The 576716-nt window shown below is 46.7% G+C and overlaps 1 protein-coding gene across 4 annotated transcripts; it reads left to right on the forward strand.

Annotated features, from left to right (window-relative positions):
* The first annotated feature begins 44086 nt into the window (after positions 1-44086).
* Positions 44087-421431, forward strand: CWC22 (CWC22 spliceosome associated protein). Of its 4 annotated transcripts, XM_078681478.1 has the most exons (24): positions 44128-44224; positions 57909-57992; positions 100757-100854; positions 104287-104372; positions 158146-158262; positions 197252-197308; positions 199301-199411; positions 202350-202460; positions 216523-216816; positions 245958-246086; positions 280642-280810; positions 295587-295640; positions 296297-296432; positions 296556-296762; positions 297907-297969; positions 299343-299441; positions 303075-303156; positions 304659-304719; positions 366913-366990; positions 368827-368979; positions 388117-388244; positions 388403-388504; positions 388591-388778; positions 420584-421431. In XM_078681478.1, the coding sequence occupies exons 3-24, from the start codon at positions 100840-100842 to the stop codon at positions 420793-420795; spliced, it is 2652 nt and encodes an 883-aa protein (XP_078537604.1). In that variant the 5' UTR covers positions 44128-44224; positions 57909-57992; positions 100757-100839; the 3' UTR covers positions 420796-421431. The 4 variants fall into 4 exon arrangements, with proteins under 4 accessions (XP_078537603.1, XP_078537605.1, XP_078537607.1 ...); XM_078681477.1 differs by lacking the exon at positions 57909-57992 and having other exon boundaries at positions 44087-44224; XM_078681479.1 differs by lacking the exons at positions 57909-57992; positions 197252-197308 and having other exon boundaries at positions 44087-44224.
* Positions 421432-576716: the final 155285 nt, after the last annotated feature.

The following is a 576716-nucleotide window of genomic DNA, read 5'->3' on the forward strand; positions in this document are numbered from 1 at the left end:
GGGAACGCTGGGTGGGTGGAAATTTGTTGATCCACGCAGATTCCAGAACTTTACACCACAGAAATGTGAGGAAAAGGCGTTTTTTTGTCACTTTTTAGGTCTCCTGGCGTTTAACAGCGCGTCAGCGCTGTGTCCGCCAGGAGATCTTTTGTCAGTGACTATGCTTCCCAGGAGACAGGGCTGGCCGCGCGCATTGCCTCTTCAAGGAGGCTATTTGAGCGGGGCACGCGCTCGCGAACGCGCTCAGCTGCTGTCTCCCGGGAAGCTCTTTCACCAAACACGCATGCGCATACACAGACGCATACACAGACACACACACACACACACACAAGCGCCCATGCACGCACGCACCCACACATACAGAGAACCTACCCCCGCTGTCGCATACACACACGCGTGCACACACACACCCACAAGTGCACCGAGCGCCCCCCCACCCCCACTTACCGCCACTCTGGACTTCAGCCGCCACCGCTCCTCTCCTGGGCAGGCACCTCCTATTCTTTTCATGGCCGATTTCGTCTCACGTTTGGGGTCCTCAAAGTGTGGCAGACCGTTGTGTTTCATGGCCGCCCGCCTCCGCTGGGCCATTTAGTTGTTGTTAGATGTCGCCTGAAAGACCCCTTCATATAGAGTACGCCGTTAAACTGACCTCGTGCGAAGAGGTATTTTTCTCCACCTCCGCCGCACTTCAAGGCGCTACCCTACGACGCCGCTGTGGACCCATGATCTACAGCCCGTGCCTGACGCCGTCACTTGACTCAGGCATTCGCGCAGGACAGCCCTACCGGGAGGCCCTATTTGATCTGTAAATCCCCCCAGTTCCTGTCTGTCGCTCTCATTCGCTCGGTGCGGTAGCAGCGGGGCGGAGCGGCTGCGTCTCGTCCAATTAGTTACCCCCTTTCCCCCCACACACAAAGACACCATTAGACCGACCCCCCTCCTTCCCCCTGGATCCGCACCCTACTCGCACCAAGGTACGGGGGCTCCGGGGCCTGCGCAGCTTTTGTGCTGGTGTAGGGGAACGGGTGTTCGGTTCACTTTCTGATGTCTGGGAAGGCTCAGTGCTGCAGGCGGCCGAGCCCCCTCTCGGTACGTCACTGTGCCCCCGCAGGAGGGCCTGACCTCGGACCCCTCAGCCCCTGTGTAGTCCGACTGATGTGACGTCACGGGCCTTGTCTTTTGTTTATGGTCTGCAGGCGTTGCTGGGTATGGCGTCATACGCGTCCCTGGTCTGTGTGCAGGCTGGGAATTCGCTGAGAGGGTCGCAGCTGCGCTCTTGGCTTGTAGAAGGTGACAGTAGCCACGTTGTGACGTCACGGCCCGAGTTCAATGTATGCCGGGAGGGTGCAGTACGACGTCATCCACTGAGTCCGTTCTGGGGGCGGGGGGGACAGGGGTGTTGTGACCTTTAGTAGATGTTCTACTCGAATCTGTGCGGTGCACGAGCCTTGTGTTTTTTCTGCCCTATAGGTGTTGTTTATAGCAAGTAGGTATGACGTGAGAGCCATACCATCCTAACTTCTGTGCATAGTGGGAGGGGACGTGTTGCCTTTTAGCCTGTCAGCACTCGGTGCACAAGTACGCTATGTATAGTGTCTAGCATTCAACACACTGCTTCTGTATGGGCGCAACATGTAGTTTGGAGTTTGCCTTTCAAACTGTCGCAGATCTGTTTCAAAACTTAAAGCCTTGCAGGTAGTTTCAATTACATGGCACAAACCGAGCATAGTGGAACCTAATGGCGTGAGAGTGGTGTTACGTCATTTGCTACTAATGCTTCTCAGAGTTTGTAGTCCAATGCTACGGTAGATCCGCAGGGTCGTGATGCAACATCTAGTTATAATGTTTACTATGTTTTGTAGCGCATCTGTTTAGAACCGTCTCTGACTTCAAATACAATTTGCAGCCTCAGAAAACGCCGCATTGAATTTAATATCAAAGACAAAAGGTACCTTGTGTCATTGTCCTAACAATATATGCAGTTTGTTTTCTCGTCTAGTACATGAGGGGGGCGCAATGCACGCTGCCTGTCAAAACGTACCCCTGGTATTAGTGGGGTTGTCGCACCTCTAATTTGTCAAATGGTCAGCATGCTGTGTATACACTCTATAGTTAATATAGAGTAATCAGTTTCCTCCATCGGCACGGGCAAATTATTAATCTGGATGTGCTCTGCATTTTCCGTAGGTCCGTTTTGAGTAGGGACCGTATTTTAGTGCTCAGAGTTAGGGAAGCATGAGCTTTTCTGGTTTTTAACACAGGCGTTATTTTACGGTGGCACTCTGCTCGCATGCTTCAGATCGCATATGATGTGAACACTTTGGAAGTTCTGTTTACTACACATAATGCAAAAGCAAGAGATCAAGGCTCACCATTTAACTTTTGGCAGCCTAATCTGGACATTCAGTTTTATTTCCAATTTAGTGGCGAACTGAAAGTGAAACTTGTTTTTTGTCTGACTGCTACCTCCCTAGTGCAGCTCTGATGGAAGTGAGTACTAATTGACGAAGACGTTTTTATCATCTTTAGTTCAACACAGAAAGCGCACCCCAATTTCCTCTCTCCAGCATACTGAGTGTTGTTTGACTTGTATTACTGTTAGAAGATACACCGTTTGGCCAGGTTTTTTTTTATGCCCGTAACAAGTGTATTATTAGCGGGTTTGTAAAGCGGCTAGAATCGACTCCACATGGGAGTATCTCTGCGCTAAGAATTCTCTTACAGTGGAAGTTGGTAGAAAGCTCTAGTGTTTGTTTATACCGAAATGTTTTACCGATCTGACTCGAAATAAATCCGCTTTATTAACGCATTCATTATTATTCGAGGGATACTGAATGTAATTTGAAATCTCTGGGTGTCTGACTGCGTCTGTTTGTCTATGGTTAGTTGACAGTGTTGGTTCGTCTCTGGGTGTCTGACAGTGTCTGTTTGTCTATGGATAGTTGACAGTGTTGGTTCGTCTCTGGGTGTCTGACAGTGTCTGATTGTCCATGGTTAGTTGACAGTGTTGGTTCGTCTCTGGGTGTCTGACAGTGTCTGTTTGTCTATGTGTATTAGATAGTGATGGTTTATCTCTGAGTAATACAGTGTCTGTCTATGGTTATTTGACAGTGTTGCTTCGTCTCTTGGTGTCTTACAGTGTCTGTCTATGGTTAGTTGACAGTGTTGGTTCGTCTCTGGGTGTCTGACAGTGTCTGTTTGTCTATGGTTAGTTGGCAGTGTTGGTTGTTCTCTGGGTGTCTCTGATAGTGTCTGTTTGTCTATGGTTAGTTGACAGTGTTGGTTGTTCTCTGGGTGTCTCTGATAGTGTCCGTTTGTCTATGGTTTGTTGACAGTGTTGGTTCGTCTCTGTGTCTGACAGTGTCTGATTGTCTTTGCTGAAGTAGATTGTAAAGTTCTTTCAGGAACATCCTCTTGCATTACGACATTGCAGGCAGCAGGCCATGCAGGAGATGGTAGGGAAGTCACATGACACAAATCATCTTTATACAACAATTCAGAGTTTGATAACAAATTAATGTAACACATTGTAATATACAATGCCAATAGCTCAAACTTTAATACTGGGAGACCTATTGCATTGTAAATGCTTGTTTAGCTTTGCAAGGGATTCTGGGTAACAGAACCTGGTGGGAGGCAGTCGAGTCACCCCATCCTGAATTCCCCTGGGTGAGTAGTTTTCAAAAATGTATAGGTTTGCTAGGTTTCCCTAGGTGCTGGCAGAGCTAGGGTGCAAAAACTACAGCTAGGCACTTTGCCATAAAAGGGTCAATTTTTAACTGTAAAATTGAGGTCTGACCACGTTGCATTTTGCGCCGTTTCCTGTCGCAGGTACAAGGCCGACCCACACAAGTGAGGTACCGTTTTTATCGGGAGACTTAGGGTAATTCAGATTTGTAAATCAACTGTTATTACCTATTGAGTTTTCATGCATTTCTCCCTTCCCAATGAAAGACATTGTGTAAAAAAAAAAAATCTTTTTGAAAAATGACCAATAATTCTCATGCTAGTATGAGTATCCCCAATTTTGAAAATGTGCAAATATATACTGTTTCTAAACTCTATAATTCGTACCCAATTCAGAAATACATAGGTGTCTTTCATACCGATTTTTCCATGTATACATTTTCTAAGAATAAGTGCTCTATACCCAGTAAATAATAAAATACCATTGCAAGTTGCTGCTCAGTTTTTGGCTCTGGGTTCGTCGGGTTCTTGGTGAAACTACAAGTCCTATATATCCCCACAACCAGGAAGGTCAGACGGATGTAACGGTATATTGCTTTCCAAGAGCTGTCAAAATTACAAGAAGTTATAGGTGAAAACGTTGAGACAAAAGGCTGTTTTTTTCAACAAATTTTCAATTATTCCAATATTTAACTGTTAGTTTCTATAAAGAAACCTTCATGGATTTAGACAAATGACCCCTTTCTGAATTCAGAATTTTGTCTACGTTTTGAAAATGTATATCTTTCCAGGATCCATTATTGCTTTCAAACTCATTTCTACCATTAACTGGAAGGAGGTTGAAAGCTCTAAAAATAGCAAAAATAGGCTATTTCCCAGAAAAATGCCAAAACTGTGTGAAAAATGTTGGTTCTCTGACAAAAGACTGTCATTCCCTAAAAGCTGGGAAAATGGAGATTTCAGCCCCACAAACCCTTTTTTGATAACATTTGCAGGGAAAAACCCAGAGGCTTTCATTTGCAGCCCGTTTTTCCCATTTTTCTGAAAAAAACAAAAATTTCACTGTATTTTGCTTAATTTCTGGGACCCCTCCAAGGGAATCCACAAACCCTGGGCACCTTTAGAATCCACATGATGTTGGAAGAAAAGGACGCAAATTAGGCGTGGATACCTTATGTGGTCAAAAAGTTACAGGGGCCTAAGCGCGCACTACCCCAAATCGCCAAAAAAAGGCTTAGCACAGGAGGGGAAGAGGCCTAGCAGCGAAGGGGTTAAAGCCTAAATAGCATTGGCTGCTCTCAGGAGCCTGCATTGGCTTCCTCCCCACAAGAGGATTCTTTTTAAAATCCTTCTTACCGCCTTTAGAGCCCTTAACCCCTTCCATGCTCATGACGAGCTGAGCTGAGCTCGTCATGAGTTGCGCCGCTCGCATGCTCATGACGAGCTCAGCTCGTCATGTAACGCGGTATTTTGAAAAAAGCCGCACAGCGCAAAAAATACCGCCGCACGCATGCGGTTAATAAGGTGGGACCTAGGTACCTCTCGTATAGGCTCTCTACCTATTCCCCTAAAAGAGCGCTTCGCTCCGCAGGCACTAATTTAGCTAACATTCCAAAATTCAAATATCAAACCAAGGGAGGGAAATCTCTCACGGTGCTGGCCTCCAAGGCCTGGAATACCCTCCCGGTAGATATCAGACTCCATACCATGTACAGTAATTTCCGCAAGGCACTGAAAACATGGATTTTTAAAGCAACGGACTCAGTGGTCTGGGCAGCAATCTAACTATCTCTAGCTTAGTTTCTCGTTTCACATCAGCGCCAGGATGCTCCATTCGGAGCGACAGTACGTGCTTTATAAATACCACATTACATTACATTACATAGCGGTAGAAAAGAATTGCCCGAGTTAGATAAACGTCCAGATTCTCAAAAGAAAGTCCTGATTCCAGTGCTCAGAACCTGAAGACTGGCAAGGCAGTACTGAAAGGTAACGCAAGAAGGCGATTGCTGAAGTGGTGCGAGTATCAATAGGGTTGTGAAATGTTGTTAATGTGCTAGAAGGTATGTTTTGTTGTTTTTTGAAGTGTTGAAAAATAGTAAGGGTTTAGACTGTTGGTGAAATTTTGCTCATTTTGACTTGATGGTTTTATTGATTATATTGGTAATTTTATAGGACAGAATTTTTGATTATTGATTATCTGTTCTTAACTTGAAAAGTTAGTGTCCTGTTTTATGTTGTCCAGAATTCCCGGGAAAGGAATAGAGGGTGGTGAGTGGAAGCCACACTGCAGTGAGGTTACTCGTCTGTTGGAATAGCACTGAGAAGCTAGGTAGGGCTGGCAGTGTTAAAGTAGAGACTATTTTCTCTGTAAAAGTGAGTGTGATAGATAGCAAAGAGTTCGCTGGCGAAACCTTGGTCTTACATAACCTAGAAAGGGTAACACCAAAGGAGTAGCAGGTTCTTCTGAGCTTGAGTGAAGGGTAAGCGGAACGGATTTACCCGCAGTGTTTGAATAGTAAACAGAAGTTCTTACTTTGTGAAGATTAAGAGGAATGTGTTACTCGCAGTGAAAAGAAAAATTACTGTCCCAATTAGTATGGTCCCTACTCAAAAGGTTCAAAGAGCAACTGAAGGAGTAATTATGTCAGGGTTTATTTCAGAAACTCAGAATTCACAGATTATTGAACAGAAATTACCACAGACAGTCCAAGCACTGAAAGGTGAGGGGGGGAATGGTATTTACAACATCTGCAGCCCAGGATAAAATTAATGTATTTGAAGATGGGATTTTTCAAACCTGCTTTGAGGAAGCAGCAGTGGTTAAAAAGATAGAGAGCATGAGGGAACACATTAACTCAGACCCTAAAAAAGACAAACAGCTTAGTGTTTTAAATTCAACATTTGAACATGAAGAAATAACAGTCCCTGCTGTTTAAATCTTGAAAATGTGAACCTGTGTCAGAGAAAGAATTAATGTCCCTGATTAAGGAAACAGCTACATGTGCAGTAACTACACATGATAGACTGACTGATTTGGCTTAAAAATATGAAATTGATGTTTCTGGAAGTTTTCCATTCCAGAAATGTTTAAGGGTACATATGGATGACGAAACAAATGAGAACACGTGTTCTTCAGGGATGCAATTGCACATTGCAGAAATAATTCGATATATTTTCAAATGCAATGGGTTTGAGAAATTAGGAGACAAGTGGGCAAGAAAACACGAGAAGAAAAAGAAACCACCAGACCTAGCAAGGAAACTGGATAAGAAAAAGAAACCACCAGATCTAGTTGAGAAAAATAATAAACAAGATGAGGGAGAAGCTTTTGCTTACTCATTGAGAGAAAAGGTGGGAGAAGTGCATGTTCATGTGCCACGGAACAAAAGTGAACTGGCAGCATTTCTGAACACATTCTCACAATTGAGAGACAACCCTATGCTGTGGTACCCACAAGTTGATGGATTTGTTGAAATTCAAAAAGAATTGTGTATTAATTTGGAAATGTTCTTTGACACTGCCATGCAAACGCAGTTGTGGTTTGAATCTAACGTTGTTGTGCAAAGGCCATGTGAGAAGACAATGAAAAAGGTTTGCATGAATGTACCATCATTTTCTGTTGTTATGGAGAAAAACTTAGTGATTACTTCCCTGAAGGCCAGAGTGCCAGCAAAGGCTGTTAATTGGGTACAGATTAAAAGAACACAGGATGGAAGTAAAGGTGTTTTGGTTTGTGCAAATTCAGGTATGGATGTTGCACTGCTGGAAAAAGTATTATTTTACCATCTTTATAACAGATTTGAGCATTGGAAGAAGAAATATACATTTAAACACGATGCAGCAGTTGGAAATGTGCAAACACAGAGCGAAATGCAGGTGCAAAATATGCCAGTTAAGCAAATGCAAATGTCAGTTCAGACACAGGTACCAATGGCAGGAGTTTATCAAGCTCAGATGCTCCCACAAAATTTGGAAAATGCTCAAATTAATTTAAATCAGATATCCAGGGCAAATGTGAATTCATTCCAGAAACAAAATCAGAACCAATTTCAAGAGGTTACTGTACACAGAGGCATAGCAGGAAAACAATTGTTTTCCAAATTAAACAGCACAGATTACTGTACACCAGATAATGTTAATTTTCAGATTCCTGATGAGGATGTACATTTTAAAATGGCCCAACAAGAGACAGCTGTAGCATTGTTTTCAGAAATGACAGTTGAAAAATGTCTTCTGATTTGAAAGAAATAATTAACACAGAAGAAATTGAGTTCACAGAGAAAAATGTCAGATTAATAAAATATGCAGAACATGTCTTATTCAAATTAGAATCAGGTGATATATACTCAAGAACACCACCAGTTGCAGAAATTTTACCCATAATTGGAGATAAACTGAGTAAAGGATTTTTGATGGAATTGATTGGAAGTTTATGTAACTTTCTGATCACAGGTTCACAGAAACTAAATGAAAAGAACAGATTAATGCAGGAGATTAGAAGCATAACTTTTCTATGTTGTCCAATGGCATCAAATTCAGCCAACATATTTTTTCGCATTCCATGTGCTGAAGAATGGCTTACTGTTATTGATTTTTGGCAAGTTCATGTCACAGTGCCATTGCATGAGAATAGTCAGGAGTACCGTCAAAAAGAAAATTAATGTCTGGGACACATAATTGGAAAGGGAGCTAGAAAGGTATCACCAGAGAGAGTGAAAATAATTCCCCAGATGCATCCACCTCAAATTCAGAAAGAAATCAGGACGTTTTGGGGAATGATTAACTGCTGTAGAGAGTGGTTACTAAACCTTACCCTAGTGGCTAAGCCTTTACTGAGGCTGACACACAAGGATGTGTCTGATCCGCTTCCACTGGACAACAATTGCACAAAATTATTCCTAGAGTTGAAAGAGAAAAAGAGTTGCGCCCCAGCACTGGGAATGAAAGTTTATTTAAATGAAAATACACCAATTTGCTGTGAGAGGGAGGGCTGAGCTCTCTCAGTGCCTGTTCAAAAACATGAATGTGTTCAAAGGTCGGCGACATATTTCCCAATGACCTTTGACCCCAACATCAATGAAACTGATTACGAGTGTCTAGATGTCATGAAAATATGCATAAAGCCAAGATCAGACTTTAAGGATGAACGCCTGATTCAGCCCAACAATGTACATTTTGTAGAGGGCCCATGTTTGAAAGGTAATAATGACACATTAAGAGCAGCATATGCTGTGCTCCCTATACATTATGTTGTCAAAGCTTCATGACTATCAGTAGTTATCTCAGCCCAACATTCAAAATTGATTGCCCTTACCATAACATGCAGTATATCTGCTCAAATGGGAGTCACTATTGTCATGAGAGAGAGAAATGATCATTCAGTTGCACAGTATTGCGTTCTGTTAGCCTATACATTCAAAGGAATTTCCACAGGTGAATTGGAAAAGGACACTGTTTATCTAGAAAATGTTTAAGAAGCAGAACAATAGGGTTGTATCAGAAAACAATTTGAGAAAAAAAGACAACTGCATAGTAGCAAATGTGTTATTGCAAAAACTGATGCCCAGGTATAGATTGCCAGGTTCTCTGAAATCAGATTATAATGAGGTCTCAAAGATAATGTGTGCAGAACAACAGATTTTACAAAGACTGGATTGTCGCTATCTGCCTGAAGTTTGAAGTATAATAAAGCAACACAAAGACAGCACAGAGTTACACTTTGCAAGACTGTGTTTCAGCATCACCAAAGTGGCTTGAAAATGTCCATACAAATGCACTTGTGAAAACAGATGGAAAGACGAGCCATTGCTGTGTAGGTCTGGCTGATGTGGAGCATGCAGTTTCTCACTAGATTGCAGCTGCTACACAAGATCTGCATAATGGATGGTGCCAAAACTTTGATCTGAGAGATGCTGTGAAATGGAAAGGCCTGTTCTATATGATCCTGGCAAAGACTGTTGTGAAATGTGGTGGCCTTCCAAATTAGGTGCATGCCTCTCACACACATATGGTCTTGTGTCCCCCTGATAAAACAGCTCCCCTTCAAGAAGAGATGCAAGCAGTGGTTAAACATTTGCAGAAAAGGGTCCGACATGCTGTAAGGGAACACACAGAGCGTGAAGCAGCACTAGAGAATACTGAAGTGGCACTGGAAAAGCAAAAAGTGGAAACTGACTCAGATGAAAGTGGTGTCAAAAGGGTGACTGAGTCAAGTGCAGCCTCTGAAGAAGAAATTAGTGCTGTGGGCCTACGAGTGGAGGTAGGACAAAGCTGGCTGAAAGGGTATCCAAAATGTCTGCAGTGATCCCTTGAAAAATCATTTGCACCCATAGCTGAAACATCTGAATCTGATCAAAGTAAAAACAAAAGTGAAAGGCTTGGATTGAAAAAGTGTATAGAATTCATGGTGCTCTGTCAGAGTTTCTCAGCACCTGAGGGGTCAAATTGCATGGCAAAAGTACAGAATGGCACACTGTATGAGCCACCCTGATGGCAAGCTGAGGACAGAGAGCCAAGAAATGCTGAAAAAATAATTGAGAATTGCCAAGAGCTGAAGAGAAAATATTCTTTGAATGATGAAAGAAAACGAAGAAAAGAAAATAGAAAAGAAAACTGTTCTGTTGAATTTTCCTTTCATTATTTTAGTTACTTATTTGAGAGAAGACTAACAATTCCAAGAAGCTACTTACAGAACTCTGCACTAAACATTTGAGCTTGGCTATATATGATCTGATTACAGACAAAACTTGTGTTGCCTTAGAAATAGAGGTAAAATTGTTATATGCTCAGCTTTTGTAATAATGACTAATTTTAGTGGGAGTTTTTTTTTTCTCTTTATATATTGGTGTGAAACAAGTGTGCTAATGAAATTGCCATGTCTACATACAGTAAAGATGAGTAGTAATATTTTAGATAGAGGAAAACATATTTTTGGCTTAACATGATGAAAATAAATAAGTGTGATGATTTACAAATCATTTGAGGTATCATGATTTGTTATCATCAAAGGGTGAGTTGATAGAGCTAGATTTCATCAAGATTAAGCATCGCTCTGTTTTGTGTTTCAGACAGACTGCATTTAAAATGGCACGCAGATTTTGGTGCAAGTGAAAACACATGGCACATGAAATATGAAATGAGGCCTAGTCAAATGCTTTTTAATAGTGGCACTTTTGGTGCACGCAAAGTGAAAGATATGAAATGAGGCCTGGTCAACCCCGCTGCTGCTGGCGGTGGCATTCCAATGCTTTCGCAGGGCACTGCAGCTCACGAGAACGGTACTTCCGTATGCACCAGCGGTGCCACTGGAGGGCTCGCCGGGAGGCGGTGGGGTCCTCACGTGCTGCATGCTAGAACAATGGCGGGAAGTGGATGTCCACACGTTGGGCGACTTGTACCAAGACGGAGCACTGATACCCTACGAGACCCTGGTCACAGACGTTGGGCTGCCACCTGGGGTGTTCCTGCTGCACCGCTCACTCAAGGCCCGCATGGCGGCTCGGTGGGGCGATATCGCGGAGGAGCCAACGCAACATCTGACCATACAATACCTGCATATCATGGGCAGAGGCAGGCATCTGATCAAGTGGTTTGCTGCATCCCTAAGGGTACACACAGAAATGGACTTGACCCCGCTCCGCGGAAAGTGAGAGCAAGACCTAGGTCGCGCGCTGGCGGACAAAGAATGGGAAAAGATTCTAAAAAGTCTGGTACGCATCCCCAGAAATATGCGCTTCCGCCAAATCCAGGTATACATAGTTCACAGGGCCTACCTCACCCCGACCTAATAAATAAGTACTTCAGCAGGACAGACGCTTCCTGCCCTAGGTGCGGTGTGGTGAACGCAGACCTCCTTCATCTCTTGTGGCACTGCCCCGGGCTTGGTACTTACTGGAGGGATGTTAGTGGGTTCCTTGCGTGGTGCACAGGCCGCACCATCCCATGTGATTGGCCCGAATACCTTTTGCACCACTTTAGGCGCTCACCTAAGGACAAGGCATCGTCCCGCTTCCTGAACTTGGGGATGGTAACAGCGACGCGCCTCCTCACCAGAAGGTGGAAGGCGAGCACTGCATCCAAATGTGCGGGAAAAGATTCTGACCCCACAATCATGGGCCCGAGCGGAGTGGACTGCCATCCGGAGGGAGGAAATAGTGGGCCTCCGCAGGGAACCCATGGCGGAAGAATGGGAGCGCATGCTCAACGCTTTACAGAAAACTGACATCGCCGCGAGCTCAGGGGGACAGGAGACTAGTCAGACGCAGCGAGCTGTGGGTGGGCACGAAGCGGACGACGTGCCTGACACACAGACTGGTGCACGCCATGAAAGCACGTAGAGAAAGCAAAGCAGCTGAGACACATAGACCTACAGGGGGTTGGGTAGGGGAGGGAGGAGGGGGTCGGGGCTCCGGGGTTGGGCATGGGGACGATCAATAATGCACCTATGTAACGATGCCGCAGTTTATCGTTTCTGTTCTGTTACAAACGATCTTTTGTAGTTGCTATATATATATATATGATTTGTCACTTTATACAAGGCTAGGGCGCATTGACTTCTTTATACTGTGGACATTCTCCAGCGCCCAAGGAGGCAGTGCATATTACCTGTGTGTAAAGTCGTAATGCATTATGGTTATGTCACGGCGATTGGGTAATTCAGGCCGGGCATGGCTGAAGAACTAAACTGTCTACAATGCTGTCCCTATTGCAATGTTGAATTGTTCTCTTTTTAAAAAAAACCAAATGCCAATAAACAGAGTTGACAAAAAAATAATGATGCCTGGTCAAAAACTTTCAGTCTGAAAGGCTTTCATTCATTTCATTTAATTGTGCTGAATTAACATGTGTTTTTGCAGTGTAGAAACCTTGTGATTTCAGTTTCCTTTAGAAGGCTCACTGTGGCCTCTTTAGCTTTGAAGATAAGCATGGAATGTGTGTTCTCTCCTCCTAGCTCCTTTCCCTTGTAATCTACACTCCCTGTTCCCGTCTCAACAGACTTTGGCTTTGTTGCATATTTAGATAATACATATTCAGTTCATAACACATCTTCTTTATAATATGTATTAATTAATCAACCATGCACCAACAGTACATGTGGAGCAAATGCAGTTTGCATGAAAAGCTATTTAAAACATTAGAGCATGTTGCTATGAGTATGTATTAACTGTTTGCGCTTTGAAAATTTGCATTGGTGCATGTTTATGCTATGTTGTACATTGCACATTTTGTAATGTTGTGCACGAATAATAGAAAGGCTGCTTTAAACTAATAGATTTTGCTAGGTAATAAATAATACAGGGTACTAGTATGGGGGAGGTAAACATAATGTGTTTTATTTCATGAATTTATTATTCTTTTGTGTTTGTTTTATTTTTGGGCCCAAAATAAAATGGATGCCTAAGAATCCAGCATGGCTGAGAATTGTTAGCAGTGTGCTGAATGAGAGACGCATGCGCAGAAGATTGTGTCAGCTGCATGAACTGCCAGGTACCTCAAGTGAAGACACATGGATCAAGGCCACAATGAACTGTACACTCCTGTCATCGTGCCAATGTACCAGTGTTTGTGAGAGAGTGTCATCCCGGCGTGCGATGTGAAAGTGAGAAGGAAATGGACCAATATATTTTTTCCACCTAAATGTTGCAATATTTGACTAATTATTGATGGTGAAACATATGACTGTATTAAGCCTTAACGCTTCCTTTGTTATAACCGGTATGAGTTGGATTTGCAATGAGAACAGGATGGTGAGACCCTCTTGTCACCTATGCTAACCAATCACAGTGCAAGTTTCTACTGAAATTGCAACATTATCAGTGTAGTCATCCAAGACTAAGAGTATAAATAATAACCCCTTAGGGGGCATGTCAGGAAGAGGTCTTAGAAGAGAGAAGGGGAGAGGAGCAGATCTGACCAGACATCATGTGGAGAAGTGTGGCTCAGGGGTTAGAGGCGGCAGACCTGGAAGCTGAGATCGGTCCTGGACCAGGGTTCAATTCCCCGCCTCGGCGGGTCTTGGGCTAAAAAAAAAAATTCCACGGACTCGATAATTCTCGCTTCGGTGCCTACTCGACTCACGGGTTCACACTCTGCGACTCTGGGCAATAGCTTGCTTAATCTCCACTACGGCCCCTCGCGGCGGGATGCCTGGCTTTCACCTTGTGGATACCCTGCCTGGGGTTATCTCACAGGGGAATACCAGGACGGGTTCCCTAAGCAAGCGCCGTGAGACCCCTTTGCGGGTGTGATATGTGCGCTATATAAGTAACCACGTTTACGTTTTAGGTACGTGAATGTCGCAGGTGCAGCCTGGGAGGAGATTGCGTCCAAGGAGAAACAGAAGGAGGAGGGGGCAGAGAGGCATAGGCTAGCCTTGCACGTCATATTTTTGACAAGGCAGATCACATTCCTCTGTGGTCTTGTGAAGAAAGGGCCTTTTAAAGGAGCAGTCTCTCTGTCAGACATAGAGAGGGAGAGAGACAGATGACCAGACCTGGGCAGAGAGAGCAGCTGATAGAACAGGTTTAGATTTAGATGCTAAAACTCTAAGTTTATGCTTTGACTAATTAACTCGTTTTGAAAAGATGTATTGTCTTATGCATTTATTTCTCTTTATGGGAGATTTTTGCCAATTATTAATTATTGATTAGCCTTGCAAAACTCACTCTTTAATTATATTTTCCTGAACTCTTTAACGAATTCTGGCTGACATTTGATGCCTCATCCCCTTCCTTATGGAATGCCTTGTTTTCAATCTGCAATATGTTCTGTATTCATTCTATTTTTCCTAATTTCAATTCTGTAACCTGATTGATATTTGACTGATGAATAAAGGGTCAGAGAACCTTAACTTTTAACTAGAAAATAAAACCCTTTAAAATACTCACAATTCTCTTTATTGGCGTAAATATTAATTGCATTTTGATTTGTTATCTTTATGTAAAGTCTCCTGAAGGTGATACACGGTGGCAAAGGTTCATCACCTTTAAAGCGGTAAACTAGAGGTAAATGATGTTTTGCATTGAGCTATGCGCCCCGTTCCTCAAGGCATCGTGGGGAGGAAGCGTGAAACCATCATGCAACATTCCACAGGCCGGAATGGTTTATCAAGTAGTGCTGAGGTGAACTCTTTTTTAAGCCCATTCACCTCGCCATCACTAGTGCTGTGTTTGTGTTCTCCCTCACATACCTTTTTCTTCTCCCCCTACCATTGGAGGGGGGAAAAACGCTATGAACCGGCCAGCTCTGGCTACTTCAAAGCGCTTTTTTAACTGTCCCGATACTCACCTCCACCTTTACAAATCACACTTTTTTAGAAGTTTCATGTTAAACACAGTTGTCTACAATTGAAGCTTGTTTAAGTGTCACTTTACATGTGTGTGTTTGTGTACATTCCACAATTCTTTACATGTTTTATATTGGATACCTGGGCTTCTTTACACTGCACACTTATTTAGAAGTTTCACATTATTTAAATGTGTTTGTCTACATTGCAAACTTTTGTGAAGTTTGACATCACAAACAGTGTGTCTGCACTACACACTCGTTGTGATGTCTCACGTTACACACAGATGCAGCTCTCCACTACACATTTGCTTAAAGGCCTCCCTTCACAAACTTCTCTTTATAAAAGGTGTTCATGAATTATGATGTGCTGCATTACTGCCGGAGCACAGTTGGGGTGTGTGTTTACACTGCTCAATACTTTGGATGTTTCATATTAGATAGTAGGATTTGTCTGCACTGCGCACTCATTGTGATACTTCACATTACACAGAGATGATGCTCTCCACAGCACACTTTTGTGAATTTTCACATCAAAAGCGGCGTTTGTCTGCATTACACAATTATGACTTTCTTTCATGTTACACACAGATGCAGCTCTCCACTGCACACTTGTTTAGAGGCCTCCCATCACACACTTCTCTTTACAATAGATGTGCACGCATTGTGATGTGCTGCATCCCTGCCTGGGAACAATTTGTGTGTTAAGATGTGCGTGATGTTTCACATGGCACATAAATGCTGCATATCTCCACAGCACACTTGTTTAGAGGCTTTCCCTCCCTCACTTCTCTTTATAAAAGATGTGCACGCATTCAGACGTGCTGCATACCCGCCAGGGGAAAGTTGGAGTGTTTGCTTACACTAAACCCCCCTCCTAAATACCACCATCACTACCATCCTAACCACCATTCTAACCACCGCCACACCACCCTAACCACCACTCTACTCACCACAACACCACCACTTTAACCACTAATCTACTCACCAACACTCTACCACCGTACCTACCATCCCTATCCTACCCACTTCCCTAACCACCACCACCCTGCTGCCTACCCACATGCTAACTACCACCATAGCCAGCATTCTAACTACCATCCTACCAACCAACCTAACCCGCTTCCATCCTAACCACCACTGTACCCACCATCAGCCTACCTACCGCCACCACCACTCTACTCATCCATTCCCTATCACTATCGCCCTTACCACCATTCTAACCACCAACAATACCCTAACCACCACCACCACCCTAACTACCACCAGTATTACTCACATCCACCCTAACACCACTTTACAAATCACTGCTCTAACCACCACCCTATCCACCACCACCCAAACAACTTTACAATCGTCATCCTACCCACCACCACCCTACCAACCACCACAATCATAACCACCCGACCACCTCCATGTACGCACTATATAAAACTTCTCAAACAACCACCTACCCACCTACCCACCACCACCCTAACCAACTTGTTTCTCAATGGTTAATGCATGTGGTTTTATTTTTCTCCTTCGTGTCTTTGGAGTGTGGACCTAGTACAGTTTAATAGCTTTATTAATGTCCTTCCACTACTTGTGGTACAATGCTGGTACCACCATGTTGTCTTTCTTCCCACCCCCCTCCCGTCGTACTTTCTGCTGCCTCTCTTCTTGCCCCCTTCAGTTGTCCCTATTCCCTTTGCTCCCGCCCACGTTGTCCGTGATGTCTTTTGTCCTGCCCCCTCCCGTTGTCACTGTAGGAAGGTGGATATCTGACTATATTGTTACCCCCACTTTTTGCCTGGTGTTTTGCTGGTTTTTGACTTAGTTGGACTGGGACCCTGCTATTCAGGGCTCCAGTCTATCTGCTTTCTCTCTTAAATGGACTCCATGTACTTTAGGTACATACCAGATTGGTTACTGGGTCACCCTTGTGAGCCCATGTATATGGTACCTTAGGTACACAGGGCATAGGTGCACCCTAGGCCTACCAGGAGCTGCAGCATGTATTGTAGCACACCTGGTTAGCCTTCCGAACTGACACCACAGGTCTGTACCTACAGCCTGGGTAAGGTGGTATAATCACCCCTTACTTAGATATAGTATATCTATATCTACCTTATATATAGACACATAGTAACCTATAAGTCACTTCTATGGCAGGCCTTGACAATCCTGGAGGCAGAGTGCTTGGTTTTGTGTGAGAGGGTGCCCTAGCATGAGCTGAGCCCCTCTGCAGCTTTCGGAACCATCTCCTTATAACTGTTCTATGATATAGCCATACCATATACTCTTAAGTGCATTATAATCCTTGCGGTTAATGCTAACTTTGGTTTGGCTTTATCAAAACATGTCGTGTAAGGTGTCAAACACTGTGGAATACTACCCCCCGCCAGTTCTGGCGGCGGGAGTAGCATTCCCCTCTTCTAGAGGGAGAAGACATGTAGTTACTGTTAAACCCGGTTAAAGTTAAACAGAGCCCCGGCATCACAAAATGGATGCTGCTGCCACAGGCACGAGTCTGCCCTCCTGCTGCTGGACAAAACTCCGTCAGGGGAGGCCTCGACAATAGGTTTCCTGTACAGGGAGGAGCACCTCCCCAGACAGGCTTTAGTATATTGGGGCAGGGAAGGTTGCATTCAGTGAACGCTTTTCAGACACTGCCTGGGCCACACAAGGTGCTCCATGCATTTCCCAGTTCAACCTGTTTGCTGGGGCACTCAGCCCCAGCTCTGGCGCGAAACTGGACAAAGGGGAAGGGGTGTAACTACCCCCTCCCCAGGTCCACCCATTGGAGGGACCTTAGAGTTAGTCCAACCGCTAAACTTACTATAAGTATAGAACCCCAGTCCGTAGGACTTTAGATTACCCTGGACGAAACTCTGCAACATATATCTTGGACCTTCGACATTCCATATCGACTGGAAGACGGAAGAACTCTACCTTGTGGTCAAGGAGTGACCACTCTGTTCAAACAGGTACCAACTGCATCTTTGCCGGTCTGCATTTTCGAGGCTCCCGCCAGATCCCCAAGAATCTGCGACCCAGGACACGGACTTCCAGACATCTCTGACGCTGACCAGCGCTCCCAGCAAAGCTGAGACCTGTAGCGGACACGAGGGACGTGGGACCTGAACTCCTGGACATCCTGCATTTTGCAACCTGCACCTACTTCCCGAGGTATCCCGAAGTTGTGCATTGGGGTGCTTGAAGCCCCAGCCCCGAGCACCTTTTGCACCGAAGTTCAGAGGCCCACACTCCAGGAGTGTCCCATGGGCCCGCTTTGTGCATTTCAGCTAGACGCGTCGTCGCAGTTCCTAGTCCATTAGCTAGTGAGCCCGCACGAAGACCAATCTTCAATTTCTTCAGCTCTCCTGGTTGCTCCAGACTTGCTCCAACTCCTCTCCAAAGGGGGAGTTCCTCAGACCTTGCTGGTCTGCTCCGAAGCCCATCTCGACATCCTGCGTGGATTGAGTTTGCCAAGGCTTGTTGGGTCGAATCCGGAAACCGACACCGCAGTCAACTAGATCCTTCGTGGGACAGCTCGAATCCAGCTCATGGTCGTCATCGACGCCTCCTGAAGAGACAAGCTACACCTTCTCACCTGAATCACCCGACATCGGCTGGCATCTTCCTATCGCCATCCTGGTCACTGGCTAGTGACCCAGACTCGGTCTCCTCTGCTTTCAGGTTCTTCACATCTCCGATCCACCCTTGGATCCACCCGGACACTTTTCCTCTGGTCGCCTGCAGCACTTCTTCGCAGCTCTCCATTGGAATCGACGACGAAACCCGACACAAAAAGGCACCTATGCACCCGTCTTCCCTGGGTGAGGTAACACGAGTATTCCGGTGCTCCCGTGGGTCTTGACTCTCGAAGTGTCCTAGTCTAAAAGGGTTCCATTGTAGTTCACCTAGAAGTACCCTTAAACTGTAACTTTGTAACTTGTTCGTTCTCCATGAAAAGTCAATGGTAACCCGCGGCTGTGTTTGGACACTGCACGTGTCTCCCGTGGGCCTCCTACATCCTAACCTTTGGTGGTTCTAGGCAGCCCCAGCGGTTCCACAGGCCCTAGGCCTGCTTTCTAACTCTCACGTGGTTCTTATTCCACTATTTTAGTATATGGTTTGTGAGGCCCCTAGGGGATAACGTATACTGTGCAACTTATCGTATGCTAATTAAGTTCCTTGTATTGTACTTTTACCTCTGACCTCATAAAGAGTGCAGAGGGGTTGTGTTTAGAATAAATACATATATATTTGATAAATACCTTGTGTGGTGTGCTTTCATTTGATCATTCAAGAGATCATAATTGGTAAAACAACTTGCTTAACTCGTCTCCAAGTCTTAGCCTGATGGCTGCTCTCCACAGCTACCACTAGGATAGCTTTCTATAAGGTTGACTTTATAACCTACCATCAATAAGTCGTTTCGGGAGGAGCTTCGCGCGTAACCAAGATGGCCGCGTGAGCACAGGGCTCCCGAGACCCTCGCAACCTCCCGCATCTATCCTGACAATTATCCTGATTCCGTTGACGGGTTATTGAAGATGAGCCACAGCTGAGGCGATAACCGTTGTCCAAATTTGAATCGGACTTTCGGAACCGGAATAAAAATGATTTGAATATTGCGGTCTGCCCCTCGGAGTTGCCCGGAGCTCGAGTTGGCATGGTGCCCGGGCAGAAGTTGAACAACAGCGGCCTCAGGGGATATGGACTATCGTACTGATGTGGACTTTCACTTTCACTTTTGAGGCTCCAGTCTGATCCTGTCTGAGAGCGTCCCTCTGTGAGCTGAAAGCTATTGGACTGCGCGGCGTTCATGGGTGCTGTCCTGAGTGTGAACACTGGGCCTGGACGAGCTGTGCCCTCTGGTTTCTGCGGATAGTTTGGTTGCGTTTCCCGGCACGGCCATCTTCTCTTGCTGCCCACTGCGTCTGGGGGTCTCATAATTCATGATGGCGGCCAGACTTGATGGAGACAAGCAAAAGTCCAAGATCACTCGGCGAGGTGGCTATACCCAAGTAAACAACATGGATCGGTATGCCCAATCTAAAGGATCCCCAGTGGACCGAGTAGATCACTTGAGGGTACTGGGGAGGATCCGGCCTCATCGGGGGAATTGACTCTGCAAGACGTCATGGGCGCCCTTGATGGGATGAAGGCCTCCATCGGCAAACAATTTGAGACTCTTGCCCACAAGCTGGACACTGTTTCGATCGATGTCAATTTGAACCGCACGGATTTATCAAAGACTAATGAGAAGGTCAAATCTTTAGATCTGAAGACTTCCAGCCTGACAGGCGATGTGTCCGACTTGCAGATGGAGGCCCGCAACCTGCGGACCTCCAATGATCTTTTTGCCTGCCGGTTGGAGGACTTTGAAAGTAGGGCCCAACGTAATAATGTACGCATTATTGGTGTTCCGGAGAAGTCGGAGGATCCTGCGGCCGATCTCTTTGTTGAGGATCCTATAGTTAAACACCTTGCACCTAAAGGACTGAGCAAGTTCTTTGCTGTTGAACGCGCCCACAGAGTGCCGGGTGGTAAACCGAAGTTGGGTGCCCCGCCGCGGCCCATCATCGCCAGAATCTTTAACTTTAGAGATAGAGACGCTATCCTGCAGGCTTCGCGAGTCGGTGGACCCATGAAATACGAAAACACCACTGTAAGTTTCTACCCGGATTTTACACAGACAGTCCAGAAGCAAAGACTAGGATTTCTGGGTGTTAAACTACGACTGAGGGAGATGGGACTGAAATACGCAATGCTTTTTCCAGCCAAGTTACGCATTGAATTTGAGGAACGGACACATTTCTTTGATCGTCCAGAGATGGTGGGAGACTGGCTCGACACTTTGCCTCATGCAAAACAACAGTTGATGGACAGAATGCAGAACAATGTCATACATTCACCCCAGTACAGAGATCTGGGCCTAAATCCATCGTTTTTTTGCACTCCACACCACCCCAGTTCAGACATGGACATATGCAAATCAGCCTTGACCCTGTGCCTCATGGGAACAGTCCAGCCCGAACTGCCAAGCCATGTCTTTCCTGGACCGGAATCAATCATCCTAGGACCGGTTTCTGGCTATCAGCCTTCTTCAGCCAGGATAGCTTGACTCCATTGGTGTGGAGAGCATGGGACTCACGGCTGAGCATACCCATCCCACTCGGGGTGATAAATGCAAAACAACAGTTGATGGACAGAATGCAGAACAATGTCATACATTCACCCCAGTACAGAGATCTGGGCATAAATCCATCGTTTTTTTGCACTCCACACCACCCCAGTTCAGACATGGCCATATGCAAATCAGCCTTGACCCTGTGCCTCATGGGAACAGTCCAGCCCGAACTGCCAAGCCATGTCTTTCCTGGACCGGAATCAAGCATCCTAGGACCGGTTTCTGGCTATCAGCCTTCATCAGCCAGGATAGCTTGACTCCAGTGGTGTGGAGAGCATGGGACTCACGTCTGAGCATACCCATCCCACTCGGGGTGACAAATGCAAAACAACAGTTGATGGACAGAATGCAGAACAATGTCATACATTCACCCCAGTACAGAGATCTGGGCCTAAATCCATCGTTTTTTTGCACTCCACACCACCCCAGTTCAGACATGGCCATATGCAAATCAGCCTTGACCCTGTGCCTCATGGGAACAGTCCAGCCCAAACTGCCAAGCCATGTCTTTCCTGGACCGGAATCAAGCATCCTAGGACCGGTTTCTGGCTATCAGCCAGGATAGCTTGACTCCAGTGGTGTGGAGAGCATGGGACTCACGTCTGAGCATACCCATCCCACTCGGGGTGACAAATGCAAAACAACAGTTGATGGACAGAATGCAGAACAATGTCATACATTCACCCCAGTACAGAGATCTGGGCCTAAATCCATCGTTTTTTTGCACTCCACACCACCCCAGTTCAGACATGGCCATATGCAAATCAGCCTTGACCCTGTGCCTCATGGGAACAGTCCAGCCCGAACTGCCAAGCCATGTCTTTCCTGGACCGGAATCAAGCATCCTAGGACCAGTTTCTGGCTATCAGCCTTCGACACTTTGCCTCACCAACGTGGCCGTGATGAACATTCTGGAGGAGCGGAGGGCGGACCGACGGAGCAGGAATAGGAGCATTTTTTCCGGTCTCTGAACTCTGCTGATAGCCCAGACTGTGGTTCGATGACTTTTTATTGTGTGCATTGATGTGTCATACCCGGGGTGGCGGGGCGATTGATGGGACTCTTTCCTCCTCTGGGGTTCTTTTTGTAGATTAGTTTGATGTCAGGGCGACAGGCACACTGCAAGTTGGTGTGGCTATTTAGTCTTGTGCAGGGTGGGGGGGGGGGGTCTGTAACGGGTTTTTGGTTTGGGGGTAAGGGGGTGTTCATATGGGTGTGTTTTGTTTCCGTACAAGGCAACGTATTGTTCTACCATTTGATTTGGATTCTGAGCTCCGAGGGGGGTTGGATCTACTTTCACTTTTGGGAAGGGGGGTAGGGGATTGAGACTAATGAGTTGGAATGTGAATGGGTTGGGGGACAGGATAAAGCGAGGGGTTGTGTTACAGCTATTGAAACAGCTTTCCCCTGATGTGGTATTACTGCAGGAAACACATTTGATCGGTAACACTTGTCATGCCATGAACCGGAGAGGATATCGTCTGGTTGCCCATGCGGGGTTCTCCTCTGGGTCCAGAGGGGTGGGTATCCTAGTTAGGAGTTCTCTCCCCTTGGAAATAGATGCAACAGTCCTAGATGATAGGGGGCGCTACGTATCTCTCACTGGACGATGGGAGGGTAGAATTGTATCCTTTCTTTCTGTTTACGTCCCCCCGGGTCTACAATCGACAACTTTTGCGGACTTGGGGTGAGTAGTATTGGGACTTCCTGAGGGGACTCTGGTCATGGGCGGAGATTTTAAGTCTGTTGTTTCTGGTAGGGATGATCGACACCTGCCCAGGGACCTCGCAGGATCACAGAATTGGCTTAGCGGTTTTATAGACACACTGGGGTTAGTGGACTGTTGGAGATTGCTACACCCTGCCCAGAGCCAATACACTTTCTACTCGGGTGCACACGGTAGCCTTTCCAGGATTTAATACATCTTGATGCCAGCTGCACAGGCCCCCTCCGTTACTGAGGTTCGACATCTGGCTCGGGGAATATACGATCACTCACCGCTGTGGCTTCGTGTGGAGTCGAGTGTGGGTGCAAAGGGACGAATAGCCCCGATCAATCCATGGTATTTCCGTAACCCTAAGACCCGCGCTGCATTGGTCAAATCCCTTGACCAGTATTTTGTTGAGAATGAGGGATCCGTGTTTTCGGCAGTATCGCTCTGGGAAGCCTTTAAGACTGTCATCCGAGGTCAGGCGTTGTCATTGATTGCTGGCGCTAAAAAGAGTAAAAATGAGGAAGTGGTTGGCCTTGAGGCAGAGATTGTTGAACTAGAGCGTGAACTGGAATTGGGTGTCACCCGTGGAAAGATGCATGTTTTGCGTCTTAAACAACTTGAATACAAGGCTTAGGTAATGGATGCGGCGAAAGTCATGAGCAGGGAGCAGCAGGGCCCATTGTATGATGTCAGGGATAAAGCGGGTAAACTGATAGCTTGGTTAGATAAGAAAGAGAGGGCGAGGCGTGTGGTTCCTGTGATTGAGAGAGTGAATGGTATGCGTGTGACTGAACCCGAGGAGATCGTACAGAGTTTTGCGGAGCATTTCCAGGAAGTGTACTCCCCCGTATCTGTGAGGCCGGAGGAAGATTCACGTTTATTATTATGTGACATCGCATTGCCCAGTTTGTCTGATTCCGATAAAGAGTTGATGGATGCAGTAATAACCGCTGATGAGGTGGCTCTCGCTATCCGTTCTATTCGTTCGGGGAAGGCGATGGGTCCTAATGGTCTCCCCATTGAACTTTATAAATTGCGCCCCGACAAAATGGCGCCGTATATTCATGACATGTTCCTAGAATCGCGAGATAGGGGCTCCCTTCCTCGTGATCAGCGTCTTGCGACCATTGTGGTGATTCATAAGGAAGGGAAGCCAAGAGACCGCTGTGCCTCTTATAGGCCGATATCACTCCTCAACGCAGAACCCAAGATTCTTGCTAAATTATTGGCCTACCGTGTAATAAAGGTGATTAGTGACTTGATTCATCCGGATCAATCCGGTTTTATACCGCATCGGAATACAGCCCTGAATCTGCGACGTTCGCATGGTGTCCTCATAGGACTGCGTCATTACGTGAGCCGGCCATCTTGGCTTCCTTGGATGCCACAATGGCCTTTGATACTGTGGAGTGGCCGTATTTGTGGGCCGTACTTGCTAAGTTTGGTTTCCGTCCCGGCTTTATTGGCTGGGTGAAACTCCTCTATGAGGACCCGTTGGCGCAGATTGTGGTGAACGGTTGGGTCTCTGAGCCTTTCGTTCTCGGGAGAGGTACGCGACAGGGTTGTCCATTGTCGCCGCTCCTGTTTGCCCTCGCTCTTGAGCCCCTCGCTGCCTGGATTAGATGGGAACCGTCTATGAGGGGTATTCAGTGGGCCCCAGACTTTGAAGATCGTATCTCGCTCTACGCAGATGATATACTGCTGTACCTGACGTCGCCCCGGAAATCATAAATTGTTTTGTTTGATGTCTTCACTTCGTTTGGTAGGAATTCTGGCCTAGTTATCAACTGGACTAAGTCTTCCTTGTACGTTCTCTCTGGAGATGTCCCCCATTTGCCGCGCGGTTGTCCCATCCAGGTTGCACAGTCGGGTTTTAAGTATCTTGGGGTCTATGTATCGTTGGACCCGGTTGTCCGATATGAACGGAATTTGCTCCCACCGCTAAATCGATTTAAACTAGACGTGGTGGGCTGGCGCAAGCTGCCGCTTTCGCCACTCGGCCGTGCGGTGGTTTTTAAGATGATGTCATTGCCACGCTTTCTGTATGCTCTTCAGAACACCTTTGATGTAATCCCTGCGAGCTATTTTCATGCGGTGGAGGGTCTCCAGAGGAAGTTGATCTGGGATGGGCGATCGCGTATCGCCCTCGCCAAGCAGACGCTTCCATGGTACGATGGTGGTATCGCTCTTCCTGACATTAAACCATATTATTGGGGGTCATTAATCATGGTATGTATTCTCCCGAATTGAACCCTGCGTTTGCAATGGACAGATGGTTGTTGCCGGGGGGCGATTACAATAGAGCGCTCTATTCGAAATTGGCCAGAGGGACGCTTTCGGGGCCTACAAAGATTGCGGTACGTGTATGGAACTGTGCAAATAGTGCGATGGGTTGGAAGGATCGGCTGACCCGAGCGACCCCGCCTTTTGCTTCCGAGAAGCTGGGTAACTTGTGGAAAATGAAAGGATTTCATAAATGGGATATGATTGGTGTTAGTAAGGTGAGTGACCTCTGGGTTAAGGGCAAGATCAAAACCTTTGAGGAATTGAAGGCTGAGTTCCAACTGAGTGAAAGGGAATATTTCCGATATACTCAGGTCCGCCATGCCTTGCAGTCGGTTTTTCCTGAGGGTGTGGAGATTCCGGAGTCCTCTCCGCTAGAGGATAGAATACTGGACGGTCATGTACCAGACAGTACTATCTCCTTAATCTACAAAAAATTGATTAACGATAAGACTGATCTGTTGGTGCAGCTCCGGGATGTGTGGACCAGAGATGGCCTTGAATTGGATGATGAAGATTGGCAGCCTGCGATCTCTTCTCCTAAGGAGGTTGCGATTTCGGCCCATCTTCGGTTGGTGCAGATTAAAATCTTACACAGAATTTATGTGACCAGCCCCCGTTTGGTTAGAATGGGTTATTCAGAGGATGGCTTGTGCAAGCGTGGTTGTCGGCTGCTTGGGACGTTTCTACATATAATCTGGGAGTGTCCTGAAGTAGCTGCTTTTTGGACGGGGATACATAATAAAATGAAGGAAGCTACTGGCGTTGCCCTGCAGCCCGAGGCCAGGCGTTGTCTCCTGAATGTTTGGAAACCAACTGATTATGATGTAACAAAGATGCAGTGGGCGACCCTGGGAAATGTTGTAGGTAAGAGAGACATAGCGCAGTTGTGGGGTTCCCCAAGGCCGCCCACAGTCGAGGCATGGATGGAAAACATGGATTGGTGCATGTTTAGAGAGAAGACGGTCTATGTGGCACGAGGGCGACCCAGGAAATGGGGTAAGATCTGGGGTCAATGGAACATTTACCGTGGAGACATCTGCACTCCCCCTTTTGTGGATATTCCTGAAGTTCCGTTTTCCCCCTGACCTGCCATTCCTTGTATTATAGCATGCTGATTTTGTTTGACCTCATCTCTCCCCTGCTTCCCTCCCCTAATATTGTTTGTATACCTTACTGTATTGCTTTTTCCCTCCTCATCTGGACAGATATACTACTGTATCGTGTTTATTGCCTTGTTTGTTTATTTAATTTTCAATAAAAAGAAATATAAAAAAAAAAAATAAGAGTCGTTTGGACTGGTGTAAGGTGCCCACTAGAATAGTGGACATAATATACCAGGCCAACTTCTCACAGTGACTATTCCCTTTGCTTCCGCCCCCCAATGTCTGTGTTGCCTTTCTTCCAGTCCCCCTCCCGTGCTCACCTGTAACTGCGTGGGAAGAGGTGTGGCATCTGCGTTGGACAGGTAAGGGAGGGTTGTTTCTATTCTATTTGCTCCTACTGCTCATGTTATATAAATGCGTGAGTTGATTCGCGAAGCTGCAGACGGCGGGTGGGGGTGAAGAGGGAGGGGGCGATTTCCGCGGTGCTGCCAGTGGTTGCTCCTGACCTGGGCAGAAGAGCACACAATTGAGTAGCGGTCTGTCGGTGCACACTTTAATCTTTAATATCCAACCTGACACACCCTTTATTCCTTCAGGGTAAACAGACCATCAGCATGTTCGGGCTGTTGCGTTCATGAATTTGTATTTCTCTTGTGTAGGGGCACATACAACTGACTTTATGACCAATACACTTTAGAGACATTTGCACTTTCCTTACATTTAAATTATGAATTTTTGTAATTCTGACCGTATTTGCCTACATTTTCTTTCAACAGCAATGGTTCTATATACTTTTAGTAGCAGATCGCAGTGAACTACCATTCACAGAATGTCCGGAATGTGAAGATTCTGCTTCTAGTGCCCTGTGGACCACAGTTCCCAGAACCCCGAGTGCAGAAACCCTCCGCCTCCGGTGTCAAGGAGCTTATAAATTCACAGGCTCAGAGATTGCCTTTGGTACAATTAACATCCTTTTTGTGCTATGGCAGTTATTCTAAACCATCATGCAATTCACCCCCGCCTTGGAAAAAAAAACAACAGAAAGGTGCGTTTTATAAAGAAACAACCTTGCTGTGTGCTTGTTAGTGAGTGAAACCATCTCTGATAAGGAACTGGGGTGGTATCACAGAACGTTCTTCTAACCCATGCTCCACAGTTAGTGTTTGGTTACTTAAGCATTGCGATTGACATCTTTGCTCTCTCTCTCTCTTTGAACCACCACGGACTGCCTGATTTTCTCTCGTAGAAGCCAGTGTTTCTGTCCTTCTACTCTCTCCTTGCCAGTTTATCTGCAGACAACTGGATCCTGGCTTGACCAAAAACATTTGACTAAATGCAGCTATTATTAGTCTGTCTTGGGGAATAGCTATTGACTATTTCTGAGGCAATGTGCCTCTGTTCTTAAAAATTGCTTTCTTGGCTTCGGTTTGCTTGGTTTGCCATTCCAGAATCCGATGCTTTCAGTTGTGGTTGGTTTTGTTTCTGTTATTATGGTTAAATACTGTCCAATGCAAAGTAAATGTAGCCTCACTGTTGTAATTGGACTCTGAATTCCCACACTTCTTGTTTAGTAAACAATACCTCCTTTCATTCTAGCACTTCTTTACATTTTATGTCTGAGCATACTTATTAGACTGTAATGTAACACTTCGTTTAAATATGCTTTACTCCTGTTATGCCTCATTCCCCACCTGCACCCTTCATGTTGGTTCTCCCCACGTGAGTCCTCTGTGTTACTACCACCTAAAAAAATGCTTTTATGAGACATTTTTTAATTTTCCAATCCAACTCAGATAGGTAAATATTTTTTTTTTTTAAAAGCAGAGCCATTGCGAGACCTATTGTCTTTGACAATGCTTGTATAGGACGTGTACCCAGCCTGTGAGCACTGCATTCTCCTTTCCTTTCTTGCTGTGCACATTTTAACAGCTGTTCAACCTCCTTCATGTGCGATCCCTCAATTGGCACATTACCATTTTCAAGGTACTCCGTTGAGAGGCCGAGGATTGAATGTGTCCGTTTTGTGAACACCTTCATGAACCACTGATAGGCGCTTAGCTCAAGAGATCTCAATACTGCCCCGTCATAAACACCCCCAACAAACTGAACTCACCCAGAGGGACTTGTTGAGGCAGGTAGGAGCTGTTGAACATATTTAATGCAGTATAATGTGGGGCAATCTTTAATGTTTTAAATATTTCAAGACCACACATTCAGACTTCCATTATAAACCTTGCTTTTCACAAATAGCTTTTAAGAACACCATTTGTTATGAAGATAGAAGTGTCCAATCAAGATGGAAATGGAAATGGAAATGGAAATGTAGAGGTACTTGTATAGCGCACGACTACCCGGAGGCCTCTCGGCGCTTGTACGAATACCGCTGAGGAACCCTTCCTGGCCTTTCCCTGTGAAGTGCCTACTCCTGGGCACCCCCAAGGTGAAGCCAGGCATCCTAGCGTTGTTGGGGCCGTGGTGGAGATTAAGCAAGCTATTGCCCAGAGTTGCAGAGTGGGACTTATGAATAGAATAGGCACAGAGGCGAGAATTATCAGGTCCGAGGAAATTGAGCCCAAGACCCGCCGAGGCGGGAATTGAACCTGTAATTAATTATCCTTTAATAACAGCTTAAACCCACGTACAGCAGCAGGGAAGTGCGGACGCAGCAGCCGGTACAGCCTCCCTCCAGTTCACCCGTTCTCAACTGCATGTTCTCATACAAAATGCACAACAGAACATCAGAGTGCATTCAAAGTAAAATACTTACCCCGGCATTAAGTGCTCGAGCTGTGCTCGGGTCAAGCTCCAGCTCAGCTCGAGACACAACACTTCCCCTTCCCTACAATAAACAACAACAAAGCAACAAAAGTAAAAAAGCTGTGACAGCACTATAGACTAGTGATAGACAAGTTAACAATGAATATGTGTAACAAAATACTCAAACCTTTTAGCTTTGTTACAAACACGTTTAGAACGAGGAGCAATTACACCATTCTTGTTCAAGAAAATATTATTTTGAGCAATTGAAAGATCAAGTTTGGCACTTGGTGTTTCACAAGTTGAGGATTCTCTACTGCACAATGGTTCATCAGTAACATCAATGGTTTGAGAATTAACAAACATATCATCAATATCATCAATTCAATCATATCTCTTCGTTTCTAGTTGTGAATTGATATGACCTTTGAATAAAGCAATCCTGTTGGCATTCCATACTCTCCCATCACTCAACAGAGCAGAATTGCAAAGAATCTTGATAACGGATTAATTCAAATAATAAACAAAGTCCGGTTCCAAAATGGAGTCACGTTGCGTGACCTAGCGCTGATCTAGCGCGACCTCGTATCCGACGTGGTAGTGAAGTCACAAGATTGCGTGACGTGAGTGGAATATCCTCCGTGGCAACCGATCCTCGAATGTAGCTGCCGCTCGAAAAATGCGGCCGTAAAGAGCTACAAGTACGAAAGATAAAGGTACCGCCAGAAATTTTAGAGACTTTATCCACGATTACGTAATCGTCAATATTCAAAGTACTTTTAAATCACTTGTTTAAATATGCAAAGTATTCTCTTGTTTTCCTTGAATTTAGTTAACCAGGAAAGCGTACACACAGAATAATAGGGATAGATAATTTGAAGTATTGTGACTTACATCGGTTCTGGACTGTCTTCCCTTTAGAAATGCTGTAATCTCCACTGTTTTTTTTCCTTCTTTGCCGAATGCAAAATTCCAATGAAATGCCAAAATTGGATCCTTGAAGGATTCACGCGTGGATTCTTTCTTGGGTTTAAGCAGCCATTGTTATGAAGATAGAAGTGTCCAAAGTAAGATGTAATTAAGAATCCTTTAATAACAGCTTAAACCCACAGCAGCAGGGAGGTGCGGACGCAGCCGTCGGGACAGCCTCTGTAGTTTGTCCCTCTCATTCATTGGTGAAAATTCTGTTTTCCCTCCAAATTTCTCCTTTGCTCTGTATGTTAAAACAGTGCACTCCCAGCCACCATTTTGCGTTCACAAGCCAGTGAAACCAGCCCCCCTGCCCCCCCCCCCAGCAACAGGGATTTTTTCTACATCAGAGGGTGCTTCTGTGAGCTGTTTAATCTGGGTTTTACTAGGGCCTGTGCACTTCGTTTTTTGGCCAGCAGGGTGAGTAAAATTTTATTCCAACAGTATTGTCAGATTTCAAGTTAGTGAGGCCCTTAACTGCTGAAGTCCAAAGTGTGGATTGAGGCTGTCTGTCTCCTAGGAGATTCTGAACAAGAGAAGCAGCTGCCAAGCCCCTACCACCATCCAGCAGACCATTGGCTATTCAGCTACCAGGCAAGTCTGAGCCCTCCTCTCACACCTGCCCAGGCCCCTTAAGCCTTGCTGGGTGAACCCCAAATCATTCTCCTCCATCTTGTGAGTTGCAGCCTACCTGTGCCCCCAGATTGCAGTGAGCAGAGTCCAGGAAGTGGTAAGGAGACAGACTAGTGTCTCTTCCCAAGACAAAAAGTTGTTTAAACAACGATTTTCACTTTCTGTGTTTACTGTCTATGCCTGTGGTTGTTACAGTTAACAATTTGTAGTTTTAGCCTGCCTGTAATTGCATATCTTATCACCTGTGTTGTGTTTTAAATTTGTGGTTTTCCCTGCCCATGATTGCCTCCATTTAGTGTGTTGAATTGTGGGATTTGCAGTCCAACCTCTGTAGTTTGTCCCTCTCATTCCTTGGTGACAACTCTGTTTTCCCTCCAAATTTCTTCTTTGCTCTGTGCTAAGACCTGTATGTTTAAAACAGTGCACTCCCAGCCACAATTTTGTGTTCACAAGCCAGTGAAACCAGCCCCCCTGCCTCCCCCCCAGCAACAGGGATAGTTTTCTACATCAGATGGTGCTTCTGTGAGCTGTTTCAACTGTGTTTTACAAAGGCCTGTGCACTTCGTTTTTTGGCCAGAAGGGGGAGTAAAGTTTTATTCAAACAGTATTGTTAGATTTCAAGTTAGTGAGGCCCTTACCTGCTGAAGTCCAAAGTGTGGATTGAGCCTGTCTGTCTCCTAGCAGATTCTGAACAGGAGACGCAGCTTCCAACTCCCTAGCCAGCAAACCTTGTCTGAGGTCGCTTGGACCCTATATGGTTTGCTAGTGTTTGGTACATGTCTACACTGATTGGTGGTTGTATCTGGTGTTTCTATTGGATTAGGGTTAATGTCCTCATTGGTTGGGTATTTGAGGGTTCTGATTGGTTTCTGGGTCTGTGATTCAATCATTGTAGGGTTGGGACTAGGGCTAGGGTTAGGATTTCTATTGGAAGTAAGGACAAGGGGTTTCTGTCCACGGGGAAAAAGATGGCGTCCGCAAAGGACGAGTGAGAGGCCAGCTCTACTCAGCACGGAGATGCGGAGAAAATGATGTAAAACCGCATTGAGGAAGACACTGAGCGGCATCGTCATCAGGGAATAAAAACGTTACCTCAAGTTCTGTCCCGAGGTGAGCTGTGGATCTCTGGTCGACCGGAATTGACTTGGAGCATTGAAGCGCTGGTGTATGGAGCAGACTGGGCCTATGCGAACTTCTTGAATTCCGTGAGGTGCACGGGTGCCGGGTGCCGACGCTTCACTCCCTGGAGCACTGGAGCTGCAGCGGTCAGCGCAGCGGTAAAGAAAGTGAGAGAAGCGAGACCTGCAAAAGGGTAGGCAGCACTCAATACCTAGAAAACTCGAAACAGCATAGCACAGCAGCCTGATAGATGCATTATGGTCCCAGGGAGCAGGGACTACAACGCTTGATGTTCTGCTGAAAAGCCCCTGGATAAACTGCATGCAGTATTGTGGTGAGCATCTAAAGGCACAATAACTCTCTAATTCTCTAATTGACTATATAAACTATATAAACTACTGTGTAATATAAAATCCGGGGGGCAACCTGTTTTTCATCTGGTTTGCTGCACTGATATATTGTTAAATAGTATTCAAGGAGAGAACGCTGAGCGTGGATAATCAAATCTGGAACATTCTGTTTTTTTTTAAGAACTGAGAGTTAAAATCCAGGTGGACAGACAGCCAACAGCCCCACTGGGTACAAGGAGGCACTGTATGATCTAACTCAGGCTCTATTAAAAAAAGAAACCCTAGCTAAAGGTGCTTCAAGATGCCACCAAAAACAGCACGAGGTGGAAAGAGCAGAGGAATGATGGATACCCCGCTGGGAAATCGGCTTCAGGACCCCCAAATAGGAGCTAGTAGCAGAAAAAGAGCTTTGGAAGGTGCGGTTGGGGAGATGGACTGCCCAAACGCCAAAATGGATCTGAGTGAGGGGAAAAACAAGAAAGTCCCTCAAATGTTTTCAACTAAGAAGGATAAAACTAAAAAAGCTCAAATTGAGGAGAGCCAGCAAAATCTTTTACCAGAAGTAACAAGCCAATTGAAAACTGGAACCCAAGCAGAAAAGGGGGATCAGAAGACAAAAAGGGATGGCACAACCCACTGAATTGCTGGATTCCCGCAGCAACCAGAATAAAGTGTCTGGTTTGAGCTCAGAAAAAGGGCTGAAATTAATCTGTAAGAGCGATTCTAGCGAGCCGTTCCTATCATTCCACGGATCATACAGACACCTCGGATGAGGAGCGCGATGAAGGTCAAAAGGTTGAGTCCTTAGATGGCTCAATAACTAGTCTGGCAAGCGAGCAGAATGATTCAGTTATGGATTCAACATCTGAACAGAGGACCCGAATGCCACTATGGTTTATAATAAAACGGCGGCTCATGGGGCCCCAAGACTAGATATATCACAAGCTGGAACAGGCAGAAGCTTGGCCTGGGAAATATCTCTATCCTCCGAGGTTCAAGCTGAGCCCGGAACTCACTTCTGGGACAGTAGAGGTAGTAACCGGGGGAGACCTAGCAGGTGCATCGATAACATCTAGTAATCCTGGTGAGATATCGCTAACTACAATCTTCCAATTAATAGTAGAACATAGAGCAGAAACTCGCTCAGAAAGCCAGAAGACACAAACGGCTTGCCGCAAATTGCAGAATTTAGTGAGAAGGATTGTAAAGACCTATAATGAATTTTCCAATAAGATAAACGCAGCGGAAGAACGGATATCAGCAATAGAGGATCAAATGACCATACAAAATGCTGATATAGATATGATCTCGTCTGACTGTGAGGATATGCAACTAAAGATAGTTGACTTAGAAAATCGACTCCGGAGGAATAACCTCAGGATTTTGGGAATACCGGAAGGGCTGGAAGGGACTGATATACACAAGTTTGTTCAGGAACTTTTTATGGAAGCCTTTCCGGAGTTAACAATGTGGAACTGGGCCAGCGAGATACATAGAGCTCACAGATTTCCATTTAAGCTCTCCGAGGGGAAAAAAGGCTCAGCAGCAAAGTATCGCAGAGCCATATTGATCAATCTGAATAATTTTCTAGCATGGGAGGCACTATATGATCTGGCGAGGCCCAATAGGAAACGACAAGGGAAAGGTGTCCAATTCTTCGTAAGACCTGATTTCTGCCACCATACAGTGGAAAGGAGGTGGCACTTAAGGCGACTAATTACTCCCTTCCAAAACAAAGGTGCACAAGCCTTCTTATTGAATCCAGCAACATTAAAAGTGTCGCATAACGGCCGCACAAACTTTTTTTTATCAGAGATACAAGCACAAGAATATTTGAATACACTTTGAGATTTGAAATATGATATACTAATGTGTTTAAGATAGGAATGTCTGTAAATAAGAATTATGAATAATATACAACGATAAAGATGCCTATATGTTTAACAAGGGTGGGGCAACGAGGAATATACAGAGGATGGAAAATGGATAATAATATAGCGGTATCTCTGATGTCTAAAATATGGCGACTAAGATTTAAAGTGCCGGAGTAGAGCGGAGACTGGAGGTAAAGTCTCTTCCCATCGATAAGGGCCATAAGCCCTTTTTCCTCAGTTGTGGGGTGGAGGGTGGGTGGGGGAAAGGGAGGGAGGCCACATGGGGTGGTGGTGGGGGTGAAGGGGGAGGTGAGAGGTGGGGTCACGGAAGGGTGGGGAAGGAGGAAGGGTAATAGGGGTAGTCGTGGTAGGGGGTGGTTGGGTAGCAAAAGAAAAAGACGAAAATCAGACAGATACAGATGGATGTATAAAGCGGAGTGCTGTACTAGGCAAGGATGGCATAATCAAAGGCAATGGGAATACACGATATGCCAAATAGGAAAATATGGGTAAATTCAGGATCTACTCATCAAACGTTGGGGGGCTGAATGATAAGGCAAAACGGGCAAAGGATTTTGAAATAATCACTATGTTGAGTCCCGACGTTCTGTGTCTACAAGAGACACACATTCCATGGGCCAACAAAACATGCCTAGAAATTAGAGGGTATAATCTAGCCGTGTGCTCCACCCAAACAAACGTAGTGTGGCTACGTATATTAAACAGCGAAGCGGCACAGTCCATCGAACAAAAGCAGATAAATGGGGCCGCTGGGCTATAATGGATGTATCATTGGGCTTTCCCATTGTTAATATATACGGTTCAAATCTAGATGACCCAAACATTTGGGAGGAGCTAGAGGTGGAATTAGCACATTGGTCAAGCTTTTTGATTATTTGCGGTGACTTTAACATACACCTGGGTGAAAGCGGTATTGCTAATATGTATACAGGGAGGAAACCCAAGGTATTTAAAGCATTCTCCTCGCTCAAAAATACCCATGGGGTAGCTGATGTTTGTATAGAGAAACAACAAAATGACCCAGGCTTTACATATTACTCATACCCCCACAAAAAATGTGTTCGCTTGGACTATTTTTTGGCCCCTGTACAATGGTTAGATAATTTGGATATAACAAAATTACCACAGCTCTATTCAGATCATAATCCGTTAATTTTGGAAATCAAAGAAGTTCAGGGTTTGAATAGACGAACCTCATGGACCTTTGACAAAAAGCTGCTATTAGACGATAAGTTCTGTGCATATATTAAACACTGGACCCAAACATGTTTTGATTGCAATAGATTTAGCGCATCCTGGGTAGTAGTGTGGGATTCATATAAGGCAGCGTTGAGGGAGGAGATAATAGGGTTTGCTGCTCGTACTCGGAGGGAACGTAAAGAACAGACGGATCAATTCATTAACAAACTCGGTAAGCTGGAAGTAGAGCATGTACAAATAATTGGTAATGGTGCGGCAGAAGACATAATATCACAACATTTATGTAAGATAGCACTTGCTAAAACTGAAATTAGTCAGCATTTCCAGGAGAAAGTGGCCCAAAAATTCCAGACATATCGTAAGGAGATATATGAATACGGAGAGACAACGGGGAGATTATTAGCTCTAAGAACGAGACAAAAAAATGTTAGACATATAATATCAAAAATGCAAGATGTGAATGGTATCAGATTCTGAGAAGATTATCAAAATCTTCGAGGAATTCTATAGTAAACTTTATCAGGCAGAATCTGCGGTAGGGGAGCAAGATGATTTAGAAGATATTGATAATTGTGGTATATCACTTCCCAGGATAAATAGCGAAACAACTCAAGAACTAGAGCAGAAAATTATGTTAGAAGAAGTACAACTGGCATTATCGTCTCTCTCATCTGGTAAAGCAGCTGGCCCAGACAAAATTCCAATCGAACTATATAAAATACTGGCATCACAAATAGCACCTCTTATGCAAGATTTATTTCTAGATGTTCAACATCATGGAATACCCCCAATGACATGGCAGGACACAGATGTGGTAGTTTTAAAAAAAAAGGATAAACCCCCAGAACTCCCCTCGTCATACCGTCCGATTTTACTTATGAATACGGACGCAAAAATATATTCGAAAGTTATGGCCACCCGATTACAAAAGAACATCACTGCAATTATTTCATCATGGCAGCACGGCTTTGTACCTGGCCGGGGGACAACAGACCACACGCGACGAGTAATATCAATATTAGATATTGCTGAGATAGAGAAAAGAGCGTTGGCTGTGGTCCTCCAAGATCCTGGGAAGGCTTAGATCAGGAGGCCTGGGGCTTTTTATGGGATAAGCTCGCTGAGAGTGGCTTTGGTCCAGGATTTATCCGGGCAATACAGGCTATGTACTATAAGCCACATGCTAAGATTCAGATAACGGGCTATACATCTAAGAGGTTGAAGATAGAAAGAGGTACCCACCAGGGCTGCCTGTGTTCCCCTTTTTGCATTTTATTTGGATCCTTTTATCTCCCTGATTTTGAATAATCCTATATTCAAACCAGTAGTTTCTTATAGATATGAGACAAAAATATTGGCATATGCCGACGACATTGCCCTGATAACACCAGCCCCGCAAGAGGCAATTGCAGAGGTAGAAAAGCTTGCAGAAAAATTTGGGAGGAGATCAGGATATCAGCTAAATAGCTCAAAGACGCAAATTAACTGCTCCCCTCACTGTATATTACAAGATTCTCGGTGGAGTCAGCAACATATCTAGGAGTCAGATTAACAACGAAAGTGGGTGCTATTTGGACAATAAATATAGATCCAGTGATGGGCTCAATCAACAGAGAACTGAAACGACTAGACCATTTCACCTCACAATCATTGGCAGGATAAATGTAATTAAAATGAAAATCTTTGCTAAAATTTTATATCTAATCCATGCCATCCCATTAGAACTAATGGTAAAAAAAATACGGACAATTAAGGGGATGTTTACTAACTTTATTTGGAGCTATCAAAAGACTTGACGAGCTTATAAATATCTGATTCAACCGATTGAACGGGGAGGCTGGAACGCTCAAAATATACAGCTATATTATTGGGCTACGGCCCTACAACATTTAGGTATTTTGTATTATCACTACAATAGGCAAAATGATAGGATTGAAGTGCCCAGCATCTATCAATTGGCGATTGGGGAAGTCGCAGGCGGAATATTTGAACGCCAAGGTGATTTGACAAAGTACCAAAAGAAGGGTTACAAATGTATCGACTGTGCAATTAACATTTGGAGAAAGGTAGGGAAAACCTGTATGATAAACAGGTTTACCAAATATTCATCACTTTGGCACTCTGACCTCTTGCGCTCAACTATATATGATGATATGGCCAGAAAGTGGGAGGAAAAGGGAATTGTAATGTTGACAGATGTTTATTCTAATCAAAAAATGGTGGCGTTTATAGAAATTGTCAACTTAGAGTGAGGAGAGTTGCCTTCTCACAAAGATGTGCGCACACATAGAAATGAAACCAAATGGTTTCTTAACGGTTCAAACTCATTTGTTCACAAATTAAGATGAATTCAATTCCAGTAATTGCATCCAAATTTTATTCAAACGATGGTGGCTTTCATAATATCATTCTTATGATGCTTTGATCTTTTATTCCAGTCCCTCAGAATACCCAATGCATTTCGGGTCTATGACGAAGACCCTTCGTCAGGGGTCTGTAAAAAAGTCATACAGGACCAGTTTAGATACTCCCTTAAGTAAAACAATAATATGCATATGGCGCAAAGGTGTACATGCTCAAGTGGTAATGTGAAGCAATCGAAACAGACCGAAAACTGTTGTGCGAGAATATAAACCGGAGTGCCCATACAAGAACTGTGTGCGATAGTAGCTTCGAGGTGCCGAATTTAAGGGTGCCAAAAATAACATAAATAACATAAAATTTGGATGCAATTACTGGAATTGAATTCATCTTAATTTGTGAACAAATGAGTTTGAACCGTTAAGAAACCATTTGGTTTCATTTCTATGTGTGCGCACATCTTTGTGAGAAGGCAACTCTCCTCACTCTTCGTTGACTGTTAATAAGGCACGGCCAGACTACGTGCGTCAGATGTGGCGCCAACCGGATTGTGTTTAACTACAGAGTACTCCACCACAGAATCTCGAGTGCACAGGGATAACACAGTTTTGTTTATAGAAATTGCACAGAAAGTTTCCCTTTAAAGTGATTCGTGTTTTAAATATCTACAAATTAGGAATTGTATGAGAGGTATTTCAAAAGAGAGTATCAACTCAGGGTCGGTACCAATACTCCAGCTTATGAGTAATCCTAAGAATAGAATCAAAGATTTTTACCAGGAGCTCTTAAAATTCATACCTAATGATCTGAAAAGAACAGAATAAAACTGGTCAAGCAAATTAAGTGATGAGGAGGTTGATAGAGATAAGGTGCTGGAGATGGGTAAGAATGTTTTTATGTCATCTAACTTAAAGGCTCAACAATATAAAACGGTGTATAGCTTATACTATACGCCGTTAAAACTCTTCAAATGGGGAAAAAGAGAATCGAATTGTTGCCCTAGATGTCAAAATGGACCAGCTGACATGATACACATGTTCTATTCTTGTGTAAAATTAGACAACTTAAAAACGGGGATTGAGTCATTTATGGTACAAACATTGGGGAGAAATGTCAAGATTTCCTCTACGTTAATGCTATTGGGCTATGATGCAAAGTTGCAATTTGATGTACTACAAAGGGATTTTGTGTTTTTAAGTTTATCAATAACACGTCTCCTGATTGCTACTGTATGGAAGGAGTCTGAACCACCAACATATTTTCAGTGGCTAAAACGGTTAATATTTATTGGGAGGCAGGAAACTGCTTTATACAAATGTAAAGGGCTAAAAGCTATGAAGAAAGGTTTGAAAATCTGGAAACCATTTAGGGTTTGGATGGAGGAACAAAATAGACATGGGGTTGGATAAAAGAAAAGATTGTATTATGCCCATAAGGAATGTCAATGAAAGGATAATGTTATAATTTTATGTTCTCTTTTGTTTATATAATTATGTATCCTGTATAGTTTTCCTTACCAAGATATCCTACGGTATCATGTCTGATTTCAATAAAAAAAAAAAAAGAGGAAGTAGGGACTAGGGCTTCCTATGTTATTGGGAGTAGGGTGGGACTAGGGCTAGGGTTAGACCTTTAATTGGAAGTAACGATTAGGGCTTCTGGTGTGATTGGTTGCTGGACTAGGTGTGGGACTTAGAGTAGGGTTAGGCTTTCTATTGGAAGTAGGCACTAGGGCTACCTGTGCCATTGGTTGCATGGACTTGTTTTGGGACTACTGGTAGGGCTAGGGCCTTTATTGGACGTAGAGATCAGAGTTTTTAAACTGATTGAGTGCTTGGACTAGGGCTAAGATTGGCTGTAAGGTCCTGGTCTCCTATTGGTTCCTAGATTTTAGGGCTAGTGTTGTAATTGGATAGTGTTAGGGCTAGGGTTCCCATTGGCTGAAGGGGTCACCTGATTTACTAGGGCTATAAAAAAGGCCAGGCTTAGGGCGTCTCAGTCAAGGGCAGAGAGGACAAGGGCAGTTGCCTGTTTGAGCCTGTTAAGGGCAGAGAGGACAAGGGCAGTTGCCTGATTGAACCTGTTACGGGCAGAGAGGACAAGGGCAGTTTCCTGTTTGAGCCTGTTAAGGGCAGAGAGGACAAGGGCAGTTTCCTGTTTGAGACTGTTCGAGATTGGTCGGGACCAGGGCCAATGCACTACCCTATTTCTCAGCCTATACTTCGCTCAATATACCTTCTAGCCCAACCTTCTGACTCATCTCAAAATTCTTCTACTACTCCTTCGAATGCACTACCCTATCTCTGATCCTATACATCTATCAATATATCCTCTACATCCACTCTCTCATTTATCCCAAACCCCATACCACTACTATGATTGCCAAAATAACCCTTTCTAGACTCTCTCCTACTCTACCCCTCCTTGTATCATCTGACACCTCTTTTACTATACCGATCCCCTTAACAAACCTTTCTAAACTCTTTCCTCTGAGTCCTCCCCTCCAAAACTCCTTTTTACTCATCCAAAAGCCTCCTCCTATTGCTAAGACCTAAAAAAAAAATCTTTCACTCTTTTATCCCTCCACTATCCTTTTCAAACAAAATTAACAGACTAACATGTTTACTTCTCAAATTCCATATTAAACTATACTGATATACTACCCAAATAACTGAATAACATATCCATTACTCAAATTACTTCATATCTTTTTTTTTACAATACTAACTTTCAACAGTAATCCTTTATGGGTTCCGGAGTGGCGTGCTACTCACCAGAAAAGCGATTCAACACCAATCAGGGGTAACAAGGGCTATATGAATGCAAATCTTTCTTCCCCTTTTATCCCTCCGCTATCCTTCTCACTCAAAGTAACTGACTAATATCCACCACTGAAATTACTTCATATTTCACCATATTAATTCACCACTAATCCTTTGTAGGCTTCCTGAATAGCGCGCGCCAACAAGCGCTATATAAATACAAACCTTTTTTTAGGTCTCGACCTCTGCCAATGCGCTTGCGCATTGCAGATGTCGAGACTTATAGAGTTGGAGCCACGAAAGCTAAACCAGGCGGATTGCGCCGAGTGCATGTGCCCGTGCACGCGCTTGCCATTTTCTCTCTGAGCCGCCTGCCTCGCATCATTGGATCAGACCCGCCACAGCAATGCCGAGAGCTTCACTTCAAAGGGATCCTCTCCCCCGCTTCACACTTCAAAGGAATGCGCCCCCAGCCCCCGCAATGCCGAGAGCATTTCCCGGCCGCTTTTCATTTCATTTCGCGGCCGCTTTTAAGTATCCTGCGTGTCTTTTGCGCTTGTTTCATTTTGCTTTCCAGCAGTTTCTTTCTTACTCAAATGGACTTGCACTTACTCTTTCACTGTCACTCATTCTTACTGCCAGACTCATTCATTATCACTGACAGTTGTATTCACTCACCATTGCTCTCACTCACACTCCCTCACATGCCTCTAACATGCGTTCATAAAAATTTTTACTCATTCATTCGAAATCACTCTCATTCCACCAAGACTGGCCTGATGTTCACACACCTAGTTTTACCAGATGTAGGAACGCCAGACCCGAATACGGTCTGGTAAAACCGCATGAAACTTTGGCCTTAAAAGGAGCCAAGCATTGTCCCCAACTCCACCCTGACTTTTTCAATTGCAAAGGGGAGCATTCAATGACCCCAGCACCCAGAACTATTCTTCTCATTCCTTCCCTCACCTTTCCTCCTCCACAATCCCACAATGAACCCCCCCACACTTACCACATGCTAAAAGCAGTCACTCAGCACCACCACATCACCACTCAGCACCACCACAGCATCACTCAGCACCACAGCATCACTCAGCGCCACCCCAGCATCACTCAGCACCACCACAGCACCACTCAGCACCACCACAGCACCACCACAGCATCACTCAGCGCCACCCCAGCATCACTCAGCACCACCACAGCATCACTCAGCGCCACCCCAGCATCACTCAGCACCACCACAGCACCACTCAGCACCACCACAGCACCACTCAGCATCACCACATCATCACTCAGCGCTACCCCAGCATCACTCAGCGCTACCCCAGCATCACTCAGCACCACCACATTATCACTCAGCACCACCACAGCACCACTCAGCACCACCACATTATCACTCAGCACTACCACATTTTCACTCAATACCACCACAGCACCACTCAGCGTCACCACAGCATCACTCAGCACCACCACAGCACCACTCAGCACCACCACAACATCACTCTGCACCACCACAGCATCACTCTGCACCACCACAGCGCCACCCCAGCATCACTCAGCACCACCACAGCATCACTCAGCGCCACCACATCATCACTCAGCGCCACCACAGCATTACTCAGCGCCACCACAGCACCACTCAGCGCCACCACAGCATCACTCAGCGCCACCCCAGCATCACTCAGCGCCAACCCAGCATCACTCAGCGCCAACCCAGCATCACTCAGCATCACCACAGCCTCACTCAGCACCACCACATTATCACTCAGCACCACCACATTATCACTCAGCACCACCACAGCACCGCTCAGCTCCACCACAGCACCGCTCAGCTCCACCACAGCATCACTCAGCGCCACCCCAGCATCACTCAGCACCACCACAGCATCACTCAGCATCACCACATCATCACACAGCGCTACCCCAGCATCACTCCGCGCTACCCCAGCATCACTCAGCACCACCACATTATCACTCAGCTCCACCACATTATCACTCAGCACCACCACAGCACCACTCAGCACCACCACAGCATCACTCAGCACCACAGCACCACCACAGCACCACAACATTATCACTCAGCACCACAACAGCACCACTCAGCACCACCACAGCACCACTCAGCACCACCACAGCATCACTCAGCACCACCATAGCATCACTCAGCAGCACCACAGCATCACTATGCGCTACCCCGGCATCATTCTGCGCCACCACAGCATCACTCAGGGCCTCCCCAGCATCACTCAGGGCCTCCACAGCATCACTCAGGGCCTCCACAGCATCACTCAGGGCCTCCACAGCATCACTCAGGGCCTCCACAGCATCACTCATGGCCTCCACAGCATCACTCATGGCCTCCAAAGCATCACTCAGGGCCACCACAGCATCACTCAGGGCCACCACAACATCACTATGTGCTACCACTGCATCACTGAACGCCACAGCATCACTCGTCGCCACCACAACATCACTCAGCGCCATCACAGCATCAATCTGTGCAACCATTCAACAACTGGTTCAAATATGTTCTCTCAATGTTTCAAGCTTTATTACAAATGTCACAAAAAAGATGTTAATATTTCACTTCTGTTCTTGGATTTTTGTCACAATAAAATACACTGAACATAATCTTCACAAAAGTTATTTACAAAAGTTTAAACTATTGCCATTATAAATTACAATCACTTTTATTTAAGTATTAATTATTAAAAAAATTAAAAGCCATTGTTATTTGTAATATCAATACATCCAAGTCACGTAAATACAAAACATGTTGCATTACAAATGCTATAGGTGTCACATTTGCGAAAGTTATAACTATTGACATTGTAAATGACAAAGCTATTAATTTAGCTATTTTCAAAACCAACACATAAATAAAAAAATTGTCATTTACAAGACCAATAGCTCAAACTTTCATAATGCGAGAACTATTGCATTGCAAATACTTGTTCCTCCTCTATCCTTCTGCTATCATTCCAAATCCAAATAACTGACTAACCTATCCACCCCTTAAAATGTACTTGCATGTTTCATTATACTAATTTATCACTAATCCTCTATGGGTCCTAGAGTAGCGTGCTACTCGCCGAAAAAGTGCATCGACGTCTAGTCAGGGGTAGTAAGCGCTATATAAATGCAATTACAATACAATGTTCTCATACAGAATGCACAACAGAACTTCAGAGTGCATTCGAAGGAAAACACTTACCCCGGCATTAAGTGCTCGAGTCAAGCTCCAGCTCAGCTAGAGACACAGCACCATTCCCCCCTCTTTTTTCAAATATTTCAAATTCTCAGTGGACAACCACCGAAGCTACCCTTATGTTAGTTGCGCTCCCTCCTTTGGCTGACTCACTACTTAATAATCATCCACAACATTTACGCTCTACCTCTTTAAACGTCACCAGCTGCCACTGAATATTGTCATGTATGATTTAGTACGGGTGCTTACTCTTTCTTAAACAATTCACATACCATATTAAATAGACTACATCTTTACGCAGGAGGCTTCAAAGAATACCTCGCTTAGCAGTTCCCAGGGTGTGCTTCTTTAATATGAATACTGAGCGGCTTCAATGAAAACAAAATATGATCGATAAGAAGAAAGCCACAGAGATCATCTGTATCTATCGGTTTCAAGGACGAGGCCAGGCTATTTTTACCAGACGGCCGAAGAGAGGAAGATACATACTATCACAGGGATACCAAATGTTAGAAAATGCCGGCGGCACAATAGCGGCTGGGCAATCTACTTCTGGAACGCCAGAGAGCTCTTCCGGGGCGGCGTAGCCATCTCTTCCGGGGCAGCTCGGGATGAAGCGTTTTACTCGTATACAGTAAAACACTCATGATTCGGCAGACAGTGAAGCAGAGACAAGCAGGATTTTGATATCTTCTGACCGAAGACTTGAGGTGAGACCACGTTCCGTAACCCCTGACTGATTGGGGGAGAAGTTTCTGATGTTGTGTTTTTACACCACCTGTTCACTATGGCTGTAGCAGCTGCTTCTCTAAACATTAGGAACACTGCAGGCACAAGACTGATGCCACACTTTTCAAACCAAGTGGGCAAAATGAGACTACCTACATTTGAAAACAGTGCTGTTTAAATTGTACTTTAAATGGGATAGTGAAGCGTGTGTGAGTGTCTACAACTGGTACTCAAATTAGTGGCTTCTGACAGGTCCTAGATCCACAAGGAACTATCCGATTTTTACTTCGCGAATGGGAAGGTTCTTAGGAACGATTACATTCATTACACAAATTCAGCGCCCGCTCCTACTTTAATTCCCAACACTATTAATAAATAATGGGTCAAAGACGGTGGCAAACTAAACACCCTAAAACTAATAGGGACAGGGCATACCTTCAAACTAACAGGGACCGGTCAGGTAGTATTTAAAAAGCACAGCGGTGCTAAAGGAAGCGAAGTCATAGGAAATACCTTCTTAGTTCTAGCATACTTTGACTTCAGAGCCAATTATTCGGTTTTGCAGTATGTGCTCATCGAGGGAGGAGTCTGTCATGTTACCTTAGTAGAGAAATGTATGTCATTATCGCTACGAGTCTTACATTGGCGCTGGACTGAGCTGGCCAGTGGCTTCAATCCACTAAAATTAAGTGGGGTTAGAACGATTCACGTGCTGCGTTTACTAAACACTAATGTGTCGTGTATTGTGAAAAAACACCTGACTGTGGGGCCTTACAATGACATTTTTGTGAAAAAATGTTTTAGTGCAATTTGTTCCACATATTTTTAATTATATAAGTACTACTTTAAGATTGTGTTGAGTTGTTTAGAGTGCGTATCTTCCCTATTGATATGGCATTCAGATTTTAATGAGCCGTGAGAAATAGCAAGCAGAATGTCTCCTCAGAATGTTACTTATTTAAAAGCCATATCTTAGTTGTTCTTTTATGATGATTTGATAGAGCTCATATCAAATAATCATAAACGTCATAATGTTCAAGAGTGCCAAGTGTTGTAGACCTCTGTAACTCGAAACACATTTATATCCATATCGTATAATTTGATGCCAAATTAGATGTATTAATGCATTACGAAATATTCATGTTGGGTACGATGAGATCCAGCTGAAGTAATGCTCATCACCCATAGAACACCATTAGGAATACAATGTTAGGGTTTGAAAACATAAATAGTACTAGGGCATGAAAAAATAATTTTACCGCATACTGTGGTTCAAGTACAAATTATTCTGTACTGTCTGATGGAAATCTATAATAATGTATTTTCTTTTTACATAGTGCTTCAAACCACATATATGATGTTTCTAAACACTGTAAACAGTCGTTATTGTTAGCTTATATCATGGTCCTCAATTTGTCAATCTTTAAAAGATGAGTTATCCTTGTCTGTATTCAGAAAAAACACATTTGCATCACATCAGGAACTGTTTCGCTCACTGAGTCATGTCGCCGGCACTTTGGAAGAACAGTCCTCATTGTATTGGGCCTTAACCATTCCCTCAGATTACTACGGCGCAGAAGGTTGCCTCAGAATAGTGTGTATTAGAATAAGATCCCTAATATTTATCTACTGAATAAAGACATCTATATGATCCCTTCAACACACCATCCTTGTTACTTGGAAGGCTTTGAACTATACTTTAGTCTGGCACATTTTGTGAAAGGTCAACAACTAGCCTTTGCCTAGCAAGGGTATGATGTGCTATTGTTGTTTTATTCTCTAAATCACCATAGGTTTCGTAACTAATATCACTGGTTTCAGTTGTAACCAGACCATTCGAAAAATTCGTGGTGTGGCATGGAGTTTATCAGAAGTGTTCCTGTTTTAGTGAGATTGAACTTAAAATTGGAAAGCGCCTTAAACCTCGTAGGTTCTTCAAACACTTGTGGTAGTCAATACAGAGGGTCTGTCAAGGAGAGCACTCGGTCATGTGCAAACATTGAGCTTGAAGACATCCTTGCTTGTGGATTACCCTTATTGACCCTTGTTTACCTTGTTCTAAATTGTGTCAGCAAGTGGTTTGAGGATGAAGGCGAAGATAAGGGGTGAAAGAAGGCAGCCCTGTCTTGCGCCTTGTCCTATGGAGATACCGTGCCGTTCACCCCTATTCTGGCTGTAGGACGATAGTAACTTTTCATGGCCCAATTCAAGTAGTGGGAACCGAGACCCAATTTCTGTAGTATTCCCATCATGTACATTTAATCGAGGCTATCCAACATCATTTTTGTGTTTTCTTTGTGCATTCTCTATGATGTGGAGCACTTTTTTCATATTATCACAGTACTGGCTCCCTGGTGAAAAGCCCACTTAGTCAATATCTATTATGTCAGAGAAGTAGGGGCCCAGCCTCTATTCCAGAATACCCGTGAGGAGATCTGATCATTGTTTAGAAGAGATGGGTCTGAATAATGCCTATGATGTTGGATCCTTGCCTGGTTTATGTGTAAATACCACTGCTACCTGGCACTTTGTGGGCAGGAGTTAACCTGATTCAAGATGTCATTATAAAGTCCTGTGAGTGTTGGCGCCGCCTGGGTGCCGTGTAGCTTTATATAAGTCGATGGGTAGCAATCAGGGCATAGCAGTTTTCCTCTTTTAAGTTTTTCTTTTGGGATGGGATGGTCTAAGGATTGGCTCCAATAGAGATTACAAAATACCTCCGCTATGTCTCAATCATCTCGGACCTTGCCTTCCTCTTTATTGTTCACTTTATGGATCCTCTATCTATTGACCTTCGCTTGCAACCGCACAGCTACGATTTCCCTGCTTTATTAGCTAATTAGTAGTACCATTTCTTTCTGTGGAGTAAGGCGTATTCTGCCTTGTTCTAGGATTTACGGTACACTCTGTTGGTACATACCTCTCCGCTGTTATGTGATGGGGCCTGCTTATGGAGATCAACCACCTGTTTAAATGCAGATTCTAGTTCTGTTTTTTTATTTAGACGTCTACGCTTGTATCTGGCAGCCAATCTTATAAAAATGCCCTTGTATTCACCTTAAGAGGATCCCAGAGAGTGGCAGACGACATTTCTGAGACATAATTTTCCTTTACAAATCTGTCCATTTCCTCTTCTAGGTCGACTCTCTTGACAGGGTAATTCACCAGGTTTTTATTGAGTCTCAAAAACATCTGTCTGTGGGAGGTTGCTGGTAGGTCCGGAGCCACTACCAGAGGGGTGTGGTCAGATAGGACAAACGGCCCTAACTTAATCTCTTTATAGACATTTATCAACCTATCCCCCAGGAGGAAGCAGTCTAGGCATGCATATGAGTTATGTGCGGAGGAATAAAAGGTGTAGTCCCTCTCATAATCATGTAACCCCCACTGGGCTTTTCTTAGCCCTATTTCCCTCAACCAACCCTTAAATTGTGATGATGATGCTCCTATATTGTCACTTCTGTCTACTAAGTTGTCCATCGCAATGTTCAAATCTCCTCTGATTACTAGGCTCCCTTAGCATGTTGGAAGGCTCCAGAGTTGGAGATCTGGAGGAAATTTTTGATGTGTGTTTGGAGAATAAGGATGGACTCTTGTGCAGCACATGTAATCTATTTTAAAGGCAACCCCAGTGTCCAGCAATTGGTGTTGGAGTGTTCTGCTACTACTGCCCCTTCAAATGGTCAACTACAGAGAATGGCTATCCATCTTGTTTTGACTGAGGCAAAAGTTGTGTGGAAAAATATCTTGATTTAGAGTTTTTACTGTTCTTAGTAGATGCTCTTTAATACTTTGTGGTGTATTTCTCATGCGAGTTCCCTGCAAACAAACTGGTACAGAGTAAACTCCATAGAGTACACAGTGTCAATAGTACCCACTTTTCTACTTATATCCACTTCTTTTCTCAGTGTAGATTCAGTGACTGTCAGGGGTTTTATACTGGTAAAAGCTGTCCGTAGTTGGACATTAGTTATGTGACAGGGCTTCAGTATCTGGAGAAACGTGTTTTCCCTGAAAAGTTGTATACAGATTGAACTCCCTGTGCAGGATAGGTTACCCTTTCATCTGTGGTTCATAGTCAACTTGAACTTGGCTACACATGAAGTGTATGGTATAGTCTAAATGTTGAAAATAACAGGGGGTTGTATGTATGATAGCAGTGATAATGCTTCATACTAGTCTGAGTTATTTTGCTTTTACTTTCATAGCTCTGGTATACCTGTTTACCCGCTTCGGTGCGTCGGACGGCCCCTGGCTGTCTGACGTCACTGTGGGCGTGTGCGGAGAATGGCCTGGGGCCGCTCGAACCGTGCACCGCGTGGAATTCTCCCGCATGGTGGGGGAATTCCGAGCGAAGCGGATATAGAGCAACGTGAACAAAAGAAGCTTGGATGATGTCATCCGTGATGTCCTCAATGAAGTCATTTGATATGTGATAAATGGTGTCATAAAACATGTCATGGGTGTTGTCATAAGCAGTGCATGGTGGAGGCCCAAGTTATAGTTAGCTCCGTTTAGTTCCAAAAGTTCATGTTGTCATTGATAAATTCACCTTACTATAATGTTACTATAACCTTTGTTTTTTTGTGTGTGTGTATATGTATGTATGTATGTATGTGTGTGTGTGTGTGTGTGTGTGTGTGTGTATATATATATATATATATATCATGTTTTTTTTGTTTTGTTTTCAGCTCTCATTCCAAAATTCTTAAGGAAAGTAAGCACTTTTTCGTCTGAATAAAAGAACCTGAGAAACGTCACCCGTGAGTGCTTACTTTCCTTAAGAATTTTGGAATGAGAGCTAAAATATTTACGTCTAAATTCCATCCAACTGCCTGTCTTATTAACAGTTTTTATAGGGCATGCATGAAGCAGTCAGAATTTCTTGAGTCTACCACCAGCAAACAAGTAAAATATGATTTCATGCAAAAAGAAAAAGACTGTGAACTGGAGAAATAGCCGCATTTTGTGGAGATTAATAAAGCGTACAATTAGAAAGATGACTATCCATATGGCTTACCCTTTTTAGTTTTACACAGCTTCCGAAAAAGAATTGGAGCTGAAATTTTTGCTCTATCAATATTGTCATGAATGAGCATTTGGCACTACTACTTTGGGACTCCAGTCTACTAGAGCATGTCCTAAACAAGAAAAGTTAACTCTAAAACTAAAATTATATACAACCAGTCTCATTTGGATTTTTCTAGTTGTTTTTCTAAATTCTGGCAGGTAATTTTAGTAAAGTTACTCCTGAGTCCTAATGCCATTAGTCTGATCTGCTACCATGAAAACATACAACAAAGGTAGTAGGGCTAAGTTGTTTATAGTGGCGAACATCTCCAAGTTTTTAACCCCTTTACTGCGGTCAAAATTCCGCGGCGGTTTTAAAGAGTGGTCGGGGCCGTGTCAGCCAACGGACATGCGCAGCACTAGCCAGGTAGTTATCGCGACGGCCGTTGGCCGACCGAAGCAGCGAACGGGTTAAGGATGGGCTGTTACTGTTCTATGTTAAAGCCTGTAGTTGGATTTTTTGTTACATGGAATCTCACAGACCACTATGGTAGGCAAGTATTTTGCTGTCGGGTGCCCTCGCTGACAATTCTGTAGAGGGGCAGGTGGTGCACTGTGAGCATCTTTGTAGGTCAACTTAGTAGGGGTTGTAAGATGTTTTGTCAATTATAATTTTGCACATATTTCTAATCTTATGACCTTATGCCAATGGTTGCCTTGTGGCAAAGCTTATATTAAATGCAGTAGGCCCTAGTTGATTACAACAACAAGTTGGTATCAAGTTGGGAAATGTTCAGTTAAATGCTGTATGTCTGATGTGTTTATCTTGATAATTTACACCAATGTAGTGAAAAACAGTAAGGGTGGATTGCTATTACGAAGTTTCAAAGCAAGTAGACTGATCTTTTGTTCCGTGAAATCTCACAGATTACTGTACAAGGCATGTATTTTGGTGTTGGTTGCCTTCTCTGGAAAACATTGAGGGTTGAAGATTTGCATTATGATAATCATTGTTTTCTGGTATTTTTGACTGTTACCTTGTGGGAAAGCATCTGTGTAAAGCAGTAGGCCTAAACTGGTTATTTAAACAAGCCAATAACATAGGCCTGGTTGGTTTAATGAGAAAAGCTACGTCCAGTGGCCTAGATCTGATATGTGGATTATGAAAGGTTATGGCAAAGAGAGTAAGCCACATTTACTTTTTTGGAAAGCATATGTTACAATCCATCTGATCTTTAAGAGTGGATTGATATATTGTGTATTACAGCATGAAAAGGGGTATTTTGTCACATGAAATCTTAGTGATTACTGTAGTAAGACATTTTGTATTGTTTACTCCCATGACGGACTCCAGGGGTAGAATATTTTCACTGTGATAATAATTGTTAGTCCCTTTAAGAGGGGTTTTATACTACATATTTGGAATTTTATGACTGCATATCTGATGCTTGCTTTGTGGGAAAGTTTAGGCACAGCAGGACTGAGTTTATTTTTAATTTATCCAGCCAATGATAAAGCCTATAGGCCTGATTGGTTCTTTGGGAAATGTTAAATGAAACCCCCTATTTCTGATCTGTTCACTATGAAAAGCTACGACAAAGGCAGTAGGCCTGACTTATTTACTAGGCGAGTTTATGTTAAAGCCAATAGGCTTTTGGGAGTAAATTATCATTACACTATGTTGAAGCCTGTGGACAGGTGTTTTTTTGTTGTGTGAAGTTTCATAGATTAATATAATAGCTGACATTGCTGGTTGCCCTCTCTGACAAGCCCTGGGAGTAGGAGATTTACAAATGTGTATTTTTTTTTTTATAAATCTTTTTATTAAACACATAAAGAACAAACAATAACAAAAAATTGCATCGGGTGATGTTCGCCGTCGTACAACTATCACAGAACTTCCTTGGTTACAACAAAAATACATAATAAACAATAACGGAATCAGGTGGAATCCAACATCTCAGTGACATCTGCTAGAGCGGGGGGCACACAAATATCACCTCGGTATGCATTCCAAGCACCCCAAATCTTCCCCCATTTTCAGGGTCTCCCCCTAGCAACATACACAGACCGCTCACGAAACATACACCAATCCAGGTCTATCCATTCCCAATCTGGGGGGCCTGGCTGGCACCCCATAGCTGCGCAATATTACGTTTGGCAATCATACAAGCAAGTGTGACCCAGAGTTTCCCGTGGGTCATGAGGTCGGACGGCTCCCATACATTGAGCAAGCAACGGCGCGCTTCCAACTCAAGCTGCACTCCCCACACCTCCCGTATTTTCCCATGCACAGCAGTCCAATATTCACGAACCTCCGCACACTCCCACAGCACATGCATAAATGTCCCAATCATCCCACACCCTCTACGGCAGTCCGCATTTGCAGCTAAACCCATCCGCAACAGTCTAAGACCTGTGGTGTATGAGCGATGGAGAATCTTCAGCTGCACCAACCTAAGCCTCATCGAGACGGCTACTGTCCTAGGAGACGATACCGCCTCCCCCCAATCTTCATCATCTAAGACCAACCCATCAGCAATCCATTGTTCCCCGAGTGCCACTCATGGATCATCGGTGGGGTTAATCAACTTCTTATAAATCAGCGATATCACCTTAGTGGGGAGATGCCCATCCAGGACCCGGTCCTCCAGTGGAGAGGCCTCCGGGGGTGTAAAACCACAGGGAACGCAAGCCAGCAACGTGTGCTTAATCTGTATATACCAAAACCGCTCACTCTCGTGCAGTTGGTGTCTGTCCTGCAACTCTTCAAATGTGAGAATCCAGTTTTTCCCCCACAAGTCTTTCACCTGCGAGATCCTGATAAGGTCCCACCGATCAAATTCTTTCGATTTCCACAATCTGCCCAAACCCTCCGAGTTCCATAGTGGAGTCGCCAAAGTAATCTTCCCATCCCACTTAAGAGAACAGTTGGGCTCGCCACACTGGCGTCGCAACTGCCGGCGGTCCCACCAAAGGAAACCGTCCCTGTCTAGCATGCAACGCTCTGGTGTATTCACCCACGGGCATTTGGCCACAATCCAAAACATATCCGGGATCAACTGGCGAGCCATAGATGGCATGATTAATGGCCGCCAGCTGGGAAGCCCAATAGTACTTCCGGATGTTAGGCAAGCCAATCCCCCCGTCATACCATGGCAACATCAATCCGCGGTCTCCCATCCCAAAGGAGCTGTCTCTGAAGAGACTCAATTTCCTTAAAGTATGAGGGAGGTACCGGGTCAAGGGTGTTTTGAAGGGCATACAGGAAACGCGGAAGAGCCAGCATCTTAAATAAAACCGCCCGACCCAACAGGGAGAGCGGTAGAGATTTCCATCTCGCCACATCCCCTCTAAGCCTAGCCAACGGGGGTACCAAATTAGCGCTATATCTCACCTTGGGGTCCTTCGATACAAAAATACCCAAATAACGAAACCCCTCCGTCTCCAGTTTTACCGGACAATTTGTCGGGACATTAGGCGGGTCTCCACTCAACACAAAGAGGACTGACTTCGCCCAATTTATAGCGAAACCGGAATACTTCCCGTACATCGCCAGTATATCCAAAAACACAATCAGTGAATGCCTAGGGGAGGTCAAATACAACAGGATATCCGCATACAGTGAAATTTTGTCTTCCCAGTCCGACGTCCACCTCAACCCTTTAATCGATCTGTCCCACCTCAACCAAGCCGCGAATGGCTCCAGAGCCAAGGCGAACAAAAGCGGGGAAAGGAGGCAACCCTGCCGGGTGCCCCTCCCCAATGGGAAGTCCCCCGACTTGTGATTACTGACGACCACTCGAGCCAAAGGGCCGGAATACAAAAGGCGAACCCATCGCACAAACTCTAGACCAATCCCCAGTTTGTCCAAGACCGCAAAAAGATAGAGCCACTCCACTCTATCAAAAGCCATAGTGGCATCCAACGATAGGAGAATCGCCGGCTCATGTATTTGGGACGCGCCTCCCAGGACACCATGCAGTCTACGAAGATTAAGGGCGGTATTGCGGCGCGGCATAAAGCCAGACTGATCGGGATGCACTAAGGACGTGATGACTTTCACTAGTCTAGTTGCAAGTAATTTGGCCAACACCTTAGGTTCAACGTTCAGGAGCGATATCAGCCGATAGGAAGGGCACTCCAGTCGCAGTTTACCGTCCTTATAGATCACAATGATGTTAGCGACCCGCTGATCATAAGGCAGATAACCCTTATCCCTGCTTTCCTCATACATGTCCCGTAGAAACGGGGCCAGCCTGTTAGCCTTCAGCTTGTATAACTCAATAGTGAGCCTGTTCGGGTCAGAGGCCTTCCCGGAAAGAACCCCTCGTATGGCCGCCGCCACCTCATCATTCGTAAAGGCAGAGTCTAGATACGCTCTATCCTCGTCTGACAGGGCGGGCATTGGGATGTCCCGTATCATATCAGCGTTGTCACTCTCAGAATATGTCCCCTCCGACCTGTACACCTCTTCGTAATACCGGGCAAATTCGTCTACTATCTGCTGGGGATCCGAGGTTTTGCCTGAACCTTCAATCAACAGTTCCGGCACAAGACAAGACGCCCACTCCCCCTTCTCTAACCATGCAATCAGTTTACTGGTCTTGTCGCAATGCTCATAAATTCTGCTCTGGGTGTCAGCCTGCTGCGTCCTGGCCTTATTACGTGCCAGGCTCCTATACTCATCCCGAAGGAGCCGAAGGCGGTGCAAACCCCCCCGGTCAGTGCTAGAAGACACCTCCCTCTCCAGGGCCAAAAGATCCGCCTCCACCTTATCTATCTCTGCCCTGCTCTTTTTCTTCTGTCCGGAAATGAGAGAAAGCGCCTCTCCTCTAACAACAGTTTTGTACGCTTCCCAAAGGGAGCACCTCGAGTCTACCGTACCAACATTTTCACGAAAGTAGCTATCAGTAGCACGCACTATCTCCTTCCTGGTGCCGGGGTCCCTCAAACGCCATGCACTAATCGGGGCAATCCTAGCCACATCACCCCGTACGATCTGAAGTCGAATGATCGGACACCCCCCTAGCCAAGTGTCGCACTTCCTGAATCCACGCCGCCTGCAGCGCAGGCACCAAGACATAGTCTATCCTCGAGAGGGAGCAGTGCGCAGCAGAGACATGCGTGTACTCAACGTCTCCAGGGTGCCTCGACCTCCACCCATCAACAGTCCAGTGGTAGCTACAAAATCTGACAACCACCTACGGGACGACAACAAAACCCGGGAGGGATGCCTATCAGCCTCGCCATCCATCACTGCATTAAAGTCCCCCCCCAACACCAGCACCCCAACAGGCAGAGTAAGGAAGATCTTACACAGGTCGCAAAAGGTATCCGCCTGCAGGGCCGGAGGGACATAAACTGACATAAACGTGACGTTCTACCCTCCCACAACCCCAAGATGCCAATGTATCGTCCTCGATTGTCAGTCCAGGTTGCCTGTATAGTGAAGGGGAACAAGTTCTTCACCAGGATACCACTCCCCTAGACCCGGTAGTGAAACCCGCATGCGCCACCAGCTTGTAGCCCCCTCTATGCAGTGCCATACATCTCTTGCCCATAAGATGAGTTTCTTGCAACAGTACCACTTCTGGCGAGTGTCGTCTGATCAATTGCCCCACCATAGCTCGTTTGATCTTATCTCCTAAACCATTCACATTCCAACTGAGTATGGAAAAGCCCAATCCCGGTCTACTGGAAGTCATGATTAACATTCAGCAAATCCAAAATATTCGATGACACCCAATGCAAAAACAAAAAACAGACAACAAAACCCCCCCCAAAAAAACCACAAAACCCCACTCCCCAACCCCCCCTGCACCCCTGCATACAGCTTGCGCTCATCCCCAACTAGCAGTTTGCCTGTCTCCCCAGATCTAGACTACAATTAACTAAAAGTAGAAAACAGAGGAGGACCTTACAACAGAACCGCCAACCCCCCCACGCCCCGACTCGGAAATATCCCCCTCCAAGGACTGATGCAAATAAATTCACAACACACTACAAATGGGGGGAACAGACAATGGCCCCTGACAAATCCACAGCCGCGCCACCTCGGTAAGTCCGCTCAACCACAGTCAACCACAGTCCAGTAAGTTCATTGTCCCTCGTCTTCCGCCTGGGCGCGAGCCTCGGACTCCGACCCCCGAACTCTATCCAACCAGTACGCCGCCACCTCAGGATTATTGAAGAACCAGGTCTTGCCATCTTGTTTAATCCGGAGGCGGGCCGGGAACATCATCGAGTACTTGATTTCCATGTCCCTCAATCTCCGATTAACCGCCATGAAGCTCTGCTGCTGTCTCTGCACGAGTTGCGTAAAGTCAGGGAAGAACAGCAGGGAAGCATTCTCAAAGGCCAACGGGCCCGAAGCCCGCGCCGTCTGCAGGATGACATTCCTGTCCCGGAAATTCAGGACCCGTGCTATCAGGGGGCGAGGAGCCGCCCCCGGCCTCGGTCGTCCCCCAGGAATCCTGTGCGCCCATTCCACCGTGAAAAAGTTACTGAGGCCCTTGGGCTGAAGGTGATTGAGGATCAGATTTTCCACAAAGAGGTGCGGGGCTTGGCCCTCCGATTTCTCCGGCACACCAAGGATGTGTACGTTTTTCCTTGCACGCCCCTCATAGTCATCAAGTTTCCGGTCAACCTGAGTCCTGGCTGCCTTAAGTTCCCTCACCTCCTGCTGCAATTCCGTGACATCCTCCATAAGGCTCGATGCCTTGACCTCCAGGGACTTAACTTTTTCGCTTGTCTTCGTGAGATCCACCCTGATGAGGCCCACCTCAATGGAGACTGTGTCCAACTTGTTGTCCATCTTGCTCAGGTAGGACTGGACCCCAGTGATTGCAGCCATTAGATCTCTCATCGTCGGGTCGTCCCCGGCGGGTTCGCCCTGCTGGCCCCCGGCTGGACCCCGTTGCACCTCGATCGGGGACCCCTTTGGCATGGTGTACCGATCCAGTTTGTTAGACTGGACCTGCCTGGTCCCTCTCACAGACTTGGACTTAGGTTTATCGGGGTCTGCTCTCGCCGCCATTCTGCCCTCCGAGTCTGATACACCGCACAAGATATGACGACTCACGGTCGTAGCACACAGTCACCTCGGGCCACCTCAGAGACTGTCCAGCAGGTCAACCATAGCTCAGGGTCACCGAGAGTCCCAGGCACCATGTCTACCTCCCGACCAAGGTCTGACCGAATATCCTGCCCGAAGTACGCCGAAACCAGGCGCCCGCGGGTCACTCCCGTCGTGGCAAAAGTCTCTAGGCCATGCAGCTGGATAATGGGCCGTCCTGCACCCACGAAGTGACAAAAGTTTCGTGGCCAGGTCTCCGACCGGTCACTTCCAGTCCCCCTCGCCGATGTTGTTGAACTCCAAGGCTGGCAGGGCCGCACTCAAGGTCCCGGTCTCGTCGCCCAGTAGGCCACAAAGGTACAGACGATGATTGTCGATCGCCGGACCACCCAAACTCTCCAAATTTTCACCCCGTGGCACAGCTGTGGGTCACCCACCAGATGGTAGGGACGGGACTCAGGATATTATGCCGGATGGCGAGTCAGGATGGGACGGCCGGCGGAGCCGGTCCTTAAGCGGCCATCTTGGTTGCTGGCGCGGCTCCTCCTCCATACAAATGTGTAATTTTATGACTGTCTGTTTACTGCCTTTGTAATGGTATGACTGTATGCATGATGCCTCCCTTGGGGGAAAGTTGGCCTGAGTTCATTTTTTGTGTGCCTAATAACTCTGTAGGTTTAATTGGTTTATTTGGGAAAAATGTGTCATGCCAGAGGTCATAGATTTTTTAAATGAAAATCTATGACCAAGGCAATAAACCTTACTTGTTTATTGTTAAAATATTATAATAGTAATAGGCCTTTCAGGGACAGTTATTAATACACTGTGGTAAAGTCTGTGTACAGATATATATATATTTTTTTAATCTCACAGATTACAATGGGAGGCAAGGGTTTTGGCGTTTTGTTATTCCTTCTGAAAACCCCCATGCTAAATGATTTGTAGTGTGAGAATCCTTGGTATGCCCACAAGGGTTCTATATTGCTTTGCCAACTGTAGTTTTGTACATATTTGTTATTTTATTCATGTATGGCTGGTGGTTGCCTTGTAGCAAAACGTATGCTTAATACAATAGAGCAGCGTTGATTTTGAGAAACCAATGAGAAAAGCTACATGTTAATTAAACAGTTATGTCAGATGTCTTGTGTGATCTATTTATTATAAAGAGCTATGACAATGTCAGTAGTGCGGGTTTATTTATGGTGAACAATATATGATAAAAACAGCATTTAAGGACCGTAGTAGGCAAGGATTTTGTTGTCTGCTACCCCTCTGGCTAAACCTGGGGGTAGAAGATTTGTATTTGAGAATCCTTGTAAGGGCTTTTAGGAAGGATTGTATATTTTTTTTGTCGACTCCATTTACACTTATATGTGTAGTTTTTATTATGCTTAGCATTTAGCAATGTGTGCATTAAAGTACTTTTTAAGATTTGCCCCGACAGCTCCGGCTGACAAGGGCCCCAGCATTTCTCCCCCACAAATTAAGCACTGGCTTCAGTGCCAAGACTGGTCCACCAGTCACTTTAGGTGCGTATTTTCACTTTTATAGGTCACTTTTTTTTCTTTTTTTGGCAGCACTCTGCAGCTTCCTGGACAATGCTACAGTTAATTTCCATCTGCCATCCACCGCATACCGCATGACCACTGCTTCTGAACCTGGTAACCATCTTGAAGGGTATTGCCTGTAGTGTATCAATCATTTACCTTTCCAAAATGACTGTCTCAGTTGGAAGAAACATTTCAGCCATCGTTGATTGTTACAACAATTAATCACTTTGCAGAATACCATTCTAAGATGGCCATTCACTGCTATTTTTCATTTTTTATTTATTCGTAACTCCCAGCTCGATCTCGTCCAGTTTATGCATTACCATTTGTCTTCTTTCTACTATTCTTCTTTTAATTAATCTTCCCTGCGCTTGTTGAGTTTGTGGTATATTGTGGACAGGTGATTGGATGAATTAGCTGGTAAGTAGTTGAATGAATGCACGATCTTACGGATAAATGGCAGAGTTTGTGTTTGATGAGGTTTTGAGTTTCTGAGCTTTCCAGTAACCGAAGAGGCTCTTTCAGATATGAACCATGCATATTGAAATTGAAAAGGCTTATTTAACTAGGCAGAGAGACTGATAATTACATTTTATGGCCACGACCAGGAGGGAAAAGATCACTCCTCGATCTCCCGAAGTAGTACTGCATGTTTCTGCATGTACTGAAGGAACATTTTGGCAGGGGTAGCAATAGCTATATTGCATATTTTTATTTTAGAATCACTGTATCAGTACTGCAAGCTTGTAGATCACTTTTGTTTCCAGACGGCACTCAGACCAACATTAAAGAGTTTGCAACTTTGGCTCTGTCCGCTCATTTTTTACTTTAATGCATGGTAGCACTGTGGATGGTGTAATTTTACCTTTTCTCCCACCAAGACCTACTTAACCTGTATAACATTGTCAGGAACTACATCATTTGTGTATCCCTTTAATGGATTGTATCACTACCTGGTATACCACTGTAATGTCATGTTTCACATTATTTATTTTTAAATCCTCTTTTTATCACTAACCCATTTATATTCTAAATATATTGTTTAAATAAAAAAAAACTTTAGTTATTTTCGTTATGAACATCATGACATATCAAGGATATACTGTCAGTAGGTACATACCATTAGTCCCAAGGGGGGAACCAGCAACAATGTGTTACATATTAACTGTAGTTGCATTAGCAGTAAAGGTTGTAAATTAATGTTGAAGTATTGCATACCCATCACATACTGAGTGGTTCATGGTATCAGTCTGTTTATCAAAACAACATTCCCCAGGCACCCCCCCGTCCCTTCGCCCCCACCCCTCCCTTACTCCTGTCCACGCATATATTGGTATGGAGCACGGTTCTAAAGGAAGTGTATATGCAGACATAGCTGCTTAGCATGCAGTTACGCACGCTCAGCTAGGGGTGTATCTGGGGGTATCCCGGTACAGTATATACAGTTTAGTATAAGTTATGTGGGGTCTCATGCAGCGTATCCTACTGGTGGGGTTTCCGTGGCTATGAATAATTCTAACATCGCATCCCAATCCATTGAGATCAACGTCTTGTGTAAACCCCTACGTTTCTCTCGCTGTATCATCGCACTCTTGCCTTCCCCCATCTGACACCTCTCAATGTCAGCTAAGTGCCGCGGGGGGCACAGCGGACTTCCATTTCATTGTAATAGAACGTTTCGCGATGAGGAAGGTTAGGTTCGCAAACCTGGTTTGCACCTTCTGCTGCTTATGGCGGTGCCGCTGACCTCATATACAATATGCAGCCGTATCCCCATCGGCATCTCCCGTTACAGTTCTTAGGACCCTTATGATGGTGTCCCAGAAGGCAGACCGGTGAGGGAAGGCCCACAACATATGTAGGATGCCGGAATTAGGTGCTTGACATCGTGGGCAATAATCTTGCGCTTCTGGGTACATTTTATTTAGCAAGTGCGGAATAAGGTAGGCCCTATGTAACCCCATATACTGTATGAGTTTAAATTTAGCAGTTCGGGATACCCTCTTGGGGTGATCTAGTAGGGAATCTTATACCTTATCTCCTGATGTCAGCATTCCACTTTGCTCTAATTACTGCTAGGAAGGTTGCTGCATGGGAGCAAATACCCCTGTACAACCATCGAGTCAGGTGGCCGCCATTACCCATAAGGTATAGTGTATGCACTAGCTTGTGTGTCAGAGGATCTTTATTATCTGGTGCCCAATGCTTCTTAATATATTTAGTAATACTTGCATGCAGAATATATAGGGAACGTGGAACACCCTGCTCTCTAGCAAAGTTCTTGTGATCCAGTAACATATCCTCCCCTAACAGCATCCTCACCGTGTTCACTCCTTTCCGTTCCCATTTTGAGATTCCTCAGGTGGTGATTGTAGGAAGGTAGATCCCTGACTATGGTTGCCCCCAACTTTTTGCCTGGTGTTTTGCTGGTTTTCTGACTTAGTTGACCTGGGGCCCTGCTATTCAGGACCCCAGGCCCACTGCTCTCTCTGTTAAAATGGATTCCATGTACCCTAGGTACATATCTGATTGGATACTGAGTCACCTTATCAGTCCCTGTACAGTATACCTTAGGTATCCAGGGCATAGGTGTACCCAGAGGTCTCCCAGGGGCTGCAGCATGTATTATGCCACCCCTGGGCTGACTAACTAAAACTGACACAACTGGCTGCTTGACAGCTGGGGCATGGTGGTGTAATCACCCTTTGCTTTAGATATAGTATACCTATCAGTCACTCCTATGGCAGGCCTTATCAATCCTGAAGGCAGAGTGCTTGGAATAATGTGAAATGGTGCTCTGGCATGAGCTGAGCCCGTTTGCAGCTTGCGGAACCAAGTCCTAATAGCTGTTCCATGATAACGCTATACCATATACTCTTAAGTGCATTATGTACCTCGCGGTCATATGCTAACTTTGGTATAGCATTATCAAAACATGTCGAGTAAGGTGTCATACGAATTGGAATACTAACCCCTCGCCAATTCTGGCGACGGGGTTAGCATTCCACCCTTCTAGAGGGACACGACATGTTGGTAACCTGTAACCCCGGTTAAAGTTAACTCAAGCCTCAGCTCCACAAAATGGATGCTGCCACCGAGACACAAGTCTGCCCTCCTGCTGCTGGGAGTCCTTCCAGTAACGGAGGCAAGGACAAAGGGTTTCCTGTCAGGGGCGGTGCCAGCACCATCCCAGACAGGATTTTGTGTATCCCAGGTAGGCAGGGCTTTAGAGGAAGGTGACTGCAAGTGGCACCCCGGTGCTCACTGTGCATAGGCCGGCTCAAACCAGTTCTGGGGGCACACCTGCCCCTGAGCTGGGGAGAGAGCGGACAAAGGAGAGGGGTGTAACCACCCCCCTCCTAGTCCCACCCATAGGGCAGGACTTAGTCGCGTGCCAGCCCCTTTTCTCAGGATAAAGGTAGGAGCAGGCCCCCTTCCAAATCAGATCATCTTTGAATCCTGAAACTACTTTCCACGAAAGGAACTCAAGACTCTTCTCAAGATTTCTCCCTTGTGACTAAGGAGTAGTCACCCTGCAGCAGCAGGCACCAACTAAGTATCTTGAGGTTTGCTGCCAGCCTCTCCTTCGGATCAAGACTGCCCAGCTCGACGAGACCCGGACTCTCTGCCCTCAACCTACCTCTACAGCACAGCTGAGAAGCGTGGGTGCGACGAGACCAGAGGACCCGGCGACCATCAGAACCAGCACGACACTGACCTAGCACGACCACCGAGGGACCCTCGAGTGGGTGCACTGGGGTAAGAGAAGCCCCAACCCCAAGCAGCACGAGCACCGAAGTCCAGCCCCCCAGCATCCTCCAGATCTGCGTGGGGCCCTTTTGCTCCTGCGCTGCTTGCCACGTTGTCCGGTCACTTGCCCGTCGGCTAGTGACCCTCCAGACGACGTCCTACGTTTGTTTCACCGCTGGTCTAGCTCCTCTAGACTGGCCCTTGTCTCCTCTTGAAGGGGAACTTCCTCGGACCCTCCTGGTCCACTCCAGACGCCATTTTGTGTCTCCACGTGGGCTTGCCTTAGCCAAGGCTTGTTGCCTCCTCCAACGGATCCAGCATCGCCAGCAGCAGACATCCGACGTGGGACAGCTCGCAGACCTCCAGCCTGGTCGACATCAGCGCCCTGGTCCGTGCAGCAGCAGAATCCAGTGTCACCTCTTCACCTGGCTGAGTGACCTCGTCCGGTGCCATCCTGGTGCCCACCTAATCACTGGCTAGTGATTCAGAACGTGGTCCCCTCTGCTTACAGGTACTCTTCTTCAACTGATCCAGTCCTTGGATCAGCCCGGAACATCTTCACTGGCCGCCTGCCAGCAACTTTTCCTTCAGGCTCCTGGTTCGTCAACGAGGGTTTCCGACGACACTTGAACCCTATGCAGCCGCAGCCCCTGGGCTAGGTAAACCGAGTACCACGGTGCTCCAGCGTAGAACAACTCTCTAAGTGTCTAGATCCACTTTCGTTTTTGACCTACCTAGTCGGGTTCACCCGAGAACACTAGAACACTAACTTTTGCTTTTACTAGCCTCCATAGACTTTGTCCCGCATTACGCGTGAGAGTGCACACTCTGCACCCGATTCCCCCTAGGCCTCCTGCTAGTAATCTAAAGGTTCAGTAGTACAGTCCTAGCGATCCCAACGCCTCTGAGAATAGTTACTTACCTGCTAGTAATTCGCATTCCACTTTTGTAGTATATGGTTTTTCGTGCCCCTCGGGCATTTGTGTAAATTGTGCGACTTTCAGTATTTTCTTTAAGAGTTTTGTATTGTGCTTAGCGCCCTGTCCTCATAAAGAGTCCAGGGTTGTTGTGTTATAAATAAATGTACTTTATTTTCATAACAACTTGTGTGGTGTCCTTTCACTTGGTGTTCAAGGGGTAAATGTGATGGTAAAACAGCTGGCTTAACACGCCCTCTAGAGTTTAGCCTAAAGACTGCTCTTGTCCATGCTACTAGGATAGCTGGTCTATCAGGTTGACTTACAACCAATCATCAATAAGGGTTGTTTGGAATGATACATAGTGATCACTAGAATAGTGAGCACTGCATATCAGGCCAACTTCTCACAGTGATTACCCCTGTGGGTGTGGGAATCCCTACTAGTGAGATGTTGGGGGCGTAAGGGAGTCGCTGGTTGGTGTATTGCAATGGTAGTCTCCAGTTGGTAAGGGCTACCTTCAGTAGTGGGAGGGCGGGAGGTGGGCCCCACCCCTGGGGCAACAATAGGGTCTGGAGGGCGCCACGGGCCAACTCTTGCGGTGTGAGCTCTATCTCATGGAGGTTATGACTGGCAATCCAGTACGCCCACCACTGCAGTTGGCTCACGTAGCAGTATGCCTGAAAATCAGGGACACCAAGGCCCCTTTTGTCTGTTCCCAGCAGAAGCTTCGAGAGCCCCACCCTCCTACGGCCCCTCCCCCATATTACTTCCAGCAAGAGTGTATTTAGTGTTTTAAAGATAACTGTCGGGACCACTATTGGAAGATTAGTAAAGTAGTAAAGCAACCTCAGGAGCATGACCATTTTGGCAATGGCAATTCTACCCGCCACAGAGAGTGGCAGCGATGTCCAAAAGGATATTTGGGTTCTGAGCGTCTTGACGACCCGTAAAAGATTGCCATCCAACAACTCCTGTGGACCTCTGTATATTCGTATGCCTAGACATTTAAAGGTGATGGGTGCAATCCGGAGGGTTAGGGGGCCAATACGGATAGGCTCATGTTGCACCACAGAGTGAAAATAAAAGGCGTATGGTTTGGTCTCATTAACAGTAAGGCCAGAAACACTTTAGAACTGGTTGGAGATGTGTGAGATGGGCCCATGGTCACCTTAAAAGTTGTGTAGGTAGAGGGTAATGTTGTCGGCGTATAATAAAAGAGTATGTTTAGTATTGCCAACACCGATGCCCTGTTCTTCTCTTTCCGAAGTTTAATGGCTAAGGGCTCAAGTGCTAACACAAATAAAAGTGGCGAAAGCGGACAGCCTTGACTCGTACCGCGGCTATCTGGCTAGGGCTGTGAGATGTACACACCTGGGCTCTTGCTGTGGGTGTCGTATATAATAGTTTGACCAAACATACATATGCTGGAGGGATGCCAAATTTCATGAGTGTTGCCAACAGGTTCTTCCAGTTAAGGGTGTCAAAGGCTTGTCTCCAGTCCAATGAGATGCACCCAGCCCCTGGGAAGTCTAAAGTTGAGATAGTCATCACATGGTAAAGACCCCTGACATTAAGAGAAGTGCTATGGCCTGGTACAAAACCACATTGGTCTATGTGTATAAGCTGTGGTAAAAAGGGGAGCAAGCGGCGAGACAGTATTTTACTTAAGATTTTGTTTTCGGTGTTTAGTAGTGAGAGTGGTTGGTATCCGGAAATATCAGATAAGTCCCTGCCAGATTTTGGAAGGGAAGTAACCAGTGCCTGCATTGTAGTGGGGGGAAGGTGCCCAGTTTCCACCGTTTCTCGGTATAAGCTTTCTAGGTGGGGGACCAGCGTGTTTGAGAAAGTGTCATAAAATTCTACTGGAAGGCCATCCAGCCCCCGAGTTTTGTTGCGAGGTAGCTCCCTAATAGCTGCCTTGATCTCCCCTTTGGAAATGGGAACCGCTAGATCCTGTTGGTTTGCCCGCGATAACTGAGGACATTCAAGGTCATCCAGAAATGCTCCTATTGTTACCTCACCTGAGTCTTCGGGGGACTCCTACAGTGTTTTGTAGTATTCCCAGAACTCTAGGTTTATATCCGCTTGTGTGTTCACTGTTGTGCCCCCGGGTGCAATAACCTCATGTATTGGAATGGGGATGGAGCGTCACGTAAGATTCGGGCGTGGAGAGTGCCCGATCTATCGGCTCCTGCATGCTGCCTTTGTGAATAAGATTGGAAATCTATGATCCACTGCCTTCTAGTAATTCTGTGTGTGTTATACATGCTTCTTGTAGGGCTGCCGCCTTAGTTGGGTTGGAGACCGCCACCTGTTCTAAGCTGTTCCGTTTATTTTCCACTTCCCGTAACTCTTTGCTAATCATTTGTCGGGCCCCCACTGTTATGCTAATAGCAACCCCTCCAACGACAGTTTTGAATGCCTCCGTTAGGCACGAGGAATCTGTGTCAGTGTTTTCAGAGAAATAGTTCGTAATGGTTGTGGCCATAGTATTGCAGAATATTGGATACTCGAGCAGTTGCGGATGCAGCTTTCATGTAGGGATTGGAGTGGGGATCTTTCCTCAGGAGAATGTAATCCATAGCGGGTTGTGATCTGATAGCGTTTTAACCAAATATGTGGTGTGTGTGATTTGAGCGATAAGGGTCGAAGAGCAGAACACCTGGTCGATTCCCTTGTGGAGCATGTGCGGGGAGAGTAAAAAGAGTATTCTCGACAGCCGACATTTTTGATTCGGCAAGCATCGGGCAGTGACCATCCTTCTGCCCAGCTCCGTAAGGAGGCCGCTTGCTTCCTGGCGGTCGTCTCCTGTAACTGGTGATGAGAGCTGTCTAAGCCTATATCCAAGGCAGCTTTATAATGTTATGTTGTTATGTTATGTTACTGCGACTTATAGAGCGTTACAGCTGCCCTGGCAAAGGGGCGTCCCGGCTCTGACACCAAGAAAAACTGACATATACAGATGGAACAGAGAAAGGACTATGGTGCAGGGAAAAGGTGAGTCTTGATGGCCTTCCTGAATTCTAAGTAATTACTAAGGCCACGGATATGCGCAGGAAGTGCATTCCAAAGGATGGCCACTCTACTGCAAAAAGAGCGACCTCCAGCACGAACTCTTCGTTTCCGGGGGACCACCACCAGGTGCTGACCCTGTGAGCGGAGATGTCGTGAAGGGACATATGGCGAAAGGAGATTAGCCAGAATAGTGGGGCTGGTCAGTTTCAAGGCCTTAAAAGGATGTACATAGGGCTTTAAATACAATTTGCCTGGCCACGGGCTACCAATGAAGATGACGGATGGCCTCTGACATCCCCCCCCCCCCCCCCCCCCCCCAAATCCAGTGATAGCTTACTCAGTCTGTTATCACAGTGTTTAGGACAACCAAGAATTTGCCCTGCTCATAATTCGGGGCATATAGGCTGCTTAGTACTATATGATTGACATCTAGTGTACCATGAACTGGAGCATATCTGTCATTAGCGTCTTTTCGCTGCTCTAAAGCCACAAAAGGAGTGCCGTTCCTGCCCTATATGGCAGCCCCTCTCGCAAATGCAGAGTATGATGTGTGAAACACTTGCCCTCTCCATTATTTGGGTAGTTTCGTAGCCTCCGAGTCGGTGAGGTGTGTTTTATGCATTAAAACAATGTGTGCCTTTCTTCTGTTCAGCTGGGCATATATTCTGGGTCGCTTGTGCACAGTTCCCTTGCCAAAGCAGCCATAAATATGTGTGCAGTGTTGCGCCCCCTTCACTTCCTGTAAACTGGGATGTCTGAAGTGTATGATTAGAAGTGAGTCAGGCAAACAATTCCCCTTTATGTAACCCAATACTAGGTCTACCCCAGGAACAATGGTGGACCGAACTAAGAACCAGTGCTGAAAACAGTGCATCTTTAACCGTCGTGCAGTCGCTATGGGGGTTGTGGGTACAGTGCCTTAGCGTCCCCAGAACCAGGGACAGCATGAGTGCCATACAGCTGACCGGACCGCAGCCTATCACATGGTTTGAGGAGCACTTCAAGGCCTTGAGATCACTGTAACCGGCACCCCACCTACATCACTCTTGGTATCCGGGCGGGGAGGTTATACCAGGTAGTCATTCACCAGTTGCAGGGTAATGGAAGGGAAGAGAGTAAGACTGTTCTCTGAGTCTGATTGTAGATTGGCGTCTTCTGAGGATTCAGCCGAGGAAAGGGGATCTCGCTCATTGATCGCCGCCGTAAGTAGAGCCGACTTTTGACTCTCTATGACTTGTTCAGGAGATGTGCTTTCCTTCGACCTCACGCGGTTCGTTTTCCTTTGACGCATTTTCTTCTTCGTGATGACTGCAGGCTTTGTCTGGGGTTTTGCATCGACCCCTGCGATGTGGTGGAGGAGAACAGGACTTCCAGCCATTCAGTGGCTTCATCTGGGTTCCCAAAGAAGTAAACATTTCTGTTCATACATGACTTTGAGGGGGGCTAGAAACAGCAAAGCATATTTGAGGTTGAGGGCTCTGAGCTTCTTTTTAATTTCTAGATAGGAGGCTCTTTGTCTTTGGACCGCCATCATGAAATCTGGATACAGTGAAATCTGGTGGTTTTCAAATAGGATAGGGGACTTCTCTCTGGCGGTACAGAGTAGGGTGTCGCAATCCTTGTAATTAAGTATTCGGGCGATCATAGGCCCGGATGGCGCTTCAGTAATCGGTTTCCTTGTAGGGATTCTATGTGCCCTTTCGACACTGAAAAGGTCGGTCATCCCCTCGAGGGCTAGCGTGTTGCGTAACCACTGCTCGAATCGTGTTGGGTTAGTCCCCTCAGAACGTTCTTGCAGGCCAATAATACAGACATTATTTCTGTGCGAACGGTCCTCCACGTCTTTGACTCTGTCCTGAAGGCTGGCCACCTGGCGTTGCAGCTGCTCCAGTTGGTTTGTGTGGGCCTTGTCCTGTGGCATCATATTGGTGAGGAGCAACTTATTGTTTATCACAGTGGTGGTAAGCTTGTCGTGATCGGCTTTAAGCAGCATGAAGCCCGTTGTTGGTGTGCCTATTTGCTGCTCGATTGCCTTCCGTGAGTCACAGAGTTTCTGCAAAATGATGTCCAGTTTATCTGGGGGGAGCTCCGTAGCTGTTGGCAGTACGTAATCTGGCAGGTACTTAAGTTGCATCATCTTGCCCAGTGTGGTCTGCACCCTCCCCACCCCACCCCACCCCACCCCCAGCGCTGAATGGTCATGTTGCTTTCCTTTCGTGTGACCTATCGCAGTATGTGGAGAGACCCAGGTGTTTGCTGCTGTGGGCTGAACGAGATGGGGGTCGGAATTAACGGTGCTCCTCTATCTGATGGGTACTCCCTCAGTCCAACAGCTGTAACAGGCAGCCATTAGTGATATCTGGTGCTGCGCAGTCCCTCATTTACTGTAACTGTGTCCCAGTTTAGGGGGAGAGGATAGATGGGCCCCCTGCCCACACGGTCGCCGAGCCAGCACAATGTCAGACCAGCATTTGCACCCCTTATCAAGGCCCCCTTTCAGGCATTCGTGCCCTGGTATTGCTCTTTGGTCTTTATTTAGAAGGGCCAGCGCAGGCCACCACTCCAGTCCTTCCACTGCTCAGGCGCAAAGGGGGCACAGACCTCGCCAGCGTCCACCAGGTCTAAGGCCTGCGCCCGCAGTCTTCGAGTGAGCCGCGCAGTATTCAGAGATCTTTGCTGCGGCCCATGCGGGTGGAGCTCCCCTAGCTACCGGAGTCTCCAGTGATCCCAACAACTGCTGCAACTTGCATGGATGGGCACAGCAGTTCAGTTCAAGGTCCAGGAGCTGAGGTAAGGGCTTGGTCCCATTCGCGCCTCTGCAGGAAATTCAGCACGCTGCCACTGCCACTCTCATCAACACAGTCCACCTCTCTAGTCCTTCCACTGCTCATTCACAGGGGGGGGGGCACAGACCGTGCCAGCGCCCACCTGGACTCAGGCCCGCACCCTGCAGTCTCCAGATGTCCGGGGGCGCCACACAGTATTCAAAGATCTTCGCTGCAGCCCAGGCGGCAACCAGAGTCCCAGAGGATCCCACCAAGCACGGCAACATGCGGGGCACGGCTGCTCAGATCAGGAGCAGAGATAAGGACTTCAGCACTTCTGCGCCTCCTCAAGAATGTCCAGCGCGCTGCCGCCTCCGCTCTCAGTAAGGACCGCAGTAAATTGCAGGCGGCACCGTGGCGTGAAGCAGTCTGTAGGCCCTGATCGGGGAGTACAACTCTGCCGGCGCAACGCACTTACCGCCGGTCAGGGCCTTGCAGCAGTTCAAGTCTCTAGGCTCAGATGGAGGTCCAGGATCTTGATCTGCCCGCCCTGCCGGGGCCGCCGATTTCTCACTCAGTAGGCCTCATCGATCATGCTCCCTGACGATACAGGCCACAGCGGGGTCGGCTCTGCAGCAGGCGTTCTCGTCGGGTGCAGTCCGCACGTCCTCAGTGCTGCCTACCAGTCCAACACCGGAGGCTCGGATAGAGGTCACAGGTCCAGAGCAGCGTGACGCGTCGGCGCCACCGCCTCCATGTTAGCAGAGGCCCCAACGCCAGTAATATGGACTCCCGGTGTCCAGAACCGGCTCTCCTCTGCCACCGCCTAACTCCCCAGCAGTAGTCAGTAATAGGTACGCTGGGTATCGCCCTAGATGGCCCTGCAGTGCTGCCTTTGTGTGCAGGATCTTTTAGGCCCGGTCTGGAGCTCGGCTAAAACACGTCCGCCATGTTCGGCAGTTAGCCAATCCCCCTACTGTAAATATTGCTTTGTATGCAATTATATGAACCTCTTTCTGTGCTTAATAATTCTCTGTATTTTTAAAATTATTATGCATATCTCCACCCAAATACATTCTTTGTTTCCAATTTAATGGCCCGTTCATATTTCTTTTAATATAAAAATGTACCTCTAACTATTTAGAGTACCACTTCTCATGATATACTTTTTTGCCCTAATTTTCTCTTCAGTTTTTTTTCCATCAATTATTTTATTGTCTCATGTAATAGTGTGCATTGTAGTTGTAGAGGAGTTTTGGTCCCTATTTGGCAGTGACCATGATGTAGTGATTCTAAGATGTAGTAGGGTTGGTGTAAAGAATGAATGTGAGAAAGAATCATCGGCAACTTGTACACTGAAAACGTTAAGCAGTGGGACTTGTCCGGGGGGGGGGGCAGGAATCACCCTAGATGCCAGGGGTGGGGGCTGCCCAGAATGGGCATGCCAAAGCCACCACCCTACCCCCCGAAAGAAGGAATAAGACTTACTTCCCCCTCCCCCTCCCCAGGAAGCATATGGGGGCAATAGCCCCTGATCTGCCCCCGGGGGGAAATGGGGGGGGAGGGGGTCAGAAAGCCCACTAGGCCCCAGAGAGATAGATATATACACACCCACACTTGTCCCACCCACGCAATCGAGGTACCATTTGTATCGGGAGACCTGAGGGAACGCTGGGTGGTTGGACATTTGTGGATCAACATAGATTCCAGAACTTACCCTCACAGAAATTTGATGTTTTTTCAACAAAATTTGAGGTTTGCAGGGGATTGTGGGTAGGAAAACGTTGGCAGACCCACACAAGCCATACCTCCCTGGACTCTCCTGGGTCTCTGGTTTTCAGAAATGTGTGGGTTTGGTAGGTTTCTCTAGATGGCTGCCGACTCAGAACCAAAAACTCAGAGGCCCCCTATGTATCCGAAAATGACCTGGTTTTGCAAAGGGGGGGGGGAGGGGGGTCACATGAGTTTTTGGTCCTGGGCTTGGCGGCCAGCTAGGGAAAGCTACCAAACCCACACATTTCTGAAAACTAGAGACCTGGGGGAGTCCAGGAAGGTATGGCTTGCGTGGATCCCCCAACGTTTCTCTACCCAGAATCCCCTGCAAACCTCAAATTTTGATGAAAAAATCACTTTTTTCTCAAATTTCTGTGTGGTTAAGTTCTGGAATCTCCTTGGATCCACAAATTTCCTACCACCCAGCATTCCCCCAGGTCTCCCGATGAAAATGGCACCTCACTCGCGTCGGTGGGTCAAGTACCCACGACAGGCAAGGGACCAAAACTTATTGAGGAGACATCAAAATTACCTATCACAAAACAACCTGGTTTTGCAAGGGGGGGTCTTTCATACCAATTTTTCCATGTATATATGTTCCCAAATGAATTGCTACATACCCGGTGCATAATAAAAAATCATTGCAAGACGCTGCTCAGTTATTGGCTCTTGGTTCGTCGGGTTCTTAGTGAACCTACAATCCTATATATCCCCACAACCAGAAAGGTCCAGCGGATGTAACGGTATATTGCTTTCAAACAGCTGGCATGATTAGAAGAATTTACAGGTGAAAACGTTGCCACAAATGGTGTTTTTTTTTTTTCAACTAATTTTCAATTTTCCTATATTCAACCGTTCGTTTCTATAAAGAAACCTTGAAGGATCTACACAAATCACCCCTTGCTGAATTCAGAAGTGTGTCTACTTTTTAAAAATGTATAGGTTTCCAGGATCCATTATTGCTTTCATACCCATTTCTACCATTAACTGGAAAGAGGTTGAAAGCACAGAAAATAGCAAAAATAGGCTATGTCCCAGAAAAATGCCAAAACTGTGTAAAAAATATTGGTTTTCTGACAAAAGTCTGCTTGTCCCTGGAAGCTGGGAAGATGGTGATTTCAGTCCCACAACCCCTTTTTTGATACCATTTGCAGGGAAAAAAAGCAGACGCTTTCATCTGTAGCCCTTTTTCCCATCCCCATCTCAAATTTTTTTTTTTGCTGTATTTTGGCTATTTTCTGGGTCCTCTCCAGGGAAATTAACAAACTCTGGGTACCTTTAGAAGCCCCGTGATGTTGGAAAAACAGTATGCAAATTTGGCGTGGATACCTTATGTGGTCAAAAAGTTACAGGGGCCTAAGCGCAAACTACCCCAAATAGCCACAGAAAGGCTTAGCACGGGGTGGTGGGGGGTGGAGGCCTAGTAGCGAAGGGGTTAATGTGTAAGATGAGCCTTGGAATATATTGGATAGAACATTTAACATTCAATATGATATGTGGATGAAAGTGGGGTTAAGCTTGTAGAGCCATTGAGACTGCAAAATGTATATGTGATAGATCACTTATCATTGATGTATGGAAATGCAACTTCTTTACTTGATTACCCTTTTGTCAGAGATACATATATTTTTTTATAACCAAACATTGATTTTATATAAAGCGTAATAGTGCATGTATAAAGGAGAAGGTCATACAGTAGACCTAAAACATAGTGCATTACTTCCACTTAAAGCCTCAGCCCAACAACCAATAGTATTCCCAACAACCAATAGTATTCTCAACATTTTTGACAGATTCTGCGGTGTTTGAGGGCATCTTCTCACAATATAGATCGGTTCCTTTTGTTTTGCACACCAGTCCATTTTTGCGCAGTAGTCCATTTTGGCACGCCATTCTGTGAAAGGAGGGGGGTTGCAGAGTTTTGCAATGTCTCTCTTAGAGATCATAGTGGCAATCCTGACCAGGAAGTGCTCTCCACTGCACCCAGCCATGTCATCCGTGATACTTAACAACACAATATGGATCAAGGGCTCCACTGGTCTCCCAAGTACACATGACTGAGTACTGAAGTTTTTGGCCCGGAATTCCACAAACTCAAACCATATGAAAGAAATCTCCTCCACATCAGAGCAACGAAAGCATGTGAGCGAGAGGATTTTCTTCATTCGCCACAATCTATTTGCGGTGAGGTGAGTAACATGAAAGTAATTCAAGTGAATGAACTACAGTCACGAGAAAATGTCTAGCTCATGTGTAGCCATTTTTGTATCCCTTCATTCTCCATCTCTATGCCCAACCCCCTCTCATGTTTCCTACTGTTCTTTGAATGCCCCAGATAAGTTTGAAAAGCTAATAATAATAGGGGATTTCTGAATGCAGAATATCTTCCCTTTGCCAGAGGTCCCATCAGAATTTTGGCTTCTATTGGACTAAACACCAGTACTTCGAACCAGGAGGTTGCTTGATACAACAAAGTGTGTTGGAGCTGTAAATATTTACAGAACTGGGACTTATGAAGCTCAATCCCCAGCTGAAGGTCTAGAAAATATTTTATTATTGGACTTCCACATATCTCCCATGATGGAATTTGATTGAAATCTCATTTTACCAGACCCCTCAAGTCCAGTGCAGTGGTCAAGGCAGCCGCCACGCCACAGTAAGGGGGGTGGGGAGATCTCCAGTTTAAATCTTCAGTCCCACACAATCCCATCTGAGGTCAATCTTCAAGCCAGGAGCACCGCTCTGGTAGCGCCTGGATGCAAACAAGGAATGTACAACCCATACATCATCATATCTTGGCCTATCAGATGAGCCAGTCCTTCAACAATCGAAACTGTGAAGCCCAGTAGTATAAACAGAAGCCAGTCGTACCCATCCCACAATTGTATGCAGATTATGTAAATTTGTTAAAGGCTGTTCTTGGCCGTATAAAAGATCGCAGCTTCAGTTCCCTAAACCACCTCTATGGGAGTGTAAGTGGAAAATCTCATAAGACACAGAGGAACCTCGGCGCACTTTCATTTAAAAAAAAAATGCTACTCTGCCGAGGATGCTAAGCAGGAGTTTGGTTCCGGTGTGAAGAGATGGTCCCTAGTTCCGGATTTTGAAGGTTTATGTCTGCCCGAGGTAGGGGTGACCAATTCCGGTAGCTACAGCGCTACTGACCATGAAACTTCAAGGCAGACAGTGCCTTCCAGAAAGAGTCCCGAAGAGGAAAACCCCACAAGGGGAAAAAAACCTCTGGTTGAAGTGAAGAATCCAGGAGCAAAATGAAGTCTACTGAAACCCTAGGAGCAGAGCTCAGGGCTGAATGCAGAGGACCAGAATGAAGGAAGGAAGTTCAGAACAGAAAGTTGGAAACAGGATCACAGGAAGGAATCTCAACAAGAACAAGCATCGGCATAGCCAATAGGTCTCGCCTTTGGAACTTTATAAGTGTTTAGTCATGCAACAGTTGATGTTGTACCAATGATATTGTGCTGCATAACAAAATACTTATAAGGTCCCAAAGGCGAGACCTATTGACTATGCCAATGCTTGTCTGATTTGAATTCTTGACACAGCCAGGCGCTTTATACATCCATATTTTATTATTATGAAATGTATCATTAGTGTTTTGCTTGCAAACTGCTAGAGGCTGTCACACTGCGGTAGTCCTTGCACTGCATGAAGAAGCGCATGCTGCTGGTGTCCTATAGCACTGCCTGGGCACTGCAGGGAGTAGTCACACTGCAGTGGTCATAGCACTGCAGGAGGAAGCGTGTGCTGCTGGAGTCATATAGCACTGCCCGGGCACTGCAGCGAGTAGTCGCACTGCAGTGGTCATAGCACTGCAGGAAGAAGCGCAAGCTGCTGGAGTCATGTAGCACTGCCAGGGCACTGAAGGGAGTAGTCACACTGTGGTGGACCTAGCACTGCATGAAGATGCGTGTGCGGCTGGAGTCCTATGACACTGCCAGAGCACTGCAAGGAGTAGTCACACTGCAGTGGTCATGGCACTGCATGAATGTGTGTGTGCTGCTGGAGTCCTATAGCACTGCCAAAGCACTGCAGGAAGCAGTCACACTACAGTGCACCTCCACCCTCACCTTCAGCCCCCTCCTGCTGTTTTACCATGAGGCTGCCATTCACCAGTCCCTTACTCCAGCACTGGGGACTCAGGCAGCCCTGAGAGCACGCTCCGTCATGCCCTTCAGCGACGCACACATCTAACAGTGCACGTCACGGCTGCCCTGCAGTTCTCGTGTGGGCCTCAGAGCACACGGTGCTTGCGTGCCGAGGGACACCAGTTGCTTAGTTCTGTTGCAGTATCTGCACGTTGTGTGACGCTTGAGGTTCAGAGGGAGAGCCGAAGGGAGGGGGTGGACGTCTGCCATCTGCAGTTTGCTGCAGTGTTTTACCTCAGATGTTGCGCACAGAATACCCAACGCAGGCCGGGACGGTAAGGGTTAACTCTGCAGTGCCGGCTTACTCCCGCTGCTCACATTGGACGTCAGTTTCCGGGGAGGGTTTAAATTGAGCAATCAGTTCTCACACTGCAGAGGGTGATGTAATAGGTACCCAGGACCCTGACCTCACTGAGGAGCAGCACATGTGTCCCGAGCAGGGGCCGGGAGACCCACGGTCTGCTGGGCACATTGATGTAAACAGACCGGGGAGCAGGCAGACGGACGCAGACAGAAATAAATAACGAACATGCATGCAAGCCCATTCACTCTTTGTAGTCCCGTCTGCACATTTCTGCGTGTGTGCCTGTCCGTCCACCAGCCTGCCATGCTCATGGCTTGGTAGACGTCCTACCAGATATGACTGACCATTAAAATATACGCAGCATGTCTACATCTAACCACATTAATTAAACCATTTTAGCGCAGAGTATCTTCAGTCCAATAAAAGGTGCAAAATCCGGTCTGCTTGATTTTAAGGGTCAGACTAATGGTAGAAAGGCCCATGGCAGATAAGGACAGACAATACATTGTTGGCTCCATATAATTAGGGTGACCAGATTTGTAACAAGCATTGGCCGTAAAAGTAACACGGCTCACTGAGAACATCAAAGCTGACGAGGGGGAGAAGGGAGGGGGGAGTGCGAGCAGAGGAGCCATTAGAACAAGGCTTAATGAGATAAGAAAGGCAGATGGCGGCTGCGCGCGTTCATATGCACATGCACACAAGCTTTAGGCCAGGAAAAGCTTATAGGTAGCACTTTGAAAAGCCCCTTACTAAAAGTCGAGCAAGCGCTGCTCTAGGCTCGACCTAAAAAGGATCTGGCTGAGAATCTGAAAAGGAGCGAAGAAACCCCAACAGGAACGATGAGTGTTGCAACGCAAGGAGATGGAAGATTTAGCTCCTTATATACCCCTACACAGGAAGTGATGTGGAAGGAAATGCGCAATCACCATCTATGTTTGGGAAACAGTAATGAAAAAGATATGGAATGCCACCATATTATAGCGGTGAAACAAAATCCTTCCTGCAGCATTCCGGAAACAAGATAGTGGCATTCTGGGAACAAACTAAGCACAAAGATGGCCTCCAGGAAGAAGGTCTGCCAGTAAAACTAGGGAGACTGATATCCTGGCCTCCCAGGCACCAGGTAAGAGCTCTGTGCTTCCTGCAATCAGTGTGGTACGCTGCATAAGAACCCTGGTTATGAATCTGGAACCGTGGTACACTCAAGACGCCGCAAGAGCAACCAAAGCATGCTCTGGAAGCAGATGTGAGTGTTGCAGGTCAAAGTATGGCCTGTGACAGAACAATAGGTCCCCCTCCTGGGGCCCGGGTTTGTCAGGGAAGAGACAGAAAAGCCGGCGGACAAGGACATGAGCATGGACAGAATCGGCATCCTCCCAAGACTTGTCACTAGGAGGATAACCCTTCCAATGAATCAGAAACTGTAAACAGGTACCTACACAACCGAGAGTCATATATTGCCTGGAATTCGTACTCTGGGACGTCGTTCACCTAAGTAGTGGGTGGACGAGAAAACATTCGATGGAGGTCAGGAACATAAGGCTTCATCTGAGAGTTATAGAAAACTGGATGCACTTTCCAGGATTGTGGCAATTGCAAATGGAAGGTTACATAATTTACTAGATGAGCAACCTTGAAAGGCCCATAAAAGCGTGGCATAAACTTGAGATGCCTTCAATGGGGTGGGTATTTTGAGGAGAGCCAAACCTTATCATTCACTTGATAAGAAGGAGACTGACGCCCGAGGGCATCAGTGGTATTTTTCATCTTCCTTTTAGCTTCTCGTAAATTAGAATCTATCTTTTGTCTTACTGCTCGGAGGTGTCAGGTGAAAGAGGCCGCTGCTGGGACTGAAATAGTTTCTTGTAAGATAGAAGCAAAGGCTTTAAGATGATCGCAATACAAACCGTAGAAAGGTGCGGCCTTGTTGTTGGAGAATCCTGCTAGTGGCAAATAAGTATTCCAATCACTTTGGGTTGAATTACAAAAGCAGCGGAGAGACTGCTCAAGACCGTGGTTTAGGTGTTCGGTCTGACCGTTGGTCTGCGGATGAAACCCAAAGGACAGGGTTACCTCTATGTGAAGTGATTTGCAGAGATGTTTCCAGAACCAAGATATATACTGGCGACTTCGATCGGATAAATTGATCTGTGGCAAACCATGAAGGCAAAAATCTCATGTATGAAGACCTTTCATAAACCCTTTGCAGTAGGCAATTTCTTCATGGTGGTAAAATTAACCATTTTAGAATGAGTTTGCTGTCCCCATAACTACTTTGTTCCCTGCAGATGTGGGCAAAGAAGAAATAAAATCAGTGACACTGTATGCCATGGTGCTGGAGGAATGGGTAGGGGTTGAAGCAGTCCCACAAGCCTGGTGTGAGAAGTTTTAGCTTATACACAGATTGGACAGGGGGACACATACACTTCGTTGTCTTCCCGTACTGATGGCCACCAAAAGGAATTAAGGACTAATTTAAGGGTGGTCACGATGACCAGCAATGGGAGAATTGTGACACATTTGTAGTGCCTCCACTTGCACTTTCTTAGTAAGAAGAAATAGACCTTTCCCTTGTAGTAATGTTTGTATTGGTGATAGAGTTGATCGTTCACTCTGTTTCAATCTTGATTGGTTAAAGACACATAGCCTGACTGGACCCTATTTAGAAATGATTGGGTTGTTCCAGTTATACGTTGTGGATCTATGATGTTTTATTGAGGGAAACTAAGGCCTTCAGGATATCATTGCAACATAACATCTGCCAGATTGTTGTGAGAACCTATTATATAGGTGATGGTGAAGTCGTATTGGCTGAAAAAGTTGGCCCATCTAGCTTGGCGGCTAATACAGCCTTGAAGGTTGCGAAGGCATTGTAAATTCCTGTGATCTGTCCGGATTTCAAATAGGTCTCTAGTACCCATTAGGTACTGTCTCCATCAACTGCAAGCTAATTTAATTTCTTACAATTCTCGCTCAAGAACTGAGTAGATCCTTTCGGAAGCAGGCAAGACATGTGACAAAAACCTGTGTGTTCATGTCCATTATCCTATTTGTTGTTGAAGTAGAACAGCTCCCACTGTCCTATCTGAATCATCAGTTTCAACCATAAATGTCTTGGTAGTATCGGTGTTTTACAGAATGGGAGCATTAGTGATGACTGTTTTTAAGGTCTGAAAAGCTATTTTGGTAGCTTCAGTCCACTTGACTCCTTGTTGAAGACTTTCCTTCTTTAGTGTTTGACAGATAAAACTTATCTGCCTGGGAACAATGCCAATAAACTAGTAATAGGAGTTTGCCAAACACAAAAACATTGGGTTTCTTTAATAGACAAAGGTGATGGGCAATCTAATATAGCTGTTACTTTCCGTGGGTCCATGGCGATTTCCGTATTATGCGATAAAAGCAAACAAAACAAGATGATGGACGGAGGGCTGAAACTTTTCAACCACTTGCATCCAGTCACAATCTGGGTTTAATCCACCGTTCTTTTGCTCACTATGCCACCCCAGTTTGGACTCAGCCGTATGCAAATCAGTCTTGGCCCTGTTCCTCATGGGAACAGTCCAGCCCGAACTGCCAGGCCATGTCCTCCCTGGACTGGCAACAAGCACCCTTGGACCGGTTTCGGGGTTTTGCCCCTCATCAGTCAGGCTAGCTTTAATCCAGTGGCACAGTGAACAAGGGACCCACATCTGTGCATTCCCTTGGCCACTTACGGTGAACATAGCAAGCACAATAAGTTGATGGTTGGAGTGCATAACATTTTCCTCGCTCTTCCCTATGAGATGACCGCCATCTGGTTGTTACAGAATGCCACCATTCAGCAGAGGTGGGGGATAGGTACTCTTCCAGTTCATGGTAACAGTGAGATACACCAAGTACATATACTTTCCTGAAGCTTTGTCATGTTTGGGACCAGGGTAGAGACCCAACACGCAGATCAAGTGTGTTTTGGAGTGTACGCCCTGTGACTTGGGTAAGGACAGATATGATCCCATCCCAGTAAATCTGCAGGGTTGCACAGGACCACATCATTTGAGAGAATCCAGCTTCCAGTGTTCTCAATGCAGAAATGTAGAAGCCACATCAGGATATATTTTATGAAGCCTCTTAGGCATTAGATAAGCCCTATTCAGTATATTGAACGGAATCAATTAAAACCAGGCATTGCACAATACTTTATAAAGATGTGAGAGGATTCTTGCCCATTCCGTGTCATTTTGGGATCTGGATAAATCTGATTCCCATTGGTTAGTAACCTAGTATGTGTTCGTTCTAGGTGTTGGGAAAGGACTTGGTAAATCCATTTAATTAGGTGTCTGGCCTCTACCATGGTGTTTATGGTTGGTAGTACCTAATATGCGGGTGGCTGAGTCTTCCGTATGTATCATCGTTCGGCATTGCAGGTTTAATGTGCTAGTAAGTAATAAACTGCCAATGCGGTATGTGAACTTCCTGTACTAATGTTTCCAACTCCCACAATATCCTGTCTGAGAATTGAGATCCAACTGTATCCACACCACACACACACACCAAGAACAAAGCTGGGTGGGGCCAAACCATAACCCTTGTAAGGGGAGCCTACTAAAGGGATGGTGGGGCCATATGGAATGTTTTGATTTGTAAGAGTTAACAATACGTGTTAAGCAGCACTAGCTGGGTGACACAGAGCAGGAAAAGGTTGTTTAGGCTGATTCCCAGATATCAACTGTAGCTGCAAGAAGCCATTTGTTAAGTTCGTTCTCTGCAGACCCATGTACGACGCAGCTTGCACAGCCAGCCAGCCTCTCCTCATTACAGCTATGCAGCGAGGTAGTATATTTCCATTCTGGGGAGTCACAGGCCCCCAAAGTCAGTTAGGAGTTGTGATGTTTCATGTGCCATGTGGTGTCACCCCCCTCCCTCCCCAGCCCAAATCAAATCTAATATCATGCGGTCCAGATACTTGAATAAAGGGCAAAGTAGTGTCAAAGTGACATTTACAAGCAAGCATTGGAAATGCAATAGGTCTTGCATTAGAAAAGTTTGAGCTATTGTTTTCGTAAATGACAATTTTTTTTATGTGTTGGTCTTGAAAATAGCCAAATTAATAGCTTTGTCATTTACAATGCCAATATTTTAAACTTTTTCAAATGTGACACCTATAGCATTTGTAATGCAACATGTATGTACGTGACTTAGATGTATTCATCTAACAAATACAAATGGCTTTTAATTTTTTTAAATAATTAATACTGAAATAAAAATGTTTGTAATTAATAATAGCAATAGCTTAAACTATTGTAAACTACTGAAATATGACAACCGGTTCTGTTGACTATTAGTCTTGGGCACTACTGTTAAATTCCCTAGTGGAGAGATAATCATGATTAAAAAGATGGCAATGAAATCAGTTGGTGTTCCTTGTCTGTACAACTGTGCAGATTTCTGCATTTGTGTATATGCATTCACGTTTTCTAATGCCATGTATGGGAGTCTATTACATTCATGCTTTCTCAAACAGAGACAAGCTAACGAGGAGGGAGGGGAAGAAAGGAGGGGTGAGGGGGTAGTGAGAGCAAACAGCAAGAGGGTGGGGCACGTGTATTTCCAGGCGACAGGCAGAGGCCACGCGGCGGACATCAAAGGAAGGGTGGGAGGGGAAAAAAATTAATTAGCGAGCGAGAAAAGCCATAAACACCAGGGGGGCGGGGAAGCAGATTGCCTTCAAGCTGGTGAGGAAAACAAGAGGGAGGTAACTGCTGTGAAAGCTGACAAACCTTCATTAAAAAAAATCCGCTGGCTACAAGCAAACACTACTTTGTGTGTGGATGTCTAGTACCGTTACTCACAGCTAAATTGGTCAATGGGTGACGAGGGCTGCCCTATATCCCTATGCTGTAGTGGGTGACCGGGAACGTGACCTCTGTACTCGTTAAAAATGTGTGAAAGGGTTTTTACCTGTGTTTAAGTTGACTGCTCGAAAGCTACAACTAGCCAAGGTTGAACTAAGGTCTGACAAATGTTTTTTACTGAACCCAAGACCGGGTTGTGAATTTATTACACAGGGATGTCTCATAACCACACCATTTAATAAACCACATTGCCTCAGAACGACCCTTTCATTAACAGACCTAATGAGGTGGGCTGTCAGTGCAAGTGTGGTACTAACCTGGAGACTGGCCCTGCGTCTGCTGGTTCTTGTCGCGCCTGTTGTGCTGCTGCCAGTGGTTTTGGTGGTTACAGAGTTGCTGATTGTGCAGATTCGCCGATGAAGCCTGATGGCTTTTGTACCAGTCTTCACCTGAGGCATTGGAGAAACCGCACTCTCCTAACCCCCAAAAGGGAGGCTTGGGGTAGAAAGGTAGGAGGACGCAGCACCGAAAGGGGCTTAGGAGGAGGAGGAGGAGGAGGAGGAGGAGGAGGTGGGGGAGGAGGAGGCGGAGGGGGAGGTGGTGGTGGTGGTGGAGGTGGTGGTGGGGAACAGAAGCCGAGAAGCGGGGAGCTGAAACTAGGGGGTGGAGGAAGAAAACCGGGAGGAGGAGAGCTAAAGTCGGGGGTGGATACAGCATGAAGGGTTCCATGGTAACGGTACCGGTATCTACAGAGTCCTGCTACAGAATGTTGAACACATGGACAGGCGCAGGAAACTCGCGTCACCGCAACACAGCTTCTGGAGCTGCCAACATAGAGAAGGCACTACTAACACGACAGCCTTCGAGTTGAGCAAAGGAGACTAACTCGAAAAGAAGTGAATCCTCAAACTTTTAAGGAAAACAATTTAAAATAAACTCTAAATAAAATAACCGTAATTAAATATGTCGTTATAAACCGAACAAGAAGTGTAATTTCTCTCCTATCTTCTCTTATATCCATAAATAAATACTACTGCTTTGAGAAATCACTGTTAAGATAGGTTTCAACATTTTATAATGCATACATCAGAAAGCCGTGTGGCTTATAATTAGTTAGGTGAGTAACCATATTTATTCATGAAAGTAAAGCTACAATTTGGGTTTACGAAAATGGCCCAGAGGTTGTCTATCGTCAACTGACAACGCCAGCGTTGTTGTCTGTTATCTATTTCGATGCCTTGGCGAGCCGTAGACTAGTATTGGAGGTACGAGGTCTTTCCAGTGAATGGGCGTGGCCTGTCGCACATTCTGTTGTTACGCGAGTACGCATTCGTTTGATGATTCTGACATCCTTGTTTTCCTTGAATTAACAATGTCTTTGATTTGAAATTGACTCTTTCGTTCCCTCTTACCCCTTGACAAAAAGCATGGAAGGGGACTAAGAGAAAAGGGGGAGGGATGAAAGGAGGAGTGTTAGAGGCGCTTAGGCGAGATGAAATTTATAAAGAGAGAAAGTGGGGTACATAGGATAGGGCTGTGAGAGCTGCGCGGCGGAGGGCAGTAAAGAGAAGGGGGGTGTTGGGAGAAGGGCAAAGAGAGTGGGGGTGAAAAACATTAAGAAGAGAGCAGGCAATGGAAGACGGGACAGCTACGGAAAACAAGAAAAGTAAAAAAAAAACAGGAGACACGGCCTCGCGGCCGTGAAACTGAAAGGGGAGGAGAAATGGCTGAGTCAGAGCGCACGCTTTGATGCAGCAGGGGGCGGAGCGGGAAAAGCTGCTGGCGGCACCAAGCTGAGGAACAGATGGCTGGCGATTTGATGCTGTGCACGCGCATTTTAACTCCTTGCGCATTGACCTAAAAGCGCACGTGCACTGCATCAAATCGCCACTTTGGTTAAACTCTGGATAAGCCCCTATATCTCTTGCCAGCTCGAATGCGCAAGCGCATCGGCAGGCGAGACCTAAAAATGTAAAAGGTGTGGTAGCATAATCATTTTCACTAAAGATGCTTGACCCATCACAGATGGGGCAGGGAAGCCCAAAATGCAATTTTTGGTGTGTGGCTACACTGTACCCTGCCCAAGGTACCGTCTTGCATCTGATCTGCAGTATGGTAGATATTTATTTCCAAGTAACCCAACGTCATGATCTCCCAACTGAGCCGACCTTCTAATAGGGAGTTATTCGCAGAGGTGTATTTGGCTTTTACTGGAAAAATGCACAATTTGAACCAGTTAATGCGGAGACCATGAATTTGTTAAATGTATACCAATGTAAGGGCAATAAGAGGTCTGCTGTCGCATCCCAGACATATATCATGAGACCATCTTCATAAAGAGAAATCATGCTACACTTGCCTCAAAGTGTTATTCCCCAATATATGCCAAGTAGATGGAAGCTAGTGGTTCTATAGCCATAGCAACAAGCATTGGCATAGCCAATAGGTCTCGCCTTTGGGAACTTATAAGTGTTTAGCCATGCAACAGTTGATGTTGTTGCACCAAGGATATGGTGCTGCATAACTAAATACTTATAAGGCCCCAAAAGCAAGACCTATTGACTATGCCAATGCTTGTTTATTGGAGGAAACAGGTGGCCTACGGGTAAGACGACCTCAAGAACAGCTATCGTACGGCAAGGAAACATTGGTACAGGGGGCACTTGGACCTCACAATTGAGACACATTGGGTCAGGAAACAGACAACAAACCGGTTTACTGCACCGAAGAGCAAAGGAGACTGGATGATAGGGAAACACTGCTTCCATAGAGGAGACAGGTGAACAAGAAACCAAAGAGTGTTTTCATTGTTTTGAAGCCTGGATCTGGAAAATATACCACATACGAACTCACAAGCGTTACACTAGAAATACTCTGACATGAAGTCACCTAGTTCAGGGAACGGTAGCAACCTAAAGTAATGAGACAAAACAAGCATTGACAAAGCCAAAAGACTAGCAACAAAAATCTGAGCCGTTAGCTTTACAGATGTCGCCAGACAATTATGTGAGAATCACTTAGAGAAGGGCTTTGTGTCTGCTCACATGTTGGTACCCAACAGTACATGTTTGACTGGACAGAAGTTGTGTGCTTCCACAAAGATAAGTGTTTGTCCTCCACATAGCTCTTTTCGTTCCTTCCCCTCATTTTAATTGCCTTGCAAGGGTGAAAAGCTGCATTTGTCCTTCCAAGGTCCGAGCTTTCACATTTATGCTGCACGCTAAACTCCGCAGCAGCCGCCTGGTTTAGTGAACTATCTCAGTGCCATGATTAGGCAGGTTAGAGCATTTGAATGGAAAATCTAAGCGGGACCAGCATTTCCATGTCAGAAGTTCCTCATTACAAGTGTGACTGGTTGAGAGCAATGCTGAGAAGTTTTTCAGTGAACTCGTGTACTTTGCAGATACTGTGTGCCCGCCATGCAGACTTTTGCACTAGAATAGAGATGATTAGGAGAGCTGGTGAAGTAAAGCTGTCAAGCTGGTGCAAAGGAGATAGTTTTGGTCGCACACATTGTTTTCTCTCCTCTTTGAAGGGGCAGACTGACCTTTGTGACTTTGGTAGCCAATAAAAACCTTCGTCGATTTATTAATCACAAGGGTTGTGAATCAGGCTGGAGAGGTGACAAGCAGCAGCATAGGGGTAGCAATTGCAACTGCTGCGGACTGCTAATAGACGCCAGTCACTGTTTAAAGCAGGTGGTTTAAAAGTAGTATTTCGGTGTGGTTTTTTTTTTTGTACATGTGCATTTGTTGAGCATCTCAAAATTGAAGGCAGTACACTAATTATAACTTATGGAGTTTTTTTTAATTATTGGTGATAAATACCAGGCACTCTGCAGTGGAGAAGACGGTGAGACAATGCTAGCGGACGTGTAATTACTGTCAGTGTGCTTAGTGACGTACATTTTCTGAGTGACACTGAGGCCTTGAGGAGCACAGGTGATGAAGGAGTTTGAATTGGAGGAGGTGGGTTTTGAGGGACTTTTAGAAAGAGCAAAGGCACATTTCACATTTTCATTACACTCGTGAAAATTATGAAATTCGATTCGCATTACACAGAATTTCACGACTGGAGAATTTTGCATTTTTTTTCGCTGAGAACTGATACAAATAGAACCCTGACAGTACCTCCTGTGATTTTTGAATGCGAGGTGCTATCGTGTTCCAAGTGGATTTAGCAAAATGTTACTTAATTTCAAGCTATTCTCCCAATATTTAATGTAAAATAGTTTTCAATTTCATGCAGGTCAGAGGAGACAATGTATGTTCTATTAATGGGAATGCCAGTGGAAAGTTGTCAGAAAAGCACATTACGTGATTCACTAGATGGCCCAGGGAGAACTTAGTGGCATGGACATCGATTATCAAAATACCTGAGGTAACAGAAGTGACATCCCTCACCTTTGAGCCCCGATATTGCAAACTTCTGAGCAGGTTCCTGTTTGCTGCTCAGGTCAGGGGCTATGTGAAGGGCAAGTGTTCCTGCCCCTGCCTTCATGATTCTCGAGACCCTGGGTGAGAAGGGCTGTGCAGTGATTCTAGAGGCGTGTAGAGGGTGCCAAACCTGGACTCTGCAATGTTTGGTGGTGCTATTGGTGAGCAGTGCTTTAAATGAAAAACGAGAAATAATCCAGAGGGCCTTTTTGCTACGAAGAAGTTGTGGTTCCCCCATAAGTGCCCTATTACAAGTTCTTGTTAATTACGCTGGGAAAAACAGATTTGGAGCAAAAGATTCCATCGAAAACCAACCCCTCCCACCCCTTGAGCATTTGGGTATCGCAGTTAACCTTCCCCTATAAAATAATCGAAACACCCTGGGATTATTAGGTCCTTTTGCGCAGGTTTCCTGTGAGTTTAACACTGCCGCTTACTACTACCTGCTGCTAGAAGGTAGCAAATGGCATTAGGGTAGCCGCTTCAGGTAATGTGCGAAAGATGGGGGCGGGGAGTGTGCTCGCCCTCTGTTTTCTGGCTAGGGCAGCGTTGTCTGCTCCTCCAGGGGTGCCGTTCGGAGACAAAAGATCGAACCTGCCCATTTTCTCGACGAGACGGCGGCCATGTCGTCTCGCTTGCTTAGAGGGCACTTGAAACGTGGGGAGCGGGGGTGGGGCACCGGACAAAGGTTATTTTAGAGTGCTGGAAAAGCATCCGTCTAGTGATAACAAATACACGGCGGGCAAGGGGCCAAAGAAACAAATGCTCTTCCTAGCCTGTTGAGCGAGAAGTGTAATTGTTTCAGTTTTTATAGGATCTCTGAAAGATACTGCACGATGTTTATGATGTTTTCCAGCAAGTATCTGGCTGTAATGCCTCCCATGTCCTTGAAAGCAAGACTATAAGTTTGCAGCTTACTACTACCTGCTGCTAGAAGGTAGCAAATGGCAGTAGGGTGGTCACTTCAGGTAAGGTGCGAAAGGTGGGGGCTGGGAGTGGGCTTGCTCACCAGCAAGAAATATTCCTTTGTCTGTCAGAGCGGGCGGCATTGTTTTGAACTAAGGGCTCGGATCAAGAAAGTCCGGAGCAATTGTGATTCCGAGCAGGCAACTCTCTGCTATTGTTCAAGCATCAAAAAGTAGAGGCCCTCACTCATGTGTGGCTTTCAAACAGGGAAAGCAAACCTACCAAATAAACACTTTAGAGGCTACATCACAGAGCGCGCGGCATTGTTTTGAACTAAAGGCTCGGAGCAAGAAAGTCAGGAGCAATTGTGATTCCGAGCAGGCAACTCTGCTATTATTCAAGTATCAACAAGCATTGGCTGCGCGGCCGTAAAAGTAAAGCCGCGCGGCCGCGAAATGAAATTAAAAAAACGCAAGTAGTGACGCAAATGGTGCGCACGAGCGTCACCGCAAGTGCTACCTTGCCGGCCACCAGCTTGCTATTACGCATATGCGCGCGCTCTCTTGTGAGCGTAATAGTAAGCTGGTCGCCGGGAAAGTAGCACTTCTCAAAGCAGCTGCTAAATGTCTCGGCCAGACCAGTGCATGCGCTGAATCAGGCCGAGACCTAAAAACCAAAGGCATTAAAGGACAGCACTACCAAGTGCTGTGGGATACCAAAGGATTCATTCTGGCAATAAGGTCAGTGTATAAGATTTGCTGTATTTAGACACAGACAGCAAACATTTCAAAAACGTTGCGGCTATATTTAATGACGTAGGGGCTCCTCTAGGTCAAGGGAGATAGATACAGGCCACATGTGGCCACGCATCTGTTATGCTTGTCACAGTGTTCCATATATTGCAAGGATTTTTTTCAGGTATTGCAACCTGAGATGAAGCCCTTGTTATCAGGGTGGATGAAATGTGGCAATTCCAAGAGAAGTTGGCAGGCCAGAATTTGATCCCATATATTATATTCTGTATTAAAAATGGAGAGCGGACTGTTCATGGTCAGGTTGTTGGTATCTCTATTTGGCTTCGTTGTGGTTGTAACTAACTTTCAATAGGCGTGGATCTAATACTCTGGAGAACATGGTATAATGTCTCTCCTTATGAATGGAAATGACAACCTTGCAGTTATGGATAGTATGTTTTAAACCCCAAATTGAAAAATTATCTGACCATGTGAGGAAATTGAGTAATAGATCCAGTATATGTGATTTAGACTGAATCAGCTGTATGTTTTATGTTTAGACACCCACCTATTCTTCAGCGATTGTTTCTAGCAGTGGTGGCGTGGTTCCAAACTCACCAATTGCACTAGCGCTGATTATCCTACTAATAGTTACTGATACTCCGGGTAAATGGAAGGGAGAACAAACACTAGATTTTTGATTGCAAATGCTTTCAACATTTGCTCTTCTACTGCTGTGTATCATCCAGACAGTAGTATCAAGAATCAACCATAGTAGTATTAGGAATCAACCAAGTGATTGGTGCTGTGGAAATGTTGTAATCTGAAAGGAAAGAGTAGCAATAAATGAGGGAATTCGGTCTCTCTAGGGACTGGGGTGAAATCACCGCATTCCTCTCGTTACACAAACACTATTCCATGGTAGTGTAAAGTAAGCCCACATTATCTTTTGTATAACTTAAACAACAATCATATTCTGTTAAATATTGAACAACGGTGTTCTCTCACATACAGGATTTAAGGTCTTTTGGTTTAATATTACTCCTACTCTATGAAAAAATAATGTGTGAAATATAGGCATTCACTTACAAATTCCTTAGATCAATATGTATATTATGAAATATCATACCTTCAGCAGTCTGGCAATATCACTTGCTCTGTTGTCATCCTGTTGGATTATTTTTATTCATTAATCGATAAGTCTCGAAACTTCAGTTGACTGGTTTCAAAATTAGTTCTGTTTATTTTCAGTGTTTCTATGTTTTGTGCGATCTTAAGCAGAAAAATCTTGAGCTTTTTTTATAAACAATTCTCAGAAATGAGGAGCACACTCCAGTCCGAGGCTTTGGTCTCCATTTACCAAGAAAAACGCAGATGTCAAACTGGCACTCTTTCAAGCTAAAGGAAATCCTCAAGTGGTGCACTTAACTCTTTCCGTGCTGGCGCTGTGCTGATGACGGAGCGGTTCCGTCATTGCCCGCCCGACGCGCCTGCGCGGCGCGTTCTTTTAAGTGGGCGGGGCCATGACGGAACCGCTCCGTCATGAGCACAGCTCAACCGCGGCTGGTGACGGAGCGGTTCTGTCACCAGCATGGGCCCGCCGCGCGCCCCCCCGCCCCCTTAGCACTGCAGCAGAATAGCCGCCGCAGCGATGTGGTTAATGCCAGAAGCTTAAAAAAGAGACCGCTAACTCTACTGCACTTGTCACTCTTATAGGAGTCTGGTAAAGTTTATTTTAAAATACTGCTCCCAAAAATGGCTGCCAAATCATGTGTGATATCGACATCTTTCAAAATCTCAGGTGATCTTAATTTTCTACAGAAAGTCCCTCTGGAAGCCATTGTGAGTCATTGCAGCTATTGCTAAACCAATCCCATTTCAAAAGGAACAAAGAGATGACTTACAACATACAAAGAACTATCTGTTTACAAACTAAAAATGTTAGAACACTGTTCCATAACATTAACACAATATATTTTGAGCAAGCATTGGTAACCAGTGACAACAAGCATTTGAAATGCAATAGGTCTCGCATTTACGAGAGTTTAAACTTTTGGCAATGCACTAGCTTAAACTCTTGCAAATGCAAGAACTATTGCATTGCATTGCAAATATTTGTTTTTACTAGCACCCATGCGGCGCTTTCACATTCATGAAGGCCTCGCCCCTTTCTTTACACAAACCGCGTCTAAAGAAAGGTGTGCGGCCCACATCAAAGTGAAACTGATGCATGGGGGCTTATACAAAAAAAAGCATCTGTTTGTCAAGTTGACCAACAGATTTTTTGGGGGTAAAAGCACCTATGCCGCTAAATATGTGGAAGCGCCGCAGGGGCGCTAGTAAACATAATAAAAAATAAATGAGTACGTAAGCGCGGTCGCTATGCTAAAAGCGGGCGCTATGTGCTGTGATCTGGGAGAGGAAGAATAATATTGAGATGCCCGTCTCCCATTGTTTAAGTTAAAAAGCAGCGTGCGCAGCCTGATGCTTTCAACACAAGTGGGAGAAAGAGGCTAGAATTGCCTACCTTTTAATGAAATGGGCAAACCCAGCCAGGATGCAGGTTTGGGGGGAAGACGCAAATTCTGCCGTAGTTGGGGGCATGGCAGATGGAGTGTTTATGGTGACGTTAGCCGTGCCAAATAGTAGGCCTGGGCGCTAAATTCTGTTACGCTTGCGTAATTTGCAGAATTTGGGTAATTTCGCGTTCCCCGTAGAACGCAAAATTGCCCAAATTTCTGCATTCCACGGCTTTGCAAACTTTTTTTGCTTGTTCACGTTCTCAAAATGCGTGCTCGCGAGATATTTCCCCCCGAGCACACAAACAGCGATTGGGAACATGAAAAAAGCATCACGAACAAGCAATTCTGCGTGTTCGCTGAGATTTATTACCGTTTCGCGGAGATTTGCGTAACGCAAATACACAAATTCCGCCCACCCCAACCAAATCGCTGCAGCGCCAGCATGGCTGTGAGGCAGCCCTGAAGGAGAGGCGTGCTAGTGTGCATTTTGAGGACTCATCCTCCATCTGTGGCGAGGGACTGGACACACCCTCCTGCTCATGCTAACAAGAATACAGAGGTGGCGTGGGAAGGGCTCTTAATGCGAAGCAGGAGGGGGGAGAAAAAGAGCTTGAACGAGCATGCCAGGGCTTGCAAAACAAAAGAAAGTCGGCACTGCTGTATGCCCGGGTGTTAGGCCACGCATAATGTGAAAGTAAGCAGAGTGTTGAAAAGTGACCCCATTGCAAAAAGCATGTCGTGCCTCCAATGGGAGAAACCATTAAAGAAAATAGTGCTTACAGAGTAAATAAGCCATACCGTGTAGCAACCAAAGTAAAACGGCCAGTCCTCATGGGTGGTCACAAATATAGACTAGGCGGTACCAAGGAGGGACTAACAAGCCTAATAATGAATCGGAAGCCAGTGTTTACAAAGGACAATGACACAAGCCAATGACAAATTTGGGAGGAGAGTGGGCGGGGCTTCAAGTCTACATTTTACTGCAGCATGCCTCGCAGCAGCGCATGCGCTGCCCAGGCTCGTCCTAAAAATGACAGTACTTGAGTACATGATATTTTAAGAGGACATTCTGAGAATCTAACATTATTAGTGACTGCTTTTTGGGTAGAAATGATCAGAAACTTGGCAAAATTTGATTGTGTCTAAACGAAATAAATTGTTTAAAGATATGTTGGTCAGATGTACCTCATTGTCTTTCTGCTGTCTGGATTCTGCAAATGTTAAAATTGGTTATTTAGTAACTAATTTATATTTTTGTTCTGGGTTGCAACCACATTCAAAATTGTGTAAGTAATATTCTATTAAATGGATATTATGCTCCTTTGTTAATGAAATTATAATTCAGTTTAAATGATTTAAAAAAACTAAAATAAACTAAATTTTTTTCTTGATTAATATGATATTTGTTCTGCTTGAACTCTAGACAAGTGCCGAAAAAAAGTAACACTGAGATGTACTGTCTGTTCTGATTAACATTGAATTTTAGTTTTATCAGCCACAGTTTCATTCTTTTTTTGGCAATACCATTTTAGTGGTAACAGAGTGATAATGTGCTTGCGGTATGTTCTGGTTTGTGATATATTCGCTTTGGGTGTAGATTAGATATCTAAAGCGGGGGAAGTATTTACATTATTTAGTGAGATTTTGGCAAGTCAGATGGCATGGCTTGTTGATATTCTGATGCATTGGAGTGGATAAGTGTTTATTTTTAGGACTAAAATAGTTTCTTTTTTAATTGACTTATAAATATTAACTTGGGACCACCTCATATTTGTGGTAATATGCTAATATTTGGGTTTCAGTTAACAATCATTTAGGACTTATCCATAACCCTCAGATATTCAGAGGCCCCTCTTTTACAGTAATCTTATTTGTATTAATTAAATGCCTGCTGGGCAAATGCCGGTTCTCCCCGGTTTCCATGTATTCTGTGCCCTGCCCCTTCCGCCCTTTCCCCGCTGACTGCCACAGATGCCAAAGCACAGCCACCTGATCATGCAGGTAGAAGTACTATCTTGATGACTATGGATCATGATTTTACCATTATTACAGTAATGATATTCGATTGAGGGAGGATGTGTCTTTTACCCATTATTTTGATGCTACGGTTGGTGTTCTAGAAACCTTGAATTTAGAAAGTCTGTGGGAGAGTTTAGGTTCAAACTGTAATTTGTATGAAAAATGTGGTCAATTTTATCGGCCAACAATTTTGGGGGGAAGAAATTGACTATTTTTCTAACATCTATAGTGAGTGCTGCGCTGGCACACTGCACACGGCTGGGCAGTGGTAATTGTAAGTATACTGAAGATTCTACTTGTAGATATGTGGAGCCCAGTCCTCCCTCACATGGCAGTTAATCCTTTTTTGATTAAAAGATTATTATTTACAATTAAAATCAAATGTGAGAATTGTTTGGGAGGTAGCTAACCCCCCAAATCACATGCAAATTCATGTAATTTGTGATTCAAACAAAACACATAAAAACACCCAGGCATAGTATGTTTTTGGAGCTGACACTGGATTTAGTTGTTTGGTGCTGTGAGTTGGAGGAGAATATTCAAAAGTGATTAGTCCAAACTGATACCTAGTCCAAAATATGCAGTCCAGTTAATCAATTGATAGTTTTAGCTTAATCCAACCTCTGCATGCTCTCTTGGTGTGTCCTCTATTCTATAAACACGTATCAATTAGAAAGAATTGCTGATAGCAAGAACTTGCAAATAAACCCCAAAGGAGTACTGTGTGCCACAGTGACTGAAGGCTATATCCCTTTTAAACAGTTCAACCCTGGATTCGTCTCACTGTATTTCAAAATTATTTAATGGAAAGTCCATAATCATTCATAAATTCATGTGCGTCTGCACACCCTCGTAGCATTTCCTTGACATTAAATACTTCAGTAGTTAATTGAGTTTGATATTCCATTAATAGATGCATTTCAAACTTGAATGCTGTTTGTCACGAAGACCCGCATCAGGGGCATAATGTACCTAGCACAGAAAAACACAAATGTTATCATGATATTATTCATGGAAAACTAACAGTAATGCACTCCACCTATTCATCATTATAGGCCATGCTGTGACAACCTGTTAAATACATATAGTGCTTTTGCAAAGATGCTTATGGAAACTGGTGAAAATTATATATCCTCATTAACGTACTACCACCATTAATGTAACCAAGGCAAACATTAGTGCAAAGAACCACTGAAGAAGCATCAGAGGACTAAAAAATGAATAGTGCAAAACCACTAGGTGTGGCAATACTTGTATTAGAAACTCACCATCGAGGTTAATGCAAAGAGTCCTATATTCCCATCTCTGTGATCTTCAAATGTACAAATCAGTCTAGCATGCTAACTACATTCCTGTACAGCCATTACCTGTACCCGCCATAAGAAAACAATTAGTAAACAGTGCAAAGAGTGCAGGAGTATCAACAATCTGAGAATTCAAACTGAAAAACCCAAATTTTAAAATGGTGCTAAAAGACCCAAAATGGAGAGGCGTCAAATTAACCAAAGAAAAAACTAAAATTACCTTGCACTTGGAGTAAGCTGCTGCCTGGTTCTCAGCGTGGATTGCGGAACTACACTTCACCCTAAGCCATTTAAAAGTCGTTAACACGGCAGAACCAGAAGTGAAGAGCGTTTCACCGTAGATCCTTGTATAACTTCTATGAACAAGTGTGTCTGAGTGGTACGCCTGTGATCCAGCGGATAAAAGTGCAAAATTAAAAGGTGAAACCTGTAACTAAAGTATATTATACTAACCCGTACAAAGTAACGACCCAGAAGAATACCCACAGCATTTCCCGGGTGCATGTATCAGATCAACAGCCCAACGCATGGACCATATTGAAACAGGTACCTCAAATAATACCTAGTATAAATGATAACAAAAGACCACAAAAACAATCAATCAGATGCCCAATAAACAACCCAAATGATTTTGGAGAAAAAACATTTGTTTTCCCATAACATCACATGTATATTGTGAATTTGGCATATGTAAAGCACTCTTCAATTATAGGTGAAGCAAAAAGAAAACCTGGATAAAATTCAACCTATGGGTTGATGAATGAAAATATGGCTCAGCACACTTACAGAAAACATGACATCTCAAGTCTCATTCATCCCATCAGGATGTACAGTATCCAGCAAGTTGTTCCATACTCGCTCTATCTCTGGAGAAGTCTTTTAATATGGTCTACGCTTGGATTACACACCATGATTTCCAAAACTGGAATTGCAGGTGGCAGATGTTTTTTCTTCCAACACTGGATTTCTTGTAGTGATAACGTATATTGCATTTGTTCCTTTATCCATATTTTTATTTTTGTCCCACATAAAGCAGGCCACATGGGCATTTTAAACAGTAAATGATATTTTGGCTGTTGCAATCCCAAGAGTATACCTTAAGGAAATCTTGAATCCTTTGTGCGGATGAGTAACTGTATTGTCTGTAATAACATTATTGCACTGTTTACAATTATTGCATTTCTTTACGCAAGAGCATCTTCTGAAAGATCTTGTTTCTCAGAAGTCAGAATTTCTTTGTTTTTGGAATGTTGGTATGCGAACATTGGTTTATCTTTAAATAACCCATGAAAATTAGATTTAGTTTGCAATAATTCCCATCTTTTATTGATAATTTTCTTAATCACCGGAGATTTGGTGGAGAATTTCGACACTTAAACCATTCTAGTATTTTTTCTCTAACAGACCTATGAAGCGAACATTTGTGCTTTTCTGTGTTTGTTGCTGCATGCCCCTGGTGAAGTGGTTTTGCGACCTGGAAATTAATTGGGATTTGAAATTTGTCTATTAACGGTAGATTATGTAGCATATACCGGAGTATTTAATTTCATGGAAATGTTATGAGGGTGTGCAGATACGCATGCATTTTTGGATGTCCATGTAAATCAATGGATGGTCATGAATATTCTATTACAGAATTTTGAAATGCAGTGCGCCAAATCCAGAGTTTAACTGTTTAAGTGGGATTAAGCCTTCGAGCATTGTGGTACATAGTGCGTCTTGGGACTGAATTGTATGTTTTTGCTATCAGCAATTCTTTCGAATATTCAAAAGTGAGACAGTGGATGTGTACACAATTGCTCTGTGAGCTAAATCACTTTATAGTTCATAGAATGTGGCAATCTGAATAGACTTATAAAACAAATGGTTTTTTGGAAGTCTTTGGTTCTGCTCTGAAACATTTGGTAGCATCTAGAACAGGAGTCTCTAACCTTTTCTTTAGTGAGAGCTACTTTTGGAAATTGAAAAGCATCATGAGCTACTGCAGGGGTCTCCACCCTTTTCTGAGTGAGTGAGTGAGTGATATATGCTTTATTTCGATACGTAAATATCTTAAAAGCAGTACATACATTTTGAGAATTACATTTCTTAAGGCAAGATAAAAACAGTTTAGAATTTTATAAAAGCTAAAACAAGCAACACTGCTGTAATAAATATTTAAAAAAGAATTAAATTGCAATGGAAAGCCTTTTGGAACGAATCACCCATGCCCATTTAAAAAATTTAGTAACACCACACACAATGAGGGATGATGTATCAGTCAATAAAATACGGAGGGCCACCAAATGCTGTCTTGTACCTAGAAGTCTGAACACTGGAGTAAGCCAGCGCCTCCTTGGAGCAAAATAGTCCGGGCATTCAAAGAGAATGTGTGCCACCGTCTCGACCCGCGTTAAACACAAAGCACAAAAGGGTGAAGACTCGGAAGCTGATTTCCACCTAGACACCAGGTTGCCTAAAGGTAGAGTACCCACTCTGAGCTTAAAATAAAGAGCCCTGTCCAATGGAATAGAAATGAGGTCCAAATAGGGCTCAAATGCAACCACATCTTTAATTCTTAAAAATGCTATGGTTGAGTTGCAGTGACGGGGGTTGCAAATGAGTTTAGATGATACCCACTCCCAGTAAAGTTTCTTCAGGGTGGCTTTGGGAGGAGCAGAACGGGTAGCCTACGAGTCAGCCAACCCCAGCTCCCCCAATAGGCTCTTGACGTCCCTAAGCCTTTTGATTCGATGCCACCCCTCCATGGCCATCACCTCCGACAAGCCTGCTGCATAAGAAGCTAGCTCTGGGACCCTCCACAGGTGAGCCCACAGGAGCAGAGGCCGGAGGCGCGCCTGGTCCGCAATAGATCTACATCCCAAGTCAAGAAGCACCGGAACTGTTGGAGTGCCATGAGGTCTTTCAGGAATTTGCTTTCTGCTTTAGTTAAAACCTCAAGATTTGAGGTGCCCCACAACTCCGCCCCGTACAGGGCGGCAGTTACCCCTCTGGCTTTATAGATGTCTATAACCGGGGAAATGCAATGTTTAGCAGATGAGCGATATTCCCTGAGTAGGGCACCAGTAACCCTTTTATGGCTCAGCTGCATCTTATGAATATGTGGGGACCAGCTCATGGAGTTACTTAGGCGGATCCCTAAGTAATCAAACTCACAGACCCTCTCCAAGGGGACAGAGTTTAAAATCGGGGGGGGGTCCTAACCTTTTAGGAGGGTTCATTGTCAGAAATTTGGTCTTGTCTACATTTATCTTTAGACCCCTAAGAGAGCAGAACTCCTGGAAGCGGTTGAGGAGCTTTTGGAGACCCCAGGGTGTCCTCGCGATGAGAAGGGTGTCATCCGCAAAGAGCAGGGTGGGGATCCGAATGCCCGCCAGGGACGGGGCATCTACTGGTTCTTTAAGCAGGTGCTCTACCACACCATTCACGTAAAGTGAGAATAGTGTGGGAGCTAGCACGCATCCCTGGCAGACGCCCCTACACACCGGGATCCTGTTGGTTTTCTCCCCATTCGTGCCCCACCGCACCTGCGCATTGTTGTCTGTATGAAATTTGATCAAAAGCGACAGGATATAGGGGGGCAGCCCCAGCCCATGCAGAACCCTCCATAACTCCTCCCTAGGTACTAGGTCAAAGGCAGTCTTTAGGTCAATGAAGGCCATATAAAGACTGCCCTTGCCCAGCACCACCACCTTCCAGTAAAGGAGCGTCAGCCTAAAGGCCTGTTCGATCGTCCCGGTGCCTGATCGGAACCCTGCCTGAAAGTCAGACAAGATCTTGTAGTCATTAGCCCATTGGAGGACCCTCCCCAAAATCACTTTCCCAGCCACCTTTTGGGAAGAGTCGATCAAGCTAATGGGCCTGTAATTGGCGGGGCTGTCCCGACACCCCTTCTTAAATATCGGGACAACCTCCGCCCCCTTCCAGGAATCAGGCACCAGTGCACCCCTCATAATTGCGTTTAGAAGGTTAGCGACCAAATGACCCCATTCCTTCGGGTCGGCTCGTAGCAAGTCACCTGGTAGCCCGTCTGGCCCAGCTGCTTTTAGTGGGGCCAGGGACTTAATTACGGCCTCCACCTCCCTCGTGGTAAAATCATCACCACCCCCAACTAAAGCATCAACCTCGAAGGAGAAGGGCTCGCTAAGGACCCCTTCTGGTTGGGAATACAGGGCCTCAAAGTGGTTGTACCAGACCTGGGCGGGGATGGTACACATAACGAGCGATGCATCGGGCCTATTCCTAGATCTAACCAAACTCCAAAAGCACCTTGCATCCTTTCCCTTTTCTATAGTGAAGGGGTTCTTCTAAGAGTTCACTGAAAAGCATCCTGACCTATTGCCTAATATATGAATGTTAGATAACGTAACTTAAACACCAACACTAGAATATTCCAGTCCTGCTCCAGTGAGCTATAAATTTTCACTTGTGGGGTCCCCAAAGATCAGATTTTGTCCCTTGTTTATGAATCACACAGAGTTAAGAGTCTTATTTAGATTTGTGTGCTCATTATTGTTCAATACATAAGATGACACTGCTCATTTTGAGAGCTAAAAGCGGTACAAAAGGGGGTGGTGATGGACGGAGCATCTGAATCAATCAAACACTCACACCCAGTCAAAAGATCTGGGTTTAATCCATCACCGTTCTTTAGCCCACTCTGCCACCCCAGTTTAGACATGGCTATATGCAAATCAGTCTGACCCTGTGCCTCATGGGAACAGTCCAGCCCGAACTGCCAAGCCATGTCTTCCCTGGACCGGAAACAAGCTTCCGAGGACCGGTTTCTGGCATTCCAGCCGTCCTCAGCCCGGCTTGCCCGAATCCAGTGGCAAAGTGAGCAAGGGACTCACGTCTGAGCATACCCCGCCACACTCATGGCGGCCAAAAGCGGTACAAAAGGGGGTGGTGATGGACGGAGCATCTGAGTCCCTTGCTCACTTTGCCACTGGATTGAAGCAAGCCGGGCTGAAGATGGCTGGAATGCCAGAAACCGGTCCTCGGAAGCTTGTTTCCGGTCCAGGGAAGACATGGCTTGGCAGTTCGGGTGGACTGTTCCCATGAGGCACAGGGTCAGACTGATTTGCATATAGCCATGTCTGAACTGGGGTGGCAGAGTGGGCTAAAGAACGGTGATGGATTAAACCCAGATCTTTTGACTGGGTGTGAGTGTTTGATTAATTCAGATGCTCCGTCCATCACCACCCCCTTTTGTACCGCTTTTGGCCGCCATAAGTGTGGCAGGGTATGCTCAGACGTGAGTCCCTTGCTCACTTTGCCACTGGATTCAAGCAAGCCGGGCTGAAGACGGCTGGAATGCCAGAAACCGGTCCTCGGAAGCGTGTTTCCGGTCCAGGGAAGACATGGCTTGGCAGTTCGGGCTGGACTGTTCCCATGAGGCACAGGGTCAGACTGATTTGCATATAGCCATGTCTGAACTGGGGTGGCAGAGTGGGCTAAAGAACGGTGATGGATTAAACCCAGATCTTTTGACTGGGTGTGAGTGTTTGATTAATTCAGATGCTCCGTCCATCACCACCCCCTTTTGTACCGCTTTTGGCCGCCATAAGTGTGGCAGGGTATGCTCAGACGTGAGTCCCTTGCTCACTTTGCCACTGGATTCAAGCAAGCCGGGCTGAAGACAGCTGGAATGCCAGAAACCGGTCCTCGGAAGCTTGTTTCCGTTCCAGGGAAGACATGGCTTGGCAGTTCGGGCTGGACTGTTCCCATGAGGCACAGGGTCAGACTGATTTGCATATAGCCATGTCCATGTCTGAACTGGGGTGGCAGAGTGGGCTAAAGAACGGTGATGGATTAAACCCAGATCTTTTGACTGGGTGTGAGTGTTTGATTAATTCAGATGCTCCGTCCATCACCACCCCCTTTTGTACCGCTTTTGGCCGCCATAAGTGTGGCAGGGTATGCTCAGACGTGAGTCCCTTGCTCACTTTGCCACTGGATTCAAGCAAGCCGGGCTGAAGACGGCTGGAATGCCAGAAACCGGTCCTCGGAAACTTGTTTCCGGTCCAGGGAAGACATGGCTTGGCAGTTCGGGCTGGACTGTTCCCATGAGGCACAGGGTCAGACTGATTTGCATATAGCCATGTCTGAACTGGGGTGGCAGAGTGGGCTAAAGAACGGTGATGGATTAAACCCAGATCTTTTGACTGGGTGTGAGTGTTTGATTAATTCAGATGCTCCGTCCATCACCACCCCCTTTTGTACCGCATTTTGAGAGCTAAGGCATTAAGGACAATTCGCAATAATACCTTTTGTGAAGTGCTTACAGACTTCATAACTATCGATAAGTAAACTTATCTTGGCAGTGACCGGCACAGTGTACAACAGTCAGACAATAATCACAAACACATTATTGTATGAAGAGATTGCTTTAAGAAGCTAGGCACTCCTTAAACACAGGAAGAATGAACTGAAGAAAGATGACAATTAAGAATGACCAATGGAAGGTAAGAGCAAGGAAGGAGACTAGAATTAAAAGGAGTAGAGGCTGAAAAAGGATACATGAGGAAGAAAAAGGAGGAGAGGACGGAAGCAAGAGACCAAAAAGAAACTAAGAGGAGGAAGAAAGAAATGTAAGGAAGGAAGAAAGGAGGAGACAAAGCCAGTTAAAGAGACATAGAAAGAACAAAGGATTCAAAAAAAGAGAAAAGCTGTAGAAAAGGGGAGTGGATTAGAGAAAAGGAAGGGAAGGAAAGGAGGGGTGAGAGTCTGAGAGCGGGAAGGAAGAAGAAAGAAGGAAAAAATGAGATGCGGGAAGACGAGAAGAGAAACAAAGAGAATGAGAGAATAAAGACATGTGGGAAGGCAGAATAAAAAAAGAGAATGGAAATAAAAATGGGAAAAAAGAAAGGAAGAAAAAAACGAACTTAGACAAAGAAGAACCATTAAAGGAGAATAGCGAAAGGAAACGGAGAAAGAAGTGAAGTGAAAGGTAAATATAAAAAAGTAAAAGGTAGAAAAGGAAAGCATGTCGGAAAGTGAAGGACAAAGGAATGAAGAGCGAGTACAGTAAAAGTTGAGAGGTAAATGCAGAAAAAAGGAGAGCCAATAAGAAAAAGCAAAGTGAAAGAAATAGAAAATCCTGAAGGGGAAGGTTAGGTGAGACGGCAGGCGGGAATGGAAAGATTGGAAGAAAAAATGTAACTGTCAGAAAGGGGAGAAAAGTAGAAGACAAGAGAAAAGAAAGTGAAAGAAAGACAACTAGAAATTGAAATATAAAGACAGGACGAAAAATAGGAGACAAAGAATGGAAGTTGAGAAAGAATGAAGAACGAAAGAAGGACACATTCACAAAGTGGATAGAAACCAGAACCAGCAGATGGAGGAATTGGAAAAGGAAGCGGAAGAAAAAAGTGGTAGCCAACAAAACCTAGAAAGATAGGCAGGCGAAATGGTGTAAAGAAAGTAGCAAAAGATGAAAACAAAGAAGTAGCGGAAAAAAATAGAAATGAAAAACTATTTTCAAGAGTATGGGCTTCGTGGTCTTGCATTTTCAGCTTCCCTGGCCCCACAGAAAGTAGTGCACTGTTCTTTACAGTGCTGCCTTAGCATTTTGGCATCTGCATACTGCCAAACATGTTGACAGGTAATTATCATGGGCGAACTACCCAGAAGTAGCCTGAGAGCTCGTGGTAGCTCACAATCGATCTATTGGATAGCCCTTATCTATCACAGCCAAAATACCTGTACTGAAAATCTTCTTCGGACAGCTTTGAAGAAGTTGCAGGTGGTAGTGGCAGAAGCTGACCACTGTTTCATTCTGAGTGTTGACCACCATTTTGGAATTAGTATTGCACTCCTAGTTCTTGGCTCTGGTTCATCATTTGAGTAGTTAGCTGTGGATGAGAGGTAGTATGAGTGTCTAGTGGAAGTTGACTGTGGACCTGAAGCAAATAACTGTACTGGTTATGTTTGTTGATAATACACAGGCATTGAGGAGAGTAACAGGCAGGGCTATAAGGCCTTCAAGAGATTTGGTGGCAATCAGATGATATGTTTAAAGTTTCAGTGTCTGGGGGCAATGGAACAAGAAGGAGGCAGTGGGTAAACTGTATGATCAGGCTAGGTGAATCGGAAGGATTCCGTTGCCTACTATTCCATAGTTCAGTCTCAGACTATGGCATGGTAGACAATCAATGTTGTTGATTGGCTGTTTTTGAATGATAATCCTCTAAATTTATGGCATTCTGGTCTTCTTAATAGTAATCTAATTGTATAATCTGACCTAAATTGTTTTTTGTTATAGTCTAGCAGAGTGGCAGCAATTTTTGCACTGCTTTACTTCCTTGGAAACATGATATGAGGTGTTTTATAGATTTCAGGAGTTATAAGGTAATGTGTAAACCAGGCACAGCATGTTTTCACATTGTAATTTTGCAATCTTTGCTGTTTTAAATCCTGCAGGCAATCCTTAAGAGAAGATAACATCATTGCAGTTGTGGAAATTTGGGTTGCCAGTGACCCACTATCGATCACTGGCAATCGACATGGCACAAAGGAGGGTGCGTACCTACTCTACTTAAAAATGTAATAGTTTGAGAACAGAATATTAACTGCAAAGGTAGATGTATATTTCAATTGGTAGCTTTTTCAAATTTGTCTCCGAGGGTAAAAATGTATTTTAACAGTACCTACATTTTAGGCACACCTCTCAATTCAAAGATGTTTGTGATATAATCAAGTACAAGTAACAATGTGATGGATCATATTTTTAATGGTGATTGTACAGGACGTTTACTGCCAAGAGCAAAATACAGTGTTAGTCCATATAGAGATAATCACTGCTGGTCTTCCTGCCAATAACATGCCCTTTACTCCTAAACAGCCAGGATTTGAATTCAGAGCACTGCTAGGGTGTGTTGAGCCCTCATGGTGAGCTCTTTACTCTGTCCTGCCTCTCCATCCCCCCGCTACCTACCTCCATTTGTTTTCCTTATCCTTTCCTTGGTCTCTCTCCTCTATCTCTCGCTCTCTCCCTTCTTCCTCCCTGCCTCACTTTCTTTCTCCCCTCTCACTGTTTTATGCCTGGCTAACGTCTGCCAGCATTTGTTCCTCCTTGTCTTCTGACCCTCCCCTCTACTCACACGCTCCTTCACCCCTTCCCCTTTTCGTATCTTACTCTTCTCCCTCTTTATTGTTCCCCCTCTCTCGCCTCCCACTTGCATCCCTCTCTCCTCTGCCCCTGTAATTTCTTTTCTCACTCTCCCCTTACTCTCCCTGCCTTCCTCTTCCATTCTTTCCTTTCCATTCTATTAATCTTAACTCACTAACCCACACTTACTTTCCCTCTCCCTCTTCCCTCTCTATCTCTATATGACTGATTCCTCTGAAAAAACAGGAGTTCTGTGTTGGTCACAATCCTGGTAGAGCCTAATTGACTCACTCTGCCACAATCATATTGGCACTTAAATTCTGTAGCCGTTCAGGCTACCCACACACGAAGCCAGATTTAATTAACAACGTTGAAATTGATCATAAAGCAGAGTAGGCCATTTTACTTGGGTTTCTAACCGACCATGTTCCAATCCACAACATGTAACACATACATTACTGGTCTAACATGATTTGCTAGAGGCTGTTGAGTTTAGTTTTGTCATCATGTTGATGCTTCTCTGACTCCAAGCTGTCTTTGATACAATGGCTACTACCTACAAAATTAGCAGCATCATAATCTGAGAGTTCTTCTTCCACTACTCCATATCCCCCTTCCACTTAAAAGTTGGTTGGCACAGGGTAAAGTGCAGTTTAGGCTTCCTTTGGCCTTCAGAACAGTACACAGCCTGCCACTCCTTCCTGCGCTGCAACCCTCCCCTGCCACGCGCTAAACAGATCTGAGATGCATCAGTCTTCCCTTACTCTCCTTACCTAAACCCAGGTATACCCAATACTGCTTTTCCAACATGCTCTAGAACACTCTCCACCCACAGCTCTTTCTACTTTGACTACCGTAAAAAAATCTTCTAAATCATGAATTGCCCTGCTACATTTGGAAAATGTGTGCCTGTCATAGTCACTCGTTGTTCCGTTTAATTCTGTTTACAGTTCACATCTCAATTTCACAGCATTTCGTAATTGTTGACCACAACAACACGTAATTGTTCTATGTATCAACATTGTTTTTCTGTCCAACTTTCCCCTTTGGAAAGGGATAGCTGCTAAATGAATGAATTACTAAATAGGTATATATAATATATACAAATGTCACCCAAATATACCTCTGCGATAAGGAGATATTTAACAACTCAGGACCCACAATAGATCGAAAACTAAAATAGCCATAGGTCAGTCTCACCTACTCAAACCAATGTTGTCACAGTGTATCCCCTCCCCCAATGAGAGAATGGTTCATATATGCACTAAAGTGAGGAACCTAGTTTTATATGGGACTCTGCCTGAGTGCCCAATAGGATCGGTTGTTGTGCAACCCGCATTTCATCAGGTGAAATTCCTTAGAACGTCCGGCTCTTCATACCTATAATACGTTGCTGCATGGTAGTAGGCACACAGATGAAGGAGGTGGCCTCTGGGCAGGCCTGGCAGCATAGAAAATAAAAAGAAATTGAAAAAACTCATCCAGCAGTAGACGACCTCCTAATTGGGCTAATTGAGAACGCTGCGTTGGCTGTCAGTGCAAGCCAAGATAGCTGCCTAGAATGTGCCTCAAATGCATGTGTTTAGAAACGTTTATTCCCAAATATCTATCTCTGGGGCAAGAATCAACACTACTGGCCTTCCTTCCGCCCACTCTGCTAAGTCAAAGCAGACCTACTCGTCCCAGAGCCAAGTGTAAAATCAGAGAGGAGACACTGCTCTGCTACTGCCCCACCTCCAGAATAGGCTCCCTTTGAACATCTATCTGCAGAGCACCTGGCTATTTGCTATTCAGTAGAAAACTGGAAACCAGTTTTTCAGATCCCTTTCCACCTGATACCCATGCTACCATATTCCTATGACTCCAAACTGCTAGAACTGTGCATTCTACCACCCAGCGATATGTGATGCTTCTAAAATATTCTATGTGACCTATACTACTTCTAAATGGAGCTAACATACCTTTCATTGCATAGAACCTGGTTATTAATCTAATATTTTTCAGTGTGATACAAGCTGAGATAAAAAATATCCTGTTTTAAAAGGTGACAAGGACAGCTCAAATGTCTTATAAGACTTGCTTTGCTGATGTAGCCCTGTAACGAGGACCATGCAAAATGTACCCTTCATTCTTAAGTTGTATAATTTTGCTATATATCAATTGGAGGAAATAACACAAACTATGCCAGTATGGAATTGTGTACAGTTTTTGTTGCGTAAGATTGTGTAGAGCAGAACATGTTTAAGTGTTAAAGGTTTGAGGAGAGTGTGTGTTGCAAAAGACATTTTCTCTGCGTATAAGTATCTGACCAGTATTTCAAGTGACCTTTGAACAGGTTGTACGCCCTCACATTACATTTTTCACTTGCAACACCCAAAAGTTTATTCCGTATAATTTACAGGCAATTTCTCATACTTTTTTTCTTATTTCTCATTGTTTTATGTAAAAAGTGTGCAAATTTGCACAGCCTTACCTGTAAGCCTAGTAACGTTTTGGTTGTGGAATGTGCACTTTACAATACATTAAATAAATTCAGGTATCCCTGGTAAAACAGTTTTTTCACTATGCAAAAGCCAAGTCAAATGGCTTTATTAATGCTTGTTTTCCTTGTAGCAATACTGTTGAAACGTAGCTTCTTTCCTGACTCTTAGTTTATGAAAATATTACAACGTATTTAAATCCCAATGTATACCATGTGTTGCAAATGATTTTAAATTGTATTAGTAATATAAATGTAATTTTTGTTTAGTTTTACAAGCTACTACAATTTTGTTGGGTTGTCTGAAATTGTATGCCTTTTCAGTGAACTTTGAATAATCAGTATTTCTTTCATTTGCATTAGTCTCCTGAACATTTTGAGAAAAAAGATTCCCAAAGATCTCGTCGGAGGAGCTCATCTTCAGACTCCAGTTCATCATCAGACTCCAGGTAGGAAGACCGTTCTTTTGCCCACTTCTACTGGGCAAAATATGTGATTTGGATAGAGAGACAATGGTTAATTTAGTTGTTCCCATCCAGTGCCTGTGATCTTGGTCAAGAAAGTATATAAGGGAGAAATACTAATTTGTTTTTGTTAGGCATATTACGAGAATTTTAGTTTCTTTAATATCCCCATAGTTCTTGCTTGTAATTAAAAAAATCTGAGGCCTACTAAATTCGCAGTTCAGTCTATTCCTCATGGTTGGGGAGCAATTAGACTGATCACTCAGGAAAAGTTTATGTAGGTATGACAGTAACAGAATCTTTCTTATATATCCCCTTCATCCACCCTCCCTTGCTCCTCTAGGAAAGTTATGGCATATCTTAATATATCTTATTGTACCATGTGAATCTTTTACGTTTCGATGAGGCATTTTGCGCAACCTCTTTTCTAGCGATCTGATTCCCCATGTTCCTGCAAAATGAGCACTCCATCAGCTACTGTGAGCACCAATCCAGCTAAACCCCAGAGCCCTACCTACACCCACCTGCATCAGAAAAGCTGATTGGTGTCTTGAACACCCAACTCTATGCTGTGCACTACCCCCAACCCTTTGATACATTGCAAAGAAACAGCCTTCCATCCTGCACAGCTATTTCCAACACTTGATGACACCTCTCACTTGGTCATGATCAAAAGAGAATGAATCACGTGTCTTAATAATCCAAGGTCTTTGAATTTCTTTTACGGAGACCCTCATTCACACTAGCTCAGGGTACGGTAAATATGTAGATTATCCGCTCTTCCAGTTAAATGAGTAGCATCATCTTTGGGTGTTTATCACCTGAGTGTTCAGTTTTGCAGGTGATCTACGTTCCTCCACCCGGAGGAAGACCATCTGGTTAATGACAGTCAGGAGTGAAAGGTGGATGCTGCTAGACAAGTGGGTTTAAATTAATCTTAGTTCCTTTATATAGTCTTTAATGGTTCAGGAAAGGGCTAACCTTAAAATTATAAAGAACTGTGCTAAGGTGGATGTGTTAGTGAGCCACAGCAACTAGTGTTTGGTCATGATTGGTCATTATTTACAACAAGGGGTGGTGATGGACAGAGTCTCTGAATTAAGCAGAGTACTCTCACCCAGTCAAGAGATCAGGGCTAGATCCAACACCGTTTTTTAGCTCATTGCACCATCCCAGTTTCAGAACCTGGCTGTATGCAAATTAGTCTGTCCCTGGCCCAGTGCATCATGGGAACAGGGCAGACCAGACTACAAAAGCCAATTCTTACACTGGGAAGGAAACAAGCTTCCGGGGACCGGTTTCTGGCATTACAGCCGTCTTCGGCCCGGCTTGCTTGAATCCTGATGGTGCAATGAGCAAGGGACTCACATCTGAGTATACCCTTCCACGCTTAGGGTGGACAAAATTATTTACAACAAGGGGTGGTGATGGACAGAGTCTCTGAATTAAGCAGAGTACTCTCACCCAGTCAAGAGATCAGGGCTAGATCCAACACCGTTTTTTAGCTCATTGCACCATCCCAGTTTCAGAACCTGGCTGTATGCAAATTAGTCTGTCCCTGGCCCAGTGCATCATGGGAACAGGGCAGACCAGACTACAAAAGCCAATTCTTACACTGGGAAGGAAACAAGCTTCCGGGGACCGGTTTCTGGCATTACAGCCGTCTTCGGCCCGGCTTGCTTGAATCCTGATGGTGCAATGAGCAAGGGACTCACATCTGAGTATACCCTTCCACGCTTAGGGTGGACAAAATTATTTACAACAAGGGGTGGTGATGGACAGAGTCTCTGAATTAAGCAGAGTACTCTCACCCAGTCAAGAGATCAGGGCTAGATCCAACACCGTTTTTTAGCTCATTGCACCATCCCAGTTTCAGAACCTGGCTGTATGCAAATTAGTCTGTCCCTGGCCCAGTGCATCATGGGAACAGGGCAGACCAGACTACAAAAGCCAATTCTTACACTGGGAAGGAAACAAGCTTCCGGGGACCGGTTTCTGGCATTACAGCCGTCTTCGGCCCGGCTTGCTTGAATCCTGATGGTGCAATGAGCAAGGGACTCACATCTGAGTATACCCTTCCACGCTTAGGGTGGACAAAATTATTTACAACAAGGGGTGGTGATGGACAGAGTCTCTGAATTAAGCAGAGTACTCTCACCCAGTCAAGAGATCAGGGCTAGATCCAACACCGTTTTTTAGCTCATTGCACCATCCCAGTTTCAGAACCTGGCTGTATGCAAATTAGTCTGTCCCTGGCCCAGTGCATCATGGGAACAGGGCAGACCAGACTACAAAAGCCAATTCTTACACTGGGAAGGAAACAAGCTTCCGGGGACCGGTTTCTGGCATTACAGCCGTCTTCGGCCCGGCTTGCTTGAATCCTGATGGTGCAATGAGCAAGGGACTCACATCTGAGTATACCCTTCCACGCTTAGGGTGGACAAAATTATTTACAACAAGGGGTGGTGATGGACAGAGTCTCTGAATTAAGCAGAGTACTCTCACCCAGTCAAGAGATCAGGGCTAGATCCAACACCGTTTTTTAGCTCATTGCACCATCCCAGTTTCAGAACCTGGCTGTATGCAAATTAGTCTGTCCCTGGCCCAGTGCATCATGGGAACAGGGCAGACCAGACTACAAAAGCCAATTCTTACACTGGGAAGGAAACAAGCTTCCGGGGACCGGTTTCTGGCATTACAGCCGTCTTCGGCCCGGCTTGCTTGAATCCTGATGGTGCAATGAGCAAGGGACTCACATCTGAGTATACCCTTCCAAGCTTAGGGTGGACAAAATTATTTACAACAAGGGGTGGTGATGGACAGAGTCTCTGAATTAAGCAGAGTACTCTCACCCAGTCAAGAGATCAGGGCTAGATCCAACACCGTTTGTTAGCTCATTGCACCATCCCAGTTTCAGAACCTGGCTGTATGCAAATTAGTCTGTCCCTGGCCCAGTGCATCATGGGAACAGGGCAGACCAGACTACAAAAGCCAATTCTTACACTGGGAAGGAAACAAGCTTCCGGGGACCGGTTTCTGGCTGCTCCATCAGGATTCAAGCAAGCCGGGCCGAAGAGGCTGAAATGCCAGAAACCGGTCCCCGGTAGCTTGTCTCCTTTCTGGTGAAGAATTGGCTTGGTAGTTTGGTCTGCCCTGTTCCCATGATGCACTGGGCCAGGGACAGACTAATTTGCATATAGCCAGGTTCTGAGCTGGGATGGGGCAGTGAGATAAATAACGGTGATGGATCAAGCCCTGATCTTTGGACTGGGTAAGAGTGGTCTGCTTAATTCAGACACTCTGTTCATCACCACCCCCTTTTCTGTATCGCTTTTGGCCACTATAGGTGTGGCAGGGTATACTCAGACATGAGTCCCTTTCTCACTGCTCCATCAGGATTCAAGCAAGCCGGGCCGAAGAGGCTGAAATGCCAGAAACCGGTCCCCGGTAGCTTGTCTCCTTTCTGGTGAAGAATTGGCTTGGTAGTTTGGTCTGCCCTGTTCCCATGATGCACTGGGCCAGGGACAGACTAATTTGCATATAGCCAGGTTCTGAGCTGGGATGGGGCAGTGAGATAAATAACGGTGATGGATCAAGCCCTGATCTTTGGACTGGGTAAGAGTGGTCTGCTTAATTCAGACACTCTGTTCATCACCACCCCCTTTTCTGTATCGCTTTTGGCCACTATAGGTGTGGCAGGGTATACTCAGACATGAGTCCCTTTCTCACTGCTCCATCAGGATTCAAGCAAGCCGGGCCGAAGAGGCTGAAATGCCAGAAACCGGTCCCCGATAGCTTGTCTCCTTTCTGGTGAAGAATTGGCTTGGTAGTTTGGTCTGCCCTGTTCCCATGATGCACTGGGCCAGGGACAGACTAATTTGCATATAGCCAGGTTCTGAGCTGGGATGGGGCAGTGAGATAAATAACGGTGATGGATCAAGCCCTGATCTTTGGACTGGGTAAGAGTGGTCTGCTTAATTCAGACACTCTGTTCATCACCACCCCCTTTTCTGTATCGCTTTTGGCCACTATAGGTGTGGCAGGGTATACTCAGACATGAGTTCCTTTCTCACTGCTCCATCAGGATTCAAGCAAGCCGGGCCGAAGAGGCTGAAATGCCAGAAACCGGTCCCCGGTAGCTTGTCTCCTTTCTGGTGAAGAATTGGCTTGGTAGTTTGGTCTGCCCTGTTCCCATGATGCACTGGGCCAGGGACAGACTAATTTGCATATAGCCAGGTTCTGAGCTGGGATGGGGCAGTGAGATAAATAACGGTGATGGATCAAGCCCTGATCTTTGGACTGGGTAAGAGTGGTCTGCTTAATTCAGACACTCTGTTCATCACCACCCCCTTTTCTGTATCGCTTTTGGCCACTATAGGTGTGGCAGGGTATACTCAGACATGAGTCCCTTTCTCACTGCTCCATCAGGATTCAAGCAAGCCGGGCCGAAGAGGCTGAAATGCCAGAAACCGGTCCCCGGTAGCTTGTCTCCTTTCTGGTGAAGAATTGGCTTGGTAGTTTGGTCTGCCCTGTTCCCATGATGCACTGGGCCAGGGACAGACTAATTTGCATATAGCCAGGTTCTGAGCTGGGATGGGGCAGTGAGATAAATAACGGTGATGGATCAAGCCCTGATCTTTGGACTGGGTAAGAGTGGTCTGCTTAATTCAGACACTCTGTTCATCACCACCCCCTTTTCTGTATCGCTTTTGGCCACTATAGGTGTGGCAGGGTATACTCAGACATGAGTCCCTTTCTCACTGCTCCATCAGGATTCAAGCAAGCCGGGCCGAAGAGGCTGAAATGCCAGAAACCGGTCCCCGGTAGCTTGTCTCCTTTCTGGTGAAGAATTGGCTTGGTAGTTTGGTCTGCCCTGTTCCCATGATGCACTGGGCCAGGGACAGACTAATTTGCATATAGCCAGGTTCTGAGCTGGGATGGGGCAGTGAGATAAATAACGGTGATGGATCAAGCCCTGATCTTTGGACTGGGTAAGAGTGGTCTGCTTAATTCAGACACTCTGTTCATCACCACCCCCTTTTCTGTATCGTTGGTCATGATTGGTCGACTTGTTTCAGACTTAGGTTGCCCTTACTGGTCAAGGGGCCTTCTTCGGGACCGTTGTGGGAGCGACTTAATTTGAGATCGCTCGCAATGAGTAAGTAGATTCACTTACTCCTCTTTATCAGTGAGCTTGATTGCTCATACTCAACGAAGCATCATAGGTGCAGACTTTACTATAACTGAGGAAGACAGAAAAGCAACAGAGAGCTGCAATATTGGTTGAGTACTTTAAATCGTGCATTCTGCGTTGCCCAATGTGGTGCTGCTGTTGTGATAAGTGAAATCATCTTCTGTGTGATTTGTGGACTCTACTGATCTCTCAAGTGCTGTTGTAAATCTTTGTGGGACAACCTTCTCGAATGATGATATTCTATGCCAGTTGTCGATATGTATGCAGGTGATACAGTTGGCCCTAGGGCAAGTTTATGTCACGCTGTATACCTCTGGGCATAAATGATTGAGGTAGTTTTGAGAATAAATCTAGTCTAAAAGTGTGCCAGATTGTTCCTTTGTAAGGTATTTCATTTTTCTGTGTAGGCAGGGGCTTAACCTGGGAGAGAGGTCTCGGCGCACTCTCTCTAGTTCTCAAGTGTAGGAGGACTCTGGATTGATGTTGTTAGTTAATATGTCCCGCATAGATCGATTATACAGGTAGGGTACGTGCTTTTAAATTTTTTTTTAAGTAAAATGTTAGATGGTTGTTTGAAAACAGCATCTTATTGGTGCAGTTTTTCATATGTATCCTTAACGGGTGCCTTATAATATAAGGATACATTCGATCCTTGGGCCTCGATGTGCAAAAGTAAAACAAAAAGTGCTTATGTTGTATAATTGCACAGAGTACTGTGTTCTGACGTATGCTACTGATGCTTTTAGGCTATGTTGTACATTTCATAGAAGTGGGTTAATTTCTAATTACTGTTTGTGACCGGATCATACCTGTCTGGCGTGGGTATCAAACATCTTTGATGTGTTTCAATAATACAATAGATAGGGTGGTTTTATCATTCGCGGTTGCGAGCATTCTCTACGCGTCACTCTGCAAATGTTTTTTTTTAACTTATGAAGGAGAAATCTGTTGCTCCTTCGAGGTTGGGAGGAATAGCACAACCCAGTGAATGTAATTCGTACGGGATATATTAATAACCGGACCAAAGTAACCTTGTGTCGTGGAAGATCTGAGGTGCGGAGCCTCGTTGTCTGTCTCTCACCTTTGCTGTGCCTCTTGCGTGCCAGTGCTGCTGCCCTCCCCCTGCCCCAGAAATGAAAGGAGGTCGGAAGGAACCGCTTTTATGCTTAAACCTCGGGTGATACTGAGTCAAAAACATAGAAGAAATCCTTCTGTAGTTGATGTATGTTTTGTTTAGATAAAAGTAATAGGTAAAAATAGGCTAAATGAATGAAAAATTATCGTTTGTATTCAAATTGGAAGATTCTTAAGTTGTATACAGCAATTTGGTGTGGGTGTGTCGATGTTTTTGACGATTGTTACAATGACCCTTATGTAGCGCTCTCGGGCGATGTTACTATCTTTATTAGGTGTGCATTATTTCTTCCTTTTATAAATTGGACAGTGATAGTCCAAGGATATCATCTATTGCTAGTGACTCCCGTGTTTTTTTTTTTTTAAAGACTTTATTCAGCACCAAAATAGAATGCACAGCAAGTTACAACAAACCAGAACAATATATGTGAACCAGTGGACGACATCAGACTAATCAATGGTGAAAAAGCAAGGTAGGAGCGGGAAAGTTCTGGCCGGTTCGATCAGCAATACAAAGTGCCGTTTTTCCAATATAGGTGAATCATAAAGACATAAAATGAACAAAGTGCAATAAGAACAAAAAATACACAATATAGCAAAGGAAACGAAAGCAATAAGCTAGCGAGAATCAAGAAGGCAAGTCGGGCAGCACATTTACAGGTAAATATGTAGAACGTCGTGGTGGTCCGGGACGCAGCCCACACATCTAGGTACAGGTCCGCTAGCACAGATCTCTTCCTCATAAAGGAGCGAAACTCCACATGTGACAAGCATAACGATTCGGAACACACCAGCTCTCATGCCCACACCCCGCCCCCCGTCAAAGGTAGAATGCAGTGTAGGGTCCAAATTGGTGAGTGTGACATCTGATGGCGCCTGTCGCGCAGAGGGGCCACCTACAGCCTAACCCACCCCCTCCGGGACAATGGAATGAAGGGACTGGGATTGCGCCTTTTGGGTCAATTTTTCGACATAGCTTCGATATGGCCCCCATATGTCCGTCGGACGGGAAGCTGAGGGGAGCAAGGCAGAAAATTCCACGCTGTTAGTATTGCAGTGGGCCACACTTCTTAGCCATGCGGCTACCGTCGGAGCGCGACGTGCGCCCCAGAGCAGCGCAACCTCCCTCTTGGCCAGGAGAAAGCACAGGGATGCCAGTCTGCGGAGAGGTTGTGGGAAGTTGGCAACATAGCCCAACAAAGCAATTTCGGGGGTGGGAGGAAGTGTCATACCTAGTATGTTGCCCAAGACCCGGTGGACTTCTAGCCAATAGGTGTGTATCTTCGGGCATGTCCATGACAAGTGGGAGAAGTCAGCATGAGGGGAGGCGCACCTGGGACAACTGTGTGGTCTGGGAGCGTCTATTTTATGGGCAAGTGCGGGGGTGTGATATATCCTCCGTAGAAACTTGAAATGGAGAAGTTTGTGTCTACTGTTCATGGACACCGTTTTGGTGACAGCGCAGCATGCCTCCCACTGATCATCAGTAATCTGGGTGCCCAAGTCCCTTTCCCACGCAGCGCGCACCGCGGTGTCAAAGGAGGGAAGAGATGTCATGCATAACTTGTATAGTCGCGACACTACGTGAGCGCTTGTTTGCGTCTGTATGATAAACGTGAGTGCCTGGTCCGCGGGCGGTGACAATGGAAACGTAGGGAATTCAGCGCGCAGCATGGATCGGAGCCTGGACAGGGTGAACGCATCCATAAATGAGCGGTCTTCGAAGCGGGGGTCCTCTGTCAACGAAAAAACATGTCCCTCAGGGAACAGATCGCCAACAGTATGTAGTTGAAACTTGGACAGCGTGCGGCCAACTATCGCCTCTCCAGTGATGGGGAGCCAGTGAGGGTTGGGGAGGGGGAGCGAAGGCGAGTACAGCTTGTCCATGCGGAGCAGTCTCCGCAGCTTATCCCAGGCCCAGCTCGTTGTGGAGACCGGCTGTATGTCTTGCGGATCACGAGGTATTCCCTTGGGAAGGATGGAGCAAAGCGGCACCGGAAGAGCCGTATCGGCCTCAGGTCGCAAGAATGGAATCCTGGCATCCGGGTGGAACCAGGTGTGTGCGTATGAGCATTGTGCCACCAGGTAGTAGAGGTGAAAATCCGGCACCCCGAACCCTCCTCGCTCATAAGGTAAAGTCAACGTGCGCCAAGCCACCCGAGGGTTCTTGCCGCCCCATATCAGGCGCAGCAGGGCAGAGCGAAGTTGGGTGAAGAAAATCTTAGTCAGAGGGATCGGAATATTGTTGAACAAGTATAAAAAACGAGGGAGGACAACCATTTTGACAATGGCAATCCTGCCAGCCATGGACAGAGGAAGACGGAGCCAACGCTCCGTGTTGTCCTCCAAAAAATCCAGGGCGCGCCCATAATTTAATCTCACAATGGACACCGCATCCAGGTGGACGTGTATCCCAAGGTATTTGACGGAATCAGTGCACCATTCCAAGGGGAAGGGACAATCCCATTGCGCCGTGGAGGGGGTCAAGGGAAAAATGAGCGACTTATGCCAATTAATCCGCAGGCCAGAGTAGGAGCCAAATCGTTCGATCTCGCGGATCAAGGGCTCCAAATTTGTATCAGGGATGCGGACATATAGGACAGTGTCGTCCGCATATAAAGAAACAAGTAGTGGACCCGTGCGGAATTGTAGACCTCTGTGCAGATGTTTCTCCTGAAAATGACGGACTAAAGGGTCCATCGCCAGAATGTATAGAAGCGGGGACAGTGGACAGCCCTGCCTGGTCCCTCGGGAAAGCGCAAAGTTTTTAGTTATGGTGCCGTTCAACCGTATACGCGCCGTAGGCGCAGTATATAGCAATTCCACCGTGGCCACAAACAGCGCAGGCATTCCCATTCGGCGCATGACGGATAAAAAAAAGGGCCATTCCAGGGTGTCGAACGCTTTCTCAGCGTCTAGGAAGACCGCAGCCGCGGGGACGGAGGGGTCAACTTTGTGTAGAACCGAGAACAGGGTACGGAGGTTGAGGGAGGTGGACCTGTGCGGGACAAAGCCGGATTGGGCCGGCGCGACCAAGGAGTCCACAAGAAGCGCCAAGCGAATAGCCAGGACCTTCGCTAGAATTTTATAGTCAAGGTTAAGGAGTGACAGAGGGCGGTAAGAGTTACAGAGGGAGGGATCACGGCCCGACTTGGGAAGCAGAACTATGACTGCCTCCCGGAGGGTGGGGGGGAGGACGCCCGTCTCCAATGCCTCCGCATAGACCTCCATCAGGCGTGGTACCAGTTCTTCTTTGTACTCTTTATAAAAATCGGCAGTAAACCCATCCAGGCCCGGCGCAGAGGAGCTCTTCATCGAATCTATAGCTTCAATAATGTAGTCTGGGGTGATTGGATCCGCCAGAAAATCTTGCATATGCTTTTCGAGGTAGACCATGGCTATTTCGTTAAGATAGGGCCCTGGGTCACAGTTGGTACCAGTAAGTGTCGAAGTGTAAAGATGGGTGTAGTAGGACAGAAAGGCATCGCAAATGTCGGGAGTGGAGTAGTGTCGCGCACCCTGAGCGTCGTGGATATCAGTTATGTATGCCGCTTGGTGTGGCGGGCGGAGTAACTGCGCTAACAACTTGCCCGGCCTTTCCCCCTCCCCGTACTGTCGCGCTGTATAGTGTTTACCTAGAAATCGGAGCTCCCTATCCGCAGCATCCCTAAATTCCAGCAGGAGTTCTAAACGCCTAGCCTCCCGGTCTGGGGAGGGATCCCCAAGTATCTCCCTATCCAGTGCAGAGAGGTCAGCTTCTATGCGGGTTAGAGTGGCGCGAGTGTCACGAAGGGCCCCTACGTGTTTGGCGATGCAGACCCCCCGAATGGTAGCCTTAAAACCCTCCCACAGTGTGGCCCAGGAGGCCACCGAGCCCGTGTTAGTGTCAAAATAGTCATCGATTGCTGTGCGGACCTCTTCCGTAAAAGTCGGGTCAAGCAAGGCCTTGCCAGGGAAACGCCACTGCTTCTCATACCCGCCCAATCTCGGGACCGCCAGCGTCAGCAACACCAGGGAATGATCGGACAGAGTGCGCGGGGGCGTGGAGAGAGCGTGCATCCACCTAGCCACCCCCGGAGAGAGCAGCCAGTAGTCTATTCTGGAGCTGGTGTTATGGTAGCCCGAGTGGTGTGTGTAAGCAGGGGAGTGCGGGTGCGCCCTGGCCTCCACATCTATGAGGGAAAAGTGGGAGCAGACGTCCGCCATCACTGAGCGGGAAAGCGGTTTGCAATCCGGGGAGAGGGAGGTGCTGTCCCTGCCAGGGGTCATCAACAGGTTGAAGTCACCCCCCATCGCCAGTAAGTCAATGTCAGACCTAAGCAGCAGGAGCTGCAAGTGTTGAAAAAAAAAGCAGGGGAGTCAACATTAGGGCCGTAGACACATACCATGGCAATTTTGTACCCATACAGCATTCCGGAGATAAGCACATACCTGCCCTCATCGTCAGTCTTGCTATCGAGCAACACAAAGGGGACACGTTTATGTACTAGAATCGCCACCCCCCTTGCGTATCTACTGTAACATGAGAACACTCTGTGTGCACCCCATCCCCTAGCTAGAGAGTGAGTATCCGATGGCAACAGATGGGTTTCCTGCAGGAACAGCACATCCACCTTGTGGCGCATAGCATAGTTCAGAACCTATCTGCGTTTCCGCGTGGTATTCAGACCACGAACATTCCAAGTCATCATCGTTAGTATGGAGGGGCCAGCCCGAAGTCCTATCCCGGCCATGGCATTATTACATGCACAATCAGAGAAAGCTGTGTATCCGGCAAGCCCGGCCAATGACTCTCGCAATAAGATGCAACCAAAAAAACCCACAAAAACAGTACACAACCCAACCCCCGCCCGCCACCCAGCCTCCCGACATCCCCAGAGAGGCAGTCCCCAATCAAAAGGAAAAACAGAGCAAAAGGTAACATGTACGAAAACCACAATAATAGCAAGTACATATGCGGAGAAAAAAACATCAAACCCTTAAAGAAGGTGAACAAACAGGCGTACACCATGGGGGGTAGCAACGCCTCGCCACGCGGGCTGCCCGGCAAAGCGAACACTATGGCAATAGCCGTGCAACAAACCTGAAAGAAAGAACCATTAATTCCATATCAGATAACATACAACAAGGAGAAGAGTCTGGCGAGTCAGCCCGTGCCTGCATCGGCAAAAAGGTCGGCGCTGGACTGCGTATCAGTGCGTGGCGGAGAATGCCCGCCAGAGCCAGAGGGGGACGAGGACCTTCGTTTCTTGTAGTCGGCACAAAAGTCCTGCGCCTCAGCCGGGGAGTCGAAAATACGGAATCTGCCGTCTGCCTCCACCTTCAATCTCGCCGGATAGAGCATGGCGTATTTTAAACCAAGGTTACGGAGAGCGGACTTGACGCTAGTGTACTTGCGACGTGCCTCCTGCACCATGAGCGTGTGATCTGGGAAAAAAGACAACTTGCTGCCCTGCCACTGCACGTCTCCCGCCTCGCGTGCAGCGCGGAGTGCGGCATCGCGGTCGCGAAAGTTCATGATGCGAGCGATTATGGGCCTGGGTGGAAGACCTGTGCGGGGCCTGGCTCCCAGGGATCTGTGGGCCCGCTCAACGACAAAGCCAGCAGTGAAAGTGTCCTTACCAAATAACTCTATGAGTAGGTGTTCCACAAAAGTGTCAAACCGGCCAGTCGCAGTCTCCGCAACGCCCAAGATGCGAATGTTATTGCGCCGGCTACGCGCTTCTAAGTCCTCATTCTTGATAGCCACGTTTTTTAGGATGGATTCGACCCTCTCCAGCCGTTTCAGGGATTTCGCGGCCCCATCCTCAATGTCCGATATTCTGGACTCCGCTAAATCCAGCCGACGGTCATGGGCCTGTACCGCAGTGTTCATGTCCGAAAGTCGCTGGTCCAGTGCGTCAAAGCGAGTGTCCAGTGCCTTGAAGCCAGCGCGCATCTCCCCCATCATGGCGGCCATCATCGCTGTCGCGTCCCCCGCCTCCGCCGCGCCAGCGGCTCCAGAGGCCGGTCCGGGCGGGGGGTCTGTGGGGAGAAGAGGGGTCTTTTCAAAGGGGAGCTTCCGTTGGGCCAAGTCCTTCTTCACCATCATCAAGCTTGCAAGGGGGGTGCGGTGTCAGCAGTAACCAGCTTCTGCGCCAACACACAGGGCAAGCGGTGACAAGAGGGCGGCAGGTACGAGTCCCGGTGAGCCCCGGGGGAGAGCGCAGTGGAATAGAGCGGCAAGTGAGGGTGACAGAGGCACTGTCCTCAGTGATGGCGCCGCTGCGCTCGGCAGCCACGTGCAGTGGGCAGGAGGATATCCGCGAAGGCCAGGAAGCAGCAGCGTTTCGTGTCTCTCACAGCGGCCTGCAGGGCAGGGAGCGACCCTCTCCTGAAGGGAGGTCAGAAGGAAGGGGGGAACAGCCGTCCCGCCAGGCGCGAGTGGGGCAGGAACGCAGGTAGCCACCGGCGGGCGCCGCCGGTAATCACGGCCGCTCAGAGCCCAGGGTCCCACCGCCCCCCGCCAAGTACTCCCGCCGGCCACCCAAAGAATCTCCGCGCCAGACCGCCAATCGAGGTCCCGGTCTCAGCGCGCCCACAGGCCGAAGGCTCCGGAGCGCGACAGGAAGCGGGCGCCCCAACCGGGGAGTGGGCTCGGACGCAGGGAAGCTCGGCAGTAGGCTCCGCAGATGCAGCAGTGAACAAAAGGCCCGGCGGGCGAGACCCCAGCCGCGCCCTCCCAGAGCACCGGCCCCAAGGGGAAGATGGCGCCGAGGTCCGGAGGCCTCGTATCCCCTTCGCCCCACTCACCGCCAAGGTCGCTCCCGACGGCGTTCAAAGGCTCCAAAGGCACCAGGCATCATCAGGAGGCTCTGCAGGTAAGTTGCCACAGGATAGGCGGACGATTCATGCCGTGTTCCACTCCGCCGGGAGCCCGCCTGGAGGAGCTTCACCAAAGAGCGGCCATTCCGCTCTCCGCCGTGGCCAAGCCCCCAGTGACTCCCGTGTTTCAGTGGCAGAATGCGATATGCTGAATTTTGGGTATTAGTTTCTTTCTGCCTCTGATTATCAGTCCAATCTTATGATCGTTCGTACATCTAGGTGAGTCATCCAATACTTGGAAAGTGGCAGTGATGCAGCCATGATCAATTTCCTTGGTTTAAATGGCAAGTACGTGATTGCTGGCTAGGTTTTTAGGTATTTTGTGGTTTGGCAGGGTATGTGCTGCTCGCCAAATTTATTGTTAACAAGGACTATCAGAAGAGGGCTTTAAGCTCCAACCCTTATATCCATTGGCTGGCGTCACCGTTTGTGCTAAACAGTGGCCTGCCATTGGAAATTAGGGTTTTCTGTAGATGCCCTTTTGCCTCTGAGCCTGACTCGGTGGCAATGGTGGCCTGCATTGCGACTGTTGCAAAGCATTTTCTTATCTTTTATGGGGCCATGTGTTTCTCTAATTAGAAACACATGGCCCCATAAAGACAAGAGATCCTCATGCTCTGGCTGCAGCGCTGTCCTCTTTCACTTTCGGGACTGCGCCTGTTGTAAGAGGGTGTAGCACTGTGGGTCCGGTGTGAAGTACTTTGGGACCGGCACCTGGTTATTGGTCACAGGTGAGTACTCTTAAGTCTATGTATACTTTTTAAGTAGGCGAATATAGCGTACCTCCAGTAGAACTATGCGTCAAAAGTGCGGCTATATTTACACGGGATTCGTGTTTTGTGCCAAAAGCTGTATTTTTAGACTGCTAATGACATTCTCTTTATGCACATGATTTGCGTGACATTAGCACGTCCATTTCGATTCTTTTCCAATTGGTTATCCATCATTGTCAAGAGCAGGCATATGAAGTATGTTAATATTTACATCCACTAGAACCTTTATTTGAAAAATAATCTTTTAGTTCACATAGCGCTTCATTCCTCACATCTGCCGTTTTTAAGCACTGTAAAGGACAGACAACACTCTCACACGATTTATGCTGCTCTATTTACTGGCCTCAGAAGAATGCACGGTTGAGAGGACAGAGCCCGAATTCGAATCAGTAACCCGCAGGAGACCGCATTTGTTCGCAGGCAGCGTTCAACTCATTGAGCCACACAGGCGCTACAAACGCAATATCTTTCACTCTATCTGTAAAAGACGGATCACTACGGTTCATATAACGTCACTAATAACTAATGCCACTGAGGCGCGCTTCGTAGGAATGCCCTTGGGAAAGCGCTGCGAAGGGAGAAGCTCGGCTAACTACTCCGGTTTTGAAAGTTGCAAAGCATAGTTCCGAGTCCCTGACCAACAGTCTGATCCACGTTGAGTTTTGTCATCTGAGTTTCTTCCTCATGCGACTAAAAGACAGACGTGAGCTACTTGTGAATCTGGCGCCTAGACACTCTCCAGGTGGCGATGTGTGTATATATAGGCATGCATACCTAAACATTTCACTTAGTGTTATCGAACCAGGAAACGAACGATAATATAATATTAGTAAATCATAATTATCGTAATAATGCTACTACTAGTAGTACTAATGATAATGCTCCAAATTGAGAAATATTTAATCGTGCAATAAGTTAAGATGCATAACTATTTTGGGGAATATTTTAAATCTGAGAAATCCTTAATTCGTTTTTTAAATGTACCGATATTTTTATACGAGCCCCTTTATTTCTCACAGGTGAAAATTTTCAGGAGGCTATGCCACTTTTGGGGATTCACAGTAGGGCAGCTGAGTTTGTTGCGCATCTGTTGCTGACTCGTGGGACCATATTAGACAAGCATTTGCAATGCATTAGGTCTCGCATTTTGCGAGTTTAAGCTATTGGCATTGTAAATGACAATGCCTTTTATTTATGTTTTAAAAACGAAAATACAAAGGCAATGTCATTTACAATGTTAATAGCTCAAAGTTGTGTAAATGCGAGACCTGTTGCATTGCAAATGCTTGTTTTTGCGTAGGGACGCCGGAGCCGATCGGAGTGGAGACCAGGAGCGCGACAACCAGAGGGAGACGAGTTTAGTCGTGAATCTATCAAATAGAATTCTCTCGACCCCAGAGACAAGTGTTCTGGAAAAAGGCCTGGGTTTTGTCCCTACCCCAACCCCTGACTCCTTCCAGGAAATGATCGAGCTCAAGCAGTTCTTCAGAAAGATACGCCTCCGAGCGTTTTTTGATAATCGACAAATACTCCCTAGCGACGACACAGGCCTGAGGAAACCTTCGACCTTTACCCCGTCTGACGGGATGGTACCTCCAGAGGTCCTAACTTTTGAAAGAGCAGTCCTGAAAACCATGCAGAAGATACCTTCAACCAAACCCTTCAATAATTTGTCCAATGCTGAGAGACAGGCAGCTACCGCCCTTGGCAGGGACCCCTCAATTGTCATTAAGCAGGCTGACAAAGGGGGAGCGACGGTCATACAGAATCATGACGACTATGATCGGGAGTGTAGACGCCAACTAGCCAATACCACCCACTATAGACTACTAACTGAGGATCCCACCAATCGACTAACTACTACCGTGATGTCTCTAGTCATTGAAGCAGAGACTAACGAATGGATCAGCAAGAATGAGGCAGAATTCCTGGTAACAACGGACCCGATAACACCGTATTTTTATACACTGCCAAAAATACACAAGGGTACCAGTCCGGTCCCAGGGAGACCAATTGTGTCGGGCATCGGGTCTCTTTTAGAACCCCTCTCCCAGTTCTGTGATGCATTCCTTCAGCCTCTGGTTAAATCAATCCCGTCTTATCTTCAAGACACCAGAGATGTGCTACGTCTCATTGACGATATGGATGGCAGAGAAGACATCGACTTCCTCCTTACTCTCGACGTGGAAGCGTTATACACAAATATTCCCCAACAGGCCACGCTGGAAGCAGTGGAGTCCCTACTCCGAAGAGAAGAGTGGCTGTCTCCCACTCCGATCTCCTTCATCATGGAGTTGGCACACATTGCACTAACTGAGAACTTTTTCAAATACGAGTCGAACCTATACCATCAGATCCGTGGAACATCGATGGGTTCGACCTTTGCGCCGAGCCTGGCATGTATCTATATGGCATTGTTTGAAGAGAAGTGCATCTACCCCCCTGAACAGAACCCGTATCGTGAAAATCTCACGTGTTGGCGCCGGTATATCGACGACATCCTGGTGTTCTGGAAGGGTGACCGCTCGACTTGTGAGGCCTTTTGCTCGTGGATAAACCAACAGAACCCATTTTTAAAATTCACGGGCACGATCTCCAATCAATCCATACCTTTTCTGGACCTCTCTATATCACTGGAACCTACCACCATCAGTACCACTCTGTACAAAAAGGATACTGACAGGAACAGTCTATTATCTTACACCAGTCATCATACTAGATCCCTCAGGGACAATTTACCTTTCGGCCAATTTCTCCGTCTCCGGAGGAATTGTAGCTCGACTACTGATTACAAACAGCAAGCACAATCCTTGCAGACCAAGCTCCAGGCTCGGGGTCATCCCACTCATCTCTTGAAAACCTCCACTAAGAGAGCCATTAACAACAACAGGGAGGCCCTGCTCGAAATACACCCCAAGGAGCAAGAGGACACGATTGTTTGTGTGACTTCCTTCACGAAACACTCCTCGTTCATCAAAAAAACGATCACCTCACATTGGGACCTTCTCAACTCTGTGGGGTTGGAACTACCACGTCCTCGCTTTGCTTTTAAGAGGACGGCTAATTTGAAGGACACGCTGATCCACACCCGTCCTAAGAAGACCAACACCCAGATTGCCAATACTCTTTGGGACCTTCCCCCAGTAACTGGACACTATCGCTGCGGGTCCTGCGTTGTCTGCCCCCAGACCATCCAAGGCAAGACCATTGTACTTCCAGGCGACTACACATGGACAATGAACAAGCATACCAACTGCAATAGTTCCAAGTGTATCTATGTGTTGATCTGCCCCTGCGACCTGGTATACATTGGGATGACCATGCGCCCGGTGAAACAACGTATAATGGAACACAACAGCAACATTCGGTGCCAAAAATCACACACTAGACTGTATGAACATTGCAAAATAAATGATCATCGCCCAGAAAACATCAGGTGGGCAGTACTAGAGTGTGTACCTAACTCCAATCAACAAGCCCTCTTCCGACTCGAACAAAGATGGGTACATCGATTACAGTGCGAGGAACGGGGACTGAACGATGGGGTGCCCTGGACTGCCCTCGCCAGATAGGCATGATTTTGGACTTCATTGTCCATCCCTTAATGATTACTAAGATAACAAATCAGCTTTGATTGCACGTTCCAAGATGGCCCCCGCTTTGAAGTGCATTCTACTCGCCGCCTCGAGCTAACCCCTTCTCACTTTTCACTCTTTCATGCCGGGGCTTAGCAACCAGAGGGACACGCCCCCCGCTTGGTGCGCGCTCGATTTCTCCTTAACTACACTGGAGACTCCCGGGCTACCTTGCCGGCTGTCCCTGCTACGTGCGACCGTGGGACGGGTAGGTGCTGAGATGCCTGCCTTCAGCGACGCTTGAGGTAAGGTGTCGAGCCACTTTTAACAAACCGCGCGCTCTCTGTCAGACGCCCGGTTAGCCACCACCCAGCGGATCCCCTTCACGAGGGGCGCTGCGTGAAGGTGTTTACTATTCTTGTTAACCCCGCGGGTTGCCTTACTTTCCCCATAGGAACCCCTCACTCGCTGCTGGCCCCACCTGGACAGCTCGTGAGGCTCTCGGATCAACAACAGCGGGTAAGCGCATCGTCGTTGTTGACATTGCTCGCACCCACGCGCACATGTCAATCAGGGCACTGTCCTTGTGTTGTGCTGTTTTGACTTCCTGCCGGTGACCGCGATCACCACGCAAACACCGACCCCGAGCAAATTACAGAGTGTCAAACTATATATGAGCGACCTTAATTTAATTATAGAATTTTTGTTTATATCTGCGTTTTCTTTTGGATTGTATGGCTGAACTCTTCAGTCTACACACATATATATTTATAGTTTTTTAATGAATACACGGGCCGCCCTTACCAACTCACTGGGTTAGGGCGTAACATTACTAATGGCCCGGTATATTGGGTTCACACCGGACTCGGCAAGCTGCATAGTCTTGAGTCACGCCCTTTGCACTAAGATGCATGCTTTAAGACTTACAGCATGACTGCCCACATACAGAGCGTGTTCAACTGCGCGCACTGGTTTTATCAATCACCTCTCTCTCACAGTACCATTGAATTTGCTATGGCACAGCGTTTGTATTCACGGGACACGCACGGTCAAGTCACCTTATACACAGGCACCTGCTGATGTAAACTGCCACTACTGTACTTTAACATCATGTATGTCTGTTTATTTAATTTTTTCAGTTTCCAGTAGGTCTCCCGCCTGGAACCATTCCAGTACGATACTATTCAGGTCGTATATGGGGGTCTTCTCAATCTAGCAGACACCCAGCAATTATATGAGCACTAAGGTCCTGACGAATTGCCCTTACGGCAAGAAACATGTCGACCATTTTCACATGAAGGGTTGAATAAGGATTGGTCTCATTGCCTATCACTCCTTAATACCCCTTAATTTTAACAAAGCAGCGAGCCTGATCATTAAATTTATTCTTAATGGACTCGACTGACTTCTTTTAATTCTACACACACACCCCCTTGCTCACTATTGCACTCCCTAGGCCCCTCACACACATACACCCGCTGGCTCGGAATAAAAGATCTCCATCAAAGTGCAGCCCCTTGGGCTGCCCGACGGGCATTGCACCGCCAGCCTGCCGCAGGAGCAGGATACCAATGATGACGCTGGACGGCCACCGATTGGGACAACAGGTGTTGGCCTGTCGGTAACCTGTGTGAGGTATCCTTATATTCTGAAAAGGGTCTACACCATGCACTTGTCCCGCCACCACAACTGAGAGAGAAAATTGACTGAGCTATATCACTAGCTCCCACTGGGGAACTCTGTACAACACTCCTTGTTTGCTGCTGCTTTGGACGAGTACATTGGACCCCACTAAATAACCGTCCTTTTTTATTCCCTTTGTTTGATATTAATTTGCGTAGGGACTGGCAGATTGCTACACGATGGAAATGTTCTTTTCTGAAGAGCATTGATTGATTAGTCCCTGAGGGACTTGGTGACTGTGAGAGGGCTACAGGCCATCAAAACTTTCCTGCTCCATGATGTCCCATCCAAATGACATTTTACTGGGCTTGGAGTGTCCATGCCACTTGTTTGATGTCATGTACGGCTATAAAAAAGGTACATGGTGAGGTTTGCCAGTGCATTTCAGATTCCCTCATTGAGTGGAGTGGGGCCAGAGGATGACGGATTATGGAACAGATTAGCTTGTTTTTACATATTTCTACAGTTTTCTCTTTTCCTTGAGATGGTGGGATGACTACTGCTTTGGTGAAACCACGTTCTGTGTTTCTTGCAGCTTAACAAGAGGCATGTGACTGACCCTCCCCTAGAAAGCTTTCAGGACCCTCATTCATAAAAACAACCTTCACCCACATAGTAAATCTCCACCTGTTTATTGGCTTTTGTTGAGAGGTCATCCCTTAAAGGTCACATGTCACATTTTTCTCCTAATCTTACTGCAAGATACAGTGCCTGATAGTGGTAGAACAGGGATTCCATCTCCCAAGTTTTCAACAATCTCCTTCTTGTACCCACACAAGCAGATTCTCCGAGCGTGTGCCTACAGACCCCAAAGCTCCGCTGAGGGTTATGAAGTTGCTTCCATCTATTAAGTTCAGAAAATAATTCTTCTTCTGTTTACTTACTATATAAATGAGGACACTGGTTCTGCACACCAGCCACGATTGCCTCCATTTCAACCTGTATGTTACAAACAGGTGTTTGCGAACAGGCAGCACAGCCCAAATAAATTCTCGCAGAAGAGTGACTAACTGTCACACAGTTGTAAGATGCATACTTTCATAAGCCTGCCTGTTAAACTCGCAGTTACACTGACAGGCGGCCGCGGCATTTAGTCATTATAACTGGAGAAGTAACTTTTCAGTGCTCAGTACTAGCCTTTCGTTTAAACTCTGCTTTACCAACATTATGATGGTCATGTTCGTATTTGAGACAGCAAAGTTTGCACATTTAGTCTGACCTGCAACACAGACTGGCGAGGATCTTTTCCCCCTCTGATGCACAACACTAAAGGTTGATTAAGACCTATCTTCTTTTATATATGGTCTTTTCGAATAGTAGGGCCACATCGTTCCTGACTGAATCTCAATGACACCTCACCGCACCGTAATCAAGTCACTTTTCGTTAACAACACATCTCATTATATAGCAGTATCATTATGTTTGAGGCATTTGTGGCTGTTGATGCACATATTATGCATTCTTCCGTCATGTAGTGTTAGGCCTGTATGTGTGCAAGTTGTTTTTCTTTGAAGAAGTCTTTTGAGTCTTGAGTTGGTGTGACTCCTCCTTTTGCTGGTAATGCGCATTGGCATAGACTCCATTGTTCGATTGTTTTCATTCCACCGTCTGGTTTGGATGTGTGCTTCTGTGCTTAGTCGTTGGTACTCTTTCGGTGCACACGGTACTCCTGACCATCATTATTCTATTTCAAACATGTATCTTCTTCTTATTTTACATATCTGGTCGAAGAATCCATCTTCGCCAGGTGATTTCCATATCAGTCTCGCCCCCACATGGGCCTCTCTCTTCGGGGCCTTTGTATATTGGGCCTTTCATTTGTTCCATGCAATGTTGCGAGGGTGATGAAACGAACACCTTTTAGATTTGTCCTCTATACCATTCCAAATACCACCTGAGCTATCTGCAATCTTTGTCTTTCACCCAAGCACTACAAGCTTGAGTGCGATACCTGACGCTACTTCCGATCTAAAAAGACACTTTGCGACTGTTGGGCTTGATGTTTGGAGATGTCCCGAAGAGGTGGCATTGGCAAAGATCTGGTAGACCTCTTTGGCACAAAAGAGCATCGATATACCATGGCAAGGCGTCTACAGCTGATGAAGAGGTATTTTCACCAGAGGACAGCAACAGCTCCAACATGAAAATCGAGGACATACCAGCTGCACTAAAGGTTGAGAGCACACAACCTCCCTATCCTCAATACAGCTCCCGAACTGAGCAGGCCAAAGGCAGCGCAAAGGCCAAAGAATACCAAAAACACTTAAGCAGGCCACCACTGACTTCAGGCCATGGTAGGCACCAACCATCACCTTCCTGGCTTGGTGCTGTAAAAACCTACCAAGTCATTCAGCTCTGCTCCATCTTGTCCAGCTCAACTTCTAGCAAATTGTCAGCACCAAAATTGTTGTCATCTAAACATGCATCGGGAACAACCCTCTTGTCACCAGAACTAACATAAGCTACTCTTCCATCTGCTCCAAGAAGAAATTGATGCCCAGCAAAGATCTTTAGCAATTCATCCTCAGATGGGAACAATCATTGCTAAACTGCCTAAAGTGACCACACCCCCCAAAAAGAAAGCTTTCTTTCCAAGAAACATTAGATGAAGCCTCAGTTTCTAAAGCTAGGAAGAAGGCATGGAAGGTCACCATCCCCTTACCTGAACCTACATCACCAGTCCAGCCTATGCAGGAACCTCCTTCTCCACAGAACTTACAAGAAAACCCCCTTTCATACCGACCACAGGGGCCACCGCTGCCATTCCACGAAGAATTAGAGGGTGAAGAACGAACTCCCATATCACCACAACTAGACGCCTGGGACACTTACGATGTTGAGCCCCGAGGAGACACCGACCCTGATCTGTACCCAGCACATCCATCTTCTCCAGATGATTCCTTCACTTACCAAGAGCTACTTGCCAGGGCAGCAGCTTATCATGAGGTTCCTCTCCATTCGTACACTCTAGAGGAGGATTTTTTATTTGAGAAGCTCACCTCCACACAAAGCACTACACAATACCTCCCTATGCTAAAAGGTATGTTGAGACACACTTTGGATATTTTCCAGAACTCTGACCATGCACGGGTGTTAATTGTCTGTGTAGACAAAAAATATATAGCTTCCCCTTTTGCCCCGGAAGAGGTACAGTCCCTCCTTCTTAAAGACACCATACAAGAAGTACCACCTCAACAACCGGGGCTAGGAGTGTACCCCCTATATTTTCTAAAACCCCAAAAAGATGTCTCTCAGACCCATTCTTGACCTAAGGCCTCTAAACAAATATATTTGCTAGGAACTTTTCCATATGGTACCCCCCAAGGTGTCATTCCTCTTCTAGAGCAGGGTTAGTTTATGACCACACTCGACCTAAAAGAAGCTTACTTTCGCATACCTATATAACCGGTGCATCAGCGTTACCTCAGGTTTGTGGTCAACGCCAAACACTATCAGTAAAAAGTACACCCCTTCACAGTCACTATCAGAGTTCTTAAAGTGTCTTGCAGTAGTAAAGGCTCACGTAAGAAGACAAGGCATTTACGTCGTCCAGTATCTGGACGACTGGCTCATCAAGAGTTCCACTCGCCAGCTGTGCAGTAAACATATAAACCCATAAGTCACTCCTATGGCAGGCCTTGACAATCCTGAAGGCAAAGTGCTTGGTTTTGTGTGAGAGGGTGCCCAAGCATGAGCTGAGCCCCTCTGCAGCTTTCGGAATCCCTTCCTTATAGCTGTTCCATGATATACTCTTAAGTGCATTATAACCTTGCGGCTAATGCCAACTTTGGAATGGCTGCATCAAAACATGTTGTGTTTGGTGTCAAACGCTTTGCAATACTACCCCCTCCGCACCCCCCCCCCCCCCCCACCAGTTCTGGCGGCGGGGGTAGCATTCACCCTTCTAGAGGGAGTAGACCTGTACACACTGGTCTAACCGGTAAAAGTTAAACAGAGCCCCAGCATCACAAGATGGATGCCGCTGCCACAGACACGAGTCTGACCTCCTGCTGCTGGACAAAACTCCAGCAGGGGAGGCCTGGACAATAGGTTTCCTGTCCAGGGAGGTGCCAGCACCTCCCCAGACAGGCTTTAGTGTATTGGGGCAGGGTGGGTGCATTCAGTGAATGCTTTTCTGACAGTGCCTGGGGCACACAAGGTGTCCCAGTGCATTTCCCCAGTTCAAACCGGTTGCTGGGGCACTCAGCCCCAGCTCTGGCGCGAAACTGGACAAATGGGAAGGGGTGTAACCACCCCCTCCCATAGGTGGAACCTTAGAGTTAGTCCATCCCCTAAACTTGGTATAAGTATAGGAACCCAGTCCCTAGGACTCCAGATTACCCTGGACGAAACTCCGCAACATATATCTTGGACCTTCGACATTCCATTTCGACTGGAAGACGGAAGAAATCTCCCTTGGAGTCAAGGAGTGACCCCCCTGTTCAAACAAGCACCAAAGAAGCATCTTGCCTACATTTTCGAGGCTCCTGCCGGATCCCGAAGAATCTGCGACACAGGACAGTGACTTCCAGACATCTCCGAGGCCGAACGAGTCCCCAGCAAAGCTGAGACCTGTAGCCATCACGAGAGACGTGGGACCAGAACTCTCATTGGGCTACTTGTAGTCCAAGCCCTGAGCACCTTTTGCATCGAAGTTTGTGGGCCTACACTCCACGAGTATTCCGTGGTCCCGCTTCCTGCTCGAGGCCCCTTCGCGATCCCTGGTCTGTCGACTGATGGGTCCCCACGAAGGAATCTTCTTTGTTTCTTGGGCTTCCCTGGTTGCTCCAGACGTAACCTGACTCCCCTCCAAAGGGTGAGTCACTCAGACCTTGCTGGTCTGCTCCGAAGCCAATCTTTCCATTCTGCGTGGGTTGCTGTTGCCAAGGCTTGTTGGGCCCAAACCGGAAACCGACGCTGCAGCACTCGACATCCGACAGCTCGAATCCAGCTCCTGGTTGTCGTCGACGCCTCCTGGACCTCGTGGCTGAAGAGTCAAGCTTCACCTACATCATCTGAAATCACCCGAGATAGTCTGGCATCTTCTTGTCGCCTTCCTGGTCACTGGCTAGTGTCCCAAACTCTGTCCTCTCTGCTTTCAGGTTCTCCCGATCTCTGATCCACCCTGGGATCCATCCGGACACTCTTCCTCTGGTCGTCTGCAGCACTTCTTTGCAGCTCTCCATAGGAAACGATGACGAAACCCGACACGAAAAGACACCTATGCACCCGGCGTCCCTGGGTGAGGTAACAAGAGTACTTTGGTGCTCCCATGGTTCTTGACTCTCGAAGTGTCTAGTACTAAAAAGGTTTTACCGTAGTCCACTCCTAAGTGTCCTTATTCTTTAAAATTCTAACATTAACTTTCTCCTTAGAAGTCAATGGTGATTCACAGCTGTGTTTAGACACTGCACGCGTCCCCCGTAGGTCTCCTGCGTCCCTACCTTGGGGGGTTCCTGGTTGCCCCAGCGGTTCTACAGGCCTTAGGCCTTGTCTCTATGTTCACAGCGGTACTTATACCACTTTCTTAGTATATGGTTTGTGAGGCCCCTAGGGCAAAACGTATACTGTGCTAATTTACTGTGTGCTAATTAAGTTCCTGTATTGTACTTTTGCCTCTAGCCTCATAAAGAGACTAGAGGGGTGTGTTTAGGATAAATACATTTAATTTTATATATACCTGGTGTGGTTCTCCTTTCATTTGATCATTCATGAGCTTATAGACTGGTAAAACAAGCTGCTTTACATTCCCTTTCCCCTCCCCGTTTTCGCCTCTGCTACGCTAAGCCTAACAGCAAAAACACAAAATGAATCTGATAAATTGATCAGATTGAGAAAAAAACAAGTTAGGACAGACCTCCATGGTCACTTTTTACTTTTACATCTACAAGCAGGAACAATACCTTCCGGTTTACAAATCAGAAACACCCCGATGGTGTTTACTGATGATCCAGAATATAAGAAGGGATTTAGTGGAATTGAGACCAAATGCAGTAGAGACTTAATGGTCCTTACTATTGAAACTGCACACAGGCTTTCTATAAAAGAGCTTGCTGAGATTTCAGCATTAGATTAGCAATTCAAACTAACCAATTAATCACTGATGCCAAGGGGCTGTTAGAAAAAATAGAAAAAGAACTATTGGAATTCAAAGACTATACAGTGACTCAAAAGGGAAGTAAATTCGATTTAGACAAAAAAACTTTTCACTAGAGGCAGTCTACCCATATTTACAACCAGATTTTTACTCACGACCAAACCAACGCCGTTTTTTTCAGGAAAATCAAGGTAGATCCCGCAATAAGTTCTTGACGTTCTCTGACACATCGTCTTCCTCATCAGGAGGAGAATCTGATACGAACGATACAAGAGGAAACCAGAATCAAAACCCCAGAGGGAATCAACAAAATCAACCACAACCTTTTTTTATCCAGAGGCCAGCGGAGAGGCAGAGGCCGATCGCGCCAAACTACCAGCCATGGGAGATGCGGACACGACATCAGTACTACAGGAGCTAGATCAATCACCAGTGTTTAATCTATCAGACCGGATTCTTACAACTTCTGAAATTTCCATCTTAAGGAAAGGACTATCTTATGTCCCAGTGCGACCTACTGATTTCATTAAGATGAAACTTGAAGCCTTGGAATTTGTAGAAAAATCCGGTTAAAAACATTTTTTTCTGATGTGACTGTTCAAACGTCTACAGAAGTAACTGGTCTCCGCAAGAAGTCTTCTTTCAACCCACCTGGTTCAAAAATCCCCAAGGAAGTAATCGCATTTGAAAAAACATTACTATCAGGGATTGCTTCCTTGGAGAACAAAAAACAATATGTGAACTACAATATATCTAGAGAAGAAAAAAATGCTATCTTTTCTTTAAAAAATGATCGCTCGCTAGTGATAAAGGAGGCGGATAAAGGTAGTGCTATAGTCCTCTGGGACGTAAACAAATATAAGGAGGAAGTCCAACGTCAATTGGATGACCCAAGATGCTATAGGGCGATTAATAAAAACCCTATTGATGACCTACAAAAAGAACTTTTTTTGATTCTCCAGGAAGGGTTTGACATGGGTATCCTTGGCCCCAAGGAATTTTCTTTCCTGCAAAATAAACACCCGAGAACACCATTGTTCTATGTTCTTCCAAAATTACATAAGGACCAAAACAACCCCCCAGGCCGCCCAATTATTTCGGGTTGTGCGTAGTTAATTGAGCCAGTCTCAAAATACATAGATTATTTCCTTAAACCTCTGGTTACAGGTGTTCCGGCACATCTAAAGGATACCACAGACTTTTTAAACCAGATAACATCGGTTCCTTTTGATGAATCAAGGCAGTTTGAGCAATTTCTCCTGATGCGGAGAAATTGCCCTAACAGGGAGGATTATTTCTTCCATGCTAATGAACTAGTGCAGAGACTAGCAGGACGAGGCTACCCAAAAAAAAAGTTTGAAGCATACACTAAAACGCGTATGGTGGATACCACGTGAAACATTGCTTCAAAAGAAAACACATCGGGAACAAACAAGGATTGTTTGTGTTTCTACATTCAGTCCTCATGCAAATTCATTGCGGAAGTTGGTGACCCAAAATCGGCATTTGATCAAGGATTTAAGTAGCGAGCTCAATGAACTTCCGCTTTTTGCGTTTAAAAAAGAAAAAAGTATCGCACAACATATCATCAGAGCGGCATTACCCCAAGATCCTAAAACATCGATTAGAGGCATGTTGGGCCTCCCCCCAATACAAGGTCACCACAAGTGCAGAAATTGCTCTTGTTGTGCTCAAACTAATGAAGGATCGGTATTTGTATTCAATGGAATATATTGGAAACACAATACATTCACCAACTGCTTGACTAAAAACGTGGTCTATGGGGTCACATGCCCGTGCCCTAAACTGTATATAGGGAAAACTACCCAGGAGATCCACCACCAGATTACACAACATAAGTCCAGGATCAGGAAGGAGACACCGAACGCGCCTTTAGTATATCATTGGATTACTAAACAACATAAAGAAGAAGACCTTCGGTGGACCATTATCTCGAAAATTGAGAATGACATCCGAGGAGGTGATGTTAAAGGCAGATTAAACCAACGTGAAGCTTTCCTAATAATGAAATTCAATACCGCAACTACAGGACTCAATGAAATTTCTGAGATCATGAGGATGGATATGTAAAATTACATGATCTGTTTATTCTAGACATTGTTTAGTCCTTTGGAAACTTGCGGTGGTGTGTTGACTATTGCTCGAATTTATAATCTCAAAATGACTCAAGCTTCAGTCCATCATAGACATGTGTTCCTAGAAATTACCAAGATGGTCTGTTCCATCCAATTCAGGTGGTTACATGGAGTGGGCCTTGGAATTTATGTTTTGTCATCTGCCGAATGGGCTAAATCTCATTAAACCGATGCCCCGCTAATTGTGTTCTCGAATACTTGATGACGGACTGCATTCTTAGTGGCCTTACATCACCCGGGTTGTATATATTTGGTTTACCACCCCAGGAGGAAACACACCCAATATGCTTGGGTAGTTAATAGGCAAAATGGAATTATACAACGTTTTTTTAAAACCATGCTGTTGGTTACATACTTTTCCAGCATGTCCGGTCAATAAAGTTGCGTGAATACACGCAGAGTAGTATTGCCCCTTTAAAACCTTTTCCTGGCCACACGGAACTTGTGATCACGTGACGGTTTGTTCTTCCAATTAGAACAGGCGGTGCATTCAATCGTCCTGAACGCAGGCTACGGAAGCTTCACTACGGACGAGCAAAGACGGTTTTTCTGGTAAGGGAATTACCAGCTCTTAGCGCCATGCATTTGATCTGAGATCCGGTGTCGCCTCTGGACTAACCCGCATTCTCCGGCTCCTCTTTTTCAGAATGCGAACAGGACGCCAGCGATTTATTCCAACAGGCGCCTGACGATAATTTTTGTGGCATTAATTGTTTACACACACGGTAAGCTGACTGCAAGCCGGTTCGCTGCACGCTCGTTTTCCTTAAATGTAAAATGGATATCACTGCTTTACGAGTTTAGTTCCCAGATCCTGATTTAATTATTTCTTTTCCTCAGATAAAATTATGAGCCCTGCAATAGGTAAGCCCCTAAATGGAACCTGTCATACAATACAAACTAAATGTACGTGCCGGTAACTAACCTCACATTGTTTGTCATGTTCTGCTTATCTACAGTTGTCTTTCAGCTGCATGCCATCTACTAAGAGGATTGTTTTCTTTTCTCATAATAAGGTATGGCTAGAGATGGAATACAGGGTTGGCACTGGCAGTAAAAATATTGGTTTTTGGACTTAATATCTTAATGAGTGTTTGTTTGTTTTTTGTAGACTGTTGGTCCTGAGGAGAACTCCGCATTGGGGAGTTCGAAACGCGTTGACCTGTTGTTGGGCGCTTCTGTCAAATTGAAACTTTCAAAAATAGTGTTCACTAAATCGGATTAATACTGCTATAATTATATTTAACACATTAACCATCATTTCCAGAGAGTGTTTATATGTAAAAAGAACCTATATATATTTTTTTGACATTAGGCCCTGAGTATCTTTTGCTGTGTGGTATGATTGTAGATGGATGAAAGGTTTGGCCAGAATGAAAGTTTGGATGTGTTGTAAATATTGTAAATTGTTCTGTACAGTATATTTCTATTTGTAAAGGTTTATTGCATTTGTGTACATACACATAAAAAGTGTTTGCTTATGGGGATAATTCTTTATCCACTAGTGCAACAATAAATAAATAAATAAAACTAGTGACGCAAATTAAAAAACGGACCGTTATGTTTTGTTCATAGGTCATTCTAAAAATAGCCAAGCGATACCCAGTATTGGCAGTTGTGTTGTTGTTTAGATTACATTCCTTCAAGACTTAGCCTGAAGACTGCTCTCCACAGCTACCACTAGGATAGCTTTCTATAAAGATTGTCTTTAAACCCACAATCAATAAGGGTCGTTTGGACTGGTGCAAATTGCCCACTACAATAGTGGACAGCATATGCTTGGCTAACTTCTCACAAATACCACTTCAACCAAAAACAAATTCAGCCATACTTGGGAGCAGTTCTCAATTCAGTAAAAATGGTTGGCTTATTCCAATGTGGCAAGAATACAGTTTTTTTAGTCACTTCTTCCGCAATTTCAAACAAACTGCAAGGTTACAGACAGAACAGTTACATGCCTTCGAGTCATGACGGCCTCTTGCATTGAAATAGTGCCTCATGCACGATTAGGCATGTGTCCTTGGCAGGAATGTCTAGCACAACAATGTTCTCTAGTGGAGGGCCATTGGGAAGATCTAGTGTTGGCCAGCCTACAAGCATGTCACTCTCTCCTGTGGTGGAACAACTAAAACTTGTTGCACTGGTGGCTTCTTCTCAACCAGATTCTGCAGGAGACCTTCACAACGAAGGAATGCCTCATTGGATTGGTGGACACATTTGCAAACATTAACTGTACAAGGCCACTGGGAACCCAAGCAACAGGGTTTTCACATCAATTACATGGAGCTCTTAGCATTTCAGCTAGCGTTAAAAGCTTTTCTTCCCAACCCAGTAATAAAAGATCATTTCTAAATGAGGTCGCACACTGCTCGTCCCATGAGCGTGTGACCCCGGAGCATGATGGTCGATGTAGTAGGTATCAGCGGGTGCGCTTCTACCCGAGTCTTGAATCTTGAGGGTGTTCACTGATGTGCTTGCCATCCCTGGACACGTGTTTCGCGTTCATTAACGCTCGTCAGCAGGGATTAGGCGTGTGCACGGGGTTGCTGCATGGGCTGCCGAAAATATTCGTAGGTCCAGATACCTCTTATGCGCGCAGGTGCGGAATCTCGAGGTCGTCACCTCCTCCGGCTCAAGGGAGCCTGTATAAATAGTAATTTCTAAATGAGGTCGCACACTGCTCGTCCCGTGAGCGTGTGACCCCGAAGCATGATGGTCGATGTAGTAGGTATCAGCGGGTGCGCTTCTACCCGAGTCTTGAATCTTGAGGGTGTTCACTGATGTGCTTGCCATCCCTGGACACATGTTTCGCGTTCATTAACGCTCATCAGCAGGGATTAGGCGTGTGCACGGGGTTGCTGCATGGGCTGCCGAAAATATTCGTAGGTCCAGATACCTCTTATGGCGCGCAGGTGTGGAATCTCGAGGTCGTCACCTCCACCGGCTCAAGGGAGCCTGTATAAATAGTAATTTCTAAATGAGGTCGCACACTGCTCGTCCCATGAGCGTGTGACCCCGGAGCATGATGGTCGATGTAGTAGGTATCAGCGGGGTGCGCTTCTACCCGAGTCTTGAATCTTGAGGGTGTTCACTGATGTGCTTGCCATCCCTGGACACGTGTTTCACGTTCATTAACGCTCGTCAGCAGGGATTAGGCGTGTGCACGGGGTTGCTGCATGGGCTGCCGAAAATATTCGTAGGTCCAGATACCTCTTATGCGCGCAGGTGCGGAATCTCGAGGTCGTCACCTCCACCGGCTCAAGGGAGCCTGTATAAATAGTAATTTCTAAATGAGGTCGCACACTGCTCGTCCCGTGAGCGTGTGACCCCGAAGCATGATGGTCGATGTAGTAGGTATCAGCGGGTGCGCTTCTACCCGAGTCTTGAATCTTGAGGGTGTTCACTGATGTGCTTGCCATCCCTGGACACATGTTTCGCGTTCATTAACGCTCGTCAGCAGGGATTAGGCGTGTGCACGGGGTTGCTGCATGGGCTGCCGAAAATATTCGTAGGTCCAGATACCTCTTATGGCGCGCAGGTGTGGAATCTCGAGGTCGTCACCTCCACCGGCTCAAGGGAGCCTGTATAAATAGTAATTTCTAAATGAGGTCGCACACTGCTCGTCCCATGAGCGTGTGACCCCGGAGCATGATGGTCGAGTTAGTAGGTATCAGCGGGTGCGCTTCTACCCGAGTCTTGAATCTTGAGGGTGTTCACTGATGTGCTTGCCATCCCTGGACATGTGTTTCGCGTTCATTAACGCTCGTCAGCAGGGATTAGGCGTGTGCACGGGGTTGCTGCATGGGCCGCCGAAAATATTCGTAGGTCCAGATACCTCTTATGGCGCGCAGGTGCGGAATCTCGAGGTCGTCACCTCCACCGGCTCAAGGGAGCCTGTATAAATAGTAATTTCTAAATGAGGTCGCACACTGCTCGTCCCATGAGCGTGTGACCCCGGAGCATGATGGTCGATGTAGTAGGTGTCAGCGGGTGCGGAGGAGGGGCTAGCGGTGTGCGGTCCATTGCGATTGTTTCTACAAATTGGCTCTCTTGAGCTTTGAGCCGACGGGCTCCTGGACGACGCACCTGCGTGCTGGTTCTGGCATCGAGGCCTTTGACGGTTGTTTGGCGGCCTTCTCTTCCACCCCTAACTATTTTCTCTACTGATGAGGGAAGTTATCCCGAAACCGGAGCCATGTCTCGGGCGATACCCAAAAACCCGGGACATGTATCGGGCCTAGAGATCATCAGTTCAACAAGTACCTACTTGCACCCACTGGGGTGAACCACTCAAGAACTCCATGTACCAGAGTCCCTAGGGGGGATCCGGTGGAGGGGCTAGCGGTGTGCGGTCCATTGCGATTGTTTCCAGTAATAAAAGATGTCCTTGTTTGCACAGAGAACACTACAATCATGTTTTATCTACAGGAACAGGGGGAGACTCGGTTTCCACAACTCTCTCGGCTCGGCCAACAAATTTGAGGTGGGCTCTCATCACAAAATACACCTACTTGCGGAACACCAGGAACAGACAACGACTGTAGGACACTGTAGCACATCCAAGAGTGGGAACTCCACCCACGAGTCCTCTGCCAATACTTTCAACGGTGGGTCTTTCCCCAAACAGTCATATTTGCAAACACAGAAAAAGCACACTCTCAGTCCAAAGACAATGCACTGTGAATGAACTGGTCAGGGATATTTGCCTAAGCTTTTCCTCCTCTTCCCCCTGCTCCCACCTGTGGTTTAGAGGTTAAGGCAAACCTACCTCAGCCTCATTCTGGTAGCACCCGCTTGGAATTGCTAACCATGGTTCACAACACTTCTGGAACTATCAGTAGTTCCTCACGAGAAGCTCTCAATCAGGCCAATCCTTCTCATACCGAACCATGGAGAAATATGCCACCCAGACCTCAAGTCACTCAACCTTGTGATCTGGTTCTTGAAGTCCTAGAATTTGGATATCTTAAACTACCACTAGAATGCATGGCCATTCTCAAGGAAACACGTAGGCCCACTACACGTGCATGCTATGCGTCCAAATGAAAACATTTTGTCCACTATTGTCACTCAAAATCAATCGACCGACTCACACCAGTGGTACAGTACATTGTTACCTGCTACATCTGTAAGCTTGAGGACGGGCATTTATCTCTGTCAGACTCCACCTTGCTGCTGTGGCCGCTTACATACAAAATAGACAACAGATGTCTCTTTTTTTAAAGGTTCCATTTATCAAAGCCTTTAACTAAAGTCTCAAAGGGGTAATCCCTCCCAGAACCCCCACCCTTCCAGCACCATCATGGAACCTCAATATCGTTCTCACTAGGCTTATGGGTCCCCCCATTTAAGCCACTTCACTCATGTCCACTCCAATTCCTTTCTTGGACAGTGGTTTTTCTAATTGCTCTTACCTCCTTACGATGTGTTAACGAGCACCAGGCATCTGAAAGAAACACGTTAGATTCCTTACCTTAGAATAACCCCCGGGCGTCAGACTAGATCCGGAAAGTTTTCGTAAACAGTACCCCTGCTCGTCGGCAGGCGTCGTCTGCGGCTATGCGTCTGTCGTCGGAGTCGTGATCGCCGGGATGACATTGCTGGAGTACTTAGACGTCGCCCTCGCGAGCTGACGTCCGTTCTTCTCTTTTCTGAGACCGCAAGGGCAGATCTGGGAAGAGCGTACCCTTAGTCATTTTTTGACTAACTTTTTGGACATTTTTGTCTATCTTTTTCGAGTCGACTCGACTCCTGGTGCTGGTAGGGATGCCCAGGTTCATGCCGTGTGACGTCTGTCACCGACTGATGTCGGTTACCGACCCCCACCGCCGGTGTTTCTACTGTTTAGGGGCCGATCACGATTAAAAGTCGTGCCCCGACTGCCGGGCCTTGACATCGAAGGCTAGTCGGCTCCGCTCGTCGGGTTCCAAGTCCTTGCACTCAGGTAAGTCGAGGCATGGCAAAAATAAGTCGAAGAGACGCCATCATTTCTACAACCTCCCCTCGCCGGTCGTGCGACTCGGACCGAGGGTTCAGGTGGCGCCACCCCTGCGGCTTCGGCGGAGTCCACAGAGTCGCATCCAGCCCCACACCCTCCGGTCCCTGGGCTCAGTGCAACTCCGGAGCAGATTCGAGACATCCTCGTGGCCATGAGTACTCTCTTTCCGCCGTCGAGTCCCGCCGGCGCGCCTTTGGGCCCCTGCAGGTCGGACCAGGGGTCCAAACCTTCTGTTGCTGGCTGCTATGGCCCCGGCGCCGCCTGCGACTTAGGTCCCGGTGCCGCAGGACCCAGGTCCCGGTCGACGCCGGTTGACCTCACGACTCCTCCGACCCCATCCGAGCCACCTCCTGCGCCGTCCTCTGGCGACGCCGGCCCCGGTGTCCGCTCCGGGTTCGGCGTCAGACCGGCGCCGACTGGTGAGTTGTTCACCTACGCCTCGGCTCCGTCAATTCTTCCTGTTTATCAGGACACGGATGAAGGGGAGGACTGGGAGGGGTCTGAGGACCCTCTGGAACAGCAGTGCCAGTTAATTCAGGACTGGGCAGATGAGCTATGGGAGGCCAGTAGTCTTGACACTTCGCCTGACACTGGTGTTCTCTCTCCTCCTTCCGTGGCTACGGAGGAGGGAGCTACTTATGCTGTGGTGCTGCGCAAGGCGGCCAAGGCCTTGGGCCTTGAGCTCCCTGCAGCGGCCGTGAGGACTAACCTTCTCACCGAGGTGCTTCAACCGCCAGTAAGCTCTTCGGAGCCTCTGCTGCAGTTCAATGAGGCCCCCACCGACGTTCTGATGGGCACTTGGTCCAAGCCCACCACAGTCCATCCTGTGGATCCGAACGTGGCCCGGCGCCAGCGCCCTGCTCCGGGCGACCCCTGCTTTCTGTCCACCCACCCCACCCCTGAGAGTCTGGTTATGCAGGCCTCCACATCCCAGACCACCTTCCCGATCGCACCCCTGGACCGGGAATTCCAAAAGGCTAGAACAGTTTGGCAAGAAACTGTTTTCCTCCATCAGCCTAGGGTTGCGGTCCGTTCATACCGCATGCCTTTTGGACCGTTACACCTTCTCTCTGTGGGATACGGTGGCAGACGTGCTGCCCCAGTGTCCGGAGGAGGCCAGGACACGGCTCCCCCAGGCTCTTGCTGAGGGGCGTGATGCAGCACGGTATTCCATTCAATGTGGGCCTGACACCATGGACTCGCTGGGCAGATCGATTGTGACGACGGTGGTGGTTCGTCGTCACACCAGGCTGAGGTCCACAAACTGTTGAGGGGATGTCCAGAGCACTCTCATGGACATGCCCTTTGATGGCTGTTGCCTTTTTGGCGACAAGGCAGATCGCTTGCTGGAGCGCTTTAAGGACTTCAGGGCTACGACCAAGGCCTTGGGCTTGTCGGCCCAGCACCAGCAAACTTCTGCCTTTCTCTTCTTTCGTGGCCACGGAAGGGGCACCCCCACTCGGTCGTCCAGCCACAGGCCGCAGAACAAACCTCAACGCGGTCGTGCATTCCGCCGCGGCGGAGCAGGGGGACAGAGCCGGTCAGTCCACATCCGCTCCCGCAGCATCTGCCTCAAAGCCTTCCTTGTCCGACAGGCCCAATCTACAACAGTGGGAGGCAGGGTTCGTCATCACCTGCTCGACTGGCGTACCATCACTTCGGACAGGTGGGTACTGCAAATCGTCCGAAGAGGCTATTCCCTCCCCTTCGAGGCGACCCCTCCAGCCATGCCACCTCAGTACCACCGCATGTCGGGGGAGCACTTGCAACTTTTGCAAGAAGAAGTTACGGCCCTATTGGCCAAGGGGGCCATCGAGTGCGTTACTGGCCCAGAAGTAGGATGGGGTTGTTATTCCCACTACTTTCTGGTTCCCAAGAAAGGAAAAGGGGGCCTACGCCCTATCTTGGACCTCAGGCACATCAACAGCTTCCTCTGGAAGGAGAAGTTCAAGATGCTGACGTTAGCTCATGTTTTGGCTGCCCTGGACTCTGGAGACTGAATGGTAGCGTTGAACTTGCAGGACGCTTATTTACACATTCCCGTCGTGCCAGCCCACCGGCGTTAGCTGCGGTTCATGGTTGGCCACGGGCACTTTCAGTTTACCGTGCTCCCCTTCGGCCTCACCAGTGCCCCTCGGGTGTTCACGAAAGTGATGGAGGTGGTCGCAGCTCATCTGCTCAGATTAGGGGTTCCAGTCATCCCCTATCTCGACTACTGGTTGTTGAAGGCGGGCTCGCCCCAAACAGTCGTCTCCCACCTCCAGACTACGGCCGACCTCCTGCATTCGCTGGGGTTCTCCATCATCGAGCCGAAGTCACACCCGAGTCCTCCCAGAAGCTCCTTTTCATCGGAGCGGCTCTGGACTCTGCGCACTTTTGGGTTTAGCCTCCTGATTCCGATGTTTCAGCCTTTAGCCTGAGTTTCGGTCAGGATACCCCTACGGCTGCTGGGTCTCATGGCCTCCTGCATCCTGCTAATACATCACACCAGATGGTTGATGCGGGCTCTGCAGTGGGACATGAAATTCCTGTGGGCACAACATCAGGGCAACCTGTCCGACCACGTCCTGATCTCGAAGGGCACTGCAAGACAGTTGCAGTGGTGGCACACGGACCGCAATTGGGTCAGTGGCAGATCCCTCTCCCTACCCCAACCGGAGCACACAGTGGTGACGGATGTGTCCCTCCTGGGATGGGGGGGGCCACATGGGAGAGGATGAGATCAGAGGCCTCTGGTCTCCAGCGGAGTCACGGCTCCATATCAACCTTCTGGAGCTGCAGGCGATCCGACTTGCACTGAAGGCATTCCTTCCCTCTGTCAGGGGAAGTGTAGTGCAGGTGTTCTCGGACAACACCACTGCCATGTGGTACTGCAACAAACAGGGCAGGGTGGGGTCGTGGACCCTTTGTCAGGAGGCTCTGCGCCTCTGGATAAGGTTGGAACATCAGGGCATCACCCTGGTGGTTCAACACCTGGCAGGTTCTCTGAATGCCAGGGCTGACGAACTCAGCCGTCAGTGCATGATGGATCACGAGTGGCGTCTGAACTCTGATCTGACGTGGCGCAAGGCCTCTTTCAGCAGTGGGGAGAGCCTTGGTTAGATCGTTTTGCCACCGAAGAGAACTCGCAATGTCATCAGTTCTGCGCGTTGGAATTTCCAAGGCGGCTCTCGCTCGGAGACGCTTTTCATTGCGAGTGGAGTTGCGGTCTGTTAAACCAGAAACCGGTCCTCGGAAGCTTGTTTCCGGTCCAGGGAAGGCATGGCTTGGCAGTTCGGGCTGGACTGTTCCCATGAGGCACAGGGTCAGACTGATTTGCATATAGCCATGTCTGAACTGGGGTGGCAGAGTGGGCTAAAGAATGGCGATGGATCAAACCCAGATCTTTTGACTGGGTGTGAGTGTTTGATTGGTTCGGATGCTCCGTCCATCACCACCCCCTTTTGTAGCGGTCTGTGAAACGCCTTTCCGCCTATATCACTTCTGCCCACAGTACTGAAGCAGATCAGGCGCGACCGGGCCTAAATCATCCTTGTGGCTCCGGATTGGGCACAAAGATACTGGTATCTCGAGCTACTCAGTCTGTGAATCGATCCCCCGATCCGACTGCCTCTTCAGGAGGATCTTCTGTCGCAGCAGCAGGGAACGGTCCTCCTCCTGAACCTGTCCAGCCTCCACCTACATGCGTGGAGATTGAGCGGCAACAGTTGATGCCATTTCACTTGCCTCCTGAAGTCTGTGATGTCATTCTGGCAGCCAGGCATCCCTCCATAGAAAAACGGTATACGCCTGCAGGAGGAACACATTTGTGGCATGGTGCACAGCAAAGGCTGTGGATCCCCTTTCCGCCCCTCTTTCTGAGGTTCTCCTCTTTCTTTTTTCCCTGGCCCAGCAGGGCTCTGCTCTGGGCACCATCCAGGGATATCTTTTAGCTGTTTCAGCCTTCTTGAGGCTTCCTGATCAGCCTTCTCTTTTCAAGTCCCCTGTAGTAAATAGATTCTTGAAAGGCATTACTTACATGTTTCGTCCTGCTCCCTTCATAATGGCTCAGTGGGACTTGAATCTGGTGTTAACCTATCTGATGTGTGCTCCCTTTGAGCCACTCCATAACTGTCCTCTTTGTCTTCTGACTCTCAAGACGGCTTTCCTGGTTGCCATCACCTCTTCGAGAAGAGTGAGTGAGCTCCAGGCTCTTTCTTCTAAGCCTCCTTTCCTCTCTGTCCATCAGACAAGGTTGTTCTGAGGACTCGTCCTTCTTTTCTACCCAAGGTGGTTACTGCCTTTCACATCGGCCAGACCATTACCTTGCCCACCTTCTTCCCGCCTCCGCATCCTTCGAAAGAGGAAGAAAGGCTCCACCGTCTGGACCCAAAGCGTGCGCTTTCTTTTTACCTGAACCACAAACAACAGTTCCGGGTGGACGACCAACTCTTTTGTTGGCTACTTGGGCGCAAAGAAGGGACGGGCGGTGCACAAGCGAACCATCTCTCGGTGGGTCATTTTGTGCATTAAGATCGGTTACTCCTTGGCTAAAAAGGAACCTCTTGTTTGGCTACGTGCCCCTTCCACTCGGGCCACAGCGGCTACTACTGCCTTGGGATTGGGAGTCCCTTTGCGGGACATTTGTCAGGCAGCTACGGCGGTCGACTTCAAATCTGGAGAACTGGTTCGAGTGTCGACAAGGACGCGCAACATCCTGTGATTCTGGGAACATCACTTAATCTCCCCGTGCCTAACAAAAATGAATGTGTCCCTATGTAACGCAACTGGTGCTCGTGTAAAGTTCTCTGATACCCGATACATTCGGGTCAAGTTTGCGCTATATAAAACTCTGTTAAAAAAAAATCAAAAAAAAAAAAATCAAAAAAATAAATAAATCTTTCGAGTCACAGTAATGCACATGGGCAATGACTTCATTGTTAGATTGGTTTTTGCCGTAAGGTGAGTGAGGATGGAGTGATGTCCTATAGAGATATATGTCCATGCGAAAGTGAAAGAAATCGAAAGAAATCTGCAACGACTATAGACATCTTGAGGACATTCAGAAAGTTGCCCTTGGCATACATTCTGCCCGTTCTAGTTAGGACTAGTTTCCATAGGAAACACGTTTTTTGATTTCCCAATATCTTTGGCGCCGTTTGATGAATCTTCGTGAAATTTTAAAAACTAATGGCCCGCTCCGGTCCCGGTCAGCTCCTGTCTTGAAAGTTTCGGGGATATTTGTCAAGCGGGGCCCGAGGAAAAAAGGGGGGGTCCCAAAACACGTTTTCTCCATGTTAATTTCCATAGGAACTTTTGTCGCGACTATAGCCCGAACTGCTGAACGTAATTACACCAAATTTGGCAGAGAGGTAGCTCCTGGTCCGGAGTGCACTCTTTGCATTATATGTTGTAAATACCTTCAGTAGTTCCTGAGAAATGTAAAAATGAATAATATCCATATCTGGTGGAGCACATGCTTCATTCTGATTGGCTGCCAACACTCCAAATCAGGAAGTGTTGGCAGCCATCTTGTGACTCGGTAGAACCGAGTCACAAGCAAAGGGTCAAAAAAACGATAAAAAAATAGATTAAAAAAAAAGAGCAACACTTACTCTTTTCTCGCTCTTACTATTGCCAAACGGGATATTGCCAACTATGGAAGGGCACCTCCCCTCCGACAATAGGGAAGTGGCAAAGGGAACTAGATACGCGCATGTGTGCAGAGATAGCAGTGTTTCTGGCGTGGGGTTGCCCCAAAAAACACAGGAAAATACGGTCCAGCTGGGCTGCGTACAGGGGCATAGACCTTCCCCCTCTTCCCTTGCAATCCCCATGAGGGTCAATTTCCTTGGGCTATCATGGGTCATAAGGGACGTTATATTGTGTTCTATGACTATATGCATCTGTATCCAAATTTGTTTGCCAATACGGGTGGGGTGGGGTAGTCCGCGTGAAGTTCTGGTTCACATTTTTGTGATATGTACACACCGTACTAGATGTTCTTACTATGTGTTGTAACTTGTCAATACCTTGTCTCAAATTGGAACATAGTGGGCATTTCGCCCATTGGTACGGTGCAAACTCAATAAAATATATATGTTTTCAAGAAAAGAAAAGGGGGCAGGGTAGAGACACCCTGTCCCCTTAAGTCTGCTCAAGGGGTCCCCCAGGGCCGGCTCCAGCAATTTCCCGGGGTGCCTACCCCCGGGACATTGCAGTTTGCTCCCGCCATGTTATAACCCTGCTCTCGCTTCCACGAAGTAAAGCAGAATTGCTTTTGGTTAACAGAAGCTGCATGTTAGCAGCTCCACTTGTCCAAAAGCAATACCGGCTCCTGCAGGAAGCAGAGTGCCGGCTGGAACCGTGGGGGCATTGGGGCTCCCCCCCTCCCACGGTAAGGCCAGGCCCCGGGGGAGGGGGTTCCCGGGTCCAAAATTGGCCTCAGGAGGGGGCCACACCACGGCACCCCTCCCAAAAAACAAAAACAAAGCTGGCCAGGCCGCGGGGCATGGGGTCTCCTGGGCCATAAGTGGCATCCGGAGGGGGGGGCTACGCGGTCCCCCTCCCAAAACAAAAAAGGAAAGGCTGGCCAGGCCCCGGAGATGGGTCCCCTGGGCCCAAACGGGTCAGGGGGAGGGGGGCCACATGCCCCCCATCGTAAAATAAAAATAACTGAAGCCCCCGCAACTCAAGGAAGCCCCGCCCCCTTTTACTACTACTCTGCACATGCATCTCCTGGCGCTTTCTATGTTGGGGGATGAAGTCCCCTACCCTACTGATGGTCCTTAGGGGCCAACTAGCCCATCTCTTACCTCCAGTAAGCCCCACACAGTGGGCTTGGTGAGAGGTGGTCCGAGGCCGCACCCCTTTTTACACTACTCTACAAACACGCCTCTTTGTGCACTGCTGGTGGGGCGATGAGGTCCTCTTGTGTCCTGGGGACCTCATGACACAAGTCGACTTCCTCCCCCGAGTAGCAGTGCGCCGGGAGGCGCATTTGCAAAGTAGTGTAAAAAGGGGGCGTGACCTCGGACCCCTCTCAGCAATCCAGCTGTGTGGGGCGTATTGGAGGTACCTGGTGGGCTAGTTGGCCCCAGGGACCCTCAGGAGGCAAGGGGACTTCATCCCCGAACTAAGAGCGCACCAGGAGGAGCGTTTGGAGAGTGGTGGAGAAAGGGGACATGGCCTGTGTCCACTTGTTAGCAATCCTTCTATCTGGGGCATACTGGTGGTATCCGGTTGGCTAGTTGGCCCCTAAGGACCCCCAGCAGCGAAGTGAACTTTAATCCCATTCCAAGAGCACGCCAGGGAGCCTGTGTGCAGAGTGGTGGAGAAAGAGGGCGTGGCCTGCTATGAGAACTTAGTAATTCTGCTCTGTGGAACTTACTGGAGTTAATAGGAGGGGTAGTTGCTCCCCGGCCAATACCCCTCCTGTTACCTCCACTAAGACCCACACAGTGGGATTGCAAAAAGGTCTTAGAAGGCCACGCTCACCTTTCTCCGCCACACTGCGAACGCACCTCCTGGCACAGTATTGGTTGGGGGATGAAGTCCACTTTACTCCGGAGGGACTTTGGTGGCCAAGAAGCCCTCCTGGTACCTTCTGTAAGTCCTACGCTGTGGAATTTTTGACTGCTGGTCGGAGGCCCAGCCCCCTTTCTCCACCTCTCTGCAAACATGACTACTAGTTAAAGCAGCATTTGCAATGTAATAGGTTTCACATTTGAAAGAGTTAGAGCTATTTTCATTTAAATGTAAAAGTGTTTTAATAATGTTTCTTGGAGTGGAGTGGATGTAGGTTGTGTGTAGTGGAATTATGTGGTATGATGTGCAGTGAAATTATGTGGATGGACTTTGACTTTGATGTGGATAGAAAGTATGTGGTATATAGTGTGCAGGATTTATGTAGAGTGAGATTATGTGTTATGGAGAGTAAATATGTGGCATGGTAGAGTGGTAACCTCAGGTTTAGTTTTCATCATTTCCATAGAAGCTAAACTATAAACCTAATGAGACAAAAAAAGAAGGAACCACCGAGGAGCACTTCTGGACCTAGTCAGAGGTATGAGCAGGGCCACTGGATCTATGCGACTGTTTGGCTGCTCTGACTTTTGCACAATTATACATTTTCCACATTTGCCACATAATCTATCATCTGCTGCATAAAGTGCAGATTTGAACAAAAAAAACTTGTTTCTAGCTCAAACGGCTCATGCATTACCAAAAACGCAGCGACAAGTGTTACAGCGTGGTGGAAGGCCCTTTGCAAACCTAGAATGGTCACCTGTTACTTATTGCTAATGTGGGTATTAAATTGGTACTAATGGTGTGCAAATCACTCTTGCTTCTTTCTGCGCCTCTCTTTCCTCTTTCTGCATTTCTGTTGCTTTTTTCTGCACATTTTTCTTTTTCTGCACTTCTTTTGCCTCTTTCTGCTCCTCTCTAACACCTTTTGCACCTCTTCTGCCTGTTACTGCACCTCTCTTGCCTCTTTCTGCACTTCTCTCTTGCCTCTTTCTGCACCTCTGTTGCTTCTTTCGGCAGTTCTGTTGCTTCTTTCTGCACCCCTAGTCATAAAACTTTTGCTGGGTTCTCTGTCAGGGTCAACCCGCGACACTTGTCCAGTGGCGGTGGTCAAAATCATCCTTGTGGTTATTGCGACCACTCTTACACTCTTACACCCTTGTTTAACACCATCATTGACTCTGTCCAATACCCCAGAACCTGGAAATCTGCTTCAATACTGCCACTGATAAAAAAAAAACTAATTTGGATAAAAACTATCCCAACAATTACAGACCCGTATCACGACTCCCATTGCCAGCAAAGATGGTAGAGAAGGCCATCAATAGGCAACTCAGCACCAACATGCTTTATCCCACTCATTTCGGCTTTCGTGCAGGACACAGCACGGAGCTAGCTCTCATCAAAGCCACGGAGGAGGTCAGAGCAGTGGTCGATCAGCAAGGTGTGGCAGTCCTGATTCTTTTGGACATGTCAGCGGCCTTCCATCCAGTCCATCATGATGTTCTGATGGACCGATTATCGATGGCGGGGGTGCAGGGGAGGGCCTGGAGCCTCCTATAATCTTTTTTGGCAGACAGAATAGAAACAGTAGATTTGGGGCGGGAAAGATCTAAGCCTTTCGTCCACCCATGCAGGGTGCCTCTGGGGTCCTCCCTAAGTCCCACACTTTTTAATATATATGTTAGTCCAGTGGCGGCACTGCTAAGATCTTTCGGACTGCAACTAACATCTTATGCAGATGACACACAAATTGTGTTGTCCATACAACAAGGGACAGAAGCAGTAATGGCCTCTAGATGACATGATTGCCTGAAAGATATCTCTGGCTGGATGGCTTCCAACTTCTGAAATTCAATGCAGGCAAAACCGAGGTCATTATATTTTGGAACAATCCTAATCTTTGGACACCTGTCCTGTGGCCCGAAGAAATGGGCAAGCCGCCAGCCCCCAGCCCCCACGGTTAGAGCCAAGAACCTGGGAGTGATCATGGATCACAAACTTGACTTTGGAGATCAGGTCAGCGGATTGTATCGATGTGCTTTTACCTCCTTAGAATCCTGAGGAAAATTACAATTTTCCTTCCAGATGACTGTTTTAGGACAGCAGTCTCAGCCCTCATATTGTCACGGCTGGATTACTGCAACATTCTGTACTTGAATTTGAAAAAACAAATCTGTACAGACTCCAGCTAGTGCAAAATGCATCGGCTAGGCTACTAACATGCATACCGAGGTTTGTCTCACCTAGAGCTGGACTTCAGCAACTGCATTGGCTGCCAGTGACAAAGCGAGCACAATTTAAAGCTTTGTGTACTGTTTTTAAGTCATTGATGGGTAGTGGCCCGGAATTTTTAGCAGATGCTTTGATTGGTATGTTCCTGGTAGAGTGCTGCGCTCCTCAGAAGGAAAGCTAGTAACTGTCCCCCTAGTGAAAAAAGCTAACTTGGGCGGCAGCAGCTTTTCCTTTTGTGCCGCGAAAGCTTGGAACAGCTTGCCGTTGCATCTTAGGAATACTACGGAGCTCCTTCCTTTTAGGAGGGGGCTGAAGACATGGCTATTCTCTGTATAAGACATTTTATCCTTGGATTCAGTGAGTCACTGCTCAGCGCCAGGACACCCTTTGGTATAAGTGCGCTTTAAAAGCTCCTATAACATAACTGAACCCCTCTTATCACTTTCGCCACCCTTATTTCCTCTTGATGCAACTCTCTTGCCTCTTTCTACACCTCTCTTCCCTCTTTCTGCACCCCTTTTGCCTCTTTGTGTACCTCTCTTTCTTCTTTCTGTACTTCTCTTGCCTCTTTCTGCACCCCCTGCCTCTTTCTGCACTTCTGTTGGTTCTCTTGCACTGCTCTTGCTGCTTTCTGCACCCCTTTTGCCTCCTTCTGTATCCCTTTTGCCTTTCTGCACTTCTCCTGCCTCTTTCTGCACCCCTCCTGCATCCTGCTGCACCTCTCTTGCCTCTTTATGCAGTTCTCGTACCTCTTTTGCTTCTTTCTGCACTTTTCTTGCCTCTTTCTGTACCCCTCTTGCCTCTTTCTGCACCTCTGTTTGTTCTTTCTGCGCTGCTCTTCCTTCTTTCTGCAAACTTTTACTTCCCTCTTGCCTCTTTCTGTACCCCTCTTTCATCGTTCTGCACCTTTCTGGCTTGTGCACACCTGTTCCCTCTTTCTTCAACCCTTTTGCCTGTTTCCGCAACTCTCTTACCTCCTTCTGCACCTCTCTTGCCTCTTTCTACACATCTGCACTGCTCTTGCCTTTCTGCCCCCCTTCTTGCCTCTTTTTGCATCTCTTTTGCTTTTTTCTGCACTTCTCTCTCCTCTTTCTGCACCCCTCTTGCCTCTTTCTGCACCTCTGTTGCTTCTTTCTGCACTTCTTTTGCCTCTTTTTGCACCTCTTGCCTCTGTCTGCACACCTGTTCCCTCTTTCTGCATCCCTTTTGCCTTTTTCTGCACCTCTCGTCTCTTTCTGCAGTTCGCTTGCCTCCTTTTGCACCCTTCTTCCCTTTTTCTGTTCATCTCTTGCCTCTTTCTGCACCTCTTTTGCCTCTTTCTGCACATCTCTTGGTTCTTTTTGCACTGCTCTCTCCTCTTTCTGCACCCCGCTTGCCTCTTTCTGCACCTCTGTTGCTTCTTCCTGTACTTCTTTTGCCTCTTCCTGTACTTCTTTTGCCTCTTTCTGCACCTCTTGCTTCTTTCTACACCCCTGTTGTCTTTCTGCACTCGTCTTGCCTCTTTCAGCACCTCTCTTGCTTATTTCTGTACTTCTCTTGCTTATTTCTTCTGCACCTCCCTTGTTTCTTTCTTCACCTTCTTCAATTGTTTGCATCCCTCTTGCCTCTTTCTGCTGTTCTCTTGCAGTTTTCTGCGCCTCTTTCCGAACCTCACTTTCCTCTTTCTGCACTTCTCTTGCTTCATTCTACACCTCTTTTGCTGCTTTCAGCAAACCTCTTGCCTCTTTCTGTACATTTCTTGCTTGTTTCTGTACCGCTCTTGCGTCTTTCTGCACCTCTCTTGCATTTTTCTGCACCTCTTGCCTCTTTCAGCACCCCTGTTCCTTCTTTCTGTACATTTCCTGCCTATTTCTGCACTCCTCTTGCCTATTTCTGCACATTTCACGCCTCTTTCAGCACCTCTCTTGGTTCTTTCTGCACTTCTCTTCCTTCTTTCTGCACCCCTCTTGCCTCTTTCTGTACCCCTCATGCCTCTTTGTGCACCTCTCCTACCTCTTTGTGCAGCCCTCTCGCCGCTTTTTGCACCTCTGTTCGTTCTTTCTGCACTGCTCTTGCTTCTTTCTGCACCTCTTTTACAAATGTCTGCATCCTTCGTTCCGCACCCCTCTTCCCTGTTTCTCTACCTCTCTTGCCTCTTTCTGCACCCCCCGCCTCTTTCTGCACCCCTCTTGCCTATTTCTGCACTTCTATTGGTTCTTTTGCACTGCTCTTCTTTCTGCACCTCTCTTGTAAATTTCTGCACCCTTGTCCCCTCTCTGTACACCTTTCTTGTCTGTTTCTGTACCTCTCTTGCCTCTTTCGGCACCTCTGTTGCTTCTTTGTGCACTTCTCTTGGCTTCTTTCTGTACCACTCTTGCCTCTTTCTGTACCCCCTTTGCCTATTTGTGCACCTCTCCTGCCTCTTTCTGCACCTCTCTTGCTTTTTTCTGCAGTTCTCTGGCCTGTTTCTGTACTTCTTTTGCTTCTTTCTGTACTTTTCTTGCCTCTTTCTGTATCCCTCTTGCCTCTTTCTGCACCTCTGTTGGTTCTTTCTGCACTGCTCTTGCTTCTTTCTGCACCTCTGTTACAAATTTCTGCTTCCATCTTGCCTCTTTCTGTACCCCTCTTCCCTCTTTCTGTACCCCTCTTCCCTCTTTCTGTACCGCTTGCCTCTGTCTGCATACCTGTTCCTTTTGCTACACCCCTTTGCAGTTATCTTGCCTCCTTCTGTACCTCACTTGCCTCTTTCTGCACTTCTGTTGCTTCTTCCTGCACCAGTGTTCCCTTTTTCTGCACATCTCTTGCCTCTTTCTGCACATCTCTTGGTTCTTTTTGCACTGCTTTTGCCTCTTTCTGCACCCCTCTTGCCTCATTCTGCACCTCTTTTGCTTCTTTCTGCGTTTCTCTCCTCTTGCTTATTACTGCACCTCTGTTGCATCTTTCTGCTCTTCTTTTGCTTCCTTATTGACCTCTCCTGCCTCTTTCTGCACCTCTATTGCTTTTTTTCTGCAGTACTCTTGCCGGTTTCTGCACCTCTTTTGATTTTTTCTACACTTTTCTTGCCTCATTCTGTACCCCTCTTGCCTCTTTCTTCACTTCTATTGGCTCTTTTGCACTGTTCTTGCTTCTTTCTGCACCTCTCTTGTAAATTTATGCACCCTTGTCCCCTCTCTGTACACCTTTCTTGCCTGTTTCTGCACCTCTCTTGCCTCTTTTGGCACCTCTGTTTCTTCTTTCTGCACTTCTCTTGCCTCTTACAGCACCTCAGTTGCTTCTTTGTGCACTTCTCTTGGCTTCTTTCTGTACCACTCTGGCCTCTTTCTGTACCCCTTTTGCCTCTTTCTGTACCCCTTTTGCCTCTTTGTGCACCCCTTTTGCCTCTTTGTGCACCCCTTTTGCCTCTTTGTGCACCTCTCCTGCCTCTTTGTGCACCTCTCCTGCCTCTTTCTGCACCTCTTTTGCTTCTTTTTGTACTTTTCTTGCTCATAGCGCGCTGTGAAGTCATGTGCAGAATATATACAGGTGAGTGCAGTAGTCTTGTTACTATGTCTATTGCAGTAAGTAGGCATTTTACCACATTTTACTATGTTTGGCATACGTGTTGTTTTACTGCAGGGAGAAAAGCAACATGATTGTGACATAGCAAGGCATGGAAACAACAGAAAGGACAGACTGTGTACTCGTGCAGTCAAATTTATTGTGTGATGTATTAATAAACTGCTGTAAAAACACTCACCCTCGAGGGTTCCTTTGTATCCCCAGAGAGCAACAAGCATTTGCAATGCAATAGGTCTCGCATTTGCGAGAGTTAGAGCTATTTGGGTGGTAAATAAGAATGTCTTTTACCTATGTGTTTTGGTTTGGAGTGCAGTGGCCTTTGGGACCTTATAAGTGTTTAGCATTGCCAGGGGGCTATAGGAAGGGGCTGTGGCGGGGGTGAGGGAGCTACTGTTGTGCCAGTCCTTCACAGAGCTCCGCCTAGTGAGGAGTGAGGACCACCCCCCCCTTTACTGTCTTCAGCTTGGGGATGGGGAGAAGGGCAGATGTATGTGAAAGGAAGATGGGGAGAGAGCGCGATGAGAGGGTTAGGTGGGATGAAGGGGTGAAGAGGAGGCTAGGGGCGCAGAGAGGTTTGGGCGAGGGGACAGTAGAACAGAAAAACAGAGAACGCGGAAGGAGAAGAAAGGTGGGACACTAATACAAGCACTGTGGAGAGAGCAAAAAAATGAACGAGAAAACACATGAACCCAAGGAGGGCCACAGGAGGAACAGAGAGGGGGAGAGGGGGAGAGGGGTTGGCCTAACGGCTAAGGCGCTCGACCTCGGACCTGGGGATCTGGGTTCGAGTCTCGGTAACGACGCCAAAAACCTCCTGTGAGTCTGGGCAAATCACTTAATCTCCCCGTGCCTAAAAAAATGAAAGTGTGTCCTCATGTAACGTAACTGGTGCTATGTAAAGCGCTCTGATACCTGATTCGGTTCGGGTCTAGTTCGCGCTATATAAAACTCTGCAAAAAAAAAAAAAACAAAAAAAAAAATGTCCTGTGGTAGCCCTGTTCAAGAAATCTCCATCTGTGTTAATAAAGCGCGACCTAGACTGAGCAATTCTCTCGTTGCAAAGAGACAAAGCATGAGAAAATTACCGGATGAAGTTATAAGGCCTTCTATCTAATGGATGCATACAACGTGAGAATATGTGAAAGGCTGTACGTAGGTCTGCGAAAATACGAGCCACTTTGCCACGAAATATCCATGTCAGTCTAAAAGCACAATGGACAGTGCGTGAAGTTGTGCGGTGATTAAAAAAAGGGCTAAAACGATCGTCAACCAGGGAGAGAGTACTGTCAATAGAAATACTCTCTGCTATGTTACAACCTGTCATAAATGCCTCAATGCGTGGTTCTTCATACATGGTGCCTTGAAGGTTGCTTAATTATGAACAAAGGTAAATGACTACTGCAGTGTGATGTCAATAATAAACGCACAGGCTGAGAGGGGTCAGGGGATAGAGGAAGAGACGTGCATGAAAAAGTGCATAGTGATAATTGTGGTGGTGAATGTAACCTTGGCAAAAATCCACTCCAATCCAAGATATAAGTGGTTAAAATTAAGTCATGTTAAACTTAAGAAACATGAACGAAAAAAGCTCTTAGAACAATGTACCCATTGTGTATAGACTTACAAAGCATTTGTCTTAAAATTGCGACATAACATAGAATAAAGGACAGATTTCCACGACACACAGAATTATCACTGCTTAAATACAAAGTGAAAACTTCTAAGTTCCTTCATTTAAAATGCTATTGGAGTATGCACACATTACTTGATCACTAGTGTGATGCAGAAGGATAACGTGTTATAGTATTCAACGATGTCAGGGGGTCAGAACAGGTTGGAGAAAATGGTATAGGTCCTCACTCATGTTGAGGCTAGAAGGTGCCTGGTATTGAATTGAAGAATATATTTACTTTCCTTTTGGCGGAACAGTTTTTCTCGGTTGCCACCCCTTCTCAGTGTGGGTATGCAGTCAATGACCGAATATTTCAGGTGGTCAAGGTTGTTGTGATGTACCGCCTTAATGTGTCTTGCAACAGGGCATGTGGGGTCACTGTTAATGACGGCTCTAAGGTGTTGTAGGATGCACATATGTACTGCTATCTTGGTACTTCCAATGTAGCGAAGACCACAGTCACATTCCAGAATGTAGATGGCAAACTCTGTTCTATATGTTAGGTGGTGTTTGATGATTATAGGTGCCAATTTGAAGGTGGAGTCTAGCTGTGTGATGTTTTTGCTAAATTTACAGGCCCTACAGCTGTTGCATTTGAAGAACCCTTTCCTGTCCGATAACCATTTAGCTGTTTTCTTGATATCAGGGCTATTTTTAACGAGTGCGTCATGCATGGATCTTGCCCATTTGTATGTGATGTCGGGAGCAACTAGGGGGCCCAGAGATGGGTCAGATCTAATGATTCCCCAGTGTCTGTTGATAACCGATCTGGTTCCTTTAAGTTCAGTGTTGTGTGATAATAAGTCTGGGGCTGACTGTTTGTGTGTTCTCCCTTGTTGGAATACTCATACTGTCTGGTTCAAGGGTGCAGATTCCTGTGGGGAGTCCCTCACTTGTTGGAATACTCACACTATTGTGTTCAAGGCTACGGGTTTCTGTGAGGAGTACCTCACAAGGTTGTTCATTGGCTCTCTCAATGGCTTTGTTGATATTGGCTTTGGAGTATCCTTGCGCACTCATCTGTTGGATGCCTCCCTTTGACATTCCGTCAAATCTAACGGTGAACTGCAGATCCTGCGTAATCGGAGCATTTCCCCATAGGGGATGCTTGCTATCAAGTGCCTTGGGTGGAAACCTGAGGCGCTCAGGACCGAATTACCTGCCGTGGGCTTTCTGTGCAATTTAGAGTGCATATTGCCATTAGATATGTAAAGGGTGACATCAAGGAATTCAATGGATGAGTTGCTAATGTTGGCATTGAATTCTAAATTCAGGGTATTGTTGTTACTCTCTGTGATGAACAGACACTCGGGCACCCATACAGATACTCAGACAACCAATCAATAACCCACATAGACACTCATGTAGCAACTCACCAACCCATGCAGTCGCTTACACATCAACTGACAGATTGATACAGATATTCACACAGTTTAGTCACTAACCCATCCATTCAGTAAGACACGTTTAATCACTGACTTATACAGTCAGTCACGCACCTACTAAATCATCCATTCAGACACTCATACACCCACTCACTCATTCTACAAAACATCTTGGTATATATATATATATATATATATATATATATATATATATATATATATATATATATATAGATGTAGATGTAGAGATAGAGTGATATATATATATATATATAGTAGGTATATATAGTTAGGATTGTTTTTCATAGGGAAATCACAACATTCTATTGGGAATAACTTTGGCGCAGGTTGAGGTATCTTCCTGAAATTTTCCTTAACTTTGCCTCGCGGCGCCCCACTCCTTCCCTGAAAGTTTGGGGGGGATTCGTCAAGCGGGGGCCGAGATAAAAGGGGGGTCCCAAAACGTGTTTTCCCCATGTTAATTTCCATAGGGCGGTTGGACTCACTTTTAGCCCGAACGGCTGAATGGTTTTCAACCAAACTTGGCAAAATTGTAGGGACTGGTAGCCCGATGTGCCTTTGCTATGTCTCAAGATATGTGCTCCAGTGGTTTTTACTAAAATTAACTTTGAAAAAATATATATTGGGCTACATTGGGCTATATATATGTTAGAGCCCAAATGTAGCCCAAAGATGGCCACCAGAGACAAAAAAACACAAATGTAGCCCAAATATCAGCCAGATGTAGCCCAACTATAGCCCAATGACAGAATGTCCCAAAGTGTTCTAAAGAACAACTAGAGCGCTAACCGTCTTACTTATGACAAAAGTATGGCACACCTGAAGTCATCTTGATTGGAATAAAGTGGTAACACTTAATACATTTAATTTGAAAAGGAACAAAATGAGGGGTTTCATTTTGCCATAGAAATTTTATATATATATATATATATATATATATATATATATATATATATATATATATATATATATATATATATATATATATATACTCACTGAAAAAACCATAGGTTACACACCAGTTATAGTTAGGAATTAGCATTTAAAAAACCTTTGAAATTCACTGAAAAAACCATAGGTTTCACACCAGTTATAGTTAGCTGGAAATTTTACTCGCATAAAACCATTGAAATTCCCGCGTTATAGTTAGTTGGACTCACTATAACTTGCACGTCTGGAATGCACTGCTGATGAGGTCACATATTACATCACTCATGCATATATTTAAATATTTAAACATTACTCGCTAATATATGTATTCACTAAGATACACTTAATAAGCCAGTTAACCAATCAATTTTTTTTTAAAAAACACTGAAAAAACCATAGGTTTCAGGCCTTATATAGTTAAATGTAAATGTAAATGTACAGGAATTTATATAGCGCAAATCACCGAGCGGTTTCTAAGCGCTTGCTTAGGGAACCCGTCCTGGTATTCCCCTGTGAGATAACCCCGGCAGGGTATCCGCAAGGTGAAAGCCAGGCATCCCGCCGCGAGGGGCCGTTGTGGAGATTAAGCAAGCTATTGCCCAGAGTCGCAGAGTGTGAACCCGTGAATCGAGTAGGCACCGAAGCGAGAATTTTCGAGTCCATGGACATTTTAGGACTCAAGACCCCGCGGAGCCGGGAATTGAACCCTGGTCCCAGGCTGACTTCTGCTTCCAGGTCTGCCTCCTCTAACCAGTGAGCCAAACTTCTCCACTGTTAGGAATTAGCATTTAAAAAACCTTTGAAATTCACTGAAAAAACCATAGGTTTCAGGCCTTATATAGTTAGGAATTAGCATTAAAAAAACCTTTGAAATTCACTGAAAAAACCATAGGTTTCAGGCCTTATATAGTTAGGAATCAGCATTTAAAAAACCTTTGAAATTCACTGAAAAAACCATAGGTTTCAGGCCTTATATAGTTAGGAATTAGCATTTTAAAAACCTTTGAAATTTACTGAAAAAACCATAGGTTTCAGGCCTTATATAGTTTGGAATTGGCATTTAAAAAACCTTTGAAATTCACTGAAAAAACCATAGGTTTCAGGCCTTATATAGTTAGGAATCCGCATTTAAAAAACCTTTGAAATTCACTGAAAAAACCATAGGTTTCAGGCCTTATATAGTTAGGAATTAGCATTTAAAAAAACCTTTGAAATTCACTGAAAAAACCATAGGTTTCAGGAATAATATAGTTAGGAATTAGTTTTTAAAAAACCTTTGAAATTCACTGAAAAAACCATAGGTTTCAGGCCTTATATAGTTAGGAATCAGCATTTAAAAAACCTTTGAAATTCACTGAAAAAACCATAGGTTTCAGGCCTTATATAGTTAGGAATTAGCATTTAAAAAAACCTTTGAAATTCACTGAAAAAACCATAGGTTTCAGGAATAATATAGTTAGGAATTAGTTTTTAAAAAACCTTTGAAATTCACTCAAAAAACTATAAGTTTTAGTGGTGTTATAGTTAGCTGGACATTTTACTCATACAAAACCAATGAAATTGCTCCTATATAGTTAGTTGTACTAACTATATTTCGCGCACCCGCAATCCACTGCTGATGATGTCACATATTAGATCATTCATGACATGGTCAGTGACATCACTGATGACATAAATGCTAATTCCTAACTATATAAGGCCTGAAACCTATGGTTTTTTCAGTGAATATATATATATATATATATATATATATATATATATATATATATATATATATATATATATATATATATGCCACGAACTCCGTCAAGTCCCGAAGAATCACCCTCAGAACAACAACGAAACCGGACCCACACGGATAGTTTTGCAAAATTTAAAGTTTATTCCATCCTTTTGTGCAGAGAACACGCCGCCATGACGCGTTTCGGGACCTCCGCCCCTTGATCACATGATATATATATATCTATCCGAAGAGGTTTCCACGTGTAGTTTAGGAAAACACAAAAGACTCGCACTCCAGGGTCCGTGTGGAAGTCGTTTATTGGCGACGCGTTTCGACCTAGCGGTCTTCTTCGATAGCCAACCAAATAAACAGACAATCACCATTTTAAAGTGCACCAGGAAATCAGTGAACAGAGACATTGGACCACAACCCCAAGGTTCGAACTACAGAGCCTGTGTGGACTACAGGAAAAATAGAGGAAAGACTCATTGGCGTGATCATGTCCCAATATTATTTTTAGAAGGGAAAGAAATCCGTATTTTATGCATACATATTAACATAATGTCTATTCATACAATTTGAACCTGGTAAAGAAATTAATTAACCAGCTTAATTAAATTAAGTAAACGTGCCGGCCCAGTGGCCAACTGCACAAATCAACACACTCGATTCATTTCTCCTTGGATTTGCACACCAATCATGAGTCAAAAAGCCACACAGTTTTAGGCCAGGTGGCCTGATTACATCATTTGGCCAATGTACATTCCAAAGTGGTCATGGTCAGGAGAGACAAACCTCGAACCTATATATCTTTTACTGACGAAGCCGTGAGGCGAAACGCGTCTGTTTGAGGGGCTGGGGGTCCGCAAATAAACACTTTGTAAAACTGGAGATCCGAGTGCTTTCCTTTTTCAACATCGAACTGGATGTTGATTTGTTCTGAAATATATATATTATTCATAAACACTGTTACTCTACAGATGTGGCTGTATTTTGCTATCTTATTGGAGAGCAAAGATGCCCCGGCTCATTCCTTGTGGTAGGAAAAAATGCCACTCTTGCTACACTTCCTTTGTGTCTCTCCTTATGATGTAACTGTAATTACCATTGGTTTGGTTTGTATGGCTACAAATCTATAGTCTATATTTGCTTTTTGATCATACTTGTATGATAACTCATGATGTGGGCCCTACTGAATCTTTTGTGTTAATTAAATATTCCTGCTTGAAAATGGCTTCTTTGGTTAGCTGAACATTTTTTGCTTGTGTTTCACAGATCTGATGAATATGAGAGGGGTTCATCTCCACGAAACAGAAAATATTCTGACTGCTCTAGACGTGATGAAGAAAGGTTGAGAAATGAGCGATACAGTGACAGACGAGGAACTACAAGGTGATAGTGCCTAGAAATAACAACCTTAGTCTTTATACATCTTTCTGATTATAAGAGCATGGCAAACGTATCTGTATCTGATATGTAGATCTGTTTTCTCTGAATTCCAATCTTTTAAAGACCCATATTTTGAATGTATCTGCCAGATTCAAGTTGAGGATGTGCTGTGAGACCTAGGTGTTCAGTCATCACTGTTGCTCTTTGCCATGTTTTAAGTGATACATTTATGTATTTGTCTTGTTCATAGCTTCTTATGCCAAGAACAATCTCTTGTATGTCATCTTGAAAGTGTAATGTGAGGGAGGGTGATACCTCAACTGGGCAGTAGTTACTCTATGTGATCCTACCAAACAGATGTACATATTTGCTTGATAATAAATCTTATTTCTTCAATATTGGGGTGTGCGCATGCCTTGTTTCACCCTCGTCATAGAGATCCCTACATCTCAGTTAAGGGCAAATGGGTAAATCATTCTTTGAAATGAGGGATCAGCTTTGCTCATTGCTAAAAGTCGTGGTAGTCACTGGTTTTAAAATCAATTCATGAATTGTTGCACTGGAGTATTTTTCCCCAATTCATTGTGCATATACTTGGTGACTAATGGTCGTTGTAAAGAACTCAAACAGTTGTGAAAATCACATAATGGTTAATTTTTGATTTCCTTTTATTATTACACTCCAATAATTTTTTCATAAGTATAATTCACTTTTAGTGCATGTGTAACAATTATATATTTAAAAAAAAAGATTTCTTTATTGACTTATAACTTCAAACATTGGTATGTATACGTTTGTAAAGTTCAAAGTTTATTTATTTATGTTTTGGCTCTCGTAGAGGGCCACATAAAAGAAAAAGAAAAACACATATAACATATTCAAGGGTAACTACAAATTCAAACATAATATTCCATAAACATATGTTATACAAGTCCGTGAATCATCCATTAACAAGAGTACCACAAAAGGTATGTATACATTTCAGTCTGTTTACAGCAGGTACCTATAGCATAACAGTGCACAGTGAATCGGTCAATCATTTCAAGTGAGTGTATTGTTTCTTGACTTTTCCATCTAAACGGTTCGGGATATACATAAGCATTTTACGAAGTCGAAGCAGTTAGCTCCGCACTGTATGGGGCGGAGCTATGGGGTTTTGACAATATTGATGATATCTGCAGATCCAAGCACAAGTTCTTGAGGGATCTGGTGACGCTCCCTGGTAACACCCCACTAACCCCCTTAATATTTGATATGGGTAGACGTCCGCTCAGGGATATTGCTAAGTTGAGCCCATTGCTTTTTGGGCACGCTTAATGCGTACCCCTGAGCTTGCAAATTATGCCGCTGCCTGGACTGAGATGATTAATCTGGATATGGGGCACAGGGTCAAGTGGATATCTAATGTTAGAAAGACGCTGACACAGCTGAGTCTTTCGGAAACATGGGACACCAGAGTCCCACCCAACAAGTTCGAGCTCAATTATATTTATTGGAACTGGGTTGACTCCAATGAGCTGAGCAAACCAAATTTGGGGAGATTGACAGATTAATTTTTCAGTCACAAGCAGTCCAGAGCCTTACCTGGATTTTATCCAGGTCCCACGCGATAGGCTGCTATATACCCAACTCAGGTTAGGCACTCTCCCAGTTCATGCAACAATATCTAAATGGCGCCCGCACAAACATCAAAACGAAGGCTGCCCCTTTTGCAGAGCTCTGCTGGAGAGCGTGTCCCATGTTTTGTTTGCCTGCCCAGCTTATTCTTTTGCCAGGTTCAAATGGATAAAACCAATATGCAAATCCTTGGGTACACGTGACCATCGAGTCGCCCTGCATATTCTCAAAACTGATTCAAAGTATGCTTTTTACTTGTGGGGTGGCTACGTTTTGGAGTCACACCTAGATTATTAGACACAACGCTTTGAAGGGCTCTCATATGCCAAGTGACAAGTAATAATGGCAGTGCCTCCCCTACCTTACATTTATTGCAATATGTTGAAGAGGCCACCAGTTTTGAACCTCTGGGAGGAATGCACGTTTTTTTAAAACCGAGTGTCCTATTTAGAGATACATTCTCTTTATATATTCTACATAATACTGCTTGGTGGTGTTTTAATGCTTCTCCCTCCATTGTTTCATATATCCTTGTTTTCATAATTGTTAAAATTCACTTAGGACTTATTTCCTTTACTAGTATCCTTCATTTTATATACAATTTCTTATGAATTTAGCAATTTAAAAGTCTAGTTTAGTCATGTTTTAACTTGATGTGAATCAATATACAGTCTTATTGCTTCCGTATGTTTGTTGCACATTGCTTTTTTGATACTAGTGATCGAATAAAGCATATTTGATTGATTGATATACATAAGTTTCTCTATGCGCATTCCACCCGCTCCATTTCTTAGGACATCCTCTAGATTTATACACTTCTTGTTCCGTAATCATACACTTATCCAGTTCACCTGCCCAAACCTTAGTCGATGGTCTTTGCGCTGCCCCACATTTTATTGCAATTGCTCTTTTCACTAAAGTGTATCCCAGAGTGGCTAGTTGCTGTTCCACTTCCGTGAGATCGGTTGCTTCCCAAATGTTAAGAAGCCCCAGCGGTGGTGTCAGAGGTATCTCTTTCCCTATTGCGTCCTGCATTTGTGTTGTTGCGTGGCTCATATGGGTCGTATTTGATGACAGTCCCATATAGTGTGATAGAAGGTTGCCTCTTGGTGACATCCGTGCAAACCTATCGTATCCTGTCTTGTTCCCATTTTCGCTAAAGTAACCCCCGTAAGGTACGTTCTATGTAGGATTTTTAATTGGATCAGTTGGAAACAAAGAGTAATAGCTGCTTCCCTTGTGGACGTTAGTGCTGTTTGCCAGTCTTTGTCTTCAATGTGTCCGATATCGGCTTGCCATCTGTCTCGAAGAGTTCAAAAGGGATCTGGTAGGTTGTTGCATAATTTACAATATGTTAGTGATATGGCTTTATCTGGGATGAGCTCAGAAAGCAGCCGTCTTCCAAGGGGGATGGTTCCGGCAAATTTCCTATGTCTGGAAGTGCTACTGTGAGTACATGGCGGATCTGCAGATAGCGAAAAATCTCCCCTTGAGCCAGTTCATATTTCTCCTGTAGTTCACTAAATGTAAGGATTTTACCCTTCTTTACTAGATGGCCTATGGTGGTGAGTCTAATTGTGTCCCACATATCAAATCCTAATTGATGACACAGGAGCTCTCATTTTTTTAGAGGACCACATGGGTGTGGCCTGAGTAAGCACACCGGTCCAGCCTAGACGTTTAGTCGCCTGATGCCAAATTTCCACCGTCCCAGCCATAAGTCCCAGATACCTCCCTTTCCTGATCTTCGTATATAGGGCTCCCAAGCACCACTCTCTTCCCATCTGGTATCTGTCTAACATGTATGCTGGGTCTATAGAAGAATGGTACAGCCAGTGATTTATTACCACTAATTGCGAGGCCCAGTAATAGTTGTATATCCGGAAGTGCAATCCCCCCGTCGTACCACCCTTTAGTCAATGTGTGCAATGCTATGCGAGGCGCTCCTCCACTCCACAGTAACGATCGGACCTCGCTTTTAAAATAAGAGTCAGGAATCTTGTGGGGGCAGTTTTGGAGAATATACAAAAATTGCGGTAGAGCCAGCAAGCATCTTAAACAGGGCAGCTCGGCCTAGCAAAGAAAGCGGCAGCAATCTCCAATGTTTACCATCATTAGGAGTCTGTCTAAGGGGATGGCTAAATTTCTGTTGTGAAAGAGTTGGGCGTCTAGGGTGATAAAAACCCCTAGGTAGCGGAATCCATCAAGGGCTATTTCAATCTCGCATCCCGGGGGAAGCTTGGGAACTGGACCCCAAAGAACAAACAGCACTGATTTAGTCCAGTTGATGGCATTGCCGGTGTATTTGCCGAAATTTGTAAAATTATTCAAAAGTCTGTGTATTGAAGTAGAGGGATACACTAGCTATAACAGAATTTCGTCCACATAGAGTGATATCCTATCCTCATTCCCTTCCGCCCATTTCAGCCCTCTAAGTAGAACGTCCCCTCTCACCCAGGATGCCAGTGGTTCCAGAATCAAGGAGAAAAGCATGGGGATAGGGGGCAGCCTTGTCTGGTGCCTCTGCCTAATGTAAATATTTGGGATGTGCGGTTATTGATCTTTACTTGACCTCGCAACTCCGTGTAAAGTAGCCTAATCCACCCCAGGAATCGCGGGCTGAACCCCAGGCGTCCCAGCACCTCGAAAAGATAAGGCCATTCTATAGAGTCGAATGCCCCAGGAGGCATCCAGGGAGAGCACCATTGCATCTTCGTGTATATATTGTTTACGCCCCAAGACATTGTGAATGTGGCAGATATTCAGTGCTGTGTTCCGCCCCGGCATAAAGCCTGATTGGTCAGCATGGACCAACGATGGGATTAATGACACCAAGCGGGAAGCCAGGAGCTTTGCCAGAACTTTAGCCTCAACATTAATTAAGGAAATCGGTCGATAAGAACCGCAACTGTCTGCGTATTGTCCCGGCTTTTGAATGACTACAATAGAAGCCAGATGTTGGTCTTCCGGCAGGATTCCTTTCTCAAACCTTTCATTATACATGTTCTTCAGGTGGGGCGCGACCTGTAGCGCCAGGGACTTAAGGAATTCAATAGGGACTCCATTGGGCCCCATTGTCTTCTCTGATTGGATACTATTTATTGCTTTGCAAATTTCGTCATCTGTGAGATCTGCTTCCTTACATTTCTATCAGCCTCCGATAAAGTAGATAGGCGTAGCCCATGTCCTCTCTCCTGTCGTAGTTGAGGAGGTATAAACCGCCTCCAGACGGTCGGCAAATACCTCCGCGATGTCTTGCGGATCTGAGATCTGCTGTGCCCCCTTAATTGACAGTCTGGGTACCCAGCATTCCTCTTGTTCCCTTTTCTCCAGCCAAGCAAGCATTTTCTCGTCCCTGTCTCCCAGCTCATACACCTTATGTTGTGTTTGTAATAGTCTAGCCCATGTCCTCCCTCCCGTCAAAGTTTTATATTTTAGCTGCTTGATATTTAATTGACGTGTGGTGGCCTTACTGGGTGAAGAGGTATTTTGTGCCTCCAGCTGATGGAGTTCACTCTCTAGTTGTGACAGCTGTTGGTTTTGTAATCGAACATATTCCACTTTTAGAGCTAGTGCGTGCCCTTTCAACACCTCCTTGTACGCCTCCCATATTATCTGCGCCGAGTCCACTGAGCCAACATTTTCAGTAAAGTAGTGGTCTGTTTGCATAAGCAAGTTCTCTTTTATGTCCAGAACTTTAAGCAACCAGTGATTGAGGATCAAGGTGCTGCGTTGCCTTTTATTGTGATAGGTAAGCTCAATCCACAGTGGGAGATGATTTGAAATGCCCCTCGGCAGACCAAGTGGATGTCTAAAATGACCGATATCTACTAGATGCATAAGGAAATAGTCTATGCGGGATATGCTCTTGTGTGTGTTGGAATAGTAAGTATTGTGTGTCATGTCTGGTTGACCCATGTGAATTCCTTCATCGGAGTATTGGGGCGTGTTAGGGGTCGTCGTGGATGTCTGTCTCTTTGGTCGTCCATGGTCATATTAAAATCATAAGATACTGTAGCACAACTCCTCGCTTTATTTTGTCCCCCAGCCCGTTTACATTCCACGTCAGAATGGATAATGATGTTTCTTCCGTACTCCCCATCATGGATTATGTGAAAAGATTATGAGAAAACCTGTTGGTACATCGAGTGGGGCAACTGCTGCACCCAACAACACCGTAGCCAAGTTTATAGACCTGAAATGACACTCAGGCATATACTGCCTTAGGAACCACATAATTGCATACCCTGCATTTAAAATGAGAACAGAGATAACAAAATTATATTTTAAATCCTTTTTAATGTGTTCAGTACTGTGTATATGTTCTGTAAGGGAGTATCAATAACATACAGGATTTCTCTGCTGAGTATTCCTATTCCACGGTACTTGAAAATTGTTTTCAGGACAAGTCCTAAAATGTGTTCTAGACCTGAAGTAACTTTTGGAGCAGAGTGCTTCTTAGCTGGTTATTTGATGCTTGAGTTTAACAAAAGTTGTGGTTGATTGTCACTTGCAGAAAAATTGTTGGCTCTGGGGTTGATCTGTTTGGTCCGCTAGGGCTAAGACATTGCTATGAGTTGTTAAGTGAATATTATTTCTGATAGAGACTACTAACCGTAGATTCTTTACCTTTTGAATATTTCTCAGATGTCTGACTGGATCTGGAAACTTTTTTGCGGTACCTCTGTGCGCCGGTAGGTGGCACCATGCGACTCCACACTGACACTGTTCCGCTCTAGAAATAACCTGTGGTATCTATGAAGGGGCAATCCCTGAGTTCTGACATCAGTTCTCCTCTTTGAGACCGACCTAAAAAAAAAAATACATGTTTATTTACAATGTGCAAGGGACTTGTCATCTACCAAAAAGGCAGGTTCCCAGCCCTGTAATGACTGTTACAAACAAATGTCTGATAAATCTTCACCAAATTTTCCTCTGTCTGGGCTCGAACCACGACTCCAAGGCCTACATTGACTGTACATCTATGAACCCGTAGACCATACAAGGCCCTGAGGTGAAACTCTACATTGTCAAGCCCCGGTAGTATCCATGGAGAGACCGGACCAGTTCGAAAGTTTGGGCCCATTGCTGTTAGAGATCCAGAAGTTGCTGGAGTCATTCCCTGTTTCGGTCTTCCTCTCGATCCAAATCTTCGGGTAAGCTGAGTGGTATTTAGCCCCTCCCACCTTTTTGCACTCTCCAGAGAAGCCACGGGTGCAGCACCATACTTCTCAGTCTCGTTCGCAAAGTGGTTAGGAGCCAATCCTGCAAATTGTCTGGCACAACCCAGTTCCCAGGGCTGTCCGCCTCTACTATGCAGATGTAAGAGTTCTGTGCATCCATGCTTGACCTTCGAATCCTAGATGACTTCCTCAGGCGCGCCTGGAGGCCCCATGGAGCTGGGAGGTTCTACTAGTGGGTTGCCACTGTCAGGTTTTCCCTCTTATGCCATCTGGACCCTCCGAGCCCATAACTGGGCCGCCTCCAGCTCCACTCTGGACTCCTCAGTCCATGCCACTTCCTAGCGCATTCATACCGACTCCTGTGACTCCAGACGACAAAGAACCAATTGTCATTTATGACTGATCTCGACCTCGACCAAAGTAGCGCCCAGCCGGCGTTGAGGTTCCATTTCCTATGCTTGATCTATCTCCACAAATGCAACAGCACATGCTGCATTCTCTGTTCTGCTTGGATTCAAATGATTAGAATGTGCGCAAAGAAAATGTCTAACCTTATCACGGGGAGAATTGGTATGACAACCTGCAGGAGGTTAGTAGCCTTGATATCCCCTCTGAAACCGGACTCCTGTAACTACCCCTTGTCCTACCACTGACGAGAGTGTTTCCTACGCCATGGTTATGCGTAGGGCAGCCGAAGTCCTTGACCTCCAGCTCCCTGCCTTGGAGGTCAAGACCAATGTACATAGAGGTTCTTCACGCGGGACAGACATGTACCAATCCCTTCTTACAATTTAACAAGGCTCTTATGGACACTTTGTTGGGGCATGGGCCAAATCTTGCTCTCCTTCCCCCAGGTCAACCACCAAATTGCATGACTCCACCACCCTGCCCTGGGTGACCCTGAATTTGTATATCCGTACCCCTCACGTGAAAGCTTGATGGTGCAGATATCTGCAAGCAAGATCAATCCCAACACCTTTTCAACTACTTCTGAAAAGGAATCAAAATGAGTGGAGACATTCTAAAGCAGTCTTTTCATCCACCAGCTTGGCGTTCAGGTTGGTGCATGGCAGATGCCTTGTGGGGCAATACTCTCAAGCCCTTTGGGACTCAGTGCCTCAAGTCCTCTCGATTGTACCTGATGATCTGTGACCGGCCTTTGCTGAGGCCATTCCAGATGGTCATGATGTGGCCCACTTCACAATTGGCTGTGGCTTGGATACCACCAATTCCATTATGCAGGCCATTGGCACCAGTGTCACCATTTGCTGGCACGCTTGGCTACAGTCCACCTGCTTCTTAGGCAGTGGCATGCCGTTTGACATGACTTGCCAGTTTGGGGGCAAGGCAAATTCCGCCCATGAGCAGTTCAACGAGAGCAGGACTACGGCACGTTCTCTGGCCTTATCTGCCCCACCTCGTCAGCTGCAGTTTTGTGGCTTCGGCAGAGGTACCCCTTACCATCTGCCAATCCTACCACAGCATGGTGCCCAGCAGCTTCAGTGCCATGGTGCACAAGTCATACTTGTAGCCCCAGGTTGGACGTGGAGAGTGTGGTTTCCAGAACTCCTGGGCTTAAGCATTTGTCCTCCAATCAGGCTACCCCTCTGGGAAGATCTGCTGTGACAACAACAGTGTGTTGTACAAAAGTCGGGTTGGACCCATGTAGTCAGTGGGACCTGGGTAATTAATTGAAGTATATGTAGAGGGGTCCCAGACCAAACAAACAATTTTTCATTATATACTCACATATTTTATAGAATAGATCCAAAAACAAAACAAATGAGGGTGCCACGTGTTTTTATTTTCACTGCACCATGCAACATTCAATGATTGAAAATTCAAAAGTGGAGTACACAAAAATTCAGTGCGCCCACAGGAGGAGGGGAAGGAGTGCAAGGGGGGGAATACATTTCAAATGGTTACACATCACTAATCAAAATTCATTGTGCATAAATCCACGAGTCAAATCATAAATATCATTGATCCACATAGGAGAGGTCAAGAAAGGACATATATCAAACAGAACATTTGTCGTGAAAGAGACTCCTATGATGATTATTATATCAATCTAGGGTTAGGAGTTCTTGGTTGTAGATGTCTACGTTTCGACCCAAAAGGTGTAGGATAGTGGATCCTTACTGCGCGGGTCTTCGTCAGGACGTGAAGGGAGGTGAAGGGTAGAGTGGGGCTATTTCCTAAGCACAAAATAGAGAACAACTCATTACTTAAACCGGTCTCAAAGGAGTCCCGACAGGATAAATAAGAGGATAACGGAAGGGCCCGTTTGTCAAGGTTAAAGATTAGATTAGGTGAAATTTAAAGTTAAATTGTAAAAAGGAGGGAATTATACTAGGGATAGGCTAAGAATAAAGCCACAGGTCGGACTTTAAAGCAATTACCTGGCGGAGCGGGAAACGTGGTCCGTCACCAGGCGATGCCTTGTTCTGCGCTGTATATTGTCAGGATCTAAAGGACCGTAATAGAAAATTATGGCACCAACCCTAACGGTGATTTACTAGAGCGTGTACATGAAAGGTCGCTATTAGGCAGCCTACCTTATTTATGAGGACAGAAAGGTATAGAGAACCAATTGTTCCTCCGTCGTAACGGGGTTTTGAAAAATCCTCAGAATGATAAAAGGTACTCGTGCCACATCTGAAAAACACCAAAATATAAAGGCGTTTCAATTCTGGGGTAAGTTCCCGGTGACTTGATTCTAAAAGGGAAACAAAGCGCACCGCCAGCTCTGAACTCACCCGGAGAGATTGTGGAAAGTCAATGGGGGAGCGTGCGGGCCAGCGTCTCACCGCGTCTCCTGGAACCGGGTATAGTAAACCAAATGTTCCTCCGTCGTAACGGAGTTTTGGAAAAAACCCTCAAAGTGTACCACATCTGAAAAACACCAAGATATAGAAGGCGTTTCAATTCTCGGGTTAGGTTCCCGGTGCTTGGATTCTAAAAGGAAAGCGCACCGCTAGCTATAAACTCACCCGAAGGGATTGTGAAAAGTCAAAGGGGGGAGCGTGCGGGCCGGCGTCTCACCGCGTCTCCTGGAACCAGGAAGTGCTGCCCGGGTAACCAGAGAGGTTTACTACCTCGTAGAAGAAAGACTAATTACCGTTGCTAGGGGTGACAAGGGAGCATTCAATTGCAGATATTCACCGAAAGCGGGGAGGAAGAAAGACTCTCGTTGTAGTTTGGTATTTTTAACGGGCCAGATGAAAACAAGCATAGGCAGTGTTGGAAACATATTGTATATGGAAAAGACTCACAGACATCATTTACGACCCCTGTAGGCTCATCATGGTTAACGTGGACCTGCTACACAGGGCGGTCAAAAACGCACCAAGACTCACCATAGCGTCAAAAAATTGAAAATTCTGAAAAAGTGTACCTGAAGGATCTAATATCAAAGAAACATATTAAAAGAGTGACAGCGCGAACCTGCCAAACATGGTGGTCGGGCGCACAATACTTCAAATGGTTAGTTTACCGTATAAGTAAAGATTTACTAATAGGTCATTAAGCATAAAGACAATTGGATTATTACTATCTTAGGGCGACAAATGTCTCAAATCGTCAGATAACATACATGCCATAATGAATCTGTGACGGCGCGAACCTGCCGAACATGGTAGTCAGGCGCTCATTTAACATCAGAAACAGTCAGAGAACATTTGTAAAATTGACATTTGGAGAAATGACCTATGAGAAATCAGCACAGAGCCTTATGAAAAATTATGCATAAAGGGCAAAAGAATGCACAGGGTCCCAGGTAACATGAACTTCCCACAAATTGAAGGGTGTGAACATAGTTCAGAGAATAGCCATTTGAGCAAAGCTACTCTCGGACTCATTTAAACCCATACGTACTGAGTCAAAGAATCGGATCCACTTTATCTCCCTCACATTGAGGATGGGTTCTATGCTGCCACCCCTTGGGCCTAATCTGACCTGTTCCAAGACTGTCCACCTCAGGCTTTCCGGGGGGTGATTTTTGGCATTACAATGGTCAACCAAGGGGGCACCTACGACCTTGCATCTTACACGGCTGCAGTGCTGCAAAAAACGTACTTTAGCTCGTTGTTGTGTCTGTCCCACGTATATCAGGTCACAGGGGCATGTTATGCAGTACACCACATTGGTGGAGTTACAGTTGGTATGTGACTTGAGTGGAACTTGTTGCTGTTTGTGAGTGAAGACTTTGGTCTGAATTGCCGCTGGACAGGCTTTACATGAACCACATCGATAATGTCCCACAATAGGAGGCAGATTCCACATGGTTGTAATGGATGGTTCATCTGGGGTCGTTAGGAAAGAGCGCACCACGCTATCACGAATGTTCTTAGCTTTTTTGAAAGCGTGAAGGGGCGGGCAAATGCTGTTGAGGTCTTCAGATATCAGATTCCAATATTTATTGATGGTTTTCTTTACCATATTACTTTTTGTGGAGAAAGTCGTTACACAGATAAGGCGTTCATCATTATTGTTCTGTTTTTCTCCAGATTGTAATAAAGTTTCTCTGGGGTTGAACCATGCTCTCTTCTTGGCTTTCTTAACCAATCGTCTCGGGTATCCGCGTTCAAGTAGTCTATCCATGAGTATGGTCGATTGTTCCATGTAGTCATCCTTCCTACTGCAATTTCGGCGGATCCGTAAAAACTGGCCGAAAGGGAGGTTGTCACGGAGGCCCCTTGGGTGATGGCTGGAGTATAAAAGTAAGGAGTTTCTCTCCGTGGGTTTTCTGAAAAGCGTGGTTTTTAGGGTCTCATTTTCCACGAAGATTGTTAAGTCCAAAAAATCGATGGATTTCTTGTCAAATTTAATGGTGAATTTTATATCCGGAGATCTAGCATTAAGCCAGTTGAAAAAATTGGTGATTTCATCCTCAGTCCCTGACCAGATACAGATGATGTCGTCAATGTATCTCATCCACATGTGTATTTGGGATCTGAAAGGGTTGGCATCAGTGAGTACGAAAGTGTCTTCATACATTGACATAAAGATAATGGCCAAATCTGGGGCAAAGGCCGCCCCCATCGCCACCCCCTTGGTTTGGAGGTAAAAGCAATTCCGGAAGATGAAAAAAATTCCTCATCATTGCAATCTTGAGTAATAGGATGATAAAGGATGTGGGTACCCGGATTGGTGCCTCCCGTTTGTCAAGTTCAATTGTCAATGCCACAAGGGCCTCTTTTTGGGGTATGCTGGTGTATAGTGACACAATGTCACATGTTGCCAAAAGATCTTGGGCAGAGTCATATGGATGTCCTTCGATCAGGTTGATGGTGTGTGTGGTATCCCTTAGATATGTTGTAGTGGCCTCTGCTAACGGTTTTAGGAAAAAGTCTATATACCTACACAGAGGTTCCAGCAATGAGCCACATCCAGACACGATGGGACGTCCTGGGGGCTGGTGGAGATCCTTGTGGACTTTGGGTAGAGTATAAATGGTAGGGAGTCGTGGGTGCTTCTGGTTCAGATACTGGAATTCGTGTTCTGATAGAAACCCTTGTTGTAAACCATCCCGTGTGACCCTCAAAATCTCAGCCATTAGGTCTTTGGATGGGTCCCCACCCAATTGTTTGTAACTGATCCCGTCGTTCAACTGTCGCAAGATTTCCCTCGTGTAGTTATCCAAGTCCTGGACGACAATTGCACCGCCCTTGTCCGCGGGTTTGACAACTATTTCCGTGTTGCTTCTTATCGATTTGAGTGCGAATTTTTCTGCTTTGCTGATGTTGTATTTAACAAATGTTTTGTCTTCCAAGATTTTCTTCACATCACGTAGCACAAGGCTTTCATATGCCAGGATGCGCTGGGTCATGGCATAGGTTGATGGTACAAAGGTGGATGGTACCCTCAGATTTGTTGCTGACGAGGATGGTTGATAGGGCTTGTTCTTGAAAAAATATCTAAGTCTTATTTTCCTAAAGAACTTGTGAAGTTCGACCACAGTGTTGAAGGGATCTGGTGTGGAAGTTGGAACAAAGGATAGGCCACGGCTTAGTACTTTAATTTCATCATCCTGAAGGGTGTACTTCGAGATGTTAATCACCGGGGAGATCTTTTCTACCATCTGTAGTTCTTCCTGCGGGTAGATCTTTCCCCGTGTTCCTCCTGGGGGAAGTTCACCTGCTTCGTGCCTCTCCCTCTCCCGGAGTCCCACTCTTGGCCCGCATTGAATTGGCCCCTGCCAGTTCCCCTGTCCCAATTGTTTCCTCTGCCCCGTGGGGGTCTCCATCCTCCCTGTCCTAAAAAAGGAGGAGGTTGGTTAGATGGGCCGTAGGAATCCTGGTATCCGTATGCACCACTGGGGCCCGCTCGGTCTGAATCCTCACCTGAACTATACGAGGAATCCGAAAAAGTTGTGAAGTTCCGTCTACCCCTGTAAGACCCACGGCCTCGGTTTGTGAATCTCCCTTGGTTGTCCTGTCTGTAGTAATCGTCCTGCAGATAGGGATATGTTCTTTTCTTGTCATACGATTTCACATCTCGTGCTAGTTTTTCAAGTTTCCTTTTTATTGTAGTCGTTTCAAAGTCCTGGAGGGTCGCAACCAGTTTAGTCAGGGCCTCTTTAGAGTTGGTAAGGGTGGAATCCCCACTTATTGCGGCTTTCAAATCCGCTATCTGCTTGGTTAGAATTGCAATTTGTTCACTCGCTGTTTCAATACCGAGGACCATCCAATGTCGCGAACAATTGTTCGCGACAAAGCTGAAACCTTCTCGGAACTTGGGTACGTCAATGAAGATTGCGGGTTCAACTTTCACCTGTAAGCCTACAGGGATAATGTTGGATTGCAGACACTGCACTAGAAAATGTCCATGAAGTTTAGTTCTGATAAGCTTTTTCTCTAAACGTTCCAACTGGTTTACTTTATCGTTAAGGGAAAAATCAATCGCAGGTGTGGTGGAAGACAGAAAACTGTTGGCTGAGTCTGATAGGAATTGCTTAATATAATCCTCAGTATAAGAAAGAACCTTCTTGTCAACCATATTGGTTGATTGAAAAACAAAATATATTACAAGAGTTCAAAAAGCAAGGAAATGAAAAATTATAATGGAATTGAGTCTATAGAAGAAAAAACCTCGCAGACCAGCGTCTGCTCGAAGTATGTTGTACAAAAGTCGGGTTGGACCCATGTAGTCAGTGGGACCTGGGTAATTAATTGAAGTATATGTAGAGGGGTCCCAGACCAAACAAACAATAATGAAAAATTGTTTGTTTGGTCTGGGACCCCTCTACATATACTTCAATTAATTACCCAGGTCCCACTGACTACATGGGTCCAACCCGACTTTTGTACAACATACTTTGTACAACAATTCCTATCAGACTCAGCCAACAGTTTTCTGTCTTCCACCACACCTGCGATTGATTTTTCCCTTAACGATAAAGTAAACCAGTTGGAACGTTCAGAGAAAAAGCTTATCAGAACTAAACTTCATGGACATTTTCTAGCGCAGTGTCTGCAATCCAACATTATCCCTGTAGGCTTACAGGTGAAAGTTGAACCCGCAATCTTCATTGACGTACCCAAGTTCCGAGAAGGTTTCAGCTTTGTCGCGAACAATTGTTCGCGACATTGGATGGTCCTCTGTATTGAAACAGCGAGTGAACAAATTGCAATTCTAACCAAGCAGATAGCGGATTTGAAAGCCGCAATAAGTGGGGATTCCACCCTTACCAACTCTAAAGAGGCCCTGACTAAACTGGTTGCGACCCTCCAGGACTTTGAAACGACTACAATAAAAAGGAAACTTGAAAAACTAGCACGAGATGTGAAATCGTATGACAAGAAAAGAACATATCCCTATCTGCAGGACGATTACTACAGACAGGACAACCAAGGGAGATTCACAAACCGAGGCCGTGGGTCTTACAGGGGTAGACGGAACTTCACAACTTTTTCGGATTCCTCGTATAGTTCAGGTGAGGATTCAGACCGAGCGGGCCCCAGTGGTGCATACGGATACCAGGATTCCTACGGCCCATCTTACCAACCTCCTCCTTTTTTAGGACAGGGAGGATGGAGACCCCCACGGGGCAGAGGAAACAATTGGGACAGGGGAACTGGCAGGGGCCAATTCAATGCGGGCCAAGAGTGGGACTCCGGGAGAGGGAGAGGCACGAAGCAGGTGAGCTTCCCCCAGGAGGAACACGGGGAAAGATCTACCCGCAGGAAGAACTACAGATGGTAGAAAAGATCTCCCCGGTGATTAACATCTCGAAGTACACCCTTCAGGATGATGAAATTAAAGTACTAAGCCGTGGCCTATCCTTTGTTCCAACTTCCACACCAGATCCCTTCAACACTGTGGTCGAACTTCACAAGTTCTTTAGGAAAATAAGACTTAGATATTTTTTCAAGAACAAGCCCTATCAACCATCCTCGTCAGCAACAAATCTGAGGGTACCATCCACCTTTGTACCATCAACCTATGCCATGACCCAGCGCATCCTGGCATATGAAAGCCTTGTGCTACGTGATGTGAAGAAAATCTTGGAAGACAAAAAAATGTGTTAAATACAACATCAGCAAAGCAGAAAAATTCGCACTCAAATCGATAAGAAGCAACACGGAAATAGTTGTCAAACCCGCGGACAAGGGCGGTGCAATTGTCGTCCAGGACTTGGATAACTACACGAGGGAAATCTTGCGACAGTTGAACGATGGGATCAGTTACAAACAATTGGGTGGGGACCCATCCAAAGACCTAATGGCTGAGATTTTGAGAGTCACACAGGATGGTTTACAACAAGGGTTTCTATCAGAACACGAATTCCAGTATCTGAACCAGAAGCACCCACGACTCCCTACCATTTATACTCTACCCAAAGTCCACAAGGATCTCCACCAGCCCCCAGGACGTCCCATCGTGTCTGGATGTGGCTCATTGCTGGAACCTCTGTGTAGGTATATAGACTTTTTCCTAAAACCGTTAGCAGAGGCCACTACAACATATCTAAGGGATACCACACACACCATCAACCTGATCGAAGGACATCCATATGACTCTGCCCAAGATCTTTTGGCAACATGTGACATTGTGTCACTATACACCAGCATACCCCAAGAAGAGGCCCTTGTGGCAATGACAATTGCACTTGACAAACGGGAGGCACCAATCCGGGTACCCACATCCTTTATCATCCTATTACTCAAGATTGCAATGATGAGGAATTTTTTCATCTTCCGGAATTGCTTTTACCTCCAACCAAGGGGGTGGCGATGGGGGCGGCCTTTGCCCCAGATTTGGCCATTATCTTTATGTCAATGTATGAAGACACTTTCGTACTCACTGATGCCAACCCTTTCAGATCCCAAATACACATGTGGATGAGATACATTGACGACATCATCTGTATCTGGTCAGGGACTGAGGATGAAATCACCAATTTTTTCAACTGGCTTAATGCTAGATCTCCGGATATAAAATTCACCATTAAATTTGACAAGAAATCCATCGATTTTTTGGACTTAACAATCTTCGTGGAAAATGAGACCCTAAAAACCACGCTTTTCAGAAAACCCACGGAGAGAAACTCCTTACTTTTATACTCCAGCCATCACCCAAGGGGCCTCCGTGACAACCTCCCTTTCGGCCAGTTTTTACGGATCCGCCGAAATTGCAGTAGGAAGGATGACTACATGGAACAATCGACCATACTCATGGATAGACTACTTGAACGCGGATACCCGAGACGATTGGTTAAGAAAGCCAAGAAGAGAGCATGGTTCAACCCCAGAGAAACGTTATTACAATCTGGAGAAAAACAGAACAATAATGATGAACGCCTTATCTGTGTAACGACTTTCTCCACAAAAAGTAATATGGTAAAGAAAACCATCAATAAATATTGGAATCTGATATTTGAAGACCTCAACAGCATTTGCCCGCCCCTTCACGCTTTCAAAAAAGCTAAGAACATTCGTGATAGCGTGGTGCGCTCTTTCCTAACGACCCCAGATGAACCATCCATTACAACCATGTGGAATCTGCCTCCTATTGTGGGACATTATCGATGTGGTTCATGTAAAGCCTGTCCAGCGACAATTCAGACCAAAGTCTTCACTCACAAACAGCAACAAGTTCCACTCAAGTCACATACCAACTGTAACTCCACCAATGTGGTGTACTGCATAACATGCCCCTGTGACCTGATATACGTGGGACAGACACAACAACGAGCTAAAGTACGTTTTTTGCAGCACTGCAGCCGTGTAAGATGCAAGGTCGTAGGTGCCCCCTTGGTTGACCATTGTAATGCCAAAAATCACCCCCCGGAAAGCCTGAGGTGGACAGTCTTGGAACAGGTCAGATTAGGCCCAAGGGGTGGCAGCATAGAACCCATCCTCAATGTGAGAGAGATAAAGTGGATCCGATTCTTTGACTCAGTACGTATGGGTTTAAATGAGTCCGAGAGTAGCTTTGCTCAAATGGCTATTCTCTGAACTATGTTCACACCCTTCAATTTGTGGGAAGTTCATGTTACCTGGGACCCTGTGCATTCTTTTGCCCTTTATGCATAATATTTCATAAGGCTCTGTGCTGATTTCTCATAGGTCATTTCTCCAAATGTCAATTTTACAAATGTTCTCTGACTGTTTCTGATGTTAAATGAGCGCCTGACTACCATGTTCGGCAGGTTCGCGCCGTCACAGATTCATTATGGCATGTATGTTATCTGACGATTTGAGACATTTGTCGCCCTAAGATAGTAATAATCCAATTGTCTTTATGCTTAATGACCTATTAGTAAATCTTTACTTATACGGTAAACTAACCATTTGAAGTATTGTGCGCCCGACCACCATGTTTGGCAGGTTCGCGCTGTCACTCTTTTAATATGTTTCTTTGATATTAGAACCTTCGGCTACACTTTTTCAGAATTTTCATTTTTTTGACGCTATGGTGAGTCTTGGTGCGTTTTTGACCGCCCTGTGTAGCAGGTCCACGTTAACCATGATGAGCCTACAGGGGTCGTAAATGATGTCTGTGAGTCTTTTCCATATACAATATGTTTCCAACACTGCCTATGCTTGTTTTCATCTGGCCCGTTAAAAATACCAAACTACAACGAGAGTCTTTCTTCCTCCCCGCTTTCGGTGAATATCTGCAATTGAATGCTCCCTTGTCACCCCTAGCAACGGTAATTAGTCTTTCTTCTACGAGGTAGTAAACCTCTCTGGTTACCCGGGCAGCACTTCCTGGTTCCAGGAGACGCGGTGAGACGCCGGCCCGCACGCTCCCCCTTTGACTTTTCACAATCCCTTCGGGTGAGTTTATAGCTAGCGGTGCGCTTTCCTTTTAGAATCCAAGCACCGGGAACCTAACCCGAGAATTGAAACGCCTTCTATATCTTGGTGTTTTTCAGATGTGGTACACTTTGAGGGTTTTTTCCAAAACTCCGTTACGACGGAGGAACATTTGGTTTACTATACCCGGTTCCAGGAGACTCGGTGAGACGCTGGCCCGCACGCTCCCCCATTGACTTTCCACAATCTCTCCGGGTGAGTTCAGAGCTGGCGATGCGCTTTGTTTCCCTTTTAGAATCAAGTCACCGGGAACTTACCCCAGAATTGAAACGCCTTTATATTTTGGTGTTTTTCAGATGTGGCACGAGTACCTTTTATCATTCTGAGGATTTTTCAAAACCCCGTTACGACGGAGGAACAATTGGTTCTCTATCCCTTTCTGTCCTCATAAATAAGGTAGGCTGCCTAATAGCGACCTTTCATGTACACGCTCTAGTAATTCACCGTTAGGGTTGGTGCCATAATTTTCTATTACGGTCCTTTAGATCCTGACAATATACAGCGCAGAACAAGGCATCGCCTGGTGACGGACCACGTTTCCCGCTCCGCCAGGTAATTGCTTTAAAGTCCGACCTGTGGCTTTATTCTTAGCCTATCCCTAGTATAATTCCCTCCTTTTTACAATTTAACTTTAAATTTCACCTAATCTAATCTTTAACCTTGACAAACGGGCCCTTCCGTTATCCTCTTATTTATCCTGTCGGGACTCCTTTGAGACCGGTTTAAGTAATGAGTTGTTCTCTATTTTGTGCTCAGGAAATAGCCCCACTCTACCCTTCACCTCCCTTCACGTCCTGACGAAGACCCGCGCAGTAAGGATCCACTATCCTACACCTTTTGGGTCGAAATGTAGACATCTACAACCAAGAACTCCTAACCCTAGATTGATATAATAATCATCATAGGAGTCTCTTTCACGAAAAATGTTCTGTTTGATATATCTCCTTTCTTGACCTCTCCTATGTGGATCAATGATATTTATGATTTGACTCGTGGATTTATGCACAATGAATTTTGATTAGTGATGTGTAACCATTTGAAATGTATTCCCCCCCTTGCACTCCTTCCCCTCCTCCTGTGGGCGCACTTAATTTTTGTGTACTCTACTTTTGAATTTTCAATCATTGAATGTTGCATGGTGCAGTGAAAATAAAAACACGTAGCACCCTCATTTGTTTTGTTTTTGGATCTATTCTATAAAATATGTGAGTATATAATGAAAAATTGTTTATTTGGTCTGGGACCCCTCTAATTTTTTTTGTGACAACAACAGGGCAGAGTTCTGCCCCCAGGCTGTTGCCATCTCCAGCTTCATGCATGGAGATTGAGCATCTACAGCTGACCACATTTGACCTTCCTTTGTAGTTGGTAGAAGTCATCTTGGCCAGACGTCTCTCGACAAAAGCTGTATACGACTGTCACTGGGACAAATTTGTGGCTTGGTGTGGTGCTCAGAGTACATGAAATAGTGATTGATACTGGGCAAAAAACAATGGAATGGGACCCGCCTGAGAGATTCCCAGTGGCTGAGATTCATTCAAGCATTCTATCCGCCAATTTGTTATTGTTGCCCTTGGTGCAGTGCTTGGCAAATAGGACCCCTCACAGCAAATGTATGTGAAGTTTTGTTATTTATTTTTTCTTTATCCTGACGGGGCCTTGCCCTGGGCACAGTTAAATGGTACCATTCAGCTTTTTTGCTGTTTCGACATCAGTCCAGTTTATGTCTTCAGTTGTAATGCATTTTTGAAGGGCTTACAACATTTGTTTCCTCCCCCTCTCTTTTTCATGCCACAGTGGGACCTGAACTTGGTTCTCACATTTTGAATGAGCAATCCATTTGAGCTGCTTCCCAGCTGTTCCTTGCGGCTGCTCAACCACAAGACAGTGCTCCTCGATGCCATCACTTTGGTACAGTGTTTGAGTGATTATAAAGCTTTTTGTGTCTATTCGCCGGACACCACCTTTTTCCCCTTTCCCCAGACAAAACTGGTTCTGCAGAACTGGGCATCCGTTTTAGGTCGCGTCTAGGCAGTGCATCTCCATTCGTTCCTGTTAATACCCTGCAAAAATGCCTGCTTTGTTTTGGTCAGCGTGCTTAATTAGTCCTGCCTTCTGGTGTTTCGGACCCTCCCAGCACAATGCTCCTGTTAAATGTGGTCTTACTCTTTATTTAATTTATGTTCCTTTGTGCGTACAATTCTTTTGGGGGAGGTGGGGGGGTCTCCCTTGGGCTTGTGTATCAGCATGGTTCCCAGCACCTGCTTAACAGGCGCCTCGCTTGCGTTTTTCAACTAGTAAATTTTTATTATAATCAGCGCGACTTTCACTGTGCTGTATCTTTAAATACGATGGCTGCATGCTGTTATGATTTGTAAATGTACCCCAATATAGGCTTGGGTAGTGACCTAACCTTTCAACTACATTTACTGTGCCATTGTACTACTTTTTTTTTTTTTTATATAACAAAATGTTATTGATTTTTCACATCAACAAACAAACAAATGATTGCGGGTTCTCAATTTGCACGTTACAGATCAATAGTTCCAGTACTAAGCCCCACACATCAATACCCTATCCTTCCCATCTCCCCCGCCCTCTCTACCCCCACCCCCCCATGTCAGTGTGCCTCACACATTAGTCCTGCAGTGCAACATAACTCAACATGGAATGGCAAATAACTCCTCCTAGATCACGAATAGTAACTCCTACGCCTAGGCGAGGTCCAAACTCTACGCAGGTCCGTGCATGGAGCCCCATCCCATCTTCTCTACCTCCGGTGTGATGATCCGGTTCCTTGACTGCTAACGGGTGTGCAATCCTAGCGTGCAGTTTCCCCCGTAGGCGTCCCCGCCCTCCCTGCTACCGTCTCCTCCCCTTGGCCCGCTTGCGCCTCCTCCTCACTATCCTCCGCGACCTCGGACATTGATTGTAATTCTGCTACTAGCGCGCACCATGCCCTGGCTGTTTCTAGTGCTTTATCATTAGCTGCGCGGTTGGCCAATTGTAAGCGGAGAGTCCCTTCACTAGATGCCCATTGCTGAAAGCACCCCCGCCATCTCAAGAAGCTTGGACCCTCCCTAGATTTCCAGTGTAGGGTGAGCTCCCACTTGGCCAAGATCAGCCCCAGGTCGAAGAATTTGCTGGTAACCTTCGTGGTTGGGGTGTGCGGGAACCAGAGCAGGAGGCAAACTCCCATGTCAGTTTCAACTTGACGTCCAGTAATCTCATTCAGACAGGTCACAACATCAGCCCAGTATGAACCAAGCCCCGCGCAGGCCCAAAACATGTGCCCAAAGTCAGCACCCTCTGAGTTACAACGGGGACACACCGATTGCGCCCCACCAAAAACCCGCTGGATCTTGGCCGGCGTCCAATACGCTCTATGGAGTGTGAAGTATTGGATCAATTGGAACCGGACGTTGCGCGTGCCCTTCCAGGCCCGGCGCACAAGCTGGGGCCAGGTCGTCTCCGGTATCTGTCGGCCTAGGTCTGTCTCCCAGCGTTCCCGCAGCTTATCCAGTGGTGGGGGGCCATCTAGCGCCATTCTCCTATACAAACAAGTAATAGCCTTAAAGGTGCCAGCTGCCATCACAACGTACTGGCAGCCCGAAGATGTAGGTGGCTCCGCTCGACCCTTCTTCCAGCGTCTCTGGATCGCAGAGACCAAAGCCGCATGGAGTAAGAAGTCGCCTCTCGGCAAATCAAATGCCTCCTGCAGGTCGGTAAACGACAGCAGGACACCATCTCTGTACAAGTCTCCTACCATGTGGAGCCCACAGTCTTCCCAAACGGCTAGCCCTGGCCAGTCCCCGCCATGTGGTAAGGCCGTGCACATGCCTAAGGGAATCTCCGGCGCATATGGAACGTGGATACCTGCTCGTTTCTGACTACGAAGCCAGCAATGGCGGAGGGTGCGCTCCTCCAGAGACAGCTGGTCCAGACGAAGTCCCTGCTGGAGCAATATGAAGGACAGGACATGGCGCTGTATAATTCTGTCATGCAGGCCGTCCGGACCCCTAAACTCCCGCGCCACAGCCTGGGTGAGCCACTGCAGCTGCGCCGCCAGGTAGTACCATTCAAAATCCGGCACAGCTAGGCCACCCTCCTCCCGTGATCGAAGGAGGGTGGAGAGAGCCACGCGCCTCCTGCCAGAGCCCCACACGAATCCTATCACCATTGACCGTAAAGTCCGAAAGAAGGAGAGCGGAATCCACACCGGTAGTGTACAGAAAAAATAGAGCAAGTGCGGGAGGACCACCATCTTCAGTAAGGCTATTCGGCCGGCCACAGACAGGGGGAGGGGTACGCCAGAATCCAATATTGCCCCTGATGCCTCGCAGCGCTCTGCCACATTGCCCTCATATAGGGACGAATGGGTATGATAAATGTGAACCCCGAGGTATGGCATACACTCCGGCTCCCAGCGCAGCTCCCCAAGTTCTGGGGGCTGTGCACACCGGGGAGTCAGGGGAAACAGGCAGGTCTTGGACCAATTAACACGTAGACCGGATAATTCGCCAAACTCTCGGAGCAAGGCCCGCGCTCCCTGCACCGAGGCCGTCACGTCAGCCAGGTACAACAGGAGGTCATCGGCATACAGAGAGATGTGGTGTTGGACACCACGCAACTGTACCCCCTCATAGTGCCGCCCCTGACGCGCCCGTGCCGCCAGTGGTTCAATCGCCAAGGCGAATAGAAGTGGGGACAGGGAGCAGCCCTGCCTAGTACCCCTCGTCACCGCACATGCCGCAGATATCGTACGGCCCGTGCGAATCCTGGCAGTAGCGGAGGCATATAACAGCTGCGTCCAGCGGACGAAGCCGTCGCCCAACCCGAACCGACGCAACACGCCGAACATATACGGCCATTCCACGCTATCGAACGCCTTTTCGATATCTACCGATAGGACAGCCGCAGTTGGAGGACCCTCTCCCTCAACATCCATGACCCGTATCAAGCGCCGTATACATGCAGAGGTATTCCGCGTGGGGATGAAGCCCGCCTGGTCCGGGTGGACTAGGGAACACATATGAGTCGACAGTCGCGTAGCCAGAATCCTGCTCAGTACTTTATAGTCCACAGTGAGCATCGAGAGTGGACGGTATGCCGTTCTCGCCTGGGGCTGGCCGCCCTTCTTCAACAACGGCACAATAATCGCCTCCCTCGCCGACTCCGGCAGCCTGCCCAGTTCCCATGCCTCACCATAGACCTGTAACAACTGTGGCGTCAGAAGGTCCAGGAATGCAGCATAGAACTCCACCGGGAAACCATCACCCCCTGGCGTCTTCTTCCGAGCCATGCGTTTAATCGCTGCTCTAATCTCCCCTTGCGTTACAGCAGCACCCAGGGCGTTCCCCCTGCTCTGGGTCCAGCTGCGGCAGCCGGGCCACCTCCAAGAAGGCATCCAAGCCCGTCGGGAGCGAAGGCAGCCTGCATCGATACAGCTCCGAGTAATAAGCCAGGAACTCGCCATTAATTTCCCGTTGGGAGTGAACCAGCGCCCCAGTAGGTGTGGCTAGGGACAGGATCGGCGCGCCCCCGGAGTGAGGATTTGCCAGCCACGCCAGCAGCGATCCGGCGCGGTCCCTCTCGGCGTGGGCCCGGACCATATAGTCCCGGTAGTCATGGCAGCGAAGCCTTTCCACTTGTACGGCTACTCGTTCCCTTGCCGCCAACACTTCCTCCCTATCACTCCCCGCCGCGTGGTTAGCCTTCTCCACCCGCCGAAGCGAGTCCTCCTCCCGCTCCACGTCTGCCAGCAGAGTCCTACGTACCCCGGCCGACGAGGAGAGGCAAGCGTCTCGCACCACCACCTTGAAGGCATCCCATTCGATCGCTCTGGTAGTTGCGGTGCCCGCGTTCTCCCGGAAATAGCGCTCAAGGCATTCCTGCAATTCCGTACGGAACACCGGGTCTTCCAGCATCAACGGATTCAGCCGCCACGTGGGAATCGGCTGCCGCTGTCTAGACCAGAGGACTGTGAGTAAACAAGGGTTGTGGTCTGAGATAGTCCTCGCCAGGTATTCGCTACTGCGCACTAGTTCCTGGGCCCCAGCAGTACAGAGAAAGGCGTCGAGGCGGACGTGGAGATCATGGGGTGTGGAGTAGAACGAGTAGTCCCTATCGGTGGGATGGAGCGTACGCCAGGCGTCCAGGAGGCCCCAATGCTCTTACCAGGCCCTCCGGGCTTTGGCCGCCCTGCGCACCACCGACTGAACTAGGGGAGGTTGAGAGCGATCCAAATCCACATCCACCACCGAATTAAAGTCCCCCCCCACCCCCCATGAACACCGTGCCGATCAACAGAGGTGCCAATCTTTTTGATAACGCCAAGAAGAACGCGGCCTGGTCAAAATTAGGGACATAAACACTGCAAAGCGTGACGTCTCGGCCATCCAATCTCCCCAGCACCGCTACAAACCTCCCCTCCGAGTCAACCTCCGTCGTCATGGGCTGGAAGGGGACGCCCGCCCGAACCCAAATCAACGCCCCCCCTAGCATGAGCGGAATAGGTAGTAAAGTAAAGTTGCCCTCTCCAACGCCGCTGCAGCGCTCGCCCCTCTGCCATAGTCAAATGCGTTTCCTGCAGAAAGGCTATCTGAACCCCCCTACGCACTAGATACGCATGCACCTTGTACCTCTTACTCATGGAGTTGAGCCCCCGCACATTCCATGTAATACATTTCAGTTCCAACTTAGCCGCCATTGGTAAGGCTATAGCGGCAGCAGAACCTCAACAACCCTAGTGGCACACTGACAGAACCCTGCAACAGCAAACACCCCCAACTCGCCCCCAACCCACCCACCCCCAGAACAGGCGTCAAACAGTTGTTACCCATCCAAACTCCTACCCCCGCAGGTGATGGGAAACTCTGGAAAGCACCAGAGACTCACAGAGTATGTGAGATAGAGGGGATAGCGCAGCACCTCTGGCCGGACAGCCAGAGACCCACCACACCGCGATGGGCCGATCCCGATTGAGAAGGAACCTCTCCCCCCCTCACCCAGGCAGCGCCCCCACCCGACCAAGCTCATAGTGCCATGAGGCCCCGACAGCACCATCAATACCCCGGGAGGATAGGGAAAGTAGCCCCACCCAACACCCCTTCAAAAGGGACTCCAGTAACCCTGCCATAGTCATCTCCATAGGCCAAGCACCCCTCCTTACTGGTCCTTGCACAGTCGCCTGGCAGTCACTCGTCCAACAGCCCCTCGGCCGTCTGAGGGGTAACCTGAGGCAAATCCCCAGCTTCCTTCTCCGAGCCCCCATCCGAGCCTCCCAGTCCCGTTTCATCAGAGCCCAAACGGGAGCTCGAGTCAATCACAGGGCCCTCTGCCGCCACTCCAGAAATAAGCGACACCGCCTGTAAGGCGGCCTGTCTTTCCAGTTCCGTCTGCGATGCCGGTGGGGATCGCCGGCGCAGTCCTCGCTTCCGATTGCGCCTGCTCCGCCGCGGCTGTGGCCGGCCCTCAGTAGCTGCCGTCCATGCTCCCGTACCATCCTTGCCCGCTCGGTACCATTCCAGCCATTGCCAGGCGTCATCCGGTGTGTCACAGAACGTCGCCACTCCGTCTACCAGCACCTTCAGGCGTGCCGGGAACAGCAGAGAGTACTGAACTCCCTCGTCGCGAAGAGCTCGCTTGACAGCAACGAAGGAAAAGCGGTCGCGCTGGACCTCTTGAGAGTAGTCTGGAAAAAGGGACACAGACGCATTGTCCACCTTGTACGGACCATTTGATCTAGCCTGCCGCAGGATAATGTCCCGATCCCTGAAGTGCAGCAGGCGGGCTATGACAGGCCGAGGGGGGCGGCCCGGGGCCAGGGGACGGGCCTGGACCCTATGGGCTCTCTCCAAAGTATAGAAGTTCGTCAGGCCCTCAGGCACCACCACATCTCGCAGCCAGCGTTCAAGATAAGAGACCATGTCATCCCCCTCGACATTTTCAGGCAAACCCACCACTCTGATGTTGTTGCGTCTGTTGCGCCCTTCTGCATCAGCCGCTCTCCTCTCCAGATGCTGCACCCTACGCGCCAGATCATCCAGCGTAGCGTCCGTCGTTTTCTGGGCCGGTTTGAGTTTCTCAAGCACCAGCTCCGTGGATTTGATGCGGTCAGCGAGCTTGTCATGATCCGCTTTCAGTAGGCCGAGGTTCGTAGAGACCAGCGCGATATCCTGGCGTAGCGCCTCTCTCGTGTCCCCTATGGCCTTAAGGATCTGGTCCATCTGTTGTTGTTGAAGACCTGTGCTCTGGCTATCCGTCGATCGATGGTCGTGCGCGTCAAGGAGGTCCTCAGCCTGGTCCGCCGAGGACGCACCAGCGCCCTTCCGCGGCTTCCCCATGATGTACTACCAGAGCACACAGTTGCGGCAAGCACCTGGGGTCCGTCCCGTAGTGTTACCAGGGTCGTAGGACGCACCACCACCTAGCTGGCCTGTGCGTGATAGGGGGTGGGGGCTACTGGATAATTCCGGGGGACAGTGTAGGCCCACTCTCCGGCTCCTCGGTTGCTAACACGGACCTCTAGCCATACAGGTTATGCCCAGTCATACCAGGCCCCCAACTGACGTCCGTGGAGTCCAGAAAGCAGATCCCAAAGCCTGGGGAGCTCAAACGTATCTCCGCGTCCCCACTTGCGCACATCCAGGACCAAGGCCAGAGACTCGCGCTAGAGAGATCAGGCACGCCGAAGCAGGCCAGCCGGAGGTCGCCCGCAGTTCGGGACCCGCGGCGTAGGCTCCAATGCGCTGCCACCAGAGTACCAGCGCGGTCTCCTCAAGGCGTTAGTGGGCCCCTGGTGGTTTCCCAGCTCCCAGGCTTCCAACCGGATAATCAGGCTCTCAGGGGCCGGGTACCCCCTCCTGCGCCCAGCGTCCGACCGGTGCCGCTCCTAATTCAGAGGTCTCTGACCCAGAGCGCCTGTCGTATGATCTCAGTCCAGCGCCGCCCCATACAGTGCCTGCTCCGACGTGTCTGCCACCTACACGGCGCACTCCCCAGCGGGAAGCACTCCACCAGCCGGGCGTAGCGCCGCCTCTGCTCCACTCGGGTCCGGGCCTTTGCCCGCGTGCACCCGCCAGGTGCGGCCACAGGTCCTCGGCCAGCGCAAGAAGTCCGCGGCGTCCCCCGCAGCCGGGCCAACCCTCCGGTCGCGCCGGCTCCCACACTGCCGCGACGGGTCAGACCCCTCGGCGGTCCCTCCGAAATCGAGGTCGGGGATTTGGGCCGGTCACAGGCCCACAGCAAGATGGCCGTCCGTCAGAGCTCCAGCCTCCCGGCGGCCGCCGGAATCAAGGCGATCGCGGAGCTCCCCTGGTTCACAGCAGCTGCCGAGTCGCCCCCAGACCTTCAGGGACCACAGCAGGTCGGCGGCGCCGCTGGGGAGGGAGTCTATCAGGATAACTCGCCGAGATCGGCCCGGAGCTCGGGACTCAGGCGACCATGCTCGTCGGCGCTTAAGCCACGCCCCCCGTGCCATTGTACTACATACCAGGTTTTGTGCTGACCTTTTACCTAGTAAACTGCTGCATAAATGTTGAGTGGTTTTCCCCCGACAACTAGCCTCCTTTATTATCCTTGAGGATTCTCAGCATCACAGAAGGACAACCATCTTCTGCATAATAACTATTTATAAGGTTCATCCCTTTCGTCATCCTCGGCCAACATGACACCGCAAGGGTTCCTTTTGGGTATACATATGTTTGCTGGGGCAGACAGAGGGGAAAGAATTTCATGCTGCCGCGAGAGACTGAGTTTCCTACACGCAGACACTCCAGTACACAGTCGTCTGACATCCCTCGTGGGGTGTCCATCTCAAAACCAAGACAGGGTCCTTCATTCTCTCACAGTAGGTAATGGAGTTGGTTATATCCTAGGGGGATTCTTGGCTATACACCTACATACATGCTAGATACATTTAGGTTCATCTAGTTAGGGTTAGCATCGTAGAAGTACGCATCTTTACTGTCATGTATTTATAAGCCTGCATACTCCTTGTTTTAGCACTATGGTAGAAATCTACCATCCTTTTACTCTTAACCTTTTATTGGTGCCTATAATGGTTTTTATCTGTTTCTGTTTTATGGCTGTTGCAGCACACATATTTTACATTAGAATGAAGCTGGTTTAATAATTGCTTATTGAAAACATCCCCACCGTTTATTCTGTGTATCTCTGTGAGACAAAGTGAGCACGAGTGACTGAGCCAAAAGTACTGTATTGTTTCCACGATCCATGAGGGTAAGGGTTGTCATGTTCGATAGTTGCTAGAAACTATTCTCTCCTTGGTAGTAGGGGTTCACAGTGGCACTGAGAGCTAGCAAGTATATACATGAGCATATCCGGTGGGGGTGTCTGGAATCAGTCTGGACACCGATCCCTCAGTTTATGTGGTCTAAACGTGCAGATCCTATATAGATTTATAGGAGCTATACGACATGGCGCCGCCATGATTGGTTTGGTTCTTATTTAGTGGTCAAATCTGAGTAGTTCAATCGTGCTTTCTCAGAGACCCCTACTCACATCTACACAGATACGTCTGGAGTGGGAAGGGAAAAATCAGCCGCAGCTGAGTAGGCATATCCTATGTATTGGCTGTAGGTTTATTCAAGCTTGAAGGAAAATGTCTGAAGAAGAAAACATTGCACCAGCATCACATGCGAACGCTGCGGGGGAAAGTGCTACAAACATTTCTGAAAATATCAGAACTGCCCTATTTTAAAACGAGCAGAATTTGGAGTCGCAGCAAGAGGTGGGACAGTACATTGTTGGGAAGTTATGCCTAGATTGGCTAAGAACCTCAACACTGTCACGGGTGAAACAACACTTCTCCTTATTACCAAAAGACCTGGATTGAATGGATTTCTTGCTAGGTCCCCGGAAGCCACGTCGTAAACGCTTCTTATATGTGGTCTATAATGAAATGTGGAAAATCTCTCAACAGGAAGCTGCAGAGAGACTTCATAAAATTGACAAAGTTAACTTAGAAAAGGCTGTGGCTGTGTTTGACAATGGCATGACCACACTGACATCCAGGATTTATTCACCTGGCAACGTTGTATCTTCTGCTATAGATATACTATAACAAGAGCTGTCCATTCTATAACATGGGCAATATGTTCTATTATGTCATTGAGCTGGACGCTACAATCCTTGCGCTCTGGTTATGTGCCCTGGTGATATATCAACAGTACGTCTCTGTTCTCTGCATATAATTTGAATGAAAAGCAGACAACAATGTCACAAAGGGATGCGAAATATGCAATGCTGCACATTGAAAAATTAGACCAGTTACCTTTCACCGTGGCAGAGTCACCATCCACAGAATGGTTAATTCATGGTCATATAACATTGACAGTAACGACTTTCCAGTTTCAATATTGTCTAGAACACCACCAGGTAGGCAGGTATGAAGCTATGGGTAGAGAAATCATTCATGAATCTTGGCAATAACCTTCTAGATTTAGATGCAGGAACGGAGACACTGAGGTTTTCCTCAGTAGTACAGACTGGGAGAATTCATTGAGTTGATCTCTCATTTTCCAGGATATTATGCCTCATGGGGCCTATATTGGTTCAGTTGCAAACTTTTCCTGCCAGGGTCCCCAGCTACCATGATTAATTCAGTATTCAGGCTACTCTCAAATGGGAGTTACTTAATGCTGAATGATCAAGGTTGTTGTGGAATGCTTCCAGGCATCGCATATCTAGTCACAGTGAGTTCCAGGGTTACATGTTGTATGCAAGTATTGTTTCCACCGACCCACACAGTCAGGGAGGCGCCATTCTAGCCTTCGTTGAATGTTTCCTGTATATTGCTTTTCAGAAAGATGTGCCCTTAACCTCAGCCCGAGAGACTTTTCATCTTCAGGTTGCAAGGTCCTCAGCCGAGATACAGGCACTGGTAGGAACAAATTGCTCTTTCCATTTCAGAGAAATGGTACAGCGTATCTTCAAGATGTCTGATACCAGGACATAGTACACCTACTTAAGACCATAGGTTCTGTACTATTAAGCACCTTTCAGGCAGTCTTCGGAGTTATTCCAGCTTTAATACACTCGGTGTTTGGAAGCCTTTTCGGAGGGCTTCCGCTTATCCTTCTTCTGGTAGTGGGAATCCTGATTTTATTATTTTTTGCTACGCAGTGGACGTCCCAGTCACCAAGGAGATGGAAAAAACGCTCTTGGAGGGATGTTACAGTGATCATATGGACCCCATCTGGTCACACCTCGACTTAAGGAGCTAAGCGAGTCTTGGTTCCTATCATTCCAACCAGTCTGTATTGACTGTGTTTTGCCTTTTCTCTGTTCAGAGGTCCAACACACAGTCTTGTCCACGGTACATCTATGGCCCTAGGTACATATAGTTAGGATTAACATCGTAAGAGTACGTATTATTACCGTAATGTATTTATATACCTGCATATACTCCTTGTTTTAGCACTATGGTAGAAAACTACCATCCTCTTACTCTGTTGGTGCTTATAATCGTTTATAACTGTTTCTGTTTTATGGCTGTTGCAGCACACATATTTTACACTAGAATGGCGCTGTGTCAATAAATGCTTATTGAAAATGTCCCAACCGTTTATTCTGTGTATCTCTCTGAGATAAAGTGAGCACGAGTGACTGAGCAAAAAGTACTGTACTGTTTCCACGATCCCTGAGGGGACAGGTTGTCATGTTCGGTAGTTGCCAGAAACTATTATCTCCTTGGTAAGAAGGGTTCATAGTGGCACTGTGAGTTAGCTGGTATACAGGCAAGCACATCCGGTGGGGTGTCTGGAATCAATCTGGACAACGATCTCACAGTTTGTTGTCTAAATGCGCAGATCCAATAAAGATTTATAGGAACTACACAACAGTGCCTTTTATTTTGTAATCGGTATATAAAAGAAGAAATGCAGTGTTTTATAATCGGCCAAGTGCAGTAGATATTTTGTTTTAAAAACTGGGTAGGCAGCATTACTGATTCTCAAATGCATGTTGTTCTTAATATAGATAGGTCTTCTGAACAAAGAAAATTAAGGAGTCACCAAAGATTCTGCTCATACCTTTGTACAGAGAGCCCCTGGCCTCTGCCACACCACAAAAGAGGACACTGGTGGTTGCAGTGGCCGGTATTACTTCAGACCAGAGTCTGTTGTGTTCTGCTGGAGCATGGTCATATAATTGGCCACCTGCAACTTGAACGTGTGATGCAGGACGGCTGGAAAATGTAGTCCCTAGCCGGCCTATAGACGCCCTCTTATTTGTCAGTCGTTATCTATGAAGTCATTGCTTTTCTTTGAAGTGTTATAGTATGTTTATGTATTAAAATGGTCATAGGATCGGCCGCCTGTAATGCAAGCACATAACGAAGGATGGCTGGGAAATGTAGTCCCCAGCCGTCCTGTAGACATAGCGTCATTTGTCAGTAATTTTTTCTTCAAGTAGCCCAGACTCCATCATTTTGATCTTCATAAGACATATAGGGCCAGATGTAGGTAAATCTATTTTACCGACTCATAAATACCGAATTTTACCGATTCGGTATTTATGAATCGGTAAAATAGAAGCAGGGAGATGTAGGTACATCCAGATGTTTTTTTACCGAATCGGTAAAAATCGGTATTTACCGATTTCGGTAAATACCGGCCGGTAATGCCCATTCATTCCTATGGACTTTGAAGCCCATAGGAATGCATGGGCATTACCGATTCGGTATTTACCGAATCGGTAAATACCGAATGTCACAAGGGTGCAGGGGGTGTCACTTTGACACCCTCTGGCACCCCCAAAAGAGGCTCGGGTGCCATGTGGCAGGCATACCTGCCCAGGTCTGCCTGTCATATGGCATAGGTGTGCATGCACACATGTGCATGCACACCGGAATCGGTATTTTACCATCAAATTGAATTTTATGGTAAAATACGGATTCTGTAAGGCTTGTGGGACTCAGTAGAGTCCCACCTACATCTCAAAATTACCGAATCGGTAAAAATACCGAATCGGTAATTTACAAAATCGGTAAAAATTTACCGATTCTGTAATAATTTGCCCCCTACATCTCAAATTCCTTTTACCGGTCGGTAACGGCCGAATTCGGCCGTTACCGACCGGTAAAAGCCTACCTACATCTGGCCCATAGTGTTAAAAAATATGGAGATCCAATTTTTGGTCATTAAAAATTACGTTTCTATCGCATTTATGTATTAACATGGTCACATGATCCACCGCCTTAAACTTGAGCACGTGATGGAGGCTATCTGGGAAATGCAGTCCCAAGTTGTCCTACAGATGTGTTCTCATTTATCGGTGGTCTGTTTCAAAACATCTTGTAGTGTGCATAAAAAAGGGGCAATTTAAGGGAATTAAAAAGCGTGTTTTTTAGGTTGAGCCTAAGCAGCACATGCGTTGCTCTGCGAGGCATGCTGTGGTCTAGGCTGTTCCCATTGGGCTCAGGGTCAAGACTGATTTGCATATGGCTGGGTTCAAACTAGAACGGCATGGGGAGCAAAAAAACTATGGATTTAGGCCCAGATCGCTGTACTGGGGTGAATTTATGACATTTTCTGCATTCTGTCCATCAATTGTTCTTTTTGTAGCAATCTAGACTGTGGCTTGAAGCAACTCACATCTTTTCCATCTGTTACTGTTCGTGCCCTTCATAAATGCCTACTTTTGTTTGTTTAGCATGCTTAATTAGTCCCGCCTTTTGGTGTTTTAGACCGTCCCAGCAGACTACCCGTTACACGTGGTCATACTCTTTTTTTTAATTTATTTTTTTTAATTTACGTTCCGTTGTGTGCTATTTATTTGGGAGGGTCTGCCTCGAGCTTGTGAATCAGAACGGCACCAGCTCCACGGACGCTGCACTTGCATTTTCCAAAGAGTATTTTTTTATTATAATCAGCGCAACTGCCGCCGTGCTTTATCTTGAAGTACATGCCTTTTATTTTGTCATCTGTTACCCATGTGTTACCTGTTTTCTTTGTGCTGTCTGTAAAATAAATATGCGTGTGAGAATCCGTTGTTTTTGAGTGATTAGCAACTCAGGATCTGCGGACAATTGAGGCTTAAGAAGCACATGGCGTACCGTAATTTTCATAGGGCTGCAGGTGGCGATGAGAGAGGAGGGAGGCCCTTTACAGTGTACTTTTGGTTATGTAGTGTCAACTCCAGGGCGCCTAACGCGTGCACACTGCATATCACATTTCGAACTGGGGGGGAAAAGCCTCACGTACCAGCGCAACAAGTGACCGTGTTTCGAAACAGAAATCACCATTATTAGTTTGCTGACATAGAAGAGGGATTCCAACTGCAACAACTCAAACTTAGAGGACAGGCTGCTTCGGGACTGTCGTAACACTGTGGTTGTTGCTTTCCCAACCCGTTGTAGCCGCTGGCGTATTTGCTCTTTTATATTACCTCAAGTATCTTCCAGCCAATCCAGCACGGCAGGGCACAGCGGACCTGTGGTGGTTGGCCGGGGAGATGACAGCATTAGCTAGTGGAAGCTGTTCCTTGCTTAATCTTTTGTGACAGAAAAAGTGCAAAATCTTGAAAGCTTTTGTGAGAACTGGTTATTGCTTTTCCGAGCGCTTGCTAATTTTCCGCAAGGTAGGTGTGCGTGTGTTTGTGTGTGTGTATACTGTATAACCAGCTGGTTGCAGAATGATAAAATCTTCCTTTAAGTTACACCAAAGATGACTGCTTAGTGAAGCAAATCCGAAGGGGGTGATGGACGGAGTGTTGAACATTGCAAGCACTCACCCCCAGTCAACAGATCTGGGTTTAATCCAACGTCATTCTTTAGCTCACTCCGCCACCCCAGTTCAGATATGGCCATATGCAAATCAGTCTGACCCTGTGCTTCATGGGAACAGTCCAGCCTGAACTGCCAAGCCATGTCTTCCCTGGACCGGAAACAAGCATTGGATGGATTTAAGCCCAGATCTCTGTACTGGGATGAATGTATGACATTGTTCTGCATTCTGTCCATCAATTGTTGTTTTTCCATTTGTCCCCCGGAGTGGGACGGGTATGCTCAGACGTAAGTGCCATGCTCTCCCTGCCACTGGAATCAAGCTATCCTGACTGATGAAGGCTGAAAGCCCGAAACCGGTCCTAGGATGCTTGTTTTCAGTCCAGGGAGGACCTGGCTTGGCAGTTTGGTCTGGACTGTTCCCATGGGGCACAGGGTCAACGCTGATTTGCATATGGTTGGGTTCGAACTGGAATGGTATGGTGAGCAAACTGAGCAAAAATAACGATGGATTTAGGCCCAGATCTCTGTACTGGGGTGAATGTATGACATTGGTCTGCATTCTGTCCATCAACCATTGTTTTTGCATTTGTCACCCAGAGTGGGACGGGTATGCTCAGACGTGATTCCGTGCGCTCCATGCCACTGGAATCAAGCTATCCTGGCTGATGAGGGCTGAAAGCCCGATATCGGTTCTAGGAGGCTTGTTTTCAGTCCAGGGAGGACCTAGTTTGGCAGTTAGGGCTGGACTGTTCCCATGGGGCACAGGGTCAAGACTGATTTGCCTTTGGCTGGGTTCAAACTGGAATTGCATGGTGAGCAAAAAAACAATGGATTTAGGCCCAGATCGCTGTACTGGGGTGAATTTATGACATTGTTCTTCATTCTCTCCATCAACTGTTGTTTTTGCATTTGCTTAGTGAAGGGGCACCTGCCAAGAGCAAGCTTTGCAAGGGATATCAATGCCATTATGCCTAATGCATTTTTTGTCCGTCTTTTTCTCTACTTTTGCTCAGATTAAATATTGTGCTGATGTAAGCTTTTTTCTTAATCCGTAGAAGTGGTCAGGAAAAGTACTTATCTGTGCAAGAAGGTAATCAGAGCACACACATATGCGTCTGCTATAAAATTACTTTCATTAATCAGTTACTAAACAACAGTGTTAAATGCTTGCAACCCAAATAAATAAGTAGAAAACATTATCATTTACAACGTCAATAGCTCTAAGTTTTACAAATGTAAGACCAATTGCATTGCAAATGCGTGTTGTCTAAAGCAGTGATGGCATTCCACATCAACCAAAACATCACCCTGATTGAGTTCTGTGTGCTGTCTCGGCCCTCTAAGCAGCAGGAGAAACTCCATTGCTTTTACCCCAGGAGAATTCTGAGTTTCTACATAGATAGTACCAAAGAACATTGAGTGGATGATCACCTTTTTGTGGAGTTCTCTGGAGCAAAGAAAGGCAAGGCTGTGCAGAACAAACCATCTCTACTCTGGATAGTGCTCTGCTTTAGGATTTGCTGTGCATTGGCTAAAAAACGTCTACTACTACGTTGAAGAAGCATTATTGGATGGACAATCAGGTTCATTAAAAGGGTTATTTTGCTCTCTCTGTACTACAGGACTTTCTGGTTTGAGTCCATCTACAGACTCTCCTCCAAATCAGCTTTAATATCTATTGAAAAGATTAGGAATCTGCAGGTAGAAGTCTCTATCAGAAGAACAAGTTACTTACCTTCCACAACACTCTTTCTGGTAGAGACTCTATCTAGCCTCAGATTCCTCACCTACGCTCCCATCCTCTCCATTCTGTGACTGGTCTCCCTCTATTAATAAGAATCCCTGTATAGGAATCTGCTCACTGTTTTCGGTGAGGGGGTGGCAGACAGTCTTGAAAACAACTGACAGTTGCGCGTGGGAGTGGTACATTTTTAGGCCCTGCATGTCATTTCCAGAGCCGAACAGCATCCGTGCAAAGCTTCACAACACCACTTACCAGCTTGTAGAGGTCCTTCTGAAAAGCTTCCAGTCTGACGCCAAAGGAATATTTAAAATGTAAGGAATCTGTGGCTAGATAGACTCTATCAGACTCTATCAGAAAGTGCATTACCAAAGGCTGACTGCTCAAGGCAGGCTTGTCGCAGTCAGTCGCTCACCACATTCAGACGACAGGTGCTCGCGTGGCTCTCCTTGGGGTTCAACACCAGCAAATTTCCACATGAACCATATGTCACATTTCCCTCCATACAAGCGGTCCTGGATATGGTGGCCTTCAAGTCCTTTCCAACACCACAGAGATCCCTGGACATTCAGGATATGATCCTCTGGTCTCGGTGACGAGAGTTCTATGGCTTCTTTGGCTTCCAGCTTTATGCATCTCCATTGTCCCGTAAGCCAGATGGCATATGCATTCTCTGCAGTGGAACCACTGGTTTCAGTGGCCAAGCATTGGAATTGACTCTTGGATTCCACCCAAGCCTCTCAGGAGACTGCTTGGTATGTTCTGTGATGGCAGACGAACACTAAAGTGATGGGTGGGAGATCACTCTCTCTTCCCAACCCAGACTTAAGGTTCACCCCAGACGTGTTACTGTGGGAGAAGTGGAGATCCAAATCCTCTGATATAGAGGTGTTGCTCTGAAATACTCCCTGTTGACCATTGAGGTGAGACTGTTGCAGGTTCTTATGGGCAAGACGACCACCATGTTGTACTGCAAAAAGAACAGCTGTGTGGTGACCTGGCTTTTGTGCCAGGATACTTTTCCCTTTTGGAGATGGCAGATCTTTCTGATGGCAAACCACCTGGGCATGTTCCTGAATGTCAGAAAGGATGAGGTGATCAGCTGTTGGCTAGTGGACTTCAAATTGCTTCTTCATCCATGTTTGGCACAGGGCATCTTTGAAGAAAGGAGCCTGATCTGGCTAGTTCTATTTGCCATCACCCAGAACTTGAAATGTTAAAACTCTTGTGTGCTAGAGTTCAAAATGGGAGAGGCATTGGGAGATGTATACCATCTGCAATGGGGCACAAATCTCCTGTACACATTCTCACGTTTACATCACCTGCCTTAAGGTTCTGAAGAAAATGATGGCAGGCTGGGCCCAAGTCATCTTGATAGACCAGTATTTGGCAAGGACAATATTGTACCCAGATCTCCAAAGCCTGAACACTTACCCTACGGAGCAGCTTCCTTTATGGGAGGACCTGCCGTCTCAGCAACAGGGGAGAGTCCTACTCCGAAATCTCTGCATACTACACCTCCATGTGTGGAGATTGAATGACAACTCCTGAGCTACTTTGATTTGTCTCCCTGAGGGAAGGGACGTCAACCGTGCAGCCAGAGGTCTGTCAACAAAATCCATTGACAATAGGAGAAGTTTGTGGTCTCGTGTGAAACCCATCACCTTGATCTTCTGCACTACAAACTCTCTGATACATTCTTGTTTTTTTTCTGTCATTATTCCCGCAAGGTGTTGCAGTGGGCACAGTTAATGGTTGCATGTCAGACATTTCAGCTTTTTAATGTGTGCCAGAGTGACCTGCCCTTTTTAATTCACCTGTTGTGATGTGCTTTCTGAAAGGTTTTCCTGTGAAACCCATTATCATGCTGCAACAGGACCTCAATTTGTCCTATGTACCGGTGTTCTGTAAGGCTCCTGTTACTCAAAACTGTCTTTCTCATTGCAAACGATCCTGCGTGCTACTTGAGTACCCTGTAGTTGCTGTCAGGGCAAACTCCCTACAGCACCTTTTTCCAGAGAAATTGGTACTGAGGACTTGGGCTGCCTTCTTGCCAAAAGTGGTGTTTCTCTTTCATGTTGGACAGCCTATAACCCTTACAGCCTACTTCTTTCTACCACATCAGTTGAAAGAGTTGGCAGGATTGACAATAAAGGACTTCTGAGCTTTTATATGGGCCATACAAAGCACAAGCCACCTTATGGAAGACCAGCTCTTTATTGCTTTACTGGGACCAAGAAAGGCGGATAGTCCTTTGTATGTGTGTTGCCAAGAAAGAGCATCCTGAAGGCATGTAGACTCATTCCACTGGGGCAAAAGGTGCTACATCTGTGCTCACTAGGGGAGTACCCTTCTTGGATATCTGCCAGCTATGATTTGGGTGTCTGTGCATATCTTTGATTCACTATTGCTGTGACGGCCAGTTCCACAGATAGGGCCAGAATCTGCTCTTTAGAATTTCCATGCTTTGGAGCTACTGCCACAGTATGTACTCTGAATGTAAGGAAATTACAGTTGTACCAGTCAGAACACAAATACTTACCTGTACTAATGCTTTTGCTGGTTGATACTCTAATGGCAGATTACTTGTTGTCCAACTTAACTTCGTGTTCTGTGAAGTGTACATCTGCACAATGTAATAAGGTCCCAAGTTAGATTTCCGCTCCCTGAAACCTACAATTTGTTTCTAATGGTCCGCATCTGAGGGCATGGAAAAAAAGGTTACAAAACTGATGTCAGCATCCGAGGGTGGCACCTATGTGTCGCTTCCGGGGCGGTACAAGATTTCTGTGAAGCCATCTGTTGGTGCTGTAGTGCTAGGATAATTTTCTGGAGCCAGTCTGGTACCAGTGATATTCTAAATGTGAGAAATCTAAGGTTAGATAGAGTAACCACCAGAGAATGTTACCAAACGTAACTAGTTTGTTTGTATGTTGAGGCAAAATACTGGAATCTATTCTCGTGTTCCTTTGCTCTGTACCTGACCTTTCTAGATTCAGTGGAAGATATGAAAACTTTATTTGCTTCTTATATATTTTTTTCTGTTTGCTGTTCTAGCATCAGGACACCGTTTGATGTAATCATGTGCCATATAAGTATAAAAAATAAATAGATCCATAAATGGTCCAGGATTTCCAACTAGATATGTTACCACTGGCACTACCTATGTACATCTTCAGGACTCTTTTTACGGAATAGCAGGTTTCCAACTTTTTTATAGTATTTCATCTGTGGAGGCTGGCTTGAGTTTTACTAGGTTGAATAAATCCTAAACCGTTATTTGCATTGTCTACATAATCCTAATCCATATTTACGTTATACTTGTGGACCAGGACAAAAGTTGATGGATTAATCAAATTCATATGTTTTGTGATAGGCATCATGAAGACCGGTCTAGGAATGGAAGACCCAATGACCGTTTGGTGGACGCAAGGTAAATTTGCCCATCATGCTTTCAGCTTATTTTCAAACATTTTTCTTCTTCTTTATTTCTAGTTGATATATTTTTTTGAATCTTTTTTCGGATCCTTTTTGTAACGTGTTGATTGGGAAAAAATTGGAGAAATGGTTGTTACTATACCATTTCTTTGTTTTATTATCTGGTAATGTTCTGATACTATAGTATTTTATCAATGTCAGATATTTTGTGCAGGAAGAATGGCGCTCAGGCTAAATTAAGCGTCTGTGTGGTGAGTTGCGTGTATGTACGGTGCCTGCTGGTTGAGGGAACACACCTTGAAACCCCCGTATGTATGTGAGTCCAGAAACACACAATGAAAAGCAAAACAGTTCAGGTTCGGCAAGCGCAATGGCATCGATGTTCCAGCAGCTCTACTCCTCGTGTGGACGGTCCACAGCGGCTTCAGTGTACCCGCCAGCCAAGTCTGAACACTGGACTGCCCCCCTTTTCTATAATTCCCTGGAATCCCACCAGGACCGCTTACCTTTGGCCTACGCATCCCCAGGTCTGCACTCATTCGCTCCCCCATCGCCCTAGCTCCCCTGGAGCGCCTCAGCAAGCCGGGTTTCGAAGTGTACCGGCCAACGGGTTGGCATGTTACGCACCCGCTCATCCTCTCATCTCCGTACCCGGAGCACATCCCATAGCCGGGTTGGAATTATCACCGGCTACATGACCACCATCCAAACCACGCCATTTCAGCCCTGAAGATTAACAGGACCACTCCCACTTGTGACAAAACACGTGTCGGCTGGTTTCTCGCTCAGTTTGATTTATTAAAACACATGTGAAACCACTTATCTGGTGTGGATCTAACATCCTGTTTAGTTCACCATATCGTACAGAACCAATTTTTACTGCCCTGGACTGTGTTTGATTAATGTTCTGATCCTATCTAACTGACTTCTATAAGATCGGTATGTCAATTGTGATGCCTGTTGATAGCCATTTTATACTTTTATGTACATTTATGTAAATTTTTCTCTCGTGATTATACCATTCCAGTTTTACCACAGTTAATGAGTTCCCTGACCTACATATGACCCTATTCGAATAGTAAGTACACTTTAGCCACTACCTGTGAGATCAAAATGTTCACAAGCCTGCAAACCATATAATTGGCTAAGCGTTTTATCATCCCGCCAACAGCACTCCATTGAGGTTTTACTTATACTGCATCCTAAATCAACAGCGCATATTACAGACTACCCATGGCAGCATCAAGTGCATAAGATGACTCAAATACATGTAATTGGTTACACATTTGCCACCTCAGCAGCACATTCATATCAAGTTACATTCATACTTGCAATACAACAATATTTATCAAATATCTCCCATCTATTTCATCTCTCGTATTCACATATGAACCACCCAGAAAAGTTAACTTAAATTTACCATGCCAGTGTTCACGTACGATTGCATCAAACCACGCGATGGGCAAATGTGCCTCAAAACCTAGCAGCCACAGGAGCTACATAGTAAGAAGTAAAACAAAACTGCAATGTCCTTCAACTTAAAAAACACACACACCCTCCTATGCATATAATGCTTCATATAAATCCATAACCGGTTTTAGTCAGCTACTACCGAATACAATGCATCACTAAATATGGTAATCTAAACAAATTTTGCAGGCCACTATGCAGAATTATTCACCTAAACAGTCCCCAGAACAACCAAATAAGGTGTCAAAGGAGCACTACAGATTAGGGCAACAAGAACTGTGAAGGGGTTCCAGAGTCTGAAATTGTTCCGGGACCATACAAATGGTAGTAAAGCATTCTGCAAACGCACATATCATATTCTGTTCTCATTTGTTCTACCACGAGCATTCAGTTGTTTTAGTTTCCTTCAAGTCTAGACTTATTACAGGAGTACCATTTGTTTACTTTGTTAAAGCAATTGAGTATTGACACTATCTCATAAGTTAAGACCACTCTAATTGTATTTATGGGGTTGTAGGTATGATGAACGTGAAAGGTCACCACGTGAAAGAGAACCTTCAGAGTACAGTAAATATGATGAAGAAAGGTCTTGGAGTGGTAGATACAACGACCGAACTGGCGACACAAGGTGAATCTTTCATTGAAAGGTGTATAAATTGACAATTGTGTAGTTTCTAATATTTCAGTATATGTATGTATACATATATTTATTATGTGGGGGGCATGGCCTGCAGTCGGCAAAGGTGGCCGCACACTGAGCGAACTCCGCTAGCCACCAGTGTATAACCTTAAATTATCAGTCCTCATACGTCTTACGTATTGCAAAACTGTAATCCATGGACATGGACACGCGAAAGCGACTTATCAACAGCTTGAGGGAATAGATGTGGTGTCTGGAGATGCACCAGGCCCAGATAGAATACCGGGAGATCTATTCAAACATAGCCAGGAAGTGTGGGTACCGTACATAAACAAATTAACGAATGCTATAGCTAGGGGGCAGCCGATGCCCGTGACTTGGAGCAGAGCTTGTAAACCATAGACCTATAAGCCTTTTAGACGTTCTACAGAAGGTCTATGCCAAACAAATTTTAACTAGGCTTACTGATTGGATTATAGCAGAGGATATACGATCACCGTGCCAGGCTGGCTTCAGGCAGAAACCAAGCACAATAGATCAAGTGTTTAGACTCTTGATCATAGGCTGGAAATACACAAGATTAAGAGCTAGCCATTTATATGTCACCTTTATTGATTTAAAGGCGGCATTCAATTCCATCCTAATGGCTCATTTGTGGGAAAATCTACACCAACAGGGTGTACCTGACGAGATCTTAATCCAAATTATTAGGCTACGTAAATAAAGACAACTACGCTAAGGCACGATGGGGTAAAGGTGGCGAGCTTACTGATGAGATGCCAGTCAAAAGGGGAGTGCACCAGGGCTGTGTCCTGGCGCCGACTCTGTTCCTTCTGTATGTAAACGATCTGGCTGAACATCTCCAAATTTGTGTCCATGATTCGCCAAAATTGGGGCTAATTATATCTGCGCATTAACATTTGCGGATGAACCTACTTTACAGCCTTAATAAATATTGCAAAGCAAAAGGCCTCGAAGTGAACCCAACTAAAACAAAATACATGACTATAAGGCTGCACAGAAGTTTCAAGATCAAAATACTCTTGAATGGCACAGCATTGGAACATGTATCAAACTTTGTATATTTGAGAGTCACTTTAGACTCTAAACTCTTCTGGGCCCCACAGATAGAGAAATTGAAGGCTATCTTAATGCACAACGTTATTCCCATTGTAAAAAAACAAGTAGCAAGGTTCTCAAAAGCCATTACCCCCGCTTTGGAAGTGTACAAGGCCAGAACCCACACTTCCACTTTGTATGGTGCAGAGATTTGGGGAAGTGGCACTCTCAAATCCCTAACCATCGGTGAAAACAAAATCTTGAGAATGCTTGCCACCCTACCTCATCATACTCCATTGATCCCCATGACCTACGATTTGGGCATCAAACGCTTGGAGCACGTAGCAATTTGGAGAACCCTATCATTTTGGATCAGAACTTGGACAACACCTGCTGGCACTCTACACCCAAGTTTCCTTTCCCTGGTCGATCCACAGTAAAACATGGCTTTTTGATCTAGGTCTGAGCAGGATACTGATTGATTCAGAGTCTGCTGACTTCCGAATCAAAATGTGAGATTAAGCTGTTATTTTGGGACTTTATTAGACATAAGATAACTTCAAGCAGCACACTGGGCAGGCTCACCGTGCAATTCCTTCAGCTCAAAATAACCTCCTGTTTCGAGCCATTTCTAGACTAGATAGAACAACAATTGACAAATGTCTATTCCTGAAATTAAAATACGGGACAATGCATATAAACAGTTTTGTTGCCAAATGGCCAATGTCACAACTTAAGATGGGGGAGTATCACTGTACCTTATGCCAGTTGGGGGCTGATGAGGACATTCCACACGTCCTGTTCTTTTACTCAGCATATAAATCTGCCAGAAGGAAGTAGTTAAACTGATAGGCAGGTGCCTTAGTGTCAGGAGAATGAATGATATGTTGAGAATATTCAAAACTGACCACTCTCGCGAAATAGTATTTGGGCTCAGCCGATTCCTATTGGCTATTAACTTTATAAGGAAAAAGAGAGGGCAAAAACTTTAATTCTATAATCATGGCACCATTCCAAAGCGTCTATCTAGTGGTAACGGTGTACTATTTGGCAAGAGTAGTCATGTTTTAAATCCAATAGGACAAGATACCTTAACCACGCACCGTACTGATACCGAATTACTATTTAGTAAGATTATAATTTTTTTATCCATGGAAATTGCTGACCTGTAAGGCTCTGAAGATGGCCTTGCAATTAATGTAGTGGGGTAGATACACGGGGAAGACATCTGTCCAAAATTATATGGAATCGAAAGTAAAATAGCTAGTCTTATGTGTAAATACTGAAGTACTTTTAATTGTCATGTATTTTATAAGTTTTTATATTTTTAGTAATATCTTGAAGATGTTATGAACTGACAGCTCCAGTGTTACATAGACATTTTATTGAACTTTTTTATGAACATTTACATTTTATTGAACTTTTGTACCATTCTGGACACAAATTAATTCCCGCTGATGTTCGTGCATAATGGTATAGTGTAACAACTGAGCTATTGCACATTCATTGTATATGCACTTTTCCAGAAATTGATATTTGGTACAGAATAAATAGTACTTTGCTGCTCATAAATTGCACAAGCACTTAACATATGAGCAAGACAATAGGTCAGCCTTTAGATTGTCAAGACCAGCCTGTGGGACTTACTCAAACTTAACACAAACTCTAACGAAACAGATTTATATTGATCCGATGAAGTGAGCAATGGATGAGCAAATAAAAAAAAAAAAACTTGCTATGCATGTACTGTATTTTGTTTTCCTACTTTTATGGCCTTATAGGCCGAAATAAAGTATTTTGAATTGAATTGAGTATTGACACTATCTCATAAGTTAAGACCACTCTAATTGTTTTTATGGGGTTGTAGGTATGATGAATGTGAAAGGTCACCACGTGAAAGAGAACATTCAGAGTACCGTAGATATGATGAAGAAAGGTCATGGAGTGGAAGATACAACGATCGAACTGGCGACACAAGGTGAATCTTGCATTGAAAGGTGTATAAATTGACAATTGTGTAGTTTCTAATATTTCAGTATATGTATATATATACACCTATATTTAATATGCAGTGGGGCATGGCTCCGCTAGCCACTAGTGTATAACCTTAAATTATCCATCCTCATCCGTGGGCCCGGAGTCTTGCGCATTGCGAAACTGTAATCCGTGTACTTGGACACGCGAAAGCAACTTATCAACAGCTTGAGGGAATAGAGGTGGTGTGTGGAGATGCAAGCCAAGGAAGCCTAAAAAGGCGCCGGCCGCAACCTTCCAGTAGATGGGGTTGCAGAGGTGCAGTAACACTGGGTAAGGGTGGTTGAGGGGCCGACCCCTCCCTCCCTCTACCTGATTGTGACATCGCCCGACGGCGGGGAACGGCATAGTTTGAGCTGCTTCTCAGCAGCCCAGGGTCGCAAAGCAGGTGACGGAGAGGCGGGAGACCAAGGACGGCGCCTGGCCAAGACAGTGCTACGCTGCGACAGGGAGCAGAGGGCCGGGACGAAGGCCGATTGCTGATCACTAGCCCCTGCAGCTAATGAGCGAGCAAAAGTAAGTGTCGACAGTTGATCCTGAATCCTGGATCCTAAACAGGTGTGGAGCAACCAACGAGAGTCTGTACAGCTGAGTGGTGACCCCCCCTGCTGGTGTGGGAAGGCAATAAAGGAGACATAAGGCTCCGGTCATGGCTCTGGACATGGTGCCCATCTGCACAGTGTCTGTGACAAACTGCTTTTCCCACATGCAGGGCCAGCCGGCGCTGATTGCCCCCTCCTGTCCTTTGATCCAGATGCTGCGGCCTCCCCTGCCCCAAAGTGATCGACCTAGTCGAAGTGGCGAGACACACATGAGGATGGTGAGCAGGAAGGGCCTGGAATGACGAGGAAGAAATCAAGTGACTCGTCCCAGAGTGAAATCTGAGCCTGAATGCCACGGCAACTCTGAAACCTCCGATCACGATGGGCAGAGGTGAGAGCGAGCAGCTGCAACTTCACTTGGGAGCCTCAGAAAGGTTGTGGGGGTTTGACCCAAGATTAGACCCATCCCTGAACGAGATACGACCTGACCATCAATTCTTGGATACTAAAAGAAAACTCAGTCTGAAAATGGTCCAAACCAAGGGCCTCATCCAGGCCAGGCCAACCAAATAGATAAGTACACGGTCGCAATGAGACCGGTGGGAGAGGCAGAGGAGAGACTGGCCGACGAAAATGAACGTGTGCCAGATACCTCACTAAGAGATATCATGAAGGCGATAACAGAGCTCCGAAGTACTCTGGAACCTAAGCTAGACACAATAACGGAAGAGGTGAATCTGTTCAGAGAAGACTTCCGCAAGCTGGCAGACAAGATGTCCACGGCTGAAGTGAACATAGGGGGCCTGCAAACGAAGACTAAAAGCCTGGAGAAGCAAGTGACTGTCCTTACGAGACAACAAACTGATATGATGGCCCACCTGGAAGATCTGGAGTGCAGGGCCAGAGGCAATAATATCCGATTAGTGGGAGTCCCAGAAGGATCACAGGGGCAATTGCCAGATGTCTTTCTTGAAGACCCGATTCCCCACACCCTCAAGCCCAAGCGTTTGTCCAACTTTTTCGTTGTGGAGCGAGTGCATCGGGCATTGAGACATTGGCCATGTCCAGGGCCCCCGCGCCCAATTGTAGCCCGTATACTCCATTTTAGAGACTGAGACGCCATCCTACAAACGGCACGCTTGCATGGCGACCTGCAGTACGAAAATGCGACCATCCTTTTTTTTTTTCTCAGACGTTATACCCCAGCAAGCTCAGAGTGTTTGGCAGACGGGAAATCATTCTTTTTCATAACGCTGGAAGAGGCTTGGGAATGGCTGGAGGGCTGGAGGATACAGGGAGGAGTTAGTTAAAGGAATTGTTTGTTTACATTGTTTACATTGTTATGTTGACTTGTTCTGCTCATCAAGGTCATAGAAGACACACAACGCATGCACACTTAAGGCCTAATGTCGGGTGGGGGGGGGCGACCCATACAGGAGATGTGACATATCTATGACAAAGACACGAGCTGCCTGCATACGTGCGTGGGCATGGAACGTAAATGGGCTAGGAAACAAAATTAAACGCACATTAGACCAGCAGTACGTTAAGCATCATTCCCCAGATGTCCTACTGATGCAGGAGACACACCTTAAGGGAAATCACTACAGATCCCTAGACCTCTTTGGGTACAAGCTTATGGCCCAATTGGGGTATTCTGCAGACTCTTGAGGTGTAGGAATACTGCTTCGAAACTCCTCACCCTTTACAGTCGATAAAATATGGTGGGATGACTTGGGGCGCTATATGGCCCTTACGGGTACTGGGGAGCAATTATCTTTTACTTTTTGCTCATTATACATCCCACCCAAACTTCACGCAGTAATCCTCCTGCAAATTAGCGCTCTTCTTGCGATATTACCCGCCGGCACCCAGTGAAGGACCCAGACCTAGACCGAATGGGTGGTGCAGGGGGGCACACAAGCAGACAAGATTCTCCCAAACTTTACTTCAGCAATGGGCATGGTAGACCTATGGAGAACCCACAACCCTTACTTGAAGCAATACACATACTACTCGGCACTGCATGGGTCTTTCTCGTGCCTTGATGATCTTTTCACATTACATGACCAGGTGCGGGGTTTCGAAAGGCCAACACATTTAGCGCGGGGAATATCCAATCACTCCCCAATAAGCATTGAAATTAGGGGCCCAGTCGTCAACTTTGTTAAGTTCCCTAGGCTAGATCCCTGGTAACTGCGAGATCCAGACCTCAGAGATAAACTACATTCAGGAACTGACCTATATTTCAAAGAAAACGAGGGAGCTGTGTTGTCCCACTCTATCCTCCGCGAGGCATTCCAGACAGTACTTCGTGGCCAAGCCCAGGGGCTGATAGGCGGAAAGAAAAAGGAAGCCATGTTAGAAAGTAAGACCAGAGATTCTGGCCTTGGAAAGGTGGGTAGTGGAAGAGGGGAGCACAGAGCTACGGCACAAGTTAACACAGCAAGAGCATGACCTGCAAGCCCTTGCTGAGAATGCGGCTCAGTCGCACGCGTTGGCCACACAGCGCCGGCTGTATAATGCGGGGGACAAGGCCTCCAGACTACTGCCTGACTAGACAAGAGGGACGGGGATAGATCGTGGGTAGTGGGGGTCTGAGACAAGGAAGAAGTCCTATAAACGACGAGCATCACAATAGCTGAGACATTTGCCTCCTATTATACAAGCCCTTATTCCCCGGTCAGCTCTAGATCAGAAACGTCCTGCGTGGATCTGTTGAGAGACTTCTCAATCCTGGCGCTTTCTGCAGATGTGAGGGACACCCTGGAGGCTGACCTCATGGAGGAGGAACTAATCAGCGCCCTTGGGTCCTTGAAATCCGGTAAGGCGGTTGGTCCCAATGGGCTGCCAGTTGAGCTGTTTAAGGGATTATCCAGTAAGATAGCGAAGCCAATGCTAGAGATGTTTCGGGAGGCAAAAGAAGCTGGGTCTTTACACGACGACCAACGAACAGCCACGATAGTAGTGATACATGAGCAGGCAAACCCCTGGAGGACTGCAGTTCCTACAGACTGATCTCACTCCTGAACGTGGAGGCGAAGGTGCTGGAAAAAGCCTTGGCGACTAGGCTTGTGGCTGTCCTCACCTCTATCGTCCATGTGGATCAATCAGGCTTCATGCTACACAGAAGCACCCGCCACAACCTGTGCAGGCTGTACAGTGTCCCACATATGACGAGCGCCCTCAAGCCTCATCAGGCGGCACTGATGGTACTTGATGCCTCAATGGCATTTGATAGTATAAAATGGCCTTTCTTGTTTGCCATGTTGCCCAGACTTGGATTCTGCCCGAAGTTCTGTGGGTGGATAAAACTGCTATATCAAACCCCACTGGCAAGGGTGAGGGTAAATGGCGCACTATCAAGGAGCTTCCTATTGCACAGAGGTACCCAGCAAGGATGTCCACTATTGCCCTTGCTGTTTGCCCTGGCGCTGAAGCCCCAGGCACATTGGATACTTACTGATCCAATGATATGGGGCATCCTGCGGATGGGAGGAGCGCCTCTCCTTATACGCAGATAACAACGTTCTATACCTTTCCAGACCATATTTCTCCATTGCAAGAGTGCTTCCATCTTTGAACTTTTTGGGAGTTACTCTGGTTTCAACATAAATTGCGCCAAGTCAGTAGGGTTCCCCTTATTGCCCCCCCTCACGCCTCCCCCGCCCTCCGAGTCTCTCAGCGAAGTGTGTGGCACCTATAGTGAAGGAGTACTTCTGAGACCTCAGAATATTTATAACTTGTGATCACCAAGTATTCATGCAGCAAAATCTTATCCCCAAATTAAACAGACTTCAAACTGACGTTATGCACTGGCGTACTCTGCCACTAACTTTAATGGGAAAGGCAGACTTGTACAAGATTAACATCTCCTGTATGTCCTTCAAAATACACCCTACCCAGTTTAAGCAACCTTTTTTACTCACAAAGCTCAGGAGCTCCGGACCTTGCTTTGGCAGGGGGGATACACCTCATATTGCTCTGCATAACTTACAAAGCGGGATCTATGAGGGTGCATTGACATCCCATTGATGTCAATGATTGGGTCTATACAGACATGGAGGAGCCGGCCTACAGAGTGGATAGAGCGGCAATGCCAGACGGAAGTTATGGGTCTCTCCTGTATGCCTGTAGGACGAGTCCAGACCTACCGCCACATACAGCAACAGTGGCAAAGTGTTGGACAGAGGCAAATAGATACCTGGGCAGGCACTCTAGATTGATTAGCATGGCCCCCTGTGGCATGGTTTCGACTGAAGGAGGTATCTAATATGTGAGGCTTCTCAAGGTGGGCGACAATAGCACCTGGGAGACGTATGAAGGGACAGGGCACTTCCCTTCGACACCCTGAGTCAGCAATACGACCTGGCAACCTCACAGGTGTTCCATTACCTGAGACTCGGACACCCCCTTTGGGTCTTCATTCAGCAGGGCAAGGCCCTTCCTGACTCCTCCCCTTTGACGGGCTGGCTATTAGCATCGGTCGTCTGCTGGAAATTAATGAACAATGCTCATGGCCCCTTGGGCTCCCAATGACGCGACTGGACTGACAGCGTAGGCAACATTGACAATGAAGAGTAGGTGGAAACTCTACAGAGGCATCGAGACTGCGATCCGAGCCAGATTTAGGAAAGTTTTTCATTGTTAATACTAGCCCTGCACTCTGTTCCATAAGTCAGGGGAGATACATACATCGTAGTGCTTGAGAGGTTGCACGCAAGAGAAATCCTTCTACCAAATATTCCGTGATTTGTACATACTGGCAGGGGGTGAAAGCAGTGATGTCCCGAGGGGGTGAGGGTGCCTATGGACGATAAATGGTTATTGTTGATGCTACGGTTCAAAAGAAGACTGCCCATGACATAGTAGACTCTGGCTGGTATTGGCAGCGGGAATAGCAAAATGAAATATAGAACGGCGGGGGGGCATGTCCCGAGTCAGTGGCGGAGTAGGAGGTTGACTTGAACTGGTGCCAAAGAGCTTAGGCAGTGATCTCCAAAAGAGGGTTACCTTGAAAGTGGGAGAAGATATGGTCCTCTTGGCGGTAATACAGAGGTACGTCAGAGAGGTTGTGAATTGCTGGTGCGCTGTAACAAATGTCCCGAGATAGCATGAGGGGAGAGCAGCTTGCTCCCCACACAGTAAAGAATATCATCAGGTGATTCTTGTGTTGTTATGGATCTCCTTCCAACCACATCGCAATGTAATCTGTATGCTGAATATTGAGTATGTGCATGCAAAATTGTTTCAGATCTGTATTGAATGATGAGCCTGTTAAAAAATGTTTTATTAAAAAATATATATTTATTCCACTTCAAACCACCAAGATCCACTGCACTCGCGGGCAGGTGCTTTCAATTTGTGAGGGTGGGCTCACAATATTAATTGCTCAGAGTCTTCCAAAAAAGAACTTAGAACTCACAGGGGGAAAGGGGCATACAAAATACTTGTTTATTTTTCACAAGTAGCACAGACTACTTAACGCTCAGTGAGTTGACTGCCATATAATATAAACATTGTCTATTGGTTGTTCCTTCTGACGTGGAAGTTCATAGAAAGAGGTCAACGTGTTTATAACTATCTCACTTACTTTCCGGCAGCCGCCATTTTAAACTGACTGGTGCTTAAACAGTGAGATATTTCTCATTCCTAATTGTAAAACTGTATGCATACATAAATAAACCAATTCATCAATCAACATGAATGTATCTGAATATTTCACATCCTCTATTGTTAGATCTAAGTATATCTAATTTATCAACAATTAAGATGCTTAATCTGGTGGTTCTGTATTTGAAACAATTATATCATGATTGAAATCATCATGTTACATATCGCCAGAAGACGGATGGAAAGCGTTCTAAAAGTGTTCATCTAATTGAAACAATTGTCAAGATAGCACCAACTCCAATTTATATAAATGCAAAGAATGCATGATAATTGGAAATTCAATTGGAAAAATTACACTCACATCCAATTCACCCAATTACAGCTTTACAGGGTTTCCACTTTAGACCTTCCAAAGATTAAGCCCTGAGTAGGCAAGATCTAATCCGAGGACTTGTCACCATACCATAACATTTAAAAAAACCTTCAAAATCCTAGAATTTATATTTCCTATTGATATTCAGTCTCTAACGCTATAATCCTGTATCACCAAGACACAAAAAGAAAAGAGAAGGAAGTTAAAACCATGTGAGACACTATCTCATTGGTGAGATTATATTCCCAAATGTACTGCCAATTCTTCTTCTGTGCTAAGGCCCTGTGGAGCTTTTGTTTGTAAATCAAGTATATAGCGTGAATCTAGGCATCTAAATTTAGACACCAGATTCCCAACCCCCCTTGCTTCTTGAGGCACATGATCTATACAGACAAATTGCAGTAGGTTCCTATTGCTATTGTGGTGTGTTTCAAAATGTCTTGAGTTTGATAAGACTGGTCTTAGCATAGCTCTTGAGTGTTCGAGAATCAGGTTTTTTGCCTGATGTATTGTACTTCCAATATATTTTATTTGGCATGGGCATACCATACAGTAAACTGTGTGGGTGGTATTGCAGTTCATTATTCTATTTATTCATTATTTTAGGCTTTTTGCATCCTGGTACTTCATGTATCAGTAATTTTTTGCTTTTTTACTTGCTTTACAATTGATGCAAGGTAAACATCCCACCACACCACTACAGTTTATATCGGTGTCTTTTACAGGCAAATGACTCAGAACTATTTGTTCTTTTATAGATCTCCCTTTTCTGTATGTCATACTGGCATGTTCTTGTATATCTTTTCCAATTACAGGATCTGTTTTGAGAATATGTCAGTTTTTATGAATGATGCTGTTTAAAGCTCCTGCATTGTTTGAGTAGCTAGTAATTTGCTTGAACTTGTGATCAATCTCCTTTTCAGAGATATTCTATAAGAGGAGACTCTGCCTAGATTTGTTTTTATCTTTATCTCTTGCTGTAGAATACTTTAATGGGGAAACCTCTTAGTTGGAATCTTTGTATACACTCATCTGCTGCTGATTCCTAATCTACTTCTCTTGTGCAGTTCCGCTTCAAGTGAAGCAGCTCCCTATAGGGGATGCTCCACTTGAGAGTCCTAGGAGGACTACTTGTAGCTTGTAACGGGGATTCCCTGCGGTTCGATTTCTGTGTAAGTGGTACATATCATGTTATCTGCCACTAAGACCTTTATGTCTAAAAAATTTACAGATTCAGTAGTCCTCTCTCCAGTGAATCTTAATTGGACATCTTTGTCATTCAGAGCCAATACGTAGCTATTAGCTGATTCTTTGGACTCTTTCCATAGAATGAATAGGTCATCAATATATTTATACTAGCTAACTATCTGATTGCCTCAGATCTCATTTGGTCCCAACCAGGCCACATGCTTTTCCCACCAGCCCAAGAATAAATTCGCATATCTGGGGCGAAGCAGGTTTCCATGGCTGTCTTGTGTGTCTGTTTATACAGCTAGTCCTGAAAAAAAAAGATGTTATTAATTAAACAGAATTAAGTGAATTCCACAAGCATTCAGTTGTGTTCTGCAAATTTCAAAGATCTACCCTTTAGAAAGTACTTTACAGCTTTAATTTCATTTTTGTGTGAGATATTTGTGTAGAGACTAGTGATGTCAAGTACAACCATTAACATGTCTGGTTCCCATACGATATTGCCTATCTTTCTGAGAAAATCTCTTACTGGCGGATGCCACTGTGTAATTATATTTATGACCTAGTTACCACAGGAAGAGGGTTGTTTGGTTTGCTAATAAGTTTGCTGCCGTTTGACGAACTACTCAAAACGTTTAAAAAACAAAAACGTGTATTCACCGCAATACATCAGTTACATTGTCATGTATTTAAAATACAGTACAGGTGCATCAGGTCATTCATATACCTTAAACTTATCAACATGAAATTCAAGTTTAAGAAAGGGGAGATAGACGAATTTACAAATTACATGCCAAGTGGATTAAATTGAATGGGAGATAATGACGATGTTCTGTTTACACCTTATGGATTGTATATTTACAAAAATAAACTTATGTAGACAATAAGCCATGCTGATATATTTATTTGAATAATGATTTCAAATTTTTTCAGTATTTTTTCAATGAGGTACAATAGTATGTTTTTAAGGGTGTTTGTGTACTTGGCATGTAGGCTGTGACGAAGACCGTCAGGTCAAAATACGTTGCCTTTTGCAATAAAAGCATCGACACACATCCTGGCGTGCTTCTGAGTGGTTTCAAACTTTGGAGACTCAAGCAAGTTTTTAATTGAAAACAGGACATGCACCGGTTAGATGCGCCAACTCCGTGGATGGAAGTGACCGGCGTACTGCAAGAGCTGGTGGTGTGTGTGTGTTTGTTTGTATGTGTGTAAGTATGTATGTTTATATGTGTACATATATATGTATTTTTTTGTAAATATCATTTTTATTAGCATTTTACTTAACATCTTACATTTTATTGTCCAGGACACGTACGTAGGTATTTATTCACTAATATTGTATCTCAAGTAGAGTGAAAAGTAGGAGAAGAGGACAACAATATAATTTCTCACTCTGTTTTTTAAATCCTGTTCTGAATAATTCTAATCGAAAATCAGTTTGTTTCTTATATGCAAATCTCATGTTCCTGGTTAAAGATTATTCTTGGTGTGGAGTATGTAGTGCTCTCTGATCATTTTTTTAAAATATTCATTTTTGATGCTCTTTGTTTATAATAGACAAGTACAACAACCAACCGCTGCTTTTTCCTGGGATCCTACCTCATGTTTTTCCTCATACATAAATATTCCACATATATCTCAATTCTGGTCTGTTTGGAGTGGAGGGGGTAGGGGGGGGTTCAGGAGTCGCAAGCATTGAAGCGGGCCAAGGCATCTATCTTTGCAATCTGTTACACTCCTATCTCAAATCCGTTGGGCCTCTCCCAGCCCCACTACGTTGTAGGAGGAATAGAGGGGTCCCTCTCCATATCTGTTATACGTATGTATCTATATATGTATGTATGTGTGTATATATATATATATATATATATATATATATATAATATATATATATGTATATATATATATATATATATATCAATGCTCGAAGTTTGCCTCGTAATGAAGAAAGGAAAGCACTCTCAGGGGCGAGTTCAAATCTTTATTCAGATCTCACATGGCCACTGTGATCGGCTGATCTCGAAACGCGTTGGGTTTTTCTTGCCTAATAAACCTGAAGCACCGTTTAACTGCATTGGGGCCTCGACTCTGGTCATTTCGTGAAAAGGAAAGTTAACCAGGAGTGTTGCTTATAGTAGGGGCTGGCGAACCCCGTCGGGAGCCCGCCGTTCCAAGAGGCAGAAGCACACCATCACTGTGTGTGTGTGTGTGTGTGTGTGTGTGTGTGTGTATGTGTGTGTGTGCACGCGTGTTGGTTGGTGTGTTGGTTGGTGTGTGTGTGTTGGTTGGTGGGTGTGTGTGTGTGTGTTGGTGGGTGGGTGGGTGGGTGGGTGTTGGTGGGTGGGTGTTGGTTGGTGTGTTGGTTGGATGGGTGGGTGTGTTGGTTGGATGGGTGGGTGTGTTGGTTGGTTGGTGGGTGGGTGTTGGTGGGTGGGTGGGTGTGTGTTGGTGGGTGGGTGGGTGGGTATTTCATGTCCCCGAGGAGGATGTAGTCCGTGGAGGCGGGTGCTGGCGATGGAGTCACTGAGCTCAGGGTCCGGGGGGTCTGTAGATGAGTGTTCCTCTGAGGGTGGTGTTGGGGTGGATCCGGAAGTGCAGGTGTTCGGTGGCGTTGAGGGTGTTGTCTGCGTGGGTGGTGACCTTGAGGGTGGACTTGTGGATGATGGCTATTCCTCCTCCGGTTCCGTTGGCGCGATCCCTGCGGGTGATCTTGTAGCCGTCCGGGATGGCTATGGTGATGTTGGACGCCGAGGAGTCGTTCCACTAGGTCTCGGTCAGGAAGGCCACATCTGGGGCGGAGGTGTCAAGCAAATCCCAGAGCTCGACGGCGTGTTTGCGTGCGGAGCGGGTGTTGAGGAGTATGCAGCAGAGGTGGTTGGGTCCAGTCCTTGATCAGGCGTTATACAAACTGAGGGGACCTTTCGTTTGGGCGGCTATCTCCCGCTTTTTTCATCTTCTCCGAGAACTACGGAGGTGGAACCATGAATAAACTTCATTGATGGCAGGATATCCGCTATAAGGGGCACTTGGTCATCCATAGATTATAGTGCACATCGCATTGTTGGTGCACCATATATTTATTCTCGTGTGAAAAATTGGATCTCTAAGCATTTCATCCACGACCCTTGGATATTTTATTCATAGTACTTGTTACCAAGACCCCGTGTATATATGACACTTCATGACTGAACTATCGCTCGAACATCCATGTGGATACTTACCATGTTTATTGGAAATAGAGATTGACAGAGCGGTCTGCCACCTTTCTGGTTTCAACACCTTATTCTGGATATTGAATTTTTTCTCATGCCCTGAAGAAGTCCCGGCAGGGACGAAACGCGTCGGCTGTCCTATTTTGCACTTTGTGGAAAAATAAATCATCTAAACAAAACGGACTTTCTGGACATTTATACTTGCTAAGTGATTGTTGAAAAACTGGTCATTTTATGGTGCACCTGTGCTTCTAATTAACTCATGTTATAGTTCTTTCTGAACTGGCATTGTGTTGGCGGGTGTCGTATCAGTGTGCACATGATCCCCACCCAAGGGTATAGATAAGGGGAATTCTTTCACATAAGTGGTTAAATTTTTGTATCAGGTGCATTAGCTTCAAGGTTCCGCCATCCACCTTGCTTCAAAACTTGGAGGTTTGGTGGTTCTGTCGCAGGTGAAGCTGCAGGTGCGGCAGGAGAAGGGGTCCGTGGGTCCGTTTCGGGGCGGCCTGGAAGCAGGTGTGGTTTCGGCTGGCGTTGAGTGCGTGGAGGCTGCTGGCATCGTAGAGGAGTCTGGTGTTGTGGCATTCGCGGGGTCCAGGGGTTCTGGCGCTGGGCGCCGTCCAGGCGCAGACGGCCTTGCTTTAGTGCGCGCGCTGCGCGCGTCCGCTGCGCAATCGCGCAGCTGCCTCCATTTAAAGGGAGCTGGGAGGGAGGAGTAGCTGGGAGGCGGGAGGCAGGGGTTTAGCCAATGGGCGGGGGGGAGCGCATGGGCAGCAGCGGCGGGAAAGCGGGCTGTGGGCAGAGGGGGGGCGAGGGAAAGAAAAAAACGGCACCCAGGAGCAAGGGTCAGGCACAAGGGCTGGTGCAGCTGCAGCAGGGGGGGCAGGGGCGGGGGGGGGAGCGACCTACCTGGCATCGCAGAGATTTGCAAGTCTGCAACATGGAGATCGGTACATATGCTTGATACATATGTTCATGTCACCATAAAAAAGACCTGACCTAACTGTCACCTGTGGGGCATGATCGGTATCAGGAGGTCCTGGAGTGATGGGTTTCAGGAGCTCCTGGAGGTCTTAAAGGCATGGTGCCAGTTTTTGTGTTATGGTTTTCAATGCAGCCTATTGGCTAACCATGCGATCCAGTCCCTTGGTTTTTTCCTTTCAAATAAAGGCTATGTTTTACACTTTAAAGTTTCATTTTCTGTATCGCAGACATGTTGAATGGTTGTGGTGCATTTTAAATGAAAATGTCAATGTAATGTGGGCATTTTTAGCCTCTATTTCTGTAGGCTGCATGTGTGTAGATGTTTGTGTATATGTATACATGTGTGTGTATGTGTTTTTGAGGTACTGCATACATTAATGAGGTTAAACACGCATATATTTAATATATGCTCCAGGCTCCCCGTGCATGGGCGGGACTATTCAGTGCTTATGACTTTGAAGAAAACGGTCTTCCAATGAAAATTCTGCTTGTGTATAATTACACAGTGGCGATTGTGTGTGTGTACACGTTTATTTATTCATGATACATAACAGGTAATATGTCATATTGTCATTGAGGGGTTCTTGCGACATTAACCATGAGGCCAAAGGTCGAGTGGTTTGTAAATATCACCAGAACCCCGAGATGCCAATATTGAACCATAAAGCACGTTACCGGGGGGGATGTTAGGGTGGTGGGGTGGGGGGGGGGGGTACCATAATAAAATATTATTTTTTAAAGTTAAACTTAACCTGCTGCTGGCTGCTTCCCGCGTTGTGTTGTGGTGCTGGGACTTCCTTGTCCCAGCAGATCCTGTGATTACCTCAGGCTCCCTGTCCCACTTAAGATGTCCCACTGAAAGATGCTCCACTTAGGTCAGGGAGTCTGTGGGTTTCTCTAAGCTGTCTGTTCAATACAGCTGTGATAGAGAAACCTAAGTGTGCATGTGAATTTCGATTGGCCTGAGACTGCCGGCAAAACACACATGAGCACTTAAGGAGTGCGCTAGCACTGCTTATCCCCCTCCAATGCCTCAGCCCTGCCCCTCCCTGCACACGCTGGCTGAGCCAGTAGCTTAAAAATAAAACAATACTGAAATATTGTTGTATTTTTTTGCTGCTGGCTCTGAACCAGTGGGGTGGCGCTCCTCTGCCATTGCGGAGGAGCTGCTCCTGCTTCCTCCTGTAAAACCTTAGACTTGCCTGGTCAGCTGTTTTACTGGCTTGAACCCAACTTTTGTTCTGTCCTAACTTTCCTCCGGCCTTGAAATTTTATCCTTTTTGCCTTAATGTGATTGATATCCCTCCTGCCTTGACGTGATATCCCTCCTGCCCCACCCACCTTACATTTCCAAGTCCTCACCTTCCTCTAGCTCTTTCTTTCACGCCTGAATCATGAGCCAATTTCCTTGACTTCCGACCAGCTCTGTCCATGGATTTGACTTTCTACAGCCTGCTGTCTACTATGCAACTACTTTGTGCTGATTTTAAGAAGTGAGGCTTGAAGTGAAGCTCAGGTGCCCAAGGGGGATGTACATCCAGCCACATTTTAATTAAGTTTCTTGCACAAAAGAGCAAAGTCTGCTAATACTCAGAAACCCTATCTGCCAAAGAATTGGTGTATTACAGAATATTACATGAATATCACATGAAACAAAACAAAGTATTACATGAAACAAAATGTAAAAGTATGGGAACATTTCACACTTTATAATCACTTTTACGTGATTGGTAGAACAAAGCCCACTACATATTTTCTTTGAAGACTTATTATGATGCCTTAATGATAATGCCTTCATATCACACCATTTCTGTTTTTGCATGTGCTTAATATTAATACTCTTTATATTTGTAACTCATAAAGATGCTATAAATCATCCATTTCTAAATCTGACACTGGTTTCAGAACCGCCCAGTAGGTGGGACCATTCAACAAAGACTAAGAGTATATTAGTTTTCAATATATTTTTTGCTCTGAATCAAAAGTGTTTAAAGCATATACATTGTCTCGTTCAAAGTAAATACAAAATTAAAGATTGACTGTACTTTCTGTACCATTCTGATCTTGTTTATCTTCTTTTGTTAGACAGAAAGAGAGAGAGAAAAACAGAGAGGAGAGAGACCGAGACCGTAATAAAGATTATGAACAAAATAAGTATGGACGATCCCTTTCACCTGTGAGGAAAGGTGAGGATCGGTTCATGCCACAGGCATTTGAGTCTACGGCGAAGAACAACAAAGAGGATATGGCCCCCGATGCTGAGCCCCCAGCTAAAAAAAAGAAAGAAGCACTGGATCCAATTCTAACACGCACAGGTGGAGCATACATTCCTCCTGCAAAGCTTCGAATGATGCAAGAACAGATCACTGATAAAAGCAGGTTGGTTCAAACTGCTGAATTTCAAGACCATGTATGCATTTATTCATGAGGTACCAAGTCTGTTTATCCAACTATTGGATTCTGTGTTATTTAGCTCCTTATAGTTTTTCGTCAAATAATTATTTACAAATGTATTGCTAGAAAACCTTTCTCTAAAATGTTGCAGTGAAGGAAGAGACAAGGAAGTTCTTTCCAAGTGTTAAAGTCTTTTTATTTGACATATTATTTTTTTATAACTTTTCACTTACATTATTACTTCTGGTGTCATGAAACACTTTTTCAGCTGATCACATGCAGCAGGTTTTCTGTGGATAATAAGAGAAGATATGTTTACATAGCCATTGTTTTCCTCTTATATTACACCTAGTTCTCTTCTCTTGAATTTCTCTGCTTGCTTTACCAACCACCTCTTCACCTTTTACCTTTTATCAACCCACCTTTACATCTCATCTTCCATATCTTAACACTCATTTCTAACCTTCCTCCTCCAACATAACCCTCCCTTCTAATCTTTCTCCCTTCCCTAGTCTAACCACTCTATAGTATTGTTCCTAACTGGTTTCTCCTCTTATTAATTGCTGTCCCCTTGAGCATGGCATTCTGCGGAAATAATGAGCTCTCGTCTTCTCCTTGTGCAGTATGGCACAATAGTTATTTTCTTGGTGCAGTCTGAAGAAGGCACCCATCTCTCAAACTGTTTTCTGTACATCAAACCAACAGATTTTTTGTTGAGTTGCTCAATATAACACACAACATTAATATAATCGATCAAGTACCCTCTCTTGGCGTACATTATGTGGATATTGCAAGCCACCGAGAGTTCCATAACCATATAGAGAAATGAGGCTGAAGGACAAATTCCTCTATAAGGTTATGGAACTCTGAGGTGACTTGTAATATCCTCATAATGTAAGCCAGGGTGTATTTTACCCCATGGTCACACCATCACACCATCACCTTTATCACAAACCACTTTAAACCTTGGTGGTTCGCTTTTTGATATGAAAGAGCGAGCATGATTGCAAACATTAAGAATAGAACCTCTAGTGCAAAATTAAACACATCAAAAACCTGTTAGATATTTGTTTCCAACAGATATTAGAAATCAGTTCAATACAAGTCAGTTAAAAAAAAAAACAACAATGCTGTTGTAGGACAGAATGTGTACAAGCATGCAGAAAGATTCTAGCTGTTCTCCATTTAAGGAGTGCAAAACAACATATTCTCTCTGATTGTCATTGTAAACTATTAAAATGGAGCAGACCTGTCTTTCACCTTGGCTGCTGGCTCTGGCAGCAGGCATTGTGACGTCAGAACTCAACAGTAGTAACCTTATAATACTAGAGTTCTGTCGTGTTTTCTTTATAATTTGCGACTTGATGCGTCACAAGTTGCTGATTATAAACAAACTATCGACTGCTGTTTATTCAGGGATTACGTAATCCCATGTATTATAAGTTAATAAATAGACTATCAGTCTTCCATTAAGTTCCTTTCAAGTAAAATATTGTATTCTGGGGTAACCCTCTATGGTTTTTTGTAAACTGTTCATTACCATGTATTATTTGAAAATAGTGTCAAAAGAGCAGATGGCATCTGCCCATAAATCTACCATCTTTAAAGTGAACAAAGGGTGTAGATAAAAGGATGAATCGTAATGGTCAACTCTCCAGATTTAGGCACGTTTGTAATCTGGGAAACATAATACCCTAACCTCAATCAGTAAACAGACATTTTGTATAATTCACCACATCAGCCACTAGTAGGTCCTTTTCAATTACACCAATGTGTCTGGCATCCTGACGGACTATTGCATGCCACATTGAAAGATCACTGCTGGTGCGGTGGAGAACTCCATGCCTCTAAAGGCACTGCAAGTTTGGGGTGCAACTACAGTATTTCAGTCCGCATACACCAAATATTTCTGTTTTTCAAATACAAATTCCTAAAGTGGGAGTTAATGACCCTCACACCCTGAAAGATTACTCCTAGTTTATGGTTGGTCATTTATCTTTTTCTCCAGGATTGGATCTTTCATAGATTCACATGCTTGAATCATTCCCCTTCGTTGAAGTCCCACAGTACCATAATATAGCAGTGGGTATCACTATCATAGGCTATGATGGCAATGAACAATCACTTAGATAGCCTATCCATGTCCTTCTTTTAAAAAGACCAAACTTCAAACCTTAACCAATCAGGCGATAGCACCCTTTAAAACACTCCCAAGAGAGTCTGATTCCCTCAGATTTTCACCAAAGTTTGTGTGAAGGGAGCCTCCCAGAGTTCTGCTCAGTTTTTCTTAAAGCAAAATTCTGAAAGCTACTCCTACTACTTCTACAATGTCTGACAAAAAAGGCCTTCTCAGACCCTTCAAAACCCGGGGAAAGAAAAGGTTACATGTAGATGAAACTGGTCCCAGGATGCTTGTTTCTGGTCCAGGGAAGTCCTGGCTTGGCAGTTCGGGCTGAGCGGTTCCCATGAGGCACAGGGTCAAGCCTGATTTGCATATAGCTGGGTCTGAACTGGGGTGGCGAAGGGAGCTAAAGAATGATGATGGATTCAACCCAGATGTATGACTGTGGGGGTGAGTGTCTGAAAAGTTTCAGTGCTCCGTCCATCATCTCCTTGTGTTTGCTTCATTTTCCCGAAGTTTGCATGGTATGCCCAGACGTGGGTCACTTGCTCATTTTGCCACTGGATTCAAGCTAGCCTGGCTGATGAGGAGTGTTACCCCAAAACCGGTTCAAAGATGCAAAGGGAAGACCTGGCTTGGCAGTTAGGGCTGGACTGTTCCCATAAGGCACAGGGTCAAGCCTGATTTGCATATAGCTGGGCTAGAACTGGGGTGGAAAAGTGAGCTAAAGAACGAGGATGTTTCAGTTTCAGTGCTCCGTCCATCATCTCCTTGTGTTTGCTTTTTTTTTAATAACTTTATTTTTGACATTTTCCAATTACAATTCAAAAAGACAGCGCAATTAGCACGTAGATAGCACAGTCCAAGATCCATAACTTGATCATCTTACAGTGAGCAGAGTTGTAGCATTTCACACACGACAATAGCATAGATAGACAATAAAAGAATCCTACAGGGTCATTCAATCCTAGACATGGCATAAGTAGCAGCATATTATACATAATGGGATGGCGCATCATAATTCATCATAAGAGCTCTACCGTTATCAGGCCTCGCACCCAGCCTCATCTGTAGCGATCAACATTAAATTCAGGTACATTTCAGTGCTGATTGGAAGTTTCCCCAACCTCACCCTCCCCACCCTCGCCATCTTCATCCGTGTTTCCCTGTTGCAGCATATAGCCCTGCAAAGGTCCCCATATGTCTTTGGGCCTCGAGGTTACTGGCTGCGTTTCAGCATATATTCCAACCTGTTCCTGACAATATAATATATCCTGTAGCCATTCTTTGAACTTAGGGGCTCTCCCCCTCCCGCATCGGCATGCAAGTCTTCGTTTAGCTAGCATCAGAGCAACATCTACGAACTTCCTGCTGCCCCTAGGTATGTGTGCCGTGTAGCCTAAAAGTAGGGTGATTGGGTCCGTCTCAAAACTGAAAGTCAGCATGTCCTTCAGTGCAGCATGTATCTGCTCCCAATATTGCCATACATTTGGACACTCCCAGGCCAGATGGTAAAAACCAGCCCCTGGTCGTCTGCATCTTTCAGTTAGTTTGAATTTATATTTCCTGGCAGGTGTGTAATAAACTCTGTGCAAAAATTTGTAGTGTATAATCTTAAATTGACAACTGGAAGTGATACGTCCCGTTACGTCACAACAATATTCCCATTGCTCGTCAGTTATCTCTCGCCCTAGGTCTCCGCTCCAGTGTCGCCTGGCCGAACCCACCACCTCCGGGGTGTGTGTACGAAGGCTGTTGTATATGCCCGATACCAGGTGTGTACCATCAGTGCTGCCCAATTGGACGCTCAGGGGCGGTACACCTTCTGGCTCCCGTGGAAAATCGGAAAGGAGATTCTTTATTCCCTCCCGTAGCCTTATGTAATAAAAAAGTTCTAGGGGGCTAGGGATAGTTTCTCCAAAGAATTGTTCCTTAGTTCGAAACTCTCCATTTACAAACAAATCTCCCCATATTGCCACGTGAAGACGTTTGCACATCTTTTGAAAGCCAGTTTCTTGTATCACAGTCACTTTGGGATGAAAAGTCAAGGGCATGCGCTGTGCATACAGTAGAGGAATCCGCAATTTGTGCAATATCCTCTGCCCACTGGAGCCTCGGTTGCCTCCCTCCCCAGACCAGCCTAATCAGTTCTGATTTCAGAGTTTTGAAAAAGAAAGCCCCTGGGTGGTAAGGTATATTAAGGAAGAAATATAAGAACCTAGGTAACACGACCATTTTGATAAGTGAGGCTCTTCCCGCCATTGACAAGGGCAGCGCATTCCAGCGGGTAATGGTGTTTTTAAGTTTCATCATAGCTGTGCCATAGTTCATCCTTAACATCTCATCTCTGTCTCTCGAGACCCGGATCCCCAGGTACTTTAGGTCGGAGTGGCACCATTCAATAGGATAATCTAAAGGGAATTCGGACACCGCTGGGGTCAGTGGAAAAATCTGCGATTTGCTCTAATTTATAGTTATGCCCGACAGTCTGCCAAAAACCAAAAATTCCCTTAACAGGCCGTTTAGCCTGTGTTGCGGATCAGTGACATATAGTGTCACATCGTCTGCGTAGAGTGAAACAGAGATCTGTTGTTGGAGGCAACGGAATGCACTGTCCCTATGTAATTGTCGTAACCTGCAGGCCAAAGGTTCTATCGCAATGGCAAAGAGAAGGGGGATAGTGGGCATCCCTGCCATGTGCCTCTGGTTAAAGACACCGTAGGCGAAAGGTGACCATTCACAAGTACTCTGGCGGTGGGTTTATTATATAATAGTTGCACCCATGCGAGAAACATAGGTGGGAAACCCATCTTTTGCAGTACAGTAAAAAGATAGCACCATTCCACGGCGTCAAACGCCTTGGAGGCATCCAAGAACACAGCAGCAAGCGGAGACTCCGGTGCTACTGTTTGTGTAAGTGAAAACAGAGTACGGAGATTATGACTGGTCGCTCTAGACGGGACAAACCCTGATTGATCCGGAAGCACTATTTGAGTAATCAGCAAAGACAGCTTTGTAGCCAGTACTTTGTCCAAGATCTTCGCGTCACAATTAATTAGGGACAAGGGACAGTAGGAATCACACTCCATGGGGTATTTCCCTGGTTTCAGAAGAGATGTGATCACCACCCCGCGCATGGAGTGTGGGAGTGTACCCCCTCCAACGAGTCTTCAAATACTTCCCGTAATACCGAAGCCATAATGTCTATATAACATTTGTAGAATTCCACTGGTATACCGTCTAGCCCCGGCGCCTTCCCATTTTTTAAAGACATAATCGCCTCTCTAATTTCATCTAACACCTGTGGGGTACTCAGGAACTTTCTGTGAACATCGCTCAGCCAACATAAGGCCACATCTCCCAGAAAACCATCAAAATCCACAGTGCCCGAGACCCGTGTAGTGTATAAGCTCTGGTAGTGCCCGGTAAGTACTTCCATGATGCGTGCATTCTCCCTACAAGCCTCCCCATTACGGTCAGAAAGTTCGAGGATATTATTATTGCCTCGCGTATTTTTTATGATTTCAGATAAAGCTTTCCCTCGGCGTTCACCCTCCCTGTATTTCCCAGCAATGCAGTATTTACCTCGGAATTTCGACTCCCGGTTCCCTTCCTCCTCATACTCCGACAGTTTGGTTCTAAACTCCTTTTGCGCATCAGCCTTGTCCCCCTCTTGTATTCTCTTCTCTAGTTCTTTCAGGACAACTTCTAGTTTATGTATTGTGCGTTGGATGTCACGTAGTACTCCAAACCCCTTTGCTATGCACCACCCGCGTACCGTGACCTTAAAGGCCTCCCATACCATTTCTACGCTTGCGACCGTACCCTTATTGCGTGGAAAGAAGTCCTGTATGTTGTCCCTCAACTCCTCTCTAAAGGATGTATCGAGCAAAGCAGTGGGCTGTAGCCGCCAGGCTGGCCTAGGGCAGTCAAATCCAGGCACCGTCAGTGTGACTAGTACAGGACAATGATCAGAGTAAGTGTGGGCCAGATGCTTTGCAGCAGTCACACCAACCGCTAAACCCCTTGTCAAGAAGCAGTAATCCAGACGTGCCCATGTACCTGTATATGACGTGAAGTGCGTGCCCTCTAGTGTCGTAGGATGTTTGTCTCCAGCTGTCAACCAATGATCCTTCCTCCACTATACCCTGCAGGGCCTCCCTTGCTTTACGATGATAGTGTGCCAAACCATCCGCCCTGTCCAGTGTAGGTGTCAGTGCCACATTAAAGTCCCCTCCCCAGATGATGTGTGTGGAACCAATATCCAGGATCTTACCCCATAACAGTGTGAAAAATTCCGGAGCGTCAGTATTGGGAGCATACCAATTCACAATGGTAACCGTCCAATCTCCCAGTCTCCCCCATACTATCACGTAACGCCCGGCTGCATCGACCAGTTGACCAAGGGATGTGAATGGGACGGCTTGTTTAATTAATATTGCAACATCCCTGGCGTAAGAAGAATAAGAAGAGAAATATCTACCACCAGCCCACCTGCTGGCAAAGGAAGGGCTAGTCTGCGGGGGGATGTGCGTTTCTTCTAACAACACCACTTGTGCTTTGTGCCTGTCCAGGTAAGACAATACTTGCCTACATTTACGAGCATCATTTAGACCCCTAATATTCTAGGATATGACCATTAAAGATTTGTTAGGTGGTTCGCCAGTTGCAGATAGAAACAATAAAGAGCAGGCAACACCACCCAGTCTGCGTATCGCTAACCGCTGCCCACATATCAGAATACTGTATAGTGTCATCATGTGCATTCGCGCTATCTAAGACATAGCTAACGTTTCCCCACTCCTCCCCACCCTGCCCCAACCTTACCCCCACCCACTGAAGCAACCGCAACTTGCCAGACCAGTCTACCCACCCACTACCCCTGTTCCCCAACAAGAACTCAGTCCCTCCCCAACAAATACAATCCAGTTCAGGGGAATACCCGTAGGGGGCCATTCTAGAGGGTTACACAGCCGCCCTCCCCTCCTCGAGCCTCTGGACCTGTACGACCTCTAGACTCCAACTGAGGGGGGGTAGCGGGTCCCGGAATACATTACCACTGGAACAGCTGCAGTTCTTCTGGGGTACAAATCCACACTTCGAACTCAGGTACATTTTCTCACCAGGCTTTACCATTACCAACAGCATTGCCTAGTAAGTGTAATCAATTGGCGGCTGTCCCATTTCAGGCTTCCTCGTCCGTGCCTTGCTCATGTTCTTGGTTGACCTGCATCTTGCCACATTTCCTCCCCGCTGCATCCGCTTCAGCGATCGTAGGTAGTCCTCAGCTTGCTGTGGTTTTGTAAAGAAGCATTGTTTCCCTTGGTGAGTCACACGAAGACGCGTTGGATATAGCAAAGTGTAATCGATCTGTGCTGCTCGTAGTTTCTTTTTATTCTCAATGAACTTGCGCCTCTCCTCCTGTACCATTGGAGTAAAATCTGGAAAGATTGAGAAGGACACCCCATTATACAACAGGTTTTGTTTGGCGCGCGCTGTGCCACATCATGGTCGCGGTAATTCAACAGACGCGCAATTTTGGGCCTCGGAGGCGTGCCTGGTTTCAGCCTTGGCCCAAGGGAACGATGTGCTCGTTCCACGATAAGATGTGTGGAGAATGCCTCAGCTCCAATGTTAGTTATGAGCATTTTTTCAATGAAATCTTCCATACGCCCAGTATCTGTGGATTCTGGAATGCCCGTCACGCGGATGTTGTTGCGTCGACTGCGGGCCTCCAAATCCTCATTCTTCGCGGCGATGATACGTAACAACTTATCCATTCTCGTCAATGGCGTCGCATGACTGGCGGTGGTGTCACCATTGTCCGATATGCGCCTCTCGGTCTCCTTTATTCTTTCTTCATGCTTGTCCACCTTGTGTACAATAGCGTCCATTCTGGAGGACTTGCGGACCACCTTGTCGACGATTGTGGCAAATCCTTGCCGCATTTCCTGCAATATCTGCCGCATGTCCAGGTCTTGCGATGGCGCACTGCCACCCGACGTATCTGCATTGTCCACTTTGGCATCCGTCAAATTCTGTTTAGCCCCTTTTTTGGCAGCCTCAAAGTTGAGTTTCGGCTGGCGGGTGTCCGGCTTCCCCATTTCTCCGACTGCACCCGGTGATCGGATATTATTCAACACTTCTCGGGGCCAGTGCTGTGTCAATATCTCGCTGTCTGTCCCCAGCGTCACCGGACTGTGGCGATAAGGGTGGGGTCCGCCGCAATTGCAATATTCTTGTTCTCGATGCTGACCCTAGGTCACACCACCCCGCTGGGCCTTGTCTGTGATATGTCCGATATTGCGTGGTAGTGTGGAGCGCAATTAATAACTGCCAAAGGTCAACAGCTTACACCCTCACAGCGTCACGGCAGATCTTGTTAATAGCGTCTCTCCGCCGCTGGTTAGCGTTATCTAGCACAGCGTTCATCAGTGCGAAGCGCTTGGCCCTGCTGCCCACTTCAGCAGTCTGCGTCGTGCTGCGTGGGGTCAGCGCATGGATCCGCCCTTTAATAAGTGTCCCAAGTTGTCGCGCTTAAGGCTGCGCTCACAGCAGTGTGTGCAGGTAATTTTCTCCACATTCGCAGTTAGCGCATCGAGTCCCTTGGCGCATCATATAGCGCTGTCTTCACATGCCGCAAGGGTCCCCCCCTGGAGAAGGGGGCAGGGGCCTAGAATCGTAGTACTCCGTCGGTGATTTGGGCTAGATCCGGCCTTCCGTTCCACCCCGCCGGTCTATGTGTCGGTCGCAAGTCTAGTAGAGCCCGTATTTCAGTTAACGGGTCACGTGAGGCTTTATCCCATAAGTAGGACGGGTGCGTGCAGGTGCCTTACCACTCCTCTTCGATCTCTCTGGCAGAATTGTCTCACCTTTTCGATTCGCGGAGCGTCGGTCCCAGTAGATCCGTCATCGACCACGGAGGCCTGCTTCCTCGTGGCGATCCCCGGTCTTTCCTGCCATCGGCCGCCGCCTACGGGAGATCAGGTCACCTTACTCAGCCTCCGAGACTCGGATCGCCTCCAAATTTTCACCGAGTGTGGGGAATGTACTTATAGGCACGCAGGGTTTATGGAAGCAGATTTCGTTCCAGTTAAGCAGGATAAATACCGGAGCCTCACCACAGGGCGGCCATTCTGCTTGTGCGCCCTCTAGCGCCCCCGAGCCATCTCCTTGTGTTTGCTTAACATGTAGATGACCCACATAAGGACTGTCTCTATTACCTCTACCCCCAGCATAAGGTAAAGGACTGTACAATTTGCCTCACTTTTTCCTCCAGAACCTTGAAGGACAAGGAGGGGAGGCTTCTCCTGTGGCTTCAAAAAGCCAAAACAGAGAAATCAACATCTTCTGAGGAGTATAGTAATACCTCTGCAAGATCTTACAAAAGATTAAGATCCCATGACCAAGGAACATCTGAGGAGAGCAGAACGGCCCTTAAAAAACTCTCTGAAAAAGGAGAAAAAGAAACAAATATGCTTAGAGGCCGCCTAATCTGAGCCCAGTACACCATTCAACAGGGTTGGGGATCACCTGCATACTACTTCAGAACCGTCGATGGTGAGGCACAAGACTCCTCTAAGAGCCCCTGTCTACAGCACCATCACAGTCAACAATAGTATTGTCTACGATTACGACGACGGTCACAACCATCTCATCGAGACCGTCGACGTTGAAGACGACAATGCCATCCATCGACGCACCCATCTCGTCGACTAAAACTCAGTTAAAGACCATGTTGACGACAACTCAGTCGACTGGGGTTGTAACGATGACACCAATGACATCAAGACAACCAGACGCCTTCATTCCTATGACCATCGCCTCAATGACAATTAAAATGAAAAGAATCGCAAAAACTTCCTTAAGGCTTGAAATATGTTCCCCCAGTAAAGTCTCTCTTTTTACCCCAAGTATCTGCTGGACCTGAAGGAGTCGGACGATATCGGCCCGTTTAGAGCAGCTCACAGAACATCAGAGCTCCAGGTAGAGAAAACAAAATTATGGTCATTAGTATGCACCTCATGCAAAGCAGTGGCATTATGACCAGCATTATCAGTACTATAATGAGCCACAGGCCAGACATTCAAGGGCCTATGTCACTTTTTCAGGACTTACAGGCCATGTTGCAAGACTAAAGAAAAGGTTCCCTGAACTTCCGCAGGAGGAACCAGTGGTTCCACCTCAGCCTACCTCCCCTACAACTCCAAGGCCATTTCCTCCACCTATGATACCCAGAATGACACTTATAACATAGCGGTACCACCAAGACGAGAGGACCCATCGTCAACAGATGACAATCTAGAAGGTGAAATTCTAGATCCTCATTCTCTCCCTGATGAATTGGACTATTATCTCATCTCCACTCCATCGCCTCCAGCAACATAGCCCGTGGGCTCTCCTCCGGAGGACATTGGTGGCTTTCATAACTTAATGCCCAGGCTGCAACAAGGTTTCAGCTCTCAAGTTTGGTCAAGCAGTCAGACTGCCTCCTAATAATTCTAAGGATCAGATAAGGGAAATGAGTCTGAGCCATCCCCATTATAGATTAGACCCCCACAAAGGTGGCAGCTGTACTGCTTCACATTGACAAGAAATATAGGGCCCCGGAGAATTCTCCCGCCTGTCTTACAGGACATCCCAAACCATATTCCTTTATTTCACAAGCGGCAAAACGTCGCTTTAAAAATCCATCCACTCCCATATCTGCACCACTGGACAAAGAGGGCAGGCACTTGGACAACATAGGCAAGAGATTGGCAAAACGTCGCTTTAAAAATCCATCCACTCCCATATCTGCACCACTGGACAAAGAGGGCAGGTACTTAGACAACATAGGCAAGAGATTGTCCACCGTGTCTGCCATCTCGGTTTGTGTGGCCAGCTCTCTGGCCATTCTAGGCCACTACAATAGGCAGATGTGGTCGGACATTGGGGTCCTCATTGACCTAGTGCCTGAAGACCCGAAGTCAGAGGCAAGAAGGTATGCGCACATCATCTGTGATCATAGACTGTGCAGTGGACATAGCCTCCACTGGCTTTAGCCAAATCGCAGGTGCAGCATTCATAAGAAGGCACGACTGGCTCAAAGCGACAAACTTCAGGCTGGAAGTGCAGTCCAAAATTCTTGATATGGCATATGATGGAGAAATCCTATTTGGGAAACACGTAGACAATGCTCTGTTGGGCATCGAGACTGACACAGACACAGCCAGATTCATTGGCACTCTTCAATTCAGAAAGCTGGCCTTTCGATGGGCACATGGATGAGAATTTTTGGCTTATAGAGGATACCAGTGCACCCAATAGTATCAGCTCTTCCACTCACAATACAAAGCTCCTTCCCAACAACAGCCTTACTGTCAACCACCCACGGCGGCACATACAAAGCAAGGCCCTCGACGAAAGCAACCCACCCAGAGTTGAGACCCAGGTCGTAAACGGTGACCTCAACCAGGTGCCGGCTACCTCCATTTCTTCCAATCTCGTGGGTGCGAACAATACCAACTACCCCCACCACTGGAGTCCGATAACTTCTGATAGATGCATATTCTATCACTTTAAATATTGCCATACCCTGGAGTTTATCAAGAGACCTTAAAACAATCCACCAAAGGGCGTGCACGCCCCTCGTCCTCACTTACTCAAGAAAGCCCTCATCATGCTGGCCAAGGGAGCAATCGAAAAAGTTCAGTTTTCCCAGAGGGGCATGGGATTCTACTCCTCTTTTTTCCTTATAAAAAGAAATTGGGGAAATGGAGACCCTTCTTAGACCCCAGGAAATTAAACACGTTCTTGCAGAAGCAATCCTTTTGAGTGGTCACTCTCCCCGACATCCTGCACCTCCTAAGCCAAGGAGATTGTATGACAAGTCTGGACTTATAGGATGCATATTTCCACATCCCAAACACCACAAATATATTTGTTTCACCTTAATTGGCAACCATTACCAGTTCAGAGTCTTCCCATTCAGCCTCAAGTCATCTCCTGCATCTTCACCAAATGCCTTGCCCGAGTAGCAGCCACTCTCTGAAAACAATGGCATCAGGCATTCCTCTACCTGGACAACTGGCTGCTACAAGTTCCAACACCATTGCTATCGTCCAAAGCTCCAAAAGCTTGTTTCACAAACTGGGTCTCACTGTGAATCATCAGAAGTCAACAACCTTTCCATAACAGACGATCATGATTCTAGGCTCCACCCTAGATACAATCCAAAACAAAGCTTTTCTTTCACAAGAAAGACATCAAAGACAAACAAGCATTGAAAATGCAGTAGGTCTCGCAATAGAAGAGTTTGACATTTTTCGTTTTGCAAATGGATGAGTGACACCTATAGCATTTGGAATGCAACATGTTTTGTATTTACGTGACTTATATGGCAGCTCTGGTCGTTATGCTACATCTCTAGATAGTTTTATCTTTCGCAAATGTGACACCTATTGTAACACAATATGTGTTGTGAGGGTGAGTGAGGGTGAGGGGTTGAGGGTGAGGGGTTGAGGGTGAGGGGTTGAGGGTGAGTGAGGGTGAGGGTGAGTGAGGGTGAGGGGTTGAGGGTGAGGTGTTGAGGGTGAGTGAGAGTGAGGTGTTGAGGGTGAGTGAGGGTGAGTGAGGGTGAGGGGTTGAGGGTGAGTGAGGGTGAGTGAGTGTGAGGGTGAGTGAGGGTGAGGGGTTGAGGGTGAGTGAGGGTGAGGGTGAGGCTGAGGCTGAGGGGTTGAGGGTGAGTGAGGGTGAGTGAGAGTGAGGGTGAGTGAGGGGTTGAGGGTGAAGGGTTGAGGGTGGGTGAGGGTGAGGGGTTGAGGGTGAGTGAGGGTGAAGGGTTGAGGGTGAGTGAGGGTGAGTGAGGGTGAGGTGTTGAGGGTGAGTGAGGGTGAGGGGTTGAGGGTGAGTGAGGGTGAGGGTGAGTGAGTGTGAGGGGTTGAGGGTGAGTGAGGGTGAGTGAGGGTGAGGGGTTGAGGGTGAGTGAGGGTGAGGGTGAGGGTGAGGGTGAGGGTGAGGGGTTGAGGGTGAGTGAGGGTGAGTGAGAGTGAGGGTGAGTGAGGGGTTGAGGGTGAAGGGGTGAGGGGTTGAGGGTGAGTGAGGGTGAGGGGTTGAGGGTGGGTGAGGCGTTGAGGGTGAGGGTGAGTGTGGGTGAGGGTGAGGGTGAGTGAGGGTGAGGGAGGGTGAGGGTGAGTGAGGGTGAGTGAGGTTGAGGGTGAGTGAGGGTGAGTGAGGGTGAGGGGTTGAGGGTGAGTGAGGGTGAGGGGTTGAGGGTGAGTGAGGGTGAGGGGTTGAGGGTGAGTGAGGGTGAGGGGTTGAGGGTGAGTGAGGGTGAGTGAGTGTGAGGGGTTGAGGGTGAGGGGTTGAGGGTGAGTGAGGGTGAGGGTGAGGCTGAGGGGTTGAGGGTGAGTGAGGGTGAGTGAGAGTGAGGGTGAGTGAGGGGTTGAGGGTGAAGGGTTGAGGGTGGGTGAGGGTGAGGGGTTGAGGGTGAGGGGTTGAGGGGTTGAGGGTGAGTGAGGGTGAGGCGTTGAGGGTGAGTGAGGGTGAGGGTGAGGGTGAGTGAGTGTGAGTGAGGGTGAGTGAGGGTGAGTGAGGGTGAGTGAGGGTGAGTGAGGGTGAGTGAGGGTGAGGGGTTGAGGGTGAGTGAGGGTGAGGGGTTGAGGGTGAGTGAGGGTGAGGGTGAGGGGTTGAGGGTGAGTGAGGGTGGGTGGGGGTGGGTGAGGGTGGGTGATGGGTTGAGGGTGAGTGAGGGTGAGGGGTTGAGGGTGGGTGGGGGTGGGTGAGGGTGGGTGAGGTTGAGGGGTTGAGGGTGAGTGAGGGTGAGGGTGGGTGAGGGTGGGTGAGGGTGAGTGAGGGTGAGGGGTTGAGGGTGAGGGGTTGAGGGTGAGTGAGGGTGAGGGGTTGAGGGTGAGTGAGGGTGACAGCGTTTCTTTTCAAAGGCAACCGAAGTGCAAACACAAGTGGATCCCTGCCCCTCACACGATGGTTTTTAGGGTACAAATGTACAACGGCCGCCTGTGGGTCCTCGCCGGGCTTCCGAGAGGCAGGAAATACCGTTTGCATTCTTAAATTGCGAAGTTGTAGTGGGGGAGGGGGGGCGGTAAGAAAAAGGCGACCTCGAACTCCAGGTCCCAACAATCCAACACACACTCTCCGTTTAATGCAATATAATGGTGCCGAGAGACCTGGAAGGCGCGGGCCCTGCTGGCAGAGGTTGCACTGCGGCTGCGCAGCTTCAACACCTCCAAAGCACCGAAAATGACTGCTTCAATTCTACTGTGATGACTTACATGTGGTTTGGTGGCGCAGAGATTAAGCTGTAATTGATTTAAAAGCCGTACTGATTTACGAAAAGAAAGTGATTTTTTTAGGGGCAGAAGACAGTCATGGAAAACTGACATTAGGAGAGACTGTGGTTAGGGGTGTGTTATGGTAAGTGGGGAACACCGTAAACAGTTTCAGAATCCCACCCACTGTATTCAGAGAGAACCACGGGGCCGGGAGGGGTGGGGGAGTCGAGCTTACTATCACACACCCGGAGCATGCACAGAGCAAGAAGTGGGCAGGCGTCCCATTAGCTGACCTCCGTGTGACCTTCACCACATGCTGTCTATTACTACAAACGTAAGGGAGGGAGGGGGTGCCCTGTCATACAGACTGAAGACAAGCCAGTGTGCCTTAATCATATAGGCCTTTAAACACAACACTGCAGGCCCCCCAAAGGAAAAAGACTGAAAAGCTGGTAATGCAAAAAAAAAAAAACAAGACGGAGGGCATTGCTGTGGGGAGGGGGTGGAGGAGAAATGCACACGGCGGGCAGGGGAGGGGGCGGAGCGGGGAGAGCGGCATGTGGGTGTGAAGAAGCCGGGGCCTTTGAAGTGAAGCTAAGCTTCACTTCAAAAGGTGTCGGAGGAATGCGGCTGAGGGAACAGACGGCGATTGCGGCTGAGGGAACTGATGTGCACGCGCTTTTAAGCTCAATGCACATGCGCATTGAGCTTAAAAGTCACGGGCACTGCAAGGAATCGCCACGATTCCTTGCTTGTTAGTTAAAGAGTGGTTAAGCCGCAATAGTCTCGCAAGCTCGATGCGCATGCGCATCGACAGGCGAGACCTAAAAAATCAAAGTCTCCAGAAAAAAGTTTCAGTGCGCTTGTACAGGTCTATGCTTGGCATGATGTGCTCCACAATCAATCTAGTCCCTCTTGCATGCCTAAAAATGAGACCATTACAAGAGTAGCCACAGAAACAGTGGATCCAGGTACAATGGTCTTTCGAGGATCTGACAAGTATCACCCCTAAGATGGTAGAGACTCTAGACTGGTGATTCCAGATATCTCTTCTCTCGAAGGGCCTCGCGTTTTTGCCTCTAAGACCCGACTTTATCAAAACTACAGATGTCTCTCTGGAAGGCATGGGCAGTCACTTGCAGGACCTGCATATTCAAGGGAAGTGATCTACGCTTCCCAAAGACCATGCATATCAACCGACTAGAACTGAAAGCCATTTTTCTCAACCTGCAAGCTATCCTACCAGGGATCGCAGGATCATCTCTGCTGGTTCGTGCAGATAATCCAACCAGCATGCACTATGTCAAGAAACACGGGGTTACAAAATCGCTAACACACTCCCAGGAAGGCCAAGAGCTTTGGAGTTGGCTCACAACACACAAGATCTCTCTTAGGGCCGAGCACATATCCCGAACTAACAACATCTTGGCAGACGCACTCAGCAGAGCCAAGTAAGGCTGTCACAAGTGGGAACTGGATCAGTCGGAGCTCAACAGAATATTCTCACTATGGGGAAAACCAACATTGTATCTCATCTCGACAATCGAGAACACCAAATGCCAGTTCTACACGAGTCGGTACCCGCTTCCAGGATCGTCGGGGAATGCTTTTTTGATGAAATAGTCTGGGATTTATTTATATGATTTTCTCTCATACCAAAGGTTCTCAAGAAAAGGAAAGTGGAGCGCTGTCGCCTCATCCTGATTGCTCCAAGTGGCCCAGGCAACACTGGTTCACGGAGCTTCTGCTGCTGTCTGAGTCCAATCCCATTCACCGACGGACTGCGCAAGCTCTATTTATAGTGAACAAGGGCCAAGTCCTACATCCGGACTCAGCCTCTCTCGACATATGTGCATGGCTCCTGCATTCCACGAGTTCTGAGATTTGAATATCCCTCAGGAATGTAGGGATATTCTTTGGAAGTTAGATCGAAAGTAGTCATTAAAACCATCAAGCTAAAATGGAAACTGTTCTGTTTATGGTGTCCGCAGTCCAATCTGCATCCATTAGAGGCATCACCTGAGCAGATTCTTCCTCATCTCCTTTGCTGCCTCGATTAGGATTAGTGCATGCCTCTCTCAAAGTAGATCTCGCTGCAATATCAAGATATAGACATTCTCACACTTCCTCTCTCTGTGTTCCATTCATGAAGGGGTTGTTCCGAGCTTTCCCTCAGTAGGAGCACCTCCCCCAGAATGACACCTAAATGTAGTTCTTTCTTAACTTATGAAACCTCCATTTGAACCTATTCACAGAGTGGATAGTAAGTTTCTCACATGAAAGGTAGCTTTGTTGTTGGCGCTCACTTCACCTAGAAGAGTAAGTGGAATATAGGCTTTCACAACACAGGAGCCCTTCTTATGTTTTCCTAATGATTACGTGCTTCTCAGAACAAAATTTTTTTAAAAATCCATTCCAAAGGTTCCATCGCAGTTCCATCTCAATGAACCTATCATACTAGTAACTTTTTCAAATCCAGCATCACCAGCAGAAAGGTCTCTCCATACACTTGACATTACAAGATGTCTTAAATTCTACTTGCATCCTACTAAACGGCTTCGAAAAACTGATCAGCCGTTTCTATCTTAGTTCGACAAGGTGCTTTAGTCACAAAAGCTACCATTGCAAGGTTATCCAGTTTTACCCCTCCAAAGCTAGCAAGCCACTCAGCGAAGGCAAGGGCTTACTCAACCAGGGCAGTGTCCACTTCGGCTACCCGGTTTCCAGGTGTTCCGTTGTAGAAAATGTCGTACTGCGAGATGGAAGAGCACCCATACTTTCACGCAACACCACTGCTCAGAATCGGTGCGGCGCAGTGATGCAGCCGTTTGAGAGGCAGTGTTGCAACATCTGTTCCAATAAGGGGTGCCTCTGTTGCTGTACCTACTTATTTGATTATTTACAGGTACATCTTTTATGTATGTATTTGGATATGTATGGATGTGTGTGTATGTGTATATATATATATATATTCACTGAAAAAACCATAGGTTATAGACCATATATAGTTAGGAATTAGCATTTAAAAACCCTTATTTTACTCACACAAAACCATTGAAATTCCATATATAGTTAGTTGCACTAACTATATATCGCGCACCCGCAATCCACTGCTGATCATGTCACATATTACATCATTCATGACATGGTCAGTGACATCACTGATGACATCACTGATGACATCTCAAATGACATCACTGATGACAACATCCAGTGACTGTATGTTTCTGTAAAGTTAAAATATGTCTTACATATTGAAGAATGAGTGGATGTATAAGTGTCTGGATGAAGGATTTAGTACGTGCGTGACTGACTGTATGAGTGAGTGATTAAATGTGTCTCACTGAATGCATGGGTTAGTGACTAAACTGTCTTAATTTGTGCATCATTATGTCTGTTGTGATGTAAACTGCTGCATGTGTTGATCATTAGCTATACGAGAGGCTATATGTGTTATTAATTGGTTGCCCAAGTATTTCTATGGGAGATTGAGTTTGTGTGGGGGTGGCTGGAAGGTGTGTGACTCTGTGCATAGATGTGTGAGCAGTTTATTCACTAGGTGTATGAGTTCAAGAGTGCATGTGGAAACAGCTACATGGGCAGTTGACTGTGTGCATGAGTGTATTGATGAGTGAATGGATATCTCAATGCTACATGTCATAGTAAGTACATATGTAAAACACAGTACATGTGAGAGTTGGCATATATAAATAACTGTGCATGAGAGCCACTGAATGAGTGAGTGGTTGTATCGATCATTGTGAACTTGTATCAGGGATTGTATAAGAGAGTAAATATGTGTTAGTATATGTTTCAATAAGTAAGGTGTGTATAACTGTATAGTTGAAGAAATGGAGGTGAGATTGTTTCTTTGCATGACTGACTGGGTGTGTGAGTAACTCCATGGATGAGTGGCAGTGTGTGAGTGTCTGTATACACTGAGTGTATCTAAGGTTATATTAGAGTCTGAAGAGGTTTATCGTATTAGCACAAGAATGATGTCAAATGAGATGTCATCAGTGATGTCATCAGTGATGTCATTTGAGATGTCATCAGTGATGTCACTGACCATGTCATGAATGATGTAATATGTGACATGATCAGCAGTGGATTGCGGGTGCGCGATATATAGTTAGTGCAACTAACTATATATGGAATTTCAATGGTTTTGTGTGAGTAAAATAAGGTTTTTTAAATGCTAATTCCTAACTATATATGGTCTATAACCTATGGTTTTTTCAGTGAATTTTCAAGGTTTTGTAAATGCTAATTCCTAACTATATATGGTCTATAACCTATGGTTTTTTCAGTGAATTTCAATGGTTTTTTAATAGCAAATATCATAAGCTGTCGAATGTCAAGTACGTGGTAAGTAAAAACATTTTCGTGTTTATGCACACTGATCTGCTTTGAATGCTGCCCCCACCCCTCATTTCTATTAGGAGTACTCTCTCTTTGCAGATAGTGAAGGGTAGTTAACGCAGGCCTTTGCCCCCGTTGTAATCCGTCGTGCCTGCTTCTCTCTCCATTTGATTGATTGTTCTCTTTGGTTCATTCTCTATTTACAAACAAGCACAGAGTCGCAATACTCTGTTTAGTCTTTGCAGATAGCGAAAAATCGTGTAAAAAAACAAAAGGAATCGAGCAAAATCAGTAGGCCACTAATGGGATCTCTTTTTGACCTCCCTAAAATAGAAACATTAGGAACAACCTGTTGATAATACCAATGTGTATGTACATAAGCGGCGTTCATTTGTGTTCACAGTACCCCTTGTTGATTGTTTGAATCGAGCATTGAATTGTTCGAAGTTGGTTCTCTTAAGAATCTTCTCTGCCTGCAAACGAGGAAGAATAGGAATATTCTCTCTCCCTTTGCAGATAGTGAAGGGTAGGTAACGCAAACCTTTAACACGTCGTGCCTATTTCGTTCCTCATTGATTGATTGTTTCCCCAAACATTGACTGTTTGGGAATTGGTTCTTTTTGGAGGTATTCCCTGTTTGCAAATATACGTAGGAAAATCTTTGCAAATAGTGAAAGGGTACGTAATGCGGACCTTTCTCCCCCGTTGTAATCTGTCATGCCTATCTACTCCCCACTGATTGATGCACCTGTTTCACCCGGACCATTTACTAGAGATACGTCATCTGGCCCGACCAGAGAGCACCCCTAGTGAAAAGGACATATGCAATAATAACGAAGTGATCACTGTATCCTGTTAACAGAAACTTTAGCATGAAACAACCTGGAAAGAAAAGAATAGGAAAACGAAAATCAGTAGGCCACTGATGAACATGAACTTTTATTGAACAACGAACAAAGAAACGATAACATAACGTAATGATAAAACCTATTAATGTCCTAGAAACAAGAAAACGTTAGAAATATGCCAGTGGTGATAGACCAGAAAAACAGTAAGAGAAACCAAATCACCCCTCGCTGTCCTACCGCCTGCCACGCCAAAAAAATCGATAGACTAGGGAAAATGCAAGTCAGTAGAACATCCGCCCCCACTCTGGAAACTTCCAAGGTGGGGCAGGGTTGCGGCTACGCCCAGCCGGGAGCAGCCCATATAAGGCGGGTCCTGCTGCCACGCCTCGGCCAGGAGATCCTAACGTAGGGGGTAGCCGGAGGAGAGGCCGAGGCCAGCGGGACCCGGCCAGGGGATTGCCTTTACAACGCTGAAGAGTTGCAGGGGGGGGAATGTCTCCTCGACCCTCCCCTCTCTCTCCCAGTCCGGCCGCGGTGGCCCTTGAGAGTTTCAGGTAGTCCCGCCACATGCTCTTCCGGTCCGGCCACCAACGGTCGGGGGGCCGAGGCCGACGGGATCCGGCTGCAGCCGATAAACCAAGGAACCCGTTCATGGGGCCAGAGCCAGGGGCATCCGGCCGACATCCACCGGAAGCCCGGCCCAAAGACGGACGGGACATTTTTTCTTTTCTCCTTCGTAATAGCAGCGGCAACACGCCAGGCACCACTTCTTTCTTCAAAAATGGCTTTGACAACACTGGGGGGGATGTCTTGCACATGCCTCTGACCCCCCCCCCCCGTCCTCATCGCCACCGGCCATAACAAATGTCAAGCGGGGCGCCGTGGGGTGCACTGGGAGCAGGTGAAGGCTTCCCAGCTGCACCCTCAGCGCTCCAGGCGCCCCGAAAAGGGTTCGTCCACTGTGGCGATGCTGCAACGTCTCGCCCGGCAGGGTGGAGCCCGTCCGCTCATGTGAACCCGCGATCGCCGGTAGCTGCCGAACTCTCAAAATGGCGATCGACCTGGCAAGAGCGGGCCCAGCATGAAGAAATGGCCCGGTCACTGGTTGACTCCACCACCGTAGTCCTCCACGACCTTGAAGATTCTAGAGGAGCCGCGGGAGTCTCCAACCCCCGATGGGGAATGACTGCCATGATCGCCCGTGGAGTGACAAAACTGTATCCGCGGGACGTCGGCGCTCCCATGCTGGCGCCAGCCTCACTTTGAATTACTAGAATCCTGCAGACCTCAGTTCCGGTGAAAGCACAGTGTGACCCGGTAGGAAAAATTGTTGCACCCCCTCCCCTTTTTGAGTGATAGTTCAAACCACCGATCCTTTCCTTTGCCCTTTTAACGGAACTTTGGACTGCCTCCCCCTCTTTTACATTTTCCAGAGAAAACAAAACATTAACCACTACATTACCATAGCAGTTGACACCAGAACTGTTTTCAAATTGAAAACCAACAACATCTTCAACAGAATCCTTTTTGTTTCTGCTGTGACCCTGCTACAGCACAGGCATTGTCCCCAGCAGTAATTTTGCAATGCCGGTAAGAATAGCTGTGGTGCCTACTGGACTCACTCACCCCCGCGGCGCCCCACGCCGTTATTTGCTGGGTGGCAACTTACTAGACATCACTTTCGTGCCATCTAGATTTCAGCGCGTTCTGCTGCCTTGGAACTATTCGCACAACAGACTGCTACTGACGACCCACCCCCAGGCAACATCTTCTGAATTTTCATAATTTGAATTAACTAGTAACATGTCCTCATCAGGAATTCAAAAGAAATTGCCACGGTCTCTTCGTTGTTTAAATGTTTTTACTGTTTTTGTTTTGTTGTATATATTTATATGTTATTAAAGTTTTATATTCCTACTACTTTGTTGGAGTGCTATATATTTTTAATGTGACACATAATTGTAAAAACTTTGATGTACAAAGAGTCATTCCTAGAATCTTCCGCTTCAGGCTCGGTCCCCTCCCCAATCACAATACAGGATGGTTTTCAGATAGTAGGAACACGTGTGGTGTGACGGATCTCATCGGGTGTGGGCCTTGATCTACTATAACTCCTTTGAAGAGGGGTGATTCTTTACAGCTGGAGCCATAAACTACATCTGCAGGGCTAGCTGATCGCCTGGACAATCGGACACAGAGGAAGAGGAGTGTCACAGTGTGCGGTAGTGAATAGGGCGAAAGGGAGGTGTCGGGCGGGCACAGAGTGTGATTCTCAGGGAAGAGCAGCGCAGATGGGGGGAGGTTTATTGCCCATGCATAAGACAGAGAGCGGGGGTGACCAGTGCCTGGGGAAGATGCTTGCGAGGGTGGGGAGCCATGCTACGAATCGACAGCGTGCAGAGAGTGGGTCTGGTCAAGGCATCTAAAATGGCTGCCGTGCACGACAAAAGTGTGGCATTTCAAAAAAGGCAAGATGGCGCAAACAATGTTTTTCAACACTTCCTCATTTCCTTCGAATCGAACGTTAACAGACGTTGGTGCATATTACCAAAGTTAAGCGATATTTATCGCTAACGATGCTTACCAACGAATTTTTTACCGCTAAGCATCGTCAGAAATTATCGAAGATAAACCTTGCTATTATCAAGGTTTATCGCAAATGCGATAAAAAACGGCCGCAATGCATGAATATCGCTAAAAAGTCAGCGATATTCATGCATTACCGAGCTGATGCTCTTAGCCATGTTATCCACCTCCCATTGGATAACATGGCTAAGAACTGCTCAGGGCAGGTGTTACTTTTTGGAGATATTCGCGCTTAGCGCGAATATCTCCAAAAGTTGGTAATAGGAGATATAGATCTTGCATGTTGTAATGCAAATTATTGTGGTATATGGAACTCATACCATAATCTCTCAGGAAAGCAGAAACTGATCCTTTTGGGACCGCCTGAGAAGGCCTAGGGGGTGAGGGGTACTCTACTTTGCCCCCTTTTCACGTTCCGAACTATTTTATTTTACTCTCTTCTGTAATTACACAAAATAGCAGCGATAAGATGCATCAGAGACACACAGTGAGAGAAAGGAGGCCGGAGATGAAGAAGAGATGTCAAATACACATTGGAGATAATATAGTGGGAGAAGGGAAGTAAATATGAGTAAACTTACCATGTAACATAAAAATGTTGCACTCTATACTATAAGTCTCATTTTATACTACAATCACTTCGCTACAACCTCATAAATTAAAAAAAAAAATGAATAATGTCTCAAACAATTTTTGATTTCTAAATATAAATTTATTCTTCAGAATTTTCTAAATTTGAAAGAACTAGTAACATGTCCTCATCAGCAATTTCCTCTTCAATCATCTCATCTGGAATCTCCTCATTAAAAGTCTGCAATGATGATTCTTGTAACTCTATGGTCTCCAAACATTCGATAAATTCGCCATCAACAGATTGATCAAAAAAATCATTCAAGTCATCTCCTCCTTGTGACAATATTTCATTATTGGTGCTGTCAATTTCAATCAATGTAGTGGAATCATTCAAGTCATCTCCTCGTGACAATATTTCATTATTGGTGCTCTCAATTTCAATCAATGTAGTGGAATCATTCAAGTCATCTCCTCCTTGTGACAATATTTCATTATTGGTGCTGTCAATTTCAATCAATCTAATGAAATCATTCAAGTCATCTCCTCCTTGTGACAATATTTCATTATTGGTGCTCTCAATTTCAATCAATGTAGTGGACAATTCAAAAGAAATTGCCACGGTCTCTTCATTGTGAGCCATTTTATTTTGAAATTGCTTGCTGTAAATTGCAGAAAAAAATAATCACTTTCATTTATCGTTTTTAGTAATACATAATATAAAACTAACTTTATCAAGTATTTAGTATAACAGAAGGACTGCAAATAAATAACAGAAAACATTTTTCAAATTATCTTCAAGTGTACAACATAGTTCCCCTTACAAAGAAATTGCCACGGTCTCTTCATTGTGAGCCATTTTATTTTGAAATTGCTTGCTGTAAATTGCAGAAAAAAATAATCACTTTCATTTATCGTTTTTAGTAATACATAATATAAAACTAACTTTATCAAGTATTTAGTATAACAGAAGGACTGCAAATAAATAACAGAAAACGTTTTTCAAATTATCTTCAAGTGTACAACATAGTTCCCCTTACAAATTAACAACTCACCTTTTTAAAAGTAGGAGAAGTGTTAGTACTGTGTAAATCAAACACCAGAAATTCACCACCAAAAATTCCTCACAAATGTACCTCAGACAGTAGTATCACAAAATGGCTGTGGTTTCCTCTCATTTGAGATATATACATAACCAATTAACTTTCATCACACACAAATACAAAACCAAAGTAACATTTTAATTGGTTCTAAATTTCAACACTTTCAAATGTGTTTTCCCCATGCAATTTTCCATAGGACATTTACATACGTCTACAGCCTGAATGGCTGAACGGAATTACACCAAACTTGGCAAAATGGTACATCAAACCTAAGAGGTCAGGAAGGATCTACTATGCCCCCTTATGGTCATTTGCCCCTTCGCTTTGGCCTCCTCTTGTCTCTCGATCCTACCGAGAGACAAGATGGCGGCCGCTACGGACTGTTTGTAATGTTGACAGACGCCGGAGAACCAATCGGCTTCGCAAAGCTCCGTAACGCGAAAAGTACGCGAAGCGGAGCGCTGTTACAGATATATATCTTTTTTTGAACGTTAATTTCTCAAAATCCACTGGAGCACATATATTGAGACCTAGCAAAGGCACATCGGGCTACCAGTCCCTAATATTTTGCCAAGTTTCGTGCAAATCCATTCAGCCGTTCGATTATTGACATTTAGATACGTCTACAGCCTGAATGGCTGAACGGAATTACACCAAACTTGGCAAAATGGTACATCAAACCTAAGAGGTCAGGGAGGATCTACTATGCCCCCTTATGGTCATTTGCCCCTTCGCTTTGGCCTCCTCTTGTCTCTCGATCCTACCGAGAGACAAGATGGCGGCCGCTACGGACTGTTTAGAATGTTGACAGACGCCGGAGAACCAATCAGCTTCGCTTCACAAAGCTCCGTTGCGCGAAAAGTACGCGAACTGGAGCGCTGCCCGGTCCGCTGTTACAGATATATATCTTTTTTTAAACGTTAATTTCTCAAAATCCACTGGAGCACATATATTGAGACCTACAAAAGGCACATCGGGCTACCAGTCCCTACAATTTTGCCAAGTTTCGTGCAAATCCATTCAGCCGTTCGGGCTAAAAGAGAGGCCAACCGCCCTATGGAAAACTCAATGTTAAAAACACGTTTTGGGACCCCCCTTTTTTCTCGACCCCCCCTGGACGAACCCCCCCCCCAATTTTCAGGGGCTGCTCAGAAACAAAATGTGCCATTTTCCTGAAAATTTCAGCCAATTCCGTCCACAAACGCCAAAGTTATTAGACATAGAATTTTCAAAAATCCCATAGAGAAAAAATCCTAACTATATATACCTACTGGCGACCGCCAGTAGGTTATATATATATATATATATATATATATATATATATATATATATATATATATATATATATATATATATATATATATATATATATATATATATATATATTCCGATTCTCACTCCTGCTTCACTTCTCTCTCTGACAACACTTCCAGCAAAGAGGGACATATATATATATATATATATATATACGCATATAATATTGTTGCATACAGCATGTTTATTCTGTCACATATAGAGTGTGCATGTATTTATATGTTAAACTGTTACCTACCATCCTCAACGGGTACTTAACCTACAAAGGTCTAACTACAATAACTGATTGCTATTCTAATTCAAGCATGTGAATCCATGAAAGATGCAATAGTGGAGAAGAAAATGAGTTACTTACCTGTAACTGCAGTTCTCCAATTAGTATTTTTCATAGATTCACATGCGACCCGCCCTCCTTCCCTGAGAGGCTCCCCTTATAGCTCAGGCTTATTTATTTCCACGTGTGATTGAAAACTGAGGGAATCGGTCTCTCTTGAGTGTTCTAGAGAGTGCTACCGCCTAATTGTTTAAGGTTGGAAGTTTGTCCTTTAAAAAAAAAAAAAAGACAATGATAGGCTATCTAAGTTATTTTTCATTGAGATTATAGCTTAGGATAGTGATACTTCTTTATTATGGTACTATTGGACTCCCACTTTGACGACAGTGAATGAGTCAAGCATGTGAATCTACGAAAGATGCCCATACTGGAGAAATGCAGTTACAGGTAAGTAACTCATTTTCTTTTTTTTATAACCAAGAGACTGATAGGGTTTTTCTGGGAGTGGCGTACAGAAAAGAAGCACAGCGAACCATTCACTGTAGATAGGGGAGGCAAGTTGAAATCCTTACTCTGACACCCCTACTTTGTCAGCCTGTCGGAATAAGCTTTCTGACAGTGCACCCAGTGAATAAATTACAGGCTGCACAACTTTAAATGGGGCAAGCAATATCTGCTTGATGGATAAGTGTACTCTGTCACTTTGATGGCGGGGTACCATGCCAGCAAAACTCTAAATCAGAAATGTTTACTGAAGGCGTATTCTGAATCTGACACACTAGTGGAATCCGTTACTTTGCAAAACCAAGGGACAGCCCATTACAATATTAAAGGTAGTTAATCAGGTCAATGAGTTCTTGCACTGGTGATGTGAGACCAATTAATCTGAAAACATGCTTCTTAAAGCCGAAAGTAACCTGCGTGTGCTGATTTGATGTGCTTTATTTACATGCTAATACATTTATGCAAACAACCGCTACAAATAATATGAAAAGGATATTGGTAGCATGGCCCAATTTTTATGTCCATTTATTTTCAGAAAAGAATCTGTATAAACCTGGCCTAAACAAGGCTGCCATAGGCTCTTCTGTATTTTAACCCCAAATGGAGTGCTAATGTGACCTGGCGCATAATAGTCCTACACTGCCACACGGATCCTTCATTCAAGAAACTATTAGGGTAGCGAACATAATAGAGAATATATATACAAGCAAAACCAAAAAGGCATTTCCTATAGAAATATTGATTAACTATACCTACCCAGTGCTGACCGCTACTGATTATATATATCTATTTGTAAAAAAAAAAAAAAAAAAGAATATATATATATATATATATATATATATATATATATATATATATATATATATATGTGTGTGCGGATTCATTACATATATGTGTGTGTGTGTGTTTACAAATAGATCTAATCGGTAGCGGTCGTCCCTGGTTAGGTATAGTTAATCAGCGTTTCTATAGAAAATGCCTTTTTGGTTTTGCTTATAACTTATGCACCGTTTGACGAATCTTCACAACACTTTTTTTTTTTTATAAGTGCTCTTTTTTACCTAGTCTGTGAATGGACAGTTTGCTGGGTGATCCGTGAAGCAGGGCAGAGAAAAAAGGGTCCTAAAACGTAAATCCCAATGCATTTTCTTTGAACTTCTTTAAGAAGCACTGCCCCTAATACTGCTGAACAGAATTAACCATATTTGGCAGAAAGCTAGATTTTGGTCAATATATCATGCCTTTTGTGCTCTGGTATAAATCCATTCAGTAGTATTTGTGTAACTGGACAATTGGGCACGAGGGACTCCTGCGATTGTCTCTCAAACCCAATTTTAAAAAATAGACCCTTAATATTGGCCTATGGAGCTTTTTTCATTGGCCCAAAAAAAAATTGCTGCCAGCCATTACAGGACTCAGGGACCTAGTCCCCTGTCCTAAAGTGTAAAAACCCCAAATATATAAGGGGGTAGTGTAGGGATACCCTGCCCCCATAGTCCCTATGGGGAGAACCCCCCACACCCGGACCAGAGGGTTTTGTCACATTTTTTGGGGGTACTGTTGGGGCGTGGCAGAAAAGAAATGCTCCCCTGCCATTTTTCAAAATAAGTATTTGGGGAGGGGGGCATGAGTGGAGTCCCCCTACCTAAGCCAATGTTGGGCCCCAGGCACCTCCTCCCCAGGGGCTGAAATGCTGTGGAGGAGGCCCCCCACTCTGAGCCTTTGTAGGCCAGCCTGGCTGGAGAATATGTAAATCTCCCACCTGGCACCCAGCTGGGGGGAGATTTAAACATGTTGCCGCCCAGAGGAAGGAATCATAAATAGCTGCTCCCTCTGTGCAGGAGCAATGCTGGCTCCCGCACCACACTGCTGCCACAGTTCCCCCCGCGGCACCTAAAGTGCTGATTGGTGGTTTCCCCAGATGGACACCTGGACACCTGGGCACCCACATCTAGTCCCGGGGGATCAAACAATTAAGGTGGCCTTACGGCTTGAGCGGTCGACCTCGATGCTGGGGAACCAAGTTAGATTCTTGGCAGGGACGCTCAACATCCAGTGATTCTGGTCAAATCACTTAATCTCCCCTTGCCCAGCAAAAAAAAATTATTGTGTCCGTCTGTAACTGAACTGGTCCTCATGTTAAGCGCTCTGATACCTTCGGGCCAAGTTTGCGCTATATAAAACTCCGGTAAAAAATCTATGTAAACTATAAAACAAACTAATATAAAGCACAAGATGATCTCATCAATGATGTCGTGAGATGTCATCAGTGATTTCATAAATGAGGTCATAGAACATGGCAAGTAATGTAATATATGAGGTCGTAAGCAGTGAATGGAGGGGTGCAAGTTATAGTTAGCTCTACTAATTATAACTGGTGAATTGCTGTGGTTTTTTTTGTCCAAAATGTTATTTTGGCACTGACCTATTTTCCTAAATATAACTAACGTCACTTTAAACTTTTTTTTTATTTAAGGGAATATATAAATATATATATTTCTTTTTTAAACTCTTGGAGGCTTATAGTTGTCTAGTTTTGGGTTGTTCTGTCTTGAATGTACAGATAAGAGAATATGGGGCAAGTTCTTACTTTTACTTTCATACAATAGTGGATCCTCCTTTTGACATTCTACAGAATAGAGGCTGAATTTATATCGGGCATGTTGGGAGGTAAAGCATTTGGAGAGATTAAGGTGGCATGGCTCTCATGTAGGATAAGTGATTTGGGCTGGAGAGGTGACCTTTTCAAGACGCTACGGTCGATGTGAACTGAAGCAACAATTGTGACTGGAGTGCCAACTACTATGGAAAAGTGGTCAGATGAGGCAGTAAGAAAGCTCTGGTAAAGGACTGTAGAGTTTAGGAATGTACAGTAGCAGGCACAAGTTGTTGGAAACCAAGTGAAGTGTTTCTTCTGTCAGTTGTGTTCCCTTCCGAGATTGCTTTCTTTTATTCCTCCTTTCTTACCAATAAGCTTGTTCCACTTCCAATACCCTTCTGCTTTCTACTCTTATAGATTTCCTTACCACTCCACCTACTCTGTTTCAGTAGTCTTCCCCAGTGACTTTCCACAACAGACACTTATTTGAAAACTTAATTTGAATCTATGCATAGCCAGTTGTTATATCTGCCTTTTCACATTGTTTTAAACGCAGTACATCTTTTCCACAGTTTGGCCTATCAAAGGATGAGTTGGGAAGCACTAAAGAAGTCAATTAATGGTCTGATCAACAAGGTGAACGTTTCCAACATTGGAAATATTATCCAAGAACTCTTGCAAGAAAACATTGTTAGGGGAAGGTAAGTGCTAATTTATTAATTTCATTTTATTGTAGTTATCTTTTACGATTTTCAAAAGCATGTGACTTCTGTCCTAAATTTTAGATTAGTGACCTGATTTCTGAGGGGGAAAATGTTTCAGATCATCAAACTTACAAAGGTTTGTCCCACAATAGTAGCTGATTAGTTTTATGTAATGTAAGACAAGACTCTCTTCGAAACAAATTGAAGCATTTGTTCACAAAGTGTCCTCATTGATGTACCCGAGTTAAAATGTCCTTAATATCTATTCATTTTACCAGTGAATATTACTTTATTTTGATTGACATTGCTAGAGCGCTTTGAAAGTCATGGGTTGTAGTGTTTAGCATAGTCACATAAAGTCCTATTCCTATCTGTTTCTAGTGGTTGAGATGAAGTGAAATGCTTTGTTCTGTCCAGAAGTACTGCTTTTACAATTTGTAAAATACATAGTACATATGTTAGATTTCATACTGAAACCAACAAGAATGTTTACAAACCTGTGAAAAAAGTCTGAAGTAGGAGGCACAAAACATCTGTTTTGCCCACTGTGGACTAAATGTACAAGTTCTAAAACATAGGCTATGATTCCCAGATTTTCTTAGGGAGGTGGTCGTCATCATGAAATACTCGCTCCAGAATAGTGCGATCTCAAAGCTAATATTCAGTTTAAAGTTTCACTCTGTTGTTCCGAATTGGGTGATTGACATGCACAGCAAAGATTATTCTATTTTCCATTCAATTTCTTACCAAAACTTTACAATTGGGTAGAAAAGATGTTCTTTAAAATAATGAAAGAAGTGAAATCTGTAAATTAGTGCTTACTTTCTTGTGTCCGATCACTGGGTATTTCCATTTTAGGTTGCTCCTTTGTATTTGATTTTTATTTTTACAGTCTGAGAGATTAATATACCAATTTTGAGCTGAATACAAGTGAAATAGCTGCTGGTACATTCTAAAGAGGAATACCGGTATTTTGATCTATTGATTTTATTGTAAAACCTAGTCTCAGGTAGTTAAAAATCTCCTAAATATATATTGAACTTGTAATGCATGAAAGGAACCTTTTGGTCATCTTACCAAATTTCGCAGATGTTTAAAATGGCACAACCTGCCATGTTTCCCCCAATATATTATTGTTTTTCGCATTTGAATAAATTATTTCGTTAAGTGAATGATGTAGAAAGCTATATAGAATGTCCAGCCGACCCTATTGGTTTACAGGGCTTACTAATAATCCCAAATGTTCTCTTTTGTGGTAGTGTGGGCACACAATTTAGGCTTATCAGAGGGCAGTTTTAAGCATTTGTTGTGTACACATAGTGAATAAATGAGACACACTCCAGAAGAAACTTGAGACCAATTTAGCAAAAATAACTAATTTTTATATAATTTTATACACCAAGATAATCAGAATCGGGTAGGTACTTTCGAAGTCATCACATTTTACTGTAAAAACATTAGAAAATGACAGCTGTCAGATCTGAGACATGCACCACGAACGCCGCAATGTTATCCTATGGCAGAAGCATACACTGCATAGGTGCACTTACAGATGACTTACAGGACTGTTCTGGACTTATGGTAGGTTGGGGCCAAGGTTCAAGTAAGCACCAAGAGTTCAAGTTTACCTGCCCTGTCCGGGTGCAGAGGTGGTTTACATGGTGCTAGGCTCAAACTCTACCCTTTAAACTCAATGTTAAAAATACTGCCAGGGGGGCTGGGGCACCAGTCCGGCAGAACCCAAGGGGTGCTCGGCTCTTTGGGGTCTCAGGACCACAGAGACACCGTCTGTTTACATGAGCCTGGGCTGGATAGCTTGGCTGCACAGGTGTTTTGTCTGTTGGATCGGTGAGTTAGAGACTCTTACAGTTCTTGGTGTACCTGCAGAAGAGGGAAAAGAAACACAGCAGGGCCACTCTCGATGTGGAGCTGGTCTTTCTCGGAGTCCTTCGATTTGTAGGTAAGTTTTGGCAGCTAAGGTGTTCTGACTGAACACAAACAAGCGTTAGTGCTTGCCACGGACTCCGGTTCCTCGGGTATTTTTGCAGGGCGGGTCCTGGCATCTCCAAACTTGGCAGAGTGACGGATATGGCCTCCTGGAGCACGAAGCCCTCTTGCTGGAGTGCCCCTCCCTTGGTAGGCCCAGGAGGTCCACAGAACACTGTACCGGGCAGCTGCTGTCGGTGCCTGCTGGTGAGGGAAGTAGCTACTCTACTCCAAGAGAGATGCTGCAAGGTCAAGGAAGTGCTGGACAGCCCTCCAAGGGTTCCACCTCTTGGCAAGTTGTTGTTGGTGATTGTCAGGAAAGCTGCAGTCAGGCAGGATTTTGTCAAGGTAGATGCTGGTCCACGGATTTCACGTCTTCGGCTCTTCTTTGTCCTTCTTCAGGAAAACGAATCTGCATTCCTGGTGTCAGGGGGCCACCTATATTTCGAGGCGTCAAGGGGAGTGAAGGGCAGTAGCCCATGAGCTACTTATCCCTGGGGTCACTACACCCCCCATATGACCACTTCCTGTGTGGAGTGGGCATAACCCTGTCCCAGAGATCCTATTTCTACCAAAAGCAAGATGGTGGAACCCTTCTTTCTTGCAGCACATCAGGTGGCCCACCTTATGGGTGTGACTAGCCTGGTGGTGCAACACGCCTACTGCATTGTTAATTTTCCGCCTATCTTGGTGCCAAATGGGCCTCAGGGTGGGGGGTGGCATCTCCCAATTCTGGGAGAAGCTGGTGTTGCATATAAAAGGCAGCAGAGGCTTTGAATCCCCTGGCCTTGATATGCTAAATCACTAGCCATCATCCTGGAGGTGTAGCGAACACCTTCCTCCCGAGCAGGCATTGTTTCTGTCCTCAGAGAGCACTGGCTCTCGCCTGCAGGGGGTCAGAAACCCTTCTGTGGTGGCATGCTAGATGATACCAGTCAGCCAGCTCACTTTTATTACTGGTAGATTTTTCATGGGCCACCTCTAAGGTGACCTCTGGGTGCATGTCCTAATAAATCTAGTACTGGCAACAGTATAGATGTATTAAGACATGGTATTTACACCATAGGATTAAGTAAAGTCATCATGTAGCTGGGGAAATCTTAATGACTAGTGCCCAGTACATATACTTAAGATAGCTTCCCTGTTCACTTGTACTACCAGTAATTGAACTAGACAGCACAGGGGCATAGCTGCTCAGGCATATATGCCCTTGCATGTTATATAATGCAGCCTGCCTTGGGCAGATAAGGCCTGCTGTAGGGGTGACTTACATATATTATATGCAATTACTTTGACATGGTACACAGTGAGGGGGGCGTGGCTAAGGTGTAGATGAAGACAGTCGCGTGAGCTGGGACCTCCGCGCTAACCCCGCCAATTATCCTGGTTTGGGAGCCGGTAATGTTCGTCAAATCGCCCAAGAGCTTGGCAGAAGGTGTTGGGAGCTGCTAACTTCGATAACAGGCAAGGTTGGCGAGGGCCAAACGACCTGGTGAGCCCAGCCTGAGCGATACCAAGATGGCGCCTATGGCGACTGCCCGCAGCCTGCAATGAGACAGTAAGCAGGGCTCGGACATCAGACCTGGAGCTCGAAGGGAGCTAGCTGAGCGCGGCGGGGGGCCTCAGTACTGGTTCCGGTGTGGACCTTAAGGAGCAAATGGGGCGGAGAGTGCAGAGCGGTGGGACGCTGCTCTGGCCTCGGGAGCGCCCGATAACGTGGCAGCCCGCGGCGGAGAGGAGAGTGAGCGGAGCTGTGGCTGTCGGTGGTCCCTATGGGTCGAGACCCGAAGAGATCTAATCGGGGTCTCTCCTGATCGAGGCCCGTGGCAGTATAGATCGCTGGCAGAGTGGCCCGTGGACTTAGCTACTATATTGTGAGCCTCACTGAGCAGCATGCACTGCGACCGGGGGGACTCCAGTACGCACTACTGACGGAATATGGGGAGGAAGAACCACTCCGGAGGCGGTGTCTGCATCGGGGGCTACTAACCTGGTGCTGCCGGTGTTGGCGGAGCACCCGCGAGAATCGGCACAGCGGCTGAGGTGAACCACGACCGCACGCAGGCTGGAAGGAAGAAGTGAGGGTGGTGGAGTGACCCACGACGGTACCGCAGGGTGGAGATTGGCGCTTTCCGTCTTGAAGATTTGGCTTCCTATTTAGGCTGGGAAAACGGTGGAGGGACTCACCCCCACCGTCTTGGTTTTGCTGCGGCCCTCGAATATTGCTACTGGAGTCTAAAAAGAGATATCCCACGGTGATGGGAACAGATCTCTGGGATCGGAGCACAGAATGCGAGCACGCAGTGAGCGATTAGTGACAACTTAATGAGGCGATCTTGGTCTCAGGGCAGAGAAGTGCTGACGGGCGGGGCCCTGATTAAGGAGCACTGGCTTCAGGACAAGGATCTTTCCACCTCATGTGTCTGGGGATGAAGAGTAGAAGGCCGGAAGAGGAGACCTCTGCACCCGGGACGTTAGAAGTACAACCAGGGTACTAAGCGAGCTACCGCATGGAGAGCTGTCAGGAAGTGGTAGGGGATTCCTAAGTGCGATGGCGACTGAATGGCGAGTAGGCCACTAGGAGCACTGGTGAGTGGGAGCTCCATTGCAGCGGGAACAGCCTGGTACTTGCGATTTACACGGGCGAAGTGAGGGAACATTTAAGAGGTTAAGCCGCTGTTGGTGGCCTGAGGAGCTGAGACCTATGGGGGAACCACGAGGCAAGCAGGGGGGAGCGCACCCAGAACCGGAGGAAGAAGCGGCTGAACAACGGAAGCAGGATGCAGCGGAATCGCAGCCCGAGGGAATGATGCAGTAGCAGGTAGATCAGATACTTAAAGCCATCACGGACACCAGGGATGCCCTTCAGCAGGACATTGCGCAGATGACCCTAGGGCTGGGCCTCCGTCGAGCAGACCATGCTAAGCTAGTTGACCGTGTGAAACCGACTGAAACCACATTAGAGGTCCTGGAGCCCACTCAGAAGGCGTTTGAAGCTCAGATGGGAGATGTCACTCGCCGTTTACAAGCCCTGGAGCGGAGGGCTGAAGATGCCGAAGGGCGGAATAGAAGAAATAATGTACGGGTGGTGGGGCTGCCGGAAGGCGTGGAAGGGGCCAGCATGGTGGACTATTTAGAGAATTGGCTACGAACTGAGGTTGACCCTCAGGGCTTGACCCCCTTCTATACCTTGGAAATAGCACATAGGGTGTCTGCCCGACCGTTAGTGCCCGGGAGGCCACCCAAGCCGGTGGTGGCGCGCCTACTCCATTATAAGGACAGGGACCTGCTTCTGAACAAGGCTCGCACCTCAGGCCCCTTCAGGGTGGATAATAATAATGTGACACTGTTCCCGGATTATACGTTCGAAGTGCAGCGCCATCGAGCTTCGTTCTTGGAAGTCAAGAAGGCACTCCGAGAAGACTGCATCCACCAGTATTCTTTGTGTTTCCTGCATGCTTGAGGGTGACCATGGAAGGTAAAACATTCTGTCACGACAGCCCGAAGAGGCATGAAATTGGCTGGAGTCCTATAGAGTGGGTTTGGGCGAAGCAGGTCGTGGCCTGGGACTGCTGGCGAAGGCGCCACTAGACAGTGCCGTCCTGGCACTCGGAGACCCAGACGGAGAAGGAGAGACGGGCGGCGTTGCAGGCTGTGACAGCAATATCCCAAGAACGAGGGGCGGACTCGATAGGGGCGATGGATTCGGAGAAGGGATCAGCGGGACTGCGTCTGATGAGACTGACACAGGAAGTGTTCCAATGCCACATGTTACGCCTGGGACAGCGGATGAGTTCACCGATGCAGGATTCTGGTTGACTTTTCCAAGAGACTTCAAGGGTGTCTTGTTTATGGCTAGGCCTCATCTCTATTGTGGGTGTGGCTGGTATATTGATCAGCTGTGATAGCAAGGGCTGGGGGAAACAGAGGAATGCGGCTCCCTCAAACTGGTGTGCCTTAGGAGTAATCGAGGCTTAATCATTAGTGGGGCAAGGTGCCAGATTCTGGTGGTGTTGGGGACCAGATCTTCTCGGCTCTTGGACACCTCCCCTAACTTTGTTGTTAAAGTGGTTCTCTGGTAGCTACCAGGGAAGCAATTGGTTTGATAGTTTGGATGGGTACTAGATCTTTAGAGCCTGTTCTGGGTTGGGGTTGTTGGGGGATTTTGTGGGTTTCGTTTGGGGAAGTAGGGGCCACCGGTGTGACCACAGAAAGTGAACAGTTACATATGGGACCTGGAGAACAAAATGGGGACGTCGCCTGAATTAAAATGCATTACGTGGAATGTACGGGGGATCCATACAATGTTGAGACTCCACAGGGTACATGCTTATTTGGTGTGTAGAGGTGTACATATAGCTTTCCTTCAGGAAACCCATATTAACCAAACTGAAGGCCGGGCGCTGCAGCGTAGATGGAGAGGGCAACTTTTTTACATAACGTACTCCGCTTTCGCTAGGGGGACGCTGATATCGATTAGGGCTGGGGTCCCCTTCCACATGACACAGCAGTTAGTAGATCCAGAAGGGAGATTTGTGGTAGTGGAGGGACGCCTGAATGGTATGGTTGTGACGTTGTGTAGTATATATGCTCCTAATGTGGATCAGGCGGCCTTTTTTGCCCACCTGTCAGGGAAGTTGGCACCCTATTTGACTGGCCCGGTAATACTGGGAGGTGATTTCAATTCTATAACTGACACTAATATGGATAGGTCTCACCCACCTTTACCTGAAGCACCCATACATAGAATTTCTAAAATCAGAAGGGACTGGCAAGATAGATAGGGGCTTATAGATAAGTGGGCAGCACAACACTTGAAGGAGCGAGAATATTCTTTCTTTTCTGCATTACATGAGTTGCATGTACGATTGGACGCCAAATTATGCACCCCAGAAATTCATGCAAAAGTGTGGCACAGTGAATATCTGGCGAGAACATTATCGGAACATAATCCGTTATTGCTGACGATACACTGGGTCCAGGAGAGACCTGTGATACCGACCTGGCGTTTACGTCCGGAGACGTTGGAAGACCCAGTCTTTCGCGCAGAAGTTGAGACCGGTATGGCTCAATATTTTCTTAAGAATGAGGGCACGGCGTCGAACTTGGCACTAGAGTGGGACGCTTTTAAAGTGGTGATATGAGGATTGTGCATTACTAAAATGGTGGGGAGTCTGGAAGACGCTATTGTGAGCCATAGAGTCGGCAGAGCACCGTTTGCGAACGGCGGAGAGAGCTCGCCCTGAGAACCCAGGGGCACGGGAGGAAGTTTCGGACGCTAGAGAGGGGGTGACAGCCGAAATCGAGCGGTTGCGCTGTTTTGACCACAGAACATACTTGCCGCGGGCGCATACGGAACGGGATAAAGCGAGCACACTGCTGGCTTGGTTGGCCAACCCAGCCCCTAGGGGTACGCCCATATTAGCGTTGACCTCTTCGACTGGAGCATCGGTGTATACCCAACGATGGATCAACGGGTTGTTTTTAGAATATTACAACGAATTATACAGGAGCAAGTTGCGGGTTACTGGATATGCCATAGAGGATTTTTTGGCAGATAGAACCTTTCCGCTGCTAGAAGAAGAGCAAGTGGACTTTTTAGGTCAGGAGATCACATTGGGGGAAATAAGATGTGCGGTTAAAGACATGGTGTGTAACAAAACGTCGAGTGCTGACGGGCTACCTATAGAGTTTTTACTCAAGTTACATCGATTTATTGGCCCTTAAGCTTTTGGCTGTTTTTAAGGAAGCACGGAGGGTGGGACGGCTGCCGGCCTCCACTCGAGAGGCTATCATTATCCCTCAGCTGAAGCCGGGAAAGGACCCCTCGGACAGGTCGACTTATCGCCCGTTATCTATTTTAACATCCGATTTATAAAATACTGAGTAGGATTCTCGCAACTCGGCTCCTCCCGTACATGATGCAGTTGGTCCACCGTGATCAGGCGAGATTTATTCCGACCTGAAATACAACCACTAATGTAAGAAGTCTACTTCGCATATTGAAAGAGGATCACAGTGTGATTCCCACCCCTGCAGTACTCTTGGTACATATTGAAAAGGCGTTTGACAGCCTGGAATGGCCTTACCTGTTCCATGTTATGCGCATGCCTGATTTTGGTGAGGCTTTTTTGGGGTGGACAGAGATTCTTTACATCTCAGTGACAGCATGGGTACGGACGGGGATGGCAGTTTCCTCCTCCTGCTCAGTAGGGCGTTGAACGTGACAGGGATGCCCGCTTTCTCCATTATTGTTTGCATTGGCCATTGAACCTTTGGCTGCAGATGCCAGACTGGGATGGCATTACCCCGGATTAGTTCTACGTGGGGAGACGCAGTACATATCATTATATGCCGACGATTTACTTATTTTCCTGGCCAATACGGAGGAGGCTCTGGGAGGAGCGATGAACTTGCTCCGTGCGTTTGGTTGGATCTCGGGCTGGGGTGAACTGGGTGAAGACCTTGTAGGAGAATAGGGTCTGCTTCCTATGGTCACCCCCACTTTTTGCTGTGATTCTCTGGTTATTCGACTTTAGTGTGGCTGTGGGCCTGCTAATCCGACCCATAGCCCAGCTGTTCTCTCTCTAAATTGATACCATGTACTTTAGGTACATACCTGATTGGGTATTGGTTCACCTTTGTGAGCCCCTGTATAGTGTACCATAGGTACCCAGGGCATAGGTGCATCCAAGGCCTACCAGGGGCTGCAGCATGTATTATGCCACCCCTTGCTGGCCATCAGAACTGACACCACAGGCTGATCACTCAGCTTGGGTAAGGTGGTGTAATCACCCCTTACTTAGATATAGTATATCTATATCTACCTTGTATATAGACACATAGTAACCTATAAGTCATTCCTATGGCAGGCCTTAACAATCCTGGAGGCAGAGTGCTTGGTGTTATGTGAGAGGGTGCCCTAGCATGAGCTGAGCCCCTCTGCAGCTTTCCGAACCATGTCCTTATAGCTGTTCTATGATATAGCCATACCATATACTCTTAAGTGCATTATAATCCTCGCGGTTAATGCTAACTTTGGTTTGGCTTTATCAAAACATGTTGTGTAAGATGTCAAACACTTTGGAATTCTACCCCCCGCCAATTCTGGCGGCGGGGGTAGCATTCCACCCTTCTAGAGGGAAAATAGACATGTATGTTACTGCTTTACCTGGTTAAAGTTAAACAGAGCCTCAGCATCACAAAATGGATGCTGCTGCCACAGACACGAGTCTGACCTCCTGCAGCTGGGGGAAACTCCAGCAAGGGAGGCCTGGACAATAGGTTTCCTGTCCACCTTCCCAGACAGCCTGTAGTGTATTGGGGCAGGGTGGGCTAAATGGAAAGATGCTTTTCCAGACACTGCCTGGGGCACACAAGGTGCTCCATGCATAGGCCGGTTCAAACCAGTGCCTGGGACACTCCAGCCCCGCTCTGGTGCGAAACTGGACAAAGGGAAAGGGGTGTAACCACCCCCTTCTCAGGTCCACCCATAGGAGGTACCTGGCAGGTAATCCAGCCCATTTTCTTAGTATAAAGATAGGTGCTGTGTCCCCAGGACTTTAGATTATCCTGGAACGAAACTCTGAAACGAAACTCTTGGACCTTCGATGTTCTGTTCTGACTAGAAGACTGAAGGCATCTCCCTTGTGGTCAAGGAGTGACCACCCTGTGCAAACAGGCACCACCAGTAACTTGCCGGTCTGCTTTGTCGACGCTCCCGACTGATCCCGAAGACTCAGCTACTCAGGAACTGGACTCACAGACTTCTCTGACTCCGACCCATATCCATAGCAAAGCTGAGACCCGTGGCGGACACGAGAGATGTGGGACCGGACACCCTGGACATCCTGCATTTTGTTAACTGTGCAACTACCGAGGCACCCTCGCAGTTGTGCATTGGGGTACAAGAGGCCCCAGACCCGAGCGCCATTTGCACCGAAACTCAGCCCTCCACACGTGGACGCTGAGACTGTGCTGGAATCGGAACCAGCAAAGAGCTGGAATTGCCCGTTCTTATGCACCGAAAATACCGTTAGGTATGTGTACCGCCCTCCCGCATGGGGGGGACTGGACTGCGTTGGCTGAGTGGGAAGCAATGGGTGTCCAGGTATTGGGAGATTTATATGAAGACGGAGCTCTATTACCTTATCAGGCCCTGCAGGATAGATATGGCCTCCCTCTGGTGTATTACTTATTACATTCGGCTCTAGTTTCAGCAATACAACGTCACTGGAGGGAAGGGCTGTCGGAACCAAAGACATCCATGGCATGCCAGTATGTAGTGATGGCGGCGGGGACCTTCAAGGCATGCCTCAACAGGCGCATGGTGACTGGAGCCATTGAGGGAGCTGCAGAGGAAGTGGGAGGTGGACCTAGGTAAGGAGATCCCTGAGAAGACATGGGCTCAACTCGCTCGGAGAGCCTAGAAAAGTACTAGGAATGCCAGATTTCAATTGGTTCACTTCTTTATCTTATACAGGGCATAATTAACCCCTGCTAAAATTAATCCGTATTTTAAAATAGATACTGCCCAGTGCCCACGTTGCAATCTAGAGGGAGCAGCGTTTCACCATATGATGTGGGGTTGCTCGCAGCTAGGAACATTTTGGGAGGAGGTGGTCGACCTGCTCTGCGGTGTTACGGAGCGACACATAGAACCTGAAATGAGCACCTGTTTATTACTGTTTCCGCACACTCCCAAAACTAAAGTAACGAGTATGTTTTTAGACCTAGGTTTATTGCTGGCTAAGAGAGAGATCACTGCGCATTGGAGGTCAAGGCGAGGGCCCAGTTTCGGAAGGTGGAAAACAAAATTGCTCAAATGTGCAAGGAGTAAAAGTACAGTTCGACTGCATCAGGCTCTACGGGCTAATAATGAGAAGGTGCTGGAGGCAGCAAGGGCATGGGAGGCCATAGTGGTCGCATTACAGGTGCCCAAGGCAGACTCAAACGTAAGCTCGTCCCTGGATGCCCAGACAGGTTCGCCATGATTCAACGGAGCAGTAGGGTAATCCGAGGCATAACCTTGTGGTGCAGCTGTTGAATTGGAATGATTGGTGGTTGGGATGTATTGTCCCCCTGTTATTGTGATACATATGGCAGAAGGATTCGTTGCTCTCACTTTTATGAGCGGCGAGTAGTTAGGGCACCCCAGTGGTTAGGGGGGGGTGGGGAGGGAGTTAGGTGCGGGTTGGCTTATTCTTTATTATATTATTCAGTTGACATGGCATTAATGTTTCGAGATTAATAGCAGGACCTGGACTTCTATCTCATTGCAAAATGTTATTGTGCAAGTAGCGGGAGGGTGATAACCTATAAACCCATAGCATATAAAACCGCTTGATTGTACTGACAGGGGTCCTGCGACAATTGAACAAAGATGTGGCAGAGAAGTTATGCACTGAGTCTTAATTTGCTGTAATATTTGCCAGATGATGTTTAGAAAATTAATTAAAACAAATATTTTTTTAAAAGGCACACAGTGAGTGTGCCATGTCGTGTTTTCACACATGGTCTGCACCATGTCACACAGTCTGCAATGGCAGTCTGCATGCAGTTTGTATGGGGGTCCCTTACGGTGGCATAACACATGCTGCAGCCCTTAGGGTCCCTCTTTAGTACTCAGCCCTAGGTACCAGGGGAACCATATTAATAGGGACTTGCATGGGTGCTAAAGTGTGTGCCAATTGTACCACACTTAGACCATTTTACCTTGTTTTAGGGAAAGCGCATTGGCTCTGGACTTCAGACTTCGGTGCTCTGTCAGATTCAAAAAACAGCACCTAGTAGTTCTAATGGGAGCAAAAAGTGGGGGGTCAACTGCAACAAAATTCCAGTTTTCATCAAAGACATTGCTGTGGCATCATACGTTAAAATTAAGTCTGTTATCTAATAGTATATTCATGTGTAGAGGTGAAATAGCTCATAGCTAGTGAAAATTGAGTTACAAAGGCAGGGTTCGTCATTTCAAAACATGGATGCAGTCCCGAAATTTCCACAAATCTTGTTTTAGCTTGTAATAGAATAAAGGCTTTGACCTTATATCTGGGACCATAAATGCCCCAACGGTGGTTGATGCTATAAGCCATTTCACAGAAACAAAAGGTGTCTTGCATCATCCTCATGAAAACGCTTTCTGAAGACAGTCTTATTTGCCATAGAATCCATCTGGGGTGTTCTTTGGAATGTAAGGCATGCGGAGATCAGTATAGAGTAGCCATACCCAAAATGTTTGTTTTAGCCATTAATGATTAATCTAATTTCTACAGTTTTTTAGGTCTAGCCAAGAGGCAGCTCTCATTTGCTGCTCTGCGAGGCATGCTGTAATCCTTCTGTGGAGTTTGAATTCGCCCACAGCTTTTCATTGGTTGCTTGGTCCACCTTTACAAATTCCATAGATTTTATTTGTGAATAGAGCACATTTGGCCTACCTCATGGCTGTTTTATTCCTGCCGTGGTGACTACCCCTGCTACATTGATCCTTTCGATATGGGCCATATGTTTTGGTATGCGCACTACCTTTTCTTTTGCCTCCGCGTATTTTGTAACTTTCTTGTTAGTGTTTCAAGCTCTGCTGCTATCTGTCCGTGTTTACTTTGCTCCCACCCCCATCCCGTGGTCTGTTTTGTCTTTACTCCTGCTCTCCTCCCCTATTCTGTGTTGTCCTTACTCCTGCCTCCCTTCCGTTTTCCTGATGTAAAAATGCGTGTCCTCTCACCATACATCGTACATATTTTAAGTGTTGGCATCATGTACGAGTATAAGGGACGACAGCGTTGTCTAATAAACGAGTAGCACACAAATTAGTTGCTATGTGACCACTGCTCTTATTCAAGCATTTGCAGTGCAGTGCGTGTGGTAGAACACACAAAAGTAGTTTTTAGGTCGAGCTGACGTTAGCATTCATGCGAAGCATGAATGCTGTCAGCTCGACAACTAATGTGATCCGTTTTTAGGAGAGTGGACACCAAAGTGTTACGAGCGTTTTCAGTGCCGGATTTCACCTCGGGAGCGCGCAGCATTGTCTGCAGTGGCAGTGTCAGTTTCGCTTTTTTATTACTTTCGTTTTTCCCGAGGCTGGCTGAGGCTGGCTTGGAATGAACAGGCTTGCCCCCGCGCATGCGCAGAGTAACTCACAGCCCTTGTTTATATTTGTTTTAGTTCCGTGATGCTCCGATCTTTGCCCCTTCCGAGTGGAGCTTCCGAGTGGAGCTTCCGAGTGGAGCTTCCGAGTGGAGCTTCCGAGTGGAGCTTCAGAGTGGAGCTTCAGAGTGGAGCTTCAGAGTGCAGAGTGGAGCTTCAGAGTGGAGCTTCAGAGTGCAGAGTGGAGCTTCAGAGTGGAGCTTCAGAGTGGAGCTTCAGAGTGGAGCTTCAGAGTGCAGAGTGGAGCTTCAGAGTGGAGCTTCAGAGTGGAGCTTCAGAGTGGAGCTTCAGAGTGCAGAGTGGAGCTTCAGAGTGGAGCTTCAGAGTGGAGCTTCAGAGTGGAGCTTCAGAGTGGAGCTTCAGAGTGGAGCTTCAGAGTGGAGCTTCAGAGTGCAGAGTGGAGCTTCAGAGTGGAGCTTCAGAGTGGAGCTTCAGAGTGGAGCTTCAGAGTGGAGCTTCAGAGTGGAGCTTCAGAGTGGAGCTTCAGAGTGGAGCTTCAGAGTGGAGCTTCAGAGTGGAGCTTCAGAGTGCAGAGTGGAGCTTCAGAGTGGAGCTTCAGAGTGGAGCTTCAGAGTGGAGCTTCAGAGTGGAGCTTCAGAGTGGAGCTTCAGAGTGGAGCTTCAGAGTGGAGCTTCAGAGTGGAGCTTCAGAGTGGAGCTTCAGAGTGGAGCTTCAGAGTGGAGCTTCAGAGTGGAGCTTCAGAGTGGAGCTTCAGAGTGCAGAGTGGAGCTTCAGAGTGGAGCTTCAGAGTGCAGAGTGGAGCTTCAGAGTGGAGCTTCAGAGTGCAGAGTGGAGCTTCAGAGTGGAGCTTCAGAGTGCAGAGTGGAGCTTCAGAGTGGAGCTTCAGAGTGGAGCTTCAGAGTGGAGCTTCAGAGTGGAGCTTCAGAGTGGAGCTTCAGAGTGGAGCTTCGGAGTGGAGCTTCGGAGTGCAGAGTGGAGCTTCAGAGTGGAGCTTCAGAGTGGAGCTTCAGAGTGGAGCTTCAGAGTGGAGCTTCAGAGTGGAGCTTCAGAGTGGAGCTTCAGAGTGGAGCTTCAGAGTGGAGCTTCAGAGTGGAGCTTCAGAGTGGAGCTTCAGAGTGGAGCTTCAGAGTGGAGCTTCAGAGTGGAGCTTCAGAGTGCAGAGTGGAGCTTCAGAGTGGAGCTTCAGAGTGCAGAGTGGAGCTTCAGAGTGGAGCTTCAGAGTGCAGAGTGGAGCTTCAGAGTGGAGCTTCAGAGTGGAGCTTCAGAGTGGAGCTTCGGAGTGCAGAGTGGAGCTTCAGAGTGGAGCTTCAGAGTGGAGCTTCGGAGTGCAGAGTGGAGCTTCAGAGTGGAGCTTCAGAGTGGAGCTTCAGAGTGGAGCTTCAGAGTGGAGCTTCAGAGTGGAGCTTCAGAGTGGAGCTTCAGAGTGGAGCTTCAGAGTGGAGCTTCAGAGTGGAGCTTCAGAGTGGAGCTTCAGAGTGGAGCTTCGGAGTGCAGAGTGCAGATTCGGAGTGGAGCTTCAGAGTGGAGTGGAGCTTCAGAGTGGAGCTTCAGAGTGGAGCTTCAGAGTGGAGAGTGGAGATTCAGAGTGGAGATTCAGAGTGGAGAGTGGAGCTTCAGAGTGGAGCTTCAGAGTGGAGCTTCAGAGTGGAGCTTCAGAGTGGAGCTTCAGAGTGGAGTGGAGCTTCAGAGTGGAGCTTCAGAGTGCAGAGTGGAGCTTCAGAGTGGAGCTTCAGAGTGCAGAGTGGAGCTTCAGAGTGGAGCTTCAGAGTGGAGCTTCAGAGTGGAGCTTCAGAGTGGAGCTTCAGAGTGGAGCTTCAGAGTGGAGCTTCAGAGTGCAGAGTGGAGCTTCAGAGTGGAGCTTCAGAGTGGAGCTTCAGAGTGGAGCTTCAGAGTGGAGCTTCAGAGTGGAGCTTCAGAGTGCAGAGTGGAGCTTCAGAGTGGAGCTTCAGAGTGCAGAGTGGAGCTTCAGAGTGGAGCTTCAGAGTGCAGAGTGGAGCTTCAGAGTGGAGCTTCAGAGTGCAGAGTGGAGCTTCAGAGTGGAGCTTCAGAGTGCAGAGTGGAGCTTCAGAGTGGAGCTTCAGAGTGCAGAGTGGAGCTTCAGAGTGGAGCTTCAGAGTGCAGAGTGGAGCTTCAGAGTGGAGCTTCAGAGTGGAGCTTCAGAGTGGAGCTTCAGAGTGGAGCTTCAGAGTGGAGCTTCAGAGTGCAGAGTGGAGCTTCAGAGTGGAGCTTCAGAGTGCAGAGTGGAGCTTCAGAGTGGAGCTTCAGAGTGCAGAGTGGAGCTTCAGAGTGGAGCTTCAGAGTGGAGCTTCGGAGTGCAGAGTGGAGCTTCAGAGTGGAGCTTCAGAGTGGAGCTTCAGAGTGGAGCTTCAGAGTGGAGCTTCAGAGTGGAGCTTCAGAGTGGAGCTTCGGAGTGCAGAGTGCAGATTCGGAGTGGAGCTTCAGAGTGGAGTGGAGCTTCAGAGTGGAGCTTCAGAGTGGAGCTTCAGAGTGGAGAGTGGAGATTCAGAGTGGAGATTCAGAGTGGAGAGTGGAGCTTCAGAGTGGAGCTTCAGAGTGGAGCTTCAGAGTGGAGCTTCAGAGTGGAGCTTCAGAGTGGAGCTTCAGAGTGGAGCTTCAGAGTGGAGCTTCAGAGTGGAGATTCAGAGTGCAGATTCAGAGTGCAGATTCAGAGTGCAGATTCGGAGTGGAGCTTCGGAGTGGAGCTGAGCTTCAGAGTGGAGCTTCAGAGTGCAGAGTGGAGCACTCTACAGCGCCCCGCGCTCTACAGCGCCCCACGCACTACAGCGCCCCGCAGCGCCCTGCACTCTACAGCGCCCCGGGCTCGACAGCGCCCCGCGCTCTACAACGCCCCGTGCTCTACAGCGCCCCACACTCTACAGCGCCCCGCACTCTACAGCGCCCCGCACTCTACAGCGCCCCGCACTCTACAGCGCCCCGCATTCTACAGCGCCCCGCATTCTACAGCGCCCCGCACTCGACAGCGCTCTACAGCGCCCCGCACTCTACAGCGCCCCGCACTCTACAGCGCCCCGCACTCTACAGCGCTCCGCACTCTACACCGCGCTCTACAGCGCACTGCACTCTACAGCGCCCGCACCGCAGCCTACAGCGCACCACAGCGCCCCATACTCTACAGCGCCCCTCACTCTACAGGGCAACGCGCTCTACAGCGCAACACACTCTACAGCGCAACGCACTCTACAGCACTCTACAGCGCCCCGCACTCTACATCGCCCTGCACTCTACAGCGCCCTGCAGCGCCCCGCATTCTACAGCGCCCCGCACTCTACAGCGCCCCGCACTCTACAGCGCCCCGCACTCTACAGCGCCCCGCACTCTACAGCGCACCGCACTCTACAGCGCCCCGCACTCTACAGCGCCCCGCACTCTACAGCGCCCCGCAGCGCCCTGCACTCTACAGCGCCCCGGGCTCGACAGCGCCCCGCACTCTACAGCGCCCCGCAGCGCCCCGCAGCGCCCCGCACTCTACAGCGCCCCGCACTCTACAGCGCCCCGCACTCTACAGCGCCCCGCACTCTACAGCGCCTCGCACTCGACAGCGCCCCGCATTCTACAGCGCCCCGCACTCGACAGCGCTCTACAGCGCCCCGCACTCTACAGCGCCCCGCACTCTACAGCGCCCCGCACTCTACAGCACCCCGCACTCTACAGCGCTCCACACTCTACAGCGCTCCGCACTCTACACCGTGCTCTACAGCACACTGCACTCTACAGCGCCCGCAGCGCACCGCAGCGCACTCTACAGCGCACCGCAGCGCCCCATACTCTACAGCGCCCCGCACTCTACAGCGCAACGCGCTCTACAGCGCAATGCACTCTACAGCACTCTACAGCGCCCCGCACTCTACAGCGCCCCACGCTCTGCAGCGCCCTGCACTCTACAGCGCCCCACAGCGCCCGCACTCTACAGCGCCCCGCACTCTACAGCGCACCGCACTCTACAGCGCACCGCACTCTACAGCGCACTCTACAGCGCACCGCACTCTACAGCGCACTCTACAGCGCCCCGCACTCTACAGCGCCCCGCACTCTACAGCGCCCCGCACTCTACAGCGCCCCACACTCTACAGCGCCCCACACTCTACAGCGCCCCACACTCTACAGCGCCCCGCACTCTACAGCGCCCCGCACTCTACAGCGCCCCGCACTCTACAGCGCCCCGCACTCTACAGCGCCCGCACTCTACAGCGCCCCGCACTCTACAGCGCCACGCACTCTACAGCGCCCCGCACTCTACAGCGCCCCGCACTCTACAGCGCCACGCACTCCACAGCGCCACGCACTCTACAGCGCCCCGCACTCTACAGCGCCCCGCACTCTACAGCGCCCGCACTCTACAGCGCCCCGCATTCTACAGCGCCACGCACTCCACAGCGCCACGCAGCGCCCTGCACTCTACAGCGCCCCGCAGCGCCCTGCACTCTACAGCGCCCCGCAGCGCCCTGCACTCTACAGCGCCCCGCACTCTACAGCGCCCCGCACTCTACAGCGCCCCGCACTCTTCAGCGCCCCGCACTCTACAGCGCCCCGCAGCTCACCGCACTCTACAGCGCACCGCAGCGCCCCATACTCTACAGCGCCCCGCACTCTACAGCGCCCTGCGCTCTACAGCGCACACACTCTACAGCGCACCACGCTCTCAGCGCCCCGCAGCGCCATGCACTCTACAGCGCCCCGCGCTCTACAGCGCCCCGCAGCGCCCCGCACTCTACAGCGCCACGCACTCTACAGCGCCCCGCACTCTACAGCGCCCCGCACTCTACAGCGCCCCGCACTCTACAGCGCACTCTACAGCGCCCTGCACTCTACAGCGCCCCGCACTCTACAGCGCCCCGCAGTGCCCCGCACTCTACAGCGCCCCGCACTCTACAGCGCACCGCAGCGTCCCGCACTCTACAGTGCAACGCAGCGCCCCGCACTCTACAGCGCCCCGCACTCTACAGCGCCCCGCGCGCAGAAACTTTTACAAATAATAGAAATCCCACCATCGACAGTAGTCAATTTATCCACGAAAGTATTGACAAGGGATGAGGAATCTGTCCTCAATCTAGGTTTAAAATGTGTTCCCAGTCAGCAAACATACAAGGCAGCTCCAATAATATCCTATTGGCGAGCTAGTCCTGACAATAGTGAAGAACGAAATTAGCAGTATTTCACTATCATGACATGTAATACATACCTACACATGTCCCACCTTTAACATACACTGCACCCTGCCCCTGGGAGTGTCTTGGGCCTACCTTAGGGGTGTCCAACATGTAGTAAAAGGGAGGCTTAGGGCCTGGCAAGAGACTGCACTTGCCAGGTCGACTTGGCAGTTTAAAACTGTACTCAAAGGCACTGCAATGGTAGGCTGGAGACACGTTTACAGGGGTGCTTATATGGTTGGCACAATCACTGCTGCAGGCGCACTAGATGCATTTGATTTACAGGCCTTGGGCACACACAGTGCACTTTACTAGGGACTTACCAGTAAATCAAATATGCAAATTATGGAGAACCCAGCAGAATTAAAAATGACAGAGGTAGCATTTGCACTTGAGCACTGATTAGCAGTGGTAAAGTGTACGGAGTACATAAAACAGCAAAAAAGAAGTCCAGCATAACATCAAAAATACAGGTGGTAGAGCAAAAAGACAGAGGAAAACACGTCAAGGATGCCAGGTCTTGCAACTGCTTAGAGATCTTTGAGTGATGACAGGTCACATTGCCTCTCTCTCATCGTCTCATGACCCCAAAAGACAGAGGTCAGTCGCAGGTGTCTAGGGATAATTGGTGCACCTGAGCCCACTACAAGAGAGCGCTTCGATCCACGAGAATCCACTGCAATAATCAATCTAAATTACACCGCGCTGTGTTTGTTTACACTTCCTCTCTCGGGTGGGTTCTTTTCAGATGTGATCCCATTTGTAGCTCAGCAGACAGCAGCTTACCCTGACAGAGCAAGAGAAGGATGATCCGCACTCTGCTGCTTTTGGTCCAGCTCTCTCATTTATGTGTATTTTGTTGCCTGCGAGTGTTGTTTTTGTTATCACAGGAGAGGGGCTTGGCCTGATTCTACTCCCCACTACGAGCAAGGAGCCACGTGAATATCACCTGTGTATGTCCATTACGAAGTGATGCTAGAACACGTTTTATTTTAAAAATGGATTAGGCCCCAGAAGGTGTTCAAACAATTTCGAGGCATGGTGCTCATCTTCTCAGCATGAGAAGGATGAAATGCTGAGCCGAACTTGCTTTGATTCCAAACTAGTGGCCATTAGGTTGCAGTTGCATCATTGTAACAGGTGCATCAACCAACTGAGCTAGCTTGAAAAATTCCGGAGTGCAAACATACTAGATTAATAATGTAAGGTTCCTTTTGTAACACCTGCTTAGGACAGCTGCTAATCACCAAACATCTGATGCAGAGACACGCATTTTTTCCTTGACTGAAGCAACTATAACGATGATGCATATGTCATAAGTACATAGAAAGCTCACGAAAGTAAGCATGTGATGCTGAACATTTAAAAACATGATGGAATAACAATCTAGTATTTTAGCTATTCATCTTAACAAGACCAATGCATTGAACACCGTTACGTTGGCTGATAAAAGCGCATTTTATTTACAGTAGTCTAAAAGAGCAAAACTGCAGGAAAATGACCACTATACAAAATAAAAATAGCACTACTCTGCGCGCCGCCACTCCCGTGCACCATTTTAATTATGAAGACCCGGCCCGGCTCCAGTGCGTACCACTACCAACTATTTAATTAATTTTAAAAAGGCTCAGGCCAGGCCGGTAGGGCGTGCGCACCACGGCACCATAATTAATGTTTATAGGCCGGGGCCCGTTACCATCCGTCCCTGGCGTGCGTTGCGCACTGTAACTATTATAATATAGGCTTGCCTGCTTGCTTGCTTCAGCAGCAGCCGAGGGCAAATGGAGCAGGCGAGGAAGCAACAGGGGTTGGGGGGCTGGTTGAGTGCAAGGGCGAACCCAATATGGAGGGAAGCGGCACACAGGCAAGAACAGAGAGCAACACTGAGTGCGGCCCCGGGAGCAAAGAAGTACAGAAGCGAGAAAGCATGTTCTATAGGAGGGACAAACACGAGTGACAAGTTGGGACATAAATAAGAAGCAGGCAAATGCGCGACAGGAAAGCAACTAATTAGTGCACGCAGCAGGCCTGGAGGCAGGCAGCCAGCAGCAGCCCTGGAGGCAGGCAGCCAGCAGCAGGCCTGGAGGCAGGCAGCCAGCAGCAGCCCTGGAGGCAGGCAGCCAGCAGCAGGCCTGGAGGCAGGCAGCCAGCAGGCCTGGAGGCAGGCAGCCAGCAGCAGCCCTGGAGGCAGGCAGCCAGCAGCAGCCCTGCCCCGCCGGTCGGTGACGGAGACGGAGTGACAGACTCTGAGTGACTTACTTTGGTCTTCGGACTCGGATTCGGAAATCGGACAGGGCAGCTCAGCGTGGGCGGGCCTGGCCACCTGGCTGCTTTGTCTTGGACTTGGAAGGCAGTTAAGTTCGTAGTTTTCGTTGTTCTTCTCTTGTCTTCTTCTTTGGCTATGCGCGCCGCCTGCCGCGCCCCATATGCCACGCACAGGGGCTTACTGCTTATTGGCCCGCATGATGTTGTGCGTGCCCTGGGGCTGCCTGGCATTGCTCACCACCACTCAGCAGCAGCCAGCCCTGCTGCCCACGCCCCCCACGCACGCGGCACGCGCATACGCGGCGGCGGAAGTGCGGAACGGAAAGTGAAAGAAAAGGATAAAGGCCTGTCCCGCGTCCCGCCGCCATTTCATAGAATCAGGCGGGCTTAGACTAAGATAACAAAAAGTGCCTTACACACTGTGTAAGGCACGGTTTGTTATCATTGTCACTTTTGCCTCATGTAATGTAACGTTTGCCTTTGTATTTTGTTCACTAGTAATGTTCTCATGTATCAGTTCTGTTTCTATTGTGAATTCGCTCTGACACCTTCGGGTGAAGTCCGCACATCCCTTCTTACTCGGCTTGCTTAGCTGGCAGAATGGTGTTGCAGCGTTGGCTAGGAGTTTATTATAGTTGAGCTTTTTTCTTTCAGTCAAACAATAAAGTAACATTCATACAACCTAAATTCAGGATGCTGCCTCCCTGCCAATGTTTTAGTCATCTCTCTTTTTAAAGTCGGGAACATTCTGTTAAAACAGCTGTTTAGGATGTAAGGTATTACTTCTCACGAAACACACTGATTTTTGATAATGTCCTGAATGCAGCAAGGACCGTCTGAATCAATGTAAAGAATTGCAGTGTTCCTAATGTTCTATATGCGATTTGCCTTCAACTAGTAATTACCATTGGATCATTGTGTGCTGTCTCACTCTTAATGCCTGTTTAAAAAGAGTGCTCTTTATGCTGGACCCAAGTATGTTGCTATTTAAACAACACCAGCGATCAATGCACGCTTCCACCACACGCACACAGAACCAGACGTCGGTGCACGCTTTCACCAGGCGCACACACACACCACCAACCGTCAGTGCACACTTTCACCAGGCACACCCCATCAGCCGTCAATGCACGCTTTCACCGGGCACACACGCCACTAGCTGGCAGTGCACACTTCCACCAGGCACACACACCATTAGCCATCAGTGCACATTTTCTACAAGCACACACACACCACCAGCCATCAGTGCACGCATCAATGGTTAGCACATCCACAATTAACTATTGTAGCAATCGCAGTATGGCGCACTTTACTTCTAAACATGTCAGTGCACGCTTTTCCACCATGCACACACACCATCAGCCATCAGTGCACACTTTCAACAGGCACACACACACCACTAGCCATCAGTACATGGTTTCATCAGGCATACCCACCACCGGCCGTCAGTACACACTTTCAACAGGCACAGACACCATAAGTCATCAGTGCACGCTTTCACCAGGCACAAACACCACCAGCCGTCAGTGCACGCTTTCACCGGGCACAAACACCAACAGCCGCCAGTGCACCCTTTCACCAGGCACAAACACCAACAGCCGTCAGTGCACGCTTTCACCGGGCACAAACACCACCAGCCACCAGTGCACCCTTTCACCAGGCACAAACACCACCAGCCGTCAGTGCACACTTTCACCAGGCACAGACGCCATAAGTTGTTCGTGCACGCTTTCACCGGGCACAAACACCACCATCCGTCAGTGCACGCTTTCACCGGGCACAAACACCACCAGCCAATACAGAGTTTGGAAAAGAATTCATGCAACACATTGTCATATACAATGCCAATAACTCAAACTTGAATGCTGCGAGACCTATTGCATTGCAAATGCTTGTTATAACTTGGTATCCCATGTTAAATTTAACACTATGAGCAAAAATGCTAGGGGTTAGAAATTAAAAGACTAAACTATTGTGGCTGATAATTCCAAGTTGTCACGTGAAACTGGTTGAATAGCACAAAATGTCACATCTGCAAGTTAAAGATGTCAATTTCTGTTATCCAAAAACTTAAACTCCCGACCGTTGTCCTTCTTCTATGATCATGATGCTTCTGCGCTGATCACACGCTCTTGGTTGTAAAAATGCCTGTTTCCTGGTGACTGACGTTGAAATATGAGTAGCATCCGCCTCCGTATTGTAAACAAGCCTTACAGCTGAGCATGAAGTTCAACTCTTCCCTGTCCTGCATCGGAGAGATGTGTGGTCGCGTAGGTGCTCTCCTGCCTGTTCCTTTGAGGGGCTGCCTGTATCTGCCCCCTATAGCAGTGAAGGTGTAATGAAGAGTGAAAATCAGGCTACACCAACAGGTAACACAGCACGTGTGTGGGCTTCTCACCTGTCTCTTATGGTCACTTCGTTCGTGCAAGATCATGAACCAACAAAATGTGTGAATAAGATGTCTTTTAGTTGAACCCGACATGCATGTAATTCTGCAACACAACTTGCTGCCCCCTCCACCAGCGATGGCAAACATGATCTCCTCTCCATTTAAATGCGTTTTGCAGCATGCATCTCACATGGATGAAATGTTGCATATTGAAATGATTTCACATTGTACATAAGCTGACTCATCACCACTGATGTCTGAAAAAAGCCTCTCAAATTGTGATCGCTGAAAACCCAGAAGTGTAATTTCCAGTACAGCGGTTTCTCAAGAGTGAACACTGGATTTTGCTCTGTTCAAGGAGCTACCATGCAAACTTCCGTGGGTGGGCAATTAGTACATTTATCTTAGTAACTGTCGCGTGGCAGGTCATTGTTACGTTTTTTTTAAAACACACTGTTTCTAAAAACGTAATACAAAAAACGATTACACTCATTTCCGTAAAATATCATATTTCCTCTGCAATTAAACTTATTTGTGCACACAAGAAGTATGTTTACTGATGCTGTCTTTATTCCATTTGCGCTTTTAACCTTTCGATCAACTTTGTGTGAGGGCAGAAGTTCTACGTAATATTTTGTTTATTTAGTATGACGGTTCTCTTTAGTACGCACTGCTTGCTGGTTCTGTACCTGTTTCTCAAGCCTGTATCATTTACTGGTAACTACTTATGACATAGCTTCAAGTGGGATGAAAAAGGTGGGAGGGGGGGGGGAATCCCAAATGGGCGTGGCCTACGTAGTTATAGGTGTGGTTTAACCAGGTAAACTGCATTTTTGGGATTCGCATAGTGTGCTGTCTCTGAGGTTTCTGTTATTGTGTCTAAATATAACAACATAACTTGCATACACCTAAAGCAAGCCAAAGCTATTGGCTTTACCAATGGCGGTCTGTGTATTCTGCAGATAGGTCATGGATTGTATGACCATGTATTCTGATCACCTTTTTGGCCCACTGACAGCCACAGCGAGAAACTCTCATTGCCTTCAGCCTCAACTCTAGACCTTTTAGTTGCTGCTGTTACAAACACCTGGAGGCGACTCATTTCAAAGCATGCGCTGAACAAAAAATAAAAATACTCCTAAACAGAACATCCTGGGAAAACTTAAAACTCTAATGAGTGTAAGATTCAGTAAAATTTGAAATATAAACTGGAACGAAATCACTAACCTGGATTACCTGATCATAGATCTAGCAAAACATGTAAAAGGTCCCAAAGGTAAGACCTATTGGCTATGCCTGTGCTTGTTAATCTCATGAAAATTCACAGTTGTAATTAAGTTAAATTGATTTTGTTTGTTCTGAACGTATTTACATTTTGAAAAACCTACTTGCACTTTTTAAAAGAAAATATTTTCTTTCTTATTTATCTATTGCCCATCAGTAGCTAATTACTGTACCTTTTCATGTATATCTTTAATTGAACCAAAACCAGAACTGCACTCTTTGTTAGTATTTGGTATGTGGTGGCAACCCAAGGTTCTGTGTATTTGCACATCCAGTATATGTAGGAAGATGGCTCTCTATATAGTGAACCGAAACAAGGTACACTGTGTAAAGGGTCCAGGCAAACCCCAATTGGCTTACTGAGCCAAAATGATATCTGTGAGAAAGTGCCTCTTTATGCATGGTTTGCCCCCACTTATTGCCTGGTTTCAATGTGGTTTCAATTGTAGTGCTCAGGGTGCCTGCCAATGAGGTCGCCTGTTCCAATGCTTCTTCCCTAAAAACGAACTCCCAATTGGTACTTCTACCCCCTGTAAGTCAATTGTAGATGTTACCCTAGGGCCTGGGAGCTGAGGAGAGTCCCCTGGATCCCCCTTACTGGGACCATGCCACTGCCCTTGTAGCTTGCATGCCCCTGTAGCTTGCATGCCCCTGTGAGGGAGAAAATGACAAAGTCGTCATGGCACCCTGCCTGGGTGCCATGGCAGCCAGCACTTCCTGAACGCAGAAGCTGGTCCTGAAGGCATTGCTAATTCACTCCTTTAGACGGCCTCACAGCCCTAAGGCAGGGTACATTATACCACAGTTGAGGGCATATCTGCATGAGCAGATATGCCCCTACAATATTGGGGTCCATTCCTTAATATTGTAAGTGCCAGGGAAGCCATAGGGAGTACAAGGGCTGGAAACTCGATAACTTAAGTTCCAGAGCACCATGATGGCTTCACTGAACACAGGAGTGATTGGTACCAAACTACTTTCAATAAATCTATACTGATGCCAGTTTGGGATTTATTGTAACATGTACCCAAAGGGCACATGAGACGTGCCCCCCTGAAATACTACCGACCCTGGTGGGTCTCTGACTGGCTGTAGGCAGCCATCCACCACCAGACATGTTTCTGGACCCCTGGGTAGAGATGCCCTGCTCTCTGGAACCCGAAACAATGCATATCCTCGCTCAGCCCAACCCTCTTCAATATCTACATGAGCCCCCTCACCAACATCGCACGCAAACACAATATCAACATCATATCCTACGCCAACGACACCCAACTGATACTCTCCCTCACCAAAGACCCAGCCACCGCCAAAACCAACCTCCAGGAAGGAATGAAAGACGTCGCGGAATGGATGAAGCACAGCCGTCTAAAGCTCAACTCTGACAAGACTGAGGTCCTCCTTCCTCGGACAATCCCCATCCGCCTGGGACGACTCCTGGTGGCCCACGGCGCTGGGCACCACACCGAGACCCACGGACCACACACGCAACCTGGGATTCATCCTGGACTCCTCCCTCACGATGACCAAACAAGTCAACGCCGTCTCATCCTCATGTTTCAACACCCTGCGCATACTCCGAAAGATCTTCCGGTGGATCCCCACCGAAACCAGAAAGACGGTCACCCAGGCCCTCGTCACCAGCCGAATGGACTACGGGAACACCCTATACGCAGGAACCACAGCCAAACTTCAGAATCGCCTTCAGCGCATACAGAACGCCTCCGCACGACTAATCTTTGACATCCCTCACCACAACCACTATTCCCACACCTGAGAAACCTGCACTGGCTCCCCGTCAACAAAAGGATCACGTTCAGGCTGCTCACCCACGCACACAAAGCGCTCCACGGCATGGGCCCCGAATACCTCAACAACCGCCTCTCATTCTACACCCCCACCCGCCAGCTCCGCTCCACCAGCCTCGCCCTCGCCACCGTCCCACGGATTCGCAGAACCACCACTGGTGGAAGATCATTCTCCTACCTGGCCGCCAAAACATGGAACTCCCTCCCCACACGCCTACGATTGACCCAGGACCATCTCACCTTCAGGAAACACCTCAAAACCTGGCTATTCGAGCAGTAACCGCAACCCCCCCCCGCCCCCCTCAGCGCCTTGAGACCCTCACGGGTGAGTAGCGCGCTCTATAAATGTCATTGATTGATTGATATCCTGGGCAGAGGTGTCACGCCACAGAATGGGCCAATGCTCGAAGAGGAAAGCTTCAAATGCCGGCCGCCTTTGTAATGTGACCCCCAGCTTCTGCTACTAACAGCAGATGCAGCACCTGGTTTATATCTCCAATTTTGGGCAGGAAAACTTAGGAGAATAGGAAGTGTGCCCACCTCTGCCAACTCCACCCCTAAGGTGTAAAGCACAACTTTCAGTCCCCGCCATCTTGAAGACGGGGAGACCCCTCCAATCAGGGCTAGGTCTATGCACCCTCCCACAGGAGTGTGGCATAATAGAGGGTGTAGTCATCCCAGGTAAGGTGGCCATTGACCCTCCTCCTGCTCTCCTAAAACGCCTCCTAAATTTAGTATTTTGGTAGCTCCTCAAGACCTAGAAACTAGACCTGTGACTAACTAAGAAGCAAGAAGACTGCTCTGCAGAGAAGATTGAAGACGACGACTGCCTTGGCCCCAACCTTACCGGCCTTTCTCCAGCTTCTGCAAACCTGTGACCTGTCTTGCAGCCAGCGACCTCCGAGAACCCTGGGAGGACTTCTGCCTTCGAAAAAGACTCCAATCTTCCATTGATACTGGACCTATCCAGAAGAAACAGACTCCAAGGATTCTGGATCCAGCTGGAACCCCGATCCCATCCCACTCTGCAACTGACGCCCACCGCCCAAGTCTGAGTGGCTCCCCTGTGCAGTGAAGTCTCTCTGGTGATCCTGACCTAGTGTCCAATGTTGACTGGCCTCTCCTGATCTACACGATGACGCCTGCAGTGTGAATCCAGGGGCTCCCCCTGACCGTGACTGGCTTTGGTTAGAAGACTCCGATGTCAAAAGGCACCCCTGCACCGAAGCCCCTGTGCCTTAGTGAGCTGGACCAGCCGTGCCCCTACAACCACCTACATCTCTATTTACCTCTGCTGTCATTGGTCTTCCTCCTGCAGCAACTGCCTGTGCCACATCTGCAGCCTAATTGGCAAAAGAAGAATCCCCATTGAAAAGCATTGGGTGCTCTACGTCGAAATTGGCCTGGTGGTGTATGTTTGGTGCTGCTTTGTGAGGCCACCCCTGTGTTTGTACTAACCCACAAAGCTTGGCCCCTGCAACTGATCTACCTACCTGCTAGCTGTGTGGCTCCAGGCACCCCCAGTCCCTATTGAAAAGCATTGGGCCAAACTCCGATTTTGACCGCTGCACCCAGCCTCCTCTGTGCCCTTGGTGATGCAGTGTTGATACTCACCTGACCCTTTCCCCTTGCTGACATTTGGTCCCCGAAGACTGGAATTGTAAGGACTTTACTTACCTGTTTAACCATGATATTGTTTTCCCAATAGGATAACCTTAAACTGTTCTGAAACGTTTTTAAGTGTCGATCTAAGTGAGGAGTATTTTTTAATTTAAAAACATACTTACCTTATTGCAAAGATCTTGGTCTTAAAATAAAATACAAAGTTAAATTTTCTAAAATTGGTCTGGATCTCCTTCTTGAGTCATACGTCCATTATTGATCATTGTTGTACAATGAATCTCTTACTCTCCTCTTTTTTTAGGCCTAAGGCTGCTCACCCACACTACCACTAATAGAGCACTTTGAGTTTTACATTAAGTCCTGAACACTTTTTTGGGAACCCCTGGACTCTGTGCACAGTATAACCGCCTAATGGTAAAACCCATCTACAGAGCCAGCTTCCTATAATATTCTAAATGCTATTTTGTGGTGGTGTAGGACAGCAATTAGGTGTATCAGAGGGTAGTGCTAACCATTTATTGTACTCACAGGGGCAATAAATGAGAGACACCCTTGAGAATAAATCCGAGGCCAATTTAGAAAAATAAGACCTATTTTTATACACGTTTTGATACCAAGACCTTCGTTATCAAGTATGAATTTTTACAGGTAAGTAAAATTGTTTAATATCATGCAGCAATGCTTCCCTTTAGGAGAAAAAGGCATATGTGGCATACAGTTCTGTGTGATCCGTTTCTGGGGTCTCCTTCGGGACTTAGGGTTGAAGGGGGGCAGGGTCCAAAGTACTACAGCAGTTATTCGTTACCCGCCCTGGGGTGTCCGGTTGCAGAGGTTCAGGTCGGGTTGGTAGATTTGCGAGCTACACTGGTGGAAAGAAGGGGGGCCACCTAGAAACAAGCTGCAGAGGGGACTTGCAGACAAGTCTGGGAGCTCCCAACGGGGGCTCGGGTTACAAGGGGGTACAGCAGATTCCTCCGTAGCCAAGCTTGGGCGCTCCGGTGCGGAGTGGAAAGGTCGGATGGGCTCCGTGATCGTTGAGCCTTACGGTTGTCGGTCTAGATGGTTGAGAGTGCCAAATCAGGACAGCTGTGCCACTCAGGAGGTGGATCTCTGCAGTGCTGAATTCTATTGGTCTCGGTGTCAGAGAAGTCCGTATTAGACTCTCAAGGTATTTGTTTGTTGCAGGGAGTCTGTTAACCCAATTATTGGTCCTGTGCGGCTCCGGTTGATCCTGGTGTCCTCCCGCATCGTGGGGGGACCGTTCTGATCTTCAGGAGCACAGGGTCCTCTTCCTGAGCGGCTGCTGCATCGAGCTGGTCGGGGAGCAGCAACTTTCTGTGCCTGCGGACTGTAGGGAAGTAGCTCCTCTACTCCAAGGGAGATTGCTTTGTAATTTGTGAAGGGCTGCAGGACGAGCCGCTGGTCACGATAGTCGAAACTGGGTGCAGGCAGGCTTTGGCGCCAAAGGTCCATTGCAGCCTTCAGTTCTCGCTTTTCACTCTGCTCTTCTTGGTCCTTTCTTCTTGATCCTTTGAATCTAAGTTCCTAGTGTCCGGGGTGCAACCTAAATACTCAATTTAGGGATGTTACAGGGAGTGAGAGGTAGTAGTCAATGAGGTTTTTATTCGTACCTCTAGCCGGTATAGTTAAAAAGTGGGCAGAAATTGAAACTCAATGAAATTATGTTCCTGAGTTTGACATCAACTTCTTTCAAGCCCTGCCCCAAGGCATTTCATCAGGACCAAGGATTACTACTACCTCATTCCACTCCTGTCAACAATCTAATTGTGAAGCAACTGCGTGCACCGTTTTCGTGTTATATCTGGAAGGTCTGAAATAATATGAAGTGAAAGTTAGTGTGTGTTAGAAACGGGACCCCTGGCCGGCCAAGGTTCACGCCAAAGTCAGTCAGGGATCACCATTTCTAAGTCAGGGCAAGGGAGTTACACACCAAGATAACCCCTGCTCACCCTCTAGGTAACGTGACGCGAGCAGCAAGGCTAATCTCGGAGGCGATGTCTAAAGCGTTTGCGCGCGCACCCAGCAACAACACCCAAGGCCCACCATAAAGGAAACTCCACACAAGGTTATATCAAAAATAGCCTTTGTGTTATAGCAAAACACAGTAGATAACAAAACCCACTTTACAATGTGCCAACAGGCACGGGCACAATTTACAAGGGATTATGTACAGGACAGGGCCACCTAGACCACTGTCAGGGGTATTCACTTTTAGAATTAGCACTTGTAGGTATAACACTTAGCACATAGAACCTATAATAACTGTAGCATTAAAATAGTAAATGTAGCACACAACCAGTAATTACTGGTAAAGGGTAAATACCTCCTACGCAACCCTAACCACTGTAGGAAAATCACGCAGGGAACTAGGACCTTATTATCAGGACCTATAGAAACATAAACAATCACCTAAGCAAGTCACATTTAGCAAAGGTAATAAAACATAAACAATCCTCTAAGCAGGTCACTTTTAGCAAAGGGGAAGAAACATAAACAATCACCTCAGCAAGTCACATTTAGCAAAGGTAATAAAACAATAAACAATCCTCTAAGCAGATCACTTTTAGCAAAGGGGAAGAAACATAAAACACATTGCACATGAGGCATTAAAAACACATTCAGAGGTGCAGGTAGAACATTTGCGCAGGAATCACATTAGCAAGTGAACCATAAATGCGCAGGGTGCACATGGCACAACACTAGAAATGTCCCCCAGGCCAACTGGCCTCGCAAGGGCTGAAATGCCCTTAGTCCAAAATGTCGGGGCAGGCTGCGCAGGCAGCAAAGAACAAACCTAAACGTGGCCACTGTCCACTAAGTGCTGGACAGTTGTAAAGCAATGATGGGCCAACGTTGGAGCCTAGTGGGCTCAAGAACAATGGTGGGGCGAAACACAGCGTGAAAGCCACTGGGCTCTAACCAACTAACTCGCCCCCTAGAGCCTCTCTCAGGGCTCTAAAACAATATAGGCTATGAGCCTCTCTGGGCTCTAAATAAGGAAGTGCCCCCCGAGCCCCTCTGGGCTCTAAATACAACTGTGGCGCTGCTGAGCCTCTCTCAGGGCTCAAGAACAATATGGGCTGGGGCTGGCAACCTTCTCTCAGGCTCTAGGAAAGAATGCCCCTGCACGACGTTGGAGCCTCTCAGGGCTCGCAAAACAAATAGGTGGGTTGAGTCTCTCAGGGCTCGTAGCGTAACAAATGCTGCCTGGGTGGGTGGGGGGTCCCTCTCCTGGGGACTCGGAAACAAGAGATGCCCCCGGAGCCTCTCTTAGGCTCGAACACACCCGGCCTTTGTTCTGGAGGGGAGGGGCGGGCACCGACAGTGTGTCCCGATGCCCCCCTCCGCCACACGGGAAACGGCTGCCCCACTCACCGGCTTTTCTTGTGGGCGGCGCGGGCTCCTCTTCCACAACGGAGCCCCGCCTACACCTTTAGCTGCCGACGCCGTGCTCCTCTTCCCTCCTCGGACTGCGGGGGCGGGACTTCCGGCCGCCTCTCCCGGGGCTGCGCTGCGATTGGCCGGCCGGCCCAACACTTCCAGGTCGCCGCGGGCAGCGCGGCGGCCCGTTTCAGGCAGGCAGGCGGGGTATGACTATCCGAGAGGTGGGCTCCCTCGTGATAAATGAAAAATATAAAAATAGCGGCCAGGCCCATGGAGGGGTGGGCACCTGCCAGGGGACCAAATAATAGAAAATAAGAGAGGTGGGCACTCGCCAAGGCAACCACAAGCAGGGTGGGCACCTGCACAGCTAACAAAGCGCTCCCAGCGCTAGAGGAAAAGTAAAGCGCTCCTCAGCGCTAGCAGGGAAAGTAAAGCGCTCCCAGCGCTAAGGGCATCAAAAAGTCCACCAAAGTCCTTTAAAGCAGGCAGGGGGGCAAGGCTGGGCCCAGAGCCAGCTCACTGGGTCTCCAGGCAGGGAGACAATCCAAGTGGCGGTCCTCCTGGCCCCAGCAACAGCAGCAGCCCCCTCTGGCAGGATCCTGGAACAGAACAGAACAACTTGTAAGGGGACACAGCCCCTTCTTATACCACTAAATCCTTTGTCTCAGGGTGCAGGGTAAGGGGAAACCAGTTGCAGCTGGTTTTGGAGCACCCTTGATGGCTCAACCACCCCTTTCATTCACTGGGGAGGCTAGGGTCGTTAGACGCACCACAGGGGGCGGAGCCAGCATTGTGTGGGGAAAGCCCAGCCCCATCAGGAACCAGGTGCAGCCCTCCCTCACATCACTCAGGCTGATCTCTCCACTCACTCCTGGGCAGACCCATCCAGACTTCCTGGAGCCAGGCTTGCCAGCCAGCTCCAGCCAATCACGCTCCAGCACCCTCACTGCACACACACATCAATGTCTAGAAGTGGCACTTCCCCACTAGACACATACAAGCCGCACATACCATTGCGCAGCATTCACGCTCACGAGTTCGCACATACCAACCTCGAGCCAGCACTCCCCACACATCAGGAACTCACATGGACACTCACATTCCCCATGCATTCCTATGGGAGGGCAGGCCAGTCTCACTACACGCACGCACTTTACTCTGGGACACAGGGAAAAGTGCGCAGAGACCCAAAAAATCACTATCACAGATCACATACTAAAAGAAAAAAGATTAGGGGTGAACCTGCCAGAAGGGCCAAGCCCAACAGTGTGCCACAGCTCCTGGCCATGTTACAAATATTATACATGTATAGTGCGATCATTGGAGTACTTCATCTTCATGAACCTTGTGATATAGTTTTCAATGCTCATAAGAGATGCTGTATGTATATTTTACCTTCCTGATGAAAAGCCCTGGTGTAGGGCTTGAAACATTCAGAATTGACAATAATTCCAAGGAGTTTCACTTTCTCCCCATTTTTTAACCATACCGGCTAAAGGTACAAATACAATTATTTTTCCTACTAGACAGGTATTTTTAATCCTGCACAAAAGAACCCCCCACTCCTACTTTCTTTACATCTTTTTTTCGTCTATTAAAATCACCACCAAAAATTGCACCTGCGTAACTCTTAGGTTGCAGCAGAATGGGAAGGAGCCAATGATGAAGCATGCCACCAAGGGAAACCTTGGTGGGTAAGTGTTATCTTTGATTCCTCTTAGTTTTATATGCTGATTACTTAGCTATTCTGCTTGGAGGTGGTGACAACACCTTCTGTCCTCAGAGTGCGCAAGACCTCACCTGCAGGGGGTCAAAAACCTATCTGTGATGGCTGGCTGGTCTGCATAAGTAAGCCAAGATACAGGTAGTAGGTAGGTTTTCAGGGGGCACCTCTAAGGTGCCTTCTGTGTGCATGTATTAATAAATCCATAATTGGAATCAATGTGGACTTATTAATTCAAGATGTTTTATACCAAGCATCTCTATTTTCAGTGAAGTCATCATGTAGCGGGGGAACTCGTTAATACCAGTGGCCAGCACATTTACTTAAAAATGGCTTCCCTGTTCCCTTGTTATATCTAAGATTCAACTTGGACATCACAGGTGCATATCTGCTCAGCAGATATATGTCCACACACGTAGTATAGTATAGTGCACCCTGCCTTAGGGCTGAAGGACTTCCGAAGACGTTGCTTACCTATACTGCATGCAGTGTCTGTAGGCATGGCACACCGGGGGTGTGCCATGTTATGTTGTCACTTTTCTCTGCACCATGAACACAGACTGCAAGTACAGTTTGTATGTTGGTGCTACGGGGTCCCTTAGAGTGGCACAATATATGCTGCAGGTCTTGGGGACCCTTTTAGCCTCCTTGTCCTAAATATCAGGGGTACCATTTACTAGGGACTTACAAGGGGTTCTAAAGGTGTTGCCAATTGGGGGAACAATTGTACAGTTTTAGGGAAAGATATCTGGCACTTGGGACCTGGATAGCAGGAACCCAGTGCACTTCTGCCAAAATTGCATCGGATACCAGGCAGAAAGTGGGGGTGATACCAAAAATGGGCACTTCCCTACAGTACTCCTCTAGCTGTATTTGTGGTACTGAAATAGGGTATGTCTTGCAGTATGGAAACGCTGCTGTGATGTTTTGGGGCTAATTTGTTGTATGTTAGAACTCCGCTGCATTTGTATATTTTTGTCAGTTTTGTCTACCATCTGGGATAAAATATTTTAAGATGGAGTGGTCCAATATGAATGTTGATCGCTAAACTATATTGCCTGTACTCCTTTATATAGCTAATTTTGTACTGCATTCCATAATCAGTAAAAAAAAAAAGCTGTTTCAGTTTGTTTTAGATGCCTAGTTACATTGATGCTAATAGCCAAACTCATGTAATCCTCTAGCTTGCAGTTATCATAGTACCTGTTGTTTATACTTTGGCCCCTATAAAACACCAGTAAAAAGTGTGCCCATTGCACATAATGGTGTATATTGCTGTATGTGCAGGAAGGGATGTACCTTTGAAGCCTTTGAGATGTTTGCATTTTAAAATGCCAATCTTAAAGCCAGCACCTTCCTTCAAAATGTCTCTCTAGTATGAGAGGTGCAATGGCCAACTGTAATTCTGTATGGTCAATTTTCAATGAATTACATGCTTACCCAATGGTGTTCATTGCTTCCTAAGGTATGTTGCGTGCTGTTATCAGCTTGCTACTGGATTAAAAAAAATGTTTTATATGTCTCTATTGCTCACCGTAATTCTACCATTGTGTTTCTTTAATTTAAGGAGAGGAAATGCAAGTTTCTCTTGCAGACGTTTTTTACCAGTTGTACAGGTTATTGTTAAGCATGAAATTTGTGTTTGTATCGTGTTTAGATTTAAACGGTCTTAAAAGCCTCTGGTTTCAATTTTGTAAGTATATTGTATTCTATATTATTTCTCTCATTTATCCTGTGTGATGTATTGTGTTTGCTACAAGCAAATCATATGATGTATGACCTTTCTTTCCTTTAGAGGTCAGCTTTCAAGATCGGTGCTACAAGCACAGAGTGCCTCTCCAATTTTCACTCACGTCTATGCAGCAGTGGTGGCGATTATCAACTCAAAATTTCCTCAGATTGGGGAGTTGATACTTAAGAGACTGATTTTGAATTTTAGAAAAGGATACCGTAGAAACGACAAGGTAAATATGAAGGAATTCTGCTGAAGTGGACATTGACTTGCTAGTTTGGGAATCTGTTTGCAACAGGAACTCATTAGGAGTGAATGTTTGACAATCTTTAAGATTTCGTCCATCATCTTTTTGTTTTGCTATAGTCTCCCTAACTAAGTAAGGTATATCCTTACTTGGGCTCCCGTGCTCACCCTGCAACTGGTTTAAAGCTAGCCTGGCTGATGATGGGGTGATAATCTGAAACCGGTCCCCGGATGCTTGTTTCCGGTGCTCGGAGGACCTGACCTGGCAGTTCGGGCAAACTGTTCCATGGGGAGGAGGCTCAAGACTGATTTGCATATGGCTGGGTCCAAACTGGGGGGCGGGGGCATAGTGAGCAAAAAAACGATGGATTTAGCCCAGATCTGTGACTGGGTATGGATGTTTGACCATGTTCAACATTCCCTCCATCATCTTTTTTTTGTGTTGCTATAGTCACCCTAGTTGAGAAGGGTATGCCCAGTGTGCTCATTGTGCCACTGGATTCAAGCTAGCCTGGCTGATGAGGGGTGATACCCCGAAACAGGGCCCTGGATCCTTGTGTCCTGTTAAGGGAACCTGGCCAGGCAGCTCGGGCGGACTGTTGCTTTGGGGAGCAGGGTCAAGACTGATTTGCATATGGCTGGGTCCAAAATGGAGTTGCATGGTGAGCAAAAAAACTGTGAATTTAACCAAGATCTCTGACTGGGGGTGAATGTTTGACAATGTTCAACATTCTGTCCATCATCTTTTTGTGTTCAACAGGAACTCATTGCCATTTCAGTGTATGTTGGGTACTACAAAAATATGTCGCTATCTTTTTTGTTATGACAGTGTAAAAACCTAATTGAAATAAACCCTAGATAACTAGCTTACATTAATTTTATTAGAAGGAAATGCTTTCTAGTGATCTTCATAAATGTCTTAGTGTACAGAATATGTGTTTTTCAACTTTAATTCTGCTGGGGCCATCGCTCTCTGTAACACTGTTTTCTATACACCTTTTAACAAGACCACTTTTAGGGAAATTATTTGTTTCATGTTGGACCGCAATATTTTTTCCTAGTGGATTACCTCAAGCCATATCCTGCTTAATAGTTAATATCTCAATGTTCTCTTCAGAATATTTCATAAAAAGAAATTTGCTAACAATAGTATTGTAACCAGTCCTTCTCGAACTCTTTTCCATGGTTTTTGCTACACATTATGTGAAAACAACTTGACAGTACTTCTGACTTCATCATTTCATGTCCCCTTGATATAAAAGTATACTTAACTATAATTTGCTCATATCCTTTGTTTATACTAAAAATCTATCGAAATATGTTTACTCTTCTACCTCTAAAGATTTGACTCCTTGCATCTTTCTTCCTAAGGTTTCTGCTATAGATCTTTACAACTTTTCGGTAACTCTGCTCTCAAATGTTTCTGATTGGTATTTATCATTAATGGGCTGTGTTTTTCTCCCCAATAATTTGTACAATAGTAATGTTACCGTTGTTTTACTTATATATTTTCTTTGTGTTGCACTCAACAGTGCTGTGGCTCATTGCACAACCACCTGTCCATTCTGTTTTGGCGTACAACTGTCTCATTTCTGAGACTGTCATTAAGATTCATTAGCCAGGAATGCCCCAATCTTAAATTTACCCGGGATGAAAGTTAGGATTTAACACATGTGGGATTACAGCAATGTTAACAGTCAATTTCTAATTTTTATGGTTTTAAAAATGTACTCCACGAGTACTTTTGGGAATCTGTGACTTTCACTGATTCCCAAAGTTACTCATACGCACACAGAAATGGATGTTTGCCTCCTGCTTTGAGAAATGTTTTTCTGAGTGCATTTGCACTTGCACATTTTGTTTTTCTTATATTCTGGAAAGTATTTCCCCTTTGAGTAGCCCTCCTCATGCATCCCCTTTACCACACTTAGTCCAGCCCTTGGAAGGCACCAACCTTTTTTATAGTGTAGAACTACCCACAAAAGTTTGGCAAAAACCTACAAACTTGGAACTTTGTTGTTCACCAACATTTGCAGGAGGAAACGGCCTGGAAATCTCACAAACCGATTTTTAAGAGTAGATTTGCTCACAAAGAAAATATTCCTTACTAGTGGAAATTCCTGTAGTGGGTATCCCATCTCAGAGTGCAAATTAAGTACATTCTTGATTAGGGAAATAAGAATGACAATCTATTTGTTAGTGAAGGTATTTGAGCAATTAAGAGAACTTAGCTGCACAGTTACTGTGCTTCAAATTGCAAGTATTTCCTCTTTGCATGAGATTTTGGAAATACTGTATTTCAAAGCGAAAATATCTTGGTAAGAAATATTTCTTTTTTTGAAAATGTTGCTTCTCTGTTGTAAATACGTTGTCCCCGACACACACAGCAAATTTAAACAGAAAAATAGTTCTTTAGCATAAGAGAGCCATTTGATTGTTCATTTTAGAAGGGAAATTCAAATATGGAATGATAAGTTGAGCCTCATGTATTGATTTGAAGGCTGAAGTATACCCAGGCATCTCAGACTTCAGTGCAGAGACCACCTTGGCAAATGTTTGCCTGTGGGCATTCATCTTTTTTTTCTCTCTAATATGGTTTCTGTTGAAGCAGTTTTGTGTGTGTATGTAACTCGTGTTGCAGCCTCATAGGCCTGTTTTTGAGATATAGACTCTCAATGTCTCTAAAGGGGTTAGTGCGTTCACACTACCGTGGGGGGTGGGGTGGGGGGGGCTACCCCTAACCGTCAGCATTGCTACTGTGCCTTCGATGTCCCAAGAGGAGCTCTAAAATTTTGGGGCAGTCTTCTTTCCGCCTCCAAGTTCCGATTAATGCTTCAGTGTAGGACAGTGCCCCTTTTTGACATGGTCGCCACATTTATTTTGCCTGGTATTCGATGCAATACTGACAGTAAGTCACTGGGTTCCTGCAAACCAGGTTTCCAGTGCCAGATCTCTTTCCCTCAATTGTACAGTTGTTTTCCCCAATTGATAATACCTTTAGCACTCCCTGTAAGTTCCTAGTAAATGGTACCTCCGGTATCTACGGCAAGTAGACCAGTGGTTCCCAAATCTTTTACTCCTGAGGACCCCCATTGAGTCACCACTGGAAGCCGGGGCCCCCAAGCAATTTGCATGAGTTATTTAAATTTCTAATATTAAAACAGTAATTCGTCGGGGGCAAGATGGCCGCTGAGGAGTTGTGCTGAGAAGTCGCACCACTTCCCTCTCTTGCTTATGCTTATCTAGGAAAGCCTAAACGCTGTGAATTCTAGATGGCTAGATGGCTGGTGAACACTGGTGGCAGCAAGGATTAAAGGAATACATACGGCTAATAAAACAGCTTTCCAGGATTGGATTAAACTGGGACTGGCTGAGAGAGAAGCTGTTACGCTGGGCTGGCAGTGTGGACGACGGAAAGAATCTAGGGTTGGTTTACAAGATGCCCCTTCGATCTGCTAAACCGGATAAAAGAAAAGAAATGTCGGATTTACCGGCGATGAAGAAACCAGCCACCGTGGTTACACCGAGCACTGATCCAGGTATTGGTAAGCCTGGAAAGTCTCTGGGGGCGATACGAAAGGTCCCGGCTGTCCCAGCTCCCGTGGCAAAAAGAAAGACTGAGCTACGTGGCAAGACAGAGGAGACAGCAGGAAACGCATTAATGAATGCTGCAGAACTTCGGAATCAAAGGCGGGCAGAGCGGACAAGCAATTCAAAGGAGTAGATGCCCCGAAAGGTAAAGACTCAACGATGCGGCAACCTACCCTGAATGAGGTATTTTCCGTGAAAATCCCCGGGCAGACCGAAGGTGCACAGGAACAGCTGGAGGCCGGTGGAAACGTCCTCGAGGACGCTACGGAAGCAACGCTGAACGCAGAGAGCCAGGTCGCTAGGCAACGCTTGGATCCCAAGCGAGGCGCTGAAGCAGAGCAGACACCCGGGCAGCAGCCTGACGAGGGTAATGGCCCGCGGATGGAGGTAACGCCAGAGGCTTGTACGGCAGGATTAACACCTAAGGTGGTGAAAACAACGGAAGGAGGTAACGACAAGACTCTGGGGGGCACAGACCAGGGGAGTGCGGATATGCTGGGGCCTCTACTATTAATGGAAGCTGAGATGAACTCTGATAAACAGACAAAGCAGACAAACAGTGCCTGGGGCAGTAGAGACAGTCTGATTGATAAAAGTAATCGGGAGAGAACCGGAGATAGGAACATAAAAGAATGGGGTGAAGGTGCATCAATAGAGGGGGGGGGGGGGAGTGCTTTTTTTCTGTGAATGAAGACACAGAATCGGAATCCATAATCTCAGGAAGCCCAGAAGAGGAGGAGGAGGAGGAGGAGGAGGAGGAGGGTTTAGACTCAGGATCCGATACTTCTGGAAAAGACTCCACGCAACGGAAAAAAATCCCTAGATCAATGAGGCGGGTTTCAGGGTCTCCATCTCAACCTGAAAGGCGTTTAGAATGGGACTATTCGGCTACTTCGCAGGAATATCAGGAGAACGGTGCAGCTGGAGGCCCCGCTCACAGTGACTCTTTTGAAATTCTATTCACTACTCTCAAGCAGATGCAAGCTGAAGCGAGGGCGGATAGCCGCAGAGCAAGGCAGGACACTAAGAAAATTCAAGGATCCCTTAGGAAAGTTAACAAATTGTATAAAGAAGTAGTGGATAGAGTAACCGAGGTAGAAGAGTGTACAGGAAAATTGGAGGACGATGTTGGGAGCTGGCAATCATTTAAAACTGAACATGAAAAGATGGCGGAAGACCTACGCTGGAAGATGGAAGATTTTGAGAACAGACAGAGACGGAACAATGTCAGAATCTTGGGTGTGGCAGAAGGGACAGAAGGGCAGGATGTAAGGCAGTTTGTTGTAGACCTGTTACAGGGGGCCTTTCCAGAATCCCAGTGGCAGTGGGAAAGGGAGGTGCAGAGGGCACATCGGTTCCCCTTTGTGTTAAAGAAAGGGCAGGCTACAGGAGGTCAGGGTGCTTTACCTAGGGCAATACTTGTCAACATAGGGAACTTTTTGTTAAGGCAAGAGATTATAGATAAAGCAAGACCCGACAGTAGGCGATCATGTCAAGGTGTCACGTTTTTCACGAGGCCCGACTTCTGTCACATGAGGCAAATGATAGCACCCTTTCAGGCCCTAGGGGCAGAAGCATACCTTCTCTATCCTTCAAGACTCAAGGTAGTGGTAAAAGGGAAGGCTTGGATGTTTCCTCAGAGATCAAAGCCCAGCACTTTCTAGAACAGATTAAGAATCAGAAAGCTGGATCAGGGGTAGGGATGAAGAATCCTTGATACTAACTGAATGGGTTGAGTGTTTGTGGTTATCTTTCAACTCTGCTTATGTGATTGTGTGGGGGGGGAATTTAAAGTGAAGCAACACAGCATAGCGTTAGTTGGAATGAAGCAGGGGAGGAAAGCGACTTGCACAATTTGACGCAGCCACACATAGGTCTCACGACCTATTTGCCTGTAAGGGGGCGGGGGGAGGTAGAAGGGGGGGAAGGGCGGGGGAGGGCAGAGGGGGGGTAGAAAAGGTTCACAAAGGTTTTCCGATTTAAATTTGGCGCAGCACACTTGGACAGGAAATATGGTAACATATGTACAAGATATACAGGATACAGAAGGAAATGTATGGCATCAACATCCATATCCGCTATCGAGTAGACTAGCAGGGGTACTTATTGGTTACAGAATCAACCCCAATGGCGTGTAGAATAGCCTCAATAAATGTATGCGGGTTGAACGATATAAATAAAAGACATAGAGTGGCTGCACTATTGAATACTCTGAAATTAGACCTGGTCTGTCTACAAGAGACACACATAGAAGGCAATAAGGCATATCTTATGGAACAGCTGGGGTTTGCAGTCTTAGCAAAAACTAACCAAGGGACAAATACTAGAGGGGTGGCAGTGTTGGGTAGAAAGAAAGACACGGATGTAAAGAGGAAAAAAGAAGATCAATGGGGGAGGTGGTTACTGCTGGAACTAGTCTTTAAAGGGGAGACAATTACGCTGGTCTCGGTTTATGGATCCACCGAGGATGACCCAGATGTCTTTCAGTACCTGGATGTGGAGCTGGCACAATGATCGGAACCAATCATATGTTGTGGTGATTTTAATCTGCATGACCCAGTTAGCTCATTTGTGCAACCTGGGAGCCAGTATCTAGGTAGGAAGAAAAAAAACCTATAGAGCTTTGTTAGAGATGGTGTTAAATAATGCTCTGATAGATCCATGGATAAAATGGCATCCGAATTTGGATGGTAGTACCTTTTTTTCAGCTCCCCATCAGGTCTTAGTTAGACTGGATTATTTTTTTATTTCAAATAGTTTGGCAACAGGGTCAGAAATAGAAAAGCACCCACGCATCATATCAGATCACAGCCCGTTAGTACTAACAGTTAAATTGGGTCAAGTTCAAAGGAAAGAGATACAATGGACGTTTGAAAGGGCTTTGCTGCAGGATCAGGAATATTGAACAACTATGGCAAATTGGATTAAGAGCTTTTGGGATATAAACAGAGAGACAGCATCCCCAGGAGTAGTGTGGGATACCTTTAAGGCTGGGGTGAGAGGGGAGACAATGAGCTATGTTTTTTCAGAACAAAGGAGGGAGAAGCTGAAGGTAGAAGAGATGCATAGAAGCATCTTGAGAGTTGAAGAAGAGCTAGCAGTGGCCATTAGACAACATTCCCCGTTAGATCAGATACTCCTTAAAGGTATAGCACTCAGGGCACAGGCGTCCGGAGGGATTGCCAAGAAAACAATAGAAAAGTATCTGGCCAGGAAGGAGAGTGTTTACGAGCTTAGTGAACGGGTGGGCCATATCTTAGCTGTTCGGACTAGACAGAGAGGAGCGGCAGCGGATATTAAGGAGATTATAGATGCACAAGGAAATATGGTTCAAGAACCAGATCAGATAAGGGAAGTATTCAGGCAATTTTATTTAGATCTTTATGATGCGGATAATACAGCGGGTATGGAGGATGTAGAAGGATATCTGAGCGAGGTACTCCCTTCAAAGCTCCTACTGGAGGATAAGGCTCAACTAGAAGCTCCATTTCAGTTAGAGGAGTTTGTTACGGCACTAGGCAGCCTACCTTCAGGGAAGGCTGCAGGTCCGGACCAGATATCACTGGAGTTTTCTAACACATTTCAAACAATCCTTATGGGGGATATGTTTAATATAATGCTATTGGCACAGACGGGGGAGTCGATACCTGAATCCTGGGGAGGGGCAGACATTATAGTAATTGCAAAGAAAGGGAAACCGGTGACCGCTCCAGGCTCATACCGACCGATTACTCTGATGAACTCGGATCTAAAGATCTATTAAAAAATGCTGGCTAAAAGATTATCAAGGGTTGTAGAAAGTTTGGTTTGTCCCTCCTAACATGGGTTCATCCCAGGAAAAGGAACAACACAGCATATAAGACAGGTAATAACAATGTTTGACGCAGCAAGTACCCTAGGAGACCCTATGGCAGCGCTGTTTTTGGACGCTGAAAAGGCGTTTGATAGGGTCTCCTGGGGGTCTTTATGGTCGGTTATGAGGTGGAGTGGCATAGGTGAAGGCTTCATAAGAGCTATACAAACTCTCTATAAAAATCCAACGGCTAAGATTAGAGTTAATAGAGGACACTCGACAGCTGTTAGAATTAGCAGAGGGACTAGGCAGGGTTGTCCTTCATCTCCCCTACTATTCACGCTATATCTGGACCCTTATCTGCGCAGATTAGAAAGAAATCCAGGCATACCAGCAATGAGCATAAATGGCTGTAGGGTAAAAACACTGGCGTACGCGGATGACGTAGCTATTTTGACACCCAATCCCATAGATGCAATCAGGGTGGCGGAAGCGGAGGCTCAGTGTTTTGGACAGGTTTCCGGATACAGCCTGAATAGATGTAAAACACAGATTGTTGAGAATAGCTACTTGAACTGTAACGATGATAGAGTTGTAGACTCAGTAATATATTTGGGGGTGGCAATATCAGCAAATTTAGATCAGGTTGTGGGCAACAATATGACCCTGTTAATGACGCAAGTAAAAGCGGATCTGGAGAGGATGAAGAATCTACATTTGTCACTGGTGGGGTGTACCAATGTAATTAAGATGATAATCCTTCCCAAGTTTCTTTATTTTTTTAGATCAATCCCTTTATTCTTTGAGGTTAGTTGGTTTAACACTCTGGAGGCCATTTGTAATAGGTTCATTTGGGCACAGGGTAAGACACACAGGGCTTACAGGTTTATGTCCCTACCTAGAGAGAGGGGCGGGTGGGGTGCCCCGGATTTCAGACTTTACGGCAGCTGCCCTGCAATATATGCAGTGTTTGATAGGCGGAAATGATTGTGATCCAAGAGTTAATTGTTTCCCTACGAAAATGTATACAGCGGTAGTAGGGGTGGATGTTGGAATTTTTTTAAAATTGTATAGACTATGGATACTTCAAAAGAACGAGGTTCAAGACAATTTTGGCTGCTGTTAAAGTATGGAATGCCTTTCTGAAAAAATTCAAACTGGGGAGATATAATCGGTATGTAAGATTGTATAATAATAGGTCATTCCCTATGGAAATATTTGGAGATCAAATTATGATGAACTGGGCGGAAAGAGGGATTGTACAAATCGGAGATATACTGAAATCGGAGGGGTTGGTGCAGTTTGTGGATCTTAGAAATAAATATGATCTGATCTATAGAGATTTCTTTAAGTACCTCCATGTCAGGAGTTTTCTAGTTAATAAACAAGGAGGACCAGTAGGATTTAACAAGAATGAAATTTTGGAGAAAATAAGAATAGCAGGGGATCGATCAATACACTCTTTTTATGCGAGTCTGGTAAAGGAGAAAACTGATGATCTAGAAAAATATAGTAATAGGTGGGCGGAGAAAACAAGTGGAGAAATAGGCTGGTTTCAGGAATCATTAGATCTGGGTCGAACGATATTATGTGCATCCCCCTTCAATCTCCGCATTACAAAACCATATATTCACTTTACTTTACTCCAGCCAGGATAGCACAATTGGGAGGTACCACGGGAGTTACCTGTTCGAGATGTAATGCCGCCGAAGCTGACAATATACACATATTTGCCACCTGCCCGCAACTCCATACGCTGCTCAGAGATATTGAGGGGTTTCTGGGTAGAGCATTAGGGATCTGAATTAAGCTTACTCCGTCTTGGATCTTACTAGGGGTTGGCAGGGATAATGATGGTGTACAGCGGGAGTTTATATTTGTGGCAATGGCGGTATACAGACTAATAATAGCTAGGGCCTGGCTGGATAAGAATCCACCGACAATGCAGTGTTGGCTCGCTAATTTATTAGCATCATACAACATAGAGAAGAATATATATGCCCGAAAAGGAAGGAGAGGGAAATTGATGGGCTTGAGAATATGGGAGCCTATAAGGAGATGGAAGGAGGGATTAGGTTGAGTGGAGTTGAAATTGCTGGAGGTATGGTCGTTTTTGTTTGTATATAATTTTGAACAAGATAGCGAAATGTATTGGATACTGTATATCTGTATATCTGTGATTGACATGAATTAATGGAAACTTAATTAATGATGAATAATGTATAATGTTTAAAGTGTGCGTAAATTGAAAAATAAAAAATATGTTTAAAAAAAAACAGTAATTCGAAAAAAACACAAGTGTGCACACAAAACAAATACTCAAAGTACTAAGGATATTGGGGCCAGATGTACGACCATTTCATTTAGCGCCTCGCAACTGGCGACACATTGTGAGTGGCAAATTGAGAGTCGCTAAATGAAATGTACAACAGCGTGTTTAACACTGTTTGGGATTCCCAATGGAGTCGCAAATTGCGAGGCTCATTAATATTAATGAGCCTCTCGCAATTTGTGAGCCCATTGGGAATACCAGCCCTCCCAGGGATGGTGGCCTGCTGGGCTCAGCAGGCCACCATGTCTGGGACTGTTTTAAATAAAGCAGTTTAAAAAAAAATGCAGCCCAGTTACCATGCATTTAAAAAATAAAAAGATAAAACCTGTTCTTGTTTAATTTTTTAAGGGCAGGCATAGGTCCCTGGGACCCCTGCCTGCCCTTAAAAAATAATTTTGCAAGCATTTGCAAAGGGGAAGGGGTCCCCTGGGGACCCCTTCTCATTTGCGAATGCATTACCATCTACTTGAAGTAGGTGGTAATTGCGAGTATTTTGCAACAGCAAAACATTTGTACATGGTTTTGAGACTCGCTATTTGGAAGGGAATGCCCCTTCCAAATAGCAAGTTGCAAAACCTATGTAACGAGTCACAAACAAATTGCGATTCGCGAAATAGGCTATGTACATGGCCCAATAGGTTTTTGCAAACGGGTTTGCGTACCCGTTCGCACATATAAAAACAGATCGTACATCTGGCCCTTAGTATTTTATATTTAAGGAATAGCCCCTCTGTCACATGTATTTAATTTGTTTTATAGCATCTCTCATACCATTGTAGGATGTCAGAGCACCTTACATCACACACATATAGAGACATTGAATCATACATGTAAATCAATCAGTGTATATAAAATGTTACATAAGGTAAAGGGGACTACAAGGTTCACATGTCATTCATACTGGTAGGCATTTTTAAAGAGTGCTTGGTCTGGAAAAGCACAAACTCCGGATTCAGAACATAACACAGTGGCTAGCACTGACTTTAACATTAAAAATGTATTTCCACCCAAACAAATCTTTTTAGCAGCATCAGGATGAGTAACTGGGAAAAACATAAGTTACTAACTAGTACCATGCAGTTTGCAAGCAGCTCTTTGATGACAGTTTATAGGTCCCTGTGCTAGATTACGATTGTCACTTATGAAGTGCACAGTAACGAAAGAATCTCTGTGACAAAAGCAGTAACCACAAACCTATGCACATAATATACTGCTATTTAAAATGCATGTTACACGTTCTTTGCAGTAGGCACATTAACCCTCTCTGCTATATTAGTTAAGTCAAAGCTTCCACTGAACAAAACTCTCCTCGCTCTCCACTGCCATTATCTTGACACTTTTATTGTTGCTGGAAAACTGCTAATTCTACAAGAAACTTGTCTGTGCTTTTTAAACTGCTGCCTATGGACCCCCTGTGAATGTGTCACGGACCCCTGGGGGTCCGCGGACCCCAGTTTGGGAAACACTGAAGTAGACTATAGAGGGTCCCTAAAGGCTGCAGCATATATTGTGCCACCCTAAGGGACTCCTCACCCAACTCATGCAAATTGCCACTGCAGACTGTGTGTCTTGGTGTAGACAAAAGTGAAGACATGACATGGCACACAGCCCTGTGTGCCATGCCTACAGGCACTGCATGCAGGATAGGTAAGTCACTCCTACAGCAGGCATTACACTCCTAATGCAGGGTGCACTATACTACATGTGTGGACATAACTGCAGGAGCAGATATGCCCCAGTGCTGGCCAGTCCAATAACTGTCAGTACAAGTGACCAGGAAATCTATTTTAAGTTAATGTGCTGGGAACTGGTCAAAACGAGTTCCACAGCTACATGATAGCTTTGCAGAAACTAAATATGTTTGGTATCAGTCATCTTGTATTAATAAACCCACACTAATTCCAGTGATGGGTTTATTAATACATGCAGCCAGAGGCCACTTTAGAGGTCCCCCTGAAAACCTACCAACTACTAGTGTGATTGTTGACCGGTGTAGACCAGCCTGCCACCACAGACAAGTTTCTGACCCCCAGGGGTAATAGCCTACGCACTCTGGATGTCCAGAGCAAAACCTGCTCTGGAGAGGGTGTTTTACACCCCCTCCAACAGGATGACCTGTAAATTAGCATTCCAATGCAGGCAGCTTCAAAGAGCCCTCCGCCTTTGGTATGCAAATCTGGCTTCCCTCAGAGGTGAGAGGAGATCAACTCCCCTCACCAGGGCCCATTTGGCACCTGAACAGTTAAAGAGCTGTGTCCACCCTCCAGCTAGTTTCTACCCTAAGGTGGGCTACCTGAGGTAGATGTGAAATTTAAATTGGTGATGGCAGAATTAGGAACTCTGGAACAGGGTTATGCCCACTTTCCAGAGGTAGTGGTCATTTAGGGGGCATAGTGACCCCAGGGGTACGTTGCCCATTGACTACTACTCTACACTCCCCTAGAATCCCTAAATCTAGTATTTAGGAGAGCCACTGGCACCAGAAAATCAGACCCTGCCAACCTGAAAGAAGAGGATGGACCCTGAAGACCCACAATAACATAAAAGCGACTACTGACCTTGCGCCAACCCTGCTGGCCTGCCTGCTGTCCTCGAACATTGCACCCAAGTCGACTCGTCATGAAGCTGCTATACCTTCAAAAGCCTGGGAGGACTGCCAGCCTTTCTCCAAAGACCCAGAAACTCCTGTTGAGTAGCCAAGCTGATTCCTTGTACCCTGCAGACACCCCAAGAGACCTGTGAGGAGTCTGGATCGGCAAAACCGGACACTGAAAAGCACTACTGCACCCGAGCTACTAAGCCATAGTTGAAGAGGGCCTCCGCTGCCAGCGTGGTCCCCAAACCCTCCATAGACGAAGCTCACCTTGGGTTTGCCAACTGTAGGCTTTCTCAGTGCTGCCTCTTTGTGCAGGCTCCCTCTACCTCTAATGTCTTCGGTGACAAAAACCAACACCTCAAAACACCTCTGCACCCGGATGTCCTGCCCATGGAGAAGAGGACAAACTGTGTTCCCACGTCCACGAGCATCGTCAGACCTGACCCCTCTTGGTTGTTTATGTTCGACTGGCCTTTCAGTCCCTGCCTGCAGCAACTCTTCGATCGGACCTATCCCCATAGACTTACGGGCAACCAACACTGTATTGCACCTCTGCATTAGACTGCCCTTTTGCTGCCCGAGGTGACCTGTTGGTGTTGCCTTGGACCTTGCCCCATTCTCACCTTAAGTCCGAAAGGTTGGTCCCTTAAGTCATTGTGAAGAACATGTAAGCAGTATATGTCGATACTCCATATATAGCTTCAGAAATTGCAGTGTATTGCTTTTTTAAAGCTATAAATAATTCTTGAAACATACTTTCTTGATTTTGATAATGTTAATGCCAAAAATGATATAGAGGTAAGTGTTATTTTTTAAAATTGGGGTGGATCTCCTTATTGAGTCGCGTGTACCATTTGCTATCTGTGTGTATTGCAGATGTCTAGCACTCCTCTCTGATAAGCCTTAGGCTGCTCAACTTCACTACCCCCCAAGAGAGCACCTTGGGATTGCTAGAGCAAGGCCCTGTCCAGTTGTAGGGGATACCTGGACTCTTTGCACAGCATACCTCTTTTTGGTATACTATATAGAGAGCCAGATTCCTACATTCAGTGATTAGAGCACCTTGACTATGATAGTGCAAAATCAATTAAGCGTACTTGTCAGGGATGTCACCATGGTATCTGCTTAAAGAAGTCTGCATCACCTAAGGATTTCCAACAGCCATAGAGCTTCGACCATTAATGACTTCCTCCCTCGAGAGGGTTCTCAATTGTGAAAGATTGGATCTGCCACAATCTCAGGAACCTGTTTCGAAATGCTCCCTCATTGTCCTTGCTGTAAGTTCACTTGGCTTATAGTGCATCATAAACTGCTAAATGTGAGGGGTTATCTTCATACTACTCTTCAAAGACCATGCCTGGGAAGAGAACTGAATGTTCTCGATTTTCTTTCAAATTATTCCTGTATGACTCCCAATTATTGCTGTTGTACTGAGACTGCCAAGAGTTTCATTACACCAATCTCTTTCAGTTTGTGTCATAAGCCTATAAGTCTCACTGCAAGAAACATCTTTCCCTTTTTTATGAATTACCACTATCACATATTCTTCAAAGTTCCTTAGAAAGTCCTTCAGTTTGATGTTTTGGTAGACAGTCTCTAGATTTTCTGTTGGAGAGATTGATAAAATCATTGAGACTATTATATTGAAATGAGAGGCAGGATTTTCATAGCATATAGGCTCCTCACTTTCTGAGCTCTGCCCTGCATCAAATAAAATAGAAATGCCAGATTTTGAGTACCGTTTTTCCATGACGCAAATGGCTGCCACAAGGCCTGTAGAATGAAGCAATGGTTTATTTAGTGAAATACTAGTTAAGATGGTGGCAGAGAACTGTTGTGCAAATTCGCAATTAACAGAAACAGACACAAAATAAAAGTTTTTTTTTAAAGAATAGTTCCCCTAGGTTTGCATGAGGACCTGTACACAAATTTAGCTAACTTGCATAAACTCAGCGTTCAAGAGTTGAATATAGTAAGTTGCAAATTTTTGTTTTTTGGGATTAGGGAGCAGAGTATGTATTTTTACTTTGACCTCAGTCAATCTATTGCTTCTATCTTCTTCACCTTCTTGAATGCACTTTGACTGCCTCTCTGCCTTTGTGATGAGAGTTTGTTCTTCATAGAAAGCATTTTGTTTCTGGCAATCTAACTGTTACTTTTTCTTATATACATTATAAATGTCTTCAAGGGAAGGAGTTGTCTTCCTAGCCAGAGGATCAAATAATTTGAGCACCTTAGGTTATGTGCTCCGAAATTATGATGCCTCCTAACTGACTTATCCTATGTGAAGTTTGGAAATTATGGGTAGAGTTAACATTGATACTGAAGAGAGTATCCAGGGTTTTTCTTTTATCTTTAAAAGTAACAAATTTCCCTTCACTTACAAGATTTAGCACCTATATTTATTAACTTTAATTTAAGGTTAACTGGTATATGTGCTTCTTTTCCAGGCCCAGTGTTTGACTGCTTCAAAGTTTGTGGCCCATCTAATCAATCAGAATGTGGTAAGATTGTTTGCTTTGTTTTTCCATTTATCTTGCCATGAGTACGTTGATTGCTATTCAGCAGTGTCTCTTTATGGATCTGTAAGGCTGTGTTTCAAGTCAAGAAAAAGATTATGCATAATAGAGATCCACACGCTCTGCTCAGCACTTACTTTAAGTCAAAGTCGTCCTATAAAATACCCCCAAACACCATCTGAAACTTATTTCTTCAAAAACATCTGCAAAGGCTATTTTAAATCTTTTATGCCATATGTTTGTTTTAATTGCAACTAATTTTGAGATTATTTATTGAGGTTGAACATGTTAATTTTGGTTTTATTGGGGCTATAGTTTAGGCTGTAATTGTAATTTATAAACATAATAAGCCAGTCTAAAAATGAAACACTTGTTCTGTCTTGTTGAACATGTAGTTCCAAGATTTTTGTAGCCCAAGTTGGCAAAGTGCTGTTGGCTAGAAACTAAGGGGTGACAAAAGGTATAACACATGACATGCAGTCACTTTATATGTATTTATTTCTTAAAGAACAAGCTTATTCTGGTTTTACAGAAGCCCAGTTTATAATTTGTGTAATGGTGTAGACGACAAATGGCTTGTTAGGAACAGAATACACACTAACCATACATTTTAAAATGTACTAATTACTTTTTCCATTTAGGCCCATGAGGTTTTGGCTTTGGAAATGCTTACTTTGCTTCTTGAAAGACCTACAGATGACAGTGTAGAAGTTGCAATTGGATTTGTGAAGGAAAGTGGACTTAAATTAACTCAAGTGTCACCAAGAGGCATTAATGGTAAGGTAATAGAATGTTTAATTACATGCTCATGTTTAGACCGCAATCGAGAAATCTGTTAATTGAACATCTGCAGTTTAATTACTTTTGTTACTCAACATTTACTGCTTCTATTTTTTAAAGCTATATTTGAACGCCTGCGCAACATTCTTCATGAATCAGAAATCGACAAGCGTGTACAATACATGATTGAAGTTATGTTTGCTGTGCGCAAAGATGGCTTCAAGGATCACCCCGTTATTCCAGAAGGATTGGATCTTGTGGAAGAAGAGGATCAATTTACTCACATGCTTCCATTAGAGGACGAATATAATCCGGAGGATGTTCTTAGTAAGTCAATGTGCTTCTTACTGCCTGTTCTTATACTGTTGAAATGTACTGTCCTTTTCCTACCAGTAGATTGTCTGCTGTATTAAATGCATGTTAAAAATAAAATACAGTGCCAGTTAAACTGTCAATACTCCAAAATGTCTTGTTATGGTTATTAATTTTGTGGTGCATATTTAGGGGTCGATTCCGATCCGGTAAAAAGCGCTCCGAATTACCGTTCGGAGCGTTTTTCCCATACGAATCGTACCCTGCAACGTCCCCCGTACGTACGACGAAGTACGATCCGTACCAGGAGCTGGACTCCGTATGAATCGTACAGGGACCGTACGAATCAAATCCCCGTACGAATCTCCCTCTGAACCCGCTGTACGCGACATCTGTACGGTTCGCGGCTGCTTTTTCCGAACCGGCAAGTACGATTCGTGTTGGGTACGCACCGTACGACCCTTTTTCTACGGGAGCTGAAAACAGCCGTAAAAGCAGAGTTCGCCCCGAAACAGGTATGGAACGCCCCCCCCCCCCCCCCGGGTACGGTGCATGCCCCCCATGATCGCAGGGGTACGATGCGTACCCCTGCGATCACGGGGTGTACGTACCGTACCCCGCGATCTTGGGGTGTACGCACCGTACCCCATGTACGCTGGGTGTACGGTGCGTACCCCATGTCCGCTGGGTGTACGTGCATACCCCCCATGATCGCAGGGGTACGGTGCGTACCCCTGCGATCATGGAGGGGTACGCACCGTACGGTGTGTATGTGAATGTGCGCTTTTCCGTACGAATCGCCCTTACCTGACGTGGACCGTACGAATCGCGTCCTGATACCCCGGTCCGGATCGTACTCGTCGAGTCGTACGGTGTGTGTACGAGTCGTACGGAAACGGCTCCGGAGGCGAATCGTACGGTCGAGAATTTTACCGGATCGGAATCGGCCCCTTAGTGTCCTGGAGCAGAGTGTCAAAATAGCTTTGAGGAATAAGATGCAGAATGACATTCTCTGCAAACCATTGATGTATCCACAATATCTGATAAATCTGCCACTACTTTTGAATGCAGTGAGTCTTATTTAATTTAATAATACATTTGTGTATTTAAGTTGATGTCTATTTTTTTTTAATTTGTCCTTCTTTTTTCCGTTCTTAAGATGTGTTCAAAATGGATCCACAGTTTCTGGAAAATGAAGAAAAATACAAAAGTATCAAAAAAGGTAAAAGCATACCCTCAATATATCATTGCTTTGTTCAAAAACACATAATTTCATATTTATAAAATGATTAATTAATAAACATAAAGCAATACGGAACGGTGTAGTTTATTGAGGAGAAATATTTTAATCAAAAATCGATCATAATGTGCATATTTTGTCATTTTTAAATAGCTGTTATTTGGAACTCAGAATTTATATTTTGAGCCACAGTGTCTATATGTCACTTTTACTGGACACAATAGAACAGTGTTTAACACAAATTAAAAAATTTGCATTTTGACAAACAAATATTGTAGGTCCTCTTTAGGACTTATTTATGTCTGGCATAGGAGACCTCTTTTTCAGTTTCACAATACTATTTTTTCCAAACAATTAATACATGATATACATACATAGAGGGTTGTTTGGTGAGTGGGCTTCATCCATTTGTTTGTTAAACTAGCATTCATATTTTGCTTCTGCCCACGACAGCATACAGCATTGGGCAGTGGATCAACCCACTTTACTCATTGGCTATTTTCCATTTGAGTGGCTTACAAAGCCTTTGCACTTTGTTCACATATCCCTGAAATACATTCTTTCTCTTATTTGACAATGATGGCTTTATATTCTTTTTTCCTATACATATTAGTTATTTATTATGCCTGCACATAAAGTTCGAATTTAAATGGTGGTTCCTTTCTACAGTTGTAACTGTGTATTGACATTATAACATTGTAACAACTTCCTGCAATATGACTGCTTGGTTAGGTCATGATTTAATCTTCTCTTCTTCGTAAACAATAATGATAAAATGTATTGCAGAACTGAAAGGCTCTTTAACTAATCTTAACTAGTACAGCAGTCACATCAGTAAATGTTATTTTAACTTAAATTTAGTGTTACTAACATATGGCATTCACGTTTAGGTGGTGGCATTATTTCTTTTACTCTTCCTGGCATAGGCTTGCAGTAACGTTTTTCTAAAAAGTAACCATCGTACTTGCTTGCCAATCCTGTTGCCCTTGCCAATGCTTGTTCTGCCTTCGAGTTTAACTCCAAAGAAACATTAGAACAAATGGAGACAAGCAGTTCATGTATCTAAAGTTAAGTTGATGAGGTTAGTCTCAGATTTTTTTGTTGTTGTCTATGTTGGTCTGCCACCCAAAGCTGTAGGTTTCCGAGTTCATGTTGTTTCTTAAAATCTTTTTCACCAATTGACTCTCATTTGCATAACAAGCAAGAGAAGCCTCTATATCCCTGATGTATAATTTGATAGGCTTATATTTTCACTTCCACTTTGTTCTGACTGTATTTGTAGCAGTTCTGGAATAGCATTGTGTTAGTCCATAAATCTGTTAGACCTGTTTCAAAGTTTTTTTTGTTTGCTCAAGAAATACTTGACGAAGGGGACAGTGACTCTGATGGTGATGAAGAGGCTGGAAGCAGCGAAGAGGATAGCGAGGATGAAGAAACTGAAAACAATGAGCAGGGTAAGTATTTTACAAGCTTATTTTTCGTTGTTTACTAATTATTAAAGAAATCTTCATATTTCACCTAATCCATGTGGTTGTCTTACAACTTGCAAAACATGTAATTGGCTGTTTCACAGCTAATATAAAGTGTTACATTTAAACTACTCTAGAGCTTTTATTTATCAGCATTCAACTTCGTACTGTTATGACAGTATTATGCTGTTGTATTGCTGTGTTTCTGAAGTCGAAAGCAAAATTAATTCTAAAACTTACTGGTCTAAATTAAACGTTTTCACATATTCCTGCATATTTCAAGCACATTAAAGAACCAGTAGAGTGATTTAGAGCTCCCCACAATACCACCACTGGACATTGTCGCATCCTGAGGTTCGAGGCTTCGGTCTGTCATTCAGTATGTAGCAGCTATTCAATTGGTATTCCGATAATGGTTTTTCTTGCTGAAAGTCAAAGACCATGACATTTGTATCACGCTACCTCACACAGAAACATACTCTGGCAAACTGCCAGAAAGGATATGGGGTGCTGTGGGTACCATTGGTTTCACATCTACCAACAGTGTATGTGGTATGAGCCAACAGATTGCAAGTAGAGCAAGAGGTATGTTCCAGGGATATCAGGAAGGGCTCTTGGTTCAGCTCCTGAGAGGATTCGAAAAGCACAAGTTAAATGAGTTGTTGCTTAGGCGACACCGATGGGTGAGTGACACACTTCCATAGTGAATACAGGGAATCATTGTAGTCTATCATGAGTGGAAACTGATTACAGACTCTATTGACTACTGAGGGACTTGTGCCTGCACCGTTTATTTTAGCTGTCATACACTGTCTGCTGGAGGCACACCAGGTCCTAAAGCGCCCTTTGGAGAGGGCCGCATCCTGCTCTGGCCAGTTATGAGGTCAAGGCATGCAGTGAAAGAGACATCTGTAGCGGCTGTCAGGTCCCACAAGTTATAGACTTCCATCCTTAATGGTTTCTCTACTGCTGACCTTCTCTTAGAGAGACCCAGAAGTCCGCATGGAGGACATAGACTACTATGCTATTTTATTGCGTGAGAACTGTGTGGAAATCAAAGGCTTGAAATATGTGCCCAGGCCTTGCACAATCTTTTGCTACACAGAGGGCTGCTGTGGGGTTGACAGAGCCTGTTTCGCTGCTCTTCCCCATTTCCCTGTTTGATTTAATCACAACTAACTATCTTCTGTATGACTCCAGGTTCCAGAACGCCTTGCACACTGTGCCAGCTCCCTCTCATTTTATAGATATTCTGATAACCACGATTAGACCGTAAGGTGAACGTTTGTACTGATATTGTTGGCCTCCTAAAGCAATACTTTGGAATTTATGATATTTTTCCTTGATTGATATAGAGAATTACTTCTCTGGTCTCCAATAGAATTACCTCAAACGTTTGGTGTCATCACTTCTTTCAGACTTACTCATTCCCAGCCTGGAAGGAGTGATTTGAGTCTGCAGTATTTGCTAGTGCTTTTTCCTAGATCAATGTATTCTTGTCTTTTATACCATATAAATTACACAGCAGTATCAGGATTGTTTCCTTACTTAGTTCATTTGGAAAGTTTTTATTTTTTGAAAGATGGTCTTGATTACATTCTTTTCATGAATTCACTTTCCAGATCAAAACTTTTCAATAGTCATGATGATAGCACCCGGACTGGTCCACACAAGTGTTAGGTCGTCACTTTGCTCATTCTAATGTCAGAATGTTTTTTTTCCTTATATGTATTTCTCTTTTCACTTGTCTATGTATGTGTACCTGTGTGCACAATCATTCATATATATGTCTGTCTACACTGCACTTTGTTGTTAAGCTAAATTTTGTTAGAAATTAATGTAGTTATTTTGTCTGGAATGTTCGTAATAGGCATGCTGTCAGTTTGCCTCACTCCACTGTCTGGATTTATCGCATTGCCAATATCCTACCTGGACTGGTATGTGGTTCACTAGGATATAAAAACACGATCGGCAAAGCCTTAAATAATTTTTACTACACGCTTTTGTGTAAAATACAATATCCTTATAGTTCTGAATACCCAAACAAAAATGCTTGTTGATATAGAAACATTTGCTGAGGTTCACCTCTGACGGAGAAGCTAATTCTAATTATATGTTATATTGTCTTGTATATTAGCATAAAGAAAAGACAAGCCTCGAACTTGTCTTTTCAACATATCATGCCATTCATTGCTTCAACACAATGCCAGTCAGCCTTTTTCATTTGCAACTGCTTTAATGTACATGTACCGCGGGGGCAACAACGAGGAAGCTGAAAGGGCAGGGGAAGGCCCTCGGCCTGTAGCCACCACCAGAAGAAAGACTTTGTAAAATAGCATGCTTAGAGTTGTTCTTTACCACTAGGAGTGCTGGGTCCCTTTTGCCTTATTTCTTAATGGTTACAGCAAACAAATGATGGATGGAATGCTGACAATGCAAACATTCTCCCCCAGTCAAAAGATCTGGGTTAAATCCATCGTCCTTTTGCCCACTATGCCACTCCAGTTTGGACCCAGCCACATGCAAATCATTCCGGACACTGTGCCCCATCGGAACAGTCTAGACTGAACTGCCAAGCCAGGTCCTCCCTGGACCGAAAACAAGCATCCTGGGACCGGTTTCAGGGTATGTCACCCTTCCTCAGCCAGGCTAGCTTGAATCCAGTGGCACAGTGAGCAAGGGACCCACATCTGGGCATACCCATCCCACTTAGGGTGAAAAGTGTTACAGCAAACAAATGATGGACGGAATGCTGACAATGCAAACATTCTCCCCCACTCAAAACTGTAGCACTTTTCGCCCTAAGTGGGATGGGTATGCCCAGATGTGGGTCCCGTGCTCACTGTGCCACTGGATACAAGCTAGCCTGGCTGAACCAGGATGCTTGTTTCCTGTCCAGGGAGGGCCTGACCTGGCAGTTCAGTCTAGACTGTTCAATGGGGCACAGGGTCAAGACTGATTTGCATATGTTTGGGTCTAAACTGGGGTGGCGTTGTGGGCAAAAGAACGATGGATTTAACCCAGATCTTTTGACTGGGGGAGAATGTTTGCATTGTCAGCATTCTGTCCATCAATTGGTTGTCACACTATTCGCCCTAAGTGGGAGGGGTATGCCCAGACGTGGGTCCCTTGCTTACTGTGCCTCTGGATACAAACTAGCCTGGCTGAACCAGGATGCTTGTTTCCGGTCCAGGGAGGACCTGGCCTGGCAGTTTGGTCTGGACTGTTACCATGGGGCACAGAGTCAAGACTGATTTGAATATAGCTGGGTCTAAACTGGGGTGGTGTAGTGGGCAAAAGAACGATGCATTTAACCCAGATCTTTTTACTGGGAAATAATGTTTGCATTGTCAGCATTCTGTCCATCATTTGTTTGCTGCAACACGTATTTCTTAATGGTGCATGGTACTGGGGCACAAAGAAGGGAGGAAGCTAGTTCTTTCTGCCAGTGAGTGTCACAGACTTCGCATTCCCCAACTAAGCATCTTTTAGAGACCGATATGTGACTCTAGACAGTGCAACGCAAATGATGCAAAAAATACATTATTTATTAATCAGCAATGTGACATCTAACAACTGTTGTTTCGATTGAAATAGCATTATTACTTTTCTTCTCAGATGAAAAAGTGACCATCTATGATAAAACGGAAATTAACTTGGTTGCATTTCGTCGTACGATTTATCTTGCTATTCAGTCAAGGTAAGACGGTTTTAAATGTACACACTTTTTATTACAGCATACTGGTTTTTGTAATATAGAGTGCAGATTTAGAATTTGGACAGTCTCTGGGTTGATAAGATACCTGTGTTCTCTGCTTTAAATAAAAACTTCACTATGATTTGACTGCAGACGCTTTCTTCAGGTTGATACAATAAATTTGCATGCATTATACAGATTTTGTATTGCTGCTTCATGGGAGCCTTCATCAATATATGTTAGAATAATTCCCCGCTGCGTGCTTGGGCCCAGAGCAATTTCTGTAAATGTATTGTCCATTGAAATGTCACACAGAGTGTCCGTGTCCATCAGTTCTTATGAGAAGAAGCCCACCATAATAGCATGTCCCAGGATACTTTTTTCCTGGAAATAAACAGATGAACACCTAATGAGATTTTTCAAGGCTTTGTTGCAGCATCTGATGTGCAAGAAAGGTGTGAAAGTGAATACAAATGTAAGAAAAATGCAGGCTTACATTGAAAGGTCAGAAAAAGCTTCCTGTCTCCCTATGCACTCTACTGGCAGTTGCCTCATTCTTTTTTCCAGTTCCTATGAGTAGAATCTCCGAGCTCGTGTGAGGTTTCATACCTCTATTTTTTTTGTACGACAAATTGATAGCTAAACTTCGATTTTATATTTTCACTTGCTATCTTAACATCATTCTATGGAATGAAGTGTTTTTTTCAGTTTTTTAAATGTTTTCTCCTTTTTTTATCTTGTCATTTCCAATGGAAAAGATATAAATTGGTGTGCATTATCAGACTGTAAGTAAGTCTTCTGAGTGGGCGTACCTTCAGGTTTTTTTGTGCTGCATTGCGGTATGCGTTGCTGATAAGCGCATCATTAAAATTCCTTTATCTTAAAGTACTAAAGGCCTGATATACTAAGAGACAAGCCTCTAAAAGTGGTCACAACCTATATACTAATGGGTGACTTGGCAAAATCTGCAGTCACTGGGTGTTGCAGCAGAAGCTACCTAATGATTATTAATTAATCGGGCTGCTATTTGTGCTGTTGGAACCTCTTGTCGTTGGCTGCAAACACAGTGCTGTTGGTATGCTAGGAATGGTGACCACCATCCCTGTGATTGCATTCCCAAACTTGAAACTCTTTAAAGGCTCCTGTGTCCCTTAAAGAAACTGCTGCTTTAGAGCGAAAGCAGTAAGTGCATCGTATGCTATCCCACAGTGATTTGTTGATGTACCTCGTAAGGTTGCAATGCGGTAGCATTACTTCCAGTGAGAAACTGAACATAGAAAATATGTGGTCATTAAAGTGTTTTTAAACGTCCTTTCACGTTTAAAAAATAGACTATTCTATACATTCCCATGCTGTGAACTATCCAGACAAGCCATTAGCATTTAAACCTCGGAGTTACTACATAGAATATAGTACACCACAGTGCAACAATTCTATAACACATCAATTCTAATCCAACATTGTTGAAGAAATAGTATATAAAAACTTTGTTTTGTTGTTTCCAGTTTAGATTTTGAAGAGTGTGCTCACAAATTGATAAAGATGGAATTTCCTGACAGTCAAACAGTAAGTTTGAGCATTTTGATCATAACTTTTTTTGCTATTTAATTGTCACCACAATAATCAGTTAGCTGTTATACAACTCAGACACAATTCTCTGGTACCATTGTAGGTTGTTTTTTTTGTCAGATGTAAAAAACTGTAGACACTGGAAGTAGAAGAAGTTGGGAAGGTCTTGTCGACATTATATTTCTAAAGTTATCACATTTGTTTTTTATTTATTATTAAGTTATGCTTCTTGAAATGTGACAACATTATTTCTGGTATACCTGTGTAAAAAATACAAGAAATGTTTACTTCAAGTTCCTTCATGAATAATTTATTAAGCGAGGCTGTCTTAAGGCAAGTTTTTATTAAACTAATAGTAAAACGTGGGAGAGAAAGTCATGTATGGAGAAGTGAGATACATGAAAGATAAGGAATGATAGTATCAACAGCATCAGGGGCTGATCTGTATCTTAAGTATAAAAACTAGTTTTTTTGCACCATTAACCTTCTCAATCACTTGTCCTATATAAAATCCCCCTCATTGCAATACTGTTTGTTTTGTGTGAGTTGTGTAAATTGTTTATTTTGATGAGTCTGAGTAATGGTAATAATGACAAAGTAAGCTATGAGAAAATAGGTGACATCAAATAACTTACACTTAGTAGTTCACACCATTCTTGCCCACACTCAGACCGTACATGCTGTGTAATACTGGTGCAGCCACATTTTGGAAACATGCTACAGATACCTTTTCCCGTCAGTATATGACAAAAACAATGCAATCATGAACGTACTAGGGACAACTCAGTAACATAAATTGTCTTCCAATTCAATTCAATTCAATTCAAAAACTTTATTCGATCATTGATTAATGATCATAAAAGTACATACATACATAAGTGATAAAACATGAGGATACAGCAAATTTTAAGTTAATCACATATCAAAAGGGCGCTTTTCCTCAAACAAATCGATTTTAAAATAAATACAGCAGTAAAAAAACAGATGTCCTGTGAATCAAGTCCAAATAAAAGCCCCATGGCCGATACAATAGTGGATACATTATATTTTTTTAAAAGCGGTTTCAGATATATTTTTCGGAGGTGAAGATAAAGAGGGCATAACAATAAAAAGTGCTCCGTACTTTGTTTTGTGGTCCCATCACACGGACAGGGGGCAGTAGTATAAGTCTTCATTACAGGATAAGCGACAAGCAAATGAACAATCCCCATCCGTAATCTTGTCAATACATATTGGTGGGATCGGATAGTGACCAATTTAAGATATCCTGAAAGCCCCATTTCTTCCTTAGTGTATCTGTCATAAAAAACATGTGTAGAGAACTGGGCAATAGCTGCGTTACGCTTCCCCATGCTAACCCTCAAAAATTCATGTTTAAGCTCACTCTTCGGTATATCTAAAACACAAAAAGGGTTATCACGCACAGTAAGATTAAAAACATCACTAAATGTTCGAATAATATAATTAAGCCAAGGGATGCGGGAACATTTGTCCATATGAAGACAGTCTAAAATAATTTTTCTTGTGAAACCAGTCTGTTCCTTAATCCATATAGATCTCCATACTAACAGGGGTCTTAATCTGATCAAGTCAGATAGATGTTCTAGACCAACCTCCCGATGGATCAGCTTTGTTGAGGCAGAAGATGGTAAACACAGGAGTTTTTTTGACAAATTTGTTTTCCTCAACCTGGAGCATGTTGTTATTACAATGGCCCCACACTCCTGAGCCATATAGGGCCAGAGCAACACATTTATGGCGGTATAAGTACAACATGTCTGGTATCCGTCTTGAGCCTAACTTGGATGCGAACTTAAATATGCCAAAAGAACACTTGGCCATTTTGGCTCTTACATTAATCATTCCAGGTGTCCACATCCCCCCTCTGTTAAAGGTGATACCCAAATAACAAAATTTGTCCACCACTTTTATAGTTTGGTCCATAACTGTAAAGGGCCTTAAGTTTTTAATTTTCTTCCCACAGGGCATTATAAAAGTTTTTGAATTATTAATTTTTAATTTTCTCCCATTAATAAAATCTGCAAATGTATTCATAAGTTTTTGCAACCCAAGAGGTGTTTGTGAGAGCAGAACCGCGTCATCCGCGTAAAGCAATATTGGGATGGAGAGGCCGTCAGCAGTCGGTGCATCTGCACTGATGGTCCGTAGTTCCGCCTCAATTGCGTTTATAAAAAGGGAGAAAAGAAGAGGTGCAAGGACACATCCCTGCCTAATTCCACAACCTACTTTGATACTGGGTGTACACTCCCCCGATTGCCCGTAGCGTATCTTAGCCGTCAGATTCCTATAAAGTTGGGCCAAAAAATAGATAATATCCTTTGGAGCACCCATGTCCAACAAGGTTGACCACAGAAGACCATGATCAACCAGGTCGAAGGCACTGGTCAGGTCGGCAAAACAAAGAAACAACGAGCCTTGTTTAGCCCTTGTATATTTGCATATAATAAGATCTAAATTAATGCATTGTTCTATGGTGCCTAACCCCTTGCGGAAGCCATACTGAGAATCCGCAAGGATCCCTTTATCTTCTACCCATTCCTCCAGACGACTCAGTAATACCCTACTCATAATTTTTAGGGAAGCAGTGAGGAGAGAAATCGGGCGGTAGTTTTTTGCCTCCCCCCTCTCCCCTTTTTTATACACCGGGATAATGATTGATTCCCCCCAGATCTGTGGGGCCGCAATCATTGCAGCTGCATTAAAAACCTTTATTAACAATGGACTCCAGATAGAAACCTCGGCTTTATAAAGGTCAACGGGTACCCCATCAGGGCCCGGCGCCTTTCCCCCCTTACTGGCCCGGATGGCGGCATCCACCTCAGAGATTGTGATATTAAGAGGTAGGGGGATAAAAGCCACGGTCTCCCTATCACCCTCTACAACTAGTCCTTCAGGGTTAAAAATGCTAGTAAAATGAGCCACCCATTGTTCCTCAGACACCTGGGCAGATATTACCGGGGCTTCTTCATTATGGAGGAAGGGACTATTGACAGTGGACCAGAAAAGCTTGGCATCCTTAAGATCCACTGCCTTAGTCAAGTTGTTCCAAGCCTCTTCCCTTAGTTCCTGTTTTCTATCCCTCAGATGAATTGAGTATTCCCTTCTAAGGGTTTTAACTGCTTCCTTATCCCTGGGTTTACCCTTAAGAGCAACTTTAAGTTTTTGTAAGGAGTTAGTACATTCCCTGTTAAACCATCCCCCGTTAATCCTAGGGCCCTTTGGTTTCCTTCCAGTTAAAATTTGTGCAATGTTTTTATTAATGATGTCGAAGCTAGCTAGAATATCAGCATTATCCTTTTCGGGTTCAAGACAGCATTCCACCTCATCTATACAGGCAGACACAATGGTACATAGTAAACGTTCCTCATTTTGCCTACCCCATTTAATTCTAGGGCCATTAGGTCTATGTGGAACTACATCTGTCACTGCACCATGTGACGCCTTTACTTTATCCCCCCATAAGGAGAGATACATTGTTAGACAGTTATGATCGCTTAAGGCTGGGTCTACTATTACAGGTAAGGAACACAAAGCTGTAATACTGGAGGAGACAATGAGGTAGTCGATAACCGTGGCACAATTCCTACCAATAAAGGTCGGTACCGAGTTACCCTCACTGTCTACGCCAGGTAACATAATGCATAGATCCATTTTAAGCATAAGAGTGTTTAGAGATTCCCCATAAACAGAATGTAGAAAATGGGTCTGATCTTCCCCCACCTCACCCCCATACCCACACACCCCTTTGCCAGCAAATGGGCACATGTGAATGTTGAAATCTCCGCCCCACAGAATATCAAAAGACACATCACTGCGCCCATGTAGCCTTTCCACCTCCGCTTCTAGTTCATCAACCATAAATGTTTTTGAATGGTTAAAGACATTGTTATAATGGTTTATTACTAAAACATTTCGCCCATTCCTGTGTTGTAACCACAACAGCTGGGAGTGCAGACCAACAATCCGGTGGGTTTTCACTCGAACCGGTAACCTCACAGAGAGCAATATCACCATCCCACCACTGGCTCTCCCCATGTTGGATGGCTGAGCATGGCAATTATAGGCAACATACCCATCAAGATAGACATCTACGGCCGCCCAAGTCTCCTGGAGACACAAGATGTCAAATTGGGTTATAAATTCTAACCATCCTAGACAATCTATCTTATTATTCCACCCAGCAATATTCCAACTCGCCATCTTATATCCCCGTTCTGTTAAACTAACTGCCTCCCTAGATGGTGGGGATAGGGTATGAATGTGAATTACTTCCCCTGGCACGGGGTCTTCAGACAGTCGGGTCGGAGTTGTACTTCCATTAGCCGGGGTAGGAATATCTGAGTTACAATGAAGCTGCCCAGGATTACATGTATTACCCCCAGAGCTACAAGTAGCATTGTACCCATTGAGTGGGTTAATATCAGTTAAGCCTTTTGTGGAAAAGTAAATTTTGCCATGTTCTGTGTCCCTACGTGCCATCCATCATATGTTATGTGTGCATGATTAAATATGCATATGCATTCCCCATGTTCGATTAATGACGCAATTATAGTTGTGTCCACCTCTAGTATGCCAGTTTCCAGTCCTCGTGAATACTACGAATATCAGGCCTATGTAAAGCTACGTTGCCACGTTTCTCAGTGTGCACGTTATTCTATTATAAAGTCCCCGTTTCTAGGCCTCAAAAGGGCCTGGACACCAGATTCAGCTCCTGACCCCTGAAGCCTCGCTGAGGAGCGATACAGCCCCCACCTGTATCCTCGACCCTTCACTTACTTCCTGCCTCGCAGTGCCCGGCCCAGCCTGGCTCAGTCTCTGAGTCTGCCAAAAGTATGTTATAGTTCCAGTTATCAGTTCAGTCCTCCTTCTCTGCATTCCTAAGCTACTGAACTGCATCAATAGTTTCCGTCATTGTCTAGCCTTCACGTCTCCACGTTAGAGAAATACTGCATTTAATGGTCATTTAATATTCTTCATCACGCACTACATGTAGAATAATGCATGGTCCAGTCTTAGAATCAAGTTAGCCTTTCCCCTCCTAACTTCTAGTTTATATCAACATGTTCTCTAAACATCAGATACTAGATACTGTTTAGGTACATGTCGCCCTGACTCTCCAGACTTCAGTCTCTGCTCCTAGCACAGAGTTCATAGCCCCCAGCTTCTCCTAGTAACACGTCACTGCTAGTTTGCGCGCACCATCAGGTTAGAGGTCCCGGCTCCTTAGGTAGCCCCCTCCATGGTTTCCGCCCCATTCATGACATATTCTGTTACGTTTGCATCACATGTCTATGTATACGCCCCGTTACACCTCTTTTTACCCTTATCTTTCGCGACTGCTACGCGTCACGCCTTCTGCTCCACCCACTGCTACGCCTACTGCAATGTAATGCTATGTGTTTGCGTTATGTATATATGCTCATGTATTGTTATTAAAAGTCAGCGCGCTCATCCCAGACCCAGCCCCAGCAGCTGCTGGGCCCTGTCATCCTATTCCTATGCAGGTTGTCCTGTTCCTGTCCTTATGCTGTATTAAACCTGCAAAACTCCTACTACCTCGAATCTTGACTCTTATTTATTGAGCTATCTGTTATGATATATGTCTAGTCAAAAAGAGAGGTATTATTTATTTATTTACCACATAATGGCGCCCGAATAGGGACTTGCCCTTTCCCCACGCGTCGGTGAAGCCACGCCGACCCCCTGACCCTCTGCAGTCGTGACGGAACTCTTCTGTGCACCGGCAGATATTTCTGCTTCAAGTATCCCTCAGGCCCACGGAGGAGACGGAGGAGGCGGTCCAGCATCCAAACGAGACGGTGGAGGAACGCGGCGAGGCCCGACCAGAGCCCAAGCCAAGAGTCCAAGGTCCGAGGTATCCGGAGGCCCACCCGTAACTGAAGTCCGAAGTTCGTCGTCCGTCGTCGTAGCAGTCCAGTCCAGTCCGAGGCCTTCCGTTCTTGCTGCCCGGTGAGTACCATTACTGGGGTAGTATCTAGACAGGGTCAATCTAAATTGACTCTGGTCCGTGGGTTGGTGGTACACAGACTCACAAACGAAGTGTTCACCTAGGTGGATACGGGTCTTGATGCGTCCCTTTATGGGACCGGTATGTTCCGTACTGTTTCAGCAGTGCATCCAGTAACTCTAGTCTGTTCCGTTCTCGAGAAATTCTTGTGTTTCTGTTCTCAGTATTCCAGGTAATATTCTGTCCGAACTGTTATGTTATGATGTTGTTCAATGTATTTCCAATGTCGTGGTATGCCTGAATTGTTCTCCAAATTGTTATTGTTTCTCGTGTATTGTATTGTGTTCCGATTCAAGTTTACAATGTCTCTCTTTTCGAGATTACGTCAGCTAAAAACTAGAAAGGGTTTGTTAGAAGAAGCAGTTCCTGTTCCGCCGAGGGACAGTCCAGGTCACTTTATGTATCAGAAGCATGGCATAAGCGCCATATTGTATCTAGATTTATGGGTAGAGTATACCAAACAGTTAGAAGAAAAGTATAGATGGCCCGTATCGGGTACATGGGATGCCGAGTGCATCATGCGAGTAGAAGAGGCATTATGGAAAAAGAAAGCCAGACAGTCACAGAAAGATGCCATCGAGTTATGGCGTAAAGAATCTCATAAAAGAACTGAAAAGGAAATCAGAAAGTCAGAATTAAGTAGAGAATCCTTAGAACGAGCACAAGAAAAAGAACTAATCGAGATAGGTGAACAAGTCAAAGTCGAACAGTCAGACAGACAGAGGCATGCCCTTATTAGGGGTATGTATCCTCTCCTTGCCGAGGGCTTGCCAAAAGCGACCCCAGAGGCATCCAGTAATTTCCCGCCACCATTAGTTCCGACCAAGCTACGTCACAAACAGACCGCAGCTGATATTTTTATTTCGTCCTATTTGGACGACACAGTCCCGGAATATGCAAATCCTGTTCGCGCTCCACCAGTCCCTGTAAATCAGGCATTTCCCGCTCCTCCAGACACCGGAGTACCTGTTACGGTACCCCCGGTCCAGCCCGCCATACAAGTCCAGCCTACATTTCCATTTCCCACTCTGCCAGGACGAAGAGCCTCAGTAGACCTAGACTCCAGTTTAGGGGCCGCAGGGGGAGGTACTCCTCAAACCCCGCCGCCACACAAGCGTTTAACGTTAGCCGAATTACATGCACAAGCGTCACAGCGTACGCCCAGACATCAGACTGTAGCAGAAATAAGAAAATCCCTTGCCGAATGCGGCTATGATCCAGTCCCAGGCGAGGATAATATGGTTTTATATTCATTCCGCGTAAGAAAGGTGGCCGAGTATCTAGTCACCTTACCGAATATGAAAGAAGATCTAGACAGAATATATCGTTTCATCCGTACAGGAGATGATCCAGAAAGTATTAGCGAGGCCATGTCTCAAAGGAAAGCCGAGATCCAGCTCATGATATTAAAGTTTCTGATCAATTGTCTAATAAGAGAACAAGATTACCCGTCTAAAGATCCGGCCGAAATGAAAACCCTGACAAGGTGGAGTGATAATATAGCCGAGGGTAAGCACAAGACCGTCGGTGCTATGGAGAGTATGTACAAGAAAATCCGTAGAGAAATAATAAAGATACACGAACAACGTAAAGCAGCACAAGTAAGCGAGAAAGAAAGTAACTCTGATACTGAAGAGGTAGAGGACGAGAATCCCGCCAGAATAGCGTATGTAGGAAAATCTAGATTTCCAGATCGCCATTTACGCCTAGAACACAAGTCTACTTTCCATCATCCAGCACCAGAACAAGGTTCTCTAGAACAAGTGTTCCAAGCTACCGATCACATTCTGAAATCACGAATCGGTTACGGTGAGTTAAGTACCATGCATGAACAAGAACTAGCCCGATCAGCAGTCCGATGGATTACTGATTCTACCACTTTTCCAGACGAAATAGTGGCACAAATGTTTCTGAAACTGCCCCCAGCCGAGCAACGACTGGTGGGTATGTATATGATCCAGCACCTCATCACATTGTATGAGGGTCAGCACTCTGATCCAGGTCCGTTACATGATGTCCTGAACGAGTTACTCCAGTATAGATGGAAAGGTCTAGGTACCGATTTAATTAGTGTCATTCTAGAACAGCGTCACAAATATAGAACGTTTCTGAACCCGCATTTTGTTCATGCCTCACCTCCAGAAGGTAAACCATTTTACATGGAAAGACAGAATCCGTTACGAGAAGTCCACCCAGTTAAAGGAACGGGTGGCGAAATGCAGCGAGTGTTTGTATACACTCCGATTACAAAGATGGAACTCCTCGAGATGAAGAAATTAATTCCCTGTCATGACAAAGATCCAGCAGGGTTCCATAGAGAATTAAAAGACATGCTCCGTATGGGAGAATACACATACCCAGATATAATTAAAATGTTAAAGGTTCTGCTGCCCGCAGGGGTGTATGAAAAGCTCAAGGAAAAAGAATGGGAGGTGGGAGAGAAAAAGATCGATTGGGCAGTTCTAGAAGCTGAAGACAAGGCACGAGTACCAGGTACCGGTCTTGGAGATAAATGTAAAGAATTACCAGAATTATTAATACAAGTTTTACCTAGATTATTGACAACTAGAAAAGAAGACTGGGATGCAATCTCAGCCTGTAAACAGAAGCAAGACGAGGATATTAGTGATTTTTATTCTAGATTTGAAAAGTGTTTTAGTATCAACAGTGGCCTCAAGACAAGTAGTGAGTCATACCCTCACCTTTTTGTTACTAAATTAGTCGAGAATTCAAGCCCACAAATTAAAAATCGAGTTCTGAAAGTCGAAAGTACCTGGCAAGCTAATACCCCGTCCCAGATGTTGCAAATGCTTCAATACCACCAGAACAGAATCAGGGAAGAGCAAGAACACGAAAGAAAACGTATGAAAGATACGAAAATGAAAGTACTAGTTGCACAATCTGTTCCTCAGGACAGTCAGAAGAGAGGTCCGAATCAAGCCAGTCATCCTGCAGCTCCCGTTAAAGGGAACTGCAATTATTGTAAACAGCCAGGTCATTTCATAAATGAGTGTGCAGTTCTGAAACACAACATAGCTACTGGTAAGACTAAAGAAAGACCACGTCCGCCTAGACAAGAACAAGTTTCACAGATTCCTCAGCCACAGAATGCACCACAGACAGTTACCGCACCGCAGCCTATCGCTGCAACACAGCATGTTACATCGCAGATGTACCAGTATGCACAGTCTGAGTATCCAGAGTACCAGCAGTATTCATGAAACAGCCTAGAGAGGGAGGTAGGCTTGCCTCTCATCGAGATACCTGTAGATCAAGAAGGTCCCTATGTTCACAGTCAAGTATTAGGGAAAGACAGAAAGTTTTTGATTGATACAGGGGCAAGTAGGACCACAATTAGTCACGCCGAAGTTCCAGGGGCTCCGCTCTCAGGCTCAAGAAATGTTTCCCTTGGATTTTCAGGAAAACCTATCGTAAATGAGATTTCAAAGCCAGTTACTCTAGAAGTAGGTCCATTGTCCCGCACTACTGATCTGTTACTTACTAAGTCATGTCCAGAAAACCTATTAGGCATTAAAACACTGAAAGAGTTAGGTGCAGTTATATGCTGTTCCCCAGAGGGAATACGATTGTTCCTACGTGACTTCAAGGGTCACTATGTATTACGAGATTTTGATTCAAGACTGTCTCATGTTCCTCAGCATCTATGGGCGCAAGGTCCAACTGATGTAGGTTACATGCAAATCACACCCTATCGTGTGACTCTCAAGCCAGGTGTAGTGTTACCACGAATCAGACAGTACAGATTGCCACCTGAGGCTGTAGCAGCCTTATCCAAAATTATTGACGAGCTCATGGCTCAAGGAGTGGTTGTAGAAACTGACTCCAATGTATGTAATTCTCCTATCATTCCAGTCATGAAACGTACTGATCCAAATGCACCCCCAGTATATCGATTAGTGATTGACCTACGAGAGCTTAATAAATGTATTATTCCGCAGTACCCAGTTGTCCCAGACATCTCTTCCCTATTAACGGCCATTGATTCCGAAGCCACGTTCTTCACTGTCATAGACCTCAAGAACGCATTTTTCAGTGTTCCTATTCATCCAGACAGCCAGTTCCTTTTCGGATTTTGTTTAAATGGAAGGAGCTATATGTTTACACGAGCTCCTCAAGGTTTCACAGAAAGTCCTAGTATTTACAGTCAAGCACTCAAGAGACAACTAGACAACATTCACATGCCAACTGACACGGCCCTGCTCCAGTATGTCGATGATCTACTGATCACAGCCCGTTCTGAACGTGCTTGCGAGCGAGCATCCCTTACAGTTTTGTATTTCCTAGCCGAGATGGGGCACAAGGTGTCCCCTTCTAAGCTTCAATTCTGTGTCCAGCAAGTGGTCTACTTAGGACACTTACTGTCCAAGAGGGGTAGGCAGTTGACACCAGACCGTATCCAGTTAATAGCGAGTCTTCCTCAGCCCAAGACACAGAAGGAGGTACGTGCTTTTATCGGCCTCACTTCTTACTGTAGACAATGGATTCCCCAGTATGCATTTCTAGCCAAACCACTGATACAGTTAACGACACAGGAGGCAGCCGTATCGACTGTCCTCCCTTGGACATCTGAACATACACTTAGTTTCAATGAGTTAAAGAAAGCCCTATGCCAAGCTCCAGTTCTAGCGACACCGAACTACAGTAAGCCTTTTACACTTTTCGTCACTGAACGCGAAGGTACAGCATTATCTGTTCTCACACAAGATCAAGCAGGACAATACAAGCCTTGTGCTTATTTTTCGAGCACATTAGATCCTGTAGCCCAGGCTCTGCCTGCGTGCCTCAAGTCAGTTGCAGCCACAGCACTAGCTATCAGACAAAGTGATTCCATAGTCTTAGGACACTCCTTGACAGTACAAGTTCCACATTCTGTGGAAGTTCTTTTAAACCGAACACAAACTCAGCACTTGACAATTGCACGTTTAACAGGTTATGAATTGACACTGTTCCAGCCACACATAGAAATCAGACGCTGCAACATTTTAAATCCTGCTACACTGTTACCATCAGTTACTTCGAATTCTGCCACACATGACTGTGTGGAAGTAGTTAACATTACGACAAAGCCAAGACAAGATCTGACAGATATTCCGTTACCAGATCCCGACCTGACACTTTATGTGGATGGTTCATGTATGAGAACAAGTACAGGAGAACTAGTCGCCGCGTATGCAGTGACTACTGACACCGAAGTTATTGAAACACACCGTATTGATACCCTGTCCGCTCAAGCAGCAGAGCTAGTTGCTCTGACACAAGCCTGTATACATGCCAAGAACCAGAGAGTTAATGTTTACACAGATTCACGTTACGCATTTGGAGTCGTACACGACTTCGGAGTGCTCTGGCAGGAGAGAGGTTTCATGACTTCTCATGGAACCAAGATTCAGCATGGTCTCCTTATTCAAGCTCTGTTAGATGCCATACACTTGCCGACATCTATTGCTATCATGAAGTGCAAAGCACATACGAAAGTTACTGACATTATTTCCCAAGGTAATGATCTAGCAGATCGCACAGCCAAGCTTACAGCACAGACTCTAGACATTCCAGTTAACATGACACACACTCCAGATCCGATTACATGTATGACAGTTAAGGACCCTACACAAGATGTCATAGATATCCAGTTACATGCTACTCCCGAAGAAATCAAGAAATGGTCCGAACAAGGAGGGGTCCAGACAGATCAAGGATGGTTAACGAAGGGTAGAGCCACATGGTTTCTCCCCGACTCTATGGTTCAAGTCATTATTAATACCGCACATAGTCCAGCACATTTAGGAGAAAAAGCTATGTTAGACAGTATCCAGAACATTTGGTTCAACAAGCATTTACGAGCTGCAGCCAAGCAGAAAGTCCGTACCTGTATGATATGTTGTCAGTTTAATCCAGGTAAAAGTGTCCCGGTGGAACAAGGTGGATTCCAGCCCCCTGACCACCCTTTTGAAGTCCTCCAGATGGATTATATTCAGATGGAGCGATGTCGAGGTTTCAAGTATGTCCTTGTAGTTGTATGCGCTTTGTCCAGGTGGACAGAAGCATATCCAGTCCCAGATTACACAGCCGCGACCACTGCTAAGCAGTTGGTTCGTGAGTTCTTCCCTCGTTATGGACTCCCTAGAGTCGTATATTCTGACAACGGCCAGCCATTCTCATCTGAACTCATGAAGCATGTTTCCCTTTTGCTAGGGTACCAGTGGAAGTTTCATTGTGTACGCCATCCTGAAGCAGCCGGTCTCGTAGAGAGACATAACCAGACTCTGAAAATCCGTATTGCAAAAGTGTGTAAAGAAAAAGGTGTGGACTGGCTAGTAGCTCTGCCAGTCGCTTTGTTTTATATGCGCATGGTCGCACATTCCAGATCAGGTCTGTCCCCGTATGAGGTCGTTTTCGGCCGCCCCCCAAATATGTGGGGTACTCCTAGACCCCGAAGTATTACCGATGTTTCAAGTAATATGCTGACAGATTACCTAGCTTCCTTGATGTCTGCCCTCAACTCATGTCGTTCACAGGTTGCCGCCGCATTTCCAGACAATACCGAGGTGGCACCGCATGAAATCGTTCCAGGATCCATGGTGATGGTCCGCAACTTTGACAGATCAAGTCCGCTGGAGCCTCGTTGGAAAGAGCCCCGACAGGTCCTTCTCACCACCCGTACAGCCGTGAAGTTGGAAGGACGCAAAGGCTGGGTACACCTTTCTCATGTCAAACTTTTTAATGGACTAAAACCCGTCTTAAAGAACATTTCCCAGGATTTGAAGGATTGCCAAAGCATTGTTCTCAAGGACTGTCCCGCAAAAGACATTGCTACAACCCCTCCCCTGATAGAGAAAACTCCACAACAGGAGTATAAACTAAAACTCCGGTCTAGTAAAATAAGTCAGTCAGTTTGATTGTCTAAGTCCTCCCCTAGGTGAAACGGTTAGACTGTTTCTGACATGTATAAAATAGACCCCCATAGTGAGAGAGTTAGTCAAAACTCAATCCGATGTATCGTTTTTCTATGTTTCATATTATTTCTCAGCCTTATGATTTCCTGCACCAGTTATGCATTTTTCTTGTATTTCCCAGTTCTTCATGTAAATAAGTCTGCTAATGCTACAGTAGAGCACACGTTTAGTGATCTGCCTCCTCATGAACTCTCTTACCGCCTCGCTATGCGAAATAACTCATTTATCCGTATGTTACATTACTCACACCAGACCAGCAATGCCACTAATTGTTGGGTGTGTGGTCGACTCCCCCCTTTCCAGACACCGAAGGGAGTTCTGCCACTTTTTCCTTATCCATTTTCACATAATGGTTCGTGTGGAGCATGGTCCACGTTAACGTCATCCTCAACAGCTATGTCTTTTCTTAACAGTACATGTTTTCCAGACAAGCAAGGTCTTCCCCACAGAACAGGGTTAGATCTAGAAAATGAAGTCTACAATTTAGGTAATTATTCTTCGAATTTCATGGTCCTGAATGTTCAGTCTGATACTACTCCAGACTTACCTGCTATTTCAGTACTACCAGTCAAAGGCGAATTATGTGTCCGAAATAAGGGTTCCATACACGTAGGACATAGTGATTGTACTACTATTGTCAAGTATAGTGACAGTGGGAAATCTATTTTCAAAGCTTCACGTCATTCTTATTTTATTTGTGGTCAAACCGCATATGTTCGTCTGCCCCTCGATTGGGAGGGAACCTGTTACATTGCCTTCCTACTGCCACCAGTTTTCCTAGCCCCACCTGATTATCATAGAAACACACATCTAGTACACGTTAGACATAGAAGGGAGTCCCCAATTGTCGATTATACTGAAACTGCTCTAGAACAGTATACAGATTTCAACAAAGGTTTCTTTTTCTTTATAGGACCTATCCAGAACAGTAAGCTAATCCGTAGGTTAACCAGAACCCTCGAAGCAGTAGTCAATGAGACTGCTTCTGCTCTAGGTAACTTAACCGAAGAGCAATCTGCTATGAGATTTGTCGTTTTACAGAATCGTCTCGTCCTTGACGTCATACTGGCCGATAGGGGCGGGGCCTGTAGAGTCATCGGATCTAGTTGCTGCATTTTCATTCCAAATAACACGCCGTCTGTTTATTCAGCTATAACCAGACTCCATAAAATTGCCCATCTGATACACCAAGATCCAGGCACCTGGACATGGTCCGGTTGGTTCTGGAATATAATTTCCGCCTGGGGATGGAAAGTCTTGTCCTTTCTAGGTATTGCAGCAGCGATCATATTCAGCTGCTGCCTCTGTATACAATGTGGCCCTGCGATTTGCGGCATTTGTGCTACCTCTTGTATTCCTAGTCCCAAGCCCCGTTCTAAATCCCGTTCCAGGATAATTCGAGACGAGCAAATGATACTGTATGAAATGATAGATGGTATCATGAATATTGATGTTTCCTGATGGAAACGTAGTGACAAGGAGGGAATGTGGAAAAGTAAATTTTGCCATGTTCTGTGTCCCTACGTGCCATCCATCATATGTTATGTGTGCATGATTAAATATGCATATGCATTCCCCATGTTCGATTAATGACGCAATTATAGTTGTGTCCACCTCTAGTATGCCAGTTTCCAGTCCTCGTGAATACTACGAATATCAGGCCTATGTAAAGCTACGTTGCCACGTTTCTCAGTGTGCACGTTATTCTATTATAAAGTCCCCGTTTCTAGGCCTCAAAAGGGCCTGGACACCAGATTCAGCTCCTGTCCCCTGAAGCCTCGCTGAGCAGCGATACAGCCCCCACCTGTATCCTCGACCCTTCACTTACTTCCTGCCTCGCAGTGCCCGGCCCAGCCTGGCTCAGTCTCTGAGTCTGCCAAAAGTATGTTATAGTTCCAGTTATCAGTTCAGTCCTCCTTCTCTGCATTCCTAAGCTACTGAACTGCATCAATAGTTTCCGTCATTGTCTAGCCTTCACGTCTCCACGTTAGAGAAATACTGCATTTAATGGTCATTTAATATTCTTCATCACGCACTACATGTAGAATAATGCATGGTCCAGTCTTAGAATCAAGTTAGCCTTTCCCCTCCTAACTTCTAGTTTATATCAACATGTTCTCTAAACATCAGATACTAGATACTGTTTAGGTACATGTCGCCCTGACTCTCCAGACTTCAGTCTCTGCTCCTAGCACAGAGTTCATAGCCCCCAGCTTCTCCTAGTAACACGTCACTGCTAGTTTGCGCGCACCATCAGGTTAGAGGTCCCGGCTCCTTAGGTAGCCCCCTCCATGGTTTCCGCCCCATTCATGACATATTCTGTTACGTTTGCATCACATGTCTATGTATACGCCCCGTTACACCTCTTTTTACCCTTATCTTTCGCGACTGCTACGCGTCACGCCTTCTGCTCCACCCACTGCTACGCCTACTGCAATGTAATGCTATGTGTTTGCGTTATGTATATATGCTCATGTATTGTTATTAAAAGTCAGCGCGCTCATCCCAGACCCAGCCCCAGCAGCTGCTGGGCCCTGTCATCCTATTCCTATGCAGGTTGTCCTGTTCCTGTCCTTATGCTGTATTAAACCTGCAAAACTCCTACTACCTCGAATCTTGACTCTTATTTATTGAGCTATCTGTTATGATATATGTCTAGTCAAAAAGAGAGGTATTATTTATTTATTTACCACACTTTTTCCCCCGTTCCTGCACCCGTATCTCCCCCTGTGTCTCCACAGAATTCCTTACCCCCCTCCCCTGTGGCTCGATGGCATCAATCGCAGTCTTCCAGGCCACTAAACACGTCAAACCTGTTGGTGGTATCTAGGGGTGTAAAAGGTTTAAGATGATCCATTCTCCTGTGTGTTAGGGAGTTGTACCTTGGTCCTACAGTATTCCACCCATACGGATCTACAACTATGGGAGGTTGCTTGTTGTTAAAAATAGATCCATTTTTGTAGACAGGTGGACGATATGGGTTTGAGAGCATTTGCCTCAATAAGGGGGGGGGGAGAATTGTCTTCCACGAAACAGCATGAAGCTCAGACGCACTCCAGGGAATCAGATTTAAATGGTTTCCAATCTTTTATTATTCATTTATTCAGAATGTCCACTTGATCAATTCTTTGACACCCTTGGGACACGTTCCTTGCAAGAGACTTACATGTGGTCTATCAAGGTACAGGACATCTCTTTTTGGAAGTTGAGAACTATGGATTTACCTGAAATAGAAGGCCTGTGGGGTGGAGCATATGACAGATACATAGTAGTAGGATTGCATGAGTGAGAAAGTTTGAGTGTTGGACCCACAGCACCAAATCTGGATGCCACTTGTAGCACAGTAGAAGGTAGAGGGCAAGGATTATTTCCCCAGACAGTGAACTTTAATTGTCTGCATTTCTGTAGTTAAGGGTGGAGACCTGGACACTGAAGAGTGGACAGCGGATTCAGAGCTGCCCTTAGAAATTCCATGAAGATTGTGTTAGCAAGGAGCTTCTGATCATTTCTTCCTGAGCGCTGTCACTTAGTAGTTGGTAGGGTTGAGAAGTTGGGCTGTAATTTCTGTTGTTTAGGGATGAAGAGTTATTAGGCAGGGCCTGCTCTTCTCTCTCTCTCTCTCTCTCTCTCTCTCTCTCTCTCTCTCTCTCTCTCTCTCTCTCTCTCTCTCTCTCTCTCTCTCTCTCTCTCTCTCTCTCTCTTTCTCTCTTTCTCTTTCTCTTTCTCTTTCTTCTCTTTCTCTTTCTTCTCTTTCTCTCTTCTTCTCTCTTCTTCTCTCTTCTTCTCTCTTCTTCTCTCTTCTTCTCTCTTCTTCTCTCTTCTTCTCTCCTCTTCTCTCCTCTTCTCTCCTCTTCTCTCCTCTTCTCTCTTCTTCTCTCCTCTTCTCTCCTCTCCTCTCCTCTCCTCTTCTCTCCTCTTCTCTCTCCTTCTCTCTCCTTCTCTCTCCTTCTCTCTCCTTCTCTCTCCTTCTCTCTTCTGCTCTCTTCTGCTCTCTTCTGCTCTCTTCTGCTCTCTTCTGCTCTCTTCTGCTCTCTTCTCTCTTCTTCTCTCTTCTTCTCTCTTCTTCTCTCTCCTTCTCTCTCCTTCTCTCTCCTTCTCTCTCCTTCTCTCTCCTTCTCTCTCCTTCTCTCTCCTTCTCTCTCCTTCTCTCCCCCCCCCCTGCAGCTAGGTTCAGAGATCTCGCACTTCATTGTGCTCCCAATGTGAGTACGGCGACAATGAGGGCAATAGAGTGATACGGGTGTCTGTATAAGTAAGCATGTGGGAATGAGGAAGGTGCTACTGCAAGATGTGGACAGGGCTGAGAGCAGGCTGAAGGCAGCTGAGTTAGAGCGACCTGGCCCTCCTGAGGCGCAGGCAGAAGTAGTGGCAGCCAAAGAATCCGTGGCGGGGGAGATGGAGAGACTGAGGAGCTTTGACTACAAATCATATGTTACGAAAATACATGCGGAGGGTGACAAGGCAGGGACGTTATTAGCCTGGCTGGCCAATCCCACGACACGGGGCTCCCCAATCGTGGCACTAAAGGACCGGGGGAGTGGCACGGTCTTCACTCAGCGTGAGATTTTAGACCGGTTCTTAGACTACTATGAGGCATTGTATGAAAGCTCGCTGGTGGCCGGGGATTTAGACATTGACGCCTTTTTAGATAGTATATCCCTTCCGCAGGTAGAAGAGGAGCAAGCGAAATGCCTGGGTCGGGATATCACACTGGAGGAAATTAGTTGCGCTATCAAACATATGGCCCGCAATAAAACGCCAGGTGTAGATGGACTGCCCGTAGAATTTTACCTACAGTATGTCGACCTGCTGGCTCCACGATTGCTTGAGGTCTATAGAGAGGCAAAGATCTTAGGTCGCCTCCCCAGTTCCATGAGGGAGGCACTTGTTATCCCATTGTTAAAACCTTGGTGGGAGAGTACAGACACACCGGCCTACAGACCACTTTCAATAATGACCACCGATTACAAGGTTTTGAGTAAGATCTTGGCGACCCGCCTTCTACAGCACATGACGGGTCTGATCCACGAAGACCAAGCGGGGTTCATTCCCACTAGAAACACAGCCAATAATGTGTGGAGACTAATAAGAAATATGGGGGAGGATCAACTTGACGCTCTGAATCCAACGGTGCTTTCAGTGGACATAGAGAAAGCCTTTGATAGCTTAGATTGGTTGTACCTATATAAGACACTAGGACTTTTTGGGCTAGGAGATGACTTTGTAGACTGGACCAGGGTGTTGTATAACTCCGCAGTGGCCAGGGTGAGAGTGGGAGGGCTGATATCACCCCAATACCGAGTGGCTCGCGGTATGAGACAGGGCTGCTCGCTCTCTCCCCTATTGTTTGCCCTGGCGATAGAGCCCTTGGCGGCAAAGGCTCGATTAGGACAGCATTATGAGGGTCTGGGTTTCAGAGGAGATCAGCAGTATATCTCGCTATATGCAGATGATTTACTGATGTTTCTGGTGGATGCAGGTCCTGCATTGGAGGGAGCGGCAAGCTTACTATCGGAATTTGGCGATGTCTCAGGACTACGGGTGAACTGGGCCAAGCCGTTTTTGTTCCCGGTGAAGCTTGAAGGGCCCCCCCTGCTGGGTCAAGGGAGGTGCACTGGGAACCGACGTGCTTGGTGTACCTAGGTGTAAATATATATCATGGAGACAATGACATGCTAGAAGGGAATGTGGGACAATGTGTGAGAGCTCTAAAGGGCAATATGGCCTTCTAGTCTACACTTCCGCTGTCGGTGATGGGCCTGATAGCTTTAAAAATGATAGAACTACCTAGACTGCTATATTTCTTTAGGACACTACCTGTTTTGATACCGAATTCGGTCTTTAAATCCCTGAAATCCATGATTGTAGGTTTCCTATGGGGAACTGGTAGACGAAGAGTTGCCCAAGCGACTCTAGTATGACCGAAAGCGGAGGGCGGACTAGCGGTCCCTGAATTTGAACTGTACTATTTGGCGGCTCAACTCCAGGTGCTGACGCAGGCGGTAGCAGTGGAATTTAGGGGACCTGAGAATTTGCGAGGAAGGGGATACTACGGCACGTTTTATCCTTTATAATTTTGCAACAAAAGCTAGATCTTGCCGATCTCTCTCTGGAGGAAAACACATTGCGATTGTGCTGGAATCGTAGTCAACGTAAGCTGGAGTATTACATCCCTATGCTCCCGAAATTCCGCTGGGGAAGATTACGGCGTTGCCCCACAGGAGTGATTGGACGTCCTTGACGGACTGGGAACAGGCTGGGATCCATGTACTTGGAGACCTATATGAAGAAGGGGAATTGCTGCCTTACCGGGCTTTGCAGGAAAGATATCCGGCTGCTTTGGAAAGAAGGGCAAGTTGAACCCAAAACAATGATGGCATGCCAATATGTAGTGATGGCGGCTGGGACTTTTAGGGCGGTCACGTGCTTGTACTCCAGGATGCTGAATGAGGGATTGGTACCCCTGGATGCCTTGAGATTAAAGTGGGAAACAGGTGTTGGGAAGCCTATACCGGAAACCACATGGGAGCAGACAATACGTAGAGCACGAGTAATGCGCGATTCCAATTGGTGCATTTCTTTATACTACACAGGGCATATCTAAGGCCGAGTAGAATTAAGAAGTACTTTAAGGTGGAAGATGCAGAATGCCCTAGGTGCATGAGCGAAGGGGTGGAGCTGGAACAAATGCTGTCGGAGTGCCCAAAACTGGGAGATTACTGGGAGGAAGTAGGGAGCATACTAAATGAGGTCACGGAGAGACGCTTAATATTTGACATGGCAACATGTATACTGCACTGGTTCCCTCTCACCTCCAAGACAAAGCTGACTAGTAAACTTGTGGACTCGGGGTTATTGCTATCTAAAAGGGAAATAACAAGGCGTTGGAAGTCGAAGGAGCGCCCCAATAGCAAGAGATGAAAGGCTGAGATGCAAAAGTGGGCCAGTAGTGAGAGTACACTCAGATTTCAACAGGCGCGACGTCTAAATAATGAGAAAGCGCTTGAATCTTCAAACGCCTGGGAAATGTTGGTACAATCTCTGGCTGATCACCACTCTGACGAGGAATAGGTAGAGACCATTATGTGTGGAAAGTCCCCTTGCAGGTACATTGTGGGAAAACGCTACATCGCAGTGCAAGTACAAAATACGGTTTGAATTAAGTGCTCAATGTATAACACACCGGTGGGGAGGGCTAGGGAGAACCGGGACTGGGGTTAGGAATAGTATAAGTAAGATGTTTAAGATACATATCATTGAGTAATGTTACGTGGCGGTAAGCAAATCATCAGGTCCGGATCAGAACTGTGATGTGCTGGGAAGGGGTTATAGGAAGATGTGAGAGATGATGACTGTGGATGACATTGTATTTTGTAACTGATTGATATGAAACTAATAAAAATTGTTTACAAAAAATTACTCAATGGGTACTAAACCGATCATTGGCTGGGCCTAAGGAAGGTTTGTTTTATCATAATGTTAGACAAATGAAAAATTATATATTATTAAATTATGTTGTGTGACAGCAAGAGGCTAGATGGGCCTAGCATTTTGATCTTCTGTTACTATTGATCTATTTTTATGTAGCATGCATCCCAATTATGGTGCATCTGACATTTATGACTCCTGTGGAGTCATACTAGTTCAACAGTCTGCACCATAATTGTGGGGCATCACAGAAGGACTCTGTTATATAAGAGTGAATGGTAGACCTATTTACTGTATTGCATCTTAGAGTAAGGAGGGACCCAGATCAGGAATGGGACACATAGGAAGCCTGGAGATGTGTGAGGAAAGTTTGACATTTGATATTATTGAAGGCAGTGAAAACCTAGTGCAGCATCAGTTGCTCAATGTCGTCATCCAAAACCATTTGTTGAAAAGTTGTTCAGCATGTCAATGAAGACTGATGTGGTGGTCTTAGTAGGATAGAGCCTTCCTTGTTATCTGGCAGATCTGAAAGAGACACGTTAGTGATAGATTCCTTACCTTAGAATAACCCTCAGACGTCAGACTGGATCCATCAGCAGTACCCCTGCGTGTCGGAAGGTGGCACTGTGCTTCTCCACGTCCTTTGTAGGCGTCGTGAACTCCGGGATGACGTTGCGGCAGCTACTTAGACACCGCCCTCACCCGCTGTCGTCAGTTCTTTCTTTTTTCGCACCAGCAAGCGCAGATCCGGAGAGAACGGTACCCCCAGTCAATTTTTGACTGAGTTTTTGGGGACTTTTGTCTCTGTCTTTTGAGTCTTTGACTCCTGGTGTATACGGATGCTGGTGTATAGGGATGCCCGGTTTCAAGTCTTGCAAGGTTTGTCCCCGCATGATGTCGGTGACCGATCCGCTCCGCGAGTGTCTCTACTGACTGAGGGCACGACCGTCGTGCCCTGACTGCCGGGCCATGGCTCTGAAAACTTTGCAGAAGAGGTCTCGAAAGTTGCTTGAGGCCCGGGAGTCTGCTCTATGCTGTTCAAGGTCCCGGTTCCATGGGAGGTCGAAGGGCCGGTCGCGGAGCTACCACCATCGTTCGACGAAGTCTTCGCACTCAGGGTCAGGTAAGACGAAGCATAAGAAGTCGAAGAAGCAATGTCGCTCTTCGCCTTTCCCTAGCCTGTCCCGCGACACAGCCTACGCAGTCGCCGTCTCCCTACCTGCCCTTCCCAGGTCAGGCGGCGACTCTGGCCCAGCTGCAGGAATTTGTCAGCCATGGCCCGCCTCTTTGGGCTGTCGGGCCCCGCCCCTTCTTTCTTTTTTGGCGGCTCTGGCCCGAAGGCTCTGGCCGTTGTCATCCCCGGCTTCCACCCTGACGTGGAGGCGGTGCCGGACCGGTGTCGATCGACACCGATTCCGACGCCGTTGGGGAATTATTATCCCTATTTCCATCCTCCTCACCTGCCCGGCAGGTTATGGAGGACGGGGAGGACTGGGAGGGGTCTGAAGACCCGGACTGGACAGGGGATTTTTTGGACCGGTGATCTGGATTTCTCACCAGAACCTTGCACACTGTCTCCTTCTACGGTGGCTACAGAGGAGAGTGGTACTTATTCAGTGGTGTAGCGTAAGGCAGCAGAGGCTCTCCACCTCGAGTCCTGACAGAAGTACTTTGGCTGGCGGCTTCCTCTGCGGAGCCGCTGCTGCCCTTAAATTATGCACTTTCAAACATCCTTTTAGGCACCTGTTCCAGGCCCAACACAGGGGCTCCTGTGGATAGGAACGTGGCCTAACCCCATCGCCTGGCCCTACGTGACCGAATTGTCCTCTCCCAACACCCTACCCCTGAGACCTTGGTTGTCCAAGCCTCTGCGTTCCCAAACGCATTCCCTTCCCCACCTCCGGACTGGGAATCCAAGAAACTGGAGCAGTTTGGGAAGATGTTCTCTTCCGCCAGTTCAGGATTGCAGGCTGTGAACACCGCATGCCTCTTGGGCCATTATTCTCACACTGTGTGGGACACGGTGTCGCAGGTGCTGCCTCAGTGTCTGGAGGAGGCCCGGATGGTGCTCTCCCAAGCTATTGCTGAGGGGAGAGATGCAGTCAAGTTCACCGACTCGCTGGGCAGAGCGATTTCTACAACAGTGGTGCTACGCCGTCACGCCTGGCTGAGGACTACTGGCTTTTCAGGGGGTGTCCAGAACACTCTGAGATCCCCTTTGATGGCACTTGCCTTTTTGGCGACAAGGTGCGTTGGAGCGATTTAAGGACTCGCGGGCTACCGCCAAGTCCTTAGGCCTTTCCACGATGCGCACTCCTTCGGGGTCTGCTTTTTGCTCCTTTCGTGGCCAAGGAACAGGCGCCTAGACACGTTAGTTTCAAAGCCACAGGCCCGCGCAGCAACAGTCTCAGCGCAGCGGCGAGGTGGGACCCGCTGAGGTAGGTCACCACCACTGCCTCCAAACCTTCCTAGTCCGGTTTTTCAGGCCCACCACACACCAGTGGGCGGCAGGACTTGCCATCACCTCCCCAATGGCACACCATCACTTCGGACAGGTGGGTTTTTCAGATTGTCCGAAGGGGCTACTCCCTCCCCTTCGAGACCACCCCTCCAGCCATGCCACCTCAGTACCAACGCATGTCGGGAGATCACTTGGCACTTCTCCAGCAGGGAGTTGCAGCCCTCTTGGTCAAGGGGGCCATCCAGCGCTTCCGATGCCAGAAGTAGGTTGTGGTTGTTACTCCCACTACTTCCTGGTTCCAAAGAAGGACAAGGGCCTGCATCCCATCTTATACCTTCGGAAGGTCAATCGCTTCCTCCGGAAGGAGAAGTTCAAGATGCTCACACTTGCTCAGGTCTTGTCTGCCTTAGACCCGCAAGACTTGAATAGTAGCGTTGGACTTGCAGAACGCTTATTTTCATCACCCCGTCCTTCTGGCACACCATCGTTACCTGCGGTTCACCGTAGGCTACGAGTACTTTCAGTTCACCCTGCTCCCTTTTGGCCTTACCAGCGCCCCTCGGGTGTTCACGAAAGTGATGGTCGCAGCTCATCTGCGCAGATCAGGGGTTTCAGTCTTCCTCTATCTCGACAACTGGTTGTTGAAGGTGGGCTCGCCCCAGGCAGTCGTCTCCCACCTTCAGACTAAAGCTGACCTCCTGCATTTGCAGGTGTTCTCCATCAATGTGCCGAAGTCGCTCCTGATTCCCTCTCAGAAGCTCCTCTTCATCGGAGCGGGTCTGGACACAGCACAGTTTCGGGTTTATCCTCCCGAACAGCGAGTCTGGGACATTCGGGCTATGATTCCGATCTTTCGGCCCTTGTCCTGGGTTTCGGTCAAGATGACCTTGAGGCTGCTGGGCCTCATGGCCTCCTGCATCCTGCTGGCCAATCATGCTGATTGGCATATGTGGGCTCTGCAGTGGGACCTGAAGTTCCAGTGAGCGCAGCTTCAAGGAGACCTGTCAGAGTACGTCCAGATCTCGGAGGGCACTGTACAACAGTTGCAGTGGTGGCTCACGAACCGGCATTGGGTGAGTGGCAGATCACTCTCCCTTCCCCAACTGGAGCACACAGTGGTGACGGGTGTGTCCCTCCTGGGATGGGGCGGCCACTTGGGAGAGGTGGAGATCAGAGGCCTCTGGTCACCGGTGGAGTCTAGGCTCCATATCAATCTTCTGGAGCTCGGGCGAGCTTGCATGGCTCTTCGTTCCTGGCGCTGAAAATTGTGTACAGAACTGACAATGCGCAAAGGCGGTGTCTAAGTAGCTGCCACGATGTCATCCCGGCGATCACGACGCCTACGACTGACGCGGAGCCACACAATACCACCTTCTGACGCGCAGGGAGATTGCTGACGAAAACTTTCTGGATCCAGTCTGACGCCTGGGGTAATTCTAAGGTAAGGAATCTATCACTAACTAATGTCTCTTACATATATATCGTTACTGAAGTTAAGTAACTTCTGCGTTACTGGTCTTGAAGAATGCCTACACTGTAGTGGAGAGCACATGGAGTGTATAATTGGACTATGGTGAAATAATGTTACCCAAGTAAAAGAGCCAATAAAATTGAGAATTGCAGCAGTGGGAAAAAGACAGCCTTGTTTCAGAAGGATTATGCAATGTTTTTACTAACAGAGCGGTCATGGGATTTTGGTAGCAGTGGAGAAGAAGGAGAAAACAGAAGAGATCGCTGGATTATTGAGCTTTAATGAATAATAGTCCTCAGCTGAGCAATTGAACTTTTGTGGACTTACTACTGATCTGTGAGAGACGTTAGCTCATAGGGCAGAAAGCTGTGTGGCCTATGCATTCCAGTATTCAGAGATCACACTTTGAATGTACAACTTTAACAACTATTTATGGTGAGCACATTTAGGGCGTTTTCAGTGGTAACATTGTAAAATTTGTGACATTTTTCTGGGTAAGGAGCCAACAATGGGTTTTGAGGATTGGGATCAAGAACTGGGGGTTACTACTTTTCAGATGCTGAGGGGTGTGGGAGAGTATGTAGCACAGAGGTTGAGGGGGCAAGAAAAGGGGTATCAATAAAGTAGTGAACATCTTTGCAATCTGATTGGTCAGCTAAGTGTATGATATTTTGTGGCCTTTTTGAGGGCTTGTGATAAGCTGTTGCATATCCATTATGAGAAGGGACCTGAGATTGGTTGACAAACACCAACTGGATCAGGTTTGTATGACTAGCAAGTGGATGAGCAATGAGGTCAGCGACACAAATTCTTGAAAGTGATTACTTGAGGAATCTAACAATATGCAGAAGATTTTAAAGGTGCAAAGGAAATAAGAGGTGGCATTAGGTAGTCTGCAGTTGAGACCCCCTTAAGATTAAGGCATAATGAGGATGAGCAATATTATCCACACGTGTAGGATGGATGGAGTGGAAAAAGCAATAAGGAAGGGATTTCAGTGAAGGGTTAATAGGGGAAAGGCAGAGAGACCAGCGTAATTGTAAATGGGTCTGTAAGGGCCTAATAAGGGAGAGCCATGTAAGCGCCAATGACTTGCACGTCACCAATTCATGGATTACAGGAAGGCACATAGTGAACAATAACAGGGCCGTCTGCTTATTGAAGCAGTGGGAGTGAAAAATGCATCATATCCTGTTCTGCTACACGATGGCTTTCACTTTGACAATCCCATTTCAGATCTCTCGTGAAAATTAGCCATACGAATTTGAATATGCCTCTTTATTCTCTCTGTCTAGAGCAGTTTTAAAAATGAAGTTCAAGGGCTGCTTGAGATGTTCTTAAGACTATCGTGCTGAAGAGGCGCAGATTGAGGCTCAAACAGCTTCTGTTGAGAGATGTAGCCGCTTTGAATTATTGGAGAATTATCCTGTAGTGCTCGATCTGACGCTGGTTCCCAAGCGCTTCAGAACTTTACTTCACCCAGCCAATTGAAATGCCTCGCTGTTTGTGAAATTAGTAGATCGTGGATACTTAATTTAAGTCCCTGCTCCAAAGTCGGCGGTAGTTCACGTTAGAAGAGTATTCGCGTTAAATTTTGGAATCTGCAGCCTCTCACAGTAGGGCCACTTAATGTGTTTTTGCAAGTACTGCAAACATTCAACAAGCTATCCACTCTCCATTGTTTTATGTTTTAAATGAATTGCGCATCAATGATGTTGAAAAATTGTGCAGCAAAAAAGAAATTAGCAGGCAGTTCTTTTACAAAAAGTTTGTAATTACATTTCATTGAAGTTGTTTTTGAAGCATTTGCTGCGCCTGCATTTTCAAAGTTCATTGAATGGTCTAGCACAGAAGGACATTTTGTTTCTGGAAAAGCATATTAATTTTTTGGCGAGAGTCCCAGCCTGACTTGTGCTCCATAGCCTTCTGCCAAAACTGCATCAAACTGTGCACCATTTTCGCATTATACTTTGGTGGAATGGTTAGAAATATTTTGCATGATGTGCAGAAGTTACTGTTAAATCAAGGTGACGGGAATAAATAGAACATCTCTAAAAATGTCGGGGTTCGTTGTGTGATCCCATTGATTTAAACAAACAGAAAAAAGGCCGAGAAAATGAGAAACGTTACTGTGTACAATCCATAGGGGGGCTATTTGTCCTTTCAGGCCCCTGTGTTGCATTATCCCATGTTGCATCACTCTGATTGTCCAAAGTTGCACAATAGGATTGGATTTGCAGGTCGCCATGAGTTCTCAAGCTAGTTGATGTGAGCTGAAGCGTGTCTCTGCAAGTTGCCAAGGTTCGCCACAAGCTTGTTCACTTGATTTCTATATTTTGTCAAGTGTCTATGTTGGTCTTCTTCCAGGACGTCACATAAGAAAGTAACGCATAACCAGATTTCTCTTGTTCTGACGCTGGCCTATGGAAAAGATCAATCCATTGGTCTCTTTCGTAGATCACACTTTTTCTTTTCAGTTCCACTTCACCAGTTCAGGGGTCCGGGTGGATCCTGCATTTTATAACGTAGGGTAAATAATACTTGTGCATTAATTCAGAAAGCACTGTTCTTTCGTTTCAGAGTGAACTTTCTAATTGACATTTTAAATCAGTCCTCCAAGGGACACCCCCATTCAACAAGTCGTGCAGGTTGTGAATTGGTATTTTTCGAGTAATTACTCCAACCAATGACTTGTCGTGATAAGGGTTTCATGCAAAATGGCTTTAATTAATCCCCCTCCCCCAATTTTCACTGAGTTACGAAGCTCTATGCTTCTATTTAGGCTTCTTCTGACATTAAGTATTTTTGTAGTCCAGTCTTATTCAAGACATTTACTCACAATCATTCCCTCAATGCTCGGACAATGTGTTTTCTCTCCACAACCTATTTTTATGGTCTGACTTGACAGCGAATCTGTCGCCATGCAATTTTGTGAACATCACCAGGCGAGGGGTTTTGGCTCCACACATATTTTAGGAGCCATGAGTACAAGGTTTGAGTGGGCAGAAGTTGTGTGCTTCCACAAAAAAAGTGCTTGCCCGCCAAACAGCTGTGATCATTTTGTTTTATTTATCCAGCAGCCTGAGCTTGAATTTTCAGGGGAACACACATGCCACTGCAATGCTATTGAAGTGTTTAAGATAACTAGATAACCACAAAATGTATAGCGGTTTTCACTGGCAGCAGCACAGATTGAAGGTCAGTCATTAACGCACATGCAATTTTAGGTCTGGCTTGACAAGTGCTTTCATAAGCTTGCCCTATTAGCATTGCCAATGCTTGTTTTAAAAGGAGCTAAAGTGTTACCTGTTATGTGCAAAATCTGTGCAATTTGGAAGTGACAGCGTGTTACCTATGGCGGTGTTATCCCCATGGCTCTTTTGCTGTTGGGCGTGTTTTCCATTCTGAAATGTCAGTGTGTTAGGGGTTTGAATCCAGTGCTTTCATGTTTGCTCCTGTGAATAAGGGTCAAGGCATTGTCAGTGGCTCAGCTGAACTGCATGGTAGCTTCTTTGTACTAGCCCATACACATTCATGTAAAACTATACATTCTTTTTCAAGGAAGAGTCTTTAACATCCTACTTTTTAAGAGGAATGTATTGCCTTGTCAGGAGGTATTATCTCTTGAGGTTCTTTCAGATCTGCGCAGCTGTTCTCCTCTCTTCACCCACAACTGATAGCCATTGCAACACTATACAGATAATTCTGTTGTAGAAGAATAATGGCATCTATCAAAAATGGCTCTATGTATGAATGTTCATCTACAAGACAGTTGTTACCTAGCTGCACAAGCGATCCTAATTAATTTCAGTTTACAAGACTTAGCTGAGGTTCAGGATGCCCTGCAGGACAGGGAAGTGCAGTTCATAGACAGCAACCATACAGGTGACTGAAGACACAGTCTGTGCCACTGGCAATGCCTGCCCTTGTCTCCTTGCCATAGACCTCTCTGCAACATTGGTTATGTCCTCTACTGGATTGGTTTGCCTCCAACCTGACTGAGATCAGCTTGTGTAGATGCAAGTAGTAGTACTTACTGCATTTCCAGTACCGCACATCACTTGAAGTTTCGAATAAATAAAAAAATTCTAAAATGTATATGAATATATGTACATCTAGCCTGATGCAAAATGTGAATGACACTTTCTTCAACTAATTGCCAACGGGCGGTGACTGAATACGGGATACAGATAGATCCTGAGCAATCAATCAGCATTGATAAAGCAGTCAGTGTTGTCTTTACTTTAAAGGCAGTGTGGTAATAGACTGACAGCCACATCACACCGTGCAAACAGACTACCTTTTACTTTTATATACAGAGGCTAAGAAATAAAAAATTTCACAACTGGGAGGATTTATTCGAAATACTAACACCCTCCTTGTTTAAGATGGGGATATATGTCAGTCTATTACCACAGTGCTTTTAAAATGAAGACAACACTGACTGCTTTATCAATGCTGATGGAACGCTCAGGATCTATCTGCATCCCATATTTAGTCACCGTCCTTTTGGCCATTAGTTGAAGAAAGTGTCATTCACATTTTGGATCAGGCTAGAGAAGTATTTGATTTAGAATTTTAGCTACTGGCTATATGGCATGTTAGTCCGCCTACATGAAGAGTTGCCTTCCATTGCAGTGCATGAATAGTGAAACAAAGCAGCCATAAATAGCAGTGAAGGTACATGTGTACTCATGTGTGTCTGCGCATTCTGGGTGATATGGTAAATGTATTTTGCTCCTAGATGTGTTTTCTCCTAAATATGTTTTGTGCTACTAAAGTATTCCCACACTCCTTGCATCAGGAATGGTTTCCCCCTTGTGATTTTGAATAAAATGGGTTTGCTCCTTTTCACACTCATGACGATGTTGCACCAAATGTGGCTTCGAACCTATATAGAATTTTACTTCTAAATGTGATTACACAGTGCTGTTTACTATGCATCAAGGATGATTTTGAAGTTAAAAGTGATTTTGCATCTAATTATTTGTGCTTCTAAGTTTCCAACACTTACGTTGATGTATGAGGGTGATGATGCACTCCATTGTGCAGTGTACCAAGTGTGATGGTATACTGATCCTCATTAACACCTTTTGCATCTAATGATGCCTTTTTTCCACCTATTGCGTTATCACACTTCAACATTTACTCGCTATAGTGAGTAACTTTGCATTCAAAACTCAGACTTCTGATTATGCACAAGTGACATTACACTGAAATGTTTTGTCCCTAATAGTGTTTTCACAGTCATATTGATTTTTTTTAAATCTGTTTTTATTAGATTTTTTTCCAATTATACATGAGCTATGCAGTTATTCTAGCTATTACATTTTGCAGTTGCTTATTATAGAGAGTTTCTGACTGATGCCTTGGCACTATGTGGACAGTTAACAGTTTTATCATTGATTTGTCATGAGATTTTCAGTAATCGAATGGATGTCAACAAACCATTTACTCCTAAACGCAAGCAAAACAGAAATTATGCTCTTGACAAAGCGCTATGTGACCTAAGGGTAAAATAGGCGCTTAATAAATATCTACTACTACTTTTAACTCGCATTTGTATCGCATATAATCATCTACAAGTGACAGACTACAGCATGGGTTATTGGATAAAACAATTCTTCAGAGGTTATCAAGGTGTGTGAAATGTATCAGTGCTTAGATTGCGTAATGTCTAGTACATCATTAACTATGGAGGCAGGTTAGAATGAAACCGTGACAAATCAACACCTAATAGGGTACAAAACTGAACAATAAAACTAGCTCCTAGTCACCTCGGTTGGTACTTCCCTTGGGTTGGCGCAGCTGGCAAGTAATTGGGCAGTAGTTCATGGCCTTCTATGGAATGGACATGTGGACTTTGCAGCTACCTAATGTATTTTCTTCATGGAGTGCAACTCTTTCCACTTTAGCCCAAGTGAGCAGCAAGCGTCTCCACATTTTTATGTGAATTGGGTCAGGAGCTTTCCACCTCTTGGTGTTCAGTCTTTTCCCATTTCCATCTCCAAGTCACAGTATCCCCGGAGCCCTTTCCAGTAGTCAAGCAAGGCGGGGCATCCCCAGGGCATATCTAGTACTGCATCCGCGAGGAAGCATCTGGGGCATGCAGCGTCTTAGCGCTTGAAGTATTGGTTGATCTTTGCAGCCGTGAGATATGCCCTGTGTGCGATGTAGAATTGGATTTGCCATAGACATGTGTGCCTGTAGATTTGTATTGGGCTTGTCAATACCGAGGACCATTCTGTGTTTGGAGTTGGCAGCCTATGTCCTCTTCCCAGTGATATCGAAGGGGCGATATATTGACAGCTGTGTGGGCGGTAGCGAGGCAGCAAATCTTTTGGTTAAATGCCTGTTCCATAACATGCAAGTACTGCACGGTAAGGTGTGTCCCTGGCTCAGTGGTTAAGTCCCCCCATTTAGCGGAGAGCTCGGCCAAGAGGGAGCACTGGAGTAGAAACTGACCAGGGGGTAATTCATCTTCCTCCACTAGTGTTGTGTATGGGATCAGTATGCCTTCTCGGTACAGGTCTAACTCCTGCTTCTCGCCAGTTCTCACTTCCACAGCTGTGGTGATTGTGGTGGCTCTGGGTGTTCCTTCCAGTGGTAAGGCAGGTGCCTACGAAGTGACCGTGCGAGTGATATAAAGTGCCCTGCTGTAGTATCTATATGCTACGCAGAGCAGCAGCGAGTCTGGCAGCTTCATTTTTGAGCAGGGATGGAATAATCTTGTCAATTACGGGAGGGACAAGGGCGGCTGTATTGTTGCAGTATCCCCCCTGTGACGGTCAGCTAGCCATCTGGCCATCCACTGCAGTTGTGCAGCCAGGTAGTATTGCTCTAGGTTCGGGCCGCTAGTCCTCCCTGATCTGTTGGCAGGTAGAGCTTATTTATCGCTAAGCGGTGTCTGGAGTTTCCCCATATAAAGTCTTTGATCAATTTTTCGAGTAGGCGGAAGAAAGAAGGGGGGAACATATAACAGGGGATTTGTAAAGTATTATAGAAATCGGGGCAAGATCACCATTTTTATGAGGGCTACCCTTCCTGTCACTGATAATGGGAGCATGCTCCAGAATACCATCCGAGAACAGACCTCGGTCGGGGCCCTGCCGAGGTTGCCATCCAGTAAATTCGATGGATCTCTGTAAATGCGAATTCCGGGGTAGCTGAATGTGTCCGCACACTATCGGACCTGTACCCCATTGAGGACGTAGCCCGGGTCTCTGCATTGCTCGCTAAGGGAGTATAGGCAGGACTTCGAGGCGTTCACCCTCAACAATGATATGGAGGCAAAGCTTTCCAGTGTGTGTTCCAGTTGGTGGGGAATTTGGTGCATGTTGTGTATATACTGCCGGAGATGATCTGCGTATAGGGATATTGTGTGAGTGCCATCCCCCAGTGCGATGCCATCTGATCGCTAGTGAAAATGGAAGTGGGATAAGTCCCCCTCCTCTCATTTACCGAATCTGATATTTAAGGGCCTGTTTTGACTCGCAACATTGGGGAGTTGTACAGTAATCTTATCATGCTTACAACGGTGTCTCCTAGGTTGCATCCCTCCAACACAACGAATAGGAACTCCCATTCCAAGGAGTCAAAGGCTTTCTCAAGATCTAGTATCAGGCAACCTGCGCGCGGTCAGCAGGTGTTTGAGTAGGTTGCGACCTCGAAGAATTGTCTCAGGTTTAGTGGGGTGCACCTGGAGGGTACAAACCCGTTCTGGTGTGTGTGTATCTGAGTGAGAAACGCTTGCATGATCCTATCAGCCAGCAACTTCGCCAGTATCTTATAATCTGCTTTGAGAAGAGCGAATGTCCTGTATGATCCCAATTCTGTGGGATCTTTGTCGGGCCTGGGCAGGGACACCAGATTCGCCTCTCACATGGACAGGGGGAGCCGTTGCTCACTCAGCACCGTTGTGTATAGCGCCTGTAAACAGGGAGTAATTGTTGTAGCATAGGCCTTATAACATTCCGCTGGGAATCCCTCTGGGCCAGGCTTTTTCCCATTTGCTAGCGCCATTACGCCACTGCGAATTTCCTCGGGCGTTATCTGCTCTTTTAGTAACTCCCTTTGCTCCAGTGTTGCTTCTGGTAAGCTCACCGAACCTAAAAGTGCAGTAAGATGTCTCTAATCATGATACCCTGCCGACTGGTACAGTGAGGTGTAATGACCTGTCATTGTTGCGTGTATTTCATGTTGCTTATACACGACCTGTCCTGTTTCAGTTCTTAAGGCACGAATTGGATGGTGTGTTTGCTCTTGTTGCAGGAGCCACGCTAGTGTTTTGCCTGTTCGGTTGAGGGTGGCATGTGTGCGTGCTGAGTGTGCTGCGTTGTTGTGGAAGCGGAGCCGCTCTAGCAGATCCGCATGTTCGGCCCGCAGTCTGTCCAGTCGTGTCGTGTTCTTACTGACTGCTGCCTTTTTTATCTCCTGGCCCAGTAGCTGTTCACATTCATATTAATGTTGTACTTAAATGTGTATCTGCTCCGAAATGTGTATTTGCTCCAAAATGTGTATTGCACTCCTAAACTGTTTTCATACTCCTGCCAGTGTTTCACTGTGATTAGTTTTCCTCTTTACTATTATTTTGTGTGCAGGTGATTTTGCTTCTAAATGCAATTGCACATTGATGTTGTACCCAAATTTGTTTTGTGCTAGAAGAGTTTTTCACTCTCCCAAGGATTTCGCACCAAGGTTGGATTTGCATGTAAATTATATTTTGCCATAGAAGCTTCAACCATGACTTGGAACAGTAACATTCATACCATTCGTACCATCTGTATTAAAAACATCACCACTAGGTCATCCTCTACTCCCTAATCCTCCAGTAAACCCCTTGTACTTCTCAGGGAATTAAACCAGACTGCATAATGCCAGCATAAATCAAGGATGTTGGGACCAAAACCTCAAACCAAGGAGGTTTGTCGACAGAGGAGATTTTATTGAGGAAAAAAGCCTCCCTTTGCTTATCAACCCCCTGGTCCAGCATAGCTACTTGAAAACAAATGGTAAACAAATTGACTCTACACCAAATGACTCAACCACATATAGACCTGATTCGTATGAGGGTTGCCATTATTCACCACATACCTCATTACATTTACTACTGATCACAGCACAGATATCCAAACCACTCCCTTTAAAAAACTGATTGGCATGAAATTGAAGCTGGATATCTTGTATAAGATGATACTAAGTTTTCAAACCACTCTCTCTCCCACAAGTACCTTCTTCCATTGGGATTATTCTTCTGTGCCCACAACACAAGCTCTTGGCATACAATTCAGAGCTAGATGCCATAAATTGGAAGATCGTTCTTCCCAAGGAAGTTTAGAAGAATCACCAGAATCATCAGGCATATTTACCTATCAGTCCCTTGTACCATGGTATCCCATATACCCAGGGCCAGTACATTAAATGCTACTGTTGGGCCTGCAGCGCTGCTTGCGCCACCCACCAAAGTAGCCTTTCAAACATGCCTCTGCCACTGCAGGCCCTGTGACAGCAAAGGGGCTGTGACCCCATGTTGAGGGAACTAGGAGAGAAGACACAGCATGGGACCAGAGGACTGCTGTTTGCCAGGAGCAACCGCCATCTGGACTACCTACTTATGGGACTGAACCTGTTTCCTGCTGGGCCGTGGAAGGGACTGCCACTCTGCTAAGGCACCCTGTGCGCTGGCCTGCCTGTACCCTGTTCTCGGCCCCCAGCGATCTCGCCGCGTGGTGAGCGATTCAGTGGAGAAACATGGGAAGAGCCTTTTGGCTCTGCCCCCTGATCAGCGCGGGTGGAAAGCGCTGTTGTCGTGATCTTGAAGGAGTGGCAGTGCTGGTTCCTGCCAAGCGTTGTGCGGCATGTGGTGATTGAAATACTGCAGGGGGCTATGCTGAAGTGGCCCCATGCTGTGAGTACCCGACAAGTGCTGGAAGAGCGTTGTCACTTTTCTCCATGGTGGAGGGAAAAAGGCTTGGTGAAGCTCCTGGGAACGGGACTGTTCCCCTCCGAGCTGGTTGGGAAGCTGCAGGAGAAGCCAGCCCCACCTCCCCTTCGAGGTAGGCCCTGCACCGGTGGAGGAAGTAGAGGAGCTCTGGCCCCTGGTGGGTGAGGCCAGAGGCCGCCTGCACCGTGGTAAAGGCGGGAGCCCACTGAGATCTCCGGCCCCAGAACCGTCCTGGCAGCCGAAGGAGCTAAGCCGCGAAGAGCCCAGCGGCCGGGCTAGTTCACCCTGCGGGGGTGCAGGAAGAGTCTGACTCACCCCGAGTGTGGGGCAGTCTGTTTAGGATGGCGGAACCTGTAGGAGGCCTGGTGAGGAGCTGAACCGGCATCCCTCGGCTTGCCAGATAGAGCAGCTGCCATGGGTGGTAGTGGGAAGTTGCCTGTATACACAGAGCAACACAGCCCGTATTTGGGGGACCTTGTGAGGTCACCTCACCAAGGGAGGTAGTCCACAAATCTCCCTTCCTGACACACCTACCTAGGGGCATTCGTGTATCCTTAGTAGCCGTGGGTAAATCCTCGATGAAGGCCCCACGGTCCCAAAGGAGACAGGATCTCCACAAGAGTTATGCATTTCCAAAATAGCGGTGCAGGAGTAAGGTGCTCTATCAGCGGAGGCTGGTGGAAAGGGGAGTTGGGGCGCAAGGCCCTGAGTGTTGGTTTATTACCAGGGCAAAGTAAACTTCTGCCCCATATGCCCTGATGATCTCCTGTAGTTCGGGTTACATTATCAGCGCCCTATGTGTTCAGTAATGGTGAGCTGCCTAAGGTGGGCCCGAGGTGCTTATGATATGTGCACAGCTGCAAGTGTTTACTATTGTGCACTGTTGCTGATTAGGTTTATGCATATTGTGCTATGCTAAGTACAGTTCCTACCATTAGCTACTGGGTTGTGCTAACTGATGTTTATGACAGTGACCCGATTAGCAAATTGATTTATGTAATCCCTGTGAAGTCACGACAAGTGCCTAGTGGCACAGTAATATATCTGATTGTGTTTTAATGTGCTTTTATGGAAAATACAAAGGATATTTGTATATAACCTTGTGTGGAGTCTCTTTTGTGATGTGCCTAGTGTGCCACTGATGTGTGAGTGTGTTGCGCAAACGTTACACATTGCCTCTGGGATAAGCGTGATTGCTCTGCCAAGCTAACAAGGGGGTGAGCAGGGGTTATCTTGGGTGTGTAACTCTCTTGCCCTGACTAGAGTGGTGGGTTCTGCCTGGCTTAGGTGCATACCCTAGCCAACCAGAAACCCAATTTCTAACAATACCTTTCAAAAACCTGATCGTAATGGACCCTTCACATGCTGAACGCTCAAATGGCGAAATCTAGACACCTCGATCACATTAAAAAACATGCAAAACCAAAATGCCTGGATTTAATATGCAAATCTGAAAGAGACACGTTAGTGATCGATTCCTTACTTAGAATATTCCCCAGGCGTCAGACTGGATCCGGAAAGTTTTCTGCTTATCAGTACCCTTGCGTGTTGGTAGGTGGCGTCATGCGGCTCCGCGTCTGTCACTGGCGATGTGAGCGCGGAGATGACGTCACGGAGACTACTTAGGCACCACCCATGCACGCTGACGTCAGTTCTTTCTTTTTCCGCGCCGAAAGCGCAGATCCGGATTGAGCACGTACCTCAGTAATTTTTTGACCACTTTTTGAGACTTTTGTCTCCTTCTCTTGTCTCCTGGTGCACGTAGGGATGCCAGGCTTCAAGTCTTGTGGATCGTGCCGCCGTAATGTGCCAGTGGCGGACCCCCATGATGTCTTCCTCTACTGCCTGGAGACCGACCATGACTCCCGGGACTGTCGGGACTGCCATGCCATGGCTCCGAAGGCCTTATGGGAGCGGCGCTGGCGGTCCGGCAGTCCTCTCACCGCCGCTCTGGGTCTAGGGGCCGTCCGCGGGACCAGAGCCGTCACTCCTCGGGCTCTAAGTCTTCACCTTCAGATTCCGGTAAGGGACGCCATATGAAGAAGTCGAAGAAGCGTGTTCGCTCTCCGATGTCGCTCCTCGGAGGCGGACGAGGGGGACAGGGGCTCCGCCCCTGCGGCTCCTCCAGAGCCTGGGAGTCCCACAGCCTACCCGCTATACCCAGGTCCGTCTGCGACTCCCGAACAAATGCAAGAGTTTCTTGCTGCAATGGACCGCCTGTTTAAGCCTCGGGCTCTCGCCGGCACCCCTGCGGGCCCATGGTCCCGTGTCCAGATCCTGTTGGCCCAGCGGCACTGGATCCAAAGCCCTCGGCTCCGGCGCCACAAGGTGCAGCACCGCTGGCCCCGGCGCTGCCCTTGGCTCCGGCACCGCCACAGGCGCCCCACTGGGTGCCGTTTATCTCGCCCTTGCCCCGGTTCTCGGACCATTTCGTTCCATCCTGGGATCGGCATTGGGATGTGGCTCCGGTTCGGCCTTGGCCGGTGCCATTCCCGGCGCCGCTCCAGGCACCGCTTGCCCCCGATCCGGCTCCAGCCCTGCCGTCGCGGCTGCCTCCCTCTACTCCGGAGCCGGATGAGGATTGGGACGACTCCGAGGACCCCCTTGCGCTGCAGTGTGACTCCGAGCAGGATTGGGTGGATGACCTTCAAGATGCGGGTGAACTTGATGTGTCTTCTAACCCAGGGTTTGCCTCCCTTCCGCCTACTATGGAGGAGGGCGCTTCCTACACTATGGTGCTGCGTCGACTCTCCATCTCGACCTCCCTACGGTGATCCTTAAGACCAACCTCCTTATGGAGGTGCTACAGACGGAGTCTACTTCGTCGGAACCGCTGCTCCCTTTCAATGAGGCCCTTACCGAAGTCCTCTTGGACACTTGATTGCGGCCGACCTCGGGGGCACCGGTGGATGAGAACGTCGCTAGGCGTCAATGCCCGGCGCCTGATGACCCTGCCTTCTTGACCACTCACCCCACGCCTGAGAGCCTGGTCATTCAGTCCTCGACGTCGCAAAGTGCCTTTCCCATGGCTCCGCCGGATAACTACTCTAAGAAGCTGGACCAATATGGCAAGAGGTTGTTCTCCTCTGCCAGCTTGGGGTTGCGGTTGGTTAATACTGCCTGCTTATCGGGCCGTTACTTCCACGCCGTGTGGGATTCTGTAGCGGAGGTCCTGCCTCAGTGTTCTGAAGAGGACCAGGCGTCCTTCCACAAGCGATTGCAGAGGGCAAGGATGCAACTAAGTTTGCCATCATGTGTGGTCTGACAACGGCTGATTACTTGGGCAGGGTGATTTCCACGACTGTAGTGTTGCAGCGCTATGCCTGGTTGCGGTCTACCGGGTTCTCGCTTGATGTCCAGAGCTCTCTCATGGACATGCCCTTTGATGGGTCTCGCCTCATTGGCGACAAGGCTGACAATGACCTAGAGCGCTTTAAAGACTCACGGGCTACGGCCAAGTCTTTGGGTCTTTCCATGAAGAGCCCAGCTACACCTGGGTTTCGTTCCTTTCATGGCCAGGGTAGGAACTCCCAAGCACGCTCCTCCACAAAGCCTGCGCAGAACCTGCCTCAGTATGGCCACGGACGTGGCTTTCGCAGGGGCGGGGCGGGTAACCCACGGGCGGGTCAGTCTACCTGCTGCTTCCACCTCCAAGCCTTCCTAATACGAGCTTCAGGGCGCACCCCATGCTGGTAGGAGGTAGGGTCTGTCTCCACCTCCGCCACTGGCGCGAAATCACATCGGACAAGTGGGTGCTGCAGATAATCTGCCACGGTTACTCGCTCCCCTTTCTGTCCTCCCCTCCAGCCATGCCACCTCGGTGCCACCCCATGTCAGGGGCTCATTTGGCTCTTCTCCCTCAGGAAGTCTCGGCCCTCCTGGCCAAGGGGGCCATCGAGTACGTTCCCGATCAGGAAGTAGGGAGTGGTTGTTATTCCCACTACTTTCTGGTACCCAAGAAGGAAAAGGGAGGCTTCCGCCCCATCTTGGACCTCCGAGTCGTCAATCGCATCCTCCGGAAGGAGTAGTTCAAGATGCTGACTCTGGCTCAGGTCCTGACTGCCCTGGACCCTGGAGACTGGATGGTAGCGTTGGACTTGCAGGACGCTTATTTTCATCCCTGTCCTGCCGGCCCACCGGCGTTACCTGAGGTTCATGGTAGGCCAGGAGCATTTTCAGTTTGTCGTGCTCCCATTCGGCCTTACCAGTGCCCCTCGGGTGTTCACGAAAGTGATAGTGGTGGTTGCAGCTCATCTTCGCAGGTCAGGGGTGTCAGTCTTCCCCTATCTCGATGACTGGCTTTTGAAGGCGGGCTCGCCCCATGCAGTTGTCTCCCACCTTCTGACTACGGCCGACCTCCTTGCTGAGGTTCTCCATCAATGTGCCGAAGTCGCACCTAAGTCCCTCTCAAAAGCTCCCTTTCATCTGAGCAGTTCTGGATTCAACGCTGTTTTGGGTTTATCCTCCCGAGCACCGAGTCCGGTATATTCAGGCTTTGATTCCGCTCTTTCAGCCTCTATCCCGGGTTTCAGTCAGGATGACCCTCCGGCTTCTGGGCCTGATGGCCTCTTGCATCCTGCTGGTGACGCATGCCAGATGGCATATGCGGGCTCTGCAGTGTGAACTGAAGTTCCAGTGTTAGTAACAACAATGGTTCTTAAAAAGACTTCTAGAAACATTTGAATAAAATATAGCCTACAATGAGTACTGTATTCATTAGTGTCCAGCCGGACTGAAATTTATTCAATTAGGTGTATCCAAAAGTATTCAAAAACGAACAAACAATACAGTGGGATACAATCCTGCATCCGGTATACAAAGAAATCACACAAGAAGAGAGACAAATGAAACAAACATAAAGTGTTTTCAGGCAACAAGAGGGCGGGAGCTTTAGGTCAACGATAATGCATAAACAAGCTATCCCCGATAGTTAACACACTGGTAGGACACAATGGTTGACTGTGTGAAACTATACAAGTGGTCGACAGCGTTTCGATTCCCTAAAGCGTATAGTAGGATCATCATCAGGACTGTTGTCATCACATGCCTGAATTAAATTTCTGCCTTGGCTGTGGACGACCGTGCAATGGATGGGGTAGCGCAAACCAGAATCGTTACCTAACTAAGTTACGGTTGATCCTCCTGGATGCGGGCGGGTGATTCCTGGAAATGCAAGGAAGGCGTTGTCGCAGGATCAGTGATCAGGTGCGCGAACATTTTAGAAGGGTGAGGCCTTACGAACGGCAAAAGTGGCAGAAAACCGCTTGCACAATGGCACGCGCTTGATTATCCGAAGTTCCAGTGGGCACAGCATCAGGGCAACCTGTACAATCACGTCCAGATTGCGGAGGGCACAGCCCGACAGTTGCAGTGGTGGCTCACGAACTGCGATTGGGTCAGTGGCCCCAACCGGAGCCCACAGTGGTGACGGATGCGTCCCTCCTGGGATAGATAGGCCACATCACTGAGGCGTAGATCAGAGGCCTCTGGTCTCTGGCGGAGTCCCGGCTCGATATTAACCTTCTGGAGCTGCGGGCGATCCGGCTTGCACTGAAGGCATTCCTTCCCTCTGTCCGCAGAAGTGTAGTGCAGGTGTTCATGGACAACACTACCGCCATGTGGTATTGCAACAAACAGGGCGGGTGGGGTCCTGGACCCTTTGTCAGGAGGCTCTGCGCCTCTGGACATGGCTGGAACATCAAGGCATTACCTTGGTGATTCAACACCTGGCAGGTTCTCTGAATGCCAGGACGACAAACTCAGCTGCCGGTGCATGGTGGATCACAAATGGCGTCTGAACTCGGACATGGCGCAAGGTCTCTTTCTGCAATGGGGAGAGCATTGGTTAGATCTATTCAACACCGAAGGGAACGCACAATGTCATCAGTTTTGCGCGTTGGAATTTCCAAGTCGGCGCTCCCTCGGAGACGCTTTTCGTTGTGAGTGGAGCTGCGGTCTATTGTACGCCTTTCCACCTATACCACTTCTGACAAAGAAAGCTGAAGAAGATTAGGCGCGACCGGGCCCAATTTATCCATGTGGCTCCGGACCGGGCTCGAAGAGGTTGGTATCCCGAGCTACTCAGTATGAGCATCGATTCCCCGATCTTCTGTTGCAGCAGCAGGGGGCGGTCCTCCACCCGAACCTGTCTAACCTCCACCTCCATGCATTTAGATTGAGCGGAGGCAGTTGACACCTTTTCGATCTTCCTCCCGAAGTCTGTGATGTCATTCTGGCAGCCAGGCATCCCTCCACTAAAACGGTACACGCCTGCAGATGGAACAGATTTGTGGCATGGTGCACAGCAAAAGCTGTAGACCCCCTTTCAGCCCCTCTTTCTGAGGTTCTTCTGTTTCTTCTGTCTTTGGCCCAGCAGGGCACTACCAAAGGTTCTCTTTCTGCCTTTTCCGCCTTCCAGAGACTTCCTGATCAGCCTTCTCTTTTTAAGTCCGGTTGTTAAATGTTTCCTTAAAGGCATTACGCACAGGTTCCATCCCGTGCCTTTCATAATGCCTCAATGGGACTTAAATTTGGTCTTGACTTTTCTGATGTGCGCTTCCTTCGAGCCTCTTCATAACTGTCCTTTATATCTTCTTACTTTTAAGACTGCTTTCCTGGTAGCTATCACCTCTGGCAAAAGAGTGAGTGAGATCCAGGCTCTTTCTTCTGAACCTCCTTTCCTTTGTGTTCATCCGGATAAGGTGGTTTTGAGGACCCTTCCTTCTTTCTTGCCAAAGGTTGTCACGCCCTTCCACATCGGGTAGGCCATCACTTTGCCCACCTTCTTTCCATCTCCTTATCCTTCCAGGGAAGAGGAGAGGCTCCACTGTCTGGACCCAAAATGTGTGCATGCTTTTTATCTGCAGCTTACACAACAGTTCCGGGTGGGCGATCAACTCTTTGTTGGCTATGTGGGTGCCAAAGAAGGTCGGGCTGTGCACAAACTAACCATTTCCCGGTGGGTCGTTCTGTGCATCAAAGCTTGTTACTCCTTGGCCAAAAAGGAGCCTCCTGTGGGGTTGCATGCTGATTCAACCAGGGCGACTGCAGCCACTACTGCCTTAGGACGCGGCATTCCCTTGCAGGACATTTGTCAGGCAGCTACATGGGCCTCGCTGCATACATTTACGAAACAGTACTGCCTTGACAGTCAGGTCCGGAGAGACTGCTTGTTTGGCCGTACTTTGCTTCGTGACTTTTTGGTGTAATCCTGTTCGCAGACCCACCACCGGTGTTGGTATTGCTGGGGTCTATTCTAAAGGTAAGGAGTCTACCACTAACGTGTCTCTTTCAGAGGCACAAGTTTCTACTTGTGTAATGATACATCTGTAAGAGACATTAGTTAGTGATAGATTCGTTACCGCCCCACCCATCCTCCCCGTTTTGCGAACTGATTACTAGGGTTAAGGTCATCCCCTTTTTAAGGCCCTAGCTTTATGCACCAATGGTCAGTCTCTTGCATGGATCTGCGTTTCGGCGCGGAAAGTCGTGTACAGAACTGACATCAGCGCGCATGGGTGGCGCCTAAGTAGTCTCCGTGACGTTATCTTGGCGCACACGTCACCAGTGAAGGACGCAGAGTAGCACGACGCCACCTACCGGTGTGCAGGTGTACTGCTAAGCAAAAAAACTTTCCAGATCCAGTCTGACGCCTGGGGAATATTCTAAGGTAAGGAATCTATCAATAACTAATGTCTCTTACAGATATATCATTACACAAGTAGTAACTTGTGCATTAATTCCACACAAGTATACGCAAATGCGCACAGACTGTTTTGCCATGTTTCTGCAATGTGTCTCTTTCTGGGCTGCCTCACCAGCCTGCACTGCTGACTTTTTACTTTTTTTCTATTGCTCACACTTGTGTAACTGCCTTTAAGAAGCACCACACTTGTGGGAAATCAAATTAAAAAAGAATCGGGGCACAGGCATACTAAGAGACTGGTTGCCCAGTGACACCGTAATAATCTCTGCACATTTTTCCATGTAAATATTTGCATGCAGCACATGAAAGCCAGATCGATTTACTTTGTCAATGTTTGTTTCACACAAAAAATGCTTTCCATATGTAAAAGAGATTACATTGCGGTTGATGCCCTTAGCTATCTCCATCTTCTTGGACTCCGCTTTGTTTGATTCACTGTAACCCGCAGCTCTTACTGGGTACGTCAGACGTCATTGCTGGGCTAATGTGTATACCACTGCAATGTTGCCGCCAGTTTTTTCTTCTGTCTTTTCCTCAATTTGATTCTTTTTTTTTCGAATGCAATAAAAACAACTTTTACACACAAAAAAATCATTACCAAAAATAAATACATTCACCTGAAAAAAAAAAAAAAAGAAAGAGATTACATTTGCCTATGTGTCCTCCAACAATACACCTATGTATTTTCCACTCCACAATCTGTCCACTTATAAGTTTGGAGAAAGCAGTCGCCCTCAAATGACACTACTAATTCATAATTTCCTTTTAAGTTCAAAGGCGGTTCTGTTAATGCCAGAAACTGCACCTAAACATAAATCACTGTACTAGTATAGCAGTCTACCTGTTTTTATCAATCAGCTTAGATTCTAGGTATCAGTATATTTATATAATAGTAAACATACTTAACAACTTGAGTGCTAGAGACTAACTGTTCACATCCGTCGCATTGCTTCACCGATAGAGTTGACATGAACTGTTCGTCACACTACTAAAGCAAATCTTTCTGGCACCAGAAAGACGTCTTTTCAACAGTTCAGGAGAAAAGCATCCCATGCATCCAGATTTTTATTAAACTTTTTCCAAAAGACATCTTAGATCAGCACTATCATGGCACCCCTCACAGGGGGTATTGCAGAATTCTACAGGACTATAATTGACTAGAGTTACACAGTGCCCAGTATGAGCCTGACCCCGTTCTCAATGGAATTCTTAAATGAATGTTACAGTTTCTGACAACAACGGAGCTTGTGGCAAATCCTTATAAAAATGTAGTGATCGCAAACGATTCAGCATGTGTCCCATCTTTCTTTTGCGATGGTAATCCTATAAAAACAACACCCAACTGGGAGGCAACATAAACAGGAGAAAAAGGGACCCTAATCCGCCCACTCACCTCCCTCCCCTACCAGGGTGGTGGCAACATTCATACCGTTTATTTAACTTGTGGCACTAGAAGGCAACTAAAAATTGAAAGAGATGAAGGGCTCTGATGGTGGAAGGACAAACAGCCGATCAAAGTCCACGTGAAAGGAAGGTGACCAAGGGACCCCACCTTAATTCAAAGTTCTTATAATTGACCCTAAAAATGTCTGACATTTGTTCCAGGCTAAGCAGCTTCCATAATCGAGAATGCAAAAGGGAGATTGCTGGTGCTTCCTTCCTCTCTAAGGGTAACCTTCGCTGCTCCTATACAAAGCCACATAATTGTTTTATCTACTCATGTCTGGTGCACTAGGGATAGGTCGCAAAGCCCCAAAAGAACACCTGCCATGGTGGTTGGGATGGGGTATCCTAACATATCTTTGATATGTGCAAGTATTTCTTCCCAAAAAGGGTGGATAATCGGGCAGTCTCACCATATGTGTTGAAAGTCCCCAAGTAGTCCGCACCCTCTCCAGCATCTATCGGAGGTGGTGGGAAAGATCTGCCTAAGCCTGGACGGATAGAGATACCAGTCCATCATGGTCTTAAGGTGAGCTTCCCGAAGCTCTGTGGAATGATTGAATCTCGTGATGTTGTCCCACAAGTGTGGCCATTCGTCGTCCGAAATGCCGCGCTATAGTATTCCTTCCCACATGGACATATATCGTGGACGCGGGGTAAGTGTGGTAGTGAGTAGGAAGTTGTATATGATTCAAATGACCCCTTTCATAGAAGTGGTTTTGTTGAGGAAGGACTCAAACTTTGTGAGAGGACGGGTGGCTGCCTCTCGCACCTGAGGTGTAAGGGGCCCAGTGCATTAACTGATTATAGTGATATCATTCTGTGTTCTTTAGGCCATAATCCCGCTTTCAGTTGTCAAAGGTGAGGGGGGTCATAATTATGAAAAAGATGTGTCAAAGCAAGGCACCCTCCCTCCTGCCAAGCGTCAAAAGGACCCTTTTGTAGGCCCAGGGGGAATGCGGGATTAAAATAGAGTGGTGTGAATGGTGAAGGGAAAGAGGTCCACCTATCATCTCCTGCGACTGAGTCCCGATACCTTCAGGGTGGTGCGTGTAGGAGTGCTAATATATGTATTCGTAGGTCTGTCTCAGTTGTGCCGCTTTATAATATAATTGGATATCTGGGAGTCTGACTCCACCCTCCTTTTGAGAGCGACGCAGTAAGGAGAAAGAGAAGCGGGCGCGCCCCCCTTGCCAAATGAGGAGTAGAATCATAGCTTTAACTCGCCAAAAAAGTCTCTCTCCAATTCTATGTACAAAGCCTGAAATAAGTAAAGAAGCGTCATTTTTACAGCGTGTATCCGGCCTAGCCATGACAAAAAGAGAGGTTTCCACTTAGTGAGCGCCGTTTGGATACGAGTAAGAATGGGGGGAAATTAGCAGCGGGAAGCCCTTCTACCTTTTGGTGTTAGGTTGGACTCCCAAGTATTGTATAGAGGAAGTGGTCCACGAGAGAGATGTAAGAGACTGGAGCCTGCAGACTTCACTTGCGGGAGTGTGAGATTGAGGATGTATGATTTGCCTAGATATACTTTAAAGCCTGCTACTGCTTCAAAGTGCTCAAGTTCTCACTGTAAAGGTGGGAGGGACGTGGCAGGGTCGGAGAGTGACAGGAGGACATCATCCGCGAAAAGGGAAATTTTGTGTGGTTCCCCAGTAAATGGTATCCCCTGGATTTCAGGATTAGCTCTAACCGCCATCGCTAATAGCTCGATGCTAAGGGGGAAGAGCAGGGGTGAAAGGGGGCACCCCTGTCTAATGCCTCTAGAATGAAAGTAGGAGGAGGAGTGTACCCCATTGACGGCCACCTTAGCACGAGGTTGAAGGTAATTAGCTTGAATCATAGTAAGGAATCTAGGTGCAAATCCGAATGCCTTGAGTGTGTGGAATAAGAATGCCCAGTCTACCCTGTTAAAGGCTTTCTCAGCATCTCGCCCCACCAGTTCAGCGGGGATTTGACGTCTGTTGGCCTTCTCTATCAGGTGTATAATTTGGCGGGTGTTATCATGTATTTGACGACCTTTAATAAATTCTGATTGGTCAGGGTGTATGAGGTCTGGCATGAGATCGTTCAATCATTTAGCTATAATGGAGGAATACAGTTTTGCTTCAAGATTTAGCAGAGCAATAGGCCAATAGGAGACGCATTGTTGAGGATCCTTCCCTGGTTTGGGTATCACGGAGATCATGGCCTCAGGCATGGAGACAGTGGTCTCACCCTGTTCCGCCATCTTGTTAAAGAGTGTTGGGTTTAATAATCCACAGAAACACGAAGTAAGTTGGTTTCTTTTAATGATGCATACAGCAAAGGAAGAGCAGGAACGGACGCAGCCGTCAGTACAGCCTCAGTCCCCAGTGTGTTCTAAATTGCACCCAACGCACCAGAACACGGGTACATACTTAAAAGTAAATACAAACCTGTGCAATGTTATTCTCGAGCGCAGCGCAAGCCAGAGCGCAGCGCAAGCCAGCATGAGCACGAGACACAAAACTTCCACTTTCTTACCAAAATAAAACTAAACTAACAAAAGAAACAAAGCACAAATACAAAAGAGACAGTGAATACAAATGAAATGCTAAAGAGTAAATAAAGTATAAATAGCACACGTTAATTATAAATGTGGGTGACAAAATCTTCAAATCTTCTAGGTTTGCTACACACACGTTTGGAACGTGGAACAACCACCTCATCGTTGTTCAAATTAATATAATTTTGTGCACGGAAGACATCCCGCTTGGCACTCTACATCAGAGTGCCAAGTACAATCAAACCTTCTATTCCGTAGATCTCTTAAAACACTGTTTTTCAGCCAATAGGTCTATCTAACTTCTTCTGTTTCGTATAGTGCCGGGAAACCCTTGTGGGTAGCTATGTGCTAATATATCAATTTAAATAAATAAATGCATTACTGCTTGAGGGTTCACAATCAGTAGGTACGCCACAGTAAAGCGATACATCAGAATTGTTATTAGGTTGCGAAGTAAAGCTAGTAAATTGGAAGTAACACTTGTATCCTGAACCTCTTCAATCCAATCATACTTTTTAACGTTATATATTTTTGTCTCTGGCTGTGCACTGATATTTCCCCTGAACAAAGCAATTCTATTAGCATTCCACACTCTTCCATCACTCAAAAGAGCGGAATTGCAAAGAATTGTAATGACTTTGAGAGGTGCAGAGTACTTACTGTCACCTTTACTTACCATTCTCCCTTTCTGTACCTTGACAATAACACCAACTTTAAGAGCTACACTTCTTACTATCTTTGTTTGTTTTTCAACCAAGTTTTTTAAAATTATTTTTGAGGTTTTGTTTGACGCTTTTGACTGACCATGGAATCAACTTAGTGCAACTAAGCCAACCCATATTGTCTTTGGTGCGGGGAGAACGTCCTTGCATACGTTCAAAAGGGGAATGACCAGAAGATTGGCATTTGGTAATTCTATAAGCATAAATAGTTTTCCACAATTCATCCTCCCAATCTTTGTCATTATTGTTGGAGAGTTCAATGAAGCCCTTTATTACCCTGTTGAAGCATTCCACGCTACCATTACCCTCTGGGTGATATACTGAAGTTGTTTTATGAACAATCCCATATTCTTTTATACATTTTATAGAGCAATCCTCCACAAATTGCCCACCATTGTCAGAAATTATGTCTTTGGGAAGACCTTCCTTACTAAAAATTCTCCTAGGAATTGTAACACATTTTCAGTGTCAGCTTTCGCTACAATTTTATACCCAGGCCATCTTGAGAAATGATCTACCAACACTATGATATATTTCTGCAGACCATAGATGTACTTGACAGGGCCGAAAAGATCTATTCCAATCCTTTCCCAAGGCATATTTGGAATAACAATAGTAGGTAACGAAGTTTTGCAGGTGGTCAAGCTTTTATCTGAATTAGCACATTCAAAGCATTCTCGTTCAATTCTTTCAATGTCTTTATCAACTCCAGGCCACCAATAGGATTGCTTAATTCTGCATTTAGTCTTCACAATACCTAAGTGTCCCTCATGACAAAGGTTTATTACCTTATCACAAAAGATCTTTGGTGGGATTAGTTTCCCCCCTCTAAGGAGTAAGTCATTCTCAAGGGAAAGCTCATTCCTAACTTCCCAAAACGGAATGAGTACTCTATCAAGGACAGATTTGTCTGGCCAACCTTTTTGGACATATTTGGACACGTCTTGAATCACTTTGTCAAGAGAAATATTCCTGACCCATTAACTATGAGGTATGCTCATGAGTTCATTACCAAAAATACTGGCTACAAACCATTGATCCCAATCATTATCAACATTTTCAATGACAGCCAAAGGACTCCTGCTTAAAAAAATCTGTGATTATGTTGCGTACACCAGGAACATTATTGAGGCCATGAGAAGTGGGGACTTTAGTGAGCGGTTTGTGGTCTGTGCGTAATGTGACCTCCGTACCCCAAATAAACTGTCTAAAGTGTTTTAGTCCCCACAAACAACCAAGAGCTTCTCTTTCGATCACCGAATATTTTCTTCCGTGATGGTAAGAGCTCTTGAAGCAAATGCCACCACACATTCAGACCCATCGCTTTGCAGTTGAGAAAGAACAGCGCCTAGGCCTTTACCAGTAGCATCTGTGGTGATAAAGCTTTTAAGTTTAGGATCAAATCCTTTGAGCGCTGGTGCAGAGCAAATATCCTTTTTTATACCATCCATGCAAGTTTGGCATTCTTTAGACCAATGAAAAACACTCCCTTTTTTTGTAGTTGTCTTATACAATACATTTTGTCTGCAAAATTACTCACAAATTTTGAATAATACTCTGCAAGTCCTAAGAAAGATCTAACCTCATCCTTATTCTGAGGGGTTGGAGCTTTAAGTATTGCATCGACAAGTTCAGACTTGGGGTTGATGCTGCAAGCACTAATTTCGTGACCTAGGTAAGTCACGCTTTTCCTTCTAATTTTGCACTTGGACTTTTTGGCTGTAAGACCTTTAATCTCTAATAGATGTAAGACTTTGGATAAAACTTTGTTATGTTCCTCAATATCTTTGCCCATGATGAGAATGTCGTCTTGAAAAAAATAACATTTCTCATTTCCTTAAAAATTTGTTGCATGATACGCTGAAACATTGCTGCAGCCGATGCCAAACTAAAGGGTATGCGTTTAAATTGAAATAACCCGATTGGAGTGACAAAGGCTGTGAGATGTTTGCTATCAGCATGAAGGGGGACCTGGTGGTAAGCCGAAGTTAGGTCAATAGTTGAACCATTCCATGTCTTTAGTTGCAGATAGTAATTTGGAAATTCTAGGAAGGGGAAACATATCAATACAAATGTTCTTATTAAGTTCTCTGAGGTCCACACACAAACTGATTTTTCGGTTTGCCTTGCATGCGACCACCAAGGGGGTGACCCAATCAGACTATTCAATCCTCTCTCTTATGTCTTTGTCCACAAGTTTTTGTAACTCATTATGGACCTCATCTTTAACTTCCAAGGGAATATTCCTAACTTTGTAAATACAAGGCTTGACGTTATCTTTGAGGGTAATTCAATGGGAGAAACCTTTTAGTTCACCAACACACCCTGAGAAAACTTTAGGGAACTTGGAGAAGAATTCATCGCACACGTCTATTTGAGACGGGTCAATGCATAAAACAGGTTCTGCACTATTAGGGTCAAGACATATTCCAAGTTCACCTTGATCCCACCAGCCCAGAACACATGGTCCAGCTTTAGAAGCATATCATTTAGATAATGCAGATCTTCCTTTAAACTCAAACTTGAGTCTGCTGAACCCCAAAAGGTCAATGGGTTCACCAGTATAACTTACTGGGTGCACATCTGGAGTTTAAAGTTTTGGACCAATTGTGTTACTGAATACTTCTTCCCATCTATTTCTATTTATAATGGTATAAGGTGATCCTGAACCAGCCATTAAGGTTACAATTACGCCACCAGCTTTTAACTCACAAACTGGTTTTTTCCTTGTTTTGCCCTGGACCAAAGTTTCATCATTATTAATGCAGTACACTTTGTTGTCAATATAATCTCATTCAGTATTATCATTGTCCTCATCACGTTCATCCACAATACATTTAACAGTTTTAGAATTACGGCAAGCTTTAGCAAAGTGGCCAGTCATTTTACAGTATGTGCATTGTTGGCCTAAATCTGGACATTTCTTGTTATTTGATAAGTGTGTAGAGCTACCACAGCGGTAACAAGATCCTTTGGCTTCAAATTTGTTGGTACTCTCTCTATTTTAACTTTTTCTTTTAGGTGTTTATCTAATTTCATCTTTGACTTCTCTGAACTGCTCTGATTGGAGATTCTTACAATTTTAACTTTTTCATCACTGTTGTCGATCTTGGCTTTGTTGATAACTGTTTTTGCACACCTAGATGTCAGTTCCACTTTACTGATGATAGCTGAGATTCCCCTTAGAGTAGCATTTCCATTAATCCAAAGTTTATCCTGCAAATTTTGGTTGTTACAGTGCATAACGAGTTGATCGCGGATTAATTCGTCTTCAATAATACCAAATTTGCACAATAAAGCTAATCTCCTAAGAGAAGCAACATAGTCTTCTACCTTTTCAGATGGTTTTTGTTTCCTGTGGTAAAAATTAAATCTGTGCACAGTTTTACAAACCGTTGGGGATGAAATAAGCATTCAAATCAGATATAGTTTGCGTAAAAACATTCACCTCTCTACCGGTTACGTTTTTTTTTTCAATTCTGTTATACTCTTAACCCTCCAGGTCCTAGACAATGTAGTAAAAATGTATTTTTCCTTTCTGGGGGAAGTTCTTTACTTTCAAAAGTGTCTAGGTAATTGATTAAATAATCCCTACATTCCTCCCACCTTTGGCTAGAAACCTCACAATCCTTAACCATAAATGCTTGAGGAGCTGGTAAATTCATAGTAGCCATAGCCATATTAGATGCGGAACAAAGGAGGAGAAAAGAACACAAAAGAAAATTAGAACAATGCTTGTAATAACCTTGATAATTGAGCGTCAAAGTGTGTATATCACAATAATAATAAATGAGGAAATGTTGCTAATGGACAAATAGTGCGTACTGCTGTGTAGAGATAGTTTAAATTAAATAGTAGCACGCTATGAAACTTTGAAATGTGTTGTGTCCAAAAACATTATATTGTGGCACGCTGTGTGCGTGTCACAGTTGTAATCACCAAGCTTGTCCTTTAAATCCGCTGTGCTTTACCTTTAAAATTGTGGCACGCTGTGTGCGTGTCACAGTTATAAATAAAACTTGCCTTGAAGTTGATGCGCGGGGTGCGCATCACCGAAGAAAAACGTGTAAGTAGCAATTTTGAGGAATATTGTTTTCAATGTGTCGTAAATGCCGTTCCCTTTTGGATGTGGACTCAGTATCTTTGTGGGAAATAAACTGGAGGTACGCTGCGTAACCTTGCGCGACCTCGAAGAGCGTGATGACGTTCACAGGAGGAGATCCGATGACAAGGCTGGAACAACTGTTCAGCGGCTGCGATCATTAATGGAATCTTGTTGCCGCTCGAAAGATGTGGCCGATACAGCAGAATTTTCTCGATCAATCACCCACAAAGAAGGTATCACTTATCTTGTTAAAGCTTCCCACATATCAAATTCAATTCAGTTCCGGCTTCCTTTTTTAAAAAAAATTGCTGTGATGAAGTAATCCTTTTGAATGCACAATTTAAAATGCACAGAAGATGTCCTCAGTAAAATCCTGTGGAAAGAGCTTCTCTGGCGCGCATTGAATCAATAATAGGGTTCAAGTTGAGTTCATAGTCGCCATTGTTGGGTTTAATAATCCACAGAAACACAAAGTAAGTTGGTTTCTTTTAATGATGCATACAGCAAAGGAAGAGCAGGAACGGACGGAGCCGTCAGTACAGCCTCAGTCCCCAGTGTGTTCTAAATTGCACCCAACGCACCAGAACACAGGGACATACTTAAAAGTAAATACAAACCTGTACAATGTTATTCTCGAGCGCAGCGCAAGCCTGAGTGCAACGCAAGCCAGCACGAGCACAAGACACAACAAAGAGCCACGTGAGGTGGGGGCTGATGTCCGGAGCAAAGGTTTTATAGAAGAGGGCAGTATATCCGTCCGGGCCCGGGGCTTTGTGGGGCTTAAGAGCTTTAATGACCGTGTTGACGTCATCTGGGGTGATGGGAGCGGTGAGTACCTTTTTCCATTCAGTAGACACCTGAGGGAAGTGCAATGTCCAGAGAGAATCCCTTTGGGCGTCTGGGTCTAAGCCATCTCCAGAATAGAGGGTTTCGTAAAATGAACTGAAGATCTCGGCTTTGTCCTCGTCTCTATGTGTAAGCTCCCCAGAGGGCCCCTGAATGCCACCTATGTACTCTCTCTCTCTCTCTCTCGTTTATCTTTTAGCTGTCTAGCAAGGTGTTTACCAATTTTGTTGCCCTGGGAATAGGATAAGTGTCGTAGTTTGAGGAGCGTGAATTCTACCTTATTGTTATAGATAGCTCGGAGTTTACCTCGGAGCGCTGTCAGATTGCCTTGTGGGATTCAATTTGTGAGCTTTTTCAATAGAAGCCACCTCTTCCTCCAGTTGCTCCCTCTCTCTAGTACGTTGCACGTTTAGCGCCGAGTTAAGGGCAATACATTTCCCTCAGAAGACTGCCTTAAACGCGTCCCAAGTGACAAACTCCAACGTATCCTCTGGTTTATTAATATCAAAGAATTCAGTGATGGTTTCTCTTAGCTTGGTACAGGATTCCTTGTCTCGCGCAAGCGAAGTCAGTAAGTACCACCTGGGAGTAGTCGAAGCGTTCCCACACCAGGACAGACATATGGAAAGTAGGCTATGATCTGATACTGAATGAGGGAATATCTTGGCCTCCAGGAGGGATTGGCTAATAAAGATATAATCAAGTCGGGAATATGTACGGTGGACATGAGAATAGAAAGTGTAGTCTCGGGTGTGTGGATAAGGAGTACGCCAGGCGTCCAAAATTCCCCATGTCATGGATGCATTGTTAGGTGTCAATGGAAAAGGAGCCCATGTCCGAGCGATGTGAGTGTGTGCTATCCAACTCTTTCTGCGAGGCCAGGTTGAAGTCACCCATGAGTACCATCGGCCCCTCCACAAAGTCAATTAGCCTCCCAAGTAGTGTGTGTAAAAAAGCTGTCTGTCCAGTGGTGGGGGCGTATACTGCTACAAAAGTACAAATTCTCCCTCTCAGACGACCCTTGACAATAATCCAGCGGCCATCTTTATTGCTATGATCGTCTAATGGTTGGAATTGTATGGAAGAACGGAACATTCTCACCACTCCTCTATGTTTCCTATGGGCTGAGGATCTATAAATTAGTGGGTAGTGTTTGTGTCTAAGGCGCTGGGTAAGTGTGTCTCTTGCAAGGCCACTATATCGAGATGGTGATACACAATGTACTTCCATACCTTTTGACGTTTTTGGGGGCAATTAATACCTTTAATATTCCAAGTCCCAATGGGGATCGTCATTATGCTAGAGGGAAAAATCACAGCTCTCTGGAAGCCCCATCAGCCCCACCTTGTCATGGCCCCAGAGGGGCGTGTACCACCATTTTGTGCCAACTGTAGGTTCATAGATGTCATAGAACCCATCAGGGTAAAAAGTTAAAAAGCCGCCACCATGTCCCTCCCGTTGAACAGAAATACAATAGGAAAAATAGTTACTAGGTCCCTGCCGAGGGGCTATAACGCTCCCTCAGAGACTAGGGGGGACAACAGGTGCAAGGACCTCGTCCATGCCCGTCCCAGTATAGGTCTCAAAGAAAAAAACATCTTTATGCGGCTGAAGACTAGTCAATAGTACAGATCCATTCCTGGAAAAAAGACCAAGATAGATCACCTGCAATGGAAAGTAAAACCTGGCGCAGGACCCCAGATAACAGTGGAGATCAACAAGCGCTTATGACACCGAACCAAACTAACTTTAGAGAAAAGGTAAAGTAATTGTTCTTACATAGAAAGGCAAAGTGGTCCACGGCTTCCCCACATCCTGCTCAGGTGGCGGGAGCCCCAGGAACATGGGCAAAAGGAGGTCCGAAAGTGGGGATTGCGGTTAGGAGCAAGGCATTGTCCGCTGCTACTGGTTGCCCCCAAAGACGTTGGTCTCAGCAATAAATGTTCGTAGATCTGTAAAATCCAGGCCAGGCTTAGATGACTGCGAGAGCCTACAGACCAGGCGGAAGTAGATGGTGAGCCCCAGGGAGGTTCTCCATTTTTATCTTGTGTGGGGCCATGCTCCTCTGAGGGGAGGCCCAGAAGTTCCAAACCGTCCTTTAAGTCAGTGATGTGGTGGTGTTTGTTATGAAATTCAAAACTGAGTCCAAACGGATAGGTCCATCTCTACCTGATTTTATCATCTCGCAGTTTGGTGGTGACGGGTCTGAACAGCTGTCTCTCTGCCAGGGTAGTCGGCGCTAAATCTTGGTAGATGACGCAAGAGTGATCTTGGAAGGAGGGATCCCTTCGTCCTGGCCGCTTGGAGCACTGACTCCTTAACTTTATAGGAGTGGAATTTCGCCAGGATGTCACGGGGTCTCTTCTTCTCGCCGTTCTGTAAACTTCCCACACGAAGGACCCTCTCCAGTTTTATTTTAAGGGGTTGGGGACCCAGGACCTCCACAAAAAGCCCCTCCATGAAGGACTCTAGGTCCGGCCCCTCCGCGCCCTCCTCCAGGTCCCTGGCTTGTATGTACTCCCTCCGTTCTCTATTTTCGAGGTCCTCTGCCTTGAGCTGTGTCAGGTGCAGCTGGTCCTTGAGTGCGCGGAAATCTTCATGCAGTTCAGTGGAGAGTTGCTCTTGTTCTTAATGCTGCGCCTCCAGGTCCAATACTCTAGTGCCCACAGAGTCTACATCTTGTTGGAGGGAGGTCAAACATTCCGTTAAGTCTGTCCGCAATTGTTCTATTGAAGATTTGATGTCTTGGCTGAGATCGTTGCTTAGTTCAGTTTTAAAGTCCTTAAGCATGTTCAGTAATTCTGCTTTCGTGAGGGCCATAGCTGCAGTTCCCGCGTCTCCTCGCAGCGTCAGGCGTTTATCTGGGGTCGTGAAGCAGTCCCAGACTTTACTTGGCATCTTGCTCTTCGCCTTCTTCGGCGGCATATGGATTAGACCAAAAGGACCCCTGTAGGTCGGTCAAGGGTGGCGGAGATATGCAAGGCCCAAGTTGTGTGGGAAGGGTTAGTTTGAGGGAGGGCCGTCGGACACCAAGGAGCGGCACTGTCAGAACAGTTACTTGCTAAGTCTGTTGCACAGTGGCCAAATGGAGCCGATGTCTCTGTGTGGGAGCGCGACCGCCACTTGAAAGGTAATGACCACGAAGAGGCCGGGGTCTGTACCCTGCCCAGCCAGGAGGAGTTGGGAAGGAAAGAGCTCCAGGGGCAATAGTTAGTTACCAGCACGAGGCCTCTAGTCTCTGATGCGGTCAGCAGGCGCGCGGGGTTCATAGGCAGTGATCGATTTGGTGCATGCATTCTCCGTTGCGAGTCAGGATGGGCGCCATTTCAGGTGGATGGATGTGTGGCAAAGCAGAGCGATACCATGGGTCCCCAGGTCAGTTGCGTAATGTCTCCAGCCCCGTGGCAGTGTCAAAGTGGGAGCTGCGAATTGCGCCACCAAGTGCGACGTCCATTATGGAAGATGTTTTAGGCTCCGGGCCCAGGAGATCAAGCGGTGGCGCCAACCGCGATTTGCGGGCAGTATTTGGCCGCCATTTTAGAGTCAGGCAGGCGCGGGGGAAATACATCGACTGGGGCCGCTCCCCGGATCATGCCGCTACTAGTGCCTGTGAGGCAGTCTCTCACCTAAGACAAGCCGCTGTGCCCCATAAATTCTGTCCGGTGACCATACCTCTATCGGAGGGCTGAGATAGTCTCCGGACGTGGCAGGGCTCTGGCTGCCATTTTGGCTGACGCCGATGACTTCTCCCAGTGAGGCAGGTTGAGGCCGTTTCAGCACTGCCTGGAGCGAATGGATGAGCTCTGCAGATGCTTCACACCTTCCGCTCAAGGTAGGATTAGTTTGCGGTGATCAGGGCTTCGTACAGCTGCCAGTAGCTGAACCGGAACAGCGCGTAGACCGGGAGCCGATACGGTCTATGTCCGATCAGCCATCTTGCCCTGCCACGCTCCCGCATCCAGCCTTCTAATTGTTTTTGCTGTAATATTTCCCACGCACAAAGTGAAAGCAGATAATGCCATTCGGTACCATCTGCTTTTACGTTGTTCAGTACTCTGGGAGCATAACTCCACAACTATCTGTGTGGGAAAAGTACAGCTGAAAGGGGACTAGACGCTATGCACAGCCACACGTGGCGTGCCCTTTTTATCAGAAGTATGGGAACACTAGGTGGCAGGTATTTTGTGGTTCCCCACAGATTTCACAGCTTTCCCTAAGAGAAATGTGATGAAATTGTGTGTTTTTAGCCAAGGTTTAAGGTTTGGAGGGCATTCTGGATAAGAAGATGAGATAATGTTTTTATTTCAAGAAATGTGGGAAGTCCAGATTAACAGAACATTTGTTACTCGCCGCTTGAACTTCTCTCCAATTTTGTGCTTCAAATGTAAGGAAGTGTGCAAGAAAGAACGTATTTTTTGAATCGCATGAGTGTTTGTAGTATGGGTAATTACAAATTTAGAGTTGTACAAATCATACTATTCCTAAACTCGGTATCTTGGGCATATTGTAATAATGCATAACTTTCCTTCATAATCATTTTTTAAAAATGGTAGCATTCTACCGTGAAAAAAAACATAGTCGATAAACAGTGAAAAAGCATAAGCTGCAGCTCAGTTGTTGGCTCTGGGTATTGCATGTTTTTGAAACACCAACAAACACTATATATCCCTGTGACCAGAATGGTGTTACGGTCATAACATTATAAAATTTTTCCAAATTGTTTATTGGGTCAAAAATGTACTTATGAAAATGTCCTACTTTTCCTACTTTTTAACGTTATTTTGAATTCAATTATTTTTTTTATTTTTTTTATTTTTTATTTCAAGTTGTTTTTATTAGAAAAACAAAAGGAAAGTAAACAATAAAAAATACGAAGAATACATAAGATACAGAATGCATTGGCTGAAGTTGAAATCAGACAACTGACAATGGAAAAAGCAAGAGATCCCAGGGATGAATACATGCATCAAATCATCGAGGGATTACAGCCATGAACATGATATAAAATAAGTAAATAAATAGAAGAAAAAATGCAGAATACAGATATAAAGTAGAAGTACAGAATGCCGAATACCAAATGCAAAGTACAAAAATAGTGCATATCATATATCAAAGATCGCGGGCATACCTCAGTGTTACATTGGAAGGGATGACAAGCATTCAGCGAGATCTTTCCAGGGCAGAATTATACTCCACACACAACAGGCCAATGGTCAGTGGTTCGAACAAGTACCAGCAGGCTTGGGCATTGGCAGGTATGTATGTTTCCTTTGTCATTGGGACAGTTACAAAGGATGCGCCTACGGAGGGTCAAATGAAAAGGAAGAGGCATCGAGGAATTTCCAAAGCTTCTTGTTGGAAGCACGCCAAGGGGAGGAATGTAAAGCACTGTTGTCTGCCCCTCTGATGCAAGATACCCACTCTTGCCACATCTTAAAGGATACTTCGGAGGCGTTCTTCCACTTAAATAATATTACCTTACATGCCAGGGTGAGTAATAAGTCCAATAATTGACGGTCATTGTCATTGGTCACGTTTGGAACCAGAGCACCCAAAATGACATAAAAAAATTCTCTTGGAGGTTTGATCTTAAGAATATGTTCCATACAAGTAAATATTTTCTCCCAATAGTTTCCTAGCGAAGAGCAATGAAAAAGCATGTGTGCTAGATCTCCTGCAACCAAATTACAGTTCCAACAATTGGGGTTGTCTTTTAGTTTAAGTTTAAATAGCCTTTGCGGTGTCCAAAACACCCTGTTAAGTAGCATATATTTGGTTTGTGACAATATTGGGGAGACTTTGTTCACAAGGGCTGTGGTGTAGATTTTGTCCCAGTCAAATGTAATCCCGGTTGTGTTGGGCTCCACCTCCCACCGTGTCTCATTACGTTTTTGGGCTTTGCCCGGCAAAGGGAGCATTAGTTTGTAAACCTTTGACACAAAATGACCTGTCGCTTTAATACGTGACAATTGTGGTTTAAGCCATGGTTCTGAGGGTTTGAGAGAGCGTGTGGATAGGAGTGTCTTTAATTTGAGGAAATCATAGAAGTACATCGGTGTAAGACAGTGTGTTGCTTGGATCGAGGAGTAAGGTAACGGGTAGTGCCCGTCATAGAGGTCACTCACCATGTTAATACCCTTAGCAGACCAGTGTTCCCAGTTGAGGGATTCCCCATTAAGTCTAAGGGCGGGATTATGCCACAAGGCTACTGAGGTGGTGTTTTTTACCCTAAGGCCAGTCGTGTGGGCTTGGTCCAGCCTTAAAAGGGCACATCTCGTGTTCAATAAGATGTATTTTGAGTGAGGAAGATGTGTCAGACCCATGGTGAGTAGCACAGGGAGGGGAACATTGCCAACAAGGGATTTCTCTATCTCTACCCAAAGCGGGACAAACATTGGATCTTCAATCAACCAGTGTACACCTTCTTTCCACAAGAACGCTGTTTGGTAATTCCTAAAGTTGGGAAGACCCAGGCCGCCTTTGTCCTTAGCTAGTTGCAGCTTCTTCATTGATACCCTGGGCTTCTTCCCTTGCCACAAGCATGTACCAAAGAGTTTATCTACCTTGTGTAAAAAGTCCTCTGAGAACGTCATTGGAAGCATACTCGCTAGATAGTTCACCAGCGGGATCACCATCATTTTTAGGGTCGCAGCCCTCCCCCACCACGACAAAAACTTAGGAGACCAACCGTCAAGCAGTTTTGACATTTTCTTTAAGAGCTGATCCTCATTAACTCGTAGGGTAGTAATGAGGTCTTTATCAAAGTCTAGGCCCAGATATTTGAAGCATCCCGGCTGCCAGGTTAAACCTTAGCCCTCACCCCCCCCCCCCAGATTTCCTTATTTCCTTGGTTATTCAATAATTTGACCTCCGTTTTGTCCTTATTTAATTTGTATCCCGATACTTCCGAGAACTCCTCAATAGTGGACATAAGAGCTGGTATCGCCTCTCCGGCCCTCTCTGATACGAGTAGTACATCGTCTGCGTATGCTGTAAGTTTTATCGTGCAGTCTTTAAATGAGATTCCGGGAATGTGTTTATTATGGCGGATGTGATACAGGAAGGGTTCTATGGCCAGAAGGAATAACGAAGGGGAGAGGGGGCACCCTTGCCTGGTTCCCTGTTGCAGTGTGAATGATGAGGAGAACGACCCTCCTGCTCTAACCCTGGCTGAGGGACAGGAGTAAAAAAACAAGACCAATTTCGTGATTGACGGCCCTAGTCCGAATTTATGTAAGACAGCCTCTAAATATGTCCAATCCACTTTGTCGAATGCTATTTCGGCAACGAGTGTGATTGCTGCAGTAGGAGTGGTGAGAAGTCTAGCTTTCTCAAGGACGTGGGCTAAGGTTCTGGTGTTGTCGCTGGACAGCCTATACTTCAGGAAGCCAGCTTGGGAGGGGTGAATCAATTTTGGCAAGACCTTCTGGAGGCGGTTGGCTAGGATCGAAGCTAAAAGCTTACAATCCAAATTGATAAGCGAGATAGGTCTATAGTTCTTGGGGAGCTTTGGATCCTTTCCCTCTTTGGGTAGCACTGCTATGATAGCCTCCGCCAATGTACCTTTTACCTCACCCGTCTCGTTAATTTCACGGAAGAGGTGGAGAAGTGGGGAAGATAGCGTGGAGGAGAAGCATTAGTAAAATCTAGCGGTGAACCCATCAGGTCCAGGGGCCTTCCCGCATTTAAGAGACTGTATAGCTTCCTCAATCTCGGTTTGCGAAATAGGGCTGTTGAGGCCTTCCTGGTCCTCCATGGGAAGGGACGGTAGAGCGCAGCTCTCTAAGTAGTCTTTAATCTTGTCCTCTTTCACATTCAAATTCTTGGCATATAAATGTTCATAAAACTCTTTGAATATTTCTGCAATTTTGAGATGGTCGGACCAGGCCACTCCAGATTGATCTGAGATAGAACTGATCGTGTTCTTCTGAATCTTGAATTTAAGGTAGGCTGCTAGGCTTTTCCCAGCCTTATTAGAGTCACAAATTTTAAAACGCTTCTTCCTATTTAACCACACTCCTGCTCTTTCACTTATTATTTTATTGTAAGCATACTTTTGATTAGTTAGTTTATTCAGCGTCTCCTCTTTCCTGTCTTTCAAATATCTAGCTTCCAGGGCAGAAATTTTTTCTTCTAGTGTCTCTAAGGCCACGTTATAATTCTTGTTCATTTAAGTTTAATGATAACCCCCTTACAGTGCTTTTCAGTGCCTCCCAGCGCGTCAAGTCAGTGGTATCACCCCTTCTATTATCTTCCAGATAGTTTTTTATAGCGCCTTGAATAGTGTTCCTGTGTTGCTCCTTTTCGAGGATTTCCTTGTTGAGGCGCCATAGCGATTGGCGGAGTGTTGGTTTTATATTGGAGACAGTGAGTGATATGCAAGAGTGATCTGAAATAACCCTTGGTTCTATACTTGTTTCTTCAATTCTAGCGATGGCGTTCTTTGTGATAAATAAGTAATCAATTCGGGAGAATGAGTCGTGCGGAGGGGAGTAGAATGTATACTTTCTCCCATCCGGATTTTGCAATCGCCAGGAGTCTATCAGTTGAAATCTGCTACAGAGTTTAGTGAAAGCTTTGTGTTCTTTATTACTGCGAAAGGGGCACCTGGAGTCCCTGTCAAGGGTGGGGTCAGATGGCAAGTTAAAGCCTCCTGCCAGGATGTGGACGGCCGTGTCAGGGATAGTGTCGAGCTGCTTCGTAAGATCTGCCCAGAATGTTAGGTCGCATGTGTTTGGGGCATAAACGTTTGTAACATAGAATTCGGTGTCATCTTTAAGTAATTTAGCTGTGATCCACCTCCCCGTAGAGTCAGACAAGGAGGAGATTAAGTCTACATTGGATTTCCTGGCAATCAAGGTCACCACGCCATTCTTTTTCGCGATTGCTTCCGATCCCACAACCTATTTATAGAATTTGTTACTAAGCGTGTGGAATTGTTTGGCTTCTAATTTGGACTCCCGCAACAGGACAATATCACTCTTCTGCCTACGCAAGTAGTCTAGGATTTTCTGACGCTTGACAGGCTGGTTGAGGCCTTTCACATTAAGCTAGAGGATTTTCAGGTTGCTTCCTTCGTAATCCCCATGGGTGTATCAATTGTGGACGACGTCATGTGAATACAGAAAAAGATCCGTGGTCAGGGGAGGGGCGTCTGTACAAAGACATAATTAACACTGGTGGACCCATATATAGCCATTTTAGAAACGTGCTAGGCAACAGTCCCAATAGCCCCGACTGGACATCAACCACCATGAGGACAGTAGTGGTTGCAGAATAAATGGTTATAACCCTGAAACATTGGTATTGGGTGTGTTTTGGCAACGATATGCCGCATCTGGACGATTCAGGCACCCAGGAGTAAGTAAAAGCATAAGTAAAAATGAAAGCAGAAACAATAACAAAAATCAGAAACAAGAAAAAGGACAAACCCTTGATTTTAAATTCAATTATTAATGTATTTCGGTTAACCATGAGCGGTCTACACAATTGGCGCCTTGCTGAATTGGGAATTATTATGTAGTTTTCTATCATTTGTATAACTCTGACCTATACGTTTCAAACCGATTTTTACCAGAAACTGCAAGTAAATGGAAACAACAAAAAATAGGAAATATTGACTTTCACTTAGAAAGATATATTTTTTTATTTACAATCCTGCTTGTTCCTAAAAAGAGGGAAAATTATGTTAGCACAATGAACCAATTATTTTTTTATACCATTTCTAGAAAAATACTTTCTTTTTTTGTTTTTTACACAGCATCTTTTCCCAGTATAACCTACAGTAGTGCTATATTTTAGCTTTTTCTTTCTTTTTCCTGCAGTCCCACTTCGGGAGTCCACAAGTCCTGGGTTGTCTTTAGAATATCCAAGATGTGGGTGGATGGGGTGCAGGGAAGACCCAAAGTTAGCTTGGATGCTTTTTTGTGGAAAGAAAGTTGTAAAATAAAATAAAAGTGCCCCTGACAGCCACTTAAAATGCTCAGAACTTGGACTGGAAAAGCCTAAGGAGGTAAGGGGTTAAAGTCGGTTTCACTCTGGCGTACTTGCGTATATCGAAATATTATACCCACAATATGCATTTGTTGCTGACTTCGATTTTCTATATCCTGTGACATTTGATTGCAATTTTTCTAGTATACCATGCCTTACAAGTGTTTACTTATTGTATGAAATGCTGGATTCCTTCTCTCTAGCACATGCTTTTTGATCTAGTCGTAAAGTACAACCCATACGTTTCACAGCAGTACTTCAAACTCCCCTTTACAAAATTGCCTTATTAGTACTATGGGTAGTTTAATTTTAAATTGTGTATATTAAAAAATTGCTGACTGTTATTTAGTGTACACATTTATATTTTAGAAGCCATAGTGAAATAAGTATTTCCAGTTGTGAAGAGCTGAAATGCCATGCATGTTGAGCCTTTTGACACTGTCCTGCTGCTAAGAATAGAATCCTAATTTGTTCCAGTAGCAAAAGAATATCTAATAGATTTTTGATTCGTGTTCAACAGAAAGAACTTTGCAACATGATACTGGATTGCTGTGCTCAACAAAGAACGTATGAGAAGTTCTTTGGTTTGCTGGCTGGGGTAAGTTGGATTTTATGAACATCATGTTATATTAAGTATTATTAATTTGAACAAATATATGCATCTCAAATATGTGAACACTTACAAAAATCTATTTGCATAAATAAGATTGTGCATATAATTTTATTTGAATATGTTTAATTGTTATTGCTGTAGCAATTTAGATAATGCATTTTGCAATTAGGTAACGAGCATTTTCAGCAGATTCCTTTTGTTTACAAGCTGCATACATTTGTTGTCTTAAAAGCAAACTAAACATTGCATCCATGTTAGCGTAGAGGCACATTTATCCAATTCCAGTAGTGGCTAGTGTGCTTGGAAAGTGGATGGGTGTAAGTGCAAAGAAATGTTGCGAGGATGTGGCATTATGGCAAGAGCTGCCAACTTTGAAACTGGGTTGGAGTCTTGGTGTCGGCTCAGAATCCTGCGATTGTGGGCAAATCACTTAATCTCCATGTGCCCAAAACAAAAAAGGATTGTGACCCTGTATAATGTAATTTGTGCTCATGTATGCTTGAGCCCAGCTTCCTAAGAGGCATTTCCAAGTGTTCCCATCCTCCTAAAAGTTTGCAAAAAACAGGACCTAATGGTGCATTTTACAACACAACTTTCTCTAAAGAATTAAAATACAGTGATTCTGAAGTGCCTTGTGTGAACTATTCCGATATTGCCTGCAGAAGCTAGGATTGTCACTATATGAGGAGCAGTCATGCTTCACCCTTGCAAAGAGTGTGATCTTCTTAGGAGCACTAATCACCATGCTTAAACGCACTGAAGTGAAGAAGTCGGGAAGGCTTAGAAGCTTGCCTTAATTGATCAGAACAAAGCTCATTTGGACAGTTAGAAAATGAATGATTCACTTTGCATAGTCATTGTGCTTACTTCTCACACAATTAGTGATGGGAGGAATGCTTGCAAGTTGTCTAACCACTGACAGTTGCTCAAGGTTGGCAGTTGGGTCTAGACTATTCCTGTTCGAGCAGGAGCAGGGTTGATTTGCATATGGTCGGATCTAATCGGAAGTGGCATGGTGGGCAAAGCAACAATGTCTTTGAATGCTAGCCTGAACAATTGTCAATGATTAGATACATTTCAAGCATTCTTCCCATCACCTTATGTGTTTGATGTAGTGCCCAGAGTGGCCATGGGTATGCCCAGGCATACTATTCTGAATGTGGCACAGTGAGCACTCACTGTGCCACTGGAAGAAGCTGCACTCGACTGATGGGCCCTAATCAGGGCAAAACGGTTCTCGAGTTACTTCGGTCACTGTTCTGAGAAGACCTGCCTTGGCAGTTTGGGCTGAACTGTTCCTATTTGGGGTTGGATTGTGGCTGATTTCCAAATGGCTGGGTCTAATCTGAGGTGGAGTGGTGGGAAAAAGAACAATGGGTTAAAATGCTACCTCCAGACTGAAAAATCTCTGGAGATGCATTTATATATATATATATATATATAATATCAATTATACTAGGCCGATAAATTAGTAAGGTAGTATTGAAGTCAACAGAATGTTGGGGTTTCTTTGGATGCCGTGAGGTTTGCATTAAACATCCTCAAGATATTTTAGAAGAAGTTAAGAGGGCATTAGAAACAACCCACAAGATAACAAATGTTTGCAAAGTAAAAAAGTCGTTAAATTATCCATACTGAAGAATTGTTACTTTAAACATGTAGATTTTTTACTAGAATTAAATTTTGTCTGAAACTGGTCGCTTCGTAAATGCATTATACATCGACCATACAACGTAGTTTTAGCTTTATGAATTGTGTGCCAGATTGATGCGGTTGAGCTTTAATTATGTTAATGTGCTTTTTAATATGTCTGATTTTCAGCGTTTCTGCATGTTGAAGAAAGAATACATGGAAGCTTTTGAGAACATATTTAAAGAGCAGTATGAAACCATACATCGTTTGGAAACAAATAAGTTACGAAATGTTGCCAAAATGTTTGCTCATTTACTCTACACAGATTCTATACCATGGAGTGTAAGTAGCATCTGCATAGCTTATCAGTCCTTCCAACATCTTATCTATTAATAACAAAGTAGTATTCAAATATAATTTTGCTTTGATGTTTTTCGTTTTAAGTATTGAACCAAATCTGAATTTCCCAAATGTGTCTGAGTCAAGTGATGAGAGCATTCTGTCATCAGGTAGAGTATCCTTAAAAATAATAGGGCAGTTATTAAAACGATGAAATCTGTGGTGTAAGTGTAGGCTTTTAAATGTGTCCATCTGTCCCATCCATTCTACGGTAGTTTTAAAAATGTTACTACTTTAGTAGGTTAGCTTCACTATTCTGTAATTCTTTATTAGGCAATCTTTTTTATAAATCAGAAATATTTTTTGCATTTGTAATTCTCTATCTTTCATTTAGGCTTATTTCATTACTGATATCACACCTCTTACCTAAATATATTTTTCCTTCACTGCTCAGTCATCTCCTAGTGGGTTGCTGGTACACTATCATGCAGTTGTCAGTGTTTTTGGAAATATTAACTCAAACCTTTATGACCATGTCGTTCTACAAGATTGTTCATCCGTTCATTATTCGTACGTATGCTTTCTTTTGCATGTCTGCAAGATTGCCTAGTCTAATAACGATTTTGTTGTGAAATAATATAGCATGGGAGCTGTAGTGGATATGCCATAGTCTTGCAGTACTAGAGTAAAGAAGTGTGGGGCGAAATCCCAGTGGCATACGTTTTGATCACCATAGTGCATTGCTAGATGAGCATAGACATGATAGACATCGTCTAAAAATAGGGATGCACAGTTTTGGGCATTTTTAGGAGACGGTGTGACATACTGAGGCTGTCTTGGGTGGGGCACAATACATAAAACACTGGAGGCAATACATTAAACACTGGGGCTTTGGAAAGAGATAGAGTATCTGGAAAGTGTACAGACACAAGGAAAGAGAAAATATTATCATTGGCTACTAACTCTGGCATTATTACAACCTTTCTCTGAATATTCCAATTTATGTTCTACTCTAATTTGCAGTTTTCTGATAAATGTGAACCATCATTGCTAGCCGTCCCCTCCGGAGGTAAATTAAATAATATTGGCCATGTAGTGCACACCATAAGTTGAATTGTCTCCCAAAAATTAAATAATGCAATCTATAGTCAAATACATTTATGTAAGCAATGGGGTATTGGGATGAGTGAAGTTCATGCAATTGCTTTCAGCTCTGTTCCATGACATAACACAGGATTAAACATTGTTTAATTACACATCATTCTTCAAATTGTAATAATATGAATCAGTCTCACTATCTAGGTGACCTAATCTGCGTGCATGGTTAGTTAACTTGCCTACTTATGTGACTTGTGTGACTCAATACATTAATCTGGGGAAACAGAAACTTCACGTATAATCCAAGGGTGTATGGTTTTACTCCTGATCTCAGAAAAGGTTGTGTTATCAAACCTAATACTCTTCCAGGTGTTGGCAATGTTTAATTTGACAGGTGATTTCTAGTGCTCTTTAAAGCTCTGTTTTAACACTTTTTGTGGTCGATTCCGATCTCGTTCGGAAAGCATACCAACCAAATCGGTTCAGTAACGCTTTCTGTACGACTCGGATCAGGGGAGTCCGACCGAACGAGTACAATGAATCTGTATGCATCCGGATCCAATTTAGTCGGACCCCCATTGACGAAAAGGGTGGATGCAGAAAACCTTGCACCCTGTGGCGGGCACCCCATGGTGCCTCCCACACTATGCATGGTTGGAAAGTGGAGTGAACCCACAGGGTCGATTTGGAGTGCCTCAAGTGAAGGGGGGGCGGCTATGGGCTCCCAATGACCAATTCGGGCAGCCGTTAAGTTCCGGGCAAACCGTTTCAGAAAGGCTGTCCAAATCGCTTACCGTACTCGCTCGTTCAGAAACCAAGTTCATAGAGCTGTACGAATCGGCTCTGGAAAGACTCGACCTGTCCAAATAAATGTAAAGAATAGGTCCCCTTGTTACTAATGCGAAGTTCCTCTAGGCAACTTCAAAACTAAATATCACAATATACCAATAAGGTTCTAATGGAAAGAGAGACAAAGACAGAAATATATATATTGAAAAGTACAAAAATAATAGTTTTTGGATAATGATATGTTCAAATGTTCATCATTAAAACTAGAACAAACCACATACACACCACATTCATCTCTTCATTTGTATTGAGTAGTGATAATGTGTACATATACAATTCATGAATCAGAATATTATATACATATTCATTTCATATTTTCTTTTCATATTTTCATCATAGTGCATAGAAACATTATCTATCTACTCCCATCGGGAATTGCAGCCACTCTGACACAGATACATACTTCTTTATAGTCTATTCAAGGCTCATCTATAGATAATGTTTCCCGGACCAGGCACCAGGAGAGTGAGCACCCTGGCACATGAGAGTGACGAGACGGAGACCAACTCCACTGGGAATAGCCTATACTCCCACAACAGATTGCACCCTCTCCCCCAGTGCCTTCGCAGCCCTCACCCCTTTGGACCAACGGCCAGCACACCCTCCGCCCACCGTAGCTATTCGCCCTCGCCCCCCTTTCGTGATTCCCCCTTCCTCATGTTTTTGGAGACAGTTTCCTCCCACAGTTTTTAGTTCAGTTACAGTCGCCGGTTTAGATACCGACTTACTTATCGCATATTACCATTGACTGCATAGTAAGGGGTCATATATGCAAACACGGGGGAGATACTTACACCAGTCTTCACCATTGCATAACTGAAGAGACCAGCTACAGTGGGACGCAACTTCATACAATAAGCTAACTCACCAGCAAATCTACGTGTGACGTTGTATAATCCTGTGTGACGGAACGGAACCCCACTGTTGACAGTGAATTATGTATGTAGACGTTATGTAACCATTTTATGTGTAATAACTGATTTATGATCGATTGAAAGTCCTGCATAGGGACCTGAAATGTAAAACCCTAATAAAAAGATTTAAACAAAATCTATAGATAATGTTTCTATCCATTACGAAGAGTCTGGTATCCCGAGCTCTTGCACATGGCCATCGATTCTCCTATCAGACTGCCCCTTCGGTAGGAACTTCTGTCGCAGCAGCAGGGGATGGTCCTCCACCCGAACCTGTCCAGCCTCCACCTCCTTGCGTGGAGATTTAGCGGCAACAGTTGACAGCTTTCAAACTTCCTCCTGAAGTCTGTAACGTTGTCGTGGCAGCCAGGCGTCCCTCCACCAAAGCGGTATACGCTTGTCAATGGAACAAGTTTGTGGCGTGGTGAGAAGCAAAGGCTGTTGATCACCTATCTGCCCCCCTTTCAGAGGTTCTCCTCTTCATTCTTTCTTTGGCCCAGCAGGGCTATGAACTGGCCACTCCAAAAGGTTATGTTTTGTCCATTTCGGCCTTTCTTCGGCTTCCTGATCAGTCTTCTCTTTTCAAGTCCCCTATTGTAAATCGCTTCCTTAAGGGCATTTCTCATTTGTTTTCTTTTCGTAATGCCCCAGTGGGACTTGAACCCGGTTCTGACCTACCTTATGTGTGCTCCTTTTGAGCCGCCACAATACTGTCTTCTCAGCCTTCTGACTCTTAAAACTACCTTTTTGGTTGCCATCACCTCTGCTCGCAGGGTGAGTGAGCTTCAGGCACTTTCTTCCAAACCTCCTTTCCTGGCTGTTCATCCGGACAAAGTTGTCCTTCTCACCAGGCCTTCTTTCCTTCCCAAAGTGGTTACCTCTTTCCACATAGAACAGACCATCACTTTGCCCACCTTCTTCCCGCCCCTGCATCCTTCTAAAGAGGACGAGATGCTCCACGGTCTGGATCTAAAACGGGTGCTTTCATTCTATCTGGATCGCACAAAACAATTTCGGATAGATGACTAACTCTTTGTTGGCTATGAGGGTGCTAAGAAAGGTCGGGGATCGTGCAAAAACAGACCATCTCTCGATGGGTTGTTCATCAAAATCTGATATTCCTTAGCGACAAAAGAAACCTCCGATAGGGCTGCACGCCCATTCCACCAGGGCAGCAGCGGCCACTACTGCTTTGGGACGTGGATTTTCCCTTTGACATCTGCCAGGCAGCTACGTGGGCTTTATTGCACACGTTTACTAAACACTACTGCCTGGTCAGCCAAGTCTGGAGAGACGGCTTCTTTGGCCGTTCAGTTCTCCAGGACTTTTTGGTGTGAACTTGGTTCGCAGACCCACCACCGACGTTGGTATTGCTGGGGTATCTATTCTAAGGTGACGAATCTATAACTTATAGTCTCTTTCAGATGAACAAGTAAGATACATATATTAGTTATGGATTCCTCACCGCCCCACCCACCCTCTCCGTTCTGCGGACTGATTCTAGGGTAAGGGACTCCCTTTCAGGGCCCTAGTTGTGTGCACCAGTGGTCAGTTTCTTGCATGGCTCTGCGCTTTTGGCGTGGAATGTCGTGTAAAGAACTGACGTCAGCGCGCAGGGGCGGTGTCTAAGTAGATACCGCAACGTCATTCAGCGACCACACCGCCAGCGACTAACGTAGAGTCAACAGAGCCACCTACCGAAGTGCAGATGTACTGCTGAAGAAAACATTCTCCGGATCTAGTATGACGCTTGGGGGTAATTCTAAGGTGAGGAATCCATAACTAATATATGTCTCTTACAGATATATCATTACCGAATTTAAGTAACTTGTTCTTCTTGTCGAATCATGCCTCGAGGTGATGTGGTGCGTACACTAAGTATTTTCATAAACTACTACATTCTCTGTTTTCTAGATGCTTAGCAGAGTGGTTGGTGATGGGAAAAGAGCAGTACAGTAAGATAGTAATGATCTTAGTATCATACATGGTCAACAGTGGGAGGAGAGGTGATCTTCCAAAGCAATTGTGGAAACAATTGATCCACACACATTTTTTACATATTTGTACAGGTTTTTGAAGAGTTGTTTCTAACTTAGCTGAATGTCAAACATTATACCAAGATATTTGTACTATGAGACAATCTCAAAGATTAATACAACCTGACATAGCCAAAAGATATATCTTTTGTGTTTGATTTATTCACAGTCCGGTCATTTTTCAAGCCGAGCCTAGAAGCATGCTGTATTGGAGTATGCAGTGGAAGCCCCACCCACTCTCCGCCCATATTTGTCATTGGCTTGTGTTGTTGTCCTTCATAAATGCTGGCTTCTGATTCGTAATTAGACGTGTTAGCCCTTCATTGTCTACCTCCCATAATGACTAGACCTTTTACTTGGCTTGTTACACTGTCTGCGTTATAAGTGGGTGAGCACTGTTTTGTTCATTGACTAATGGGGCCAATGGCGGCTGCTTTTTGTATGTGCAGCATGCCCACACAAGACAATGGTGGGCGCTTGCCGTATGGAGCGCTATGCCGCTTTAACTTTAGAAGTGGCTGCCCCCTACCCCTACAGCACTCACGGCAAAATGGTGACATATTTTATTTTTACTTTATTGGTGAGCGTGGCGACTGCTTCATGGACACCGCGCACTGCAATACAATAGGTCTTGCTTTTGCCAAAGTTTGACTAATTGGTATTGTAAACGACAATGCCTTTCAATATTATAAAAGGCATTGCCTTTTACGATGCCAATAGCTCAAAATCTTGCAATTGCGAGACTTATTGCATTGTATATGCTTGTTATTATATTTGACTAAGTGTAGCATTTTTTATAGGCCAATCAGCCTTTATACACCAATAAATCAGATTTAAATTGTCAGTGTAAGCAAGTAATGAAATGTGCTCCATTCCTTGACATAGTGGAAAGCATCACATAGTTGATCTACTAGTTTTGCTATAGGTTAAATTAGCAGGGTGCAAAAATGCATCCCCGCTTTAATCCATTTACTGCCATAATTATGTTGGTGAAACCCCTCTTCCAATGTATTTGTACTCAAACCCAAATTCCATCCTGACTCGCTAGTTCAATTGGGAGATGAGTATTAATTTTGATATAAAGCAACAACCTAGGCACACATAATAGTAGGTAAACAGTATGTAGGTAAGTACAAGAACCACAGTTTAGCAGCCATAAATGAGAGAAATATCTTCAGATGAGTTGGAGTTCTTTAGTTTAGAGCCAACGAACAGAAGAAAACCAGCCGACGCGTGTTGCGTCGCATTTGGAAAATAATTCTGCGACTTCCTCAGGGCTGGAAAGGATACAAGGAGTAGGGATGATACATATATCATGGCTCAACATCAAAAATATCTTAAAACGGAGAGGATTATCTCTGATTAAAAACAGCTTAATTCGTGAAAACCCACATCACCAAAATGTGACACAATAAGTGCAAAGATACATAACTGAATATATACGGCAAGTGCTAATACCATTGGTGGAAACATTTACACCATCCAAAAAGAGTGACTTTCAACATGCCCTATGAACGAGAGTAAGACTAGCCAAAGATATTAGGTAGAATGCGAGGGACATGGGTCATTGAACTAGTACGTATCAGGATACTCTTGTGTACCTGTATATAGAGGATGAATGTCTTGGTTGTCTGTGAGAGGAAATGGAAAAGAAAAGGAAAAGATAATGAGGAAAATTCCCTGGGAGTAGAGATTTAGAGAGTAAAGGATGAAAGTATAAAGCAGGTCTATAACAGACTGGTGCAAGTGGAAACTGTGAGTGAAAAAAGGGGGGGGAAATAAGAGAGGGGTGAAGCAAGATGATAGAAATTGTGGAAGGAAAATAAAGATGTGCTTACCGCTCAGCCGGTGATAATTCCAACCCTGGGCTAAACACTTCAGTAGATTTGGGTTGCTCTATAGGTATCTAGGGATTTAAGGAAACAAAAAAAAAGGTTCAAAGTCATGTCATGCCGTCAGGTATGACAAGCACCTAAGTGTCTTCGGTAATTATGTAGTTATCAAGAGTCAGAGAATATAAAAAAGAATTGCTCACCAGACGTGCCGTGAACAGGAACATCCGGCACGTTCCGACAAAATTCTGGATTGATGGACCAAAGTTATAGGTCACTAGTATTCAGGAATCTATAATAGACAAGCTGTAATAAGATAAATCAGAGGCCTGTCATCAGGGCATTGGATCTTTTTTTTTAAACAAGTCTTTATTGAGATTTTTTTTCAACCCCACTTTTACATAAGATCCCAAAGAAAAACAGATATAGACTTCCCCCCCCTGGGTCCCGCCCTCCACCCCAGGCATGAAAGCATACATGTTTGTACACGGTTAATGATAGGACATTTTGTAAGAACATTTTGACACTAGTATTATACATTTCCTATATAAGTTTACAAGCTTTGACATAGTTGAATTATAAAGCCAGATTCTGTATCCAGCGTGTGAGGGGGTCCCAGATTTCCAGCCCCGTCCTTTGGCTCTTTCTACCCTTCCTCCGATATATAGCCATTTCTAGATTATATGTGGCCAAGAGTCTCGCCCGCCATTGTTGAAAAGCAGGAGGATTGGGGTCTAGCCAGGCTGCGGGCTCTAAAGACTCTAAAGACTGCCGTGGCAATTGATATAAGCCCTTGCATTCCTATAGGACGAGTATCTCCGTCCAGTTCTAATACTAATTCTGTCGTTGTGATTTCAATTCTTGAATTAAAGATTTCAGACAGAAAGGTGAATATTTCCCTACGAACTGTACCCAAAGTAGCACATGTAGCAAATATGTGTACAATGTCTGCCTCATACTGCATGCAGCGTGGGCATTCCGTGCCTCTGCCCGTGCTCCACTTGGCAATCTTATTTTGGGTATAGTCTAGCTGGAAATATGTTTTATAATATTGGGCTTGTAAGTTAGCCGACATTAACCATGATTGGGATGCTTCGAAGGATCTCTCACAAGTCCCTTCCGCCACATCCAGTTTATCATGCCATTTTGCTGTGACTTTTTCCATGTCATCTGATAGTGCAGACGTCAGGTTATCGTAAAGTACTACAATCTTAACAGTCATATTTCGGCTGATTATTTCGATTATCTGATTTTTTTCTAAACTTGGATGGGCCTCCACCTTTTTTCATTAAGAAGTCTCTGATTTGTAGGAACTTAAAGAAATCTCTTTGGTTTAGCCCGAATTCCATTTTTAGTTCCTCGAATGACTTAAATCCTATATTGGAGTAAAAATTGCCACACCAGATAATCCCTGCCCTTTGCCACCTTTTCATGCATGCGTCCCTAAAAGTTTCTGGGAGGTTGTTATTCCCCACTAAAGTTGTATAATAGGAGAATCTCCCGATGCCCAGGAGTTTTCGTACATTATTCCATGCCGAATATACACCCCTAAGGGTTTTAAATCGTACTTTTTTAAAATAACAATTATACGTTAGTCACCAAAGATGTTCATAAGCTTCGTTGCCTAAGATTAGTTCCTGTAGTGTTGGGATCGCCCCCTCTTGCTCTGTGTTCCTTTTTGGGGTAAACAAAATATTGCTATACTTTAGTATCGTGGCCCACCAGTACACTTTGAGGTTGGGTAATGCAAGGCCACCTCTATTTTTTGTAAGTGTAAGTGCTCTGCGTGGTCTTTTGTAGTGCCATATAAATCGAGAGAATAAGTCCTCTATGTCCTTGAATATTTGTGGGGTGAAATCTAAACATATGGTCCTAAAAAATATAGAAATTTAGGAAAGTATAATATTTTTATGGCATTGCATCATCCCACTAATGTCAGGTGGAGATTATCATCTATGGAGGTTTTTTCCGGTTTGCTTTATAAGTGGTTCCAAGTTAATTTTAACCAGATTATCTAGGTCGGAGGTTATATTAACTCCTAGGTACATGGCGTTTGCAACTATCCGGTTTTCCTGGTATGTTGCCTTGCTGTTAACAATTATCTGGGTTTTGCCCTGGTTAAGCTTGTATCCTGATATCTCCCCAAATTGTCTGACTTCTTCTTCCATAGCTTTCATTGCTTCCCTGGGATCTCCTGTGACTATCGCTATGCCGTCCGCATAGGCTAAGTCTTGGTATTGCCCTTTATGGTTTTGATTGGTAGAATTGCAGGGTTGGATTCTAGTCTAAGAATAAAGGGGTTAATAAAGATTGCAAATAATAAGGGGGAGCAAGAACACCCCTGTCTTGTCCTTCTGGTTACTCTTATGTTCCCAGACATCTCCCCATTTATCATAACCACCGCTTCCGGGTTTGTATATAACATGCGGGCGGCTTCAATAAGTCGGTCACCAATCCCACTCTTCGACATAGCCGTCCAAAGATACTGGCAGGAGACCCTATCGAAAGCCTTCTCGGCGTCTAATAGTATCAAGGCCATAGGATCTCCTGCCACCTCCGATATAATCAAAGAGTGTGATGACCCTCTGAACATGGTCGGTGGTGGATCGACCCGGAATGAAACAGTGTTGGCGTGGTGAAATAATTTTATGTATATGTTGCGCCAATCTGGATGCCAATAGTTTCGAATAGATTTTGGAGTCACAGTTTATTAGTGTGATCGGGCGGTAAGATCCCAGTTCTGCAGGGTCTTTATTTTTTTGGGGAATACAATAATGTTTGCCCTGGCCCATGAGCCTTGTGGCTGTCCCCCCCAAAAAAATGTGTTATTAATGCTGTTATGATTGCCTTCAGTGGTTTATGGAATTTAGCATAAAATTCAACTGGTATCCCATCCAGCCCGGCTGCTTTTCCGATGGCTAAGCTATTAATTGATAACAAGATTTCCCCCATTCCGGACTTATAGCTAGGCTTTCTTGATCTTCCTCCGATAGTCGAGGTACAATAGACTGTTCTATATACTCTTCGATCTTTCTTTGATTTTTATTAGTTTCCTTGTATAGATCTTGGTAGTAATCTTGGAACGCCCCTCTTATCCCTCTTGGGTTTGGTATGAGTCCTTTTTTGGGGTTGTTAATTTCTTTAATTGTGTTAGCCATATTTTCTTGTCTCACCCGTACCGCCAAGTGATGCCCCACTAGTTCGCTAAGTTCATATATTCTTTCTTTATTCACTGTAGCTTTGTCGACTGCCTTTTTAGTAAATATATCTGCCACTTTGTTTCTTGCAATGGCCACTATGCCCAGTGCCTCTTCGATGTTCTGCCTCTCTTGTACTGTCCTCATAAGGTCTTTCTCGGCCATTACTAGTTTTCCCTGTAATGTTTTCATTTTTAGTTTTGCCTCCCGGTTAAGATTAAGGGAGAATCTTAGGGTCTTGCCCCTAATTCCTGTCTTTAGAGTATCCCAGATTATTTCAATCGGTGCGCTGCCCATGTTATCCTTGGGGAACTCAGGTATCCATGTATTTATACATTGACAATATTTTACATTTAGGAGTAAAGCCCTCTCAAAAGGCCACATATTCTGGCTATATTGCGGCCCTTCGATATCAATGGTTAGCATCAGTGGATTGTGGTCAGATAAGACCTGAGGAAGTCTATCTATTAGGCATTTTAATAGGATTGTATGAGAAATGAATATATAATCTAGCCTAGCCAATTTAGCGTGTGGGTGGGAAAAAATGTATACCCTGGATTGTTGGGGTGTTTTGCTTGCCAACAGTCCCCTAGCCCATGTGTGGTGCATATTTCTTGGAGTATTCTAAATACTCTGGGTTTCCTTCCTTATATGTGAAGTCTGACCCTGGTTGCCTGTCCGAGGGTAAGTTCAAGTAAAATCGCCACACATGATAAAGGGGGGTGGCCAGTGAACCAATTTGTTTAATATAAAAACCAATAAGTTTGGGTCGTCCGTTATTGTCCAATATATGGAGCATATCGTGGCTTTCTTTCCCTGACCATGTTGACACTCTGTTATTGCCCAGCGCCCTAATTTATCGGTTGCAGACCTGATAAATTGAAGCCCCCCTCCACTTGCCAAAATTGCTACCCCTCTTGTCTTGGTCACCTGCGTTGTCGATATGATCAGTCTATATCCCATGTGTTTTAAAAGCTGTTGCTGCGACCCTTCCACATGTATCTCCTGGATACATATAATATTAGGACCCATTGCCTTGAGGCCGATTGCCACCCTTTGCCTTTTTTTCAAGTCATTAAGGCCACAGATATTAATCGTTAAAATCCTTAGCTTAGCTGTTTCTAGCATAGTTCTGATACATCCTTAAGCCATATTTTGTCCTATGTCTTTGATTCCTATCTGTAAAACTATACCATTGTTGTCATTTCCTTTAGTTTTGACCCTAATCTATCTATGATTACCCGTGTTGTGTTGTGCCTGTGTGCTCTTCCCTCCCCCCCCCACCCTTTCCCGCCCACCCCTTACCACCCATTGAGGCATCCTGGATCCCTGGGAATCCAGGTGTGGGTGTCCGTATAGTCAGTGCGCCTCATTGGATCTTATTGCAGCGCTCATAGGATGTAACGACGGTAAAAAGTAGAAAAAATGACGAGGGTATCTGTAGTCTGTGTAGCGGGGCGCTGTGAGGGAGACTCTGTTATGGAACGGATAATTCCAAAGACGTGGGAGATCAGGCAAGCAGATCAATTGCACGTCAGTTGGGTAACTATTTCAAGATTAAAGATCCAAGGTGGAAACCATTTGAATACAGGCGTAGGCGCTGTAAGTCTTACCTTCGGCATGTAAGCCGGGGGACCCTCACGGCTGTATGCATGGATGTGTTCCTGTCTTGGACATTTTAATTTCACCAGGATATGCACACAGCATGATGTTCAAATGACATGTTAAAATGTTAAACTTTGTTACATGTTTAGCAATCTTTTGGAGTCGCTCTACTTGAAACTAATAACTAACACAAAACCTACTGCACAAGGTTAGAAACTAAGACGTCCATATTTCCTCTTGCTCTTTACCCATATCCTCCACCATGTGAATTCATGAGAACACATTTAGAGAGATCTACTTTCTGTTAACCCCAAAGCCTTTTATTCAAGTAGTTCTCGTATGTATTTCTCCATACATTTTAACAGTATTTTATTTTATTAAGTGGAGAAGTGTGGCTCAGGGGTTAGAGGCAGCAGACCCGGAAGCTGAGATCGGTCCTGGACCAGGGTTCAATTCCCCGCCTCGGCGGGGTCTTGGGCTAAAAAAATTCCACGGACTCGATAATTCTCGCCCCGGTGCCTCCTCGACTCACGGGTTCACACTCTGCGACTCTGGGCAATAGCTTGCTTAATCTCCACAACGGCCCCTCGTGGCGGGATGCCTGACTTTCACCCTGTGGATACCCTGCTATCTCACAGGGGAATACCAGGAAGGGTTCCCTAAGCAAGCGCCGGGAAACCCACTGCGGGTAGCTGTGCGCTATATAAGCTCAACTACATTTACATTTACATTATCCCTTACCATAACTTGTACCTGTTTTCATAAATCTCACTTATGTAAAGCTCCTACTGTTCTTTCAGCTTCACCCCTTATTCCAATTTCTCCAGCCAGGTTGCATCCCTTGGGGCAAGTGAGGATTTCCATGTCATTGTAATTAGTCTTTGGGTCCAAAGAAATGCAAGATTGGCAAACAACCTCCAGTTTTTCATCCATTCTAGACTTTATGCTTACTTATGCTTACTTAACATATTTCAGACTGGTCAAATACTGCCCTGTCTGTCAACGAGGATACCATATTTGTTATTTGCTCCCACTTTCTCTTATCACATGGTATGTGACTGCATGTCGGTATCTAGGGATTCATCTTTTGAACATGGAAATACTTAACTGAAGATCGTTCGGGACAGGTATGCTCTCTACAGATAGTTAAATTGGAATAGTTTGAAGCAGGCATGTCTCAATAACCTGGTATTTGTGCCAATGTTGCACCCCATTCCACATACAGAAGATCTTGACCCACATGCCTGCCAAATTGCTCCCTAAGGTCTTCAAAATGCACTGTAGTGTTTTATACGAAGCTCTATTTGAATAGGGGTTCAGTGCCTTCAGAGGAGATAAACTCCTATAGGGACGATGTTGCACTGAAGTGGCTTTCACAGGGTCAGAGGGAATATATCACACAGCCCTTTGATGTTGAAGATGTCAAATTAGCCATAATGTCACTTCCTACATGTAAGGCTGCCGGGCTTGACGGGCTTCCCAGCGAGTTTTACAAAGCTTATGTGGATGACCTCTCCCCTGGGATTCTGGATGTATATGTGGAGGCATGGGGGGGGAGACTTTTGCCCACCCTCAAAGAAGCTCTGTTGGTGACCCTTTTAAAGCCTGACAAGGTTGCATATAGGTGCGATTCCTATAGGCCTCTCTCGATTATTAATATAGATGCCAAGATATTGGCAAAGATGATAGCCAACAGACTTCAGCCACTGGTTCCCCTCCTGGTCCTTCCCGACCAGTCAGTCTTTGTGTCCGCTAGATCCACAGCACACAACTTACGAACGGTGTTCTCCATGCTTCATTACTTTGACCCAGACTTCCAGGCTGTGGCTGTGCTGCTCGACGCAGCAGAGGCCTTTGATTCCCTCCAATGGGGATATATATTTTTACGGTCTTGACCAGGATGGGCCTTCCTCAATTCTTTCTCCAATGGATTAAGGTTCTCTATACGGATCCAGAAGCTTGAGTGTGCGTAAATGAGTGGGTGTCAGCGGCTTTTCCTATAGAAAGAGGCACGCGTCAGGGGGTGCCCCTTGTCCCCAATGCTCTTCTCGCTGGCGCTGAAGCCCCTTGCTTGTAAGTAGCGGCATGCGGCAGCTGTTTTGCGATTTCGACAGAGACCACTAGGGGTCTCACTATATGCAGATGACATGCTCCTGTATGTTCGTGAGCCAGTTACTTACTTACCTGAACTGCTCCAGGAGTACGTCACGTTCGAGAGATATTCTGGCTTAGGGATAAATTGGGCAAAGTTGCAGGTATTCCCACTAACTTCGGGTACGTGGGAGATGGCACTTGACTTTCCGCTGACGTGGACTCAGGATCCGGTGAAGTATTTAGGCATATGGTTACACAGAGACCTGGATCAAGTTATTTCTGCGAACTATGGCCGAGTCATCACACGGATCACTGAGCAGGCAGAGCGGTGGGTGCGCTTACCTCTTTCTCTCGCAGACCGCATTGTGGTGGATCAAAATGGCTATATTACCCAAATTGCTTTATCTTGTTGTTAATATTCCTATTAAGCTGAATATAATGCTATTTAAGACACTTCAGTCAGCCTTACTTACATTTGTATGGGATGGTAAAAAAAAACTGATGCAGTTGGGATACCCTGGTGCAGCCATTTGATCATGGAGGCTTTGAGGCTTCTGACATGCGGTTATACTATCTGTGCGCTCAAGCGCAGTTTGCGCACTACTGGCACTTTCCACAGTGGTTTCAACCTCACACGGCTATCGAGTTGGATGCTGTTCTTCCAATCCTCCTGCAGGCTGCGACTCTCTCGGGGATTATGGGTGACCCCAAGACTGAAATCAATCCTGTACAATGTACTGCTTGGGCCTGGAGGACTCTAGCCAAAAGATCTCAGCTTCCCTATCTATACGATCCGTCTCCATACCCTGGCTGCACATCCTGATATTTTGGCGGCGAGGGAAAAGCCAGCGCTGAGGGAATTGACGGCCGTCGAGATCACCTTTATGGGGTTCCTGTATAAACGGGGTCAGTTTAGGTCCCTACAGGATGTACAAATCGGTCGAAACTGTGGCTTTATGCTGGGTTTAGTATATGTCAGAGTAAGGCAGGCAATTAGAGCTATCTACCCGAACTTCACGACGGAACCTACAACTCTGCTGGCGCTACGGGCGGTGCTAGCAGGTGCAGATTACCAAGCTATATAACTCCTCTCTGCAGCAGCAGGAGCCGGGTAAACACCCCTCTTATCCCAAATGGAATGCCGCTCTGGGATCTATGCTCACTCTCGAGCAATGGCAGGCTTGATATGCGCTAACAGGTTGTCTCACTGCGAACTGCAACCTTCACATAATTCATTTTAAGTACTTGCATCAATTATATTATACCCCAATGGAACTTTGTAGGTTTGGGCTGCGTGAGGTGTGGGCAGGCAGATGCCGATTTTCTACATCTGGCATGGCTGTGTGCAGGTATATTTGCATTTTGGTCCAAGGTGGCGAATGTGATGGAACCTGTGCGATGTGCACCAGAGGTTTGCCTGCTTGGGAGTATACAGTGTTTAAAGCCCTGCAACCGACTGTTAGTTGAGGTCTCAACTTTGTTGGCTAAAAGGGCTGTAGCACAATGCTGGGGTGCGAACACCATTCCCACTGTAAAGAAATGGATCCGCGATCTTCTTTACTGTAGAGACCAGTTGGGGGTCTACGTGGAGGAGCTACCTGAGGCTTCGCGCCCAAAGGATTTCTTTGCGCCACTAACTGTATATCTACTGACTACTCCTGACCTGTAATAATTGAATTCTCCATGTGCTACCCTATGCTCAGACATTGTTCCACTGTAATTGGGACTCCACCCCTTGTATGTGTTTATGCTATGCCACTTATATGTGTTTGCCTTGTGGTCCCGGGATGACCGGCGTGTCCCCGCCCCACGTCATCCACACAGGCACACCCAGATCGGTGCCCGTAGAGCCACACGTGCCCCTGTCAGAAACAACTGCCCAGCGTAACCTTTGGTCCTGAGGAAAGCCAGTTAACACTAAAGGCCTGGCTGAAACATGTAGACCACCCACTGGATGCAGGAGTCTCCTAAATACCACTCCACCTACATCTGTTGCCTTCTTTTTACTACTGCCAGAGGCCTAAATATTAAAGTTAATCCCTTTGGATAATGGGACCAATGGACAGTTTTTAAATTTCATGTCACCTTCACAGTACACTCAGCCGACATACCCGCTGCGCTGTAATACAGGCGTTGTAGCACACCAGGGACACACTCTGTGTCACCAGGTGGGCCCGATGATGAAGCATGCCACCAATTAGGTTGGTGGGTGAGGGCTTCATAAAAAAGAAAGAAGACTTTCCTTTCTTTTTTCAGTAACAACACACGGTTTTGAGTCTTATATCACGTCTTCACAGACTAGTTCTCATTGATTTAACATATTACCTATGGGATATGGACTAGCTTTCTAATCCTCACTCTCCCTTTGATACTATTACATTTACATTTTCTAAGGCATTATATAGGCCTTTTAAATTTAACATAAAAAATGTCCACTTCACGTCTCCAAAGAGAGAAAGTTACTAGGAAAAGTATTTTTATTCGTTGTTTGATTTAACCTACTGCAGACGGGTGATTCAGCAGACTGACATAATGCCTTCTCATGGCAAAACATTCAAATAACGTACACGAATGTACAGACCCTCCAGGATTTCGCGATTTCGTGATTTGCCGCGAAATCGGCACTTTTGTAAAAATGCCGCGATTTTTACAAAAGTGCCCGCAAAATTGGCACTTTTGTAGAAATCGCGGCATTTTTACAAAAGCCGCTATATCCTGGGGGGGTCTGCCTATACTGTGCCTGCTTCTGTCGGCCAGTCTGCAGAAAGACGACGGAAGGGAGAACTGCTGGGGTCACCTCATCTGCTCGCAGCCCCTCTGGATTTGTCGGGACAGCCACGACTAGCTTTAAAATAAAAAACCACAGTATCTGAGTGTACCGCTAATAGCTATCATTCATGAAACACAGCAGGTGGGCTGCAGACCCCTCAGTCCGGAATCCACTTTCTTGCGCTGGGCCTCTTGTGCACTAAACACAAGTCAAGGCGACAGGATTCTTTAAGTCCAAACTGCGATGTTTTACACAGCGAGATAAAGTACTCAGCGAATCGGCGATTTCCCGGGCGTCATTGTGCTGGGTAAATATGCTCCACTGCTATCTTTCACCTTTTAATGCTGCAGGTGGGAGGGACCTCTAGGTAAAATGTCTTTCAATCTGCTGTGTTGCCAATTTTAAAAGCGGCTCAGTTTTAGTTTATAAAAATGGTCTCGAACTTAGAAAATGTATAACAGCTTCCAAACCGTTTCTAAATACCTGTCATATTATTTGTCCATGGTTGTGCGCATATAGTCTTTGGTTGTGTAAAGAAACTTGATGTTTTTAAATTAATAGCTTTTGCATCTATTGATCTAAACATTTTAGAAATGGTTAATACAATCTGCGTCAGTGGCGTGCACCCTTGTACTCCTCCTTAGGTGCTCAAGGTCTCTTCTTAACAGCTCTAAAGTCAAAATGTTTTCAAAAAAGCAAAAACTACAACCCCAGCATGCTGTTGCTAGCAAAACGCCTAGACCGTTCTTTAAGGTGTCATATGTGGCATGGGACTTCCTGGCAAGGTCTGTTAATTTGCATGTGCAGCAAGTAATCACAGTTTTTCAATCTGAGAGACCGTATTCTTGAGGAAACAAAGTATCTACATTGTAAAGAAACCAAATATACATAGCTTCATGTTGTTAAATAACTAAAAAAACGAAGATATCTGTGTTTGTTGTAGGAAAAATGGCCACATAAAATGCCGCAAATTTGGCGCTAAATTTCCATATTTGTGCCGCTAAATTTTCATTTTTGTGCCGCTAAATTTGCGAATCCATGCCGCTATATCCTGGGGGGGTCTGAATGTACCACACAGTGCTAGTTCTGGTAGGGACGTTTGTGGTGTGCAGAGTTAGTATTATGCGTACCATTCCCCAGCTCATTTTATCAGACACAGAATGGTGAAAGGTTGAGTCAGTCCTGTTTGTGTCCGATGCCAGATGCAGACATAGTTCTGCATCAGACCCTTCGATTGTTCCTTGAATATATACCACAAGGTTTGTGTACAGCTGTAAACACAATATTTCATGAAAATGTTATACTTGGCTATAGTACATTTTATAATATCTATTTATCCTATATGCAGAGTCCCTTATGAAATATATGCGTTAATGTACATACCTGGTGCACATGCCGAATAAATAGTAGACATGAGCTACATACAAATGCGGATAACAGAGCACATTTCAAATGTGGGAGCTTCTTTTACAGACTGCAATTTACTGCCTGCAGCTCCATCTGGTGGAATCCGTGAGAAGATGCAGTCTTTAGTTTGTCATAAACGACCATGTTCTGCGACTGCACACTAAAGAATTTATAGTGTTCCGCCAAGATATGTTATAACAAGCGCGGCCGCGAAAGTTAAAGAGTACTTGTGCATGCACAGCGCTTGCGTTGCGGGAGCGAGCAGCGACAGGCGTGATAATTGCAAACATATGGCGCCGCTGCTTGATCCCGCAAGGCAAATGCCCTGCATGCACGAGTACTCATTGGAAACCTTGCAAAACATGCCCGATTTTCCAATAAAGTACAGAGCGATTCCAAGAGGCCCTCTTAAGCAGCGCTTGCACGCTGCGTAGGCGAGACCTGAAAAAGATGGAGTTAGTACCTCAAAACACATTTGGAATGAGAAACTTAACACTGTATAGACAGCAAATTCCAATACTGAATTGTGGATGATTTTTTTCTGAAAGAAATATGAAAATATAATAAGAAATGAGACGAGAATTTGACAAAATATAGTACAAGAAAATCAAAAGAGTCTGTTAAAGTGAGCACCTGTATTATTGGTGACAGGGTTTACCAAAGTAAATGATGAGTGTGGGAAGTGGCCTTCACTCACAAGAGGCAAAGCCTCAACTGGCCTGCAAAGCCCCTCATGCCCAACAATGGTAATAAATAGCACACTACATTCTGCACACTATTAGGGGAGCTGTTCCATTTGCAAAATAATTGTAATTGTAAACCGAAATCCGTTTTCCTCATGATATATTTCATGACATATTTGCTGTACTGTGGGAATAAACTCCAGTTTGTACTTTGCACTGTAGTAATAAAATAATTAAAGGTGTGTTTATCAGTTTAAAAAAAAATGCAACGTAGTGGCATCTCTGAGAGCACGTTATTGTGAGGCGATTAACCATCTACTGCCACCCATTGTCACAAGTACCATTAAGACCCTGTATGGTTGTGATTTCAGAAACTCCTTACCCAAGGTAATCCTTTCTGCCCCTGTCACCGATTCATGTGTCCAGTTCCGCTTGTTGGTATAATCGAATAACCTATTTTGTTGCGTTTTAATTCCAAGTCAAACCTTCTGTATCCCATTTATGGCTTTTCAGTGAGTGGTTAACATAGCAGAATAAAGATGCTGTACAGTTGTACTCACATATTGATTTACTGTTTTTGGTTGCTCCTGATTTGATGCGTTGTTAATAAGTTATAATGGATTTGATCTATACATTTTATTTTGTTTGTTTGTAGGTTCTTGAATGTATAATTTTGAGTGAAGAAACAACAACTTCCTCTAGTCGAATATTTGTCAAAATATTCTTTCAAGAACTGTGTGAATATATGGGACTTCCAAGACTAAATGCAAGATTAAAAGATGAGTAAGTGCACACTACGTTCTAACAGTGCAGTCTTTTATGACTGTCACACAATTCAGTCTAACCATAGATATGATGGAGCTTTAGGTTGGAGAAAATGTCTTTATTAAGATTACAATTGTTCCTAAATTAAAATGTATTTTCTTTTTTATTCATATCAGAACATTACAGCCTTTTTTTGAAGGACTACTACCACGGGACAACCCAAGAAACACCCGATTTGCGATTAACTTCTTTACATCTATCGGTCTTGGAGGACTAACGTAAGGATCTTAGTTTTTGAAATCATAATTGTGATTTTTGTGCATTTCTTTCAAACAAATTAATGGTATCCTCCTCCTGGTCCTAGGGATGAGTTGCGTGAACACTTGAAAAATGCCCCGAAGATTATTATGACTCAGAAACAAGACATTGAATCATCAGATTCTTCTTCATCCTCCTCATCAAATTCTGACTCCTCTTCTGATTCTGACAGTAGCAGTGATGGGAGTTCCAGTTCATCTAGTGAGAGTGACTCCAGCTCTAGTCGTGACTCAGGTATTATTTCAGCTCATCATCAGTGTTTTCCATTTGCTATTATTTACCTAATTTAGTATTCCTCTATCCAATCTTTTGGGAATGTTTGACCAAATGCAACCTACACCTCTGAAAATACTCTTATCGAAGAGAAAGTGAGAAGGCAAGAGAGCCATGTTTTCGGATCTCCTGCTTACAGTGGGTTAATACATATTTTACTATGTATTTTGGGCTTAAATGCCGAGCTGACGAATGCTAAAAAAAATATTTTGAATGTTAAGACCTAACAAAACAATATAGGAAGATCCAATTTATGATCAGGCATTTGTCTACATGGCATATATATGATTGCTTTTTGTTTGTCTATTCTCTCAAAATATTCTCCTCCTCTATCATAAACTCTACGCTGCCCCCAAACCCCACCACCCTCCCACCCTCTATCTCATCATGCAGCCAGGATCACACCTGATTCAGTTGTTTTGTTAATTGCTTGGCTCTCATAATTTTATACATAGCGAACTGTCTAGGTTTGTACTTGCTGAGTACATCTAAAAAGCTAGAGCCTTTAGGTCGCTATTACAATTAACTCATGTGCCAGATTCATCAGTAAGTGGCTTCACTTGTCATTAAATCACTGTGCTTATTTTAAATTGTGAACAATATCTCTACTGTTCTAAGGTGTGTGAATTGCTGCAGTAGATCATCGATGGTTAGGGGATTCATTCTTGATTGGATGACGTGAAATCCAGTTATGTTTTCCTGCCATAAACATTTCAAAACTTGTCATGTTGTCTTCCATGGAGTATAGGGGTTAAACTCCTTCCGCTGATTTGCCCAACAGGAACACATCATCTTTTAATCTGCAGAAAGATTAAGGTTGAGAACGAGGTTCACTACATTAGTCATACTTCTCCAGTAACTGCAAAATTGTAGATGCATTTACAAAATATTTCATTACAGTCCTGTTAGCATTTCTAATTATGAAGCTTTAAGACACGCACAAGCGCTAAACCCATTGATTTATGGACCTGAACCAAAAATCTAAGGAAGATGCAGGACTATAGCTAGCAGTATGGCCTTTGTGTATGTTCCAGTACACAGTTACCTAGCACGTGCTATTCAGCAGAAATAAATCTGTGTTTGTAAGTAAATAAATGGGTTACTCCCTTCCTCAAATTACTTATATGAAACTTTTTCTTCATTGTGCCTTTTGTTTCCACTGCAAATTCCCTTTTAGGAGTCTGTAAGCTATGAAACAAATGTTTAATCACTGCCATTCAGCAGTTTGCTCCGGAAATTGGTGTAGATTTTCAGCAAGGCTCTCAAGATCTATTAGCTGTAATGAATAAGCGTAAAGACCTCTCTTTGGAATCTGGATTGCCTGGGAAAACATATTCTGCCTCATTTAAGACAGAATTAAAAAATGAATTATGTTGTGTTGCCAGGGTTGGAATTTTTTACTACTTTATGTTGCTTCTAATACAGATTGACTGTCATATCCTCAAAGAGAGCAGTAAATAATGCTCTATACCTTTTCTGCCTAACCCTTATGCTCAGTTCCTATATCCTCTTTTGTGCAGAGGAGAGCCATGAGTTAGGAGTAGGGGTGGGCGGAATTTGCGTAATCGCGTTACGCAAATCTCCGCGAAACGGTAAAAAATCTCTGCGAACACACAAATTCCGCGAACGCGCGGAATTGCTTATTCGCAATGCTTTTTTCCTGTTCGCAATTGCTGTTTGCATGCTCGGGGGGAAATATCTCTCGAACATGCAGTTTGAGGACGCAAACAAGCAAAAAATTTCACGTAGTCGCGGAACGCAGAATTTTGGGAAATTTCGCATTCTCCTCGGAATGCAAAATTACCCAAATTCCGCAAATTCCGTGAGCGGAACAAAATTTATTGCCCAGGCCTAGTTAGGAGCTACTAGAATCCCCCTGTTAGAAGAACAAAAAATAGGCCTATACTGGGAAAGGTAACCAATTGATATAAAGAATATTGTCATATAATCTCCCCACAGACCATATGAAAATGAATTGATTGAATGACAGAGTGGTTGCTTTGAGACTTTCCACAGGTCTTTTCCATTTCGGTCTAAGAGTAACCAAAGCACCTAACTTAATAGACTGGTGCTTCAGGGTTAAATAACATACTATTTACTGATATCCTATGTACTAGCACTGTACTTAGAGGCAATTCATGGTAAGTCAAATTACAGAGCAAACCGCACCCCTTCACTTGAGCATATAAGCACAATTCAGCCATCTGTTGCAAAGAGAAGACCTTTCTTTCTGTTTTTTGTATAATACTGCCGTACTAGAAAAGTATTCGGTTCAAGAACAGGTTTCAAAGGTAAGGTACTGCTGGATATCTGAAGAGGAGTGAGTTAGTAAAAAACTGAACTTGGAATGGTAGTATAAACTAATACACAGGAACAAATGAGTAAATTAAACGTTTTGTTGATATGAAATCTGAATATGCGTATTTTCAGCTGTTTTATTAAGACTCAGAGGTTTGGTGGTGTCCTGAGAGGAAACCGCCATAAGTTGTCTAGCATTGCAGCAAGTGGGCGGGGGTATTGGAGACTTCCTGCAGATTACATTTTAAGGAACGGTGGCTTGTTGAGTATTTTCTTTACCTTTAATTAGCTTTCAGGGTCGGGGGGGCAGTTTTTAGGGCTGGGGTGATTTTAGGGCTCAGGGCGGGGGGGCTCGGGTTGGGGTAGTTATTGATGCTGGGGCCTTGTGTTAGGGCTGAGGGTAGGGGAAGGGGCAGTTTTTAGGGCTAGGGCAGTTTTAGGGCTAGGACAGGGTGCTGGGCTTGGGGTAATTAATATGGCTGGGGGCTAGGTTTTAGGGCTCATGGCAAGGGGGCTGGGGTCTGATCTTTACCACACATACGCCTTTATCAGTTATGCCTTTACAAAGACATTTGTTGTAAAGGCATGCATGGTAAAGATGCGGTTGTGGTTGAGACCGCGTTGTTTAGGCATGTACTGTTTAGGCATGTGTTGGTGAGGCATGCGTTAATCTGTCATACAACCTGTCCTGGGTAGTGGTGGTAGACAAAACTGGTTGTAGCATAGGTGAAAGATTGTATCTGAAAGAAACAGGTTAGTATTAGATTCCCTACCTTAGAATATCCCCAGGCGTCAGACTGGATCCGGAAATTTTTGCGTAGCAGTTGCCTTGCGCGTCGGTAGACGTCTTCGGCTCCGCGTCCGTCGTGGGCGCCGTGATGACGTCGTCGGAGTACTTAGACGCAGCCTCCGCGTGCTGACGTCAGTTCTTCTTTTTTCCGCGCCTTTTGATCATTTTTCGAGTCTTCGACTCCGAACGGTGCCGATAGGGATGCCAGGTTTTAAACCCTGTGAGGATTGTGACCAGCTGATGTCGGTTACCGACCCTCACCGTCGGTGTCTCCACTGTCTCGGCGTCGACCGCGACGACAAGACCTGTTCGGACCTGTTCCGACTGCCTGTACCGACTTCGAAAGCTAGGCGGGAGCGGTCCCGCAAGCGACTCGAAACTCCGGCAGTCGACCCCGCGGCACGAGAGGTCCCGGTCCGGACGGAGGTCGAGGGACCGGTCGCGGGATCGGGGCCATCATAGCTCCGGGAGTCGACATCATTCCTCTGGGTCGAAGTCGTCAGGTAAGCACAAGAAGTGGAAGAGACGTCATCGCTCTTCCGACTCCCCCCATGCCCCCCCCACCCCCCCAAGCTCGCGCGACGCGGCCGGGAGTTCGGGTGACACCGCCCACGCGGCTCAGTCGGAGTTGCGGGCGTCGCGTCTGGCCCCATACCCTCCGGTCCCTGGGCCTTGCGCGACGCCGGAGGAGATCGAGCGGTTCCTCATGGCCATGAGGTCCCTCACTCCTCCGATGGGCTCCGCGGCGCCTTCGGGCCCAGCTGACCCGTCTGGGGGTCCTAGCGGGTCAGGGGCTTCGGCCCCGGCGCCGGAGGCGGCTTCGGGCCCGGCGCCGCAGGCCCCCACTGGATCCGGTTCCGGATCCGGGTCGTCGCCGGTTGACCTAATGACCTCACCGGCGCCGGTCCCTCAGGTGTCGCCCCCGGCGCCGTCTTCGGGCGACATCATCCCGATGCTCCCCTCGATCTGGTTCCGGCGTCAGAACGGCGCCGCTGGGCGCCGCTTTCGACGCCGATTGGAGAGTTCTACTTCAACGAACCGGCCCCATCATTTGACCCCCCTGAATTTCAGGAGATGGGTGACGAGGAGTATTGGGAGGGGTCTGAGGACCCTCTGACACAGGAGTGTCAGTCCCAGGAGGACTCTACAGGTGGACTTGGGGATGCCAGTGGTCTGGAAACCTCGCCAGACACTGGTTTTGTCTCACCTCCTACCATGGCTACGGAGGAGGGGGCAACCTACAGTGTGGTGCTGACGCGGGCAGCCAAGGCCTTGGGCCTTGAACTCCCGGTCGCGGCCGTGAGGACTAACCTCCTCACTGAGGTCCTTAAACCGCAGTCAAGCTCGGCTGAGCCTCTGCTGCCGTTTAATGAGGCCTTAACCGACGTTCTTTTGGGCACTTGGTCCAGGCCCGCTACAGGTTCGCCTGTAGATATTAACGTGGCCAGGCGCCACCGCCCGGCCCCGGGCGACCCATGTTTCCTGTCCACCCACCCCACCGCCGAGAGCCTGGTAATTCAGGCTTCGAATTCCCAGACCGCATTTCCGTCAGCTCCGCCTGACAGGGAATCCAAGAGGTACGAGCAATACGGCAAGAAGGTATTCTCCTCCCTGAGTCTGGGACTGCGGTCTTCCAACACGGCGTGCCTCTTGGGCCGTTACACCCACTCTCTGTGGGATACGGTAGCGCACGTGCTGCCAGAATGCCCGTTGGAGGTACGGGCTAAACTCGGCTAAGCCCTTGTGGAAGGCCGAGATGCGGCACGTTATTCTATCCGGTGTGGACTGGATACCACCGACTCTCTGGGCAGAGCGATAGCAACGACGGTGGCGATTCGTCGCCACGCCTGGTTGAGGTCCGCCAACTTTTCGGCCGATGTCTAGAATACACTCATCGACATGCCGTTCGATGGCCGTCACCTCTTTGGCGACAAGGCAGACCATGCGCTTGAGCGCTTTAAGGACACCAGGGCTACGGCCAGCTCCTTGGGCCTCTCAGCCCCGCGCCAGCAAACGGGTGCCTTTCGCTCCTTTCGTGGCCAAGGAAGAGGCACCCCCACACGTGCTGCCAGCCACGCACCGCAGACTAACATCCAACACAGTGGCGGCCGTGGAAGACGCCGTGGAGGCGGTCGGGGACAACAGCGAGGTCAGTCCACACCTTCCCCCGCAGCATCCGCCTCAAAACCCTCCTAGTCTGTGCTTTCAGGCCCATGTGACGCCAGTGGGGGGGGGGGCAGGGTTCACCATCACCTCTTCCACTGGCACACTGTCACTTCGGACAGGTGGGTGCTGCAAATCGTCCGAAGGGGCTACTCCCTCCCCTTCGAGGCAACCCCTCCAGCCATGCCACCGCGTATCGGGGGATCATTTGCGACTTCTGCAAGAGGAAATAACGGCCCTCTTGGCCAAGGGGGCCATCGAGCGCATTCCTGGGCCAGAAGTAGGGTGTGGTTTCTACTCCCACTACTTTCTGGTACCCAAGAAGGCCAAAGGGGACCTACGCCCTATCCTGGACCTACGGAACATCAACGGCTTCCTCCGGAAGGAGAAGTTCAAAATGCTGACACTGGCTCAGGTCTTAGCTGCCCTGGACCCAGGAGACTGGATAGTAGCGTTGGACTTGCAGGACGCCTATTTTCACATCCCCGTCCTGCCAGCTCATCGGCGTTACCTGCGGTTCACGGTAGGCCATGAGCACTTTCAGTTTACCCTGCTCCCCTTTGGCCTTACCAGCGCCCCACGGGTGTTCACGAAGGTGATGGCGGTGGTCGCAGCTCATCTGCGCAGGTTAGGGGTTTCAGTCTTCCCCCTACCTCGACGACTGGTTGTTGAAGGCGGGCTCGCCCCAAACAGTCGTCAGCCACCTCCAGACGACGGCAGACCTTCTGCATCAGCTGGGGTTTTCCATCAATGTGCCGAAGTCACACCTGTGCCCCTCTCAGAAGCTCCTCTTCATCGGAGCAATCCTCGACTCGGCGCAGTTTCGGGTTTATCCTCCCGAACAGCGGGTTCGGGACATTCAGGCTCTGATTCCACTCTTCTAGCCTTTGTCCCGGGTCTCGGTCAGGTTGACGCTGCGGCTTCTGGGGCTGATGGCCTCCTGCATCCTTCTGGTGCATCACGCCCGGTGGCGGATGCGGGCTCTGCAGTGGAACCTGAAGTTTCAGTGGGCCCAGCATCAGGGCAACCTCTCCGACCATGTCATGATCTCGGAGAGCACTGCGAGACAGCTGCAGTGGTGGCTCACGGACCGCGATTGGGTCAGCGGCAGATCCCTCTCCCTTCCCCAACCGGAGCACGTAGTTGTGACGGACGCGTCCCTCCAGGGCTGGGGAGGCCACATGGGAGAGGCGGAGATCAGAGGCCTCTGGTCTCCGGCGGAGTCCCAGCTCCATATCAACCTTTTGGAGCTGCAGGCGATTAGTCTACCACTGAAGGCATTCCTCCCCTCTGTCCGGGGGAGTGTAGAGCAGGTGTTCACGGACAACACCACCGCCATGTGGTACTGCAACAAACAGGGCGGGGTGGGGTCGTGGACCCTTTGCCAGGAGGCTCTGCGCCTCTGGCAGTGGCTGGAACATCAGGGCTTGACCCTGGTGGTTCAACACCTGGCAGGTTCTCTGAACGCCAGGGCGGACGAGCTCAGCCGTCGGTGCATGATGGATAACGAATGGCGTCTGAACTCGGACGTGGCGCAAGGCCTCTTTCAGCAGTGGGGAGAGCCTTGGTTAGATCTATTCGCCACCGAAGAGAACGCGCAATGTCATCAGTTCTGCGCCTTTCCGTCTATACCACTTCTGCCCAGAGTGCTGAAGAAGATCAAACGCGAACGGGCACAAGTTATCCTTGTAGCTCCGGACTGGGCATGAAGGTACTGGTATCCAGAGCTACTCAAGTATGTCAGTCGATCCCCTGGTTCGTCTGCCTCTTCAGGAGGACCTTCTGTCGCTGCAGCAGGGGACGGTCCTCCACCCGAACCTGTCCAGTCTCCACCTCCATGCTTGGAGATTGAGCGGCGACAGTGGAGGCCATTTGACTTGCCTCCTGAAGTCTGTGAAATCATTCTGGCAGCCAGGCGTCCCTCCACAAAGTCGGTATACGCCTGCAGGTGGAACACATTTGTGGCATGGTGCACAGCAAAGGCTGTGGATCCTCTTTCTGCCCCTCTTTCTGAGGTTCTTCTCTTCCTTCTTTCTCTTGCCCAGCAGGGATCTGCTCTGGGCACTATCAAGGGCTACCTTTCTGCCCTTTCAGCCTTTCTAAGGCTGCCTGATCAACCTTATTTGTTCAAGTCCCCTATTGTAACTCGTTTTCTGAAGGGCATCACGCACATGTTCCCTCCTGTTCCGTTTGTGATGCCCCAGTGGGACTTGAACCTGGTTCTTACATTTCTGATGTGCACTCCCTTTGAGCCACTTCACAACTGTCTTCTTCGCCTTCTTACCCTGAAGACTGCTTTCCTGGTCCTGGTTGCCATCACCTCTGCCAGGAGAGTGAGTGAGCTCCAGGCTCTTTCATGTACACCCCCTTTCCTTTCTGTCCATCCGGACAAGGTTGTGTTGCGTACTAAGCCATCTTTCCTGCCCAAGGTTGTCACGGCCTTCCATATCGGGCAGTCTATCACCTTGCCCACCTTCTTTCCGCCACCGCATCCCTCTAAAGAGGAAGAGCGGCTCCACCGTCTGGACCCAAAACGTGCGATATCGTTCTATCTAGATCGCACACGCCAGTTCCAGGTGGATGACCAACTCTTTGTTGGTTACGTGGGCGCTAAGAAGGGACGGGCGTTGCACAAGAGGACCATCTCTCGGTGGGTTGTCTTGTGTATCAAGGCATGTTACTCCATGGCGAGGAAGGAGCCTCCTGTTGAGCTAAGGGCCCATTCCACTCGGGCCACGGCCGCTAGCACGGCCCTGGGCCGGGGAGTCCCCTTACAGGATATCTGTCAGGCAGCCACGTGGGCATCGCTGCACACATTTGCAAGACACTACTGCCTGGACAGCCAAGTCCGGAGGGATGGCTTCTTTGGCCGTTCTGTCCTCCAGGACTTTCTGGTGTGAATATTGGTTCGCAGACCCACCACCGGGGTTGGTATTGCTGGGGTATCTATTCTAAGGTAAGGAATCTAATACTAACCTGTTTCTTTCAGATGAACAAGTTACTTACCTTCGGTAACGATATATCTTTAAGAAACAGTAGTTAGTATTAGATTCCTTACCGCCCCACCCATCCTCCCCGTTCTGCGAACCGATATCTAGGGTTAAGGTCATCCCTTTCAGGGCCCTAGTTTCAATGGCACCAGTGTTGGTTTTTAACATGGCTCTGCGTTTCTGGCGCGGAAAAGCTGTGTCTAAGAACTGACGTCAGCACGCCAAGGCGGCGTCTAAGTACTCCGACGACATCATCACGGCGCCCACGACGCCGACGACGGACGTCGAGCCGCAGACGACGCCTACCGCCGCGCAAGGGTACTGCTACGCAAAAATTTCCGGATCCAGTCTGACGCCTGGGGATATTCTAAGGTAAGGAATCTAATACTAACTACTGTTTCTTACAGATATATCGTTACCAAAGGTAAGTAACTTGTTCTTTACTGCCAACAGTGTTTTCAGTGTTTGGGCTTGCTCCTGTGTCCACTCCGGGAATGGTGGGCAAAGTTGCTAGATTTGGTTGGCTACCTAAATGCAGGTAAGGTGGGGTACCTAAATTCAGACGTCACACAGGAATAAGTAACTTACACATTTTATTCTGGCCTGTACTGGGAGCAATTAAGTTCCTTTAATAGCCTCAAAAACAGCCTTGCTTGGGCTAGCAATTGTTGAGGACTGCAGGCTCAAATGGTGTTGCCAAAATCTAGTCAAAAATTAACTAGTACACAGCACTTACATTGGTTGTGCTTAACTGTCTTCATAAAATCTAGGAGAATGTTGAAGAAATGGGCTCACTTGTGTGGTGTTACTGATAGCGTTGTAAGTGGTTACGCCCACTGATTTCACAGATTAGATCAATGATTGGACATCAGTTTCAAGTTGAGTTTATTCAGAAGAGCAGTATCAAATGTGTTCTTGTGCTAAGGGGATAATGATGACTATTTTAGCGTTTTGTGATTTAAGTGACGAATGTTATTAAACATGCCTTGCTGGGTCTTTGTAAGAAACACCTAAAACTGAGAATGTCATCAACATTTCTGCCTTATTTCTGGGATCAATAATGTCAGTCTACAAGAGCAACCCATAGACCCATGAGAACCTGAATATACAACATCATGCCACAGTGGTTTACATAGGTATTGTATCTAGAAGAATTATATTAATCAAAGAGACTGGAAAGTCTTCTATATATCAACAAGACAAAACAAACCCAAATGGTTATAACGTAGCAAGATGAAACAAAAACAGAACCACCAATTATATGAGAACGAGTACAGTTCATCTATACTAGTGTTAATATGAAAAAACAGTCAAAAGGACTGGCGGAGAAACGAAAACACAATCGTAGTAATTAAAAAGTGAAATGTGTCCCCGGTGTCGAAGCCGCAACATTAATGGTATACTTGTAATCAAAAAGATGTATAAGGCTTTTGTAACATTTTCAGGTAAGTATCATGGAGAGGTGAAAACATACAACTATCTGTTTGTCTGTCCCAATAATCGGTCAACAACATTTTGACCGTTGGTAAGGGTAAAGGGGTCTCATCAGTAGTTTAGAAGTGCAGGGACATCCTGAAGACAAGATGGTACTGAGGTGACATGCAAATAGTGTGCATGCTCACCGGTTGATATAATAGAAGGATAATATATGCCTTACTCTCTGGCAGTCACAAAAGTAAAGTGTGAGGTCGTCCTAATCAATTTCGAACAGACACTGCAAACATCTCCTGTTGCCTGAGATGGGAGGGGGGACAGAGACGGGGAGCAATCCATGGCAAAGTATAATGGAAGGATCTGCCAGGGAGGCATGCTGAAGTGGCACTGAATGTGCTTCAGAAATACAGAGACGCGTTTGGGATAGAGTCCTTCCTGCTTCTGTGTATGCAAACCCTCGGCTAGAGGATTGTGGAATGATCTTCTGAGGCGCAAAGTAGCGATGAATGTCCTTAAAAAACTAAAAGACGCTTTGGGGCGAGAATCCTTCCTGCACACGTGTATGCGGAAGACCATCTCATTCAGATTGCTTTCTTGTTTCAAAATTCTGATAGACTTCTAGGAGCAGATCCTCACCTTTTGAATATCCCCAGGAGTCCGACTGAATCCGGATACCTATCAGCAGTACCTCTGCTCGCTGTTAGAAGTATCGTGCAGCTCAGCAGGGACGCTGTTCTACTCCGGAAGTGACATGCAGAGTCTGTATAGGTGCCACTCAGCCAACTAATACCACTTTGTAGCCGTTTCCTTAAAATGTACTAATTGTCTATCTAACTATTCGGTTTTTGAAAAGTTATTCTTTACAATTGTGGAGCAGACAGAAGAAATCAATCATACCAGGCTTTTACAATCTTCAAGCTTTTACACAAGCAGAGTGCAGAAACATATTTTATGCCTGTGCAGCTCACATTTTTCTCGCACTTAAATTTTTTTTTAACCTGATGTCCAAGGCTCAATATCATTTCTAATTCCTTTTCCTGCCTTGGTCTCTGTAGAGGCTTCCTCATTCTCTGTAGAAACTAAGAACCCCGTTTAGATAGTGACGGTCAGCTCATTTCATCGCCAGGGAGACGGAGTAAATTGTTCTGTCGCCCAGATAGAGGTGCCACCTGTCTAATTAAGAAATGATTGCCAAGCTGGTGGTCATTTCTAAAGCAGTAGCAGGAACCGCCGTCACATCGGTTCTAGTCACTGCTGTTTACAGTTTGGTGCAGGGCTCTTTCAACATAATGGAGCCCTGCATCAAACTGTTTTCTATTTTATTTTCAAAAAGAAAATCCAGAAGCAGGACTTTCTTTTTAAAATAAAGAAGAAAATGCTCCCCTTGCCATGGGATTGCTCTCCTGTGGCGCACATTTAGCAGTTTTCACTCCACCTTACCGCCAGGGTTTTCTTGGCGGTGACGGACAGTGAAAACTGACCTCTAATTCCACCCATCTAAATCAAGTGGGTGGAATTACAGGTCTGCTTCCGTCAGGTCTTAATCATAGTAAAGGCAGAGTAGTCTCCGCTGCGAATAAACCTATTGTCTACCTGCATTTAAATAGGGCAGGCAGACCACAGTATTGGCAGGCAGGGAATACTGTTGCCATTGCAATAGAGTTCTCCCACTGCCAACATATAAAGTAGGCCTTAAGACTTGGTTATCTATTCTACCAAATGCAGTGGTGTCAATATCATTAATATGTGAACAGCTGCTGGAACAAATTGTTTATTCTGCTTAAATACAACAGGAACTACAAAAACAACAGTCTGCTCTTTCTCCATTCAGAGTCTGGTTGTTCAGATATCTTCCTCTAAGGAGAGCCCAAATGCCTTTCCTAAAGCAACTCTTGACAGAGAGGGCAAGCACTGTGACGCTTTTGGTCACAAAGGTTTTGCTTCCATCAACTCTGTTTTAGGCACAGCTAATGCCTCCTGCGTTTTGGACCGCTATGTCTGTGCGTTATGTGATCTGATAAAACTCATGATAATCAGCCTGATAGAGCACATGAAGAAGCTATACTCCAACCTTGTGAGTAATGGACTGAATGCATCGAAACAGATACTGAAATGTGGCTTGGACTCTGTTGCCAAGTCAGTTGGCGCAGTTGTCATGCTGTGACAACACATTTACATGCATTCTACCAAATTTTAGCGGGATTTCGAGGCTACAAACCTTTTGATGGAGAACTTTTTGAAATAATGCAATTTTTAACCCGTATAACCTGCCCCACCTCCAAGCTACCATCTTCCGGGGGGTGGGGAGGGGGGGGGAGGGAGTCTCTCATTTTGTCACCAAGGGGAAGCAATCATGACAGACCTCTGTCATCCAGCACATTCTGAGACTGTGCTTTTCTTCTTTTCATCCCTCATTTGGAGGGTTTTCACTGCTTCACACCTCGATCTTGGAGGCCGAAATCCTTGCCTGAAAGGAACAAGCATTGGTATAGCCAATAGGTCTCGCCTTTGGGAGCTTATAAGTGTGTAGCTAGAGCCACTGGCTTCGCCAATGTCTGTGAGTATGTTGTAGAGCACTGTGGCTGCTGTGCAACATGTCGAAAATGTATGATAAAAAAAGTGTTACAAGCATTTTTGTTACTTTATATATAGCCAAGAAGACATTATGTACTTGCATTTGCTTAAGTTAGAGTTATTGGCGCTGTGAATGACACTGTTTTACCCATGTGCTATGAAGTGTATGTATGTGGTGTGTAGTTGAATTATGTGTGTTGGATTTGAATTGTTAGCTGTGGAATTGTGTGGTGTCTAGTGGATTTGTGTAGTGTAATTATGTGGTATGTGTGCAGTGTAATTATATGGATATTAATTATGTGGTATTGAGTGCACTGGAATATGTGGAGTGTGATTGTGTATTTTATGAATTATGTGGGGGAAAAAATTGTGTTGTGGAGTGGTATGTAGTGGAGTTTAATTACGTGGTGTGCTGTTGAATTGTGTGGCTTGTGCCATTTTGTGGTGTGGATTGGATGTATGTCGTTTTGTGTAGTTGTGTTGAGTTGAATTATTTGGTTCATTGTTGAATTTATTTTGTGGTGTGGATTGGAAATGTATGGAGTTAAATTGTGTGGTGTGGAACTGTGTGGATAATCAACATTAACTTGGTAAACTCAGGATACCACAAAAGCAACCACGTTCAACAATCATGCAAGATGACCTACACCCAACAACACGTATTGAAGAGCATGTGCACATGAAAGCATACATACAACGCTGCAGCTGAAATTAAGTAGGAGGCAGCGGGCAGGGCTGGAGTGGGCAGGTGGTAGTGCAGTGTTGGAAAATAAAATTGAAGAGACTCATTTGGTAATAGCTGGGCCACTTTTTTGTGTTTCTCCAAGGTTCTAGAAAATCTAATAATTAGGCAACACTTTAGGCTACAACATGACAGATGGGGAAAGGAACCCCTTACCCTGAACTAAACCCATTAGATTTAAGCTGTACACTCAAAAAAGAACATCACAAACATGAGTCAGAAGAGGTCTGTGTTGCAAGTTGTGCACCCTCGACCAAATACTGCACGGCAGATACTTTTGATAAAGGGCTGGAGTTTTTGGTGCCTCTTTAGGGAACCCTATGTGCGTGCACAGTTTAATTTTGGGGGCAAAAAGCAGTTATTTTAAAATGTTATCAAGAAAATAAAGTAAAAGAAATGAATGTGCAAGTAAGATTGGTTAACAACACTGTCTCGTTATGACAGCCTATGGTATACAACTGCATGTTCTTTCAAAAATTCCACAAAGCACAATCTGTAATACAGTTATGTCAGCAAACACATATACTGAGTCTCAGTTACAATGTAGAGGTCGTATCTGAACTTTAACAAACTAGTTAATGCCCCATCACAAAAACTTATCGGAGACCAATAAGAGCTTCTTGTTACCATCCACAAACTGGACTGGTGTTTATGGACGGCCGAGTCCAGCCACCTTACATCGCCACACAGGTCCTGGGCCGAGCGGAGCCCTTTACACTCCATGGCTTCTTGGGCGAGACACGTCTGAATTCACAGGAGCTAACACCACGCTGATGTTTACAACTGCAAATCGAATGTGTTTAAAATGTAATAGCAACAGAAATTAAATGTTTTCCAGTAAGATTCCCATTTTGGGTAATAAACTGCACATATTCGAATCTACAATGCAATACCTCTCAACTAAGTAAACCGACATGTAGCAGGCAGGCCACGGCCTTGTCCACGCCCCCTTCATAAGCTGAGACACTCAGCTTTGACCTCATTGTAGGGTGCTAGTCACAGGTTGTTCCTGGCTCCACTGGAAGGACAAGGGGAGGGTGATGTAGGAGACATGGGAGTGGCATTGACGACTCTCAGGGCAGCGAGGGGTGCCCCTCGAGAAGCAGTGAGAAAGGGAACAAGAGGGAGGGAACGAGGGAAGTAACTTATAGAACTCTACAGTTGCTGAGGAGTTGGTCCTTACATCTCAATGCGGTACACTGCCAACCACTGAGTGGGCATGTCAAGGACCTTTCAAATCACTGTGTGAGTTCACCCCCGTTGCTTGCTTCAGTGTGAGTTAGCTTGTGCCTCGCCACTATGTCTGCTCCCAAGTCAGATATCACACACTGTGGCTAAGGCGATTTATTCCCATTGAGCAGACCAGCCTTTTAGCTACGAGAAAGCTGTGTTCAAATTTCAATGCTAATCCAGTCAGCCAGAAGATACGTTACTGCCAGCAAAATGTCTGTCTATTCATTGCATTGTTTCACATTGTCTAACAACGTGAAACGATGGCAATGAATGTGTACAGGAATGGCAATCTTAGTGGGAGCATTTGAAAAAAAGAAATAAGTTGCACATGTTACACCTCCCATGCATCCTGCGTGCTGCCCAGGCAGCCGAAATGGTATTTAGTCTCTTGTTTAGCAGGCTTTGTCACCTTGAGGGCAGGTGCAGTGTCACATCTTTCTGGAGAACCGTTGGGGAAGCTTAGCCCTAAAAGTAGAGAGTTGAACTTCTCCAGATTGGGGTTCTCATCCTGGATCTCTTCACACATCTCCGAACATGAAGTGTCCTTGGTTTTGTGCCATATACTCCCTCTGAATGGTTCCCTGTTGGATGCCTTCAGGGTTGACTGGTCTCCGGGTCTCCTGTATTCATTTCTATCAATCCCATTTTTGTCATAAGTCCTGATGAATGTGTAAAAGGATCGACCGTAGGTGATTCTGATTGAAACAGACTGGGTGAGGAGATTCTAGTACGCTGATCATTTTGGCGCCAAGTATTTACCCGCCCCTTTCTTCCATGCACAGTAAACCCGCTGTTGCAGCAGAATGGTCAGGTCCTCTACTTCAATTCTCAGATCCTGCACATATGGAGTTTGAGAGGTTTCAGCAAGAATTCTTCTGCCTTCCTGACGAGGCCATAGGCATCATCTTGTCAGCCCAGAATCTATCCTCACGGGACATTGGAACAGATATTTGCAATGGTGTGAGTCAGAAGGCATCAGTCCTTTCATTTTCACCTGCCAATTTCTTGAGTTGTGCACTTGCTGGGCAAATTCTGACAGTAGTTAACCGCATGCGTGCGGCCGCGATTTTCGTGCTGTGCGGCAAAAAGCCGCGTTACATGACGAGCTAAGCTCGTCATGAGCATGCGAGCGGCGCAACTCATGACGAGCTGAGCTCGTCATGAGCATGGAAGGGGTTAAGGTTAAAAGCAAGCAGCTCTCTCTGCTTAAGGCGCTGCCCTGATCAACCATCCCTGTTTAAATCTCAGTAGCATGTTATCTGCATGTTTTACTTGTTCCCTCCCACGCCGTTTGTCATACTTCAATGGGATTTTAACCTTGTTTTGACTTTCTTGCCGGCATCTCAGTTTGAGCTGATGCACAGATGCCTAGTTTGGCTTCTAAATCTAGAAACATTTCTGTTACTGATAATTACTTCATCTGACAGCATCAGGGACCTTCAGGCTCTTTCAGTTGGCCAATTGCACATTCTATCCTCCTTACCCTAGATGGTTTCGGCCTTTCATATTGCCCAATCTATCACTCTTCCAATTCTCTTCTCTTCATCCAACCAAGAAAGGGGAGCAACTGCATAGACCCAATCCCAAGCCTCCCGCATACTAACACATTCAACATGAAAGAGTGAATGAACTGCTCTTTGTGGGCTTAGATTAAGCCAAGAAAGTCAGGGCGGTGACCAGATACATGTACAATCATCCTCAGTATTAGAAATCGACTATGCCCTGGCATGAAACACCATCCAGACATCATTCATGCCCCTCCCAACAGCGCTTTGGCTGCCTCCACAGCTTCCTGATCGACCTTGCATACTTTTGGATAGCACCACTGCCTCACAACTCGGGCACAAAGTAATCAGTACTTTATACAACCTTTTACATGTTTTCCTTGGTTATCTGGCACTACTCAGTCACGCCTCGCAGAAATGTACTGCGTTTGGAGTCATTCCTAAGGAGCGGAATACACAGAAAGATGTATCCATAAGAAGAATCCCTTATTTCTGGTGGATAAATTATCTGCCCACAGATTTTCCACTGCTCTCCATCCACCCCAGTAAGCTAGTGTTATAATAAGATCGCATAGTACACAAACTTGTTGTCTGCTCTATTTGTCCTTGTCTTGGCTCTGAGATCCGCTTCGAGGAGGAGCTAAGAAGATTGCAGGAATTGACTTCAGCGTGCTGTTGGCACCAAATATACCCAGGAGACACCACGTTCAGAAATGGGGTCGCAGCGAAAGCCAAGTAGAGAGCCACTTAGCGGCAGCGCTTTCAGACCATTCTGAAGTCTGGAATTAGTATTCATAATTTGAGGAAATTCCTGGAAGATTATCTTATCCTCTAGAAATATTATTATCGAAGAGACGTGTCATTTTCTTTACAATAAGAATATTGACAAAAATTCTGTTGACTACATTGTTATACTAGAATAAATGCATACATTAGCAACCAGAATCCATTTTTAGCGTTTCGTTTCTAAAGAGGATATTTGAAATCCCATTTTTTTATCTGAGATTTCTAGCAAAAGTTGATTAACAAATTAAGCAAGGGTTTAAATTGCGAAGTTATTCTGTGGCTACTTGATTTCTGCCGCCAGCCTGGAAAAAAAAATGCAACATTCATTGTCATGATACAGTTCTTGTACAGTTGTCAAGAGAGTATGCTGATAGCTTACTAAATCTTCTTCTGTGCGATGAGTTATGCAGGTCTATTTTTTGGTCTTTATATTTTTCATGAAGGGGGTGGGAGGAAGAATATACAATACAGACAAAATCAGAACTCATGCAATATTTACATTGTTATTTCTAAAATAATGCATTTGACGCAGGATGGTAAGCACCAGTGAAATCAGCGCTTGACTTTCTACATCGGTCATTCGGTTTTATCTTCATGAGACACTCACTGTGAGAAATAATCCACCAAAAGTCTTTCTACCTGTGGTATGAAATTGTCCAGGACTACATTTCATAGCATTTTTTATAGATGTTTTCTGATTGCTTAATTAAACTGGTTTTGATGTGGCGGTATAATTAATACTGCCAATTCAAAATGTACCTGCTAACTGCGTCCCATTTCTAGAACATTGAGCCCAGTAATAGGAGATGCTAGCACAGTGTGAAACTCCGTAGTTGAAGAATCTGCTGATTTCGTATTAATTTGATCTATTACATATTCCACAGCTGACATTTGCTTAATCTTTTTATTTTGTGCCATGTTGTACTCCGAAACGAATGACCAAATAGGTCACCTTGCTATTCTATTGTTTAACTAAAATTCTAAATATTGCAGACCATTTATTTATTTTAAAGTGTATCAGCCCTTAACGGTTCTATCACAAATGCTGTAACATTCGGCACATAGGATAAATGGTTTGAGTGGAATTACAAAAGCCAATGTGGTTGTAAAAAACTGTTCAGCAAGCTGTATATGATCAGTAGTAAGGACTCTCTGACATCTTATTGCAGTACAACATACAGCATAGACTGTAGACCAGTTTAATGAGCAATTAACTCCTCCCTTGATTTAAATTGTAAAGTCACTCGGTGGCCACATTCTGTATCCATACCCTTCACTTTTAAATAAGTGTATTTTTGCTACTGTTTTATATTCTTGTAGAGCTGGCCTATTTCTAATAGTCTGTTATAGAGCATTCCAGCCAGTAGGTAGAAAGACCACAATGTGGACAATGGACCAAGTGTGTTAGGTCTAGTTAGAATGTGCAGATCAGCTGACCTTAAGTTACAGTAGGGGGTTTACTATGTTAGGGTAGCAGAAATGTATCCTGGAAAAGTCTCATGAACTGCCTTGAAGATTAGTAGTTTTGCAGCGGGACCTGTTCGTGGACAGTCACCATGATGGCAATGGAGTGAAGTAGGGGTGTTGCTCTAGAGATTGTATTGCACTATTGTGGCAAAAGTGTAAAGCGTTGTCAAGAATAATGAAGCCTTATGTTGAAGTCCCATTTAACAATAATTACAATACTCTAGTTCAGCACCTTGGCAATGTGTAATGGGATATGAAAATGTATTTTACGTTTATGTAGGATGCGTGATAACTTGCTGTAGTGGCCATGGTAGTGTTAAAAAATTCCAACTGCATGGAGGGGTTGAAATAAAGACTTAAGTTCCTTGTCGAAGGAGCAAGTTGGCGTGTCTGGATGAATGTGGATGGAAATAGTAGAGGTAGTGGAAGAAAAGAGATCAGTTCATCATAACGGATAATAGGGTCCTGCAGTGACAAATGGCATGCAAGTATACATGATATACACTCAGAAACTTGGAAAAAAGAAGAACTTTGGTGTCATCAGCATATAGCTAACAAGAGAGGTAAAAAAATTAGATATCACCAAGGCAAGTAGTATAAAGCTACAAAAAAGAGAAGCCCCAAGACGGAGTGTTGGAGGACTCCAACAGATGAATAGAGTGGTAATTAGCAGGGAAAGTCTAACAGCAAGATATGACAAAAAAGAGATGGGGTGGTCACTGCAGTGTCAAGAATGCTCTAGTGGTAAAGAAAGGTGTTAAAGCCCCAGATAACTTTCAGCTGTAGTCTTCAAATTGCTTACAGTTCAGGTCTCCTATTAAATCTGAAATTCCACTATACAATGAAAATGTTAAAAGATCTTATTGTGACTCCTTGACTTATATTTATTCAGACGTCACTGGGAAGGAGGTTGCTTCAGTGGCATTTTTTTCTGCCTGGGAGAGGGAATTAAAATTCATGTTCTTCACATTGAGCTCTCAATCCTGCTTCAGGACATAAGCAGTAACACCCTACCTATCTACCAAAGTACTTCAGCACCTTGGCAGGGTTAGGATACTGCACAACTTCAGAATTAGCAAGCCAGTATTCTTCACTTCCAACAAAGGATTGAATCTTGCTGTTAAAAAACATCTATGAGTTACATACTTTAATCCTGTAATTTCTTTTTAATTTCTCTTCATCTGACTGAGACTTCTAGCTCCATATTCCTTCCCGTATAATATTCCCTAGACATCAGACTGGATTCAGAAATTCTTGAGCAGTACATCTGCAGTACATCTGCATGCCGGTAGGTAGCATGGTATAGCCTAGTGTCCGCAGCATCTGCCCCGAAAGTGATGTGCGTGGTGCCTATATAGATGCCACCCCAGCGAGCTGACCGCCGACTTATTTTGATTGTTGTAGGGTCTAAATCCTGTCTGTGACAGACCCCCATCTGGGTAGTTTTGGGTGCGTGGAGCCCTGGAGCAGGGCCACGACTCCAAGGCCTGTGAAGTTTGTTTTGCCATGTACCCCAAGGCGCTGCAGGAGTGATCCCTGAAGCACAAGGTCACCCAATGCTTTAGGTCCTGGGCCTGTTCGCAAAACTATTCCAGGTACTTGTCAAAGCATTCGGTGCAGACGATGCTGATGCGGAGCCAAATTATGCCACCTGCTGGCACGCAAGGGTACTGCTCAAAATTTTCCGCTTCTAGTCAGACACCTGGGGAATATTCTGAGGTAAGGAATCTGTGGCTAGATAGTTCCTACCAGATAAGGCATTCCCAAAGGGAAGTAACTTGTTCATCACTCGCACCTGTAAATGTGAAAGACTATAGGCTCATTCATCGAAAACGTATTCGAATAGGCTTTAAAAGATCGTCCTGTTTTAAAAAGCAACTTAAGCAGGGCTTCCGGACAAAAAAGGTAAAGTAGCATGCTTGCCTCTACCGCCGCTTATAGCAACCTTTCTACATTTCTTTACCTAAAAATAGATTTTCTCTTTCAGTTACATCCCAAGAAAGGACACAGTATCATGCTATTGACTGTTATTAATGTTCTTCAACAGCAGCACCCTTTTATATCCCCAGATGCAAGACTGTCTGGATTCCTGTTTATTCATTTTCTTGTTCATTGCAAGCATAACGCTTATAACATACACCTTTCATGTCACATTTTTCCACTTAATTCTCAAAAGTTAATTTAGTATTCGTTGATATTAATTATGGATATCTATTTCATTTGAGTTCGATGCTATAGCACTCTGCTGCTGTCTGTATCGTGTTCTATGTTTACAAAGTCAGTACAGCCACCTGATGCTAGTTGTTTTTTGTTTTTTGTTTTGGGGCTTTGACATTAAACTAGCCTTTAATCCTAAAAGCATGTTTGTCATTCCTTCTTTTATTTGCTGAAACACTTATTCTTATGTGGTAAATATGGCTCCGATTTCTGCTGAGGTTTCTTTGTAGAGTTGAGGCAGCCACTGGATTTTCTTTCGATAGTGTGGTAGCAAGTGAAGTCAATGCATGTTTAGTGCACTTGCTGGGTGTAAGGCTTGGGCACTTTGCAAGCAATGTGCAAAACGAAGCTTGTGTCACCTCCCAGGCCCAGCGCAGAGAAGTTTGATGAAATAGACAGCTTGTGTGTAGCAGATTACAGAGAACATGTATGCTGCATTCGACCCTACCACAGAACCTGTGCAGGACTTGGATAGATGAATGAGATGTCTAGAGCTGGATGTACATACAGGATTAGGAGAGGAGTGTGTCCAGTCAACTTGTAGCACAATGTTGCATTACAAATGCAGTGTTCTTTGGAGATGAAGTGAAGATCGGTCGAAAAAATCTGCAGACACTTCCAGGAAAAATTAGGGAATACTTTAAAAAGTATCCTGGCACCCGCAGACTGCAAAAGCACCAACTTGTAGAGGGTCAGCATTTGCTATTCTGTGTAGAACTTCTGTAGACTCTTGAGTGCAGCACATGTATTTTAAGTACAATTTGAAGAGTGGTTAAGTCATAGTTTAAGTGTTAAGTAGGATACTTTTGGGTTTTTGTCCAGCAGTTGAGTTAGAACCTGTTCAGATTGTAGAGTGCTTCGTAACTGGACGCTGCAAAGGCATTTTTTAGCAAGAACGGAAAACAAAGCTAATGGTTTCTTTGTGCTGTGCCAATTGTGATGTATCTTCCATTAAAATGAAAGTTAGGAGTTGTTTACAGCTATTTGGTTTCATCCAAGTTGGCCACTTTGCGAAGTTAACTGGTAGGGACGAGGTGCATAATAGCTCTCATTGTTTTGTAAACTGGGGAGAATTTGAACGGCCCACACTTTTTTGGTTGCGCTAGGCAAACCTTCAAATTAGAGGAAGACGCAAGATCCCATATTTAGCATTTATTTGTAGTTCTTATTCTTCCTTTCTCTGCCATGGGAGTAGATGGAGTGAACACTTCTTCTCTTTGCTTTATGTGTGCCAGAGAGGTATTGTGGAGAATATTGGGTGTTTTATGTAACAGCATTAACATTTGTAGTATTTTCTTCTGCAGTTGAAAATATCAACTAACGAACGATCAGCTCATTGTCAACTGCTACAGCTCATAGGGCATACAGTCTTTTTAGTTTGTAAAGCTTATCTGCTGGCACGAACACTCACTTTGGCACAGATAATTGAGCATCCATGGATGTTTGCAGCGCTAGTGCAATGGTGATTACCCTGCAAAGTACTATGATAATAGAAGTGGAGTCCTGGAAAAATGTGGGGCTTATTCTAGAGATATAATAGTGATATGTTATAAGTGTGGGTCTAATCGTTGTTTGTTTCAATTCACATTTTTAGAGCTGTATGAAGTTTCCTACGGATTATGAATATTAGGATTATTATTGTTATAATTATCATTTGGGCATGCGAGAAGTGCAGCATCTACTCTCTTGGCGCTATACAAAGAAATATCAAGCATTGGGAAAATTTGAAACTTCCATAGGTTTCCTGTCCACGCAGCCAGATCTTTTACGTTTTACAGACTTTTTTAGAACATATTTTTATTGGTTTCTTTGTATTATCATAATACGTCTCAATATCTCATGCATTATATAGTTTCCTTTCGATCTTTTAGGCTAGGAGTTCCCTTGACAAATATCAAGATGTTGGATGACCATTCCAATTTCTACTTTCCTTCCTTCACATTGTTCGTCTCATCCCTCCTCAGTCAGTCTGATGTGTGCCCTCCACCTACACCTTTTTTATGAACCTTTCTCGGGCATCCTCTTCCCTCTTATATTACCTTATCAACTTTGCATCCATTCCTTTGCTATTGCTTTATTATGAGTGTTGTTTGGGCTTCCCAGTGTCACATTAGGTCTCTTGCCACTATAAATGTCAGAGGGCAAAATATAATGTTATACCTTGTTAGCTGATTTTTATCCCTGTACTCCAAGTGCAGTTTTCGGGCTAACACTTGACAAATGACCTTGGAGAATAGGCCCATTGTGTGGGGCAGACGCCTGTGGTAATCTGCTATGTGTAATATCTTTAACTTTATTAGTCGTACGTTTTGAGCTAATTACCACTTCTCTTGAGTGCCTAAATGCATAATCCCAGTAAAAAAAATACTGACATTCTCCTAGGCTTCTTTGCCATATTTTCCTTGGATGCTAAAGATTGTGTGGTGTATTGTTAATAATGGAGGAGATGGCTCCGTTACCTAGTTCCCTTCACTGTAATTGTCTTTCTAGACTTTCTGCCCTACCCTTCTGCCAGGTGTTTGAAGGGCAAGTTGTTTGCTACCATCATCTTTGAAGCCCAGTACTAGTACCAAACATTGGGGATTGCCATACCTTCTGCATAGACTATCCTGTATTAAGTCGATAATGCAATTCTAAGGCATCCCACGTCCCACACAAATATCCTTTGTTCCTCTTCCATTTCTGTTTTTAAAAAAAGTCTATAAGATCAAAAAAGGGATATTTTGCACTATGTATATGCGATGCAGCAGCGATATCATTTTAATGAGCGCCGCTCTCTCTAACATTGATAGTCACAGTGTACTCATTGTACTGCCTCCTCTTTTAATTTTTTCTAAGGGAGGTTTTAGATTATTTTTTATAGGAATGAGTCTTTACTTCTTGTGAATGTAATTCCTAAATATTACACATCACCTTTCCCAAGTCCAGTCTTGACTAATTATCTCTTTTTGTTCCCATTTCTCTGTCCTAAACATTAGCGATTTTTTTTGTCATTTAATTTTGTAGTTTGCAATTAGTAGGAATCTTTAAGATGTGTTCATAACGGTCGACATGGGTCTATTCTGCTGTGTCAAGTACAGTTGGATATCACCCACATAGAGGAAGATCCTTTCTTTTCTGCCCAACTGCCATCTGAATCCTTTTACCTCTGTGCTACCCTTGATCTAGCAGGTCAAGGGCTCTCCAGCAAGGGAGAAAAGAAGTGTGAAGAGGAACAGCCCTGTCTGGTCCCCTTCTTTAACTGGGTTTTATTTCCTTCCATTCACCCCCTCTTCTGCTGATATATATATATTTATTTATTTATTTATTTATATATATATATATATATATTTATATTTATTTATTTATTTTTAGCCCGGGCCTGACATTCCGGGCCTGTACCAAAACCTTCTAGTACTTGGAAGAGGTAGTTACATCTGATGGAATCAAATGCCTTTGAAAGATAGTATTACTTTAGTTTAATCTCCCCATCCCTTCTATCTATCCTGTTCTGTACCCTTCGTAAGTTCAGTCTATTAGACCGATTCATAATAAATTCTGTGTCGTTTGGATATATTACATAAGGTTTTACATTTGAAATTTGATTGGTTAAAATGTTTGCTAGAATTTTAACCTTCCTAGTAAGGAGGTAGATTGAATGTTAGGTGGACCATTCCTCCCCCGGTTAGCCCTACTTCTGTATTATGACTGTTGCTCTCCTGAGATTATAGAGAACCTTACTTTCTTTAAAAAGCTCTGTGAGCATGTCTCTTCAGTGGGTACCCAGAATAAAAAACTCCTGTACATTACCCCGGAAAGCCTTTTGGGCTCGTGGTCTTCCTGCTCACATTTGTTTACTGGCCTCATTTAGTGCGGAGAAAGGACAGAGGCCTTTGTCTTATTTTAGATCTTTAATCTCTCAATTTCTTCCTGTGGAAGAATGAATTCAAGATGCTCATGCTGACCCAGATTCTGTCTGCCCTCGATCTAGGAGTAGACTGGCTGGTAGCATTAAACCTGCAGCATTCCCATTTCGCTGTTCCTGTCCTGCAGACCCACAAGCGCTACTGGTGGTTCACGGTGGGCCAAGAACGATTTTAGTTTGCCATGCTTCCCTTTGGCTTGACCACAAAAGTGTTGGTGGTGGTCGTTCCATTTCTTTGGAGGTTGGGCATATCAGTCTTCCCCTGCTCAGACCCCTTGCTACTAAACGTGGGCTAGCAATATTTAGTCATAGACAACCTCTAGATGTTAGTGAACCCTCTGACATCATCAGTGTTCACTATCAATGTGCCGAAGTCAGACCAGACTACTTCACAGAGGCTCCTGTTCATCTGCGCCCTTCTGGAAATGGTGCATTTTTGGTCTTCCCTTTAACTCAATAAATCACTGCTGGGTTGGGGAGATCATCTTGGAGAGGTAGAGATCATAAGACTGGTCTCCAGCAGAAACCTGACTCCACATTAGCCTGTTGGAGTACTGGGCCATTTGTGTGGTGGTAAAAAACCTTCCTACTGTCCATCAAAGGGAGACTAATTCAGGTTTTCACGGGGAACACAACCACCATGTGGTTTTGCAACAAGTAAGGCGGGATGGAGTCCTGTAACAGGATACCCTTTGCCTCTGGAACTGGGTGAATCATCCGGGCATTTCCCTGGTTGTGCACCACCCTGTAAGGTGTTTAAAGTGCCAGAGTGAACGAAATCAAGTCGGCGTCACAAATGGCAGTTACACGCGGAGGCGTCTTAGGGTGTATTCCAGCAATAGGGAGAACCATGGTTCAGTCTGTTTGCTACTTCTAAGAATGCGCAATGCCAGCACTTTTGCACACTGCCATTCCCAAGAAGACTCATTCTGCATAGAGGGAACATCAAGACTCCTATATACCTTCCTGCCTCTGCCTCGAGCTCTAAATAAGATCAGGAATGTCTGAGCCCTAGTCATCTTAGTCTGTTTAGATCGGGCCAAGAGAGTGTGGTACCTGAACTTCTGGACAGGAACCATCTGTCCTCTTATTAAGCTTACCCCATGTTTGCCCCTAAACCGGTTGTGATGCCACAGTGGGATCTTAATTTGGTGCTCACTTTTTTAATGTACACCCCCTTGAGCCGAAGCACGGCTGACCATAACGTCTCCTGCTTTGAAGATTGTTTTTCTTGTCGTAATAACTTCAGCTTATCGATTGAGAGAGATTCAGGCTTTTTCCGTCCAGCAACCTTACACCACTTTTTCCCAGACAAACTGGTACTGAGGACTAGAACAGACTTTTTGCCACGGGATGTGCTTCCTTTCCGTGTTGGCGTGTTTTGCTCCTCCTGCTACTCGAAGGAGGATGTGATTCTAGTGATTGGCCTCCAAAAGAGCATTGTTTTTTATACATTGATAGCACCAAACACAATCGGGTGGACCATAGCTCTTTGTAGGGCAAAGAAAGGCAAGGCAGTGCAAAAAAGGGCTGTTTAAAGCCTGTGGAGCCTCTCACTGGCAAATGCCAGTGACAGACTCCTGTTTGGTTTGCCTGGGGTGCCTGAAGCTGGATCAGGCGATTCCGGAGCAGGAGATGAAGCTTCTGGCATCCAAAAATTGGAAGACTCTGATCTGCTTTAGGTCCCGATTGTGTAGAAGGTTCCGAGCCTGCTCTTGGAGTCCTTCCTGTCGGTCGCTGTCACTCAAAATCCTCGTTGGTCACAAATGCTAAAAATCTAAGACGTTGAAGCTCTCTTAGATTTCACCACGCCGGTCCAAGTAAATGAACGAGTCACAGGAACGACGCCACAAGTTAAGGCCCCATTTGCACACTCCACCAGTGCCCCTGATCCTGGGGCCACCGCGCACCTCTCTGAATTTGCCAGAGCGAGACCGGCCCAACTCAAGGAATTCTATGAAGCCATGTACCTCATATTTAAACGACCACACCCCTCTGGAGCGCCTTTGGGCCCTACAGGTCAGCGTGCTGGATCCATTCATGTATCAGGACTGACCCTGGTTGCTAATCCACAACCTTTGCCAGTGCTGTTGCATGCGCCACTGAGCCCATAGTCCTTCCTGTCTCCGATACTATCCTGACCGGTGTTGTGCGAGGTCAACCAAACTTATAAGATCATCCAGGTCAGAGACAGCACCTCCTTTGTTTGATAGGCCCTGTGCGGATTTTGGCAGGGGTGGATCTGATGATCCGTATGGCTACCCTGAACCTCAAGAAGACCCTTTGGCTCAACCAGACGATGACAACAGGTATGAGGAACTGGCTGACGCCTCTGATCAGGACACCTCTCTCGATGCTGGCCCGGTCTCCCCTCCTAGTGTGGCTCCGTTTGCTATGACAGTGAGGAAGGGACGCTGAGGTTCTCTGCCTTCAACTATCCTTCAGGGATGTCTCCCACAGAATCCCTACCACCCTTTAATGAAACTCTTTCTGATTTTCTGCTCAGGCCTTGGGCCCCGCCTTTCACTGGCACCTGGTTTCGTAGGATGATTGCATGTGCCACCGCCATGCTCCTAGGGACCCAGCTTTCTTCACCAGGAGATCGGAGAACTCTGGTCTCTGGCAGAGTCTCTTCAGCTCCACATCAACTTGTTGAAGTTGAGAGCAATTCGCTTGGCATTTAAAGCCTTCTGTCCATCCATCAAGGTAAGGATGGTTCAGGTATTCACAGACAACATCACCGCCATGTGGAACTGCATTAAACAGGGCTTGGTCGCCGAGCCTGTACCAAGGAGTTCTGCACCTCTGGACGTGGCAGGAATGTCAGGACATCTTCCTGGTTGTACAACACTTGGTGGATCTCTGAACACCAAGCCGGAAGAACTCCGCTGTCAGTGCCTTACGGATCACGAATTGCATCTAAATCTGGAGGTGGTGCATGATCTCTACAAAGAATGGGGAGACCCTTCCCTCGATCTACTCGCCACCACTGATATTGCGCAATGTCAGTGTTAGACCTGGCATCCTGGTTGTGGTCTTTCCTCAGACTTTTTGCCATTACCTCCTCTTTTTGCTGATTCTTTTTGTTGGTCTTAGGAATCTGAACATGTTACCACTGCTAACCAGTGCTAATGTGCATGTGCTACTCCCCTGAAAAGGATGACCATGTTTATACCTGATTGCCATATTTGATTTACTGGTAAGTCCCTTGTAAAATGGTATACAATGTACCCAGAGCCTGTACTTAAAATGCTGCTAGTGGGACTGCAGCACAAATAGTGCATCTCACATAAGTAGCCTTTCAAACCTGTCTCAAGCCGTCGCTGCAGTGCCTGTGTGTGCAGTTTACCTCTACTTCAACTTGGCACTTTAAGCTACTTGCCAAGCCTTAAACTCCCCTTTTATTACATACAGGTCACCCCTAAGGTAGGCCCTAAGTAACCCTAAGGGCAGGGTGCCATGTAAGTAAAAGGTAGAATGTGTGTTTAACCTTTACATGTCCTAATTGTGACAACCCCCCCCCCCAGATTTGTTTTTACTACTGTGAGGCCTACCACTTTCACAGGCTAGCATTGGGATTTCCTTACTACACTTTTAAGTTGTAATTCCTGACCAGAGAGGAAAAACATTTTCATGTTTCATATCTTTGAAATTGTAATGATAAATCCTCATAATTTGTGAAGTTGGATTTAACATTACTGTTTTTGAAATGCCAATTTTAGAAAGGGTTAACTAAATCATGAAGGAACCGATTCCGGCCCCATAAAGCTGCACAGCCAAATATATGCATGAATCCAATGAATTAAATTTATATCCATTCTTTCATTTTCTCATGTTTTCTTTTTTCTTCCATTTTAATCCTTACTTGTTCATTTGTTCAATTCATTTTATCCAAATTGTTACATCGTCCAAAATCCACAGATTCTCAAAGGCATGGGATTCATTTCATGTCATATTTTAGTACGTGAGCCCAATGCATTTCAGGAGTAACACTCCCTTCGTCAGGGGCATCATGACATATTAACAAGACATCCGAGTAAAATAAAGGTTTCTCGTCCTGCAACCAAAGATTCCATCTCTTCCGTTTGTCTAGCGTGCCATCGCACACATATTCTGTTCTAATGCGAACTAGTATTGCGCTCCAAGAATTATTATGAGACGAAGCGCGGAGAAAGTTTTGCACGCCTGAAACGTTGTGAATGGATAATATTGGAATAAAAGAGGTCAGAAATATGAATACACAGGTGTGCATCTCACTCATACTTTACTCATTGTAATTTTAGAAAGTGGACATGTCTCTGCACTTACTGCTCTGTGTGCCTGACAGCCTGTCTCTAATACATGTGCGGGGTTGGTGACAGCTGCACTTTGTTAATTCCCTCAAGGCAGCCACAACGCAGGAAGGATAGGTGTGTCGGAGTACCCATCTACATACATCTGCATTCTTATGGCCTTGCCTAGGCAGGATGTAAGGAAGGTGCATACACTTTACTTGAATAGGCTGTGTCCTGTTCCCCACACAAAGTACTGATTACCTCCCACAGATAGCCTGGCAGACAGGACTGGGTTAAAAGGGACACTTGTGCTTTTCAGAGAGCTGCTTTGAAGCCACCCCCACATCAAAGGCACTTTTGGATATAAGTATTGAGTATCTGACACCCTAAAATCAGACACTACTGGAATTGTAACTGAAGCTCTGCCAGAAGAACTGCTGTGCTGCTCAAAGGACTCAACTGGACTGCTGATCTGGAAGGCTTTTTTTCCTGTTTGTTGCGCTACTTCCTGCTGTTCTCTGGCTCTGCTGAAGGAGAACTGGACTCTGCCTTCAATCCAAGTAATCTCCAAGGGCTTGTTTATTTATTTATTTATTCAGAGTTTTATATAGCGCGAACAAGATCTTTGCAGATATCAGAGCGCTTCACAGATGCCTTGCCTCCTGTTGCTGAGACTCAGGGATATCAATGTCTTTACTCCTGCTCTTGTGCCTTGCTCACTGGAACTGGCCTAGATACTTGCAACACGGATTTCAATGCATCTCTTGTCTGTGTGTAGCAGAACTGGCGTATCGACCCAGTTGCGGCAGTAAAATCAGTGCATCACTTCAAAACCCGTGATTTGCCTCCAGAAATCGCTGCATCGGGTAGCATGGCCGTCGCAGCTTGGTGAGATAGGCGCATCCCCTTGACTGCGTGGCAGAATTCAGCACATCGTTCGAGACTTCTCGACTCCAGCACCAGTCTTCCATTTGTTCTTTTTAAATTCAGTATCTCAACTCTTGTACATTGGAGTTTTGTCGTTTTGGTCTTACTTTGTTAAGAATATAATCAATTTTTCTACACCGGTTTGGAGTTTTTGTGTGGTGTATTCATTGTGTTGCAGTGGGTGTGTGTGTTTCACAAATATTTTACATAATGCCTATTTACATAAGTCTAACTGCTCTGTGCCAAGCTACAAAGGGTGAGCATAGGTTATCTGTGAGCGTGCATCTAGCTTACTCTGACTAGAATGGTGGTTCCTGCCTGGCCCGGGTGCAGACCTCAGCCCATTTCTAACAGTATGCTCTTCTGTACATTGGAGTTTCCAAAGCATCTGTCTCTCAGAGACGTCTTCCGATTGGGCAGGAACTCTGGACTCCTGTCAGCTTTTCTGCCGAAACCACTCCTGCCCCGAGTTCTTCTCAAGAATATCAGGACCGACCGGGCCCTAGTCATCTTAGTGACTCCAGATTGAGCTTGAAGATTATGGTATCTAGAACCTGTGGACCTGAGCACCTGTCCTCCAATCAGCCTGCCCCATCGGGAGGGTCTCCAGTCGCACCAACAGGACAAGGTCCGCTATCTGAACCTGTGCACATTCCAGCTTCATGCATGGAGATTGAGCAGCAACAGTTGAAGATCTTCTGCCTCCCTCCTTTAGTCTGTGAAGTCATCTTGACAGCCAGACGTCCGTCAACAAAAATGATGTACGCCTGATGGTGGGTGAAGTTAGTGGCTTGGTGGGCTGAAAAACACATTGACCCTAAAAGGGCACCGTCATCATCGTTTGCACCAAAGTACACCGGGTGGACAATCAGCTATTTATAGGATTCACTGGAGCGAAGAAGGGGAAAGCAGTGCAGAAGAGGTCTATCGCCAGATAGATTGTAGTTTGCATCAGGGTCTGCTACACATTAGCCAAGAAGGAGGCCCCTGAGGGCTTGCACGCTCATTCCACCAGATGCAAAGTTAGTCTAATGTGTTAGCTTGTGGAATTTCCATCCTGGACGTCTCTCAGGCTGCTATGTGGCATCCTTGCACACATTTGGTAAGCACTACTTGCTGCCTTGGCAGCCAGGTCAGTCGTGACAGGCACTTTGCTAATTCGGTCCTCCAGGACATTTTAGTTTGAGTCACTTTGCACGCCCACGTCACGGGGGATGCATTGCTCTGGTTTCTATTTTAAGGTAAGGAATCTGCAGCTGAAAGTCTCCATCATATTAATAAGTTACTTACCTTTGGTAGCGCCTTATCTGGTAGAGACTCTGTCTAGCCACAGATTTCCTACAGACCCACCCATCCTCCCCGTTCTGTGAACTGGACTCTTCCACCTAAAAGGTCCTTTTAGGCCCTTACATTCAGCACATTGGTCTCACAGCTTCTGACGTGCCTCTGTGCTTCTGGCGTAGTAGTGGTCATGAAAGAAACTGATACCGCACTGAGGTGGCTCCTATATAGGTTCCACGCATGTCATATTTGGTGCGTTTGATGCGGAGCCGATTGATGTCACCTGCCAGCATGCAGAGGTACTGCTCAACATTTTCTGGATCCAATCTGAAGCCTGGGGAATATTCTCAGGTAAGTAATTCATGGCTAGATAGTCTCTATCAGCTAAGGCGTTACCAAAGGTAAATAACTTGTTCTTTGGGATGTGCTTCTGTGTACAGTGCATATTTCCTCGCCCTAATATCCTATCTTTTCCATGGTGAACGCCACCCGATTTATTTATTTATTTTAATATATGAACCCATCGAAAACACGGTTTGTGATAGTGAGTACTGTCCTGGCCCACAACATTTGACTATCTGTGCATACCCTACACTTCTATCAAGAATAGTGGCGGATGTACATCCGTCCCCCTGTGGACAGTACTGCATAAAGAGAAAAGAACCCTGAAACCACTGAGCTCCAAGGGGCACAAACCCCAACACACAAACATCCCTAGTTTGGACAATAGAAAGAAACAAGACCCTCTAGGCTACTTAACTTGTTCCTGCCATTTGAATAGCATATAGTAGAAAGAATTCAAGTATGTTCACAGCTCCATTCCACCATTTGAACATTCCATCAAAGAGGTGGGAAACTGCAGAGTGCCACAGTTGACTCTTTTCCTCTTTATCAACAGTCCAGAACAGAACGAAAAAGTCTAGACCCTCACAGCTCCTTTTTTCCCCTTTTTTAAAATAAAGAGACCAAACAACTACACTGCTCCTTTTGCTAACTGTATTTCTCGTTATTTCTACTCTCTTATGCTCTCTTTCTCGGTCGTTTTTTCTCCTTTTCAGTTTCCTACCTGAGGTGTTGTAAGAAAAATATCGCTCAACATACTCTCTTAGCTAATTATAGTTATTCTGTATTTCTGTAAACGGGGATGAATATTAACATCTTTTCATATCTGTCAATTTCAGATGCAACCGGAAGAAATAGGACCACGCAAAAAAAGAAGCAAAGTAAACAGCCAACTACAGAAATAAGGAAAAGGCATGAAAGTGAAAAGAAAACTGAAAGGCAACAGAAGAGCAACAAAGAAGAAAGGAAAAAGTCGGAGAAATCGGACAGACATTCACATTATTCGTTACATCAAAAAAGTTCTCATCGATCACCCCTGTTATCCCATTGAAAGCACATGTACTGTAGAATTTTCAAACCTAGTTTCAAAATTACTATTCAGTATTTTGGATCGGTACCACATGATTTGGAGAAATACAACATTTGAGGGACTACTTGTATATTTTTTCAGAGTTCTGAAATATTCCCCAGGTCCTGTTCCATATTTTATGGACATCATGTTGAATGGCATACCAAATCATCAGAAACAGTTATTCTCTGTAAAAAAAAAACTTTTAAAAGGTTAACCATGAGGATAATATAACTTGTGGCTGCCCTTGTGCTAATGTCATTGTTACATATTGCGTTTCTATTTTTTTAATAAATGCTGTTTTCTGCATTGGAACAACTTTTTTAACCCATTTTACATTAAAAAACATGCAGTTGTGGTGTTGTCCCACGCAATGTATTTGCAGGGGTGAGCATATTTTGTAAATGTTTATTGTGTTTCTAAATGTAATTATACATTTTTCATTAGGAAGACAGATAGTGCCGAAACTAAATAGTGACTTGTCAAACATATTATTTTTTTTTTCTTCTTGAAATACTTTTTTGGGACCTTGGATAAATGATTGTACATTCTAATTCATTTGCTTTTGTGTCTTTACTGCCTAAATCGTGTTTATTATTAAAAAACCTACATCTCAAACATTTGAAATTGGTATTGTATTTCTAACAGAAACATTTCCTCTGCAATTTGAACATTGAAATGCATATCACTGCTCTGTTAGGCCCCTTCGAAACTTGTATTTGCTTGTTAATTCCAACTTTCACATCTAATTTATTTGATAAGTGAAACTGTCTGTATGTTTGTACAATAATTTGCTGAAATTGTGGATATGTCATATTTATTAATTATAATAGTTTATTCCCTAAATAAGTCCCGATTAAAAGATTTCCTAGATAAACGGGTATTAAAACTATGAACTTGACCAAAAAAAGACTATGGAAGTATTTAATTTTGCTTGCATCTTATAATGAGCATGGGACAGTTGAACACTCTTTACTGGGGTTTCCAGTTTTCATTGCTTATTTTCGGAGTATTGGTGTTATTTGTTTTTCCTCATCTGTCTCCATGAATATTTGAATCTATAATTCACCTGTGTTCATAGCTTTTTAAATTAAGAAATAACAGGGAAAATGTTGGAATCTTATTCTTTATGGAAAAAAAGTGTATTACTGTAAATAATTACCCACACAAACTATGGTGTCCACAATATTTGAATTGAGTGTTTCTGATTACTGCCTCAAGCATTGTCTGCTCTGACATATAACCATTTTCCCAGCTCTAGTTGGAGAGAATATGAGTCCTTCCGAGATTAGTCAAAAATCCTTGCCGGTTAAACGCACAAAAAAAGTCAATAAGTTAAACCTGTGCTTGAACCATGGTAGCTATGGCATCAAGAAGACAGGCTTAACTTAAGAAAAGTGTGCAAAGTATTTAGCTATTAAAAAACAATTAAAAAGTCAAAGCAAATAAAAAAAACACAATGTCTAAAGATCACATATAAGAAAAATTACAATGATTCAAACCTAATCGGAAAAGCTGGGTGTTAGAAATGGGGGTCTTTAGTTGGCACAGGTAGGTACCTTTGTCCAAAGAGGGACCATTGCTTTTAGTCAGGATAAGGGAGATGCACACTTTAGATAACCCCTGCTCACCCCCTTGGTAGCTTGGCACAAGCAGACAGGCTTATCCCAAAGGCAATGTGTAAATTATTTGTACTCAAAAGACACAGTAATACAGTGATAACACAACACCACAAATGGACACCACGCCAGTTAAAAAAAAGAAAGTATCTTTATCTAAACTCAACAAGACCAAAATAACAAAAGTCCATCATACAGGTAATAAAATATGACTTTAGAACAGTTATTCCAAAAATAAAGCTTGTAGAAACCAAATAGCTTCACCTGGGACTATTTGCAACATTGTTACAGCAATAAATCCAAAGTGCGGCTTCGACTACGAGTAGTACGGCATCTGGCACAGTGTCACACAGACCCCGAAACAAACAGTGCCATGGAATCTAAGTCTACGACTATGCACGGCCTCGTGGGAGTGAGGCGTTGGTGCTGAGGTCGAGGCCCTCTCCTACAGGGGAGGCAAGGCGGCCTTTCCGCGACGAGGTGACATGTCGTGTCCTGGACAGGGGAATACGGTTGCGTCAGCGGTGAGGCGTCTGTTCCGGTGACGATGCAGAGTCTGAGTTCGTGGAGTCACCCTGTGTGGTTACTGGCAGGCTCTGGCGATGACTGAGTCGGTGCCAGCGCTGGCGTTGGGAAATGCTGATAACTACAGGTGTCGAAGGGCGTTGGAGCTGTGATGCTGGCCGGGCAGTGTGTTTACTTCATGAGCGGTGCCTGGGCCTTGGTGCTGGTCGCGACGTCACTGACGGCATTGGAGACCAGTCACTTCTCTTATGTTTCTGCCAGCGCCCAACAGCAGGAACAACCTCCTGAGGCTCAAAACTGGAATAGGCTCCTCCTGGCATGTCAGAACTCTCAGCAATAGAGTTCAGGGGAGCAGGGGATGAAGTCTTTGTGTCCCTGAGACTTCAGAACAGGAAGCCTGCTCACTCAGGCCTTTGGTGATTCTCCTTCAAGCAGGTTCACAGCAAAGTTCCAGTCTTTGTCCTTTCCTTGGCAGAAACAGCAACTGCAGGCCAACCCCACTCAGCACACAGCAAAGGGGTAGTACTCCTACTCGCATCTCTTCAGCTCTTCTCCTTGCAAAGGTTCATCTTGAGCCAAGAAGTGATCTAAAGTTCTGGGGTTTAAGGTGTACTACTTCTACCACATTTTGTCTTTGTTCTCTTTGTACAAGGGTCTCTGAGCCCAGTCCAAACCAGTTCTGTCCTCATTGGTGCAGTATGACCAGAGGGGGTGGAGACCGCATTGTGCAAGTGAGACAGGCCCTATTCAGGTTCAAGGAAATCTCCTACTACTACTCTAAATGCACCCATGCCCTATTCAGCTCCACTCTGAGTCATCCAGGAAGGGCCAGTCACACCTCAACCCCCCCAGTGGCTGTCTACAGTGAATGCACAACCCTTGTCACTCCAAAACCAGACAGACAATCAGGCAGAGGCACACCGAATGGTTAAACAAGATAATGCCTACTTTCTAAAAGTAAAAGGCACACAGATAATGCACAAAATGCAGGGCAAATCAAACATTCACCCTGAGTCAGAGTTGAAGTGGCGGGTCTTGCCATTTGATAACTGGTTGATGACTTCCCAGAAGAGCTTTGAGTCTCTTTCTTTGCTGGCATGGTGGGGTTTTGCCCAGAGAAGTTCTCTAAAGTCTTTCTTTTAGATGTTTTCTTGATTTTGATATTAAGGAAAGAATATCTTGTGGAGAGTCTGAACCTCAGGTTCGTAGTTGTCTTAAGTATTTATTCAATTGATGTTTTTGTTTCCTTAGGTTGTTAGTGAACCACGCTGCCCCCACTAATCTTCCTGCTTTGCGGCCGATGCATTGTTTTGTGAATTCCTTATTTGGCTCATAAGTGAAAGATACCTAGACCTTTATAAGTGATGGTTCGACTTTGAAACTCTCCAAGCGCGCTGTGCATGTGGCCATAATATTGCCGATATTTTCCTTTTCCAAGCGAGTCGTTTCAAGTTCTAACATTGTGTTTGTCAGGACGTTGCTTTGTCTGTTGGTAAATTTACGGTCCCGATGAGCAGAGAGAGGATTTGGGGATAGTGGTCACTTTGTCTTTTCTTTAATTTGGAAATTTGAGATGTACGGGAGAATATCCTGATCTGTAAGTGTGTAATCAATGGTTGATCCTGTTTTTTGTTGGAAGACACCCCGGCAAGACTCGTCCGTTAAGTACGCACATTGACTGTTCTTCCAGCAGGGATGCGCATCTGTTACCATGTGTGTCACTTCGTTTACTGGGTTGAGTATGACCTAATGATTTCTCTTTGCAGCCATGTTGAAATCTCCTGACAGTATGATGTTGGCATGTGGGAGAGCCAGTTTAAGGGTGGCTAATGTTGCTATTAAAGTCTCGATACTTGATCTCTTTTGTTTTGGTGATGGGTGGATGTAGACATTCAATATTAGTAGGCTAGAGATAGGTGAGGCCACTAATTTGATGCATGACATCCAAGTTGAGTCTAGATCTACTTCAGAAACTTGCCATGAGATGTGAGTCGAGACAAAGATGGAGAGGCCTCCTTTTGCTCTTCCGTGTTTCGATTCTTTTTTCACCGGATTTAGATATTCTTTATATCCCACAAATGGAGAAGGGTTTGTCTGCCATGTCTCTTGGAAGAGAAGCATTTCAAAAGCGTGACGAAATGCACACCAATCTTCTTGTTTCTCAATGCTTCCATGTCTTTTGTCGAATTCTTATTCTGTTTGCGTGCTATCCGGGTTTTACAGTGGTCCGCCCTGTACCACTAGAACTAGACTAGGTTTCCGAGGGAGCGAAGTCTCACTCCTGAACCAGATGCACAGCGTGCGTCGCTCAATAAGCAATACAATTCCTTCGTTATGTTCAAAATATTTTTTCATTTATTGTCAGTTTTTTCCATGGTTTTTCAAGTTCACTGAGGTAAGGGATGCATTAGCGGGAAAGCGCGAGTCACAGAGTGAATGCAATGGGAGGGATGTATATAGTTTTGAAAGGCAAACACCGGGTTTAACAGGGTCTAACACTACTCTTTTTAAACATTTACAGCGAATCCCTGATGAAGGGCGATAACAGAGCCCGAAATGCATTGGATATATGATTCATGATTACTATTGAGAAAAGTTCATGTATATTTCGTGTGGCAGCAAAAGGTCCGGAGTGGCATAGCGGTCTCATTTAGAAATTTATTATGCATGAAACGTCTGCCTTGTGACAAATAAGATGGATTAACAACTTGAAAAACCATGGAAAAAACTGACAATAAATGAAAAAATATTTTGAACATAACGAAGGAATTGTATTGCTTATTGAGCGACGCACGCTGTGCATCCGGTTCAGGAGTGAGACTTCGCTCCCTCGGAAACCTAGTCTTGGAAGAGAAGGTCATAATGTTCAATGAATTCCATGAAATCTGGTTCTTCTAATTTTGTACTTAGGCCATTGACATTCCAAGAGCAGATGTTACAATCATTGTCTGGTTTCTTTGCTCTGGTTGAATTTATTCATGCCATTCCGTCGATGGTTCCGGTTGAGTCAATAGATCTGAGTTAAATCCATTGTTCTTTTGCTCACCATTTAGACTCAGCCATATGCAAATCAGTCGTGACCCTGTGCCTGGTGAGCTAAAGAACAAAGGATTTAACCCAGATCTCTTGACTGGGTGTGAATGTTTTATTTGCTCTGCATTCTGTCCATCATTTGTGTGTCTTTTGCTTTCTCGCCCTAAGTGCGCCGGATATGCCCAAACGTGGGTCCAGGGCTCACTGTGCCACTTGATTCAAGCTACCCTGGCTGATGAGGGGTGATGCCTCGAAACTGGTCCCAGGATGCTTGTCTCTGGTCCAGGTAGGACCTGGCTTGGCAGTTCGGGCTGGACTGTTCCAATGAGGCACGGGGTCAGGACTGATTTGCAAATGGCTGGGTCTAAACTGGGGCGGCATGGTGAGGAAAAGAACGATGGATTTAACCCAGATCTCTTGACTGGGAGTGAATGTTTGATTTGCTCTGCATTCCGTCCATCATCTGTGTGTCTTTTGCTTTCTCGCCCTAAGTGCATCGGGTATGCGAAGACTTGGGTCCCGGGCTCACTGTGCCACTGGATTCAAGCTAGCCTGGCTGATGCCCCGAAACCGGTCCCAGGATGCTTGTTTCCGGTCCAGGGAGGACCTGGCTTGGCAGTTTGGGCTGGACTGTTCTCATAAGGCACAGGGTCAAGACGGATTTGCATATGGCTGGATCTGATAGAGACAACTAGCCGCAGATTCCTTCACGTAGAATTATCCCCAGGCGTGAGGCTGGATGCGGAATTTTTTTTACCATATCATCCCTGCACACCGGGGGGACGGCATCACGCGACTCCGCCCAGGCGTTGTCCGCGTACGTAACGTCAGCGAGGTCACATAAAGTCCAGCCCCGGCGCGCCTCTGTCAGTTTTTTCCTTTTCCGCGTGCACTGTGGATCCGGTTCGTGCTCTGGGTCTGTTTAGGCCTTCCCTTCGTGTTTTAAGGGAACAGTGTGCGGATGCCTTCGGGCTTTAAGACGTGCTCATCTTGTGGTAAATAAATAAATAATACCCTATTTTTGGATGAATGAATGAATAACAGATAGCTCAATAAATAAGAGTCAAGATTCGAGGTAGTAGGAGTTTCTGCAGGTTTATTACAGCATAAGGACAGGATCAGGACAACCTGCATAGGAACAGGATGACAGGGGAAAAGAGGCCCGGCAGCTGCCGGGGCTTGGTCTGGGATGAGCTCGCTAACATTCAATAACAAGACATTCATTTATATACATAACGCAAACACATAGCATTACATTGCAGTAGGCGTAGCAGTGGGTGGAGCAGAAGGCATGACGTGTAGCAGTCGCGAGAGATAACAGTAAAAAGAGGTGTAACTGGGAGTTTACTTAGACATGTGAAGTAAAACGTAACAGAATATGTCATGAATGGGCGGACACATAGGAGGGGGCTACCTAAGGAGCCGGGACCTCTAACCTAATGGTGCGCGAAAACTGGCAATGACGTGTTACTAGGAGAAGCTGGGGGCTACGAACTCTGTGCTAGGAGCAGAGACTAGAGTCTGGAGGGTCGGAGCGACATGTACCTAAACCCTATCTGGTATCTAATGTTTAGGGAACATGTTGATATAAACTAGAAGTCATGAGGGGAGAGGCTAACTTGATTCTAAGACTGGACCATGCATTATTCTACATGAAATGCGTGATGAAGAATACTAAATGACCATTAAATACAGTATTTCTCTAACAGGGAGACGAGAAGGCTAGACAACGACGGAAACTATTGATGCAGTTCAGTAGCTTAGGAATGCAAAGGAGGAGGACTGAACTGATAGCTGGAACTATAACATACTTTTGGCAGACTTAGAGGCAGGGCCGGGCTGCACCGGGCAGTGCGAGGCAGGAAGTAAGTGAAAGGTCGAGGATACAGGTGGGGGCTGTATCGCTCCTCAGCGAGGCTTTCAGGAGACAGGAGCTGAATCCAGGGTCCGGGCCCTTTTGAGGCCTAGAAACGGGGACTTTATAATGGAATAACGTGCACACTGAGAAACGTGGCAACATTATTTTACATAGGCCTGATATTCGTAGTATTCACGAGGACTGGAAACTAACATATTAGAGGTGGACACAACTGTAATTGCGTCATTAATCAGAAATGGGGAATAACATATGCATATTGGTCATGCATACATAACATATGATGGATGGGGCGTAGGGACACAGAACATGGCAAAATTTACTTTTCCACATTCCCTCCTTGTCACTACGTTTCCATCAGGAAACATCAATATTCATGATACCGTCTATCATTTCATACAGTACCATTTGCTCGTCTCGAATTGTCTTGGAACGGGATTTAGAACGGGGCTTGGGACTAGGAATACAAGAGGTAGCACACATGCTGCAAATCGCAGGGCCACATTGTATACAGAGGCAGCAGCTAAATATGATCGCTACTGCAATACCTAGAAAGGACAGGACTTTCCATCCCCATGCGGAAATTACATTCCAGAACCAACCGGACCATGTCCAGGTGCCTGGATCTTGATGTAACAGATGGGCAATTTTATGGAGTCTGGTTATAGCTGAATAAACAGACGGCGCGTTATTTGGAATGAAAATGCAACAACTGGATCCGAGAATTCTACAGGCCCCGCCCCTATCGGCCAGTATGACGTCAAGGACGAGACGATTCTGTAAAACGACAATTCTCATAAAGGATTGTTCTTCAGTTAAGTTACCTAGAGCAGAGGCAGTCTCATCTACTACAGCTTCAAGGGTTCTTGTTAACCTACGAATTAACTTACTATTTACAACTGTACCTAAATAAGGGAAAACACCTTTATCTATATCAATGAATTGCTCTGCGGCGGTTTCAGTATAATCGACAATCGGGAGATTTCTCTTGTGTCTAGTGTGTACTAAGAAAGAATTCCTATGATAATCAGGTGGGGCTAGAAAAACAGGTGGCAGTAGGAAAGCAATGTAACAGGTTCCCTCCCAATCGAGGGGCAGACGGACATATGCAGTTTGACCACAAACAAAATAAGAATGACGTGAAGCTTTAAAAATAGATTTCCTACTGTCACTATACTGGATAACAGTAGTACATTCACTATGACCTATATGTACAGAACCATAACTACGGACACATAATTCGCCTTTGACTGGTAGTACTGAAATAGCGGGTGAATCTGGAGTAGTATCAGACTGAACATTCAGAACCATGAAATTCGACGAATAATTTCCTAAATTATATACTTCATTTTCTAGATCTAAACCTGTTCTATGGGGGAAACCTTGCTTGTCTGGGAAACATGTACTGTTAAGAAAAGACATATCTGTTGAGGATGACGTTAGCGTGGACCATGCTCCACACGAACCATTGTGTGAAAATGGATAAGGAAAGAGTGGCAGAACTCCCTTCGGTGTCTGGAAAGGGGGGAGTCGACCACACACCCAACAATTAGTGGCATTGCTGGTCTGGTGTGAATAATGTAACATACGGATGAATGTGTTATTACGCATGGCGAGGCGGTATGAATATTCGTGAGGAGGCAGATCACTAAACGTGTGCTCTACTGTAGCATGAGCAGACATATTTACATGAGGAACTGGAAAACACAGATAGAAAGCATAACTGGTGCAGGAAATCATTATGCTGATGAATAGTATGAAACTCAGAAAAACGATGCATTGAAATGAACTTCGACTGACTCTCTCACTATGGGGGTCTATTTTATACATGTCAGAAACAGTCTAACCGTTTCACCTAGGGGAGGACTTATACAATCAAACTGGCTGACTTATTAGACCTGAGCTTTAACTTATACTCCTGTTGCGGAGTTTTCTCTACCAAGGGAGGGGTTGTAATAAAGTCTGGTGCGGGACAGTCCTTTAAAACAATGTTCTGGCAATCCTTCGAATCCGGGGAAATGTTCTTGGCAATGTCTTTGAAGTCTGGCTTTGGTCCTTTGAAAAGTTTTACATGAGAGAGGTGGACCCACCCCTTCCTGCCTTCCAACTTGACGGCAGTCCGGGTGGTCAAGAGGACCTGACGTGGCTCCTTCCAACGTGGTTCCAGCGGACTTGATCTGTCAAAATTTCTGATCATCACTAGGGACCCTGGAACGATCTCGTGCGGTGCCACCTCGGTATTGTCTGGAAATGCGGCGGCAACCTGTGAACGACATGAGTTGAGGGCAGACATCAAGGAAGCTAGGTAATCTGTCAGCATATTACATGAAACATCGGTAATACTTCGGGGTCTAGGAGTACCCCACATGTTAGGGGGGCGGCCGAATACGACCTCATACGGGGACAGACCTGATCTGGAATGTGCGACCATACGCATGTAAAATAGAGCGACTGGCAAAGCTACTAACCAGTCCACACCCTTGTCTTTACAGATTTTTGCTATACGGATTTTCAGAGTCTGATTATGTCTTTCGACTAGTCCAGCTGCTTCTGGATGGCGTACACAATGGAACTTCCACTGGTACCCTAACAACAGGGAAACGTGTTTCATGAGTTCGGATGAGAATGGCTGGCCGTTGTCAGAATATACGACTCTAGGGAGTCCGTATCTAGGGAAGAATTCACGAACCAGCTGCTTGGCAGTGGTCGCGGCTGTGTAATCTGGGACTGGATATGCTTCTGTCCACCTGGACAAAGCGCATACAACTACAAGGACATACTTGAAACCTCGACATCGCTCCATCTGAATATAATCCATCTGGAGGACCTCAAAAGGGTGGTCAGGGGGCTGGAAACCACCTTGTTCCACCGGGACACTTTTACCTGGATTAAACTGGCAACATATCATACAGGTACGGACTTTCTGCTTGGCTGCAGCTCGTAAATGCTTGTTGAACCAAATGTTCTGGATACTGTCTAACATAGCTTTTTCTCCTAAATGTGCTGGACTATGTGCGGTATTGATAATAACTTGAACCATAGAATCGGGGAGAAACCATGTGGCTCTACCCTTCGTTAACCATCCTTGATCTGTCTGGACCCCTCCTTGTACAGACCATTTCTTGATTTCATCGGGAGTAGCATGTAACTGAATATCTATGACATCTTGTGTAGGGTCCTTAACTGTCATGCATGTAATCAGATCTGGAGTATGTGTCATGTTTACTGGAATGTCTGGTGTCTGTGCTGTAAGCTTGGCTGTGCGGTCTGCTAGATCATTACCTTGGGAAATAATGTCAGTAACTTTCGTATGTGCTTTGCACTTCATGATAGCAATAGATGTCGGTAAATGTATGGCATCTAACAGGGCTTGAATAAGGAGACCATGCTGAATCTTGGTTCCATGAGAAGTCATAAAACCTCTCTCCTGCCAGAGCACTCCGAAGTCGTGTACAACTCCGAATGCGTAACGTGAATCTGTGTAAACATTAACCTTCAGGTTCTTGGCGTGTATACAGGCTTGTGTCAGAGCAACTAGCTCTGCTGCTTGAGCGGACAGGGTATCAATACGGTGTGTTTCAATAACTTCAGTGTCAGTAGTCACTGCATACGCGGCGACTAGTTCTCCTGTACTAGTTCTCATACATGAACCATCCACATAAAGTGTCAGGTCAGGATCTGGTAACGGAATGTCTGTCAGGTCTTGTCTTGGCTTTGTCGTAACGTTAACTACTTCCACACAGTCATGTGTGTCTGGATTTGAATTAACTGATGGTAACAGTGTAGCGGGATTCAGGACATTGCAGCGTCTAATTTCTATGTGTGGCTGGAACAGTGTCAATTCATAACCTGTTAAACGTGCAATTGTCAAGTGCTGAGTTTGTGTTCGGTTTAAAAGAACTTCTACTGAATGTGGAACTTGTACTGTCAGGGAATGTCCTAAAACTATGGAATCACTTTGTCTGATAGCTAGTGCTGTGGCTGCAACTGACTTGAGGCACGCAGGCAACGCCTGGGCGACTGGATCTAATGTGCTTGAAAAATAAGCACAGGGCTTGTATTGACCTGCTTGATCTTGTGTGAGAACAGATAATGCTGTACCTTCGCGTTCTGTAACGAAAAGTGTAAAAGGCTTACTGTAGTTCGGTGTAGCTAGAACTGGAGCTTGACATAGGGCTTTCTTTAACTCGTTGAAACTAAGTGTATGTTCAGATGTCCAAGGGAGGACAGTCGATACGGCTGCCTCCTGTGTCGTTAACTGTATCAGTGGCTTGGCTAGAAATGCATACTGGGGAATCCATTGTCTACAATAAGAAGTAAGGCCGATAAAAGCACGTACCTCCTTCTGGGTTCTGGGCTGGAGAAGATTCGCTATTAACTGGATACGGTCGGGTGTCAACTGCCTACCCCTCTTGGACAGCAAGTGTCCTAAGTATACCACTTGCTGGACACAGAATTGAAGCTTTGAAGGTGACACCTTGTGCCCCATCTCGGCTAGAAAATACAGAACTGTAAGTGATGCTCGCTCGCAAGCACGTTCAGAACGGGCTGTGATCAGTAGATCATCGACATACTGGAGCAGGGCAGTGCCAGTTGGCATGTGAATATTGTCTAGTTGTCTCTTGAGTGCTTGACTGTAAATACTAGGGCTTTCTGTGAAACCTTGAGGAGCGCGTGTAAACATATAGCTCCTTCCATTTAAACAAAATCCGAAAAGAAACTGGCTGTCTGGATGAATTGGAACACTAAAAAATGCATTCTTGAGGTCAATAACAGTGAAAAACATGGCTTCGGAATCAATGGCAGTTAACAGGGAAGAAATGTCTGGAACAACTGGATACTGAGGAATAATACATTTATTAAGCTCTCGTAAATCAATCACTAATCGATATACTGGGGGTGCATTTGGATCAGTACGTTTCATGACTGGAATGATCGGAGAATTGCATACATTGGAGTCAGTTTCTACAACTACTCCTTGAGCCATGAGCTCGTCAATAATTTTGGATAAGGCTGCTACAGCCTCAGGTGGCAATCTGTACTGTCGGATTCGGGGCAACACTACACCTGGTTTGAGAGTCACACGATAGGGTGTGATTTGCATGTAACCTACATCAGTTGGACCTTGCGCCCATAAATGCTGCGGAACATTAGACAATCTGGAATCAAAATCTCGTAATACATAGTGACCCTTAAAGTCACGTAGGAACAGACGTATTCCCTCTGGGGAACAGCAAATAACTGCACCTAACTCTTTCAGTGTCTTAATACCTAACAGATTTTCTGGACATGCCTTAGTAAGTAACAGATCAGTAGTACGGGACAATGGACCTACTTCTAGAGTAACTGGCTGAGATATTTCATTAACTATGGGTTTTCCTGAAAATCCAAGGGAAACATTTCTTGAGCCTGAGAGCGGAGCCCCTGGAACTTCGGCGTGACTAATTGTGGTCCTACTTGCCCCTGTATCGATCAGAAACTTTCTGTCTTTCCCTAATACTTGACTGTGTACATAGGGACCTTCTTGGTCTACAGGTATCTCGATGAGAGGCAAGCCTACCTCCCTCTCTAGGCTGTTTCATGAATATGACTGGTATTCTGGATACTCGGACTGTGCATACTGGTACATCTGCGATGTAACGTGCTGTGTTGCAGCAATAGGCTGCGGTACTGTAACTGTCTGTGGTGCATTCTGTGACTGAGGAATCTGTGAAACTTGTTCTTGTCTAGGCGGACGTGGTCTTTCTTTAGTCTTACCAGTAGCTATGTTATGTTTCAGAACTGCACACTCGTTTATAAAATGACCTGGCTGTTTACAATAATTGCAGTTCCCTTTAACGGGAGCCGCAGGATGACTGGCTTGAATCGGACCCCTCTTCTGACTGTCTTGAGGAATAGATTGTGCAACTAGCACTTTCATTTTCGTGTCTTTCATACGTTTTCTTTCGTGTTCTTGCTCTTCTCTAATTCTATTCTGGTGATACTGGAGCATCTGGAGCATCTGGGACGGAGTATTTGCTTGCCAGGTGCTTTCGACTTTCAAAACTCGGTTTTTAATTTGTGGACTTGAATTCTCGACTAATTTGGTAACGAAAAGATGAGGGTATGACTCACTACTTGTCTTGAGACCACTATTAATACTGAAACATTTCTCAAATCTAGAATAAAAATCACTAATGTCTTCATCTTGTTTCTGTTTACAGGCTGAGATGGCATCCCAGTCTTCTTTTCTAGTTGTCAATAATCTGGGTAAAACTTGAATCAATAATTCTGGTAATTCTTTACATTTATCTCCAAGACCGGTACCTGGTACTCGTGCCTTGTCTTCAGCTTCTAGAGCTGTCCAATCGATCTTTTTCTCTCCCACCTCCCATTCTTTTTCCTTTAACTTTTCATACACCCCTGCGGGTAGCAGAACCTTTAACATTTTAATGACATCTGGGTACGTGTATTCTCCCATACGGAGCATGTCTTTTAATTCTCTATGGAACCCTGCTGGATCTTTGTCATGACAGGGAATTAGCTTTTTCATTTCGAGGAGTTCCATCTTTGAAATCGGAGTGTATACAAACACTCGTTGCATTTCGCCACCCGTCCCTTGGACTGGGTGGACTTCTCGTAACGGATTCTGTCTGTCTATGTAGAATGGTTTACTTTCTGGGGGTGAGACGTGAACAAAATGCGGGTTCAGGAACGTTCTATACTTGTGACGCTGTTCTAGAATAACACTAATTAAATCGGTACCTAGACCTCTCCATCTGTACTGGAGTAACTCGTTCAGGATATCGTGTAACGGGCCTGGATCAGAGTGTTGACCCTCATACTGAGTAATGAGGTGCTGGATCATATACATACCCACCAGTCGTTGCTCGGCTGGGGGCAGTTTCAGAAACATTTGTGCCACTATTTCGTCTGGAAAAGTGGTAGAATCAGTAATCCATCGGACTGCTGATCGGGCTAATTCTTGTTCATGCATGGTGCTTAACTCGCTATAACCGACTCGTGATTTCAGAATGTGATCGGTAGCTTGAAATACTTGTTCTAGAGAACAAGGCTCTCGTTCTGGTGCTGGATGATGAAAAATAGACTTGGGTTCTAGACGTAAATGGCGATCTGGAAATCTGGATTTCCCTACATACGCTATTCTGGCGGGATTCTCGTCTTCCTCTTCAGGATCAGAGATACTTTCTTTTTCACTTACTTGTGCTGCTTTACGCTGTTCGTGTAACCTTACTATTTCTTTACGAATTTTCTTGTACATACTTTCCATGGCACTAATGGTCTTGTGCTTACCCTCGGCTATATTATCACTCCACCTTGTCAGGATTCTCATTTCGGCGGGATCTTTAGACGGGTAATCTTGTTCTCTTATTAGACAATTGATCAGGAACTTTAATATCATGAGCTGAATCTCGGCTTTCCTTTGAGACATGATCTCGCCAATACTTTCTGGATCATCCCCTGTACGGATGAAACGATATATTCTGTCTAGATCTTCTTTCATATTTGGTAAGGTGACTAGATACTCGGTCACCCTTCTTACGCGTACGGAATATAAAACCATATTATATTCGCCTGGAACTGGATCATAAACACATTCGGCAAGGGCTTGTCTGATTTCTGTAACAGACTTATTACTTTTAGGAGTACGCTGTGATGCTTGAGCGTGTAATTCGAGTGCTGATAAACGTTTGTGTGGCGGCGGGGTTTGAGGAGGACCTCCTCCTGCGGCCCCTAGACTAGAATCGTCGACTGACATTCTTCGTGCTTGCAGGGTCGGTAATTGTAACGTGGGCTGAACTTGTATGGCAGGCTGACCCGGGGGTACCGTAACAGGTACTCCGGTGTCTGGAGGAACGGGAAGTGCCTGATTTACAGGGACTAGCGGAGCGCGAACAGGATTTGCATATTCTGGGACTGTGTCGTCCAAATAGGACGAAATAAAAATATCAGCAGCGGTCGGTTTGTGACGTAGCTTGGTCGGAACTAATGGTGGCGGGAAATTACTGGGTGCCTCTGGGGTCGCTTTTGGCGAGCCTTCGGCAAGGAGAGGATACATACCCTTAATAAGGGCATGCCTCTGTCTGTCTGACTGTTCGGCTTTAACTTGTTCACCTATCTCGATTAATTCTCTTTCTTGGGTTCGTTCTTGGGATTCTCTACTTAACTCTGACTTTCTGACTTCCTTTTCCGTTCTTTTATGAGCTTCCTTACGCCATAACTCGATGGCATCTTTCTGTGACTGTCTGGCTTTCTTTTTCCATAATGCTTCTTCTACTCGCATGATACATTCGGCATCCCATGTACCCGATACGGGCCATCTATACTTTTCTTCTAACTGTTTGGTATACTCTACCCATAAATCTAGATACAATATGGCGCTTATGCCATGTTTCTGATACATAAAGTGACCTGGACTGTCCCTAGGCGGAACAGGAACTGCTGCTTCCAGCAGACCCTTTCTAGTTTTTAACTGACGTAACTTGGAAAAGAGCGGCATTCTAAACTTGAATCGGAACACAATACAATACACGAAAAACAATAACAATTGGGGAAACAATTCAGGCATACCACGACATTGGAAATACATTAAACAACATTATAAATAACAGTTCGAACAGAATACTGCCTGAAAATACTGAAAACAGAACAGAATTCTCGAGAACGGAACAGACTAGAGTTACTGGATGCACTGCTATAACAGTACGGAACATACCGGTCCCATAAAGGAACACATCAAGACCCGTATCCACCTAGGTGAACACTTCGTTTGTGAGCTTGGGTACCACCAACCCACGGACCAGAGTCAATTTAGACTGACCCTGTCTAGACACTACCCCAGCAATGGTACTCACCGGGCAGCACGGAACGGAAGGCCTCGGACGGGACTGGACTACGACGACGAACTTCGGACTTCGGACTTCAGTTACGGGTGGACCTCCGGATACCTCGGACCTTGGACTCTCGGCTTGGGCTCTGGTCGGGACTCGCCGCGTTCCTCCACCGTCTCGTTCGGATGCTGGACCGCCTCCTCCGTCTCCTCCGTGGGCCTGAGGGATACTTGAAGCAGAAATATCTGCCAGGTGCACGGTATGGTTCCGTCACGACTGCAGAGGGTCAGGGGGTCGGCGTGGCTTCACCGACGCGTGGGGAAAGGGCAAGTCCCTGTTCGGGCGCCATTATGTGGTAAATAAATAAATAATACCCTATTTTTGGATGAATGAATGAATAACAGATAGCTCAATAAATAAGAGTCAAGATTCGAGGTAGTAGGAGTTTCTGCAGGTTTATTACAGCATAAGGACAGGATCAGGACAACCTGCATAGGAACAGGATGACAGGGGAAAAGAGGCCCGGCAGCTGCCGGGGCTTGGTCTGGGATGAGCTCGCTAACATTCAATAACAAGACATTCATTTATATACATAACGCAAACACATAGCATTACATTGCAGTAGGCGTAGCAGTGGGTGGAGCAGAAGGCATGACGTGTAGCAGTCGCGAGAGATAACAGTAAAAAGAGGTGTAACTGGGAGTTTACTTAGACATGTGAAGTAAAACGTAACAGAATATGTCATGAATGGGCGGACACATAGGAGGGGGCTACCTAAGGAGCCGGGACCTCTAACCTAATGGTGCGCGAAAACTGGCAATGACGTGTTACTAGGAGAAGCTGGGGGCTACGAACTCTGTGCTAGGAGCAGAGACTAGAGTCTGGAGGGTCGGAGCGACATGTACCTAAACCCTATCTGGTATCTAATGTTTAGGGAACATGTTGATATAAACTAGAAGTCATGAGGGGAGAGGCTAACTTGATTCTAAGACTGGACCATGCATTATTCTACATGAAATGCGTGATGAAGAATACTAAATGACCATTAAATACAGTATTTCTCTAACAGGGAGACGAGAAGGCTAGACAACGACGGAAACTATTGATGCAGTTCAGTAGCTTAGGAATGCAAAGGAGGAGGACTGAACTGATAGCTGGAACTATAACATACTTTTGGCAGACTTAGAGGCAGGGCCGGGCTGCACCGGGCAGTGCGAGGCAGGAAGTAAGTGAAAGGTCGAGGATACAGGTGGGGGCTGTATCGCTCCTCAGCGAGGCTTTCAGGAGACAGGAGCTGAATCCAGGGTCCGGGCCCTTTTGAGGCCTAGAAACGGGGACTTTATAATGGAATAACGTGCACACTGAGAAACGTGGCAACATTATTTTACATAGGCCTGATATTCGTAGTATTCACGAGGACTGGAAACTAACATATTAGAGGTGGACACAACTGTAATTGCGTCATTAATCAGAAATGGGGAATAACATATGCATATTGGTCATGCATACATAACATATGATGGATGGGGCGTAGGGACACAGAACATGGCAAAATTTACTTTTCCACAATCTTGTGGACCCCTGATGTCGGCGATGAACCCTCACCCCATTAGCGTGTGGTGCTTGGGGGAAGATCACGGCTCCACTGATTGTGAGGCGTTCCAACGGTTGAAGCCGAAGTCACGGCGGGAGCGCTGGATGAAACTTCTCTTGGCTCACCTGTCCAGATCGGCTTCGTCCCCTCATTCAGCTTCTGCGGAGTGTTTCCGAAGTCGCCGTCATCGTCGTCGTCCTCATCCTCTCCTATGCCGCAACAGCATTGCTCCCCTGTTGATAAGTGCTGCAGTTTGTCCCCAAGGGCTGGTTTCTGGCCTGTTGTGGGCGTGGGCTCTCCGCGGGTGATGCGGCCCCGCATATTGTCCCCCTATCCTCTGTTTCCCAGTGAGGGGGCATCGAGAGCCCAGATGGAGACGTATGCAGTGGCTTTGCAGGCCTCACTGGCTTTTCCCCCTTCTCCTTCCCCTCCTGGGACGTCGGCAGATCCCTTGCGTTTTGCGGGGCCCTCCACTGCGTCGCCGGCGGCTCTGGCGCCGACTGGCTCGGTTCCAGGCTTGGAGAATGTGGTTCGCCCTAAGTGTGGCAGGGTATGCTCAGACGTGAGTCCCTTGTTCACTTGGCCACTGGATTCAAGATAGCCTGGCTGATGAGGATTATGAATCCGAAACCGGTCCCAGGATGCTTGTTTCCGGTCCAGGGAAGACATGGCTTGGCAGTTCGGGCTGGACTGTACCCATAAGGCACAGGGTCAGACTGATTTGCATATAGCCATGTCTGAACTGGGGTGGCTGAGTGAACTAAAGAATGGTGATGGATTAAACCCAGATCAGTTGACTGGGGGTGAGTGTTTGATTTATACAAACGCTCCGTCCATCATCCCCTTTTGTATCGCTTTGTTCGCCCTAAGTGTGGCAGGGTATGCTCAGACGTGAGTCCCTTGTTCACTTGGCCACTGGATTCAAGATAGCCTGGCTGATGAGGATTATGAATCCGAAACCGGTCCCAGGATGCTTGTTTCCGGTCCAGGGAAGACATGGCTTGGCAGTTCGGGCTGGACTGTACCCATAAGGCACAGGGTCAGACTGATTTGCATATAGCCATGTCTGAACTGGGGTGGCTGAGTGAACTAAAGAATGGTGATGGATTAAACCCAGATCAGTTGACTGGGGGTGAGTGTTTGATTTATACAAACGCTCCGTCCATCATCCCCTTTTGTATCGCTTTGTTCGCCCTAAGTGTGGCAGGGTATGCTCAGACGTGAGTCCCTTGTTCACTTGGCCACTGGATTCAAGATAGCCTGGCTGATGAGGATTATGAATCCGAAACCGGTCCCAGGATGCTTGTTTCCGGTCCAGGAAAGACATGGCTTGGCAGTTCGGGCTGGACTGTACCCATAAGGCACAGGGTCAGACTGATTTGCATATAGCCATGTCTGAACTGGGGTGGCTGAGTGAACTAAAGAATGGTGATGGATTAAACCCAGATCAGTTGACTGGGGGTGAGTGTTTGATTTATACAAACGCTCCGTCCATCATCCCCTTTTGTATCGCTTTGTTCGCCCTAAGTGTGGCAGGGTATGCTCAGACGTGAGTCCCTTGTTCACTTGGCCACTGGATTCAAGATAGCCTGGCTGATGAGGATTATGAATCCGAAACCGGTCCCAGGATGCTTGTTTCCGGTCCAGGGAAGACATGGCTTGGCAGTTCGGGCTGGACTGTACCCATAAGGCACAGGGTCAGACTGATTTGCATATAGCCATGTCTGAACTGGGGTGGCTGAGTGAACTAAAGAATGGTGATGGATTAAACCCAGATCAGTTGACTGGGGGTGAGTGTTTGATTTATACAAACGCTCCGTCCATCATCCCCTTTTGTATCGCTTTGTTCGCCCTAAGTGTGGCAGGGTATGCTCAGACGTGAGTCCCTTGTTCACTTGGCCACTGGATTCAAGATAGCCTGGCTGATGATGGCTCCGTCCATCATCCCCTTTTGTATCGCTTTGGAGAATGTGGTGCCGTTGGGGTGAGGCCCTTCAGGGGTCCTTCCTTGGGACCACGGCGCCTCTGCTTCGCTGCAAACTCCTGCGGGAGTCCCTGTGGAGCTGCAGGAGGTCGCTGGGGCTCGGCTCGCATCCCCGAGCCCCTCTCGGTCCTATGGCCAAGCATTGATCTTGTCTGAGGCCGAGGTGACGCCACTTCGGTGCCGGGGGCTGCTGGCCCTGGCGGTGCCACAGGGGTCGGCGGACCCACCGCGTCCCCCGGTCTAGGCTGGCTGGGGATCACTCGTACCTCCCTGGGCCTCTCTCGTCCCTCCACGCAGACGGCTGCCCCGTCGGAGGTCGAGTTGGCCTTGGCGGCGCCTCTTGCCCCCTCATGGGTCGAGGCTGGCGGAGGACTCCCTGTCACTCCCCAGGTCCCTCTCGTCCCTCCAAGCAGGCGGCTGCCTCGTCAGAGGTCGAGTCGGCGCCGTTCCGGTGTTGTCCCTTGGCTGTCTCGGCTCCCGCCCAGCCCCGGTCTCCTGCGTGTGTGGCGAGGTGCAGGCCTGCCTGGCATCCCCTCTGGCGCTGGACGACGACGACGTCCTGCCTCAGATTGCGGACTCTACGGCGCTAGGACGGCGTCGGGTCGTTGACTCGTCCTCGGACGTCTCTTCTCTAGAGGTGTGACGCTTGATGGTGTCATCCTCCTTGGAGACGGCCCGAGGCGTTGTGGCTTTTTCCCTGGCGTCGTCTAAGGGCGGATCCATGCCGTCTCCCCGGCCACGGTCATCGCCAGAGGAGCCGCAGGTTCCCCACTCCTCAGTCCCTCTTCCTTCTTTGTGGACCTGTCCCATACCCACTCCGATTGGCTTCAGGATGGCCACCTCAGTTTGCAGCCGTCGCCTACGGAGGAGCTGCTTTCCCCGCCGCGGGGCTTTACAAGGCGGGTGCGCCTTCGCTCACCCTGTCTCCACGGCTGTGGGGATTTTGCACATGGGTGATCCGGCTGCCCATTTTCCCGCTGATCATCTTCTGGAAGTTCTCCACCAGGGCTCTGGTGGGAGGGAGCTGCTGCTTCCCTTTGAGGGTTCGCTCCATTTTTCCTTGAAGAGGGCTTGGAGGTGTCCCGCCACGAGGGATCCGGTGCCCCAACACCTTCTGCACTGGCACCTTCCAGCACCACGTGACCCGGTGTGTCTTTCCCTCCACCCCTCTGCCAGAGGCCCTCTTTTGCAGATTGCCTTTCCCTCCCTGCCACCGCTGTTGTCTCCGCCATCTCAGGAGGGCCACTGGCTGGACTCTTGGGGGCTCAGTATGTTTGCTTCGACTAGTGCGGCTCTGCGGGCCTATAACACTTTGTGTGTTGGCTAGGGCCACTTCTTGCTTATGGGACTCGGCGGAGTCCCTTGGCGCTGCTGCTTCTCAGGAGGGTGCTGGGGTTGATTTGCGGCACCATGCGTTAGATGGCCGGGACCTGGCGGCGTTTATTCTCCGCTCCGCTCTGGACATCTCGGAGGTGCTTGGTCGTGCCATGGCTTCTTCGGTGGCCCTTTGTCGCCATGCTTGGCTTCGGGTCAGTGTGTTTCCAGAAAATGTTTGGGAACGGTTGGTAGATCTTCCCTTCGATGGCACTCTTTTTTGTTCCACGCCCCGGCAGAATCGGCCATCCAGAGTTTCTTGGCGGGGCTTTGTCCTCCTCCTCCTCCTTCTTCTCCCCCTCAGTGACTTGTGACTTGATCCGGTTCTTGGAGGTGTTCTTCTGTTGGGGCGGGTCACCCCAGATGTGTGATGGGTGTTTCATGGCCACTCGAGTCCTCCTTGTTGGGGCTGTGGTTCTGTTGACCGCTAGCCGGCCCTTTTTGACTGTTTGTTTTTGCTTTGGGTTTTCTACAACATGCTGGCCCTGAGACTAGGCCTGCTGTTTTTTCTCTTTGGCTGCTTGATAAGCCTTCTGTGGGTTTTTCCACAGGTATTTTCTGTTGTCCTCTGCTGCGGACGTTAGTTCCTAAGAGGTTTCCATGTTTTGGGACGTGACATGCCCTATGTGGGGCAGTGGTAGCTGTTATATAGCTCTGTCATGCACTGGGGAGCAGTGGGCGCCTTCGGGCCTCTGCTCTCCGTGGCGTTACAGTACGTTGCAGAGGCAATCCTCTTGTTGAAATGTCTTGAGTCGTGCCCCCGGGTGTCCTTCTCCGAGGTCACTGCGCTGTTTGCCTGGTCTGGCCTGCTGTCTGCGGCTGGACGTCTTGGCACTGCCTGGTTCCACTTCCTTTTGGCTTGTGGGTGCAGACTCCTCTCTGGAGCGTGTCCGGACCCTTCTCGCCTTCTTGCTCTGAGGTATGGCTTGCCCTGAGCGCATCCTTCCGAGGTGCTAATGGCGTCTGGCTCCGTTTGCTGGTGCTGACCTACTGTTTTTCTGCACCATTGTGCCTTCTGGGCGCTTTGGTGGGACAGTCATCCTTGCCTTGTCTGCTCTTTCCAATAGGCCTTGCACTCAGTTCTACCTCTCCTCCCTGTGGGATAAGATGGTCCCCGAGTTCTTTTTCTTTCCGGGTGCAGTCTGTCCCTGCGGGGCGCTGGACTGGTCTTTCTGGGTGACCTTGATCTGCCCTTTTCAGCTTCCGCCTGCTTATTGCGAACGGCGCCGTTCTGTCTGATCTTTGCCTTCTGGCTGTTTTAGGCTTGGCTGCCCTCTTAGCTGAGTGTGTTTCCGGTGGAGGAAGGCTTGCCTTTGCTCTGCCTCTTCTCCTTGGAGTCTTCTTTTGGTCTTGAGAGGACTTTTTGTCGTCCTGTATGGGCGTGGGGTGCTTTGGCCTCCTTTTTCGCCTTTCCTTGTTTCCTCTGCAGTGCGACGTTGGGCTACCTCTTCTCTTCTCCTTTCCCACATCCCCTTCGGGGTTGGTGGTCTTCTGCTTGCGGGGGCTCTCCTTGCCTGAGGGTCGGGGCTCCTCGTCCTGTCTTGGGACTCGCCCCCTGTGGAACCTTCTGTTATGACCAGGCTGGTGAGGTCCTCTCGTAGACCCTCCTTCCCCTTGGGTATGGCTAGGGTATCTATTCTACAAGAATGAATCAGCGGCTAGTAGTCTCTATCAGATGTACGAGTTACTTACCTTCAGTAAAGATGTATCTGGTAGAGACAATTCTAGCCGCAGATTCCTTCACGACCCGCCCTTCCTCCCCGTTCTGCGAGGACCCTTTGGTTTGGCCTTCTGCATTCGCCTCCCTGTGGGTGGCTATGTCTTCAGTGCGTGCATTCTGTTGCTCTTTCTGGCAGGATGTTCGTCCTGTTTCTTTGTTCCATCCTCCTCTTTTGGTGCTCTGAAGGATCGATTTGTAGGTACTTCTGTGCCTTTGTGTTCTAGTTGCCCCAGGTTGGGGTCTACCCCCCTCTCCCTCTCTTAGCCCTTTCATTGCTAGGGGTCCTGGCCCCTCTGCTATCCTCTAGGTTGGGATCTTTTGGTTGGGCCTCTGCCCTTGTCCCTTATCAGGGTTGTCATGTACTGTCTTGGGGCTGTCCGGAGGTCTTTTCGTGCCTTGTTTGTCCCAAATTGGTACCTCTTTATTGTACTTGTTTGGGGTTGTGGTCCTGTTTTAGGTTTTCATGACACTTTTCATATGTTTTGGACTCCAGAGGGGGAGGCATCTTTGTACTGGTGGGGTTATTGTTCAGGGTTGTGCTCTGTTCTTTATTCCTTTCCCTGCCTGGGGTTCAGCAGTATTTAGCTCTGCTCTTTCTGGTGTTGTTCCCCACCATTCCTTTTGCTTTCACACACTGTTCCTGTATTCTCACAGTTTTGTCTGACTGCTCCGTGTTGTGGTGCAGAAAAGTTCTCCGAAGAAAACTGACGTAGGCGGGGCGGGACTTATGTGACCTCGCTGACGTCACGTATTTGGACAATGCCTGGGCAGAGTCGCATGATGCCGTCCCCCTGGCGCACAGGGATGCTATGGCAAAAAAAAAATCCAGATCCAGTCTCACGCCTGGGGATAATTCAACATCAAGGAATCTGCGGCTAGAATCGTCTCTACCAGATACATCGTTACCGAAGGTAAGTAACTCGTACGTCTAAACTGGGGTGGCACGGTGAGCAAAAGAATAATGGACTTAACCCAGATCTTTTGACTATGGGTGAATATTTGATTTGCTCTGAATTCTGTCCATTATCTGTATGTCTTTTGCTTTCTTGCCCGAAGTGTGGCGTGTAGGCCCAGACACGGGTCCCAGGCTCCCTGTGCCACTGGATTCAAGCTAGCTTGGCTGATATGGGGGGATCCCCGAAACTGGGACCCAGGAGGCTTGTTTCCGGTCCAGGGAAGACCTGGCTTGGCAGTTTGGGCTGGACTGTTCCTATGAGGCACAGGGTCAAGACTGATTTGCATATGGCTGGGTCTAAACTGGGGTGGCATGGTGAGCAAAAGAACAATGGATTTAACCCAGATGTCTTGAATGGGGGTGAATGTTTGATTTGCTCAGCATTCCGTCCATTATCTGTGTGTCTTTTACTTTCTAAAAGTTGCATTATCAAACACACAGTTTAGAAACCATCTCTACTAAAAGATCTGTTATTAAATTCAGAAAATAGCCAGAATACACAGTAGACTCCAGGGAATGGAGCATACCATATCCTAAGAAAGTGGTATAAGAACCACGACTCGGGTCAGAACAATGTCAAGGGGACATAGAAGTGCTGGGGACCCAAGGTGAGTGACTAGGAACCCCACGGAGAGCGTGTGCAGTGTGGGACCACGACCGCTGGCTCCGTACAAGTCTACGTGTAAGTGGCAGTTGGATTGTTAAAGATTAAGGACCCTTCGAAGTGGACCCTGAAAAAATCCTGTGGAAGACACAAGGTTGGAGAGCCACTCCACCTGTGGATACCCTAGTACCCACATTACCTACACCAGGGAATCCAGGTGCATAAGTGTGAAGTGATGTCGGAAACCACCGTCAAACCTAATGGAAGACTTCAGGAAAGTGCCACTGCTGAAGAAGGAGAGAGTGTCCGGTGGAATCCAAAGGTGGATTCTAGTTGAGAGGTACCTGCAAGCAGCGGGGACAGAGTCTATGTCACTCAAGAGTGACCCGGAGACTTGGAAGATGAATAGCCCGCTTATGTTGGGTGTTGCAGGAGAGATGACCTTGACTCTGCAGCTGTGAGGCCCAGGCGACACTGAGGAAGACCAGGAGCCTTGCACAAGCTGTCCCACGTCGGATGTCGAGTGCGGAGGGGTCGGTGGGAGCACCAACAAGCTTTGACAAATGCAACCAACACAGAAGTCGAAGAAGGTGCAATGTCGGGACCAGCATGGTCCAGGGGACTCACCACAAGCAGGGGAGTCAGGGCAGGACCAAGCAATCATGGGAGCCCAAAAGAAACAAAGGTGACCCTCAACAGGGCCATCAGACTGCAGGCACTGGAGTCGCGAGAGGACTTTGAGCAGCTCATCAAAAGATGCAGGCCATGGTGCAAACGATGCGATGTGGTCAAAGACTTTGGTCACTGGAGATGCTTGAGGTTGGGGCTACTTGAAGTCCGAAGATCTTGAAGGATGGAAGCCAACATACCTTTGCAACTGCAAGTTGACGCGGTGCACAGGGGATCAGTTATTGCAGCCCCACGAGGGATACTGGCCTCATACTTTGTAAGAGGGCAGGGCAGGCCTCGGAAGCTGTGGAGAACCATCACTTGTGTTTCAGAACCTTTTGGTTTCCGTAGGAGCACAGGATCTGCAGACCGGTCAACTTAGTATCGGTGCCTGCAAATGCAGGGAAGTGACTCCTTCACTTCAAAGGAGATTCCTTCAAGTGTCTTTGATGCCCACAGGCCTTGGAAGGTTCCTGTATGGTGCACAGGCACAGACGATGCAGCAGACTGTAAGGGAGACCAAGTCGAGCCCAAATGAAGTCCAGCGAAGTCCAGAGTGCCCAGACGGTAGAAGAAGAAGTGGTGTCTGATCTGAATCTTGTCCCACGACGAATCTAGGGACCCACCCACAAGTAAGCCCTTACCTACCCTAAGGAAAGGGTTGGAATGACTCAGGGGCCCCTCCCAGGGGAGGGTCTGGACAGGGTGGAAGGTTACTCCTATGTCCTTTGTCCAGCTTCAAGCCAGAGCTTAGTTTCGGTTAGCATCCTCATTCACAGCCACCGAGCTCCGGACACCTTATCACCACATCAGTAAGTCCTTACCAAGCCCTCGTCCCCCACCCGTTCCCTCATGGCGTTATTTTCACGGGTTTTAATTTTACCGTCCCACCTTATCCTCACAGGTCCTAATTACATCGCCTCCCGAAGAACACAATGCTGACTTTCCACAATCTGTGGAGGTAAGCGCAAGGCTAGCTTCTTTGGCTTCCCACTCTCCTTATTTACAAACATTTTCTTACAACCCCCCCTTCTTATTACCCAGTTTACCATTTTTCTGAAATCGCTACGCTGTGCACTGTCACCACCTACCTCCCGATCCAGCCCGGCCTCCCCTGTCAGGTAAAAAGCCACCCTGCTGAGACTGCACCTTAATTCTCTCCCTTTAACGCCAAAAATGCGTTTTTTTCCGTCACCCACAGGCCTGAATTGAGCATTGATCAACCTTAAAATTCCATGGAGGCCCGATTACCCAATTCCTCCCAGCCTCTTAATTAGGTAAGCACTGTACTCCCCCGCTCCCATCACCTTTATCACCTCAGTATGAGCTCCACCGATCTTCAATCCATGCGCCTTAGGTTAGTGCCTCACGCCCTCACCACTCCAAACAGCGATATCACTTAATCACCTCAGTATGAGCGGCACCGATTTGTAATCCATGTGCCTTTCAGCAACCAGACCCCTGCCTTTACAGTAATCATCCATGTTAATTTATGACAACGGTGCCTGTATGTATTAGTATCACCATCTACACGTTTTTTTTCATGCGCACTACTGCTCTCTCGTACTTTTCATTCACAAGTTATCCTTCCACCTATCATTTGGTCTCAATTTCAGGTGTAATTACTATGTGCAGATCTACCTAGCTTTTCCATTGTGCAGAAACTTGGCTGGTTTTAATCACACGTCGTTATGTGTACGAAATGATAACAGGATTGTTCTTCCTTTTTCGTATTCGTAGCTAAAATTTCTTCTTCCTGCCTGTCCCCCCCCCCCCTTTTTCTTCAATGTTTTACAGGCACTAAATAATTTCAGGCTTGCATTATAATTGGCCTGATGATCCTAGTATTGTGATAAGGATGAAATCATTGTTGACTTGCTAAAGACACCTTATACATAATATATTTGATATATCATTGCAACGGTTGTTGTCACCGAGCTTGTTCTAATCATTTGCATTATACACAAGCTGCTTTTGTCTTGCCTGAATGTTTTGTTTAAATGTTTTTGTGATGAGACTATGTAGGGCGCAGGACTGTGTCCCACTTTATTGTTGTGTGTCTAACATTTTGTCTTGATCATTTATTAAATTCACTGTCCAGATGCACAGTAGCAATATAGCAATGACTCTAGTCTATATTAATTGGATTTTCATTTCAGCTTTTTCGCAAGGACCACCGTTTTCTTTAAAAAAAAAAAAAAAAGTAGTAGGAGTAGAAGCATTTTCCTTATTGCTGGCCTTGGGGCAATCTGAATCATATTTCTTGTGGTCTTGCTTTTTACAAACAAAGCAATAAGGTTTCTTTCCAGGGGAAACAGGCGTTTGGGACCCACCCCCAGAGGAAGACTTTTGGAGACCTTCAAAGGGCTTCTCTTTATACTTATTCCCACCTTTATCTTGGGTTCTGGAAGTATCCGTCTTCTGGTCACCACCACTATGGGTCTTCTGCTTAACCCTGGTTCTGACCCGTTAATCTGCCTTCTTTCCCAATTCTTGGGGAGATGTCAGATCTGAGTCCACCAGGTACTGGTGCAAAAGCTGGTTCTGACAATTATTAAGGATCTGCTCCTTCATAATCAAATGGTACAATCCTTGGTAGTCATGCACTTTGCTGCCATGTAGCCAGCCTTCCAAAGCCTTAGTGGCACTATCCACAAAATCTACCCAGTCCTGGGTTTGCGATTTCTGTGTGTCTCTGAACTTAATCCTACACTGTTCAGTGGTTAAGCCAAACCCTTCAATGAGAGCACCTTATAAAACTGAGTAATTGTCAGCATCCTCTTCTCTAACAGTGAGGAGCTTATCTCTACCTTTGACAGCAAATGAGAGCCAGAAGATAGCTTCCCACTGCTCTTGAGGAAGCCTCTGAACTTTGCCGGCCCTTTATAAAGCAGTTTTACAATTGTGGATGTCATCCTCAACATGGTAGGGAGGGACTATCTTGTTCAGGTTCCTATGGTCGAAAGGTCGAAAGAAGTTTCTCCAACTCGAAGGACCTTGTTGCTGCCCCCATGGGACTCTATACCCAATTTCTTCCTAGCTTTCTGGACTTCTAGGGACTCTTTATCAAGGAACAGCTGCTATTGCCTGAGCCTAGCTTTCTCAAGTTCAAGAAGTTGGTATTCCCTATCCAAAGAGTTTTCCCTTTTACTAGAAATGGAGATCCCTACTGAATGTTATGAAGCATTGGATTCTCTAGAGGATCTAGACCGCCTAGGTCTACTCTGCACTCTCCCAAGAGGAACGAAGGGAGCATCATCTGGGCCACCTGTAGTATCTTCTGGGAGACCTGAGTTTTCCAGGTGGGAGTCATTAGGCTCCTCCTGGTCAGGGTTAGATTCAAGGTCAAAGAGAGGTTCCTCTCCTGGCCTATCCTCATTCCCATGCCTACCCATCTTCTCCTGTTCATCTGACCAATTCGTTTTCTGGAGGTCATCTAACAGAAATGCCTCTAGGAGGTGTTGAGTGTTGGCACCTTTCCCTGTCTTCAACTTTCTAGAGTCACGCAGGGCTTTCAGTTCTTGGAACGAAAGCTCACTGTATCTAGCAGTCAGACAGCCACTGGCATCTCCTTTGGAGCACATACTAAGTGTGGTGTATTGTTGCACCTACCGAACCTAGTGGGAACTAAACTCTCTGAAGTTGGAGAAAGGGTGTTCCAAACCCTTAGCTACCCCACCCTAAGTTCAGTAGATCTTACTTTTTCTAAGCTTGTATTATATGTATCTAGTATAAGTGATGGTTTTTCAATTAATCAACACAAAGATTTATCTGGTAAAACAATGCAGGCTTGAATCCTAATGGGTGGACACCAATGTGAGAATCTGGCCTGGTATATGATGCCCACTTATGTAAGTGGGCACCCTGCACCAGTCCAGACAACCCTTATGGTGATTTAAGAGGTCTTAGACAACCTTAAAAAGCTCTCTAAGTGGGAGCTGTGGAGAGCAGCCTTCAGGATTAGTCCAGAAGGAGTGTAAAGCAGCTTGTTTTACCAGAATACCACCATATATATATATAGATTAAGTGAAAAAGAACCTCCCAAGGTATATATAAAATATTGTATTTATTATATAATACTATCTAACATATACAAATATCTCGGAGATATGCACAATGCGCACAATACTTTGCAAAGAAATACAGCATTAGCACAGAATACATAATGGATCCCAGGGAGGGACCAAACCATATACTAAAAAAGTGGTATAAGAACCCCAACTCTGGTCAGGACAATGTTGAGAAGTCGTAGCAGTGCTGGGGACCCAAGGAACCACCCATAGTGAGTGACTAGGAACCCCACGGTGAGCGTGTACAGTGGGGAAACACAACTGCGTGCTCCGTAAAAGTCTACGTGTAAGTCGGGGTTGGATTTTTGAAGATCAAGGACCCTTCTTAGTGGACCCTGAAGAAACCCAGTGGAAGACAGAAGGTTGGAGACCCACCCCACCTGTGGATACCCTACTACCCACGTTACCTACACCAGGGAAGCCGGGTGCATTGGTGTGAAGTGGTGTTGAAAACCGCTATCGAACCCAATGGAGGACTTCAGGAAAGTGCTGCTCCTCAAGAAGGAGAAAATGTCCAGTGGAATCCAAAGGTGGATTCTAGTTGAGAGGTACCTGCAAGCAGAGAGGACAGAGTCTATATCACTCAAGAGTGACCAGGAGACTTGGAAGACGAATGCCCTCCGATGTTTGGTGTTGCAGAAGAGATGACGATGACCTTGACTACGCAGCTGTGACGACCAGGCGATGCTGAGGAAGACCAGGAGCCATGCATGAGCTGTCCCACGCTGGATGTCGAGTGCCACGGGGTCTGTGTCCGGCGGGAGCACCAACAAGCCTTGGCAAATGCAACCAACACAGAAGTTGAAGAAGGTGTAATGTCAGGACCAGCAAGGTTCAGGGGACTCGCCACAAGCAGGGGATTGAGGGCAGGCCCCGAGCAATCAGGAGAGCCAAAAAAACACAGAGGTGACCCTCAACAGGACCCACAGGAAGGAAACACTGGTGTCGTAAGAGGACCTCTGTAAGCTCACCGAAGGATGCAGGTCACGGTGCAAACGATGCGATGTGGACAAAGACTTTGGTCACTGGAGATGCTTGAGGTTGGAGCTACTTAAAGCCCCAGGATCTTGATGGATGGAAGCCAACAAACCTTTGCAACTGCTAGTTGATGCAGTGCACAGGGGTTCAGTTATTGCAGCCCCCACAAGTGATACTGGTCTCAAACTTGGTAAGAGGGCAGGGAAGACCTTTAGAGCTGTGGAGAATCCCCACCCGTGTTGCAGAACCTTTCAGTCTGGAGGAGCTCAGGATCAGCAGACCAGTCGACTTAGTTCCGGTGCCTGCGAATGCAGGGAAGTGACTCCTTCACTTCAAGGCAGATTCCTTCAGGTGGCTTTTATGCCCACAGGCCTTGGAAGGTTCCTGTATGGTGCACAGACGATGCAGCAGACTGGAAGGGAGATGAAGTTGAGCTCAAACTAAGTCCAGCAAAGTCGAGAGTGCCCAGATGGTATAAGAAGTGGAGTCTGATCTGAATCTTGTCCCGAGACGAATCTAGGGACCCACCCACAGGTAAGCCCTTAAGTATCGTAAGGAAAGTGTTGGAACGATTCAGGGGACTCTCCCAAGGGAGGGTCTGGACAGGGGGAGGTTACTCCCATGTCCTTTGTCCCATTTTGAGCCAGAGTGGGAGCCAACGGCTCCCAGGACTGGTTTGAACTGGACTATACACAGGGACACCAAATGTGCCCCTCATGCCAACCACACTCACCCGCTCCCAATACACTAAATCCTGTCTGGGAGGTGGTCACATCTCCCTGTTACAGGATGCCTATTGTATTGCATTCCCCTGCTCGAGCTTGGCTCAGCAGCAGGAGGGCAGAAACATGTCTCTGGTCGGTAGCAACCATTTTGTGCTGTCTGCGTCTAGAAGGCTGGCACCAGGAACACTGAGAGCCTAACGGGGGCTCTTCCAGTGCTTGGAATCATACCTCCCATACCGTTGCTTGGAATCATACCTCCCATACCGTTTACGGTTTGGGGGTATGATTCTAACATGTTTGAAACCAAACATGATAGGATTCGTTGCAGCCAGTTTTGAGAAGGTCATTACTTAATTACGCTGTTCCCCTTCTTTATGGTGTATGGCTGCTTCACTTACAAACCGGTAGAATGCACTCCGGCTGTAGGGGTGTCCTGCTCATGCAGGGGCACCCTCACACTTAGAACCAAGCACCTTGTCTCCAGGATTGCAAAGGCCTGTTAAAGGGGTGACTTATATGTTTTAAAAGCAGAAACCTATATCTTTAGTAAGCGGTGCTAGCACCAGCTTACGCAGGCAGCAATGGAAGGCCTGTAGTTCCATTTTGGTCTCCCATGGGTGTCATAATACATGCTTCAGCCCATGGTAGACCTCTGGGTTACCTATTCCCTGGTTAACTCAGTACCATATACTAGGGACTTATAAGGGTACTCCGGTATCCAATCTGGGATGCACTTAAGTACTTGTCATAACAATTAAAGGGAGAAAGCAGATAGACTCCTGATTAGCAGTATCCCAGTCAGACTAGTCAATAACAGCTTAGCACCAGGCAAAAAGTGGGGCTAACCATGCAGAACGATCCTACCTTCCTACAGGAAGGTTAGGGCCGGGCAAGTGGGTGCAGTTGCCAGGTTAACATGGCCGTTTAAAAATGTGCACAGACACTCCAGTGGCAGGTGTGAGTTATATTTTCAGGGCTACTTATGTGGGTGGCACAATCAGTGCTGTTGGCTTACTAGTAGCATTTGATTTACAGGCCCTGGGCACACACAGTGCACTGTATTAGGGACGTATCAGTAAATCAAATAGCCAATCATGGAAGCACCAATCCATAAACACAATTTACCCAGAGAGCATATGCACTTTAGTGCTGATTAGCAGTGGTAAGGTTCCCAGAGTCCTGTACCCTCAGGCTGGACCTGGACCTGTGCCTGGCTAGCCAGGACTTCCGGCAGAGTACACCAACCTGCCCTAAAGGGAAACACACCCCTCGTGAGTTGTGCAAGAGTCTGCCTGGTGCAGATCTCAAGCCTCCTGTCCACCTGACAGAGCATATAGACACTCTAGGCCAGAAGTGGCCTCACCAGGGCCAGTCCTGGGGTGCTCGGACCTCAGAGCTGGCAACCCCTGACCCACTGGTTCTTCCACTTGGGACTGTGTCCCCCCCTCACCCTTTTCTTTCGACTCATGCACTCTGCCAACTGGAGAGGTGCTGCCAGTGGGTCTCAGCCCACCCCCACTCCCTCTACTCAGAGAGAAGACATGCCACCCTTCACCCGTCCCACTACACTGGAACCTATCTGGGTCACTACCAACCTCCCCTAGCTCACCTAGTTGGGGAACACCTGACCCACCCCCTTTAGAATCACTCCCAAAAGCTTCTTCTGACCCTCTGGACTCCACCAAAAGGTCTGCCTCCAGCTCAAGCTCCCTGGGGTCAAAGAACTCCCACTCCACCGGGTGTTGGCATAGCTCTGGAAAACAGGGACTTAAAACATGCTCTCCAACAATTGAATCACACAGCCCCACACAAGTGTTAACCAAACTACTCTTTGCCTCACCATCCAGTGCCTCTCATAAGTACCTCACATCACACACCTGAGACTGGCAAGGCAGTGTAAACACAAGGAGATAATGGACGGAGCTTGCACTCTTTGCCATTGGATTTAAGCTATCCTGGCTGATGAGGGCTGTTAGCCCAAAACCGGTCCCAGGATGCTTGTTACCGGTCCAGTTAAGACATGGCTTGGCAGTTCGGGCTGGACTGTTCCCATGAGGCACTGGATCAAGACTGATTTGCATATAGCTGGTTCTGAACTGGGGTGGCGAAGTGAGTTAAAGAATGATGCTGGATTCATCCCAGATCTGTGACTGGGGGTGAGTGTCTGAAAAGTTTCAGCGCTCCATCCATTATCTCCTTGTGTTTGCTTTGTTCACCCTAAGCTGGCAGGGTATGCCCAGACTTTGGTCCCTTGCTCACTTTTCCATTGGATTCAAGCTATCCTGGCTGATGACTGCTGTTAGTACGAAACCAGTCCCAGGATGCTTGTTTCCGGTCCAGGGAAGACATGGCTTGGCAGTTCGGGTTGGACTGTTCCCACGAGGAACAGGGTGAAGACTGATTTGCAAATAGCTATGTCTGAACTGGGGTGGCGAAGTGAGCTAAAGAACGATGATAGATTCAACACAGACCTGTGACGGGGTGAACGTCTGAAAAGTTTCAGCACTCTGTCTATCATCTCCTTGTGTTTGCTTTGTTCGCCCTAAGTTGGCAGGGTATGCCCAGATGTGGGTCCCTTGCTCACTTTGCCACTGGATTCAAGCTATTCTAGCTGATGAGAGCTGTTAACCCGAAAGTCCCAGGATGCTTGTTTCTGGTCCAGAGAAGACATGGCTTTTCAGTTGGGGCTGGACTGTTCCCATAAGGCACAGCGTCAAGACTGATTTGCATATAGCTGTGTCTGAACTGGGGTGGTGAAGTGATCTAAAGAACAATGATGGATTAAACCCAGCTCTATGATGGGGGTGAGTGTCTGAAAAGTTTCCGCGCTCCGTCCATCATCTCTTTGTATTTGCAATGGCAAGACAGTGTCTGACAGTCTCTGTCACTCAACGCACACTCTTCTGGGTGGTTTCCATACTCACTTACCAAAGCTTCTACAATGGGGGAACCCCTCTCATCTAGAGTCAGTAGTGTGTCCCTTAAACCACTAAGAATATGAAGCCCTGTGCCAGTTTCCCAATCCACCGCAGGGACACTTCACACCACTGGAGCTACCTCATAAACCTGAACCCCCTGGTGTATGTCAACCCCCTCCTTCAAGTCAGGCACCACATCTCGGAGTGTGTGTACTTCTGCCTCAGCACTAGACACTACATTTTTGCTGACACCATCTGAGCTGGTTTCCACCTCCAACCCAGCCAAGCTCATTTCATGAGGTGCACACATTTTGTTTTCCGCTATGGCTCGCTCTATCTCCTTGCATTTCCGGTCCAGCTGTCTCAGCCGCCAGTCATGAGCGTGGATCTGATTCCTTTCCTCAAGAGCCAACCTTCTCCACAATGTTCCCTTCTGAGGGCCACAGCCCTCTGGAGATTCTGGCTGAGGACCCTTCTCCTCAGATTCCTCCTCAGTCGTCTGACAGCGTTGCTTCCCAGCATGGTACTTCATAGCTATACAGGGATTGCCTTAAGATCTAGCCTTTTGGATCACCTCTTCACAGGTAGCCCCCTCTCCTTGCAAAATACTTTTATTTAGTCCCTCATTGTGTAGATGTACAGATGCCAAAAGTTGATTTCCATTTCAACAAGACCCCACAGGTGCAACAATTAACCAGAGTTTCAACAACAAATTCCGAAGGGAGACAGGGAAAAATAGTATGTCGCTGCGTAGTCAATTACCACAGGCACTCTGACACCTTAACACCTTTTAATCTCTTTTATTCCGCCTTACCGCTTCTCTGCCGACACTCGGCGGCAGTGGGCGCCATCTTGAGTGAGGCACCCGGGGAGAGCGCTCTAGTCGCGCCCTACTCCCGCCCTCCTAGTGTATTTAATTCGATCTTTTGCAGCGCTCGGCGCCCTTCAGAAGCTCTCCCTAGTGAGGGGAACTGGGGCTGCGAGCGGCTGATGTGAAAAACGAGTGATTTATAGTGAATCCCAATTGTAGCACTGTGATTATTGTACTGTTAGCGCGATTTTAACCATTTTTAGAAACGGTCTGAAATTCATCTTTGGGGGCTTTTAAAATAAGGGGAATCAATTACCACAGGCACTCTGACACCTTAACACCTTTTAATCTCTTTTATTCCGCCTTACCGCTTCTCTGCCGACACTCGGCGGCGGTGGGCGCCATCTTGAGTGAGGCACCCGGGGAGAGCGCTCTAGTCGCGCCCTACTCCCGCCCTCTTATCTCCCTATATTATGTGCAAAGCAACCAGACGGCGCAGCGGGCTGGCGCAGCGGGCGCGCCGGATACGCGCCGAAGCCGCGCCTAAGCCAAGCCCGTCTGCGCCCGTCCGCGCTAAGATCGCGCTAGGCGCAGGACACGATGCCCTCTTTCCCGCTACCATTAGGTATGGCTTTAATGAGCTACTCGCACTGCAAGACATAGCGGGAGTCCATTCATGCAAAGGTAAGGTCCCTACTGATCTCTTCTGGGGCCCATTCTCATGCCGACATTGTAAGTGGACGTCCTTGGTCAACTCCCCCGAAGTCCCCAAAGTACTGCCCATACCAAAGAATAAACCCACTACTTTTAAGGGAGGACTTATTAATGCCAGGTCCCTAGCTTGCCACGGTCAGGACATCCATGACCTAATCCTACATCATGGCTTGGATGCCCTTTTCATAACCGAAACCTGGCTCAATGACTCCTCCAACCCAGATCTGGTAACTGCCCTCCCCCCAGATTTTACCATCTTCAGGCGGGACAGACCCATCGGGAGAGGAGGAGGAGTTGCCCTCGTTATTAAAAAATCTTTTACCTGTCATACCTTTGATCTGGGCTATCTTAAGGATAGTGAGGGCTTGGGTTTTTCGATTAGAATTAATGCCTCCACCTCCTTCTCGGGAGGACTTATTTACCGCCCTCCAGGTAATACTACCCCTTTCCTCGACTCTCTTGATGAGGCTCTTGGGTCATCCATGACTCATTATCCTACTTTTACTCTCCTTGGCGACCTTAATCTCTATTTGGAATCCTGTACGGACCCCCACAACATTAGTTTCCAACAGTCGCTAAGCATTTTTGGTCTCTCCCAACTTGTTTCTTCCCCTACACATCTGGCTGGCCATATGCTAGATGGTATTTGCTCCAATCTGACAACTTTAACCACGTCCCCCCCGATTCCTCAAATCTGGACCGACCATTATTTTATCCCTTTTTCCATAATGGAAAAATCCTCCACGTCCTCCAACGTCAAGCACTCCCCCCCTTCTTTCTCCATCAATTGGAAGAAAGTGATCGAACGCATTAAGTCAGATCCCCAATCATTGAAACCGACCCCCATATCAGTCGGAGATGTAACGTCCGACTCCCGTAATTTTCATATCTGGATTAACCATATTGTCTCCGACAACCTGGGTCCAAACGCCCATCATCCAGACCGCCGCCAAAGAAAGCCCAATGCTCCTTGGTACACCCAGTCTCTCACGGAAGACCATCTCCTTTGCAGAATTCAAGAAAGGAAATGGAGAAAAACATATGATGAAGCCTCTAGACTACTTTACATACAGCAGAGAAAATTATATCTCTCCAACATCAAAGCTGCTAAAAAAGAATACTTCACTAAAGCCATAGAGGATGCCCAACAAAAACAGCAAACCATCTTTTCCATTGTTAAGTCCTTTACCCATCCTAAAGCCCTAGTACCCGAAATTCCCCCATCCCAAACTTTATGCAATCAAATTGCTGACTTTTTCACAGATAAAATCATCAAGATTCAGAAGGATTTTCCCCAACCCACATGTACTACCCATGAAGCTGGCACAAATTTTTCCACCCTGGCCAATTTTCCACAAATTTCGCTTCAACAAACCCAGAAGGCAATTCTTGCCTGTAAATCCGGAGCTCCTACAGACTCATGCCCCCCTAGTATCCTTCATCACTTCATTGAAGCTGTAAACCCCATAATTAATGCCATCATTAATGAATCTTTCACTTCAGGCATTGTACCTGAGGACTGGAAAAAGGCCATTGTAAAACCCTTAATGAAGAAACAGAACAAATCCCCCACTGATCTCACTAATATGCGTCCGATCTCGCTATTACCCGCATTAGGTAAAATTGCTGAGCAATTAGTGTACGGGGTGTTAAAAACCCATGTAGAAAACAACCAGGTTCTGCACCCACAACAGTCAGGCTTCCGCCCTGGCCATTCTACCGAGACTGCCTTGATAGAATTATCAGACTCTATTAAGTTCTTGCAGGATGAGGGCAGACAGGTTGTACTCATCCTGCTTGACCTAACAGCCGCATTCGACACCATCTCGCACGCCATTCTTATCAATAGAATGCGGGAGATTGGCGTGGCAGACTCTGTGCTGGCATGGTTAGTTTAGTTTTTATCTAACACTTCGCAAACGATTGCACTAGGCCCCTTTAAATCCAGCGAGAGATCCATCACATCAGGAGTTCCCCAGGGGTCCATACTCAGTCCTCTTTTTTTTAATATCTACATGGCCCCCCTCCTTGCAGTGATCGAATCTCATGGAATCCTCGCCACATCGTATGCTGACGACACTCAATTGGTCGTCACTATTGATAGGAAATGTCCTGATGCTGAACTTAGATTCCAGAATTGCCTCTCAGAGGTCTTTTTATGGCTAAATAATAATCATCTCAGATGCAACAGCGCAAAGACCGAAATAATACCTCTAGGAAAAGACGTATCTTTCTGCCCAAAAGATTGGTGGCCTAAAAATTCAGAAGCCCCTCCGAGCGCTGTATCCTCGGCACGCAACCTTGGCATTCAATTTGATACATCCCTTTCCTTTGATGATCATGTTCGCATCACTGCTGGATGCTGTTTTAGTCTTATCAGATCATTGAAGAAATTCTTCGACTTCCTCCCCATTACAGCCAGAAAATCAGTCGTGGTTGCTTTAATTCTCTCCCGACTTGATTATTGTAATGGATTGATGGCAGGATTGAAGAAGTCTACCCTTAGAAAACTTCAAAGCATCCAACACGCCGCTGCCAGACTTGTGCTTAAACTTCCCAGAAGGTCCTCTGCCTCAGCAGCTCTCAATGTCCTCCATTGGCTACCACTTCACAAAAGAATCTTGTTCAAACTTTTACTGACTGTATACAAAGCTACCAGGAAAACAGGTCCCCTCTACTTTTCCAAGCGTTTCACTTATTACAATCCCTCACGCTGTTTAAGATCCTCAGGAACCAATCTTGTTATAATTCCAAGATTTAAGTTAAAAACCAAGGGGGGAAAAACCTTTTCCTTCCTGGCTGCCAGAGCCTGGAACAGCCTACCTGTTAATCTCAGGCAGGCTGAAACTGAACCTCATTTCAGGAAATTTCTGAAAACCTGGGTGTTCCAGCAATCTGACACTTCAGTCCTAGCAGCTATATGATCTACTTTACTTCCTCGTTCCCACTATCTTCTGCATGCTCAGCGCCAAGATGCTCCTCCCGGAGCGATAGCCGCGCTTTACAAAATTCCATAAATATCAAATATCAAATAGTGGTCTGCACTAAACTAGTGATATACACCAATCACTGTTGGACAAATACAAGTTCAAATACTCACCGCTGACAACCAATGTTAGAAATGGGGGTCTGTAGTTGACAGAGGTAGGTACCTTTGTCTAAATCGGAACCCTTGCTTCTAGTCTGTCTAAGGGGAATACACACTTTAGATAACCCCTGCTCACCCCCTTGGTAGCTTGGCATGAGCAGAAAGGCTTATCACAAAGGCAATGTGTAACGTATTTGTACACAAAACACACAGTAATACAGTGATAACATCACAAATGGACACCACACCAGTTTAGAAAAATAAAGTATCTTTATCTAAAGTCAACAAGACCAAAACGACAAAAATATAACATTCAGGTAATGAAATATGACTTAGAACAGTTTTTGCAAAAATAAAGCTTGTAGAAAACAAATAGCTCCACCTCGGGCTACTGCAACATCGTGACAGCAATAAATCCGAACTACAGCGCCGACAGCGAGCAGCGCGGTGTTGTGCACCTGTCACACGGATCCTCAAACCAACAGTACCTTGGAAACGAAGTCTATGGCGATGCATGGCATCGTGGAGGTGAGGTGTCGGTGCTGAGGTCGAGGCCAGCTCCCTGGCTGCCACAGGGAGGCTAGGAGTTGTATCCGCAAGTAGGTGACATGTCATGTCCAGGACAGTGGAAGGTGGTTGCGTCGGCCGTGAGGCGTCTGTTCCGGTGACGTTGTGAAGTGAGTTTGTGGAGTCCCCATTGGCGGTTATCGGTGCCGCAATAAAAGGATGCAGGCACTGGCAATGATGGAGTCTGTGCAAGCGCTGGTGTCGGAGCTGTGGTGCTGGCTGGGCGGTGTGTCGTTTACCTCACAGGCGGTGCCCCGGCTTTCGGTGCAGGTCTCGGCATTGCTGATGGCATCAGAAACCGTTTTTCTTACTTCTCTTGGGTTTGTTCCAGATCCCAACAACAGGATCAATCTCCAGAGGCCCAAAACTGGAATAGGCACCTCTTGGCAGGTCAGAACTCTCAGCAGTAGAGTTCAGGGGAGCTGGGGGTGAAGACTTTGTGTCACTGAGACTTCAAAACAGGAGGCCAACACACTTAGGACATTGGGTTGGTGGACTTCCTTGGCCTGTGCAGTGCTAGTCGGGACTGTTAGTTTCTCCACTGTGGCTGGTCCTGCCGTGGGGTCCTCTGTGGTCCTTAGGTCCGGTCCTGGGGGTGTTGGGGTCTTCGTGGTCAGAGGACGTCCTTCCTGGGTGCTTCTGGTGTCTTAGCCGTTTGTTGCCTTGCATCCTTCAGGAGGGTGTTCACTTTGGCATTGGCTGCTGGGGACAGTGTTGGCATGATGGTTCTCCAGGCTAGGGTTCCCCCTGCTGCCACTGCATAGGTCCTTGGCATATCCGATGTGGAGCATCGGTAGTAGGTGTGGCCTCATCAGCCACAGAAGTTGCACATGTTCTCCCTGCTGCATCTGCCTGCCTCGTGTCCGGTCTGTTTACAGAGTCGCAGAGTTGGAAATGCAGCGAGCGTAAGGTAAATAGTTTTATTTCTTTATTTGCTTACTTTACTCCTGGCCGTCGTACGTCTGACTCAACTACCCCCACCCTGCCCCTCCCCCTCCCCGCCGCACTACCTCTGTGAGCCGCCACTGAATTCCCTTACCAAATACACAGAGACAATGTTGTCTCAAATGCACAATGCAATGAGAGAGAAATGGACCTGCTTGACACAGTAGACTTCCACCTACTTAGGCCTTACCCAAAACAGCTGTGGGAATGAGCTCGTCGTCCTTCAATCAATCAATCAGTCAATCAATCAAGGATTTATAGAGCACGCTACTCATACATGAGGGTCTCAAGGCCCTGGGCGGGGCGGGGCGGGGTTGAGCAGCTCTGATTAGTCAAAGAGCCAGGTCTTGAGGCACTTCCTGAAGGTGTGCAGAGTAGGGGAGCGTCTGATGTTGACTGGGAGCTCGTTCCAAGCCTTTGCTGCGATGTAGGAGAAGGCTCTTCCACTTGCTCTGGTTCTGTGGATGCGTGGGGTCTCTGCCAGGGCGAGGTCGGTGGAGCGGAGGTTCCTTTTAGGTATGTCGAAGGATACTCTCTCATTTAGGTATTTGGGTCTGATGTTGTGGAGGGATTTGAAGGCGTGGTTGAGTAGCTTGAAGGTTACTCTTTTCTCGACAGGGAGTCAGCGGAGGTCTCATAGGTGCTGGGTCATGTGCTTGGGTCGTAGGGTTCGAAGGACGAGTCTGGCTGCGGTGTTCTGGATGGTTTGGAGCTAGTGTAGCAGGGTTCTGGTGATCCCGGCGTCGAGGGCGTTGCAGTAGTCGTCTGCTGGTTATGAGTGCATGGGTGACGGTCTTTCTGCATTCGAGGGGGATCCACTTGAAGGTCTTGTGGAGAATGCGGAGGGCGTTGAAGCAGGTGGAGGCAACGGTGTTGATCTGGCGGGTCATAGAGAGGGAGGAGTCTAGTATGATGCTGAGGTTTTGGGCGTGGTCTGTTGGAGTGGAAGGCTTTCCGAGGGCGGAAGGCCACCAGGTGTTGTCCCAGGCAGCAGAGGAGCGTCCCAGGATGAGGACCTCTGTCTTGTCTGAGTTGAGCTTCAGGCAGCTGTCGTTCATCCAGGCTGTGATTGCCTTCATTCCTTCCTGGAAGCAGAGTCTGGTGGATTTTTCGTGAGGGAGAGGATGAGCTGGGTACGTCGGCATAGGATACTATGCTGAGCCCATGATGTCTGACGATGGCGGCGAGCGGGGCATTGTAGATGTTGAAAAGCGTGGGGCTGAGCAGGATCCTTGAGGTACTCCGCAGTTGATCTCTGTGGGTTCGGAGAGGAATGATAGGTGTCTGATCCTTTGGGTCCTGCCGGTGAGAAAGGAGCGGATCCAGTGAGAGGGCGGTTCCTCGTATACCGGCGTCGTGGAGTCTGGCAGCGAGCGTGCAGTGTTAGACGTGTCGAAGGCTGCGGGAGGTCTAGTAGGATGAGGGCCGCAGTGTAGCCCTGGTCGTGTAGCATGTGGATGTCATCGATGGCGGCGAGGAGTGTGGTCTCGGTGCTGTGGCTTCTACGAAAACTGGACTGGGAGTAGTCGAGGATAGCGTTCTCTTCGATGAAGGTGGTCAGCTGGGCGTTGATGAATCTCTATGTGACTTTGGCTCATTCTCACACCCCAATGCACTATAGGAGCAGTCATTTTTATAATATTCAAACTGTATAACTCGCCGTGTGGGCTGTATGGGGTCGAGCATAATTCACATAGGGAAACGACAATGACGTTAAGCCTAGCTATGCATTGCTTTTCCTTTACCACACGCCAGAAACGAAGTTTGTTTGGAAGTGCTGAATTCCTACCGCACACAAGCTCAAGAAGCAAAATTATTTTTCAATTTTTTCGAAAGTTTTCCAAATCGTACAATATTTAAATGTCGTGTGGCGGATTCTGACCATTCTGATATGCTCCTCGTTGTTATGGGCCGGTCTCCTTGTTTCCACGCGGTCGCGCATTTATAAAAACATTCGTCCTTATTTCTGTCATTTGTAACAAAAGAGCACCTGTTTCCTCCTAATAGTCTAATATTTTAGAGAAATCGTCCCAGGCAAATGCATGGGTTTGAATATGCATGACAACAAGACCTTTCCCGCTTCCTATAGCAAATGCTGTCAATATATCTTTAAGGAGAAGTAGTATGCTGTATTTATTTTCTGTTAGAAATATTTCCGTCTACCTCCTTTTCGCGCCATGTATGTTATAAACGTGTGGTGTTATTCAGTTTTTTGTCTCGCGAGCCTCGCAGTACTCCATAGAAAGTAGTGTCCCAAAATAGATAATTATACGCATGAACTCACCACAGGAGGCAGTCTGGTTTGGGTGGAGCATGGTACGTTTTCTGGGAACTAAAAATCATCTCCGGATCTTTTTAAAAAAATATATATTTCTTTTGGACAAATATGTGGACAGAGGAACACTTACAGGCTGGACAGAACTGTTTGAAACAGCTGCTCAGAACTAAATGCATGACATCGTCTGGTATGAAATTGGAAACATAATTTTGGCATTCCTGGAAAGGAACATAAATTGAGTTTTCACACAAACAGCTAGGAACAGCATTAATAAAGACGTTGTGGCGTTCCTGTACACAGTTTAAGTTGCAATGATTGCACACGAGAGTCGGCTCTTTTTGATGCTTCTTGTGGTATTTCATGTAATAATAGGTTTCGATTTTTTTTTTATTTTGTGCAGATTTATAGCGCGATCTCGACCCGAGATACTGGAGCGCTTTACATGACCACCAGCTACGTTACACAAGGACACTTTCATGTTTTGGTAGGCAGGGAGAGATTGAGCGATTTGCCCTGAATCACAGGATGCTGAGCCGACAACGAGGCTGGAACCTGGATCCCCAGCTCCAAAGTCGGCAGCTCTGGTCGTTAAGCCACAACCTCTCCCCTTGGATCAAGATAAAGAGAACCAGGGAGACTATGATGTCACCTCACCTACCACACAGCATAACAGTGCGCGTGCAGATCCAAAGGCCCCGAGTGGTCCTCTAATTTCGAGTAGTAATTAAATATGTTATAAGTCAAATTTGGCAGTACCGGATTCACAAAAGTTACCAAACACCGGAGCATTTTCCCTGTGCAGATTACAAAGGAACAAGCCTACCGAAATTAGCAGGGGGAAATAGGTAGTAAAACCGGCATTCATCTGGTGCACAAACTTTACTTCCAGAGTATATCCTCATTGCAAATCCCGCAATGGGGAAGTAAAAGTGCCCCAGGAAAATCGCCATCTTGCATTCTAGGGGGTTTATTTACAAGCACCTTGTGCCACCCGTATGTCACTTTTCCCATGTTAAAAATTATGCAAAAGTGGCTCAAGGGGCTTGTAAATAAGCCCCCTAGATACCTGCGTTTGTGGTTTGTCTTACGCAAATTCCAGACCACTCACAAGCATGGACAAATGTAGACCTCGTGCATAAACCGCACCCATGCAATTTTGTTCCGACGTTTCCTATTTAATTATATTGCTTTAACATTTGCACTGACAATTGTACTGGTCACTTGGTGCAAAATGTCCTTATTTGTACAGATCAGTCCTGACACCTGCTCTTTTGTACTTATCGTTGGTGAAAACGTTGATGCCCTGTAATCCCACCTTCTTCCAGAGCTTCTTATATTCAGAAACAATATTTTGTCACACAGGCGCTGACTGGAAAAGAATATTTCATGATTCCTTCAATTTACTCTGAGAAAACCTGGTGTGATTTAAAGCATCATGTAGGTACTTCAGAAAACAATTGGGGCCCTTCCCTTTATGCATGAATTTAAAGCATATTTTCTACAAAATATTTAAGCAGGTCATCAATTCTAATCCAACAATCTAAGGGCCTCATTTATAGTTTTTTTTAATTTAGGGCAGCGCAGCAGGCCTTGTTGCTGCCCTACTGCAAAAAAAGGGCAGGAAATCGCTGTATCTGTCAGATATGGCGCATTTCTGTCCTTTTTCCTTGCATCGGCACACAATGGGCTGCCATGCGCCAACGCAGGCACCTTTGCACCCTGGTGCAAGGGTGCCTCCATTGAGGGGATGATTGTTTTTGAGCAGAAAGGGAAACCGCCGAAAAACAATCAAAAGAGGCTTTTCCCCAGCAGTGGCCCATACAGGTAAGAGTGGTGCAGCGGGGGGTGGTGGTGAGGGGGTATTTTGATGGACGATGACCATGGAAAATTAAATAAATAATTATTTTGCCCTGGTCATCATCCGTTGAAACTCCCCCTCCCCACCGCTCTGACCTGTGCAGGCCACAACTGCTTTTTTTAGGTCTCGTCTATTCCTTCCCGAAGGGATGGTGGGTGTGATTTATATTAAGGAGACCTAAAAAGACTACCCACTGCGGATCGCGTACAGTTCATGTGAGCCAGGCGCGTGCACATGATCCGCTCCCTCTACCCCTCCCACAAAGCAAGACAAGACAAGAACATCAAAGCGACCACGGCCGCTTTGATTTCATTTGCCACCAGCCACTTCACGCGCTCCGTAGGTCATAAACAGGACCATCTGCTCGTGAATCGGAATGCTGGCATGGTTGCCCAGCCCCCCTCCTAAGCGCTGACTTTCCTTTGCTCAGCTTCAACCGGTGCCCGACATGGCACCCCAGTTCAAATTGTGTATGCCCTCCCTTTGTATTGCAGGTCCTAAACATAAAACCTAAACCTGTCTTTCCCCAACAAAAACGCAAGCATTTTTCGAAATTGCACCCTTTAACTGCATTCAAACTTGTTTCAAATTCTTTTAAATATTTTTCATTTCACCATCGAAGCTCCTCTGTTACTGCCCCCTACTGATCCCGTTGCTCATTACATCCATTCCACTGTTGCTCATCTTTCGCTGTCTCTTTTTTTGAAAACTTTTTTTGGACCCAGCAGTTTTTTGGTGGGCTGCACCGTTCTAGCAAAAATGCTTTTTTCATGTTTTTTCTTGTTCACAGTTTCAAAATAAGTGTGCCATTTTGGAATGGTAAACAAAAAACAAAGTGGCTACTTTATTAAGACACATGGTTGATATTGCTGGGCTCGCCCAACCAACATGAATGAGGCATGCATGCGTGGTGACACGTGCGCATATGCACCATTGCACTTTTTCAAATTTGCAAACACTGTTCAGCATCGGCAATAACCATATTTGGTATTGCTGATGCTGAATGGCATTTTCAAAAAAAGGCATTGGAAAAGCTAATACGTTTGCAAAGCTAACGGTGAACCCTACTAGCTTTGCCAATGAGTGTTATGTCCTGTTCTTATTGTTTCTCGTCAAAATAAAGGAAAATAGGCGCCAATGTTCTTTGTATGGGTTTGTAATCTTAGAAACTGTTCTCCCCTCATCGATCCATCTGGTGATACATGGGTCATCCGGTCAGGAAGGACGATACTGAGATTGCTTCCAGCTTGCTTAGCTCCCAAACACCTGTGCCATTCTCATCTGGAGCAATGTGGAGCTCTGCTGCTTAAATGGCGCCAAAGAGTTTAAGAAAGACCCAAAAGTGTGGTACATTAGCCTGTCCTCTGCTTGAAAAGTAACTGGGGACTTGCTGTTCAATCAAATTATGGTTGTCTGAAGTTCAAAAGAAATGTTATGTTATGTTATGATAACAGTTTTATAAAGCGCACAGCTGCCCCAGCGAAGGGGCGTCCCGGCGCTGGCCACAAAGAGGGCACAAACAACATATACCAAACAGAAAAGTAGCGGTAAAACCTGTAACGGACTACACTGAAGGGAAGAGAAAGGTCTTGATAGCTTTCCTAAAAGCAAGTAGGCAGTCAATAGCACGAATATGTTCGGGCAGGGAATTCCAGAGCTTAGGCGTGAGGTAGCTAAAAGAACGTCCACCCACCCGGGAAAGCCTAACTCTAGGCACAACCGCCAGATGTTGTTCGGCAGAGGGGAGTGGACGAGATGGGACGTAAGGGGTGAGCATGTTGCCCAACAAGGCAGGGCTAGAGGATTTCAAGATCTTAAAGGATAGACAGAGTGTCTTAAAGTGAATACGCTTTTCAGCGGGAAGCCAATGCAGCCTCCGGATAGTACTAGTGGCGGAGCAAAAACGTGGGAGACCCACCAGAGCTCTGGCAGCCGCATTTTGGACACGCTGCATTCTGAGTATTTCCGCCTTATTCGCCACCAGAAGAAGGGAGCTCGCATAGTCCAGGCGAGATAGGATAGTTGCCTGGACAATCAGTTGTCGTATTGGTGGATCGAAATACTTCAGAATGGGTCGAAGGCCTCGCAGAATGCCAAAGCACGTGGCGGCGACTTGCTTAGTATGAGCTTGAAAAGTAAGAGATGAGTCCATCAGGACTCCGAGATTTTTTACCACTCTCTTGGGCGTGGGTATTGTCCCAGGACAGTAGGCCACCACTGCTCATTCCACAGTTTAATGTTTATTCCCACCAACAGAATCTCGGTTTTTCCGGGTTTAATTGCTGGCAGTTGGCCGCTATCCATTCTGCTACCGCAGTCATACCTTCTTTAAATCTAGAAGCAGAAGGAGAGGATCCCTCAGCCAAGGTGATAACAAGCTGCGTGTCGTCAGCGTAGGAGACCATAGTAATGTCCCATTGCTTGGCGACCGCAGCTTGAGGCTGGACGTAGAGATTAAAGAGCGAAGGGCTCAAGGCCGATCCCTGGGGGACCCCCTGATCGATAGAGTGGATCTGGGAGGAAAAAGGGGGAGCAGAAACTCGGAAAAATCTGTTGGTCAGGAAGGAACGTAACCATTTCAAGGCCAAGCCCTTTATCCCTGCCTCCTCAAGCCTCTGAAGTAATATACCATGGGACACCGTGTCAAAGGCGGCGCTGGGATCTAACAAGAACAGCGCCGCACTTTGACCAGTATCCATAATTGACTGCAGGTGCTCAGTAGTGGCCAGAAGGGCAGTTTCCGTGCTATGGCCCGGACGAAACCCATTCTGTGAGGGATCCAGGATGTTATTGGAATTCACAAACTGAGTTAGCACGTTGTTAACATGTGCCTCTGCGATTTTGGCTACCCAAGGAAGAAGGGATATGGGTCTGAAATTCTCTGGTTTATTGGGATCCAGTGTCGGTTTTTTCAAGATAGGGGAAACCCATGACTGTTTCCAGGGGGCCGGAACAATCCTCATTGAGAGAGAAGAGTTGATTATTTTGCAGAGCGGGTCTATAAAAATGGAGAGGGATTCCATAAATTGCGATGGTTGCAAAGGGTCCAAAGGGGAGCCAGTTTTGATGTTACCGCTCAGCCTAATAAATTCCTCCTCCGACAGACTTGGGATTGTTACCAGGGTGACATTGGACCCCCAGCTAGTCCTCACAGGGGTGGGAAAGGTGGAGGTTTTAGGAAAGGATTGATATATGGTGCGAACCTTTTCAACAAAAAAAGCTCGCTAGCTCATCGCAATGGTGCGTAGATGATATAATAGGTGTATCCGCTTTCCTAGTCCTAAGGTCTTTGAGGATTTTAAAAATACATTTAGCTGGATTGGGGCTTAACATGATCTCATTTGCATAAAAGGCAGCACGAGCTTTACAGATAGATCTGTGATAGTATTTGATTTTTGCCGGGTAGCCCAGCTTTTTCTCAGGCTCATAAGCTTTTTCTCAGGCTCATACTCTTATGAGTCAGCAGTAAAAACTGCAAGATAGAACTTCTACACCTAATATTTAGTATTTCTAATTTTCCACCAAAACATCTGAGTTCAGTGATTTGCCTTGACCTCTTAGGTGCTTAAGAATTAAGGGACCTATTTTGTGACTGTGTGAGCCCGAAGAAGTAGAAACTAATGAGATGTAAATAACTTTCAGTTGTAAAAGGATGTGCTCAATGGCAGTTCTTGTTGTGAGCCTGAGTATGTTTCCAAATGAACCATGAGTGGGTCTCAGTAATAAAAGAGCATGACCCACACTACCCCAAACCACTGCTCTTCTCAGTGCTCCGTGCTTGTGTCCCTCAATGTCCAATGCCTGTTCCTCACCCTCCCTCACACCCTCACCCTCACACCCCCTCACCCTCACACACCCTCTCACCCTCACCCTCACACACCCTCTAACCCACCCACCCACACCCACCATCACCCTCACACCCACTCACCCCCATGCCCCCTCACACCCTCACACCCCCTCACCCTCACACCCCCTCACCCTCACACCCTCACCCTCACACCGCCCTCACCCTCACTCTCCCTCACTCCCCCTCACTCTCACACCCCCTCACCCTCACACACCCTCACCCTCATTCACCCTCACCCTCTCACCCTCGCACACCCTCTCACCCTCACACCCTCACACACCCTCTCACCCTCACACCCCCTCACCCTCTCACCCTCACACCCCCTCACACCCTTACCTTCACACACACCCTCACACACCCCCTCACACACCCTCACACACCCTCTCACTCTCACACACCCTCACCCTCAAACACCCTCAGCCTCACACCCTCACACCCCCTCACCCTCACACCCGCTCACCCCTGTCACCCTCACCCCGTCACCTTCACACCCCCTCACACCCTCACAATTCCACACCCTCACCCTCACACCCCCTCACCCTCACACCCCCTCACACCCCCTCACCCTCACACCCCCACACCCTCACATCCCCTCACCCACACCCTCACCCTCACACCCCCTTACCCTCACACCCTCACCCTCACACGCCCTCACCCTCACACACCCTCACCCTCACACACCCCCTCACACACCTTATCACCCTCACACACCCTCACCCTCACACCCTAACACCCCCTCACCCCCACACCCCCTCACCCTCACAACCACTCAACCTCACACCCCCTCACCCTCACACCCCCTCACCCCCACACCCTCACACCCCCTCACCCCCTCACACACCCTCAGCCCCCCTCACACCCTCACACCCTCACACACCCTCACTCACCCTCACACCCTCCCACCCCCTCACCCTCACACACCCTCACCCTCACCCTCACACCCTCACCCTCACACACCCTTCACATATCCCGTCAGGATCTGTGAACAGTCTCCCAGCACTGTCCTTGATCTCCCTCACCTCTCCTGTAGCTACTTTCTCTCTAGTACGGACCGCTAGAGTACGCCCCACCGTTTCGCTAAGCTCGTGGCACCTCTCCCTGTTTGCTAAAAAGATCTTGGCAGCTTTGTTAGCTATATCTTCTTCTACCTCCATCTTTGCCTTAGCTTTTTTAATGAGCGCCCGATCAAGTGGTGCCCCCGCCATCACACATTGAGACAGCTCCTCCTCAGCATTCAATACGGCGTTAGTTAATACCGCGATTTCACCCTCGTCCTCTCACCCTCGCACACCCTCTCACCCTCACATACCCTCTCACCCTCACACCCCCTCTCACCCTCACACCCCCTCACCCTCACACCCTCACCCTCACACCCCCTCATACCCTTACCCTCACACACCCCCTCACACACCTTCTCACCCTCACACACCCTCTCACCCTCACACACCCTCTCACCCTCACACACCCTCACCCTCAAACACCCTTACCCTCACACCCCCTCACCCTCACACCCGCTCACCCCTGTCACCCTCACACCCCCTCACACCCTCACAATTCCACACCCTCACACCCCCTCACCCTCACACCCCCACACCCTCACATCCCCTCACCCACACCCTCACCCCCTCACCCTCACACCCCCTCACCCTCACACCCCCTCACCCTCACACCCTCACCCTCACACCCCCTCACCCTCACACACCCCCTCACACACCTTATCACCCTCACACACCCTCACCCTCACACCCTAACACCCCCTCACCCTCACACCCCCTCACCCTCACAACCCCTCACCCTCACACCCCCTCACCCTCACACCCCCTCACCCCCACACCCTCACACCCCCTCACCCTCACTCACCCTCACACCCCTCACCATCACACACCCTCACTCACCCTCACCCTCACACCCCCTCACCCTCACAACCCTCTCACCCTCACACACCCTCACTCACCCTCACAACCCCTCACCCTCACACACCCTCACACACCCTCACCCCCTCACCCTCACACCCCTCACCCCCTCTCACCTCACACACCCTCACTCACCCACACACCCCCTCACCCTCGCACCCCCACACCCTCACATCCCCTCACCCTCACCCTCACACCCCCTCACCCTCACACCCCCTCACCCTCACACACCCTCACCCTCACACACCCTCACCCTCACACACCTTATCACCCTCACCCTCACACCCTAACTCACCCTCACCCCCACACCCCCTCACCCTCACAACCACTCACCCCCTCACCCTCACACCCCCTCACCCCCACACCCTAACACCCCCTCACCCTCACCCCCCCTCACTCCCCCTCACCCCCACACCCCTTCACCCTCACACCCCCTCACCCTCACTCACCCTCACACCCCTCACCATCACACACCCTCACTCACCCGCACCCTCACACCCCCACACCCTCACAACCCTCTCACCCTCACACACCCTCACTCACCCTCACACACCCTCACTCACCCTCACACCCCCTCACCCTCACACCCTCACACACCCTCACTCACCCTCACCCCCTCACCCTCACAACCCTCACCCCCCTCTCACCCTCACACACCCTCACTCACCCACACACCCCCTCACCCTCACACCCCCTCACCCTCACACCCCCTCACCCCCTCACACACCCTCAGCCCCCCTCACACCCTCACACCCTCACACACCCTCACTCACCCTCACACCCTCACACCCCCTCACCCTCACACACCCTCATACCCCCTCACCCTCACACACCCTCACCCTCACCCTCACACCCTCACCCTCACACACCCTTCACGTATCCCGTCAGAATCTGTGAACACCTAGTACGGACCGCTAGAGTACGCCCCACCATTTCGCTAAGCTCGTGGCACCTCTCCCTGTTTGCTAAAAAGATCTTGGCAGCTTTGTTAGCTATATCTTCTTCTACCTCCATCTTTGCCTTAGCTACTTTAATGAGCGCCCGATCAAGCGGTGCCCCCGCCATCACACATTGAAACAGCTCCTCCTCAGCATTCAATACGGCGTTAGTTAATACCGCGATTAGTACCTGCTCCTGTTTTCGTTTAAAAGTAGTAAAGCTTACGGTCTCCCCTCGAGCACCCGCCTTAAAGGCGTCCCACACATTACCTGATGCAGTGCTATCCCTGTTAAAAAAGGTTTTAATCCATTGAGTCATGTGCTGAATATAGTTATCATCTTTCAACAACCCTCTCTCAAAGGTCCAGGCCCGCTCTATTCTATGTGTTGTTACTGTGCTCACATTCAAAATCAGAGGATTATGATCGGAAAGTATCCGAGGGAGCCTTTTGATTTTTAATTGAGACAACAGACAGTTAGATGGAAAAAAATAATCTAGCCTTACGCATACCTTGTGGGGGGCTGAATAAAAGGTGAACCCTTGCTCCCTCGGTTTTAAACTACCCCAGACATCTGCCAGCGCGTTGTTCCTTGCGAGACTGAGAATTGCTTGGCAAACCCTTTTTTTTCTGCCTTGATATTTCCCTCCAGAATCCAGGCCCAACCCCCTCGCTCCATTAATGTTGAAGTCGCCAGCCAAAATAATACATGGGGACCAGTTAGCCAATTCCAAATCCAAAAAATCAAAGATCTCTCTGGGTCGTCTTCCGTTGAACCATAGATTGAACCTAGGGTAATCCACTCACCATTGATTAAACATTCTACAAACACCCATCTACCCCACTGAACTTCAAGTTTCTTTCTTATTATAATATCCTTACGTTTTGATAATATAGCAACTCCTCTATTCCTAGACCCCTGCTTTGAATATGCTAGCACATGAAATCCTAGTTGTTCTAATAGATACCCTTGTGGCCCCTCAATATGTGTTTCTTGCAGGCACACAAAGTCTACCCTCCTAGTTCTCAGTAAGGTAGCCACCCGCTGTGTTTTCTGCCGATCATTTAAACCACATACATTCCATGTAACTAGTCGAGTACCCATCTAACCACATCGATGCTGATGACGGAACCGCTCCGCCATCAGCCGCGGTGGCGCTGTGCTGATGACGGACCGGTTCCATCATGGCCCGCCCGACGCTTCTGCGCGGCGCTAATTTTGCGACTGCGCGGCGCGTTCTTTTGAGCGGGCGGGGTCATGACGGAACCGCTCCGTCATCAGCACAGCTCACCCGAGGCTGGTGACGGAGCGGTTCGGTCACCAGCGTGTGAGCGCAACACGGCCCCCCGCCCCCTTAGCCCTGCGGCGGAATAGCCGCCGCAGCGAAGGAGTTAAAAAACATCCGGCGATTGTCCTAACCAGTTATCCATGCAGAATTTATTAACGTTTTTTCCTTCATTACATACTTCAGTCATCTGTACTCCATCTCTATAGATCCTCCGTAGCTTCCAACACATATCTCTTCCCTGTATACCCAAGTGCTGTTTGTTGGACAGGCCCCATGAAGGGCTCGCTCCCTCCCCGCAGGACAGGGCCCGGGCCACCGTCAGCACCATTGCCCGGCCCAGCCGCCATCTTGGACACGGCACCACGCGGCCGCGCGGCCTCAGCCCGACCCGACCCCGGGCCTGGCCAGGCCCCGACATCCCGGCACCACCATCCACCCAGGAGGTGAACGGACCACTTGGCAGGTCAATGGGAGTAAGAAGTGTCGATGGCTCTCCCCCGCCAGGTGCCGATCACCCCCAGCCTCCTCGGGCGCTGGCTCCACCCCCCTGCTGGGTGTCTGGACTCCCTCATCCCAGACCTCCCGACCTCCAAGAGCGAGGGTCCGGACATCAAAGGGCGCCAGACCTATATCTGAGGCAGCCCCAGGACAGGAAGGCAGTTGTATCCTGGAGTCGAGAGACACCGCGACGAACTCATCCTTGACGGACTGCTGGCGCTGCCACAGCCCTGCCTTGTGAACTATTGTCCTGCCTGCTGGCGCTGCCGCGGCCCTCTGCAACCTTCATCCTCGTGGGACCTGCTGGCGCTGCCGCGGCCCGTTGTACCCTTCATCCTCGTGGGACCTGCTGGCGCTGCCGCGGCCCGTTGTAACCTTCACCCTCGTGGGACCTGCTGGCGCTGCCGCGGCCCGTTGTAACCTTCATCCTCGTTGGGACCTGCTGGCGCTGCCGCGGCCCGTTGCAACCTACGACCTCTTCGGGACCTGCTGGCGCTGCCGCGGTCTGACCCGTCTGAACACCGAGCTCGAGGATTGTGAGCTACCACCGTTACACCTCAGTACCAGTGGGTACCAAGACTGTCCCGCTACCCCCTTCCCTTACTAGAGACTAGAATTGAGAGGATCCTCGTGTCCTAATCGCCTTGTATCATACTACCTTACTCCAAGAACTGCCTATAAAAGGTGTTACCCTGATCTTCGTGTGGTGTCCATCTGTGGGGGGGAAGTTACCTGTCTGTGCAATCGCTAGAGACGGCCCTCACTGGAGGCCTCTCCCTTGTGCTCGGCCGACCCTTCAGGTCCCCGTCTAACATTGGTGGCAGCAGTGGGATCCGAACCAACGCGTACCGTACAGACAGTAACTCACCCTACGACTAAAACCACAATGACGACCAAAGAGAGCGGATCGGCAGAGAAGTTCCAGATGGAAAGGCTGGAAGAATACAACCACCGAGAGCTCAAACAATTTTGCATGGACTTAGGCATTGCTACCACTGGGCTAAGCACAAAAGAAGACTTCAAAAACGCCCTATAGGCCTGGTCAGAGACGAATACCGCAACCCCCCGGGACCCCGTAGCCCCGGAAGTCAACACCACCTTGACGGAAGAGCGGAGAACAGGCCCCTCCCGAGAAGAGATCCAGGAGCGGGAAAAAAATAGATTACACGAGTTAGACTTGGCACGACTCAGATTAGACGGAGAATTGAAGCTGGCGGAACAAAAAATAAACTTAGAACACTTACGGCTCAGAGAAGAGCGAGAGGAAAAACAGAGACAGAGGGATCTCGAAGAAAAAAGACTGGCATACGAGCATGAGTGCAAACTAGCGGAGATAGAAATACGCAAACTGAACAAAAACCTAGGGGTGCCCGAGCCACTGCACTCCCCGGGTACTACCGAGCAGAAGGTCCACATCCCCAAGGATGTGGTCCGAGAATATCACCGAAACGACGACATACAGCAGTGGTTCAAGGCCTATGAGATCGCCATGACCGCCCACCGGGTCGCTCGAAGTGACTGGGGAGCCGGTCTATGGGGAAGATTCGTCAACGAGGGCCGTGATGCCCTGCTGCAGCTCCCGGACCATCAAATGACGTCCTATGACCACATGAAGGCCGCCCTCCTCAGTCGATATGGGCTTACCCCCGAAATGTACCGCCAGAGGTTCCGCAACTGCACCCGGATCCCAGGTACAACGTGGTTGGAATACGTGAACTATTTCAGCCGGGCCTTCGAGGGATGGATCAAGGGTAACAACGTAACCACTTACGAACAACTCTTCAATCTCATTGTGTGGGAGCACCTCTCCAACAACTGCTTCGTCGAGCTCAGGCAGCACCTCCTCGACAGTAAATTGACTGAACCACGGCAGCTCGCCACCAAGGCTGACCGGTGGGAGAGCACCCGAGTGGCCCGGAGTGGGCCGAATGAGCAGAACAGAACCAACCAAGGTCATCATCGTCCCCGAGGAGGAGGAGGAGGCCCGGGCCGGGGCAGGGACGCCGTCCCGGCCGCTCCCGCTAACGCCACCCCGCCACCAGCAGGCCGGGGAAACCCCCCGATGCGCCCGGGGTTCCGAGCCAACGTGACGTGTCATCGATGCCAGCGAGTCGGCCACTATGCCAGTGACCCGACCTGCCCGAAGAACCAGGCTCCCGGGCCCCGCCAGGTGGCGGCCGCCGCCCTAGGAGAAGAGCAAGTCTCCGAAGACGCTGAGGCCTATGAGTCGGAGCACTTCGAGTGGGAACCCGCCGCCATGACCCTGGCATGCCTAGGAGGCAGAGACATGGTCCCGCGGACTCCCCTGCCCGCCAACACTCGGAAGTACAGCCAATGGGTGAGCATAAATGGGCGCAAGGCCGAGGCCCTGCGTGACACCGGGGCCAGTGTGACGGCCGTCCGTTGTCACCTGGTGACCCCAGAACAAATCCTACCAAACGTACTTTGCCCCGTCCGATCGGCAGATAACTCGGAGAGCCTGTGTCGGATGGCCTGCGTCCCCTTCGAATGGGGAGGAGTGTCCGGCATGCTGAAAGTAACTGTCCGCGACGATGCCCCCGTGGACTGCCTCCTGGGGAACGATCTCGAGAGCTCCCCGTGGGCGGCTGTGGAAAGAAGAGAGCATTTGGGGATGTTGGGTCTCCCGGACTGGGCGTGCGTGACCACCCGGTCCATGGCCACCCGCACCATCCCTAGACCAGAAGAACCCGAATGGGCAGCACCTCTGCCCTCGATCGCTCCAGAAGAAGACTTCCTCCAGACCGACCACCCGGACCCCACCACAGAGGCGTCCACACAGCCCCCCGAGCTTCCCGACCTGGCTCAGTGGCGTCAAGAAGGGGGGCCCACCCAAGAACAATTCCGGCAGGAGCAAAAGACCTGCCCCTCCCTCGAGGGGTTGCGACAGCAAGCGCTCGCCCAGAGCCAAGGAGACACCACCGGGGCCCACTGGGTTTATTGGGACAATGATCTCTTGTACAGTGAGCAGAGAATCGCAGAACTGGGGGCCGGGCGAGTGCTGGTGGTGCCCCTCCACTTCAGAGACTTCCTGCTGAACCTGGCCCATGATGTCCCCCTGGCCGGGCACCTGGGGCAAGACAAGACCTACCACCGCCTGGTGACACATTTTTTTTGGCCCAAAATGAGGAATGACGTCTCCAACCATTGCCGGTCCTGCCCGACCTGCCAGGCCAGCGGGAAGAGCGGCCGCAAACTCAAGGCACCCCTACAACCATTCCCCGTGGTGACCACCCCGTTCGAAAGGGTGGGAATAGACATTGTGGGGCCCCTGGACCCCCGAACAGCCCAGGGGCATCGCTTCATCCTGGTCCTGGTGGATCATGCTACCCGCTATCCTGAGGCGGTCCCCCTTCGTACTATAACAGCCCCAGTAGTGGGTCGAGCCTTAATGGGGATCTTCTCTCGAGTGGGCTTCTCCCGGGAAGCCGTCAGCGACAGGGGTACGAACTTTATTTCAAAGTATATGAAATCCCTCTGGCAGCAGTGCGGAGTCACTTACCGATTCACAACACCCTATCACCCCCAGGGGAACGGACTGGTCGAGCGGTTCAACCGCACCCTCAAGGGGATGATCATGGGGCTGGAAGAACCCCTACGCCGCCAGTGGGACGTGCTACTACCGTGCCTCCTCTTCGCCTACCGAGAAGTCCCCCAGAAGTCCCTCGGCTTCAGCCCCTTCGAACTCCTGTACGGACACCCCGTTCGCGGGCCTCTCAGCCTAGTGAAGGAGGAATGGGAAATGGCCCCCCTAAAGACCCCTCCAGACATCTACAAATACCTCCTGACCCTCCGCAATCAGACCCGGAAATTCAGGGAGATCGCTAAAGCCAATCTGGAGGCCAGTCAAGAGGACATGAAGAAGTGGTACGACCAACATGCCTCCTCCATCGAGTTTGAACCGGGTCAGCAGGTATGGGTGATGTCCCCCATCGAACCATGTGCCTTGCAGGACAAATGGACGGGGCCCTTCAAGGTGATCGAGCGCAAGAGTCCCGTCACCTATCTCATCGACCTGGAGTCCCCCCGGAACCCCCTCCGGGTCCTCCACGCCAACAGACTCAAACCCCACTTCGTGCGCTCAGAGCTCAGCCTGCTGATGGCTACCGACAGTGGCACCGAAGGAGACTCCGAGCCCCTCCCTGACCTACTGAGGACCCGGGAAGGAGATGGGTCGGTGGACGGGGTCCGACTCTCCGAGGCCCTGACCCCAGAGCAGCGTCAAGAATGCCGGGCCCTCCTGCTGCCGTTCGCAAACCTGTTCTCCCTCGCACCCGGAGTCACCCCCTGGTGCCTGCACGACGTGGACACGGGAGACAGTCCTCCTGTCCGACACCGGGCGTACCGAGTACCGGATCGGGTACGTACATGCATCCAAGAAGAAGTCTCCAAGATGCTCGCCCTCGGGGTCATCGAACCTTCGGACAGTCCCTGGGCCAGCCCGGTCGTCCTGGTCCCCAAGGCCGCGGCACCGGGCACCACACCGGAGCTCCGATTCTGCATCGACTATCGGGGGCTGAACGCGGTCACCCGAACCGACGCTCACCCTATCCCCCGAGCAGATGAACTAGTCGACCGAATGGGGGCAGCCCGCTACCTAAGCATCTTCGACCTGACAGCGGGCTACTGGCAGATCGGCCTCACCCCCAGGGCCCAAGAACGTTCCGCTTTCTCCACCCTGGACGGGCACTACCATTTCAGAGTGATGCCCTTCGGCATGAAGAACGCTCCAGCCACTTTTCAAAGACTGGTGAACCAGGTATTGGCGGGCCTCGAAGAATTCAGCGCCGCCTACCTGGACGACATCGCGGTATACAGCCGCCACTGGACAGACCACCTCCACCACCTCAGAGCGGTCCTGCAGGCCCTCCAACAGGCCGGCCTCACCATAAAGGCCAGCAAGTGCCAAATCGGCCAGGGGTCCGTGACCTACCTCGGACACCAAGTGGGGAGCGGTCTGGTGGCCCCCCTCCAATTAAAGGTAGCTGCCATCCAGTCCTGGCAACCCCCCGAAACACAAACCGAGGTCCGAGCCTTCCTGGGGCTCACCAGATACTACCGGCGGTTTGTGAGGGACTATGGCAGCATTGTGGGGCCCCTCACGGAGCTCACGTCGAAGAACCACCCAAAAAGAGTCAATTGGACTCCCGACTGCCAAGCGGCCTTCGAGACGCTGAAGGCCGCCATGTGCACCGCTCCTGTGCTCCAGGCCCCCGACTACAGCCGCGAGTTCATCGTGCAGACCGATGCCTCCGACCATGGTATTGGGGCCGTCCTCTCCCAACTGAACACCGAAGGAGTGGACCACCCAGTGGCCTTCATCAGCAGACGCCTACTGCCCCGAGAACAGCGCTGGAGCACCATTGAGCGAGAGGCCTTCGCGGTGGTATGGGCCCTCAAGAAGCTCCGGCCGTACCTCTTCGGAACCCATTTCCGGGTACAGACAGATCATCGGCCCCTGCAATGGCTCATGCAGATGCGGGGGGAGAACCCCAAACTATTGCGATGGTCCATCTCCCTGCAGGGGATGGACTTCACTGTGGAGCATCGCCCTGGTCAAGACCACGCCAACGCGGACGGCCTGTCCCGCTTTTTCCGCCTCGACGAGGAAAGTCCCCAAGAAGATGGGTGACTCTCCCCGCCTTCAGCTGGGGGGGACGCATGTTGGACAGGCCCCATGAAGGGCTCGCTCCCTCCCCGCAGGACAGGGCCCGGGCCACCGTCAGCACCATTGCCTGGCCCAGCCGCCATCTTGGACACGGCACCACGCGGCCGCGCGGCCTCAGCCCGACCCGACCCCGGGCCTGGCCAGGCCCCGACATCCCGGCACCACCATCCACCCAGGAGGTGAACGGACCACTTGGCAGGTCAATGGGAGTAAGAAGTGTCGATGGCTCTCCCCCGCCAGGTGCCGATCACCCCCAGCCTCCTCGGGCGCTGGCTCCACCCCCCTGCTGGGTGTCTGGACTCCCTCATCCCAGACCTCCCGACCTCCAAGAGCGAGGGTCCGGACATCAAAGGGCGCCAGACCTATATCTGAGGCAGCCCCAGGACAGGAAGGCAGTTGTATCCTGGAGTCGAGAGACACCGCGACGAACTCATCCTTGACGGACTGCTGGCGCTGCCACAGCCCTGCCTTGTGAACTATTGTCCTGCCTGCTGGCGCTGCCGCGGCCCTCTGCAACCTTCATCCTCGTGGGACCTGCTGGCGCTGCCGCGGCCCGTTGTACCCTTCATCCTCGTGGGACCTGCTGGCGCTGCCGCGGCCCGTTGTAACCTTCACCCTCGTGGGACCTGCTGGCGCTGCCGCGGCCCGTTGTAACCTTCATCCTCGTTGGGACCTGCTGGCGCTGCCGCGGCCCGTTGCAACCTACGACCTCTTCGGGACCTGCTGGCGCTGCCGCGGTCTGACCCGTCTGAACACCGAGCTCGAGGATTGTGAGCTACCACCGTTACACCTCAGTACCAGTGGGTACCAAGACTGTCCCGCTACCCCCTTCCCTTACTAGAGACTAGAATTGAGAGGATCCTCGTGTCCTAATCGCCTTGTATCGTACTACCTTACTCCAAGAACTGCCTATAAAAGGTGTTACCCTGATCTTCGTGTGGTGTCCATCTGTGGGGGGGAAGTTACCTGTCTGTGCAATCGCTAGAGACGGCCCTCACTGGAGGCCTCTCCCTTGTGCTCGGCCGACCCTCCAGGTCCCCGTCTAACACTGTTGCATTGTGCCGTGCCCTGTACCCATTCCCTTTCCCCTTCCCCCCTCCCCCGAGTCCCCTCCCTGACTGGTCCACCCCCCTTACTGACAAATAGGTCAATCCTGACCTATGTGTGACAACTGTGGCCCCAGGTTGTCCCCGCCCTCCCCACCCCTACCTGTTACATCCTCTACATATGCTGGGACTGCTGTTAATGTCTGGCCTAATACTAGAACCATCGTCCTTGATTACTTTACTTTAGTGCACCTCTTCTTGCTACTATTGCTGCGACTTTTGGTTTGTCTGCCTCAAGGCAACCGTCATATTATTATTATGGCCTCTTTTTTCCTTGAGCTCAGTTAGGTATGTTTGGGCCTTAACTTCCGAATAAAAAACCCTGAACTGCCCATTTACCCCCACTTTAAGACGACATGGAAACATCAAAAAGGCCTCGCAGCCTAAGTTCTGAAAAGGGGATATTAATTGTCTCATTCGCCACCTTCTCTCGACTGTGGCATGGCAAAAGTCAGGCCGAGCGAAAAATGTTGTGCCGTTATAGGTGCGTCTAGCCTCGGGTTTAGCCTTGTTCATGATCTCTTCTCCCAACAAATAGTTTCCTACGTAGACCAAAATAGCCCTCGGTTTGTCTGCTGTGTTTCCCTTTCTCTGAACCAAAGGGAACCGGTGTGCATGCTGTACTTCACTCTCCCAATTTCATGCAGTTATTTCAGGGAGCCCCCCCTCTGCGCAAGTCAATAACATATGCCCGCACATCTTGCCCTTCCTTCCCCTCTGCGACACCAAGTATCCTTATGTTGTTGCGTCTTTGGCGATTCTCAAAATCCTCGAGCTTCCACAGTACGTCAGCCGATATTTTCTCCTGATCCTGCCTGAATTCTTGCCATTTTGAAACTTCATCTTCCAGTTTCCCTGTCCTTTCTTCCACCTCCGTGACTCTGCCTGCCATGTCTGCATACAGTTTATTTACCTTTCTTAGTGACCACTGTATTTTCGTATTCGCCTGCCTCGCCCTACGGCTTTCAGATCTCTCCTCCCCTTGCATCTGTTTCAGGGTTGTATATAGGAGCTCCATTGTAGTAGACTGTGTTGGGCTATGAGAGTGGGGGTGCTGAGGATTGCTTCCTGCCCCCTCGTGATACAACTGGGAGGTAGCGGAGTAGTCCCAGTCCAATTTTTTGCCACCTTTGGTTGTGAAGGGCTTTCTGCCCTTTTTGGCCTGTTGCGAGGTCTGCTCTTGCTCTTTTTAGATTTCCGGTGGGTGCAGGCCCTGTGAACTGTATTCCCTTCTACTTCAGATGTATCTAATTCCAGCTCTGAGTCCTCAGTGAAGCTCTCTTCCGCTGTTGAGATCGAGCCTGATTCCTCCTCCTCCTCATCATCCTCCTCACCCTCCTCATCATTAACAGAGAAGAAGCATTCATCGCTAGGTGACCCAGGAATTGAGGCAGTAGTGGCAGGTGCTTGTATGGTAGCTATACAATTAACAGATATCGCCTTAGTTTTATCAACCATCATTTGTTTTGGCCTCGTTATTTGCTCCCCTGTAGACTCCTCTATAACCGCAATCCCTCTGTTTTCAGCCTTTTCCCCAGCCTGCACTGGTGCTCCTGAACCGCTAGGATCAGAGAGTATATTTGAGTCATTGTTTGTACAGGTGTTCTGATGTATAGACCCACCATTATAACTGCCAGTGTTCTCGCTATCCCCCACATTGTTATTAACGGGTATGGGTGCCAGTCTGGACCCAAGTTTTCATTTGCGAAAGTTATAACTATTGGCATTGTAAATGACAAAGCTATTACTTTAGCTATTTTCAAAAACAAAACATAAATAAAAAATTTGGCGTTTACAATACCAATAGCTCAAACTTTCCTAATGCGAGACCTATTGCATTGCAAATGCTTGTTCTCTTGCTATATGTGCTGCAGAGTGAGCACACATAAAAAGATGACAAACGAGGAGAAATAAAGATATTTCTCCTCGTTTTGCCTCCCTTACTCCTCTTGTGGGGAGGCGTATTTTTTTTGCACTGCCTCAGACTTACGATTCCTCATAAATCTAAGGCAGTGTCAAAAAGTCATGGTTGTTGCTGGGAGCGCCCCTAGCAACACCCATGGAAGGCCCCTTTCACACAGTTTTGTGCGTGAAAGTGACACATATTTATAAGGCCTGAAAAGCCAGGTGACGGGGTTTACGTAGCCTTATAAATATGCGAGTGGCAGATTGCGCCACCCGAACGTCAAAAAAGTGGCCTTCTGGCGGCCCAAAAGTGCCAAAAGGGCCCTAAGTTTTTACTTATGTTTAGGCGCAGATTCGTTATTTTATGGAATCCTCAAAAGGCTGAGTACTCCTGAAAAACAGTGAGAATTCCCATTTATACTAGATCTGAGGCATTTCTGCGTGCTCAATTGTCCATAAATTATGCGATTCCACATGCGGACATGTCACATTCACCTCCACTCTGTAACTTTTTTGCCTATGAAGAAACCCATATGTTCACAACCCACATCAACTTTTAGGGTGTCCCCTACTAGTCTACTAGTTCACCCTCCAAGGTGAGTTTACTCCTCCCTTGGCAGGTGTAAATCCCTGACTATCTCCAGGACGGAGTTGGGTAAAGGAAGGGTTTAGGAGTTCCCAGAAATAAGTATGTTTGTGGGTGTTCCCAAACTTTCACATAAATCCAAGCCTGGAACACCAACCCAATGCTCATGGATGGTTAACTCACCCAAAAAGGATGAGTGAATAAATGCTTTTCAGAGTACGAACCATATTTGCGATTAACAAAAGGGTATTTTACTCATCAAAAAGATGTGCGTTTCTGTGAGTTGAACTCAAATGGTTTTCTAGCTTGTTTTTTTCTTCAGTTATGACACCCAGCAAAGTGTAAGCAATGCTAAATGTATATGTTAAAAACAAATTATTTTAATAAAATACTTTGAAATAAAAAAAAAAGAAAAGTGCTCCGATTTGCACGTTTGTTCCGGAAGTGAACTGCAAACCGGAGGTGCGAAGTAATTTTCATTGCGCAAGGTGAGTGAGTGGTAGGAATGTTATCTCTTGGACTACCTGTTGATATGTTCTGCGACATGACATGTTACTTGTTATTTTAGACGTCATACCGCGAGCGAAACACATTTTCTTGTAATCAGTTTTCTACCTGATAAATTCTGCCATTCTGTGGTGTATCAAGACCATAATTGTTGCTCTGCTGGATAGGAGTCCAGGAAAAGTTCAGGGGTCTCAAGATATCGCGATGTTCATCACATTTTTAAACACAACATTCTATGCTGCAAAATATTTTCGGGCCGCAACAAAGATTTGTCACAACTTAATGTTTCTCAAAAATCTTTACCCAGTAATGGTTGTGGTGCGCTACAGTACTAGCATTCATCTACCTTTGGGCACTTTGACACCATTCGTTGCTCAATGTCACATTTGGCTAAGAAAATGTGTCAAGGGAAGGAGTTTTACCAGTCCAGAAGCAGGGTACACGGCTAGGAGATTTATGGCTCCAATTCTAACTAGACTACCATTTTTAATATACTTGAGCAACATGTAAGTGTCACAAATATATAATATGAAAGAACTAATCTAAAAGAACATTTTAGGTGGCATTTAAAAACACAAACTCCAAACACATAGTTTGTAAAAACATATGGTGTCAAAACCCTTTTTGGGTCGCAAATTCTTCAATCCACTTCTTTTCGGGTTTTGCAAAAGCAAAAATCCATGTCCCAATGCCCAGAAAATACTTTGCAAGTAAACTCATTTAGGACTTGCAAAATGACTTATGTCACCCCTTCTGAATCGCAGCTGGGAGGCCTCGTGAAAGAGGTGTCCCCATCCTGTTTGCTAGAAGCAAGGGAATGTATCAATGGAGTGAGACCTCTATTTGGATGAAGACCATTGATCAGTTACTGACACCCGGGTTGGGCAGTAATTAGTTATGGTGGGCAGTCTTGGAAAGATGTGACTAGGGCACCACTTCATACTCCAAGTAAAATCAGTCCTTTCACGTTTTAGTCAGTGACCTTTATAGGACTGAAAATATGTTCCTATCAAAGGAATGTGAAAGCAGAGAGGGAGGTCCCCATGTCCACTCTTGGGTGTAATATATTGTTTGCCATTAAGTCCTCTCCACTCCTAGAACACTATTGACTTTTCTCTACTCTCTTCCTGATGTTGGGTGCAGAGTTTTCTAACAAAGTTAATTGGTTTTTAAGTAAACTCAGAACTGTATGTTGGGTAGGGGCAGCTTACAGAAGCTTGAGACGTGCATTATACCAGCTGATCTGCGATAACCTCTTGGGCAAACATTTGCACTAGGATGTGATCTTAGCAACTCATCATGGGCTGCTCTCAGGTGCAGCTAGCCTACCCCTAGAGGACCAGAGCTCCCTACTCTAACATTCGAACCCTTACACTAGGCCACAAAGCCACATTTTATTTTAAAAGCACCAATATAGGGATCATTGCTATCTCTTCTACAGTCACCAAATGATGGGGAGTATAGTGAAGCAAGTATGCTATGTTTGGGAAAACTAGGGATGTGCATAATTTACTTGCAAGTAATTATGCAAAATTTGGGGGAAATTATGTTTAACTACACAAAATGTAAACTCTGTCATTTAGTGCTATATTTTTCGTGAAATGCGTCCATGAGTAAATTTTTGATGCAAGGATGCATTTCTTGCTTAAAAAAAGAATGAAAAACAAATGAGGTGACAAGTGCCAGGCGCGTTCTGGTTGTTTCTGCGCTCTTGTGCTATAATTTTGCAGCGATGTGGCATAATGGCGTAATTACTTACTAGACGTAATGGGAAATTATGCAAATTACATTGGTGTCATTTAAATTTCACCCGGGCCTAGTACTAACAAGACTCTATCACTCACACATCTGCTTTCCCTCGTGTTTAAACACTACCACAAGTTGCCCTTGAGTGACATGATTACAGTACTACTCTGAAATTTGCACAGTGGCAAACATAAGGTAGAGTGTGACTGAAAAGCTACTTACTCATCTTCCGGAAGTTTATTTGGGGCCTTACGAGGGAAATGGCTATAGAAATATGCAATACAATGAGATTCAATAAAATACAATGTTGTCACTTAAAAGTGACCACTAAACACAAACTTAACTCATGCATACCAAACACCCACCCCTCCCCTGAACTCCTACAATCTTTCAGGATTACGCTGGGAATCACTAGAGCTTGCGGATGTGCCTTTAGCTGTCCATGGCCACCAGCTAGTGCGCGGTGACTACTACCTCCTCCAGCTTTTCCCCTACTTCTAGCACCTACTGGTAGGCTGTAGTAAGTGCCTTCATACAATTGAGCTGAATCCTCTTCTCGGTGACCCACCACCATGCAGCTAATGTTTCCTTTCCATCTGTCGCTAGAATCTTAACAAACACAAATCTGAATTACCAACCTCAAGAAGCACTTATTTTTCAAATCATCCAAACCTGCTGATTCGGTAGTATCCTAACCCTACAATTCCACACCCTTGCCCCTTTATAATTATTCTACCAAGATCTGTTTCATACCTTCCATGGCTTATGTAATATCTATGTTAAGCCTCTTGCTTACCTTGTACCTGACACTGGGTTGTTATTTACAGATAAGATTACGATACGAAGATCCTCCTGTGCCTCAATAAAGATCTGGCTGAAGAAAGGACACATTTTCAGGTTTGCATGGTGGTGATCCAGGATTGGGCAGAAAGCTATTGCCTCAAGTTGGAAACTGATCAAAATTGAGGTAATAATATTTGGAGGCAGCGCACATCCATGGACCCAATAATTCTGGCCAGAAAACTCTAATGAGTGTGTCTTGCTCTTCAAACTAAACTATCGTGTCTTTAAATTGGAGTTATATATATTACCGTTCTGTTTCTACCAACTGAAATATTTGATGATGATTCTTCATTGCCTCAGCTCTTCAAGGAAAGACTCAGCAATTGCAGCCCTGGATGGACTCATCATAAGGTAGTCCAGAAGGTTCATGCTCCAAAGTATGTGTGCCATGCAGATCACAATATGCAAATATCGTAAATAATTCAGTGGGTTACTGTTTTTGTCAGAGAGATCCTTTTGTTACTTGCAGTTTATAAATTCAAATCCTAATATAGAACAGTGAGCTATTATCTGTCATCAAAGATCTGCATGCGGAAAAGCATGGGAGAGGGCGTGGTTATGGAGACTTGAGGGGCACTGTTAAAGGGTGGTAGTGAGGGAATCCAAGGAGAAGGAGGTCATTTGGGGTCACCAACAAGCATTGTCGTACTGGGTGCCAGAGCACTAAAGCCACCCCCGTACAGGTTGCTAAGTGGTTCTGCATTTCCCGACCATACAACAAATCCCTCTAGGTTCTTAGAGTGCCTGTGAAACAGGCCCTTCCTTGCAACTTATAATGAACTCCAATAAACAAGAATCTTCAGTCTCCCTTAGATTGCACTCCCCATATACACACAGACTATAAGGTCCTTTTCAGTCTCTCAAAGCTTTTCAGTGACCAGTGCAGCAATGAAAAAGTCTCTTTGGTGCCTTTTAGATTTAACACTAACATGCCCAGTTTGTTTACACTGTCCTTTGCTCTCCTCCCTTCTTCTGCTACTTCCCTGCTCTCATAGTCCTTTGATGCTGTTTGTAACCTAAAGCTCCAGTTGAATCATGTGTGGTAGGCATCAGCTCATGGGCTGGATGGGAACAGCTTTCGCATCTAGGTGGGCCTGACACCCTTTTGCAACTACTGATTTACCCCATTAGGCCAGAGAAGGACTTTGAAACCAAAATCCTACACTCACATGTAAGCAATTTTTCATACTGGTCTTGCAACTACCATTGACCTGTTTGCACAAAAATGCCATTAAAATGACTAACACAAAGAGTTACAAAACAGCCTTACTTCCATGGGCAGGGCTCTTGAGCACCCCTGACTTTTGTTAGTTTTACATTCTGTTTAGTTACTTCGGAATGTTAGAAGAACTGACAATATATGTTGTTGTTGTTGCATGAGCTTTATTCGATAAAAATGTATCATAAAAAGCATGTGCATCTAAAATTCATATTTTAAAATCATGTGACACATCATAAAAAAATAGCTCATGCTATACATCCTACCTCATACAATTAAAAGATATGTACAAATGGATTTCATTGAGACCATAGACATAGAAAACAGTATTCAAAGCAAATCCATCAGATGACATGCTTGAAGGATGATGCGCTACTAATTTTTTGCTAGGAGCTTAGTTCTTATTAGTCATGCACAACCCAGATATTTGGCCACACCACAAACCATAGTAAGGGAGGAAGTGTCAGTTTTTAAGATGTGTAGTGCAACATGATAAATCTTAGAGCCATGCTTTTTGCAAACTGGTTTGAGCCATTTGGCTCTAGCCATCCTATAGGCTGGGCACGCAAAGAGGAAATGGGCAATAGACTCATACAGAGCAACACAACCTGGACAAGGTGCAGATGGTGAGTTGCACCGGTTCCAGGATGCTGTCACCTCATTGAGCGGTAGGGTCCCCAATCTCATCTTCAGGTAGAGCGCCCTATCCAATTGAATAAACTCAAGATAGGGTTCTAATTTTCGGATGGATTTATGTTTGTTAAAAAAAGACCTCAGTGAGTTTCCCCATTCTAGGATTGCATGCCTCTTCTGCCTGTACCCATTGCCAATAGGCTCTTTTTAGGTCCTGCTTGGATGGCGGAATCTGGCTGGCCCAAGCCTCCCCAACTCCTATGTCGGTTAGAAGCTGCCTGAGATTAATGATCCATTTAATCCTGTTCCCTATATCAGCTGTTATTAACTCGCTGAGGGCAGCAGCATAATTGGACAACTCTGAGGTCCTTCTTATGTGTGCCCAAAAGAGTAGGGGACGGAGGCGTGCAATGTCCTGGATGGAACATCTTCCTATATCATAATATAAGGGCTTCAACGGGGTTGAAATTGGAAGGGAGACAAGATCTCTAAAAAAAATTGTTTTCAGATCTGGCAAGTTCGCTGGTGTTTTCAAAGCCCCAAAGTTCGTCCCCATATAGGGCCGAAGGTAACGCTTTGCCGACATAGACCACGAAGGCCGGGGCAACAGGCCTACTTACAGAGAGATGTTGTTCTCTTACGATGGCACCAGATACCCGCCTTTGACTTAGGAGCATTTTGGCTAAGTGGGAACTCCATTTCATACCTTTGGAGACCCGGATTCCCAAACAGTCAAAAGACTCAAAGGTGTGTAGTGCAGTATCGTTAAGGTAATGCCGTTTCTGAAGCGTTTTGAAGGGTTAATTGTCATTAACTTTGTTTTACTTGTGTTTATTATTAACCCCCGAGAGTCACAAAAAAGGCTAAACCTATTTAAAAGTTTTTGGAGACCTCCCGGTGTTTTGGATATCAGGAGGGTATCGTTGGCGAACAGGAGGGTTGGCGTTTTCTCCCCTGCCAGGATTGGGGCGTCTGCTGGTTCCTCTCTAAGATGGTCAACCACCCTGTTCATAAATAAAGAGAACAGGGTAGGGGCCAAGACGCATCCCTGGCGCACCCCCCTGTTCACTACGACCCTCTCCGCCAGCTGCCCCTGTAAGCTCCACCTAATTCTGGCATAATTGTCCTCATACAACCGTTTTATAAAATCAAGGATCTGAGGGGAAATACCCAAATCATGCAGAACCTGCCAGAGCTTATCGCATGGTACAAGGTCAAATGCGGTCTTCAAGTCTATAAAGGCCAAGTACAAACTGCCTTTCCCAATTACCACTGCTTTCCAGTGGATCATAAAAAATCTGAAAACCTGATCCATTGTGCCCACCTTTTGCCTGAAGAACGCTTGATAGTGCGAGAGGATGTTCCCGTCCTCCATCCAGTACCTTATCCTCATTAGGAGCACCCTGCAAACCACCTTCTGGATCACGTCGATCAAACTGATCGGCCTTTAGTTGGCAGGGTCCTCCCTATTTCCCTTTTTGTGGATTGGAACAACCTCCGCACCTTTCCATGAACCAGGGACTGCAGACCCCCTAGCTATTAAATTAATCAAAAGTAAGATAAAATAGACCCAGGGCTTCGGATCATGCAAAAGCAGATCTCCCGGAAGACCGTCGGGTCCCGCAGCTTTACCAGAGGAAATACTGCTTATTGCTAGATCCACCTCATGGAGGTCAAAGCAGTCCAGTGGCAGGGAGACGCTAGGGATGCTTGTATAAGTCTCATTTTAGTGGGACGAGGGGCCTTCAACTCCCGAATATAAGTTAGAAAAATGGTCGTACCATTGTTGCCCTGTGATGTGATTTGGATTTGGTCAGATCCTTTTATGTTCCCTCTATTAATTAACTCCCAAAATAAAGTTGGGTCCCTTTGTTTGGAGGCATGTTTGAGCTCCTGCCAATGTGCCTCGTCCCAGTTGCGTATGGCTTCCACTAATATTTTGGAATAACCCTTTCTTGTTGCTCTGATTGCCGATGAGTCTTTCTTTCTAACAGCTAGGGATAGGGCCTGCCTCTTCTCCCTGCACGCTGATGAATACTATGGGTTTGTGGGCCTTCCTAAGCGTTTCTTTGTTGCCATTTTCCCTTCTATGATAAAGAGCCAATCTTGTCTAATGTTTCTCGATAAAATAGAGAGAACATGGTTCGGTCCTCATCATCTCTATAAAGCGTTTCAAGCTCCTTGTTCTTTTGGTCAAGGAGTTCCCTGATACTTTGCAATTTGCATTCTTGCTGAGAGACTTTATGCCATTTAAGGCATCTATTGCAATTGGAGGGTATTACCTCTCTTGTTAACATTAACGGAGGATTGGGTGCCTCTGTCGTGGAAGGTGACCAAACGTTGTTAATTTGCAAACAGAGGGGATTATGGACGCTATCCAAAGACTGTTTAACTACCATATCCAAGAGATCCCCCCATAATCGTAAATCAACAAGAATGTAATCTATTCGGGACGGGGAACTTATCCTATTATAAGTATTTGCTCCACTTGGATCCGAGCGTGTCCTTCCATTTGCGGCTCTTAAATTAAATTCCATGGTCAGGGCGTTGATTTTTTTTTGGGGTTATAAACTTTTATTCGTCATCAGTACACACACACAGCTTTCCGCCTACAACCCTGGGGCCGGCAGCAAACTAGGGCAATGTCAGTACAGAGATCAAAACCAACTTATAAAGTCAATGCACCGTCAACCCGAGGGTCCGGCGACTCGTGTCCTAGCGTGCACAACCCAGTCTGTTTTCCGAACATGCCGACGCCCTCCGCCCCGCTCCCTAGTCCTTGGGGAAATGTGGATTTGATGGCTGCAATGATGCGGGGATCATACGGTGAAGTGTGTGTGTCTGCCAACGTAATCTGAGTCTAACATAGCTCCCGCAACAATCCCGCCCAACCCCTCCCCTCCCCCTGACTGCCTATGTGCCTACCACCGCTGCTACTCTACCACCTCAGTTCCGTGTGTCATCCCGCCCACAGCTACACCAGCTCAGAATCATCCCCACCCGCCGTCTTCCCTCTCCCGCCAGGCCCCCCCGCTCTGTATGCACCCCTTGCAAGTGTTACCCATATAACCTGTGTCCCTCCAGCATCCCCCGTGTCCCATGTGTCCTGCCTACTTTCCCGCTTGGACTATAGGGTACTGTGTAACTAATCTTCAGGGCCCGCCTCCCCTTCCTGCCGCTCCTCCGTCTCCTCCCGAACTGCATCCGCGGTGTCCTTGGTGGATCTGTAAGTCAGATACAGGTCCCAAAAATGTTTTGGTCTGCTTACAGGGGGTAGGAGTTCACTATAGAGCTGTGATTGGGTGCAGCTGTACAGCACATCCCTGGCCCATCTGTGTTTGGTTGGAAGCGGGCCACGCATCCAGCATTGCGCCACCGCGCGTCGAGCCATTAGTAACCCCATATCTGCCAGGCGACGTGTCGCCGGTGGAAGAATCCTGGTGTGACCCAGCAACGCCAACGCTGGGTCGACTGGGAGCTCCAACTCAAGAATTAGTCCTAGTTCTAGAAAAATGTCTTCCCAGAATTTGTTAATTCCCGGGCAGGACCACGCCAGATGTATGAAATCTGCCACTGGTGTATGGCAGCATTCACATTCCGACGTCTGTCGGAGCCCGTATCTGTGTAGACGTTCTGGAGTGTAATATACACGTTGTAGAAATTTAAAATGGATAAGCCTGTGCCTGGCATTAAGCGACACTTTTTAAGTATTTTGGCAGCAGTATTTCCACATCGAGTCGCATATCTGTGTATTTAGGTCCTGCTGCCATGCCAATCGGGCTTTCGAAAGTGGCTGTTCCCTGTGATGCTGTCCTGCCTTGTATAAACGCGAAATCAAGTTGCTGGGTGAGGGCGTTTTTATAACGTATGTCAGCTCTGGAAGTTCGGGAGGCTCCGCCATGGCCGGACCCAGCAGCTCCTGAAGCGCTGCACGAACCCTGTGTAGGTGAAAACGGTGCAGCAACGACACTGAGGTCTGGGAAGGGGCAACCTGTTCCCAGGTAACTACCTTCCCATCCCTGAACAGGTCTCCCAGTTTCAGTATACCTAGTTGTTTACGGGCGCACGTGACCCCATTCTCCCGTAGCGGCGCCAGCCACACGGCCCAGTCTATCGGAACAAGAGGGGAGTATAGTAGTGCATATTCCTGTCTCTTGGCCAAAGAATGCCATGCGTGGTTAGTCGTTGTGATTGAATCCAGAGATCCTACCCGGCGCGTGGCCGGCTCAAATACTGTAGCCGGTGGAGGGAGGGGGTCTGTGAACAGAGTCTCCAGAATCACATGTGGGATATTACGATCCCCATGTATCCATGTGTGCAAATGCGTCGCTTGCGCAACCCTATAATACCTCTCCATGTCCGGGGCCCCTAGACCGCCTTGTTCGTACGGGAGCATCAGAACTTGCCACTGGACCCGTGGTTGCTTACCTCCCCATGCCAACCATGTGAGAGTCTGAGTCATTGATCTGAAGAAAGCCTTGGAGAGGATCACCGGGATATTGTTGAAGAGAAACAAAAACCTCGGGAGCACGATCATTTTCATTAGCGCGATGCGGCCCGACAGGAACAACGGCAATTTACACCTTCTGTCTACATCTTCAGTTAACTTAGTGTAGGCGACTCCATAATTTTCCCTCACTAAGATGTCCGGATCCGGATGTAGCTGTATGCCCAAGTATCTAACCGGGTCTTCTGACCACTGTAATGGGTAATCCATAACAAATTTACGCGTCACCGGAGTCAGTGGGAATGCCACCGATTTGGTCCAGTTCACCTTCAGACCAGACAGCGCTCCGAACTGAACCACCTCCCTCAGTACGGGGGAGAGGTTGAGCTCCGGGTCTCGGACGTGCAAGAGCGTATCATCTGCATACGTGGAGATACATATCTTGTAAGTAGGGAAACTAATGCCCCCATGACTATGGTATTCCCGGAGCGCACACGCTAGGGGTTCTGCCACTAGGGCGTATAATAACGGTGAGAGGGGGCAGCCCTTTCTGGTCCCTCTGCAAATTTCAAACGCTTCCGTGACTCTATCACCTATTCGCAGTCTGGCCGTTGGTTTGTAGTACAAGGCACCTATCATTTGTAGGAAGGGTTCGCCCAACCCCAGCTTTCTGAGCACTCTCGACATGAAGGGCCACTCTACAGAGTCGAACGCCTTCTCCATATCGAGGAAGACTGCCAACGCCTTATTCTCTGGCTTCACATGCTGCATCATCCCTAGTACTGTGCGTATGTTGTACGTGAGGTTCCTAGAAGGGATAAAACCTGCCTGTTCCGGGGCCACCAGTTCCGGAGCGAGTAGTGCGAGACGTGTCGCAAGTACCTCTTCGCGTCAACATTTATCAGGGACAGAGGTCTGTATGAGCCGCACTCAGTGAAGGGCTTCCCTGGCTTCAGGAGCTTTATAATGAGAGCCTCTCGCATAGTAGCAGGCATGCTGCCTTCCATGCATATGTCGTCGAATAGTGTGGAGAGGAAGGGCACCAACTGTTCTTTAAAGGCCTTGTAGAAGCCAACAGTCAGCCCATCAGCACCTGGAGCACTACCGGACCGCATACTATCGAGCGCCTCCACTATTTCTTCCTTTTGAATGGGCATCATGAGGAATTCTCTCTGTGAGTTGGACAGCTGTGGCATTTTGATATAGCTTAGGTAGTCATCAATTGCCTCCTCCATTCCTGTTGACCTAGACTTATAGAGAGTGGAGTAGTACCGCCTGAATTCCCCAATAATCTGCTCTTCTTCCGTGAGGACCTCCCCCGAACTCGACACCAGCTCGCCCACTCTCAGTTGACGTCTTTCGCTGCGGACTATTTTGGCCAGGAGGGAGCCAGGTCTCTCACCTTCGCCATAAGTGCGGGCAGTGGCGTATTTACCCAAATGCTGCACTTTCCTGTCTGCTTCTGCATTATATTCCGTCACCAGATGTTTAATTTGTTCCAAGGCTTCACCCTCAGGCTCCACCCGCTGCCTCTCTTCCAGTTCTGAGAGCTGATTTTCAAGATGTTGGAGTCTCTGCCTAATTGATTTCAGGACACTGGAGTGTTTGGCCATGGCTATCCCACGCACGTAGACCTTAAATGCCTCCCATAGCGTCTGGAAGCTTTCCACAGAGCCCACATTGTTCTCAAAGAAGTTATCGATTTCGTTTGCGATTTCACCCCGGAAAACCTCATCCAGTAGGGAGTACGGGGGGAAGCGCCACGAAAAGGGGGGGATCCTGTGCACCGGGGTCTCCAGAATCAGGAGGAGAGGAGAGTGATCAGATAGTGTGCGCGGCAGTATCAGGCAGTCCCTTACACTATTGGAGAGCTGTTGTGATGCTAGCCAGTAATCTATTCGGTGTGGAGTGCATGAGAAGCGGAGTAGTGAGTGTACCCCCCTCTGGAGTGATGCCGACTGCGCCACACATCCAGGAGATCTAATTGCACCAGTTCAGTCCGGACTACCGTGGCGGCAGCCGACAGACTCCGGGGGGGTTCCGCAGACCTATCCAGGTCCGGGTCTAGTACTAAGTTGAAATCCCCTCCCCAGAGCATATTCGAGTAGTCATACGACTTGCATTTCTGGGCTAGCTCCGTGTAAAAATCAGGGGAGTCGTAGTTCGGGCCATATACATTCACCACCAATAGATCATGCCCCTTTCCCCGACACCTACATAGTACGTAGCGACCTTCAGGGTCTGCCTCTAGGAACGTCAATGTGAGTTTGGAGCGTGGATTGGCCCATGTGAGTGTCCCCCTTGAGTGAGTAGTAAAGCCCGCCGCCACACTACAGCCCGCTATGCCTTTGTGTGTCAGCATTTTGCTGTTAAGAGGTAAATGAGTCTCCTGTATGAGAGCGAGATCTACATGATGCCTACGCAAGTAACTGAGGACCTTACGCAGTTTTCTAAAGTCGTTTAATCCCCTAACATTCCATGTCAGTGCCCGCAGGTGATCTGGTGCAGTGCCTATCTGTGGCATAGTGTCTTCAGCCATAACCTTGTCGGTCGGTATGAGTGCTGCAGCAATTGTGGAAGAGTCTCGGGTGCCCCGATGGGACGAAATCGAACAGGCTGTGTGGCGTGCAAGTGGCAGTAGTGTTCACAGCGGAACCCAACCAATAGTCAGCAATTAGCACAACCGCAGTCAAACAAAGCAACAACATGTACCCAGACACAGTCCCCAACATTCCACCCGCCACCCACAGCAGACCCACCCCAATTTGGCCTTGCAGGTCCCCATCCCACCCAGCCCTCCTCGGCAACAAATTCAACAACCCCATATGCATTACGCTCGGGGGCAAAGGTAGCAAGCGAACTCGTCCTCTGCGCCCATCTCTCAACTCTGGTGCCCAGCCCCCCTCCCGCCGTCCTGCACCACCAGCAATGCATCCATGCATCAACCTGTATGCCATTATGGTTTTTCCCCTTGTTTTACCGTACTTGTCCCTTCCACCCCCGCCACCCCCACAGGCGACACCTACATCCCGCCAGCTCACAAATGTGTCCGGGGCACTCAGAGCATGTGTTCAGGAGGGTTCAAAACACATAGTAGTCCACCCACATCCCAGGACCCTGGCCCCACTTATCTGTCACATCGTCCCTGTGGGCCTCACCCCCGAGACCAGTTCCTTTCCATCGCTAGGATTGCAAAGTCTTCATCATAAGTTCACTGTGCTCCAAGCGTCGCACCCCCACATCACTCCTGCTCATCCATCTGACTGTTATCCGCCTCCTTTTGGTTATCGGCTTGTCCGTCTTTCTTCTCCCTGGCCCATGTTTTCAAGGCTTTCTCCAACTCTGCCGGGTCCGTGGAAATATGTGAATGGCCCTGCCTATTCACTCGTAATTTGGCCGGGTACAACATTGCGTAATCGAGGCCCATATCTCTGAGGCGTTTCTTGTGAGGGGCGAAATGTTTCCGTGCCTCCTGCACCCTTGCTGTAAAGTCCGGGAAGATGGAAATCGCCGACCCCTCGTACTGTAGGTCCCCCTTGGTTCGTGCTAGCCTGAGCGCCGTGTCTCTGTCTCTGTAGTTTAACAACTTCGCTATGACTGGACGGGGAGGGAAACCCGGTTTGGGCTGTGGGCCAAGCGTGCGATGTGCGCGTTCCACGACAAACAATGCCGAGAACACTCCGTCACCTAGCAGCGTAGTGAGCGATCGTTCTATGAATAGTTCCATCTTCCCCGTCTGAGTGGTCTCCGGAAGGCCAATGATGCGTAGATTGCAGCGACGGGACCTCGCCTCCAAATCCTCCGTTTGATCCTGGAGTGTTCTGATGAGTGTCTCTGCCCGCCGTTTCGCCGCATCCAGCTCCGTTTGGGCCTCCTCTACCTCTGTGATTCGCCGTTCAGCCATGTCGTGCCTCTCCGCATGTTTATCGAGACGTTCCGCCATGCGGTCCATTCTGTAGGACATGGCGTCCATCTTGGACCCCATCGCCGCTATATTCGTCTGGATATTCTGCCCCATGGAGCGGAGCATAGTCTTTATGTCTGAGTCTTCTTCCTGCGCCTCCCCTGTATGCGCCTCCTCGTCGCGCTGTGCCAGGGGACTCTGCACGGGTAACCGCCTCTGTGAGAAGGGGAGCTTACTGTGAGTCCTGTCCCCTTTCCCCATGTTTAATAGCGTCCTGTGGTTACCGTGTTCCACCGGTGACGATGCGCAAGCACCAAAGGGACTGCCGTAGCGCAATCAATCGTCCCGTCACCAGTGGGCTTCTCAAGTGTCCCAGCGAGAAAAAGTTAGGGGTCAAATCCCTCCTACCTCACCCGCTCGCCCTCTTGACAGTGTGGAGAAGGAGCCCGTCTGTCCAGTTCAGATCGAGGGGTGCCCCACTCGGTGTTGGCGTGTCTGCCTTCGAACGTTAGGGCCACGCGGACCGACCCCCCAATAGTGCAGCTGGTGTGGGCACAAGGCGAGTCGGGTAGTGGAGCGGGTCGCTGCAGGTGTCACCACCGTCCCAGTCGCGAAGTCCTCAGGTGCAGTGGGGCCCAGAACCGTCGTCCCCCCTGGGTGGATGTAATGCAGGGGGGGAGAGTAGGCCTCCCCAGTCTCGGGGATCCGCTGCGCCTCCGCCCACTTGCAGTGTATGTCTCCTGCTCCGGGTGGTGTTGCAACAGCCTCCCCGGCGCACAGCTCCGGTCTCGGCAAAATGGCGCCGTCGGGTTCCCTTTACCCCAGCGGGTCAGGCTCACCGTTTCCTTCGTGGTCTCGCTGCGGCGGTGAGCAGTGGCCGCTGTATGCTCGTCGGGGCGCCCGCCTCCTTCCGCCGTGTCCGCAGCAGCCTGGAGCAGGATAGATGCCCACAGGTGGTGCACGCGCTATCACCAGCCGCACGCCTCCTTACGTAATCCGGGTAGCGGTTCCACTAGAGGCCGCGGTCTGCGGGCCCACTCGGTGCTCTGGAGAGAGAGCCGTCAGCTGCCGTCTGGACCGATGTATACTCCCCCTAGACGGATCGGACTGGTCACCAGTGGTTCCGCCAACCTTGGGGGTGTCGAGGGTGTCAAACAAGCGTGGTCAATGCAGGATAGAGCAGGATTTTTTTGGTGGCGCCGACGGAGCTCGGGAACTACGCGGCCATTCTCGGCGCCTGCTAGCCCCGCCCCCTTCTGGGCGTTGATTTGAATTGCCCTCTGTGACCACTTCTTAATGGGAGCTATATTAAGGGTCGGAATGGCCCATTTGGTATCCTCTTCAATGGTTCCCAATAGGTCCTCCTCACTTAGAGATTCATATGTGCAGTTGAAGTCCCCTGCTACTATGATGTTAGAATGGGGCAGAGTTCGGGATAACTCACACTCCAGAGCTGCTATAGTTGAAGATGTTTGGGCGCCCGGAGAGCCTCTTGCATATATATTGAATAGCTCTAGAGCTGTACCGTTATCTGGCCCTCTAATGGTCAAGTGGAGAATGTCTTGTGACGAACAAGTCTGTGTTACGATTTACCAGTTTAATGAGATGTTAATCCAAATTTGTAATCCCCCGGAAGGACGTCCCTTGCCTGAACTAATTGCTGGGATGAAATAAGAGGTGAAACCAGATTTGTATAAGGATGTTAAACTCCAAGTCTCCTGGAATAAGCACACATCAAATTTTTCAATAAACTCATTCCATTCGGAGAGTAGTAATTTTTTCTAGAGCCCCGCTATGTTCCAAGAAAGGAGATTAAGCACGTTTGGATTAGACGTAGCCTCAGGGGCTTCACTATTAAAAGTACAAACCGGGACCCAAGCCTGGTCATCAATCGTTGTCTGGCCCTTTGGTCCTTCTATACAGGGGGGACTTGCACTGAGATTGGTCTCCCTACATCTAGCTCCTACTGAGATAATGGTAGTATTCTGAATTAACCCCCTATTTAGTCAATCGACAGTGTTTAAACCGGACCCTCCTCCCGACCTCCCTGACCCTTCATGATGTATCGGCCTAGACCAGGGTGACCAGAGTGGAGAGCGTCTGATCTGGATGGCAAAATGCTCTGGAGAAGAAGGGCGAAACTCCAGGGCCAGCAAATTCTCAGCGAGTACAGCATCGGTTAACAATAACTCGATGCAGTCTGTCTGAGAATTGCACTATGAAATCCTCCTTACTCTAACAATATCTTCGCGTATTATAGACCTACATCCCCACACATGGGGCAGCCAGTGAACTGCTTTATTACGTAGGGACTCACTACTTTCAAAACCTTGCGTGGAAGAGCATTTGGAGACTTTGACCATGTATACTGTTGGAGAATTGGCCCCTGGGGGTGTGGGGTTTCCGTAGTTGGTAACTCTGGCCTGAATATTTGTACCAATGCGAGGTTGGTGTTGTCCCTGAAATCCAGCGATGTTAGAAAAGATACGTGGGACCCCTGGAGCTTTCATTGAATCAGCATAAGATCTTTTAATACTCGGAATGGGGGCCATAAGGGGGGGGGCATTGCCTCGGTTTCGCAGCTCAGGTTGAATCCTGCCACCTACCCAGGGGGAAACACCAGTCGATCGCCTGATCATTGGTAAAGGGAGTGTAGGGGGAGAAGCCTGAGTCAATGGCCTGGCGGCTGGGGGGGGAGGCTCGGCCCTGCGATTTAGAACTTCCACCATTTTTCTCAGGGCTTCCACCTCCTTTTGGAGTTATTCAACTTTCTGTACCAAACCCTCATTTATGGCTCTACATTTACATCTGGTTACGGTATCACCAGTACCAGCAGCATTATGTTCGCTAGTTATAGGAGATGGAGTTCCCTTAGCTATGAGCTCCAATACTGCAAATCGATTAGAACAGGGGATTGGAGGAAATTGCTCATCAATTGTGCTAACACATGGATCCCCTTAGTCAGTTAAATATGTAGGTGGTGTAGGAGATACATCTAAGGGGAATTCCCTAAAGCCATCCGCTAGGCTATGGGGGATAGGATTGGGAGGTTTATTGGTCAGTTTCTTAAATATCGATGGAATTACTCGTTTACATTTGATGGCTGATGCTGGTGCCTCCCCTGGAGGATTAATGGCAGCGTCCAATACTGTGTTATTACCTCCTAGAATCTCTTCGCACTCACTGACTATCAGCTCTATTCTGTCAATAACACAATTGCTAGCTGCATGGGTCACTTTCTTTGCCTTTTCCCCTTCTTGTTCCCATTTGCCCCCCGCCCTCCATTGCTTTCCTTTTACCCATGGAGTAGGCGTTATTTCCCAGAAGGACTTCAGCCGGGTTGAGCCGTACAGATATAACTTTCATCTTTTATAACAACCACCACAATTATGGGATCTCCTGAGGTGGACGCTGTCAGAAATGCAACACAAGGCCCCTCAAGTATGTTAGGCAATGTACCTTATGTCCCGTAACAAGAATGACAGGGGGGGGGGGGGATTCCCTGGCAATTTTGGGCAAGGACGGGCCCGCTGGTGGTGTGGGAGGGGCTGAAAGAGGCGGCTGGCTTGCCCCGCTGTTTCCTGGGGACTGGAGTCCTTTCCTCGACAGCAAAATTCCCCCACAAAGCTGTCAGTTCAAGAATCACACTATATCGAAATTCTACCATACAGCAGAAGATCACTAAGTGTCACTGTTTCCGATACCAATCCACATACAGTAACTAAAGTCCCCACAGTCTAGGCAGTATCAGTATGGATGGCCCTTCAGCATAGTATTTCAGTGTGTTGGCGAAGGTACTGTTTGTAGTTAGCGCGGAGAGGGCAATAAGGGACTCACACCACAGCACCGAACAGCAGCACAGACCAGCGGCGAGGATTGTGGGAGCAGCTGGAAGGACAGCCGAGGAGCTCGGCCACAACTCTGGACAACTCTGGACAGATGGGGGCCATGCAGTATGGACTTGTGCCTTCTTAATTCCTCCTTCCTTTTATTTCTCCTTTTGAAGGTGTTGTGTAGGATCTGGGTACTCCTGTGTGCCCCTCAATGTGAGTGTGTGGGCTGGCCGAGCAGCAGGCGGTGGCAGCGTGTAAAAATGTAAATGTAAATTGATACTTGTATAGCGCACTACTCACCCGCAAGGGTCTCAAGGCGCTTGTACGAATACCGCTGTGGAACCCATCCTGGCTTTCCCTGTGAGGTGTCCACTCCTGGGCACCCCCAAGGTGGAGGCCAGGCATCCTTAGGGGGGGGCCGTTGTGGAGATTAAGCAAGCTATTGCCCAGAGTTGCAGAGTGGGACTCCATGATTGGAATAGGCACCGAGGCGAGAATTATCAGGTCCGTGGAATATTTGAGCCCAAGACCCGCCGAGGCGGGGAATTGAACCCTAGTCCCGGGCTAGACCTCTGCATCAGGGTCTGCCGCTCTAACCATTGAGCCACACTTCTCCAGTGTAAGTGAGGCGGAAGTGAGGTGGCCCCCCAGGGAATGCAGGCACTCACCAGCAAGCAGACGGATGGAAGCTCCTGCCGCTACGGTACGCGAGCTTGGATCTTGATGCGTATCGCCACTGGGGGCACCGGAGCGTTTTGGAGTGTTTTCAGATGGCCCCAGAAGCAGGCAGGCAGTCAGTTGAGGTCCTCACGTCAGGCAGGCCGTGCCACAGTGCCTGTGCAGGGGTGGGCACCCTGCGGGCCACAGCACTCGTGCGGTGGTAACGACCACGCGCAGGACGCCACTGGAGGAACGTGGTGCACATGCACATGCAGGGATAGGCTCCCTGTGGCTACAAGCACGATGGAGCAGGCGCCTTCACGGACTTCACGGATCCGGGGCAGCCGATGCCGATGAGAGTTGTGGACAGAGCATATTTTGCGTTATAAGCCTCTGACAATATATGAATATATGTGAAGAGACACAACACAAGCGAGGTTGAAATTCAATCCGATGGGCAGAACTAATTTCCAATATTCTTTGACTGCAACACTTGATCTATGAGCAAGTCTTCAATAGTCTTTTAGAAATCTACTCAATCATAAATGGATGGGTTTGGATCTTAATTCACGGTTTAGGTTCAAGTCTGGGGCCCTGAATACTGAGGGATCTGCTTCAATATGTCAACCTCTTGAAAGATCATAGTTTAATATGGTTTATGGATGGTGACTGGAGGTTTCTAGATGATCTGAAGGCTTGGGGCACATATCTGCAGGTGTTCATGGGCTTTGCATCAATAGTCCTTGGGGTAGGTTGGTCCGCCTGTCGGGTTTCCCTACCTTGAATGCACCACAGTTAAAAGCTGGGAAGCTAATGCCAAGAAATATATTTATTCAATATATTTAATGTCTTGAACTTCCCTTCTTGTTTGACTACCTTCCTACCTGTTCACACTAAATATATTATAAAGTATGCAACATTGTTTGCAAACCACATATTATTCATAACAACTGCTTAAACTACTTTGTCTAGCTAAACAGTTACAGCCCTAAACAAATTATGTTTTTCTGACTGCCTACTTGCTTCTGTTCTACAGGACTGATTACTCACTTTCAGAAAGCAACATCACTTATATGTATAAAGTGACCTCTGTTCTGGAAAATAACCAATTTTTATCTGACTACACTAAACAAACATATCTAATAATTAGATATGCATAGCCCTTACCACAAACAGACCTTAAATAGAGAAGAAGGACAGCGAGGAGAAGGAATAAGAGCGGCCATGGCAAGGAGGAGGCAGCCACGGCAGGTAAGTGCCTTTTTTATTACTTTATATAATTACTTTGGGAGGGTGGAGGGGGTGACTAACGACACTCCGCCACAGTCATAGTTTTGCCTAAGCTCCGCATTCGCAACGGAAAGGGGAGTAGGCAAAACTACGTAAACTATGTTGACGGAGCGTAGTTGTCTGCCCGGGCTTACTGTAGACCCATATCCAACTAAACCATGTCATTGTTCTAAACTCGCTTAGATGATTTTATGATAGAATATAAAGAACAACTAAATTGACATACCAGAATAATGTGTAGAAAATAATGTCTACAAAAATATTGAGTTTACATACTTTGAATGTAAACTACCAAACTATTGTGTAAAAAATATTGTTGAACAATATATTGCAAAAAAAAGTCAGTATATTGAAATATTAATACATAAAGTATTATAGGTCATTCTTTAAAATAGTAAACCATAAACTGATATAATTAAAAAATACATAGTTAAGTAACGTAAAAAGAATACAAATATAAATACATGTATTTATTCTTTCCAAATTATAAAAACAATATTTAACAATTTGTACAAACATTACATTAAAATATTAACAATGATTTAAAAGTAAACATTGACATACACATATAACCAAACATTTATATATAACCTAAATATTACAATTAATATAAAAATGTGTACTGTAAACTAAATGTATAAATAACATATATGTGTAAATATATTCAAAAAAATATAAAACACTAAACAATTTTTAAAAATGCATTACTAATTTTAACAATAACATACAAATAAAGGTTAACTAACATATTGACCAAAGCATATAGCTCACTTAGAAAAATGTATATAAACATTGAAATTAATAAAAAAAAATTGTAAATTATTTAAACATTATAGAAAGCAATTAAAGAACAATAAGAAATAAACCATCCTGGCAAAAATGTTGGACTTCAAATGAGTTAGTTTAACTATCCCAACTCTGAATTAAGCTAAATCAGGAAATGTTTTGGACTTGCAGGGGTTAGATTTACTATGCCCTTCTCCAACATACCAAAAGCAAGAAAAGTGATGGACTTTGGAGTGGTTAGATGTACTATTCCCACACCAATGAAAGAAAAAGCAGGGAAACTGTTAGACTTTGAATGGGTTAAAAGTACTATTCCCCCTTGGGGAAGGACCAAGGACTCCCAGACTGCGACAGGGAATGCAAGTCTCAGGATTCTCTGCAGTAGGAGAATGCTGGCCACGCCTCTTTCTTCGCTTCGCATTCATAAGCACTTGAGGGGTCCTGCAGCATGGGAAGATACAAGTATTCACAACCTAAGACAGTGACTGCAAGTCCCAGGATTCTCAGCAGCATGGGCAGGAGAATGCTAACCATGCCCCTTTCCTCATGATCTTAAGTACTCAAGAGGTCCCGCTGCATAGAAGGACCGAGGATTCACAGCCTATGACAGTGACTGCAAGTTCCAAGATTTTTTAGCGGCAGGGGAACCCTGGTCACACCCATTTCCTCATGCTATGAAGGGCTTGAGTGGTCCCTCAGCGCTCATGGACCCAGGCAAAGCCTGGGCCAAGAGCAGATCTATCCATACCCGTTGGATCTCAGAGGAGAATGGGATTGGCCACCCCTCTAACACTTGCTCATCTGCTTCGGCTGTCTAACCAGTAAGTTCAAGTTGTGGGCGATGGGAAAAGAGCAAGTTGTCTTCGATGGTGTACACTCAGAAACTTCCATGTTCAGGGTCTAACATTCTCACCTATCTGATATCTGTGGTGGGGACCATAACTAATGAAATGATCACAGTTAAGGAAGAGATGGTCCTCTGTGCATCAATTGCCAAACCCTTGGAATATACCATGGGTCATAGTAAGTCTTTGGCCTGGGGTGCTACTGATGTTGACTCGGACCCCAGGCCACCTCTGGCTTGGAATTGACATCTTGTTGAGGCCATTATTCATCATCCTTCTACACTAGCCCCTATTTCCTCCTCTAATTACCACCAGAATAAAAGGAAGGTATCTCCATCAGCACTAAGACCATGAAAGCAGTAGTGACTTCAGATCTAAATGTTGATTTGATTACCACGGTAGCCTCTATTTCCTCCTCTAAGAACTACCGGAATAAAAGGAAGGTATCTCCGTCAGCAGTAAGACCATGAAAACAGTAGGGACTTCAGATCTAAATGGTGATTTGATTACCCGTCATTTTAACAAATTGGAGAATTTAATTATTAGCCCTTTCTCTGCGTGCAATGACAGACTTACAACATTAGAAGTTGCTTTCAGAAGGCTGGCCAATACCACACATTCTTCTCAGTCAGACATCTTGGGGGACCAGTTGCCCACTACTAACTCTATGACTTCTTCACAGGACTCAGTTCCTTCACAGATATATATCTCCTCTGCTCACCTTAATTACCAGCTTGGCAAGGCCCTGGATCCGGATGTATGACGTTACAACGCATGCTTTTACCACGCATGCCTTTACAATGCGGTTTTTACAACGCATGCCTTTACAACGCATAGTGCTTTGGGGCGCTGGATAGTGAATAGTTTAATTTACTATTCCAACTCCAGTGCCCGTGGATAGTCGGGAAGGTGTTGGATAGTACATTAAACCTATTCCCTATCCTAGAGTGCCCCCAGCGCAATGCGTTGTAATGGGTTGCGTTGTAAAAGTTGCGTCGTAAAGGCACTGCGAGGTAAAAGTTGCGTTGTAAAGGATGTTCCCCCCTGGATCCCAATGTTACTACCAAGTCCACCACTCCAACCAGTCAATCTGATGTAAGGGGACAACACTTCTCATACCTCTATTCTGGGTCCCCACGGTTTCAGTAGGAATTTTTCAGCAGATTCGATACAGAAAGTGGAAATCATTAATCAGTTGCCAACACTAAAAATATTAGTCCCCTCCTACAGAATATTGAGTTAACAACAGCTGCAACACCCTATGTAATTGTTCTCGCCAATGTGACACCTTTGAAATCTGATAAAGAAACGGGGGGAGGTAGAGGTTAAGGTTAGACTCACCCTGCTTACTGAAGACAGTTCCACAACATCCGGAATGCCAGAATTAATAACCTAACCAGAGGAAGATAAGATACGATCTCCCGGGGGGCCATCAGATCATTTTCTGAGAGGAGTACTTTGACAAAGGTGTGACTACAAGCCCCTCTACCCCTGCAGATCATGAGGCATATTTCTGCCTAAACAAAAATACAGTGTGTCAGTGTACAACCGTATGTATTAAATATCAAGTGAAAACACATTAGGTGTGCACCCCATTGTTTCCTATTCACAGGATTCTTTAGGAGTGGTACGCATGGGGCTGGCACTCGTGTGGTCCTGAAGAAGAGCTTTAGGGGAAAGCTTGAAATATGTCGACCCAGTGCTAGGGGCACCATACTCATTACAGTTAGGTCTTTCTCTAGTATTAACCCCTGATTTTAAAACATACCGACCAGGAGCAGGAATAAAATATTAGCTCACTAGCTAGGTATTTTTAATCTATTTTTTCCCACTCCACATCATTGCACCACACATATTTTCCCAAAACTAAGTGCTCCTACGTAGTTTGCAAGTCGCAGCACGCCTCAATCCGCAGTGGATTGAGAGGACCCCAATGATGAAGCATGCCACCTAGGGGTAACCCTGGTGGGAGAGGGGACTCTAAAAAATAATCTTTCTTTCTGGAAAGATGGTTTTTCACACATGTTCAGTGGAATCCCTATTCCTCCTATGGTTAGGTTCCTCTTGGTTTTTATTTTCTAAGTCTTAGCTGTGGGCTTAAGCAATTGGACTCTGGCTCTCCTAATTTACTTCCTGTATGTCTTACCTTTTCGAATTTACATAATGTTTTATTGATAAGTTTTTACAATGTTAACCCTACTCAGTTTTTAATGATAAACCAAGAAGCCTCTAAGCTGAGAGGCTTGTTGGACAAATATGCTCACCCTTCTAAGCGTACTTGTGTACTATTTGTCCTGCTTATCAAACTTGCAATTTGTCTCCCTTGCAACCATCTGCCCATCACTTAGACACTCTCCTCAGGGTAACCGACTAAACACCATTCTAAGTGATTTTAACTTGGTTCTAGTCGATTCTGAAAACTTAAACAAGAATTCTTCCTCAATTGCGTCCACTTTCTCTGGGTGAGGTTAATCCTCAACCAATGATTTTATTTTTGTTTCTTCTGACTTTTTCCCCTTTTGCTTGACTTTGAGGTGTTTTGGGATTCTAGAAGTGGTCATAAACCATCATGCTACCTTTTCCTGGGTAAATAACTCTACTTCCTCTTATCATGCTTTGTGCGGGTGGGTATGTGCTAAAGATCAGGGATGTAGAACTTTATCTTGATCCTTTCTGGGATTGCACCTCGTAGATCTTTACCAGTTTGTATCAGGGCGCCTTGGATGAAACTATGTTATCATCTTTTCTCTTTATTTGTACTAAAGTGAGGTTGATCCTCACTTCTGAAAAGTCCAACACCCCAGCTTCTTCTGGATGGTTCGACCCCTCCTGTTCCATCGCTCATCAAAATCTCACAGAAGCCTTGAAAGAGAAACCGAGGCACAAACATAGAGTGACATCCTGTCGCCGGGCAGACAACATCACCATTAGGCATAGGAAATACATGCTAAAGTAGAAAACTTGGGCTAATTTGTTAGAGTCTTGTTCCTCCAACAATTCTACCTAGTTTTGGGAAGTTATTAACCATCCCTTTTTAGCATCTTCTACCAGGAGTACTATTTCTCAAATTATCACTCTGTAACGTGGGCTAGAAGTAGACTAGGACGAAAAGTGGTGGTTTGTTTATCAAGTACTTTTTATTCGTACTTCTGACACCAAACGGAAATAAAGAATTCTCAGAGAACCCGATATGACAATAGTCCACATACTGTCTTTATCCCAGGGGCTTATGGGAATTGTAGTCCACTGTTTCTTTCACAGGTCGGGGAAGTGCGTAGGGGTATCGTCTGCTGGTCCGGGTCTTGTTGTGCTCCAAATCGCGGTAGGCCAAAAGAAGAAAAGAGAAAGAAAAAGAACCACCAGGAAGGGATTCTCCTTTCCTTACTATGTCGCGGGATGCAGGGGGAAAGTGAAGGGAGGTCACCACCGTCACCACTGTGTAGCGCTCTTTGCGGCCATAACGGGTTTCCTATGCTTCCTCACTCGTACCTCCCCCAGCCTTCCCCGGAACCCAGGTCCCTCCCGGCAATAGTCTGAGGCGCCCCCGTACCTTGTAAAGCCACGACCCTTCTACTGGGCCGCGGCCGGCTTCAGCGTAGTGCCAGCTAGGGTCTGGCTGCCCTTCTCCTCGTTCGTCCGCGCTCTCGTCCTGCTGTGAAGGCTTTCCGGCAACGGCTGGCTCCGTCCTCTCCTCCGACGCGTTGTTCCACGGCGGCACCTCAAAGGTCGTTACCAACGTCTGTTCCTCCCAGGCAGGTCCTGAAGAAAACCTGTACCACGTGATCCGATCAGCTGACCAGCCCCGGAAGAAGAGTTAAAGGGGCCGTACTCATTCTGTAAACATAGAACATGAGAACAGTGAGGGGAAAAACGCCCCGACTGGGTATCCACATAGTCCATGTCCTCACACACCCCTACCCCAGTTTGTTCACGGTCGGGGAACAAAGGAAGACGGGAAAGAAAGTCAGCATTGCCATTGTCAATTCCCTTCCGATGGACCACCTCAAAGGAATAGGGTTGAAGGGACAGGAACCATCTCAGAATGCGTGGATTGTTGCCCTTGTTGCGGCTCATCCACTGCAAGGGAGCGTGGTCTGTGTAAAGAAGGAAATGGGTCCCCTCCAGATAATACCGTAATTTCTCAATTGCCCATTTAATGGCCAAGCATTCCTTTTCAATGATAGGATATTTCTGCTCCAGAGGAAAGAGTTTTCTACTAATGAAAAGGATGGGATGTTCGGTACCATCAGATGGTGATTGGGACAATACTGCTCCCAATCCATGTTCGGAAGCGTCTGTATGTAACAGGAAGGGTTTCGAGAAATCAGGAGACCTCAAAATGGGGGCAGAAGTTATGGCCTTTTTCAGGTTCACAAATGCCGTTGTGGCGCTCAAGCTGGGGTGTTGGAAGTCTTTGGTTTTAACGTTCTTCTGTAGCAGGTTGGTCAAGGGAATAGCCAGGTTGGGATATTGTGGAATGAACCTCCTGTAATATCCCAGAAGGCCCAGGAAAGCCCTAACCTCTTTTTTTGTTGAAGGAAAAGGGGCCTCTACTATTGCTTTTACCTTTTCAGACTGAGGTTCGATGACACCGTTTCCCAGAAGGAACCCGAGATACTTCACCTTTCTGTAGCCTGCCCTGGATTTTTTTTGCATTGATATGTAATCCTGCTGCTTGCAGGGACATAAGAACCTGTGTACAATGCTGTAAATGGGTGTCCCAGTCAGGGCTAAATATGACGATGTCATCAAGGTATGCAGAGGAATACTCCTGATGCTGTTGTAAGACTTTGTTCATAAGGCGTTGGAACGTGGCAGGCGCTCCATGTAAGCCAAAGGGTAAGACCGTAAACTCATACAAGCCGGTTGGTGTGACAAAGGCAGTCTTTTCCTGATCTTCTTGTTTGAGGGGTACCTGCCAATAGATTTTGTGACGTCAAGAGTTGTAATGTATTGAGCCTCCCCCAATTTCTCTATTAACTCATCGACTCTAGGGATGGGATATGAGTCACACTTTGAAATAGAGTTAACTGCGCGAAAGTCAATGCAAAAGTGAACTGAACCATCCAGTTTTGGCACGAGTACTATAGGAGAGGACCAGTCGCTTTTGGAGGGTTTTATGACCCCCAGGTCTAACATACTCTTTACCTCCTCCTCAATGGCTTGTCTCCTGGCAGCTGGAATGCGGAATGGTTTCTGTTTTACTACTTTTCCAACCGGTGTGTCTATGGCATGCTCAGCTAACTGTGTTTTTCCTGGTAGATTGGAAAAAAGATGGGAAAAAGGATTCAGGGCATCCTGAAGGGTTTTGCCTTGTTCTTCAGTCAAATCAGGATTGACGTTTAGCTCCTTCAGGGTGGTTTCGCTCTGGGGCGAGATGCCTATGTGTTGTATATTTTGGGGGGGTGGCCCTAGCCACTTTTTTTAACAAATTTATATGATACAATTGGGTCTTTTTAGGTTTGATCTGTACCTTGTATGAAGTTAACCCCACTTTTTCTGTGGCCTTATATGGGCCTTGCCACCCTGACCTTGGTTTCCCTAGGTTGGATGGTAAGAGGACTAGTACCCAATCTCCTACATTGAGGTGGCGCCACTTCTTTCCCTTGTCATATAGGGTTTGTTGTTGTCTCTGAGCCTTTTCTAAATTGGCATCAGCGTACTCCCTCAGTTTTCCAAGTCGGGTGTGAAGGCTTTGGCTATACTCCAGAAAGTGTTTAGTATCTTCTTCTTTCTCTTGTTCCCACACTTCTTTGGTGATCTCCAAAAGACTCCTGGGCTCCCTCCCGTAGAGGAGCTAGACTGGCTTGTACCTGGCTACGGATTACATACAAAGCGAAGGGAAGCAATTGATCCCATTCTTTGCCCTCAACAGTAAGGAGTTTCTTCAATGTCAATTTCAAAGTGGCGTTATAACGTTCACAGAGTCCATCCATTTGAGGATGATATGCGGATGTTTTGATGTGGGAAATGTCCAGAGACTTACAGATCTGTCCCATCAACTTGGAGACAAAAGGAGTTCCCTGATCGGTCAGTATTTCCCGAGGGAAACCGACTTGTGAAAAGAGCTCCAAAAGCTTCTCAGAAATGTTTCGGGTTGTGGGAGTAGGCAAAGGAAAGGCTTCGGGATATCTTGTGGCATAGTCAACCACAACCAAAGCGTAGAGGTGGCCCTTCTTGGTTCGTGGTAAGGGACCAATGAGATCCATACCGATACTCTCAAATGGATTACCCACAATCGGTAAAGGTTGTAATGGGACGGCCGGTGGCCTGTATGGTTGCTTTTTTTTGGCACACTTCGCATTCTTGGCAGAATCGAGTGACTTGTGCAAATATGCCAGGCCGATAAAAATGTTGCAACAATATCTGCATAGTCTTTTGGGCCCCCCTGTGCCCTGCGAGTAGATGCGAATGAGCGAAAAAAAGGACCTGTTCTCTAAAGGCTTGGGGCACTAACAACTGGGGATTATCCCCTTGGTTCCCTATGCGATATAACAAGACGTTTTTTATTTGAAAAGAAGGGTAGCTATTGGGTGTTTGTTGTACTTGAGTCCATGCTGGTTGCAGGGTTGGGTCATTTTTCTGAGCGTACCTGAAACTTCGGTCAGTGACCCAGGGAGCTTGGGTTAGAAGAGTAGGCTGTGCTCTGGATGGGGAAAGGTTGTTTTGCAGCTTACTTCTTAACATATTAAGAAATGAGGGATTGTCTTGCCCTATTATCATTTGTTCCGGTAGACTAGCAACAACCCCGAGCCTAATATCTGCAGTCTGACCTTGGGGAAGAGTGACAGGGATTTGGATGACGGGATAAACCTTCACATCCCCGTGAACACACCTAATTGGTTCAGAGTCTTCTACTGTTTCAAGAAATGGACTTACAATTGACTGCAGAATAACTGACTGTTTACACCCAGAGTCTAGTAATGCCCTTACTTGCACTCCTTTGACTTGGACACTTACGTGGAAACTGGGGCCAAGTTCCGCGGAATATAGGATGGAGCGGGGTATGCATCCGATGTCCATCGGTTCTTCGGGGGGTTTCTTCCTGGGACAATTGCGTGCAATATGACCCCACTCTCCGCAGTCAAAGCATTGTGGATTGCGTAGGGGAGGTGGTTCTAAATGTGGTGTTCTTGGTTTTGCTAACTCTAGTGGGGCTTTTAGTGGTTTCTTTTCTGGTCTCACCGGACCACTCATTGGTTTTGTGGATTTGTCAGAGTCCCAAGGTAAGGCCCTAGGTTGTGCCCTATAAAACGTAGTAGCCATTTCCACAGCCTGTTCAGGACTCAAGTGTTTATGTTGTTTCAACCATCTTTGAATGGGGTATGGCAGGGCCTCTAAGAACTGCTCTAAATAAATCATGTCCATGATTTCATCCTTTGATTGTGAACAAGGTCTTAGCCATTTGTCTGCTGCTGCTTTTAACTTAAAGTACAGAGTCTTGGGATTATCTGATGTGGTGCCCCGTTCTTTCCTGAAGCGTACCTTATATGCCTCTGCATCCATGCCCATATGGTCCAAAATCAAGTCTTTTATTTCCGTATAAGAAGTATTGCCATTAGGGTTAGCCACTTGGTAAGCAGCTTGTGCTTCCCCCGTAAGAAGCGGTGCTAAGAAAAAAGGCCACTTTGCTTCAGGCCACCCAGATGCCCTTGCCGCCCTTTCGAAGTTAAGTAGGAAAGCATCGGGGTCTTCTCCTGTTGTATACTTCTGGAGAGATACATTTGGCCCTGTTCCTGCCCGCATCTGGAGTTGTGTTGTTAACTCCCGTCTGTCATCTGCTACTTTCTGCATTTGGTCTGCATGGTTAGCCAGACTGTCTCTCATAAGTTCTCTATCCGCTTGATTTTATTTTTTTATTTTATTGGCCTGTATAGCGCAGGAATTCGACCCCCGAAGGGGTATCTCCGCGCTTGTGTTCGTAAACAAAGCTATGTTCATAATAAAAGACAGTCAGGACCAGAAACAGTATTTACATAATCAGGAACAAATGTGTCTTTAAACATTTCCTAAAAGTGGCCAGATTAGGATTTTGCCTAAGGGCAAGAGGCAGGGAGTTCCAGAGAATGGGGCCTTTGTAAGATAGAGCTCGGCCTCCCTGTCTTTCCTTTTTAATACGAGGCACCTGAAGCAAGGATTGATTCTGAGAGCGTAAAGTACGGGCTGGCTCGTAAGGTCTAAATTTTTCTGTTAAGTACTTTGGGCCAGAGCCAAACAGGCATTTGAGCAGAAGTCATTTGTTTTTCTACTGCCCATTCCAGGTTTTCCTGCCCACGGATTAATTGCTGAATCAGGTTTTCCATTGTGAGGCGAATCAAGATCCCACTTCTGACACCACGTGTAACGTGGGCTAGAAGTAGACTAGGACGAAAAGTGATGGTTTGTTTATCAAGTACTTTTTATTCGTACTTCTGACACCAAACGGAAATAAAGAATTCTCAGAGAACCCGATATGACAATAGTCCACATACTGTCTTTATCCCAGGGGCTTATGGGAATTGTAGTCCACTGTTTCTTTCACAGGTCGGGGAAGTGTGTAGGGGTATCGTCTGCTTGTCCGGGTCTTGTTGTGCTCCAAATCGCGGTAGGCCAAAAGAAGAAAAGCGAAAGAAAAAGAACCATCAGGAAGGGATTCTCCTTTCCTTACTATGTCGCGGGATGCAGGGGGAAAGTGAAGGGAGGTCACCACCGTCACCACTGTGTAGCGCTCTTTACGGCCATAACGGGTTTCCTATGCTTCCTCACTCGTACCTCCCCCAGCCTTCCTCGGAACCCAGGCCCCTCCCGGCAATAGTCCGAGGCGCCCCCGTACCTTGTAAAGCCACGACCCTTCTCCTGGGCCGCGGCGGGCTTCAGTGTAGTGCCAGCTAGGGTCTGGCTGCCCTTCTCCTCGTTCGTCCGCGCTCTCGTCCTGCTGTGAAGGCTTTCCGGAAACGGCTGGCTCCGTCCTCTCCTCCGACGTGTTGTTCCACCCCGACTGGGCATCCACAGAGTCCATGTCCTCACACACTCCTAACTCTTGCCTTGCTCGCTTTGTACCTTTTTATGATGCCTGTGTTAATAGTAGTTATATCAATTGCCTGGCCAACACTTTGCAGACTGGTTCTCTGGATTCTCCATTAATATTTAGCTGGGAAGAAGAAAGAGATGTGTCAGATTAGTTGATAGTAGCACCAACCTATGAGTTTTTTATTCTGACTGGGGAATCTTTCTATTAAAACAATTCTGATATCCCCTACCCAGTTTTAACTCACTTTGACACTCACTCTTTACCACCCCACTAGGTCACCCTCAAACTCATCAAACGGCAAGTAAAATCAAAAGATCTCCACTAAAGTGACCCTTCAGGAGCACCGTAGGGCATTGCAGCCCCGGCCCAATAATAATAATAATACTGAGTTTTATAGAGCGCAAACAGCTACCTCCATAGGAAGTGTCCCGGCGCTGGCGTGAACAGTGAGAGTCACAGTGCAAAGAGATAAGATTAGTGCGTAAAAAGCCATGTTTTCAGTAGACTTCTTAAACAAGGTTCAGAGGGTGCTTGCTGGATTTCCTGTGGCAAGGTGTTCCAGAGCAATGCCGTACTAGCGGAAAAAGCTCTGCCACCCAAGCGCGCCCTTTTCACTCGAGGGACTTGGAGATGGACCTTATAGCTAGACCTTAAAAGTCTGACCTGAGAATATCTAGGCAGTTGTTTTTTTAAGTAATTTGGGCAGGTCCCATAGAGGGCTCTATAGGCCAGGGTGAGTGCCTTGAATTTTATGCGACTTGCCACAGGTAACCAGTGCAGCATGCGCAGGTGAGGAGAGATGTGGTGTCTAAAAGGGACCTGCCTGAGTAATCTGGCCGCCGAATTCTGAACGATTTGCATCTTTAGCAGCAGAAACTTCGGGAGGCCTAAATAGAGGCCGTTGGCATAATCCAGCCTTGAAGTAATTGTGGCATGAATAATCGTTTTGCGGCAGCTCACCGGGAGCAGTCGGAGGAATCTGCGTAGGCTCCTCAGTTTGCCTATGCATCCTCCAACAACCTTCTGTATCTGGGGGGCGAAAGACAGGCCATTATCCCATGTAACCCCCAAATGTTCTGCCTTTATGCTGGGAGATGGTGCGGGACCCATCTCGTCTGGCCACCAAAACTCAGCGGGGGGTGGACGCTTGTGCCAAAGAAGTTCACCTCTGTTTTGCCCGCATTAAGTTTCAGCTTGTTGGTATTCATCCAGCAGGCCACGTCTCGAGGGCAGCCCTTACAGTTAGAAAAGGCTGCTTCAGAAACCTCAGAGAATGGGAAAACCAACTGGGTGTCATCAGCGTAAGAAATTGCGGTGACTCCCCAATTGGCAATTAGCGTGAACAGCGGGGCCAAGTAAATGTTAAAAAGCAGCGGCCTCAGGGCAGAGCCCTGTGGGACCCCGCAGTTCAGTCTCCTAGAGTCTGAGGAGAAGGTGCCAGGGGCCACCTTCTGCGATCTATTGGACAGATAGGAGTGGAGCCAGCCCAGTGCCCGAGCTTGGAGGCCGATCTCAGCCAGACGTTGTAATAGCCTGTCGTGATCCACCGTATCAAAGGCGGCCGATAGATCCAGGAGCACCAGCATTGCTGATGCTCCTAAATCCAGCGACCATCTGACTGACTCGGCCACTTCGATCAGGGCGGTCTCGGTGCTAAAGCCGGCTCTAAAACCTGATTGTGTTTCATGGAGAGCGTTACTATCCTCCGTGAATTTATTTAGTTGCCGCTGGATTAATTTTTCGAGCATTTTACCCGGTGCTGCCAATAAAGAAATGGGACGAAGATTGCTCAAATCTCCTGGGGCCCCGTTTGGCTTTTTTTTCAACGGGAGTATGGTTGCGTGCTTCCAGCACTCTGGGAACATTCCGGAGGAAATGGACACATTCCATATATGTTGGAGAGTAGGTGCCACAATTTCTGCCATCAAGCTCCAGAGTTTTGGTGGGCAGGGATCATCAGGAGATCCCGATTTGCATCTGTTAATTTCCTGCAAAACGGCATCTCGTGTGACTGGTTGAAAATGACTCAGAGTTAGTTGCGGCGCTCTATGCTCCATTACATCTGATTTAGCAGTGCATGCTGCGGGAGTGAAAGAGTCAGACACTTTCAGAATTTTGTTCTCAAAATATTCAGATATAGTACCACAGAGTTTGTCTGACGGAGTCACATCCAGCTCAATACATCTGGGTTTAAAAAAAGACTGCACTATCTTGAACCCTTCTTTACTAGAGTGTTCTGCTTGTTGGATGGAAGTGGAGAAAAAAAGTTTCCTTGCGATTTTTATGGATTTGTGCAAAGCGCGGATGGCGGCCTTATAGCGTGCCCTTGCCCGGCTGCAGTAGCCCGCCCTCCAAAGTCGCTCTAACCTTTCACAGGCGGATTTCTCCACCCTCAGTTCCTCAGAGAACCAGGGAGTGGAGGGGGAGTCTCTGCGGGACATTGCCTGTTTAGCTGGCGCAATAGAATTCACCACATCGCCTATCCATTTTGACATAGCCACTGCATCCTTATTAACATCATATGAGAGTACAGGAGGGTTGTGAGCCAGGACGGGGCCCATGTTATCAGGGGTCAGATTTTTCCACTGCCTCTTCAAAAAGGAGCGCCTCGCTGTCATGGGCCCTGCCCCAGGTAGCCTGACCCAAAATGGAATTGAAGCATGGTCCGACCAAGTCAACTCTAGGGGTGTTACCACTGCCAGGTCGTGGATATTCGAGAAGATTAAGTCAAGCATATGGCCTGCTTTATGTGTTGGAGCTGTGCTACATAGTGTCAAGTTAGCGGCACTTAGTGTTGAAATAAGCCGCTCAGCTAGTGGGCAAGCCGCTGCCTCGGCATGCACATTAAAATCCCCAACAACTATAAAGTAAGAATGGACGATAGAACTTTGGATAATGGCGTCAATGAGCGCCGAAAGAATCGTATCTGCACAGTCTGGAGGCCGGTAGATAACCATACCTGCCAGGGATTGGCGGGGGTTAATTTGTAAGCAGAAGAGCAAGCCTTCCATCCCTGCAATTGTAGTAGGTAGTGAGGATGTGAGTTTGTAGCACTCTCTAAAGAGAAGGGCCACACCCCCGCCTCGTCTTCCATCCCCTCTGTTAGAGAAACACATTTTAAAACCCAGTGGCACCGCTAGGGCGAGGGTAGGCATAGTGTATTCATTCAGCCATGTTTCAGTTAGAAACATCGCATCCCACTCACCGTCCTCAAGCAATAGCCAGATGTCATCGGCATGTTTGGGCATGGACCGGCAATTTAAGAGACCCATTTTCAGGCTGCAACAGTTTGAGTCAGGCCGGTCATTGAATATGTAAGAAGAGCAGGAGCCAGCAAGGAGCACTAGCCCTATGATGAAGCATGACATCCCCAGGGATGTGTGAGGGCAACAAGAAACTCTCTTGTTGACTGTCCCTCATATCCTGTCCAGCACCTAGAACTTTCCTCCTTCTTCTTTATTCGTTTGGTATCTTATTAGGAACAGTAACCCCTCTTATTTGATAGCTTAAATATGCCAAGGAGTGTTTTTTCAAGATAGGTTGACCTGATTAGTTTCTTCAACCTTTAATTATGGTTAAGGGTAAAATTGCTTGGGTTAAGAATCGACCTGGGTGGAGTTTGCAGAGTTTCACTTCCCGGGTTTCTGCTGAGTCAATAAAAAACTCTGCAGAATTCCATTGAATTCCATGAGCGAGCGGAGTATTGCTTGGCCATCCCTTGCTGCCCTGAGCACTATCTGTACTCACTTCCAGCAGCGGCTCCTCTACAGCCAGCGATACACTGGCAGCAGGTGGAGCAATGCGAAACAGCACAACAAGCAAAACACAGACATCGAGTGCCTCGACTGAGCCAGGGCAACAAATCCCAGAGTAAGGAGTTCTGGAACATGGTGACATGTAGATTTAATAATACAAAAAAAAAGGGTCCGAGGGAATTTTAAAGACCCTACACGGATTAAATCCCTCTATCCAATCAATCACAAAAACAACATATAATCCGGGGTCTAAAATGCTCGTGCTATTCAAATATGTACCACCAGGTGTACTGTAAGTGAACAGAGAATGTCAAACTGAGTGTCATCAAGAAAAGTGCTAGAAATGGCAAAGAACTAACAGACAGAAGGACCCTTCTTGATAATTGGATTCCCATCATATACCAAAGTGATCATTGTCATCCTTTGGATTTCCAACCAATCTCCCATATACCCTCTTGATCATAGAAGGGCTCTAGGTGGATTGTATCCTCTCATGGGTCGTTCAGAGGAAAAAGAGGAGAAGAAAAGTAAGAAATGTATCTGCCCTCTAAGGGAATCCCAAGCAGTTGTGAATAAGTGCAGTGCAAAAAGTTAAGTGTATGATTAAAAAAGGATTTGCTAGAGAAAAGAGCTTCATGTATTTAAAATGTCACATGCAAACCTTATTAAAACCTGGCTTCTCTGATGTAATTGCATTTAAGGGGAGAGCGAGGGGAGGCAATGAGTCCGACGGTGCAAGCCACCTTTCGTGACGTCACTTCCTGTCGTGACGTCAGCGATTCCCCACTTCTTTTTTTTAGGACTTGTGCCCTGAGAAAAAGGCTGTGAGCAAGTTTCTCTCCCCTTGAATGGTTGCAGAGAAGGCAACGCGGGTGGCATAATTAAGCATAGGCACATGGTTTCACAGCTCCGAGTTACCTGCTTCGGAAATCCAAGAGCTGCTAAGATTGAGAACTGCAGATCTGTGTTATCCCTGGATCAAAGTTTAAAAATTCCGAATAGAGAGCAGAACAGCTAGATGATGATCAGCGGCACCCAGGAAATTGACACAGCAGTTGCAAAATCAACACTCGAGCAGATTAGCCCTATGCCGTCTCCCATTCACACCCGGCGCCTCCCCCTACCCCAGTGTATGGATTACAAAGCATTAAAACATGGTTATCATCCGACTCAGAAATTTCAGTTTGCTCCAAATAAAAAGTGAAAGGACTCAAATTAGGGAGAGGCGAGTGCTCCGGTAAACTTTGCTCCAGGGGCTGTTGGCGGAGTAGTTTTTGCTAAACTACGCGTTCCCAAGCAGAGCGCGGATTTGCCAAACTCTGTGAACTCCGCCGGTGAGGAGGAGTTTGCTGCCCGCAGCCCACCCTTAGTTAAGAATGATTTTTTGACTTCTAAGTCAGACGAAAAGGAGATTAAAGCACTGTCCGTATCCTCTGTGAGATCCTACATTTTGGTTCAAACCATTTTGTTCCTGGAACCGTATTTAAATTACGGTTTGTCAAATACTTTTGCTTTTTGTTAACCCTTAAGGTTCAATTTCATTCAACACCTGTTGTGTGTGCCAAACTGTTAGACCTCAAAAGACATAGATAATTCCTGCCTATGTTATGGTTTCTCTGTTCAAGACACATTGCATTTTGTTTGTCCAATTTATTCTGATATGCACAGAAGATTTTTAAAGTCACTTTTTATTGGAGTGAATTTTAGGCAAGCTATGCTTGCCCTGCTACACTTAAAGATGTTGTCTGATGTCTGAACCAGCCTTCATGTTGCCAGTTTTTAAAATTGTGCTGTTTGAATGAGGAACACTATTTTTTACACTGACAATAATATGAGTGACTTTTTAGCATTTGATTATTGATAATTATTGCTTGTCCCTGATCATCAATGTAGCTCAATATACACTTGATTGTTGTTTTTGCTTATTTTTCTATTTTATATTGTAAAGTATTGCATTTTTTTATGGTTTACTTGTTTTAAACTGAATAATGAATTATTGATTGATACTATTCCCACTCCAACTCAAGCAATAGTAGGGAAAATGTTGGGCTTTGAAGCGGTTATTGTTATTATTCCCACACAAATATAAAAAATAGCAGGGAAAGTGTTGGATTTTGGAGGAGTTATATTTACTAGTCCAACTCCTATGTAATCAAAATCAGGGCAAGAGTTATACTATGAAGGGGTTAGGTTTACTATTTCAACTCCAACATAAACAACAGTAGGGAAAGTGTTGGACTACAGATGTATTACAGTTACTATTCCCACCCCAATATAAACAACAGTTAGGAAATGGTGGACTTTGGAGGGGTTAGATTTACTGATCCTAATCCTACATAAGCAAATCAGGGAAATTGTTGGACTTTGGAGGGATAATATTAATTATTCCCATCCAAGTGTAAGCAAAATCCGGGAAAGTGTTGGAGTTAGGAAGGGTTAGATATACCATTCCAATTCCTAATATTTAAAAATATATATATTTACATACCCACAAAATATATATATTTTTATAACTTCATTTTAATTTAGGAGTTGATTCATGACACATAACAGTTACAACGGATCACATTTCCATGAGCAGGCCCCTCGCAGGAGGCTAAATCTTTTTTACATTATCGGTTCTTAATTGTTTTAAACCTCTTCGGAATTCACGTAGTTGTTTAGCTAATCCCATGCCCCCCTCCTCCCTCACAAGGCATCAAATACAGTTCCCTCCCCCTCTCCAGTCTAGTTGAGCAACCTCTACATTGCATCCATTGACCCCATACTTTTTAAAATTTGCGTAGGCAACTCCTGGAGCGGTATATTGTCTGTTCCACCTGCTGGCACCACTCCATGTCTTCCTTCTAATCTTTTATCACTGGAGGCCTGCTTGCCCCCCCACTGTCTAGCTAGATTTCGCTTCGCTACTGCTGCCGCCACTCCCAGCCAGAAATTAACATTTTTGGGCCACTTCTCTTCTACTGACATTCCCAGCAATAGCCACTTAGCTTCTAACAGCACTAGCTCATTTGTCACCTCTTTCATTATTGCAGTTATTTTGGACCAATAATTTTGTATGGCAGGGCAGGTCCAAAGTGTGAGATAAAATGTGCCTAGCTCACCGCATCCCCTGGGGCAAATGGCAGAATCTATCCAACCCATTTTAAACACTCTTGTCCTGGACAGGTAGGACCTGTGTAATATCCTTACTTGCACTAGTAGGAGTCTAGCTCTAATCGCTATCTCTCTTGGGCTTTGAAGCGCTTCATTCCACTCTTCATCATCCACTGCCCCGAGGTCAGCTGACCATGCCTCTCGAAGCGCGACAAGACTATCTGGCATATTGTTTATAATCTTTTTGCATGTCAGGGACACTGCCTTAATGGGCATTGGATCCAATAGCAGCCTATCCTCTAAGAGAGAGTACTCTGGAATCATTTGCCCCTCTGTAAGATGACTTTTCAGGGCGTGTTACAACTGTCGACAGCGGAATATTTCTGTCTGTGCCAGGTCGAATTCAGTGCTTAGCATCTCAAAAGATACTAGGGTGCCTCACCTCCATACATCTCCCAACTTCTCAATCCCTATCATGCAGGGCACGAGTAGGGGGTCCACGAGTGTGGTCGGCGTCCCCCACTTATTTCACAGGGTGGATGCCGTCCACCCTGCCAAGAAGTTGGGCCCCACTAAAACAGATGCTGAATTCGTCCCGGTGTAATTTCCAAACACCAGGACACATTTAGCAGCGCCTGCACGTTGTTGTCTGCTTTCGATCACAACAAGGTGCAGGCGGGGACGGGGCTCTCTTATTTCTGACTCATGCTGGGATACTCGGCCATAACAAAGGGAGAGTCTCTGGGGTCATCAAGCCTCCTTTTGTTGGAGTTTCCTGGCTGGCAGCAGTCAGGAGTCTCACACCTGATGCAAATGCAGCAGAGGGGAAGCAAAGGCTCGCACCTTGTTAGCACTTCACACATACTTAGGAGAGGCAGCTTTTCACTCTGTTTAGGAGATTTGCATGCATTGTTAGAATGTGTTGATCTTTCCCAGCATTTGCACAAAATAAATTGCATTTATATACCCTTATTACCCTTGAGGAGGTCTTGTTATAATTTAAATATCACTATTTCTTTAAAAGCCCTATGGCTATAGAAAGCTTAACGCTGACAAAAGGTAATATTGTTTTATATGCAGCGTACAAAAGTGTGAATCTTCTGCCAAAATTAGGAGGGTTTGCAAGTATAATCGAAATGTGCTCAAATGTACTCATGATACACCTGCTAAACATATATGTGAGGGCTTAAGATCTGATATCACTTCTTGTGATGCCAGTTCATGTGATGTCACGCGCTGTGATGTTACGGGCCGTGATGTCACACACTGCGATGCCACTTGCATACTGACTTGTGCCTTGCTATCATGTGCCACTTAATGTATGCTTTAAATTTCTTGACTTTGCCTAGCTCGTCACTCTCCATTAGTGGATTCTCCGCCGTAAGTTTCTCTTCCCATCACAGGCAGCTATTGGCTGCTTCCCAGGCTCGAAGTACCGCCAACGTGTGCAGCGGAAGCCGGTTCTGACCCTTCCTGCCATAGAGGAGCGCCAGGTAATCCCTGCTTCCCATGGCCAGGCGATCCACTTTGTTCCTGTCGGTCACCAAAACACCCATTCGTTCACCACCGCTAGTTGGGCGGCCCAGTAATATGCTCTGATGTTTGGGACCACCAGGCCCCCATCATAGACTCCCCGCTGTAATTTTGCAAGCAAGATTTGAGCCCCCCCACTGTCTCATAGTAGGGACCACAAGACTCCGTTAATTCTATGCATATAGGATTTTGAGATTTTGAATGGTGTATTTTGGAAAATATATAGTATTTGCGGGAGGGTCATCATTTTGAAGAGGACCGGTCTTCCCATCAGCGAAAGTGTGCGCCAATGACTTGCATCTATTTGGAAGCAATCAATCTGGGTGACAATGTTGTGTGCCAAGAATAGATATTCATCTCTAGTTATTTCATTTCCCAGGTATTTGAACCAGTCTGTGACTACTGGGGCTGGAGACCTATTTGGAACATGGGCCCAGGGCAAGCAGAACGATTAGGGATTTATCCCAATTGATTTGATAGCCAGCATAGCTCCCAAATAGATCAAAAATATGAAGAATTCTCAGAATAGAGTTGTGTGGCTTACTTACCTAAAGCAGGGTATTATCTGCATACAGTGATATTTTTTCCTCCCAGGTATTGTCTACTGCTATTCCTTGAATAAGCGGATCACCTCGAACCCAAGTTGCCAACGGCTCCAGAGCCAAGGCAAAGAGCATGGGGGATAGAGGACATCTATGTTGTTTACCCCTTCACAACTCTATTGCCCTAGAGACACAGTCATTCACTCTCACCCTGGCTCTTGGTCCCTCATACAGAGATGGACCCAGGCGCAGAAATGTAAACTGAAGCCCAATACAGTCAGTAAGACAAATAAATAATTCCATTCCACACTGTCAAGGGACAGGACCGCTACGTCGTCAGCGCTGTATTCCTTCGTCAGGTGCAGCACCCCATACAATCTTTTTAGGTTTAGACGTTCGATTTGGCACGAAGCCGGACTGGACAGGGTGAAACAGGATGATAGCACTCCTGCTAACCTATTTGCCAGGACTTTGGTTCGTTTTTTAAGCTCTGCATTGAGCAAGGAAATATAAAAATGGAGAGGGATTCCATAAATTGCGATGGTTGCAAAGGGTCCAAAGGGGAGCCAGTTTTGATGTTACCGCTCAGCCTAATAAATTCCTCCTCCGACAGACTTGGGATTGTTACCAGGGTGACATTGGACCCCCAGCTAGTCCTCACAGGGGTGGGAAAGGTGGAGGTTTTAGGAAAGGATTGATATATGGTGCGAACCTTTTCAACAAAAAAAGCTCGCTAGCTCATCGCAATGGTGCGTAGATGATATAATAGGTGTATCCGCTTTCCTAGTCCTAAGGTCTTTGAGGATTTTAAAAATACATTTAGCTGGATTGGGGCTTAACATGATCTCATTTGCATAAAAGGCAGCACGAGCTTTACAGATAGATCTGTGATAGTATTTGATTTTTGCCGGGTAGCCCAGCTTTTTCTCAGGCTCATAAGCTTTTTCTCAGGCTCATACTCTTATGAGTCAGCAGTAAAAACTGCAAGATAGAACTTCTACACCTAATATTTAGTATTTCTAATTTTCCACCAAAACATCTGAGTTCAGTGATTTGCCTTGACCTCTTAGGTGCTTAAGAATTAAGGGACCTATTTTGTGACTGTGTGAGCCCGAAGAAGTAGAAACTAATGAGATGTAAATAACTTTCAGTTGTAAAAGGATGTGCTCAATGGCAGTTCTTGTTGTGAGCCTGAGTATGTTTCCAAATGAACCATGAGTGGGTCTCAGTAATAAAAGAGCATGACCCACACTACCCCAAACCACTGCTCTTCTCAGTGCTCCGTGCTTGTGTCCCTCAATGTCCAATGCCTGTTCCTCACCCTCCCTCACACTCTCACCCTCACACCCCCTCACCCTCACACACCCTCTCACCCTCACCCTCACACACCCTCTAACCCACCCACCCACACCCACCATCACCCTCACACCCACTCACCCCCATGCCCCCTCACACCCTCACACCCCCTCACCCTCACACCCCCTCACCCTCACACCCTCACCCTCACACCGCCCTCACCCTCACTCTCCCTCACTCCCCCTCACTCTCACACCCCCTCACCCTCACACACCCTCACCCTCATTCACCCTCACCCTCTCACCCTCGCACACCCTCTCACCCTCACACCCTCACACACCCTCTCACCCTCACACCCCCTCACCCTCTCACCCTCACACCCCCTCACACCCTTACCTTCACACACACCCTCACACACCCCCTCACACACCCTCACACACCCTCTCACTCTCACACACCCTCACCCTCAAACACCCTCAGCCTCACACCCTCACACCCCCTCACCCTCACACCCGCTCACCCCTGTCACCCTCACCCCGTCACCTTCACACCCCCTCACACCCTCACAATTCCACACCCTCACCCTCACACCCCCTCACCCTCACACCCCCTCACACCCCCTCACCCTCACACCCCCACACCCTCACATCCCCTCACCCACACCCTCACCCTCACACCCCCTTACCCTCACACCCTCACCCTCACACGCCCTCACCCTCACACACCCTCACCCTCACACACCCCCTCACACACCTTATCACCCTCACACACCCTCACCCTCACACCCTAACACCCCCTCACCCCCACACCCCCTCACCCTCACAACCACTCAACCTCACACCCCCTCACCCTCACACCCCCTCACCCCCACACCCTCACACCCCCTCACCCCCTCACACACCCTCAGCACCCCTCACACCCTCACACCCTCACACACCCTCACTCACCCTCACACCCTCCCACCCCCTCACCCTCACACACCCTCACCCTCACCCTCACACCCTCACCCTCACACACCCTTCACATATCCCGTCAGGATCTGTGAACAGTCTCCCAGCACTGTCCTTGATCTCCCTCACCTCTCCTGTAGCTACTTTCTCTCTAGTACGGACCGCTAGAGTACGCCCCACCGTTTCGCTAAGCTCGTGGCACCTCTCCCTGTTTGCTAAAAAGATCTTGGCAGCTTTGTTAGCTATATCTTCTTCTACCTCCATCTTTGCCTTAGCTTCTTTAATGAGCGCCCGATCAAGTGGTGCCCCCGCCATCACACATTGAGACAGCTCCTCCTCAGCATTCAATACGGCGTTAGTTAATACCGCGATTTCACCCTCGCCCTCTCACCCTCGCACACCCTCTCACCCTCACATACCCTCTCACCCTCACACCCCCTCTCACCCTCACACCCCCTCACCCTCACACCCTCACCCTCACACCCCCTCATACCCTTACCCTCACACACACCCTCACACACCTTCTCACCCTCACACACCCTCTCACCCTCACACACCCTCTCACCCTCACACACCCTCACCCTCAAACACCCTTACCCTCACACCCCCTCACCCTCACACCCGCTCACCCCTGTCACCCTCACACCCCCTCACACCCTCACAATTCCACACCCTCACACCCCCTCACCCTCACACCCCCACACCCTCACATCCCCTCACCCACACCCTCACCCCCTCACCCTCACACCCCCTCACCCTCACACCCCCTCACCCTCACACCCTCACACCCTCACACCCCCTCACCCTCACACACCCCCTCACACACCTTATCACCCTCACACACCCTCACCCTCACACCCTAACACCCCCTCACCCTCACACCCCCTCACCCTCACAACCCCTCACCCTCACACCCCCTCACCCTCACACCCCCTCACCCCCACACCCTCACACCCCCTCACCCTCACTCACCCTCACACCCCTCACCATCACACACCCTCACTCACCCTCACCCTCACACCCCCTCACCCTCACAACCCTCTCACCCTCACACACCCTCACTCACCCTCACAACCCCTCACCCTCACACACCCTCACACACCCTCACCCCCTCACCCTCACACCCCTCACCCCCTCTCACCTCACACACCCTCACTCACCCACACACCCCCTCACCCCCGCACCCCCACACCCTCACATCCCCTCACCCTCACCCTCACACCCCCTCACCCTCACACCCCCTCACCCTCACACACCCTCACCCTCACACACCCTCACCCTCACACACCTTATCACCCTCACCCTCACACCCTAACTCACCCTCACGCCCACACCCCCTCACCCTCACAACCACTCACCCCCTCACCCTCACACCCCCTCACCCCCACACCCTAACACCCCCTCACCCTCACCCCCCCCTCACTCCCCCTCACCCCCACACCCCTTCACCCTCACACCCCCTCACCCTCACTCACCCTCACACCCCTCACCATCACACACCCTCACTCACCCGCACCCTCACACCCCCACACCCTCACAACCCTCTCACCCTCACACACCCTCACTCACCCTCACACACCCTCACTCACCCTCACACCCCCTCACCCTCACACCCTCACACACCCTCACTCACCCTCACCCCCTCACCCTCACAACCCTCACCCCCCTCTCACCCTCACACACCCTCACTCACCCACACACCCCCTCACCCTCACACCCCCTCACCCTCACACCCCCTCACCCCCTCACACACCCTCAGCCCCCCTCACACCCTCACACCCTCACACACCCTCACTCACCCTCACACACCCTCACACCCCCTCACCCTCACACACCCTCACCCTCACCCTCACACCCTCACCCTCACACACCCTTCACGTATCCCGTCAGAATCTGTGAACAGTCTCCCAGCACTGTCCTTGATTTCCCTCACCTCTCCTGTAGCTACTTTCTGTCTAGTACGGACCGCTAGAGTACGCCCCACCATTTCGCTAAGCTCGTGGCACCTCTCCCTGTTTGCTAAAAAGATCTTGGCAGCTTTGTTAGCTATATCTTCTTCTACCTCCATCTTTGCCTTAGCTACTTTAATGAGCGCCCGATCAAGCGGTGCCCCCGCCATCACACATTGAAACAGCTCCTCCTCAGCATTCAATACGGCGTTAGTTAATACCGCGATTAGTACCTGCTCCTGTTTTCGTTTAAAAGTAGTAAAGCTTACGGTCTCCCCTCGAGCACCCGCCTTAAAGGCGTCCCACACATTACCTGATGCAGTGCTATCCCTGTTAATCTCCAAAAAGGTTTTAATCCATTGAGTCATGTGCTGAATATAGTTATCATCTTTCAACAACCCTCTCTCAAAGGTCCAGGCCCGCTCTATTCTATGTGTTGTTACTGTGCTCACATTCAAAATCAGAGGATTATGATCGGAAAGTATCCGAGGGAGCCTTTTGATTTTTAATTGAGACAACAGACAGTTAGATGGAAAAAAATAATCTAGCCTTACGCATACCTTGTGGGGGGCTGAATAAAAGGTGAACCCTTGCTCCCTCGGTTTTAAACTACCCCAGACATCTGCCAGCGCGTTGTTCCTTGCGAGACTGAGAATTGCTTGGCAAACCCTTTTTTTTCTGCCTTGATATTTCCCTCCAGAATCCAGGCCCAACCCCCTCGCTCCATTAATGTTGAAGTCGCCAGCCAAAATAATACATGGGGACCAGTTAGCCAATTCCAAATCCAAAAAATCAAAGATCTCTCTGGGTCGTCTTCCGTTGAACCATAGATTGAACCTAGGGTAATCCACTCACCATTGATTAAACATTCTACAAACACCCATCTACCCCACTGAACTTCAAGTTTCTTTCTTATTATAATATCCTTACGTTTTGATAATATAGCAACTCCTCTATTCCTAGACCCCTGCTTTGAATATGCGAGCACATGAAATCCTAGTTGTTCTAATAGATACCCTTGTGGCCCCTCAATATGTGTTTCTTGCAGGCACACAAAGTCTACCCTCCTAGTTCTCAGTAAGGTAGCCACCCGCTGTGTTTTCTGCCGATCATTTAAACCACATACATTCCATGTAACTAGTCGAGTACCCATCTAACCACATCGATGCTGATGACGGAACCGCTCCGCCATCAGCCGCGGTGGCGCTGTGCTGATGACGGAGCGGTTCCATCATGGCCCGCCCGACGCTTCTGCGCGGCGCTAATTTTGCGACTGCGCGGCGCGTTCTTTTGAGCGGGCGGGGTCATGACGGAACCGCTCCGTCATCAGCACAGCTCACCCGAGGCTGGTGACGGAGCGGTTCGGTCACCAGCGTGTGAGCGCAACACGGCCCCCCGCCCCCTTAGCCCTGCGGCGGAATAGCCGCCGCAGCGAAGGAGTTAAAAAACATCCGGCGATTGTCCTAACCAGTTATCCATGCAGAATTTATTAACGTTTTTTCCTTCATTACATACTTCAGTCATCTGTACTCCATCTCTATAGATCCTCCGTAGCTTCCAACACATATCTCTTCCCTGTATACCCAAGTGCTGTTTGTTGGACAGGCCCCATGAAGGGCTCGCTCCCTCCCCGCAGGACAGGGCCCGGGCCACCGTCAGCACCATTGCCCGGCCCAGCCGCCATCTTGGACACGGCACCACGCGGCCGCGCGGCCTCAGCCCGACCCGACCCCGGGCCTGGCCAGGCCCCGACATCCCGGCACCACCATCCACCCAGGAGGTGAACGGACCACTTGGCAGGTCAATGGGAGTAAGAAGTGTCGATGGCTCTCCCCCGCCAGGTGCCGATCACCCCCAGCCTCCTCGGGCGCTGGCTCCACCCCCCTGCTGGGTGTCTGGACTCCCTCATCCCAGACCTCCCGACCTCCAAGAGCGAGGGTCCGGACATCAAAGGGCGCCAGACCTATATCTGAGGCAGCCCCAGGACAGGAAGGCAGTTGTATCCTGGAGTCGAGAGACACCGCGACGAACTCATCCTTGACGGACTGCTGGCGCTGCCACAGCCCTGCCTTGTGAACTATTGTCCTGCCTGCTGGCGCTGCCGCGGCCCTCTGCAACCTTCATCCTCGTGGGACCTGCTGGCGCTGCCGCGGCCCGTTGTACCCTTCATCCTCGTGGGACCTGCTGGTGCTGCCGCGGCCCGTTGTAACCTTCACCCTCGTGGGACCTGCTGGCGCTGCCGCGGCCCGTTGTAACCTTCATCCTCGTTGGGACCTGCTGGCGCTGCCGCGGCCCGTTGCAACCTACGACCTCTTCGGGACCTGCTGGCGCTGCCGCGGTCTGACCCGTCTGAACACCGAGCTCGAGGATTGTGAGCTACCACCGTTACACCTCAGTACCAGTGGGTACCAAGACTGTCCCGCTACCCCCTTCCCTTACTAGAGACTAGAATTGAGAGGATCCTCGTGTCCTAATCGCCTTGTATCATACTACCTTACTCCAAGAACTGCCTATAAAAGGTGTTACCCTGATCTTCGTGTGGTGTCCATCTGTGGGGGGGAAGTTACCTGTCTGTGCAATCGCTAGAGACGGCCCTCACTGGAGGCCTCTCCCTTGTGCTCGGCCGACCCTTCAGGTCCCCGTCTAACATTGGTGGCAGCAGTGGGATCCGAACCAACGCGTACCGTACAGACAGTAACTCACCCTACGACTAAAACCACAATGACGACCAAAGAGAGCGGATCGGCAGAGAAGTTCCAGATGGAAAGGCTGGAAGAATACAACCACCGAGAGCTCAAACAATTTTGCATGGACTTAGGCATTGCTACCACTGGGCTAAGCACAAAAGAAGACTTCAAAAACGCCCTATAGGCCTGGTCAGAGACGAATACCGCAACCCCCCGGGACCCCGTAGCCCCGGAAGTCAACACCACCTTGACGGAAGAGCGGAGAACAGGCCCCTCCCGAGAAGAGATCCAGGAGCGGGAAAAAAATAGATTACACGAGTTAGACTTGGCACGACTCAGATTAGACGGAGAATTGAAGCTGGCGGAACAAAAAATAAACTTAGAACACTTACGGCTCAGAGAAGAGCGAGAGGAAAAACAGAGACAGAGGGATCTCGAAGAAAAAAGACTGGCATACGAGCATGAGTGCAAACTAGCGGAGATAGAAATACGCAAACTGAACAAAAACCTAGGGGTGCCCGAGCCACTGCACTCCCCGGGTACTACCGAGCAGAAGGTCCACATCCCCAAGGATGTGGTCCGAGAATATCACCGAAACGACGACATACAGCAGTGGTTCAAGGCCTATGAGATCGCCATGACCGCCCACCGGGTCGCTCGAAGTGACTGGGGAGCCGGTCTATGGGGAAGATTCGTCAACGAGGGCCGTGATGCCCTGCTGCAGCTCCGGGACCATCAAATGACGTCCTATGACCACATGAAGGCCGCCCTCCTCAGTCGATATGGGCTTACCCCCGAAATGTACCGCCAGAGGTTCCGCAACTGCACCCGGATCCCAGGTACAACGTGGTTGGAATACGTGAACTATTTCAGCCGGGCCTTCGAGGGATGGATCAAGGGTAACAACGTAACCACTTACGAACAACTCTTCAATCTCATTGTGTGGGAGCACCTCTCCAACAACTGCTTCGTCGAGCTCAGGCAGCACCTCCTCGACAGTAAATTGACTGAACCACGGCAGCTCGCCACCGAGGCTGACCGGTGGGAGAGCACCCGAGTGGCCCGGAGTGGGCCGAATGAGCAGAACAGAACCAACCAAGGTCATCATCGTCCCCGAGGAGGAGGAGGAGGCCCGGGCCGGGGCAGGGACGCCGTCCCGGCCGCTCCCGCTAACGCCACCCCGCCACCAGCAGGCCGGGGAAACCCCCCGATGCGCCCGGGGTTCCGAGCCAACGTGACGTGTCATCGATGCCAGCGAGTCGGCCACTATGCCAGTGACCCGACCTGCCCGAAGAACCAGGCTCCCGGGCCCCGCCAGGTGGCGGCCGCCGCCCTAGGAGAAGAGCAAGTCTCCGAAGACGCTGAGGCCTATGAGTCGGAGCACTTCGAGTGGGAACCCGCCGCCATGACCCTGGCATGCCTAGGAGGCAGAGACATGGTCCCGCGGACTCCCCTGCCCGCCAACACTCGGAAGTACAGCCAATGGGTGAGCATAAATGGGCGCAAGGCCGAGGCCCTGCGTGACACCGGGGCCAGTGTGACGGCCGTCCGTTGTCACCTGGTGACCCCAGAACAAATCCTACCAAACGTACTTTGCCCCGTCCGATCGGCAGATAACTCGGAGAGCCTGTGTCGGATGGCCTGCGTCCCCTTCGAATGGGGAGGAGTGTCCGGCATGCTGAAAGTAACTGTCCGCGACGATGCCCCCGTGGACTGCCTCCTGGGGAACGATCTCGAGAGCTCCCCGTGGGCGGCTGTGGAAAGAAGAGAGCATTTGGGGATGTTGGGTCTCCCGGACTGGGCGTGCGTGACCACCCGGTCCATGGCCACCCGCACCATCCCTAGACCAGAAGAACCCGAATGGGCAGCACCTCCGCCCTCGATCGCTCCAGAAGAAGACTTCCTCCAGACCGACCACCCGGACCCCACCACAGAGGCGTCCACACAGCCCCCCGAGCTTCCCGACCTGGCTCAGTGGCGTCAAGAAGGGGGGCCCACCCAAGAACAATTCCGGCAGGAGCAAAAGACCTGCCCCTCCCTCGAGGGGTTGCGACAGCAAGCGCTCGCCCAGAGCCAAGGAGACACCACCGGGGCCCACTGGGTTTATTGGGACAATGATCTCTTGTACAGTGAGCAGAGAATCGCAGAACTGGGGGCCGGGCGAGTGCTGGTGGTGCCCCTCCACTTCAGAGACTTCCTGCTGAACCTGGCCCATGATGTCCCCCTGGCCGGGCACCTGGGGCAAGACAAGACCTACCACCGCCTGGTGACACATTTTTTTTGGCCCAAAATGAGGAATGACGTCTCCAACCATTGCCGGTCCTGCCCGACCTGCCAGGCCAGCGGGAAGAGCGGCCGCAAACTCAAGGCACCCCTACAACCATTCCCCGTGGTGACCACCCCGTTCGAAAGGGTGGGAATAGACATTGTGGGGCCCCTGGACCCCCGAACAGCCCAGGGGCATCGCTTCATCCTGGTCCTGGTGGATCATGCTACCCGCTATCCTGAGGCGGTCCCCCTTCGTACTATAACAGCCCCAGTAGTGGGTCGAGCCTTAATGTGGATCTTCTCTCGAGTGGGCTTCTCCCGGGAAGCCGTCAGCGACAGGGGTACGAACTTTATTTCAAAGTATATGAAATCCCTCTGGCAGCAGTGCGGAGTCACTTACCGATTCACAACACCCTATCACCCCCAGGGGAACGGACTGGTCGAGCGGTTCAACCGCACCCTCAAGGGGATGATCATGGGGCTGGAAGAACCCCTACGCCGCCAGTGGGACGTGCTACTACCGTGCCTCCTCTTCGCCTACCGAGAAGTCCCCCAGAAGTCCCTCGGCTTCAGCCCCTTCGAACTCCTGTACGGACACCCCGTTCGCGGGCCTCTCAGCCTAGTGAAGGAGGAATGGGAAATGGCCCCCCTAAAGACCCCTCCAGACATCTACAAATACCTCCTGACCCTCCGCAATCAGACCCGGAAATTCAGGGAGATCGCTAAAGCCAATCTGGAGGCCAGTCAAGAGGACATGAAGAAGTGGTACGACCAACATGCCTCCTCCATCGAGTTTGAACCGGGTCAGCAGGTATGGGTGATGTCCCCCATCGAACCATGTGCCTTGCAGGACAAATGGACGGGGCCCTTCAAGGTGATCGAGCGCAAGAGTCCCGTCACCTATCTCATCGACCTGGAGTCCCCCCGGAACCCCCTCCGGGTCCTCCACGCCAACAGACTCAAACCCCACTTCGTGCGCTCAGAGCTCAGCCTGCTGATGGCTACCGACAGTGGCACCGAAGGAGACTCCGAGCCCCTCCCTGACCTACTGAGGACCCGGGAAGGAGATGGGTCGGTGGACGGGGTCCGACTCTCCGAGGCCCTGACCCCAGAGCAGCGTCAAGAATGCCGGGCCCTCCTGCTGCCGTTCGCAAACCTGTTCTCCCTCGCACCCGGAGTCACCCCCTGGTGCCTGCACGACGTGGACACGGGAGACAGTCCTCCTGTCCGACACCGGGCGTACCGAGTACCGGATCGGGTACGTACATGCATCCAAGAAGAAGTCTCCAAGATGCTCGCCCTCGGGGTCATCGAACCTTCGGACAGTCCCTGGGCCAGCCCGGTCGTCCTGGTCCCCAAGGCCGCGGCACCGGGCACCACACCGGAGCTCCGATTCTGCATCGACTATCGGGGGCTGAACGCGGTCACCCGAACCGACGCTCACCCTATCCCCCGAGCAGATGAACTAGTCGACCGAATGGGGGCAGCCCGCTACCTAAGCATCTTCGACCTGACAGCGGGCTACTGGCAGATCGGCCTCACCCCCAGGGCCCAAGAACGTTCCGCTTTCTCCACCCTGGACGGGCACTACCATTTCAGAGTGATGCCCTTCGGCATGAAGAACGCTCCAGCCACTTTTCAAAGACTGGTGAACCAGGTATTGGCGGGCCTCGAAGAATTCAGCGCCGCCTACCTGGACGACATCGCGGTATACAGCCGCCACTGGACAGACCACCTCCACCACCTCAGAGCGGTCCTGCAGGCCCTCCAACAGGCCGGCCTCACCATAAAGGCCAGCAAGTGCCAAATCGGCCAGGGGTCCGTGACCTACCTCGGACACCAAGTGGGGAGCGGTCTGGTGGCCCCCCTCCAATTAAAGGTAGCTGCCATCCAGTCCTGGCAACCCCCCGAAACACAAACCGAGGTCCGAGCCTTCCTGGGGCTCACCAGATACTACCGGCGGTTTGTGAGGGACTATGGCAGCATTGTGGGGCCCCTCACGGAACTCACGTCGAAGAACCACCCAAAAAGAGTCAATTGGACTCCCGACTGCCAAGCGGCCTTCGAGACGCTGAAGGCCGCCATGTGCACCGCTCCTGTGCTCCAGGCCCCCGACTACAGCCGCGAGTTCATCGTGCAGACCGATGCCTCCGACCATGGTATTGGGGCCGTCCTCTCCCAACTGAACACCGAAGGAGTGGACCACCCAGTGGCCTTCATCAGCAGACGCCTACTGCCCCGAGAACAGCGCTGGAGCACCATTGAGCGAGAGGCCTTCGCGGTGGTATGGGCCCTCAAGAAGCTCCGGCCGTACCTCTTCGGAACCCATTTCCGGGTACAGACAGATCATCGGCCCCTGCAATGGCTCATGCAGATGCGGGGGGAGAACCCCAAACTATTGCGATGGTCCATCTCCCTGCAGGGGATGGACTTCACTGTGGAGCATCGCCCTGGTCAAGACCACGCCAACGCGGACGGCCTGTCCCGCTTTTTCCGCCTCGACGAGGAAAGTCCCCAAGAAGATGGGTGACTCTCCCCGCCTTCAGCTGGGGGGGACGCATGTTGGACAGGCCCCATGAAGGGCTCGCTCCCTCCCCGCAGGACAGGGCCCGGGCCACCGTCAGCACCATTGCCTGGCCCAGCCGCCATCTTGGACACGGCACCACGCGGCCGCGCGGCCTCAGCCCGACCCGACCCCGGGCCTGGCCAGGCCCCGACATCCCGGCACCACCATCCACCCAGGAGGTGAACGGACCACTTGGCAGGTCAATGGGAGTAAGAAGTGTCGATGGCTCTCCCCCGCCAGGTGCCGATCACCCCCAGCCTCCTCGGGCGCTGGCTCCACCCCCCTGCTGGGTGTCTGGACTCCCTCATCCCAGACCTCCCGACCTCCAAGAGCGAGGGTCCGGACATCAAAGGGCGCCAGACCTATATCTGAGGCAGCCCCAGGACAGGAAGGCAGTTGTATCCTGGAGTCGAGAGACACCGCGACGAACTCATCCTTGACGGACTGCTGGCGCTGCCACAGCCCTGCCTTGTGAACTATTGTCCTGCCTGCTGGCGCTGCCGCGGCCCTCTGCAACCTTCATCCTCGTGGGACCTGCTGGCGCTGCCGCGGCCCGTTGTACCCTTCATCCTCGTGGGACCTGCTGGCGCTGCCGCGGCCCGTTGTAACCTTCACCCTCGTGGGACCTGCTGGCGCTGCCGCGGCCCGTTGTAACCTTCATCCTCGTTGGGACCTGCTGGCGCTGCCGCGGCCCGTTGCAACCTACGACCTCTTCGGGACCTGCTGGCGCTGCCGCGGTCTGACCCGTCTGAACACCGAGCTCGAGGATTGTGAGCTACCACCGTTACACCTCAGTACCAGTGGGTACCAAGACTGTCCCGCTACCCCCTTCCCTTACTAGAGACTAGAATTGAGAGGATCCTCGTGTCCTAATCGCCTTGTATCGTACTACCTTACTCCAAGAACTGCCTATAAAAGGTGTTACCCTGATCTTCGTGTGGTGTCCATCTGTGGGGGGGAAGTTACCTGTCTGTGCAATCGCTAGAGACGGCCCTCACTGGAGGCCTCTCCCTTGTGCTCGGCCGACCCTCCAGGTCCCCGTCTAACACTGTTGCATTGTGCCGTGCCCTGTACCCATTCCCTTTCCCCTTCCCCCCTCCCCCGAGTCCCCTCCCTGACTGGTCCACCCCCCTTACTGACAAATAGGTCAATCCTGACCTATGTGTGACAACTGTGGCCCCAGGTTGTCCCCGCCCTCCCCACCCCTACCTGTTACATCCTCTACATATGCTGGGACTGCTGTTAATGTCTGGCCTAATACTAGAACCATCGTCCTTGATTACTTTACTTTAGTGCACCTCTTCTTGCTACTATTGCTGCGACTTTTGGTTTGTCTGCCTCAAGGCAACCGTCATAATATTATTATGGCCTCTTTTTTCCTTGAGCTCAGTTAGGTATGTTTGGGCCTTAACTTCCGAATAAAAAACCCTGAACTGCCCATTTACCCCCACTTTAAGACGACATGGAAACATCAAAAAGGCCTCGCAGCCTAAGTTCTGAAAAGGGGATATTAATTGTCTCATTCGCCACCTTCTCTCGACTGTGGCATGGCAAAAGTCAGGCCGAGCGAAAAATGTTGTGCCGTTATAGGTGCGTCTAGCCTCGGGTTTAGCCTTGTTCATGATCTCTTCTCCCAACAAATAGTTTCCTACGTAGACCAAAATAGCCCTCGGTTTGTCTGCTGTGTTTCCCTTTCTCTGAACCAAAGGGAACCGGTGTGCATGCTGTACTTCACTCTCCCAATTCCATGCAGTTATTTCAGGGAGCCCCCCCTCTGCGCAAGTCAATAACATATGCCCGCACATCTTGCCCTTCCTTCCCCTCTGCGACACCAAGTATCCTTATGTTGTTGCGTCTTTGGCGATTCTCAAAATCCTCGAGCTTCCACAGTACGTCAGCCGATATTTTCTCCTGATCCTGCCTGAATTCTTGCCATTTTGAAACTTCATCTTCCAGTTTCCCTGTCCTTTCTTCCACCTCCGTGACTCTGCCTGCCATGTCTGCATACAGTTTATTTACCTTTCTTAGTGACCACTGTATTTTCGTATTCGCCTGCCTCGCCCTACGGCTTTCAGATCTCTCCTCCCCTTGCATCTGTTTCAGGGTTGTATATAGGAGCTCCATTGTAGTAGACTGTGTTGGGCTATGAGAGTGGGGGTGCTGAGGATTGCTTCCTGCCCCCTCGTGATACAACTGGGAGGTAGCGGAGTAGTCCCAGTCCAATTTTTTGCCACCTTTGGTTGTGAAGGGCTTTCTGCCCTTTTTGGCCTGTTGCGAGGTCTGCTCTTGCTCTTTTTAGATTTCCGGTGGGTGCAGGCCCTGTGAACTGTATTCCCTTCTACTTCAGATGTATCTAATTCCAGCTCTGAGTCCTCAGTGAAGCTCTCTTCCGCTGTTGAGATCGAGCCTGATTCCTCCTCCTCCTCATCATCCTCCTCACCCTCCTCATCATTAACAGAGAAGAAGCATTCATCGCTAGGTGACCCAGGAATTGAGGCAGTAGTGGCAGGTGCTTGTATGGTAGCTATACAATTAACAGATATCGCCTTAGTTTTATCAACCATCATTTGTTTTGGCCTCGTTATTTGCTCCCCTGTAGACTCCTCTATAACCGCAATCCCTCTGTTTTCAGCCTTTTCCCCAGCCTGCACTGGTGCTCCTGAACCGCTAGGATCAGAGAGTATATTTGAGTCATTGTTTGTACAGGTGTTCTGATGTATAGACCCACCATTATAACTGCCAGTGTTCTCGCTATCCCCCACATTGTTATTAACGGGTATGGGTGCCAGTCTGGACCCAAGTTTTCATTTGCGAAAGTTATAACTATTGGCATTGTAAATGACAAAGCTATTACTTTAGCTATTTTCAAAAACAAAACATAAATAAAAAATTTGGCGTTTACAATACCAATAGCTCAAACTTTCCTAATGCGAGACCTATTGCATTGCAAATGCTTGTTCTCTTGCTATATGTGCTGCAGAGTGAGCACACATAGAAAGATGACAAACGAGGAGAAATAAAGATATTTCTCCTCGTTTTGCCTCCCTTACTCCTCTTGTGGGGAGGCGTATTTTTTTTGCACTGCCTCAGACTTACGATTCCTCATAAATCTAAGGCAGTGTCAAAAAGTCATGGTTGTTGCTGGGAGCGCCCCTAGCAACACCCATGGAAGGCCCCTTTCACACAGTTTTGTGCGTGAAAGTGACACATATTTATAAGGCCTGAAAAGCCAGGTGACGGGGTTTACGTAGCCTTATAAATATGCGAGTGGCAGATTGCGCCACCCGAACGTCAAAAAAGTGGCCTTCTGGCGGCCCAAAAGTGCCAAAAGGGCCCTAAGTTTTTACTTATGTTTAGGCGCAGATTCGTTATTTTATGGAATCCTCAAAAGGCTGAGTACTCCTGAAAAACAGTGAGAATTCCCATTTATACTAGATCTGAGGCATTTCTGCGTGCTCAATTGTCCATAAATTATGCGATTCCACATGCGGACATGTCACATTCACCTCCACTCTGTAACTTTTTTGCCTATGAAGAAACCCATATGTTCACAACCCACATCAACTTTTAGGGTGTCCCCTACTAGTCTACTAGTTCACCCTCCAAGGTGAGTTTACTCCTCCCTTGGCAGGTGTAAATCCCTGACTATCTCCAGGACGGAGTTGGGTAAAGGAAGGGTTTAGGAGTTCCCAGAAATAAGTATGTTTGTGGGTGTTCCCAAACTTTCACATAAATCCAAGCCTGGAACACCAACCCAATGCTCATGGATGGTTAACTCACCCAAAAAGGATGAGTGAATAAATGCTTTTCAGAGTACGAACCATATTTGCGATTAACAAAAGGGTATTTTACTCATCAAAAAGATGTGCGTTTCTGTGAGTTGAACTCAAATGGTTTTCTAGCTTGTTTTTTTCTTCAGTTATGACACCCAGCAAAGTGTAAGCAATGCTAAATGTATATGTTAAAAACAAATTATTTTAATAAAATACTTTGAAATAAAAAAAAAAGAAAAGTGCTCCGATTTGCACGTTTGTTCCGGAAGTGAACTGCAAACCGGAGGTGCGAAGTAATTTTCATTGCGCAAGGTGAGTGAGTGGTAGGAATGTTATCTCTTGGACTACCTGTTGATATGTTCTGCGACATGACATGTTACTTGTTATTTTAGACGTCATACCGCGAGCGAAACACATTTTCTTGTAATCAGTTTTCTACCTGATAAATTCTGCCATTCTGTGGTGTATCAAGACCATAATTGTTGCTCTGCTGGATAGGAGTCCAGGAAAAGTTCAGGGGTCTCAAGATATCGCGATGTTCATCACATTTTTAAACACAACATTCTATGCTGCAAAATATTTTCGGGCCGCAACAAAGATTTGTCACAACTTAATGTTTCTCAAAAATCTTTACCCAGTAATGGTTGTGGTGCGCTACAGTACTAGCATTCATCTACCTTTGGGCACTTTGACACCATTCGTTGCTCAATGTCACATTTGGCTAAGAAAATGTGTCAAGGGAAGGAGTTTTACCAGTCCAGAAGCAGGGTACACGGCTAGGAGATTTATGGCTCCAATTCTAACTAGACTACCATTTTTAATATACTTGAGCAACATGTAAGTGTCACAAATATATAATATGAAAGAACTAATCTAAAAGAACATTTTAGGTGGCATTTAAAAACACAAACTCCAAAAACATAGTTTGTAAAAACATATGGTGTCAAGTACAAAACCCTTTTTGGGTCGCAAATTCTTCAATCCACTTCTTTTCGGGTTTTGCAAAAGCAAAAATCCATGTCCCAATGCCCAAAAAATACTTTGCAAGTAAACTCATTTAGGACTTGCAAAATGACTTATGTCACCCCTTCTGAATCGCAGCTGGGAGGCCTCGTGAAAGAGGTGTCCCCATCCTGTTTGCTAGAAGCAAGGGAATGTATCAATGGAGTGAGACCTCTATTTGGATGAAGACCATTGATCAGTTACTGACACCCGGGTTGGGCAGTAATTAGTTATGGTGGGCAGTCTTGGAAAGATGTGACTAGGGCACCACTTCATACTCCAAGTAAAATCAGTCCTTTCACGTGAACATGTTTTAGTCTGTGACCTTTACAGGACTGAAAATATGTTCCTATCAAAGGAATGTGAAAGCAGAGAGGGAGGTCCCCATGTCCACTCTTGGGTGTAATATATTGTTTGCCATTAAGTCCTCTCCACTCCTAGAACACTATTGACTTTTCTCTACTCTCTTCCTGATGTTGGGTGAAGAGTTTTCTAACAAAGTTAATTGGTTTTTAAGTAAACTCAGAACTGTATGTTGGGTAGCGGCAGCTTACAGAAGCTTGAGACGTGCATTATACCAGCTGATCTGCGATAACCTCTTGGGCAAACATTTGCACTAGGATGTGATCTTAGCAACTCATCATGGGCTGCTCTCAGGTGCAGCTAGCCTACCCCTAGAGGACCAGAGCTCCCTACTCTAACATTCGAACCCTTACACTAGGCCACAAAGCCACATTTTATTTTAAAAGCACCAATATAGGGATCATTGCTATCTCTTCTACAGTCACCAAATGATGGGGAGTATAGTGAAGCAAGTATGCTATGTTTGGGAAAACTAGGGATGTGCATAATTTACTTGCAAGTAATTATGCAAAATTTGGGGGAAATTATGTTTAACTACACAAAATGTAAACTCTGTCATTTAGTGCTATATTTTTCGTGAAATGCGTCCATGAGTAAATTTTTGATGCAAGGATGAATTTCTTGCTTAAAAAAAGAATGAAAAACAAATGAGGTGACAAGTGCCAGGCGCGTTCTGGTTGTTTCTGCGCTCTTGTGCTATAATTTTGCAGCGATGTGGCATAATGGCGTAATTACTTACTAGACGTAATGGGAAATTATGCAAATTACATTGGTGTCATTTAAATTTCACCCGGGCCTAGTACTAACAAGACTCTATCGCTCACACATCTGCTTTCCCTCGTGTTTAAACACTACCACAAGTTGCCCCTGAGCAACATGATTGCAGTACTACTCTGAAATTTGCACAGTGGCAAACATAAGGTAGAGTGTGACTGAAAAGCTACTTCCGGAAGTTTATTTGGGGCCTTACGAGGGAAATGGCTATAGAAATATGCAATACAATGAGATTCAATAAAATACAATGTTGTCACTTAAAAATGACCACTAAACACAAACTTAACTCATGCATACCAAACACCCACCCCTCCCCTGAACTCCTACAATCTTTCAGGATTACGCTGGGAATCACTAGAGCTTGCGGATGTGCCTTTAGCTGTCCATGGCCACCAGCTAGTGCGCGGTGACTACTACCTCCTCCTCCAGCTTTTCCCCTACTTCTAGCACCTACTGGTAGGCTGTAGTAAGTGCCTTCATACAATTGAGCTGAATCCTCTTCTCGGTGACCCACCACCATGCAGCTAATGTTTCCTTTCCATCTGTCTCTAGAATCTTAACAAACACAAATCTGAATTACCAACCTCAAGAAGCACTTATTTTTCAAATCATCCAAACCTGCTGATTCGGTAGTATCCTAACCCTACAATTCCACACCCTTGCCCCTCTATAATTATTCTACCAAGATCTGTTTCATACCTTCCATGGCTTATGTAATATCTATGTTAAGCCTCTTGCTTACCTTGTACCTGACACTGGGTTGTTATTTACAGATAAGATTACGATACGAAGATCCTCCTGTGCCTCAATAAAGATCTGGCTGAAGAAAGGACACCTTTTCAGGTTTGCATGGTGGTGATACAGGATTGGGCAGAAAGCTATTGCCTCAAGTTGGAAACTGATCAAAATTGAGGTAATAATATTTGGAGGCAGTGCACGTCCATGGACCCAATAATTCTGGCCAGAAAACTCTCATGAGTGTGTCTTGCTCTTCAAACTAAACTATCATGTCTTTAAATTGGAGTTATATATATTACCGTTCTGTTTCTACCAACTGAAATATTTGATGATGATTCTTTATTGCCTCAGCTCTTCAAGGAAAGACTCAGCAATTGCAGCCCTGGATGGACTCATCATAAGGTAGTCCAGTAGGTTCATGCTGCAAAGTATGTGTGCCATGCAGATCACAATATGCAAATATCGTAAATAATTCAGTGGGCTACTGTTTTTGTCAGAGAGATCCTTTTGTTACTTGCAGTTTATAAGTTAAAATCCTAATATAGAACAGTGAGCTATTACCTGTCATCAAAGATCTACATGCGGAAAAGCATGGGAGAGGGCGTGGTTATGGGTGGAGACTTGAGGGGCACTGTTAAAGGGTGGTAGTGAGGGAATCCGAGGAGAAGGAGGTCATTTGGGGTCACCAACAAGCATTGTCGTACTGTGCCAGAGCACTAAAGCCACCCCTGTACAGGTTGCTAAGTGGTTCTGCATTTCCCCACCATACAACAAATCCCTCTAGGTTCTTAGAGTGCCTGTGAAACAGGCCCTTCCATGCAATTTATAATGAACTCCCATATACAAGAATCTTCAGTCTCCCTTAGATTGCACTCCCCATATACACACAGACAGTAAGGTCCTTTTCAGTCTCTCTAAGCTTTTCAGTCACCAGTGTAGCAATGAAGAAGTCTCTTTGGTGCCTTTTAAATTTAACACTAACATGCCCAGTTTGTTTACACTGTCCTTTGCTCTCCTCCCTTCTTCTGCTACTTCCCTGCTCTCATAGTCCTTTGATGCTGTTTGTAACCTAAAGCTCCAGTTGAATCATGTGTGGTAGGCATCAGCTCATGGGCTGGATGGGAACAGCTTTCGCATCTAGGTGGGCCTGACACCCTTTTGCAACTACTGATTTACCCCATTAGGCCAGAGAAGGACTTTGAAACCAAAATCCTACACTCACATGTAAGCAATTTTTCATACTGGTCTTGCAACTACCATTGACCTGTTTGCACAAAAATGCCATTAAAATGACTAACACAAAGAGTTACAAAACAGCCTTACTTCCATGGGCAGGGCTCTTGAGCACCCCTGACTTTTGTTAGTTTTACATTCTGTTTAGTTACTTCAGAATGTTAGAAGAACTGACAATATATGTTGTTGTTGTTGCATGAGCTTTATTCGATAAAAATGTATCATAAAAAGCATGTACATCTAAAATTCACATTTTAAAATCATGTGACGCATCATAAAAAAATAGCTCATGCTATACATCCTACCTCATACAATTAAAAGATATGTACAAATGGATTTCATTGAGACCATAGAAAACAGTATTCAAAGCAAATCCATCAGATGACATGCTTGAAGGATGATGCGCTACTAATTTTTTGCTAGGAGCTTAGTTCTTATTAGTCATGCACAACCCAGATATTTGGCCACACCACAAACCATAGTAAGGGAGGAAGTGTCAGTTTTTAAGATGTGTAGTGCAACATGATAAATCTTAGAGCCATGCTTTTTGCAAACTGGTTTGAGCCATTTGGCTCTAGCCATCCTATAGGCTGGGCACGCAAAGAGGAAATGGGCAATAGACTCATACGGAGCAACACAACCTGGACAAGGTGCAGATGGTGAGTTGCACCGGTTCCAGGATGCTGTCACCTCATTGAGCGGGAGGATCCCCAATCTCATCTTCAGGTAGAGCGCCCTATCCCTAGGTGATTGAATAAACTCAAGATAGGGTTCTAATTTTCGGATGGATTTATGTTTGTTAAAAAAAGACCTCAGTGAGTTTCCCCATTCTAGGATTGCATGCCTCTTCTGCCTGTACCCATTGCCAATAGGCTCTTTTTAGGTCCTGCTTGGATGGCGGAATCTGGCTGGCCCAAGCCTCCCCAACTCCTATGTCGGTTAGAAGCTGCCTGAGATTATTGATCCATTTAATCCTGTTCCCTATATCAGCTGTTATTAACTCGCTGAGGGCAGCAGCATAATTGGACAACTCTGAGGTCCTTCTTATGCGTGCCCAAAAGAGTAGGGGACGGAGGCGTGCAATGTCCTGGATGGAACATCTTCCTATATCATAATATAAGGGCTTCAACGGGGTTGAAATTGGAAGGGAGACAAGATCTCTAAAAAATTTGTTTTCAGATCTGGCAAGTTCGCTGGTGTTTTCAAAGCCCCAAAGTTCGGCCCCATATAGGGCCGAAGGTAACGCTTTGCCGACATAGACCACGAAGGCCGGGGCAACAGGCCTACTTACAGAGAGATCTTGTTCTCTTACGATGGCACCAGATACCCGCCTTTGACTTAGGAGCATTTTGGCTAAGTGGGAACTCCATTTCATACCTTTGGAGACCCGGATTCCCAAACAGTCAAAAGACTCAACGGTGTCTAGTGCAGTATCGTTAACGTAATGCCGTTTCTGAAGCGTTTCGAAGGGTTAATTGTCATTAACTTTGTTTTACTTGTGTTTATTATTAACCCCCGAGAGTCACAAAAAAGGCTAAACCTATTTAAAAGTTTTTGGAGACCTCCCGGTGTTTTGGATATCAGGAGGGTGTCATTGGCGAACAGGAGGGTTGGCGTTTTCTCCCCTGCCAGGATTGGGGCGTCTGCTGGTTCCTCTCTAAGATGGTCAACCACCCTGTTCATAAATAAAGAGAACAGGGTAGGGGCCAAGACGCATCCCTGGCGCACCCCCCTGTTCACTACGACCCTCTCCGCCAGCTGCCCCTGTAAGCTCCACCTAATTCTGGCATAATTGTCCTCATACAACCGTTTTATAAAATCAAGGATTTGAGGGGAAATACCCAAATCATGCAGGACCTGCCAGAGCTTATCGCATGGTACAAGGTCAAATGCGGTCTTCAAGTCTATAAAGGCCAAGTACAAACTGCCTTTCCCAATCACCACTGCTTTCCAGTGGATCATAAAAAATCTGAAAACCTGATCCATTGTGCCCACCTTTTGCCTGAAGGCTTGATAGTGCGAGAGGATGTTCCCGTCCTCCATCCAGTACCTTATCCTCATTAGGAGCACCCTGCAAACCACCTTCTGGATCACGTCGATCAAACTGATCGGCCTGTAGTTGGCAGGGTCCTCCCTATTTCCCTTTTTGTGGATTGGAACAACCTCCGCACCTTTCCATGAATCAGGGACTGCAGACCCCCTAGCTATTAAATTAATCAAAAGTAAGATAAAATAGACCCAGGGCTTCGGATCATGCAAAAGCAGATCTCCCGGAAGACCGTCGGGTCCCGCAGCTTTACCAGAGGAAATACTGCTTATTGCTAGATCCACCTCATGGAGGTCAAAGCAGTCCAGTGGCAGGGAGACGCTAGGGATGCTTGTATAAGTCTCATTTTAGTGGGACGAGGGGCCTTCAACTCCCGAATGTAAGTTAGAAAAATGGTCGTACCATTGTTGCCCTGTGATGTGATTTTGGATTTGGTCAGATCCTTTTATGTTCCCTCTATTAATTAACTCCCAAAATAAAGTTGGGTCCCTTTGTTTGGAGGCATGTTTGAGCTCCTGCCAATGTGCCTCGTCCCAGTTGCGTATGGCTTCCACTAATATTTTGGAATAACCCTTTCTTGTTGCTCTGATTGCCGATGAGTCTTTCTTTCTAACAGCTAGGGATAGGGCCTGCCTCTTCTCCCTGCATGCTGATGAATACTATGGGTTTGTGGGCCTTCCTAAGCATTTCTTTGTTGCCATTTTCCCTTCTATGATAAAGAGCCAATCTTGTCTAATGTTTCTCGATAAAATAGAGAGAACATGGTTCGGTCCTCATCATCTCTATAAAGCGTTTCAAGCTCCTTGTTCTTTTGGTCAAGGAGTTCCCTGATACTTTGCAATTTGCATTCTTGCTGAGAGACTTTATGCCATTTAAGGCATCTATTGCAATTGGAGGGTATTACCTCTCTTGTTAACATTAACGGAGGATTGGGTGCCTCTGTCGTGGAAGGTGACCAAATGTTGTTAATTTGCAAACAGAGGGGATTATGGACGCTATCCAAAGACTGTTTAACTACCATATCCAAGAGATCCCCCCATAATCGTAAATCAACAAGAATGTAATCTATTCGGGACGGGGAACTTATCCTATTATAAGTATTTGCTCCACTTGGATCTGAGCGTGTCCTTCCATTTGCGGCTCTTAAATTAAATTCCATGGTCAGGGCGTTGATTATTTTTTTTTGGTTATAAACTTTTATTCGTCATCAGTAAACACACACAGCTTTCTGCCTACAACCCTGGGGCCGGCAGCAAACTAGGGCAATGTCAGTACAGAGATCAAAACCAACTTATAAAGTCAATGCACCGTCAACCCGAGGGTCCGGCGACTCGTGTCCTAGCGTGCACAACCCAGTCTGTTTTCCGAACATGCCGACGCCCTCGGCCCCGCTCCCTAGTCCTTGGGGAAATGTGGATTTGATGGCTGCAATGATGCGGGGATCATACGGTGAAGTGTGTGTGTCTGCCAACGTAATCTGAGTCTAACATAGCTCCCGCAACAATCCCGCCCAACCCCTCCCCTCCCCCCTGACTGCCTATGTGCCTACCACCGCTGCTACTCTACCACCTCAGTTCCGTGTGTCATCCCGCCCACAGCTACACCAGCTCAGAATCATCCCCACCCGCTGTCTTCCCTCTCCCGCCAGTCCCCCCGCTCTGTATGCACCCCTTGCAAGTGTTACCTATATAACCTGTGTCCCTCCAGCATCCCCCGTGTCCCATGTGTCCTGCCTACTTTCCCGCTTGGACTATAGGGTACTGTGTAACTAATCTTCAGCGCCCACCTCCCCTTCCTGCCGCTCCTCCGTCTCCTCCCGAACTGCATCCGCGGTGTCCTTGGTGGATCTGTAAGTCAGATACAGGTCCCAAAAATGTTTTGGTCTGCTTACAGGGGGTAGGAGTTCACTATAGAGCTGTGATTGGGTGCAGCTGTACAGCATATCCCTGGCCCATCTGTGTTTGGTTGGAAGCGGGCCACGCATCCAGCATTGCGCCACCGCGCGTCGAGCCATTAGTAACCCCATATCTGCCAGGCGACGTGTCGCCGGTGGAAGGATCGTGGTGTGACCCAGCAACGCCAACGCTGGGTCGACTGGGAGCTCCAACTCAAGTATTAGTCCTAGTTCTAGAAAAATGTCTTCCCAGAATTTGTTAATTCCCGGGCAGGACCACGCCAGATGTATGAAATCTGCCACTGGTGTATGGCAACATTCACATTCCGACGTCTGTCGGAGCCCGTATCTGTGTAGACGTTCTGGAGTGTAATATACACGTTGTAGAAATTTAAAATGGATAAGCCTGTGCCTGGCATTAAGCAACACTTTTTTAGTATTTTGGCAGCAGTATTTCCACATCGAGTCGTCTATCTGTGTATTTAGGTCCTGCTGCCATGCCAATCGGGCTTTCGAAAGTGGCTGTTCCCTGTGATGCTGTCCTGCCTTGTATAAACGCGAAATCAAGTTGCTGGGTGAGGGCGTTTTTATAACGTATGTCAGCTCTGGAAGTTCGGGAGGCTCCACCATGGCCGGACCCAGCAGCTCCTGAAGCGCTGCACGGACCCTGTGTAGGTGAAAACGGTGCAGCAACGACACTGAGGTCTGGGAAGGGGCAACCTGTTCCCAGGTAACTACCTTCCCATCCCTGAACAGGTCTCCCAGTTTCAGTATACCTAGTTGTTTACGGGCGCGCGTGACCCCATTCTCCCGTAGCGGCGCCAGCAACACGGCTCAGTCTATCGGAACAAGAGGGGAGTATAGTAGTGCATATTCCTGTCTCTTGGCCAAAGAATGCCATGCGTGGTTAGTCATTGTGATTGAATCCAGAGATCCTACCCGGCGCGTGGCCGGCTCAAATACTGTAGCCGGTGGAGGGAGGGGGTCTGTGAACAGAGTCTCCAGAATCACATGTGGGATATTACGATCCCCATGTATCCATGTGTGCAAATGCGTCGCTTGCGCAACCCTATAATACCTCTCCATGTCCGGGGCCCCTAGACCGCCTTGTTCGTACGGGAGCATCAGAACTTGCCACTGGACCCGTGGTTGCTTACCTCCCCATGCCAACCATGTGAGAGTCTGAGTCATTGATCTGAAGAAAGCCTTGGGGAGGATCACCGGGATATTGTTGAAGAGAAACAAAAACCTCGGGAGCACGATCATTTTCATTAGCGCGATGCGGACCGACAGGGACAACGGCAATTTACACCTTCTGTCTACATCTTCAGTTAACTTAGTGTAGGCGACTCCATAATTTTCCCTCACTAAGATGTCCGGATCCGGATTTAGCTGTATGCCCAAGTATCTAACCGGGTCTTCTGACCACTGTAATGGGTAATCCATAACAAATTTACGCGTCACCGGAGTCAGTGGGAATGCCACCGATTGGGTCCAGTTCACCTTCAGACCAGACAGCGCTCCGAACTGAACCACCTCCCTCAGTACGGGGGAGAGGTTGAGCTCCGGGTCTCGGACGTACAAGAGCGTATCATCTGCATACGTGGAGATACATATCTTGTAAGTAGGGAAACTAATGCCCCCATGACTATGGTATTCCCGGAGCGCACACGCTAGGGGTTCTGCCACTAGGGCGTATAATAACGGTGAGAGGGGGCAGCCCTTTCTGGTCCCTCTGCAAATTTCAAACGCTTCCGTGACTCTATCATCTATTCGCAGTCTGGCCGTTGGTTTGTAGTACAAGGCACCTATCATTTGTAGGAAGGGTTCGCCCAACCCCAGCTTTCTGAGCACTCTCGACATGAAGGGCCACTCTACAGAGTCGAACGCCTTCTCCATATCGAGGAAGACTGCCAACGCCTTATTCTCTGGCTTCACATGCTGCATCATCCCTAGTACTGTGCGTATGTTGTACGTGAGGTTCCTAGAAGGGATAAAACCTGCCTGTTCCGGGGCCACCAGTTCCGGAGCGAGTAGTGCGAGACGTGTCGCAAGTACCTTGGCCATATAGCTTCGCGTCAACATTTATCAGGGACAAAGGTCTGTATGAGCCGCACTCAGTGAAGGGCTTCCCTGGCTTCAGGAGCGTTATAATGAGAGCCTCTCGCATAGTAGCAGGCATGCTGCCTTCCATGCATATGTCGTCGAATAGTGTGGAGAGGAAGGGCACCAACTGTTCTTTAAAGGCCTTGTAGAAGCCAACAGTCAGCCCATCAGCACCTGGAGCACTACCGGACCGCATACTATTGAGCGCCTCCACTATTTCTTCCTTTTGAATGGGCATCATGAGGAATTCTCTCTGTGAGTTGGACAGCTGTGGCATTTTGATATAGCTTAGGTAGTCATCAATTGCCTCCTCCATTCCTGTTGACCTAGACTTATAGAGAGTGGAGTAGTACCGCCTGAATTCCCCAATAATCTGCTCTTCTTCCGTGAGGACCTCCCCCGAACTCGACACCAGCTCGCCCACTCTCAGTTGACGTCTTTCGCTGCGGACTATTGTGGCCAGGAGGGAGCCAGGTCTCTCACCTTCGCCATAAGTGCAGGCAGTGGCGTATTTACCCAAATGCTGCACTTCCCTGTCTGCTTCTACATTATATTCCGTCACCAGATGTTTAATTTGTTCCAAGACTTCACCCTCAGGCTCCACCCGCTGCCTCTCTTCCAGTTCTGAGAGCTGATTTTCAAGATGTTGGAGTCTCTGCCTAATTGATTTCAGGACACTGGAGTGTTTGGCCATGGCTATCCCACGCACGTAGACCTTAACCACTTGGCTGCTAAGGGTGTTGGTTGAGCTCCATTGACTTTCCATTGAAATCAATGGAAAGTCCATGACGAGTTACCCTTGTCATTAGCGCTGAAGGGGTTAAATGCCTCCCATAGCGTCTGGAAGCTTTCCACAGAGCCCACATTGTTCTCAAAGAAGTTATCGATTTCATTTGCGATTTCACCCCGGAAAACCTCATCCAGTAGGGAGTACGGGGGGAAGCGCCACGAAAAGGGGGGGATCCTGTGCACCGGGGTCTCCAGAATCAGGAGGAGAGGAGAGTGATCAGATAGTGTGCGCGGCAGTATCAGGCAGTCCCTTACACTATTGGAGAGCTGTTGTGATGCTAGCCAGTAATCTATTCTGGTGTGGAGTGCATGAGAAGCGGAGTAGTGAGTGTACCCCCCTCTGGAGTGATGCCGACTGCGCCACATATCCAGGAGATCTAATTGCACCAGTTCAGTCCGGACTACCGTGGCGGCAGCCGACAGACTCCGGGGGGGGTCCCGCAGACCTATCCAGGTCCGGGTATAGTACTAAGTTGAAATCCCCTCCCCAGAGCATATTCGAGTAGTCATATGACTTGCATTTCTGGGCTAGCTCCGTGTAAAAATCAGGGGAGTCGTAGTTCAGGCCATATACATTCACCACCAATAGATCATGCCCCTTTCCCCGACACCTACATAGTACGTAGCGACCTTCAGGGTCTGCCTCTAGGAACGTCAATGTGAGTTTGGAGCGTGGATTGGCCCATGTGAGTGTCCCCCTTGAGTGAGTAGTTAAGCCCGCCGCCACACTACAGCCCGCTATGCCTTTGTGTGTCAGCATTTTGCTGTTAAGAGGTAAATGAGTCTCCTGTATGAGAGCGAGATCTACGTGATGCCTACGCAAGTAACTGAGGACCTTACGCAGTTTTCTAAAGTCGTTTAGGCCCCTAACATTCCATGTCAGTGCCCGCAGGTGATCTGGTGCAGTGCCTATCTGTGGCATAGTGTCTTCAGCCATAACCTTGTCGGTCGGTATGAGTGCTGCAGCAATTGTGGAAGAGTCTCGGGTGCCCCGATGGGACGAAATCGAACAGGCTGTGTGGCGTGCAAGTGGCAGTAGTGTACACAGCGGAACCCAACCAATAGTCAGCAATTAGCACAACCACAGTCAAACAAAGCAACAACATGTACCCAGACACAGTCCCCAACATTCCACCCGCCACCCACAGCAGACCCACCCCAATTTGGCCTTGCAGGTCCCCATCCCACCCAGCCCTCCTCGGCAACAAATTCAACAACCCCATATGCATTAGGCTCGGGGCAAAGGTAGCAAGCGAACTCGTCCTCTGCGCCCAACTCGCAACTCTGGTGCCCAGCCCCCCTCCCCCCGTCCTGCACCACCAGCAATGCATCAATGCATCAACCTGTATGCCATTATGGTTTTTCCCCTTGTTTTACCGTACTTGTCCCTTCCACCCCCGCCACCCCCACAGGCGACACCTACATCCCGCCAGCTCACAAATGTGTCAGGGGCACTCAGAGCATGTGTTCAGGAGGGTTCAAAACACATAGTAGTCCACCCACATCCCAGGACCCTGGCCCCACTTATCTGTCACATCGTCCCTGTGGGCCTCACCCCCGAGACCAGTTCCTTTCCATCGCTAGGATTGCAAAGTCTTCCTCATAAGTTCACTGTGCTCCAAGCGTCGCACCCCCACATCACTCCTGCTCATCCATCTGACTGTTATCCGCCTCCTTTTGGTTATCGGCTTGTCCGACTTTCTTCTCCCTGGCCCATGTTTTCAAGGCTTTCTGCAACTCTGCCGGGTCCGTGGAAATATGTGAATGGCCCTGCCTATTCACTCGTAATTTGGCCGGGTACAACATTGCGTAATCGAGGCCCATATCTCTGAGGCGTTTCTTGTGAGGGGCGAAATGTTTCCGTGCCTCCTGCACCCTTGCTGTAAAGTCCGGGAAGATGGAAATCGCCGACCCCTCGTACTGTAGGTCCCCCTTGGTTCGTGCTAGCCTGAGCGCCGTGTCTCTGTCTCTGTAGTTTAACAACTTCGCTATGACTGGACGGGGAGGGAAACCCGGTTTGGGCTGTGGGCCAAGCGTGCGATGTGCGCGTTCCACGACAAACAATGCCGAGAACACTCCGTCACCTAGCAGCGTGGTGAGCAATCGTTCTATGAATAGTTCCATCTTCCCCGTCTGAGTGGTCTCCGGAAGGCCAATGATGCGTAGATTGCAGCGACGGGACCTCGCCTCCATATCCTCCGTTTGATCCTGGAGTGTTCTGATGAGTGTCTCTGCCCACCGTTTCGCCGCATCCAGCTCCGTTTGGGCCTCCTCTACCTCTGTGATTCGCCGTTCAGCCATGTCGTGCCTCTCCGCATGTTTATCGAGACGTTCCGCCATGCGGTCCATTCTGTAGGACATGGCGTCCATCTTGGACCCCATCGCCGCTATATTCGTCTGGATATTCTGCCCCATGGAGCGGAGCATAGTCTTTATGTCTGAGTCTTCTTCCTGCGCCTCCCCTGTACGCGCCTCCTCGTCGCGCTGTGCCAGGGGACTCTGCACGGGTAACCGCCTCTGTGAGAAGGGGAGCTTACTCTGAGTCCTGTCCCCTTTCCCCATGTTTAATAGCGTCCTGTGGTTACCGTGGTCCACCGGTGACGATGCGCAAGCACTAAAGGGACTGCCGTAGCGCAATCAATCGTCCCGTCACCAGTGGGCTTCTCAAGTGTCCCAGCGAGAAAAAGTTAGGGGTCAAATCCCTCCTACCTCACCCGCTCGCCCTCTTGACAGTGTGGAGACGGAGCCCGTCTGTCCAGTTCAGATCGAGGGGTGCCCCACTCGGTGTTGGCGTGTCTGCCTTCGAACGTTAGGGCCACGCGGACCGACCCCCCAATAGTGCAGCTGGTGTGGGCACAAGGCGAGTCGGGTAGTGGAGCGGGTCGCTGCAGGTGTCACCACCGTCCCAGTCGCGAAGTCCTCAGGTGCAGTGGGGCCCAGAACCGTCGTCCCCCCTGGGTGGATGTAATGCAGGGGGGGAGAGTAGGTCTCCCCAGTCTCGGGGATCCGCTGCGCCTCCGCCCACTTGCAGTGTATGTCTCCTGCTCCGGGTGGTGTTGCAACAGCCTCCCCGGCGCACAGCTCCGGTCTCGGCAAAATTGAGCCGTCGGGTTCCCTTTACCCCAGCGGGTCAGGCTCACCGTTTCCTTCGTGGTCTCGCTGCGGCGGTGAGCAGTGGCTGCTGTATGCTCGTCGGGGCGCCCGCCTCCTTCCGCCGTGTCCGCAGCAGCCTGGAGCAGGATAGATGCCCACAGGTGGTGCACGCGCTATCACCAGCCGCACGCCTCCTTACGTAATCCGGGTAGCGGTTCCACTAGAGGCCGCGGTCTGCGGGCCCACTCGGTGCTCTGGAGAGCGAGCCGTCAGCTGCCGTCTGGACCGATGTATACTCCCCCTAGACGGATCGGACTGGTCACCAGTGGTTCCGCCAACCTTGGGGGTGTCGAGGGTGTCAAACAAGCGTGGTCAATGCAGGATTTTTTTGGTGGCACCGACGGAGCTCGGGAACTACGCGGCCATTCTTGGCGCCTGCTAGCTCCGCCCCCTTCTGGGCGTTGATTTGAATTGCCCTCTGTGACCACTTCTTAATGGGAGCTATATTAAGGGTCGGAATGGCCCATTTGGTATCCTCTTCAATGGTTCCCAATAGGTCCTCCTCACTTAGAGATTCATATGTGCAGTTGAAGTCCCCTGCTACTATGATGTTAGAATGGGGCAGAGTTCGAGATAACTCACACTCCAGAGCTGCTATAGTTGAAGATGTTTGGGCGCCCGGAGAGCCTCTTGCATATATATTGAATAGCTCTAGAGCTGTACCGTTATCTGGCCCTCTAATGGTCAAGTGGAGAATGTCTTGTGACGAACAAGTGTGTGTTACGATTTACCAGTTTAATGAGATGTTAATCCAAATTTGTAATCCCCGGAAGGACGTCCCTTGCCTGAACTAATTGCTGGGATGAAATAAGAGGTGAAACCAGATTTGTATAAGGATGTTAAACTCCAAGTCTCCTGGAATAAGCACACATCAAACTTTTCAATAAACTCATTCCATTCGGAGAGTAGTAATTTTTTCTGGAGCCCCGCTATGTTCCAAGAAAGGAGATTAAGCTCGTTTGGATTAGACGTAGCCTCAGGGGCTTCACTATTAAAAGTACAAACCGGGACCCAAGCCTGGTCATCAATCGTTGTCTGGCCCTTTGGTCCTTCTATACAGGGGGACTTGCACTGAGATTGGTCTCCCTACATCTAGCTCCTACTGAGATAATGGTAGTATTCTGAATTAACCCCCTATTTAGTCAATCGACAGTGTTTAAACCGGACCCTCCTCCCGACCTCCCTGACCCTTCATGATGTATCGGCCTAGGTGGTGACCAGAGTGGAGAGCGTCTGATCTGGATGGCAGAATGCTCTGGAGAAGAAGGGCGAAACTCCAGGGCCAGCAAATTCTCAGCGAGTACAGCATCGGTTAACAATAACTCGATGCAGTCTGTCTGAGAATTGCACTATGAAATCCTCCTTACTCTAACAATATCTTCGCGTATTATAGACCTACATCCCCACACATGGCGCAGCCAGTGAACTGCTTTATTACGTAGGGACTCACTACTTTCAAAACCTTGCGTGGAAGAGCATTTGGAGACTTTGACCATGTATACTGTTGGAGAATTGGCCCCTGGGGGTGTGGGGTTTCCGTAGTTGGTAACTCTGGCCTGAATATTTGTACCAATGCGAGGTTGGTGTTGTCCCTGAAATCCAGCGATGTTAGAAAAGGTACGTGGGACCCCTGGAGCTTTCATTGAATCAGCATAAGATCTTTTAATACTCGGAATGGGGGCCATAAGGGGGGGGGCATTGCCTCGGTTTCGCAGCTCAGGTTGAATCCTGCCACCTACCCAGGGGGAAACACCAGTCGATCGCCTGATCATTGGTAAAGGGAGTGTAGGGGGAGAAGCCTGAGTCAATGGCCTGGCGGCTGGGGGGGGGAGGCTCGGCCCTGCGATTTAGAACTTCCACCATTTTTCTCAGGGCTTCCACCTCCTTTTGGAGTTATTCAACTTTCTGTACCAAACCCTCATTTATGGCTCTACATTTACATCTGGTTACGGTATCACCAGTACCAGCAGCATTATGTTCGCTAGTTATAGGAGATGGAGTTCCCTTAGCTATGAGCTCCAATACTGCAAACCGATTAGAACAGGGGATTGGAGGAAATTGCTCATCAATTGTGCTAACACATGGATCCCCTTAGTCAGTTAAATATGTAGGTGGTGTAGGAGATACATCTAAGGGGAATTCCCTAAAGCCATCCGCTAGGCAATGGGGGATAGGATTGGGAGGTTTATTGGTCAGTTTCTTAAATATCGATGGAATTACTCGTTTACATTTGATGGCTGATGCTGGTGCCTCCTCCGGAGGATTAATGGCAGCGTCCAATACTGTGTTATTACCTCCTAGAATCTCTTCGCACTCACTGACTATCAGCTCTATTCTGTCAATAACACAATTGCTAGCTGCATGGGTCACTTTCTTTGCCTTTTCCCCTTCTTGTTCCCAGTTGCCCCCCGCCCTCCATTGCTTTCCTTTTACCCATGGAGTAGGTGTTATTTCCCAGAAGGACTTCAGCCGGGTTGAGCCGTACAGATATAACTTTCATCTTTTATAACAACCACCACAATTATGGGATCTCCTGAGGTGGACGCTGTCAGAAATGCAACACAAGGCCCCTCAAGTATGTTAGGCAATGTACCTTATGTCCCGTAACAAGAATGACAGGGGGCAGGGGCTCCCTGGCAATTTTGGGCAAGGACGGGCCCGCTGGTGGTGTGGGAGGGGCTGAAGGAGGCGGCTGGCTTGCCCCGCTGTTTCCTGGGGACTGGAGTCCTTTCCTCGACAGCAAAATGCCCCCACAAAGCTGTCAGTTCAAGAATCACACTATATCGAAATTCTACCATACAGCAGAAGATCACTAAGTGTCACTGTTTCCGATACCAATCCACATACAGTAACTAAAGTCCACACAGTCTAGGCAGTATCAGTATGGATGGCCCTTCAGCATAGCATTTCAGTGTGTTGGCGAAGGTACTGTTTGTAGTTAGCGCGGAGAGGGCAATAAGGGACTCACACCACAGCACCGAACAGCAGCACAGACCAGCGGCGAGGATTGTGGGAGCAGCTGGAAGGACAGCCGAGGAGCTCGGCCACAACTCTGGACAACTCTGGACAGATGGGGGCCATGCAGTATGGACTTGTGCCTTCTTAAGTCCTCCTTCCTTTTATTTCTCCTTTTGAAGGTGTTGTGTAGCATCTGGGCACTCCTGTGTGCCCCTCAATGTGAGTGTGTGGGCTGGCCGAGCAGCAGGCGGTGGCAGCGTGTAAAACTGTAAATGTAAATTGATACTTGTATAGCGCACTACTCACCCGCAAGGGTCTCATGGCGCTTGTACGAATACCGCTGTGGAACCCATCCTGGCTTTCCCTGTGAGGTGTCCACTCCTGGGCACCCCCAAGGTGGAGGCCAGGCATCCTTAGGGGGGGGGCCGTTGTGGAGATTAAGCAAGCTATTGCCCAGAGTTGCAGAGTGGGACTCCATGATTGGAATAGGCACCGAGGCGAGAATTATCAGGTCCGTGGAATATTTGAGCCCAAGACCCGCCGAGGCGGGGAATTGAACCCTGGTCCCGGGCTAGACCTCTGCATCAGGGTCTGCCGCTCTAACCATTGAGCCACACTTCTCCAGTGTAAGTGAGGTGGAAGTGAGGTGGCCCCCCAGGGAATGCAGGCACTCCCCAGCAAGCAGACGGATGGAAGCTCCTGCCGCTACGGTACGCGAGCTTGGATCTTGATGCGTATCGCCACTGGGGGCACCGGAGCGTTTTGGAGTGTTTTCAGATGGCCCCAGAAGCAGGCAGGCAGTCAGTTGAGGTCCTCACGTCAGGCAGGCCGTGCCACAGTGCCTGTGCAGGGGTGGGCACCCTGCGGGCCACAGCACTCGTGCGGTGGTAACGACCACGCGCAGGACGCCACTGGAGGAACGTGGTGCACATGCACATGCAGGGATAGGCTCCCTGTGGCTACAAGCACGATGGAGCAGGCGCCTTCACGGACTTCACGGATCCGGGGCAGCCGATGCCGATGAGAGTTGTGGGCAGAGCATATTTTGCGTTATAAGCCTCTGACAATATATGAATATATGTGAAGAGACACAACACAAGCGAGGTTGAAATTCAATCCGATGGGCAGAACTAATTTCCAATATTCTTTGACTGCAACACTTGAACTATGAGCAAGTCTTCAATAGTCTTTTAGAAATCTACTCAATCATAAGTGGATGGGTTTGGATCTTAATTCACGGTTTAGGTTCAAGTCTGGGGCCCTGAATACTGAGGGATCTGCTTCAATATGTCAACCTCTTGAAAGATCATAGTTTAATTTGGTTTATGGATGGTGACTGGAGGTTTCTAGATGATCTGAAGGCTTGGGGCACATATCTGCAGGTGTTCATGGGCTTTGCATCAATAGTCCTTGGGGTAGGTTGGTCCGCATGTCGGGTTTCCCTACCTTGAATGCACCACAGTTAAAAGCTGGGAAGCTAATGCCAAGAAATGTATTTATTCAATATATTTAATGTCTTGAACTTCCCTTCTTGTTTGACTACCTTCCTACCTGTTCTCACTAAATATATTATAAAGTATGCAACATTGTTTGCAAACCACATATTATTCATAACAACTGCTTAAACTACTTTGTCTAGCTAAACAGTTACAGCCCTAAACAAATTATGTTTTTCTGACTGCCTACTTGCTTCTGTTCTACAGGACTGATTACTCACTTTCAGAAAGCAACATCACTTATATGTATAAAGTGACCTCTATTCTGGAAAATAACCAATTTTTATCTGACTACACTAAACAAACATATCTAATAATTAGATATGCATAGCCCTTACCACAAACAGACCTTCAATAGAGAAGAAGGACAGCGAGGAGAAGGAATGAGAGCGGCCATGGCAAGGAGGAGGCAGCCACGGCAGGTAAGTGCCTTTTTTATTACTTTATATAATTACTTTGGGAGGGTGGAGGGGGCGACTAACGACACTCCGCCACAGTCATAGTTTTGCCTAAGCTCCGCATTCGCAACGGAAAGGGGAGTAGGCAAAACTACGTAAACTATGTTGACGGAGCGTAGTTGTCTGCCCGGGCTTACTGTAGACCCATATCCAACTAAACCATGTCATTGTTCTAAACTCGCTTAGATGATTTTATGATAGAATATAAAGAACAACTAAATTGACATACCAGAATAATGTGTCGAAAATAATGTCTACAAAAATATTGAGTTTACATACTTTGAATGTAAACTACCAAACTATTGTGTAAAAAATATAGTTGAACAATATATTGCAAAAAAAAGTCAGTATATTGAAATATTAATATATAAAGTATTATAGGTCATTCTTTAAAATAGTAAACCATAAACTGATATAATTAAACAATACGTAGTTAAGTAACGTAAAAAGAATACAAATATAAATACATGTATTTATTCTTTCCAAATTATAAAATCAATATTTAACAATTTGTACAAACAATACATTAAAAATATTAACAATGATTTAAAAGTAAAAATTGACATACACATATAACCAAACATATATATATATATATAACCTAAATATTACAATTAATATAAAAATGTGTACTGTAAACTAAATTTGTAAATAACATATATATGTAAATATATAAAAAAAATATAAAACACTAAACAATTTTTAAAAATGCATTACTAATTTTAACAATAACATACAAATAAAAGTTAGCTAACATATTGACCAAAGCATATAGCTCACTTAGAAAAATGTATATAAACATTGAAATTAATATTTTTTTTTTGTAAATGATTTATACATTATAGAAAGCAACAATAAGAAATAAACCATCCTGGCAAAAATGTTGGACTTCAAATGAGTTAGTTTAACTATCCCAACTCTGAATTAAGCTATATCAGGAAAGTTTTGGACTTGCAGGGGTTAGATTTACTATGCCCTTCTCCAACATACCAAAAGCAAGAAAAGTGATGTACTATTCCCACACCAATGAAAGAAAAAGCAGGGAAACTGTTAGACTTTGAATGGGTTAAATGTACTATTCCCCCTTGGGGAAGGACCAAGGACTCCCAGACTGCGACAGGGAATGCAAGTCTCAGGATTCTCTGCAGTAGAAGAATGCTGGCCACGCCTCGTTCTTCGCTTCGCACTCATAAGCACTTGAGGGGTCCTGCAGCACGGGAAGATCCAAGTATTCACAACCTAAGACAGTGACTGCAAGTCCCAGGATTCTCAGCAGCAGGGGCAGGAGAATGCTAACCATGCCCCTTTCCTCATGCTCTTAAGTACTCAAGAGGTCCCGCAGCATAGGAAGGACCGAGGATTCACAGCCTATGACAGTGACTGCAAGTTCCAAGATTTTCAGGGGCAGGGGAACCCTGGTCAAACCCATTTCCTCATGCTATGAAGGGCTTGAGTGGTCCCTCAGCGAGGGATGCACCCAGGCAAAGCCTGGGCCAAGAGCAGATCTATCCATACCCGTTGGATCTCAGAGGAGAATGGGATTGGCCACCCCTCTAACACTTGCTCATCTGCTTCGGCTGTCTAACCAGTAAGTTCAAGTTGTGGGCGATGGGAGAAGAGCAAGTTGTCTCCGATGGCGTACACTCAGAAACTTCCATGTTCAGGGTCTAACATTCTCACCTATCTGATATCTGTGGTGGGGGCCATAACTAATGAAATGATCACAGTGAAGGAAGAGATGGTCCTCTGTGCATCAATTGCCAAACCCTTGGAATATACCATGGGTCATAGTAGGTCTTTGGCCTGGGGTGCTACTGATGTTGACTCGGACCCCAGGCCACCTCTGGCTTGGAATTGACATCTTGTTGAGGCCATTATTCATCATCCTTCTACACTAGCCCCTATTTCCTCCTCTAAGCACCACCAGAATAAAAGGAAGGTATCTCCGTCAGCACTAAGACCATGAAAGCAGTAGTGACTTCAGATCTAAATGTTGATTTGATTACCACAGTAGCCTCTGTTTCCTCCTCTAAGAACTACCGGAATAAAAGGAAGGTATCTCCGTCAGCAGTAAGACCATGAAAACAGTAGGGACTTCAGATCTAAATGGTGATTTGATTACCCGTCATTTTAACAAATTGGAGAATTTAATTATTAGCCCTTTCTCTGCGTGCAATGGCAGACTTACAACATTAGAAGTTGCTTTCAGAAGGCTGGCCAATACCACACATTCTTTTCAGTCAGACATCTTGGGGGACCAGTTGCCCACTACTAACTCTATGACTTCTTCACAGGACTCAGTTCCTTCACAGATATATATCTCCTCTGCTCACCTTAATTACCAGTTTGGCAAGGCCCTGGATCTGTATGTATGATGTTACAACGCATGCTTTTACCACGCATGCCTTTACAACGTGGTTTTTACAACGCATGCCTTTACAACGCATAGTGCTTTGGGGCGCTGGATAGTGAATAGTTTAATTTACTATTCCAACACCAGTCCCCGTGGATAGTAGGGAAGGTGTTGGATAGTACATTAAACCTATTCCCTATCCTAGAGCGCCCCCCAGCGCAATGCGTTGTAATGGTTTGCGTTGTAAAAGTTGCGTCGTAAAGGCACTGCGTGGTAAAAGTTGCGCTGTAAAGGATGTTCCCCCCTGGATCCCAATGATACTACCAAGTCCACCACTCCAACCAGTCAATCTGATGTAAGGGGACAACACTTCTCATACCTCTATTCTGGGTCCCCACGGTTTCAGTAGGAATTTTTCAGCAGAGTCGATACAGAAAGTGGAAATCATTCATCAGTTGCCAACACAAAAAATATTAGTCCCCTCCTACAGAATATTGAGTTAAAAACAGCTGCAACACCCTATGTAATTGTTCTCGCCAATGTGACATCTTTGAAATCTGATAAAAAAACGGGGGGAGGTAGAGGTTAAGGTTAGACTCACCCTGCTTACTGAACACAGTTCCACAACATCCGGAATGCCAGAATTAATAACCTAACCAGAGGAAGATAAGATACGATCTCCCGGGGGGCCATCAGATCATTTTCTGAGAGGAGTACTTTGACAAAGGTGTGACTACAAGCCCCTCTACCCCTGCAGATCATGAGGCATATTTCTGCCTAAACTAAAATACAGTGTGTCAGTGTACAACTGTATGTATTAAGGGGCAGATTTATGAAGGCCTTGCGCCGCCGGTGCGTCACTTTATTTGACGCAACGGCGACGCAAACAATGCGCCCTATTTACAACGTGACGCATCTAGGAGATGCGTCACATATGTAAAGACCTGCGCCTTAAGGAGGCGTTCCGGCGCAGGGGGGGGGCGTTCCTGCGCAGGAATGCCTCCTAAAAGTGTCTGAGTGAAATCTATGAAATTTCACTCAGTCACTTTCAGGACAATGCTGCGTCAAAACCCTGCGCCTGCTTGAAGCAGGCGTAGGTCTTGACGCAGCATTGTGGAGATGGGGCACCCCCGAGCCTTGCTGGAGCTGCGTCACGCTTGCGACGCAGCTCCAGCAATGCGCCACCTTTACGGCACAGATGGGTCACGCATCTGTGCCGTTTTTGCCCCATGGTGCACCGCATTATAAATGCGGCGCACCATGGGTGGCGGAGCAGCGGCGCAGGATGACTGGCGCATCCCCAGGGATGCGCCAGTCATCATAAATCTGCCCTTAAATATCAAGTGAAAACACATTAGGTGTGCACCCCATTGTTTCCTATTCACAGGATTCTGTAGGAGTGGTACGCATGGGGCTGGCACTCGTGTGGTCCTGAAGAAGAGCTTTAGGGGAAAGCTTGAAATATGTCGACCCAGTGCTAGGGGCACCATACTCATTACAGTTAGGTCTTTCTCTAGTATTAACCCCTGATTTTAAAACATACCAACCAGGAGCAGGAATAAAATATTAGCTCACTAGCTAGGTTTTTTTTTAAAAGTTTTATTGAAAAGAAACAGACATACAAATAAACAACCAAACCTCACAAGGCAGAGACATAATAGTACATTGTCATGGGTCCGTGCGGGCAAAGCTCAAAGGCCAGATGAATACAATGCAATCGTAAAGAACGGGGGCAGGGGCGGACAAGGAAACAAGCGGAATCATTAACAATAGATGACGAGTGAATGCCAATTAGGGGGACGAAGACACATCAATGGCCACATCCTGTGGGGGAGTACATATATTACCACGATAAGCGTTCCACTGGGACCAGATTCTACCCCATTTCCTGGGCCGTCCCCGGGAGAGGTACACAGTCTTCTCCCGGAACATGCACCAGTCCATATTGTCTTTCCACTTGGATAGGGTAGGTGGTCTATGTGAACCCCAGAGCTGGGCAATGTCCCTCTTCGCGACCATATTTCCAAGGGTCGCCCATATAATCTGTGCTGAGCTGTAGTCATTAGGCTCCCAAACATTCAACAAACACACCCGTAACACTTTTCATGACATCATGCACTCGGACCAGAACCTGACCATCTCCAGGCATTCCCACAATATGTGGAGAAAGGAACCAGACATCCCACAGCCACGCTTACATAACCCATCCAGGGAAAAACCCATTCGGACCAGACAAGGCCCAGTGACATACAGTCGGTGAAGTATCTTAAGTTGGACGAACCTCAAGCGTGCAGGAATGGCGACTTCCTTGGGCGAGGACAAAGCAGATTGCCAGTCCTCATCGTCCAGTTCAAGTCCGTCTGCACACCACGCAGCCCGAAGGCGGACCAGCAAGTAAGCTCTGTTATTGATGAGTTTCTTGTAAATCAAGGAGATCGTGCTGTCGGGCACATGACTATCCAAAATGCGGTCCTCCAAAGGGGAAGACTCAGGAATATCAGCACCCGCAGCAAACACAGACAACAGAGCATGACGGATCTGGGCGTACCTAAAGAATTCCTTGTCACTAAGCTCATACTCCACTCGCAGCACATCAAAGGACTTAACAGTACCCTTCGACCACAAATCGCCCACTCTGCTGATACCAATCATATCCCATTCATCAAAGCCTTTCGTTTTCCACAGATGGCCCAAGCATTCCGAATCATACAAAGGGGTGGCCCGAGTAAACCTGCCACACCAACCCAAGGCCGCATTCGCATCACGCCACACTCTCACTGCAATCTTAGTGGGACGGTCAGTGTTCCGCGGAGACTACCAGAGTACAACGCTCTGCTAAAGGTCCCCCCTGGCAAAATAAATCTATCCATGGAAAAAGCCGGGGCAGGGCCCGGTGCGTAGGTCGCATGATTAATCGCACTAAACTGGGATGCCCAATAGTAACGTCTAATGTCCGGGAGGGCTATACCGCCATCATACCATGGAAGCATGAGTTTAGAAAGAGCAATACGGGCTCGCCCATCCCAGACCAGTTGTCTCTGTAGGCTCTCCACTTCACGAAAATAGCCCGAGGCAATCGGGTCAAAGGAATTCTGAAGTGCGTACAAAAATCGATGCAGAGACATCATTTTAAAAAGCGCCGCTCTACCGAGGGGCGACAGCGGCAACCTACGCCAGCGAGCCACATCAAGTTTGAGCCGCTGAAGGGGGGGTAATAAATTAAGCTTATAACGCCTGGAGGGGTCCATGGAAACATAAATCCCTAAGTACTTGAAACCGGTCTCCGTCACGTGAATCGGAAATCTACGCGGCAGTGGAGGGAGATCTCCAGCCAAAACGTAGATGCAGGATTTAGCCCAATTGATAACAAGACCGGAGTTCTTACCGAAAGAAGCACATTAAGGGACTTTTTAGGGGAGGTGCGATATAGAAGGATGTCGTCCGCGTATAGCGAGACTCGATCCTCAAAATCAGGAGACCATCGGATGCCCCGCATAGAAGGTTCCCAACGGAGCCACTCCGCCAAAGGTTCGAGAGCGAGAGCAAAAAGCAAAGGCGACAGCGGACAGCCCTGTCGGGTACCCCGTCCAAGCGCAAAAACGCAAGACACTCTACGATTAACAACTACCTGGGCCAGGGGACTCTCATAAAGAAGTTTCACCGAGGCTATGAAGCCCGCCCCAAACCCGAATTTCGAGAGGGCCGCCCAAAGGTAGGGCCATTCGATAGTGTCGAAGGCCATGGTAGCGTCAAGAGAAGCCAAAATGTCCGGTTCAGTAAGCGTCTCGGCTCTCGCGAGAACCCCGTGGAGTCTGCGCAGATTCAAAGCTGTGTTGCGGTGCGGGATAAAACCGGATTGATCTGGGTGGATCAAGTCCCCGATCACAGTTACTAAGCGATTAGCCAATAGTTGAGCCAAAACTTTGGGTTCAGCGTTGAGTAAAGAGATGGGTCTGTATGAAGTACAACGATCCCGAGGCTTACCCTCCTTGGGAATGACGACGATGGTAGCGAGTCGTTGGTCCAAGGGGAGAGAGCCAGACTCCAGGGCCTCGAGGAACATGTCTCGTAAATAGGACGCCATTTTGTCGGGTCGCAGCTTGTACAATTCAATGGGCAAACCATTGGGGCCCATCGCCTTACCCGTACGGAGGGAACGAATAGCCACCGCGATTTCATCTACTGTAAGCGGAGCATCCATGAGGTCTCTGTCAGAGTCAGAGAGGCGAGGCAAAGCAATGTCCCGCAACAGCAAACGGGAGTCTTCCTCATCCCTGTCACAAACGGAGGTGTACACTGTCTCAAAGTGATCCGCAAAACACTGAACGATCCCAGCAGGGTCAGTGACACACTCACCATCAAGCCTCTCAATCACGGGGACCACACGATTCACTCTCTCCTTCTTGTCCAACCACGCTAGCAATTTACCCGCTTTATCACCCACATCATACAGTCGTCCCTGCTGCTCCCTATACATCACTTTCGCAGCATCCGTTACAAGAGCCTTGTAGTCGGCTTGTTTCAAAGCAAGGGAGTGCAACTTGGTATTGGATACGCCCAACCGAAGATCGTCTTCCAAAGCGGCTATCTCGGATTCCAAGCGCACAACCTCCACATTTGCAGCCTTTTTACCAGCGACAATCAAGGATAAGGACTGACCATGTACAACAGTTTTAAACGCTTCCCATAACGAAACAGCAGAAGAAACAGACCCCACATTGTCTTCAAAATAATGCTCAACCGCTTTCACAAGGTCCGAGCGGGTCTTGGGGTTATGAAAGTACCACGGGTTAATAGGAGCTACTCTACCCTCATCGCCTGCCCCTACCTCATACCGGAGCCACAAGGGGGAGTGATCAGAAATACCCCTAGGGAGCTGACGAATTTCTCTGATGGAGGAAGACTGGACCGCTGGCATTAAGAAATAGTCCAATCTAGAAAGGCTGCCGTGTGCCCCAGAGTGGAAAGTGTACTGCAACTGTGTAGGGTGTAGTAGCCTCCAGGCGTCTACAAGCCCGAAGGTCTCTAACAAATCACTCAACCACCTCTGCGCCCTGGGTAGATCCCGGGGAGGATGACGATCAGAGGTGCCAGAGACAACCGCGTTAAAATCTCCACCCAAGATCATAAGCTCCTCGGGAAGGTCCAAAAGGACTCTACACAGATCAGCATAGGTTAAAGCCTGGAGACCCGGGGGGACATAGAGTGAAAGTATGGACAATATCATCCCCTCCCATCTGCCAGTGAGCACCGCATAGCGCCCCCTGTCGTCAAGTCTCACCTCGTCAACTGCGAAAGGGAGAGAGGACCGAATGAGAATACCAGCCCCCCTGGACCCAGAAGTAAACCCCGCGTGGGCCACCAATCGATAACCGCGCCTATTCATTGCCTGACAAGCGTTGCCTATTAAATGCGTCTCCTGTAGGAGGACAATATCGGGGGAATGACGCCTAAGGAATCGCAAAACAATACTGCGCTTAATTCTGTCCCCTAATCCATTGACATTCCAGGATAACAGTCTCAACTCGCCGCCCCCATCCCCGAAAAGTAGAAAGAGCAGGACCCACGTAGAACCCCACGATCAGTACAGATGAAAAAAACAATACGATGCCTCGTGAGTAAACAGAAACACACACACCCCCACGACCCCCCAACTTGACCATGTTACTCCCCCCACCCTGCACCCCTGCGTAAGACTAATAAGCCACCCCAACTTGCAGTGTGCCTGTCGCCCCATTACTAAACTAAGCTACGCAAAGAACCCAGGAGGAGGAAGAGTCCCCATTCACCCCCCGCCACCCCCAGCCTGATCTAGGCCTAACAAAAGACCCAAGTCCAGACTCAGCTGAAACAGCAGAAAAGTTCAGACGCCGGGATCCACAGGTGAAGTCCTCATTCCCCCACACCTCCGTCGGTGCCTCCGGGGTGCCCAGTATGTTCATGTCTTACAGGCAGGGTGTCGAGCCAGTCACTGACATTTTCAGGGCGATCAAAAAAGAATACATGTTCCCGATATTCAATCCGGAGCCTGGTAGGGAACAACAAGGAGTACTTGAGACCCAAGTCTCGCAATCGCTTCTTAACTCCCTGAAATCCAAGTCTTTGTTTTTGGACAAGCGGCGAAAAGTCATGATAAAAAGAAACGGAGGCATTTTCAAAGTTCACTGGGCCCTTGTCCCGTGAGGCCTGTAGAACAGCGTCCCGGTCTCTAAAGTGAAACAACCTGGCAATAATGGGCCTCGGGGGGGCACCCGGCTTAGCCTTCCCGCCGGGGACACGATGAGCGCACTCAACCGCAAAGAACTTGCTGAGTCCAGCGGGAGAAAGATAGTTGGCAAACAAGTCCTCCACCAAGAGGTCGACCCCCATAACCTCGGGATTCTCCGGGACACCAATAAGGCGCACATTGTTACGACGGGCCCTATTTTCGTAGTCCTCGAGACGACGAGCCATTAGGTCATGTGAGGAACGCAGATTGCCGATCTCAGCCTGGGCTTCTGTGACATCCGCAGTAAGACTAGAAGTCTTCAAGCCCAATGACTCGACTCTTTCATTGGTCTTCGAAAGATCCGCTCTAATCAGCGTAATGTCGACGGCCACCGTGTCGATCTTGGAAGCTAAGGCCTCGTACTGCTGTCCCATAGAGGCCTGCATGTTGGCTATGGCTCCCATGACGTCCTGCAAGGATGGGTCCGAAGACGCTGAAAAGAGGGTCTTAGGGTTATCCGAAGCACGGCCCGCAGTGCCGGGCGACCCCTTGACCTGCGAGTAGTGGTCCATGATGTTAGTCTGATTTTGGCCACCACGCAGAGGTGCCTTAGTCTTGCGCTTCTCAAGAGGCTGTCCGGTGGCCATTTTGGAAAAGGGACCCCGAAGGGGTCCTTGCGACCTGGTGAAAATGGCCGGGCGCAAAGTGTCCAGACAGTCAACAAGACTAGTTCCGATGATTGTAGGCACAAGAGGGCCGAGTTGTAGGCAGTCAGTCGAGCCAGTACCAAACAGAAAGGAGACAACAGGCCAGCCGAAGGTGGTGAGAGGCTTCACCCCTGCCAATCAGAGCCGGGAGCCGAAATCGAAACCGAAAGTCAGGAGGGGTCGACCAGAGGGGACCCCTGCAGCCGTTGTTGATCAACTACTCCGTGGCCTGCCCATCAACCGAGCCCCCGGTCCGCCTCGGGGTGGGCCTCAAAAAGTAGAAACGATGCAAAAGTGGACCCCAGCGTCCAAATTTGAATTTTCAAAGTGTTCGAAGATCAGCAAGGATGTGCGAACAAAAGCCCGTCCTCGAAATCAGGATGTTGCCAGGATATTCGTGAAGGGCGGCGTGGGTCCCGGGAGCTCTGTGCTCACGCGACCATCTCCACCTCCTAGCTAGGTATTTTTAATCTATTTTTTCCCACTCCCACCCGCGTAGCTGGGGGGGGCGAGGGGGGCGGACCGCCCCAGGCGGCACTGTTTTGGGGGTGGCAACAGCGCGACACTGGTGTGCCCCGTTGCGGTGGCCTTTTTATTGTACAGTGCTCTGACACCTTCGGGTAAAGTCCGCGCTTTAATGCATTAAATAAAATCCTGACATTAAGGCAGTGCAATGACACATCCATTAGTCTGGCACGGTGGGCGGACGTCACGTCACGTCACGTCCTGCTTCCAAAGGCGGGGAAGTTGGTTTTTGGAGCAGGAAGCGGCTCGGCCTTGCTCTGCGGGCGCCACCTCTATTATGGAGCCTGAAGCACCTGCCTCCTGCTCACAGCTGCAAGGCCGCCGTCGTTTGCTATCTCATTACCGAGGCGAGCTGAGCTCACATCATGGAGTCGGTGACCGGCGGTTCCAGCAGCGGACACCAGGACAGTCGAGACTCTGAGCACAGACAGCCCTGGACCAAGAAAGCGGGTGGCAAACTGACTTGAAGTAAGTTCCAGCCACCCGACTTTCTATTAACACCATGCTGCTGCAGAAATACACGATTTTTAAAACGGTGCCGTCTGCAGAGGCACACGCTCTTTGGGGGATAAAATAATGAATACTACCTTTACTACCTCATGTATTTCACAGTTTTTACTACCTCATGTATTTTGTTTGCTCACAATTGTCACTATTACCTTGTGTAAGTAACGCATGTTTTTGCAATCTGTTCTTTTATAATGTTTCTCATTATGTTTCATCTCTGTTCCTAATGTGAAGCGCTCTGACGCCTTCGGGTAAAGTCTGCGCTACATAAAAATGCATAAATAAATAAATAAATAAAAAAGAACAGAAGACTGGTGACTGGCAAGATGGGATGTACCAAAGAGGGCTCTAAAAGGAAAAAGAAAGTAAAGAAATAGGCGGCCTTCAGGGAGAGGCTGCTGCGAGCAGAAGGAAGAGAGGGGGCAGAAGAGATGATAAGTCATGGAAGAGGGAAAGAAAGCACCAGCAGCAACAAGGAAGATGATGGGGGAGTGAGATAATTGAAGAGGGTGAAACATAATGGCATGGAGAGCGTGAAATGGAGATCGGAATAAGACACAGGTTTGGGACAGTGGTGAGTGGAAGGTTGGTGATGTAAGAAGTTGGGAAATGAAGGGTAGGGGAGAAAATGAAAAGTAAAGCAGGAGGGGCTGATTGGGGTAAAAGAAAATGACGAAAAGAATGTAAGGGGAGAGCAATGGAATGAAGAGGGAAGGAAAGGAGAGTGTAAAGGAGACAAGGGGAGTCTTCCTGGCCCGGGGGACATGATGACTGCAGACAGAAGTGTGAGAAAACGAGAGTAAGAAAGAGAGAAGGAGGCGAGAAGGGAAGGACTGAGGACGTGAGAGAGGGAAGGGTAGGGTGGAGATACAGGGAAAGAATTAGGAAAGAAGTGAGAAAAGAATGACCATGTGAGTGGGAGGGAAACAGAAGAGGAGGCAAGAGGGGGAAGATTTGGTGAGAAATAAGCAAGGAACTGGAAAATAGAAGGAGAGAGGGGAGAAAGGGTTAGAGAAAAGGGATAGGGGCCGAGAGGGGCGGAGGCTGTCCTATCATGGAGAGGGGGTCTGTGTAAATAAGGGAACCAGGCAAGAGGAATAGGGGAGGGGTAAGGGTCGAAGAGGGAAAGAAGGGGTGTAAATAAAAGTACGAAGCAAATGTAGGAATCCAGGAGGGACAGAAGGAGAAAAGATTGTGAGAGACCCGGTCCACTTAAAGCCCTGCCTGAGGCTTTCATGCACCCCCATACTCTATTGTGTCTCAGTGTTAATTGCTTAGACTAGCAATACAAGTTCAGCCTCAGGTTGTGAATAAATAACGGTCGGCACCGCACACCTTGCTGTTATCTGCTAATTCATTTTTATCAAATTGCTCAGTGTGTCTTTTTGAGATAAATTACAGTCTGCAGAGGGGTTGTGACCTCTAAGGTACGCGTGTACCCTTCCATTTCCAGTGCTTTGCAGTCGTTTAACAATCTTCTTACAGTTTCTCGTTGCTCAAATGGGTGTAATTTCAGATATTTATGTTTCCGTTGTTTTTATTGCTTGATTTTAGTTGCGAAAAAAGTGTCACTCATAGTTGTTGAAATGTCACTCATAGTTACGCTGACATTATCAAAATGTCACACTTAGCAATCTGACACCTTGGCAGCTATGCTTCCTTTATGTCCGGCCTGCTGTTGTTAGCTGTACTTCCAGTGCCAGCTGCGCCCCTCCACGTGCACAAACCATGAGCTGAACATTGCAGGCATTGCCCTGCAACTGCAGAAACGTAGACATTGCCGTCTGTTGTATAGTGGGGTGTCGGAGAATATTCCATAAAGTATAGAACCCAGTGAATGCTGGTAATTTCTAACTTGCACAGACATACATTTTTACAGATAAAACTAATATAGCGCACAAACGATGTGTGGAAATCAGGTGTCAATTCATCAAACAAAAAGGATTTTCATAGCGCTACATATCACCTGTGAGGTTATCTAGGCACTGTGGGGTGGGGGCAATTCTTCTGCTGAGGGACGTTAATCGAATAACCATGTTTTTAGGCCCTTCCTGAAATCCTGCAGGGTGGCAGTCTGTGTGCTCTCCTTTGTACTGCCGGTCACCGGTGTATTTAACTGTGTAGCCTTGGACCGTGTCATGTATGTGCATGTAACTCGCATGATCGAGGTAACTATTAGCAGCAATACTACGTGTCTCTCTGACATCTTTTCAAAGTGCTCACCGTCCTTTTTCCCAAGCACCCCCTATCCTCCCCCCCCGTTCCCCCTCCCCCCTAAGGGGCGGCAATCTGAGGGATAGCCCCGGGCGCCACAAGCTCTAGCTACGCCCCTGCCCACTCCACATCATTGCACCACACATATATTCCAAAAACGAAGTGCTCCTACGTAGTTTGCAAGTCGCAGCACGCCTCAATCCGCAGTGGATTGAGAGGACCCCAATGATGAAGCATGCCACCTAGGGGTAACCCTGGTGGGTGAGGGGACTCTAAAAAATAATCTTTCTTTCTGGAAAGATGGTTTTTCACACATGTTCAGTGGAATCCCTGTTCCTCCTATGGTTAGGTTCCTCTTGGTTTTTATTTTCTAAGTCTTAGCTGTGGGCTTAAGCAATTGAACTCTGGCTCTCCTAATTTACTTCCTGTATGTCTTACCTTTTCGAATTTACATAATGTTTTATTGATAAGTTTTTACAATGTTAACCCTACTCAGTTTTTAATGATAAACCAATAAGCCTCTAAGCTGAGAGGCTTGTTGGACAAATATGCTCACCCTTCTAAGCGTTCTTGTGTACTCTTTGTCCTGCTTATCAAACTTGCAATTTGTCTCCCTTGCAACCATCTGCCCATCACTTAGACACTCTCCTCAGGGTAACCGACTAAACACCATTCTAAGTGATTTCAACTTGGTTCTAGTTGATTCTGAAAACTTAAACAAGAATTCTTACTCAATTGCGTTCACTTTCTCTGGGTGAGGTTAATCCTCAACCAATGATTTTATTTTTGTTTCTTCTGACTTTTTCCCCTTTTTGCTTGACTTTGAGGTGTTTTGGGATTCTAGAAGTGGTCATAAACCATCATGCTACCTTTTCCTGGGTAAATAACTCTACTCCCTCTTATCATGCTTTGTGCGGGTGGGTATGTGCTAAAGATCAGGGATGTGGAACTTTATCGTGATCCTTTCTGGGATTGCACCTCGTATATCTTTACCAGTTTGTATCAGGGCGCCTTGGATGAAACTATGTTATCATCTTTTCTCCTTATTTGTACTAAAGTGAGGTTGATCCTCACTTCTGAAAAGTCCAACACCCCAGCTTCTTCTGGATGGTTCCACCCCTCCTGTTCCATCGCTCATCAAAATCTCACAGAAGCCTTGAAAGAGAAACCGAGGCACAAACATAGAGTGACATCCTGTCGCCGGGCAGACAACTTCACCATTAGGCATAGGAAATACATGCTAAAGTAGAAAACTTGGGCTAATTTGTTCCTCCAACAATTCTACCTAGTTTTGGGAAGTTATTAACCATCTCTTTTTAGCATCTTCTACCAGGAGTACTATTTCTCAAATTATCACTCTGTAACGTGGGCTAGAAGTAGACTAGGACGAAAAGTGGTGGTTTGTTTATCAAGTACTTTTTATTCGTACTTCTGACACCAAACGGAAATAAAGAATTCTCAGAGAACCCGATATGACAATAGTCCACACACTGTCTTTATCCCAGGGGCTTATGGGAATTGTAGTTCACTGTTTCTTTCAAAGGTCGGGGAAGTGCGTAGGGGTATCGTCTGCTGGTCCGGGTCTTGTTGTGCTCCAAATCGCGGTAGGCCAAAATAAGAAAAGAGAAAGAAAAAGAACCATCAGGAAGGGATTCTCCTTTCCTTACTATGTCGCGGGATGCAGGGGGAAAGTGAAGGGAGGTCACCACCGTCACCACTGTGTAGCGCTCTTTGCGGCCATAACGGGTTTCCTATGCTTCCTCACTCGTACCTCCCCCAGCCTTCCCCGGAACCCAGGCCCCTCCCGGCAATAGTCCGAGGCGCCCCCGTACCTTGTAAAGCCACGACCCTTCTCCTGGGCCGCGGCGGGCTTCAGCGTAGTGCCAGCTAGGGTCTGGCTGCCCTTCTCCTCGTTCTTCCGCGCTCTCGTCCTGCTGTGAAGGCTTTCCGGCAATGGCTGGCTCCATCCTCTCCTCCGACGCGTTGTTCCACAGCGGCACCTCAAAGGTCGTTACCAACGTCTGTTCCTCCCAGGCAGGTACCGACGAACGACGGTCTTTCTCGGCGTCTTCCTTTTGTAGAAAACCTGTACCACGTGATCCGATCAGCTGACCAGCCTCGGCAGAAGAATTAAAGGGGCCGTACTCATTCTGTAAACATGAGAACAGTGAGGGGAAAAACGCCCCGACTGGGTATCCACAGAGTCCATGTCCTCACACACCCCTACCCCAGTTTGTTCACGGTCGGGGAACAAAGGAAGACTGGAAAGAAAGTCAGCATTGCCATTGTCAATTCCCTTCCGATGGACCACCTCAAAGGAATAGGTTTGAAGGGACAGGAACCATCTCAAAATGCGTGGATTGTTGCCCTTGTTGCGGCTCATCCACTGCAAGGGAGCGTGGTCTGTGTAAAGAAGGAAATGGGTCCCCTCCAGATAATACCGTAATTTCTCAATTGCCCATTTAATGGCAAAGCATTCCTTTTCAATGATAGGATATTTCTGCTCCAGAGGAAAGAGTTTTCTACTAATGAAAAGTATGGGATGTTCGGTACCATCAGATGATGATTGGGACAATACTGCTCCCAATCCATGTTCGGAAGCGTCTGTATGTAACAGGAAGGGTTTAGAGAAATCAGGAGACCTCAAAATGGGGGCAGAAGTTATGGCCTTTTTCAGGTTCACAAATGCCGTTGTGGCGCTCAAGCTGGGGTGTTGGAAGTCTTTGGTTTTAACGTTCTTCTGTAGCAGGTCGGTCAAGGGAATAGCCAGTTCGGAATATTGTGGAATGAACCTCCTGTAATATCCCAGAAGGCCCAGGAAAGCCCTAACCTCTTTTTTTGTTGAAGGAAAAGGGGCCTCTACTATTGCTTTTACCTTTTCAGACTGAGGTTCGATGACACCGTTTCCCAGAAGGAACCCGAGATACTTCACCTTTCTGTAGCCTGCCCTGGATTTTTTTGCATTGATATGTAATCCTGCCGCTTGCAGGGACATAAGAACCTGTGTACAATGCTGTAAATGGGTGTCCCAGTCAGGGCTAAATATGACGATGTCATAAAGGTATGCAGAGGAATACTCCTGATGCTGTTGTAAGACTTTGTTCATAAGGCGTTGGAACGTGGCAGGCGCTCCATGTAAGCCAAAGGGTAAGACCGTAAACTCATACAAGCCGGTTGGTGTGACAAAGGCAGTCTTTTCCTGATCTTATTGTTTGAGGGGTACCTGCCAATAGATTTTGTGACGTCAAGGGTTGTAATGTATTGAGCCTCCCCCAATTTCTCTATTAACTCGTCGACTCTAGGGATGGGATATGAGTCACACTTTGAAATAGAGTTAACTGCGCGAAAGTCAATGCAAAAGTGAACTGAACCATCCGGTTTTGGCACGAGTACTATAGGAGAGGACCAGTCGCTTTTGGAGGGTTTTATGACCCCCAGGTCTAACATACTCTTTACCTCCTCCTCAATGGCTTGTCTCCTGGCAGCTGGAATGCGGTATGGTTTCTGTTTTACTACTTTTCCAACCTGTGTGTCTATGGCATGCTCAGCTAACTATGTTATTCCTGGTAGATTGAAAAAAAGATGGGAAAAAGGATTCAGGGCATCCTGAAGGGTTTTGCCTTGTTCTTCAGTCAAATCAGGATTGAGGTTTAGCTCCTTCAGGGTGGTTTCGCTCTGGGGCGAGATGTCTACGTGTTGTATATTTTGGGGGGGTGGCCCTAGCCACTTTTTAAACAAATTTATATGATACAATTGGGTCTTTTTAGGTTTGATCTGTACCTTGTATGAAGTTAACCCCACTTTTTCTGTGACCTTATACGGGCCTTGCCACCCTGACCTTGGTTTCCCTAGGTTGGATGGTAAGAGGACTAGTACCCAATCTCCTACATTGAGGTGGCGCCACTTCTTTCCCTTGTCATATAGGGTTTGTTGTTGTCTCTGAGCCTTTTCTAAAATTGGCATCAGCGAACTCCCTCAGTTTTCCAAGTCGGGTGTGAAGGCTTTGGGTATACTCCAGAAAGTGTTTAGTATCTTCTTCTTTCTCTTGTTCCCACACTTCTTTGGTGATCTCCAAAAGACTCCTGGGCTCCCTCCCGTAGAGGAGTTGGAATGGGGAACACCCTAGACTGGCTTGTACCTGGCTACGGATTACATACAAAGCTAAGGGAAGCAATTGATCCCATTCTTTGCCCTCAACAGTAAGGAGTTTCTTCAATGTCAATTTCAAAGTGGCGTTATAACGTTCACAGAGCCCATCCGTTTGAGGATGATATACAGATGTTTTGATGTGGGAAATGTCCAGAGACTTACAGATCTGTGCCATCAACTTGGAGGCAAAAGGAGTTCCCTGATCGGTCAGTATTTCCCGAGGGAAACCGACTCGTGAAAAGAGCTCCAAAAGCTTCTCAGAAATGTTTCGGGTTGTGGGAGTGGGCAAAGGAAAGGCTTCGGGATATCTCGTGGCATAGTCAACCACAACCAAAGCGTAGAGGTGGCCCTTCGTGGTTCGTGGTAAGGGACCAATGAGATCCATACCGATACTCTCAAATGGATTACCCACAATCGGTAAAGGTTGTAATGGGACGGCCGGTGGCCTGTATGGATTCTTTTTTTTGGCACACTTCACATTCTTGGCAAAATCGAGCGACTTGTGCAATTATGCCAGGCCAATAAAAATGTTGCAACAATATCTGCATAGTCTTTTGGGCCCCCCTGTGCCCTGCGAGTAGATACGAATGAGCGAAAAAAAGGACCTGTTCTCTAAAGGCTTGGGGCACTAACAACTGGGGATTATCCCCTTGGTTCCCTATGCAATATAACAAGTCATTTTTTATTTGAAAAGAAGGGTAGCTATTGGGTGTTTGTTGTACTTGAGTCCATGCTGGTTGCAGGGTTGGGTCATTTTTCTGAGCGTACCTGAAACTTCGGTCAGTGACCCAGGGAGCTTGGGTTAGAAGAGTAGGCTGTGCTCTGGATGGGGAAAGGTTGTTTTGGAGCTTACTTTTTAACATATTAAGAAATGAGGGATTGTCTTGCCCTATTATCATTTGTTCCGGTAGACTAGGAACAACCCCGAGCCTAATATCTGCAGTCTGACCTTGGGGAAGAGTGACAGGGATTTGGATGACGGGATAAACCTTCACATCCCCGTGAACACACCAAATTGGTACAAAGTCTTCTACTGTTTCAAGAAACAGACTTACAATTGACTGCAGAATAACTGACTGTTTACACCCAGAGTCTAGTAATGCCCTTACTTGCACTCCTTTGACTTGGACACTTACGTGGAAACTGGGGCCAAGTTCCGCGGAATATAGGATGGAGCGGGGTATGCATCCGATGTCCATCGGTTCTTCGGGGGGTTTCTTCCTGGGACAATTGCGTGCAATATGACCCCACTCTCCGCAGTCAAAGCATTGTGGATTGCGTAGGGGAGGTGGTTCTAAACATGGTGTTCTTGGTTTTGCTAACTCTAGTGGGGCTTTTAGTGGTTTCTTTTCTGGTCTTACCGGACCACTCATTGGTTTTGTGATTTGTCAGAGTCCCAAGGTAAGGCCCTAGGTTGTGCCCTATAAAACGTAGTAGCCATTTCCACAGCCTGTTCAGGACTCAAGTGTTTATGTTGTTTCAACCATCTTTGAATGGGGTATGGCAGGGCCTCTAAGAACTGCTCTAAATAAATCATGTCCATGATTTCATCCTTTGATTGTGAACGAGGTCTTAGCCATTTGTCTGCTGCTGCTTTTAACTTAAAGTACAGAGTCTTGGGATTATCTGATGTGGGGGCCCGTTCTTTCCTGAAACGTACCCTATATGCCTCTGCATCCATGCCCATATGGTCCAAAATCAAGTTTTTCATTTCCGTATAAGAAGTATTGCCATTAGGGTTAGTCACTTGGTAAGCAGCTTGTGCTTCCCCCGTAAGAAGCGGTGCTAAGAAAAAAAGCCACTTTGCTTCAGGCCACCCAGATGCCCTTGCCGCCCTTTCGAAGTAAAGTAGGAAAGCATCGGGGTCTTCTCCTGTTGTATACTTCTGGAGAGATACATTTGGCCCTGTTCCTGCCTGTATCTGGAGTTGTGTTGTTAACTCCCGTCTGTCATCTGCTACTTTCTGCATTTGGTCTGCATGGTTAGCCAGACTGTCTCTCATAAGTTCTCTATCCGCTTGAGCAGAAGTCATTTGTTTTTCTACTGCCCATTACAGTTTTTCCTGCCCACGGATTAATTGCTGAATCAGGTTTTCCATTGTGAGGCGAATCAAGATCCCACTTCTGACACCACGTGTAACGTGGGCTAGAAGTAGACTAGGACGAAAAGTGGTGGTTTGTTTATCAAGTACTTTTTATTCGTACTTCTGACACCAAACGGAAATAAAGAATTCTCAGAGAACCCGATATGACAATAGTCCACACACTGTCTTTATCCCAGGGGCTTATGGGAATTGTAGTCCACTGTTTCTTTCACAGGACGGGGAAGTGCGTAGGGGTATCGTCTGCTGGTCCGGGTCTTGTTGTGCTCCAAATCGCGGTAGGCCAAGAGAAGAAAAGAGAAAGAAAAAGAACCATCAGGAAGGGATTCTCCTTTCCTTACTATGTCGCGGGATGCAGGGGGAAAGTGAAGGGAGGTCACCACCGTCACCACTGTGTAGTGCTCTTTGCGGCCATAACGGGTTTCCTATGCTTCCTCACTCGTACCTCCCCCAGCCTTCCCCAGAACCCAGGCCCCTCCCGGCAATAGTCCGAGGCACCCCCGTACCTTGTAAAGCCACGACCCTTCTCCTGTGCCGCGGCGGGCTTCAGCGTAGTGCCAGCTAGGGTCTGGCTGCCCTTCTCCTCGTTCGTCCGCGCTCTCGTCCTGCTGTGAAGGCTTTCCGGCAACGGCTGGCTCCGTCCTCTCCTCCGACGTGTTGTTCCATGGCGGCACCTCAAAGGTCATTACCAACGTCTGTTCCTCCCAGGCAGGTCCCGAAGAACGACGGTCTTTCTCGGCGTCTTCCTTTTGCAGAACACCTGTACCACGTGATCCGATCAGCTGACCAGCTCCGGCAGAAGAGTTAAAGGGGCCGTACTCATTCTGTAGACATAGAACATGAGAACACTGAGGGGAAAAACGCCCCGACTGGGCATCCACACACTCCTATCTCTTGCCTTGCTCACTTTGTACCTTTTTATGATGCCTGTGTTAATAGTAGTTATATCAATTGCCTGGCCAACACTTTGCAGACTGGTTCTCTGGATTCTCCATGAATATTTAGCTGGGAAGATGAAAGAGATGTGTCAGATTAGTTGATAGTAGCACCAACCTATGAGTCTTTTATTCTGACTGGGGAATCTTTCTATTAAAAAAATTCTGATATCCCCTACCCAGTTTTAACTCACTTTGACACTCACTCTTCACCACCCCACTAGGTCACGCTCAAACTCATCAAACGGCAAGTAAAATCAAAAGATCTCCACTAAAGTGACCGTTCAGGAGCACCGTAGGGCATTTCAGCCCCGGTCCAACAAGGAGCACTAGCCCTATGATGAAGCATGACATCCCCAGGGATGTGTGAGGGCAACAAGAAACTCTCTTGTTGACTGCCCCTCATATCCTGTCCAGTACCTAGAACTTTCCTCCTTCTGCTTTATTCGTTTGGTATCTTATTAGGAACAGTAACCCCTCTTATTTGATAGCTTAAATATGCCAAGGAGTGTTTTTTCAAGATAGGTTGACCTGATTATTATTATTTTTTTTTTTTTGCAGAGTTTTATATAGCGCGAACTAGAACCGAACCGAATCAGTTATCAGAGCGCTTTACATAGCACCAGTTACGTTACATGAAGACACACGTTCATATTTTTTTTTTTTTTTTTTTTAGGTACGGGGAGATTAAGTGATTTGCCCAGAATCACAGGGGGTTTTTGGCGTCGTTACCGAGACTCGAACCAAGTTCCCCAGGTCCGAGGTCGAGCGCCTTAGCCGTTAGGCCAACCCCTCTCTGGGTTGATTAGTTTCTTCAACCTTATAGTATGGTTAAGGGTAAAATTGCTTGGGTTAAGAATCGACCTGGGTGGAGTTTGCAGAGTTTCACTCCCTGGGTTTCTGCTGAGTCAATAAAAAACTCTGCAGAATTCCATTGAATTCCATGAGCGAGCGGAGTATTGCTTGGCCACCCCTTGCTTCCCTGAGCACTATCTGTACTCACTTCCAGCAGCGGCTCCTCTACAGCCAGCGATACACTGGCAGCAGGTGGAGCAATGAGAAACAGCACAACAAGCAAAACACAGACATCGAGTGCCTCGACTGAGCCAGGGCAACAAATCCCAGAGTAAGGAGTTCTGGAACATGGTGACATGTAGATTTAATAATACAAAAAAGAAGGGTCCGAGGGAATTTTAAAGACCCTACACGGATTAAATCCCCCTATCCAATCAATCACAAAAACAACATATAATCTGGGGTCTAAAATGCTCGTGCTATTCAAATATGTACCACCAGGTGTACTGTAAGTGAACAGAGAATGTCAAACTGGGTGTCATCAAGAAAGTGCTAGAAATGGCAAAGAACTAACAGACGGAAGGACCCTTCTTGATAATTGGATTCCCATCATATACCAAAGTGATCATTGTCATCCTTTGGATTTCCAACCAACCTCCCATATACCCTCTTGATCATAGAAGGGCTCTAGGTGGATTGTATCCTCTCAAGGGTCGTTCAGAGGAAAAAGAGGAGAAGAAAAGTAAGAAATGTATCT

This window comes from Lissotriton helveticus, chromosome 3_1 (genome assembly GCF_964261635.1).
Source record: "Lissotriton helveticus chromosome 3_1, aLisHel1.1, whole genome shotgun sequence".
In the NCBI taxonomy this organism is placed as follows: domain Eukaryota; kingdom Metazoa; phylum Chordata; class Amphibia; order Caudata; family Salamandridae; genus Lissotriton; species Lissotriton helveticus.

What these genes read in the sequence shown, in the direction of transcription:
- CWC22 (XM_078681477.1), top strand. An exon ending in GACCGTTTGGTGGACGCAAG is followed by an intron (nt 197,309 to 199,300) that starts GTAAATTTGCCC and finishes ATGGGGTTGTAG; the next exon opens with GTATGATGAACGTGAAAGGT. An exon ending in ATCTAATCAATCAGAATGTG is followed by an intron (nt 295,641 to 296,296) that starts GTAAGATTGTTT and finishes TTTTCCATTTAG; the next exon opens with GCCCATGAGGTTTTGGCTTT.